At 40.8% G+C, this 541,834-nt stretch overlaps 34 protein-coding genes and 3 long non-coding RNA genes across 53 annotated transcripts; 19 read left to right on the forward strand and 18 right to left on the reverse strand.

Annotated features, from left to right (window-relative positions):
• Positions 1-1,417: 1,417 nt before the first annotated feature.
• Positions 1,418-6,717, reverse strand: LOC122774168 (tetraspanin-13-like). The gene is made up of 6 exons (XM_044033226.1): positions 6,547-6,717; positions 4,270-4,437; positions 4,031-4,111; positions 3,070-3,183; positions 2,592-2,708; positions 1,418-2,505 (listed from the first exon to the last, which is right to left on the reverse strand). The coding sequence occupies exons 1-6, from the start codon at positions 6,607-6,609 to the stop codon at positions 2,431-2,433; spliced, it is 618 nt and encodes a 205-aa protein (XP_043889161.1). The 5' UTR covers positions 6,610-6,717; the 3' UTR covers positions 1,418-2,430.
• Positions 6,718-8,348: 1,631 nt separating this feature from the next.
• LOC122774268 lies at positions 8,349-24,194 on the forward strand. The gene is made up of 17 exons (XM_044033384.1): positions 8,349-8,485; positions 9,281-9,379; positions 9,467-9,643; positions 9,787-9,947; positions 10,879-11,000; positions 12,309-12,452; positions 13,196-13,251; positions 13,740-14,389; positions 14,480-14,653; positions 14,737-15,161; positions 17,816-17,883; positions 18,309-18,377; positions 19,521-19,625; positions 21,659-21,865; positions 21,955-22,109; positions 22,857-22,975; positions 23,466-24,194. The coding sequence occupies exons 1-17, from the start codon at positions 8,464-8,466 to the stop codon at positions 23,614-23,616; spliced, it is 2,904 nt and encodes a 967-aa protein (XP_043889319.1). The 5' UTR covers positions 8,349-8,463; the 3' UTR covers positions 23,617-24,194.
• Positions 24,195-24,598: 404 nt separating this feature from the next.
• gpatch4 (G patch domain containing 4) lies at positions 24,599-30,045 on the reverse strand. 3 transcript variants are annotated; one of them, XM_044034206.1, is made up of 8 exons: positions 29,919-30,045; positions 28,338-28,416; positions 28,183-28,256; positions 27,935-28,027; positions 27,296-27,412; positions 27,036-27,154; positions 25,934-25,984; positions 24,599-25,802 (listed from the first exon to the last, which is right to left on the reverse strand). In XM_044034206.1, the coding sequence occupies exons 2-8, from the start codon at positions 28,414-28,416 to the stop codon at positions 25,076-25,078; spliced, it is 1,260 nt and encodes a 419-aa protein (XP_043890141.1). In that variant the 5' UTR covers positions 29,919-30,045; the 3' UTR covers positions 24,599-25,075. The 3 variants fall into 3 exon arrangements, with proteins under 3 accessions (XP_043890141.1, XP_043890140.1, XP_043890139.1); XM_044034205.1 differs by having other exon boundaries at positions 28,338-28,459; XM_044034204.1 differs by lacking the exon at positions 29,919-30,045 and having other exon boundaries at positions 28,338-29,912.
• A 14,184-nt stretch (positions 30,046-44,229) lies between these two features.
• Positions 44,230-83,119, forward strand: LOC122774646 (multiple epidermal growth factor-like domains protein 11). The gene is made up of 6 exons (XM_044034106.1): positions 44,230-44,425; positions 69,627-69,737; positions 70,719-70,820; positions 70,915-71,015; positions 75,351-75,526; positions 83,006-83,119. The coding sequence occupies exons 2-6, from the start codon at positions 69,631-69,633 to the stop codon at positions 83,117-83,119; spliced, it is 600 nt and encodes a 199-aa protein (XP_043890041.1). The 5' UTR covers positions 44,230-44,425; positions 69,627-69,630.
• A 5,217-nt stretch (positions 83,120-88,336) lies between these two features.
• mtmr11 (myotubularin related protein 11) lies at positions 88,337-131,809 on the reverse strand. Its single transcript, XM_044034278.1, has 17 exons — positions 131,342-131,809; positions 118,903-118,972; positions 109,641-109,777; positions 109,393-109,462; positions 108,032-108,171; positions 107,284-107,368; positions 104,843-104,990; positions 103,316-103,403; positions 103,089-103,177; positions 102,329-102,456; positions 99,984-100,062; positions 99,574-99,644; positions 97,381-97,553; positions 95,636-95,806; positions 94,802-95,020; positions 93,678-93,995; positions 88,337-90,767 (listed from the first exon to the last, which is right to left on the reverse strand). The coding sequence occupies exons 1-17, from the start codon at positions 131,396-131,398 to the stop codon at positions 90,318-90,320; spliced, it is 2,493 nt and encodes an 830-aa protein (XP_043890213.1). The 5' UTR covers positions 131,399-131,809; the 3' UTR covers positions 88,337-90,317.
• Positions 131,810-136,429: 4,620 nt separating this feature from the next.
• otud7b (OTU deubiquitinase 7B) lies at positions 136,430-176,294 on the reverse strand. Of its 3 annotated transcripts, none has more exons than XM_044034396.1 (12): positions 176,106-176,294; positions 151,147-151,389; positions 150,273-150,443; positions 149,908-150,135; positions 149,274-149,375; positions 148,775-148,902; positions 147,594-147,700; positions 147,254-147,381; positions 146,457-146,606; positions 145,801-145,915; positions 144,109-144,187; positions 136,430-142,811 (listed from the first exon to the last, which is right to left on the reverse strand). In XM_044034396.1, exons 2-12 carry the CDS (start codon positions 151,229-151,231, stop codon positions 141,288-141,290), a joined length of 2,817 nt encoding a protein of 938 aa, XP_043890331.1. In that variant the 5' UTR covers positions 151,232-151,389; positions 176,106-176,294; the 3' UTR covers positions 136,430-141,287. The 3 variants fall into 3 exon arrangements, with proteins under 3 accessions (XP_043890331.1, XP_043890332.1, XP_043890330.1); XM_044034397.1 differs by having other exon boundaries at positions 136,430-142,808; positions 145,801-145,918; XM_044034395.1 differs by having other exon boundaries at positions 145,801-145,918.
• A 722-nt stretch (positions 176,295-177,016) lies between these two features.
• rbm8a (RNA binding motif protein 8A) lies at positions 177,017-180,073 on the reverse strand. Its single transcript, XM_044033307.1, has 6 exons — positions 179,975-180,073; positions 179,319-179,378; positions 179,154-179,231; positions 178,124-178,260; positions 177,354-177,490; positions 177,017-177,230 (listed from the first exon to the last, which is right to left on the reverse strand). Exons 1-6 carry the CDS (start codon positions 180,039-180,041, stop codon positions 177,182-177,184), a joined length of 528 nt encoding a protein of 175 aa, XP_043889242.1. The 5' UTR covers positions 180,042-180,073; the 3' UTR covers positions 177,017-177,181.
• Positions 180,074-182,626: 2,553 nt separating this feature from the next.
• LOC122774318 (nectin-3-like protein) lies at positions 182,627-186,586 on the reverse strand. Of its 2 annotated transcripts, XM_044033466.1 has the most exons (7): positions 186,465-186,586; positions 186,270-186,319; positions 184,240-184,566; positions 183,542-183,644; positions 183,010-183,044; positions 182,876-182,922; positions 182,627-182,786 (listed from the first exon to the last, which is right to left on the reverse strand). In XM_044033466.1, the coding sequence occupies exons 2-7, from the start codon at positions 186,310-186,312 to the stop codon at positions 182,652-182,654; spliced, it is 690 nt and encodes a 229-aa protein (XP_043889401.1). In that variant the 5' UTR covers positions 186,313-186,319; positions 186,465-186,586; the 3' UTR covers positions 182,627-182,651. The 2 variants fall into 2 exon arrangements, with proteins under 2 accessions (XP_043889401.1, XP_043889402.1); XM_044033467.1 differs by having other exon boundaries at positions 183,542-183,641; positions 186,270-186,586.
• A 947-nt stretch (positions 186,587-187,533) lies between these two features.
• LOC122774647 (hemicentin-1-like) lies at positions 187,534-207,970 on the reverse strand. The gene is made up of 19 exons (XM_044034107.1): positions 207,828-207,970; positions 204,819-204,970; positions 203,460-203,795; positions 201,887-202,162; positions 200,980-201,249; positions 199,886-200,164; positions 199,506-199,772; positions 198,256-198,531; positions 197,021-197,275; positions 196,821-196,941; positions 196,128-196,159; positions 195,944-196,017; positions 191,069-191,123; positions 190,611-190,958; positions 190,117-190,392; positions 189,338-189,589; positions 188,546-188,833; positions 187,831-188,085; positions 187,534-187,752 (listed from the first exon to the last, which is right to left on the reverse strand). Exons 1-19 carry the CDS (start codon positions 207,914-207,916, stop codon positions 187,667-187,669), a joined length of 3,987 nt encoding a protein of 1,328 aa, XP_043890042.1. The 5' UTR covers positions 207,917-207,970; the 3' UTR covers positions 187,534-187,666.
• A 1,878-nt stretch (positions 207,971-209,848) lies between these two features.
• Positions 209,849-212,740, reverse strand: LOC122775000 (carcinoembryonic antigen-related cell adhesion molecule 1-like). Of its 3 annotated transcripts, none has more exons than XM_044034664.1 (5): positions 212,602-212,740; positions 212,198-212,521; positions 211,807-212,082; positions 211,065-211,310; positions 209,849-210,965 (listed from the first exon to the last, which is right to left on the reverse strand). In XM_044034664.1, exons 1-5 carry the CDS (start codon positions 212,648-212,650, stop codon positions 210,886-210,888), a joined length of 975 nt encoding a protein of 324 aa, XP_043890599.1. In that variant the 5' UTR covers positions 212,651-212,740; the 3' UTR covers positions 209,849-210,885. The 3 variants fall into 3 exon arrangements, with proteins under 3 accessions (XP_043890599.1, XP_043890598.1, XP_043890600.1); XM_044034663.1 differs by having other exon boundaries at positions 212,198-212,524; XM_044034665.1 differs by having other exon boundaries at positions 210,898-211,310; positions 212,198-212,524; positions 212,602-212,739.
• A 1,450-nt stretch (positions 212,741-214,190) lies between these two features.
• LOC122775306 (carcinoembryonic antigen-related cell adhesion molecule 5-like) lies at positions 214,191-224,145 on the forward strand. 2 transcript variants are annotated; one of them, XM_044035169.1, is made up of 10 exons: positions 214,191-214,317; positions 214,711-215,022; positions 215,642-215,920; positions 216,675-216,935; positions 217,899-218,171; positions 219,063-219,311; positions 219,974-220,073; positions 220,421-220,467; positions 220,563-220,606; positions 221,819-222,680. In XM_044035169.1, exons 1-10 carry the CDS (start codon positions 214,233-214,235, stop codon positions 221,834-221,836), a joined length of 1,668 nt encoding a protein of 555 aa, XP_043891104.1. In that variant the 5' UTR covers positions 214,191-214,232; the 3' UTR covers positions 221,837-222,680. The 2 variants fall into 2 exon arrangements, with proteins under 2 accessions (XP_043891104.1, XP_043891103.1); XM_044035168.1 differs by lacking the exon at positions 221,819-222,680 and adding an exon at positions 222,687-224,145 and having other exon boundaries at positions 214,192-214,317.
• Positions 224,146-226,219: 2,074 nt separating this feature from the next.
• On the forward strand, positions 226,220-242,344 carry ceacam1 (CEA cell adhesion molecule 1). Its single transcript, XM_044034108.1, has 15 exons — positions 226,220-226,275; positions 226,397-226,696; positions 229,234-229,515; positions 229,626-229,877; positions 229,955-230,038; positions 232,056-232,349; positions 235,627-235,908; positions 236,012-236,281; positions 236,867-237,142; positions 237,293-237,544; positions 237,621-237,893; positions 239,154-239,405; positions 239,501-239,782; positions 240,881-241,126; positions 241,967-242,344. Exons 1-15 carry the CDS (start codon positions 226,221-226,223, stop codon positions 242,053-242,055), a joined length of 3,489 nt encoding a protein of 1,162 aa, XP_043890043.1. The 5' UTR covers position 226,220; the 3' UTR covers positions 242,056-242,344.
• A 4,400-nt stretch (positions 242,345-246,744) lies between these two features.
• Positions 246,745-253,077, reverse strand: pafah1b3. Of its 2 annotated transcripts, none has more exons than XM_044034972.1 (6): positions 253,024-253,077; positions 252,650-252,770; positions 250,503-250,592; positions 249,905-250,021; positions 249,643-249,765; positions 246,745-248,075 (listed from the first exon to the last, which is right to left on the reverse strand). In XM_044034972.1, the coding sequence occupies exons 2-6, from the start codon at positions 252,728-252,730 to the stop codon at positions 247,815-247,817; spliced, it is 672 nt and encodes a 223-aa protein (XP_043890907.1). In that variant the 5' UTR covers positions 252,731-252,770; positions 253,024-253,077; the 3' UTR covers positions 246,745-247,814. The 2 variants fall into 2 exon arrangements, with proteins under 2 accessions (XP_043890907.1, XP_043890906.1); XM_044034971.1 differs by having other exon boundaries at positions 252,650-252,773.
• Positions 253,078-254,765: 1,688 nt separating this feature from the next.
• si:dkey-250k15.4 lies at positions 254,766-257,530 on the forward strand. Its single transcript, XM_044034109.1, has 3 exons — positions 254,766-254,827; positions 256,117-257,260; positions 257,520-257,530. The coding sequence occupies exons 2-3, from the start codon at positions 256,129-256,131 to the stop codon at positions 257,528-257,530; spliced, it is 1,143 nt and encodes a 380-aa protein (XP_043890044.1). The 5' UTR covers positions 254,766-254,827; positions 256,117-256,128.
• Positions 257,531-257,688: 158 nt separating this feature from the next.
• Positions 257,689-259,019, forward strand: LOC122774345. Its single transcript, XM_044033499.1, has 2 exons — positions 257,689-257,756; positions 257,986-259,019. Exons 1-2 carry the CDS (start codon positions 257,748-257,750, stop codon positions 258,592-258,594), a joined length of 618 nt encoding a protein of 205 aa, XP_043889434.1. The 5' UTR covers positions 257,689-257,747; the 3' UTR covers positions 258,595-259,019.
• Positions 259,020-259,342: 323 nt separating this feature from the next.
• Positions 259,343-264,928, reverse strand: tlr21 (toll-like receptor 21). The gene is given in 3 exon segments (XM_044033746.1): positions 259,343-259,631; positions 259,633-262,546; positions 264,198-264,928. Coding segments are annotated over 2 exon segments (2,955 nt in total). The 5' UTR covers positions 262,525-262,546; positions 264,198-264,928; the 3' UTR covers positions 259,343-259,568.
• Positions 264,929-265,655: 727 nt separating this feature from the next.
• On the reverse strand, positions 265,656-281,926 carry pogzb (pogo transposable element derived with ZNF domain b). 2 transcript variants are annotated; one of them, XM_044033744.1, is made up of 20 exons: positions 281,633-281,926; positions 280,647-280,762; positions 279,080-279,157; positions 278,747-278,988; positions 277,281-277,502; positions 276,588-276,672; positions 276,302-276,469; positions 276,078-276,224; positions 275,635-275,800; positions 275,299-275,441; positions 274,958-275,058; positions 274,733-274,879; positions 273,560-273,694; positions 273,303-273,481; positions 271,930-272,079; positions 271,719-271,778; positions 271,101-271,213; positions 268,738-270,387; positions 268,621-268,657; positions 265,656-267,942 (listed from the first exon to the last, which is right to left on the reverse strand). In XM_044033744.1, the coding sequence occupies exons 2-20, from the start codon at positions 280,756-280,758 to the stop codon at positions 266,055-266,057; spliced, it is 5,823 nt and encodes a 1,940-aa protein (XP_043889679.1). In that variant the 5' UTR covers positions 280,759-280,762; positions 281,633-281,926; the 3' UTR covers positions 265,656-266,054. The 2 variants fall into 2 exon arrangements, with proteins under 2 accessions (XP_043889679.1, XP_043889680.1); XM_044033745.1 differs by lacking the exon at positions 277,281-277,502 and having other exon boundaries at positions 281,633-281,925.
• Positions 281,927-283,549: 1,623 nt separating this feature from the next.
• Positions 283,550-288,020, forward strand: si:dkey-23o4.6 (retinol dehydrogenase 13). Its single transcript, XM_044033248.1, has 7 exons — positions 283,550-283,810; positions 285,131-285,265; positions 285,358-285,549; positions 285,787-285,948; positions 286,036-286,155; positions 287,482-287,686; positions 287,783-288,020. Exons 1-7 carry the CDS (start codon positions 283,672-283,674, stop codon positions 287,892-287,894), a joined length of 1,065 nt encoding a protein of 354 aa, XP_043889183.1. The 5' UTR covers positions 283,550-283,671; the 3' UTR covers positions 287,895-288,020.
• On the forward strand, positions 286,162-286,583 carry LOC122774187. Of its 2 annotated transcripts, none has more exons than XR_006360968.1 (3): positions 286,162-286,297; positions 286,329-286,400; positions 286,554-286,583. It is a non-coding gene; the product is annotated as an uncharacterized LOC122774187 (long non-coding RNA). The 2 variants fall into 2 exon arrangements; XR_006360969.1 differs by having other exon boundaries at positions 286,176-286,227.
• On the forward strand, positions 286,883-287,198 carry LOC122774186. 2 transcript variants are annotated; one of them, XR_006360967.1, is made up of 3 exons: positions 286,883-286,943; positions 287,090-287,125; positions 287,156-287,198. It is a non-coding gene; the product is annotated as an uncharacterized LOC122774186 (long non-coding RNA). The 2 variants fall into 2 exon arrangements; XR_006360966.1 differs by having other exon boundaries at positions 287,090-287,198.
• A 168-nt stretch (positions 288,021-288,188) lies between the features above and the next one.
• plekho1b (pleckstrin homology domain containing, family O member 1b) lies at positions 288,189-293,266 on the forward strand. The gene is made up of 6 exons (XM_044034680.1): positions 288,189-288,458; positions 288,839-288,985; positions 290,218-290,346; positions 290,451-290,558; positions 290,867-290,965; positions 291,725-293,266. Exons 1-6 carry the CDS (start codon positions 288,432-288,434, stop codon positions 292,322-292,324), a joined length of 1,110 nt encoding a protein of 369 aa, XP_043890615.1. The 5' UTR covers positions 288,189-288,431; the 3' UTR covers positions 292,325-293,266.
• Positions 292,944-296,203, reverse strand: polr3glb (RNA polymerase III subunit GL b). Its single transcript, XM_044034681.1, has 7 exons — positions 296,026-296,203; positions 295,489-295,618; positions 293,947-294,015; positions 293,816-293,872; positions 293,632-293,717; positions 293,434-293,556; positions 292,944-293,353 (listed from the first exon to the last, which is right to left on the reverse strand). Exons 1-7 carry the CDS (start codon positions 296,137-296,139, stop codon positions 293,267-293,269), a joined length of 666 nt encoding a protein of 221 aa, XP_043890616.1. The 5' UTR covers positions 296,140-296,203; the 3' UTR covers positions 292,944-293,266.
• A 1,874-nt stretch (positions 296,204-298,077) lies between these two features.
• On the forward strand, positions 298,078-306,100 carry LOC122774139 (immunoglobulin superfamily DCC subclass member 3-like). The gene is made up of 14 exons (XM_044033188.1): positions 298,078-298,257; positions 299,460-299,765; positions 299,844-299,988; positions 300,088-300,218; positions 300,769-300,903; positions 301,546-301,704; positions 302,597-302,762; positions 302,840-303,090; positions 303,189-303,353; positions 303,528-303,716; positions 304,083-304,190; positions 304,271-304,394; positions 304,487-304,574; positions 304,665-306,100. The coding sequence occupies exons 1-14, from the start codon at positions 298,197-298,199 to the stop codon at positions 304,737-304,739; spliced, it is 2,103 nt and encodes a 700-aa protein (XP_043889123.1). The 5' UTR covers positions 298,078-298,196; the 3' UTR covers positions 304,740-306,100.
• On the reverse strand, positions 305,886-308,996 carry LOC122774140 (gonadotropin-releasing hormone II receptor-like). The gene is made up of 4 exons (XM_044033189.1): positions 308,819-308,996; positions 307,477-308,017; positions 306,748-306,949; positions 305,886-306,671 (listed from the first exon to the last, which is right to left on the reverse strand). Exons 2-4 carry the CDS (start codon positions 308,014-308,016, stop codon positions 306,280-306,282), a joined length of 1,134 nt encoding a protein of 377 aa, XP_043889124.1. The 5' UTR covers position 308,017; positions 308,819-308,996; the 3' UTR covers positions 305,886-306,279.
• Positions 308,997-309,464: 468 nt separating this feature from the next.
• On the forward strand, positions 309,465-321,954 carry iqgap3 (IQ motif containing GTPase activating protein 3). The gene is made up of 38 exons (XM_044034347.1): positions 309,465-309,678; positions 310,764-310,851; positions 311,151-311,307; positions 311,601-311,678; positions 311,754-311,830; positions 311,935-312,002; positions 312,086-312,199; positions 312,283-312,461; positions 312,683-312,758; positions 312,995-313,158; positions 313,244-313,331; positions 313,530-313,684; positions 313,771-313,931; positions 314,026-314,141; positions 315,246-315,394; positions 315,477-315,567; positions 315,643-315,810; positions 315,882-316,024; positions 316,110-316,280; positions 316,494-316,577; positions 316,666-316,737; positions 316,820-316,889; positions 316,969-317,177; positions 317,805-317,957; positions 318,052-318,215; positions 318,285-318,509; positions 318,593-318,733; positions 318,824-318,908; positions 319,007-319,239; positions 319,390-319,522; positions 319,602-319,704; positions 319,784-319,922; positions 320,162-320,249; positions 320,332-320,544; positions 320,648-320,811; positions 320,891-321,016; positions 321,281-321,389; positions 321,487-321,954. The coding sequence occupies exons 1-38, from the start codon at positions 309,648-309,650 to the stop codon at positions 321,598-321,600; spliced, it is 4,899 nt and encodes a 1,632-aa protein (XP_043890282.1). The 5' UTR covers positions 309,465-309,647; the 3' UTR covers positions 321,601-321,954.
• Positions 321,955-325,250: 3,296 nt separating this feature from the next.
• On the reverse strand, positions 325,251-327,830 carry LOC122774354 (ankyrin repeat domain-containing protein 34A). Its single transcript, XM_044033511.1, has 2 exons — positions 327,770-327,830; positions 325,251-327,073 (listed from the first exon to the last, which is right to left on the reverse strand). The coding sequence occupies exon 2, from the start codon at positions 326,987-326,989 to the stop codon at positions 325,412-325,414; it is 1,578 nt and encodes a 525-aa protein (XP_043889446.1). The 5' UTR covers positions 326,990-327,073; positions 327,770-327,830; the 3' UTR covers positions 325,251-325,411.
• A 560-nt stretch (positions 327,831-328,390) lies between these two features.
• gon4lb (gon-4 like b) lies at positions 328,391-340,601 on the forward strand. The gene is made up of 28 exons (XM_044034488.1): positions 328,391-328,451; positions 329,110-329,364; positions 329,585-329,659; positions 330,670-330,720; positions 331,127-331,171; positions 331,265-331,381; positions 331,450-331,563; positions 331,637-331,874; positions 332,086-332,187; positions 332,344-332,384; positions 332,471-332,571; positions 333,641-333,875; positions 334,363-334,449; positions 334,609-334,789; positions 334,884-335,034; positions 335,431-335,581; positions 336,122-336,235; positions 336,446-337,324; positions 337,652-337,892; positions 337,966-338,123; positions 338,206-338,403; positions 338,471-338,614; positions 338,760-339,065; positions 339,402-339,494; positions 339,567-339,642; positions 339,875-340,145; positions 340,228-340,330; positions 340,409-340,601. Exons 1-28 carry the CDS (start codon positions 328,428-328,430, stop codon positions 340,529-340,531), a joined length of 4,674 nt encoding a protein of 1,557 aa, XP_043890423.1. The 5' UTR covers positions 328,391-328,427; the 3' UTR covers positions 340,532-340,601.
• Positions 340,602-340,893: 292 nt separating this feature from the next.
• LOC122774650 (transmembrane protein 79-like) lies at positions 340,894-344,619 on the reverse strand. The gene is made up of 6 exons (XM_044034110.1): positions 344,613-344,619; positions 342,992-343,186; positions 342,393-342,719; positions 342,117-342,311; positions 341,524-341,752; positions 340,894-341,264 (listed from the first exon to the last, which is right to left on the reverse strand). The coding sequence occupies exons 1-6, from the start codon at positions 344,617-344,619 to the stop codon at positions 341,060-341,062; spliced, it is 1,158 nt and encodes a 385-aa protein (XP_043890045.1). The 3' UTR covers positions 340,894-341,059.
• Positions 344,620-344,752: 133 nt separating this feature from the next.
• On the forward strand, positions 344,753-355,100 carry arhgef2 (rho/rac guanine nucleotide exchange factor (GEF) 2). Of its 2 annotated transcripts, none has more exons than XM_044034714.1 (22): positions 344,753-344,985; positions 348,166-348,328; positions 348,874-348,941; positions 349,308-349,371; positions 349,578-349,707; positions 349,863-349,966; positions 350,052-350,195; positions 350,547-350,797; positions 350,948-351,073; positions 351,300-351,417; positions 351,511-351,762; positions 351,852-351,928; positions 352,161-352,333; positions 352,451-352,518; positions 352,692-352,892; positions 353,010-353,075; positions 353,171-353,214; positions 353,335-353,376; positions 353,513-353,563; positions 353,791-354,069; positions 354,154-354,313; positions 354,419-355,100. In XM_044034714.1, the coding sequence occupies exons 1-22, from the start codon at positions 344,929-344,931 to the stop codon at positions 354,466-354,468; spliced, it is 2,688 nt and encodes an 895-aa protein (XP_043890649.1). In that variant the 5' UTR covers positions 344,753-344,928; the 3' UTR covers positions 354,469-355,100. The 2 variants fall into 2 exon arrangements, with proteins under 2 accessions (XP_043890649.1, XP_043890650.1); XM_044034715.1 differs by having other exon boundaries at positions 354,157-354,313.
• Positions 355,101-356,250: 1,150 nt separating this feature from the next.
• On the forward strand, positions 356,251-361,397 carry LOC122775046 (tropomyosin alpha-4 chain-like). 2 transcript variants are annotated; one of them, XM_044034731.1, is made up of 9 exons: positions 356,251-356,416; positions 357,050-357,202; positions 357,670-357,803; positions 358,136-358,253; positions 358,535-358,605; positions 359,561-359,636; positions 360,353-360,415; positions 360,505-360,574; positions 360,662-361,397. In XM_044034731.1, the coding sequence occupies exons 1-9, from the start codon at positions 356,315-356,317 to the stop codon at positions 360,742-360,744; spliced, it is 870 nt and encodes a 289-aa protein (XP_043890666.1). In that variant the 5' UTR covers positions 356,251-356,314; the 3' UTR covers positions 360,745-361,397. The 2 variants fall into 2 exon arrangements, with proteins under 2 accessions (XP_043890666.1, XP_043890667.1); XM_044034732.1 differs by having other exon boundaries at positions 356,339-356,530.
• Positions 361,263-363,151, reverse strand: pmvk (phosphomevalonate kinase). The gene is made up of 5 exons (XM_044034733.1): positions 362,952-363,151; positions 362,255-362,318; positions 362,023-362,175; positions 361,770-361,899; positions 361,263-361,696 (listed from the first exon to the last, which is right to left on the reverse strand). The coding sequence occupies exons 1-5, from the start codon at positions 363,041-363,043 to the stop codon at positions 361,545-361,547; spliced, it is 591 nt and encodes a 196-aa protein (XP_043890668.1). The 5' UTR covers positions 363,044-363,151; the 3' UTR covers positions 361,263-361,544.
• Positions 363,152-363,380: 229 nt separating this feature from the next.
• On the forward strand, positions 363,381-367,436 carry decr1 (2,4-dienoyl CoA reductase 1, mitochondrial). The gene is made up of 10 exons (XM_044033111.1): positions 363,381-363,453; positions 363,822-364,021; positions 364,103-364,160; positions 364,384-364,470; positions 364,803-364,950; positions 365,406-365,505; positions 365,587-365,659; positions 365,760-365,906; positions 366,088-366,150; positions 366,230-367,436. The coding sequence occupies exons 1-10, from the start codon at positions 363,412-363,414 to the stop codon at positions 366,287-366,289; spliced, it is 978 nt and encodes a 325-aa protein (XP_043889046.1). The 5' UTR covers positions 363,381-363,411; the 3' UTR covers positions 366,290-367,436.
• A 10,117-nt stretch (positions 367,437-377,553) lies between these two features.
• On the forward strand, positions 377,554-448,769 carry dgkb (diacylglycerol kinase, beta). Its single transcript, XM_044034481.1, has 25 exons — positions 377,554-377,666; positions 379,218-379,358; positions 384,156-384,232; positions 386,249-386,269; positions 386,819-386,966; positions 389,178-389,327; positions 392,690-392,739; positions 393,696-393,770; positions 394,549-394,668; positions 395,378-395,495; positions 396,487-396,575; positions 397,656-397,772; positions 397,996-398,094; positions 399,646-399,747; positions 401,959-402,032; positions 402,929-403,003; positions 406,035-406,120; positions 407,062-407,151; positions 408,486-408,646; positions 415,386-415,450; positions 426,275-426,365; positions 427,567-427,762; positions 440,775-440,895; positions 441,695-441,755; positions 445,617-448,769. The coding sequence occupies exons 2-25, from the start codon at positions 379,289-379,291 to the stop codon at positions 445,722-445,724; spliced, it is 2,364 nt and encodes a 787-aa protein (XP_043890416.1). The 5' UTR covers positions 377,554-377,666; positions 379,218-379,288; the 3' UTR covers positions 445,725-448,769.
• Positions 431,974-434,041, reverse strand: LOC122774890. The gene is made up of 4 exons (XM_044034482.1): positions 433,692-434,041; positions 432,736-432,838; positions 432,413-432,641; positions 431,974-432,328 (listed from the first exon to the last, which is right to left on the reverse strand). The coding sequence occupies exons 1-4, from the start codon at positions 433,974-433,976 to the stop codon at positions 432,007-432,009; spliced, it is 939 nt and encodes a 312-aa protein (XP_043890417.1). The 5' UTR covers positions 433,977-434,041; the 3' UTR covers positions 431,974-432,006.
• Positions 448,770-451,400: 2,631 nt separating the features above from the next.
• Positions 451,401-478,602, forward strand: etv1 (ETS variant transcription factor 1). 3 transcript variants are annotated; one of them, XM_044033471.1, is made up of 11 exons: positions 451,401-451,483; positions 453,046-453,335; positions 456,957-457,010; positions 466,553-466,682; positions 468,478-468,666; positions 469,298-469,545; positions 473,385-473,456; positions 473,566-473,634; positions 474,128-474,297; positions 475,267-475,368; positions 477,537-478,602. In XM_044033471.1, exons 2-11 carry the CDS (start codon positions 453,275-453,277, stop codon positions 477,756-477,758), a joined length of 1,317 nt encoding a protein of 438 aa, XP_043889406.1. In that variant the 5' UTR covers positions 451,401-451,483; positions 453,046-453,274; the 3' UTR covers positions 477,759-478,602. The 3 variants fall into 3 exon arrangements, with proteins under 3 accessions (XP_043889406.1, XP_043889405.1, XP_043889407.1); XM_044033470.1 differs by lacking the exon at positions 451,401-451,483 and having other exon boundaries at positions 453,015-453,335; XM_044033472.1 differs by lacking the exon at positions 451,401-451,483 and having other exon boundaries at positions 453,015-453,335; positions 473,388-473,456.
• Positions 478,603-479,461: 859 nt separating this feature from the next.
• Positions 479,462-518,501, forward strand: LOC122774325. The gene is made up of 5 exons (XR_006360984.1): positions 479,462-479,548; positions 480,536-480,662; positions 515,975-516,138; positions 516,291-516,457; positions 518,282-518,501. It is a non-coding gene; the product is annotated as an uncharacterized LOC122774325 (long non-coding RNA).
• Positions 518,502-537,141: 18,640 nt separating this feature from the next.
• arl4aa (ADP-ribosylation factor-like 4aa) lies at positions 537,142-540,475 on the reverse strand. The gene is made up of 2 exons (XM_044033474.1): positions 540,267-540,475; positions 537,142-538,695 (listed from the first exon to the last, which is right to left on the reverse strand). Exon 2 carries the CDS (start codon positions 538,643-538,645, stop codon positions 538,043-538,045), a length of 603 nt encoding a protein of 200 aa, XP_043889409.1. The 5' UTR covers positions 538,646-538,695; positions 540,267-540,475; the 3' UTR covers positions 537,142-538,042.
• Positions 540,476-541,834: the final 1,359 nt, after the last annotated feature.

Raw genomic sequence — 541,834 nt, forward strand, 5'->3', positions numbered from 1 at the left:
AACATACTAAACTATGACTTTTTTTTCTCATTCTGGACGACAATTCAAATTATATTACTCTATTAGTTTTTTAAGTTTAAACTGTTTGTTCTTTCTTCTTTTTTTCTTTTTTATTGTTGGAGTGACTGGGTTCTGGAGAGACCAAAATGTTGTTCTGACCTCATGTCTTAATGTGTGTTGGAATGCCAATAAAGGAATGTTTGTGTCCAGCTGTAGCTGTTGTGTGTGAAAAGTAAGGAACCCAGCGTCCCATAATGCTTCACTTCAGATATTATTTTAAACAAAGACCGATGACTGTGGATTTCGTCATCAGGATAAAAACCTCTCACGCCTTCAGTGAGATAAACCGGCTTGGCGGATGTCTGCCAGACACCTGACTGTTTAGAGACGAACTTGACAAACTGGAAAAATGTCGTGTGACGACGCACTGAACTTTTCCATGACAGCTGATGGTGACTTTGTTTAGCTGCGGAAGAAAATTCAGTAAACAAAAACCTGCCTGTGACTAATTTTCAGTAAAGGTTCACACGGAAGAAAATGTACCCAGGTAACAAGCTTTAGACACAGGCTGTGTGTGAATTGAATTGAATGTCCTAACTGCAGTCTAAAGCTCTTTGAGTGGTCATCAAGACTATACATGAAGACTAAAGCACCATATAAACACACACTGTTAATATTCTTCACATCCTCTGAAGAAAAGAAGATCTGCAACCCATCTGATGGTCCCTACCCGTTGTCTGTTTTAAATCATGCACAGATGCTAGATACTGTACATAATACTGTGAGTGTGACCGTCAGTCTGAAGTTTTATTCTATTATCTATGTACAATATGTTTCCCACACCACCTCGTGAGCGTGTGCCTTTCAATTTATGGGGACACTATTTGTACTAAGTTTCATGTCTGCTGTTTCCTTTGTTATGGTGTGAAGAGGTCATCTCAAAAATATCATCATTTTGAAATAGTATCTCATTATTATGAAATAGCAACGCATTATTATGGAATACTATCTCAAAAATATAATATTGACTTGGGTATCCATTCTTTGTGGCAGAAACGGGCTTCCATACTTTTTCAATCATCATATGTTAATCCACTAGTTTGTAGTTTTGTTCTGCTTTCCTTTTTTAATTACATATATAGTTATATACTGTATAGATATATATACATATACACATTTGTTTTTTCATGCTGTGAACACAGTGGCATTATTTAAGCAGCAGTGAAGCTATTTGACTTCGGAGACGCCTCAGTGAACAGGTTCGACTGCTTGAGGACTCATTTTCCATTCACAGGAATCTTACTCCGCAGTTCCTGACCGACATCCTCGTGCTGCGCTGAGGAATGTGAGCAAGTCATGTGGTGAATCACATGTATGCACAGGTGTGAGCATGAGAGTGAACACATTAAACATCTCATCGTTTGTAATTCTGCATGTTTATTTGTGAATAGGGAAAAACCACTGCTTCGTCCTCCCCATGAGGGCGCTAGAACCAATCCAAGCTGACACAGGGCCAAAGGCAGGGTACAACGTGGAGAGGTTGCCAGTCAGGCAGGGCAAACATACACAACCACATTTTTATTTGAATATAATTACAGTCTTATAAATACACAAACAAAACAAAAAGAGTTTTGTTTAATACAATGATCTCTGTCGACTGTCTGTGGAGCTGCAGCAGCTTTGACTACATTTGAATCTTAATCATGCCGGACAAATCCACTGTGTGGAAACTACATGCAGTGCGTGTGTGTGTGTGTGTGTGTTCACATGTGAACTGTTTATCTGGGAGGAGTGGTGATGAAGGCATGAACCTATCCTGCTAACCTGCACTCTATTTGCTCAAGGTGTGTGTGTGTGTGGCAGGAAGATGTAGGAAATAGTCTGACTAGAGATAGTTTGGGTTTTTTGAAGTGTGGTTGTCAATAACTGTTTTAAGTTCACTGAAAGCAGGGACACAATAAAACACAAAAGGCTCGCCTAAATCTAAATCTGCTCCTGCTTAAGTCTAAAATATGTTAATACTACGTTCACCACATTATCTTATCATTAAAAACAGAGTTTACAAACCTCAGTTTCCAGTTAGAACATTTTTAATTAAGTGAGCTTTTAAAGTGGCTAAAATCAGTTGACCTTTGTGTTGCCATTGCATTGTTTTGAGCATGTGTATCTCCAGCTGGTTACTGGTGTAGGGGGAGGATATGCAGTCAGCACCATGTGTCAGTTCCTCATTCAAGCAAACTTAAAAAATCCTGAACTATGACTTTAAGGACTCTTCCATTGTGATATTTGTCATAATTATTATGTCACAATTATTCATCCAAAGTTCCAGTCGCACTTCATATCTAACACATGCACAGATCAGTGTTGTTTACTAAGTCATGGGGACACAAACATTTACTCAGCAGTGCAATTTATTACATTTGGGAGTGGCTAGAGAAAGGCTCCACTGTTTGATCGAGGATCTTTGATATTTCTGAATCTGTAGGTCAGCCAAACTCCAAGGATCTAAAAGAAAACAAAGCTTCAGTTTACTGCTGTTCTTGTTTCAGCTCATTAACCTGTTGCCTTAGGCACCATGGACATTTACTGACCTCTGTGAAACTGAAGAAGAGTCCGATCCCCCCCACAAACCGAAGAACATCCCCAGCATACTCCAGGATGATGTTTGAGCAGGTGACACAAGATGGTGAAGGATCCTTGAAGCAAGACTGAACAAAGGAAGAGATTATCATTTGAGCTACATACTATATGGGTTAAGTGAGTCATTAGAGCTCCAAAAATCATGTGACTTGGTTTCTGTGAGCTGCCTAATGACGATGGCCGGCCTGACGAGTTTGGAAACAGCCGGAAAGGACATTACTCCAAACCTTCAGCATCTAACTTCCCTTCATCTTACTCCAGAGCCGTGGTCACCAACATGGCGCCCACAAGCACAAAATCACCGTCCCCCAGCTAGCTTTCAAAGAGCATGTCAATATTGAATAGTGATTTATGTGTTTCCTGAGTATGTGGGTGTGTGACATCAACTACTGGAGCGCTATACAACAATGTTCCACAAGATGTACTTACAGCCGCACAGGTGCCAGTGTAGTCGACTTTTGAGTAGCCACAACAGTTTAGTGTTTTCTCTATGTCCTGCTGAGTCGCGTCGGACTTGTTCCACCCGACTTCCAGTAGATGGTTCTGTAAATCAAACACATGCAGCCTGGCTGTATTTTGATTTGACTGTATAAGCGACACTGAATGGGGAGTTTGAGAAAAGGCTGTAAACTGACTCACAAATGTAAACATAGTTAGAAATGTCCATCCATCTTACACTCAATTTGAAGTAGCAGTGTGTGTCGCAGTGTAGAAATATTCAAAAGTTCATGTTCAATGTCAAGATAAACTAAATCACCCAAAGCAATATTTCTCATTACCCGAAACAACCATATATTGTTGTTGTTGTTTTTTTTTAAATCTACAAACTATTTGGGGACCAACTTTTTTAAACTTTTTAAAGATGGCAAACTATTGACCCAAATCACAATATCATACACAACGAGCCAAATTGTGCATAATGTAGTGACTATTTTACAGCCATATCTGCAAAACTGAATTATTAAATCAATTATTACTTAATTAATTAAAATATAATTAAGTAATAAATCTGAAATAAAAATACAAAAAGTCAGTAAATTTCTATCTATCTAAGTAAAATTAAAAGTAAATAATGACTTCAGTCAGATGTTGTGGAGAAACTGTACAATATTTGCTTCTGAACTAAAGTAGCATTCAATAAAAATCTTCTGGTAAAGTACGACTACGTTCTTTGGTGTAAACAAATTCATCAACAGGGTCCCAAACTCATGAGTGTTTGGTCTGGTTTGGAAAAAGCACTATTTCACCAAATTTCAAAATACTGTAAAAGTGTGTTAACAATAAGAAAACATGTATATATGATGCAAAATGAATCTGTAAATAAAATAATTGTTAAATTGATTTTGAGACCACTGTTCATTTCCATTATAATTATAATGAATACACATACCTGTTGGTCTTTATTCAGGGCCAGGCAAGCACATGAAATACAGAACTGCACAATGAAAACTATGAAGAGAATCATCATGTACTGGGTTCATGTTTAGGAAGTAAAAGTCACAGTATTTACTCTGGAAACATCTACAAAACTCAGTGTAGCCGCCACACAAGAGGAAGAAAATCCTCAGAGAGCTTTGGCTTAATCTGCGACTGTGAGGAGGTGTGAGGAGACTCCCTGTAAAAGGATACGAAGAAGAGCAGGATCTGGTGGTGCTTCAGTGTGCCGCACAGCCCAGCAAATGCAACAATGAACAGGAAGATGCCCACACCGATGATGGCCGCCACCACCCTGATGCTGGACACCAGGTCGAACCATTTCCCCCAGGCTGCCACTCCAATCAGCAGCAGACTCACCAGCTGCAAGACATTAAAGGCATTAAAGGCATTAAAGCATCATCATAGGACAGACACTCCAAAGAAAATGTCAGGTTCCCACGATAATCATACGATAATCATTCATAAATGTAAGATTGAACTTGTTTTCTGTTTTTGGTGAGCAGACCGACTTCATTCTGGAGCAAACTTACAGTAAGTCCTTCATTAGCAGCATTAGAGAAAAATGTAAGAAACTATGATACTGCCTCAATCGTTGAATTTAAATGAGTTCACTTCAGTGACACAAACTTATCAAATAACAATTATCAATAAACACTGGACTTTGGTGTGGAAGAGTTTCCATTTAGAAAAGCTGTCTAACAATCCATCCATTTATCCTCTACATGAGAGTCGCGGGGGGAGCTGTGCCAACCTCAGCTGACATCGGGCGATCGGCAGCGTCACACCCTGGACAGTTTGCCAGTCCATCACAGGGACACACATAGAGACAAACAAGCAGTCACTCTCACACCTACGGTCAATTTAGAGTGACCTAATGCCCATGTCGCATGTTTTTGGACTGTGGGAGGAAGCCGGAGAAGCAGATTAACGTTAGCACAGCTGGCAGCTTTACACTTCCCATATGATTTAAGAAACATGGAAAAAAAGTCAAATTCAACTAATAACTTTAAAGGAAAGGGTATATAAAGTTCACATTGTAGAGGCTGTTCAAGGGAATGAGTTAAAATCTCAGAAATGTGTAATATTAGGGTTGGTTAATAATTATATTTCCCTGACAGGCTAAAGTTTTAATATATTCAGTTTATTTATCAATGAACTGACTAAATTAATTGCCAACTAGATTGATAATCCATTATTAGGTTTGAGTGTTTTAAATAGTGATAAACAAGCTTATTAAATGTGAATATTCTCTGGTTTATTTTACTGAAAGGGATTATTTTAGTTAGTTAGTTGGTTGGTTAGTTGGTTAGTAATAGTATTTTTGTTTAATTTGGGCATCTCATAACAAAAGACAAAAAAGCTGATCTTATGACGCCGAGTCTAGTAAAATCCTCACATTAATCACCACATTTCACAGTTCTTACAATCTCCTACCTCACTTTTTTAGTGAATATACATCCTTATATAACTTATTTTTATCCACATCTAAACAATCTCTTATCATTGTAAATGTTGCCGTCCAGAGTCTTCCATAGATTTTTTAGATTCCCTTTCAGTGACACACATTTGACATCAGAATCAAGGAATTTCCAAGGACTTAAGATCGGAGGGCAAATTGTAAGAGCCACTTCGTCCATGGCGTCCACTTTTATTGATACGCTCTGAAGTGATTGTCTTTGGGATCTTGGTCAAAGTCAGTCTCTGTCATTGTCTTTGGTGGGACAGAGATGTTGGAATTTTCATTTCCCACTTTACTCGCTCATTGTTCTGCATGGAATCTCACGTCAACGGTGGAGAGACAGTTCACAGTGTCCACAACAGTGTCCACAACAGTGTCCACAACACGGCCAGTAATTACGACTTGTTTGTTCTGAAACAGCAGGTGGCATCGCAACAAACAAAGGCACGTTGAAAGATTCCCAGCTCCAGTTCTTGCAAAGGGACAAGATTTCCTGGTCAATTTTCAGAAACTTTCAATTTTTTTTTTTTTAAATATTCCAAATTGAAAACTTTGACACAGATGAATTTAGTAGTGAGTGAGTAGAACTTTATCAATGCTTAATAATATTATAGTTATTCACATTATACACAAACAACCCTTTAAGCTTGTATCTCCTTCGGTAACTATCTTTTATTGACTTTTATACATTATTAATTACCATTGGTTGAACTACATTGTTTCAACATTTTCTTGACTGGACTTAAGTAAAAGATGAATTGCTAAATGAATCAACAAATTAATCGATTATGAAAATAATCAATAGTCAGTTGCAGTGACAAACTGAGAAAAAAATATAGAAGTAGAATCCTGAAAAGGAAAACAACGGGGGAAAGATTCACGGAAACAAACTTTCCTGAACCTTAACGCCCCGCCCCCTGCTGCAGACTCACTCAAAACATGACGGAGAACGCAACGTGTTACACAGATAATTAGTGACACAAATGGAACTCCACTTGATTTCTACTTACAACATAAAGTATGTTGAGGGCGCAGAGCGCGTTCTTGGTACAAATGTATCCTCCACAAACCATCGCTGCTGTCCACGCGCGCGCGCACACACACACACACACAAGGTGAACCTGCGGATGTTTGAACCTCGACACTCAGCTGTTCCTTCACCTGACACCAAACCAGCGTGAGCGGAGCGTCCTGGTGACGTCACTCTGCTCACTGATTGGTCAGTTACGCATGACTCACACTTGCGTCGTTGCAGATTATTTATTCTGTTAAAAATTAACAGAATACAACGTCAGTGTAAACACAGAGTCATTAGAAGTGAGTGCTTATCCAGCTATAATCAGACCTTCACTTGGATCTATTGTGTCGTTCAGTTCCTTTAGTATCTACAATAGATTCACATTCATTTTTCTTGACGTGTGTGTCTTCACCTCACTCGGAGGAGGACAAATAGATGTCCAACATTTTATCAATAATAGCTGATTCCCCCTTGTGGCTACAAATAGTCACTACACAGAAAGCTCATTATGGCGTAACAGGATAAGACGAGTAATGAAGAAGAGGTTTCAGATGATGTTTCACATTACAGTTCAGTTTGTGCTTGTATGAGACACTGTCTCAGAGTCAATGTTGACTGCGTCGACCAGGAACCAGCTTAACTGTGACAACTTGTAGGTGGAACCCAGAATTTCCAAGTTCCTCCAACTGCGAAACCTGGAGCATTCTACGATGGCTGCCACAGTACAAACACTGCTACTTTACCTTTTAATAACACTTTGTCTTATTTGTTTTCACAACAAATCAGTCTGTTCAAGTTCTATCAGTTTGACAGTTTTACAATAGTATGTGCTATTGTTACTATGACACAGATGGAGAGGGTCTGACCGCAGCAGGTTAAATTCCCTCATACAAATTGCAAAATCATTAGTGGACTAATCTGTCATTTTTTGCACTGACTTGATCAAAATAAGGAACAACGTTTGTTCCCAACTGTTCAAATATGGAACCTTTCTTTTATCTTTCAAATACAGAACAAGTCCTTATTTTACAGAACGTGGGCAACCGAGTGTAGAGAGCTATTTCACACTGGTAACAGTTGGACAGACACTAACCTTCACTGAAAACATGGCTGCCAGTGGGAAAAATGTCCACCTGCTGATGTTTATGACGTTTCATCTCTCTGTTAGACACTGAGCTATTTAATAATATGTAACACAGCCATGTTAAACAGCCTGCACAGTGAAGTCATGCAGGTGCACATCAGTGAGTTCAAAGGCCAAAGAGAGGTTGCGTGTCTGCTGCAGCGCTGTCTAACGCAGGGGTGTCAAACATATGGCCCGGGGGCCAGAACCGGCCCGCCAGAGGGTCCAATCCGGCCCACAGGATGAATTTGTTGAAATTTCACACTACGATTACAATCTAAACGTAATGTCAAATGCAATATTTTTCACTTCCAGATACCTGTGACTAAATGTTTGTGCCTTTATAGATCCAGTGTGATGTGTATATAGTAAATTTAGGCATGATATTGTTGAAATTGCACTTCTATTTCTCAAGAAATGTCATGTTTTGTAAAAATGAAGTTCTTGTTGGTCATAGGTTATTATGCTATTATTTTACTGGTCCGGCCCACTTGAGATCACATTGTGCTGTATGTGGCCCCTGAACAAAAATGAGTTTGACACTCCTGGTCTAACGCAACACCACATCTCATGAAGACATGACAGTTAACTGCCTTAATTAACTGTCAAAATAACTGCCTTTCGACATGCTGCCAAAAAGAGGAAGCTGATATCATGTAATTGCGCTCTATTGCTTCTCTGTCAGTGTACACGCCTCAGCCACGGCCATCTGCATTAAACCAGCTGCTGTTGGCAATTACTATCTTTCTAAGAACTTATCTAACCCTGGGGACAAGGGAGGACAGAATGAATAAAGCAGACACTGACAGTAAGTTTTCTTTGAGGAACTTGTACTTAACATGGCTGTTTGTATTTGTTGCAGGTTCTGATACATACAGACGTAAAGATATCTATCTGGACAGTAGTGTTTACAACCAAATCTTTAAATATTACAATTCCTTCTACCATTGTTCAGTGTTTACTGCATACACATCAGTTCATTAAAGCTCAATTGTAGATGATGTGCTGCCTTCACAGTCATGCATGAGCAGTAATAATATTGTACAGTATGTAATGATATCTAATGATAACAATATAAATTATTATTTATATCTAATGACTCTACCGCGACTAAATCAACGTCGACGACAAAAAAAGCACTTACTTGTACATCACACTTAGTTTGGCTGAAGCACTTACTTACTTCTAGCTCTTGTTTGTACCCAAATAGTGAAATGCACTTATTTTAAGTCGCTTTGGATAAAAGTGTCTGCTAAATGTAATGTAAATTTGGTTTAACTTTGAAAGGAGTCATTTCAGTATTTTAGAAGTGTGTACAGCTAACTATATTATATTAGATTACATTATATTATATTACATTACATTACATTATATTATATCATATTATATTATATTATATCATATCATATATATATATATATATATATATATATATATATATGTATATATGTATATATAAAAAAGACAGGGTTTAAAAGACAGGCAGTAAAAATTAAAAAGGTGGTATAGTTAGGAACCGAACTGGTACAAATACTAGGTCATTTTGTAGTTGATAATCATGAAGAAAAGTTGTAAATGCATTGTTTATTGTTGTTCGCCTCAGGAAATATAAAGAAAAATCAACATGTTCTGCTTTGTGTGGCCATTATGGGAATCATTTTTGTTGTGCTGGCATCAGTCATCATCATCCTCAGTATCCGCAGTAAGTCCATCTCTCTATCCCCCTGTTCTCAAGGGTTTTTAAGGCCCAGGTGAGGGCCCAGAGTGACTATGTGTTCCCTCACTGCAGTGACAACAGTCTTGTCAGAGGAAATGAGAGAAAACATCAGTTTAATGCGGAAGGAGAACGAGGACTTACAGAGACGGACAGAAGAGTTGATCAGAGAGAAAGAAGGACTCAACTGGACCATCGGGGTCATCCTGGAATATGACTCCTTTCCAGTCCATATTCACTGCCCAAACACAGGTGACAACAATGTGATTTATGATTCACTTCCTGCAGCAGAAATGCTTTTTTTATCAGAACATCTGTTTTCATCATATTTCAAAGAAAAAGAAAAGAAAACATCTGCAAGTATAATTCTGCTGTATTTCCTTCTTGTTTAATAGTGTGTAGACCTTGTATGGATGGCTGGATACAATTTCAATCAAAATGTTACCTGTTCTGTAAATCCCCCTTCTCATCCAAATGGAGGACATGGCAGGGAAGTCGTGATTTCTGCAGACAAAAGCAGGCAGAGCTGGTGGTGATTGAAAGTCCGGAGGAACAGGCAAGACTTATTCTATCCTTGCATTTACACTTTTACGTTAATTATAACAATTGTATTATTAAAGTAGTCCAGTGGTTTCCAACGTATAGGTCAGGTAAAACTTAGTTCTTACTGTGGTTAAGGTTGGCAGTTTCAAACTGTTTTACAAACCATTTATTCCATGCACCAAAGTCCACAGAGAAAAATCACAGCACACAATACTATATGTTATTTTGTGACTTCAGTGTTTGACTTTTTTGCTCAGATTTACGTCAGTGACACAAACTTACCAAATAAAGCAGCATTAGACCGAGTGTTTCAAATGTTATTGTTTGAGTTTAAGAAGGAAAATCTCTCTGCAATAAAACAACAGTGGGGAATCTAAAATGACACTGTATTGTATTATGTACTATTATGTAAAAAAATAATATTAAAATATAATTTAAATATGTATATTATATTAAAAAAGTAACTCCTGCTGTCAGATACATGCAGTTTAGAGTGTAAATTCCCCTTAAAATCATATATTAGTGAAGTACAATTACATATAAAGTCTAGTACTTAAAGGTACAGTGTGTAAAATGTATCAACATGTATCAGTAGCATGTTGCAGCTGAATGTTCCTCACCTCGCTCTTTCCTTCCAGATGTGTTGTTGTTCATATTTAGTTTGTCCATTGAGGGCTGCTGTAAAAACATGGTGGTCCAAAATGAAAACACATGGCATCAGGGGATTGTACACTCATATAAGATTTACTGTAATTATGTTTATCTTTCATTTTTGCCACATGAGAAACATTTCACCAACATTTTACACACTGGACCTTCAAGAGATATGTGGATGTGCAATAGTCAAAAGTGGGAAACATGGCATAATAATTTGGATATAAGAGTTGATTCGTTGTATTCATGTAAGTGTCCTCTGACAGTGAACCGCTGTGTCACCACCGTAGGAATTCATCTCTAACCATACGGAGTACTACTACGATGAATATCATGGCTTTTGGATTGGACTCAGCAATAAGAATCAAATGAACACATGGATGTGGGTTGACGGAAGTCACGTCACACTGAGGTGACAGCCGCTCTCATCTGTCTTACACTAACTGTCCTCACGTCTAACTGTCCAATATCATCTGCACATGACAAAAACAATCTCAACCTTCACTCTTTTACTCTTTTACTCTCTCCAAACTGTTTAACCTGAGTTCTCTCTTCAAATATGCACATTTCTTAGTCACTCCCAATGAAAATCTCAGCATCTTATAACGTATGTCCTATGACTTTAACTCCAAACAAACAAATATTGCCAAGAAAATTGACAGCATCTTCCTGCCTGCCACATTTACCTTTACTTGGCAAATAAGGGGAAGGACTGAAGAGAAACTTTGAAAAAAGGAACCTTATTCTAAATCCCATTAATGATGTGAAAGCTCACTGTTATTAAAGTGTAACTAAACCCACCTCTTCTGAGGCTAACTTCGCCCAGTGCCTAATTTTGAAAAATGCCAAGATCTGGGCTGAGAGCCGAGTGAGGGAGGAGGCTAGCTAACATCAGGCTTTTTCCATTCCACTGCCCCTAAGTGTCCCAGTGTCCCTTCCTTCCTTCCTTCCTTCCTTCCTTCCTTCCTTCCCTCTCTCTCTCTCTCTCTGTATCCTCATCTTGCAGGTTGCAGGATCCAGATCCAGTTTTCGAGGCTATCCATATCATACATCATGTCATCACCATTATTACTGTGCTATAATTAAAAGTCGATATCACTGACTGTATAAACCTCCACTCCACTGATGCCTAGTGTTTGCTCATTGTGTGAACTGTTGGGGTTCTCTGCTCTCCTTGAGGTTGTCTATGTACTGACCTGAGATCATGTATGTTATGATTTGACACTATACAAATAAAATTGAATTGAATTAACACATAAACACATAAACTGCATGCTCACATAAGCCGTAAATGACAGTAGAAAGAAAAAGGTATATCTCAGAAAACTTATCTCTACTCAGGCTGTTTCATCCTAAAAGTAATAAAGATGGTGGATAGATGTTGTTCCCCAGGATGAAATGGATTTTGTGATTAACTGTAAATAAAGGACTGAGTCTAACTGACATACACGTCTGCACAGCAACTATTGATGTGCCCAAGGATGCAGCCAGAGACAGGAGAACATATTACAATGCAGAGAAGCATCACTACTAAGGATCATATCTGGAGCTCTGTGGCAAAAGTTGAATGCAGTAGCTGGTGTTTGACCGGAGAGAGGAGGATCTGTAAATAACAATACTATAATAATGCTTCTGATGTAAAAAGGCTTTAACTCTCTATAAGAACATTTAGAAAAATGAAGAAACACATGCTGAAATGATCATTTTGTTCCTCCTCCAGTTACTGGACAGCAGATCGTGGCTACAGAACATCATGTGTTCTAAGTATACCAAAGGCAGATCCACTGGCCAACTGGAAGAAAGTGAGCTGCTCCATGGTGAACCTCTTTATCTGTGAAACTACAGCCTTGATCAAACCAGACTGACTCATGTAATTGTTTCTCTCCTTGACACAGAATCATTATTATTGTTAAAGGAGTTCATTGTGACAATGAATCAAAATAAAATAAAATTGTCAAAGAACCAAACTAATAATGAACTAATCCTTCAACCAGTCTTTGTTGTGAAATACTGAGGTGTCCTCTGTAAGTGCAGCACTGCCACAGCATCAGAGTCATTAGTGACTACTATTAGTGACAAATGTTTGCAAATTGGTATGTAATGAGTGAATAAACACATATTGATGTATTTCACTATGATTAGGTTATTTATTTAATTTAATATATTTATTGTACAGACAGAAAATCCAACTCTGTAAAGTGTGACACAAAGATGGATGATGTTTCACAGGTCAATGTCTGAAAGTACCCCCTCTGATACCCAGTGTAAACCATCCCAGAAGAAGTCTCATTACTTAATGACTTCATTTTTGTCTGTATGTTAGTGACTAACCCTACGGTATGGTCTCCACAAGTTAACCAGTGCCTCAGTTCTATGAGGTTGTTTTAAAACCAGCAGTGGGCTGCACACTGAGTAGGGACTTGAACCAGCGACCTTCCAGTTACAAGCCAAGTTCCCTTTCCACTTGGCCACGGGTGTTTGACAGTGTCTCCTAAAAGAATCAGAATCTTTCTGGCCTTTAATAAAAACAATTAGATCATTAGTGTTATTATTATTATTATTATTATCTTTATATCATCAATGCCAGTGGCCCTGCCTTCCCTGCAGTTCCAGCATCTGGAGGGCGGCGTCGAGCTGTGAGTTTGTCTCCACTGAGACTGGAGGTAGTCCCTGCAGAGCTCCTGCTCTGTGTCAGAAAGCAGTGTGTGGATAACTTTCCTCTGTCCGTTTTTTTTTCTCCAGGCTGAAGAAGTAACTAGTAGGAGGGTCCATCTGATTTTTGAAATGGGACGTGACTTAACACACCCTCTCCCACCCACGCCCCTCTCCCACTGCTTAGAGGAAGTCCAATCCTGACTCTCCTCTAACTTCCTCAAACTAACTCATTAGAACAAAATCCACACTCTCACACTCTCTGACCACAGGTTACTCCACTGATCACCTGGCTATCCGGCTCAAACCGGTTTATAACAAAAGGCTCAAGTCAAGCCCAGTCACAGTCAGAACTATTAACACCTGGACTGAGCCTGCAGGGCTGCTTAGAGGCCACAGACTGGAGCATGTTCAAAGAGGCCACTGACGACATCCATGAATACACAACGACCGTTAGTGACTACATCAGCTGGTGCACGACCATCTGCGCACCTCCCAGGACTGTGCGTATGTTCCCCAACCAAAAACCCTGGTTTAATGGGGACGTACGACCACGGGGAGTACAAGAGAGCCCGGTACGAGCTGCAGAAGTCCATCAGAGCAGCAAAGAGGGCTCACTCCCAAAAGCTTGAAGGCTACTACCACAACCACAACACACGCAGCATGTGGCAGGGAATCCAGTCTGTCACAAACTACAGGAGGACCACAACAACCAAAGACCCCCGGGAAGTCACGCTCCCAGACAGCCTGAACAACTTCTATGCGAGGTTCGACAGGCTGAACACAGACTCACCCTCAAAAACCCCCTGTGACCCCACGGACACTGTCTTCCAGGTGACACACACACAGGTCCTGAAGGCTCTGAAGAAGGTGAACCCCCACAAAGCGGTGGGACCCGACGGAGTGCCTCCCAGAGTACTGAAGGCCTGTGGAGAACAACTGGCCGGTGTGTATACCGATATCTTCAACACATCACTATCTCAGGCTGTAGTCCCCCGTACCTTCAAAACCTCCACCATCATACCAGTCCCTAAAAGACCAGACACACCCACCCTAAATGACTTCAGGCCAGTGGCACTCACACCAGTCGCCATGAAGTGCCTGGAAAAATTAGTCCTCACCCACATCAACAACATGGTTCCAGACACTGTGGACCCCCTCCAGTTCACATGCCGCCCCAACTGATCAGTGGATGACGCGGTAGCATTAGCTCTTCACCACACCCTGCAACACCTGGAGAGCAGCAGGACGTATGCCAGGATGCTCTTCCTGGACTACAGCTCTGCATTTAACACCATCCACCCAGGCAGACTGACCGTAAAGCTGGCAGACCTTGGAGTCCCTACTCCCACTTGCAACTGGATCCTGGACTTCCTGACCGAAAGGCCCCAGGCGGTGAAGATGGGAGGACGGGTGTCAGCACCGACTCACCACAGGGCTGCTGCCTCAGCCCCAAACTCTTCACCCTGTACACACATGACTGTGTCTCCACCCAGGACAGCTCCATCATCATTAAATACGCTGATGACACCACCATCCTGGGGCTCATCAAGGGGGGAGACGAGTCAGGATACAGGGCCCTGGTCAACAACATCATTGTCTACGGAGAGGAGAACGACCTCCTCCTCAACACAGACAAGACCAGGGAATTAATCCTGGACTTCAGGAAAAAAAAAAACCCTCCACAGCCTCTATTCATTAGCGGGACTGAGGTGGAGAGGACAGACAGCTACAGATTCCTGGGACTGCAGGTAACATCTGACCTGAGCTGGGCTTGTAACACCACAGCCACAGTGAAAAAAGCCCAGCAAAGACTGTACTTCATCAGGCTGCTCAGGAAAGCTGGACTGAACCACCGCCCTCTCACCCTGGCCTACAGAGGACTGATAGAGAGCATCCTCACCACAGGCATCACTGTCTGGTACGGGAACACCACACAGGCAGCGAGGAAGGCTCTGCAGAGAGTCATAAAGACTGCGGAGAGGATCATTGGGACAAAACTTCCTACCATGGACTCCATGGTACCTGGGCAGTGTTGTAGGAAAAGAGCAGAGGGAATCATCAGAGACTCACACTCTGCTCAAACACAAACGCTGCAAGTACAACCTGAGGCACAGCAGAGTGGACAGCATCATAACACACAGAACTCGCTTTTTTAACAGCTTTTTCCCGGCCACAGTCAGAATGATGGCAAATCAAAACCACTGAACTCTCTGTTAAATAACCAGACACTACCTCACCTAACCATGTGTAATACTATGTGCAATATTCCTCTCCCTGATAAATGTGCAATGTCAGAACTGTGCACTACACCCCATAATATGCTGTATATCTGTATTTATTTTTTTATTTCTCCACATCTACATTTTACTCTGTATAGACTTTAATTTGAGGTCTACTTTTATACGTTTATATTTATATTTATACTTAAGTGTGTTTCTGTTTCCTACAACTGACAAGATTTCCAATGTGCCTGGACTGTCTGTTTAAGCACAAATGGCAAATAAAAACCTTGAACCTTGAACCTTGAACCTTGAACTGTCTCTTGCAGTCAGGTTCATTCATTCACTCATTTGTTTCACTTTGGCTGTTTTTAAATCATTGTTCTCTTGCACCATTTACATGTGAAACATCCACTCCAAAAACACCCAGTGAGGTTTAAAAACAATTCAAATAAATAAATGAAAACACCCATGGTTGTCATTGTCATCGTAACTTTAATCTTTAACTTTAATTTCTATAATCTGTCAAGACTTTAGACACGACACTGGTGGACTCAAAAAACAATGAAGAGTTTTAACAAAAGATTTACTCGGTAAAAATTCAACAAAAACATCTGGAAACATGAAGATCTGGCCAGAACTTCCCGACGACATGAACACATGGACCGAACGAGACGCACAAGGGAGACAGAACTATTTATAATTTATACATGAGATAACTGTAAACAGCTGAAACCAATCAGGGGCGGGGCAAACAATCTCAGGGGTGGGAAATCCATGGGTGTATTATAAAAACTGAATAGAGCTCCGCCCCCTCCGCCTTTTACATGCCTTGAAGACAATTTTGTCATGTTTTTTTTTATTTGTACTGCCTAACCCTGTCTTTTTTGCCCTAACCCTAACCTCAGTAACACCTGTGCGTATTCAAGTTAAAAAATACTAGTAAAAACCTTTACGTCGTATTCAGGGGTTGGAACATAAACGACCTATATGTACGTGTCAGTTGGAGGACAGGTTGGTCCACAGGACACCTGGAGACATGGACACAGGCATGTATAGATCTTTATATTCTATATTTTGAATTCATGGAGTTTCACATTTGTAAAACCTTCCTAAAGGCCAGAAAAAGAGTGACGTCACAGGTGTGTACGAGCACGGCAAAGCGCGGTCATGTGACGTCTCAGGAACGACTAGTGTCAGGGAAGTGTGCGAAAACTTTATGAGAAATGTGAATAAATGAAGACAATGATGGGTTTTCTTTGACATTTTTAAAATATTACAACAAAACAGGTTTGAGTAATTTATTCGTCGCTCATTAGCATTTATTTTCAAACTTATTATCGATGTATTAACGAGCTGCTGTGTGGATTCATGCTGACATCGTGAACACGGGGCAGATGACGGTGTGATGCACTGAGACCTGATGAACACATGAATTAGAGTGAAAGAATCTGGAGTTGTAAAACTACTTAACACATTGTTATTGTTCCTAATAATATGATCATGAGTGTGCAGGTTTTCTGGCCTGACTTTATTTTGATATTTTATGATTATTATATGAACCATAAATTGTAATTGTAATAAAACGATGAGTTAGCTTTATTTGTAAACCACCTACAAAAACAGTTGTACCTGTTCAATACGCACACACCACTCTCACAATTTTCGTTCCTCTGCTTCACCCACGCCACCCTCCACATCCACGCTCACGCTCACACTCACGTGTTAATACTTGTGCTCAGTTCTGAACAGTTGAGTCTTGTTCCGAAGGAAATACATGTGTAACTATCAAAAAGAGGACATGAGCAATAAAATCGTCTTTTCATTTTCAAACAACTCTTTGACTTAATTGTGTATGGTAGTAACTGGGAGTTACACAAACTCTGTAACTCTGTAACGACACTGTTGTAGCTGCCGCAGCTCCCACTGATTCAAGATTCATGATTCTTTATTGTTATTATGCAAGCATAACACAATGTCCTAAATAAAATAAAAGCAAAATAAAACAGAAAACAAGATAAGGTATTGCAGGTGAAGTGTGCAGGGAAATGTACGTATGTAGAGGGGGTATATATAATACCCAGTATAAATATAAAGTACACTGCCGCTGTACTCTTTGCAGGATTACAACAGTGTTGTTACAAAACAAAGCTGCTTCATGTTGCAGTAAAAACATGTCATATGCAAAGTGTGTGGCTTCAGTTCACCTATAAGGTGTTGAGAGAAGAGGAAACTCATTTGTTTTCTGTGAGGCACTAGTTCTTTTTTTTTACTCAGTCACTCTTTACAGCCATTACAAACAGGTTCTGTTATAAACCTCTATTCTGCACCGAGGCAACAGCAATATATGAAGTGTAAGGATGGCAGAAGAAATCAGTTATGCTACTGTGGTTTTCAAAAATGGTGTTCAACCTCCCAAAGGTAAGTGAATCCTGCTCAGAATACACTTTGTACTTGTGATACAAATGTTTTTGTTTGTTTTTTAATTATAGTTGACATTTCTTCCCCAAAACATGTACTTATATTTAAATTATACTCCAGTGACATCACTAGAAGTGAACTGCCTCACCTTATATTTACACATTCGTATGACAGCTTTTTTTTTCTACTAGAAAATCAACCAACTTGTCAAAATCTACATGTACATAAGTGATTAAAAGATTGAAAACAAGGAAAAACGAATTCATTCAATCTTCCAAACTTAGAAGCATCTCCGAGTTGGTTTGATGACAAAATACCACAATTAGCAGAAGTGCACCCGTTCCACTTCCTATGCAATGATTTTTAATCTGTCATGAAGACAAACCACTGTTAACTAAATGAACCATATTTTTATTTCCATCAAGCAGAGAAAAAGGAGGATGACACAGTTTATGCTACAGTACAAGTTGCTACCCTCCCAAGCAAGACACCAAGTAAGCTATCAAAGTCTCTTATATTATCTTTTTATTACAACATATCGCTTCAATTCAAATAATCCATTTGAATCAATCAATAAAACATAACGAACTATATTAAGGGGATTGTTCAAGGTTTTTTGAAGTGTGGTTGTTTGAGGCACTCAATGTACGTTGAACCCGTTTGAGATACAGAAGAAAAGAATCTGATTTAGTAACTTCAGAAAATGCCTAATAAAATATAATATAATAATATCTGCTTTACAAGCTTAAGAATATATATTTGTACTGCTTTATCTTACAGTTAGAAACTCGAGTTTTTAGCTCATGACGACACAGCAGCTGCTGGTCTACTGCTGTCTTGTTTAGTACGTTTGTCAGTAAAGAACTTTGAACACTGAAGTCCCAAAATCACACTCCTGTGTATTGTGATGTAAAATCAAATGAGCGTTTTTACAACTAAGCGTATCCTTCAGTTATCACGGTACATCCTGTAAGAAATGTCTTACTTTAAGTCCATGGTTCTCAAACTGTGGTAAGCAAGCTTCATCTGGTAGTACATGGTTCTATAGTAGGACATTTCAAAGTAAAGGTTGTGGGTTCGATTCCTGGCTAATTCCCTGAGCAAGACAGGCAGTGTGTGTGATACTGAGGCATTTTCAACTATCAGGTGACCACACCCTTTTCAGACTCATACCCAATCTGAGTGAGGAACAGACAATCTTTCACATTCAATCAGGAGTTACATCCCATAGGTACGTTTTTAAAATGGGCGCCCCCTAGCGGTAGTATCGTATTGCGTGTGTCGTCATCAAGTCGCTTCAATAAGGTTTCCACTGGTAGTTTGCTTAAGGTTACTTGTACTTTGGTGTGTTAGACATGGATTTACCTCCCACATGAAACTTTTACACAACTTTAACACACTATTCTTTTTCAAGTCATTGTGTGTGTGTGTGTGTGTGTGTGTGTGTAACATACTGCCTAACCCTAAGCTAACTCCGATCATGTGACAGTAACTTCAAGAAACTTAATCTAGCCCCTTAAAGTGACAGTATACACTCTGGTCACGTTTGGGGGGAAAAATGAAATGTATGGGGAGAAGAATTCCTGATGACTGGGATAATATTGATCATTGATAAATGTGAGTTTTTTTTTCTTCAGCAGATGTTGAAGCAGCTGCAGAGTCTCGATACTTTTATCTGCTGCTGGTGTCTTTGGTGATACTTTGCGTCCTCCTTGTGACGTGCATCGCTGCCATTATCTCCAGTGAGTTTCAAATCACTTATGGAGAGTTATTAGCAACTCAATCTGCAAAAACACAACCAAAAGGGATCCATTGTTTGGAATGTGAGGTCTTTAAATGTTGTCAGAATCCATCATGTCTTATACTCTTTTCTTTTGAGGTTTCTATTTTCTGCTGGGGTTTTATTCAGTTTATGACATCATGCAGCAATGTTTAGTCTACTCACCACATATCTTATACAGCAGTGGTCCTCAAAGACTGGGTCATGACCTCCAACACATTTGCAAAGAAACTCCAAATATTTCAGCCAAGACTTTTAAAGTATATGTTTTTTATAACATGCCTAAAAAGAAGTTGTAATTCATCTACTCAACATATTGTGATGGGATTATTCTATAGTTTACCAATTCAAATATATTAGGTGGATATGGCTGTATGACACTACATTGTCATCTGAAATAAAAATAAATTCCAGATAAAAACATTTCAGTTTTACAAAATAAGTAATATTGTGATGTAGTTCACAGGTCACAGTTTGACAACCCTATAAAACCATTTGTATTGTATTTACTACCCACGTTTCTGAGCGTTATATCTTATCAACACAATCAATTATTTCCTTTAAAACCTTTTGTCTAAGATCTGAAATCTGTATTCTGCCCCCTAGTGGATTATCACTCCACTGCAGGCAGTGGATGTTATCTTTTTGGCCTTTTCAAAATAGCTACTGTCATTAAATCATCCGCACACTTTTGGGGAATGTTACTCCTTTTTCAAAACAAATATTGTCTGTGTTCAAACATAAAAAATATTCATTATATAACATTACAATTGTGTTAAAAATGCATGTATACACCATGCCTTCAACAATACCATCACACACTATTTTGATGAAGTAATTAAAATAATGATTGACTGAAATGCCATCTTAATATCCAAAATGTGTTTTGGGTATTTTCACAATAACAATTCCTCTGAAATCATAATCGTTATTCTATATTGACCATTTTTTATGTGTGTATTCTTAGATGTCCAAAAGATTAGAAGCAGAGAGAAAAAGAAAGTACACAGAAATGTCATGTCGACTGTTAGAAGAGTAAGGTGCACAAACTGTTACTGTACGTTAAAAAGAGAAAAACTGCCTCATGGGTTCTATCTTCTCAAAATGTTATGGGCAAAAATTGTTTTTATTTCTCAAATGAACATTGTTCTGAGCAAAACCTTGCATACCAAATAATATACAAAAAGAAATATGGCAAAAACCATTTTCAAAAATATTTTATAATATTTAATAAACATCTCACTTCCAAACATTTAGAATTTTCTGGGTCAGGCTTTACAGGGTTGAAAGGATGACCTCATATAAAAAGCTCCCAGACTTTCTCCGTGGGGAGCCACTTTTTATAATATGATATAATATATTCTTACCAAGATGTATACCTGTACTTAATATACTATACTATACTATACTACAGTACTATACTTCAGTGACAAAGAATGATGACACTGCAGATTGTATCATCACCTGCTCACCACTGGCACTTAGTCCTGCTAGCGTAACTGTTAGCGCAGAATTAGCGTTGCAGTTTCAGGCCTCGGTCCAAGTGTCACTGGTGGCCACGTAACAAAAATAGAATGAAGATATTTGTCAACTTAGGGGAAACTGAGGTTGGGAATGACACTTTTTCAAAAATACTACCGCTATTCTAGTGATACAAAGTTTAATGCAAATCGGTGAAGTAAATATGGTGAATTCACTAAGACAGGAACGCCCCATCAACTCAGACAGCTGCTACTTTTCCCATTATTTACACATCTGTCATATTTGTATCACAACAATACACATGACATTGTTTTATTTTTGACCATAAAACATGTTAGCATTGTTATCGACTGATGCTGTATGGCTAACAATGGCTAACATGGCTAGCCCAAGAAACATTTGCGCTTCCGACTTGCGTTTCCGTCACTTCCCGTTCCGACTTCCGGTTGAAATGGAACGAGGCAAAATGAAAGGAACATTCTAAGCTGATTCTTCTTTCACCCTCTACTACAGTCTGTGTGCTAATGGCTAACCGTGCAGAAACCTTCTCAGCGGCCCTCAGCAACCTGACATTGGTGAAACAGCAGCTGATCATGGAGAGAAACCTCCTAGAGAATCAGACTGAGAAGCTGCTCAGAGACATAGACAATCTCAACTGGACACTCGGAATCATCCTGAAACATGACACGTTCCCAGTCAATGAGTTCTGCCCTGACAAACGTGAGTAGAAGGTATAAGAGGACACGAGTATAAGTAAAAGCAAAATGTCATTTAGTTTTATTTCTTTTGCTAATTTCATGAATACATAGAGTGTCAGCCATGTCGGAAACAATGGATTCATTTCCAGGAAAAGTGCTACTGGTTTGATGAGAGACCCCCTTCATGGAAGACATGGGATCAAAGCCAGAGGCTTTGCAAGGACAAATGTGCAGATCTGGTTGTTATCGACAGTCAACAAGAACAGGTGAGCTATCGCATCACTCAAGACTTTTAATTAGTGTCATATTTAATATTAAAAGGTTGCACAACAGCTTAAAGATATCATTTCTGCAATAAACTATCTAGAAATGAAAACAAGAATGTAACTTTGGTGACATTTAAGAATAAAAAAGAGATAATCATTTTCTTCTCTCGGCTTCTTCCTTTAGGGGTCGATAGATATTGTTCTTGTTTAACAATAAAAATAAAAGACATTAGAAATAAACACAAGAGTCTCACGAGTATGGGCAAACATCATGTAGTGCACCCTCAGACATGATTATTCCTGGACAAATAAACATGAGTACTAGCATCTCATGAGAAGTGTGTCTTGTGTCTTCATGGATCTTCTCCGGATTCTGCGGTTTCCTCCCACAGTGCAAAAACACGTCGATCTGGGGATTACGGGCAGTAAATTGGCTGTCGGTGTATGCAACATGTATGCCAAGGGTTATCTTACTTTGTCATGTCAACAAACATCTGCTGTGAAAACTTTTATGCCAGGTTTATTCAAGACATGCTTACGTACTCACGCAGTAGGAGGAGCTTTCCTCATTTGTAAGATCCACTTTCATCATTCCATTCCAAATGACGATGATCCCAGAATCTGAAAGACATGAAAACAACAAAGACGTTTGCACAGCACGTTAAGAACAGCACAATTCTAACAAAAAAATCAATGAATGAATCAAAAAGGTGTGTTCATGTTTTTGATGATCTGTTTGACTCACAGGAATTCATCGGTTTACACACTAAAGAGTACTACACCAGAAATCATGGATACTGGATGGGATTACGGAAAAATGATGAAGGAAAGTTGCTCTGGGTTGATGGACGCAATGTCACTTTAGGGTAAGAAAACTGGTGTCCAAATATCTGTGTCTCTGCCTTGACATGTGACTTGTATATCTACATTAAAATCAGAACGTGAATGAAGTTCATGGAGAGAGAGGGAAAGAGGGAGGGAGAGAGAGAGAGAGACAGACAGAGAGAGAGAGAGACAGAGTGAGAGAGAGAGAGAGACAGAGAGAGAGTATACTGGACTAAGGTGATGATGGAGCCGTGGAGCAGGAGGAAAAGAGGAAGACCACAGAGAAGGTTCATGGATGTTGTGAAGAAGACGAAGATTGTCACACATAACAAGTTTTAGGTTGGACTGATTTCTTCAGTCTGATCCTATTAAGTCATGAAAGCATGTTTCATCTCTTGTTTGATGGAGATTATGTTGATGTATAAACGTAAATATTGATGTTTACGTTTGTCAGATTGTTTCTCTCTTCTTCTTAAGTGTGTGTGTGTGTGTGTAGTAGATGAGTTATGATCTGAGTCTCTGTGTTTGAAGGTTCTGGAGTAAGGACTCTGACAGGAGTGAGCCGTGTGTCTCGTTTATCCCCGTGGAAAATATCACAGCCAACTGGAGAACAAGATCATGTTCCATGCAAAACAAATTCATCTGTGAGACTGCTGTCCTGATCCGGACCTCGGTTCATTAGCAACCGTCAGTTTCTTTTTCTCTGCAAAACCATAGCGACGGCTTTTGAACAGGAGACAATTCAAACACACAGAAAAAGAATGATAGGATGTTTCAGTATGTAAGTGAGCATCATTTTGGAAATGCATTGTGTTCCATCAGCTACACTGTGTCACTTGTATTTTGAATATTAAGTCAAGAAACAACTCTTCAGAAACAAGACTTCCGTTGCTTGTTGTGAGAATATTTCTGTTTATTTCTGTGTACGACTGAACGTAGTTTACTGACTTGTTCTGTCACCTCTTGTATTATTGTGTATTTGCCCGACTCGATCCAGAAACATGAACTCTCAGCCTCGTAATACTGGACATGAAATTCACAATCACACGGTCACCAGGACATTCCGCTCCACAGGAAGTGACTAAATCGAACGTTTTTGGTCAAACCTGTTGTAAGCCGTTGGAACAAAGTGTTGAGGCGTCACCTCGTGTCCCTTCTTTGACAAACTTCCTGATTTCTTCATCTGTGTTCACTCACTCAGCTGCAGTAAATGTGTACATGCAGTATAGAAGAATCCTCTGCTGAAACCACAAGGCAAAATGAGTATATGTATGAATTTCTCACACTGATATTATTGTACAGAGAATAATTAGTGGCATTTTAAATGTAGTTTTCTCAGCAGATCTGGGTAAGAGGTGGATACAGAATCTTCTTGTTAAACAAAAACATTGTGCAGGGCATAAAAGCTGAAGAGGGGAAATTGAATTCTTAGTGTTGTATGTTTCTAGTTAGTGGCTGAGGTTTCAGATGAAAGCAGGGACTACGAATATTCATTAGACCTCATTCCAGAGAATGTTTTAAGAAAATCCCGACACAATATACACGTACGTCTTAATGTTCGCTTCCACTGGGAATGTAACATAAACAACCCATGTACAGGTAATTCATTATAGTACAAGCTCATAAGTGTACGTGTTGTGTAAAGGAATATACATCAATACATGTTATTTATCAAGTTCTTTTTAATATTCTGAATCCAGTGACATTTGTTTCTTACATCACTTGCAAACGTCCACTGAAAATAAAACTAATGCATGAAATCTGTTCATTTGTGATCGACACACAATTTTGCCCCTGGATTTGAACCTGGAGTCAGACGCTCCACCGTTACGCCACAGGGTGTGTCACACGTGTAGGTCTGCCATCTCTGATCGCCTTGTTCGATGACGTTATCGATGTAATGCACTTTTAATTAATTGGCTCCATGTTTCAACCTCCATGTTTAGTTCATAAACCAAAGCAGATATGAAGTGAAATGTGGTTGTATGAGGTACTGACACATGTAGATGATGTAGATTTCATTCAGTAAAAACAACCATGTTTTCATCGAGCTGGTTTGCGATGCAGGAGTCTCAGTCAATCCTGACTACTGTCTCACAGAGCCACACTTCCAAAAACCTGAGCTATCAGAGTCATGTTTTTTACACTTTAGACTTCTTCTTCTTCTTTGGAGGAAGTGCCTCCTCGTTTCCTTTGACATCAATAAATGACTTTTCCTTTTTACATTTTGTCCTTTTGTGGTTTTCTGTGGATTCTTCCTCTTTAATTTCTGCTTCCTCCATCAAAACGGCACCTTCTCTTGTTTTTGGAGCGCTGTCCTCTGATTGGCTGGATACTGTATCTTCCTCATTGTGGCCTTTCTTCCTCTTCATCTTCTTCATTTCAGTGTCAGGTTGCAGCTCAGCTGTCTCTGCTGCCGGTGAGGTGAGGGCTGATTCTTCTTCCTTCTGCTCTGCTTTATTCTTCCTCTTCTCTTTTCTTTTTGTTTGGTGAGAACAATCTGCCTCACTATGTTCTACATGGACAATGTCCTCAGTACAAACAGCATCATTGTTGGCTTTCTTCTTCTTCTTCTTCTTCTTCTTCTTCTTTTTGGGCTTAACATCTGCTTCAGTACTCTCAGATGCCTCGCTGCAGTTGAGCTCATTGACGTTGAGCTCAGCAGATTTCTTCTTCTTCTTCTTCTTCTTGTTCTTGTTGCGAATATCCTCAGCCTCAGTCTCCTCCTGCCTCTCCACTCTGTCCTCACCACAGACCACCGGGCGGTTCAGCGGTTGGCTCTTCTTGCCATACTTGGCCATGAACTCCGCCTCCTGCTGCTCCAGTCTTGCTAACTTGGCGCTCATGGTCAAACCATGTCTGGCTCCTCTGAAGAACACAAATCACACCGGACATTAGGTCATGCTGAAATGTTTCACAACATCGTCCTTTTGTGAAAACATCGTTTTCTTTTCAAGAAACATTTAGCACTAAATTTATGTTGAATTCTTTCAACTTACTTGTGAGCTGTGCGTCCTCCACACGCCTTCACAAGATCAGCATCAGAGAGTCTGCAGGCATCGACACACACGTTTCATGTTAAAAACCTAAATGTGTTTTTTAACTGTCACAGTGCTGAGTACACACACAGCTTGTCCTCTGTGCTGGGAACCAGCTCAAGACGAAGAGATATATTTAGAAGGATTTATTGTCAGAAACTTAATAAACTTCGCTTCTTTATATGATTCTATAAGTGCAACTCACTACAACATGAAGAACAATTTGGATTGAATTTGGATATGATACTCGGTATTGGTATCAGTCTGATACTGGTCAACACCACTGCATCAATCTGTAAATATCAAGACTGTAAAAAGGTTAATAAAAATCAGGGGGCGCTCACAGCTAATCATTAAATCATTAACACGTTAAGAAAAGATCTGTTTCTAAAAAGGTCCTATTTCTTACAATTATCCCAATATTGTTATATAATAAATATAATAATATTGTACAGCTACACAAGAACAAAACAAACAGCAATAATGGGGGGGGGGTGGTCAAATGGAATATGCTACGTTTTGAGCTGTAATTTGAAGTAGAGCTGAAACAATTACCCGTCAACTACTTTTCTAATGGATTTGAAGCATTTTTCATAATTGAAACAATACTTTTGATCGTTTCAGCTTCTTAAATGTTCTGGTTTCTTCTAAATCTTTAAAACTCAATCACTTTGGCATGAGAACAGAAACAAGACATTTGAGAATATCATTATTTCCAGGTTCGACAAACACCGATTGACATTTTTTAACATTTTATAGACCAAACAATTACTCGATTAATCGAGAAAATAATCGACGGATTAACCGATTATGAAAATAATCATCAGCTCTAATTTGAAGGCGGGGAGAGAGTTCATGTCACAGATGGTCCGTGGGAGAGAGTCGGGGCTGTATGAACTATTTACAGGACAGACAGATGATGGGCTTCATATTATGAACTCTTTGAATTATGAGCAATATTAAGAATTCATGGACAAACTCTACTCAGCAGTCACACAGCTGACACACTCCCTGTGTCAACAACTGAGGTGTGGGAAGTGTTTAAGGTCCCGGCTGCACTCACTTGGTGGCGCTGGAGAGATCCAGTCTGTGGTCGTCGTCGTCGTCGTCTGAACTGCTGCTGTCGTCTGAGGAGGAAGACTTTGGTTCTGGCTGCTCCTGACCAGACAGCAGTGTGGACGACTGAGAAAGTGATAATGATTTTTTATATTATATATTTCTTATTAGAAAACACCACAATGTAGTGAATTCACACTGAACCTCAAGCTAAAACTTACTGGAGGTTTAAAAAAGAAAAAGAAAAAAAAAAGGAACACAAATGACCTTGACAAAGCATCCATAAAGTTTGGCTTTAGCCAGCGCGGCTTTCCGTGGTCTTTTGTTGGAGATGGTGCCGTCTTCTCCATCTTCCTCTGGAGTCTTCTTCACCTTTATACCATTCTGAAAAGTTCAGAAAACACTTGACTGAAACCAGATGATGGAAAGGCCATTTTTATTCATAAGGAACTACAAAGTGATTTCAGTGGTAACAAATGTCTGTAACAGCTAGTGAGTTTCATCACTCGTGAAAGGGGTGGAAACTTTTGCAAAATACAAACACTTGGTAAGTTGTATAAAGAGATTTTCTCACACCAAACAAATTACATCCAACAAAGAGATTATTCAACAAGGACAATGTTTTGCTTTTACTTTGTTTGGACTTTCTCTTGTGGGATGGAACAAAGTACAAGCCTTGGAACAAGCAAATAAACAAGATGCCGGGCCCTGCCATCGTAAACACGAAAATACATCTTTGCAGTAAACGTTCGAGTCGCTTCAATCAATGTTCTAACTTCCAGGGTCTTATCTTGTGAGACTGTGGGAACTCAAGTGGACCACTGCTAAACAGAAAACCTATTTTCATTCAAAACAAATCTACAAATGCAAATTCATTGATCGTCCATAAATGGGAATCAGACTTACTTCATCAGACTCCACCTGCAGACTGGAGGAGGACTTATTGAAGACATGATCCCACCAGTGGAACGTGAACTGCTCTCCTTCTTTATGGCCAACCTGAAGACAAAGTGCCACATGTCAAATCTACAAAAGACAACTTTACTTTAGATACAACCAGAGAGAGAGAGAGAGAGTTGTACGTACACAGTTATGGCTGTTCATTGTAAATCAATCTAAGTTAAAAAGAAAAATACATGCATTAGCACACTCACCCCTCCTTTGTCACACTTGACCTTGACCTTGATCGCTTCTGAAATGCCGTTCTCAGCTCGTCCCAGTCCTTTACCTGAGGACAAAGAGGAGCGTGTGTGAAACTGGAGTTTTATACACCAAACACAACACAATCATGTTAAACATGAGAAGTTACCGTGTTCCCAGCCATGACGCAGCAGCTGCTGCTCTGCAAACTTCAAGCCACGACCTTTCTCCTGTACAACTTCTGCCATCTGTACAAAGTGTGTGCATTCGCCACGAAAACTGAAAACAAAACTAAATACCACAATTTAGTTTGGTTTTGAGTTGGGACATTCATGATAGACTAAATCTATTGACCGGCTCTTTAATGCGAACGATGGGAAGCGGGTGGCAGTTGCGAGAACTCAAGTTTTCCCTTCGATACTCAACTTTGATACAAACACACATTTTATACAATGATAAATCCAAAATAGTAACGTCACTGTCAGAGCAGAGGTATATGGCCCCACCTTGTGGAATGTTTAGGAAGAATACAGATCAGACATAAAAAATCTAGATAAATTATAATCAATATTTTAGAATAATTCAAACTCACATATACCACCGATAGAAATAGAATGGGATGTTTACATTTTTTTAAATTAATAATTCTGATGCAAATTCCTCGCAGTAATTATTTCACAGATAAAATGAGTTCTTAAAAATAAATAAATATAAAAATGAGCCAGTCATTTGAAAGAAACAGCTCCACAAGATGCGGCTCCCCTCAATTCTATACTATAATTCTATAATTCTTCTATTCAGACGTCAGAAAAATAACTTTTAAAAAACGAAAATACAACACAAGACATAATGTTTCAGAAGCACAATGAAATTCATAATAACACAGTATAGTGTGAGACCAATATATCGCACAATATTTGCTAAAAACTAGAAAACTAAGTGTTTGAATCTCTTTGGTGTGACAGATCATCACAACGGTCTTTGAACATGTTTTAACCATCCCATAAACAGAACAACATCTGCATGTAAGTTTGTTTACTTCTTTGTTACCAATCATACATTCAATGTTACCGGCATTCAACAGTTTGGAAAATGTGGAAAAAATACCTTAAATAATCCCATAAATGTATTTGGACAACTGTTTTGTGTTATTAGTAATAATACATCAAAAGCTTTAGAAACATCAATAAAACATGAGAACAGTAGATGGCATTAGTCCTCTATACCTGCTCCAACATTTCCTGTTGGAATCATTCAATCATTACTAAGCCTTGGTACACTGAACATATAATATCTGTTTATATGTTCATAGTTCTTACAAATATCACAATATTGTGAATTAAAAATAATCTTCAAAATATAAAGTTAAGTTGTGAATAGAAGCATTCTTGTCTGCATTCAAAATAAATTCAAACTAAGAGAAGCGAATCAAAAGTTAAGACTGTCATTTATATTTAAAAATTATACACACGTTATATATGGTGTTTCCAATGTTTTTATAGTGTTACAGAAAAGCATTAACAGGCAAATAATTAGGGATTATCATCACATTTAAGGCATTTCAACATCTTATTGAGAGTTGTCTAATTATCATTATTATTATTATTATTATTATTATTAAGCTGCCTGTGGTCTGTTCTCGTGACTGCACGCCTGATGTTAGCAGTTCCTATTCAAACGCCGACCCTTTAAAACAATAAAACATCTTATAAAAAGACACAAACAATATACAAAGTCAACGTTTCTGTACCTGTTGTCGTTCTTTTGTATTTAAACTCACTCACTCACAACAAACAGAGACACACGCGACGACTGCAGCTAGCCACGCGGCATCAGCAGCATGCCGACATGACACCGGAAATACGTCACACACACCCTCACACGACACCACACTCTGATTGGGTCACAGAAGAGACTGCGTCTGAAACGTAATGACGTTTACTAACGTGATGACGTCTACAAATGTTTAGTTTAGTTTCTATTACTAATAATTATCACGTTTATATGATCTAATTGTCACGTTTATATGATATAATTGTCACGTTTATACGATATAGTATCACGTTTATATGATATAATTGTCACGTTTATACGATATAGTATCACGTTTATATGATATAATTGTCACGTTTATACAATATAGTATCACGTTTATATGGTATAATTATCACGTTTATACGATATAGTATCACGTTTATATGATATAATTATCACGTTTATACGATCTAATTATCACGTTTATACAATATAGTATCACGTTTATATGATCTAATGATCACGTTTATACGATATAATTATCACGTTTATATGATCTAATGATCACGTTTATACGATATAATTATCACGTATCACATATGTATGTATATGCATATACGTTGTTGTTTTTTTGTGTTTTGTAGTAAGTATATCTGTATATATAGCTAAATGTATAATTATTATTTGTTTTATTATTTTAACTTTTAAGTAATAGTTCAGTTAGATCAACATTTCGACCCACACTCTATACCACATGGTGGCGGTAATGCACCAAATCGTTGTTTGCCAACCGCCATGAAACCTCAGAAAAGAAGAAGAAGAAGAAGAAGACGCATAAAGAGGAGACTGATTGGTGACACAACACACCTGCTCGTCTTCACGCAGGTGTTTTTCAATCAGCTGATTGCTTCCTCCTCCTCTTCCTCTTCTTATTTAATCTTCCTCCACTCAACAATCCCGTGATGTTACTTTGAAGAGAAGCTGCACGAGCCGTGGAACGAAAAAAAAGACGCGAAAAAGTGAAAAAGCTGAACTACAGAAACTGTTCCGGGAGGAGGGAACTTGTGGCGGTAATGCACCAACCGCGCTAAAACCTCCAAAAAGAAGGAGGGAACTTTAACAAAAGAAGAGAAAAAAAGAAAAGAAAACTAGCGCGGCGTGACGTCAGACGCCGAAAAGATGGTCGGTGCCTCAGCTCCTGTGTTAAAAACGCAGCAAGACGCTCCTGGATGGCGTGTTCGACCTGGTCCAGATTGGTGGCTCGTCCAGAATGGTGAGTAACTTTTGTCATGTTCTCTTAATGGAAGTGGTGAACAAGTGAACGACGCTGAAGTTAGCCTCCGATTAGCACCTTCCGATTCGGCACTTAAGGGGACAGTTAAGGGGAAATTCACCGACTGTTTGTCCACAAATTGTCTTTTTTTTTGGGACACTTCTTGATGTGAAAACGTTTTAGACGCTTTGGGTATGACATTAACTTTGCTTGACACCCACTATTGTATTTGTGAAACTGAAAATGATTTCACCATTTCATACCTGGACCTCATTAGACCAGGTCCACATCAAAAACCACTGTACCTAGACTTCTAAAATCTGGACTAGATGATCCTACCAACCCTGAAGATTCATACAAACACAGTCTCTGATTTGTGAAACCTTTATTCTGTTTGTGAAAATTCAATAAATGCTACATTTCACTGTTTTTTTCAGCATATTGTGGTTTTTGATGTAGACCTGGTCCAAAGTGGTCTATATGCTGAAAAATATACCAGTGAAATGTACCATTTTATTGAATTTTCACAAATAGAATAAAGGTTTCACAAGCTGGAGACTGTGTTTGTATGAATCTTCAAGGTCTGTAGGATAATCTAGTCCAGATTTGAGAAGTCTAGGTACAGTGGTTTTTGATGTGGACCTGGTCTAATGAGATCTAGGTATGAAACAAAAGCGGTGAAATCTCCCTTCATTTTAACAAATAAAAAGTTTCACAAATACAATAGTGGGTGTCGAGCAAAGTTAATGTCATACCCAAAACGTCTAAAACGTTTTCACATGAACGCATGTCGCAAAAAAAGAGAATTAGTGGACAAACAGTCGCGCTGCACATTCAGTGAATTTCCCCTTAACTTTCCCCTTAAGGGCCGAATCGGAAGCTGGCAAATTGGAGGCTAACTTCAGCGTCGTGGCAAACGAAGCCTTATGAAACACTGAGGCTTTCCTAACAATTGTGTCGAAAAAGATTAAAAGCTTCAACGCTTCAGTGACATCTGGTGGACAACTGACGCCATAACAATCTCCCACGAGCACGACTGAAGCACTGACACTGTTTCAATCCCATGTCAGCAATAAAAGTTTAGCAAAGACATTCAAGTGTTTTGTTCATTCATACTCGACCATGCTGTCAAACATCCCAGAATAAGCCAAAGAATAAATCTAAATGATATGAAAGGTTAAATGTTGGTAAAGGGTTGAATTAAATGAGTACAGTTTAATTAAATAAACTGTTGATCATGGTGTTTGTGATAAGTGTTTTACTCCAGTGTCCAGGTAATAGTTTGTCATTGGAGGACTTGGTTGAGGAGTAATGTTTATTCACAGAAGTAGACAGGTTATTTGTATTCATAGGTTTTATTTATTTAGAAGAGTATTTTTTCCACTGTGGCAGGCTACAAGTAATTGTACATTTGAGACCCATTTAAAAATCAAATTCAATAATGGAAACGTAGAATGTCGGCCATGAACTGCATTATACCTTATTTGGTGGTAGAAGATCAAACATGATCCCAAACTTTTGAACGCCGCTTATTGCTCGTACTCGCCATAACAATCACACTCCAAATCTCCAGATCTCCTCACAAGCCCATTTTGAGCAGTGATGATGGGTGTTTATAGCTTGTATGGCGCCAAACCACTCAAATCTGTCAAACCTGTCAAACCTCACCTCAATATTCAAGCTGTGCCTCATTGTCAGCCAGTCGTTTTGTCTGGTTACAGCAGTTAAATCATTAGTTTGAATGGGGCTGCAACTAATTTCTATTTTCATTAACCCGTGATGTATATCCATGGAGGCCTGAAAGGGCCAAAATTAAATAAATAAATACACCATTAAATAATTCATTAAATAATTAAACGTGTCATTCATTAATTAAATGTGTCTAGGCATCAGTGGAGAGAAAAAAGAGAGAGAGAGAGAGAGAGACCAGCAGCAGATACACAACAACTGTATCAGGTTATACAAGTTTATACAGTTACTAATATCGACTTTTTAATTATAACATAATAATAATAATAATAATAATGGTGATGATAAGCGTAGCCTCGAAAACTGGATCTTGATCCTGCAACCTGCATGATGAGAATATAGAGAGGGAAGGAAGGAAGGACACAAACTAGGGAGTGAAAGAGACAAGGTTAATGACATATAAAAAGTCGTAATCAAATCCTGAGTGTGAGAGGGTGAATGTGCGTGTACCACAGGAAAATCCTCCAGCAGTTTAGTTCTATAGCAGCAGAACTAAGAGATGGTCCAGGTTTCCCTGAACCAGCTCTAACTATAAGCTTTATCAAAAAGGAAAGTTTTAAGTTTAACTACGGAGAGGCTCCGCCTCCCGAACTGTCATTGGAAGCTGGTTCCACAGGAGAGGAGGAGCCTGGTAACTGAAGGCTCTGCCTCCCATTCTACTCTTACAGACTCTGCGAACCACAAGTAAACCTGTATTTTGTGACCTAAGTGGTCTGTTAGGATGATAGGGTAAGACTAGGTCTTTCAGGTATGAAGGGGCGTGACCATTAAGTGCTTTGTACGTGAGGAGGAGGATTTTAAATTGAGTTCTAAACTGTGGGTGGAGCCAGTGTAGAGAAGCTAACACTGGAGTTATATGGTCTCTCTTTCTAGTTCCTGTCAGAACTCGTGCTGCAGCATTTTGAATGAACTGAAGGATTCTAACAGACTTGTTAGAACATCCTGATAATAAGGAGTTACAGTAATCTAATCTAGATTAACAAAAGCATGAACTAGTTTTTCAGCATCCTGTAAAGACAGAATGTTTCTAATGTTCCGCAGGTGGAAGAAGGCTGTTCTGGAAATGAGTTTTGTGTGACTCAAAAGACATTTTCTGGTCAAAAGTAACTCCAAGGTTCCTCACAGTGGAACTGGAAGCCAGGGTGATGTCATCTAAAGTGACAATGTGATCAGAAAGATTTTCTCTGAGGTGTTTAGGGCCAAGTATAAAAGTTTAAAAGTAGAAAGTTACATCAAATAACTAGTGCTGTTTCTGTGCTATGGTTTAATCTAAAACCTGACTGAAAATCTTCAAACAGGCCATTAATGCGCAAATATTCACATAATTGATTAGCAACTGCCTTTTCTAAGATTTTAGAAACAAAGGGAAGATTAGATATAGGTCGGTAATTAGCTAAAATATCGGCTAAATCACACCCAATCAGTGTTAGCCCCGCCCTCTGACTTTGATGGGTGAGTTTGACAGATAAAATAAATTAATGATCCACTGCAACATGGCCATGAAATAATAATAATAATAATAAATGTGTCTTTAATTAATTAAATGTATGTCTCCATAGTATATTTGTGTTTCTCCATAAAATGTTAAATGTGGTTCACTGTTTCTAAATTCAGTTATATTCTTAAATTATTTGGTTTCAATGATTGCTTAAATAGAGCAAAGAAATGAGGAAATATTCACATTTAACAAAATAAAAAAAAATCTGAAACTCAAACACTTTAACCAATCCATTATCAAAATAGACAAAACAAGACTAAATCAAGTTAAAATGGCTGCTGTGCTATGTTAACTCACTGTTCCTCTCATGAGTCTTTCACTGGAAAGACTTATTTGTTTTTTGTTAAATGTTTAAAAACAGATTCAGGGTTGTACATGTCTCTTATAATTCTAAACTCTAATGTAGGCATTAAAATACAAATTCTTTTTTTTTTTTTTGTAAAGGAACAACCTGCTTCCTGCTCACGGAGACCTGGTCGGACGCGCCATATACAAAAGCGTGAGGCTGTCAAAAAAAGGTGAGGGACACCTTTTAGAGATAATTTATTACATCATTCAAAATGTTATGGCTAATGTTCATAATGTATTTAATTGATGGCAATATTAATTGAATTGAATCGCATGTATAATATAAGTTGTTTGTGTGTTTAAAGAGTGTGGCTGTATGAGGTACTGACATTTCTATACTAGAACTTAAAAGGCATCCCTTATATCTTAATCAACTTTATTCTACATCACTGATTATGTGATTATGTTCATGTCTTTGTTTCACTGTTAGAATAGAGTGTTTACATCTCAGGCTGGGTGAACCGTGTCTGTAGCGTGTCTGTACCTCATACAAACACCTGACCTAGTTATTTCACACCTGTAACAGTATGAACTTGAACATGGTCAAGGCTGGAGACTGGACTCACACATTGTTTTGTTTGTTTTTCCCGCAGATTGATCGTCATGAAGATCGTCAGAGTAGGTGTGATGATTTCATTGTGGGTGGCCGCTGTGTCCCCACTCTTTCTTGGCCGCTGAGCCTACATCTCTCTGCACTGTCCAACATGGCCACGTTCTTTCTATTCTCCTGCTTTCCATCTGTCAGATAGCTGAGGGTTGGACATGGAGCATACGCCACAGGTTGGTTTTGTATGTTCTGGTCCACTTTGTTGGGTGATTGTCTGATCTGGTCCTTGTTGGTTATGTTTTTGTGGAACTGCTGAACGAGTGATTTGAAAGAATGAGGTGATTGATGGAGTGTTTGAGATTCTCTCTCTAAATGAATGGGTTGTGTGTGACTGAGATGCCGTGATTGAATAGTTAAGATGGTGTGAGAATGTGATTATGTTCAGCAGTTCACATTAAAGTAGATCTGGTGTCTTGAAGGTCTTAGATGCTTGATAAGTTATAATGCACTAACATTTCCTTTTTAGGTCCGTCTACAAAGGGTGAGTCCACGTTTCTTTTTATTTCTTCTCTGGGGGCTACTGTCTTGGCCTCCATGTGTGCTAGGGTTTGCAGAGTAGGGGAATAAACAAAAGAAAACTTGTGCGTTGTGTTTCTTTGAAAGTGAAGGTACTTAGGTGTTGGCAACTGACTTGCTAGTCTAGCTGCTCACAGCTAACTACCGAATCACTGACAATTTACATGCAAAGGTAAGAACACGCCTCTGGATGGAGGCGTTTTCTTGCATTGCCCTTAAACACTTTTTCTTTCCATCTGTTTCTTAGGACGGTAAGTCACACGCAGGCCGCGGGCCATCGCTCTTCCGGCCGCCGCGTCGATCTGTCCTGGCTCTCGTGCCTTTCCTCACTTCTAAAAGGGAAAACAAATATCAACTTGAACTGTTTTCTTTAGCACTAAAATACAGTGATGTTGGAGGACCAGATCTTAAATGGATGTTGGTGTACAGTTAAAGCTAGATTGTAGGAATACAATTAATGTTGTGCCTTGTACACTCTGTCACAAGGTTTAGACTTCTTGGCCGCTGTGCCTTTTTTTTTTTCTCTCTCTCTTTTCCATCGTGGCCATTAATCTACCGTTAGCCCTAGAACGTTAAAATAGATCCTGGTGATCTACAAACACAGTACCTGGCTTTGGATGGCAGCTGTGTCATTGCCTTTGTATTGCCATACGTCCCTTAATGCAAGTAGGCCATGATCGCTAACTGTGCCCGCGCCTTCATGGCTTACTTGTGTTATTGTACGTCTGGCCTTGCGCGTATAGTAATTTTACATAGACAAACATGGGTGCCTTCCGCGTCCATGCACAGTAAGTGAACTAACCTGTACTTTTCTTTTAGCATCAGTCAAGAGGAGCACCGACATCACTGCATGTCCATCCTAATTAGATTGCGTTTTAGTTAAGGTAAAATTTCAAATGTTAAGTGCAGTTTTTCTTTCGTGCTTGGCTGCTGTGCCATTACTATACCTGCTCTGACCTGAATCTTGATTCTTCATGGCCACTGTGTCATGACTGTACTTGTCTTGGTATTAATGCCAGTCTATAATTTCTGATCTGTTTTTCCTACTAAGTTTTCCAGTGCGTGTGTGTTGACTGACTTGGACTGACGTTTATCTGACCTTTGGACCAAGACTAACACACCAATTGACTTACTGCACCAGAAAGGTGAACAAAATTTACTAGACTACAAGCTAATTCAAATTCTTTCTGAAACAGGTAAAATCTTTACTTTTCAGGTAAGTATTAAAGGCCTTTGCCAGATGATCTTTGTGGGTAAATCGTGTCCACTCTATTTATAAAGTTAACTTGCAACTAAACATTTACAATGCCTGACACAATGGCATTACAATAATCACATTTATTTTGTTTTGCGTTACTGAGTGCAAAGGCCTTTATTTACACACTGACGCATGCCAAGACTGCCGTGATGGCATGTGTCACTGTCTCTCTTGCTGGTCTGTCCGTCTCCCTCTCTCTCTCGCTGGTCTGTCTGTCTCTCTCTCTCGCTGGTCTGTCTGTCTCTCTCTCTCGCTGTTCTGTCTGTCCTGTGTGTCTTTCTGTCTCGTGTGTCCAGTCTCTGTCTTGTGTGTCTGGTCTCTGTCTGTCTGTCCTGTGTCGGATTTAGTCACTTTTTTAGTCTCAACTTAAATGGATGATTTTAAAGTTGATTAGTCTTGAGGCGTCTGATTTCTGCAGGAAATTCTGGTACCTTATTTTGAAATGGCTTTAATTTAAAAATGTAATTTTGGTCTTGAATCTCAGTTATCATAGTTGCAACTTGGACTGTTGACAAACGTGGAAGCTGATGAATCATGTAGTAAATGCATCAAAGTTTACTGTAGCTTGTCTAAAGTTCTTTCAAAGTGCTGTAAAAATGTAGTAATTGATTATGATGAGCTAGACCAGGTCTTCCTTTATTCTCAACTGGTAATTGCTTTGATAAGATAACTGGTTCCTGATTTGATTATGAAGCTAAACTTTTGATTTATATGCAAGTGTAGTCACATTAGATTGTAGGTGTTACTCAGCCCATGGATAATGTTATGATATAGTTTAAATATGGCATTTGTTGGTACACTTTTGATATCATTTAAGTCTTAAACTTTACACACTGCCATCAGCCTTTGTATTCGCTAACTGAAATCGAATTCAATATTAATGCTGACTTGTCTCACTCTGCCAAGTTTATTTCCCTCTAAAGGAGTTGAACCTTTTTGTGTTCATAGTCTTTTTGCGCGTTATGTTGGGAGGCCTCCCAGCAGGGGATTTTTATCTTCCCCTGCCAAACTATGCGTTACTCGCCTTAGGGATGCAGGACTATCCTTCATAGTTTCTTTCATAAATGAGATTGTAGGTTGCAGGATTAGAGCGCGTTTCTTTTCTTTAGGAGGACACAAACCTGGCAGAGAGACAACTCGGATTATTTAAGTGAAAATTGCGCCAAATGTTCAAACTTTTTATCTTTCGATACGATGACTTTTATTCTGTGGGCTAAATTCAGACAGAAATCAGACAGAATTTGGCTTCATGTTAAAGACTGTTGTGCAAGTAAGTACCCTCTTGTAGCAGGAGTGAGCAGCTGCAGCTTTTTAATTGGTTATTTGATTTGTTTCTTGGATTGACTTGGTGTCTGGAGCTTTGTGGTTAACAGAGATCATGTAAACGTGTAAACACAAGTGGTCTTTTGCCTCTTATTTGTGAAGCTGGCAGCTGGTTGGAATGATAGGACTTTATGGCTTGCCCAAAGTGGGATTTTTGTCGAGTATAGGTTTAACACCTCACCATACACTAGCTATTTCGGCGAAGTGTCTGTAGTCCGTTATTACCCATGACTTTCTTTCAAATTTCACAATTTAGGCAGCTTGTAGAGTCTTTAGGAAGATGCTTAATCCCAATGTCTTGGTTGGTTGCATGAGAAACTTCTATCTCTTAGATGTGTTGGCGAAGTTCCTCCTCTGATTTTTGTAGACTTGCCCTAAAGTTTCTCTCCGCTTTAACTCTTGTTGAGCTTTGCATTAAATGATTCCTCCAACTTGTCTCCACATCAATGTTTTTCTCCCTGCAGACTTCCACCACCCACTGCTGCTGTTGCATCTGCTAAAGGTAGCCGTATCCTGATTCACTGCGTCTTCATGTGTTGGGTAAGAAGTGTCATTAGACTACTAACAATGTAAACACCTTTAAATGCTTGATCTCATTTACCCAAATGCTTCATCAGTTTAGGACAGACAATCATTGACTTTGACATTGTTGGGGTCAGTAATCTGACCTCTAAATGTTTGGGAAACATGCAAAAGATCGCAAGCTCTCTGCATGACCCAACAGCATCGATGTTTGAGTTATTTAATTGCTCAATTTTTAAATCAGTCATGATTTTATAAGCTGGTTCTTCTTCACACAGCAGAGAACAAGGTAAAGTCGACTCATAACATGGTAAGGCATTTGGTCCTTCCCCTTCTTCTCTGTGTGTGTGAGGAAATCTGGCCACGGATCCTGACTGAGTGGCATACCATGACTGTGCAGTTTCCAAAATCAGACAAGGATCCATCTGATTTTGTGACTCGGCCTGTCATGATATGCAAGTATCTTCCTCCGAAACAAAGGTTTGGAATGGACAGGTTTGTAGTGTAAATCACATCACACATAGATGATGAAGCATTTGTTTAATTTGGGGTCAAGCATTTTCAGGCGTCTGCTTTGTCAATACTCTGGTGCCACGTCTTGTTAAACACACGAGAAGCTCTGAATTGTGAAACTGCTGCCTCTCGCAGATGTTACAACAGCAATGGTTGTTGAAAGGCTGCAGGGAGAGAAAAGGAGATCTGAGGACAGGAACGTGGAATTGATTTCATGCTTAGCAACATGAGGGTTTCAGCAGAGGACATTTTTGTGGCGAGGCTACAGAATCAGAAGGAACGTTTGTCTGGGCAACTGTGAGATTTACAGTTTTTCATGCAGACAACAAAGACATTGGGGTTAGCATCATCTTAAATGGCTGGTGAGGATTGCTTGTAACTGTCAGTGCAGGACAGGAAAGGCAGGTATAGGTTAGGGAGGGCATCCATCGGTGAGCTCTGACTGGATGTGAGGACCGGTCACACTTGACCAGGTGAGCTACCTGAAGATTTGTCGTTTGTTTACTTCTTTTTGTTTTTCTTGTGACTTATCAAATTCTTCCTTGTTTTGAAGAAACGAACGCTGCAGCACATTCCTGGATCAGAGGACTCCATGTTGGACACCACGACCTGTAGAAGTCCCGTCCTAGATGGCTGTGGTGATTTCCACGGGATGACTTCAGGTAAGTTTTTTCGGATGTTACTCGATATGTTTAATCCATATTTACTTAATACTCAAGTGTGCTGACTCTTATTTATTTTATTTTTTTTGTTAGATGGTGGACCTTGCCAAACTGTACACATGCCTCAATGGCTGCTACGTCACTCTGCCCAACAGGACATGGTCACCAAGATTTTTTTGATTTTTTAAATGGACTTTAATCCCCCCTGTCCCCACTGACCCACAACCACACATGACAAAACACTGTACATGTGATGCATCACCACACTAAAATACAGACACTGCCACTTTCAGCCTGTAATGTTAGACATTGAAAACTTGTATTTATTGCCTTCTTTATATCAAGTAAAACTTTTGTTCTTAACTTTATGGTTGACTTGTATTTTTTCAGTGATTCTGTGATGAGTGTTATTTTGACAAATTAGTGCTTTGAACATACAGATGTGGAATTGCACTGATCTGTTACTGTAGACTTGGCTCCTTTTGACACTGCTCCAAGTGTTTGGTTGATCTTAACCAGAAAACTCAAACCCTATATGGATTTGTACAAGGTTTTAAAGGGAATGTAACAAATTGGACTCTAAAGCAGGGAATGCTACAGTGGATGTTGATGCTATTTGCCCCCATCTCGCAACTTCTTTACTTCTAGCCACTAACACTAAATATGGCTAATGCATAAAAATATGCCACTGAACATTAGACTACTTTGCTTTAAAATGCCTTCTTTTAACTGCAGATGTGTTTTTACTATTTTATTTCATCTGGCTTTTCGTTTTATCTTTTAATTCTGTCTTAACCATTTTATGACTAAAGTTTGTATTCTACTATGGAAAGCACTTTGTAGAGTTGTTTTGAAAAGTGTTATTCAAATAAACCACTGCCAGATAACGCTCCACACATTAGTGCAGGAAAATATTCAGCAGTTAAATAAAACACCAAAATGTGACGGGATTTTTCCCGAAGTAAAAATCAGACTTAGGACAAACTGAGATGGAGAGAGGAGACGATTCTTCCAGTCTCAGCATCCAGTGCATCATGAATTCGACAGGAGAAAGAGATGACTGACATTTTGGTTGTGTGATGATGCTTTTGTGGAGAAGCTGATTTTTTTTTTTTTTTAATAATCAATTCTCCAGTCAATTATTTTTTTCAAGTCCTTGGACCAGAAAATGTTGATCATTGTTTCTCAAACCTGGAAATGATGTTCTCAAATGTCTTGTTTTGTCCACAATATGAATTGGTTTTAATGATTTGTGTTATGTGGAACAAAGAAATTTAAAACTAGCACTGCAAGCAGTTCTGAGCCTTATCTCCGTAAAAGTTATTCCCAAAATCGTACATTTTTTTTGTATTGTCCGTTACCACCAGGAGGCGCTGTTTGCATATACGTCTTCAGCCATGGCCCATCATCAATCATAGCAAGTTTGGTTCAGGTCGGGCCTAAGTTATAAGAGTTTCGTTGTCTGCGGTGAAAAGTAGAAATTTTGTTCTCGTATGACATGTGACATTTTTACTAACCATAAGCATCGTAAGCTCCTGAACGTGTCCACGGTGAATGACGAAAGCTCACACGAAAGCTCTAGGACAAGTTCGTTCAAATACCATTGGTGCAAAATTGCCAAATAATGTTGTTCATATTATTGATTATGTTCATATTATTATGCTCGCATTCGCTTCAAGACTCTAGTGCTTGCGTTCCATGCTTAAAACAGATCAGGTCCAGCCTACATCCAGGACATGATCAAAACCTACACCCCAGCAAACCGGCTCGCTGCCCCCTCACTGAGAGGATGGCAGAGGCGTTCACAGAACTCGAGACTGTTCACTGTCCTCGCTCCCAAATGGTGGAACGAGCTCCCCATCGACATCCGGACAGCGGAAAGCCTCCACATCTTATTTCAACTCTACCTCGACTAAGACGACGACAAAAACAAAACAAAAAAACACTTGCTTCTGCATCGCACTTATGACGAGCACTTCATAGTTTGGTTTATTTGAAGCTCTTACTTACTTCTACCTCTTGTTTGTACCCAAATGTCTAAATGCACTTCTTGTAAGTCGCTTTGGATAAAAGCGTCTGCTAAATGACATGTAATGTAATTATGAACTTTCAAGATGGCGACTTTCCTGTTTGTTTTAGAGCTTAGGTCTTCTCTAGATTTTTTGACCGTCCCGACCTAATGAGCGTGTGTACCAAGTTTCGCGCATGTACGTTAAACCTGCTCCTCAGGCCCACAAGTTTTAGGGCGGCAGAGCAGTTATTTGCCCCTCCCTCATCCAATTTTTGACGCACATTCCACGAAGGAGGATTTTAAATTGAATTCTAAACTGTACCTGGAGCCAGAAGCTAACACTGGAGTGACATGGTCTCTATTGTGTATATATATATGACACTCGCGTCTTTTTCATTCTGTTCATTTTATCTTCATTTCCATCTAATATTTATACGGTTTTTGCTTTTGTTTTTTGCAACAACCAAAATAAATTCCTTCTATTGTGAAAACGTTATTTAACAATAAACCTCATTTTGATTCAAAAAGGTGTTCTTCATATATATGTGTATATATATATATATATATACACGTATACTGTATGTATATATACGTATATATGTATATATGTGTATATGTATATATATGTATATACATGTATGTATATACATATATATACATATATATATATATATATAAAGAACACCTTTTCTTTTTATCCCTTTCATTTTGTTGTTTATAAGTATTTTACATTGGAAAATGATGGATGTTATGATTGAATGTTGTGCTGAAGTTGTCATGTTAGTATTCCTATAATATTTATAATTAATATATTAATATATTCCTGTGTTCCAGTACTTGATTTATCAGTGCGTTCACTCATGACTTCACACTTTCTAATCTGATCTCTTGTGCATTCTTAAGTAAATATTGTCTCCACACTCCCTCTGACATATCTGATAACTCTGTAAATGTTTGCACGTCCTCCACCAGAAGTTAGTATCTGAAGCATATTATAATGGTGAATCATAGGACATGAATTCACCAGTAGGTGGCAGTGATTTCACACCAGGATAAAGAAATCTATGCAAGTTGTTGCTTCAGCTGCAAACATTTAATGGTGCCTTTCCTTTCAATCATCAACGTGAGCTCATAGCAGGATTTCACTCTGATCACATAACATATCTCATAGATGCATTGTTCAACAAAATGGTTCACATTATTCTCAGAAACTGAATGGAATACTCATATAGGTTTGTAGAAGTTTAAATATCTGTGTACAAATGTTCTTTTAGAGTCATTCTTCTGCACTTAATGCAAGTGCAAGGGCTTTGCTTTATGGATGCCACCATCTTGCAACACCATGTTTCTACAGCAGCCCAAGAAGAAGAAGAAGAAGGACATCCTTCCTGGTATGTGTGGGTCACCGTTGTTCCCTGGTGCCTTTGGGACAGGGACAGAGCTGGTTTTGTTTTTTAAAAGTGTGGTTGAAGGAGGTACTGTCACATAATAGACGGCATGGACTGAACTAAGTGTGTTCTTAGTGTTCAGTCCATGCTGGCCTCTTAACTAAAGGCTCACCTGATGAAGTCCATCCCCTTGTCCTCCACATAAGGTTTATGGGGCGCTGGAACCAATCCCAGATGACAGGGCATCAAGTCAGGGTAATCAGGTCCATCACAGAGAGGAACGAGCACTCACACTCACTTTCACACCTACAGTCACTTCACGGTGTCTAATAAATCTGGACCTGGAGAAAATGTGAGGAGAACAGACAGGAGAGTTAATATTTTACAAACTTCAGTCTATTTATCTGACTTTTTACAAACTAAACTGTCCTCTGCCCCATCCCTCCATTTTCTCTCCCTCCTCCCCTCCTCCCTCCGTTTCTCTCCGTTTCTCTCCTCCTCCAGTCCCCATGCTGTCACTGTTTTTCCACTTTGGTTGGCTCCACTTGTGGACCCTCCCCCGTTGGATGCGACTGCTTCTCTCTCTCTCTCTCTCTCTCTCCCCCTCTCTCTCTCTCTCTCTCTCTCCCTCTCTCTCTCTCTCTCTCTCTCTCTCGCTCCAAACATTTCTGTTTGTGCCTCCTGAGGACTGTTTTAAAGACTTTGACTCCTTCACACAGACGTACTATTTTTTGTTTTTTTGTTTTTTTATTTTTGAATAATCTCTTCCATGGAGGTCGGAGTCTAACTGCAGTATCAGAGTGACACACAGCGCGAGACGCTTCTGCCGTGAAGGTGAGTAAAGTTAGAGAGCTGAGTTTGTGATTTGTGTGATGATACGTGACAATGGTTCAGTCGGACTCGTGCGCTCACTGTGCAGGAATGTGCCATCATGGAAAACCAATGTGTGTGTGAGTGTTGCGGCCGTGGTCCCTAACATGGTGAAAGCTCATTAAAGCAGCTGAGCTGAAGATGCCTGTGTGGGACTCACTCACTCACTCACTCACTCACTCACTCTGTGTGGGACTCACTCACTCACTCACTCACTCTGTGTGGGACTCACTCACTCACTTTTTTTACTTTGATGTCCTTTGTTTTCATCTGTTTGGACCTAAATTTGCGCAACATGCGCACAGTTTTGCGGTATTAGTGAAAAAAATGAAAAAGGCTGCACATTAATTTGGCCTCTTGGCTGCAAGTCAGTTTAGTTACACATCAAAGCAGAAAAGATGCAATGCATCAATAACAGAGAGCTTTTCCTTGACCTCTGACACTATTTATGTCGTTAACTTTTTTTTATTTCTTTGATTTGATTTTTATTGTATGGTTATTTTTTACAGATTTTATTTGTTTTATATGAATTGTAATTCCTTGTATGAACCTTTACATCGTATTCATCGTCTTTAAACTATTATTCTCTTCAGCACTTTGATCTGCTGTGCTTGTTTGGATTGGTTTGGAACTGCTGTAATATGACACTGTATCTAACACCAGGCTATTTATTTTGATGTTTTTATATTTCAGTATATCAAAAGGGAAACCAGTCTATGCAGAATGGGCAATTACTGCTGATGACACTATTCTGCATATTACTGTATATATTACAGTGTTTAATTATTAATATTGATCAAATAAATGGTTTATAACATGAAGTGCAGGGCTGTGTTGGTCAGTTTTTACTATTGAGGTTTTGGAAAACAGTAGAGAAAGTCCTGGAGTTTGTGATGAGTGAAGGTGAATGAAAATGGCATGATGCACACATGTGACACATTATTACTGTGCACATTATAGTGTTTATTATTCATTTTGATGACACAGAAAACACATCTGGTTGAAAACAATGTAGAGAATTTTGTTGCTTTTGCTATTGAGGTTTTGGAGAACAGCGAAGAAGGTCCTAGAGTTTTTGATTAAGTGATATGGATTTATTGGTATATACTTGGCCAAGGAGAGGTAACGTCAAGACAGGCTGACACTACCGCCAGTTCTGAAGATGACACATATGAACATCTGTCTAACGATGTTTAACATATTTCATTAGAATATAAAAGACATGATCGCTCTCTGGAATAATCTGCACTTGACTTTCACATTATCCATATTTTGGTTTTCACTAGGCTCTGATTGGCTTTTCACTGGCAAGAAATTAACATAGTAGATGTTTCTTTAGGAGCCAAACTTGTTGGATATATGTATATTTATGTTTTGGCAGTTCGTGTATATATATATATATATATATATATATATATATATATATATATATATATATAAACATATTTTTCCAGTCATCGCAGTATTGATAATGGGAATTTCAATCTCAAGCAAAGTCAGCGACAGACTTTACACAGAAGGCAGATTTATTCAAAATAAGATCATTTGCTCTCTCATCGAACTGGCGAACTGTCCAGGGTGTGACCCCGCCTATCGTCCTATGTCAGCTGAGATTGGCACAGCGCCCCCCCGCGACCCTCTGGTGGAGGATAAAGTGGTAGATGATGGATGGATGGATGGATGGATACTCTCTCATCATCTTCCTCTTCCTCACACTGATGCTGTGCAATTAGATTACGATGGAGCAAGAGTTAAAGTGACTCTAATTATTATTATTATTATCAGAGAAAGCTCTCGTACCACTGGTGGTACACTTACCACAGTTTGAGACCCAAGGATATATGATATCTGATGATGTTAAGACTGAGCAAGGGTTATAAAATTCCCTCACAGGCTTCAACTAACTTTCATGATAAAAATGGATATGCTAAAAATCTGTTATGTGTTTAAAATATTATTGGGCATTGTTAAGAGTAATTTTAGAATAAATTCCTTTTATTGCACAGTTTTAATACATTTGTTATGGAAGTAATTTGATATATGAGCAAATGTTATGAATGTGTGTCGGGCACATTTCTTTCGTTTCTGGAATATATGATTGTTGTTTTTGTGAAGTTACAGTAGCACACGGTAACACACGGTTACACACAGTAACATACAGTAACACACGGTAACACATAGTAACACACAGTAGCACAGTAACACACAGTAACACACAGTAACATACAGTAACATACAGTAACACACAGTAACATACAGTAACACACAGTAGCACACAGTAGTAAGTAACAGTAACACACAGTAACACACAGTACAGTAACACACAGTAACATAGTACACACACAGTAACACAGTAACACAGTAACACACAGTAACACAGTAACACAGTAACACACAGTTACACACAGTAACATACAGTAACACAGTAACACACAGTAGCACACAGTAACACACAGTAACACACAGTAACACAGTAGCACACACAGTAACACAGTAACACAGTAACACAGTAACACACAGTAACACACAGTAACATACAGTAACATACAGTAACACAGTAACACACAGTACACAGTAACACACAGTAACACAGTAGCACACAGTAACACACACAGTAACACAGTAACACACAGTAGCACACAGTAACACAGTAACACACAGTAACATACAGTAACACAGTAACACACAGTAACATACAGTAACACAAGTAGCACACAGTAACACTGTAACACAGTAACACAGTAACATACAGTAACATACAGTAACACAGTAACACAGTAACACACAGTAACACACAGTAGCACACAGTAACACAGTAACACAGTAACACACAGTAACACAGTAACACAGTAACATACAGTAACATACAGTAACACAGTAACACACAGTAACACAGTAACACACAGTAACACACAGTAACACAGTAACACACAGTAACACAGTACACACAGTAACACACAGTAACACAGTAAAACAGTAACAGTAGCACACGGTATACAGTAATACAGTAACACAGAAACATACAGTAACACAGTAACACACAGTAGCGCAGTAACATACTGTAACACAGTAACATACAGTAACACAGTAACACAGAAACATACTGTAACAGTAACACACAGTAACACAGTAGCACACAGTAACACACAGTAGCACACAGTAACATACTGTAACACAGTAACACACAGTAACATACAGTAACACACAGTACCAAACACCGGTAACCTGCGGTAACACACAGTAACACACAGTAGCACACGGTAACACACGGTAACACACGGTAACACACAGTAACACTGAACCATATTAACAAGTGAACAGTGAGTGAAAGCACACATTCAGGTGATCACCTGGTGCTGCCCCGCTCTGGCACGGCTCTGCTTTCCATTCATTCCAGAGGAAGTCACAGGGAGTGGGTCTTCTAATGTTCCCTCGTACTGACTCCGCCTCCTCCTTCTCCGCATCCTCGTTATCTGCCTCAGTTGCCTTTATTTCCATGAAGTCCTTCCGACTTGATCCACATTCTGGATCCACTTCAAATACCTCGGTGGTGCTGTGACTCAGGCTAGTGAGACGTGGCTGAGTGATGATGTTGTGACTCAACTTTAGTGAAGTGAAGCAGATAGAGCTGTTGTTTGTTGTGGGTCTGCGATATGATCCATCACAGCTGCTTTCTTATCTTCACCTTGAGATGCTGCAGAACAGAAGTTAAGCAGGTTGTTCATTGACTCTTTTTGCTCCTCTGTATGTTTAAAGCTCTGTCTTTTGGAAACAAACGCGTGTATTTTCCTCAGCAGAGCTGTAAAAATCACTGCGTATTACACAGTTGCACTTATATTGTCAGTGACTTGTGAATGAGAGGGTTTTGATTATGGAGCCCTTGGCACCATTTCAGTCATAAAAACATCTGCGAGGCTTGAGGAAAGGCATGATATGATTAACTATCGGAGTAAATCTCAGCCACCTGGTCTGGAATCTTGACCTTGCATCTGCACTGGCAAACAAAAATCCCCAGGAAGTTTCTGTGAGTGCAGATTGAACTTTCCTTTGTCCTCCAAGTATTACTGAGCGTGCTGTGTCCTTTTAAAATCTGCTCTAATGTTTTTTACATAAACTGTTTTAATGAAGTGAACCCTCTTTGTTCTTTGGTGTCCTCATATGAGATCCTCATTAGTGGGAAAATAACTCCCCCTCCTCCAGACTGTTTCAGCTATCAGTGCAGTAATGGTGACTCTTTTTTTTGAGCTCCTCTCTGACAGCTGGAGATCTGGCTGACTTAACATCTGTTTGTCCAGGACAGGGTCCGGGCCCAGCCGAGCAACTGGATATGTTTTGGTTGGAGATGACACCGGGCAGCGTCTCAAAGAGATGAGGTAGAAATAGATGAGGTAGAAATAGACAAAAAAAAAAGAGAGACTGAGGTCAGATTGAATTCTATTTGTGTGAATTTGATCCCCCTGTAAAATGTGTATTGTTCTACCATACAGGGCACCAGCGACAGTGTCTGTACATTGTCTGTTAAAGCGCTTTTCTTGACATGTTTATGCCCACGGCCACACAGCATTCATCACAGGCTGACGTCGACGCACTCACTGTGTGCTGTGGTAACCTGTGAGCGATGTGAAGTTCTTTTTGCTTAGACCTTCCATGGACCGTCTCCTATGAGCTTCCTCTTTGAGGTTTTTGAATGGACTGCCGTTAGATGTGTTTCTTAGTCTCCTGAAGATTGTTTGATGTATCAGAGGTGATTCCTCTGCCTCGTCTAAAATGTCATGAACTACATGGTCAGATGTAAGTGTCAGGTGTTCATCAAAGATTGTGTGAAGCCATTTTCTTCACGGTGCATTCAAACCAGTGGAAGCTCAGCTTCAGTTGGTCTCAGTGAGACGGCATAGAATAGGTTTATTTGTTTTGTTGTTTGTGAGTGAGATGGTGGTTGGATAAATATGGCAAAATTGCCCCTGAAATCAGCTTCAAAACAAACAGTAACCAACATGAAACTGGACATTTTATCCCCACACTCCCTTTCATTTTCAATGTTTTCATGTTGAAAGTAAAATAACGGTCTTTGACCTCTTATTTTGGTGTAAAAATAGTCCTTGTGAAAAAGACAAAGAGCAGAGGGAATTCAAAGGAAGGTGACACGGGTTGAATATTCCTACCACAGCCTTATATAAGCCTTTCAACCACACATGCTCTGCAGCCGTGCAAATAATTTGGAGCAGATTGGACTGCAGCCCCCAGCTCGGGGGTTTTGGGTCGCTCGCTGTGCTCCGACTGTGGAACATGTACAGTTTCACTGGGCTCCGGCTCAAATAACCAATCATAAAACAGCAGAGGTCAGGGGGTTTGTAGCTCAAACAGGAGGAGGAGGGGCCTACTGCAGCTTGATGGAGTGACCACAGACTACTTGTACTGTGGTGAGGGTCTTTCCTGAACTTGCTTTTGTTGGTGGTTGGTGGGTGGGCGGTGTTTTGGGTGGTGGGTGGAGCAGCAGTGGAGACATTGTTCATTAAGAGTTCTGGGCCTTTCATTGGCGTCTGTGTCTCGCTGTGGTGTGTATGTAGGAAGACTGGAACCAAAGGGAAACTGAGATGTAGAATTCGAGGCAATGCAGCAGCAACATTTACAGTACGCGCATGTTGTTTGTTGTAAGTGAAATAGTTGCATGGTTGGAGTGCACGATAATTGGACTGTCAGTTATGAGATTAAACTTGACTATACAAGACGGTAGTTTTGCATGTGAAAATGGCCTTGATGTCATACTTGGCAACACACGGACACGAGCTGCTAAAGCTCTTGGTGTTTTCCTCCACCAGCTGTGTTCAGCAGTGACTCGCTGGTCCGCCATTTTACATTTTATGAGAGGACTTGTTTTCTTCTTCTTTTGTGATTTCAAATTTTCCAGGCCACTTCTGAAAGACAAACCTCGGCTCAGGAAATCCAGGATGACAGATTATCACTCTTTTTCAGCCTCTCAAAACAGCACAAGCACCATCTGTTTCAAAGGCTCTTTGGTGGAAAGGGAGGGTGAGACAGTGAAGGTGAGACGGTGAAGGTGAGGCGGTGAAGGTGAGACAGTGAAGGTGAGGGACAGTGAAGGTGAGTGTGAAGGTGAGACGGTGAAGGACAGGAAGGTGAGGCGGTGAAGGTGAGGCGGTGAGGTGAGGAGGTGAAGGTGAAGTGAGGCGGTGAAGGTGAGACGGTGAAGTGAGTGAAGGTGACACAGTGAAGGTGAGACAGTGAAGGTGACGGTGAAGGTGAAGGTGGGTGAAGGTGAGACAGTGAAGAGGGTGAAGGTGAGACGGTGAAGGTGAGGAAGGTGAAGGTGAAGGTGAGGGTGAGGTGAAGGTGAAGGTGAGGCGGTGAAGGTGAGGCAGTGAAGGTGAGACGGTGAAGGTGAGGCGTGAAGGTGACACAGTGAAGGTGAGACAGTGAAGGTGAGTGAAGGTGGTGAGACAGTGAAGGTGTGGTGAAGGTGAGAGGTGAAGGTGAGACAGTGAAGGTGAGACAGTGAAGGTGAGGTGAAGGTGAGAGGTGAAGGTGAGAAGGTGAGGCGGTGAAGGTGAGGCAGTGAAGGTGAGAGGTGAAGGTGAGGCGGTGAAGGTGAGCGGTGAAGGTGAGGGTGAAGGGAACGGTGAAGGGAGGCAGTGAAGGTGAGAGAAGGTGAGGAGTGAAGGTGAGACAGTGAAGGTGAGGAGTGAAGGTGAGAGTGAAGGTGAAGGTGAAGGTGAGCAGTGAAGGTGGGCAGTGAAGGTGAGGCGGTGAAGGTGAGGTGGTGAAGGTGAAGGTGTGAAGAAGGTGAGGCAGTGAAGGTGAGACGGTGAAGGTGAGACGGTGAAGGTGAGACAGCATTTGAGGACTTTTTCCATTTGCAAAACTCACTTAGTTTCTTTATTCCCAGATCACTTGTGTTTACATGTCTAAAGGAAGAGACAGTGGAGTTGCAGACCTGGATGTACATGCAAGATGTTTCCTATCTGCTCTGCTCTATTGTTCGTCCCAGTTTCCACTCCCCTGACGCTCTGCAGTGATGATTGAAGACAGATCACGTCGCCTGTGGGATCAGGGACTGATTCTGTGAAAAACTTGTTTTGTTTTCTTTTGATTTTGAATTATTTTGCAAATTTCAGCCCAAAGAGACGACATTATTATTTGTAGACAGACAGATAATGAACAAGGGAGTTGTGGTCAATTAAACAGTAATTTGAAAAGCATGTTTAGATTCAAAAATGATGTCAATAAAGTGCTGACAAGATACTCTGCGGTAACTTCCCCTCTGCTGCAGTGTGCTAACAGGAAAACTGCCTACTGTCTTATTATTATTACTGGTTTAATCACTGAAAATGATTTGCTCTTCTGTGAGTCACAGATGACCTGCTGTGTTTCCCGCTGCTTGTATTTGTCTCGTGCTCCTGGACTCGACTCTGCCACCCACCGCTGTCAGTGTTTGCCCTCCCACCACGTTGTTTGCCCAGGATGTCCTGTGTGTGGTGTCATATCTGGCTCCTGTCTCCTCGTTGCCCCATGCGTCTTCCTGTTGTGTTAGACAGATATACAGGTGTCACACCAAAAACAAACTCCCCACAGTCAAATGTGTGGCCCTTAAATACAGCGTTTTCAGAGCTGACGTTCATCTTTCACAACAATGTGAACTAATGACACTGAACGTGCTCCTGTCTGGTGACACTGCTGAGAAAAGAACGTTGCTGACGGTTCACCTTCAGTGGAAAATAAGACTTTAATCTCCATATGCTTGCAGGAGGGAGGAGGAGAGAATGAGCTTCCTGGGCCATGTGTTAAGCCCCCCCCCACACACACACACACAAAAAACACTGTGCAGAATAATGACAAGTTTAATAAGTTGCAGGTTTCTACGTTGTCCTCCAGAAAGGCAGCACACTGTGCCAGACGTAGGCCTTGTAAATCAGAGTGGTTTAACTTTTTGGAATTTACAGGCCCAGTTTGGACTTCCTGGAGATAGAGATGTAGAAGAATATAGATAATTACTGCATAGATTATATTAGTTGAGTCTTTTGTTAAGTTCATGCCTGAAGATGGTTCCTGACCCAAGCCAAAAAACACCTGAAAACGCCGTTGCTGGTTATCTAGGTACCTCTGGATCTCATGCAGTGCGATGCATCTGTCTCCATAATGTGCAGCTTCTACTGTACCAGCCTGAGTCAGCAACACTCGGGTTCATCACAAAGAAACGCTGCGAAACAAAATGGCAGAAAAACATCATCAACAGCAAGAGGGGAAAAAAAGGCCACAGCAGCTGAAATGGTTTCCAGCTCGCTGAATTATAGCAGCTGCAGAAAGAAAAAAACAAAGCTGCCATCCAGTCACATTAGAAGTGTTGTCTTAATGGAAACCAGATGCATCGTGGTTAAAGTCTCTTACTGTAAATCGCTCTCTCTCTGTCTGTCTCTCTCTGTCTGTCTCTCTCTCTCTCTCTCACTCCGCCACGACTTAAAGACTTCACGTTAAAGCTCTTGAGTATGAAATATACATGGCTCTTAAAGCTTGTGTCACAGTGAGAGATGATATTATTCAGATGCTGCAGACACAGTTGGATCCTTCTAATCTTGTGAGTTACAGCAGACCTCACATGAAGTCTGTATTTCAATCAAACACCAGTGTTTTTACACAGCAGGGCCTCATTCATTCACAAAAGAAAAACACACTGTAATTCTTGTGGAGAGAAGGAGTTTCTTTGTATGAGGGGCAGCATGTGGAGGCTCATGCTGGGTTCTGAGTTCACACCTCGCCCACCATCGCCCACCATCAGGGTCACGACCTCTACAGTAAGCAATCTGCACGCTCTGCAGCTAAAAGTAAAGTTTCAATGGAAAGAAACGTGTGCGTGTTTATGTGTGTCCAAGCTAATGGAACAGTCACGGTCTGCGTGTGTGTGTGTGTGTGTGTGTGTGTGTGTGTGTGTGTGTGCGTGCGTGCGTGCGCTCATCTGTGTTTATGTCAGGGTTTGATACAGAGGTCAGTGATGACGAGCGTTTCCCCTCAGCAGCGTCGGTCTGAAAGTACAAGTCTTAACAACTGGAGAAGTTTTTTCAGTCATATACAACCAGTGGTTTCTACTGTAGGGACATTTTATTGTTTGCATTAAAGCTGTTGTCGTTGATCAATAATTCAATAAATCAATAAGTAAGTGAATCAAGTGATCTGAGACAGAACTAGACTCTGTTTCCAACCTTGGAGAAATCTGAGTAGTTACAGGACAGTTCAGGAAGAGAGAGGTTCAGGTTCAGGTGACTTTCTTGTTAGTTAGTTTATTTTAGACTAACACTGAACAGATGGAAACTGAGCATTAATGTGAATGTAAATTAAGTTTGTACACTGCTCTCTGTCTCTCCTGTGGAAGAGTGCGTGATTCACAAAGCAAAACAAACTTTATTTTCTAGTTAGAATGTCTCGGCTCAGCTCAGCTTAACTCTACTCGGGTTTTTTTTTTGCTATTCCATTAGTGATAGTACCTGGAACCTGGTACTTGTTAGTACCGGCTCTGATGAGGTGAAGCAGACATTCATGAGCGTGACGTGACACAGGAACCAAACGATCAGTTAAAAACATCCTGAAAACAGAATTTAGCTTCACTTTAAAACATCTGTAATATTTAACAGAGGAGTTTGGTGTATTTAGTTAGTTAATGTCAATGTTTTCAATGTCATCAATACAGTGTAATATTATCTTTGAGGGTTAAGTTATAGGAATAAAAAACAACAACAACAGTAACAAAAAGAACACAGCTGTGTGCTGTTGTTTTAATATGTTTGAGCATCCTTATGATTCATGTTTTCTTTATTAATCATTTTCCCTCAGCTTTTTATAACGAGGTCTTCTTTCATTTTCAACTTATATGTGAGATATTCCATCACAAGAATATCATCATATAATTGACATCCAGTGTTTGTAACTGGGGGCATTAGTCGTAGTAACGGCCTTCTTGCCCAAATGTTGGTCTACATGCACCATCCCATCCAAATGTGTGACGACAGGATTTAATACATCACAGAGAACAGAGTGATTTCTGCATTTCCAAAAGCATTTAGCTCTTTCTTACTGATTTTCGATTCTTCCAATTCATTTTTCTCCATCTCAGAGATTGTGTAGTCCTAATCCCAGCCAAATATAGGATTGATTTTGTTTGCCAGTTTATTTACCATTCCCTAAGTTCTTGCTTTGGTAAACAGTTGATACAGTTTGTTAAACACTGATCTACTGTGGCGTGCTGTGGAATGCACGCTGCTAACTTTGAGAGCGCGCTCGTCACAAATCCATGTAACTGGAAGCAGAAGAAGCAGCAGCAGCGACTGGACACATTCTGTTAATATTCTGAAATCTACGGATCGAAAATGAGTGTTGAACCACGTAGTGACTCTCGTGATCATTGTGCACACGTCACATCATTCAGTTAGACAGAGTGACAAAAAATGGCTCCAAAAATAACAACCAGCACTGGATTCAGCCAATCACTGATACACAATATATTCATCCAGTCACTCAACCCTGATGAGAACGAATCAGGAGGTGGACACAGTCTTTGTATCTGGTTACTCCAGTTTCCAGTTCAGACGGTGTTCCTGTTGAAGTAAAGCCCCTCCCCTTGATCAAGGACATTCTGAGTTTTGACCACAAATGGAACGCACCATAAAACCTTTCTCGCAGCCCCGCCTACTGCAGCTTTAAATAAGCATCAAAGCAGTGACTGCACAGTGTAATCGTTCTGCAGCAAACAACCGAGACATTGTTCATTAGACGCTAAAAAGCTGTTAAATACAAAATCATTATTCTATGAGTTGTTAGAGTTCTGTTGAGGCCGTTGCTTTTACTTTTAAGCTCCTCTTGACCCTATGACCTGTTCTGTGATGATGAATAAGTGTGGACCCTTGCAAAGTTGTGTCATGGGAAGATTAGCTGAGGCTGTCGCTGTAGTTCCCATAACTCTCTAACCCTGAAAGAAGAGAGAGAAATGATTGCTTTTTGAAACACTATTACTTGAAGAGAAAGACATTGAGATTAAAGTCATAGGAAAATAAACATGAGCTTGACACTCTCATATGGAAAAAGTCCAAATGTCACAGTATTACTGCAGATCTTTGTAAAGGGCGTTTTTATGCATTTATTGGTGTGATCTATCGCTCATTTGAACTCATATTTGTTACTTTTTGTGATAGAGTTCCAAAGACTTTTTAGGCAAGTCCAGACCATTTGATCTATAAAGCACTTTTCATACACAGAGGCAGATTAATGATGCCATACACACACGTTTAACAACAACACACAGACAAGATTGTAGGAAATCAATAACAACTTGAATAAAATGTAAAAGAAGTAAAAGTAACACTTTATTGCACAGGCGACGTCTCAAAAGCTGGATAATGCTGAACGTGTCAGTAACGTCTTGAATGTAAATTTGTCTCGCTCATTGTTTTAGAGTTTAGAATAAAGTTTCGAATCTCTGCCCGAGGCCGATCCTGAACCGAGACCGAGGTTTCCCTGCACTGGCAGCCCTGAAAGTCCTCCCAGCACATCACCTGCGCTCTCTCGTCTCCTCTGTGACTCTACATTGTTGCTCCTCTCACAGCATTGCACTCACACACATACTTTAATTGTCCCACATTAAATATTAACCATGATAAATGGGTTGGGTCGGGCTCGCACAGATTGTGCACAGGCTCGGGTCGGGCAGTGTTTTTTGGGCCCGATCTAAACTTACTTATGGGCCACCGTAGTTTTGGCTTCAGTGGTGCTGCATTCATCATATCATGTTTACTAATTCAACAAATAAAAACATGAACGTTATCATACAGAAATGGACAGTAATAGACAGAGAAGATCATCGGTTGGTTTTTACTTTCAGGATCACCAACAAACCTTTCTCCATGCATTGATCTCAGTGTCCTCTGAGGGTTAGAAGACATGATTGAGTCCATAATATATTGTGGGCCGGCTCCACTTGGGGACTTTAAAAACAAGCAATAAAACTTTAAAATCAGATCTCTTTTACTGGCAACGATTGAACACAGAAGTGATATGGATCTTTTGGTCTTTGCTGGATTCTGCATGAGTTGCAGGTGCATGATGGGCTTATTGGGAAGTCCACTGCAGGGATCAATGTTACTTGAGATAAAAGCATGTTTGTTCGTGTTCTTAAGACGATGAAATGCTGATTTAGTGATTGTTTAAAGGTGACTTTTAAAACTTAGGTCAGAATCTATTAAAACTATTGAAAGCATGATCTAAAGTGTGTGGTGCAAGTGCATTAGAGCATGTGCAGGGCTACACAGCCTGTAACCTTGACACAAAGGGAGTGAATTATTTGTTGGTGTGTTTTGGACATAAGAATTTTCCTCGTCATCCCCTTTAAAAGCCGTGTGCGCCTGTGTGAAAGTAAGAAACTGGAGAAACAGATCTGCTCATGTGCCTCATGCAAAAAAAGGAAAATAAAAAAATCTAACTAAAAATTTAATTTAAAAATTACAGAAAAACTCAAGCAACTCAAAAGAAATGTGAAGAAAAGTCAGATTTGAAGTACAACAACAGAAAATGTGTAAAAGCCAAATAATACCAACTAAAACAATTTCAGCTTCTTCTTTGTTCAGCTTAGTTTTGAGACATCCGCTTCTTCTTATTCATTTGCACAGACGTTCATTGGGTCTGCAGCCATTTGATAGATAGATATTTACAGTAAATGTAATCTGGGAAAGGTCTTTGGTAGCAAGTAAACTATGAACAGAGGCGGTCCCAGAATTGACCCCTGAGTGACGGTCAAGGGAACATGTTTTGATTAGTGATCTGATTTTAAACCCATATATTAACAAGAACACTGACATCAGACGCTTGTTATAGCAGGAGATTATTCATCAAGCATCTCATTCACTGATGTTCAGAACATGGCTGTCATTGTCAAGCAAAAGATTATTGATGGTAACATCAGTCAGTTTCACAGCTGCCAGACCATAAAATAATGATAATCATCATGTTCAAACAGAATGATATTCAGATATATGTAACAGTTGAATGACTGTATTTGCAGGTTAAGCATTTTTACGACACTGTTTGTGTCTCTTTGAGCTGCAGACGTGTGATGTTGTGGACACAGAGGTTTTTCACCCGCGTTGTGACTGTGAGAGTTTACAATGCAAAGCTGTGTTTTGGTCACAGTTTGTGGAGAAGCTGTGTTTTCATTTTACAAGGACTCTTATGTGTCTCTGCACCAGTGTGATCCGCAGAGCATATAATTACAGCGCTGTATGGTCATGTTGCTCTCAAACCTCAGCCAGAGAGGGGAGGCCATTTTGGTTTTTCCACCATTTCACTTTTTAAAGTCTGAATAAAGACGTTTGTAAAGAGAGCAGACAGCCTTTTAGTCTAAGGTGTGTAATTCTGTGATGTGTTTGTGAGTTGATGTATTTATCAACGTGTTTTGGTGTTTGATTTTGTTTTTCTGGACCGCTCGGCTTTCTCTGACCAATGAAGCCACAGTCATCCTGCCTGTGGTTTTGGGCTGGAGTGTGAAGGACTCGGCAGTTTGCACTGTGGGTCTGTGCACGAGCGGCACACGAGCACACACAAGTCATGTTGAAGGGAGAGCAAAGCACTCCAGCTGGAACACAGCCCAACACCCCCCTCTCAAAAACAGCAGATGAAAAACTTAATATCACCACCTTTGACATTTTAATTATTTAAATTATTGAATTCTAATTTTAAATGGATGGATTGCCAAACCAAGCTGGCAGACCACGAACCGTAGCAAGGAGACCTCCAAAGACCGCTAGCTCCTTTAGCTCGGATTAGCTCGGATTAGCTTGTTACGGCAACAACACATTAAACCACTGCTCTTCATTCACACACTGCAGGTGATACACAGCCTCTCTTATTAAGAGGAATAACTCTGAATATGCAGATGACAGAGAAAACATTCACTTTTCTATGTTGATAATTAAAATGAGAAGAAATCAAGGGACATTTAGAATAGATACAAATGTGCCATTAATCGCGAGTTAACTATGACATTAATGCGATTGATCGCGACTAGATATTTGAATCGTTTGACAGTTTGAACATTGAAAAAGCTAATGCGACACTTGTTTTCCCTCGTAACTAGTTAGTAAACTCAGTTCCTTTTTTAACAGCCTGACTCAGGGCTTTACCATTCCAAACCTTACCGTACTGTACCAAGCCATAACATGATGGACACACGGCATAAGTGAAAGTGTCATTTAGAGTCATGGAGACAATTAGGGCAGACTGTAGGACGTGGCTATCGTGTGATTGACACTGGGTGTCATGCACAGCGACTTTCTGGTTCCCACACTCTCAGTAAGCCCCGCCCTCTCATCCAAATGTTTTTGCAGCTTTAAGACAAAATGGAGAAGTGGGGGTGACACTTGGTTCTGTCCTGGTTCTGTCCTGGTTCTGTTCTGGTTCTGTCCTGGTTCTGTAAAGCTGAAAACTGCAGCTTATTTTGAATTGATTTAGTTAACTCCACTTCATAGAACGTAACCTAGATGTTTGCTCAGCCTCAGTGCTGAGCTGTGGTTCAACAGCATTACCATGGTAACCTTATCAATCCATTCAACATGCTCTGCTCTCCATCAGCATATCACAGAGACTGTGACATCAGTTATTTCCTCTGACCTCACTCTCAAGCTCTTTCACACACACACACACACACACACGTGCACTTAATCAACTGCAGTAACAGGAAAGGTGTGGTCATCGGATATTTGCATTAGGTTTTTTATTGCCTGTAAGAAAGTTTCTTTACATTTGAAGCTGCGACGACTGTAATCATTTTCATTAAATATCAAATATTCCCAAGTATCTGATGAATTGCTTTGGTTTGTATTAGCCTTTCATGTCTCGTTCAGTATCGTAGTTACTCTACAAAACCCAAAGCTATTGAGTTTATGAGAATGTTAGGATACGGGATTATAGTGAATGCACATTGCATACACGTGTATGGCTTTTATGTTTTATTGGCTGCTTGAAAGATGGCTTTCCTTGATGGGAAAAGGAAAGTGATGTCCAGGGCCGTGTTTCCGTGTTGAACGTACATTTGAATAGTAAAACAGTCAAATGTGACATGTACACAGTACTTAGAGTAAAGTGAGTAAAGTAAGACTTCACTACAAGAGGAAGTCAGACTTCATGTTGCTGTAAAGAGGCGACTGCCAGTACTGTGATCGTCTGCATGCCTTGTGCTGCTGAACACAGGAAGCTGTATGTTTAAATAATAACTTCACCCTATATTTATTTACTAATGTACTGTATATATCAGGTAGTTGTTATTGCATGGAGAAAAACAACAGCCATATCAGTCTGAATGGATTTATTATGTAGCAGAATTCATTCGTGTGTGTGTGTGTTTGGAGCTGTGAGTGTGACTGTGTCCATGTCAGGTCAGCTCCCAGCAGACAGAGCAGGAAAGACCCGTGACCTCCAATCCCAGGCATTGCCACACATCTGACCCCAACATTTAAAATAAATAATAATAATTTAACCTTCTCGTATCTCATTGAGACAATCAAAAATACACCGTGGGTACATCGTTTCACTGTCGAACCTCGCTGGAGTGAAAAAAACTATTCTATAACAATAAATATACAGTATATAAACAGTAATACAGAAGATAAGTCAACTAAAATAATAAATAATGTACATTAGAATGTTGCTATGTGCAAAGTAAACATAAATACACAGTAAATTATAGTCAAAAGTATATTATACTGCACAGTAATAACTACACTAGGATTAGGACATGAGGTGGGAACGAAAATGCAGTGTTTCTCAAAGATTCACTGAGTGAAAAATTCAGCACTTCTCAGCTCTCCGGTTTGAATCCAACACTGCTGAAGCCAATCAGCCAAATTCAGACTTCCAGGATCTGGAGCCTCCCCCTCATCGCTGCCTCACTAGATCATCTTTTTGTCACGCAACTCCCCCGAGAACCTTCGACTGCTGTTTTCCACTGAACTTTGCTTTTTTTCTCCTTTTCCAGAGTAGAGATCTGTGGCAGAGCACCACCTTTAACTGTTCATGAAGACGCACTGAATCATTTTTGATCCTTTTTTATAGGCTAATGTTGATAATGTGGCAAAATTAACGAACCGCATGAAATATGTGGGTGATTTCACTTGAGTTGAATGTTACATCTGTGGGTGTGGCATGTTTTAGGGTGTTTTAAAGGGTCTCCACATCAGCAGCAGCAGCAGCAGCAGCAGCATGTGACTGTGCCAGACCCACTGTGGCACCGCAGCAGAACCACTCTGCTGTGCTAAGATGAGAACGTAAAGGATTACGGGCTTATATTCACTTTACAGTAAATGTGGGTAAATAATGGGGGGAGGTCTCTGCCTGTGGTTGATGTGTCACATGGACGACTCTTGGAAAATGTGTCCCACTTTCTGCCCTCAGGCAGTTTTATAGATTTGTTATTCTAAGGGCTGAGCTGAAAACATGGCCCCTGTTTACCATCCACTCCTCCATCAGGGAGTCATCATTTAAACATCATTTAGGCCGTGATACACCCTGCAACCTCATCATGTGATCATATTGTTGCTCTTTATCCTTGAGTTTCTCTCTTCTGCCAAGTTATAATAACACACTGGTTTCCCATATTTTAATATCGACACTGTATGCTGAGGATTTGAGGAGCTTTGACTGTGCACATGAGTTCACATCGTGTGTCGTGATTCTTCATTTGTGCTTCTTCATTGTTTTAATGGGATTATGATAGAGTTGAAGTGCTGCTTCTCCCTCCCTCTGGGAGCCACTGGGTGAATAAATCACTTAATAAAGCTCAGCTGCACTGATGACAACTCTTTCAGACTGTTTTTCACTGCAGCGAGTGAAAACAACGAATCCAAACTAAAGTCGTTTTTGTGTGGCGAGCAAACAAATCAGACTTTGTCGTTAATTTAAAAAAAAAAAAAACATCTGGAAGGTTCTGGTCCGTCACAACATCACAGCGGCCTGAGGCAGAAGTGAACTAAGCTGTGGCACCAGCAACATTTTAAACAAACAGGTTTCCTTTTTCTTGTTTTTTTTTATTTTTTAATTTTAATTCAAACTTAATTTGAAACGAATGTTGCATCAATAATTGTGAACACTGAAATGTAATGAATGTGCTTCTCACACATGTAACAAAAACATGGGCGGGGCTTCAAGGATACCCGTGTGTTATTCTGTTTGTTTAACGGAATCTTTAAAATAGTTCATAGAATAAAAGTTTGCATTCGGTTTTTAGTTTGTAGACTTTTGAAGTGAGAGAAACTCTTGAGGATGGACACACGTGTTTTTCCTCCTTCTTTTCCTCTCTCTCTGCCAATGTGTTATTCCATCTGTTTTATTTTTCTTTCCCCCAATGACTTCCCGTTCCATTGGGTGACTAATATTTTCTCCTTCAATTAGCACTGCGACTGCAAAGAATGAAATAAGAGACAGAAATCTGAGGTCAGATAAAAAGGAAATGGGGAAACAAACTGTTTGATCAGCGCCACGTGCTTCGCCTCAGTCACAATGAATCAAAGCTTTTTCTTCTTTTTTCTATAGAACCTGTTATTAGTTATAATTCAGCTTGAGGGAATTAAATTAATAAAGGAGAGAATGTAAGAATTGTGAAGTGTGTGCATATATTCTGAGGGTTTTTCTTGGAACAGTCACAGCCAGGGTTTGGTGGTTCGATCCCCGCTTCATCTCTCCTTGGCTTAAACACCAAACCCCAAACTGCTTGTGCTGCCGGCCAACACCTTTCATTGTATGTGTGTGTGTGTGTGTGTGTGTTCGTTCTTGTATCTGTTACCTCTTCAGGACCTATAAACACTGACCTTGTCAGGACCAGTAGTCCTCATGGAGACCAAGACCTGGGGTAGTCCATTGTTGACTCTCTGCTATTCATCATGTCAACAGATAATCAAGTGTAGTTTCCTACTATACTAATAGTCCTTGATCGTCAACTACAGGATAGTTGACTGTCACCAGATAAGCAACTAATTGTCAACTATAATCTGGTTAATTCAAAAATTTGTGACAGAAAAGTCAACTAATAAGTTACTGGCACAATCTACAGAGAACTTGTGAAATGATGGTTAATAAAAAAATAGACAAAATAAACAACAGGCAACTCTGAATAGAGTTAGAATCTGTGTAGCACAACGTACAGTCTACTGGCGGCTTGTTAACTGGAGAACCTGAAGGCACCACAGACCCTGGACTGTTTCAACAACAGTTAAAGACCTTTCTGTTCACGAAAGCTAGGAATGTTTTTATAATAGCTTTAAATCTAACATACTGTATTTGAATGTGTTTTGTAGCACTTTGACATTTACTTTCAAATGTAAAGTGCTATAAATCTAATAAATCATTATTATTATTAATAACATTTTCTGTTGACATGACACTGAACACCATTGATTACTACTAGAGACTTAACGATGACCTATCAAGACATTAACTAGTTATAGTTAAGGTTACACCTTTGTGTGCGGCCTTAAAAAAACACAACCGTGACTGGTGTAAAAAAATGGCTGATTTATTTTTTAACTGTGTGTGTGGAGGCAGGACGACAAGAACATAGTTGAGTGAATATTGTCATTACTTTACATTTGTTCAAACCTTTATTTTACTTGGAAGTCACTTTGAAATGAATTAATAAATCAATACACCAACTCTGCTATTAAATAACTAAGTAAATACTTAAGTAACACCAAAGGACTTAAATACACTGAAGCATCTTAAAAATAAAGAACATACAAAACATACGTTCATTTTAACACGACTCCAGTTATTACATTTTGTCCTTATGAGAATTGGTGCTAAAATGACTATTTCAGTGTTATGTTAATACTGTAAAATAATACTGATACAGACAGTAAAACAGAGTGTAATGCAGCATTAATAAGTCTTCATTTATCTGTTACCTCTCTGTAACTATACTTCCATGTCATACAGTTGGACGATCGCAGCGGAAATGTCATGCTGTTTTTTATCTTACTCTCTCTATTTTCCTAGATTAGATTAGATTAAGAGAGGTGATCATTCTGTACTGTATGCAAAAGAAGGTGCAGGTCAGAGGTCACTCACATCTGGACCCAGATTCCATCCTAACTGGACTCAGACCTGTTAACAGTAATTATGAGTGACTGAAGAGTAAACTAAACGTCAGAGAAAAGTGAGAAGAAACGAGAAATGCAGGCAGCACAGACATTTTTTTAAGATGTAGCATTTTTCCTTTCAAACTAATGATTAATAACCTGTTTCACTGTGGAAGTGGAGGAAGAGCCATGATTCAAGAAACAGAGTTACTGGTCGTAACTTCATCATCTTTCATCTTCTCATTTAATTCAAAGAAGTAAAATCTCCTTTAATGTGGAAGTATTCCTTTAAAGGAGCTGTTGTTACATCATGGTTTTGACTGTTTAACTAATATGAACATGCAGACTAATGGGAATATTCATGTGTCAAGATTATGACTCTTAGACATTAAATCAAATCAGAATACATTGTGTAGTTGTCAGCTCTTGTAATGCTGATGAGCCTGTGATTGAAAGTAACACGGAGTCTTATGTCTAATGTCATGTGTTTTCATTTGGGCTTTGTTTTTGCTGAAGTCTCTGTGCGGTTCTGGAAAGAGTGTTGCGGGCCCTCACTCAGCTCACAGCATTCCTCATGCATGGACATGAGCGTCTCTACTTTGGGAGGAGTGTAGTCTTTTAGAAAAATGTCCCCAGATACTAAAAATAGTTTCTCTCTGAACTTGTTTCAGTGTATGAGACTCATTTGGTGAACATGAAAACACAAGATCAGTCCATGTGTGTGTGACCTGTTTTCTTCTGGTTTTTAAAGCCACATCAAAGTGTCACTGTTTGAACCATTGTCTGTTTTTTCATCACAAACAAGACCAGAAAAATATATTGGCCCAAATGTTGTTCTGTGTTTTTACCGATCTTGGTTCAGAGTAGAGATGCAAACACTGGGCGGCCATGGATCAGCGGTAGAGTGGGTTTTCCTCCAACTGGATGGTCGTGGACTTGATGCCCGGCTCCACTCGTCCACGTCCCTCAACCCCAGATTTGTGTGTGTGTGTGTGTGTGCGTGTGAATGGGTGAATGGCAAAACTGTGTTGTATCAGCGTTGAGTGCTCATCAGGACTAGAAACGTGCCACATAAATACAGACAAGGGCGTTTTTTTCCAAACGTTAAGTTGGTAACTGGCCTCCTCCACACAGCTGCAGACTGACCTGCTTCCCACAGCGTATTCTACAACATCACTCAAACCAGATATGATTGTCACATCTGAAGCCTCAAAACAGCTGATCATGTCCTGGGACGAGTGAAGAAACATGCTAAGTACCAGGAACTGGTGGAGGAGTGTAGGGACAGTGGCTGGAGGACATTTTATGAGTCCATAGAGAGAATTTGCAGGAAGCTCACTCTGCAAACTCCTCCCTCTGCCATTCAATCCACAAGTGAAGCCACAGAGAAAGCTAACAGGTGGCTTCACTGACCCTTCGCTGATACATCACTGATAAATCACTGATAAATCACTGATACATCACTGAAATGTATCAAATCACTGACAACAGGATCAAGCTCCAACAGCTAACATACACTTATGTTACTTCCACTATATACGTAGAGTAGGAAACCTTAAGACCTTTATGTTTGTTGTGCTGCTTTCACTGCACATGTGAGTGCATCTTTTTATTATATATTTAAAATAAAAACAAAGCATGGCTAAGTTCTTGCATTTTTTATTCTCTTTTTTCAAAATTCATTAACGCAGGTGATTAAAAATGTAGCAAAGTACAATACTTAAAAAGAACCGACTAAATGTAAAATTACAGATTTTAGAAACCTACTCATTGCAGTAATACAAGTAAATGTGATTTGTTATTTTCCACCTCTGATTCAGACTCCATCCCAGTGAATGAGGCCTTTCAGTCGGTCATGACCTCTGACCAGAGTTGATGAGCTGTATCATGCTGCTCGTGTAGCCTATGGAAACAGAGAAGATGTCAAACATTTGAAAAGCAGGGGAAAAAAGAATCAATCAGTGAACAGCAGAGTTTCTGACTTTTTTATTCTCTAAATGGCAGGGTTGAGATCCAGATTACAAACAAATAAAAACACCAGCACTTGGAGCTCCACCCTCCTGCTGTAGATGATCCAAATATCCAATGCAAACAGCAGCTGAACTCAACTCCAAAACAACTCCGTCTGCTCTCATTAAGCTGAGCGTTTAAGAATCCATGTGCGGTTAAAAGCCTTTTTAATGCAACACAATTAAAATGAAAAGAGGGTAATGAAAAATATTTACCTCAGTCCAATGAAGTGGCTGGTGGAGTTAATGACTACTCCTCTTAATAAAAGACATATGCCTGCTCTCATTAAATGTTTTTAGTTTAGCGGGGGAATTAACTCCTGACAGTGAACTAGAGAGAAGCGAGAGGCATTTTTTCCAGATTTATCTGCACGACTCACCATGCCAAACCCTCGAGAAATGATAACCAGCCACTGTCCACGTCCATGCAAATCTGAGTGTAAATGAGCTTCTGATTGATGTTAGAAGTGTTTGTGGTGTACAGCTTCTACACACGCACGTCAAATACTTCTTATTCTGGGCTGTATTTTCCACCCAAGTACCAAAGACAGAGCACATTTTGCAACATATGAAATTGCATTGACTGTCAGCGAGTCACTGACGGTGGTAAATGAGGGTGATGTGTTATTCAAGAAGCCACGGGATCATCTTAGGACATGACTTCAAATATAGAAAATATGTTTATGGGTGAGAAAACTTGATCATGACAGAGATGACGCTGCAATGTCGTTTAACAGGAGAAGATTTTACTCAGCATCATCTAAAATTCTGTTATAATTACAGTTTTTCAGCTGATGACGGATGACAGTGGAAATCTAACTCACACAATCTGTGTTTAAGAGTCAAACTCAGTTTTTTAAATCAAATCCTTTTTTCACTGAAAGTGTTTTTTCTCTTTAAAAGAGACGACATTGTTGATGTGTGAGCCGTAAATAATACAATAACAATATAGCGCACCCTTGTGTCCTGCCACTCCACTACAGACATAAAGGAGTCAGAGTCAGGATGATAAAGGATCGAACTACAGCAACAACTCTGCACTCTGACAGCTGTGGTATTCAAATGTTGTCGAACTCAATAACAAAGTGAATATTATACATTTTTGGTAACGAAGAAGGTCAACGTCACTCTGGTTAAACTCAAGCATTAATCCACTAATTATGACAAGTGAAATATCAAATTGAGTGAAATTATAATGTGAGTGCAGTTTTATACCCAAAAGGTCAACATTACTTAACATTTTAATATTTGGGGGCGGGACTAGTTAAGCTTTGCTTCTCCCGCTTTCCCTTTCGGTTATGTATATTGTGTGAACTGCACTGTTGCGTGATGAGTGATCTAAATGTCATGACCTAAATAAATAAATAAATATATATATCATCATTTTACATAATTAAACACAATAACACAATAACAATAAGTAAAAACAATGACCACTTGTTTTTATTTATGACCTCATTTCTTTCACTTATGGCGTAATTCCACCCGCCCTACTCGCCTCACCACGCCACGACACGGTTTAGGTTGAATCTCCACTACAACAAAAGTATCTACTCAACGCTGCGTGAAACTACAGTGACTTTGTTTCACACACACAAACGAGTGACTAGTGACTTGTAAAGCAGTTGTTTGCAGTGTAACTGAATGAAATCATTAGAATCCGTTAATAAAATAATATTTGATCAGCACTTCCTCCGTGACCGGAGCACAGTCACTGAACTGACACACAGCGGCAGGGTCTGGGATGCAGCTCTCGATCAGCAGTGCTGTCACTAAATACACCAGACCCCTGGGTTCAATATTGAGATTCCCCTGTTAATAGTTTAACCCACGTTTTTAGGGTTGTTAAGTAGTTTTACATCACATTAAATGACATGTCATCTAGCAGACGCTTTTATCTAAAGTGACGTGCATTTCAACATTTGGGTAAAAACAAGAGCTCGAAGTAAGTAAGTGTTAGCCGAACTATAAAGTGCTTTAACTGTAAGTTTTAACTGATCTACAGTTTGGCACTGTTCGGCTTGATTTCTTCTTGTGACAGTAGTCTGATCATTCATCGCATAGTTATCTACTGAGCATGCTTGGAACCTCCACTGAGCAGGTACTAAAACTAGTATCTGGTATCAGGTACTATGCTAGTGGTAACGCTATGTGCGATATGTACTGTGTTGTATCTACATTTCAATACTAAACGTGCACTAGAACGTGTTTAGAATGTGTCACTAGTTTGTTCAGAATCAGCTGTTTATCACAGACGACGGATCGTCTTACGAGATGTTCATATTACATTAAAACCGCTTGGTGATTGGACAAATGTGGCATAAGTCACTTCCAGGGAAGCTCGGCTTCTCTTGAAGTCAGTGGAACAGTGGCTGAGTGCGGACGCTGGGCTTCTGCATGATGAATGGAGGAACTGTGTGAAAGGTACAACCAGTTTTGATAGCGTCGCAGAAACAGCAGACATGTCACAGCATCAAAGGCTAAAATGAAAGGGAATAATAATAATAAAATGCATTTTCACATCTATGCTGTTCGGATATTTAACTCCTCTTAAATGTCCACTCACTTTCCCTGATAATACTCTATATTAGAGTGTAATTTCAATTTTATCTTTTTACTTTTTATCTTTTGGTAATTTTGTCCTACTATTGTATTGTATTGTATTTTTATTTTATCTTATTTTTATTTTTATTCTTATTTTTTTTCTTTTATTCGATTCTCACCTTAACTGAGCTGTTGTGAATGTGTGTTTCCCCCCTGGGGGAGGAATAAAGTCATTCAATTCAATTCAATTCAAATGAATGTACAATATAGAACTATAGTAACTAATGAGATCAGACTGGCTACCAGTGCGGTTTAGGATAAACTTTTGCTTTTAAATCCTTAAATGGGCCGGCATCTCAGTATCTGGCTGAACTGCTGCACATGCACAGTCCAGTCAGAGCCCTTAGGTCGGCCTGAAGACCAGAAGTGACTGAGAACTTTGTGGTGGCAGTCCCTCAGCTTTGGAACATCAGACGACCCAGACTTTGAAGTCTTCTGTAAAAAAAACACCTTCAGTTCAAGTTGAGCCAGTGTTTCCTTGTGTTGTGTATAGCAAGTGGTGCATTATGGTTCTCCCATTGTCTGCTGCTGCTGTGTTGTTTTAGGTTTTGCTGTTTTATTGATGTGATTATGTACAGCACTGTGTCCAGTCTCACAGCTGAGATGTTTTGACTTGACTGATCCTATGTCAACATGATTTCTGAGCTAATGTCACCACATTCCCATGATGCTTTTCCCCTGTGAGTAAAGGCTGAAAATGCTGGCCTGCTGAACTTCTGTTCATCTCCATGGAGAGTTTTGAGAAGGTTCCTTCCTCTCGCTCCCTGAGAGCCGAGGGTCCCCGTGCCGAGACACTCTCTGGGGCCGACGCACTGATCAGATCCAGATGTGGCTGAAGTGTGGACGGGGACAGCAGACGAGTGTGGACGGTGATTGATAGGGGTCAGGATGAAGTTGGGATTCACATTTCTTGACTCCCCCCCCTCTCTCCCTCTCTCCCCCTCAGGTTTTCCCTGCTGCCTGTGTTTTATGTGTTGTTCAGACGCGTGGGGCTCACGGGGGAGCAGACAGCGTTAAGCTCACGTCTGCTGAGTGTTTAACAAACTCTTTTACAGTCAGAGGCTAAATCTTAACCACCAGGTTTCACTGAGTCTCTCTGCACGCCACACAGAGAAACCTTAATTATTCTCAATGAAAAATAAAAACAGTGAATGTAAATCTCCTGTTGAGTGTGAGTGTCTGTGTGTGTTTTCCCTGTCATGTTATTGCTGTTATTGCTGTTATTGCTGTAGGGAAACTATGCGTTACTTATACTTATACTCCAAATACCCAGTGATTCATCAGTCAGGTCATGGAGCATGTGCAGCAAATAATGTCACTGTAAAATAATAACATCAACAACCATAAAACATCACACACTCACACACGGTTGCAGTGACTTGTATCAGTGTTGCTTATATTGCGTCTGTCTCTGATGTCCTCTCTCCTCCTCAGGACCATGCCGACCATGCGCAGTGTCATCGTCCTCCAGATTCTGAGCGTGCTGATCGGTCTGAGCTGCTCCCTGAATCCAAGAGACCCAAACGTGTGCATCCTCTGGGAGAGGTACGACGAGTTTAACTCATGTACATGTTGTTTCATACTGGACACGGCGCACACTTTGAATGGCGAGTTTACATTCATTCAAAGTCGACGCACAGACGTGAGCTGATCCACGATCCATGTGTGCTGGGTCAGGCAGCGTGAATGCCATGAATAGCTCAACGCGGTAACACATCATTTGCTCCAGTTGTTCAGTTGAAAATGTTCTACTTTGGTTAGAGTTAGAGTGAGTGGTCGTCAAGACGAGAAAAGCTCTATATAAATACAGAGCATTGGTGATTTCACTGAGGCTACTGAGGGTTTTTAGGTTTGGTAACGTTCAACATCTGAGATCCATAGCTGCAACTCGAGAGGTCCAGTGGAAAGGAATTGAGCTTGTTGCCAGTTGAAGCCCCGGAGGTCAAGTGCTGAGGTGTCCCTGAGCAAGGCACCCAATCCCTCATTGCTTCCTGGGGGCAGATTAGCCTGACCTGTGTGTGTTCACTGCTCACTGCTAAAAACACACAAATCTTTTTTTTTTTCTTTTTTTTATCATATTGACATTTTATTTTAACAGAACCGGTGTTTTGGGACAATATAAAAAAATATCTCACGTTTGATGTCATAGTCCCACCTCTCACTGTTGCTACCTTCATCGCTGTTTTCCTCTTCTTGTGTTTGGAGTTCATTTGGTCTTTTCTCTTCATGATCACTTTCTTTATTCTGTCTCAGTGTATGTGATTGTGTACATTGTAATTTATACAATGTAAAAAAAATATAAATGTAAGAACTGTACTGAAAACTTTGACCTTCTGGAGACACGATCCAATCAACGCCGAGTTAATCTCCTGGGGACCATGACACTCATGGTCTGTCAGTCTGGACCAGAATGGACCAACCAAGTGATTCTCTCTCTATCACAGTTAAAAGAACTAAAGCAGAAACACTTTTTAACTCTTTTGTGGATCATTGACAGCATATTCTTTTTACTACTTCCCTTTTCAGCTTCACCACTTCAGTCAAAGAGTCCTATCAGCATCCTTACGACCAGGTGACAGATGAGCCCTGCGCTGACCCTCGGACCTCCTACAGATGTCTGCACCACAGGTAGTGCCAGCATCATGAGTCATATCCTGTCAGTCGACTTCCTGTTCCCATCAGTGGAGGCTTGACACATCCTGTTTGTCTGTTATTCTTTCAGGATCACGTACAAGACGGCCTACAGGCAGGCGGTAAAGACGGACTATCGCAAGAGGTACCAGTGCTGTCCAGGGTTCTACGAGAGCAGAGACAAATGTGTCCGTAAGTAAAGACTTTTACAGACTTTCACTTTACACTGTAACTGCTGAGAGTTTAGCAGCAGCTAGATAAGGTATCTGTGATGACTTTTCCTGGCTTTAAAGGCTGTTGCATTGATAATCATCATTCATATTATATTGGAGAAAAAAATAGGAAAATATTATATAATACATATTATGATAAATATCCTAATAAATATAATAATACATATTATATAATAAATATTATATAATAAATATAATAATACATATTATATAACAAATGTTATAATAAATATAATAATAAATATTATGTACTAAATATTACTACCTTTTTAAGATGTATCTTAAATTCTTTAGATTCTATAGTACCACAATCTTTTTTTTTAGTAAAAAATTGTATGGAATAATCTGTTGGATACAGCTAAACTTTTGATGTTGAAACCAAGTTATGTGGCGTCATACATTAAAGCCAAATGTGCATGATAGCACAAATAGTGAGCACAGAGACACTCGTTAAACAAAGCAATGTGACACTGGAACGTGATGATGGAGGAAGACAATCAGCAGCAGGCAAGTGCAGATGAAATGATGGTTGTGGTTTGCAAGTGAAACAACACAAAATAACTCATTCTCATGACTCAAACCAAGCTTTTTTGTCAATGTCAATGCAGAACATATGACACTGGAATTACTGAAATGATGGCTTCGATTACCACTGGAGCTTCTCATGCTGAAAATACACAGCATGAGCTGACAGCACTGGCTAGAAATTTACACTTCAAACTGTGTATTCCTAAAAACATAACACTTCACAGAATTTGCATTGTTTTCTGTATCTGGAGCTGGAAGCAATCACAGCTGACTGTGGATGAAAGGCTGGATACACTCTGGTCACCAGGCTATATGCTGTGTTCCATTTACATCAGAACTGAAATCAGTCCATAACAACTATATTGTGCAGCTAAAATGAATTATTGTTACTATTATAAACAATGTAGCGACATGTCTACTGTTGAAAATCAAAGTATGACACAAAAAGTGCTGGTTAAAGTGTTTGTAACTTGGAATCCCATGTTGGGGTTGTTGAGGTGTATTTCTCTCTGGAAGGTGACATCACTGCTGTTTCCCTGTAATATTACGTTGTGTTGTGTTTAAGACGCTTGAAGTTAAAGGTGCTGCTCTGTCTTTTCACCATTGTTGTTTCTTATCATTAGCATTGGCAGCTAAGCTAACAACTGTTGACGTTTTTTTGGTGTTATTGGAGACTCTGACATCTCTGAAAGCACAGAATCGCTTTACTTCTCAAGCAACATCGGGTTCTGCCTTGGGCCCCTCCCCTGCCCCAGAGCACTCACAGTCCTTCCCACGTGCAGCAGTCAGAGCAGATGTTCACACCTGGCTAAAAACAAAGTGACTCCACCAGAGTGTCATGTTTGGGTCACTTGGGATAAAGATCTCACACTGGGACAAAGATGGAGGGTTGGAATTGTATCATTAAAAAAAACAAGAATTTACAGAAAAAGTTCATTTGTTGTTGTTTTTTAACTCAGTTTTTGTCTCTGCCACGACGTTATTCGTCCAGTACACACACACACATCCAACAGCTACTTTCCTTACTGAGTAATCAAGTTTCTGTTGACACTGATATCACTCTGATTCAATCATTTTAGACATTTTAAACTATCAAGCTTTCTAACATTAGCCATTTCAAGTAATGTCAAAGACCCAGTTCTCACTGTGTAACAAATATGAAGACGCAGATATAGGATTCTTATTCTGCCACTATCCAATCCCAATAAAGAGTATCGTATTAGTCAAAGAGACGTATTATTGGCTCATCCCCAGCACTGACCCAGGTTACTTCTGAGACAAAGAAAGCTTTGAGTACCTGGAGAAAAAGAGAAACACCAGAACATCATTCAGAATAAACACGTAAATGAGTTTGTTGAACCAGGGAGGCTACAGTGTCCATGTGATTCATGTTCAGGTGTGACACTGCAGCCTGCACAGCCCAGTGGAGAACCTCTAAAACTCTCATGTGTCAACAATTCCATTAGTCTTCCTGAATATATGCTTCAACCATAGCCAAACGGCAGTCATTAATATTAGATAAAATTATTTAACATAAATAGCTGCTTGTCAAATTTTGCAGTTCAAATGTTCAGTGTTTTCCCCTAAGATTGCACAAACACAAAGGAATCATAGTATTCATATAGCGTTTCTTTTCTCTCTTTATTTGTGCATACATGCATGTATGTATGTATTATACTGATAAAGGATATTAGTTTATACATTGTTAGTTCATGTTTTGTGACTGTGTTCCAAAGTCTCAGGGCCATGATGGAAGAGTAAACATCTCTTTGGCTTTAAAACATTCCAACACGTGGATTAGATTCATTTTCCAGTGACTGTGAGCTCCTCCTGGTGAACGTGGACTTCTTTCATGTGCTTCAGAGCAGCAGCGCCTTCACATGACAACAAACATGGAGGCAGTCGTTAAAATAAGCAACAGGTACTTAGTTGTAATTTGAAAGTAAAGCTTTCGTTGACACACTGTCGACTGTAACAGATGAAGTGAAAACCACACGTGGGTAAAGAAAATTCTACCTTTGCTTTAGAAACCTCATAAATGACAGGTTGATCTCAGGAATGATGACGATGGTAATAACAAGGTTTGTGCGCGGACGCCTCAAACACTGACAAAGATAAAACGCCTTTTAGGTTGCAACGTGTGTGTGTGTGTGTATCTTGAGATAATCGTTACCTCTAAGGACCTTTTGTGGCACAAACTCTGACCTTGTCAGGACCAGTAGACCACGTGGAGACCAAAACCAGGTCGCTCAAGCTCATTTCTGAGCAACTGTTTAAGTTTAGGGCTAAGATGTGAATTGTGGTCAAAGCAACACAATGTCTTGAAGATCATTGCAACAGGGTGAATGATCTGCCTGCAGTGGCACCACGGCACCACAACACACACACACACATACAAAAATAACTACACAATTCTACTTGACATCATACGTCAGAAGAAGCCAAAGTTAACCAGCTGTCCTAACAAGAATAGCTGAGCTATAGCTGTGTGTGTGTGTGTGTACAGCTTTAATGAGCGGATGAATCCATGAATTTTAGAAATGAAATTTTCATCGTGTCACCTGTAACTCCTCTTTCTGTGAAGTGTAGACTTTCTTTTCTAAATACATATAATTAAATATAATCATACCTCCTATTCCCTATACTTCCTTCATTTTATGACATGGTCTTATTATGGTCTGTATCTCCATAACTGCAGATCAGAAAGATGATTGTTTATGTGTCTCGAGGGAATTGTGCAGATCTGTTTGTGTGTGTAAATAGCACTTACAGCTCCCTGTGCTAATGTGTGAGACTGCATTTTAAAGGGAAAGGATTTTTGAACTTGGGTTGTATGAGGAACATCAGTATGTTCCTCCCGGGCGCTACTCAGTGTGGCAGCCCACTGCTCCTAATTCTAGGATGGGTCAAAATGCAGAGGAATACTTTCCCTAAGGGGATTAATAAACTAACTTTAACTTTATGTTACACACACAAGCAGATTTTAGTCACTTAACAAAGCTTCACCAGCTAAAACCTATGCTTGCATCAGTCTTTGACGTCTTATTTATTTCACCAACAGTGTTTTACAACTGAAAGCCTCAGTTTGTGTCGGTTTGTAAATCCATCTATTCACTCTTTCACCAAAGTTCATGGAGAAAACTGAGATGTTTGCATTTCCAAGAGAAAACTGAATCACCTTAAACACTTTAAACAATTTGATTAAATCAGAACTTTACAGTCTTCTGCTTTGCAAAAGTTTCAAATGTGTTATCTCCAGGAAGGAGGTTCTGTTTTCATCAGCATGGATTTATCTCTGTGTTTGTCCGTCTTTAGCTTTTTATCTACAGTTTTTGATCATTTGATGTGTGACCCTGAGCCAGAGAGCAGCGTATTAGCAGCTTTTCTCTTCAGCCAGATTCTTCAGTTCATGGCGAAACCCTCCCTTTAATTCCAACTGGGTCCCCGTACAGATGTGCCTTACTCAGAGGTGCCCAGCCCTTGACCTGTCACGATATGTTCATATTCAATTTTGATCACAAAAAAAATCACATATTTGTCAAAATTCATAAGATCTGAACCAAATGTGGTCTGTTTATTCAGGATCAGACGTCCTACCATCCGACCGTCAGACTGTGTTTCATCAAGGTCGGATGGACACTTTAAATGGAACATGGTCTCATGTGTATCTCAGTGACATGTTAACAGAGCAGGATGACGTTTGTCATTCTTATGTAAGATGGTAATAGCTTTAAGTTACTAATTCTGCTGTGTTTGTATTCATCAGCTCGCTGCACCAAAGAGTGCGTCCACGGCCGGTGTGTCGCTCCAGACCGCTGCCAGTGTGAGGGAGGCTGGCGAGGAGACGACTGCTCCAGCGGTATGACGTTTCCTCTCCCACACTCACGCCACTCTGTCTGCTCCTCACTCTCTCTCACACAAACACAGCTCACATTCACTAAAGTCAATGACAAGTGCCTGATCCTCACACACACACACACACACACACACACAGGAGGCCGTCAGCCAGGGAGCACAACAGTGAGTCATGAACAGTCTCACTCCAGATGTGTCTCACTCCTCCACGTCTTACTCACACTCCCTGTTCATAATTCATTATTTACCATAATCATAACTTCATATAACAGCTTTTCTTAATCAAGTTGAGCGTCTCTCTAAAGTAAAAAGAATAAAACAATCAAGTTTAATCAAGTTGAGGCTTCGTACTCCAACAAACGTGTATGAGTGCAATAACTCAGGAGTGAACTACTGTTTGATGCTCTGACACGAGCCAACGTCCATAAAACAAGAGAGAGATGATTGCTATTCAACTTATTTAATATTTATGTAAGTCACAGAGTGGAAACAGTAACTCTAACTCTGTTTGTCTGTTTGTCTGAAATCGCCTTCAAGTTGATCCTACACACACACACACACACACACACACACACACACTCACACACACACACACACACACACACACACACACACACACCACACACATGCAGAAACCAGGACCACATTTCACACAGTTTTCCACTGTCTTCAGCCTGTTTCATCGCACTGAGCTGGGTCAATAGTACATAGCTCCTCTCCACCACCCCACACACACACACACACCCCCCACCCCTCTGCACAGAGAGGGAATTAGCTGAATGGGTAGCGGTCGGTGTCTTGACAGGGGGATGATGGGAAGGGGAAATGGAAAATGTTACTCCGCTCTCTGTCTTTCATGGGCCTGTTTTCTCCATCTCTCCTTACACTCCCTCCCCCCTCTACCATAGCCCTCACTTTTAGGTAGACTCTCTCTGTCTCTCTCTCTGTCTCTCTCTCTCTGCCTCTCTCTCTCTCTCGTCTCTCTCTGTCTCTCTCTCTCTGTCTCTCTCTCTCTGTCTACCTTTTAGTCCGTGGCTCCACCGTTATAATGGCGTCTGTTTTGGCAGAATGAGAACCCGGCACTTCCTGGATTCTTGTGTGGTGAGCTGTCTAACTGTGGGAAAGAGGAGCGGACTGTGAGGTTTTCATAGTGAACATTCATATGATTGTTTGTTTGGTGGGCGAGAAGTTTACATAACTACTGAGAGTGGAGCGGTAATCAATTAAAAAAAGAAAAGAGGAACGTGGCTCTGTCACAGTCTCTGCAGTATTTGCTTCATAAGCTGTGTGTCAGACATGAGCAGCAGAAGTCCAGGCGATGATGTGGCACCAACAACTCTCAATCACTGCTCAAACTAAAATGTCTTCACGGCCTGTGAGGAGATGTTTCTGCTTAAATCAAAATGCTGGAAGTGAAGGGATGACTGTACACATTCATTCATTGTTATGCGTCTGCATATATTATTATGGTAGAGGATTATTATAGGTTTTGAAATTCAAATCATTTGGTTTTGTTTGAATCCGGTCAGAAGTCTGACTTTAATCTCAGAATTCAGGCTTTATTTTTGTTTGTTTCCACAAACACTTTTCACATGTGGACTTCTCCTAGTTTCCTCCATGTTAAAGCCAGGGTTGGTAATTTGACCCAAGTCATGACAACAAGTCAGAGAAGTGCACACTGCTGTAGCCGAGGCGATCAGGTTGTCATGGAAAATGTTTGCGAAAGTGCAGCCAGAAGTCGTCGTTTTTCTTCAGAAGACTTCCTGAGTTTTAGGGCTGAGCTCAGACCAGTGGGCTGATGGGAAAAGGTCGCGTGTGTCAAAAGCCGTGTTTCCACTCAGCGGCACGGTTCGCTTTGCTACAGTACAGAACATATTCTTTTACATTTCAAAATAACATCAATCAATGTGATTAATGCAGCCGAGATGAACTCGATAAAACGATTTAATGCAGTTAACTCAATTTTCTTTACTTCTAGTGTGTGCTGACCTCTGACATGAAAGCTGATGTCATAGGAAACCCAGGCCTGACCCAGGACTTTACTATTGTTATCTATTATTCATCACAATAGAACCTGTGTACATATGTATGTAATGAAAACACCAAACAAAGTATACCTTTGTAGTGATGAAGAAAAAAGAAAATAATTACCACATGATGGATCCCCAGAGTTAGAGCACACTTGATTATATGATGATTATTGTGAAAGAAGATTTCTACATTTCCGTTACAATCACCTTTGCATCCAACAGACCTGAGGTTTTTGTCAACGTCTATTATTGTAACGCAAATCCACATCATTTACATCTTTATTTGAACAATTTAGTGCTACCAGACATTCACTCCATAGTCTTTGTTACGCTTGTCAAACACAGTTCAGGTCATTGACATTTTGCTGTAACTCATACTGTGAGCACAACATTTTTATTTCATTTAAAAAGGAATAAATCTGTAATCCTAGACTCGTCGTGTAATTTCTTTTGAAGTTTTCTTACCAAAATTCACAGCATGTGTGGCACAGACTTGTAGTCAAACAAAAGACATTTCAACAGTGTATCCAAGCAACATGAAACTTTGGCAGTTGTTTGGTGTACCACAGTGTTCCAAACGCTGTTTAGCCACCAGGCAGTGATTTTACGGTCAGTTGCTAAAGCTTAGAAGTCAGTTCCTGTCATTAACTTCCCTGATTTACCTGGCATCCTTTTCTCACATATGCCCACCACAGAGTCCAGACCTTAAGAGGGAGAAGGCTTTGTGCCGCGCTCCGACTCTCCCGTCATCAACACAAGATCTTGGTGAAAAATGAATCCAACACTGGACGGAAATAAACCTTGTGACGAAACAATGCCACAGCCAATGACTGCGAGAGAAATGTTAGAGTGCATATATCAATGTGTATATATATACACATTGATATATGTATATATATATATACACATTGATATATGTATATATATATACACATTGATATATGTATATATACACATTGATATACATATATATACATTGATATACATTGATACATGTATATATACATTGATATATGTATATATACATTGATGTGTGTATATATACATTGATATATGTATATACATAGAGATGATATAGAGAGAGTATTGAAGTATTGAGAAACTGTTGTGTAAAGCAGTTTTGAATGTAAATACAGACCATTGACCATTGAATATTCATTAACAATAACATTTTTGCTAGAAATGTCCACCCTTAGTAATTCATTTATCTTTGAATCTCTTTGAAATAATTTGTTTACCAATTAAAATGATAGTAGTATAATTGGGATTTGGGTGTTTAAAAAGTGGGTCTCGATGTGGGAAGTTTGGGGAACACTGCTGTAGGTGACAGAACAACCATACGCACACATGAAAACAAAGGAATATGACCATAAACACTCCTGATCCTCAAACTTCTTCCAACTTTGGGTCGATGTTTTGCTTCCTGTGAAAACGATGACATCACAGCTGGACTCACTTTGACTAAATTAGTATTTGAAGAGGGAAAACAAACTCAGCGACACTGACTGAAGAGGACTTGAACTTGGTGAACCATGTGTAAACAAACAGATGGAAAACGTGGATATTGGTTCAGATTGTCTCAAACGTCCCTTGTCCAAGCTGGTAAATTTCAGCCATTGACTCATGTGCTGCGTGGACATGTCCAGGCTCAGGTCTTTTCACTGACAGCGCTGCAGATCGCTCACTAAATCTTCCCCGCTCTACAGAAGAATGTCTGCATAAACATGATGGCTGCTCCAGCTGACTTTCTCATCAGTCACTGTGCCTCTCAGATGGCCAAAGAGAACAAGTCAAGTTAGGACTCATTTAAACAAAAGACACGAGGGTCCTGTTCCCAGATACTGCCATAAATATTAACGTCTGTGGCAGCGCAGCGCCGCTCCAAACCAAATTTGGCTGGACATCTACCCTCTGTTATTGTCAAAGCAGTCCTTGTACTTTTTAAAGCCGTGGCAGGACATGTGTCCTGCAGATGCAAAGGTGGGGGCCGTGAACATGAACACAGAGAACGTGCAGCTCTAAGCCGCGTCTTAGTTACTGTAGGTCTTTATGTCTTAGTGTCCAAAGTTGAGTTTGGCGTTGTCTCTTTGTCCCGCTCTTGTGAAAATGATTTCTCATGAATGCTTTTAGGGAATTTGTTAAACAAATCATTTGGAACAAATATTTGGTTGGACTCAAGGATTAAATTATTAGAATTTGGTCGTCAAAGGTCAAAAGTCAAGATTGATGATAATGCATTTTATTTATAAGCACCTTTTTGACACTTTACAAAACAAATAAACAACAATAAAAACAGTAAACACTGAAGGAAAGTATGTGTGTATGTGCACATAAGATAATGTGAATACATGTTTGTTTTCAAAGATACTTCAACAAGCATCAATGATTATTTCACAATGAAAATGTCAGAAATGCATGTTCTGACTCGTGCGTCGGGTGAGCGAGAACAACTGCTCAGCTTTGTAGTTTGCATGAACCTTAAAAAAACAGATGATTCTCTGAGGTCAGCATGAAATCGTTGAAGACATTGTTTTTAGAATCAGACAAGATCAATGATGCCTGTCCGTCCATCTGCTACGTCAGTGCTATTGGATATCACATGTTCTTGAGGAGACATGTGAGGAATGAGCCCATGACCAATCTGGGTTCTTCATCGTGAATTTGAAATCCAAACCTTGTGTGAATCTGCACGAAACCCCCTCCCCACAGAGCTCATCTCCAGGCTTCTGTAAAATTAACCATTTAAAAACATGTCTGTCTCGGGATCTCCATGCAAATCTCCCTGCCAGTTTGAAATGATGTGTGGGTAACTCAAACCTCCTGAGCTAATGCTACGTTATTTGGATGTGGAGAAAAGACAGCGTGTCCCCTCTCAAGGACTCTTTGTCTCTCTCCAGTCCTGTTGTCCCTCTCATTGCTGCTGAAAACGTAATCACATTTTGTCTCTGCGTGTCTTTAATGACGTCACATGTTTCCATATGTGTACGCCAAAAGGACGACAAAGGAGGAAAAACAAACCCTGACAAAAACGGTCAGACTTCATCTTAATGCAAGCGACAATAATCATGTGTAATGAGGTTTTTTTGTTTTTCTGCAGCGTAAGTTTGACTCAGTGTTTGGAGAAGCAGACAGATTACTGGAAACCAACTGCTTTGAATCACTGGAAAATGTGGGCAATGAAAGCGAGGGCCTCTCTGGTCTAAATGTGTGCTGTCGAAACTTGTCTCCAGGAAAATGAAGTTGTTTTTAATATTTTATATATTTTTAAAGACATTTTTACTATGTCTTTTTTGACTGATTTTGGACAACATACTAAACTAATACTTTTTTGTCTCATTTTGGACAACATACTCATCGATGACTTTTTTGTCACATTTTGGACAACATACAAAACTATTACTTTTTTGTCTCATTTTGGACGACATACTATACTCTGACATTTTTGAGTGTTTTTGGACAACATACTAAATGATGACTTTTTGTCACTTTTTGGACACTTTTTATACATATAAACAGATATATATGTATAAATATATATATATATTTTTACATATGTATGTCCACTTACATTACAATTAACAATAATTTGTTGAACCTAATGTTTCTCAAATTAACTAAATAAGAAAATCAAATTATGCCATCCAAGACAACAGCAGAACATGTGTAGATATTTTTAAAAAATGATTGTTGATAATAATGTGATCAACATCATATACACAAGAAAAAGAAGGTTAACACTATCAGGGGAGTAAATAACATTTTCTATTGCTCCTGAGAGATTGTCTTTTTTGTGTAAGACTGTGAAGATTCTACAGTTAAACATTTAACACAGTTGACTGGAGTTTCCAAGCATGTAACCAACCACAGCTGATTGATCACAACATTAGAGGACCTCTGTATCTTGGACAAGTTTAGAGGACCTCCCAGTTTTGACCTCACAGCCCTCGTTTCTCCCTCTCACTTGCACTAATTTTAGATTTGATTGCAGCCTTGGAATTTATTCTTTATTTTAATATGATCAATTTATTTTTTTGCTTTTTAATAATGTTTTGGATTTTAATTGGGAGTTTAGTTATTTTCGTAACTAACTTTGTGGTTCTTTACTAAAGTTCTAAATACAGCAGAGAGGTTTGGTATGTTGGGACAATGACCAGTAGATGGCAGTATTTACCCAATAATTGTCTGGGGCCAAATTACAAGGATTTCTGTTTTGTTAAGAGTTCAGCTGAGGAAATATATACCATAATATTGATATTATTGTCTGCCCTGAGAGATGTGAGGTCACAAGGTTCTCAGTTTTGCAGGTGATTGTTTTAAATATCAGCTACTGGATTGGCGTTAGTATAGTTGAAGACACTCTTGTCCAAGTAAGCTCTTCACTTCTGACTGTGTGGAGGAAAAATCCTTGTATTTACAGTCTGAAGGCTAGAAACTTGTCTCGAGTGTTCACCCCCCTGACCCAGTTCCTTGTTTGTCATTTTACAAGTTGCATGAATGTTGGAGTTCACTCAATTCTACTCAAGTAAAAGTACTGGTCTAAAAAAGTACTCAAGTTAAAGTGAAAAAGCAGCTTGTTTAAAATGTACATGAATTGTTTTTAATTAAAGACACACCTATGTAAACACATAATGTATCAGTCAACATGGGTCAAAGGTCGCAGATGTTTTAACTTTCTCACTCACTCAGGGACCTTGATTTGCACCCGTTCACCTGTCCTCATCATTCATTCACCTGTCCTCATCATTCATTCACCTGTCTTCATCGTTCACCTGTCCTCATCATTCACCTGTCCTCATCATTCATTCACCTGTCCTCATCCTTCATTCACCTGTCCTCATCATTCACCTGTCTCATTCATTCACCTGTCTTCATCATTCACCTGTCCTCATCATTCATTCACCTGTCCTTATCATTCATTCACCTGTCCTCATCCTACTATAATTTAAAAACATGTTTTACTGATGTGATTTAAATGTAGTGAAGTACAGTAACTTCCAAAAAACATATTATTTATTATATTAAATCTTTAAAAACACACAAAACCTACTCAATAAAAGAAACACGAGTAAATGTAATTCATTACTTTCCACCTCTGGGACTGAAACATGTTACATTTAAAACATTTAAATCCATAATCTGAATTAAACTATGAAATTAAACTGAGTCTGATCCTGCAAACACACACACACACACACACACACAACACATTTCATTCAAATCAGGGTTTGACAGAGATGTGATTTCTCTGCACTCACTGCACATGATTAGAGTTTTCTTCAGTATTTTATTTTCTTGGATAATTTTGATGAGTTGATCAAAAAATCAAAGGGAACATATTTGATTCAATTCAATTCAATTTTATTTGTATAACGCCAAATCATAACATACATTATCTCAAGGCACTGTACATAGACAACACAAACAAAAGACAAAAGCGAAGATAAAAGAGAGGAAAACACACTTTTCTTGCTTTAGCTTGAGGCACATGAAACTACTCAGCTGCGCCCCCTGTGTCCACAATCTGCTATTGCTGCAGAAGAAGCAAGAGGAAGAGCAAGACGAGGAGGTGGAGGAGGAGGAGGAGGAGGAGAGAAACAAACAGCGACACGAAATGAAACAGTTCTCTTCTTCCTCTCGTGACTGCACATGATGATGAAGACGATCCTGTGAATTAGCAGATGTAAACGGTGGAAGTGGGCGGAGCTGAGCTTTTCCTTTGTTTGTTTGTTTGTTTGTTTTGTTGCTGGAATATGAAGCAGGTCGCTTGTATGTGGATGTTACCATGAGAGGAAGCAGCATGGATCTGCTGTGGAGGATCCTCGCTGCTCTCAGCTTCGACTGCTTCAAAGATTCGTCTTCGACCAGGTGAGTCATGAGGGTTTCAAACCCTCATTCATCATTCCTGTCACGTGTCCTTATGTTTTCTCCCCCTGTTTCATATCGAGGTCAGAATAATTGATTGCATTTTTAAAACACAGGTCAGTTCACTTCACAGTTGTTATGACAACAGTTTTTTTTTTTTTGTTTAAATTGCTCAGTTACACCTGCGTGTCCTCGGTGAGAGCAGCTGATGTTACACGAGCTAATGAATCAGATTATTATGAGGTAATAATCTGATCATCACTGGAATCCACTGATGTTACATGATATTGATCAGCGCGCGCGAGGGCGCGTGTGTGTGAATTTCATCTCATGATGTTGAATATTGCAGCTGTTCATCAGAGTCACTGCTCCAACACCAAAGCAACAGGCTGAGCCTTCTGACTACAGGGACACTTCAGCTTCACAGGCTATATATATCTATATATACATATATATATACATATATATATATATATATATATATATATATATATATATATATATATATACAGTATATATATATATACGTATATATATATATATATATATACATATATATATATATATATATATATATATATATATATATATATATATATATATATATATATACATATACATACATGTAGATCATGGTGGTGCCAGTGACACAATTCTGATCTTTTCCTCCCATGTGGCACAAATCAGATATGATCCATGACAGTGTAAACGTCATGGGAAATCGTCAGATCAGATTCTGGCCTCGTTCGTATGTGGAAATAAATCAGATAGGAATCAATTTGTGTACAATCACTAATGCAGAGAGATCCAATTGGCTGATGCTTCCCTAAAAAAAGGACAGTGGTGAATGATGGAAATACTCATAATGTACACCATCGACAATCACATGACTCTCTTTCAACCCGGTGCAGTGGAGGATGAGCGCTCAAACCAGTGGACTCATGCTGAGGTTTCATGCCTTTTAATCCTCTCAAGTGAGGATTTTAAAACTTCATAGTAACCACTTTCTGGGATGGGATAACGCTTCACCACATGCATTTCCACCTGGTTTTAACGTGCGTCTCTGGTGTCCACATCAAGACCTGATTGCCATGTGATCAACAACATTAGCCGCACATGAAGTCGTTGCTATTGTTGTCCTTTGACAAGCAGAAAACCAACAAAAGCAGAGGAGACTGTGACGCTTGGAGACTGTTGCATTTACACTAATGTTCACTAATGTGGTCACAATGCATCTCTGACCACCTCCCAAAGTGGTTTGGCAGATCAGATAACAATCCATCCTCAATGTGTCTCGGGTGTATTTACACCTGTACTTCCCGATCACAGGAAACACATTTTAATGACGGTGTAAACGGGCCTAATGCTGCGTTCACACCAGACATGAATTTGTTGCACGACAAGTTTACATAGACAAAGTCAACGCACAGAAGCAATTTTCTCGTTGACCAGGCCGAGTGCGATTTCCGCAAACATCGTGCGTCACTCGAGTTGAAATGTTTCTACTTGGATGTGAAGTGATGGCGAGATGACCAATCAGAGGCTTCACTCTGGAACAAAACCTGAACTGTCCCTTTAATGTCAGTGAGTACACAGCAAACTCCAGCCTCACCGTTGCATATTTCCACTTGTTTTACCAGTTGAATTTCACAGGAACAAATCTGTTTTTAGTTTGCATGTGACGAGTCTGACTCACTCACTCACTCACTCACTCACTCACTCAAATGTCATCATTTTACCATCAGTTATGACAAAATAAAAGCATGTTTAAGTAATGTTTGTTGACTAAAACAGTCGATGATGTCTTAAGGAGTTTTGGACACACCTTCGACACAGACTGGATGTAACATTTTTATAAAGATTTTATAAAATAAGCAACAACAATATGTTTTCTTGAAATAAACGCACAGAATGTCCAATAACTTATTCTTTTCATACCAGTAAATCAGTTTGAATTTTTGTTTCGTATACCTGTGTGTTTGAATATGAGGCTACAGCTAACAGCTAGTCATAGCATAGCATGCTTATAGCTTAGCATGATAACAAAGGAACATTGCTAGTCAGCAATTCAAAACCAACTTATAAGCTTCTTTTCTTTTTTTTCCCTAAATATCAAGACACAGGCTAGCAGTTTCCATCTGCTTTTAGTCTTTATGCTATGCTATGCTATGCTAAGCTAAGCTAACATAGGTCTCCCATTTCCACAATGGTTGAATTCAGCCCAGAAAAAGTGTATTTGAACATGTGGATGTTTACACCAGTGTTTCCCAAACTTTCTACGGGGACACTTTTGTTTTTAAGATAGAAAACAACTGTGACCTAAATCACGATATAAAAAATATATCTGTTATAAAAAAGGCAAAAAAAATACTTTTAAAGTAGCACAAAGTTTTGATGTTTTTTATCAAAGAATAAAAAAACATCAAAACTAACTGATCATCAAAGAAGTTAAGTAAACTGTTGATTCCATGATATCCAATCATGCTCAGTTTTACAGTGTGAGGACTGCCACACCCTAACTGTGTCCTCCGTCGTCTCAGGTCTCCAAACAAGCTGAGCTCCAGTCAGGCGGGCAGCCTGGACAGCAGCTCACTGACGGGGTCACTGTCGCTGGGCCCTGACCTTCCACACTGCCAGTGCTGCATCACTTATGAGACCCGTCTGAAGCGTCTCTCCTGCGGCCACCTCTACTGCAGCCCCTGCTGCGACCAGATTGTCAACCTGGCCTTCGAGGACATTGAGGGTTTGTCCGATTATCCCTGCCCCATGTGCAAATCCATGCGCCAGCTGGGGGGCCTGGGGCCCTCGTCCTCCTCCGGGTTCCTCTGTGGCTCCCACAGCATCCTGTTGCAGCAGCAGCAGCAGCAGCAGCAGCACACAGGGAAGGAGTTTGGGAGTTGCTGGGGGTGAAGTGAAAGCTGTGTGTGTTTTGTTCCTGGATTTCCGGTTTCTCTCTCTCTGTCTATGAACTGATGTTTTCAATGCACTTCCACTGCCATTAAAACTACCTAGTGACTTCAGACTACAACAAATGACCATCTAAAAGTGATAGTTTGGGTTTTTTCAAGTGTTGTTTCACATTATCATCCCTTTTCTCACCATTAAACAACATTTATCGACTGAAAACTTAAGTTTTTAAACCACTTTCTCTCTCCCGCACTAAAGTCCATGGAGAATGTGGGGGGGGGGTGGGCTGATCTGCTGCTGCTGCCTCCTCATTTTGTTAAGTTTGTGTTTGTTTATTAAATCCAAATGAAGCGATTCACCAAACCATTCACAAACTCACACATTTGTACTTAGGCAGCAGTGGATCAACAACTCTTGTGTGCTATGATGTAAAAACACTTCATTTCTCCATGGACTTTGGTGCGGGGAGTGAGTCGTTTCTGAAATGACACAAACTTCAAATTTCCAAGTGTTCCAGACATTTTGTGTAGTTTTTTTTTTGTGATCAGTGGCCAAAATCTGTTTTTCCAGTCTGTCGTTATCGGATTCAAACACGCCTTCAAAAAAAAAAAAAGTCCTTTTAACTCTCTTCAGTGTTGCTCTGATGTGTGACACGCATGACACTAAAGTCTAAAGGTGCCAACATGCATAGACCATTGGAAACGTCTTATTCGTGTTTTGAAAATCATGCAGGTTTCCTACAAACATGCAGAGCTTCATTCTCCAGACTCTGGTACGAGGAGCTTTTACATGTGACGTGAACTTTGGATTTTAATGTGTAACATTTCCTGTTGATGTATTCAAGCATTTTGCACTTTTTATTCCGATCACACAAACATTTTAAAGCTGTTGTTACCGTGCCATGCTACTTTTGTGTCGCAGATCACACTGTACAGTATTTTGTTTAAAAAAGGAAATGAAATAAAGTTTGTGAGCTGTGTATGAGAGCGGATTGTGGGCGGGGAGTATGTTGAAATTACAAGCACAGCTGGGAGTTTATGAACTGATAAGACTTTTATTTATTTATCAGGATAAAAACATGCTGATACAAAAAGAAATATGTACATCTGGCAAAGATTGAAGTGACATTCGTACCAAAAACATGAACTTTATGTGGATACAGAGCAGCGGGAACGATGATGGGACGATGATTTCACACCTCTGAAATGTAGTGAATACTTATATTTACAATCATTTCATAATCAATAACAACAACACCAACTCGGGTACCTTCAGACACTGTGTTCAAAAACAACATGATTGCATTCATCCGTGGAAATAACACCAACTCCACGTCACGTGAACGACCTGTTTGGATTTAAAGGTGCAGGACGACAAGTCCTTGACCTAAATACTGGCAGCGTTCTAATGCTTCCAACACTCGTACCTTCTCAAGGTACGGCATTCAAAAAAAATACAACAAGCAAAAAGTGGAAGAATAATAATAATAGTAAGTCTTAATTCCACCAAAATGATGGCGCAACGATCAGTTTCATACTAAATTTGGGCAGAAACCACACGCACTTGTGTCAAAAAAGACTTTTCAACACGACAACTAAAGCTAGAAATGATGTAAAACTGCAGTAACGTCTCAGAGGGCTGCAGCACGGCCGCTCAGATATGACAACGACACCAAAATAGCTCTCATGTCCTAAATTCCACCACCGACGTCACAGCGGCGGGAGTTGGAGGAGGAAAAAAAGAAAAACAGAGGCTCTTCAATAATGATACTCTCCTCCTCTGTGAGCTGAGAGTAGAAAGCATTGTGATGTCACACAGGTTAAAGGTGAGTTCAAACGATCAGCTGATGACATCACTGTCTCTGCTCCTGTGACCCTCCGTCTTTGTTTAAAGGGTCATGTGACATGTGCTTATTACATTATTATTATTATTGTTATTATTAAGCATCTTCAGCCCTTGTTGTTTTTTGTTTCATTGCATGTTAGAAACATTCGATTAAAGGAACACTTGATACTTTTGTTTTTACAAACACATTAAACTGCACTCACTGTTTCTAATGACAGTACAGACGACCTCTGACGGCCTTTGCACATCACACGTTTGTTTGTTTGACTGATAGATGACACATGTATCCTAGAAATCAACAGAGATCAGAATGTGTGTTGTTGACAGCATGAATGTACAGTAACTGTCTTTTCATGAGGGAAAGTCTGACGATAATCAGTCCCTAACGTTCCATTTGTGGAGCAGCAGAGTAAAATGTTGCAGTACAGTCAGGACGGAGCTGGCCCGCCTCCACCCACGACTGACAGGTACACCAGTACAACAGCTGATGCAGTTCAACCGGGTTCACACTGGATGTGTGGCATGTGTCTGACAGAAACGTACGCGCTCATGCCCGCACTCTTCTGCAAGCCATGGCTGCAGGTGCACCACGCGTGGAGAGTCTCGAGACCCAGAGCTCTCCGGAGTCGAACCCACTCCTCCTCCTTCAAGGTCTGTTAAGAGTGTTGACATGTCACGACGTTAACTGAGGATTTATTTCATTTCTTTGTTCCAACATGTGAATAATGTCGGGCTGGAAACGGGTTCGGGTTTTTAAAAAAGCCGTCATTTAAAATGTCCTTGTCGAGCTTTAAGGGCCGGTTACAGCTCTACTGTAGTGTCAGGTTTATGTACTGCTGCTGGTAGAATGTCAATATCATTATCAGCAGATCTTCAATAAAGTCTCTATCCATCCATCTTTGTCTCTGTCCATCTCTGCCGGGAATGACACGTGTTCAAGAGAGGAAACGAGGAGAGACGCCGCAGCAGTGTGAACCGTGGACACGATCGCAGCACCAGTGTCTTGTCTGGTGTGAACTAGGCCTAACACCAGTAACCAGTAACTATTATAACTACTCACCATATATGAAAACATGTCCTGGTTTGTACGGTCGGACAGAAGCTCGCTCCGAGTCATTTCATCACTCACAGAGCTCTCGTCACAGGAACAACACGAATCTTCAGCGTCTTCAGAGCGACTGAGTGGTGAGTCCTTGTGTGTGTGCTGCTGTGTTCACGCACACACACACACACACACACACACTGTGCACAGACACACTGTAGCAAACCTGTGATCCAGGTCGAGTTGATTCTGAGTATCAGAACATGGACCAGTGCCGTCACCGTCACACACGTGCTCCATGCATGAGCACAAATGTGATGAAGAACAGTGCACAGGTCTCACACGGTTACTGGTAGATATTCAAGGTATCATACTTATATAACATTATATATATATATATATATACACTGTACGTATGACAGGGGAGTGTTACTGTAAATACGGTAAACAATCTCATTTGTGTTCAGCATATTTATGTGAGGTTTCCTGCGGTGCTTGCCGTCGCTCCAAGCTTTAATAACAAAACACGAGGAGTGTGACGTCATATCAACCCTGGACTATATTTACAGAGTTAGAATTAGTTTCCTTTCATCTTCAAAAACACTGACATAAGCACGACATCAACTAACATCGCAAGTAACGGCTGCGACGATGATCCATGACTTAATGAATGGTCAACTATTTTGATAATTGACGAATGGTTTCGAGTTGTTATTTTAGTCATTAAAACAATTCTGATAAAACTCAGATTTTTCAGCTTCTTAAATGTGAATATTTTCTGGTTTCTTTGCTCCATACATATATAAAAAAAAGGAATAATTTATAACTGAATCATTTCTGGTTTGTGGATTGATTTCTTGATTTGGAGGTTTGTGAAACACCAATCAATATTTTTCAATATCTGACAGTTTAGCAACGAAATAATGAATGGATTCTGTAAAATAATTGTTACTGAGTCGACTCAGAAACTGTTCCTTTTAACCTTTGTTCACTTAAATCGCATCACACTTAAATAAAGAGTGAATGAGCATCAAAATTCACCTCAGTGTTCATCATTATTGACGTTGTGGTCGATGTGCAAAGGCCTTATCGACGAGGACTCCCCTCTCTCTCCCCTCTCTCTCGTCTCTTATTGGATCCCGTTGTGCCGACAGGAGGACAAAACAGTCTGAGGAGCGACCGAGGGCAAACATCAGGAAGCTACAGATCCGTTGCTCTTGGGCAGCTTGGCGTTGTTGGGAGCCGGGTGGTAGCGTTGGTCGGGACGAGCCTCTGTTGATGAGGAGTGTCCAAACAGGAAGGTGTGTTTGCTGCTGTTGTCCCTGTGGCTGGACCGGGAGGGAGCGGCTGTGGTTGGGGGACGGCCCCTGGAGGAGGCGTGCTGGTGGTTGGTGGAGGTAGGCGGAGCCGTAACTCTGGACACACACGTGCCGTGAGGCCTGGAGCCCGGGAAGAGGAAGGTGCCGTTGTTGGTGTTCTGGTTCAGGTTGGCGTCGGTCAGCGGGCGCTCCGCCGTCTTGATGGGCGGCTTCACGTCCGGGCCGGCGGACGCCTGAGCTAGTTTGTCTTTGAGCTGCTGAACCTCCGCGGCCAGTCGCTCCACTGGGTGGGGGTGGTTGGCAGAGATGGGATGTGAGAAAGCCTGAGGACGGAGAACAACACGCTTAGAGTTTCCCAGTCAAGAATCAGCATTCTTACCAGTTTCTGTAGCTGCCATTCACCACCTTTACCATGTGTATCTCAGGTTTCATTCGAAGTTTTTAAGTTATAGTTCAGGTTTTTTGAAGGTTCTGACACTCGGAGTGTCCTGGCTGTCAGCAGGGATAAAAAACGATCTTTAGATACTAGTGATGTCAAACGATTCAAATATTTCATCGCGATTAATCGCATTAATGTCATAGTTAACACGCAATTAATCGCACATTTTGATCTACTCTTAATGTCCCTTAATTTCTTTTTGTCCCATTATTATTTCTCATTTTAATGCTCTTAGAAAAGTGGATCAGCTTTCTTTGACAGCACTATTAGCTACTTAACAAAGCGCTCACATCATAAAATCTACATTACCCCGAGCCTAAAGCAGATGTTCCTCACCATAAGACAGTGAAGTTTGTCAACCGCTCACATCCCTGCACCAAAGTCCATAGAGATTTTGATAATCGATGAATCGGTTTGAGAGTTTTTTAAAAAAACATGCGATTTAAATTATCAACATTTTCATGTCATTTTACGTATGAAACAACAAATCGATTAACAGAGAGACTCTTATTCTACAACCAATGACACAGAAGCTGGGTGGTGTTTTTTTTAACATGACCTGTTAAATCTTTAATAAAGAATTATACAGTACATCATTATCACTTTAATGGTGAGCTGCACTGTAGGGTAAAATATGAAATGACACAAACGTCTACAACATGAACCTAAAATGGTATTTTAGTTGTTCCACTGCAGCTCCTTTAAGACAGACAAGTGTGTCCTCCCACGAGAGCCTGCACTATTCTTAACACACATCCACACACCACTGTGCACGCGTCACCGACGCTGCTCCACGTCCATATTTGGAGCTGTCGATCAAAAGCTCCGACTAATCTGCACATCAAAGGCAACCAGTCGCCCAGTGACGACGCAGTCGTGACATCAGAGACTAAAAGACCGTGATATTCCAGAGTCTTCAGGAAGTGTCGTCACTCACAGTTTTTAAATGTCTTCAGTAAATATAAGAGAAAAGCAGTTTCTGTTCACATGTGGAATATTAAATCAAGGGCTCAACAGAGTTCTGTTGTATTGGTCTATTACAGAAAACAGATCAAGATCCTACTACACAGTAGTACTGTAATAATTCACCGAAAATGTGGAAACCCTGTCTCGCAAGGTTAAAGGAACATTTCACCTTTGCATTACGAGAACAGGGGCAGTATTTGGTCCGAGGCTTGAAAATGCAATGCTTATTCCACACTTTTTAGACCCACTCGTAGGGGGGGCGGGACCTCATTTGCAGAATGTAAACAGTGTCCGCCATCTTTGCTAACAGTTATGCTAACAAGTGTCACTGGTGAGCATGTAACAAAGAATAGAAGGAAGATGTTTCTCAACTCAGGGGAAACTGAGGTTGGGAAGCACAACTTTTCATAAATACTTCCCCTATTCTAGTAATACAAAGCTACATGCAAATGATAGAGATCATTAACCCGGATTCTGGTGCATCTCTGGATCCAGATCAGAATTAAATGTTTCATTCCCTCCTTGGGCCATAACCTACATTCCAAAATGTTGCCTTGAGGATGACAAAGAAACACAGGAATAAACAGATGGAGGAAAAAAACAGGTCTGCTTTTTGTGTTAGATGCTTCTGCTTAACATATTTGATTTGCATGTGGACGGTTGTCGCTGCTCCAGTTTACCCAATTCCGTAGCTTCAATTGGGACATTTGACTTATGTAAGGCTGACGTACTGGCCTTCAAGAAAGGGGAGGGCAATATGGACAAAAAATGATATCTTAAGAGTTATAACTTCTAAATTGTTGCTCACAGATTATATCGAGAACTCAGTATCACCCACATTAAACACCTCTGTGACCTCTGAACCTCTGTGACCACTAAACCTCTGTGACCCCTGAACCTCTGTGACCCTGAACCTCTGTGACCTCTGAACCTCTGCGTGTGCCAGTCTCATCAGGTCAGTTAGTATTTAAACCTGATCATGTTCCTGTCGTCAGTATCTGTACAAACAAAATATCTGTGTGAGAAACGTAAAAGTACCAAAGACTCACCGGTCACGGTCAAGATGTCAATATGTCAAGATTCACCCTGATTTTATGGAAGCACAGGACAGTTTCTATCCATATACACAACCATATATAACTGCCGTTTATTTACGCATAGAAATGTTTGTAATTATTCAAAAAAAGGTGTCTTTTTTTGGTATTAGCCTTATTTAATACTTAAAAGATGTATTAAATAATGTACAAAACATAAACATGTACAAAATGAAGGCTCTAGTTCATAACGACTGCACTGATTCTCAGTATTAGTGTTAAGATGCAAACAGTTTCTTAACTAAGGAGCGGGGTAGATCCTGGTGCTGGATCCTGTGGAGAGATGTGGTTTTTGTCATTACTTTCATAAACATACTATATCCTGTATCTTTATGTTCGGTGTTCCAAACACGACAGTGTGTGTACATTTGTCACAATTCATATTGGGAACTGGATTCTGCTGGTTTGTTTTCTGTGTGTCCCCATGTAACAGGTTTGGGAAACACTGGTCTCGACGACTGCTGATATTACCCAGCTCAGATGTAAGAGGAGCGTCTGTAAATTTAGGAGATTTGATAAGTGTCGAGTCACACAGTGGAGTAGTGGCTGGACCTGCTGCCTCACAGCACCGGATCAAATCCCAGTTCAGCCATTAAAACTGATTTTTTGTATTTTTTTAAATCATCTGCTGAACTCTCACACAGGCTGGATGCAACATGAGAATCCATCAGAATAATGAAGTGACTTTTTTATTTTGATTTTTTAATAAAATAAGAGCATGTTCAACCACATACCTGTGCATGGAGCGCCCCCCGTAGGTAGCATTCCTTCCACAGGCCCATGCAGGGCCCCATGAGTACAGGCAGTAAAGGCTCAAAGGGGTCAAGAGGTCCTTGAGATCCAGAGTTGGAAGTCAGGCCCTGGGGAATGTCAGTCAGCGCCCAAGCTTTCAGCAGCCTCTCCAGGCCGGGTACACCCTCGGAGGACGGCGCCCTCCTGTGGCTCTTTTTGTAAATGCCTGAACTGGTGCTGCGCCAGGGAAGCAGGTTAGCCGGACAAGAGAAGGTTCCTCGGGAGAAGAGGAAGACTGAGCCGGGGATGGTGTCAGTCAGCTGGTGGAAACAGTGAGTCAGTGAGAAGAGACGTGAGTCGAGGTTTATTTCAAGACAATTGCAAATAGAACACAACAAACTGAAATCAAAGCTCATTCATTTAAGTTTCATTCACTGTATAAAAGCTGTTGGTGGGGGGGGTGGGCGCAAATACTCAAGATATTGAAGATATTGAAAGAATCAATATTGCGACAGAAGCGACATGAACACACATGTCACCTTCTGTCAACTTTTTTACTGTTATTTTTTTTTAACCACAATAAAGTGATTACAGGACAATCAGCAAGTTTGGTTAATTCTTTGTTGTTTGTCGTCTTCCTTTCAAACAATGACCCAGATGGAAAAAGACAAACGACAAAGAATAAACCAAACTTGCTGATTTTCTCTATGTGGTTTGGTGCAGGAGGAAGTGGTTTACAATACAACAAACCACAGTTCCCAAGTGGAAAAGGCGGCGTAATGGTTAGTAACTTTTAAATATAAACATGTCTGTTACCCAACACAACAACAATAACAACAAAAAACGCTAAAAGACGGTAACTCATATAAAATCATTTCAATTGACCTGAACTACCACTTAAAGTGCTTCAATACTGATAATCCACCAAAATGTACTGATTAAACTGTATTTTCACCTTTGTTTATCATTTAAAACAACACATCCAATAAAATGTGTAGATTTCCAAACAATGGTAAACATCCAGTCTGTCAGTTCACTAAAGAGCTGCAGTCTGTTGGACTGAGAGAGGCCAACAATGGCCACTAGAGGGCGTGTTGCACCATGAAAAAGACGAGACAACCGCTACCTTGTGAGCGTCTGGGTTGGTGTTGAGGTTTCCATTGAGCAGTGGTTGCAGCGGAGGGCTCGGGGGGACGGGTTGAGTGAAGCGGTCTTGTCTGCGTTTGCTGTACTGCAGGGCCCAGTCCCACACCGGAGGAAGAGGAGGGTCACATGGATCTGAGGAAGAGTCGGGATGAGGCCCGTCTCTCCAGCCGTTGACAGGCGTGTACGACTGCCCATGGTTCTGAAAAACATTTTTTATGCATCAGATTTATGTAAAAATGTCCCACGATAAGATAGGATTTACCGGACAAGTCAATCAATAAATCAATAAATACCATGATATATATAATAAGAAGCGTTACTAGAGCTGCAACTAATGATTATTTTCATAAGCGATTAATCTGTCGATTATTTTCTCGATCAATTGTTTGCTCAATAAAAATTAAAAAATGTTGATCGGTGTTTGTCAAACCTGGAAATGATGATGTTCTCAAATGTCTTGTTTTGTCCACAAACCAAAATGATTCACTTTTAATGATTTCTTTGTTCTCCAGAGCAAAGAAATTAAGAAAATATTCACATTTAAGAAACAAACAATCGGAAATCTTGTTTTAATCATGAAAAAAGCTTCAAACCGATGAATTGCTTATCAAAATAGTTGTTGATTCATTTAGTAATGGATTAACTGTTTCAGCTCTAAGTGTTTCTGTTAATGTAAAATGTAATTCACAGTGACTTCGACACTACAAATGACACAAAAGGCTAACGATGATTATCTGAATGAACTCATTTCACTGGAGAGAACTTTAATTTGTCCTCTCTACGTCAGAGTCAGGACAAGTCAAAGCTCGTCTACCTGCGAGCGTTTGCATCTCTCTCGCTGGCAGTTAGCCAGGAAGCTGGAGAAGAGTGGCAGGTGGACGCTGTCGTGCACGGCTAACAGGAAGTCCTCGGTCAGCTGGAAGCGAGAGGGATACTGGGACCACAACTGCCACACACAGTCCAAAAAGAGCAGGAAGACTGGAGCCTGCACGGAATGAGAGATAGATGTGAGGACGGATTGAAAGGAAAATGGGGTTCGTGAGAAGGACAGAAATAGACAAGAAAGAAGGACAAGATAGAGGAAGGGAAAGAGACGATATTAAGTGACCAAAGGAGTGATTGGAGTGAAGGGAAATATTAGGAGAAAATAAGGTTGATGAAAGGATAAGAAGGAAAGGGATTCAAATGACATTTTTAAATTGTCCTATGTTAAATTTAGAGTGAAATATGTCTCACTTTAAGTTTTTGAGGTACTGATGGATATTCAGCGCTGACTGCACTGAAAACACGAGACAAACTGATTTTAACCACTTAACAATAAAAATCTATGCTAAAATCTACAATATCTTTAAATTAAGACAGATTTTCTGCCAGAAAAGTTTGTGTCACTTTGTAACTTGACTTCATAATCGCTGCAACAAAACATCTGTTGATCTACTGCTGCCTCCATAAGTAACTTCAAACGTGTTATTTTGTGAATTTGGTGTTTGACGTCCTTCATTCAAATGCATCTCAGCGACAGAAACTTAGACTAGAAATGATTATGTCCCCACAAACTGAAAATACAGGCCTTTCATGTGAGAGTGAGTCGTTTACAAAGTTATATGGAATACTGAAGTACATGTTCAAATCATGAGGTGAATATTTTATTAAAGGGCTAAAAGGTTTTAATTTCCCCAAAGGGATTAATAAAGTCGTCCGTCCGTCCGTCTGTCAGTCAGTCAGTCATCTCTCACACGCTCATTCCAAACAGAAAAAGATGACAATGTGTTAGTGCTGAGCCCGGGGCGATATTGCTAAGAAATAATATCTGGATATTTTAGGCAATCTCATGATAAGTGAGATATTTGTGGATATAAAGCTGCACACAGGTTGTTTCTCTGGACATGAAAAGTTCCCTTTTGAGACGTTTCTGTTTCTCAGAGTGTGACAATAAATAAAGAAAGAAAGAAAATCTATGATCAGGCTGTACTTTTATGATCTGTATTACATGATCTTAAAATACACTTATTATTACTTTTGTTATTTCAGGTAATACCGGCTTTATTTCTTTGGCTTTTTTTAATGTTAAATGAAGGATATTTACGTGTTAAATACGTGTTGTTATTAATTGTATATGCAGTAAAATTATGTCAATTCCATGTGTTTGTTTCAATCAATCAATAAAGATAATATTTAATAGTGTATTTCACTAATGTATTCAATATAATAAACACGATTATTATTATCAATGCAACAGCCTTTAAAACCAGGAAACGTCATCACAAACACCTTAATATATATATATATATCCAAAAATCTAAGATGGTGTCTTGTCTCATGTGTTGATGTGTTGTTAAACTATCCCATTCTGTGAAGAACAAGAGCCGGGAAATGTTGGATGACGGAATGAACCATTATCCAAACGTCGCCATTATAGAAATATGTTGGAAAATGTTTTAAAAAAAGATTTAGAAATTTATTAGAAAACCATGTTCATGTATAAGAGCGCTGTATAAAGTCAAACTCTGCAGATTTGCAGAGTGGACTGTGTTTTCCGTGTGGAGCGTGACCTCTGACCTCCTCTTTGTCGTTGTCACGGTGGTAGTTGATGCGGCTGTAGAAGCGGTGGCCGGCCATCACCCACTCCTTCTGCACCAGGCCCTGGAAACCGCGCTGGGTGCGACAGTGAGGGTCACACATCACCTGCACCAGGCTGGACACCACGCAGCTCACGTCCCGGTCCTCTGCCTCTGCGACACCAGAGAACAATCAGTGGATACAAGCAGATGTGACGCAGATGTGACACTGATGTGACACTGCTGCTTGTTGTTGTTGTTAATCCGCCCTCCCTTCAGGAACAGTCCACTTCCAGGACTCTGAAGAGGAACCGTTTGACCCGCTCTCCTCTGACAGGAGACTGAGGTCCATTCAAGACCAAAACCTCTTGCTACCAAACCAGGGTCAGGGTCCTCCTCTTACTTTTACCTCACTGAAATTAGAATAGTTATAAAGTTCAGATTGTGCAAATGTTACCGTCTTTTTTCCTCTACTCTTTATGATAATCGCACTCTTATTTTCTTTTGCATTTCCTTGTTACTTTGCTCTAATGACAAGAACACACTCCTCATATTGTTGTCACATTACATTTATTGTACCTTGTCATGTGTATAACTGTAATAAGTGACTTCTCTTATCTCACATGCTTAGGAAAACAATCCTAATGAATTTCAGTGTGACAAACACAACAATGCAAAACTCTGTTTTATGATCAATCATCCAAAGACTTTCACATTGCATTATTTAACAGTCAGATGATTCACATTTTTATTTCAGTTTAATTCCACAACCCATGATTATAACACAAGGCCAGTCAATCTTAATTTTACCTTTTTCAGAACAAACATTTCAATATGTCCCTTTTGATTCCCAGGACCTCTGCTGGATCATTTTACCTTTGTAGATTATACAATGACAGTAATACTTTTCTTTAAAAGTGTTTCATTAAAAATGTGCTGTATCATACTCACTCTCACTGACATGACACATTGTTTACTTGTTTACTTTACTTGTGTATTCATGATGCCTCATATTAAGAGAGCACACAATAAGAGGGTTTATTGTTGCCCCTTATTATACTATATATTCACATTTCAACACATGTTCAGTAGTTGCTGGTAACATCTGCAGGAGAAAGTTGAAGGCAGCACAGACAGTAGGTCACCTTCAGTGCATGTCTGGGTTTACCTGGTTTGTTTAGCAGCATTCCCTGCCACCTGATCCATCTTAATAACACCGGGTGATCAGTTGACACCTCTTGTGCACAACAAACAACAGTTGACAAAGCAACACTAATCTCGGGGAGTCTGTGAGTATCTCTACATGCACTCAGCAGCACTTCTCGTGCTGAGCAAGAAAAAAAACTACAAGAAACACCTGAGCAGCGGATCAACAACTCCAGTCTGCCATGATGAAAACGGACTGATTTTCTCTACAGACTTTGGTGTAGGGAGTGAAAGAAAGTGAAAGAGAGAAAGCCAGAAAGGGCTATTTAACAGTGAAATTAAACAATGACCATATTCTTAAAATATCATAGTCAGAAGTGCTTTTGTGTCAAGTAACGAACCACAGGTAAAAACCCTGCTCCATCTCTTTAAAGGTACACAGAGAGCGCCACCTACCTTTAGGTCCACATGGTTCTAATGCACCTCCAACAGTATTCAATATAAATATATAACTATAAACTAGCGTTGGGCAATAAATTGGTTTATATTGTGAAATGAGACAAGATATAGTCTTAGATTTTGGATATTGTCATATGAAAATAAGGTATCTGTGATAACTGTATTAAATGATTGCGTAACACAGATCATAAACAGTAGATATTTTATTTTAGAGTTTTATATCCACATATATCTCACTTACCAGGATATAGACTCAATTTATAAGCCTTACAGAAATATTGATTTGCTTTATATTGTGATATATATTGATATCGAAAGATATAAAAAAAATATATGGTAATAACCAATCATGTGCTCCATTTCTTGCAATTGTGTTTCAATTCTTCTCTCGTTCTCAGATTGTTACGTCCACCTTGTCTTGAAAGCATGTTGCATGAAGGCTAATTGACAGTGTGCATGTAGGCTGAGCCGAGCTTTGAAAGCTTCTTCAGGGCACGTCCTAACGAGGGATTAATGGGAGGGAGGGAGGCACCTTGAATAATGAATGGATTGAATAATATGAGCTGCAGTCTGGAGTCACATGACTCACCTTGCAGTGCCACAGTCAGGTGACCACCACGAAGCAGGCAGGCGACTTCTGAAGCTTTCCTCAAACACAACCTACAAGCACAGGAAAGTAATATGTATCAGACCTCGGTTGCTTCTTAATAAGTAACGTATTATTATTCATGTCACAGACACAGCAGTAAATTAATTGTTCAGCTGATTCTGTCTCTGCTGTTGTGAGATAATATGACATAAAAAGAACCCTGCTTCACTTACAACTCAGCTGTAATATTATTTCAGCTGTTTTCCATTTAGATTTTGAGGTTTTATGGTTTGGGATTGACCGCTTTTCTTCATCAGTCAGTCTGTTAACAATTTGATTTAAAAACTGCCAGATGGGAAATGATGAGGAGTGGAGAGAAAGACCTTGATTATTTTTGGTTATGCATTTACCTCGTGTAGTCTAGCCAGTGGGTGCTTTCCAGTGTAGATAACCATTTGTCATCAGGAACCGAAACAGATGTGGAGATATCTAATGAGACAGATTATATTCAGAGATTATGAGTGCACAAAATGAAAGGCTGGTAGGATGGGAATATATCAGATGACTTGGCTCAAGGCATTTAGACACATTCAGTCTATAGCAGTATTCACAAGCACATCAGATTAAAATCCTCAAAATAAATCATTTATATGTTTATTGAAAAGGGCATTACATGTAAAACCCATACTATATACAGGGAATTCAACTTTACTATAAGCCCCAAAATGTTGTTATTTCCTGTTTAGTTAATATGCAAATCTAAAAGCTTACTATGCCAAGCAAACACATCAGAGAGGCTGTTTTCACAGAACAACAATCCCCCGAACCCTAAAGCACTCACAGACATAACGCTCACATATTTGACTCACAACAGACACAACGCTCACATATTTGATCCACAGACACAACGCCACATATTTGACACAGACAGCTCACATATTTGACCCACAGACACAACGCCACATATTTGACTCACACGATCCACAACAGACACAACGCCACATATTTGACCCACAACAGACATAACGCCACATATTTGACCCACAACAGACACACATATTTGACTCACACAGACACAACGCCACATATTTGATCCACAACAGACAGCCACATATTTGACCCACAACAGACACAACGCTCACATATTTGACCCACAACAGACACAACGCTCACATATTTGACCCACAGCAGCTGACAAACATGTGAACCAGGAAAATAAAGAACTTTTATACATTTTCCAGAGAGTGAGTGAGTGAGAGTTTGGGGGGGAGAGAGAGAGAGAGAGAGAGAGAGAGAGAGAGAGAGAGAGAGAGAGAGAGAGAGAGAGAGAGAGAAAGTAGAGAAAGAGAGAGAGTCAGCATTTCACTCCCAGAGTTCTGTTCTTACTCAGCTATGGAATGTGCTGTGTGAGCCTTCATGACAGAAACAACAGAACAGTCTCTTAAAGGCGGCTCTAAACTGTGCAGTGACCACTTTATAAATCGCGACTTTAAAGACGTGATATAATAACAGACTTTTGAAAAACAGTCAAATGTAGAAAAAAGGTTTTCTTTAAAAAAAGGATCATTACAAATGACAATTTAAAAAAAACCACACACTTTTATATAACCTTTAAACTCACACAATAATGTTAGATATGGGTGCAGAAGTGGTTTTGATGAAACTTAATCAAAACAAGTCCAGTTATTATTATTATTGTTGTTAACTCCCTAATCTCATCTTGCCAAGTTAAAGGAATAGGTTAGATAGGTTAGAAGTGTGGTTAGTATGAGGTACTACTGTGTGCTGCTGTATGTCACGACACACTTAAGTTTGTGTTACTATGCAAACTGCTCACTCCCTGCACCTGCTGTTTTCAAACAGTTCCCCTTAAACACGGCATCATTTCAGGTAGAGCTGCAACTAACGATTTTCATAATCGATGAATCGACTATTTTCTCGATGAATCGATTATTTTCTCGATGAATCAATGAATTGTTTGGTGGGGGAAAGAAGGGGAAATATGAGGTGAATTTATATATGTTTACATTCTGTGCCGTTTCCATGCGCATAGTTAGCAACTTAACAGAACTTTTAAAGCGACAAGCACCTTAAGATACTTGTTGAACTAAAATATCACTAAACTTCATAAAAAAAGAAAAAAAAGAAAGAACTAAAGACTATATTTTGTAACTAAAGCTCCTCACATTCTAAAGCTTTAAATAACCAAGTTTTTTTTCTAAAATGGAACCTTGTATCACAACAATTCATTCACACTTTTAAGTAAAGGTTTTTTGACGCAGACATCACTGTATTTTGTTGTATAATGGGATTATTAGTAGGACTGTTTGATATTATCAGCACAACATTGGTAATGGTTTTAAAATGTGTTATTGGATATCAGCAAACAGGCCAAGATCCACTGATATGACTAATGATTAAAACAGGCTGTTAACTAAATGCTATTTTATTACGTTTATGGATTTTACTCATGGAAAGAAGACGTTAGGTCACTGAATGAGGATATGTGTGGTTACTATGGAGACAAGCAGCACGTTTGGCTGAAGCATAATTCAGCAACATATCGCAATTCTTCACGTTTTAAGCGATAATAATCAAAGGTTTGCACAATGGAGTATAAATCAGGCTTTAGATTTAGATTCTTCACAAAGCCTACACACCAGCTGACTGCACTGGACAGTGTGTCCATACGTGCTTCTCTGTGTGTGTGTGTGTGTGTGTGTGTGTGTGTGTGAGGTCATGTCTTTAATCCCACCTCCTAGACAGAGGGCCCGCAGGCGGCTGTGTGCGAGCTGGATGTCAGCAGGCGACGGCAGCTCCTCGCCCAGCTCCACCACCACACACAAAGAAGACTGGCAACCAAACAGGATCATCTCCAGGTTTCTGCACAGCAGAAAACACACATATGTTGTTACTTTCATCCCCACTAATATGAACAAGACTTTATAATAAAGTGGTTCCTATAAAGCTTTACATAGCCCAGACCTGTAGTTAAGACAAATGTCATATTTAAGTAAGTTTATACTCACAGCTAGGGCTGGGCTACATATAAATGTTATATCTATATTGTGACATGAGACAAGATAGCGTGTTATAGTTTGGATATGGTCATATCATGATAAGGTATCTGTACTGACGAGAGGTCGACTGATGTGGGTTTTTCTACAGCTGATACCGATATATATACTGTTTTTATATAAGTTTTTCCCCTCTATTTGCACTAATGCACATTACAACAAGTACACACAAGTACTACAAACATTTATGACTAAGTGCATGAAGTTAAAATAGTAATAGCGTACATACAAGAACCAAAACCAGAACCTTTCACTGACATGTGTGTTTCTGTGACAGATTGCTCTCAAACCAAATTAACACAAAAAATGAATAGAATAACTGTTGTGTAACACAGCCTTGTAATCAAGGCCAATGCAAACAATCAGTGACAGACAGACAGGTTTAATGAGGAAGCTAACTGTGCAAACAAAGTCTTGCACTTGCACACAGACACACACCTGATGTCATCCTTCTCATGATAAATGTTGTTCTGGAAACTGGCCATTCTCAGTAGATCACTGCCTCGGGGATGACGCCAACACCACCGCTGCAACACAACACACAAACACACAGTGTCAGCCTCTTTTTAAGTAAACATTTGGACAATGTGCCATAAAGGCACAAATATGCTTTGTTCAATGGCAGCTTCTTCTGCTATGACATAGAAAACATGTGTGTTACTCACAGGGATGCGTCCTTCATTGAAGTGGGAAAAGCTTTTTTTCAGCTCTGTGTCTAAAACTTTCTGTGGAACGACGATGAACCTCGGCAGACTGACAAGAAAAGAGAATCCTCAGATTAATTGACAAGACAGATATCGTAGAGCGACAGTGGCCATGTAACATGTGACAATCACTGCAGGGGACATTTCCTTCTCCATCATTCACAGTCCTACATGGACTCCAGGGTTTTCCACATTTAGACACAGAGAGGGAGGCAGAAGAGTCACAGACAAGAACAGTGCAGCTGCAACCAAGTAAAATAGTGTCTGTGAAGGTTGGTCTTGTTTTCTCCACCCCATTATTTTAAAATTCAGTTTCACTCTTCATCTTCAACACTTATTTTCCTTCTTCACTCCCGTGTCTGAACGCGCTGAGGACATGAGATTAATTACACATGCACAAATACACACACAAAACATACAAGGAAGGCACTGCGCTGCTTTTAACCCTCTTATTTAGTATTGTCAATACTAAAAAATGTTCAACGAGTGAGTGATTCTGCTCCTTTTTCCAAGAAAACTTTCACTTTCAAAATCTTCTTCAACTGTTTAGGAATAAGTCACTGAGAACCTGACGTCACAGTGATGAGAAGTACGCCTACCAGAGCTGTTGGAGACGACACGATGGTCACAGAAGGGTTAACCTTCGCTCTGATCTATCAGTTTTAGAGCTGAAACGATTAATTGATTACTAAATTAATCTGCAACTATTTTGATAATCGATTAATCGGTTTGATGCTTTTTTTCCCGATTGTTATTTCCTGATTTTCAGATTGTTTAAGCTTCTTAAATGTGAGCATTTTCTTCATTTCTTTGCTCTGGATAACAAAGAAATCATTTAAAGTGAATCATTCTGGTTTGTGGACAAAACAAGACATTTGAGAACATCATCATTTCCAGGTTTGATGAACAACGATCAACATTTTTTTAAGGTTTTCTGTTATTCTGAACACCAAATGATTAATCGATTAATCGAAAAAGTCATCGACAGATTAATTGATTATGAAAATAATCGTTAGTTGCAGCTCTACTCAGTTTACATGGAAATACAGCTGGCTTTAGATACTTTCTATTAAATGTAGTTAGCAACACTGGGTTTTACCAGAAATTTGAAACCTTTCTAATTTTCTATTGTCAAAGACACTCAAGATAAGTTCAAAGCAAAGATGCAAGTAGAAATCAATTCTGTACCAGGCAAAACAAGTGGCATGAATCACACTCATTTTGCAAGGACACAAAATTGGCATGGTTTGTTTCAGTTGCTTCACATGAAAGCTACTGGAAAAGTGAGGACTGTTGCTGTACGTGTGCACTCTGAGAGCGTAACAAACAAGTGAGTGAGGAAGTTTTACGACATGGAAGCTTCTGAAAATATGCAATTTGAGCTGCTGTTCTCTGGCATTAGCTTCAGATGAGAAGCTGCCACGTCTACTTATTTTCTCACTTTTTGTCTGCATGTTTGGGTATCGTTGGCTTTTGGCATGACTTTACCTTGTGGACATCTCAAAGCGGTCATTGACTGAGCTGACCCTCCAGCCACTGGCTCCACACCTCTCCAGCTCCTGCTCCCAGTCAGAGGTCGACTCAAACCAGTTCATGTGGGTGTCTCGGCGACGGTTGCTTAGAAACTGCTTCATTTCTGGAGGAGGACAGTGATTCAAACACATCAGTTGTGAGTGAATCTGTTTTTTTTTAGATGCAGCAAATCATGTATCTTATAAAATAAAGTGTGAATATTGTTTGGATGCTTTTTGTAATAAATCAAGCTAGCTTTCAACTCTTTCAACTGAGGATTTGCTGTTATCGCTATTGTATGTAACTGTAAGCTCAACGTATTTGAATGTATGGACAGCTGGCTAGTTATGGTATGTTGTAATCGAGACGATTCTGTCTTTTCAGATATTTTATGGACAACATAAATGATTGATTAATTGGGGAAATGATCAGCAGCCCTAATTACAGGGAACATTTATTTGAAAGCACGGAAACACAAGGACACATGACTGAAATAGCTTAAATATGTAGCAGACTGTAAATCACTACCTTTACGTGCAGCTTGAGCTCTTGATTCCTGTTCCACTGAACTAAATTTAGGTTGATATTAAAAATGTAGAGCTGGTATCAACATCCATCCTCTGTGATCACAGTCAGATCATTCCGAGTCCAGCTCTGAATGGTCTGAAAGTGATCTGTCACAATAATTTGCATTATTTACAGTCGCCAGCAGCTTACATAGCTAAGCTTTATCATAGCATGATGTACTGTATTGTGCAGCCAGGCTCATATTTCCCTATATTCATAGGTTTATTAAGTGAGCAGTTAGTGTGTCTTGTTTGTCGAGTCGCATTCCTAAAATCTGATATCTGCCAAATCCCAATCTGTCCCACAATAATCGTTCCAATCATTGGCAACATCAGCCATTGAAGCTCTCACTGAGCCTCTATTTCAAACCACTCAGATATTTCTTCACATCTGGACTTGGTTTCAAAGACAATATTTTCATTGCGTCACCACAGAAGAGAATGAAGTGGCAGCCACAGAGGATGTATGTTATTATGGTCTCTACGGAAACCATGAGGTTTCCTGTTTAATATTCTCCACTCGTAGCAGAAGACACTGAAGTATGCAGCAGAAGAAGAAGGAGGACGAGGAGGGGGAGAAGGGCAGAAAGGGGAAACAAACAGAAACAAAAATAGCCGAAACAAAGTTGAAGTCTATGAGGAAATGACCAGCAGATCTGGGTACATTCTGTATCTGCATGTGGAACGTGACAAAACAGAACACACCAGGAAGACAACCTGGGGTTAATCTGTGCTCCAGATTCACGTGGGCATTAGCGTCTCACTTTCACTGAGCTGTTATTTCCATGAATATTCATATAAACAGTGAAATATGCACAGCAGTAAACAGAATGATAGACAGTCCATGAACTCGAGGAGCTGTGATTCAGTCATTTTCATATCACTCACAGACTAAAGTAAAATGAATTGGAGGTTTTTTGAGGTCACTGTGGTATGTTGCTACTTGCTCGTATAAATGTCTGCATGTCTGCGTTTTCACTGGAGGTTTCCATTAGAGCTGAAACGATTCATCGATTATTAATCGATTACTAAATTAGTCGGCAACTATTTTGATAATCGATTTGATGCTTTTTTCATGACTAAAGCAAGATTTCCGATTGTTTAAGCTTCTTAAATGTGAATATTTTCTTCATTTCTTTGCTCTGGATAACAAAGAAATCATGAATCATTCTGGCTTGTGGACAAAACAAGACATTTGAGAACATCAACATTTCCAGGTTTGATGAACACCGATCAACATTTTTTAAGGTTTTCTGATATTCTGATATTTTGCCATAATGCTTACAATAAAAATAGCTCATTTGTATCTTTCATTCAACTAGTAAACTCTACAAAATAAAATGAACATTTGATGTCATTCCAGAACCGTCGTGATACATTACAGACAGGACTTCAGTTACACTTCCGCACATGTGCAGCACAAATTGAGTTTCTGCTACAAATTGGAAAACTGGAAATGGTTAATATGCCTAAATGGAGATGAAAGTGGTATTTTTTTAACACTGATTTGATGAGCTCTCATCCTCCACTGCACCAGTTGAAAGAGAATCATGCGATTGTTGATAGTGTACACTTGTGTTCCCGTTATTCTCCACTGTCCTGTTTTAAAGGATGTGTGAGTCCCTTTGATATATCTGGTCTCTGCACTTGTAGGGCAAACACAAAGATGCATATCTGATCCATGTCTTTGTGCCATCCATGAATCTGCACTGATGATACCTGAATCCATGTGCACACTGTCAAGGGTCACATCTGATTTGTGCCACATGGGGAAAGAGTCTGATAAACAGACTGTCACAGTGATAATGGTCTGTATCAGTGTCAGGTTGATAGAGACATTCATGTACTCACCTACACTCCCGAGTGCAGCATTCTGGAAAGATAAAACTGAGCCTGGTTTGAGAGGCTGGTAGGTCTTGGCGATGGTGTAAGTTATCTGAGGAGGGAAACATCAACATGACAAAGGTCATCAGCTTTCACCATCAGATCAGTGCTCTATGGCACAGATCAGCTTCTCTTAGCATCAGTCTTTAAGACTCTGAAATAGCTGATGTACAGAATGACAGTAACCAGAGCCTTGAATCTAAGCCAACACACAAACATGCCCACGCACGCACACACAGAAGAAAATATTCACCACATCTAGCACATCTCAGGTTAAAAACACGACATAGAAGATCCGATAGCAAATCATAAAATCCTTGGATCAATCATAGAATATATGTAATTTCCTGTTCCGTGTGCACAAATCTAATGAGACGAAATCACACAAACTTGACCGCATTAGTCTCACGTGACTGTTAAGCTAAGTGCTTATTCCACAGATTTGTCATTACTTTGGCATCTATGATGAAGAACCATAGATGTCATAATTGTCTGTGTAGGAGGACAGTTTACTTTGTTTCTGTCCTCCCTTTTAACATCAACACATCAACACAACGTCAAGCTTTCTTTTTCAACTGAAATATCTTTAAATGAATCGACTGAATCGGGACCTTTTAAACTGGAATTGAGTTGACTGATGGAATCAGCAGCGATACCCAACCCTACACGTGTAAGGCATGAAATGACAACACTTTCATTCCTGACAGAAACGTACCTCTATGACCTGAGCATCAGGAGTGAGGCGGTCAAACAGGAAGCAGATGACTCGCATGTCCCGACAGTAAAGCACCAGCTCCTCTGGTGTGAACTTCAGCGAGGAGTTTGGGGTCACAAGCTTCGTTCTATTAGGTCCCACTGCAACACAATGGACAAAGGTTTTAATAACATAAACAGAAAAATCTTAAAATGGATGTAATTGTCATGCACAGTCCTGGTTTAAAATTATCTATTTCCTTCACCTTCACTGTCTTTGCTGCTATGACACTGTAAATGCCCCAGCATCATAGCTAATACTGGATTATTTTATAGTATTTTGGTCCAATATACAGTATACTGTACATTTAGTTTTTAGGCTAAAATTATAGCTTGTTGGGAAGCCCAAACTGTACACATAGTAATATTTCCTTTTAAATAATACTTCAAGGACATGACTTTTCTTTTTTTTTAAAGCCTCTTCACAGCTCTTCTCTTACTGGTTGTTGAATGGTTTAAGGAGATGATGATGATCATGATTTACTCTAAAGGGGTACAGTAAATCATATGTATGTGTGTGTGTGTGTGTGTGTGTATATATATACACACACAGACACACACACATATATGTATGCATATATACATATATATACATGTATTAGACATGTCTTTCACACACAGGTTACCGGTCTTAACCACTGAGCCACTCCACCATGAATCAGCTAACACTTTACATTACAGTACAGCAACAATATGTGGTAATAGTATGGTAATAATTTAAGATGGTAATACAATCTCATTCTTCTAGTTATAGTATAGTAATGGCAAGAAAAAAAATGTGTGTGGGACAAAAGGAAGAATAGTAATTTCAACTTTATAATATGATAATTATCCACTTTGATTATCCCACTGATGGTAGTAATAGCAATTCTCATTATTGCCTGGTCATTTTACATTTCTTCTTTATATGTTTTTACTCTTTGTAAAAATGCTGTTTTTGTAATCTGCTCCACTTGTTTCTTTACATGTGACACATCATGCAAGGTGCAGTTTTTCCTCACTCGATGTGAAGGTCTAAGGATACAGGGTGTCACTTCAAGGCAAACTGTGATGTTGGGCTGTATAAACAAAATGGGCTTATTACTTGGAAATACTATAGTATTGCTCCTATGCAATATCTCCTATAACCACAGCATTTCCCTTAATATGATGATGATCAATGCAACAAAAAAGTCAAGATTTCCACCCCTGACGTACTGTCCACAACTCTGTGACTGAACTTAAACAAGGAGCTCGAGTTAGTAACTCTTGAGCCGTAGCACATATTTAAACACTTCTTTTTATTGGTTGTGAGTGAAAACATGGGCACATGGTTCTACTTACCGACCACAACCTTGTCTATGGAAGCCAAAGCCACATCATGATCTCCTAAGAGCACCGGGTCTGCATTGTCCTGCATCATGCAACATTATTAACAGACAAATACACTTACAAGTCGTCACTTCTTAAACTCTGAATGTATGCACATTATAAATAGACGTCATTCTATGTTGCACAAGAGGAAATGAATAAAATGAAGTCGTATAGTACATCTCACAGCTCCTGGAACATATTAACTGTGATTCACTCACATCAGGTTTGGGACTGTCCTGTGGCACGAAGGCCACTCTGAAATGCGTACAGAAGAGGGTCCCAGACAGCCAACCTCTTCCTTCCCTGGCAGTCAACTTCTTCCTCACCATAACAGCTCTCTGAAGTACACACTCGCCTAGTGAGGACACAAAGAAGATGTAGTACAGAGGTTACAGGAAGGAATTTATGGCTTGTGTACGTCAGGACAGGGGCTTTTGTTTTGAGTGTGTCCCATAATAACAATTTTAGACCTCTCATCTGTGTAAAACTTGCATAACTTAAGTGTGTATGCAGGGGGAGCAGTCTTCCGGTGAAGATAAATGACAGGAAGTGTATATGGACAGAAAAACAACAGGCACAGAGAGTAGGCTGCAGGGAGGGGGTGTAGAAAAAAACAGCCCTAAAATAAAGTATGACAGTTGTTGCCTATTGTTTCAAGTCCACAAGCTGATGTAAACAGGTGGGAGGAAGGAGGACAATAAAGACAGCAGCACATTTAAGGATGAAGTTACTCTGCTTGGTTTCAATTACAGTATACTGCAACTATTTGGTTTTAGAAACCTATTTTTTAGACATTACTTTTTAGGTCTGTATCCACGTCTGTAGGGTTGGGTACTGGCTGGGTAAGGTGGAAACTAGACTAGGGATGGGCATGATTATTTGATTAATCACTTATAAAATCAGTTATAAAATTAATAAAATAATCAATTATAAAATCAGTTGAGACAACATTTAAGCAGTATTATCTTTTTCAAAGTATCAGTTTACCATCCGTGTCACAAAAAACTAAACAACACCCCACTATTTACTCTATCCTCTATAGTGCAGCACATTTCCAACTACACATCATTCATACCCATTCACATGCTGCAGTGCAGTCACCATTTCAGGTTCAATTTCTTGGTCAACATTGGCAAATAGACAAGAGAAGCCAGGGGTTGAATCCTGACCTTCCAACTGGAAAATGTGACAAATATGCAGCCGTTATGCTCTTGAATTTAATTATGTGTTTTAAATCTGTTCAGCTTTTAAAATTGTATTAAAAAGGTACACTAGGTAGGATTTGATTGGCATTATTGATCAATAATTCCCTAATAACCTTTCAACATCATGAAATGTAAAAGGATCTGAGAGTGAAAGGACACTTCTGCGCCTACTCTTGATTCTGGTAATAGCCTTCCAACTAAATCTGTAGCATGGGAGGCTTGGACCAATCACAGGGCAGCTCAGAAAGAGCGCGTGTGCTCTAGGGCAACCGCAGTACCCACAAAAATGAAACACTAGAAAGGAAGGGTAGACAGTCTATCACACAACCACACATGACATGTCACCTCTTATTCAGTTGATGAAAGCGCTCGCCCTGTCAGAGACACTGTCACTAACTCACTCTCTTACAATTACAAACAATGGTTATCCTAGCCTTGCAGCTAGCTTAGCAGCAACTGCTTATTGCTCTCACGCAGTCGTTGTTTACTTTTTTTAATTTATTCATGCCCATGAAGTCAAAAACAAACATGGAATTGCTGTACATACGCACACACATACATACAAAGAAAAAAACAAACAAACAACACTATGCTGTTGAGCCACTTTCATTAACCGCATTAGAAACTCCCCTGAACCACGACAGCCCTCGCATGCTCCCACTGGCTGTTCCACTACAACTACTCTGTACACTGGTCCCTTCATAGGAACAACTGCCATCGTGTCAAAGTACCTTAAAAACAGGATATTGTCTTTAAAAGAGCTGACTAACAGACACAATGAAGTGTCAAAGTGTCAATATCAACAGAGAGTTTCAGGTCATCTGGAGGAGGAACTACAGTGTATTCACATTTTCAGAAATACCTATAAAGAAAAGAAAACAGAAAAAAGCTGAAACATATAGTTTTCCTGGGTAAGACACCCAGGAAATTCCAGGACTAAGCTTCCACATCCAGAAACAAGGCTTACACACACACACACACAGATGTATATTAACAGACATGTACACACACAGCCTTGAGAAAACACAATCATTAAAGCCTCGAGCAGGAATACAAAGCCTTTGCTTGTGATGCTGTGTGTTACCATGGCAACAGATGACAGGATAGGATAGAGTGGCGAAAATGTTTATCCATAAAATTTTTTGGCCAAATTTGCAAAATGGTTTTATTTTATTTCAGAAAGAGCACGATTGTTGCTTCCTCTATGACGAGGTATAACATTATTTTCTGTTGCACACAGAGAGGGAAGTAGCACAGAATAGTCTTCTTAGCCTAATGAATGTTTCAGGGAACACCAACACACAAACAGGAATATGCCTTTTACTAAACATCAAACACTTTGTTTATGTTGGGACACAAAGAGGAGGAGGAGCCTCTGCTTCAAACACTATCATTTTCTGATTGCACAAGTGGAGTTAAAATCTTAGCGCACGCCCTATCATTAAGTAAGAAAAAACCCCAAAGCTTGACTTATAATTTAAAAAAAGCTAACCACACATTATCTCACTAGAGAGATACTTAAAATTGCTTGAGACTGTGAACACAAGTGAACCCTTGTGAAGAAAATGTCTCTTAAAGGACAATCACATGCATCATTTTAATGACATCCCAGGGTTCAACAGTGTCCAAAACAATCTTGCAGTCTGTAGATTTAAGAGGAAGAGGAAAACATGCCGACAGAAGCCTGCGCTCATATTTATATTCTCACTGTGAGTGTAGAAATCAGCTGCCTCAGCCCAGCATGAGTCAACTGGATCGATGACAGTGTTTAAGGGATAGTTCTCCTAATTAAAGAAAACACATTTTCTCTCCCTGTAAAGCTTCATGTAGGGTGTTAACAGTGAGTTTTAGTTCCCTTCACAGTGATTAAAGCGATAATACTCCACTGGCTACTTCTTCTAACTCACAGGGACATAAAAGCTGCCTTCTTTGGTAGGTTTGTGTCACCGAGGTAAATCCAAACAAAGGATTTCACACACCAAAGTCACAAGCTACCGCATTTGAACTGACTGGAGGCAGCAGTGGGTTAACAACTTCACCGCTGTGTGCCGTAACGTCGTAAAAACTGGGATCTTCTCGAAGCACTTTGACGCTGCAGAGCGAGCGGTTGACAAACTTCAGTTTCCAGTTGGGAAAGGCAAGGAAACAAATTCTCAAGATATTGTTGCAAAAGCTATTGTGAGCAATGATGCAACGCTGCACAACCTCTGTCATAGCCATAAAAAACCTTTAGAGCCAGTTACCTCAGCCAAAGAAAAAAATGGTGAGATAGCTTCACTAAAATAAGGTTAAAAATAAACCTGTAGATCAAGTCACTTGGCACACTGTACATAGTTTTACTACACAGACGGTCTTATCTTTATTTGAGAAGCAAAGTCTCACATGGAGCAAGGATGTGGGTGTGGACTGACATTAACTGGACTGATATTAAAATTTAATATGCGGCTGCATGGCTGCATAGCTTTTAAGTAGATAGAAAAAATCAGTTAAACTCCAATAATCATTATAAAAACAAGTTGAGGTTTTTACCATAATAACAGTTATATACCATCATTTACCCCTTACAGTTTATATTTGAGTTTCCCATTAAATCATTCAGTTGGGACCAGAAAAGGTGAATCTAGGTCAAATCTAGAAACACAGTGGTAGTGATAATGATTAACTAACACCTGAGGATCATTTCTGTACAGACGTGTACAAAATGTGTAGAACACGCAAATATGTAGAAGCAAACATAACGTCATACTTCCACTGATATATTAATGCTCCAGTTCCTTGTTTATCACTCAACGAGGTATAAAGCTGATTGACAGTTTTAAATCCTGCAGTAATATAAGACAATGAAGAAAGGGGATTGTGAAATTGCTCTGATGGGGGTCTGGCCCTGACGGCATTGTGTGTGAATGCAGAGTATATTGAAAAGGTACATGATCTACCTATGGCTGGTGGAGCTGTGCTGAGCCGCGTGCCCTCCCGCGGGCCGGCTCGGTTTCTGCGGTCCTGTGTCCCCATGTCACATGAGAACACGCTCGATGCTGAGCGATGTCCGTTAAACTACAGTCAAAACTGACCAAAACTGATCTGACGACACACATCAGTTTGGATTCTCTGCAGCTTATGAGGCAGCATGCATTCGAGGAAGTAGTTCTCAGTCCTTCAGATACCTTTTCCTGCCGTAACACCATCACATCAGTGATTTAACAAATAACCACTGTGTTTTACAGGTGCCTCAACAAAAACCTATTTATTTTGCCATGTCTTCTTTTGTGGTTATTTTTTGAGAGACAGAGAGAGAGAGGGAGGGAGGGAGGGAGGGAGAGAGAGTGAGGATAGTTCACAGGTGCAATATGAGTCCTTTCACTCAGCACGCCAACACTGACAAGTGTCTCCTTTGTGTTTGAAAGTGAATTTGTCCTCACAAATTGTCACAACACTTAACACTGCAGAGTGCATACACAGAGTTAACAGTTTCCCTGTCCAATAATGGGAATTATGGGTGAACCAATAATTGGCTTGGCCAGTTGTTGGGGACGATATTTTTGCCGATTAATTAGTAATTGCAAAGTGTGCTACTGTGGCTCCGCTGCAGTCTCTTCCTCTGAGTCTTTATACTGATAATTATAATCTGTTCATTAACTGGTTAAATTCTGTATTAATAATCGACACTGAAAGACCAACATTGTCTGACCTTCAATGTTAATCAACCTTGAAGATGAAGCTCTCCATTAAAAAAAATTAAAGAAAGATTCTGAAAAATGTCTTTTCTGACACGTGAACACACCAGGAAACCAGAGACACTCAAACAGAGTCCACTGACTTAAGACTTAAGATGGAAGACGGTCTGATTACAAACTTTTTTGGTTTGCGCCTTCTTAAATCGCTCACTCTCCCACAACAAAGTCCATTAAGAGAATCAGAGATTTTACATCACAGCAAAAAGAAATGGTTCACAATAATCAGCGCTCAGTCCGTTCCCTTATGCAACCACCCTGAACTAAAAAAATACCTCAACTATGTAATACAGCTGTGACCTGTATTACAACTAATGTAATACAGGTCACAGCTGTGCTCATAGAAAGAATATAGTGGTTTTGGAGGTGAAGGTGAGAGAATGCAGAGTGGACGGTCGACATTTCACAGAGAAACGTTAACAGCTAAGAATAGGATTTCTGTGAGTGCTGTCAAGGCGGCAGAGTCTGGAATGTATTTGATAAAAAAAAAAACACTGCTGGAAAACAAATTAGACTGAACTCAATGAAATAAGAAAGGAAGTGTGTGTGTTAAGCTTTTGTGTATGCACACACTGCATGCCAGTCAAAGGTCAATGGAAATCTACAGTCAGAGACATTAAAAACTAGTGCTGTCAAACGATTCAAATATTTAATCGTGACTAATCGTATTCATGTCATAGTTAACTCGCAATTAATCGCACATTTTTATCTATTCTAAATGTCACTTCATTTCTTTTTGTCCCATTATTTCTTCTCATTTTAATGCTCTTATCAACATAGAAAAGTGGATCAGCTTTCTTTGTGCAAATGTTTGAGAGTTGCACAATAATAAGAGAGGCTGTGTATCAGCCTGCAGTGTGTGAATAAAGAGCTTCCGTGGTTTAATGTGTTGTCGTAACGAGCTAATCCGAGCTAAAGGAGCTAGTGGTCTTCGGTGGTCTCCTTACTACGGTTCGGGGGTCTGCCAGCTTGGTTGGTAACACAGCAGACATCATGACTTGGATGTGGGGAGTGCGTCGAGATACGATCCAGGCTGCGTTGGATACGTAGAGTCCGCTTGGAGACGGAGAAGCGCACAACGCTCGCCGTCCACTCAAACGTAACGTTAGCCTACAACTCTCTGGTCAGCTCTCAAGCCCAAACACGTGTGTGCAGCGTGCCTGTTGTTGTGTTTCCCGTGTAGCTAGATCCAGTGTGGTGTTGTTGTTTATCTAACGTTACTAGTTGTTGCAACAGCATATGAAAAAAAACGACAAAGTTTGCCAAGCCAAAAAGAACGTAAATCTCGCGATAAAAAAGTTAATTGATGCTGTTAAAATGGGTTAGCGCTTATGCCGTTAATAACTGACAGCACTATTAAAACATTTTAATAAACTAAAAAATAAAAGAGTCTAATATGAGAAAGGTGGAGTTGAATTTGCACAAACATCCACACCTCATGAACCGCCTCCTTTATCTGCTCTACTGATTGACTTCTGATTTATAGCATTAGAGACTGGCACGTCTCAGATGGAGGAGCTCTGCTCTGCTGTCGCTCTAATGAAAAGCTCCAGGAGGGTGTTGCTGACACAAGAGTACGAGAGGGAAAATAAATAACATGTGCTTTAGGAGCAGTGGTTTTCTGTAGCTCTACACTATCCAGAAGATTATCCTCTTCAATCATGGGTTAACAGGGTTGACCCTGTGGTAAGCCTCACTGGCGAAATGCTGTCTGGAGCAGGCAGCTTTATAGCAGAGGAAAAATGAAAGTGATTTCAAGGTGTGACCCCCATGACGGACTCGACGTAGATCTCGGGTCATCTTGTCACAGCAGCTGTGAACCCATCCATAGCCAGAGGGCAACACGTTTTTTTTATACACCACTACCTCAATCTCAGAGAAGCAGGACAGTGAACAGGTGGAGGAATGACTGCACTCAGAGGGTCTCTCTGCTCATTTCAGAGGGAGAACACATCTATAGTCACATGTACAGTAGCCAATTATTTCTTTGCCCTCACTGTTTGTCTATAAAAGTATAAAGTTCATTTTGTAAATGCACTATGAAAAATTATGATACTATGATACTATTGGCTGCCTTCGTTGTTGCCGTTTGTCACTCTGTCCATGGTTTGTATTTGTCATTTTCCAGCCAAAGCTCATTAAAATAGTGTGGTGTAGTCGAGTCTGACTCACAGACTGTGTTTGGGAGGGGCACAGTCACACATGAAAACAGGCAGGAGTCACAGACAGAGCAGTTTTCATTTATAAGCTCTCTGACTTATCACGATTTCTTCATCTAATAACCAAACTATTCAGTCAGCACCTGTAAAAACACTGCTGTCTGTACATCAATGAAAATCCTAAATCCTAAATATTTAATGGGCTAGTGCAGTTCAATAAGTGAGAAAGTGGCTCTTTCAGAGATTTCTACTCATATTTCTTGCATTTCTTATCCAAACTCTGTCAAAGTTGGCCCTGCACACGCTGGTGCCAGCAGTAAGTCACCTGCCAAGTTTGACCCGTTGAACAGTTATGTGATTAAGAAATGACAGATTTATCACAAAATGATTTAAATAATCATTGATCAGTTACACAGAGGGTACACACACCCTCATGTGCAGCATACACACACGTGAGCAAACAACCAATGAACAAACTACAATTTATGTAATTCCAGTAATACTTCACCTTCAATCACTAATGACACCGTTCTGCAAGTTGCAACAATCAGGCATCATTGGTATCGCAGTAGTTAGGGTTAGTGATGCTTTTAGCTTTTTTATTGTTCACTGAGGTTCTCAGCCTGCTGTAGTGAGTTCATGTTAGATTTCCAGAGCACCTGCTGTGACATTCCTGGTTGAGGTGTGCCTGCAAGTGCAATATGGACATTTCAAACCAGTGGACAATGCACACAGTTTTCTCCCCAGTGTTACTGAGTCTTGATATTTCATCTGACCCTCAAGCAGCAGCAGCAGCAGCAGCAGCAGCAGCAGCAGCAGCAGCAGCAGCAGCTTGTTGATTGACATTCATACTGCAAGCTGTTATATTATTTAGTGCTGTTACAGGTTTGCTTTGCTTGGCTGGCTTGTAATATCACCAACAATCTGCTAATTGTTGAAGTAATATGAAACACTAAGCATGGGAATATGTGTGGATTTCTGAGAAGCCGTAAAATAGGATGCACCCTATTAGACTCTGCCGATATCCAAAATGCCAAAATGGAGAATGCTAAGGCTAATAACGTAATTACCAACACCAACATTTACACATTTCTGTCCACGATATTTGTCCCTGACCTCTTCTGACTGAGTTGTTGAGTGATATTTCAGGGTTTTTGAAGTGTGGTTGTATGAGGTAGTACTGACACTGACTGCATTGTGAATGCCACTGTGCCAAGAACTGGTTTGAGACACAGAAGCCCACTCTCACATCATGACATCATGGCTGCCAGTAAGGATATAAAATAAAACAAATTTTAGCCACGTAACAAAAGATTAACCTGCTTAATTCTACAAAATCTGAAAAATATGTAATGTCATGATTATCCTGACCAAAAACATTGCGATTCACAATATTATTGCAATAATTGTAAAATATAGGCTTAGAAATATTTATTTGTCTACCTTTGTTTGGTTTGTATTCATTAACCTATAGAAAAATGTTGTAATGTTACAAAATATGATACTAATGAGGTCCTGAAATGTCTAGAAAGATGTGGACGCCATTTTGTGGCAATTCAAACTAAATACCTAGGATTTTATGTTGGCTAGCGACACAAAATATTTTCATTTAATAGTCATTAAAATTAAATATTAACACATTTCTCAATGTACGATAATCCCAATAATGGAAATTCACAATGACCAACCTATTGCACCATAATATTGTATATTATCCCATTCCCAACGGCTTTATCTCACCATTAGAAAGCCTTTCCCCCAACAGAAAGTGAAAGAGTCCATAGAGATGATTCCTGATTTTACATCACAGCACACAGTAGTAGATCCACAGTTGTTGACCCCCTTCTACCTTCACCCAGTAAGTCTGTTTTATAATTTGGTGTTTGAAATCCTGTCCAGTTTTACCTCAGTGACATTAACATAGCAAATAAGGCAGCAATAGACCAGCAGCTTCTGTGTCCCTGAAAGCTAAAATGCTTTATAGCTAGTCATAAAGAAATATGCTTTAGATATCAGTGTGTAATACTTATTGGTGAAGCTGCACGTGGCAGCTGAATATCCCGCACCTCACTCTTCCAAGTGTGTCGGAGAACTTATTTCAAAACTCAAAAGATGTTTAGTTTGTCCATCATGGGCTATTGTACAAACATGGTGGTCCAAAATGGCTGCCTCTGTAGAGCTGACCCTGCTCCTGATATAAAGATAAAAGGCTGATTCGAGAGTGACGAAAAACAACAATTCATACAATCACGTGATTGTACACTAAAAAATAAGTATCATTTGCTTTTCATTTGAACTCTGCTGGCAGTGAGGGCAAGAAACCAGAAAGTGGTTTTGTTATATCTGCCAAATCTGACAGTTACTAGTAAATAATTACATAAATACCTGGAAGGCAGCGAAGTCCGAAGACATCTCGACTCCTTGCGTTCACCCCACTCTGACTCAGCATCCTCTCCTGCAGGAGAAACAGAATGTGTGATTGACAGTGGTTTTCAAAGCATCTCAAACAGGAGCTGTCCCATGCTTTAAGTACGAGCTGTGGGACATTGAGAAAATCAATACCATTCTCTTATCTCTTCATTATATGACGGTTTCCAGTCTTTTGTGCACATTAACAGCGGAGCAACATGTCTACTGTTAAAAATGAAACTGTACTACTATGTGAACGAGTGATTTACTGTGAAACAAATACGACAGAAGTGCTTTGTATGGTGGCAGCTACGGTGTGTGATGTCATTGTCCTTCCTCGTGCAAAACTGCAAACAGTCCCTGCCACTAGTGGATGTCTCCTCCCAGGCAGCGCTGCACAAATAAATGAGGGAAACTGGTCAAAGAAAAGGGAGTTTACAATGGGATAATGGTGGAAAAATCTATGTTAAGTGATGCTCAATCCACGTTCAATAGATCATAGACTTTATGCACTTTAGACAGATATCGTGGTGTACTGCTATAGGATTGTCTTGTTATATATTGATTATCACAGCATCGTTGTATCATGACATTATTAGTATCATGGGCCATGTATCGTGTATCGTATCATATCATATCGTGAGGTACCCTGTTATTCCCACCCCTAGTAGCAGCCATGTTGGAATGAGGCTGAGTTTCTGAGTTAAAAGTCCACATTCACATGACGGACATAAAAGTAGATTCACGAGCACAGACTCAGGCCACGGTCTGGGCTTCACATCATCTGCGGTTCAGCTGATTGAATTTAAATTTCGACACTGCCTTCTTCTGTCAACAAAGCCTGGCTCGTCTCGGAGGACTCATTTTCAAAGACAAAGAAACAAAGCCAACCGCACAATGCTCCATGATTTTTAGTTTCCATGTTGCTGCTCTGTTTGTTCCTGCTTTTACTATAATGGTCACACAAAGTCTGTTCTGAGAGTCAAACTCCACAGAGCCACAGAGGTTTCTATAATGAGGCTGGGAGCTCACTCGCACATATGCTTCCACTTATCTTTGCGACTAGGCCCCCTTACGGAGGCCATTTACATTTATCGGCCCATATACCGCCAACCCCCTGCTATGTGAGACAACGATATGATTATACAGGTGTTAACAAGCTTTATTATAGTACAGAAATAGAGCTGGGGCCTTGGGTTAACATCCAAGAAAACTATACATTTGAGAGTCTTGACCTTTCTCAGCAGTTCTCTTGGAATTTGGGCTACAATGAAACTATTCATCATTGTTCCATTTAAGGAACCCAACTTTATCACAAAACATCATTATTCCATTTGAATCAGCAAGAATGTTTGAACAATAACAACAAATCAACAGAGTCACCAATTATATGCAGCGTGGTGAATTGTGTCAGTAGCCTGCTCATGTGAACCTGAGACTTTAGGCTTGTGCCCCCTCCCAAAAAAATAAACAAACAGGGGAACTTTAACAAAGACGCTCTTTGCTCTGGAAAAAACGCTGGTCAAGTCAGGCTTATTCAATCCTGACTGTGTTCTTTGCATGTGAAGGTCTCAGTGTTTCACCGAGCGACAAAGATATTCTACAATTTGCCGCTGGTGACATTTTACTTTCACATTAAATCTATCAGAAGATTTCAGTTTTTTTATTGTTATGATACTGTAAGTACAAGTGTGTGTGATGCCAAGCATGCCAACACGCCATAAGTCCAAGGATGGATAGATGGACAAAAGTATAGTTGAATTTATTCATTTGATTTAAACTTGAATATCCCCAAATGGAACAGTCAGTGGTGAAATTATTAATATGTTTTTGTTAAAGATATAATATATAAGTTCAAAAGCAAAAGGCACTTGCATACATGCTCTATGCGGTCTACGTTTATTTTTAAAACATAAAGGTTTAAAAGTGTGACTGTATCTTTCACAAACGCAGATGGCATGAGTGCAGTCCTGTGATGTGTACGGTTAGCAGCCACAGTGTGTATGAAACTCCTGAATAACAGCAGGGATGGTAACTCAGAGGGGCTGTGTCATACATGTTTACTCGGCTCTGGTCCCGGGTCATTGATGGCCAGTTAGCAGCTACAAGCTAGGGGTAAGGTTCACACAAGCATCTCAGTTGTGTTAGGACAGCTTTTCAAGTAGCACTGAAATTAAAAAAGTATAATATCATGCTGGCAAGATAAATGATTACACAATAGCAGTTCTCCCTGATATAAAGTATATTTCAATTACTATTCCACTATTGTTGCAACAGTTTAAATGAGCATATTAAAGGCAGAAGCAAAACACACTGTGGTGGATAAGGGCTTTTTTTTTCGTTTTTCTTTTTTGTTAAATATATAAAGTGGGACACTAATATTTTTACAAGACATGGTTTCTGCCAGAGCATTGTACATGTTTCCCCCATCTGGTTTCAAAACTTGCCCTGCTTTCTCTGTCTCTCTACATCAACACCCACATAAAGCCCACAGCTGAATTCCTTTCTTCTTTTAAGAATGTCAGAAACTATCCAGTGCTTCTTTTATTATTCCTCTCATAGGTCTATTAGAACTGCCTTCTCGTCAGAAGAGACAAAAACCTCAGGGTCCTGTGTTGTAAGTCAGGTAAATAACACAGCAACGGCTGCAAAGCACCACTTGTGTATTGCAATGTACATAACATGATTAAGGGCGATATGAGTGGATCTCCCTTGGTTGAACGAGTAAAAACTAGATTTGTTGATGCAATAAACCTGACAGTTTTATAAGATCTGCAGCAAAGGGATTCCTTTAACTGTGAACTGCAGGCATTTCTGCTTCAGCTGCACATTGCACACAAGAGAGTAAAGTGGCTCAAAGAGATAAGGAAAACGGGATTGAGATAATTGGGCTAGTTAAGTAAAAGCTGCCCTCAAGTCTCTGAATCACAGATTACTCAGAGAACACATTTCCAGAGCTGCGTTTCTGCTGACATTTCAATTTAGCTTTCACTGTGTGGCTTCAGCGTCCCCACAGTATCAATTTGGAGTGCCTCATTCTCCCCCCCAAGGCTGCTGCTCTGCCCCACTTTTGCCCTTTTCTGCTCCAGCTCTTAGTCGTTAGGGACAGCAGCCAACGTTTGCTGCAGTTTCCATTGCTCATGGCTTCCCTCTGCTACTGTGGCCAGCCAGGCTTCTGCAGTAGAGTCTGGAACACACTTCTCTCTCTTTCTCCAACGGGCGAAAGCCATGAGAACAAAGTGAATTTTCAGTGAGACAGCTGAGAAACAGTATTCTGCTTTTCAATTTTAATGCATTAACTTTAAATTTTAATTTCCCCACATGTGGCTGTAGATATTTTGCCTCAGTGACTGAGTGAGTGAGTATGCTGTATGACTGAATTGGTTCTAGCTTATATTTACTGCTGCCTGTTTTGGTTAAATAAAAGGTGAAATAAAATATTATTTTATGCAGAACAGCACTGCTATGATGCGGAGTCACAATAATGAAATCCGAATAGTCTAAAAACAAAAAAAACCACTGCATTAGAAATACCAGTGGACATTCAGTCAGGCTGCTTTAGTTACTAGTTACAAGCTTCCCTGACCCAATGATCACATGATCACTGCACATATTCCCCAATTACAGGCAAGTTCTGTGTATAAAAATGTAATGCCTGAACCAGAACTAAAGTGGTTATGGTTCTGCCTATACCAGGTGTTCTGACCAGGCACTGCAGGGGGAAAGAAAAAGAAGTCACAGTTAACTGTTAACAACAGTTAACTACATTTAGGAGATAAGGAGAATACAGTGCAGGGAAACATCTTCAACAGCTGATCTGTCTCGAGTGCACAGCAGCTGCTGAGGCAGCAAACAAAAACGTTCCATAATGACAGGTCATTATCTAATTATCACTGTAAAGCAGGAAAAAGGCATGAAGAAGCCATTATTTATCAGGGTGAACACTGGGATGGGTGGGTGCCATTATCTCTCTAGAGAGCACATCTAGTTTTTGAACATGAACACATGGGAGAAGTTACTTTTTCTAATATATGATCTGCTTAGGGTTTCAAAGAAATCGACATTAGCTTTGAGCCACTTCCCTGTATTTATTTGTACGCTGTTGTTTTCTCACTTGAACAGGGACGAGCACATGGCAATATAAACTTGCTTTGAAGCATAATGTGGGCATTAAGTAGTTTTGCTCAATGAAGCTCTCTTTGAAGTGTTACCTCAGTCAACTCACAATCAAGTATGAGATTTTCTTTCTATTTTTACAGAAATTAAATAGAATGCAACCTCTTTCTTTTGTGGAATTCACAAAAAAACACATCTGAACTTACTGATGGAGGCAGTAGTGGATCTATGTGCTTTAATGTAAATTTGCAAATTTTCTTCTGTGGCTCATAATTTGAGTTTTAATATCATAAGCTATCATAGACTTCTTTATCCAGAACAGGACTTTCCACGTTCACATTTTAGTTTTCATCCACACGAAACCCCGCCGAAAAGGACTGAACACTGTAGTACATGTGTGCCATAACACTGCTTCAAAAATACCCCAAAAACTGAGAAGTAGACGTGGAGCATGAGCATAAAAGCACATGACAAACTGCTTGTGACAAGAGCACACAATCACAGAGACAGAGACAAAAGGAAGAAAGCCATGGCAACTAAGGAAAGAAAATAAACATTATCATAAACCTAACAACCCGACAATCTCACAAGAAGAAGAAGAAGATGACGAGGGTAACGGCAAGCTAATTCAAAAGCAAGAGAGAGTGGTAAGGCTATGACATCATCGTTTTCCCAAAGCAGCGTAAACACAAAAACGCCGGGGGAGAGCGAGAGAGAGAATAGATTTGTTTCTGTCGTGAATCTGTCTCTAAAAGTAACATCGCTCGTCATCTGAACCGTCCCTTTAAATCCTTGTCTTTCTATATCTATATCTGCAAAGATTGAACCCTGGCCACAGATACAGAAAAGAAGGTGAATGCAACAGAAATAATATAAAACAATTGATACATTAATGTTTAATGAACTGGGAATTATAGTGATTAATATTTAATGTGACATTTTCTGCATCACACATCATATAATAAATATATAGCACAAGGGTTTCTCAGCAGAGACATGCAGCTACCATGAAGGGCCAGGACTATTTACAGCACTGACTCGTGATTTATGAGTCACTGTCTCACTTAAGTCTGTGCAATTGATGATATAGAGAATAATATAGTTTTCGACTTGTGTAAAACTGTAGTTTAACAAGACTGTCGATTATTTTCTCGATTAATCAAGTAATTGTTTGGTCCATAAAATGTAATAAAATGTTAAGTGTTTGTCAAAGCTGGAAATGATGATGTTCTCGGATGTCTTGTTTTGTCCACAAATCAAAATGATTTTCTTTGTTATACGGAGCAAAACAATGAAGAAAATATTCACATTTAAGAAGCTAAAACAATCAGAAATCTTGGTTTAATAATGAAAAAAAGCTTCAAACCGATTATTAAAATAGTTGCTGATAATTGTTTTAGATCTAAACAAGACTTAAAAAGACAATACTATCAGCTGAAGTTGAAGCTTCTCCATTGGGTTTGCTTGATGATGTAATTGTGCTTAAACACATTTTAATGCCTGGTGTGAATGGGCCGTTAAGAGTCTATAACCACACTAATTGATCTGTACAGAGTGGCACAGTGGGACGTTTGGGTAAAATGCTGAAGACAGCATGCTTTAACACACACTCACAACACTAATATGCTAATGTTTAGCAGGTACAATAATTACCATGTTCACTGGGGTTCACCTAAGTTCTTAGACATATTGTAATTCTCTCTTTTACAATCATGAATCGAAGCGGAAAAATCAATGAATGGATGAAAAAAGGAGAATTGAAAGTGACAGCTAGCTGTATCTATTTGCCTCCTTCTCACTATATCACTCCTACTAATGACATGGAACAGCCTGACACTGAAATGCACATTAATTAGAGAACTTACATACTGTGTAATCAAAATCAGCTGTGTGAGACATGGAACAGCTGATAAATGAATGACTGGACTACTGAATTATTGCTTCAAATGATTTTTGTCATTATCAGTTAATCCATTGAGTATTTTGTTAATAAATCAATTAGTTGTTTGGTACAAATGGTTTAAAATGATGAAAAATTCAGATCATTGCTTCCCCAAACCTTAAAATGATGATCTGTTCTCACATTTTCTTGCTTACTTGGAGCAAAGAAACAAGGAAATATTCACATTAAGAAGCTGAGCGCTTGTTTTAATTATAAAAAACATTTTAACCAAATATTCAATTATTAAAATAGCTATTGATTCATTTAGTAATTGATTAATCGTTACAGTTCTAAAATTAACAAAGGCATAAATGAATGAGTGAATGACTTCACCATGTTTTCTGAGAAAAATTCTGATAAATGCATCAAGATCGTTCCAACAGCTACTCATTCTTTCTCAACCCATCTGCTCAAGACAGTTGGTTAAGTTTCTATAAATAACACAACACAGTATAATGCTATTCTGCATTAAAACCATCCTGGATTAAATTCTGTTATGATTTGTCATTAACTTTACTTTATGAGTACAGCATGCGACAAATGTGTAAATATACTGTATGGTTAGTGAATGCTGAAGTCTTGAGCAGAGAGTTACCTGAAACGCCTTTGTTTTTGTTTTGTTTTTTAAATGGAGCCTCTGTTTTCCATTTGAGTGCCACAGGAAATACCAGACCCTGTATATTATGATGAGATATATATATATATATATATATATATATATATATGATATGCTGCATTACCCTTTAATCATGTTCACAAGACAAGCACTTTTTGGCAACCTGTTAACTCCAAGTTTTCTCTAAGCTCTGATTTCAGGATGACCTGTATACAATTGCTCGTTATCACTCTTTCCATGTCCAACCTTTTATATCTATTGATACTGATATCACTTCAATACAGTTGTTTTACACGTCTTAAACTGTGAAACGTTTGTGCTCATGCATTTACCACCTTCAGCCATTTCAATCTAATACAAAGACATATTTTTTCAACTGTGTAACAAATACAGAAGAAATAAGCAGCCCACAACATGATTCAGCTAAAATGCTGTTGCTGATATCAAGTTACATGTTTACAGTCAGTATCGTGTATATAGGATTTTTGGATCTGTCCAATATCAGATCCAGCAATCTTGACCAGTATTGGGTCAATACCAGTTCATACTACCAGTATGAACACAACATATTGGCTCTCTACACCATCGCACTAGCAGTGAGATGGCAGCAAGCAAAAGAAAAATTAAACAATAAATGATGTAAATATATTACACTGACTAAAATGAAGTATCTATTATTCAATAAAAAAAATGTTTAAAAAATCCAATAGCTTTCATGTTTTTCATGTTATAGGCTTGTCAATCACTGAAGCCTTTGAGCAAGTGATTAACATGGAGTACGAGGCAATAATTGGTGGGTTTAAATGCCTTTACTGGCTGCTAAAACATTAAAATTGCCCACCATACAAATTATGGAGCCTTGCTTCATCTTGCCAAATTACTTGGCTGTGACTACGACTCCAAACTCCTGCAATTTGAAGAAGTAGTCAGAAGAAGTACATTATTTAAATGTATATTTTTTGGTGTTGACAAGTTTTCAAAACACTATAAATGGTATGTGTTATGTTACTCTCTTTTTTTAGATTGACAAGAGGGCCTTAATTAGGATTTAACTTTAGTGAAAACAATTTATATCTGCATGGAGTTTGCATGTTCTCCCCGTGTGTGCGTGGGTTCTCTCCGGGTTCTCCGGCTTCCTCCCACAATCCAAAAACATGCAATGTGGGGATTAGGTAAATTGGACACTCTAGATTGACCATAGGAGTGAGTGTGAGAGTGAATGGTTGTTTGTCTCTATCTGTGTGTGGCCCTGCGATGGACTGGCGATCTGTCCAGGGTGTACCCCGCCTATCGCCCGATGTAGCTGAGATTGGCACAGCACCCCCCGCGACCCTCTGGTGGAGGATAAAGCGGTAGATGATGACTGATTTTAATTGTATTGTTTGTGTTTGTTAAAACAGTATTTCAAGAGAGTGCCTTTTTGTAAGACTCTATAGTTGGTGTTTAAGTATTGTTAATAAATGTCTTACAATAACACATCGTTGGTGGTTTTCTGGGGGAAAGTATCATGTCAGCTATTGTATACATGGGTATGTTGTGATTACTGATTAATGAGTTCCACTGAAAGGCAGAAATTGATACAGTGAGTAACAAGCTGCTCGGAAATGTTTTTCAAAGTTTCTAAATGTGAGTCTGCAGATTGAATGTTTTCTTGGCATCATCCTCATCATCAGTACGAAACATTTTTATGACAGTCATGGACTGTGACAGCTCAGCTCAGAGTGAAATGACTACTCATTAGAAGTAAATCATGGATTTCTGAACGTTAGGCTAATGTAAGAACAACGCTATCTTTTGCTAATAGACCCTAGAGTTGAATGTTTGTCACAAAGCCAGATTGCATCCATTTGACTCATGGAAAGTTGACTCTCTGGAGTAAGATGAAGAAGTTGAAGATCTGAGGATACTGCAGGTCTGGAACAATGTCCTCCCTGGCTGGTTCAAAACTCACACTAAACCCAAAAAGGAAATGTTGGTGACACATGAGGTCTGGAGCTCCATACACTCTGAAGAGACAGACAAACATGTCTCTCCAGGCCTCTCACTGATTAATTATCACCCAATGGCAGATCAATGCACTCTCTAATGGAGTCATAAATCTGCTCTGCCCATTGTCGCGCTCTGTTTGAGAAGCTTCACAGACTCAGGGGCTGGCAGTGAGTGTGAACTGTGCAGTTTTGGCTCTCTGCTATTCCGCTTGGATCATCAGCCCGGCTGAGTAAAGCTCAGATGATCCCTCCTCTGGCATTCCTGCCTCGGTGCTGCTTTGTGCTTCAAAGCTAGCAGAGATACACAGATATAGAATTAACTCGGGGGAATAGGCACAGCCAAAATGAGCCTGAATCATAATCCTGACGTAACATTTTGTTGTTTTTTTGTGTTTTTCAGGTTCTTACATGTGACATGTTCTAGTTTCTTTTCTCCCCTTTGACACTTGCTTTGAGGATGTCATCATTTTGTCAACTGGCTGACATTTTTCACCATTTTCTACACGTGCTTGTTTTCCTATGGAATGATGTAACCTTCAAAATAAAAATACATTATAATTCAAAAGAAACAGATTGATATGTTAATATATTTATCAAAAACAGAGAAATAAATCTAAAATGAAGTAAATAATAACATGGAATAATAAAGTGTAATTAAAACACTATCTTAATTTAATGTTGAATATAATACATTTAATAATGTGATCATTTCAACCGAATGGCTTATTCTAACTTTTATAAAAAAAAGTGTGACATATTTGGTATTATAATCTGTCAGTATTCTATCAGCTCACTGGCAGACCCATGGGACAGACCATGGGCCACCAGCTTGACACCTCCGTCATAGATTTTAGGGGAGTCTTTTGTTCACTGGGTTAAAAAGAAAAATCTCTTTTTCCCCTGTGTCCCTGCTGGCAGCCATGTCTTAATTGAAAGTGAGTGTCTGTGTCTCAGGCTACTTTTCCTTTAATTCAGACAGTAACCTACAAACAAATGGTAATAAAAATAGCCATCAGCTGCAGGCCCATCATATTTTATGCTTTCCAAAATGGCTTGGATGGTTTAAGGACTGTGATTAAAGAGAAGATTCACCAATAAGTGCAAACCCCCACAACCATCTGGTCCAAATTCAGACCAGGATTGGATTCAGTTTTCTAAAGCAGCATTAACACATGCTCATGGAAGTGAAACCAACATGAGTGTGTGGGTGGCCTGGTGCATATCATCTCCACAGCCTACTACAACGAGGCTCAGCCACATTCTCATACATGGACATTAGAGATTCCACTGGTGAGGGGCTGTGGGGATAAGTACACGTCACATTCTGGGGAAATCACACTCAGACCCACACAACTGCTGTCTCCATGGCGACAGCCAGATGTGGAGCCGTGCATCACCCCCACTCAACATGAAAGCCTCGCCCCAGGACCAAGTGAAGAGGCATCTGTTACTGTTTTCCCCTGCGGCTGCTGAAAATAACCGGGGGGGACGACGACAAAAAAGAAGCCAGGCGACACAAAGCCATACCAAGAGACTCCTCATGAAAGAAACGAATGAGCAGTTCTCAGCACAGTCATGCTGTGTGTACACATGGCTTTGTGCACTCCATCAAACCAGTGAGTGCTGCTGGCACATCTTTCTGCTCAGGTGAACAATAAGAACAGGAACTGTGTCTTTCAGATCAACTGAAATGCAGCAGCAAATCCTCAGAATTTGAAAGCAATTCACAGAACTGTTGCTTGATCCATAAAAGGTTAAAGCTCCATCATGTTTAAAATGTATTTACACAGTGAATACTGAAGTGAACCCTGACTTCAATGTGTGTGTGTGTGTGTGTGTGTGTGTATATATATATATATATATATATATATATATACACACACACACACACACATGCATACATACATACATGCACACACACACAATATTGCAAAAAATCAGACAATAATTTAGAGAGTAGCAGCTTGGTATTTAGAAGACAAACTTCTAAATACTGTAATTTCAATGTAGGTCATCTAGAGATAATGACTGCCTGTGCTTTTTTTAAACAACTGAATCCCATCTGAGGCAAACTCCCATGCAGGCTGAGAGCCCAAGAGGTGATTAAGATTCACTAGCTATCCTTCACATGTCTCTAACAAGACACCCAGCCACAGACACTGTGAGGCTATTATAAATTCATTTCCCTGCCATCCTGGTGGAAAGAAACTGCAGCCATTTGCTGCCTGGTTTCCTCCTGTAAAGCTGCCAACAGACACTACACAATCCACGTTCATACAGTGAATAGCCCCTCAGAAGAGACAACTCTGAGGAGGGACCGCAGGCTGCAAACTACATATATAGCTCACCAGTGAATGATGGCACACGACTCCTGCATCCTGACATTAACCTGCTTCCTAAACTCCTGGAATGTAAATGATTTACAAGGACAATTCAGGATTTTTGACATGTGGTTGATTGAGGTACTTATACTCAGGTGGAGGTGAGCTCAGTGAAACACAGCTGGGACCAAATATTCACTGTTTTATCTCACTGTCAATGTGAAAACAAAGTTTGTGTGCATTTTATAAATCAAAGTCCACTAAGAGAATTGCTCATTTTACATCACCAGTCATAAAAGCTATGATCCACCGCTGCCTCCATCAGTAAGTTCAAATGTCATAGTTAGTGACTTCAGTGTTTTACATCCTTTGATTTATTGAAGTGACCCAAATTTACCAAAACAGTGAGCAGAAGACCAACAGCTGCTGTGTCTCCGTGAGCTAAAATAGCTGATGGTTGCTTTTTTAGGGGAAGCTAAGTTGCAAAAATCTGATTTCCCTTGTATCTTCACTGGCAGCCATGTTTACAGTGACAGCGTCCTTGTTTCAAACTGGTTCTCAGGAGACGGGGGGACTTCAGTGTTACTACCAACAACCATACGCACAACAAACAAACAGCATTTGTTTAAGATACACTGACACATCACACAAAGTAATGGTGTGTATTAATATAGCACGTTTCCAGTTTAAAAGCTGCTTTACAGTGAAGCCATTCACTCACACACACACATTCATACATCACACATCATTCACACAGCCAGGAATCAAACCCACAACTTTACTCTTGGAAGAGGACTTGCTCTCCCACTGATCCACCCCCCTTAAGTCCATACAGACCAACTCGTGCCTGAAAACTGCATTGATGGAAGTATTCACAGTTTAAAAAAAACACAATACTTTACCCAATAACTTCATAATCCCTATGAATGTAATGTTTATTTGTTGTTCAGTCACAAAACACATGCGTTTGATCTGTGAAAACTAATAACAGACGTTTATTCTCTTAACTGGGTCATTTTCAAAATAGCGACAACGTTTTTAACTATATTGCCTATTTTTATCTGGAAAAGTCTGATCTAGGAAAACTGCCTCCACTGAAATAATAAAACTTCTGCGTAAGAGAATTAGGGCCACACGTAAAAAACAACAAAACCAAAAACCCCAGCATGAATTCTGAGATTAAAGTCAGATTTTTTGAACGAAAAAGTCAGAATTCTGAGATTACAGTCAGCATTCTGACTTGTTTCCTCAGAATTCTATTGTTTTCTGTGTGTGTGTGTGTGTGTGTGTTTTTTAGTCTTAGACATGTGGCCCTAATACTCTTCCGTGAGCTTCAAACTAGATTAGGAGCATGAAATAAACAGTATTCAAGTGCTTACATTAAAAATATGTACATAAAACGGGACATTTTGTCAAAACAGCTTAGTCTTACCTTGATGTCTGGCAGCATTTGTCTCACTTTGAACGTGGTTTTGGATCCTGTCAACATCTTTAAAGACGACTCAACTCCACTTCCACGGAAAAACACGAGCGAAAAAAGAGCTAGCGGGGGGGAAGATGTTCTTTTAAGCTAACAGGAGCCGAGTTCGACTTCTCCTGTTTTTAATTTTCAGCCGTGAAAAGAAAACGCTCAGAGCAGCAGCAGCAGCGGTGTTAGCCTGTGTCCGCGGCTGCTGTGAATGAGCAGACAACTATTTTCTCTCTTTTCATCGCGGTTCTCACTGACTGACACACTCTGAACACACTGACACACACAAACACAACAACACAACAACAACAACACGTACAAGCTGCCGAGAGACTCCACTCTGTTAAACTCTGACGTGTGTGACGCTCACGCCGTGTTTATTTGTTGTTTCCCTTCGCTATAGTGAAACACACGGTGAAACACACGGTGAAACACACGGTTAAACACACAGCGGTGGAAAAAAAAGGAAAAGAAAAGAAAAGAAAAAAAAGGCAAGTGCAGCGGAGCTTCTTAAAGGGCCAGTACCGCGAAAATGACGGAATTAGATTTGTGGGAATATTATTATTAATAACATAACAACTCTTTTCAGGAATCAAACAACACTTTTTAACGAGCATTTAAAAATTATTATATTTTATTGTTTGAAAATACACTTGTGGGTTTTTTTTTGTTTGTGGGCGGGCCTTAGAAAGCTGCCTGCTGATTGGACCAGAAGTCGTCACGAGCTTGGAGTCGCTATCCGTCTGGAACTAAGCAGTGTTTGTATAGTGGCAGCCATCTTGGAATCCTAACTAAATTCTAAGTTCCGACTACATAATGCAGGGGTGTCAAACTCATTTTTGTTCAGGGGCCACATACAGCACAATTTGATCTCAAGTGGGCCGGACCAGTAAAAATAGTAAAATAATAGCATAATAACCTATGAACAACAAGAACTCCTTGCTTTTTTGTCCTTTGTTTTACATTTAATGAAGTATATTTTTACAAAACATGACATTTCTTGAGAAAAATAAGTGCAATTTCAACAATATCGTGCCTAAATGTACTATTAACACATCACACTGGATCTAAAAAGGCACAAACATTTAGTCACAGGTATCTGGAAGAGAAAAATATTGTATTTGACGTTACGTTTAGATTGTAATCATAGTGTGAAATTTTAACAAATTCATCCTGTGGGCCGGATTGGACCCTCTGGCGGGCCGGATCTGGCCCCCGGGCCATATGTTTGACACCCCTGACATAATGGAACGCACAAAAAATCCAGGACCAGCCAGTTATTTTTCAGTTATTGTCAAAAATTTCATATACTACCCAGAAATGTTTCCGTATAATGGCTTTAAGTTTAATAGTATAGTTAATACAGTAAGTATATTATGTATATAACCTTTTTTTATGTACTTTGGGTAAGGGCCTAGCTATAAAGAGACCGCCATCTTGTGCTACCATGTTTCTGAAGTGCATTACTGATTACTGCAGCATTACTACAAACAAGGACTAAATCCTTTATGTGACGGCCACAGTAGTCTCCAAACTTACTTTAGGAAAGGGAGCTTGTTGCAGTCTGCAGTCTCAACATCAGACGTCACATATTCTTACTCACTGGACCAACATAAATGAATAAAAAAGAAAGCTTTTTTATTTATAAGAGCTTCTTAAACTCACCCACAAATCCTGGGATTTACCTGAGGCCTAGAACTAGTAGTTAAGTATGTAGCACAAAACTGGAAAAACAGAAACAAACCATGTATTCTCATAAATAATAATAACCACAATACTGCAAAAAATTGTGTCTTTAGAATTTAATAGAAAAACAATGAGAGATCATATTTTATTAGACATATTCTAATATTTTTTTATATATTAGTTTGGCTTTTCTACATCCAGAACAAAGAATATACTTTGTGTGAAGTCCTATTAAAGTTCATTTGTTTATGCTACTATTTAAAATAAAACAGTTTTCAAGTTTTATTTGATCAATTCAGGTTTGGCTCAGGTTTGGTGAAAAGATAGCTGACCCCATTTTCACTGATGCACTTGAACTCAGCATTGCTCAGTACAAAGCTGTATATGTGGTTCTCAAAGTGGGGTTCTGGGGACACCTGGGGGTCTGCCACGAAATACTTGGTGGTCCACAAAATAATTAGTAATAAATGATAACATTGAACACAGACAGGTGAGGAAATATTTTAAATGTATGGATGTTATGAAGTGAAACGAGACTAAACTATAAAAACAGACGGTGACGGCGAGAGCGTGGAGTTACTGCACCAATAAAGTCCATCAACATGTTTATTGCGTTGTGTAACACGTATGATAGCATTTATGATTTCAACCTTTTTGCCAACAATTTGAATAGTTGTTACGAATAAGATTAGATGTGGTCACATGTTTATTTTCTGAAAGCTTTGAGATCATTTAGCTGATTGATCTTATATAAGCTTATGAGTATCTTATGCATCACCTTTTATAAACATCATAATCTATGTCCTATGCACTCTGCTTAATCCATTCTATCCTGTTGTTTTTATCTTTATCAGCTAACCTACAAAAGCTCTGCCAGAGATTAAGGCTGCACTTTATGGAAACTTGTCTCCAAGGAAACTGCATTTACTCTATTTCCCAAGAAACAACCAAAACTAGGGCTGCAGGCAGCACTGAACAGACCCTTGCAGACGGCCTCGGGACCGGATTCAGCCCCGCAAACCGGTTTCATCCGGCCCCAGACGTCCTCACCCGTAACCTCAGGCTGAGTAACAGATCGACGTTGTGATATGAGAAGCTGTGATGAAGCGTTTTTACAAAGAGTCATTTCAACGTCTGATATGGTGACACGTACCAATCAATTAATCAATCAATCGATTGATCGATCAGACTTTATTTATACTGCACTTTTCATCGGATCGTATTTTAAAAAGGGAACAAAATATGGGTGAAAATTGATGAAAATTGTCAAAACTGGCAAACATTTGATAAAATAAGGGTTGTATGTAAAACTGGTGCAACATGGCTCATCAGTGCCCCCTACAGGGCAATCCTGCTAGGACAAAGTCCAAACTAGTGAGCTATAGCTCCGCCATACATTGACCGATCTGCTCGAAACTTCATACGTGACACGAGAGACTGGCCCTGAACATGTATACAGACATGCGCGTGACCCAACAGGAAGTCAGCCATCGTGAATTTGACAGGAAGTGGCCTGTAACTTCGCCGTACATTGACCAATCTGCTCAAAACTTCACACGTGATTCAAGAGACTGGCGGGAAAACATCAGCACATGAAATCTAAGACAAGGACATAGCGCCACCTGCTGACAGCATGCTGCTGCTTGCAGCTTTAATTTTAACTGTAATTACTGCAAAATTCATCAGATTGTCCTAAAACTTAGTCAGATTACAATTTGTCCTAATGTGCACAGGAAGTTTGGTGAGTTTTTGTGCACGACAAGGCTCCTCAAGACTCAGAGAGTCAGTGAAAGAAAAAAGAATAATCAGAGTGGATACAATAGGGCCGTCACAGTAATGCAGAAGGGTTAGGGTTTTGAATAGCACTCAACTTTGACTCTGTGGCGTTTCAAACTACAAACTCCTCTAAAAAACAAAAGCAACAGTTGAATCAGCAGCTACTGCCTGTTTTTGTTCCACAGTACCTCTTTTTCCTGGATCCTGTGATGGCTCTGCGTGGGGATTGGCTCCTCCTCTTCTCTCTCATCCAAACTCGTGAAAGTAAACCAAGAGTAATTTTCCTTTGGACAAAAATAAAATACAACGGGCCAGTTCAGAAAGAAGAAGAAGTCCTCTCCAGTGAGACGGAGACAGTCTCGGGTCCGTCTTGCTCAGCAGGTGGGTGAACTATAACAGAGAGAGGTCTGGATTTTTGACCACATGGGAAACTGTTCAATATTACATAAGGGGCTCCAATTTCTCTAATACAGGCCCTGGACTCAGGGCCTTGCATCATCTGAGCTGGACTTATTCAACAATGTATAATGCAACAAGGTTATAGGGTAATACAGAATTAAACGTGATACTCGGCTGTTTGTTTTATTGTGTATTGATTTTGCACAAATAAAATTCTTCCCTCTGAACAATAACTGAGCTGTCGTTAAAGACTGAGAACAAACACACTCAACGCTTTGTTATTCAACCTACAAACATGGAATAAAGGGATAGTCCAGGTTTTTCTTTAAAGTGTGTTCGTGTGAGAAAAGTTTGACATTTTTTAGTTTGGACTTCTTGTTTTTAAAATGAGTTTGTTTTAATGTGTTTGTTTTTGTAAATGTTTAGTTTTTATCAGTTTTAGTTTTTGCCAGGTGCAAAAACCTTTCAAATTTGCCAGAAGAGAAAAAACATTAAAAACATTAAAAACATATTTGTGTATGAAATTAATTTACAAAGACGAAAACTAAGCACATTTTCACCACAATTTCAGTTTGTTTTAGAAACACACAATTGGGTTTCAGTTAATTATCAGTGTTTTTTTATTAAAAAGTTTTTATTTTCATTTCAGTTGATGAAAATGTTTTTTTTTTTTTTACCAATTTTTAGTTTTGGTTAGTTTTGGTTAACTATAATAAACTTTGGTACTGACGTGCCCCAGCCCTGAGAATAAGACTAAGCTTATAAAATATGATTAGCTTTCTCTTACTATTAAACAGACCTGTGTTCTCATGAGTTCTCCTGTGTTTCTGTGCTGGAACAGACTGTGGAACAACAAGCTAAAGATATTGTAGACTTCAGTAGGTGACGATTTCATCTGCTGAGTGTTTTGTTAAGTAGCTAAAATCTGTTTTTCCTGGCAGCCATGTTTTCCGTGAGATGATCAAATGATGACACTTTACTACATTTGTTCATTTTATGTCATTTTCAGCTCCAATTAAAAGCAGTTCTGTTCAAAATGTAAGGACTGACCTGTACCATAATATGTATGAATAACCTTTAACTATAATATAATATTATATTATTTAGTTTTTAATGACAAGATAGTTGCAGCTTTTACAGCTCAGACAAGATGAGTCACTTTTTTTGAGAAACACACACAAAAAACAAATGTATTCTTGAAATACAATGAGAATTTATTCAAACGGTGCAAAAAATATTATTATTATTATTATTATTTAATAATAATAATAATAAAAATAATAATAATAACAACAATATATAATAATAACCTAACATGAACTCTGATGTTCTTTCTGTCCAGATTGCACTGTCACACAGCCTCAGGAGTCAAAGACAAAACTATAGTTCAAAGTCAAAATGAAATAAAATAAAATATCAGGACGACTGAATTCAAGATCAAAATAATGCACAGATTGAGTCAAGTGTTATTGCCATTTACATGCAACAGTTCCAGTCCCATGCAAATGGAAGGATTCCATGTTTAAGATCATCGACGAGGTGTTCAGTGTTCCCACAGAAACCACCTGACCCTGGTTCACAGGAAACCAGCAGGGGCCACGAGAACGTTACTGTCATGAGTTGAGCAGGGAGAGGATTAGGATTAGGATTATTTTGGAAACGAAATTAGAATAAATATATATTTGAGAAAGAAGTCTGAATACTGACCCAGAATTGTTTAAAAAAAAACAACAACAAAAAAAACACCCCTCAGAATTCTCACTCTTAATCTCAGAATTTTGTCAAAGAAATTTGAGAGAAAAGTCAAAATTCGGAGATTCTGTCTCTTCCGTGGCCCTGATCATCTCCATGGATTTATGTTGATTTAAAAAAAAACCAACAAAAATGGTTCAAATCAAAAAACAATTAACAACGAGCCATGTGAGAAAGAACATCATACATCGCGGCAACTTATTATTTCACAAGGAAACTATTTAAAAAAAAATATCTCACTAGAAATATATATATACTGTATATATATATATATATATATATTCTCAAATGGTATCTTGTTAGGTCAGCATTAAAGAAAATGAGTTTGCAGTGAGAGCCTGGAGAATCTGGAGGCTCCTCATCATCATCATCGTCGTCGTCGTCGTCGTCGTCGCTCTCCTTTCCAACTATATTATACATTCTTCTCCTTTTTAAAAACACTGGAAAAAACTTTGGGTTTACAAAAATAACACGCAACACATTTTTGTACAACCTCTCACCTTTGTTTTCATCTTTAAATACAAATAAAAAAAATATACAGGTGTGGCCTGGTCAAGTTATATGTCCAAAAATAATAATAATAATAATAAGAAGAAGAAGAAATGGTTTCATGAGCTGATTCAGGGGAAAACAGTATATGCACACACACACACACACACACACACACACACACACACGAACAGCAAGGACATCAGGACAGGAAGTGCATTAAAAACACATCAACACGCAAAAACACAGCAAATGTTTTCTCGGGGGGAAAAAAGTGTCACCGAAGTGATTTTATTGTTATTGTTATTAGAGCATTAGTGTTTCTTTAAATGCACAGCAAAAAAAAAACCTTCATCCATCTGTAAGAAAATACTGTTACATCGTGTTTTCTTGCTGTTTTCCACCCGACACTTTGGTCATTTTTGGTTGTTTTTAGGGCAAAAACTTCAACTAGAGAAGAAAAAAACAAATCTAAACAAGGACGCCCTCTACTGGGCAAGGCAGTGAATTGCATACTACATTGTGCTTTTCTAATATAAAGAAGAAAAATCGAGTCGGGCGACAACTTTCATACAAACACAAAACAATTTCCTCACAAATCAAAGAATTTAAAGGTGCAGTGTGTAAAATTTACAAGAAATCTTTTTTCTTTTGGCAGAAACAGAAGATTAAAGAATTGGACTTCATCACCTGATCGTGTTGTTTTTCATTCTATTTATATCAGGAGTCGTCGTTGTCGTTACAGTAGCATGTTTGGATGCTAACTGAAGGCTACGTAGGAAGGGAAAGGTGAGGCATATTCAGCAGCAAAAGTTTACACACTGTACCTTTAAGTAGTCATTTCCACATTTCAAAATTCTAACACGTTAAACACTGAAGTGAAATCATTTTTGACAGATTTGGGTTCACTGCAGTAAAAACTGCAGGCAAAGACGTGAAGTTTGAGCGGCACGCGAGCGACGCCGCGCACGAGGACAGACGTTTTTAAAAAGGCAACTAGGAGATTGAGATAGACGGCGACGCTGCTTCTTCTACAGTAACTGAACTCGGCAGAGATGACCGACAGTCGGGTCACTTCCAAAAACAGCATGTTGTATCCACGGACGTCCGCAAAGTGCTTGAATTTGTGCAAAAAGGAGTGAGGAGTTTTTTTAACGTTTTAAGCAGGACAATAAAAATCAAAGCTTCAGTCTGTGACTTGTTTTTGAAAAACCTTTTTTTCCAAAGTTACTCGTTGAAATTCTCTTCATGTCTGGGAGACACTGGTATAGTCTAGAAAAGGACGTCAAATTGTGATTCTAAATCAATTTCCAAAATAAAGTTTGGCCTAAAGGAACCCTTCACCGATTAGCATTTAGCTTTGTTTTACTAGAATAAGGAGACATTGTGCTTCCTAACCTCAGTTTTTCCCCCCGAGTGGAGAAATATCTTCCTTCTTTTCTTTGTTACGTGCTCACCGGCGACACTTGGTCCGAGGCTTGAAACTGCAACGCTAATTCTGCACTGTTTAGAGCCTCTCGTAGGGGGCGGGACCTCATTCTCAGAATGTAAACAGTGTCGCTAACAGGAGCAAGTGTCACCGGTGAGCATGTGACATAGAAAAGAAGGAAGATATTTCTCAACTCAGGGGAAACTGAGGTTGAGAAGAACTCAAATTTTTCAAAAATACTTCCCTTATTCTACTGATATCAAAGCTACATACACATCAGTGGACTATTCCTTCCTTTCTTGGACAGTTTTTAAAGCCACTTAATCTTAATCTTAATCTGAGCAGGGTGGACCCTCACATGAGCAGCTCTGTGCACCCAGTCAATTTAGAAAAAACTCATCGCGACCCAAGGAATCAGAATCCAATCCTCTAAGAGTGACCATTTCCTGTCTGATGCCTCGTCCACGTGTCGCTGAGTATCATTGAGTTTTCACTCATTCACAGGTGAAGAGATTTTTTGGTCACTTTGTGTGCAACAGATGTTTTTACAGATGTTTCTGCACACGTCCACACACACAATGTATGTTCTTAACTCATCTGTGTCACGTGTTTCCGTGCTTGCTCGCGTCGATGGAGACATTTCAAAAATACAAACGCTCAACTCCGTGTGGACGAGGCATGAACCACATGTAAGAAAACATGGTGTTATACACAGGACTGCTCGGGGCGACAGACGCTGGCTGTTTGTCCAGATAACGTTGATTCATCGCCGACATTTCAACATGTAAGAAAATCAAAGTGTTTCAGAGACAGAAGACTGAAGCTTCACGAGAGAAACACAACAAAGACGACGCCGACCGTCAGTGTGACAACAAAATCGCTTTTTCTTCATCGTTTCCTAACATTCTGTCAGTGCAGTGTCAGCGTTAGTGTCGTCCATGAGAGGACGATACGTCACATCACGTCCTGCCAACGACGGAGACAATGAAATCCAAACATGCACTGAGCTCTGTCGTGCAGAATGTGACCCGTTCAGACCTGGTTTCAACGTCGTTTGTTTCTGACCAGTCCACGACTGCTGAGCTGAGCGAGTCGCTGCTGTAACACATCAGAGTTTATACTTTCTGGACTTTTATTTTGTCATGAAATGTATTGACATGTTATGATTTGTGAATCAGAAACACAGAGAAGCCTGTGAGACCCTTCACGGAGCTTTTATTTGTTTGTTCATTTTAGTTTTGTTCATAATTTTGCCTCAGATATGTACGATGATGACGATGATGATGATGAGATGTAAAAGTTACATCAATCTAGCTCTGCTTTCTTTCTTTGAAGTTTCTTTTAATTCAGTAAAATCATCACTACACCCTGATTCCATCCAGGGTTTGTTTTTTTTCCCATGATGCAATCCTGGTCTGATGTGCATCAAAATTCACTTTGAAATGACAATCACGTGGTCACATGACTCCCAGAGAAGGAGACCGGATCATCCAGGACGGACGTTAAAACCAGGTCTGAACAGAGTGTGTCGACGCCGTGTGTGTGGTGACGCATGGCTGCTTCAATCATTCAACAGGAAGACCCTTTCAAAATAAAATTAAAAAAACATTCCTTAAAACAAATGAAATCTCTGGATCAGACTCTGGGGGACAGTGTCTTTACTTTGTCCTCCGCTGTCTTTGTTCTCCGACGCCTGGTCACATGATCCACTGTGTGTGTGCGTGAACGCCGCTGCAGAGACGTTAGCATGTTTGTGACATCAGCACCACGGCGGCCCGCAGGTGAACGCTAACTCATTAGCATTATGCTGTGTGTGAGTAGTGTAAAATGTGTATAACGATGACATCACACTCAGAGCATGTGACGTGATATTGCTCCCATTAAAGGGACAGTTGAGGTTTTTTATTCTATGACTGATAATAACGTCTCAGTAACAAAAAAAGACTGAACTGTCCCTTTAATTCACCAAGAGAGGAGACACTGACTGGAGTCTTTTCATGGTGCGTGCATGCACTGTACGTACGTGAGCTGAGGAGTATTAAATATGGCGCCTGCTGTATACATTCTCTCCACTAGATGGAGACAATGGCAAGGCTTTAAATAAAGGAGGAGAGCCTGCAGCTGACACACACACACACACACACACACAGAACACCTGCATAAGAGCCACAGCAAAATGTAACAGAAGTGCAGTTAGTGTTTTCTACTACGGTCTACGACGTGACCCAGAATCATCACCTTCCTTCTTATTCTCATCCTGTCACTTCAGGAAGTGACGCAGCTGAAACGAGGAGGCAGCAGAGGAGGCTGATCCACCCCGCCCGTCGTCTATTCATTTATACTTTTACTGAAAAGGCCACTCAACGATTTGGAGTCCACTCAGAACCTGTGGATGGTCGGTTCCGTCTCCCTCTTCTTCAGCTCTTCGCGGTAGCAGTAGGAGCAGTAGTTGCCCGTCTCCGGGTGTCCGTAGTAGTTGCAGCTGGGTGTCCGACAGCGGCTGGACTGCAGGCCGACCAGACCGCCGGCACTGCCCAGTGAGTAGTGTCTGACGGGCGGCTGCCCGCTCCGAGAGTCCAGGCCGGAGCGCAGATCCCGGAAGCCGTTGGTGTAGCTCCCGGTGGCGGCCGCGGGGTCCGACCCGGGATAGTCTGGCGGGTCAAACTCCGGGGGATACGAGGGCGTGAGGCGAGAGGGACTCAGGGAGGAGGGGCCTTGTGAGATATTTGGGATGTGGTACTGCGGGTGTGAGAGTCCCTGCGTTGTGGGGCAGTGTCGGGGAAGAGTGGCGTAGGAGGGGAGGCCGGTGTAGGCGGTAACAGGAGAGCCACCGGCGAGCTGGCGCCGGTTATCCATGTAGCCGTGCATGTGAAGATGCTGGGTGAGAGGTACAGCAGCAGCAGGAGGAGGAAGAGGAGGAGGAGTTGGGTCTATGAAGGAGGGCCGGGGGATGGGTATGACCCCAGAGTACATAGAGGGGCTCAAAGGCGAGGGTTTGAGTTGGTTAAAGGAAGGAGACGAGTTCTCTGACAGCTCCTCTTTGTCCTCATAAGACCGGTAACTCGACTCCGTACCGCAAACCACCTCCTTCTTCGTAGGCAGGGTGCCGTTCGTGACGCTCTTCCTTTCCGCCTCACGCCGCTGTTGCTCCTGCTCAGCCCGAAAGCGTTCCTCGGCATCCGCCAGGTAGCGCTGGATCATCTCCTCCTGGAAGGGCTGCCGGTTGCTGGTGGTGAGAAGGCTGGCGAAGATGAACTTCCTCTCACCCTGCATGGCGGCTCGGAGGATGCCCAGGCTGACCTTGACGTCTGCACTGTACTTATAGGTCTCACTCTCCATGCTGCTCCCACCACTGCTGCTCATACTGCTCCCCGTTCCATTCAGACGCTCGCTGCCGGACGAGGGGGAGCCTTTCCCAGAATCCTCGGAGGCGTGGGCTGAAGGCGAGCACTCCTTGCTGCCCTTCCTCCCCCGAAACGAGCCCTTTTTCTTCTCGCCACCTTCCTGCTTGGCGCCTCCAGCTCCAGTGTTCTTTCCCGTCATGAGACCACCCACGTTCTTCTTCAGCTTGCTGCCCAGGCTCTTCCCAAAACTCCCGAGCTTGTTGGCCACAGAGTCTGCCCTCTTCTTTTCTTTGTCCTTGTCTTTCTCCTTCTTGGTTTTGTCCTTCCCTGGTGTTCCTGTCCCCGCTGAACCGCTGCTGGAGGAACTAGAGGAGGAAGAAGAGCTGTTCTTGGCCAAGGACCCGCCTCCGTAGACTGTTGAAGATCCTGTGGTGGTGTCGCCGTTGCCATTGGAGCTGCTGCTGACTGACTCCTTGTCTGACTCTCCTGAGTCAGGAGGCGTTCGGGTGTCCTCTCCTGCTGATGCTGTGGGAGACTCTGGCTGTGCCAGCGGCGCCTGCTGCAACAAAAGTTAGAAAAACACTGTCAAGGTCCAAGAAATAAACATGCTGGTCAAGTTATAATGAGAAGGAAATGAACGTTCATGAGGATTGAAACTCAGATTCACTACAGTGCAGGTCCTTCAGGTCAGGGGAAGAAAAAAGAAAGTGACTGATTCTTCTCATACTTGGGTTTTTGCAGATGCAGGAAAACACAAGTGACTCTGTTCCCAGAGGTCTTTTTTTTACATCCACAAACTTGTTAAAGGAGCTGTAAAAAAAACTGCAGTATGAGGAAATGACCTATATAGTGATGCAGTTCCCCAATCTCAAGCAGGGTGCAGTTACACACTGGCCCGTCTTTGAACAAGAATGACCCACTATGGAAATGTGTCTTTAGACTGTGGGAGGAACCCAGAGAACCTGGAGAACCTGGAGAAAACCCCCCCCACACACGAGGAGAACATGTAAACTCCATGCAGAAAGACCCTTGTTCAAACCGGGGTTCGATTTCTTGTTGCAAAGGCAAGAGTGCTAACCACTACACCAACCGTGTGGCCCAAAATGTACACACATCTGTAATAATTCTGAATAAAAGTGATGCTAATCACAAGCAGCTCAACACTTGGACCTCTTTCAGACGTTTAACATCCGTCTTGAGTGATTTGATCATAAATGTGTCCTGAATGTATCTTTTAAATCCAGTTTGGGACACATTGTGTTATACATTTCAACCCAAATCTATATTCAGAAATCATATACTGTAAGATGGTCTCCCATCGCTTGGGCTGGGCTACATACTGATATTATATCAATTACATCTATAAACCGTGACATGAGATAAGATATGGTCTTAGATTTTGGATATCATCACATCCTGATAAGGTGTCTGTGCTGTGATGACTTGTCCTGGTATTAACGGCTGTGAAACACACTAAATATTATACATTCAATAGAAATGAAATATTTTATATGGATTGGACAAAAATGAAAGTCACTTAATAACACTGCTTTAATTCTAAGCCTAATCATTTGTGTTAGAAGTTGAGCATGTCCGTCATGAACCAGGTGTTATCTGGATATCATGAGCAGTAGATATTTGATTATAAAGTGCATTTACAGCGTATTGATGTCCAGAGAAACAGCCTGTGTGCAGCTTTATCTCCACACACGTGTCGCGGGACACAGCCTAAAGATGTCCAGATATTATTTCGAAGTCTTAGAGGAGCGGTACCTTTAATTTAATAATTGAATATCAGTGTTAGTTAATATTTGTGTTGATGTAGCATCAGGCCACATGTCTCCTTTGTTGTTTACCTCACACGGCAGCGGCAGCCAGGTGAGCGTCATGTAGCTGTGTAGCATCTGGAGTTTGGCCTCCAAAGACAGAGCAACACTGCAGGGAAAACAGAGACAGACACACAATTATAATAATAATAATAACTTCAGTCATAGACGGACGGACGGACGGCTCATGTTGAGGAATGGGATTCTATTCTTGTTCATTATGACAGCACTGAACAATCGGCGTAACCTGGATTCTAGAACACAATACTGAGCTTAAATGTGGAACCAGAGAAAATGTAATATCATTATATAATAATTATAATTAGAATGATAAAAAAAACCCACAGTATTATAAAAAGTCTAACAGTTGTGAACTGGATGGAGCCTGATCTGCACAGTCATGCTTTCAGACAAAAGCCTTACGTAACATTTGGCCAAAACAAGTGGAGGAAAGAAACACACACACACACACACACACACACACAGTGTTAAAAACATAACGCCCACCAGGAGAGTCAGATGTCTGTGTGAGACAAGGAAATAGTGACAGAGAAATAAATGACAGACGAGAGAGACGTGTGGTCGGACAAAGATGGCCGACCATCGTGACTGTTATCTGTTACTATTCTGGATCAATAACTAATTACTAAATGAATGTTTTTTTTAGTCATTACAACACAATCTCTGAATTTCCAGCTTCTCAGTTATAATATTGAATATTTTCTAACATCCTCATTTCCAGGTTTGGAAAACACTGATCCACATGGAGCAAATGATTCATTTAGTTGTTATTACACATAACATTGGTCAAGTCCTTTAATAGAGGCTAATAACAAAAGTGAATTTTAGGCTACAGCCATGTTACCCTAGTGTTAAAAAAGGGCATAAACTCTGCTCCAAACACCCCTGGCATCTACAAGACTCCAGCATTTTTGCGCCCTGACGACGGAGAAGTGTGAAAGCACAGTGCTGTGTGTTTCAGTGGAGACTGGCAGAAACCTACGGTGACGCACTTTCCCTCATTCACTCCCTGACTGGTTCTTATCAGCTGTGACTAAACAGCTGCATTCAATCTTACTTACAGTCTGATAACAGAATCTTTCAGAATCTCTCCATAAAATTGTGATTAAAAATCTATTTTCGATTCCAAAGCGTTTCGCTGCACAGAGCTGCTGATTTGAGAGTCTACCCGACGACTACAGTCACTTCTGTGACTTCAGAGTGTTTCAAGGTTCAGACAGCAACGCAAACACAAGCCGCTGTTTCCTACTTCGCTGAAACTGTGCGGGTCTTTTGAAAAGACACAGGCTATGACAATCAAAACTAAAGCTTTTGTTTAGAATCGTTTAGAATCTTTGGTGAACAGGGACGCGGATGATGCAGGAGCATCTGTCTGCATGAATCCTTTTGTTTTCTTGTCCCTCAGCAGCTTTTTAACTTCAGCACTCGTGTACGATCATCTCCATCCACCATTTCATCTAAATAAAATGCCCATGGTGTGAATTAGGTAGAGCCCCCCCCTCTGTTTTGGCATGAGTGTCTCCTGCTCCATTCATAGCAGGTATTTAGAGTTAATCTCATTGTCAGTGGCAGAGAGTGTCACTAATCTGCAGTCAGGGATCAAACCCTGGACACCAACACGGTCTGTCCCTCTCTGTCAGTCTGTCTCAGCGCTTCAGAACCTTGTGATTTATTTTTAACTGGACAGAAAGAAGACGATACCTCGCCAGCATCACGTTGTCTGAGTCATCCTTGCCCCACTCCCAGTCTTTCCCTGGATCCACGGCAAAGTGCAGAGGCAGCATTTTGTGCTCCGAGTCAGTGAGTGGGATCACAACTGCTGGTGGAAACAGGAGGAAAAAAACACTTTGGATTGTCTTTCAATCAACAACTCCTTCACTTTCTATTTAAAAAAACAAACAAATGCAGCCTTCTTATTCAGAGCAGTGTCGTTTATGGAACTAAAGATGAAGTTATCTTGTTACTTGTGCACAAACATCAGTAAACAGTAGTTCATCATTTCATTCTCATGTTTCAAACTTTAAACTCATTCTGATAACTTGGTGTTGAGCAACACGATCACTGGGCGTACTCAAAAATGGCCATTAGTCACCATTGTCAAATAAACCACCAAGGTCACTATTTAAAAAAAGCTCAGGCACTAAGTGTTCAGGGAGGAAGTGGCTCTTAATGTAGTTCTTACTGCGGCTCGACACCGTGTTAATTATTCAACGGTTTTTACTTATCAGCTATTCTGAGGAAGAAGAAGTCACGTAAAAATGTTACACACGTTATTGACTGTTGGCTTTAAAATGTCAGCTACATATTAGAAGAGAATAGACTGATAACAAAGATAAATGAATAACATAGAGCACTACCTTGCTCTTTGGGGCCGTCCTTCTGCTCCATAGAGACCAGAGCAGAGAAGTGAGCCTGGTCGTAAGCCAGGACGAGCGGAGAGCGATGGCACTTGGCAGCTGGCACTTCCAGCGGCAGGTAAATGCCTCCGAATGGGATGGGGGCAAAGGCTGAGGAAGAACAACAAGGGCATTAAAGACTTTCCTCCAGCACCCTCTGACCATTGTGTCATTTACAACATACAGATACAAACGGGTTTAAATTCAGCCGTCATTTTTTACACATCGCCCAGGCCAAATTTCATTCATTCATTCATTCATTCATTCATTCATTCATTCATTCGACCGCTTTATCCTCCAAATAAGGGTCCAGGTGACATCGTGCGACAGGTCGTCAGAAATGAACAACCATTCACTCACTCACATTCACATCTACTGAGTATCCCGTTCATCTCTGCGTGTTCTTGGACCGTGGGAGGAAACCTGCTAACTCCACACACAACTGAACAAACCAAGTGGCCAAGTGGAAAGGGAACTTGACTTGTAACCAGAAGGTCGCTGGTTCAAATCCCCACCCGGCCAAAAAGGGCTGGGGTACCCCTGAGCAAGGTACCCATCCCCCCAATGCTCCCCGGGCGCCACTCAGTGTGGCAGCCCACTGCTCCTAATTCTAGGATGGGTCAAAATGCAGAGGAATACTTTCCCTAAGGGGATTAATAAAAACTAACTTTAAACCCAGGTGTTTTTGCTGTAGTCCTCTGCTGTGTGACCATCACAGATACAGTAAAGTGAATTAAAGTGTGTGTATTGATATTCACCCTCTCCTCCAGAGTCCCTCAGCATGGTGTCAGCCACCACCACGACAGGCCTTCTGAGAACATGAGCCAGGACAAAGACGTGAAACTCCTCCAAACTCTCATAAACTGGTTCATCCGAGGACTCCACCCTGAGGACGAGAGCAACAGAGCGTCACGTTTAAACACACGAGACACTTGAGACATCAAGTTCATTTAAAACACAGTCGTTAAAGTTGTTGTTTCTTATATATAAAGAGTCTGGATTCGGCGTCAGGTTGTTCATGAATGAAAACACGAGTGTGACAAAGTGTGTGTGTGTGTGTGCGAGAACAGTGACTGCATTGTCTGTGCCAGACCTTACCCGTTGGTGCCGTTGGTGCTGTAGTGTATTCTCGGCTCACTGGACGCTAATTTCAACAGTTCATTCCACTCTTTCTGCCACTCGTCCTCTGTGTACACCAGACCAGACTGAGGTGAAAGGGAAACACACACACACACACACACACAGTTTAGAGAGTGTCAAATGTCACAGAGGCATGCAGTGGTACAACACTGTCTTATCACAAGGCTACGTGCTAACAACTGAGGAAACAGCTTGAACTGGATGTTTTAAGGTATAGATCAGGGTTTGTGTGGTTGTATAAGTGTGGTTGTATAAGGGACTGACACACGGTGCACACACGGTGCACACACGGTGCACACACGGTGCACGCACGGTGCACACACGGTGCTGACTGTGTTGCACCGGGACACATACACTCACTCTCAAACGACAACATGGCAGTGGGGACACAAGGATTATTTTGAATTATTTCAAATTGATGCTTAAAACAGCTGGAAAGTGACGTCTGTGTCACTTCCTACGAGGTAAAACCCTTACACCACAGTCCAGAGAGAAAATCTGTGATTTTCCTTTACAGCACACAAGAGCTGTTCATCCACTACTGTCTACACCAGTGAATTTCTTCATTCAGATTAACCACAGAGGCACAAACTTACTACAGAAGGCAGCAGATGAGCAGCTTCTGTGTCCCAGTGAGTTCAAAATGATGATTTTGTCTGGACTTTGGTGCGAGGAGGGTGAGCGGTTTACAAACATCAGTTTCTAGTTGGAAACTGGTCTCGCCGTGATTGAAAAAGGTGTAGATTTTCTTGGATGAAGCTTTTGATTTGAGGCTAAACGATGTTATGACGTGTATCCCAGCTGGCAGCCATGTTTTCAGTGAGCGTGCACATACAGTACGTGGTTATGGTCCAGCAGTTTCTTTCAGCTGATCAGTCTCCACTACAACAGCTTGCATTAAACATCCAACAGCACAAGGTTAATCTGTCAGAACCTCATGCAAACACACACTTTACAAAAGACTGTCACTTGTTCCAGTGTGGTTTGTGTTGTTTTCTTTTCTTTTTTTTAAAGAAGTATCCAAAGGCTTTCCTTTGATCATTTTCCCCGTATACTTTTGTCAACAAGGTGAAAAGTTCACGACATTCCTTCGACATGCGGTGCCGTCATACAGTCATCACAGAGACACGAGTACAGACCTCTTTGTTCTGCTGCGTCTGCTGCCACCTCCACCTGCGCTTCAGTGCCTCTCTCTCCAGCCCATGATCCATCAGAGCATACAGGGACTTACGCAGCATCAGGTCCCGGTCATGAAAGCCCCACATGCCTGCAATACGAAACTTAAATGAACTCATTTGCAAAAGTCTTGCATAGAACGAACACTGTCTCTAGAAACACCAAGAAAAGCTGAATTTATTGTTATTATTTGTTGTAAATATTCTCCTGACAAAGGTTAAGTGGTTGAATATTGCTCTCACATGCAGGAGACTGGATCAAAGCCAGCACATTAGCTGAAGCGTTATTAATATTCTGGACAAGGACTCCTTTGTGAGCCACAAAGACTAAGTGAATGAGAGAATAAGAGCACTATGACGCTGTAACAATTACTGCTTTAGCTCACAATAAAGCTCTGCTCATAGAGTGTGAACCTGCACAGTGTCGGGGTGATGTTTAAAGGTCTTAAAGGTTGATACTCACCAAGTGAGGCTGCGTGTAACAGGCAGTTTCCATCCCCGCTTGTCGCCAGAGGAAGCAGATTCTGACAGTTGGAGACAACTTTTGTCCACCAGTTCAGGCGACCTGCAGACGAGGAGGAAAAACACGACTCATCAGTCTGGATTAGGAAGAAAGCGTGGGATTAGATTAGGAGAAAGATTTGAGATACTGTCTCACACAGTATATATCAACACAGCATCTCTCCATTGTAAATCTTGGTCTGTGGTGGTCCACTTACTCCTGTCCACTCACTGTCCACTATCCGTCACATCTTCCTCCTCTTCCATATCTGTTTATTATTCTTTTGTGGAACGGAAACGCAGCATTAACTACGTGAAAATACGTCACATTATGTCGTATGTCACCAGACCAGGAAGTCGTGATCAGATCGACTGTTGAGATGAACACAGATCTAAAATGACTTGTATCCACGTAAACACAGCTCGATTCTCAAGATATCGTAGAATTAACCAGTGAGCCTTTTGTTAAGTAGCTAAAATGTTCGTGGAGTCGGTGATGACCGTGTGTGTCATGATTTTCTAAACGACTCTCGTGGTCCACGTGGTGTGACGGGTGTTAAGCTTTGAATCACGCGCTGGTGTCCGGGTTCTCTCACCCGCATGCTCCAAGGCCACCATCATGGACTGCTCGATGAGATCTCTCTCAATGAAGCCGCGGAAGTCATCTTGGTACATAGTGAGGTCTGGTAGTTGGAAAGTGCACAGAGGCGTGTCCAGAAGAGGCTCACTGCTGCTCCCACCAGTGCTGGAGACATGAGAGCGGGCCAGGGACACGATGGTTGAACTGGCGTGGGAAATGCCCCTGGACAGACGCTTCTCTGTGGCTGTGAGAGGACGAGAGGAGACTGTGAGACACGAGCTCATTCAGAGTGCTTCATAAAGTGCAGTCGCTGTTGTTCACATTAATATAACAATAATTAACCACCTTATCAGCACACACTGCAACACTGAACTATCTTACCTTGCACGACCTCGTCCTGTCGGTGTAGTATTGGCCGCCCCATACGCGCCATCTCCTTCTCTGGAGGCAGATACGATCTCTCCTCTGCGAAAGAATACGCCAGGTTCCCAGCATGCACCTGTCGAAGCTGCTCAAAGTCACTGAGCGCGGCGGTGAAATCCCAGTTCTTGCCTACGGAGCAAGAGAAGGTGGCAGCGACGTGTTTGAGCAGGAACAGTTTCAGTGTCACCACATAACGAAAATGACACATGCTTAATGGGATTAAATATTCACCACAGGTTGACACAACCACAGGACGCCTTATCTTATGCAAAGGTCAGTGGAACATTCCTTTGGCTCGCTGGATTGTTGTACACTGCACTGCATTTTTAACCCACATTCTAAACTGTAACTTGTGTTGCTGCTAGGCAACAGCAGCCCTGCGGACTCTCCCTATAGAATACAGAATAATATAGAATAAAATACCCTAACAGCGGTCAGTTAAAACGCATACTTCTAGCTCTTGAAGTGCAGTTGCATATTGAAGTGCCTGCAAATGTTTTCATAATCGATTAACCTGTCGATTATTTTCTCAATGATCATCAGATCAGAAAATGTCTTGTTTTAACCAAACCAAGGATTTTGGTGCAAGAGATAGAACCGTTTCCAAACTTCAGCTTTTTAAAAGGCAGTTTTACTAAAACCATATTATTAGGATATCATAGACTTAAATAGATGTAGATTTTATTAGGCGAGTCCCTGAGTTGTCAAACTTGACATATCTCCACTATTATTATTATTATTCTTTTATATGTAAAAGCCGATTTAAGTCATTTAAGGAGCGGACTGTCCTCATCCTCAACCTCATGACGGGCAGTGAAACACTCCCACTCACCCTCTAGCAGATCTCTGGCCAATCCTGGTTCAGCTCCAGTGGAACGGACAAAGTCGGATAGGACTGCGTCCATATCCACGGTCATGTGATCATGAATTCAAAAGTGGGCGGGTTGCTTCCAGGTAGAAAATTTAAGAAAAAAAAAAAAAAGAAAGAAAAAGAGTACTTGCTCTCCTCAGAAGAACAGCAAGGGAGGGGTGAGGGGGAGGAGCACTCTACGTGGAACTACTCCACAGGCCACACCTGAAAAGAGAGGACACATAAAGAAGTTAAGGATCAGTAAAAAGCTTAGAGGGGATGAGGGGAATGTTAGAGCTGCAGTGTTTACAACAGTGAATGATATCATGACCCTGCTTAACCCTCTTCACATACAAGCCTGTTGTGGCCCAGTTGTTTTTGAACGTGACACCTTTGCAGTCACTTGACCCGCCCATGACAACAGCTGTGGCAAACAAAGGGCTTTCACAGCAGTGTTTGCTCAAATGTTCACTGAAACCTCATAAATGTCATGTGGCCATGACTTCATTCTTATGCCCCAATTATTTCATTCTTTGTCTCAAAATGAGTTCAAAATCGACACTTGAAAGAAAGGATGAAACACTTCCATGATTAATAGATAATAAATGAGTCTATATTAAGTAGTGATATGTTGATTTTGTGTTGAGTGAAAATAAAAACAAGACTATAGCATGTGAAAATGTGAACTTCTTTGCTCCTCCCCCACAGTTAAATGTCTTTGAGGCATTTTATGAACAGAATTAATCGATGAATTGAGAAAATTAACAGATGAATACATTCTGAAATGAATTGCTAGTTACAGCTTACTCCCTTATTTGTTCCCACCTATCCACAGGAAACAGAGCCAAATGTATACAATGCTTCTGTTTATCATTTTGGAAAGGTTTCTCGTAAACACGGCATCGTTTCAGGAAATGCCTCCAGCCACATAAAACCCCTAAAACGACTGAAAATGCTGAAGTACACAGTGCATTCAACGTCTACATGAAAACGTAGGGGTGGCATTTTGAGAAAAAACGCAGTTTCAGGGCTCCGAAAACACCATTTCCATGTGGATCAAACACCAATATGATAAAAAAAAAAAACCTATGGAGACTCAGCGACACTGATTTGTGTGTCGACAGGCCCAGAGAAACATTACACACTAATATGTCTATAAAGAGGCCCCTCTCAAATCAATTAGGCAATTTTGCTTGTAAATATTCAATAGCAAATTCCAAGGACATGCATCCGTTGAGTGTACCTAAAAACAATATCAATCCATAAACATTATCAAGGCTGAGAGGAAAAAAACCCACAGTCGGCATCAGCAGAACTCTGACACAATCAATGCCAGTCAAAGGGAATAAATCAAAGTGGTCCTGGTTTCAAAGAAATACACAAGGGGCCGAGCTAAAGCTAAAAGCCTCTCTTTTGCCAGTAAAAATCATCTGGACAGTTACAGTTGCCTTGTTCTGGAACACCTGAACTGCGGTCATGCTATACAACACTCCTTTCTCTATAGTCAAACTACCTGACGCTGAATTTATAGATATTTACGGTAAAAAGCCTCCAGTCAAGCTCATTTTTAAGGTCATTGACGCACGGTTTTCAAAATAAAACACGTTTGAAAGCACACCTCCTCGCAGCTATGTTTCAGAGACCTTTTAATCAGACATAAGCATCTGTACAAAGTACTGTATACATTGGTATCTGATAGTGTTCTGTAAACTAGCTGTACTGTACAATGTTTGAAAAAAATTCTAATTAAAAGTCAGATTCGCTCTTTTAATACTGAATTATTATCAACTTTGAGATGTAATAAATGCATACTTTTCTACGCCCCGAGAGCAAACTGCTGCCAAATTGATACACTGATCATAAAAAGTACATTTTTACAGGAGGAAAACATCTTAATAAAGGTCTTTTAATAAAGTTAGAATTACGACTGGTCGTAGAGCTGCACGAAAACGAGCGCTCACACATTATTGAATATGCTGGTGTTTTTGTTTCTGCTTGTGTTTTGGGACTTGTGTGTGTTTTCTGTCCTGCGTGTTTTGGGCTTTGTGTGTTTTCTTTTTCTGTCCTACTCACTTGTGTGTTTTCTTCTGTCCTGCTTGTGTGTGTTTTCTGTCTTGTGTGTGTTTTCTGGTGTTTTGGGACTTGTGTGTTTTCTGTCCTGCCATTTTCTGGGTTTGTGTGTGTTTTCTGTCCTTGTTTTGGGACTTGTGTGTTTTCTGTCCTTTTTGGGACTTGTGTGTGTTTTCTGTCCTGCGTGTTTGTGGGACTGTTTTCTGTGTGTTGTCTGCGTGTTTTGGGACTTGTGTGTGTTTTCTGTCCTGCAGTTTGGGTTTGTGTGTGTTTTTGATTCTGCTTGTGTTTTGGGACTTGTGTGTGTTTTCTGTCCTGCATGTTTCGGGGTTTGTGTGTGTTTTCTGTCCTGCATGTGGGGTTTGTGTGTGTTTTCTGTCCTGCATGTTTTTTTGAATCTGCAGCGTTTGTGAATATGCAGCTCATTTCTTAACCTGCATGTATTTTGGGTCGTTGCAGTGCGTTTGTCTATATGAATAAAACTGAATTGAATGTATCGAGTTGTGAACAGTACTTACAACTTGATTTTACATGTGCATCCAACGTGTAACATGTAGTACACATGGATAATAATAACTATATTCTTTGTGAATGTCTCTGACTGTGTGCAACTGTGCAATGGTAAAAATGATCCATACATAATCTACAGTCATCTATTCCCATCGCTCCCGTGTCTCATTCACCACACAATGTTCCTGCCTCATCCATGACTCAGTGAACTCTATTCCACTGCCTGGTGAGTCACGAGTTTACTCTTCTTACACCTCGCCATCGTTCTCTCGCTTCAAGCTCTCCCTACCTCCCTCAGATGCTCAATCCTTATTAAAAGGCACTCGAGCAGGGGGGAAGAACACACTTCAGCACCAAAAAGGCCTTTCTCAGCCAGCAGTGTGTTTCTAGCATTTTCTCAGGCCAACAATAGTGCTCCCCTAAAAAAAAACGAAACAAGACAAAACAGTGGCTGTGGAGTGAGTGTGTTGCTATACGTACCAATGAAATGACATATGGAAATATGATTTCACTGTTCAAAACCACAGCAATTAGCGCAGGAAGGACTAGAGGCAACAAACCGTGGATTTGTTGATGAATCATCAAATATTCTGTTAAGTGAATATTCACTTTGGTATTTTATTTTAAAACTAAAATGGAAAATTGAATCCAAAAAACAACACGTGACTAGGGCTGGGCGGGGCGATAGATTGATGATGAGACAAGACATGGTCTTAGATTTTGGATATTGTCATAGCATGATGAAGGTATCCGTGATGACCTTTAATCATCGTAGTAAACATTATATATTAAATCTAAAGTATATATAGATTTAAAAATAAAAACAGTGTCCCTTAATAACACAAACCTAATTATTTGCATTATGTCAGAATTTGACCATATTTATAGGCAATTTCATTGTGTCCAACACACGCTTAACATTAAAAAGCCAAAGAAATGGATTGTGTTGTATTGTATCATCACTTTGAGAAGCACAGACATTTTAAAAGAAAACTTTTATGAACCCAGAGAAACAGCTTCACATTCCCATATATCTCGTATATATATTAAAAATATAAGCCATATTGTCCAGCCTTACAGAAATATTGATTGATTGATTGATTGATTGATTGATTGATTGTTTAATTTATATGCCACCTTCTTGCCCCTTCTTGATTATGGAGATAGCATTTATATGAATGCCTCTGCTCAATGTAAGATTCATGACAGGCTGTAGGCCCCTGTCTGGTCAGCTGCCTCAGCTTGGTCTCAAGCCCACGGTCCATTTGTGTGCAGAGCTCTAGTGATTGTCTTCTTTGAGACTACAATTCCTGACTTGGTGAAGTCATTCACTCGTGTCTTGGCAGTTGTTCAGGGTTGTTCAGGGGTTTCTTTCCAGCTTCCTACCTCTGCCAGGCTTGTTCTGTATCGTGTGGGTCTGTTTGAATTTCTTGATAATGCTTCTCACTCCAGTTGTTGACACTTGAAAACGCTGAGATAACTTTGTGTGTTCTTCTCCTGCGTTGTGAGCATGGACAATCCTCTTTCTGAAGTCTAAACTGATTTCTTTTGTTTTTGGCATGATGCTTTCTCAAGTGACAACTCAAACCCTGACTGAAAGGTTTATACTGTGTGGATTTGGGAGATAAACCTGAGTTTTAACTTGATTTTAAAAGTTTTGAGCATTACAGAGTTAAACACATCATTGCACAACAGTAGTTTGTGCTATGGCTCAATAAAAGGTTCAGTTCTTAAGGGGGCTAAATCATTTTGACCCTGGTAGTTTGTGTTTTTTTGTGGAATAATTGATTTTTTGTGTGCAAATTCAAATAACGGAAGTATGTAATAAAACTAGGATGTTTAAAAACCTGTGACTCCTTGCTCTGTTTAACAGCACTTAGGAAATACCTTTAAAACAATGACATTTTTATATGGGGGCTAATAATTTCGTCCTCAAGTGTGCATGTTACATACTCAGGTCAGTCATAGCTTCCGTTCCCAGGACTTCATCACTTTCACGGTCCACTCTTTCCACACAGAGCTTGGCAAAAAGAGATTTTCCTGGAACCTGGAACAAGCTTCAGCACAGTCTCAGCTTGATTCCCTTAGCAGATTTTAAAATTCTTTTAGAATCACTGGAGAGGACTTGCTTTGGGAACTTGCTCCTCATATTTTAATCTGTTTATTCACTTGACATTTTGCACATCATCCCCTTTATTGTGTTGTGCTGTTATGATTGTCTCTCTCAAAAATGAGATCCCGCGTCTCAATGGGATAACCTGTATAAATAAAAAAATATTGTGATCTACAGCGAACTTGAATTATTATAAAAAGGTTTATTGTGAGACTGCAACAAAGTGAAGACTCCTCTGCTCAACCCTCCAGGGTAGAGTACATATAAAAGGCTCATTCTAAGGCTACACAAAGCAAACTATTTTCATTTTACAGTGATTAAACACTTATACAGACATACTTCTGGGTAGTATATTCAGTCAGCACTTGGTCTGAGTCATGACTGACGAACCCAGCAGAGCTACTGTCATTAAAGAAGTCACCTAGCCTTTGGTTACATCTGAAGTTGATTTCATTTAAAAAGAGCTCCTTCAAACTACTTGATCTGCGTGCACATGACAAAGTAAGCTCCATCCATATTAGCATAACAGCTCTGAAAACATATGACGTGACCACTGAGGCACACTGGATATGTGTCCTCTGCAATTATTTGCTTAAATTCAGAACAAACTCAAGTTAGTACTTTGGAAAAAAGAGAGAGCGAGAGAAACAACAGTGGCGCACAGTGAGAAGAGGGATAACTGCTCTGGGACAATGATGGAGTAAACCTGAAAGTATGTTTCAGCCCATTCTGACTAAAAATGGACAATAGAGCACAAAAACCCTGGAGCAGAAAAAAACAAAAACCTCAAAGACGGGGACTTGTGTTATTAAGTGTTGTGTACTTTGACAGATTCTTAACAATGACACATGGCATTAACTTGTGAACAGTGGTATCATTATGGGCTGTGGCATGTGGGATGTAGATCCACAGCCTCACACATACCACTGTGACAGTAAACCTCAAGAGCTGTTGACACATGGACAGTGAATACAAACAAGTATGGTTGTAAATGTTAAATGTACTTAAATTTTAAATACATTTTAAATGGGGTTGCAGTAATAATTATTGGCTTTATGAAGTGTGGTTCTTTTGTTACAACATTCAACACAAGGCTATCTAACAGATAAAGCAGCAAACACATTAAGATATTAATGAGACATATTTATTTAGTGGCTGAGCATTTTGTTAAGGGTGTAAAATCTGTTTTTCAACTATTCTTGCAGCTAATCCAGAGGTTTGTTCAATAATTACTGTTGTTTAGATAGAAATACTGACATATTAACTGACATCATCAGGCGCCAGTGAGCCAGGAAAAACAGTGAGAGGGCTGTGAACAGAATGTACCAACACAGAAAAACAAAAGACTGCCTGTTATCACTCTGGGCCAGAACATCAGCCGTTCCTGTGTGTCCACCATCATACATCTCATATAAAGTCACATGGGTCTCCTTCAGAAACAACAACAGGCCGTCTTCTTACATATTAATGCCACAAAGCCTCTACAGTTATACTGCATTGTAATCTTCAATTATTTGTGTATTTATTAGCTGAAGAACGGACTTGAGGGAATGTCGGCAAGTCAGATTAACCTAAATGAATCAAGGAATATATGAAGGTACATGTTACCTCATAGGTCAGATACCGATACAACAAACTCCAATATCCACCGATATCAGTTCACGTTTAAGCCGATTCATTTCAAGCTCCACAATGAATTACAGTAATGTGAGTAGTTGTAATTATTTATTCTCCACCACTGATGTTTACATTGTGGTCATTGAGTTAATTTACTCTCTGCAACCACGGCAGCCTTGATAGAAGTGTCTAACGTGAGCCAGCTAAGCAAAGTTAGCTTCGCTGACATTACTTTTTCACTGTGTTAATGGACGGATGAACAGTATTGGACCGATACGATACTCATCCTACATGTGACTCATGGTGGATAAGTTAAAGTACATAGTACATACTGTATATGAGGAGGAAGATTATCAATAATGAATTGATAAATCATAAAAAGTGTAATAAATTGTGGTCCAGAAAAATAGATAAAGGAAAAGTATAAGTATGAACGATATTGGACTTTTTGCCAACATCTGATATGCCGATAAATCAAGAGTGCTTGAGCCAATAACTGATATAAATGTTTTCCCTAACTGTGGAAGTCATTTAGTCTATTCTGTTGTGAATTCTGAATACTTGTGTTTCAGCACATGCAGATATACTTTTTTTTTCATTTAACAGGATAAATATACATTAAAAAAAATAATATGGTGGAGGCACGAGAAGACATAATTTAGTCTGTCTTTTAGTCTGAGAGCGTGAAATTGTTGTTCACATATGTTCTTTGGCCTAAATGCTCTGTTCTAGTCTATGTTTTTGTACATAGGGAAATAGTTTGATTGCACTGTTCAGAAACAACTGAAAATCTACTGTTCAGAAAGAAATCAGTTGATAAAAAGTGTGATTGTGACTTTATTGTAAAAAAAACAAACTCCCACCAGGAAGCCAGTTTTTTGTTTGTTATTTAAATCTTTCATTTGGTAAAAAATTGGAGGTGTGGAGCATTGAGTGCTGTGGGTCAATTGTAGAAATGTTGAGAGAAGACACAGGAGGAGGTCTGGAGTTAGAGGACGCGTTCTCCTGTGTGGGAGCATTTTGGATTTCATGTTAACTATGATCACGGCAGTAAAAAAAAGTGGTGGATAAAACTGAACCTGGGATTTTGTGAACCGCTCCACCCCTCTTCACAAACAATATTACATTGCTTCCGACAGCAGAATAATATTATCAACCAAAAATCAGCTAAAGTTACACGCTGTAAGTTTTAAATGTCACACACCCTCAAAATAGTTTTAGTGGTATTACGACAACGCTGGCTGAAATTTTAAACTGGACAGCCAGTCAAATAAATAAAGAAACCTCTCCCTGTATCCATGAAAGGCCGGCTGTGTGTGTGGATTAGCAGCTAACATGAACAGCGGTGCTGCCAGCGTGGGGCAGCCAGTGATTTGTGTCTGGGATGGCTGAGTTTTTGTCTGGCAGCAGGGCTTATGTAACAGAAGCTGCTGACAACACGTGGGCGCTGAGCAGAGGGCTGGGAGGGAGAACGGCTCGGATCAGTGGCAGAGAACAGGGAGGTCACGCACAGTCCGCTTTGAGAGGGTCAATTCACTGCTCGACACAACACGACCTTCAGATTATTTATCCTCGTCTTCTGGAATCCACGCGCCCACATTCATGGCATTACATGCGTCGTCCACGAGAGAAATAGTTCTTTCCTCTTGACCCGCGAACAGCTGAGCTGACATGAGCCGACGACAGCGGGAGGATATCAGGATGCTAAGGTTTTAGCTCGAGGAGTTCAAGAACGGAGCTCATGCTTGACCTTAAATTGGTTCACCATGTCAAAATGTTATTAAATTAAAGTGAAGTTGTATTGCATGTATTTGTATAACTGTGGAGTTGATCACAGCTCCGAGGCGCTGGAAAAGGCAACAAAATGGAAATTGCTTGGATTAGATCTTAGAATCAGGCATAAGAAAACATTCATTCACCAACAAGACACTGCACACACTCTCATTTTCTCCTCCTATTTTTAATTAAATGAATGAATCATCAATCTAGACTAATCCCAAAAGTATATTGACTTTAATTTTCACTTTCAGTCTCCAAGTGTTTTTCTATCAACACTATCATTTTCAATGTCTCTCCCCGTCTTTATCTTTGTGAGGAAGGGCTCGCTGGGAACAAGCTGGTTTGGACTGAAGTTTGGACCAAAGGAGACTATCGTTTCCAAAAGGCAGGGTTTAATATAGTGTACATACATTGTATTTGTATGCATTATATATATATATATTATTTTTTATGTTTTATGGTGCTTTTCCATTACACAGTTCTAGCACTACTTGGCTTGATTCGATTGTACTCCATCAGTTTAAGTTCCTTTTTTGATGCTCTGTGGAGTTTCCAAGTGAGCTGGGTTGATACTAAAACGTGACGTCAACAGAGTGCCTGTCACTGATTGGACAGAGATTGTCGTCACTGGAAGAGTCATGAGCGTGACGTCCGACACAAGAATTAAACTGAACAATGCTGAAATGTAGATCCGTTAAAATGACTTAAAAATATGCGTTCATCTCCAACATTTAGAAAGGATATTCTTAAATCTCCAAATTTAGGAGTCTGATGTATTTAGTGACAGCACTGCCAAAAGCTGGCGATTGTGAGCCCAATCATAACCCGACCAGTTTCAGTTCAGTGACTGTCAGACAGAGTCTTCTTTCATAACTACTTTAATTTCCGTTTATGTATGAAAGTACATGAAAACATTTCTGTCTTTATCGTCACTGTCTTTATTGCTTCTGAGTCCACAAAGAGAGGCTTTAGTAGTGTTTTTCCAACAGGCAGGTTTGAGCCTGAAGCAGTTACTGACTGCTCAGAACTAACCCTCACAACCAATAAAACGCATGGCATGCAAAATGTAAGAAAGACAAATATTGGGCCTTAAATAGGAGCCGTGTCTGTGTGTTCTATGCTGTGTGACTGCGTGTGGTGACCACATTGAATAAGGCGGGTCGGGACATGTCTGAAAAGAGAGTAACGCGGTCCCCAGCGTGCACTTCCATAAACTCTGTGACTTAATCGTCTTCCCTGCTAAACTTCCAATGTGTTCCAATTATGGCAGCGACCCACTATTTTGACAATCAATCAGTTTGAGTGTTTTTACAATAATTATAGAAGTAAGTATAAAAGTTGTCTGATTTTTCAGGTTCTTAAATTTGAATATATTCTGGTTTCTTTCTTTCTCCCTTATATTCAGGACCATCTGAATATATGGTCCCCCCCGATCAGTCGGGCTAGGATGACAGTTAATAAGTGGGAATTTAGAGAGACAATGTAGGGAAATGTTTGTCCACATGAGTAACGCATTTGAAGTCTGAATGAGTCTGGAGTTATGAAAGATGTCAGTCTAAGTACTTTAAATGTCTGCAATAGGCATAGTTTACTCTCTTTAGAAACCACAGACGCAGGCATAAATAAACTGTAGGAGTGAACAGAGCAGACGCCTCCTTGTGTATTTACTTCTCTGTGACTCAACAGCCCGTGTTTGAGTTTTAAATTCCTCCAGGAAAAGGGCTGTGGTTTACTGTGAACTATTTATCACGGCAGATACTCAACTACTGAAACAAACCAGAAATGGAAGAATAACAAAGGTGTGGTGAGGCGGCCGTCCTTAAACTGTCTTTATCTGTGGAGTGCTGTAATCTGGTCACTGACTGAGCCCACTCAGCCTACACTGACTCATTATATAACACGAGAACGAGCAGATCAGTGACCTGCGGCTAAGGAGCAGAGGAAGCCCTATTTATAAATCTTCAAAATCAGGCTGATTAAAGCTAGAAATCATGTACAGCAATAAATACTGAGTGGTGGAGCTTAAATTACTTTTAGTTCTAATAAATACTGTCCAGTTGTAATTATGGCATGTTCTAGCTAATTCAAAAGTAGCCCAAACCTGCAACCTGTGCCAACGGTGGTAAATTCACCTTGAGTTGCATGAGTAATGCATTCGAAGGGGGAGTTTGCCTTTGTAGCAGAAAGACATTGCACATTATACTGTCAAATAGTCAACTCTTTTCGTGAACCCAACCAAGATCCCTTGGTTTGATGCCTAAACATCAAACAGAAAGCTCTGAAGGCAACCGCCCCTTAGTTGTTGTGTGAAATCACAATATCGAGTATGTCGAAATCATTTTGTAAGAACCAATCAAAACACGCCTTTTTGAGAGGCCACACATTCACTGCGTGATAGTAGCACAGAGTGCGGCGCATGCCGTGTCCACGCTTCACAACAACAAACCAAGCTGACGCAAACTCTGCCAGACTCGGAATCCACGTCGTTAGATTTAATAGCTAAACGTGGATCATCCTCACTCGCATGGAGGTGGTTTGGCTTTGAAAACACTGATGTCACTCAAAAGACGCCAATCTGCAAACTATGTGGGAAAGCGGTTGGTGTCAAGGACAGAATATGTTTCACCACCTGTGAATCAATCGCCGCACAGAATGCGAAGAATATGAAAAGGTTCGGAAGTTAGCGGTCAACCACGAGCGGCCAGCTAAGGTACCGACAAGAAAACACACACAGAAATGAATTCAATGTGTGTCCACATTCTCATGTTAATGACTTTGAATATGATGAACTACAAACTGACACTTCCCCCTAACATTGCAGGTTTATTAGGTTTATCTATAAGGTAAGAGTGAATATCTGGCCACTTGCTAATATCATCTAGCCCATCTTTTATAGAAGCTGGCTCAGGCAGACTACTGCTGTCAGCTAGTACTCATTTATGTAGTTATTGTTCGCGGTGCTTAACCGGCAACAAAAGAACATATACAGAATTATTCGGCGGAGGACCGTGGACATATAAGGTCTTCGCTTACTGTTGTGACGTTTTCTGACCCTTAACTGCGCTCGCATCCTTGCTAGGCTTGGAATGTGTGTATACAGTTTACAATGAAAGAGTCTATAGTTCATGGTATAAATGATTAAGCTTGAAGTGACGGCAAACAACACAAAATGTAGAATTTCTTCAGTATGCATGACTTGCTGTTGATGCTGCCTCATTAATTCTCCCCTGACCAGTGCACTTGGGGGAGACAGATATTCTCAGTTGCTATTGGTTTACATCTTTGAAATCAATACAGTAAATTACAGAGGGTCTATTTCCCTGGACAAAAGGAGCTTTGGTAGAACGCTGGTGATTGAAGGAAAGTGCAGTAAAACAGAACATATACACAGCTGCTGACATGTTAATTATAGGAACCTGTGGACCGTTTCAAGTCCATTAGCTTGAAAAAAATATGCTTCTTTGTGTAAATCCAAGAAAGCTTTTGTCCTAAGTGGAGCAAATGATCCTGGTATAGCAGCAGCATGGACTGGTTATCTTCTTCCCAAATAAGGACATGGACTATCTATCACCACTTGCCTTGATTTGCATTCTTCCAAGTGCTGAAGAATAACTTGTAACCAGAAATTTGAAAAGAAAAGCCTCATTATGAGTAAACCACAGCATGTTTCCTGTAAGTACACTGTAAATAACATATAACAAACACACACCAGCACTGATGATGGCTTGACTGCCCACTGTGGGCGTCTGTGTGTGTCTGTGTGTGTCTGTGTGTGTCTGTGTGTGTCTGTGTGTGTAATGCGAAAGACAACACCAGCCTGAATGCACACACACACTGCTGATGTCAGAGATTCCACACCACGCCTGCCCTCATGGAGGCCATGCCACTGCAGCAGGTCGAGTGCAAAAGCTGTCCAGTCATCACACAAAAATCTGCCAAGTCTAACCTCCCTCCCTCCCCCCCTCCCTCCCTCCCTCCCTCTCTCCTAGGCTCCCTGTCTTTGCTTGTTGGCTTGGAAACATCCAAACCTGAACCATGTTAACTCAGCAACCAGCTCTTTTCTGTGCAGGAACTCAGGGCAAAACAAAGTGAGGAAAACACGATCTCGACAGTGATGATGACTTAAGCCTCAGTTTAATTGTCTGAAGCATAAAATGTGCCTAAAAAACATCAATCTCTGACGACAGTGGTAGTGTATGTGTTACTGCAACTATCTGAAATCAATCTAATGTTAAAAAACAAAAAATAAGTCATAACTCAATAAATAAAACATCATGACTTCAATTATTTAAAAACACTCAAAGCAATAATTGATAATCAAAATAGTTAACGATTACATTAGTAATTGTTTATTAACAAATAAAATGAAATAATAACTATGTTGTGTTTTTTTGTTTTTAAATAACAACTAAAACAAGCTCTCTGATTTTTTAACTTCTCCAATGTGAATATTTCACGGACCATACTAATTGATTAATTCATTATAAAAGTAATCGCTAGCACATAGTGTACCGTAGATGACTGCATGGGTTATAGGTAATGCATGTTTTTATGGACCTGAAACATCGACCTCAGGGATAAGAGCCATGATGGGTGCGGTGTGAGATTGTTGGTGTCTCTAAACCAGAGCGATATGAGCTGTGAACAATTCACCACCTAATCTCTGGGTTGCCAGAATTAGAGCAACGTCCTCTTTCAGATAGTCTAAAAATAATCTGCTCATAATCGCAGTTTAAACATAGAAACGCTGAACTTTGCAGAGTTCAAAAACTGCCACCAACTACCATTTAAGTGCCCCAGTGAACGCCTAATGCCTCAATTAAAGACAATCTGCTCATCTGAGTGCCCGCCCATTTAGGCTTAACTTTCATTAACAAAAAGAAAGAGCTTTCTCTGTCTCTCTGAGTCCAAACTGTCTTTACAAACTACGCCAAGCCTCAACACAGCAGCACAGCAGTCAGGCTGGGTTACAGGAGAACTTAAGGAAAGCACTGATGCTTCTTTTCTACACAGCCTTGTGTAGAAAAGTGCATTCATTCCTATGGCAACCAGTGTCGCAAACCTCTCCTCCATTGTCAGGAATTAGCTTCATGTACTGGAAAAAATGGCCGTTTGCAGTGGATTTTAGACAATTTTAGAGGTGTAAAAAAAAAAAAATCAGGTAAAAACCCTCAAATATTCTAAACTGATTGAATAAAAAACTGATGGTTGTTTTTCACAGCATAGTAAAAAAAGAAGAAGGCTTCAGTTTTACAAATGAGCTCACGTGTAATACACACGATACAAGTTCAGCTTCAGTAAAACACATGTGTTTTTGGAGTTGCCGGAGGAAATCCATCTCTAATTGAATTGTGAGATTCTGCAAGATTGACACCACAAGACAATATCCACTCTGTGTCACAGGAAGTTAAACTAGGACAACAAAGCCAACAATTCTGGAAGTCAAATAATCAAATAATCAGTGAAATTATTTTTGATTAGCTAATCACATGGAAAGCCTCATATGCATTAATGTGCAGGAGTGCGGTCACTTTACAGTGTGTAACCACTGTATCAGAGACATCTCTGATACAGTGGAATATAAACCTATTGTATATGTGGAGAGAAAAAGGCAGCGTGACCTTTCAGACTGTAGTCAAGAAGCACAGAGGAGACTTGTAAACAGTTCCAGGTCCAAAGCGTTTGGCTGGCATTTAATTGCAATCAGCTTCAACAGCACGCTGCTTGGCTTCAGCATTCATTTTACATTCTCATTGTTTACTCGCAGGGATTTTTTATTCTACCTCTTTGCAGCAGTGTGATATATCTCGATTGAGACCCTAGTGTAAATAAATAAATAAATAAATAAATAAATAAACAACTTACTTTCAGAACCTGCGCCTCTATAGGTTCAACTACAGAGATGTTTGCATGATCAGAACACATGTGCATGTTTCTATGGAACATGAAACGTATGGAGCGGCTTCAAGTGTGCCCAATATTCACATGACAGTGTCACAAAAACCAGGATGTGGTCGGAACAAGCCACCGTCACGGCCGCATGTGACGTCACCTCATGATCAGACGGGTCCAGACAGAAACGACGACCACTGCAGCAGTGGCAGAACAATTACTGGAGCACACTGCGCTGTTGGGCCACTTTCGTTAACCACTGTTCAAATTCCTTTAACCACAATAGTCCTGGATGAGAAGCTGCATCTGGTTCAGGAAAAACTTTGATTCATTGAGTGCTTGAGTGGTTTCCTTCATTCCAAGTGGAACTCAAATGGGAAGCATTAGCTACTCAGAGTGTTTATCAAAGTGTCTGAGACGTGACATCATGGTGAAGCAAAGATCTCGGAGTTAACTTCAGTCTAACGTTCACTGGAATCCTGCACAATATTACCACGGCTTTAAAAAACAAACTTGTTTTTAGGACACGAAGGTTTCAGATTTGTACTCCAGACAAAGCTTTTACCTATGACCAGACATACGTATCAATACAGCAGTGGCAACAACTATTTATAATCAGGCTTACACAGACCTTTCCTCTTTAACAGGATGTCTCGGTTGAGAACAGCATGATTTATGGACCACAGGTCTATGATTCTGCTTGAGAACGCTTTAGGTGAATAATTTAAACACTTAAACCAAAATTACCACAAAGAGTCTAAAGGTAGAACCATTAATGGGTCTGGTCTGGCCAATAAATCATGATTAATCTTGTGTATCATTTATTATTATTATTATTGAACTGTTATTCCCATTCCCAAGCCCGGATAAAGGGGTTGTGTCAGGAGGGGCATCCGGAGGAAGAAATCTCTGGCAAATCAAAGAAAGAAAAAACCAGCAAAAACCAGCTCTTTGATTGTGAAGTGACAGCCTTTTAGCTTTTTACTTCTGAGTCTGGTCACCTTTTCCTCTATGCGGCTCCATCTACAGTTTGGGAATAAATAATTCCGTGACACCACCGTAAAGATCCATCCATCTGTTGTCTACTGCTTTATCTTGACTGTCATAAAACCTCGCCGCTGACGCCCCCTCCCTTCCCCTCTCCTGGCCATGTGCATTTGTTTTCAACAGAGCCGGCCAACACAAGCCATGTGTCGGCCTTCTTTGTTTTTAAATTCAAAATGTTTACTCGTGTGCGGTCAGACAGTCGCTTCCTCTTCCTCACTTTCACCGACAACGGTTTTCTGTGCTATTGCTGCCTTGGTCTCATAGCCGGTATCCATATAGGTGTTGTGTTGTGTGTATTAGGGCTGCACTAATCGAATAAATCGATTAAAATCGATTGTTAAAAATGTTGGCAACTAATTTAACATTCGATTAGTTGGGTCTACGTTATTACACTTACAGTTGCTACCCCCTAATGTGGGCAGTACGCCAACCAAAGCCATAAGCAGTGAGCGTCATTTAGCTGGATGTCCACCGCCGTAATAAAAGAAGAAGAAGAAGAAGAAGAAGAAGAAGAGAACCAATGCCAAGCTGTGTGTCGCTCACGTGATTGTGGGAGTTTGTAAAATGGCGAACACAGCAGAGAACAACATGAGCAGAAAAATGTACGAACCAAGTCGTCAAAAGTACGGGAGAACGTTACATGAACGCCATCAAAGAACAGCTTTAGAACAGCTGATCTCGCATGGCACGACAGCATCAACAACATCGCTGCATGAGCACCTGGACAGGAAGAAATCGATTATCAAAATAACCATTAGTTGCAGCCCTGGTGTGTATGTAGTGCTGCGAAGCAATTTGTGTTCCTCGTGGGACCTGACATTTCACAAAACCTCTCCGGACTCCGGGTCGGTGGCCCTGATCTTGCAAGGCTGATGTTCCGCTTACAGACAGCAGGGGGAGTGGCGACAGCCCCCAATCTACCCACGACAGGACATTTAACCATCACAATGACTCTGAAGCTGTTCAGTTAGGGTAAACGATCTGTGTAGTTTTGCATCAACTGCATTGATTCAAAGTGTGATTTTGATGTGAAACATTTTCAGCCCGAGTCATCACTGTAGCCTTGTTGTCTCATTATCTGTCCATGTGTTGACAAGGCTGGTTATGAAGTCTATTAAAGGCAGCCTCAGAGGTTCCTTGTTGGAGCCTGGGGCACTCCACAGCAGTCAGGCCTGGTAATCACCAGTCAAGAAGTGCTCATTTACACTCACATTAAGTGGACTGCCTTGGAGAAGGCTACATGGGACCATTAGGTGACATTCCACAGAGACTTTATTACATTGTGGAGGACACCTGCGTCAGCAGAAAAGGAAATGCCGGTATCTGAGACTGCTGCAGAGCAGTCGATGAGAAGTGCTGTTCTGACAGCACAGATGAAGGGTCTGAGTCTGACTGGAAAAAGTGGCCTCAGACAAATTCACTCTACTTAGTGAACACAAGGCGTTGGTTTCAATATTCCCGGAAAACTGACAATTTATACTCCACACTGTGTGGGCGAGAAGTCCCTAATTCAGCTCCAATAGTCTGTATTTATCAATTTATAGCCCTGTGGAAGAAACACAAGCCTCTGCATCCATCTCAACACTGCCAACATATCCATTAGCAAAGTGTGAGGAAATTCAACAGCCAGTTGCATAACACTGTTTGAAGAAATCTACATTAATTAGTACGATGATAAGCGAATAGAACGATGGAAATGTGTTGCAAAATAATTCTAGCGTAGTCCTAATAATACAGGACTAGACTGTCACATTAATGCGAGCACCAACATATTGATTTGTAACACGTGCCAGAACCAGAGAATTTCAATTGAAATCAAATCAATCATTAAAACTGAATCATGCATGTTTGTGGACAAAACAAGACATTGCAGAACATCATCATTTTTCAACATGCACTGACATTTTTCTGGACCAAAAAAACTAAATGTTTTAGGTTTGACAGTGATGGTTAACATAATTCACATTTGGAAGGTGACATGACTACTTCCCCAATTTACATATCGACCCTCAAGAAATACAAAGTTTGACTCAGGATGTGATATTTGAGTACATCAATTCCACTTTTTTGTACCAAAACCAACATGGATCAATGATCAAATGTCGACCGCTAAGTCAAACTGAATGTGAAGCCAACTAAGCCTTGCTAAAGCCAGCGGCTAAACTGGAGCCATTCTCTGCAGGCAGGCAGCACTAATGCTCATGCCAATCCCCACGTGCTGCAGGCCAGGCCATGTACACAGCACAGCGGGGCGACTCCACGTCACTCCCTGTGTGATGTCATCCTGGGTGACAGGCTCCTCTTCAGAGCTGGATGTGGGATTATTCCTGCTCTCATGGATAAACAGGGCAGGGCAGGAATGACTGGTGTCTTTTAGTTTATGCAACCAAACCTTTGTCCACATTTGAAAGAAGAATCTAAATCTCATTATTATTATTATTATAAATAAACAACAACATAAACAAAAAAGAACCGTTCTGAAGAAATGATACAACATATGCAACAAATAGCACAAACAGAGCAAACTGCTTCCAGTTTCTTAAATGTAAACATTTGCATGTTTATTTTAGTCAACTAATCTATCTTTGGGCTTCATGTATCAATGACATCACATATTGACATACAAAAGCAATAATTAATGCTAAAACTTAAGTCATTTGTTTGGTCCCTAAAATGTCAGAAAATGTTGAAAAATGTTCTCAAATGTCTTGATTTGACCATTTTTCAAGTGTTCAAATCCCTGTAATTTGTGGTTTGTATTCTTCACTTTATAATAATGTAATGATATGAAGTAACAGCTGTAAAGTAAAGAGTCTAGTGTAACTTCCCCTCCCTGTCCTGTATGTGGAGGGAGGAAAGGTGACATGAGCATGAAGTAAGTGATACTTCAACTGAAACAGCAGCTCCCATTACCATGGCTTCCCTTGTGGGAGTGGCATCTCATGCTCTGTGGTATTTATTTATTATCATTCCAACCTACTTTACAGGCGCTGTGAACTTTCTACATGTAATGCTCAAGCATTCAGAACGTGCTGCACACAGGTACGCGTCTCACTTCACCGTGTCTCTCCACCCTGACACAAACAGTCCTGGGCACAGGCTGGTTGCTGTGTCACAAGACTGGCAGGCAACCAGCCATGGCGGAGAGGGCGGGGTCTGCGCAGAGTTTTATGAGTTGCCGTCTGGACACAGAGGCCTCGCAGAGACAAGCCACCTATTGATCCCCATCTCTCTGTGGCAGTGTAGGAACGAACTCTTTCCTGTCACATCTGTTCCTGTACTCATGAGCAGTGCTGCTTACAACACAAACACATGGCAGTATGGAAGGAGGTTTAAGATGTGGCTTTAATTCACGTTGAATTCCACAGTAAAGGTAACCTGCCACAAATAGGCCACACACACTAAAAGCATTGTCAGTGGTGTGTTGTTCACCTCTGCCTCACCCATGCTTTATCTGTGTGTGAGGTCACATGCATCTTTTATTTCAGTCTCTCGAACAATCGATCTGAATAAATTATTCAAAAATATTATGTGCTATTCAAAGTTGTAAAACATAAGGTTGCCACACACATTCATGGCTAAGTATCTGCTAAGAAGACACCAGAAGTGTCTGTGTTTAAAATGTTTCATCAGATATCATCAGTGGCAAACACGTAAAGATGCTCTCTCTTCAACTCAGACTTCTTTTTAAATATTTACTTATTTTACACAATGAATAAAATGAATACATACATATCTGCTGAAACATGAATACACAAAGTTAATTGTGGAAGTAGCAGCCTATTCAGCCGTTTAAGTCATTAGTCATATCGGGCGATCTTTGCGTGTTTGTCGATATCAGATGATACATTTTAAAGCCAATATTGGCTGATACCGATATTGTGCCAAGGAACGAATACTAATTCCCAGAGACTGAAGACATGTTTACTCATGTGTTTGTCCTACTAACCTGCTAACTTATTAATCTAACCATGTCTCAGTCCTCCTATGGGAATACGTACATGGCTAAAGAGCCTGTTTCTGAAACTGACACTGCATCTTAGGAGAACGAACACACACACACACACACACACACACACACACACACTTAGTGAACAGCTGTTTGGGGGAAGTCCAGCAGGAAACCAATTTAAATTTTCATACGTTCTGTAGCTTAGGCTGCATGGTTACCCTATGAAACTCTATATTCACCATCACCAAGGCGGTCTCAACAACCACAGCTGTGGAGAGCAAAAATAGGATGATCCACGTCAAAGATATTAAGGCTATGGGAAACAGTAGGAGAGTTCATGTTCATTAAAGTCTGGCTGCATGATGTACTGACCTTTAGTCAGCAACACCAGTCATTTTGATAATCTATCTATTAGTCTAAGTGGTATTTATTCATAAAATAATTGTTTGAGCTTCTTAAAAAGAGAATCAATGAATTAATCTAATTCAATTCAGACTTGACTGCAGATTTAGTATAATCCGGTAAAATAAATAAACTAACTACATATAAGACTGCAATGCAAAGTATATACATTAAAAACCAGGAGGGATCTGTACCGGTGTCTCCACAGCTGGAACAGGAACAAAATTGTCATTATCTGAATTTGGCAAATTATTAAAAACAAACTATTCCTTTAACCGCTTGAAGAGGTTTAACTCATGCTGACACACAACATTTCTGGCACTGCACCTTCATCATCAGCCTTTTTTTCACTGAAATAACCTGTAGTTGCAGTCCTGGTTAGCAATGTGTGTGTGTGTGTGTGTGTGTGTGTGTGTGTGTGTGTTCCCTGGGGCAACGACCAGCTTAAAACACGCTCGACAAAAACACGGCTGACAGCGAAGGAAACACTGACTTTAGCCATTTTAGAAAAGACTCACCTAATAAAATCCACATCTGCTCCAGTACATGTTCACCACTTTAGCTTGTTGTTAGACAGGGTTTCAAACAGGAAGTTGAAGTTTGTAAAACCTGCATTTTCAGATCACAAGGACAAAAGGAGTTGCTGGTTTACTGCTGCCATGTTTGGCAAGTTTATGCCACTTGGCTAAAGGACAGAGGGAAGGATTTCCAACACTCAAGTCACAGAATAACTCATTTGAACTTCATGAACTTGTGCTTTATTTCTTTGGCTTTTTAATGTTAAATTAAGGATATTTATGTGCGACTGTAACTATGACTACATGTGCAATGATTCCGTCGTTTACATGGACGCAAAATGAAATGATCCGACTGTGGCGTGTGCACATGCATCAGGTGTTGAGTTGGAACGGACTATTTTGACACGTGCAGTGATGTCTAATTATCCCAAAGTATTTTCCACTTCCGTAGTAAAGAAACATGTCTGCTCGTCCCCTCGCTGTCCACCAGCCATCTCATCGCAGTCAGCACTGACAAACTATCCTTTAATAATAGTAACATAAATATAAGATGTGTGTACATAATCCATATATATACATATATACTTATATATGTATATATATATATATATATATATATACATATATAAAAATCAAACGCAAGCTCTTGGAAATGATCAGCAAAGACTCATAGCATACAGTCTCCACTGTGTTGTATGACTCAGCTCCATGTCACAGTGATACAGTGTGAGAAAATAAACCCATTGCCACCAGGTTTTGCAACTTTGCGATGACAGTTCTTTGGCAAACCCTTTTCCACAGAGAGTACATGTTTACATCGATGGACACGGGGAGTATTGAGACCAGGCATTTGGTAGGCAGAACCACCAAAATGATATAATTCCATAAAAGACGGTCAGTGTCACAAATGCTGTGACAAAACGTCAGCAATATACATTTTGACTAAAGGTAATAGCAATGACTATAGCCTATTGGTGGGTTGTGCAGAAAAAAAATGCAAAAGCAATTTTGATTAAGGTCAAAGAGTTAAACAATATGTCTGCTTCATACAAATGTTATTATAAGATGGAATATTTACCTTCTCTGACAAACATTCTAGGAAGCAGGTGCAATAATGTACAGAGAGGCAAACACATGACATTGCTGGAATTTCAGACCATCTTGTGTAGAAAGACGTTTAAGCATCATCAACATGATCATTTATTTAACTAGTTCTTTCTTTGTCACATGGAAACCCTTTCTTTGTCCCCACCATGCATTCATGTTCCCAGCTGCAATCTACAGCAGAGTTGCTAAGCTCGGGGGCAATTCTAGTGCTTCAGATTATTTGGAACCAGTTCTCGATTAACACGTCTACCTGTTGCTGTGCAAACACTTGCCTTCATTTAATGTTTTATTACTCAGTTCTCCTGACATCCACTGGCCCGGGGATTATTTAAGATAATTTAAGACAACTCGGAACACTCAGCTGTCATGTCACCTCTGTAGTTTCATCTTCTACCAAGGCTACAGCCAAACCATTACAGCAGCGCATTTGAATACAACAGGATATCTTCTGTATGACGAGCGACAAAGACAATACCACAGACTTTCATTTAGATAAACAAAACAGACAAAAATCTAACTGCAGTACAGAAAATGTGTTTCCTTATTCTGTCCTATTACAGGCAGGATGTGACTAGATATCTAGTACTATTTCAGTTACCATTCAATGATCTCATTATATGAAATACAGGTTATCTCCTGATATTCTTCTGTTCACATGCTGCCAGTTTGGAATCTGAACTTCTAAAAGGAAGGATGCTACACCCTGCTCTACTTAAAATACTTACCTGCCCTGAGGTCGTCACCGTGCTGCTGTATGCATCAATGTTCCATGTCAAAGACTTAACGATGTCTCACACACCTTCACAAAGACAATGTGATGAGGTATAAAAGCATAAAATAAGATGTTTTATCATCTTCCAGCTTTACTACATAGAAGATCTCTGAAGTGACAGACAACTTTAAAATGATAGCTCTGGTTGTATGAGTTTCCTGACACATGGTCAAAGCGTTTTAATAATTCTACAGTTTGGAATTGTTCAGTTTGCTTCGTGTCGGACGTCGCGCTCGTGACTCTTGCAGTGACAACACTCTGGCTGTTTTGGTATCAGCTCGACTCCCTTAGAGTAGTGCTAGATCTGTATAATGGAAAAGCACCGTCGCTGATTGAGGCAGCAGTGGATCAACAACTGTGTGCTGTGACATACGATTGCTGATTTTCTCTGCAGACTTTGGTGCAGAAAGTGAGGGGTTTAACAAGCAACCAAAATGTTTCCAGCTGAAAACGTCTGTCCGACAACAAGATAAAGAGGCTCAAATATAAGATACTGTATATAAGATTCACAGTCTGACGTGGCAGAGAGCACTGTGAGTGAAGCTGGGCCTGCATGCATCAATATGTTCCTTGAATTGTCGAGGACATGCATAATGATGGCCGACACACCCTTACAGCAACTTCAGCAACTGTGCAGCAACTTCCATTCATTCATCATCCTGAGGTGTACAGTAACGCATCAGTTCAGCGTGTGACGGATGAAAAATCAAATCTACTACTTATGCTTAGTAGCATTCAAATGGCAGTTTAATCTTTTCACGCCTCTTAGGATCAAAAGGCTTATTTGCAACTGTCAGGACTGCATTTGTGGCATCGCCCTGCACAGCCAACTCATGAGTGAATATAGGTGGGAGTTTTAACACAGTAAATTGAAGTGGCTTCATACATGCTTCATATACCTTTCCTACGGTCAAAGGTTTTATAATACTTTATCAGTACCTTGCAGCTGTGGTAAATGAATGTGAATACTGTATATACATACGCAGACATGATTATTACACTATTATATTACAGGTCTAGGCCCAGTTTTTGGTATGAATTTATTAATTGCGTCTAATAAGCAAACTGTTCAATCAATCACCTATTTTTGGGAAAGAACACATACAGGCCGTATTTCAAGCATTTCAAGTACTATATCCAAAATTCAAGCACTTTTCAAACCTTGAAAATGCTATGTTAAAGTCAAGCATTTTCAAGGATTTAAAACCCTCGTATGAACCCTGTTAATACCACAGTATGCAATATTGTCACAAGCAGCATTTGGTTTTTGGAGGAGCATATTTTTGTAGTCCCATCTAGCGGCTGCTAGGGCTGAACTATTGTTTACAATGTACAATCACTATTTAAAATAATTCAATTAGCAATAGTTCTGTTCTATGCCACTGTTTAGGCTTTGACAATGATTCCTCCTCTCTTAAAGGTGCAGTGCATATAGGTTTTGGTTAACTTGTCTTGTTGTGTATGTTATTATTCTGTCTCAGGTCTTTGTGAACGTGCATGATGGAACATTACTTGTTTGATGCTTCTTTCATCTGAAAACATACGGTCAAATAATGCTCATAATCAGACTTGAGTGTTTGTGTATATACAGCAGGAGTACAGGGAAAAGAAGCATTTATCCCATCAAACTGCTGGACAAGCAGTAGAATTGACTGTATACACTGTCTTTTCCAGGTTTTCAATAAGCCAGGCTGACCATCCCCGTTAGGACTCAGAGATGTTCAACAGTTGCGGTCTGCATTTCAACACCTTTTTCATATTAGACATTAGATGTTGAATCAACCAGGGCAAGACAATGGAAACGTTCTGTATGGATATCTGCACTATTACTCGCCAACGTTACCTTACAACCAGAAGTTGACCAGAAGTCAGTCTTTTAGCAGACGTCGTAAGTCTCTTCTGAAACTTGTGTACACTTCTTTGTCAGGCGTACTCCAGCATCACTTTACTAGTGCAATGTTCCTGTTGTCTCCTCAGAGTAGACCTTCACCTAATCACTTCCTGTGTGCAGCGAGGGAATGTCACTGGGCAATTCAACACCACTGTACTAAGAAACACAGAGAGAGTAGTGTGGGGCCGACAGGCTTAATCAGCATTGTGTGATAATAGTTTAAATGCAATGAATATTTGGTGATATTTAAACGTTTTGCACTGCAGTTGAACAATAACACAAATCATTCAGCTGCACTAGTTCTCAATAACTTTTTAGTCCCTGCAGGAAAGTCCAGTAAAATAACTCGTGCCTCTGTCCTACTTTCCAGGTTGACTGACTGTCCTCGTGCTGCAGCAAACAAAAGAGCACACAAATACAAGACCTGAATAATTCAAGGCAAAGTGTAAGGCAACCCTGTCTCATGTGGAAATGACGACAAAATAACCCCACACACAGACCGGGTTCCTGCTTGTCCCACTGACAGTGACAGGGCAGCGCACACACACACACGTTTCGGTGGCAGTTCGACCCTGAAGCCTCTGATCCGACTCAGTCGATACCGTTAGTTTAACGAAAGCAGTCGTTTAAGTTCGAAGTTAGAAAACACACGTGATTGACTGTGGACACTAAGCTAAGCATGTTACATCACACATGCAGCACGACTACAAACCGGGCTCACGTCATCTACACGCCACGACAGTAAGATCCCTGAAACACAGCTGACCAGACAGAGTAAATAAAACAAATGGTGTTAGAATACACGCTCTAATGCTATTCCTCAAGCACAACTCGTATAACGCAAATGCAACGTTCAACAGCCATGAAACACACGCACATCCGCGCTCCTGGTGATTATGTCCTATAGGAAATCACTGATATATCACTGTTATAGCTTTTATGACCACGACTATTGAGTGAAGGATACTATAAGCGGACAATACACACGCTTACATAAACGCATTTAAGGCGTTCAGCCGCATGGGGTCCTTACTCGGGTCCGCTTACTCCCAGCACAACTTTATTTAGACGTCAAATACACGATTCCCTGCTCCGGAGAAGTGCGTTCTGCGTGGGTGAATTCCCACAGCAGGTGTGGTGTTGGTTTCTTAGTAAATAAACAAAGCGTGCCGTTTAGCATGATCAAGTGTGCTACCTACAGCCTGGCTAATCAGCAGCTAACGTTAGCTTACATGAAGAGCTAGTAGCTAGAGTATCCCTTTACTGCTTACCTTGAACGGCCTCGCAGATGTCTTCGTCGTCCCATGAAGTTGTCCTGCGGAACTGAGCTTGCAAACAAAATCCGCGTTTCCACAACAAACAAACGTCCTAACTTTTTAGCATCCTCACGAGTGAAAGTGGACGTAATATCCCAAACCGGACCACAACCTACAAAGTAATTTCTCTCCACCACTTACAACAACAACGTCAACCTAGAGTATGAGCCGGCCCCCCCACACGGAGCCAGCCAATCAGAGAGGAGCGTCTTGTTGACGGACATCCGTGAGAACCAATGGCGAGTGTCGGGAGCTGTGACTGATATTGTCCAGTAGAGTAAGCACCAAATGAGAACGAGCGAACACAAAACGTTCATTTACCAATTGGCCGAGGACAAATAAAGGGCCAGTGGTTTCGTCCGAGTAGCCTATGAGTGCGGAGCTGAGTCCGGACTGACAGGCGGAGCCGAGTCCGGACTGACAGGTGGCTTCACAGTTTACAAAATAAACGGGGCGTCACCATTGCCGGGATGAGGTCATCCGGGATGACGTAATCCCTACGTCATTAGCAGTGTTTAACAAAAAAACAAAACAAACCGCACGAGTATTGAAGAGGGAGAGAAAATAAGTTGCAAAGGAAAGACACACATGCCAACAACAGGCCACACACACACACAGGTTTGACTTTTTAAAAACTTTAATTTTCCCAACGTGATAAAAAAAAAGCACTGCACAATAAAATGCACATAACATCAAGGAAACAAGAAATTGAGTGACTCCAGAAAACCACAAATACGTATTAATTAACTTGGTTGACACTAAAAGTAAAAACAAAGTTTCAGCCATGTTGTTTAATGGATAACCGGTTACACTCTACAGCTGCATCTATTTAGCCACGTGCTGAGGATGCCTTGATTCTTACATTATTCATCTCAAATCAACTGTTTACCTCAGTATTTTAAACTGCATGCTATGTAACGGTTACTGAAAATAATGTTCACAAAAACAAAAAGGAAAAAAAAACTGCTCCATGAGACGTTGACAACGTCAGAGTGACAGACCACTTCTCAGGTCTTTGACACCTGCCAGAGTTAACGCCGCCTCCTGTCTGGACTTCTGCTGCGTCTCCGTCCACCAGCCCTGGGAAGAAGGAGCAGGATACAAAAAAGTGTCAGATAAAAAGGTTTGATAAAAAGTGAAACAGAGGTCACTCCTTTACCAGATATGTGCTGCAAGCAACAGACAAACACACACAGTCCTCACCTCCTCTTGTTCTTAGGGGGCCCTCTGACAAATCCCCAGTCGACACTAATGGGCTGCCCCATCATGTCCTGACCGTTGAGCCCTTCCATGGCTGCCTGAGCCTCTTTGTACGTCTCATACTCCACCAGTGCATACCCCTGCAACAGTTATATGGACATTGGGTGAATCGATTCACATTTATTGCAACTTTTGTGCAAATGTTTTGCAAATTGTGCAAATCCAACAGCCTGTATTCAAAATGATCAGGTCAAAGGTTCTTTGGTCTTTATTTCATACTTAGGATAATGCTGCCACCGTGTGGCTTACAAGAGATTGAAGACACATTGTACAGCCCCAAAACAAACCATGGTCATAGGTTTGGCAGAACATTTTACAGCATTAACTTTAAAATTTGATGTCTAATTTTCAGAAATTTAATTTCCATAATTGTCTGCTTTTTATGTCTTATGGTTTCAACTTATTTGTATGTCTTTGTAATGTTGTGCTTTTAATGTAAAGCCACTTTGACATTACATAAATAAAATTTATTATTTTATTATTAAATCCAATAAGTGTAGGGTAGCAACAATTAATACATTTTTAACTAAATGTAGCATCAACTAATTCTATGACCGATAAATCTTTTTATAATAATAAATAAATAAATCATTAGGACTGAATAATTTTGGTTTGTGGACAAAACAAGATATTTGAAAACACACAGACGATATTTGATTAATCTGAAACTTTGCATTTTTACGATATACGACATCAGGCATTTTGTGTCTCACCTTGAGGTAGCCTGTTCTGCGGTCAAGGTTGAGATGCAGGTTCTTGATTTCGCCAAACTCTGAAAACTTGTCATGGATGTCTTCCTCAGTGGCTTCTTCATGGACACCTGTCACAAACAGGATCCATCCTTCCACAGCTGCAGCATGATAAGGGCAAGAAAATGAATCAGGGGTCAAATAAGACAAGCACAGAGTATACCCATATGAGTTATATGACTACATCAATGCATCTTCACAAAGGCTTATTTATTCTCAAAAGGCATTTTACTTCCATCTCATATTCTTAATTTATTTGTGTTTATGGTAATCACATTAGATGTTCTTCAGATATTAGAGACTTAAGCTGGTGTTGATTAAATTAGGCGTGCCATTTTAAAGCTCCAGTGTGTAGCTTCTGCTGTCAAAACACTAGTATTGCTATTTCCCAGACTTACCTAATTTTTTGAAAGGACAATTCAAGTCTTTAATGCAACAGTTTATTTTCAACATTTTTTTCTGTATCTCGCTAACTCACTCATGTTTCAGAGAATGGAAGACAATGCTGCATTCCATTTACACTGGAGTGATTTCACCTCATTCCACACAGAGGTTAATTAAACCATGGACTGCTTTATTGTGAAACAAATGAAACAAAATAAGTGATATTAACAGGAACATTTGCAGTGTTTGCGTGGTCTCGGCCATCTGGGAATCCTATGTCAAAGTTGGCGAGGTTGCTACAACGACTATAAGTTGGAAATCCACGTTCCCTGACCTCGGAAATTACGAGTTGTTTTCACGTTTGTCCCATATTTTCCATGAGATGAGTGTGTGTGTTTCAGGCTGATTATTAGCGCAGGGGGTGTGCACGGTGCAGTCAGCACCAGTTATTATTCAGCATCTCATATAACCATGCTACAAAAGAAACTCAACTATCAGTAAAAAGGGGAACTGTCGCTAAACAAGACACATTATATCAAATATGGCAACTTCACAAATTACAACACACTATAGGTAGAAACCGTGCAGTAGTTGGAACAACAGCACTCACATCTCTGAGGGCCTGGTTCATCCCCATCCTGCTCCACAGTATCATAGTCCTCCTTAATTCTGGACCTGGCTCCTTCCTCTGGAAACGGTAACACAAATACTTAGTACTGCTAAATAACAAGGCTGATTAATGGCACGGAGCTAAATCTCAACAGTGGTTACTGACCTGAGCCGAAGCCTCGTCCTTTCCTCTTTTTGGCTTTCTCCTTCAGTTTGTGGATGCTCTCTGACAAAGGAAAATAAATCATCAAGTTAAAACCAAATTTGCAGCGCGGCGAACACACACATGTTTTACAAAGGCCCACGTTCTGTAACAACGACTTGAGTACACTGGTAAAGGTTGCAGTTAACCAAACCTGTAACAAAACACGTTGAAACTTAAGTGTTATGTAAGACATGCGAGTTAACTTTATTATTTTGTTTTAGTGATTAATTCAATGTAGCCCTTAGCTTGACTCACAACATGCTAGGGGAGGTTAAATAACAAGCTATATTTTATACCTATAACGGGAGTAATAATGCTCTTTAACCTATTTTTATTCAACAAATAATTTATGACATGAAATGTGTAATAAACGTGACATTTACTGTTTTAGACAAACACGTACTAGCTAGCTTACAGCGAGTGTTTGAATGGCCCTTCAAAGCGTCACAGTAGCATTAGCTTGTTAGCATTCTCCAGGCCTACAACCACGCTGCCTGCGTGTGTTCGCTCTCTCTCCGACGCGGATTCTTTCATTTATATGCGAACACAAACACACCATTTGAAAGTATGAGGTGTGAGGAATCTGCCGCTAATGATGAGCAAAAGTACGTGATTACCATCGCCATCCTCGTCCATAGGAAAGTCCTCGCCTCCCGCTTCATGTAGGTCCAACACGTCCGCCATGTTTCTCTGTGTGTGAGTTGTGTGTGGTACGCAACCTACGTACGTACGTTCGTACGTAGACGGACGGTTTACAGGCCGGTGGGGGTTGCCAGTTTGCCAGAGTAAAAAAAATACGTAATAAGTTTGTAGTACGAATAGAAGTTTATCATTGAAATCGCTTGATTCGTTTATAGTGTTGTTGCAATGTGTATGCTTCTTTCTAAACGCGTAAGAGTTGCAGATATGTGCTTATTTATCTTTGCTCTGTTTTGTTATTTGCAATGTGTCCTGTATGAGTCACCATTACGTGCACAAACACTAGGAAAATAAAGCTGATTGTTATTATGTGCTGTATTTTAGGGCTCCAACAATTAATTGATCATTCATCGATTAAAACAAATATTGTCAACTATGTGGAGTGTTTTTTGTTTTTTTGAAATTAATGAATGAAACACATTCTCTCATTTTTCAGCTTCTTACATGTATATATGTTCTGGCTTCTTTGCTCCATACGACAAATAAATAATTAAAACTGAGTAAATGCTTCTTCTTCTTCTTTTTATAACTTCCATATTGTATTAACTTTACCGACATGTTATGGACCAAATAAATGACTAATGAATCTGACACTCTTGGGCGATAGCACAGTGTGTTGTGGTTTATCATCGAACACCAAAGCTCAACAATGATTTAAAAAAAGAAAAGATGAATCACATGTACATTTATAAAGGAGAGTAAACCAAAACTGTAAAAAACAAACAAACATATTATTCAAATGAAATTTCTGGATTCTTTATTCAGAAAGACCCTGATTCCAACCGGGGCTTGAACCAGTCTTCTTACTGCATTGGTAAGAGTGTTAACCACTACACCAACCACGTGACCCAACTTCTTAAATCGGTTAGTGCCAAGTTAGTTCTGTTTTTATCTCTAAGACAATGGGTTCCTGTACACATGTTTAAAATCCACCCTCTGCTATAGGAGCAAAAAGATGTGCTAACAATACGAGTACATTAATTAACAGCAAATGCTGTAATTAAACAGTTAATAATGTTAGTCAGGTTAATTAAGGTATAAAGTCATGAAGCATGTCGGTTAACGCAGTAATAACTGTTTATGGAAGTACTGAATAAGCATTGCTTGACTAATAATCGAGCATTTATTAGCCATTATTAATGTTGCTTGTGACCCTTTTTGTCATGACTTCATAAATGCATAAGTAAGTAGCCTCATTGTGCATCGTCTTTTCTTTACTTTGAATTTCTCTCTTTATTTTCTCTGTTATTCATGTCATCATTATGTTATCTAATCCAAATGTTTAATTTTGACGTCTGTATAAATAACAAATAAATTCTTAGAGGAGCAAAGAGTCCAAAAACAAAAGAATTGGTGGACAGCAGGGGGCGCATGTGCTCGCATGTTTGCTGGATGCTTGAATATGACAGTATAACAGTATATATAATAATACACATATATATACACATATATATATACAGTATATATGTACAGTACATGACCCTTATCTTATGTTTTAAACATAAACGTTTCCAACTATCTTGCCTTCATCAGAATGTTGTTTCTTTTACTCTGAATTATGGGCGGGGTTCATTTCCACTGCTGTGAGGAGACAGCAGCACTCACCAGGATACAGAGTAAAGAAGTTTGGTGAAACACAAGTGCCTACGTTTGTTTAAAGTTAACATTGCTATGCTAAGTAAAGACTTGTAGAGTTAATACAATGAATTTAAATTTCTCCTTTTCATCTTTGTAAGTTCCCGTTAAAGCTCAGAAAAGTAGAACTACATCGTTTTAGAAATACTTCCCTGTGTTGCAAAAGCCTGATATTAGCAGAAACAACCACAGTGTGACACAAAACAACATAGAATGTTATAATAATGAACATAATGAAGGTCATGGTGGAGTTCCTGAGAATCAACTAAGTTTTCTATCTTGATACATCAGCTATATAATAGAGTTGAGGCCGTTGTCTTCAGATCAACAAGTGCATTTATTTAGTTTAAAAGACTTCCAATAGTTATAATTCTTAAGTTTAACAGTAAAAACAAAAACTCTAGACACTGGAAACCACTGGAAGCACTCTTGGGCAATTTATGTTACGTTGTTTATCTTTTTGTTTTGGTTTTCATTTATGAATTTATCTTTATTACCTTCATCATTCATGTCTATTGTTTTCTTTCTTTTTCCTTGGTTATATTTACTGTATAGTCACTTCTGCTTCTTTCTTCGACTTATTCTTGTTATCACTTAATTGTTTTTTATTTTTTGTCTTTGTTTGCAACAAATGTTTCTTTGGTTTCTTGGTCTTTGATTTTACAGCAGAAACTGGGTTTGCTGTGATTGATTTCTCAACACTTTCCTCTTGTGACGGACGGAGGTTTATGAATTTGCAAAAGGCTGTTGTGCATTTTTTGTAACTTCCTCCTTACTTCTTCTATTTTCATTTCTCAATGGTTACTGAAGGAGGAAGAAAGAATGCGTGTGTCTGCTTGTACCACTCCTCAACGCAACGTTACAGACGACAGCTGACTTTAGTGACCCAGGCGCTTACGGTCGCTATGATTATTCATGATTCACTTACACACAGACGCTTCGAAAGTGTTTATTTAAATTTCACTTTGGCTGAAGATTCAAAACTACAACATCCGCATACGTGACGTCGGCGCTCATGGTCGCAGCATCTTTGTCAGAGTTTGGTGGCGTCTCTTTTGTGGATGGCTTGAAGTTGACGTGAGAGTAGACCACATCCTTGGAGAAAGAAGGACAAATGGACACTCACTTGTCTCTGTGCATCACCACACATCCACAACCACAGCATGAAGGAGGAGTGAACTCACCTCAACATCACATGGACTGGCCACGCCCGTCACCTTCTCACCTGTGTCTGAGAGACAGAGCAGCTTTATTCAAGGAGAATGTAAACAGCAACACGATACAACATAAAGAAAATAAATAAGAAGAACATTCTCACCGATTAAGCCACGATGTCCGACTGATGAATCACCTCTGAAGAAAGGAATCAAAGTGGCTGTCATCGGCTCATCGTCACAACTATCACCTATTTTTGCATAATCATCACAATAAACTAGAGCTGAAACTATTAATGGATGAATCGATTAATAATCCATTACTAAATTAATCGACAACTATTTGGATAATCGATTAATCGGTTCAATGCTTTTTTTCTTCTTTTTTTCTTTTGGAGAACAAAGAAATCATTCAGTGAATCATTTTGGTTTGTGGACAAAACAAGACATTTGAGAACATCATCATTTCCAGGTTTGACGAACACTAATCAACATTTGTTAAGGTTTTCTGACATTTCATGGACCAAACGATTCATCGATTCATCAAGAAAATAATCGACAGATTAATCGATGATGAAAATAATCGTTAGTTGCAGCTCTACAATAAACATCATCAAACTTCATAAAAACTGCTGTGTTGTCGTTGATAGTCGTCACGAGTCACACACACGCACACGCACACGCACACACACACACCTTCTCATGTGTATGAAGTAAGCTCCAGCTGCGATGATCCCCAGCAGCAGAAGGACAGCAGCCACTATAGCAAACACAATCCCTGATGGTAATGGCATCTCTTCTGGAAGCACAAACACATGATAGTTCTTAACACTCTGTGTAATTATCCTTGATTTACTCAGACAGTAAAGACACGGATCATATACTCTGTATGAGACAATGACACACGGTCACAGACCTCAGACCTCGTCCCCTGCACCAGAAACCTCTGTGAGACGCGGCTTAGTCTAATAAAAACACGGCTGCCAGTGAGGACACGAGTAATAAGGAGTGGAAATGACTTCTTTACTTTAACAGCCGTAACTTTTTAACGTTTTAACTTTGCCATTAATACAGTTGTTTGCTTTTCCATCAGTGAAAGTTCCTGGTGCTTTTTTTTAGTGGCGAGGTTCCAAGACAGCTGAGCCGATACTGAAATGTGACATCAACAGACTGCTGTGATGAATGGGGCGTGAGTGTGTGTGAAAAGCATGATGAGCTGGAGGATAAAAGGCAGTCGTCACTTTCACTGACCAGCAATGGTCAAATAATAATGCTTAATATAATAAATGCTGATGTTTTGGTTGAAATTGAGTATCTTTAATAGCATATGTGACCCCTGGTACATACCATAATATACTGTACATATTAGTTGCTGTGTTGCATGACATACTCACCTTGAACAATAAGTTGGACGGTCTGCAGAAGTGAACCACTGGGGAAGGTTGTAGCGCGGCACATGTACAGCCCAGCATCGTTCAGTTCAACGTCTTTGATAATCAACGATAGTTCCTCGATCTCCACTCTATCCTTCAGTGGAGAGTCCAAGATATTTTTGCCCAGATTTGGATTATAAACTGCGATGGAAACACTCTGTCCCTCTGGCTGCTGCAGCTTCCACTGAATCTGAACGATTGTGTGTCCTGTGACACGACACGGCAGGACGACTTCATGGCCAAGGTATCCGATCACTTGGAGCGGGGCGACTTCCTGTGTGTCCACGACTACAACAAATAAGACGACACGATGCTTCATGTTACTGTAGCTGTGCCACTTCACAATCACACACACTAAGAACTAAGCGAACAAGTGTTTCCTCACAAATGCTACAAAACCAATCAAATCAAAAGAAGGAACAAAGGTGTTCATTTTGACGGCACATGTTGGTTTAGTTATATTCTTATGACTAAAATACCATTTAGTTTGAGTTATAACTAAATATAATCATGTTTTAGTCGACAAAAATCAAACGTGTCTATTTGTATTGTAACAATGATTCCTTTTAAAATGTAAAGAAAACTATTTTACAACATGAATGTAGTTAGTATGTGGACAAAAAAAACCTAAAAAATAGTACCGTAAAGGTACATATGATGTCTTTTAGGGAACCAAACTCAAACTAAACTGGTAACACTTCCATAAAGTACAGAAATGGACTTTCACTTAAAAAGGTTATGCCCCATTTTTACTCTTTTAGGTTCACATCTGTAATTCTATTTTTGAGTGTGCACTGCTTTAAAAAATGATTTATAAATGCTTTATATTGAAGTTTTTCATTAGACTGTGATCAATAAATAAATATCAGCCCCAGATATCGTATCAAATATAAAATCAATCCAAACATCCTATATCCTGCACACTTAGTGTCAATAACAATGGAAATACAAATGATACAAATGATTTCCACAGTTGAAGACTGTAGTAAATGCATCAGCACTAACATGAAAAAGTGATATCGACATATCGTCATTCCACGTTTTCACACATGGTCTCACAAATGTTGTAAGCTGCATACTCTACACATACACATTCATTAAAAACATCAATTGTACGTTAACATTTCACCTGAAGGAATTTTAAAGGTCTGTAAAAATGATCAATCGTTTCGAACATTTTCTCTGCAGTTTATGGACTAAACAATAAATGACACTATGCAAATGTCTGTATTTACTGTAATAGATGGACTCGGTGCAGCTAAATTCAGGCTCTATACTGTGGCGATTGCTCTATGACAGCAGTAATGTCAGAAATGGGGTTATTATTTAACAAAAAAAGTGACTAATTAAAGATAACAGGATTCTTATGTTATCTGACCTTACGACACATGACTTAGTGTTCGCACAGCTGCAACATGAGGGAGGTTATGATGGCGTGATTCTGTGAGTGAGGTCAGAGGAACTGTAGAATCAGAGACACTGACACTAAAAGTGATTTTTAATTCTATGAATGTGAAACTTTGAAAGTCCGTTTCTGCCACTGGGGCAAAAAACAAGAATCACATCTGAGTAATAATGATGAGTTACTAAACATGAAATGTCGTCATAATAAAACAGGATCTCAAAACTTTGACATACTAAGTCATAACGCTTATATTATGACAATGCTAATTTTGAAACAGTATTCCATTATTTATGACTAAACATCTCATAATTATGACTTTGCATCTCAAAATGAGGACTTTGTTTATTTATTTTAAGTTTCCTACTTACAAAACAATGTGATCTCATTATTACAATTTAAAATTATGATGGAACACATCATAGTAAATAGCATCATCTCTATCATCTATCCACTCTTTTTTCCAGTTGGCAGGAAATGTGAAACATTTTTAAGTTTAATTTAAAATAAATAAATAAATAAATACATAAATAAGCTCGCTACTCCAAATTCTAATCCTAATTGGACATATAGTTGTGTTGGATCTTACCTGAGAATAAAGTGATGTAAAGCAGCTCCAGCAGGACAATCATTGCACGACTGAAGGTGATGAAAAACAACACAGTCCTCACATGAACGCACAAGCGCTTTGAGTCGTCACTGGCACATTGTCCTTATCATTATGACGATATTATGACTGTTACTGTTGTTAGTATTACAACACGTCATCACTCAGGAAACTTACAGCGTTGGAGAGGCTGAAGTTTCCGCTTCTCAGCCGCAGAAAACAGCTTCAGAGCACCTGCAAGAAAACACAGGCGTGCTGCGTTCACACCGTGGTTCACACCATGGTTCACACACCGTGGTTCACACAGTTCACTGTCAACAGTCACATTCACCGACTCTTCATCACGCGACGTCCGTTCACCTGTCAAACAGCGACCCCATGTGGTCAACGTTTGCAGAGATTTAAGACCGCTCGAGTTTGCAATAGATGCACGTGTTCACGTCATAATGTGAACACGTGTGTCCAAAAGCAAACTCAGGAAAGTTGTATCGTGTTTTCTTTATTTCATGATTCACTTTCACAGTAAAAAGGTTTTACATTAAAGAATTAGAGGTCACACGTGATGAATATTTTTGAACTAACACAAATGTTTTGTGACGTCTTTTTAGAATTTGAGTTGGTCCTGATCGTCCTCGGTCATGGTGCTTCTGGGATGTTCTTCTAAAGCTATATTCCTCTTTGAGAGTAAACATTGATTTTATGTCTTCAGAACGTTGAACACCTGAAATGATGTTATTGAAACTTGCACAACATGTGAAATAGACTTGTTTTTTTGAACATGAAGTGCTTTTAGGACAAATACAGGAGTCTGTCATTCTAGGCTCTTGTTCAACTTTTTTACACTTTTCCTGTGTCTTCTGTGTAGTGGCAAAACTTCAACTTCATTCCAAGGCAACTCAGTTATTAGCTGTAGGCTTAACTCTACTGTAGAGGTCATGTAAAGGTCATGCACATTTACCTTCACTTGCCTTACATCCAGGTCATAGTTCCATCCACCAAGTTGGAGATGACGGTTGTTGTTTTTTGGCTTTTCACACCAAACCTTCCACAGCTTCTAACGATGCAGGAATATGTGATCACTCAATATTCAGCACATCTATCGACCTATCTATCAACTGTGTATCAAAGTTACCAAAGAAAGCCTTCAGCTAATGACATCAAAGGTGCTTTCCCTTTAAAGAAGAACTACTTAGGCCAGTTAACTCCTTTAATCCTGCATAATCATTTCAAGGCAGACAGGAGCCAGTGTCATTAAATGTACCCTTTATTATACACTGAGTCCATTTCACGTTCTTCAACAGGTCTTTGCAGATTTAGTTTAGACCAAAATAATAATAATAATAATAATAATAATCAACGTCTTCTGCCTTTGAAAGGAATCAGTTAAGCAGCATGGACACAAACAAAGCAAACAAAGTCAACGTTAGACCAGCTCGAGATGAGAAGTGCAGATCTGAAGTGTGACCTGAGAAAGAGACAGAAATAATCTGAGTCATGAACGTTGTAGCTGCTGCAGTGAATTCAAAGGACAGAGGTCGCTCACCGTTATAAGATGCACTTTTGTACACGGTGATGTTGGTCACAGGGTTTCTGGCCTCACACGTGTACTTCCCTTCATTGTCTTTAGTGGCAGAGAACGTGATGACTGAGCCACTCTGTGACACTGCTGATGTGTCGTTGTTGAAGAACCAGGAGAAGTCACAGTCTGGCTGAGAATCAGCGGAACACGTCAGTGACACACTGCTGGAGTCTGAGGTCACTGGATCAGGACCAGTGATGCTGACACTCAGAGGGCCATCTACACACACACACACACACACACATTAATGTATGTTGTGATTGAAGTAAGTGTAACACTGCTCCCAGTGTCATTGTACTGTGTGTCTGCCACAGCAATAAAGCTTATTCTATTCTATTAAAAAGTCACATACTTTAACATTCACATGCTGTATTTCAACGTCTCTAGTCTGACTTATGTGATCAATAAATAAATATCACAGTAATATCACACATATGCAAGTGAACCACACGATGGGACTATTTCTCAGTTTCTACAGTATGTAAATCTGCTGATACTTTGTGATTAGTCATCATTTACTCGATAATTAATAATATTCATTTTGAAATGAATTCTCCCATTGACAGTTGTGTGTTTCATGCATAGTTACATTCTTGTAATAAAGTCTCCTCTCATCGTGAGTAGTTTTGTTTGTGCACATGCAACATGAGTTTAGTTCTTCATCACTCGTAACACTCACAGTTAACCAGGAGCTTGTGTTTCTGGCTTCCATGTCGAGCAGCTTTATTGACAGCGAAACACTGATATGTGCCATCGTCGTCGACGGTCACTGGAGTGAAGAGCAGTGTGTTGTTGACAGTGTGGACGTTCATGTGTGCGTCAGAGGCAGAGGCGTTCATGTTGAGGAGTGTGTCGTCTTTTGTCCAGTAGATGGCGTCGTAGGGTCCAGTAACTTCACAGCTGAGGGTGAAGTTTTCAGAATTGATTGGAAGTGTGTCGTTGTGGATCATCACTGACTCTATGGCCTCTGGAAACACATCACAGTCAACGCAGACAATGAAGGACAGTGAAGACAGGAAACGATGTCACAAGTTCAGAAGGTCTGTATTTATGCTGCTTTTACATTACACTTTTGCTTTTACTGGTATAGCTAACCCAAAATAAGTTTTGAGTCCATGTTTTTCTGTGACTTCTCAGAACGAGGTCATCTCAGAGGTGATGTCACTGCCAGTTCTGACCTTTGACCTTTGTTAGTGTAATGCAGCCTATTCCAGGTTGGAGGTCTGCAGGCATCCACACATGTTTGGTCAAAGGAAACAACATCGTACAGGACAAATGTACAAATGTAAAGCTGACAAGAAAATGTCACGACTGAACGGAACCCTAGCTATTCAGATTGAGGGGCTTTTTGCAGATATGGAACGTGGAAAGTATGAAGTCAGCCTAAGACTTCACTATTGTCCTGGGATGGATGATAAGTCATTGAGCCCCAGCATCACAAAGCCACATTTACATTCTTGAGTTTTCTTACCAATAACTGTGACCATCTTCGACTTTGTGCTGTTCTTTGTCGTCACACGATTGTGTGCCATACACGTGTATTCTCCGCTCATGTTGAAGGTGAAAGGTTTGGTTCTGAACACTGAAGTATCGGCCACCTCAGTGCCATTGAACCACCAGCTGAACTGACCGGGAGGCACCGACACGGCAGAACACTTGAAGGTGGAATATCGTCCTTCCTCAACAAACGCTGGTCCATGAAAGACCGGAGTGTCCGGTCCAACTGAACAACAAAGGACATTTCAAGAGAGTTTGGAGATCACATCCTCATGCCACCCATCCTTAAAGGCAATCGTCTGGGTCAAATGTGTCTACAACTGCAGAAGAATGAATGACATCTGTAGATTTGACTCAAATCAAGTATATTTATTTGTCTTGTTGGGCAAAAGTGCAACAGCTGCTGCAGCAACATCCTGTTTAATGTATAACATTAATAGAACTGATATTGTACATTCCCTAGAATGCATGAAAAGGTAAAGAAAAAATATTAAATTATAAACTGTGACATAAAAATAACATACTCAAACTCTGTAAAAACAAGGCATTAAAAACTCAGCGATATCAGAAAGAGAAGTTTCATGCAAATAGACCTAAGTGCAGGTCTGAAAGCAGCTTAAGGTCCTCAGCTGGTTTTAGGGGCCCCAGGTTGAGATACGGTCCCTGAAAAAAAGAATCTGTCGCAACGCACCTGCTCAGCATGATGCACTGTAAAAGTGTCACAAATGTAAATGCTTTCAATGTTACACTCACAGTTCACATGGAGCTTGTCAGCCAGGCTGGTCATATTTCCAAGAGGATTGGCAGCCATGCACTTGTAGTCTCCAGTGTCGTTGCGTTTCAATGGGTTGAAGGTGATTGTCCGGTTATTCATGTCGAAAACGCCTCCTATTTCACTGAGTTCTTCCATTCTGGTTTTTATCCAATGAATCATTTCAGGGAATCCGGTCATATTACATGTTAGCATGTATGGAAGACCTTCCCTGGGAGGATTCATCCACGATTCCACACGGACGTCTTTGATCGGCTCTGGAAGGAAGCAGAGGTTGCTTTTATTGTCGTATAGTCGTCCCCTGAGTTGGGACGTGAAGTGGAATCTACTTTCATTCCAGCTGTTAAACTTAAAGATGACTTTCATTATGTATACAGTATATACACACAGTATACATACAGTGTCCATTACACGGGTTAATCTTTATGAATGAGTGCAGTTGATGGCTGACGTGTTGCCACGGTGAAGGACTCACCGTAGACTTTGAGAGTGGTCTTCCCCAGAATCAGCTGTCCCTCAGGTATGATGGTGAGTGTGTACTCCCCGCTGTCCTCCAGTCTCAGGTCTCTGAGCTCCAGGCCTCCGGTGGCTCGGTCCAGCGAGATCCTGTTGTTATATCCGTGTTCTGTGTAGTTGTTGGACATGGTGGAGGTGATGATATTAACTGACACAGCTGAGGAAGTGTTGCTAAACCTCCAGCTGACGGTGGAGAATGGCTTCTCAGAGGGCGACAGGTTAGTGGTGAATCTCACGGAGCCCCCCACGGCTCCATGCAGGGGCCCCTGAGGTAAGACACCTTCACCCATGCACATACCTATGTAACCTGAAGAGGAGATTAAGAGTGACGAAGTCTGGAGTGACGATAAAAGCAAATCACAGAACATGACGTGTTAAATCAGCTGACACATATTTTTCATCTTAATGGAACTCTACCTGACAAAACAAGCATCACTGCTGCTCTGAGCATCATCTTGACGTATGCAGTGTCTCACCGTCCTCCACTCAAAACTAAACGGAAGAGTCACAGGTGCTTGTGCTCTTTTATTCTCCCACACACTGAGTACACCCATCCATCCTAGCGGTGTTTACGATGCCGCTGTGTACATACACCGAAATCATGGTGAGTCAGGAGTGACTTAACCTGGAGTTGACAGACTCGGTCTTTGTTGACATGGTCCCCCGATCAGAGGTGTCTCAAAGAACTCTGGGGGCCTGAGGCAAAAAGGGATCTGGGTGACCCACATCTAACCAAAATAAACAGCAAATCACCCCCAAAATTTAGATAAATGGTGTGGGAAATGTCTCCTTCATGAAGGTAAATATCTTTCTGCTGCTAAAAAAAATAAAAAAAACATCAATGTATGTAACTATGTATGTTCCTGAACACGTGACTTTAATTAAGCACCAAACATATGATGCAAGTTTTAATGCAGACTACTTGGGAAGTTACATATTTAAGCAGAGGTTCTGAGTCACGGTGGAGCAGTGGGGGGAAGTGCTGTGCGTCAGCTTTATGAGCGTCTCAGCGAGTGCTTTTGGTCTTTATAGGCTTGTGTTTGAGATGCAGTCGTGAGCCACAGCATTCCTCGAGGAGGTGGATCAAACACATCCACGAGACAATTCGCCTCCTTCACACAAATTCAAAAACAACTTCATTGACTGAATCTTCAAATTAAAAAAAGAGCACAAAAACACCGCACTCAGATACGACTTTACTGAGATTTATATAAGGGGGAGACTGTCTCTACTGCCCCTGCTGCCTGTTGGTGGAAAACCAGCCTTGTAAGGAGTCCTCACAATCAGGAAATTAGGAGGTATCTATCTATCTATCTATCTATATATATATATACATATATATAAACACACACATATACATATATATTTATATGTATACACACTCCGAAAACTGTAGGGGGAACTACGAAGGGGAAAGAGACAAAATGGTGACTAACCCTAACCCACAGTTCATACAGAGGTTTTCAATGTTCTGGTATTGAAAAAACAAGCATTAAATGCCCAGAATAATGTTATGACATTCAAAAACATTCAGATTCTTTAACTGAGATAAAAAAAAGAGCCAAACCCACAAGGTAAATCAAATACCATTGTACCAATGTTGATCTATTTTCACTTTACAACCGCAGTTTAATACAGAAACTGAACATTCCTGACAGAAGGAGTCACGCTACAGCTCCGTAAATCTTTATGAGCTCTGTTTTCCATGTCTATAAATGTGTCATTGTAAAAGTACTGTAAATGTAAATGTGAATGGAGGACTATTGTTCAGCAGACAGACACAGTTTACATTTAAAACCAAACCCCCTTTGTCAAGAGTCACAGTGTTCAGTTTCTTAAAAGCAGAAAGTATATTGAAAACATTGTTCCTCATGATAGAAAAAGAAATAATCAATAATATATACACAGAATTGCAAATACACACAGAAAATACAGCTTAAACATATACAAAATACAGTCCTCACAGAGACACAGAGACAAACAACCACTCACACTCACACCTACGGTCAGTTTGGCACCAGAACCTCCCTCGAGCCTCATGTGAAGGATACAATGGTAGAAGATGGATGGATGGAAGGATGGAGATCTTTCAATAGGATTGACCTGTGACCTCTCCAGAGTGTTGCCACTGCCAAGCCTCACCACTTAAATAAGTTAATATTTAACAGCTTTGAAATGTAGCTGATTTGTATCTCAGAAAAACCTCAATATTGACATTATCCTGTCACCCACGCTGAATCTTTATCACTGAAATTGTAAAATATTTGACAACACATTCACAAAAAAACTACTGCCCTGTTTGCTATAATATTCGTTACCTTTGTACACTGGAGCGCTGTGACGAAAGAATTTCCCGCAAGGGATTAATAAAGTATATTCTATTCTATTCTATTCTATACTGTGTACGGTGGGTGATTGTTTCATTTTATCGTAAATGACTGTACAGCTGTATCTTGACATAATTCCATATATTACTTAACAGCAGTTTTCAGTGAATATTCTATATTTATGTTCATTTTAGAGTAATTTCCAGTAAAAGCCACAGTTTCCATTTACAGTTAAAAACCAGTGGCATCATTTACAGTAGAGATACTCTGTTATGTAAATATAAAAACAAATTTTGCAATATAGTCATTAGTAGATAACTAATCAGATAACTGTTCTGATTGATGTGTCTTTATCTTTGTGAATAATTGATTCCCTGGTTATCTTCTTTTCATGTCAGTCATTCTTCTTACAAACTCTGCAGTGGTTTAAATAAAGACAACGCTGCACTGGGAGAGGGCAAGGTCAAACAAACACACAAACAAGGTCAATCAAACACACAAGGTCAAACAAACACACAAACAATTTCAAACAAACACACAAACAAGGTCAATCAAACACACAAGGTCAAACAAACACACCAGGTCAAACAAACACACAAACAAGGTCAAACAAACACACAAACAAGGTCAAACAAACACACAAAAGGTCAAACAAACACAGGTCAAACAAACACACAAAGGTCAAACAAACATAAACAAGGTCAATCAAACACACAAGGTCAAACAAACACACAAACAATTTCAAACACAAACAAACACACAAACAAGGTCAAACAAACACACAAACAAACACACAAACAGGGTCAAACAAACAAACAAGGTCAAACAAACGCACAAACACACAAGGCACCCACACTCTTGACGGTAAGCATGCAACAATAATATTTATTTTTACTGCTACGGCTATTGTTAGTATTACTAATACTATTTTAACTATTATTACTACCATTACTTCTACTACTACTACTATAACCACTATTATCAGTATTACTACTATTATAACTACTACTACTATTATTAGTATTACAACTACTACTACTGTCAGTATTACTGCTACCACTATTGTTAGTATTACTGCTAGTACTACTAATACTACAACTATTACTACTGCCATTACTTCTACTACTAATCCTACCAATATTGTTAGTGTTACACCTACTACTATAACTACTACCGTTACATCTACTACTACTATAACTACTACCGTTACATCTGCTACTACTATTACTACTACCACTATTGTTAGTATAACTACCGTTACTTCTACTAATACTACAACTAATTAATACTACTAACATTACTTCCATTATTACTATTACTGCCATTACCACTACTACTACTACAACTACTTATTACAACAGTAATTGTAACAAGGACATTTATTCCAGTTATTTTAAATAATTTTAAGGTTTAACATAAGGACTCGATTGACCTGTGACCTTTGTAGAGTGTAACCACTTAACTACATAACCACTGAAATGAGTCGCCCTGAACAAGTGAATTCTTTTGACAGTATGTGGAAGGTAAATTTGAAATATTCTTATTTTTGTATTACTTAAATTATTAATTAAGTAATTATATTACTTAAAGTATGCAACAGTATATAATAATAATAATAATAATAACAATGATAATAATAATGTGACCTGTACGCATTAGAGCAGGTGACCTGAATCCACCCTGTGCTTGACCCGAATCATGTGAGTGATTGAGCAGTGCAGTGAAGCTGATAGCATCTCACCTCACACTACTACAGCTGCTTTCATCACCTCCTTTGTGCTTCATCCAAACAGCTCATGTCAAATTCATGCGTTCACACTGTGTGGAATAAACGTGTTTGTTTATTTTTATACAAGGTGTCATAAAATCTGAACTCTGAAACACCCTTGTGTGTAATCGAGGAGTGTTGCAATGATTTTTCCATCCAACATGACAAGGACACGTCTACATTGTTGTACTTTGTGTTACGTAGTCATTATTGATGATGTCATTACTATTGTTGAATACACTCTCACTTCAGAGACATCCGTGGGCGTAAAGCATGGCTTATTTCTTTTAAATTGATTCACTTCATCATAAAGTTTTACACAACTTCTATCCACCAAATGTTTATCTTTGTAGGTTTTAGATATTGAAGACTGTTGGTCTACTGCTGCCTTGTTTTCACAGGAGGAAGATTATAGACAATCACAATTAGGTCATTTTCTGTCTCATCATCCTCCTCTTCCTCACATATACTTCACACACACTGGTATAGTGACATTAGAACAAGATGAAGGGAGAGATACACATACCCTGTTGTAAACAGTAGAACAGTGTTTCTGATTTTCCATCAGAGGAAGCTCATGTATAACTGGCGGGACACGTACCACAGTTTGAGAACCATGACTCTAAATGGAAAAAACTATTTAACAAGTGCCTAAGGAAAATGTTTCCATTCATGTTTCCATTCAACGTGACTTTTGAAGCAACAAGTGATATTTCCCCCCGGTGGCCATTCAATGAATTGCCACTTCCTGGTTAGACTCACTGTGCAAACAAGGAGACAACATCCACTTTTTAAACATGTTAAACTTAATGTTGTGGAACTTTATGAAGTAAGTTGGGTTTACAGAGGATACTTTGTAGTCTTTAAAATGTTTATTGATTATATATGTGTATATATATATATATATATATATATATATATATATATATATATACACTGACGTTTGAATTAAATAAGAGCGTTGAGGGTATAATGCATCTGTATTAAAATGCAACAGAGTGAACTGTATGATGGTAGAGTTGAATAAATAAATGGAAAAATTATAATAGTGGTGATTTTCTGTGAGATTGTTCATCTGCTGAGTGCGTTCACGTTTGACTTTCTTTCCTGTAGAAGGAAACGTTTGCAGATTATTAGAACGACTGTTATCTGAACATAAAAGGAACGTAAAGAAAAAAAGGCTCAAACTCACGTTCAACGGGAGACATTATTTCTCAACGTGCCTGTGATCTTGTACACATCTGAATGTTTCCCCTCGACAGTTTTCTTTTCTACGAGGTCAGAACAGAGGCTTGTTTTATGCTTTATGAGATAATGATTATGACGATTTATCTCCATTGTCTTGTCTGGATAAGATGGGTAAGGTGTAATAAACACTGACCTTGTTGATGTAGAGGATAATTACTGTTGACTCTGAAAAATAAAAAGTGGGAGTTGTTATAACATGTGGCTGCGATCTAAATCAACAATTAACCATAAAACAATCCCTACAACCAGTGTGTTGTGCTTGGTGAGGATACCAAGCCATTACACTATTCTATACAATTTTAATATTAATATTAATGTGTTCATGCAACATGTATATAAGCTTTTCAAATATCTTCAGTCTGTAATAATAATAATAATGATGACCAGATTTTACTGTAACATCGGTCAACACTCCAAAAAATAATTAAACAAATATAGAGTTAATTATCATTTTTACCTGAACAGTATGTATTCACTTAAAGGAATTGATAAATCAATCAGAAATATTACATAAGGATTTAAACCCTATATGTATTAACATTAATAATATTAATAATACATCCATCCATTATTTACAGTGTTATCCTCCACCGGAGGGTCGCAATCATTTATATTTCACAAGATTCACAAGATTAACATTCATAAAAAGTTTATGTTAGAGCTTACAGTCCTTCAGAACATTCTCATATTTTAAATATGCTCTGTAAATAAAAGTTGAGTTGAACATATACGTATATATATATATATATATTATACTTTATTGTAAGCAAAATACATTTGTATTTATTTGTTTAAGAATAAAGCAGGCTTATAATCCTGAGCTCACCTTTTCCCTCTAACCAGAACGCACGCACTTATTCCAGTCACCACTGCAATGATGAGACAAACTCCAGCTGTGATGACTAGAGCTAGACCTGCTGCAGATGAGCAGCCACAGTCTGAGGAATCTAAAAAAAAGAGGAACACATTAAGAAGACTATTTGAAATCCTAAATGTTTGAATGCTTTATTTGTTTCCTTTTGTCACCTGTGACTGTGAACTCATGGTGCGTCGTGTGACTCCGCCCCGTGACAGTGTTCTCAGCAGTGCAGGTGTACGTCCCGCTGTCAGAGTTTTGGCTTGACTGGATGATGTGCACAACCTCATGACCATACGTTGGCTTTCCTCTGAAAAGCCAGGTGAAGTTTGCTGCTGGAACAGATTCAGTGGAGCAGTAGAGAATCATCAAATCTCCAGCAGGGACAGATTTGGGTCCGATGATGGTCACATGGTCAGGTCCATCTGTGAGCACAGTTGAACAGTCGGATCACATGGAGTTCTATTCTGTCAACTCACTACGTTCAAATGTATCAGAAACTTAAACTGAACAAACTTAAGGCTTATTATCCAAGATTCTTTTTTTGAATAAATGATGTGTGTTCACATCATAAGTGCTTAAAATCTGTCACCAAATCACATACAATGTGCCACTCCTGATTGTACCGAGTTGAGTGTGTGTCACAGTCTGTTGCGATGATCAATCAGCGTTGAGATGTTACTGACAACACTGATGTCCCCGATGTCATGACGTTGTTTCAGAAATTCATCTGCATATCTACAACACTCCTACTTCCACTTCTACGTACAATCCCAGAAGCTCCGCCTCTTCTGGTGGAAATACACAGGCTTCCCGAAATTCTGTCACGCGTGTAACACGTGCAACCGACGTGATCTGCACGAAGATTCGCTTCAGTGCGATAGATACGGTGACAGATGGCGTCGTGTTCGGTGTAAACACACATGAAAGAGTTCATGACAGTCACAGAAATAGAAATAAAGCCGTTAAACCATTAAATATAATCGATTGTATGAAAACAATGAACCATATATACAATATATATATGATATATGCTACATTACAAAGTCATTTGTTATTATTTACAATTAAACAGAAATCAATGTTCATCTTAAAAGTTCCAAATTAGTAAGTTATTCACACAGAGACAACATCAAAAATGAAAACCTTTGAAAAATGATGGGATATACTGTATGTACAGTTCATTTCAAACATAAAGATCATGCAGTAAAACTTAAAATGAAACAATTAACAAAAGCTTTAGCTCTTTGAGCTAAAAGGTGAGATTATGTTGATTTCCAACAGTATTCTCATATAAAAATGTTAAATAGTTTTTGAGATGTTAGTACTTAGACTTCTGCTATTTTGGCGCCTGAAGCTACCGTTTGAACACCTTGTTACACAACAGCTCAAGTCTTAAACTCACATTTAACGACAAGACGCAGTGACTTGCTGATTCCATCACTGACACCATTTGACACGTTGCACCTGAATGGTCCCCGGTCATAGCGGGTCACATGATGTATCGTGAGAGCAGAGCCTCCATCGGTCAGCTGGACTCTGTCACTGGCCGTGACCTCAGAGCTGCCGTTGAACCAGAGGAAAGAGAGGGAGGATCCAGAGGAGGAGCAGGACAGACGGACAGAGGTGAACTCCAACACCTCTGTGGTGTTTGATGTCACCACCACATCAGAAACCTGCACTGTGGAGGAAGAGAAGAGAAGATGACAGCAAAGGTTCACTTGTTTTGATAAGTTGACTGAAAGACAAAGTGCAATTGTGAAAGACACCAAATAAAACAGATGTTATATTTGAGTTCTTACACGGAAAGTTCAGGCAGGACTGAGCAAATAAAATAATTGATTTTTTTCACTTCTTAAAAACAAACAAAAGACAAAGAAACTATTCAAAGTAAGTTTTGCTCTTAGGGTTCAAGTGGAAGAACTTTTAAAACACATCTTAAACCCATTTTTACTCTTTGGCTTTCAACCCAATATGAGACATTGGTTTTTTATCTTTTTATAGTTTTATAGTATGACTTTTTTTCAATTGTGTTTTTATTAATACTTTCTCAGTATTTTATTGTTTTATTGTTTGTTGTCTAGGCCTATGATGTCATTTCTTATGTTTTATTTATCTTTGTTGTACAGCACTTTGTTTCAGCTGTTGTTGTTTTTTAAAACGCTTTATAAATAAAGTTGGATTGGATTGGAAGTGCAACAAAATACAAGGCTTGATAAATGAACAAATAAATGGCAGGCTTCTCTATAACAGCAAAATCTAAGATCTAGGTGTCCACGGGGAAATTAAAAAGAAAACCAAATTTCAGAGAAGCACACTTCTCTGACTGGAAACTCAAGTTCACTCACTACTCTTACTCTCCTGCACCAAAGTCCTGAGAGAAAAAGAGTGATTTTAACATCCATCACTAAGTTGAAATATGTAATTTTAAGGCTTTTGTGTTTGAATTCCTTCATCTGGATGTACCTCAGTGACACAAAGTGACCACACGAGGCAGCAGTCGACCAGCAGCTCCAGTGTCGTTGTGAGCTGCAAAACACAGACTTTCCTCTATGGACTTTGGTGCAGGAGAGTGAGTGGTTTGCGAGCCTCAGTTAAAAAGCAGTCGTACACTACGCTCTTTCTGTTAAAGTAAATAAACATGTTGTGACTTACCCAGCACGGACAGAGCAGAGGGCTGAGATGTCTCATGTCTCATAGTTTTGTTGTTAAAGGCCTGACAGCTGTAGTTACCACTGTGACTCTCTTCAATGTTCATCAGTCTGAGCTCTGCTCCACTGTAAGGCAGCTCGTCTCCATTGAGGAACCAGTGATACAGAGCTCCGGGTCTGGAGACAGCTGAGCAGATCAGGGTCACATTGGATCCTTCTTCATAGAATTGTTGAGATGGAAACAGCTTCAAATTAATATTTTCTGGGCCGACTGAATAAAAAAAGACAAAAGAGTATGACTAAAAATGTGTCTGCAACAAAGTCAACACTGTCATGGTTATTGCAGCGATTGTAAATGAAACTCTGTGCAGGGCAGTGACTCACAGCTGATGGAGAGTTTCAGCGGCTCACTGGTGGAATTGCTGAAATTATTAAAGACGTGGCACTGATATGGTCCTTGGTCATAACGTGTCACGCGGACGATCGTAAGCGTGGCGCCGCCATCGCTGAGCAAGACTCTGTCGCTGGCTGTGACCTGAGATGTGTCGTTCAGCCACAGGAAAGACGGAAATGATCCGGAGGAGGAGCAGGAGAGACTGACCGAGCTGCTGAATTCTGATAAGTCTGTTGTGTTGGGGGTGATCACCACGTTGGAGATGTGTGCTTTGGATGGAAAAAACATGTTAGGAGTCACAGGTTGAGTAACGATTCACATTTGAAACATATATCCTGTGACTTACACCATTTAAAAGTGATAGATTAGGTTTTTCTTTTTTAATTGAGTTGTATGAGGTTCTGACACTTGAATGGAAACATGTCTGCCAGCTGTATTTGACTTTGGTGCTGGAGCGTTGTCACTGACCAGCACCAAAGTCCATACAGAAAATCAGCAGTTTTACAGAAGTTTTACTCCATCAGTAAGTCTAAATGTGTAATTGTGTAAAATCTGTTTTTTACCTAAGTGTCACAAACTGTGACAAACATGCAGCTGTAGAGCAGGAGCTGCTTTGTCTCTGCAAGCTAAAAACAAAGATTTCCTTGAAGGAATCTGGTGCATTTAACTATGTAGTTCAGAACATACTCTCTCATGGTGCAATAAGGTCAGTACCTCATATGACAACAGTTTCACCTTCGCTAAGGACTACTTTCTAATTTGATTATTTCTGCTGAAACTTTCAAAGTTGGGGTGTAGACATCTGGAGAAACTAGCAACAGCCTCCAAATCCAAGCCTGCAGTGAGGCAGACTGATTAGCAGGCGTTATTCTAGCGAGTTAGTTCATGTGGTTGGAATTAAATAAATGGTTGTTTAATTACAGCATTGGGTTATTTTATTTTAAGTCCAGACAACGTTATTTATTGATGGTATAAGGAGGTTTTAAACAAATAAGATTAATAAAAACAAAGCTTTATGTGATCCAAGTACCAGGTGCTATTTGTTTGACCTTTTAGCAACAAGCTGGTTTTAACTCCAACTTACATGTCAGTACAGTTACAACTGCTGTGTGGGATGTTTGATTCCTCATGGTTCTGTTGTTGACGGCCAGACAGGTGTAGTTTCCACTCTGACTCATCTGAATGTTCTTCAGTGTGAGCTCTGCTCCAGTGTCAGTCAGCCTGTGTCCATTCACAAACCAGAGAAAGTGTGCCGCAGGTCCGGAGACGGCCGAGCACGTCAGGCTGATGTCTGACCCTTCAGCGTAATATTCTTGCAACGGAGACATCGTTAGTGTTGTATTTTCTGGGCCCACTGAAGCAAGAGACACATAAGTCACAATAAATCTAAGGACATTTGAATTTGGATTATGTTAGAGCGAGAGACAGGAAAGAGTAGAAAAGACAGAATAAACAGTGATTTCATACAAGAAAAAACCTCTCAAGCACATATGATGAACAGTTTTAGTATGTTTTAATATGTATGATGATGTGACTCTAATTATTATTATTTTCTCTGGTGGTACATGTACCACAGTTTGAGAACCATGGTTTTGACGTTTCATATTTGGCACAAAGACAGATTGTGTAGATTTGTATCCCTCCAGAGTAAGATGAAGGAGTGTTTATCAGATTAGTGCATGTTTGGTACAATAATAATGAGTGAAAAGCACAGAGGGAATGAAAAGGGTCAGATATAAAGTATTCAGTCAAGTCAAGTTCTGTGATATATTGCTTGACGCTTTGTGGATTTCAAGTGTGCAGTGAACTCTGAACTGTCACTGTTCACGTCTGGAGCTCTATACACCAGAACACTCCCTCGGTCAGGTCTGATAGTATTGCCCGACAGAGGTCATTTTCAGATGAAGGATGCATGATACAAATACCAAAACTACAAAAACTAGGACAGAAGCTGAAAATTCAAATGACGATTATCTCAGGTTGTGACTCACATATTATTAAGAGGTTCACTGGATCACTGGTGCCATTACTGACAGGATTTGTCACATGACACCTGAATGGTCCCCGATCATAGCGGGTCACATGTTGTATCGTGAGAGCAGAACCTCCATCAGTGAGCTGGACTCTGTCACTGGCTGTGACCTCAGAGCTGCCGTTGAGCCAGAGGAAAGAGAGGGAGGATCCAGAGGAGGAGCAGGACAGACGGACAGAGGTGAACTCCAACACCTCTGTGTTACTGGCAGTTACTGTTACATTAGTGACGGGAACTGTGGAGTAAAAACACAGCAAAGGATGAAAAACACAGAGGGAGGGAGAGGGAGAGAGAGCGAGAGAGAGAGAGTCATGGTGGAAAAAAATGAAAAAACAAAATAAATCTTCTGAGTTGTTTTCTCTTTGTTTCTTTGGGACAGCCATAAACTATTCATTATTCACAGATTCTGTGACTTTAACATTTATAAAATTAAAAAAACTTTATCTGCCAATGAAAACTCATGCCACTCAGTGTCACTCAATGTCTGTTTTCTTTGTGAAACATTAACAATATTACAAGTAAAGTCAAACCCACAGCAGCTGTTAGTTAGATTTCAGGAGTAATCCTGGTAAGATTTAGTAACTCTCTAAACAGTCATATGCTGCCTTATAGGGACTGTCATTTGTAAAATATGGTAAAATACAGTCAGTGCTACCTGAGCTGTGTGTGCCCCCTGCTGGCCACCCTGCAACTACACCCAGCAGAAGACAAGTGGGCTTGCTTTCACAATATTACCCACTTAATAATAGGCTCACCTAATAAATGTACACTTGCTTAAGCGATAGGAAAATGTTTGCTGCTTTGTCTCACAAACTCAACGGCCTCTTCAGGACACAGACGTTTCAGTTGCTTTAGAAAACACTCACTTCTGCACCAAAGTCCATAGACAAAATCAACAAAGTTGCCAAACACTGGGTAACAGTGAAAAAAGAGCAACAAGATCAAGATCATAGAGAGTCTTTTGTGAAGTGGCTCAAATCTGTTTTGTCATTGTGTCCCTGCTGGCAGATACATTTTCAATAATGGCTCCACTCGCCTCGGCACGGTTAAGTTGCGTTTCCACGAGCATAGTACCTGGTACCAGGTACTTTTTTTAGTACCTGCTCTGGCGAGGTTCCAAGTGCTTTAAGTAGATACTATGCATGATGTCGCCAGACTGCCGGCCACTGATTGGTCAGAGTGTTGCACAGGAAGAGACGTCCTACACAAGAATCGAGTCGAACAATGCTGAACTGTAGATCAGTTAAAAAGACTGAACAATCCTAAAAACATGGGTTCTTCTCCAGCAACTACCAGGGAAATCCGCTCACGTTGCGTATAGGTACTATTTTGTCGTGGAAAACCAAACTCAACTGTGCCGTGCCATGGTGAGGTGAGCTGGGACCAAAGTGGAAAAGGGCTCTATGAGTGACCATCGGCATCTAACCCACCTAACCCCGCATCAGCATTGTGTGGACTGTAAGTTCTTTAGAGAGAGAGAGAGAGAGAGAGAGAGAGAGAGAGAGAGAGAGAGAGAGAGAGTATGAACCTACCATGCACCAACAGTCTGCAGCTTCCTTTCTCCTGCGCTGCTCCATCTGGTATCAGTGCAACTTTGTACACTCCAGTGTCACTGACAGTCAGACCGCTGAGCTCCAGAGATCCAGTAGATCTGAAGAGTCTGATCCTGTCTGTATACGCTGGTGCAGTTGCATTATGTGCTTGACTCGAGGTGATGACATTAGAAGTGGCGTCGTGGGCGTTCGTGAAACTCCAGGTGACAACCAGGAACGGTGTTTGTGGTGGAGTCACTGTTGTGGTGAACGTCACTGTCCCTCCAACAACCGCAGTGACACTGTCTGGTAGAACATTAGCACCATGGATTCCACCTGGACGAGACAGGTACAGACACTCAGACACATACAGTCATGACTGTGTGTGTTTGTTTATAAAAATATAGAAACTATAGAGAGTGAGGACGGTTTTTCACAACTGTAAAGGACTTTTTGGGAGGTTAGGACCCGGTTTTAGGGTGAAAGTTAGAAGGATTATGGTTAGGCACTATTGCATTATGTCTATGGTGTGTCCTCACTAAGATATAAAATAAGTTTGTGTGTATAAGTGAAGATAAGTGAAGATTACGTAACAAAGAATCCAAAAGATCTGTTATGGAAGACCTCATTATCAAGACATTAACAGTGTTAACAGTAGCAAGATTTATACTCAAAGACCATTATCAAAACTGTGATTAAATATAATGGCTGGGTTATTTGTTATTCTTATAATAATTATTATTTAGGGACAGACACAAAGTACACACACAAACTGAAGACACACTAACAAAGTTCAAGGTTCAAGGTTATCTGTAGCATCATTTGTCATCATTTTGTTCAAAAATGCCACACTTCATTCAGTATCATTACAGCAGCATAGTAAAAATGCTTGCTTCAGGCTGGCACCCGTCCACTCGCCCCCTTCTTTGTTACCTCAGAACGTGCACATGAGTTACATCCATGTTTACCACTTGTTTGCCAAAAGTCACAACAAGTCAGGACAACGTAAAAGTGCTCATTTACAAGCTTAAAAACCTGTGTCCACCAATCACCTTCTAACATGTATTCTGAGTGTGGGTATCATAGTTTAGAATGCAGCGTTCTGATGCATGAATCATAGTTTCAAATGACGCATATACATAAAAGTTACCAAGTATAGACATGAGTACATGAATGCTTCAGGAAAGGAAAAGAAAGGAAAATGATGAGAATATGGGGGATCATTACAAGACAGAAGCTCTGATCTTAAACTTCCTTCAACAGACATGAATATACAGGCAAGATAATATAAAACTTCAATATGTGGCCATAACTGAAAATCATTTTTCATATATAAATAAAAAAGGGATAAGCGCTCACCTGAGATGACTCCCAGGATGATCAGCAGTATCACAGATGATCTCATATCTACTGCGGCTTCCAGGGACAGTGTTTTCTGACTGGAGGTGCTGTTAATACATGTGCCATGTGTCGTGGACTTGTTCACCTGATACTTCACTCTGGAGACCGGGCTGGAGTAACAACAAAAAAGAAAGACTTATCTCTCTTTAACAACCCTCTCATAAAATCAGACAGCAGCAACAGCAACTACAACATATTTGAAACAGCTCTGAAAGCAAAATACTTTCATGTGGTTGTTAACTGAACTCAGTGTTGACCACAAAAAATATAAGCAGATATTTATAAGAAATATCAGGATATTTATCAGGCATCAACACTGAAATATAGACACATTATATTAAAATAAAAATGTATCAAATATTATATTACTTGTTATCAATGCACAGACTGCAGTACACACACACACACACACACACACTGAGGACATCACAAGGTCACAAGGTTAACATGAACCTAAGCTGAACCTGATACTAACTCTAACTAAACCAGGTCCTAACCCCTAAAAAACCCTTTAAAGTTGTGCAGGGAGACTATAGCTCAGTGGTAGAGCTAGTTGTCCTTCAACTTGACGGTTGTGGGTTCCATTCCCATTCCCAGCTCTGCTAGTCTACATTCCCCGGTGTGTCCTTGGGCAAGACACTTAACCCCATGTTGCTCCTGACGGCTGTGCTGGCAGCGTGTGAGTGAGTGAGTATGAAATGTGTGCTGCATATAGATGCGCTGAGTGAATGAATGAATGGCAAAACTGTAGTGTTAAGCACACACAGAGAAATTAGGTTTTGCTGCATTAGGACCAGGTTTTGGTTTCCATGAGGAAAACTGGTCCTGACACGGTCAGTGTTTAGTCAGTGTCTTACTGAGGACACTCACAGACATAATGAATTCCCTAGTCATCACAACTAAATGCCTAATCCTAACACTTTACCTAGACCTAACCTAAACCTACTTCTAACCCTAACCCTAAAACCAGGTTTTAAACCCCAAAAAGCCCTTCAAAGTTGTGAGGACCAGACCAGATGTCCTCACAAAGATACATGTAGAAGAACAGCCACACATACATACACGTTTGTATTGTACTGTTATATTGAAGGTAATTCACATTGATTATCAGTGGAAAGTATCTTCATGACACCAATTTCATTGCTTGCCAAGTGCTTAATCTGAACCTTTTTATCAGTAAACAGCTTCTTTAACTCCTGGTGCATCTCACAGTGATGCTTATTTTTGTATAGTGTCATGTATCATTTAAAAACTCCAGCAGGTTCCAGGTATTTCATTTTTTTTTTCATGCTTTGTCAAGCTTTTATTCCCTGAATGATGCACACCCTGCAGCAATGAGATTCATTTATAATGCACCAGTGATAAAGCGATAAGACCTTAGGGTGTACTTAATGTGCTGATAGTTACATTACATTATATGTCATTTAGCAGACTCTTTTATCCAAAGGGAATTGAGAACAAATCAGCCAGGGGTGGAGTTGAACTTGCGACCATGATATCTTTTGCACACAGGGTACCAGTCTTAACCACTGAGCCACTCCACCCCCTGATAGTCAGGGTATATTTACAATTTTATCAGTGAGAGAGAGAAAGTTAAAGACTGTGGAGTAAAGAATTATGGAGCGAAAACAGTTTATTTTCTGTCCTCTCTTTGAGATTTCTAGGCGTGTCTAAAAATATGATGCCCTTCTCATCAAACACAGTAATGATGTAAAAACCCTAAATGCACTACTGCCTTTGGTTTGCTAGCGAGTTGAGATGTCCTTGTCCTGAAAATGTTTCTTACCAGACAGAAAAGCTGAGACTTTACTTGAAATTCCTTGAAAGTGAGGAAATGAAGTAGAGAAGAAGAACATAAAGAAGAGCAGACTCCTGCTGTGAGGATGCAATACTACTGAGAAAGGAAGAGGGAGACATTGTCAGTTAATAGCTGTAGTGTTTGCGATGTTTTGTGCTGAGAAACGCAAAAAACTGAGGATGAAGTCATGGCTTGTGCAAGTTACAGTTCTAAACTAAAGTACATAACATCTGTTCCCCGGTCAGCGCGCTCTCAGTGGTTATTGCCAGGCTCTGCTCACTGTTCTGTCGTAAATATCACACACGTTTCATACTTACATCTTGAAATCAGGAAGACTCTGATGCATAATCTGTTAAAATCAGCCTAAAATCCAGCGGTGAACCATGAGCACTACAGCTGGGCCTTCACCTCAGCCATCATTGCAGAGAAAATCAATCATCCTGGAAAAAAAAAGCTACAGTACCGGAACTGATTTCTCTGCATTTGACCCATCCTAGAATTAGGAGCAGTGGGCTGCCACACTGAGTAGAGCCCTGGCTCAGGGGTACCCGAGCCCTTTTGACCTGGTGGGAACTTGAATTGGCAACCCTCCAGTTACAAGCCAAGTTCCCTTTCCACTTGGCCACGGGCTGCTGTTCATCACCATGGTCAGCGCTATGAAATCACATTTGACTAAATACATTCATGAGAATCCTCAAACTACAATACAATTCCAAATGACTTTTTTGATAACTTATACCTCTCCATGTCCCCAGCACTATTTATGATCAACACTTTAGTCGCCAGCACTTTTTAAAAGTTTCATCTGACTTCGCAATGCCCAGGTATAATTCACCATTTTTCGGGTCCTATCGCGTGCTCACACTCCACCTCCCCGACGCTGCGGGACGGACGGGCAGGTGGTGCGCCCGGCTCCTCCGGGATCGGCCCTCACGGCACAGTCTACCGGCGGCCGGGGCGAGGACCCGCGAGGGGATCCTTCTGCACATCTCAGTTTTTTGTATGTGTTATTTTTCCTGTCAGAGTCACTCAGTACACTGTAATAAAGTGCATATTGTAATGAAACGGATGAGTCAAACGGATGAAGTACCGAGCACTTTTCAAACCACACTTAAGCTATGGTTATTGTCCGCGGCACTTTTATAAACAAACTGACAACACAGACCTACCTTACATGAAAACCACATCCATTCGTGGGTCTTTCCTTGTGAAGTGGGCGATGGCAGCCGAGTAAAGTTTGTCCTTTCTCTATGGACATCAGTACCAAAGGTCCCAGACGATCCTCTGATGGGCTCCTGGCCTCAAAGTTTGAACATGACAGTCAGTTCAAGTCACTGTGCAGCTTCCGTGCCCACGTACGTCTCCAACTAATAATAATTTTCGGTCTTGAATTGTCTTTCCACTTTCATAACCTTTTCTTTTAATTCCAGTTCTGGAGTTGGACTTCTATCAATTTTTATTATTTGAAGTTTTTCTGTGAAAGGCCGCCTTAAAAAAAGGCGATGCTATCAAGCTAGCTACAACATCGCTCTCGTTTCTCGCCGCCATTTTACTGTCTCTCAACCTCTCTCAGCACTCGGGACCTGCAGTACTTGGTCTACTTCACGAAGGCCGAGGATCTTTTGTTTTTGCCCCGCCCACTTAAAATCAAACCGTGATTGGTCAATTCGCCCATCACTCTCCGAACCAAAACACATAGTTTGGCCTTCCCTGAGATTAGAGAAGTTTCAAACTAATTAATGAGTCAGCGAACCAGACGATTCTGATTGGATAACATGTAAATATATATATATATATGTATAACATGTAAATAATCTGGCCAGTTTTCCTCTAGTGTGGAACAGGTTTAAGGAGAAGAGAGAGCAGTGGACACACACACGTTAGTTAGTTGCTTATTTTTAAACAATAAGCAACGTTTTTAATCATCCAAATGTTGCCTCGGTGGATACAATACATTAATCTGTGGGGTGACAAAGTTGTAACGGATATTTTACATTAATAATATTAATTAATGGTTTCCAAAACACACTTAGTTTTACCTTAACTTATTACCACTTATTATCACCTTTTAATGACAAAGTCCATGAGAAGTGCAAGTTATAATTAAGTGGACAAAAGCATTATATCATCTGCTGTGTACATGTTTCTATGCCAACACTATAGTGGCTATCAAGCACATTATCTTGTTCACCGAGTGGTGTGTGATTTAGTTGTTTTCCACTGTTGACATAAAGTTTATTGCAAATATATAATGGTTGTAATTTGATAGGAAGATAATTGGATTATAAACTGTTAAAATATTGCCTGCTGCCTCGACCCCAGGATTTATCTAGGTGCTTTTAGTTTGTTTGACTATTGTATTTGGACTTATTTGGTCTTTCTGTTTTCTTTATCCTTGGGTTTTATGTCTGGGTTTCTGTTCCTTTTTTCCTGTTTTATTTAGTAGTTTATCTCTGTGTACCTAAGTTTTAATTCCTCTTTGACTATCCACACCACAATAATGCCTGTGTCTTATTAGTTTAACCTGTGTCTGATTCTCCCTGCCTCCTTTGTGTATTTAGTCATGCGTCTAGTGTGTGAGGTATTTTCTTTGTGTGTTTTTCAGTTGCCATTCTCTGCTGCATTAGTTTGTTTTTGCATTTTGCCTTTTTTGTTTTATGAAATACTTTTTTTTCCATTCAAACTGCACTTGTGTCCTCATCTTTGTGAACACGTGCAAGCAGAAAAAGACAAAAACAAATAAGAAAATAAATAGTCTGCTAGCTGTTTCTCTGAAAATACACTGCTGAAATCCTTCCCTACAGGCAATGATTGCTATGTAGTAGACCCTAGTGTCTTGTTAAGGAAAGGAAGGAAGGAAGGAAACTGAATTCAAATTTGTATTCAGCGATTTTGCCCAAACTAATATGTCATGAATTCCTGTCACTCCATTTCTGTGCTTGCAAATGTAGATAAGTAGAATTTTAGTAGTAGTATCACCAAAGCATTTCAGGTTTCACCATAAGAGAACTTTTTTCTTTTTTTTTTTACCTTATCAATCTTCCTAAAGTCTCATTTTGGACAGGTTTACTGTGGTTCAGGACAAAGTAAAATAAAATAAAATAAAATACACATTGTCCCTTTAAAGTGAACTCCACCAAGTTCACTGCTGCACATTTGTGGAACAATGATGTTCATTACACACACAGAGTTCATATAAAAGTTTATTACAGTGATAATGTGATACGATGTTATCAGAGCAATGATAACTTCATTGGACTCATGAAGGCTGAATCACACAAGAACATTGTGTGTCTGGTCTGTTACACCTGGGAGGTTGACTCGTGTCAAGATGGATTTATTTAAGACAGGTCTACATTGAAAACATGACTTGCTTGGATACAAGTAACACTGCTCTTAATTACTTCATACAATTAAATAAATAATTAATGTTACTCTTGAATGAACATGATAAGAAAATCAAGCGTGAACATTTGAACAGACAGTGTAAGAGTGACAGTTTTATGAGTGTACGTGTGGTTGAATAAGGATCTGACATCAGCACTGACTCTCGCCCCCTGCAACTGTGAACTGACGTTTATTAACTCGCTCTAACTCCTGCACCAAATTCCATAGATAAAATAGTTGTTTTTCGCTCCCAGGGACACACTGCTGCCTTGCTTAATAAGTTAAGTCACTTACGTAAACCTGAATGAAGGATTTTAAACACATAAGTCGCAAAACATCATTGATCATTACTAATAAAGGCAGCAGTGGATCAACAACTTCTCTGCGCACTGATGTAAATAATACAGTTTTTCTTCTCTGGACTCTGGTGATGAGAGTGAGGGGTTTTCACTCTCATCACCACGGCCTTGCAGACAGATTCTTAAGATTTAATGAGATGAAACCTTTGTTGCTTAAGAATCTGTTTCTAAAACAGTCAGCACTTACAGTGTGTCTCACACAAACACATTTAAAACCAGATCACTCAGAGCACTGTTAAATATACACATCTGAACTTGTTATATAATTATAATGTTATATAATCTAAAATCCCATTCATTTTGAGAGAGATTAGATTTTTTTTACATTGTATAATAAGAGATCATTTTTCATGATGTCATCAGTGGGTAGATTGTTAGGAAACACACTTGGGACGGGGTTGTAAATACACATTTACAGACAAACCCACGGCGATGAAAACACAACCCTCTTGGCTTTAAACACAGAGGCACAATGCAGTGTTTAGATCAACATGAGTGCCCCCGAGGTCAGGACAGTGCAAACCATCATGGACATAGAACCACTGATAATGGGAGAGGAGTCTGGATCAGAGGGAAAAAGAGACATTACTCTGTCTTCTTTGTCGACACACCATTACAAACACATACGAGACATGTGAGGGAGAGAAAAAGCTCAAATACCACGCAGTCTGTGGACCTCAGACGCTTCCCGGTGGGTCACAGCATTACGAGCGGTGCAAGTGTACGCCCCCAGATGATGCTCTTCCATCTCTTTGATGTGAACCACAGGTCCAGGGATCTTCCTGTTCCTGAACGTCCAGAAGAAAGTGGCCTCTGGCAGTGACTCTGCAAAGCAGCTGAGAGAGACCTTCTCTTCCATCTCTGCCCGTCTGGGCTTCTGAGTTACTGTTGGTTTGTCAGGTCCGTCTGAACACAAGAGGAACAAGAGTCAGATCTTCAACAAGACAATAATGACTGAACAGTAGTTTTGTCCCTTCAGGGGTCACCACAGCCAATCCTCCGCCTCCATGTTGCCCTATCCCTTGTGACCTTATGCCTGATTGAGTCTATTATACGTTTCATACATTTCTCTGCAATTTCCATCATTCAGTTCAAAAGTGTTATTTGTGACTTTGGTGTTTGAAGTTCTTTGTTCAGATTGACCGACGCGACACAAACAGTGATTTTCTCTATGGACTTTTGTGCCTGAAAAAGAGTGGGTTTAACAACGCAAGTTTCCAGCTGGACAAGAGTGTGAGAGAGAGAGAGAGAGAGAGAGAGAGAGAGAGAGAGAGAGAGTCACAGAAATGGTGGCACACTCAGCAGAGTGTTCAGGTTTCTCTGAACAACACTCACAACTATGGCTTTAAGTTTGAATAATAAACATACCGCGGCCTGTTTTCTAGCCATTCAAGGTACTTACAATAGACATGAAGTCTGCACTCGGCTGTTTGGTAACTGATGGCGTTGCTGACATTACAGAGAATCAGTCCAGTGTCTTTCCTGTCGATGGGGCTGATGGACAACACTCTGTTGCCATGGTGAAAGCTGAATCTGTCCCCAGAGACCAGAGGTTTGCCGTCTTTCAGCCACAGTGTGCTGGACACCAGACCGTCAGCGTCACAGGTGATATTCACTGAGCTTTTACCTTCTATTAAATTCTCTGTGGGGCAGGATATGCTGGGGTTCGACACGGCGGCTGTCCACAAACATCATACACAAACATAATAAGAAATTGTACCACATTATACATCAGTGTTGTCAGAATTCAATAAATGATGAAAGCGTTTCAGTTGTTCATGACTCATACTTACTCAGAACTTCCAGCTCGACAGTTCCTTGAATGTGCTCTCCTCCATGTGGGATGATGATGAGTTCATATTCCCCACTGTCTTTTTCTGTCACATTGCTCAGCACCAGAGAACCGGTGGATTTGTCCAGGACGATGCGGTTCTCATAGCCCTGTCCCACAATGTCGACGCTGGTTGAAGTGACGACATTGACGGTTGTGTTGAAGCTCCAGGTCAGAGCCAGAAATGGTTCGGCTGCAGGTTTCACAGATGTTGTGAAGGTCACACTCTCTCCTGTCGCTCCGCGGAGGAAATCGACAGTGATCACACCGGATCCGTGGCAAAGACCTGCTGAAGAGTCACTTATTTCACGACTTATACTTGTATTAATACGATAAAACGAATAGTTCCCGTGATGTATTTCTTACCTGTTGACAGGAGCACAAGTACGACTGAACAAAGAAAGGTGTTCTTCATCGTGTCCTAGTCTCTGTGTAGTCCTACTGTGAGGCTGTGTGACCTTCTGCTGCTGGTGCGAGTGCAACAGTGGAAAATCAGTCCCTGAGATTATCTGCAATAAAAGAAACACGATATCCAAGCTAGGCTTAATTATTACCTACATTATTATACACTGACCGACGCAAGATGATAAAACCCAGCTTTGTTTGAGCATCACATTATATAATCACAATCCTGGGTAGAGACAATTTAAACATTTTGATCGACTGATTGATTACTTACTGACACTGTTATTAAAGACATATAAAGCAGCAAGCCAGAGCATAGATTACAGATAATGTTAAACACATAAACCTTCCTAATGCTTTAGAAACAAAGAAAAAAAACATCATCACTGCACCAGATCATTTCCTGATTTTGAAAAGACAAGAAAGTGCAACTCATTCTAAATTCTTCATGAACATCTGCCAAACTCTACGTCACCAGGAAGGAGTTATTATAATAATATAATAAAATAATATAATAATAATCATAATAATAATAATAATAATACAATCATGTCTCTTGATTTGAATATGTTTGTCATGGAAAATAACATTTACATTTGTTTACAACTTATCTCGCCATACACATTCGTGTAGCTTCATACCAGACATTCACCTTTGACCTAAATGCTTGACTGGCCTCTGAGCAGTTGTCCATCGTGACTCTCTCTTTGCATCAACTTTGATCTAACTTTATTTCTTCATCAGACACCTTACGACAGTTTTTGCAACACCAATGTCCTTTTTTTCTTTTTGAATTTCCTGTTTTAAGCCAAGTTCACACGACGTGACTTTTTGATTTATAAGATTAATGTGCATCGTTTGTTCTTTGCGGTTGCTGAGTGTACGGAAAGGGGCGGGGTCACGTAGTGTTTTATGACCCGTCCCAAAAACATGTGGCATGATGTTGCAGTAAAGTGCAGTCGTGGGAGGAAGTCATCGTCATGACAAGTAAAGAAGGAACATTTACTCATTTCCTGTTCAAATACACGGGAGAGCGGTGAGGCGAGGCAGCGATGAGTGCTATATATATATACATATATATGTATATGTATATATATATATATATATATATGATTAAAATATATATATGACAAAAAAAATCAAATTTGCCCTTATATTAATAAAAATGATTTAGTTTTTCTTGCTATCGTATTGTTGAACATGATGGAATTGATTAAAAGCTTTTAAAACAACTAAATGTTTCAATTAAGGTCAACATTGAAATAGAAGCTTCTATTATCTGACTCCAGACTCCGTGAACCTCAGCACACGTCGTCGCTGACGATGCTGGTTAGCAGGAACGATGCATGAACCCATGCTTAATGTGTGTAATGTAAAGTTATAAATGATTCACTTCAGTTGGTTCTCCCACAGTCACAGTGTGAATAATCTCCTGCACAAACTCGCTTTCACCACAAGGGGGCAACACCATGCGTGTCTTGACCTCTGGATTGATGAAGACTCACCCACTGAGTCTTTCATCATGCACAGGTTTATTTTTAAGTGCGTGAGGACAGCACACAGAAGACATTTGTCAGGACAGTGTCAGTCTGATGGTTGAACTTCTGTTTTCACCTGTTAAAAAGGGACCAGTGGACATGTTCTTCTTACTTTGTGCTGCATCTGTGATTTTCACAGGTAAGGATTTCAAATTCAGCTTCTGTCTACTCTACTACTAAAAAACACACTTTTATTAAAAAACATGTTAAACTTTGCTTAAGTGGTGATGATTTAGGGTAAATGTATGTCTCAAAAGTTATAGACTAAATATGGTTTAGCAACAATTGTTTGTTTGTGGAAATGATAAGTGTTCCATGTTATTACTGTTTATATGTGACCATGGGCAACAATCATCTGAATATTGACTTTATATGGAATAAGACTGTGAGGTGACATGAGTGAATGAATCCAGTGAGCAATGTACTGATTTATGTGTTGTTTTGGGAAGTTAATAATTGCTTCTGAGGACATTGATGTCCATTTCAACAGTTTTCTCCTTGTTCACACGCCTTCACCTCTGGTCTCCTCCAGGTTTGTCTGCAGCAGATGTTCTGGTCGCACCTGAAGGCGGGAAAGTGATGTTCGCCCCAGTCATGATTCCAGCAGGAGAGCCAGTCATGCCCTTTCGAGCAGTGATATGGAAATTTGAATTATTTAATATTATAACGTCATTAAGGGATTTAAACAACACTGAGCCACAGTATGAAGGAAGGATCACCCTCTTCAGGTCTAACGGGTCACTGGAGCTCAGGAATCTGACTCTTAATGACACTGGGACATACGACATTACTATTATAACTGATGCCACAACGTTAATTGAAGAGCTCACACTGGAGGTGTACGGTGAGCAAACGTTATAGCCAGTTGCATATAAGTGTGATTTATTAGTTATTTATTAGTTGTTGTTTTTGCACACACCAATTAATTGTAATGAATTTGACCTCTGCATTCAACACTTTTTGTTTATACACACACACACAAAAAGAGACACATTTTAGGTGAAACCATTTTCATTTGGCAGATATTGAAGGTCAAATAGTTCTAATTAAAGTGTGCAATCACCAGATTGTATGGATTTTAGTTATGTTAAAGTTGTAAAGTGTAACATCCACTGTGTATCAGGACATTTTGACCACCATGATGTTTACAACAGCTCACAATGGACAAACTGAAGACTTTTCTGGTTACTTAGTTTCTCCAACACACTTGAACGGGTGAAATGTGGGATGTGACTTCACTAGTACATGTACTAGTAAATAATTCTAAATATAGATTGTGTTAAAGTGCACTTAGGGTTGGTTTGATTGAACTCTTTTGATTTGTCTTACACCTAATTAGTTTCACTTACAGGTTCCAGTTGCATATCATTAGTTTCCTCATTATAGATCTTTAAACTGTGTGGAAGTATTTGTGAGAGAGGATATCATTGTTGTTTCATCATCTTCCTCTTTGTACCCCACAGTTCCCATTTCTAATGTAACAGTAACTGCCAATAACACAGAGGTGTTGGAGTTCACCTCTGTCCGTCTGTCCTGCTCCTCCTCTGGATCCTCCCTCTCTTTCCTCTGGCTCAACGGCAGCTCTGAGGTCACAGCCAGTGACAGAGTCCAGCTCACGGATGGAGGCTCTTCTGCTCTCATGATACATCAAGTGACCCGCTATGACCGGGGCCCATTCAGGTGTCATGTGACCAATCCTGTCAGTAATGGCACCAGTGATCCAGTGAACCTCTCTGTCAGCTGTGAGTCAGTCAAGTGAACACTAATGTCTTGTTGCGTAAGGTCGTGATACCTGGAGTCAGTGCCAGGGGAAAAAACGCATTTTCATCATCTATGTCTTCAACATGAGCTGTCACAACTCTGATGTGTTAATAGGACATTTTGATCGTGACCTGTGCCGGAAGCAGCTTCTAATCTAAGCCAGACTAACAACACAGGGCTGCCAGCAGAAGGAGAAACACAATTCAACCACGTAACAATAAAACATGCGCACACCAAGCTCTTCATCTCACTCTTAGACAACTTTTTATGACTAGAAATAAACAAGACAGCAATAGAACGGCAGCTTTGTGTATTTGTGAACGATAAATGCTGATTTTCTCTCTGGAGTTTGGTGTGGGAGAATGAGCAGCATAACAAAATGTACGTTTCCAGTCACAGTGAGATGAAGAGGTGAACACATCTTTAAAATAGTGTAGACCAACGTGGGCATAGATTTTATTTGGTCAACCTTGAGTTAAGTGGTTAAGTCAGTTGTTTTTGCTTCTGTCCCTATTGGTTTGTTTATAGTCATGTTTTCAATTGAATTTTTATTCATAGTTATGATTTATGAGTACGAGTATGTATTTTTTTTTTTTTTAATTTCCAAAACATCTCTTGGAAATGAATTGTTTACCAATGAAGTTTTTCACGACTTTCACGATAGTGATTGTGGTCATGATACATGAAACCAAATAGAAACCAGTTGTGTGTGTTATTTCCCCCGTCTTCTTTCAGTCGGCCCAGAAAATGTCACTGTGACTCCATCCAAAGGATTTTTTTTGAATGGCTCAAACATCAACTTGACGTGCTCGGCTGTCTCCAGACCTGCCGCACACTTTCAGTGGTTTCTGAACGGGGACAAGCTGTTGGACACTGAGCGAGTGCTCAGTCTGGTGAATGTCCACATGAATCAAAGTGGGAACTACAGCTGTCAGGCCTTCAACAACAGAACCATGAAAAATGAGACGTCCCTCCCTGCAGTCATCTCTGTTCTCAGTGAGTAAAACAGTTCTATAATTGTTATAGTTTATTTATGTCACTATGAGAAATGTAACCTTTGACCCTGCAGTCATCTCTGTTCTCAGTGAGTATGAATAAAAAGTCAAGTCAGTTTTATTTGTATAGCCCAACATCACAAATGCAGTTGGCCTCAGAGGGTTTTACACCCTCTATCCTTAGACCCTCACATCGAGTGAGGAACAATTCCATAAACCCTTGTACAGAGGACACATGGGAGAAACCTCAGGAAGAGCCACAGAGGACGGATCCTGAGGACGGACATATGTGCAGTAGATGGAACACGTTCAGCAGATTACACACAGGACGCCAAATTTACAAAGAATAGAAAGATATAAGTCACAGAATGTAAATTGGAGAAAGGAGTGGAAATTGTACCCGAAGCTAATAGAAGACAGAGAGAAGGTCAGAATAACAGCCAAATCAACCAATATTATTATTAATAATATCAATATGGATATTTCTCCAATTTGATCATTTACAATTTATTTTGGTGGTGTGGTCTAAGCATATAGATTACTTGTATGTGGAAGGGTTTGCCCACAGTGACACAGTCGTTTGCACACTTCTCTATATCTCATTTATATATAATATTGTTTTCTAAATAAAAAAGATATTTGTCCCACAACAGGAAAATGTTTTAGCAGCCAAATGTAAAGCTATTAAATAATAAATGTACATTTTCACATCTATACATATACAATGTAGAAAAAGGGACTTATAAGATAATAATAATATAGAATAGACGTATTTGAATCATAGACAGTGAGTAAACACACCCTCTGACCTTGTATTCCTGTCTTCTTGGATTAGTAGTTCACCTGTTGCAATGATGAACTGTCTTCGTGTTCCTTTGTGTCTGTTGATGCAAATGTCAGTTATTCAGTTTTACACCTGTTCCTGTTTTTGTTTTTGTAAATTCCCTCGTTATTTGCCCAACAGAGAGAATCTCAGCTGCTTCTGTCAACTCAACGAGAACACAAGTGTTTGTGGGAGACTCTGTCAACCTGACCTGTGAGGCTGCAGGCTCCGTCTTCACCAGACGCTGGTTTAAGGACGGCTCGCCTCTGATACTGAGCGATGGCATGATGTTTCACAACGACAGGCGCGTGTTGTCTTTTCAGAGTCTGACGAGAGACGACAGAGGAGAATATACCTGCACTGTCGCCAACCCTATCAGCAGCGATGAAGCTAAATTCACCATGGTTGTTATCTGTGAGTACCAGCACCAGCACCAGCACCGGTACCAGCACCAGTACCAGTACCAGTGGTGCCTCAAGGGGAAAAAAGAACACACACTGTAGTAATTATTAATTAAGAACAAGAAAAGGGAATTGCAATTGATTTACTTTACATTTTTATTTCCAGGGTTTCCACACATATTTTTCCAATTCATTTTCAGAGTTTCCACAATATTGTACTTAACAAGTCTAAGTAGTTTGATAAAGGTCCCCATAGAGACCATGGGGCCCAGTAATGTGCTAGCCCCACTGTTAAGGTTATTTTTAATGCTGGTAGATTAATATCAATCTATACATTATTACATTATTATTTCGCTGTTTCTATTACATTGAAAGAGATGGAATTTTGCCATAAGTGACTTCAATTGTGTTTTATATGAATCACTGTTACACACACAGTGATAGTATTACATCATTCCTCCATCTAATAAGCACATTATTATTCAGCCAATAAACTATTTTTGTGAAAGAAATTCTATTCCAAGCATGTTTAAGCAAAATATCCAAACTTCAAACCCTGCATGAACCCTGTTTGTAGCAGAAACACACAAAACATGGGATTTACACTGGAATATCTTTGTCCACTCTGTCTCTCTCTTGAGCCACGTCTTGTATTCGTCAATAGAAAACCACACTACGTTGACATGTTATAAAGATGATTACCGTAATTTGGGGGCAAAATTATGACTCACTTTTAACTGAGTTAAGTTAAGTTAAGTTAAGTTTAATATAAGTAAAGTAGGAAAAAAGTCTTTCAAAGAGATAATGAAAAATTACATTGTTTGCATTATTATATTCTGCATTATACTGAACTATATCACGCTGTATGATAAACAAATGCTCTCTCTCTAACTGTCTTTCACAGTCGGACCAGAAAACATTCATATCATTGGTCCCAGAGAGATCAATGTGAAACAGATGCTAACACTGATCTGCGCCGCTGACTCCATACCACCGGCCCGTTACACCTGGTTCCTGAATAAAACAGAGATCAAGAACGATGCAGTTGTGTTCACCAAAGCTGCCGTTGAATTGTCCGACAGTGGAAGCTACACCTGCAAAGCCAGGAATGAGATCAGTGGCTCAACGACAGAAGCAGTGCACGTGCTGTCAGGTAAATAGACGTCACAGGTGTTGGGGCAGATGTTGGGGCAGATGTTGGTCAGGAGGTAAAGCGAGTAAGAAAAAGCAGTAAGAAGACCCGGGTTCTCTCAGTGGTGCTTTTACAGTAAAGAATAATAACCACTGTCTATTTATTTATCTGCTGTGTTTGATTCAAACTGATAACATCATAAAACACACAGACATGACAGAAAACTACCTTTTTTTGAAACTTTTCAATTTAGAGCAAAATGTACAAGATTTCCTAAAGATTTATTACATCATAGACCAGCACATCATTTAGAAAAACATAGTTTAGATTTGTATTACAAACTGCAGGTCAGCTGCGCTCTCACATGGTGAGTTTGTGTCACTAAATAAATAAATCAGAATGAAAGATTTTAAACACTGAAGTCAAAAAATAAAACTTTTGGATGCTGTGATGTAAAATCTGGGATTTGAGGTGTGGGGAATACGTAGATTACAAAGCCATGCAACCTCAGTTTCCATTTAGAAAAGGCTGTCGAGTGGCAACAACACTGAACTAGAACGTGTTTGACTCATTGTGCCAAACAGAAATATTCTCCATTCAACACAGAAATGGGTCAATTATTGTCTGTATTTACAACGTTGTGTGCAGATCATGTTCTGATCATTGTGTTTTTTCTCTTTCAGTCAAACAACTCTCGAGTTGTTCAGCTGGCTGCGTCATTGGAATCATATTCGCTTGTTGTGTCTTTGCTGGACTCATTGGTGGAATATGTTTCTACTGCAAGTAAGTGAGAAAAACACTAGTCCTTTATTTATTTATTAGTAAATTGTTTTTGACAAGAATGAAACCATGAAAAGAGGCTTTTAAATCCAACATCATCAAAACCCAGTTAAAAGAATAAAGTTTATTTTAGAAGCGCCACACGTCTCCTCCCTATAATAAAAAAATCATCACATCATACATCATGTCACTAGTGTAAGGACTCATTTATTAATCTTTTATTTTAAAATCATAATCGCAGTAAACTGAAGGTTGCTGCTCTAGTTGCAAAATTAATGAAATGATGTCATTGAAACTTAATTTGTTATAAAAAAAAAAAAGATACAGGTAATAATAATGTGTGATTACAGGAAACGGGGGAAATATTCCGCTTCAGAATATACAGACGACACAACAGGTCGGTCTATGACACATTTACATTCACGTCATTGTTGTCTTTTTAAATCCAGTATTCCATTCCTATAAACGCTGTTTACTCTTAATGTTTTAAAGGAGGTGAAGGCCAGAACAACGTAGCATTCGTACGGAGGAGTGAGGTGAGTGTCGTCACTGAGCCGTCACCAGTAAATCAGCGTCTGTGTACGAGTGTGTGACATCTATCACACACACACACACACACACACACACGGTGATTCATGAGACTTGTGTTAGACAAGCATTTCCCACAAAACACGACAGCAATAAAGCGATGACACAGGTTTGAGCGACAGCGTCGTCGCTGACTCTCGACTACAAATCAACAGAGAATCACTGGACACTGATATTAACTCTATTAACTGAAATATCCAATTACTACACTCGACAACACTCACACACTCATGCTGCCATCACAGCTGTTACGGCCTCCAAACAATTCAATGAATTAATCAGTGGCTCAAATTGGAGACTTCAACATCAAAGGACGCAGAAAACAGGACGTTTTAACGCAGGGGTGTCAAACTCATTTTTGTTCAGGGGCCACATACAGCACAATTTGATCTCAAGGGGGCCGGACCAGTAAAAACAGCAAAATAATAGAATAATAACCTATGAACAACAACAACTCCTTTGTTTTTTCTCCTTTGTTTTACATTTAATGTTTTACAAAACATGAAATTTCTTGAGAAATATAAGTGCAATTCCAACAATATCATGCCTAAATGTACTATTTACACAGCACAAACATTTAGTCACGGGTATCTGGAGCATTTGACATTACGTTTAGATTAGTGTGAAATTTTAACAAATGCATCCTGTGGGCCGGTTCTGGCCCCCGGGCCGTATGTTTGACACCCCTGTTTTAATGGGTTTGATTAACCAACTTTTACATTCTTAACGGAAACCATAACTGAAGTGTAATATAAATACTTTACCCAAATAAGGAAGTTGGCAAACCAAAAGGGACCTGGAGCTCAGCAAGATGGAGGGGGGACCAGGCCACCCCCCATAGAGATGTCAAAGCCTGAAACTGTTGCTGTGAAAGTTACTCAATAAAAGATGAATAAAACATTTGTACAGAGAGGGTTAGGTAACAGGGTTAGGCTTAAAAACACTTCAATTATTATAATTCAATGTAAGTCAACTGATGTTGACCAAGAATGAACTATTCAAATGAATTATTTTCAAGGTCTCTTTTGCATAATTATGACCTGAGCTGATGCTCTGATATCGGACCCAAAAATCCCGATTATCGCATTCTTCACTCTGCATGCGCTAGGTGTAAAAAAAGCTATGTCATGTTGTGACTCAGCGTTTATTTTGTTCTTCAGGGAGAAGAGTATCTGTGACACAGTTGGAGAAGAATGTCTTTCTGATATTGTTGTCGGACACATCCCGAGTATAAAAGAGTGTAGAACTGGTCAGAAGTCAGTCTGTGCACGGTCCAGGCCCGGTCCAGGCACGGTCCAGGCACGGTCCAGGCAACCTCAGTGTCTTTAAATACCCTTCAGAGACTTTTGTTATATGTTGGTAAAAGACGTCCTGACACAAAGGTCCTGCACAGTCCTGGTCTTGGTTTTGGACAGCATTCTCCTTCTGGAAATGTCCTCATTCACCCCATCGACGTGCAGAAGGACAGTGAACAAAAATGCACTGTATGCCTGCACACAGGAGTTGTTGATCCACTGCCTTCATCACAGTTTTCCTTCAGTTTTTATAAATCCATTGTTCAGAGGATAAAAACACACCTTTTCTCTGTGTTTGCTGCTAGAGTGAGCACATTTCCATAAAAATAATCCCTTTAAGTAGCAGTAATATTCTGTAGTTCCACATCCATAGTGTAGTTCTATATGAGACACGTTCTCTGTCTGTTATCACAGAATGTTTAGGGTTGATTAAAAGTAGCATCTGTCACACAATATTCCAGGAAGAAGGCTGACACATCAGAGGAGGACTGTGTGTGTGCGTGTGTGTGTGTGTGTGTGTGTGTGTGCGACTTAACCACACATCCGTGACTTTACTCCACATTGAAGCAACGTTTCCTGTCCGTACTTGTTTTTGGGCAACACTAACTGACTATGTGCTTGTGTCATGTTACTGTAACTGATAACGTTAGTTCCCTCATTTCCCAAAGCACGTACTTACCTAACTAACGTTTGTCTCAATCACTCAATGTCTCAATTCCTTTTTTCTCTGCAGGATCTGACTTACGCGGACGTAAACTTTGTCCAGAGTGAGGACGGTGAGGTGGTCAAGCAGGTGTCAGAAAACGGCGTATCGGATTACGCTGAGGTCAAAGTGACGGACAAGACTCCCGAAGAACCCTCAGCTTCTTCTACTCCTGATGCCAACGTGGATGTGAAGGACGCCGTCCCTCAGTCTGATGCTGATGGGGCAAAAACTGACGCCGGTGACCTGATCGCACTGGACATCATCGATGAGCCGGTCGACTTAGATGACGTCACGATCAGCTAATGTGTTAGCGCACAGTGTCAGTCAAAACAGTCCAGCTGTATGTAAAGCTGTAGTGCGTAACTTTTCACACAATGCAAATGCACACGCTGCACACAGGAAGTTTGTTTTATGTGGAGACAGACGAGGGCAACGGCTGACAGGGTGGAGTAAAACACCCGCCCCTGCTCTGCTGCTGTTTACACACAAATGCTCCCTCCATGTGACATCACAAACAACACCAGCAACAACCAAAGGTTACGTACTAGAGCTTTAATGATGGATAATATTTCACCTCTCCTTGTTAATCGGCATTATAACAGCTGTTTTATTTTTATTATTATTGTCTGTGTAACATCAATGAAAGCTTCACATTCAGCTTAGTGACCAGGTTCTCTTCATGGGACTCAAATGTTTGCTTTGCATATGGTTTGGCACCGCTACGGTTTAATATTTGACTCCTAGTCTAGTTTGCAGCTTGTACACACACACACATGGACCTCTTACTGTCACCTGAACCATCACACCTATATGCCGAAGCATACCCGTAACCCTCATCACCACCAGGTGCTCGTGGGCACCATGTTGGCGACCACTGGCCTAAACAAAGCCTCATCCATAACCTTAACCATAACCAGTTAATTACCAACCTTAAACCAAATACAAATGATGGATTTGTCCCTATTTCCACTTGAGTGGAAAAAAAAACCCATGACAAAGTTGTAATATTCTGTATGAGATGAGCAGTGGTTGTGTGTGTGATATCTACAGGTAGAATTACTCAGTCTTGAAGTTTACGCTTTACAATTATTACTTGAGTAAAAGTCTTATGTAAAAATGAGAAGGTTGTGGGTTTGATTCTCAGCTTGTGTGAGTGAATGGGTGTGAAACGGTCGTGTGGAGCAGCCTGGAGTGATCATCAACACGTTTAAATGTAGGAAAGCAACAAGTTGTTTTCCCTGCCAAGCCGAGCTCTTGAGCTCTTGTTGTTGAGGGTCTTCCATCCCCCATTAGTTAGTCATCACTGAAGACTGAACTTCCTGTGAGTTAATGTGTGATGAACGCTTGTCTATATGTTTTTAACGTTAAAGAAATCCTCTGTTGAAAACTTATCTGCGTTCAAACTGAAACAACAGAGTTAGCAAATCGCAAAAGCTGCAGTTAAATTGTTTTTTTTTATTGCCATTAAAAATAATATGAATCACGACGTGTTTTTCGTTTTATTGTGAACTGATATCTTATATCTTATGTCTTTTCGTATCAAAACAATTTTGAAATGATGTGAAGTATCGTCACCGATGCCATTATTGCTATAACATGATGAAATATTGTGACACACAGTTTTCCTTTTTAAAATCTCCTGACCTGACGAAAGCTCCATGTGCTTCCATCACCTTTCATACATGTTTTTGAAATAAAGCTTGGCCACAAATAAAACTGTCACACAGAAGTCAAGTCCTTAATGTGTAATAAAACTATGATTCCTCTTTGTGATTACTGTGTGAAGCACTGGGCTTTTAGTGCCTTTGCATTCATTTGCACATCACATTACACAGTCGTGAGTGTAGTGAAGCACAATGAGACAGTGCCATCTAGTGTTTCATGTGTTGCACAGCCTTGTGCCGCTGTTGACGATGTAACAGTCAATGATGCATATTTACGTCATTTAAATACACAATAATTCAGTTATATCACGTATGTCAAATATACACAACAGCAACGACAGCGTCTGAAGTGCAGTTACTGCAATTCACCAAAACAGCAACACAAAGAACAATGTTTCAACTTCACATATTTCCTTAATGTCTGATGACACAACACGGCCCATTTTCAAAAATTCAAAAAAGGGAAAAAAAAACATAAATCTGTGTTTATATAATAAAGAAAGTTCACGTAACTACAATGCAGAGCTGTGACTGTGTACTTGTGTAACATTGACTTGAAGGTGACCTCTGACCTCACTGTGTTACTGATTCACCTCTGTGATGAATAGAGCTATTTGTTAGCTTCAGCTTCTGACCACCAAGAAAAGAGGGGGCGTGTCTGTGTCTGTGACTCACTTCCTCTGACGAGTTTTTAAAGCACTCGTGATTAACGACACATTGATTCCATGAACACACAGAACACATACAGCAACATTACTGCGTTTTCTGTCACTACAGTTGTGTTCTATTATTAAACATTAAAGGGGTAGTCGATGTTTTTTGAGGTGTGGACACGCCTCGCTGCGACACACGGACGCTCACACAAGGAAAAGCTTTTTTGCAATTTAACAAAAGACTCACGCGATCAAATCAACACCATCTTAACATATTGTAGAGTTCAGAAGGAATAGATTTTACTAGGTGACCTTAACCTGTTTTTCCTTGTGTCGTTATTCCACATGGCACAGTCAGTGTCGAGTCGACTCGGTTGTTTACGCCACCACACTTCAAAAAACCCTGAACTCTCCCTTTAAAGCATCAGAGGAAATCTTTTCTCCTAATTTCCAAAAGTAGACGGATAGAAGGATTTGTGAAAGCATGAAAACTTTCTAAAAAACAGTTTTTAAACGTTACATCAGAGATGAATAGTTTTACTGTTGCTGTACGTTTTCTCTTAAGTCAGCTGGAGCGTCAACATACTGCTTTTATATATGTACATTAATCATCACCAGTGAAATATTAGCATATGTAAATAATAAAACTCTTTCTCTTAATTAAAATGGCAACTTCATGAAGATTTCTCAAATATTGTACATCAAAAAGAAAAAGAAAAAAAGCTGAAGAAACAAAATGACGTCGTGTTTTATAGTTTGATTTTACATTTTTCTCTCTTTTATATGTTTAATCCTGTAATTTTGAGCAGACTGATACTGAGCATCGTATCGGCTCGTCTGTCGGCTGCACAACATTTGCTCTCCAAACATCACTTCTGTGAGTCAGGTGCACCCAGATAATGAACTCACTGCAATTCAAATAATGACACAGGTGTTTGCTGACTGGTCGTGTTGAAGGTGCGACAGCTTTGCCAGCAGCATGAACCCAGTAAAATACGGGGGAAAAAAGAAACCTTGCATACCTTCTGTCATAATTTGTCATTTTGCTGATTGACCATTTACAGAACTTCACCCGAGATAGTAAACACAAGATGTCTTTAACAAAGGTGGACAGCTAATAATCAGAAACACCTGCAGATAAGAGATTCCTGAGGATTTGCATTTCTGGTTGGGGGGTTGGACATAGACTGGACATTTATAATGCAGCAGACACAGTGAAGTTTTTCTCACACCATCAGTGGAAAATGGAGAAGAAAAGAGAGTGGATGCTTCCTGTTGTATTGCTGACTTTAATACAAGGTAGGCTCTGCTACCGATGATGAATTTATGACATCCTCATTATTCTGATCACCAACAAGAAGAATTGTGTCACTTATAAACACGAGTTGACAACTGTTGCTCTCTTCCTTATGTTTTCTAGCCTCTGTTGCCGTGGAGATCCAGCCCTCCGCTAACCCTGCAGCAGCCGGGGACAACCTGACCCTGTCTCTCTCTCCTCCCGTCAGTCTGACGGCTGGAAGCTGGGCAGTGGGGTCGTCCCTCATCCTCACGTGGGTGGGGGACCAGGTGGCGGACTTTGCCACTCACAGAGGCAGGGCATCGGTCAACGTCGTCAGCGGAGCGCTCACTCTGAGCTCCATCACCGTGGCGGACTCAGGAGTCTACGTGATGCAGAGCAGCAACCCCACGCTGAAAGCCAACACTTCAATCACTGTTTTTGGTGAGAATCAGCTCGAGTGGATAAAAGTCAGGGCTGGGAGTCACAGATTCTGCTGGCTCGTCTATTAGAAACATTATAGCACGGTAAAACATCTGGTAGCAGTGTTATGTAGTTTAATTCATCCATCCATCCATCATCTACCGCTTTATCCTTCACACGAGGGTCACGGGTCACTGGAGTCCCCAGGTCATCACAGGGCCGACAAACACTCACACATTCACACCTACGGTCAATAGAGTGTCCAGTTAACCTCTGCATGTGAGAGGAAACCAGAGAACCCGAGACTGAAAGGCCTTGTTTCCGGCTTCCATTGTTGGTTGGTTGGTAGGTAGGTAGGTAGGTAGGTAGGTAGGTAGGTAGGTAGGTAGGGAGGTAGGTAGGTAGGTAGGTTGGTAGGTAGGTTGGTAGGTAGGTAGGTAGGTAGGTTGGTAGGTAGGTAGGTAGGTAGGTAGGTAGGTAGGTAGGTAGGTAGATAGATGCATTTCTATCTCCTCTGACCTCTGACCTCAACACGGCAGAAGAGAAGAGTATTCTCCTCTCTTATGGAGCATTTTCTGTGAGAGACACAACTTAACTCACTTTTCCTTCTTTATTGTGATGCTCAGATTGAAATGAAGCAGACCATCACGGCCATTTCTTTATGCCTAAATGCACTGACTTGCTGCCGCCATGTGATCGGCTGCTTGGATATTTGCGTTAACAAACAGTTGAACAGCTGTGCCTAATGAAGTGGCCAGTAGAGGGAACACCTCTCTTTTAGCGTGACATATAGCGGGCAGCGGATAAAATGGGAGGATTGCACCAGGACGGTCCTTCCAGGAAATCAAATATGTGGATCACTGAGGCGACTCTGAAGCTGAAAGAAAGAAAGAAAGTGCTTTCAGTGATAAGAGACTTCTCTGCTTTATATGAAACCGGATTTTCCCTTAGTGAAGGGCTTCAAAGAAGGATCTGAACCTTGTTGTGTAAGCACACATTACTGTATGTGGGTGTATTGGGCATATCAGTTTTACATTGGCCGCTTTATCAGGTGCATGTATGAAAACATGAGCGAGAAGTGACGTAGGCAGAGGCAGCAAATAAAAAGTCTGGAGGAGAGAAGAAGCAAGTAAACATTTATGAAAACAACAATCACACATTTACATCTCACCACACTGCAGATGATGCAAAAAGATGTAGTAGCCAAAATGATTTGAAAAAATCAATCAATTACAAAATAAATTGATAAATAAACAAATACATAAACACACTGAAATAAAAATACAATTTTAAAAACTGAACCTATTGTGAGAAGCTTCTCCTGCTGGACTGAGTCCCTCTGTCAGACAGATGGGTTAGGTTAAAGGGATGTTTCGGGATTTTTGAAGTTTGGTTGTATGAGTTAGAGTTAGTTAGTAGTTAGTAGCGTCAGACAGTCTGAGACATGAGAGAGAGAGAGAGAGAGAGAGAGAGAGAGAGAGAGAGAGAGAGAGAGATGAGAGAGAGAGAGAGAGAGAAAGTGCTGATGAACTGTTTACTTTACAGATTCCAAATAAAAAAAGCACAGATTACGTAAGAGTAATCAAAGAGTTTCTCCTTCCTGATATTTGTACTGGCGAGCGGACGATTAAGGACTTCCTAACGTCTTGCACGTGTTTTTGGTGACGGTGACCTTTGCTCACGTTGCCACGTCCTGTTGGTTCCTGTGTGTCTGTGTCTGTCAACACTCACCTCTATCATCACCCTCTGTGTTCTCTGTTCCTCTCTATGTTACTGTTCATTAATCCAAAGCTTTGACTTTCAGTGATTAGTTACAAGAAACCTCATGTGTCATAGGTGTGTAGAAACTCTACTAAACTATCATTTATAACATGGACTCATTTTATTCCATGTTATTTTATTTATTATTTATTATTATAAGTAGAATATCAGACTCAGGATGGGATTTTAACCCAAGTAAACATATTGATTAGAAAACAAGTGGAATCGACAGAATTATATGAAACATTATTTAGGTCTCAGCTGAATTTGACCATATTCGTGTAATATTTGATTTTACAGTGTATTGTCACTCTCCACACACAAGAACAAACATCACAAACCACCTGTGTGCACCTTTATATCTACATCTATATCTCATAATAATAACATCCAGACATTATTTATAAGCCATGTTTCAGCAAAACATTGATTTGATTAATTAATTGTGACATTTATCGATTTTGAACGATATAAGATTTTTTTTCCCCGCATCGCCAGGCCTGACTTCAGATTCACAGGTGACCTGAAAGTTTACTGTCAACTTGAGCAGGTGATGGAAATCAGGTGTGTAGCAGCCAGTCAGCAGGAGAGTCCCTGTGATGAGAGACTGAAAACACCTGCAGAACAACCACCTGTACATGTCCACACACCGTCACACACAGGAAGCTCCACACATGCATGCACAAGGAAAAACAAAGAGTTTCACCTTCAAACAAAGGAATTCAAACACCAAAGTTAACAAGACATCACTTCTTATTGTATCATTGCTGTTGTCTCCCACACACACACACACACAGAACCTATTCTAAATGTGAGACTGGAGGTGAATCAAACCAACCTCACAGAGTTGAACAGCCTCCTGGTGATGAAGTGTTCCGTCTCCTCTGGATCCTCACCCTCTTTTCTGTGGCTGAACGGCAGCTCTGAGGTCAGAGGCAGTGACAGAGTCCAGCTCACTGATGGGAACTCCACTCTGAATATAGTCAATGTCACGCGCTATGACCACGGACCCTTCACGTGTGTGGCGTCCAATCCTGTCAGTAATGGCTCAAGTTCTCCACAGAGCTTTAACATCGTCTGTAAGTAGGACAACGTTCATTCAAACTGTTTCCATATTGTTGTTCTGTCTTTGTCATCTGCTGCTGGGTCTCCCTGTCCCCTGTCTCCCTGTCCCCCGTCTCTCTCTCAGATGGTCCAGATCACATGGCCCTCACAGTGAACGGATCCCTATTTGTCGGATCCAACCTGACCGTGCTGTGTTCGGCTCAGTCCAACCCTCCGGCTCAGTTTGAGTGGGCCTTCAGAGGAGAGTCTGTGAACCAGACAGGTCCACTGCTGGAGCTCTACAACGTCACTGAAGACCAAAGTGGTCCATATTCCTGTGTGGGCTTCAACAATCATACCAACAGGAACAACAGCGTCACGTCACACATCACAATAAGTGGGTTTTGGAATGAACGTCTGTTTTACCGGATTCATTCTCACTAAATTAACCTCTCGCTTGTTTTGCATCTGCAGCATCTGCAGGATCCACACAGCCGACGGTGAACACGTGGCTCGTCTCCCTGCTGCTGTTGGTGCGATTCCTCCTCTCTTTGCCAGGCGTGTTTTAGAATCACATGCACGTTAGTTTTTCTCTTTCACCGTATGGTTACCAGCAGGGACACGACAAAGAATCACAGCCATTTAACAAAGGCTCACATGAAAGTGTGTGGACCTGCTGCTCTACTGTTGTGTCACTGAACTCATTCTTAACAAAGAATTTCAAAACTCCACAAAATAACACATTTAAAACAACTAAAAGTGCTGATTTTCTCTGTTAGATGAGGTCAAATATTAGTCTGCCATCAGAACCACACGAGTACCAGGTCATCACTATACATACATTCACCAAAATGAAAGATCTAACCAAGGAAAACATTTGAATCAAGTGGTGCTGAACAAAATCAAATCAAATCAATGCATATGTGTAATGAAATGCATGACTGAATCTTTCACAGGTGATGGCGGCTCCAGTCCATGGATGTCTTTGACGCCGTGAAATAATTGCAGTTTTATCATAATAAAGGATTCAAACATGTGCATGATGAAGAGTGATAACTGTACAGTCACTGTGACACTCGTTTTCCTTTCATGTTGTAATATAATCAAATAATGCCTTGTGATTTATAATATTGAGATATACAGTTTTCATTACTTATCCTTAATTAAAATGCCACTGTACTTACTGTACTACAACCTCCTTAGTGGCTGCTCTGATTAAATATTAAATAAATAAGATCATCGGAACAATTATCTGAAGACTTCCTACATCTGTGGAAAAGTTCAAAAGTTCTGTGCTTATGTCAAAGAAGAAAATGTATTGTTATTATTATTATTATTATTATTATGTGTAGTAGTAATTATAATAATAATAAATTATTATTATTATTTATTGAGCCACATCGGGGCATATTTGGTATATTGTGTATTTTTTGGTATAGAATAAATACATGTAAACTGAAGAAAGATAAAAAAGAAAAAGAACAATTACATCATTAAAATAATTAGTCAAACATGAAATATATACATATGGTGTGGCAGGCACTTGTGTGTGTTCAGGGGACGCATATATCTGCTGTATGGGGCCCCTGTGCTCGTGGGCCATAAACCTGTGAAAGTCACCTGCGTCTCCGCCTTTACTCGTCCCACAACAGTAATTAAGATAATTATTGCACAACAATAACAAAAAGCTTCCCATCGCTTCTCCGTAGAGTCATGAACAATAAGCATGAGCATCCATGAGTGTTTGGATGGATCTATAGTTGTCCAATATTGTCATGATGCACGTAACAACAGTAACTTACAGGAACAGAAAGATTGTCAAGTGGAAAACTAAACACAAAGTTTGAATATTTATTGGTTCCTTTTTCCTTCCATTTTGTTATGTTTATACCAACAGGCCTAAAACAATGGAACCACTCTTGTGAACACTCAGCATCATGTCATCAGCATCTGTGATTCCACTGATTCTCCTTAGTCATGCGAGTACACATTAATAAGGTTTGTCGAAAGTTGCCAAACGACCGAGGTTTACAGTAAATGGACACTCCTTGTTGTGTACCAGTGAAACTTCAGAGTGGACCAGGGCAAAACAAGGTGTGGTGTGGAAAAGGTCTGTGTGTGTGTGTCTGTGTGTGTGAGAGAGAGAGAGAGGTGGCACAGAGTGATGTATGGGTAAGCATTTGCATCAAGAGAAAAGAAAGCTGGAGCAATACAGAGCAAATATCTGCAGATAAGAAAGCGGCCGTGACTAAACAATATCGCCAGATTTGAACTGATTACAGACGGAGCACAGGCTGTTTGACCAAGTCGGACATTTCTCATAAAATAAGACACTTAGAGGAGTGAAATGGAGTCTCCTGCTGTGCTTTTCCTGATCTTGGCTTCCATAACCTTTGCAACAGGTTAGTTCAAATTATTATAACCTGAATTCATTTGACCAGATTTGTTTATTGTTTTTGTTTAGGTGCTCAGATTAAATGATAATCTTAATATTGTTAATGGTTTCAGACTGTGTTCACCTCTATTATGCGTGGACACACATCACGTCAGTGTCTGTTTCTTGCTTTCTGTACAGATGGCGTCTACAGTCAGAATATACACGCCTCGGAGAACCCCTTACCTGTGGGCAGCAACGTTACACTGTACAGCCCGAGCCCGGTCAGCCTCGGAGTGTGGTTGTTCAACCGTGACCTCATTGTGATGATATTCGGACAAAATATAAGCATAAGCAACTCCTGGAAGGACAGGGTTGCTTTTAATGCAACCACGTCATCGTTGAGTATCATGTCAGTGTCTATGGAAGATTCTGGAGTGTACACCTTAGAGGCAATGAATTTATTTGAAGCCCAGTTAACACTGTCAGTCCAAGGTAAGAACCCTGACTTCACTTTCCATTAATCTAATTTAAGATCCACAAACAAATAGACTTGGAATAAACAAATCAGCCTTGATTCAAACTGTGAGTTTGTGCATGTGCAAGATATATAAAAAAAAAAAACATGTTTCCACCGAGTGGAGCATTTTACTTTGGTTCTATTCTGTATACACTATTTTTTGGTGTTTCCATGAGGAACTGCCACGACAGTCAGCTGATTGGGCGACGGAAAAACTTCCAATCCAATGGAGGCGGAGGAAAACACCCGCAGTCAATCAGCAACAAACCGAGCAGGAAAACACAGCTGCTGGATGTCCACCATTGTTGTCTGTTGTGTTGTTGTCATTGCACCGCTATGACAGTGTCACGCTACACGACCATCGGTCTGCGCCTTTACCTTCCAAGTTACTGTTCTCAGATGAAACGCAGGCCTGACTCAAGGCTTTACGTCCCAAACTGTGTCGTGCTGTATGAAACTGAACCGTACCATGATGGAAACATAATAACGTTACAGATGGAGTCAGACATCTTCGTTTTAGCTGTTAAATCAGATAATTACGATATTGTGAGAGAAAACGGAAATGATTATGTTATCTTCTTGCACGTGTGTTTGTTTGAAAAAAAACAAACAAGTATGCATAAAATTAGACTTTCAAGAGTATTTCCATAAAGCTATAGAACAATAACTAAAAATCACATTTCATAATATTTCTCCCAGATTAGATAATCTGACACCACGGTGATGAAGTCACCGTGGTGATATGATTCAAATATATTATCATATTCAAATATTCAGTCAAATATAGTTGGCAAATATACGAGGTGAAATTCTCTCTGAGCGGAGGATGAATGCAAATCACCGTTCATGAGCATTGTTATGGAGTGTTAGAGTCCTTGGATGTTTGAATGTGATGCGGGGTAAAAAGACACAGTTTAACCCCAGCGCAATAATAACAATGGAGAACATCCACCATCTTGTTTTCCCCCTGCTTGGTTGGTTTGCGGCTGTTTGTCAAGCTTTACATGAGAAAACACTGGTCACCAGGCAGGGATGCTTTTCTGACCCTTACCTGACCCTAACTGGTTATTTTAGCACCATTTCAAGTGGAGACGTCAAACTGAAGCATTCCACTCAGTAGCAACCCAGCGACACGTCAGGGCCAACACACCGAGATGAACAACCACTCACGTGCAAATTCACACCTAACGTCCAATTTTGCATGTTTTTGGGGGGTTTTTTTGGTACTCATAGCAAACCCATGCACACACCAGGAGAAGGTGCAAACTCTAGACCTTCTAATTGTGAGGCAACAATGCCAGCCACTTCTACTATGTGACCATATTTAGCGCTCTTAGTGTTTAAATACAGGTGAAAGTGTTAAATATAACACCAACAGTGTATTTGGTATTTGTTAATTTGACTCTATAACTACATTATAATGAGGACATGGTTAACATCACCCTCATTACTCATCCAGTCAAATATCTCACAAGTGATGAACAACTTTAACATTGATGTGCAGACATGGAATTTAATGATTTGTCTGAGTAAACAACACTAAATGGTGTGAAGTGTGAATGTGAGTGTGAATGGTTGTTTGTCGCTGTGTGTTGACCCTGTGAGGACTGGCGACCTGTATCGCGACTTCCTCTATGTCAGCTGGTTTTGGCTCCAGACCCCCGAGACCCTCATAAAGCGCCAGACAATGGATGAATGAATGTTTCAGAAAACATATTCTGGAACATACTGAAGTCTCTGAGCTAATGCAGCTAATGGATGTGTTTTGTCATAAAAAAAACTAAATGTTGACAAAATGAAGTGACATGACAAATTAGTGATAGTTCAGGTTTTTTTAGGAGAGGTTGTATGAGGTACTGACACAAAGTGATGAATCAAATCGAGACACAGGCAAGAAATGTGTTATTTAGAATTGTGTGGCTTTGTGTGATTGGATTGGACCGTTTTGCCTCCATCTGCGTCTTGCATACAGAAACACTTGATAGAAAAATATTTTAAACTCTCTGCCTGTGCAAGTCTGTGTATTAAAATAAATTATAATAAATTATAAAAATATCTTACCTTCCGAAGTCTATATACAATATACATAAAATGTGTCCTTAAGCTAGCCTGAATTGTGTTGTGTGAGCACTGAGTTAGTAAGCGTCCAGTAAGGTCTTTGGATTGTGGGCAGGACCTCATGCAGCCACACCACAAAGGTCCTGAACTACTCGAGACTGAATTTAAAGCAAATTAAAATGTTAAGCTGGGCGTACAGTTTCTGAAATCTGGTTGTTTCATTTAATTCCAACTCATATTGTGTAAATAATTTGAATAATTTGAAGGCTAAAGCGAAATGTAATGTACAGTATGATAGTTGAGCCACAACCTACGTGTAGAAATGTCATATTAACTCCTGTTGACTTTCCTGGAGATTAAAAATGAACTCCATGTCACTTCCTGGCTTTCCTAGAGTATTAGTCAATTTATAATAGAATTTATCTGAGGTTATACACAGAGCGATGCAGCAATGCTCCACCTTTGTCCCCTCACAACACTGAAATTGAAACACCTTTATTATTTTAAGCCATGGCTAACCACTAAAACAACAAAAATACATATCTAAATTATACATATCTGAATTTTTAACATTTCAGTTCATTTTGTTTCACTCAGTCCATCCAGTTTTTTCCAGTTTGAGTTGTGCTATGTTTTGGTACGAAATCCTGCTCTCGTGCCTCTCTGTGTTTCAGCCACTGTGATATTTTTTCTCTTTGGATAGTTTTGGCCTTTTTGTTTGATTGTTTTATTAAAGGGATTTCTCTTTACAAATCCGAAGTCTAAACTGGGACTGACGTCCCCCCAGAGTTCACTATGTTCCAGTTTGAGAAGTCTGTTGGCCATCGTCAGCCGATAACAAGCATCTACACGGTATCTTGTGCACACAAACTGTACAGCAGCATTATGAATACAGTTCAAAATGTAACTGTAGTGTGGGTACGACTGAATTACTGGAACAAATACGACAGAAGTGCTATTAACAGTGGGTTAATAGTTCAGGAGGCGTCCCTGAGTTAAAGAAAAACAAAAACGCTGACCTCAGAAAATCTGAGTTCTGACTATAATCCATTCTCTGCCCAACTGCGCTACAAATAACACCACTCAAAGCTTAAATTAAATCCCACTGACTCAAATTCTAGGCTATATCCAGGCTTGATGTACAATAGCTACAGCCTCATTGTGACCTGAATTATGCTACTTCCCTTTCTGCAGAGCGTATTTCCAACGTGACCATGGAGGCAAAAGCAACCGACCTGGTGGAGTTCAATGACACTGCAATTCTCATGTGCTCAGTGTCCACGGGTTCCTCTCTGTCTTATGTTTGGCTGAAGGACGACCATGAGGTCACAGCAGGTGGGAACGTGCAGCTCAGTGATGGAAACACCACTCTAACCATTGACAACGTGACCCGCTATGATCAAGGGCCGTTTAAGTGCAGAGTGTTTAACGGGATCAGCCATGAAACCAGTCCTTCTGTGTTTCTCAACATCAGCTGTGAGTCTCAACCAACACACACTCAAACAACAACTCTTAATTTATTAGACATCCAATTGTTTCATTAACCCCCAAAACACGTCCTTCTTCCCCGTATTATCAGATGGTCCGAGCAACACAACAATGACGGTCATGCCCATGCAAATGAACCACATCCACAGAACAGCATCTAATATCACACTGTCCTGCACAACGAGTACCAGCCCGTCAGCGACGATCCAGTGGATGGTCAACGGGCTGAATCTACATAAATATGCTCCACAAATTTACCTCCACAATGTGACAGAGGACGACTCAGGGACTTACAAATGTGTATTTCACAACCCATTCACAAACAGGTTCAGCAGTGCAAGTAGAATGATCTACGTTTTAGGTAAAGTTGGATTTATTTATTTTTTTTAAACATATTTGGAGAATGAGCTTGTTTGATTGATACCACACATGTGCTACGTATGCTTGTTTAATATGGTGCATGCAGCAGGTTAGCTTAGCTTAGCATTAAGACTGGCAAAATTGTAAATTAGAAACAGAATGGCTCTTACTCACGATAACACGATGAACCAAGCGTTACCTCTAAACTCCTGGGCCTGAAAGGTCAGCTGACCATGTCTTTCTGGGAGCAAGAACTGGTGTGTAGACATGTATTTTATACAACCACATTAGACTTTTGTTTTCACTATGATGCTCCCAGAAATCATATATGTTGTATGTGTATACAATAAGCAAACAATATATTGTGTTAATTGCCTGCTCCTCTTTTTATTCTGCATGCTAAGCTAAGCTAATCAGGGGTTGGTATGTTATTAGTATCAGGTATGATCATGGTGTTGGTCTCATCTAGCTTTCTACAATCCAAAATGTCACATTATTCCTGTCACATTGATCCCGCCTTTATACGTACGTGTGAATATTTATTTATATGTGTGAATGTAAGCGTCTCTTATCCGTTCTCTTCCAGATCCACTAGAATCAGTTGAAGTGAACAACACTGGTGGTCCCGCCATCCTCGATAAGTCGTTCTCTCTGCACTGTGACGTGCTTGGATCTGTTGACAGAGTTCAGTGGTGGAAGAATTGGCAGCTGCTTATGCCTGACAGTACGACCACGTTTAGCATGAACAACAAGACGTTGACTCTGAACCCCGTTCAACATTCTGATAATGGAAACTATAAGTGTCAGGCTTTCAACTCTGTCAGCAACCTAACCAGCAGCCCTTACAGAGTTGAAGTAAACTGTGAGTATTTTATTTTCTGTCGACTGTGTTTCAATGATCTTTATTGCAGTGATCGCTGTAACTGTAAAGTTATTTAATACAGATTTTTAACTTTAACTTAAAAAAGCATTTCACTGACTTGCACTTGTATGATAATATTCCTGTCTGTAGATGGGCCAGGAATGCCAACTATCATGGGACCAACACTGGTGAAGGCAGGAACTAACGTGACATTCAGCTGCAACGCATCATCACATCCCCCCAGCCACTACACGTGGTATTTCAGTGATACTCCAGTGGCCACTACAGCTGTGTACGTAACACCTCCTCTGACTGAAGACATGAGCGGGATGTACACCTGTCAAGCCTACAACAACATCACCGGCCTAAACACGACTAAACACACGATGCTGACTGTTGTCGGTGAGACAGTTTGATGTTTCCCTGTAAACATTTCCTCCTGTGACTCAAGAGACAACTAAACTCTGCTTTGTTTCAGACCCAATAACAGAAGTTCACGTAGAATCATCAACGGATCATCCCAGAGAAGGTTATGTGTATATGCTAACATGCAACGTGACCGGACCTGCTGATCATGTTTATTGGATGAAATATAATGAGGAAATGAATGAAGACACTGGAAGAATTTACATCCATAACCATACAATCATGTTCAACCCACTGGAGCGCAATGATACTGGACACTACAAGTGCATGGCAGTGAATGCTGTTGGAAATATGACCAGCCCGAGTTACAACGTCCTTGTGAACTGTGAGTAGAACATTTAAGGGTTGTTCTTCAACTAATGTCCAACTGGTCTGGAAATCTTTAGAAAATCTAACACATGTTTCAGGGAACTACGTTGGCCCTAACATATCAGAAAAGATGTAAAAACGCTTTCACAACTCACTCTCTCCACGTGTAACTTCACAATACAACAGTGCGTCTGTTCAGGGCAGCTGTAGAAACAAGGTGGCACAACATGGTGGCCTCTGTAAAGCAAGTACATCGACTAATGTACATATAAAGGGCTTATTCTAAGAATATGAAAACCAAACAATATTTATTTTATAGCGATTTAACTCTTAAACAAACATACTTATTTGATATTCAATTTCTGCCAATAAACCTTAAATATTATATACACAATGGACCTTTAAAGCTGAAGTGGACAATGCTTTGGCTTAATGTTCAAACTGATTACACAGTGTAATAGAATAATGACACCATTAAACACCTGTTTGTTTTAGTCCCCCATAAGCCTTGCTTTGAATGTGTTGTTTTATTAGCCACAGGGTTATTCTGCATCAAAATACAAAAACATAGTTTTTGGGACAAAATAACTGCATTATTCCGTATCCAAAACAACGAGAGTTCACCTGGTACATACTGTGTTTTCCACAGCACGAGTGCTTGTTATGCCACAACATTGTGTTTGAACTGTGTCCTTACCAGCACCTTGTATCTGCTGAGTCTTCACTACAGTAACCAGCTGACAACAGCTTACAACTGCTAACATCAGCAGTTTGTCAGCAGCTAACCACTGCTGTTTTGTCAGTAAACATACAAACAAATGCTAACAGCAGCTAGTTTTCCAATAGATTAACAAACAAGAGCTAACAAATGCTCACAGCGGATAGTTTGTCAGTAGACTTACTAAACAAGAGCAAACAACTGCTAACAGTGGATAGTTTGTCAAACCTTTTAACAAACTAGCCACTGTTAGCAGTTGTTAGCTCTTGTTTGTTAGCTCTTGTTAGTCTTAGTAAGACTATCAAACAAAAGCTAACAACTGCTAACAGTGGCTAGTTTGTCAGCAGACTAACCAACAACAGCTAACAACGGCTGACAATGGCTAGTTACAGTAGATTAACGTCTGTCAAAATTAAGTTAATTACTTAATGAAAGGCTAATATATGGGATTGCCTTCATATCTGAGGTGGTATAGGGGTGTGATATCCCACCGTTTGGGGCCCCCCAAAGGCCCTTGAAATGCCTCGGAAGACCCTAATGTCTCCTTTGTTGTTCCAGTTGGACCCGACATTCCCAAGATTCATGGGCCGGCATTTGTTGAGACAGGACAATATGCAACCTTCAACTGTTCTGCCATGTCAGTGCCTCCCAGTCAGTTCAGCTGGTGGTTCAATGACGCAGAGGTGGCCAATACTTCAGTGTATACAACTGAACCTTTGACGTTAAACATGAGTGGAGAATACACCTGTATGGCATACAATCATGTGATGGGAAAGAACAGCACAAATTCTAAGATGGTCACAGTTATTGGTAAGAAAAAATGGAGAGGTTTTGTGTGACTGCATGAATGAGGAATCACTGATGTAATGATTGTTGTAACTACGTTGACTGTGATGTGTTTCCAGAGGCCATAGAGTCAGTGACGATCCACAACGACACACTTCCAATCAATACTGAAAACTTCACCCTCACCTGCCAAGTTACTGGACCCTATGACGCCATCTACTGGACGAAACACGACACACTCCTCAACATGAACGCCTCTGACGCACACATGAACGTCCACACTGTCAACAACACACTGCTCTTCACTCCAGTGACCGTCGACGATGATGGCACATATCAGTGTTTCGCGACCAATAAGGCTGCTCGACATGGAAGCCAGAAACACAAGCTCCTGGTTAACTGTGAGTGTTAAAGGAAACTGTTTTAGATTTGATCAGATTTAAAGTCACAAATCTCCCTTTAATCTCAAATCCCAACTTTAATCTTGTGGGAAAAATAGTCATTCTGACATTTTTCTCTAAGTTAAACTTTTGTGATTTAAGTCCGAATTTTACGAATATTCTTAAATATAAAATATTTCAATACATTTCAATCTAAATTTGAATTTAAATTAAATTAAATTAAAAGATAGTTCTGAAATTTCATAGATTTCAGAATTCTGAGGGGAAAAAACTCTATATTTGACATTTTCTCTGAATTCTGACTTAAAACTCATAATTCAATTATTTTTAATTTTAATTTTACTGGACCTAATCCTTTCATATTAAAGAAACCAGGACATCCTCTAAATAATTACAGTTAAATGATAGTTATTAATTATCCACATACTGACACACACAGGGCACCTGCAGATTTACATCATGCCCTCACACAACAGAAACCTTATGTGAAGACGCCAATTTATGTGTGGTATTTACACAATGTCAATCTAAATTCAATATAATCTGAAATTACAGTATCATGTTAACTGGATGTTTAGCTGGAAAACCTTTGTAATGCATGATTCATGCCAGAGCAACGTATTATTTTATATTAACTCTTAGTGGGTGTTAGGTCACATATTCAGGCTTTAAAAATGTGGTTTTCAATGTGTTGTTGAGTCAAAGTTATGACTCATTTAATATCACATTTTTAGTCGTGACAAAAATAGACGTTTTTCTTTTCTTTTAGTTCATAAAAACAAGTGAGCTTTTAACTGTGACATATTTCCAAATATCCCAAATTCAATCCAATTTTACACATTTTGAGTACTTTTTAGCTCAGATGTTTTTATATAGTTTCTATAGTATTGTTGTCATCAGATTGCCCTAGGCTGTGCTGAAAAAAAAAAGAATATAAGACACTGTTTATTGAACATTCTCATACAGCCTCTGTATGTTTAAACATAGTAATAGAAAAGTGTTGTAACTCCCTCTGTGTGTGTGTGTGTGTGTGTGTGTGTGTGTGTGTGTGTGTGTGTGTGTGTGTGTGTGTGTGTGTGTGTGTGTGTGTGTGTGCAGATGGCCCACTGAGTGTCAGCATCACTGGTCCAAGTTCAGCGAAACCAGGCGCCAGTGTGTCACTGACATGTTCTGCTGATTCTCGACCAGATTGTGACTTCTACTGGTTCTTCAATTACACAACAGAGGTTGTAGACGTTGGCTCTGTTATCACTTTCCCTGCAACTAAAGTGAGCTACACGTGCGAGGCGAGAAACCCTGTGACCAACATCACAAAGTCCAAAACTATATCCTTTACCGTGTTTGGTGAGTGAGCTGCAGATCTCCTCTGTGCTGTGTGCGTTCAACAGTTTCACAATGATTTTCTTCAACTGTTTTAACAATGTGGCCAAAAGTCAAAATGCACATTCATTGATGATCCATGATAGTGTGTTGCAATGTGATGATAAACAGCATTTTTAAGTCACTCGTGTGAAATATTAGCAATAACCCTGAATAACAAAACACAGAGCTATTGCTGCAGAATTAAACTGAGGGTAACTGAGGGTAACTCTGCACAATGCCTGATTTTGACAAAGGCCAAGAAGTAGGCTGAGAGCTGAGTGAAGGAGGAGGAGGAAGGAGGGAGAGGGTGGAGCAGTGCAGGGGGTGTGGCTGTGTGAGAGCGCTGACTTTAAGTCAGTGGTCTTACATCGCCGCAAATCCGCTCGCATTTCTGTCTGTTTCGGGTCAAGCACAATAGAATAACCACTTCAGTGGTTGCCATGTTTGTTGATGCCCGTAACTTGGCCCCCACCACTGCCCTCTAGTGGCAAGGCAAGGCAAGTGTTTTTGTATAGCGCCATTCTTACAGAGGTAAAGTAAATACATTGGAAATAAAAACAAAATCAGTAATAGAAATAAAAACAATTTAAAAATCAAGCAGAAAAAGAATTGTTCATCTATCTTGAAAATATGAAATAATGTGTAAATATGTGAAAATGAAATAAGTCACAGGGCTTACACTCGAGTAAAAGTGCTTGAGTGTTCGCTGTTCTTCTCACCGAACACATGTTTGCACCTGAAAAAAGTCGTTTATTTAATTTAGTTTAGTTACACTTGAGTGATGTGTATTCACCTTCCTCTTCCTCTCTCTTTCTTCCTCAGGTCACGCCTCTGCCCTCCACTTCTCATCTCAAGTCGGCGTGACATTGATGAGTGTGTGTGCTCTGTTGTTGCCTGTGTTGTTCACCTGAATCCTCTCAGATGTCTCCTGCTTCCTCTACACTTAAAACAATCTCACTGTAAAATTAAAGGGCAGGAGTGGAAATTATGACTGTAATAAACATGCCGACACTGGTATGGTATCACTTCACTGCCTGCTTTGAGCTAGAGAGCTAGATTATTGTAGTATTTGGCGTTAACATTGTCATCTATACACATACTTACATACTGTAGTATTAGAAATGTTATGTACTATTTTTATCACACTTTGATTCATTGTACTGATCAATTAGTAAATAAAAAAACAATCACTGCATCACAGTTATGGCGACTTTATTGGATATAATGTTGTCTTTTAGTCATAAGCACTTTTTTGTTTGTATTCCAAGAAATATGTATGAGAGTGAACATTAGAAAAACATTCAAATATACAGTGTATATAGGAAAGCTCTGCAGTGTTGATCATATGGGGACACTGGGACTCATCTTCATGGTCTTACCACCTTTCTGTGCTTTGACGAACCAGCTGCACGTCTTCAGGTTCTTTGCCTTTTCCTGCTGACACAGCTTTTTCACTGAGAGACACAGAAGAAAACAATGTCCCTTAAGTTCACTGTTTAATATTGAATTCAATGATATTAAAATGCAACACTTTCCTTTTCACCTTTCCATATCCATCATAACATTTAAACTAGGTCAGTGCTTCCCAAAGTGTGGGCTGCGGCCCACTGGTGGGCATTGGCAGTATTGCAGGGGGGCAAATGGGAAATATATAAAAATGCCTCCTTTTGCAAAATTGATTGAAACATATATGATCTGATCTTTGGAAATAAAAACACGTCTCACTCTGTTATTTACATTTGAATGTGTTGTAATTAGACAAAACAGACAAACACATACTAAATAGTATAATCTTGGGTCTTAAACCTCTGAATTTCAATAATAACTCACATCTTCTGTGTTTGCCGCTGCGTTTGGCCGACTGCTGACAAAGGCAGCGGGCAGTTACCGTCTCTCTTCCTTTACCTGGGTGACCCAGATGCACAAGGACAAAAGAATTGGGCGGATTAAAACTTTTCCCCATTCACTAATTCTCAGGCTCTGATTTCATGTGATGCAACAGTGAAAACATGTGTGTGGTTTACTGGAAGTCCTAATAACATCGACTTCACCTCTGCAGTGACAGCCCCTCCTGCGCTGTCTCCTCGTTGTTGGTGGACTGTTGACTGTCACTGCTGTCGTCAGTGGTTCTTCTACAGCCGAGGCTACAACACAAACACACTTAGACTTAAAAATACTTAAGTGTACAATGATAATGCAACATTGAAAACTTAAATTAAAAGGGATAGTTCCGGGTGGTATTGATAAATACCAGAAACCAGCAAAAGACACATACGCTCACGCTCTCTGAAAACATTGTGACCACTTCGGACACAAACATAAAGATTATGGAAGCTGCTGGTCTGCTCCTGCCTCCTTAGGTCAATTTGTGTCACAAAGATAAACCCAAACATGTCAATTTACAGATGGAGGCAGCAGCAAAAACTCCTGCAAAAACTCCTGCATTCTGTGATTTTAAAAGAGCCATTTTCTCTGTGGAGTTTGGTGCACAAAGTGACACAAACTTACACTTAGAGCAGGTAATCAGACAAGCAAATTCAGAGTTTATGAATAAATAAAACTACCTTGTGACTGTGTGTCAGTACCTCATAGAATCACACTCAACTAAAACTGAACCACTTACCATTGGTGGATGATGTGCTGACAGTCACAATCTGGTTGTGTTTCTCATGAGCACCTTTGAAAGAATTCAAACAAATCATTGCAGTATTAATATACAGAATGTAGACATACTGTTACAGCTCAGTGAAATGGTGATACAGTGTTCAGTACCTTGGCTGTGCTCAAAGAACATGAGCAGAACAAGAACCAGCAGCAGAAACATCTTCCATCCCATGTTGTAGTAAAATGCCAGTGCGGTTTATCCAGGAGAAGATATCCTGCATGTGCAGACGCCTGATGACAATGAAATGGTGGCTTTCATCGTGCTTTTATAAAGGTTGGTGTTGATGTCTGAAACTGAGACGTGGTGCAATCATCCACTGCCAGGTACATGAGGCATGTCCTGCACAATCAGCACCTTTACAGTGGGCGGCTGTGAACAACAGGGAGGTTGTACCTTTGCCAATAAATCTCATTGTGATTGAGTAATGACTCCCTGTCGTGGGAAGGTGTGGGACCCACATCATACCTTTGGATTTCAATGAGCAATGGTATGAACCAAGACAAATGTAAACATGCAAATAGTGACTGTAAACATTGAAACAAAATGATTAGCTGTGATACCACAGGGCCCCTAGCTGGATTTGATTTGGAGGATTTGGATGGGTCATTTACTGAAGCCTGGTCGGCGAGAATCAGAGCAAATGTATGAACACCTAAAATTCGGCGTACGGTTCTGTTCTGGCTCAATCTGGTTCAGTCCCAAATAACAAGGTTAACTCACTTCTTTGAATATCTCTTTTACTGAAAAAGTTTTATATTTTATGCAAAGCACCAAGAATCGCCTCGTCATAAACATGCTCTGATGTGTTCTGTGTTGTCCTGGTCTTATACTGGTATTGCTGAGGATAAACGAAGGTTAGAGCAAAGTGAGACTTGTTTTTCCTTTCTCAAGTTTCGCAAATTCCTTCAATGCCTTCAGCCATGACTGAGACAAAACAAAGCCAGTCAACAAAGCGCAGTCTCAAACTCTTGAAGACAAAACATGGATATGTAGAGACAGTGTGTGTTCTAGTGCAGCCTTCCCTGGTGGAGGGTCGTGACCCAAGAGTGGGTCCCGAGGGTTCACAGTGGCAAACCGTGAGCACTACAGCTGGGCCTTCATCTCAGCCATCATTGCAGAGAAAATAAATTATTGCGGAAAAAAAAAGCAATAGTACGATGAATTGAAAGCATCCTTTTCGTAAACAAATAGACCATAACATCAATAACTACAAGATACATTCTCAACATTAACTTCATAAATCTGGAGAGCATTTAGGCTACATGGTTGAAATTAAATAAACAGATTCAGTGCAAACATCCAAAATCTGGAAATATAAAATGAGGTCACCCCGTGACGCTGCTGACACCAACACGAGGCTCATTTCATCACCATGGACAGCGCTATGAAATCACGGCGCACAAAGAACCAAACACACAATGATAATGACGATAATGACGAGAATCCTCAAACTACAACACAATTTCAAATGCACAAGCTGGTAATACAAAGACTAGAACAGCCTCCTTTCAACAGCCTCCTTGACTTCTCAACTGAAATAATGTCTTATTCAGAATAAGGTTAGAATAAGAATAAGTAAATGTTGTTAACTTAAGGCTTAGTGGTTTAAAACATCGACCTACCTTACATGAAAACCAAGTCCATTCGTCGGTCTTTCCTTGTGAAGTGGGTGATAGCAGCGTAGTAAAGTTTGTCCTTTGACTTGAGCTCCAAAAGAAGTCCTTTCTCTATGGACATCAGTAGCAAAGCTCCCAGGCGATCCTGTCCAGTACTGGTTCTGGCGTGCGTCTCGAGACCGCTCCACGGTGGACAGGTGAGGGGACACAGCTGCTCTCAGTCAGCTCGTTAAGTGTCACAAAGTGCAGCTGGTCTGATGGACTCCTGGCCTCAAAGTCTGCCAAAGTTTGAAAATGACTGTCAGTTTAACGTTGAGCCGGCGGAAGTCAAAGTGCAGCTCGTAGTTTTCACTGTGCAGCTTCCGGTACGCTGTGCGCACGTCTCCAGCTAATTTTCGGTCTTGAATTGTCTTTCCACTTTCATAACCTTTTCTTTTCATTCCAGTTCTGGACTTGGACTTCCACTTTTTATTACTTGAAGTTTTTTCTGTGAAAGGCCGTCTTAAAAAAAGGCGATGCTATCAAGCTAGCCACAACATCGCTCTCTCGACCGCTCTCAGCACTCTGAGGGGCGTGGTCTACAGTTAGACGAAGGCCGAGGATCTTTTTTGTTTGGCCCGCCCACTTAAAATCAAACCGTGATTGGTCAATTTGCAATTTGCCCATCACTCTCCAATTAATGTATGTATTAAATTAAATGACATAGATTTTTTAAAATACATATATATACACACACACACATATATATATATATATATATATTATTTAATACTCATATTTTATGGTCCAGAATTCATGTTGGGCCTGTGGGTTCCAGATGTGTGCATGAAAAAGAGAGGGTGGAGTCAATTTTTGGTTTCCTTTTATTTTGAAGGACACACAACTTTTCATGTGACAAACAAAAATACAAGTACATTGCAGTGTGGTTATATGACATATCAGTGATGCCTGAGCTGTGCAAGCCTCCTGCATGCACCCTGCTCTGAGAACCAGCATACAACAGGTGTGCTCACCCTCAGAATCCTCACACCGCTGATGCTCCCCCCTCCCTTCCCCTCTCCTGGTCATGTGGTGAATGCAGCACGTGGAGCCATGTGATGTTATTGCTGCCTTGATCTTATAGTCAGTACCTGGCTGGGGGGGTAGGTGTAGTGAAGTGAAACAATTACCCTCCTGATTGTGAGGACTCTGTGTTTCTGCTGGGGAGTGGAGACAGCCTCTAATCCACCCGCAAGATATTCAACCATCGCAATGACTCTGAAGCTGTTAATTAGCTTTAATGCACTCACTTCAGACCAATCAGTCAGAGGACACTGACATTATGTTCTCTTCATGTTTAATTCATCTTTCCATCACTTACACAATCAGCCACCCACAAGCACAATTCAGAAGCATATTTTAGTGTGAAGTCAAGCCTTTAAGTTTCCTTTAAGGGCCAATATGTAAACAGAAAAGACCGCACATGAAACACAAGCAGCTTCCCAAACAAACTCTGATACATCCATAAACTCAAGCGCTCACATAAATGTCTGTTGATATTACAATAGGTGAAGCAAAGAAAAAACAAAAAAAGAAATAAATGAGATATAATACGCAGGTAGGCAGTAATAATTTGATGAAAAACATTTGGTCACTTAAATGAACATGTACAAAAAAAAAGGACATAAGGCATCACAACAGAGTAAATAAAGCTATGGACAAATAAACGGAAACTTCATGAAACCCAGAATCCAAAACGATGTGTTATTTGTTTGTCAGGGCTTTTTTTTTTTTTTTAAACTGGACATGTTCTGGCACGGTCTCACATTTTCCAGATAAATCCTGTTCCAGTAGCGTCATTTGGACAGTGTAGAGGTTTTTTTCCCCCTCTAAAAGCATGTATAAGTATATGTATAAGTCCATAATCTAAGTTAAACAAAGCAGTTTAAGTTTAGACTCATGAGAGCTGCAGGGAGAACACACACACACATACACACACACACATTTGTAAATGAAGGTGTCAAAAACATGCAGTCACTAATGCCTTTGATAAAGGAGAAGCTTTCTGCACCTTTCTTTGAAACGTTATTATTCATATCATTCCTTCAGATGTCATTTCACGGGTGCACAGTTTTAGGAGCCAAAAAAGCTGGGAACAGATATTCATAAGGAACAGAAGCAGGACTTTATCTCTCTTGAACAATCACTGACAGTAACATAACATAAACACCAAGGACTTCATGATGACTTTACCTATTACAGTGGTCACCAACCCTGGCCATGCACAGTTAACGCAGCTCTTAGCACTTGATAATTGAGCGTATCCATCAATCGAGGTCTTAAAACAGCGAGTGTTGCCGGGAACGGGGTCGATGACCACTGTGGTAGTGTAAGCTCGTAAAGCGGTCACTCAGTTCTCGGCACGTTTATCTAGCATGGATGTGAGGTGAGCGTGCAGGGGTTCACACACCGCCTCGTAGCCCTTGGGGGTCAGATGAAGGTAGTCGTACATGTCCTGATGGGATATGCTGCCGTTGGAGTGGACGAAGCCAGGGTTCACGTCAAGGAAAGAGGCGTGGGGGAGGGAGGACACGGCTTCCTGCACCAGCACGTTCACCCTCTCATTTCGCTCTCGCAGAGGGTTTGACATTTTACCTCTGGGCAGTAATCCCTGAAAAAGAAGAAATGGATCTAAAAAACTGAATATTACCTGACCTACAATAAAAATAGTTTCCAACTGCATCGAAGCCAATTGTGACATGACACAGACACAGTTTACTCTTGCAATAATCCTACCACAGGTTAGTTTTAGTCCTTGTAGATTAGATTAGATAAAAACAAACAATATCTCCAAGACACAAAGAGGTAGAAAATACAGAAGCAAATGAAACTTCAAAATGAATAGTGATGGAGATATATAAAATAAACATATATATATAGAAATCCATGTCGTGTACAGTTAAATAAAAGGATGTAAGACACTCACTTTCCAAGGGAAGTGTTTGATTTACATAAAAGTATATAATGCATTAAAGTAAATAATAATAAAAAATAATATTAGGTTATATACAATTTGTTTATAGAACCAAATTCATATTATTTTGAGATTATTTCAGTTTCAAATTCCTTAAAGGGTTCATTATTGTTGAAGTGTGCAGAGACAGACAGGGAAAACTCGCCTGAGACAAGGACGCTCACGCTCAAAACAACATGGCTGCTGGCACACAAGAGATGTTTCCCACTTAAGGCTCACCTAATAAAATATGCCTGCTTCAGTCTAAGCTTCTCAATATATGTGCAGCTTTATCTCACAGTTACACAACTAGAAACCAACGTTTGTGTCTCTCTGAAAACCACAGCAGCCTCCACCAGTGTGTTTAAAAGTGTTTGAATCCTCAGTCAGATTTACCTCAGTGGCAAAAACAGAGATTAAAACAGATTTTCTTTGGTGAGGGAAAGTGAGAAATCTGTCCCCAGAGGACCATTCAATGTTTTAACTTTATGTTTAATGTCAATGATTAATGTTTAGCGATTTTTGGCGATAAAATTAGTCGCAGATGAATTTAGTTGTTGATAATTGTCGGTTACGTCATCACAAGGCTGTGGACCTGAACAACATCCTCAAGAGACCTCTCGCTCTCTACCTCGATCTCTGCTGGGAGTCACACGTGCAGTGAAGAGCGGAAGATGAAGAAGAAGGTAAACATGAGAGTGATCTGCCCGAAAACAGACAAATAAATGTGTGTGTGTGTGTGTGTTTATATATATATATATATATATATATATTTCCAGCCCTTGGATTAAAATTAAACATTTTGTTGTAGCGGTATCACAAACAGCAGCAATGTTTATTAAAAGAAATGTTTTTGAATAAAGTATTTTCATTGACCTTTTTGTTTAGTTAGCACATGACCAAAACAACCTGCTGCTCGACTGACGGTTTCAATAATCGATGACTAGCAGGTGTAAATTTAATTAGGTGAGCCTTTTGTTTCAGTGAATAAAATTGAGTGATATCATACCAGACAAGCAGATTTCTCCTTTCTCTGCACACCTTTAAGTCTGCTTCTGTCCGAGATGTCTTCCTAGTGTTTGCTTATTGTGGTTTTCTCTCCTCTCTCTCATATTATAAGGTTTCTGCCTCAAGGATAGTGTGTGATGGGATTTGAAGCTATACAAATAAACTCCGACTTGATGTTGAGTGACACTTCCATTAAGGAATGTAGGGGAAAACCTACGAGGACAAGTGTGCGGGCGTGTGGGAGCTTGTTCTTGACGACTTGTACGATGGCCATGATGCCTCCACAGATCTGCTCAGGTGTGTGCCCGTGATTGTTGGTGCCAACCCACAGCACGACGACCTGTAACAACAAGTGCAGATGTGATGTATTTGTTTTGGGGTCAGCGGAAGTGAAATTAGAATCTCACAGAGCACAACAGAGTCTTTTGTGTGAACGAACGAGCGTGATCATGTTTGCCATTTCCGGCAGAGTTTTGGACCTTTGGGCTGATGTTATCCAGTTCACCGTTGGTCAGTCGCCAGAGCACGTGTTGTGTTGCATCACCTCCCACCCCAAAGTTAAGGGCATGAAGGGGAGAGAACAGCTGCCTCCATACCTGCAGACAAACAACAACAACAACAACAACAACATGTCCATTATCGAGGTCACACAGTTTGGGAGTGAGAGAGAACAGCAATGGTGCGTTTCCATCGACAGTTCCAGCACTACTCGGCTCTACTTGACTTGACTCTTTGGTGCTGTGACGTGATTCTATACGTGACACAAACACACAAACAATAGGGGACACTGAGGCAATGATGTACTTGTTTTACTCATTTTTGCAGACAGCAGCCGTGTATGCTCGCTGTCACACTCTGATTCAGATTCATGTGTTGGACGTCGCATTCTTGGCTCGTCCTCAGCTCGCTCAGAACCTCGCCAGAGCAGGTACCAGGTACCAGGTACCAGGTACTGTCACTGATGGACACAACAAAAAACCCAGTGGAGCCGAGTCGAGCAGAGAAGTGATAGAACTGTATGATGGAAAAGGTGTGAAAACACACAGAAGAGACACGTTTAGGAAAGTGATGTTTTACCCCAAACTCGTGCATGAGCTGAACAAGAGAATCTCCCACAAACAGGACTTCTGGTTCTTTGTCTTTGCTGTCAGACACAAAGCGGTTGTGCTGCAAACAGAAAAAGGGGGAAAATAAGAAAATGAATAATTCTCTGTTTATAATATCAAACATCTTAGTGGATTAAAGAATCTCCTGGGCCTGAGGAAACGAGGATGTACAAAATATCTATTTGAATACTAGACACAAATTGAATCACATCATTTACAGATTAATACTAAATTAATCTAAAGGGCAAATTGCAAAAAATATACAAAAAGCATTTAGCTATATATTAAAAGTGGACATACTAATACATTCATTTTAACATCAATTTATCTTCTATGCAACATCAAACATTTGACAATTATACTTCACAGAGTCTGCGAATGCTAATCAGTTAGATTTATGTCACACAGAAGCTGAACAACTTGGATAAGAAAATGTCTAAAGCACAACTTTAGTTTCCCACAGTCGACAAACATTTCTACGAGAAGTCTTTGGTACCAAGTGTAATTTAAATGTAAAGCTGTAGTGTGTCACTTTGAAAAACAAATATAATAGTATATCTGTCACATTCAAAGTTCACACACTGCTGATCAAACCTCTGAGCGACACACGACTCTCTCCGTGTTTCTCCGTACAGCATTTTGTAATTCGTCAGAGAGAAACACAAGAAACCAAGATAGCAGTTTTAGGTTAAGGCATTAGTTCTCTGAAACAGGAGTGAGTTGAAGCAAATGTTGAAAGAGACTAGGTTAAGGAATTAACCACAGTTCTCTAAGACATGGGTGAGGTAGTGAGCTACGCAATGGAGCATTCATTTGTTAAGTACAAATAGTTAAAAATGAATTAAATTGTCTGCTGTTGAACTCACATTTCTCTTTCCTTTTAAATAGTTGCTATTTTGTGTTTGTGATTGTATTTTTAAGTCTGACATTATTATTATACAGCTGGTGCAGATCAGGTGAGTGGGCAGGTGTGGAAATAAATGCTGTACTGTTTTTGCAAATCATGATTGTTTATGTAAATGTTTTTTTTAAAGGCCGAGAGAGCCAACAGAAGACAAATCTAAATCAATACTCAATCAATATTTGGTGTGACCACTCTTTGACTTCAAATCAGCATCGATTCTTAAAGGTAGACTTTGTAGGATCGTCAGGTGTAAAATTATACCAAACTAATGATCTTAATTTTCAAATACAGGTTGAACGGCAGTCATTAACTGAAACAGAACAGCAAGACGGTTTCATGTCACAGGTCACACACCAGGACAAAAGTGAGCAACAGCACAGCAACAAGACACACGCAACAGCAAGGTCTCTCCAAGATAAAAGCTTCAAGATGTGCCGTTCAAGCTCTTCTGAAGAAGCACAGAGAAACATTCATCTGGCAGATGAAAGACACACCAAAGTGGTCTTCATGGAGGAAGCCAACGTGGAAACGACTCAACTATGAATGAAGTCAGAAAAAGTTGGAGAAAGATGGCAGCGGGCGCTCAGGACTGACAAACTGAAATATTTAGCTGTAGCAGAAAGCAGCTTGTTCGCTAAAGGGCCTAATTTCTGCAAATCAAATGTCATTGAGAACTATCTTCAGCATACAGAAGAACAAGGAGTCTTGGACGTGATGGTACGTCCCGCACTGAACCCTGATCTCGACTTCATCCAGTGTGTAGGATCACAGGAGGAGACAGAAGACTTGGTTTTCATTCTCCTGAATGTCTGAACAACCTTCCTCTGAAGTTTTGTTTAAAAAAGCAAGTGTATCTAGATGAATTGATGCTGATTTAGTTTCAGTTTTCTCACTCTGCATTTTGTGCATTGCTAAAAACAAACATTTGTGAATGCATTCTTACTTTCCACACCTGCCGAAAACCTTTGGACAGTATTGTATATCTAATTAAAGAGAAATGAAAAATATTAACAATTCAATTGAAACAATAAAGCATGATTACTGTCACATTTGTAATATGTGTCAGACGTACAATATGGAGCATTTTCAACGGTGATACCTGCTATGACAAGCCATACATTCATATCAGCGTCAGTGCATAGTTGTTAATAGTTAATGGCTGTTGTGCTGTGAAAGTGTAGAAACTCAATTAAACGGCTTATATTAAAACACACCAGAGAAATCCATCGTCCATCTCCCTGGACGTCCGCACAGGGAGTGGGTGTGGCGGCAGGATTGGGCTCCTCAGCACTCATGACTCCGGTGACTTCGGTGAGCAGTCACGTTAACGTTGCGCTACTTTGTGAAAACGGAAACAAACCGAAACGTCAATATTGCGTAGCAGATTTCCGGGCTAAATCAATGGAGGGTGCTAGCTACGGTAGCTAGCCTAGTCGCAGAAACACAAGATGTTGTTTAACAGAGAAATGAGGGTTAAACCCTGGTCATCAGTGACGTTAATTATGTCAGCTCGTTTTGTGTAAGAACGGGGAAGGAAAACCTTTATACAGCGCTTATATTTAGCGATATTAATGAGAAAAAATGCTACCGTAAAACCAAAATCGCCAACCCCATCAGTTTCAGGAAGTAATTTTTTACTACAGTGGCTTGTACCATTATCCTCCGTGGGCAACAACATATGTGTTTTCGTGTATCTTTGAATGACGTGACATTTTTGTTATTACTGCAAATTTTAAATGACTTTATACTCCATTAAAAACCAGTATATGATCCGTAAACGAATTACACGAGTGAAGAGAAACATAAAACACAGTACGGTTTTTGTTCCTCGCCTGCTTCAGTGGACTTGCCCTGCTCCTTGGTGTTCATGGGAAATGGTGTTGCGCAAGGAATATGCGCCCATTGTTGTTGATAGAGAGGCGCAATGTGTAATTCTCAATGGCATTTCATATGTTTCTTTTTAGAATGATTGTAAGACTATTTGTGGCTGTACATTAGACACGTGTTAAAGTTCATTACACTGTGTGTATTTATGTGCTTCACACCATAGTCTAGAGACTACAGATTGAATTTAACCTATGGCTACAAGCTTAAATATGAATGTTCATTAATGTGTATAATCCCTATTAACAGTAAATAAACCAATACACTGCTTTCAAACTGAGGGTGATTTTGTGATTATAAAACTGTGAGGGACACAGCTAATGTTTTTCATTTTGTCATTCTTGTTTTAAACAAGGGCTTTGTGCTATTTTATTTTAATTTTTAACTTGTGTGCTCTTTCTGGTACTTACTCTGCTATGGAGCAACTGTAACAAAACAATTTCCTTCGGGATAATAAAAGTATTCTGATTCTGATTCTAATATGTATTGCTGTCTGAGCACTGAGCGCAATAAGATAAGATAAGATAAGTTAGTTCTTTATTTGTCCCGCAGTGGGAAAATTTGCATTGTTACAGACAGTAAAGATAAAGATAATAAGTAATAAAAAGTACAATATAAATGAAGATGTAAAACAACAGTTCACTTACATTTGTATGTATTTAACCAATGAGCTACGTGGCAGTTTCATGAATGAAAGCATGTACAGTAGATACAGAGCAGGCGATTGTTTCTTTTGTTTTGTTTTGTTTTTAAAAAAAAGAAAAGCAACTATTATGTGTGACGTTCATGAACATAACAAGAAAATGAGAAATACTGTTCAGAATTTGCCTGACAAAAATTACATTTCGACTGCTTTACTTTCAGAGTGATAAAGTGGCCTTTGTCGGGACATCTAAGTATGTACACCAAATGGCAGACTAACAGAGAACTCGGCCTTCTTCATTTTCTAAAATAACTAATAAATGTACACGGAGTTGTGGGCACTCGTCTTAAACCCACCCACGGAGGAAGTCATTGAACCTAGCGTGACATTACACTTCCTGTTTGGTATAAAAATAAAACTTTTCAGGAAAATAATCAGTCAACCAACTATGTCCATGTTTAATGTCACATGTTAAATATGTAGAAAGAAAATGGAAAGAACAAAACACGTTTTCTGTGTGAAATAAACCACGTTTTCTGTGTTTTCCACGGTTTGTGATTATGCTACATAACGGGAAAGTAACGGAACAGCTAAGTTACAGCTAATGCAGCTATTTCGGTGAGCGGTGATATTAATTCTTAACTTTAAGTTTACGTCATTGTTATTAATGAGCGTAACGTGTGTGTGTGTGGTATCATTTAACACGAATAAGCTCGTCTTCACGCTGGTCCATTCACGGAGCACCTGGTGCTGGACATTAACGCCACCTGTTGACTAACTAATCACATGATTATTATCAATATCAGTTACATGGACATGTTAGCTGTAATTAGCTTAACGTTAACAGTTGTATTCCTCAACAACGGTAAGAAAAAAAGAATGTGTTTTTGTTTCTTGGTATTTTGTTTCTCCTCAACGCTTTGTTGGTGATGTATAGTTTTAATTGGTAAAGCAGTTAAACATTGTGTGGATGCTTTTAAAGGTTCTAGTTTCAGCACGGTTTATTTGTGATTTATTAGACACTGTAAAATCAAATGTGCATGTTCTTGATCACTGAGATGCACTGTGATCACAATATTCAGAAGAATCGTATGTTTTGTAAGACTTCCATTTTCCATATCGTAAGAATTCCATATTTTGGTCGTTAAGAGCTCTTGTTTGAAGGTAAATTAACTTATATGTGCATTTAGCAGCTTAGCTTTTAGCTCTTTTTTTTATATATATAACAAAGAAACCATCATGAATAACTAATACTGCGATGTACTGGAATATTAGAAGTGCATTACTCAGTGTGGTCACTCGGTGGCACTGCAGCTTCACGGTTGTGTTACTGTGTTGATGGAGAGACCGGAGATTAAATACTTTAATCCACCTCTATATCACAAATACATTCTGAGGATGTCATCTTTTTGAAGTTCAGCACATATTGATTGACTTTACACGATGAATCAAGTAAATAATCAATAGCTGTGTCAGTCATGCAAGCAATTATTTGTTTCAATCTAATAATTTAAGGTCCTTTTGACATCATTTGTTGTGTCACAATAATTTTGTCAGAACTATTTGAATATTTCACTCAGAATGTTTCTATAAAGTTTTGCACCAAGTAGAGAAAAAGTGACATGAAGCATGTTTGAATATGATAAAGCGAGTGAGTAGTATTTCTCTGTGATAATGGCGCCACCTACAGTAAAATAAAGTGATACTTCATGTTTTGAGGTACACATATTCAGGGGAACCAGCTGTTACGCAGTGACACACACTGTACTTTTTAGTTGGAAAAGGCCGTCTCTTGGTGAGGTAAAGCTGCATGATCATAAAATTGGGCAGAGATTTTATTTGATGAGCTTTTTGCAAAGTGGCAACAATCAGTGTTTTCTTATGTTTTTAAAAATGACTGTCTGTGTCTCAAGCACAGAGGACGCAGGCAGCACCATCAACACTGACTTTGTCTGTGCCTTTAAACAACCACGTTTCAAATAACCCAAACTTTCCCTTTAGCTGTGCGAGTATAGAGGTTCACAGGAAAGAAAGGTTTAAACGTTTTTGCTGCAACATGATCTTGTAAAGATGGCGTTGCTTCCTGTTTCCTACCTGCATTCTATGTTTCTTACAATTTACTAATTGCAGTTATGGTTGTTGTTTTTTTGGCAGAATCAAGTAAACATGAGCCACACGTTGGACAAGGATCCATCTGCTAAAGAAAAGCAGCCGTCTGAAACAACCTGTCAAACCTGCTGCAAATGTTTAAACCATCCCAAGACAGATGGGCAGCACAGAATGAAGCGACTGAAGACCCTCAGGGACAGGAGACAGATGAGAAGCGGAGGGAAAAACGCAGCAAAGACAAAATCACATCACCATCACTGCTGTCGCCAAGCCAGGATAGACACAGCACATTCCTGTAACTGCTGCCACGGTGGCTGCAATCCAACAAGAGATCCACTATTTGCAAAAGTGGTTCCTGCTGCTCAGGAGCCCAGCATCATCACAGACCACCGCCTGATCGGACACCACGGCCTGTTCAACCATGAGGTGAAGTCTGTTGACATTGAGCGCTTGTTAAGTGAGCAGAGGAAGATGGACAACACTCAAGAGAAAACACACAAAGAGAATCCTAATCTCTCACATCCGTCTCCACCATCTTGCGGTAATGCTTTCGTGGACGATGAAGCTGCTGAGAATTTGCCATTTGAGGATAAAAAAGAACCTTCGTCTGACACTAGTGCTGACTGTCACGAAATACAGGAGAAAATCAGCCGTGGATCAGATCTCACACCGGCACAGAGACCCCACCAGCAACGTCATCGTTCACCTGACAGTTATAGAAGCATCTTCTCATCCAAACACAGCTTTCTCGATGTAGTAATCAGCACGGATAAGAAGAAGGTCCACTCGGTCACACGTGAAAAGGACAAAGAGTCTCCTTTGTCGCTCACGCTCCACGACGTGGAGACACCGGTGACTCCGGAGAACAAGGCTCCAGCTGCTCCACAAACACACACCTGTGGTGTCAGCCCGAGCTCACCTCCGCTCTCGAGCTTTGGCTCGCAGCACAGAGGAGAAGATCCCGCGTGTGTGTCTTTCATCACAGCGACGGCAGCGCGTCTGTGCGACAGTCTCCAGCTCCCACGTCTGTGGAGGAGAGACCTGCTGGCAGAGAGCAGAGAGAGGCTGTTGATGGTTCTGAGGGCCAGGCGAGGACCGTGGCTTCAGGAGAACCTCCTCACGGAGCAGCAACACGTCAGTTTTGGTCTGGAGTCAACCATGACGGATGGAGATGAAGTCTTGTCAGCAGGTAGGCAGGGATTTGAATCTGATTTTCAATATTTTACAAAGTTTGGTTGTATGAGGTACCGACATGCATTAAAGATAGAAAATGTGCTGCACACAGACCCGTTGTATGAATGTGTGAGTGAATGGGTGAATGGCAAAACAGTAGTAAATCAGCTTTGAGTGCTCATCAAGACTAGAAAAGATAGAAATCCAGACCATTTACTTTCACATTGCAGAATTTACTGAGAAAAATACATTAGTTTATTGTATCTCACCATTAGTTGTAGATTAAAGTTAAGTAAACCTACTGTGTGGGTTCATGTGTGCACATACTGTAGCTCATACAACCACACTTAATAAGTTAGAAGCAGTCCTTGAGGTTCAGAGAGTAAAATCTACACTGTCTTCAGTGTGTGGCCATTGTGCGACTAATAAAGACTGTATTGTCTTCAGCATGCCATGTCGACACCCAGAAAACCACAAAAAGCAACCTAAAGCCACACCACAGCATGAAATGGGTGAGTCATTGACTTTAAACTGGAACTCTCTTATTTAAAGTTAAGAATCTGAATTCATGGCAAACACAGAGCCACTTAACAAAAGATCTGATCAAATGAAGTCTTAAATATTTTGCCACTTTATCTCCCCACAGACGGCCTTTTCAAACTTAAATACATTTCACATGTATACCAGCTGTTATCACTCCTTTGATACTGACCAGTCATTTTTTTGGTGTTTCCTGTGCAGACTGCTGATTGGTCGACAAGTCCTATGAATACTTCCACCAGTTTTTTGGATGATATCCTCAGGCCCAGGTCCTCTCCTCAGTTCTGCATGGACTTTGAACCCAGTGGAGCTTCAGCACGTGAGCATTTGTCTCCTCCGTGTCTCACGTCATGCAGGGCAGAAAAAGCCTCAGCGTCTCAGCACTGGGACAAAAGTCTCTTCAGGCCAAAGTGCAGAGAGCTGCCGGGTTTTGATTCCTTTGAAAACCGCTTCATGAACCACAACAGAACAGTTAGAGAGAGGCGATGTGAGCCTTGGTTCAAACACACTCGGCCCTCTTTTTCTTATCAAACACAGCCAGTGCATTTCTCCCTGGAGTCTGACCCGTTCACAACTGACCGACGTTCTTTACCTCCTCCGTTGTCCACCCACATGCCCAATCCTGATCCGAGCAGCCATCTCCAGACTCACAGACGATCCAGTCACACTTCCGCCGAACCTCTCCTCAGCTCTCACCACTCAGACATGATTCATTACCCTCCGTCTCACATGCTGGACAGAAGCCCAGCACCTTCCCCCTTTTCTTTAAGCCCCGAGCACTGGTCCTTTCCTCCGATGAAACTCTACTAATGTGTAGTCTACATGCACCTTAATTCACAACATTTAGCCTTTTTTTTGTTCATAGTAAGGCTGTGTTTCTTTTCTAGTCTAAACTCATCCACCCACTCTCGATCTCAGGACCTCACATACCCTGACTGCACGTTAATCAGCCGAACACATAATACCGTTTCATTTTTAACTGTAGACACATTGCCTCACTATTTGTGTGTGTGTGTAAAATACAGTGAGTGTTGTTATCATCTGGTATTGCTAACAGTGGCTAACCCGAGATACGTTTCCGACTTCTCGATTGGTACGTGGCAAACGTCACTCCTAATTTCTTATATTCGTATGATCATAAAGTCTTAATTTTAATAGCAAATATGTGTAATCTTTTATTCCTTTTTGTCATTTATTAGAAAAAGAATTTCACAATTATGTATTGTTTGCATATTTGTACCACTTTTCATTAGCATGTATATGTGTATATATGTATATATGTATATATATATGTATATATATATACATATATATATATACATATACATATATACGTATATATATACATATATATACATATACATATATATGTATACATATATACATATATATACATATACATATATACGTATATATGTATATATATACATATACATATATATGTATATGTATATATATATATACATATACATATATATATATATATATACGTATATACGTATATATATACATATACATATATATACGTGTATATATATATATATATATATATATCAAATAGATTCTTGGGACAGTTTTTGCTAATGTGGAAGTTATACATTAAAGGAAAAGGTCTAGTAAAATTATAACATGAGTGATGCCATTAATAAAAATAAAGCTTATGTGATCACAAGAAAAGTGACAGAGCTGATTCCTGCTCATGTAAATGATGTTGTTGGTGTTTCAGTGCATGAAATTGTACATTCACATCAGACTGTCATCACTCTCTTCTCACATCTAATGTCTCAAAATGTCCTCACTTTAAACAGAATCACAATCATCACATTTGTAATGTTCTCCCTCTGTTTGGAGTCTGCTCCCCGCTCTCATGGCCCGACGGAGCTGATCCCAGAACAGCTCCTGGGCCTGCACCGGGTTCATGCAGTCTGGGCTCGGCCACTGCAGATACGTCTTTTTGAGCATGACTTTCCTCATGCGGTGATACGACGACAGCTGTCGCTCAGAGATGGGCTCCAGGAACACGAGCAGGAGGACGTCTCGGTGCTCGTCAAAGAGTCTGTAGCTGGCGAGCTGGATCTCCAAAGAGCACCACTCGCTTTGTAGAAAGTTCCTGCTCACCACACACACTGTCTTACGGCTGTTGTATACGGCGGAGACGATGTTGTCCACGATGAAGCGTCCCAGTTCAAAGTCCCTGTGATGGAGGCAAAGTTTAAAACCAGATCCGTTTCCCTCCAGGTTTGGCACCAGATGGTCCATGACCCACTCCTCATCACAGGAATTATAGGAAATAAATGCATCAAATGTGCAGTTTTCCTCCTCCTCTCTCATCCTGCGCCACTGCTCGCTGAACCACGAGCGGAACACGTAGAAGCTGTACTTCAACTTCCAGTAGAGTTTGACATAAAGTATGGGAGTGAGTGTGAACAGGAAGATAACAACAGCTGTGCTGAAGAACAGATATTCTCCCAAATCTATGAAACAAACTTTGGTATCAAAATTGTAGAATTTGACTTTAGTGTCATGCGGACACGGCTGATTGTAGAGATAAACCACCTGGACGTTTGGGTTTTGTCGCGTCCAGTTTTGCAGCAGGCTGTTCTGGCAGGTGCAGCTTAAAGGAACATTACGTATGTCAAGATAGCGCAGTTTTTTTAGGCTCAGCAGCACGTTTACATCCATGCTCCGCATCACGTTGTAGTTCAGCTCCAGCATACGTAAATGTGTCAGATTCCCAAAAACCTCTGCTGAGAAGTCCTCGATGCCCACATTCTCTGCACTGAGTTTGGTCAATTTTCGTAGCTTTCTGAAGACTCCCGCTTCAAGTTTGGCGACTCCTTTACAGCAGCTGTCCAACGAGAGGAAAGTCAAATTTGTCAGGTCATTGAATGCATCAGGGGCAAACTGAGAGAGGTAATTGTTGGTGAGATACAGATTTTTCAAAGAGTATAGACCACGGAAAAAAGCGGGGGGTAAAGTCCCGAGGCCATGCGGCCTCTGTGCGTCCAGTTTCAGATCTCTGAGGTTGCTTAGATTGGTAAATGGTGGGTTGACCTTTTCATTAAGGAAGCAAATCTGATTACCTTTGAGATCCAACACTGTGAGTGCATCATGAAACACGTGATGGAAGGAAGCGTCAATCTGCAGGAGGTTGTTTCCATCGAGATAGAATTTGGCCAGACTTGTGAGTCCTTGAAGACCTGATGGCTGAAAGTGAGTGATCTTGTTACCTCCCAGGTCCAGTGTGGTCAGATTCCCGAGCCTGAGGAACGTCCCGTTGAAAATGACAGCGATGCGATTGTTTCGTAGGTTAAGATATTGCAAGTTAGAATTATCTTGAAAGGTGTCGTTGAGCAATTCGGTTAAGAGGTTGTTGTCCAAGCGGAGTGTGTGGAGCATCTGTAGCCCTCTGAGAGCTTGATGGTGGAAAAAGGCGATTTTGTTGATGTTGAGCTGGAGCAACGTGATATTTGGTGTATTAACGAAAGCCATGGATTTCACTGAGAGGATGTGGTTGTAGCGGTAGCTCAGCTCTTCCAGGAAAGGAATCTTGTTTTGAGCGTGACAGGATGGAAGGGCGTTGAGCTGGTTATGCTCTGCATTGAATCTTCTTATTTGCATCTGTGGACTGAGGAAGAGAAGACAACTTGTACTTTCCAGTTCATTGAGGGACAGATCCAGAGACCCTGTGATTGTAGGACAAAGGGAAAATGTGTCATTTGTCATTTTCTTAATCCCATTGCTACTGAGACTTAGGTTTTGAATGGGGTTGGCCTTTCTTTTTAGCAAACTACACAGTTCAGTGAGCTGGCTGTCATTTTTCAGACCGGTGCCTGAAAAATCAACAGCGTCTGTTCTGATGTTACTGATGTTAAAAAGCTCCATTACCTCAACATTTGTTGAACGCAGGCGCAAATATTTCACGTGTTTCAAATCCACTCCGTGAAAGGCTGCCGTCGGGAGCCGAGCGTTGTAGGACAGATCCAGGACCTCGATGAAGCCCAGAAAAGAAGGTTTACATCCTAACGTGAACAGATTATTTCTACATAAATACAAAACACTGAGCGACGCGGGCAGTGACGCATTGTGGCTGAGTGAGGTCAAATGGTTATAGCAGAGGTCCAGGGTCTTCAGATTTGGGAGATGTGACACAGACTCGACAATCCCAGAGAAATCCATCAGAAGGTTTTGCCTCATGATCAAAGTGTTCAGAGTGAGAGTGGTCGAGAAAATCCCCACAGGAAGCTGCTTCAGTTTGTTATTCGTCAGTGAGAGAAACGTGAGGTTGTGGAGGTCCTTAAACACATCACGGCTGAGCTTGGAAACGTTGTTATAGGACAAGTTTAAAAACTGAAGCTGGTGCAAGTTTTGGAAAGCAGACGGTCCAATATTCCTCAAGTGGTTATGATCTATTCGGAGGAACTTTAGAATTGGTAGATGAGCAAAGCTGTTGTTGGGAATGAGCCACACCGGATTAATGGCAATGGTCAGATTGGTGACAGATGACGGCAGGTCGTCGACGATGGCAGATATGTTCTTCTCCCGTCGGCGGATGCAGCTGAAGTGTGTTCCGCTTGAGTCTGAGTCTGCGATGCAGTTGTTGAAGCTATAACCAGCGATGAGTTGAACGGCACCAAGAACAAGAGAGGCCGACAAATACCCATGACAGAGGGCAGACATTTTCTGTCTCTTTGTTGGTTTCGTTTTATTTGAATATGTCCGAAAACCCTTTGGGTTCATTAGCTGAACGCGGCACAGGAATCTGAGGATAGAGAGAAGGAAATGATGTCACATATCACAACGTATACGTTTGTTACAGAAGAGGACACAAGATGGAGGCAGAAGAGCCGCGGTGGTGACTCAGTAAGATGATAAACCGGGTAACAGGGGGCGCTATGCCCTCTTACGTTTCACATACGCCCTCTGACCAAAATTCATCACTCTGCTTTACACAACATGCAGTCTAAAGCTTTTCCCTTTTCCCGTTAATTAATCAAAATAATTGATGCCAGTGAACAATATTCCCACCTGCTTGAAAATGAACAATGATTTCAAAAATACCAAATTCGTGGTAAATAGACAGACGGACAGACGGTTTACACAGCTTTCAACAGCTCTGTCCGTCCCGGTGTCCTCATGCTCAATTTCATATACAAATGAAATGATCTTCAATTAAACAAGTAAACCAATGACTTTTTTCAAACTTAGAACAGATGTTAAACTACAAGAGCAAATCTTGATTATTAATGGACTGGATGAAGGATTCAGCTTCTTATTTGTTCTGGTTTCTCCATGGTTTGCGCTGCCTATCTGCTCCCTCTTGACCAGAGTTAGACGCTCATTGGCCCCCAGGTCGTTTGAGTTTGACACCACTGCTTCACTTTAGGTTAGTTATGGCGTGTTTCCACCGGCTCTACTCGCCTCGGCACGGCATGACACGGCACGGTTTAGGTTGCATCTCCACTACAAAAAAGTACCTACTGGGCGGAGTCATCACTACACAGCTGCATGAAACTGCGGTGACTTTGTTTTGCACACGACACACACACACACACACACAAACGAGTGACTTGTAAAGCAGTTGTTTTCAGTGTAACTGAATACTTAGTATCAGTTCATTAAAAATATTTGTTCAGCACTTCCGCCATGACCTTCCGCCAGACTCCGTCTGACACAGTCACTGGACTGAAACACAGCGGGTCAGGGTCTGTGATGATCAGCAGTGCTGTCGCTGAATACACCAGACTCCTGGTAGTTGTTGGGAGATTAACCCACGTTTTTAGGATTGCTAGTGGAAACACAACTTAAGCGCGCCGTGGCGTGGCGTGGCGTGGCGTGGCGAGTGGAGCCGGTGGAAACACAACATTACACTTTAAGCGATGAACCTATTTTATTGTCCAAGAAATTTGAACCCTGTTAACAAGGAGTATTCGGTTCCCTTTTCATGCTTTCACTTCCACTTTCACTCTGCTCTTGTGGCATTTGTGCAACTTTAAGAGAATTAAGTTAGAAAATGGAATTCTATGGAAACATGCAATTAAAAGGTTGATAGTAATACAGTTAGTATATATCTCTATAGATGTATACATATATAGATAGTTAGTGTATATACATGTATGTGTTAACTTGTACAGTCATTTAATGACAGCTTTTATTTGTGATGGTGGTATTAACACATTCATGTAGAATCCTGAATGAATTCTTGTAAATCCCCCGTCAAAGACACAGCTCCATTCTTTGTCCCTTACATTTCAGATCTGACTTGTTTAAAAACAACTTTTCCAAACAAAATCCGGCTTCAGATACTGTTCTTGCAGTTAAACATTAGTGACATCATGAAAGTCAAGCACAAAACAAGTCATCTGTAAATGTAAAGTACACATTTCTAAGTCAAACTGACTTAGAAACCTTACCTGTTCACAATGAACGTCGCTCAACTGCCCAGACTTCATCAGAGTCCTGCTCTTATCATCTGAAAGAGGAAGGTGGGGACAACCCAGTCTTCTCTTTCCTTATTCAAGTCACAGCTCATCACATGCAAAAAAACAGAAGTCACAGCATGATAATTCCACAAGTTGTAAAATACCAAATTTATGTTATAAAATGTCATCTACTGTTAAAGATTATTAAAAGTGTTGTGTTGCTAATTTGCAAAATTGCTCACAGGTAAGATGGGCGGGGGGCATCAAACTGAGGATGTGGTCCAGGTGACTAATGACCTGGTTAGTGGCGTTTTTAGTCAGGCTTCCTTCTTCTTCTTATGAGTGACAGGTGATGAGTTGATGGTGCAGAAAGAAACCCGTCTGACTCAGGACTCAAACCGAACACAGGGATTTTATTTGGTGAGGCATCAGACCAAGCTCTGCAGCAGCTCGGGGGAATGTGTTCCTGCCGAATCGCCAAACAATTCTGCCTGCAGAAGAGCAGGTCCATACTTTTAAAGGTGTCTCTGGCATCCTTATCTCAAACCCCACATTTGATGGTTGCTGCTTTCTCCTGTTTTCTAGGGGCCCCCGTTTTCTTCATGACTCCACGATTTCTACATTTCCTTGATGTATAGTGCATGCAGCAGGATCAGAACAGTTCCTCCTAAAAGTAATGATTAACGCCTTGGTTTTTGTCACTGTTATGTGCCAGTTTCTGTTGTCCCGTTCTTCTCCCTCAGAGCAGGTACATGCTGACCTCACCTGTGCTCAGCCCTAATTGCCACTCACTCCAAGCAGCTGAGTATAAAAAGGGTGGTTCCTGAGCAGACATTCAGCAGGTGGCTGAGTGTCTGGAGGAGCTTCTTGGAAGTGAACTCTGTATGACCAGAATCCAGCTTTGTTTAGCCCTAGTTCTTTTTGTTGGTAATAAACATTGTTAAACTTTCAGTAGGTTTCCTGCCTCCTCTTTTGAGGGTTTGAGGGGTGATGTAAAGCTAAGAAAGGTTTATTCTTTGTTGAAGAGGGAGGGGGTAGATGTGGCTCTACTACAGGAGTCCAACATATACAACAATGAGCATCTCAAACTTAAATACAGTTGATGTGGCCAGGTGTACTTTTCCTCTTCTGCTACCAGTTGCATTGGGGTTGTTATATTGATACACAAGAATCTACCATTTCAATTAAAGTATATAAAGGACGGACGTACAGAAGATTTGTGATTATAAATGGTGTCTTGAATGGCGAAGAAATTACTATGATGAATCTTTATTGCCCACCTAACTAGAGTTTGGCATTGGGTCAGAACCCCAACCCTGTTAAACTTAAAAATGCTACAGGAACAGCAGGTGTCAACCCAGTGCATGCTGGGAAAACTCCCAGACCACTGATGCTGGCTGGAGGCGGAGCTTAAGTAAAAAAAAAGAGAAAAGAATCAATGAGACAGAATCTTTTCATCATGGCCGACATTTTTATTGTACAAACACATCACGAGTCACATGATTAATGTGAGCTGCTTAAGGCTGCAGGTACTTTCACCTGGACCAGGTCCCCCTGGACTAGGTCCACATGGACCAGATCCACCTGGACCAGATCTATCTGGACCAGGTCCACCTGGGTCTGAGTTCATACTCAAAAAGTCCTCATCTCACCTGCAGAGGACAAGGACATCAGGTCCAAACAGGAGGACAGCTGATTTTAAGGGCGGAGTGTCTGTGATTGACAGGTTAGCGTTAACCCAACAGCTGTGGTTGGTTACTTGTTGTTCAACCTTCACACCACCACGTCCATTCCTCAACCACCACTAAAAATATCCGGTGACATCAAATCTTTGTTATCTTCATCAGTTCAGCTCATGTCCATCGGTCCGTCCTCGTCTCCATCTTCCTCCACACCTTCTGTCCTGCTCTTTATCTTCCACTCATCCCCGACTTCCTCTCCGATCACAATCCTGGTCTCTCGTCTCTCCTTGTTCACCTCCTTTCTTTCCTCCTCAGTCTCCTTTCCTTCCTCCTCGCTGTCCTCCGGCTCGTCTTTTTTGTTCACCACGTCCTCATATCTGCTTTCACCCTGCATTATTTCTTTATCTTCTGTCTCTTTTCTGTCCTCCTTTACATCTTGTTGTTCCTCATGTTTCTCATTTGGTGTTATCTGTCCTTGTCCATCTTCCTTTTGTTCCAGCTCTGATGTCTCCAGTCCTTGCCCTTTTTTTGGTTCCTCTTGTTTTTCCCCTGGGGTCTCTAATCCTGGATGTTCTTCTGGTTCCTTGTCTGCGTCCTCTTCGTCCTCCCCAAGCCAATCAGGAGAATCATCACCAAGAGCTTCATTTCCCAGCAAAGTTTTGGTGAGGATCTTGAGAAGGTCCAGCTGAGCCTCCTCTGGTGTCTGACTCATCTCTTCCTCTTCTTTCTGAAGAAGACCCGTCAGCATGAATGAATTCCTCCAAAGTTGGTGGAGTTTGTTTAAAAGCGTCAGGGCCTCGACCGTCCAGTCCACCAGCAGCTGGGCCACAGTGGCTTCGAGACGCGGTGATGCCTCCTCCAGCTCCTTTGGGTTTCCTGAGCAGAACTTTGCCCAGGAAGACAGGATGAAGCGCTGCAGCACTGGCTTCACACAAACCTCCAGAGGCTGAAGTCTGATGGAACAACCTCCAGGAATTATTGCTGGGAGGGTTCCTGACCCACTGAGGGACGCAAGAAATGAATCACCCGTGTGCTCCCGGTGACGGCCTAACACCAGCAATGACTTGCTCCGCTGTGTTTGACCAGACATGTGCTGTAGCCAGATCTTGTTTGTCCAGCGATCCAGGAGTTCTTCTGCCGAAAGGCTCTTCAGGTGGTCCTCCTGGAGGATGGTCTCAGACGGATCTTTTTTGACAAACTGCTGGTTCACCAGCACCAAAGACGGCAGCATAGTGCCATCTGCCAGTGCTGTCAGGTAAACTGTGATGAGAGGTACTGAACCGTTGAGTTCCAGGGCTTCTGCACGGTGACACTTGTCCTGAACTAGTCTCAAATCCACAAAGAGACAAAACTTGTCCATTGCAGCTATGGCGTTTTCTGGCAGCTTGTGAACACAAATTATGTTCTGGGTGAATTTCTGAAAAGATTTGACCTTGTCCTCCAGGGAAGCCGGCAGCGTGCGTGTCAGTGTGGCTGCTGTGCCGATGCTGTGGACTCCAAGCTGGTGCCGCAGCATGAAGCCGACCGCCCAGTCGTACGAGATGCGGAAGGAGTCACTGAAGCTGCCCTTCTTCTTCAGTGTGGATGCTTTGTGGAACAGGCTGCTTTCTGTGATGGGCAGCTGCTGCTCGCGCATGGACAGCACCCAAGCCACCATGCGACAGTCACCGTCCACATCCATGTTCTGGTCCTGCTCACGATGTTTCAGGTGCTTCTTGGCCTCCTTCAGCCACAATTGGATAAGTTGGGTCTCAGTAGAAAAGACCCTGGAGGCCTGGTTGAACCCGTCACACAGGGCGAACAGGGCAACTCTCAGTTGCCGGGCAGTGAGGATATCATCGCGCTCTTTAGCCAGGACAGTCGATGGCTGACTGTGGCTGTCTGTCAATGGCAGCAGATCAGATGTTGTATGTTGTTCATCTTTAATATCTTCAGATTCTTCGTCCATGTCATCCAGATCATCCACAAGGTCATCTTCAGAGAAGTCTAAGTCCTCTATGGGGGCCATGGCCCCGTCCATATTGTCCTGGACTTCATCCACCTCGACTGCTCCACTGCAGCACAAACAGTCAAATGTACAATTATCAAAACTGAAGAACACAACAACTAAGAAGAAACATTGTTTAAGAATGAGTATCACTAGAACTTAACCGATACCAATAATTATCATTAGTCCTATGCTGTGTTTCCATCATGGTACAGTATGGCACAGTTTGAAATGGTAAAGTATGAGATTTCGTTTTGTGACGCCGTAGTGGTGCAATGTTGTTGTTACCAGGAACAGTGTTTGGAAAAACAGTAGCACTGTGTTGTCATTCATGTTTATCAGTATCACTTTAGTACTGACCAACTTCGTTCTGCTTCTTGAGTCACAAACCAACTGTTGTTTGGCTCAAAAACTTGAATGAAATTAGAGACAAACCTTGGTAACACAGACATTAACTGTGACTGTCATTTAATGAATGAATGAATTAATCAATCAATCAATCAATCAATCAACTAATGAATGAATGAATGAATTAATTAATTGATTAATCAAGACAAAGTTCTAGGTGTGTTCGTGGGTTTTCTCCAGGTTCTCCAGCTTCCTCCGGGTGACCTGTCCAGGGTGTGACCCTGCCTATCGCCCTGTGTCAGCTGAGGTTGGCACAGCGCCCCCATGTGGAGGATAAAGTGGTACAAAATGGATGGAAGACAAAGTTATATGTGAACATAAAGAGTGAAATAATTACCTGACTGCGTCCTTCAGGAATCCTACTTTAGTCGACCCTATTAAAAACAGAAGAGTCTTAAAATGTGGAATCTTATACAGAATCAAAGTCAGACTCAGATCTTTTGAAAACACTGACCTCGTTTCAGAGGCGACAGTTCGTGAAACTCCCAGAAGCAGCTAGGCTCTTTGCACAGGTTCACTTTACAGATGACACAGCCGTACACACTTTCATGGCGAACATTGTTTGAATTGCAGTTCTTGCACCTCTTGGAGATAGAGGTGATCCGACCCATCCTGTGCCTTTCTTTAAGGACTTTGTCTGGCACCTCCCCTCCTGTCCCGCAGGAACTGGCCACCTCCATCGTCTCAAAGTACTTCTGGGCACACTTAGCCAGTTGGTTGCCCAAACGCTTGCGGAAATTGACTTGCGTGAAAAGGCCGTCCTGCACCCAGGCAGGGGGGTTCTCTTTCCGACTCTCCCGCAGGATGATAAAAGCGTTAACAATGCTCAGGTTGACCAGTAACCAGAAGAGGCTGCGCCAGTGTCGGTCCTGGGGGATTCCTCCGAGTGGGTTACAGGCCAGCAGCTGCTTACAGATGTCCACACCTCGCATATTCTCCTGTAGGAGGCGAAAGGCCATTGGCCGGTCAATGGGGTCCAGGCCTCCTACTTTAGTCTGAGACCTCCTCCAGACGGTATCTGCTTCACCTGGAGCTGCATTCGTTGACAGGCAGCCCATCTCCTTAGTGTCTCTCCAGCGGGTGGCCAGTAGGGGGCCAAACTGCCTCTGCAGGAAGTCTCCAGGTTTGTCCAGCTGGCCCTCCTCCCACAGCTCTCGGGGCAGAATGGGGTTGGGGGGAGGAAAGGAGCTGGAAGTATAGATGCCCTGGTCCAGGAGCTTCTGCATGAGCGGGACAGACGTGAGGGAGCTAGCAAGGTAGAGCTGGTGGTGTTTGTTCTGCAGGTTCTTCACCAGCTCTGGCACCACAGTGAAGCCTGGTTCCTGGTTGGGTTTCACCCCCACCTCGATGAAGAAACGGTGGCAGTACCCTGACTTAGAGTCGCAGAGCAGCCACACCTGTGGCTGGGTCTTCAGGTTTCCTTTAGTGTCGCAGCTGTCCTCATCCAGACTGGGCAGCAGAGCACGGTCAATGGTAAGGCAGCAGTTTGGTCGGTAGGCGTTCCACATGGCTTTACCCAGGATGTCCAGCATTGGCCTGAAGATATGCAGAGGGTCGATGGACTTACTGGTGCTGCGATATTCCTCCGTAGTGAAGCTGCCCATGCGGATGTTGGCAGCGATCTGCTTGAAACGCTTGTAGCTCATGGCACGGTAGAAGGTGTAGCTGTTGTCGTAGTGATTCCAGGACCAGTACTGCGTTGGATCAGGTAGATTCTGGATCCCCATCAGTATGGCCAAACCAATGAAACCTTTGATCTCATGAGTAGTGACGGGGAGCCAGTCAGGGGGGGAGTGGCCCAGGAAGTGGCAGGTCTTGGCATGGTTGTTGGTCTCTTTGGTGATGAGGTCCACCAGCGTCTGAGGGAACAGCAAGCTGAAGAAGTCGATGGCGTCACTGGTTTTGTTCAGAGAGTGACAAGGTCCGTTGCTCTCCGTGAACGGGGCGATGGTGAATTCAGAGCTAACTTTCCCCTCCGGTGATTTCCAACTATCTGCCGACCTCCAGGACGGCTCAGGCAAGTCCTGCTTCTGGCCTGGTTCCTGGTCTTCTGAAGAGCGCTGCTCAGCATCGCAGCAAAGCTGGATGTCAGGTTCAAGGTATGCTGAAAAGAAAAAACTTCTGTTAATATGTGAACGATTATTATTATAATAGATTATATAGCTAACACTAAAATTGTCCTCATCATGGTCCTTTTCTGAAGGTCACGTGAGACCTGGAAAATTTCACAGAAGCATCTTAAAAAGTGTTCACACAAATATTGATACAAATCTAATTCCATAACCGTACAGGTCGCCTCTGTGACCTCTGAGATTTCTCCCATTTTCCCTGTAGAAGGGTTTTTGTGGTTTGATGTGAGGGTCTAAGGACAGAGGGACTAGGGACTGAGGAAAGAGGGACTAGGGATTTAGGACAGAGGGACTAGGAACTGTGGACAGAGGGACTAAGGACTGAGGAAAGAGGGTCTGAGGACAGAGGATGTATAAACCCCTTGGAGGCAGATTGTGTTTGTGTTGTTCTGTATAAATAAAGTTTCATTGGGACTTTATCGAACATCACAAACATTCAAAATATGTTAATTGTGGTGAATTTGTTATTTTATGATATTCAAAAATGTTACATGTATATAATATATGTTAATATTGTAAAATGGACACAAGTGTCTTCAAATGTCTGTCCAGCACGACCACATACAGTCCTAATGATTTATCTTCAAGTGCCACAAGGGGAGCAAGTTCAGTTCAGTAAGAAAAATGTGAGAGAAACACACAATTTTTTTGAATTTTAAAGACAACAGTGACACGAGGGTGATCTTACTCTTGAGCCTGCAGGTGGCGCTGTAGTGATCTGGATTGGTCAGCAAGTGATCGGCCATGTGGTCAGCAGTTTTAGGCCTGAAGCCACAGTCAGAGCAGAGAAGCTGGAACAGACTGAGGAACAGAGACATGATCACACACTGACAAACACACCCACACACTGACATACTGCACATACAGTAAATTGGCTTAGAATGACCTATTTTACTGTCATGAGTGAATATTGTAGAAAAACATTCGTGTTATTAACGTCAGCTGCAGATCTTAGTTTCATGCATTCTTGATATTCCAGGACATGATTGTGGCTGAGGTGCTCATGTTTCTTCCTGCGACTACAACTTTAACTTTTTGATTTATTCTTTGAAGCATTAATATTAATCTATACAGCTATAATATAATCTATATCCATGGTTCCCAACCTGGGGTCCTAGCCCCTCTAAGGGGGGGCGCAGATTTTAGGCTGCTCTGAATTTGTGAGGTTAATATAATTATATTTGTGCATCCCAACCAGACACTGGATAATTAGAAGTCAGTATCACCCAAATAAAAACTATAACCTTTCAATTCATTAAGCTAAATTAAGCTTAACCTAAATCTGACCAAATCAATAAATACTCACCAAGGAGGAGGACGTCTGTGGAGAGGGACGACTCTGTCCACGGAGTGAGGGACATGGTGACTGGAGGACAAGAAAAACATGTTCAGGTACTGTGTGTACTACTGCAGTACAGTCTGTGAACTACTGCAGTACAGTCTGTACTATTACGGTAAAATCTGTGTACTTCTGCAGTAAAGTCGGTGTACTCGTGCAGTAGTACTGCAGTACTTACTGAATCATGTGAGCAGCGTAGGCTCTGGAGCAGCAGCTGCTGTACGGACACAGGAGACAGTGGACATGTGTCGGGTAGTGGGCGGAGACATCTGATGCGTCCGTCCCACACTCCAAACACACCACTCTGCCATCGTCACATGGAGACGTCCTGTAGGGGGCGACAGAAAATAGGAAGTGATTGGAGGCAGTCAGTGAACAGTGGCCGTTTCTCAATATCCATACTTGTGCGTACTTGTGCGTACTTGCGTACTCCCGTACTTGTGAAAACGTCATCAGCCTCAGTCCAAGTGCTGTTCCAATTCTCAAGTAAACGAACAGCGAGGACGGTTCTCAAACCCGGAAGTGTTCTCGCTCCGCCCATGTTTACCAAGTATGCATCGGAGGTGACTTAAGCGTACTTGGGATGGCCATGTATCCCAGAATACATTTCGGCGGAGCATAGCAGCAGATAATATAAATTTAAATCTGAAATAAATATTTTTCTGTGTCCCGGAACAAAGTTTTAACATCATTTGAGGCGGGAAATTAGTCATTTAGAATTCAAATATGTGGTTTGTGTATGACGATATGACGTATTTATAGTTTGGCAGCAACGTTTGTCGGAGGTGATCAGCTCCGCCTCTGTGGGCGCTCGGCGCTCACTGTGCCTGGCACAGAGCAGCGTTACCTCGGCTTGTCCTGATGAAATGATCCGCTGGCTCAGACGTTGCTGTCATTAGATGCTCCGTGTGATCCATAGATTTGTTGTTGACGTGTTATTTTGATTTTGATGGAAACGTTTTGACAGTTTGAAAGTTTGTATATTATTATTTTTTATTTTTTTTAATTTTAACTTTGAATGTTAGATTTATATTAGTCGCACGGTCATTGTATCTGTATTTAAATATAATATGTAAGTATTAGATATGTAGGGTAGTATATATTTGTACACGTCATATATATATATACACACATATATATATACTACTCTACAAAGCTGTAATATATCTATTTTCCACATTATATTATTTATATTGTATATTTTAATAGAAATAAATTAATAAATGAAGTTAAATATTTAAAATGTAAAAATAATAACAACATATATATGCATTTATTAAAAGTATTTCATATGTTCATTTATCAACACCGTAGGTGGCAGTAATGAGGCTGCAGCACTTGGCGCCAGCCACCATTCAAACAGCAGAACAATACATACATACTTGCATACTTGAGTATTGAGAAACAACCACATACTTGTGTACTCCCGTACTTGGCAAGTATATACTCCCAGCGTACTTCTCAAGTATATACTTCCCAAGTAAGCAAGTACATACTTGCTAACTTGAGTATTGAGAAACGGCCAGTGTGTCAGCTGACCTCTGCACTCACCTGTACAGGTGGACGCGGCGGCCTCCTGGTCTGTGGAGAGAGGAGCGGGGGGACTTGGAGAGGACAGCAGACTTCTGTGGATCCGTCTTGATGTGGATTGGCTGAACAAGGGAAGAGTGGATCCGCCCACCTGATGATGTCATTGGACGGCGGATCTTACCATAGGTCCTGATGGTCACCTGCAGGCCGAGAGATTGAAGCGATGAAATGGAGAGACGGGAAATGAAGTGGACAGAAGGTGAGGGTGGTCAGCTGACCTTTGACCCTGGCGGGAGTCCTTCCAGCTGAGCAGGTCGGCGGAAGCTTCGGTGGTTTTCAAGTTTATGCTGCATTTTGTCCTTGAGGAAGACAAACTGAAGACGACACCTGTTACAGTGAAAGGCATGGTTCACCTGAGACACAAGAGGAAGAAGAGTGAGCACGGTTGTATGATGTGGGTGTGGCCATTTGTTGCATTTTCCTGATGTGGGCGTAGTGGTTACCTTGTGTCGTGGTGAGCTTACATGGTATTGTATCATTGGCCGTTTCTCAATATCCATACTTGTGCGTAATTGTGCGTACTTGTGTACTCCCAACTTGTGAAAACGTCATCAGCCTCAGTCCAAGTGCTGTTCCAATTCTCAAGTAAGGGACGGTTCTCAACCCCAGAAGTGTTCTCGCTCCGCCCATTTTTACCAAGTATGCATCGGAGGTGACTTAAGCGTACTTGGGATGGCCATGTATCCCATAATACATTTCGGCGTAACATAGCAGCAGATAATAGAAATATAAATCTGAAATAAATATTTTTCTGTGTCCCCAATCATTTGAGACAAGAAAATTAGTCATTTAGAATTCAAACATGTGGTTTGTGTATTAAGATATGACGCTTTTATAGTTTAGGTTTATAGTTTTGAGTTTGAAAGTTTGTATATTATTAATGTTTGACTTATTTTAACTTTTATATTAAAGTCGCACGGTCATTGTATCTGTATTTAAATATAATATGTAAATATTATATATGTAGAGTAGTATATATTTGAGCACGTTATATATGCTGTAATATATCTATTTTCCACATTGTATTATTTGTATTGTATATTTTAACAGAAATACATTAATAAATGAAGTTAAATATTTAAAATGTGAAAATAATAACAATATATATGCATTTATCAAAAGTATTTCATATGTTCATTTATCAACACTGTAGGTGGCAGTAATGAGACTGCAGCACAAACAGCAGAACAATACATACATACTTGCTTACTTGAGTATTTAGAAACAGCCACATACTTGTGTACTCCCATACTTGGCAAGTATATACTCCCAGCGTACTTCTCAAGTATATACTCCCAGTAAGCAAGTACATACTTGCTTACTTGAGTATTGAGAAACGGCCATTGTTTATGGTAAGGGTGTAGTTACCTGATTGGTGTGGGTGTGGTTACCTGGTGTCTCAGCAGGTGCTCCTGGTAGCTGGTGGGGTTCCTGGTCACCTTCAGACAGAAGATGCAGAGCAGGAAGCGCGAGTCTCTGTGGAAGCTGGCGAAGTGCTGCAGGACGTCCGAATAGAAGGAGGAGCGATACGAACACACCTGCAAGTCACACCTGAGTTAACAATGGCCAAGGCACTAAGAGGACCATCAGGGTCAAAGGTCAAACATCAGACTGACCTGGCAGACGTACGGCATCTCTCCTGGTTTGTGGTTTGACTTCATGTGGTTCAAGAAGGTCGGCTCGTTTTCAAACGCCCACTCACAGATACGACATAAACCTGAGGATGAGCAACAGACAGGTGAGTCACGACAGGTGACATCAAGACAGGTGAGTCACAACTGTATTTCTTTTATTTTGAAATTCAGTTGTCATACACATTATTTGCCTGGAATATGGTGACATAATCATCTTTATTTTTTTTGTTTGTTTTGTTATTATTTATTTATTATCTTTGAAAAATGAATGAAAACAGTTTGACAGAATAGGTTTCAGGTGTGTGAGTGGGTGTGGCTTTTACTGGAGGCGAGGGCGGAGCCGTGCACCAGGTCCTGGTGAGTCTGTAGCTGAAGTGGAGAGGAGAACTGTCGGAAACAAAATCGACACAACTTTTCATCATCAGCACCAATCAGCTGTGAGTGCTGGAGCATGTGTTGCATCAACCTGTGCGCACACGGAAAAAAAAGGTATAGATTAACACACACCTGTGCACCACCCCCCGATCTCAGGTGCATCTATGGTGCATCTATGGTGCGTCTATGGTGTGTCTATGGTGCGTCTTTGGTGCGTCTATGGTGTGTCTCTGGTGTGTCTCTGGTGTGTCTCTGGTGTGTCTCTGGTGCTTGGTGGTTCCCACCTCAGGTTATTGTCAGCCAGGTGTGTGCAGATCTGACAGGTGAAGGTAGAGGTCTTGATTCCCAGGGGCAGAGGTCTCCTCAGACTCAGGTCTCCCTCAAACGTGCCGTAGTAGAACTCCTCCACACTCATCACCACCTTAGACAAAGGTGCTGAGGCAACAGGAGCTGTGGGAGCAGGTGAAACACAGAACCTGTTCAGCTCAATGGAACCACACCTTTAAGGTGGACAGTGAGGACAGGGGGACAGAGGACAGTGGACAGCGAGGACCGTGGACAGCGAGGACAATGAGGACACAGGACAGAGAGGACAGTGGACAGCTGGACCCTGAAACAAGATTTGATTATTACCAGTAAAAAGTAAGATTGAATGTTACTAGTGTGTTTGAATGTTACCAGTAAGATTGAATGTTACCAGTATGTTACCAGTAAGATTGAATGTTACCTGTATTGATGGGTGACACGTCTGCACTGCTGCTGCTGCCGATCACAGTCACTTTGGTGACTCCGTTAGCTGAACTGGTTTGAAGAGCAGGAGATGACGCCATCTTCACAGAGTTGGCCCCACCCACCGGGGTCATCTGGACATTAACTGAAGAAGAAAAGAAAAACATTAGACGAATGAATGAAAGACTGAATGAAGCTGATCAACCCTTCGTTGTCACTGACTGGGTCCTGGTGTGCTGGTGCGGATGGTCAGAGTGGTCGGCAGCTGCAGAGGAGTGAAGGTGGACGCTGGCTGGGCGGGGCCTCTTGAGGAGGCGTGGCTTGTACTGCTCTGGTTGAGGATGGGGGACACGCCCACACTTGGTCGTACCAGCTGACCCAGGGACGAGGCTGCGGAGATAGGAATGAATGAATGAATGAATGAATAAGCAGCAATGATCAGCTAAACTGGGATCAATCATCACATCTGACTGTTTGACGATCATAGGATGAAGTGGGTGTGGCTTACACTGTATCAGCGTGAGTGGCTGGACCGACTGACCCGGCTGCAGGTTCAGGACCAGCGGAGTCCCTGTGTTCATCACCGGGAAACCCTGTAGAGGAGAAGCAAAAGGCATGACCTCACAGTAATCTCACTTTCACAGTGTCACAGTCACCTTACATTCAGTGTCACATCACATTCACCATCACATCACAGTCACTTTACATTCAGTGTCACATCACATTCATGTGTCACATTCCCCATCACATCCACGTTACATTCACCATCACATCCCAGTCACAGTGTCACATTCACCATCACATCACCTTCACATCACAGTCACCATCACATCACCTTCCCTGTGTCACATTCACCATCACATCACAGTCACTGTGTCACATCACAGTCACTGTGACAGTCACCATCACATCACATTCACTGTGTCACAATGTAGCTAGTGTTAGCATGACTTGTGAAGAAGCTAATGAAACATGAGTCACGTAAAAAAGTGCTGATGTCACAGTTATTATGTCCATAACTTCTTGTCAGAGTCAGGGTCAAAGGTCAAGTCTTTAGCGCTGTTATTGTTCATGGTGTGGACGTCTCTTTAACCACTGTCTCATAATTATGTGTTCCCCCCTGTCCCTCGTGCGTCTCGTCTCTCTGTCCCTCGTCCGTCTCTAACATTAGCTTAGCTTCAGTTAGCGTGTGGACACTGGCCTTGGAGACAGAATTCCTCTTTGTCTTCCTGTTGAACACAATTAACTGTCTCTCAAATGTGTCCAGGTCCAGGTGAGACGAGCACTTCCTGCTTTTCTTCAGGTGAGACACGATCCTGAAGTATTTTCCTCCACATCCTCCACAAATGACCATCTGTCCTCTGCTCTCAAACGTCCGTCCACTGTCGTCCTCAAATCTGAAACGCTCCACTCTAGTCTGAATCTGAATGAGACGGAGAGAAACCAGTCAGAGGTTCTGCAGTCTGAGGCCGTCCACCTGTGTCCACCCGAGTCCACCTGTGTCCACCCTAGTCCACCTGTGTCCCTGAGTTCAGATCCACTTCAAGCTCCTCCCAACCTTTAATCTCTGTCATGTTTTTTTCTTTATTGTTGGTTTAATGTATTTTTTCATATGTGGTTGTTTTGAGATGGCTATAGACACAGAGACAGACAGAGACAGACAAAGACTGACAGAGACACAGACAGAGACTGAGGCAGAGCTAAAAACAGAAGCAAAAACTTGTATTAGGTCATCTGCTGTTGTGTTTAACATACATGAACGAAACTTGGTACACATGTTCATTAGGTGGGGACGGTCAAAAAAGTCGATGGCAACAATCCTGTGAATCCTACGGGTAGGCCACCATCTTGGATTGCACGCCAAATCGGAGGCGATTTTGGCCATTTCGCATCAATGGTATTTGAACAAACTTGTCCTAGAGCTTTCGTGTGATCACCTTCAAACTTGGTGCAGTCACTGTGGACAAGTTGAGAATCTAAAATCATCGCAAGTTTTTTAAAATGTCACATGGCGTATGAGAACGGGGGCAGCAAAAAAAGTTGGCGAGAAACTTCCGATTATTTTATCGCCAGCAACTATGAGAACGCACACTCCTGGTATCAAACTTGCGTGACAACTGGAATCATAACAAAACTTGCATATGAACGAAACTTGATGTTCATGGTGCCAGTGATGAAGACATCTATGACAGTACATTTTGAAAACAGCGTCTCCTAGTGGTGGCAGAAAATACACCAAAAAAGATTCCTTTACGATTTCAGGAATAACTTCTACAGAGATTATCGTATTGACTTCAAAATCGCTGAAAACACTCAAAACACATGGTAGACGGTGCATGCTGAATATGACACCACAACGATTAATTGTGTTGCCATGGCAACTATGCAAATTCGGACTTTTGCGACAAAAACACAAACTGTCACAACTTTGTGAATCCTGGTCCGATCTGAAACAAGCTTGCTAGGAGACTGACAGAGACTGACAGAGACACAGACAGAGACTGACAGAGACACATTTAACCAAAGACTCAAGTCGGATTTCTAACCTCACCAACTTTCACCCTATAATATCAGAAGTGACTGTCGTCATGTGACTGTCCTGTCCTCCTGTCATGTGACTGTTCTGTCCTCTTGTCATGTGACAGAGGGTGTGTTTGTTTTGTGTACCTGGGCGGTCAGGAGAATGGGTTGGCTGCCTCCTGTCCTCGTCGCTGGGAGGAGAAACGTCCCACCTGCTGTCTGTGTCAGGATGAGGGGCGGTCCCTGAGTCATTATGGGTGGAGCTGAGACAGGAGGGGTTGGGGGGGCTGAGAGGTGTGTGACAGAGGAGAGGGAGGTGGTGGTGATGATGGGAGGAGGAGGAGGAGGAGCCGTCACTGAGGAGGAGACGCTCCACACAGGAGGTGACGCTAAAGAAGAAGAGGACAAAGTTAAAAGACTGGACACAGTGATGATCACACATGCACACGTGCGCGTGCACACACACACAATAACACTTACCTGCTGGACCAGGTGTAAAGAGCGGAGTTCTAGTGGGCGGAGTCTCAGAGACTGGAAGAGGGGACGAGGAATCTTCCACTGCAGAGAAATGACATTCTCACTGTAAATGAGTCAGGTTCACACGTTCACTCCACTGAGTGACGTCACACCAGGGAGGGTGGAAAATATTGTACTACTTAATTTTAGGCTCAAAAACATGGCTGTAATGTCCAGTATTCACATCAAAGCAGAGACCAACAACTAAACGAAACAAAGAGATCAATCACGCTGATCTAATCACAAATAAAATCAAACAGCAGTGAATTAGATGATAGACGATAGAGATGTGCAGATGAGCTGTAATGTCATCCGCACCTGCTGCTAAATATCAATAAATAACAATGTTTTTTTCTGACAATTAATACCCAGACCCGCCAGTCACCTGATCATCATTCATTGTAGCAGCAGTCTGATAAACACAATATGTTGTTATGGAACACAGCAGCTGCACAGATCCTCTAGATGAACTCATTTCAGATCTAGCCAATATGTTAACCTACGTATTATTTATTTCAACCACGACCCGCCCCCACGCAATCTACCCGCTCCGTGCATGACTGATGTCCGCGGGTGTTCCCGCCAACCACGCATCTCGAACAGGTGAACTCTCACCATTTCGGCGTTTTGCATAGATCTCGTGCATCTGCGCAACATGGTTTCCGAAAATATACTATATACTATACTATACTACGCCATCTATTTTATAAAATGCTGCCAGACTGTGACGTCTCTGGCATGGATGTTAGAGGACAACTGACTGTAGCTCAACATTAAATCAAACCACCGGATAATCTTTCGGTCTCTTGTGGGTTGGGCTAATCCAAAATACTGAAAACAAGGGGGTTGTTCTGAAAACACCCCCATTAGCACTTGGTACATTCATCCAGATGAAAACAAATTAACCATAGACTGTATGTAATTAACATGGAAGAAAGTCGACTTATCAGAATTTGAGTCAAACCAGAACGTATCGACTGATTAATCGACCAGTCGACCGGGACTTTACATAAAGTAAAGTGTACAATCACACATTAGTGAAGGTAAACGTTTCACTACAGATATCTGGAGCACTGATGTTTCCCCGTGTCACTTTAAGTTTAACACACCAGTGAGGTGATTGCTGCGAGCCTAATGGAAATGTTTGACAAGTTCCTTTGAGCAAAGTCCATGTGATCGTGAGGGACAAAGGCGATGGAGAACATGAGAGTGCATCTCGTTGTGAATGATGGACTTCTATCTGGAAGCTATTGGTTCATTCAGCTGCTTCTGTGTTGTACTAAACTAAACCATTAACAAAGAACTGACCGTTTATTTTGAATGTCTATTAAGCTTGTGAAGCTTTATTTAAGATCACTGTACAGTTATTAAATAAGTAATTCAGTTCATTTCTATCTGTCTATAAAAAAACGGAAGAAATGTTGAAGTCAAGTTTCCACGCTGTTTTTCTGTATCGGTATCAGATCGGGATCGGTCGATTCTAAACCTCAGATATCGGTATGGGAGGTGACTTAGACCGGTCAGGACTCACCTGGTTTACCGTAGTTGAAGAAGTCCACTTCATCTTCCTCCACGCAGTCGTCCACCAGTTGCCATGGCTCCAGCTCCTCCTCCTCACACTCCATAAACAGCTCCGTATCCATGTTGCTATGGAAACAGAAACATTTCTACTGTGAATAAAGTTGTACGTGCAGTGTTGAGCAGAGGCCACAGGGGGAGCTGCTTCCAACACGTTTGTGATTGTCTCTTTACTGTCACTTAAAAAACTATGGGTTAGATCTGAGGATGAGACTCTAACCAGCTGAGATGAGCACAGCACCCCCTGTGGCCCTCGTGTGGGGGATAAAGCTGTAGAAAATGGATGGATAAATAAATATATGATGAGTTTTACAAAATACAAAAGAGTAAAACAGCCTATGAGTACAGGGAGGTTGATGTTGAATCAAACGTCAAAGATTTCTTTGTTTTTAAAGGAGCAAAAAACTTTTAAGATTCACATTTAAGAGGCTGAAACTGCTCCGCATTATTAAAAAAACATTCATTTAGTCATTTATTAATCGTTAACTCAAACATCACAGTAAAATATCACACACTGCAGCTTTAAATTCACGTTATTCTATTATTTTAGAGCTTTTTTTCTTTTTTTTAAAAGCTTCTCACTCACGTTGAAGTATCGCGCTGCGGCCGCGGGGGGCGCTGCTCCCGGTGCTTACTGTGACTTTAAACCTGGCTGAAGCAAGTTTAAGCGCGCGGGAGACTCGAACCTCCAGTCCGCGCGGGACCCGCCGATTAAAAGTGCGGCAGTGGGTTCAGGTGGACCCGGAACTCTAAGACCACACACCCAGACTGACCCGGACTGGCCCAGTTCAAGCCCCGCACCGTGGTGCGTTTGTTTTACTAAGCACCGCCCCTTCGCCAGCAGCAGACTGCAACACACCGAGCGCTCCAAGAGCTTTCCCGCTGGACACAAAGACACAGGGACGCGGGACGAGCCGGACCGAACCGAACCGGTCTTACCTGGTCCTGCGGAGGGAGACAGCGGAGCTCAGACGCGTTCACTCAGTTCTTCTTCGTGTACGTTCTGGCTTGGTGCGAGGCGGGACTTCCTCTTGTTGTTCGTATCAGAGCCGCGAATTGGCCCGCGTCAGTTTGACGTCACTTCCTCTTTCTACAGCTCGCGCTCTCACTGGTGGTTATGGATATTTGTGGAGAAATAAAATGTGGGTTTTGCGGGTTTTTCAGTGTGAACGCGGTGAAACAACAACTGCGGCAATAACATGACGGCGACAAAACACGAACCAGCAACCGTCCACAGGCCAGGCCGCCATTTTGTTTTTGTTGTTTCGTCGTGAGGGGCGGGGCGACATACGCTGACGTCATTGACGGAAGACGGGGGGAACAAAACAAACAAAGATTTTAGTACTTTTTCCTCAAATGAATTTATGAAAAGTAGATTTAAAGTTGTGGTAGAAAACTGTTATGTTTGTAATACGAATTTGGAAACAACAGAGCACTTGGTTTATGAATGTGAGACTGTCCACGACTTAATATCGTCCAGTTCCAGAAACATTGACTTTTTGTCATCTCAAAATATTCAAATAGGAGTAATCCTCAAAAACAAAAAAATTAGTTTTTAATGAATAATCTCATTATTATCACAAAATATTACATACACAAATTTCGGTATACCAAATGACAGGCCTCTTGGCCTGCTCTTAAGAATGAATTCTCCCTGTTACATAAAACTCAATGTAACAAATAAATAGTCCCCATGCAAATAAATTGTACACTTTTTTAGCAGAATTTCCTAAACCCCTTGTATGTAATTATTATGAATTTACTTTTGAATTATGAATTTTCTTTTATTATTTTTGTTATTATTTTCATTTATCAGAATCAGCTTTACTGGCCAAGTTTGTGAACACATACAAGGAATTTGACTCCGGTTTTATCCTTAGCACACACTGTACATTAAACGTAAAACATGAACATTACATACACATTCAACTGGAAAGAACAAGGACAACAAAGAACAATAATTTAAAAAGAGTGGTATAAAAAATGAATACATAAGGTTTCCAGAGGTCCGGTCTATTTTTAAATATACAGTATATATTTAAGTATATATATCTATATATGACATTATTTACAGGATGAGAATATAAAGTGCAGAATAGTGAATAAATATAAAGTCTGTTGGATCTGGAGTCTATTTTGTCTCATTCTTTCCTTCATTTTAATATGCTGTATGTCTGTTTTAGAATTGTGACATATCTCATTGTTAGAATTCCTTCCATTTGGCTCTTCATAGGAGGTGTGAATTACTTTGAAATGTGGAATGGTGACGTTTGGTGAATGGTTTTTATGTGAGTTTGCCATCATTCTTGTTATGTTAAATAAAGCCTTGCGTGTTTTATCGCCTATACTTGAACTAAAGGGGATCAAGAAAACATGACTGAGTATTTCTTTTCCACACTTTGGCGACTGGTAGGGCCTCCAGACTCCCAAATATAAGTATTAAAATGGTTAAAAAGTTGATTTTGCATAATATGTCCCCTTTAAAAAAAAATGAAAAACCTGGACTCAAATTTAGACCTGGACTCAGACCTGGAATCAAATCAATCAGGGATTATATCAGATTATATCAGGTTTTATATCAGAGATTATATCATTTTATATTATATATATATGATCATTAACGATAATTAACTATAATGATCGTTAATGATAGTTGATAGTTAATAATCAATGATGATCATCTATGATCATTAACTATAATGATCTTTAATGATAGTTAACAATCGTTAATGATCATTAACGATTGTTAACTATAATGATTGTTGATGATAGTTAATGTATAACTCTGGTAAAGATTTTTTCTCTTGTAATAAATTCAATAGGAGAAAACAAATCTTTACATAAACACAATAATGTGAACATGATAATCTTTCCTCAGGAACTGATCCCCTAATCTGCTCTAATCTGGTAATCCCAGCTCCGCCCCTCTGTCCCGGCTCAGATCAGCTCAGCCTGTTAGTGACTTCAGACTTGCAGGGATGGAAGTTCCAGGGTTCCTGGTTCTGCCGTGGTCCAGCAGCGCTGCTGTGGTGTCAGAACTGGACCTGGTACCTCTAGAGGAGGGACAGGGGGCGTTGCTGCTGAGGTGTGGAGCTGTTCTGGGCGTCACTCTGATCTGTAAGACCACACCTTCTTTCTCTTCAAAGATACTTAGATAGATTGTTTTTTAATGATGGTTTATGACAAAGAGATACATGAGACACAGGAGAGACACGTGAGACACAACAGAGACACATGAAACACAGCAGAGACACAGCAGAGACACAACAGAGACACATGAGACACAGCAGAGACACATGAGACACAGAGATGAGACACAGCAGTGACACATGAGACACAGAAGAGACACACAACAGAGACACAGCAGAGACACAACAGACACATGAAACAAGACACAGACACAGAGAGACACAACAGAGACACATAAGACACAGTAGAGACACAACAGAGACACAACAGAGACACATGAGACACAGCAGAGACACGTGAGACACAGGAGAGACATGTGAGACACAACAGAGACACATGAAACACAGCAGAGACACAGGAGAGACACAACAGAGACACATGAGACACAGCAGAGACACACAGAGAGACACATGAGACACATGAGACACAGAGACAGAGACACAGCAGTGACATATGAGACACAGAAGAGACACAACAGAGACACATAAGACACAACAGAGACACATGAGACACAGTAGAGACACGTGAGACACAGCAGAGACACGTGAGCAGAGACACATGAAACACAGCAGAGACACATGAGACACGAGACACATGAGACACAGCAGAGACACGTGAGACACAGGAGAGACATGTGAGACACAACAGAGACACATGAAACACAGCAGAGACACAGAGACACAACAGAGACACATGAGACACAGAAGAGACACAAGAGACACATGAGACACAGCAGAGACACATGAGACACAGCAGTGACACACAAGACACAGAAGAGACACAACAGAGACACAACAGACAAATGAGACACAGTAGAGGACACAGCAGACACAGCAGAGACACAACAGAGACACATGAGACACAGCAGAGACACATGAGACACAGAGAGACACATAAGACATGAGACACAGCAGAGAGACACATAAGACACAGCAGAGACACAACAGACACACAGCAGTGAGACACAGCAGTGACACATGAGACACAGCAGAGGCAGAGACACAGCAGAGACACACACATGAGACAAAACAGACCGTGAGACACAGAGACCGGAGACAGTACAGACACAGCAGAGACACATGAGACATAGTAGAAACACAGCAGAGACCGTGAGATATGGCAAAGACACAACAGAGACACGGTAGACACACATGAGACACAGCAGAGACACAGCAGAGACACAGCAGAGACACATGAGACACAGCAGAGACACGTGAGACACAGCAGAGACACTGTGTGTGTGTCCAGGTGTGGCAGTGTTGAGGCGGTGGATCTCAGGTGGAGTTTGTCGTTGTTCACTTCGTCTCGATGGGAAAACGATTGTGATCACAGGAGCGAACACGGGCATCGGCAAAGAGACGAGCAGAGAGATGGCGCGCAGAGGTCAGTATGAGGTCAGAGGTCAACTACGCAGACTGTGTGTGAGTGTGTGTTTGGACCTTTTTGTGATCAGGTGCGTTTCTTTTGTTGACCAGGGGCTCGGGTGGTGATGGCATGCAGAGACCTGACGAGGGCGGAGCAGGCAGCAGATGAGATCCGCAGGACGACAGGAAATGGAAATGTGGTGATACGACACCTGGACCTCGCCTCACTCTACTCTGTCAGACACTTCGCTAAAGACTTTCTGGACAGTGAAGACAGACTGGACGTCCTCATCAACAACGCAGGTGAGTCTCTCAGTCTGTCTCTCACCTGTCTACATGTTTCTCACCTGTCGACCTGTCTCTCACCTGTCTACATGTGTCTCACCTGTCGACCTGTCCCTAACCTGTTGACCTGTCTCTCACCTGTCTGACTGTTTCTCACCTGTCTACCTGTCCCTTACCTCTCTGTCTGTCTCTCACCTGTCTGCGTGTCCCTCACCTATCTGCCTGTCTCTCACCTGCCTACCTGTCTCTTTGTAGGAGTGATGATGTGTCCAAAATGGCTGACTGAAGATGGTTTTGAGACTCAGATGGCAGTCAATCATTTGGGTCACTTCCTGCTGACCAATCTACTGCTTCCAAAACTGAAAAGCTCCGCCCCAAGCCGAGTTGTCAATGTGTCATCCATCGCCCACAAAGGGGGTATGACCTTTGACCTGATATTTGATTTAACTGTCTTCTGATTTGTTTTTACACTTCCTCTTACTGATCGTGTCTTTATGTTTTCAGGTCATATTGACTTTGATGACATGTTCTTCAGCAGAAGACCATACAGCCCTCTGGAGAGCTACCGACAGAGTAAACTAGCCAACGTGTTGTTCTCCAGAGAACTCGCCCGTCGACTCACAGGTCCTCACAAACACTCCATAACAGAAATACTCACAGGTCCCCACAAACACGCCATAACAGAAACACTCACAGGTCCTCACAAACACTCCATAACAGAAACACTCACAGGTCCTCACAAACACTATAACAGAAACACTCACAGGTCCTCAGAAACACTCATAAAACACTCACAGGTCCTCACAAACACTCTATAACAGAAACACTCACAGGTCCTCACAAACACTCCATAACAGAAACACTCACAGGTCCTCACAAACACTAAATACTCACAGGTCCCCACAAACAATAACAGAAACACTCACAGGTCCTCACAAACACTCAAACACTCACAGGTCCACACAACACTCCATAACAGAAACTCTCAGGTCCTCACAAACACTGATAAGAAACACTCACAGGTCCTCACAAACACTCGATAACAGAAACACAGGTCCTCACAGGAAACACTCACAGGTCCTCAAACAATAACCACTCACAGGTCTCACAAACCTATAACAGAAACACTCAGGTCATCCGAAACACTCCAAACACTCACAGGTCCTCACAAACACTCCAGAAACACTCACAGGTCCTCACAAACACTCCGAAATACTCACAGGTCACTAACAGAAACACTCACAGGTCCTCACAAACACTCAATAACAGAAACACTCACAGGTCCACACAAACACTCCATAACAGAAACACTCACAGGTCCTCACAAACACTGAGCACTCACAATCACAAACACTCCATAACAGAAACACTCACAGGTCCTCACAAACACTCAATAACGGAAACACTCACAGGTCCTCAAACAATAACAGAAACACTCTCCTCACAAACACTCTATAACAGAAACACTCACAAGTCCTCACAAACACTCGATAACTGAAACACTCACAGGTCCTCACAAACACTTAAACACTCACAGGTCTCACAAACACACTCACAGGTCCTCACAAACACTCGATAACGGAAACACTCACAGGTCCTCACAAACACTCGGAAACACTCACAGGTCCTCACAAACACTCCATAACAGAAACACTCACAGGTCCTCACAAACACTCCATAACGGAAACACTCACAGGTCCTCACAAACACTCATAACGGAAACACTCACAGGTCTCACAAACACTCAATAAAACACTCTCCACAAACACTCTATAACAGAAACACTCAGGTCCTCACAAACACTCGATAACAGAAACACTCACAGGTCCTCACAAACACTCGATAACAAACACTCACAGGTCCTCAAACACTCGATAAAAACTGGTCCTCACAAACACTCGATAACAGGTTCTCTATAACAGAAACTGGTTCTGTGGTTCTGTGGTTCAGGTTCTGGAGTGTCGTCGTTCTGTCTCCACCCTGGTGTGATCCGGACTGAGCTGGCTCGTCATGTTCAGGGCTGGTTCCCCCTGATGGGGGTGCTGTTGAGTCTGCCCTCATTGCTGCTCATGAAGACTCCGAGTCAAGGCTGCCAGACCACGGTTTACTGCACCGTCACACCAGGACTGGACCAACGGAGCGGATCTTACTTCAGGTAGTGTCTGATCAAAGCTCCGCCCCCAAAACACAGGAAGTGGTTAGTGAAAAGCTGTTTACATGTGTGCGTCTGTGTGTGTGTGTGTGTGTTCAGTGACTGTGCAGAGAAAGAAGTGGCGGAGGAGGGGCAGGACAACGCGGTGGCGAGGCGGTTATGGGAGGAAAGCGCTCGATTAGTGGGATTACACACTAAGGACAGGTGCTGACCTCTGACCTCATCTGTTCAGACGGAAGACGACAAGTCATGTGACTGATTGTTTGAATATAAACATGTTCATTATTTGTATGTGTGACAAGTTGTTGTTATTGTGATGTAATCTGTAAACAAAATTAAATAAACCAGGTGTCATGAGTTCAACATGTCTGATCTTCATCACTCATAATGCTCATAAAAAACACTCATAAAGTCATTCAATTCAATTAGGTCCACTGTATATTTATTATTTATATCTGAATCTGCCGCTGGAGGTCGCTGTGGTGCTGCCGAGGAGCCGCTGAGCCAGCGGGGATCCTTGAGGAGGAGGAGGAGGAAGAGTAACCGGACACCGGCTCTCAGAAGAGCAGCTGTCCGGTCATAGTGCAGCAGCAGCGGCGACTGAAGCAGAGAAACACCGGGAGTCTCTGCTTCTTCTCACCGACTGTGACGCTTTCACAGCCGCTTTCTCCTCCTGCTCCTCCCGCTGCTCGGAACACGAATAACGGAGTTACCGTAAAGTTACCGACACCGGCCCTGAACCGGAACTATGAAGAAGAACAACACCGGGAAACGGGTGAGTAAGAACAAAGACGGCACCTGGCACCAGCGGCTCGACCCGGGTTTGTTCCGTTCTAAAGAAACTCGACGAACAAAAGCGTCAGACATTAATGTGAGCTTTTATTGTGAAGGACACAACAATAGCAGCTGCTGAGAGAGGCCACTTCCGCTTTTCACAATAACAGTCTGTTCAAGACTAAACACACGGCAAGGACTGAGGAAGGACACACACACTCACACACACACACACACTCACTCTCTCAGACACATTTATTTGTTCAAACATCGTAATTTATTGTAAAGTCAACATGGGAACAATAAAACTACAGTTAATGATAATTATTATAAGTGTATTATAACAAGTCACCTGACCAGTCACCTGTTTCCTGTGTTCAGGGTCCACAGGAAGCAGCGTCACAGAACCTTCAGCCTGATAAAGTGGGCTGGATCAGGAAGTTCTGTGGCAAAGGGATCTTCAGGGAGATCTGGAGGAACCGCTTTGTGGTTCTGAGAGGAGATCAGCTGTTTATTTGTGAGAAGGAGGTGAGTCGTGAGGGGGCGGAGCTTACAGGTTCTGATGGTCTGTGGTTTTGGTCGAGTCCCTGAATCACTTTAAACATATGGCAATCTGGTCTTTAGAGACAACCTGGGAGTACCCACAAGTACTTCTGAGTACTTCCGAGTACCCTGAGTACTTCTGAGTACCCATAGCTGTGTTTCATGGTATAGTTTGTTTTAGTAAATTCTGGATCAGACAACTACACAACAGACAACAGACAACAATACAACAGAAAACTACACAACAGACAACAACACAACAGACAACTACACAACAGTGAACTACACAACAGACAACTACACAATGGACAACAACACCGCCAGGCCCCGCCCACACTCCATGTACCATGTACCATGTAGTTCCTGTTCTCACTGGAAACACAAGCCTGACTCAGAATTTACCAAACCAAACTGTACTATGATGGAAACACAGCATATGAGTACCGGATAGTACCAGTGAGTACTACAGAGTACTCTCTAGTAGTGTTGGTTTTGACAGGAAACAGAAAGTTCCTCCACTTTCTGGAGAGGTTGAGTTTCAGTCTGAGCTGCAGAAACCCGGAGATCTGGTTTCACTGCTGTAACAGGACACGGAACCTTAACCACACACACACACAAGGTCCAGAGAGAACCTTTACCACGCTCAGGTCCAGAGAGAACCTTTACCACGCTCAGGTCCTGAGAGAACCTTCACCACGCTCAGGTCCTGAGAGAACCTTTACCACGCTCAGGTCCTGAGAGAACCTTTACCACACTCAGGTCCAGAGAGAGCCTTCACCACACACATCTTACCTGTTACAAGTCTCCTGATTGCTCGTTGTTGACAAGGTCAGAGGTCACTGGGTCAGCTCTGATTATTGATCATGTGACTGATAATGAGGGGTCAACACTGACCTCACTGTGTGTGTTGTTGGCGCAGCCTCCCTCCCAGGAAGTCTCAGTTTAAACCTGATTAATAATAGAGGCTGTTTCCATGGCAATTAATGTGTGTCTGTCTGTGTGTTTGTGTCTGTGTGTGTCCTCACGCACAGCGCCATCACCTGGTTTCTCTATGCCTCACCACCAGGTTACAGAGCTGAGTTTTCAAAGTAAAAGCCTCAATTTTGTTTGTATTACTTTTTATGCTAACAGCTGATGTCAAGATGAGGATCTAAAAAGAGGAGTTTAAACAGGAAAAGACCTGGGCGGTTTAGATGACCTTTGACCTGTGACTGCAGGTGAAGGAGCTGGGCCGTGCGGACGAAGTTCTGGATCTGTGCCACTTTGACCGCTGTGAGGAAATCCTGAAAAACAAGAGTCGAAGCAAGAAGAACCTGAGCAAATTTAAACTGCAGCGCTCACACACGGTAACCTGTCTGCCTCCTCCTCTGTTCACCTGTCTGCTCACCTATCTGCCTGCTCACCTGCCTGCCTGTCTGCCTGCTCACCTGTCTGTCTCTCTGGGTCTCAGTGTGTCCCTGAACTGGTCTTCTTGGCCGTCAGTCCAGAAGAGAAAGAATTGTGGATCAGTGTCATAAATGGTTCTATCATCAGAGCCAAGAACCGGATCCTGGACGAGGTGAGACACTTTCTGTTTGGACAGTGGAGGGGAGACGGTCTACAGTATGCTAGTGAGACCTGCTATGATGTGACACCGTCTCAAAGACAGGGGGCGCCAACAGACGACAGTCATCTGTAGTGAGAGTAGGGGACACCTGGACGGTACAGTGGCTAAAGGGAGAAGGGTAGAAATGAAGTGAAAGCGCCGCCCTGGTGTTGACTGTGTGTCACGGCAGATATGAGGCTGTTATATGACTTTGATGACGAGTGCAGCCTCTGGTGGCAGTGACAGGAACTGCAGCAGCTGTGATGATGTCATTGTTGCAGGTGACGAGTGACGAGTCTCAGCTTCTTCATCTGACTCGACATCGAGCAAAGATTCCTCACAACAGACGACTGCCGACCAGAGGACACCTGCTGGCCGTGGTCAGTATAGACCCTTTCTAGGGCTACGTCACAGAAATGTGCGCGCGCGGTTTGGGGTCAGAAAACACACTCGTACCATTAACTTGTACAACAGTACAACACTTGAGACGCCTACTTGTAGCATAGTTGGCTGTGAAAATAGAACCAGCAATGGTGTTAAGTTCTTCAGAATCCCCGACAGGATCTCATCCCGTTTGTAGCACTCACTTCATTTCATGTAAGTTATCATTTAGCAGCTCTTTCTGTTAGATTATGATGAAACGCCACAAGAGAAAAAAAAGGCCACGCAAAAAACGTAAAGCCTATTCAGGCTATTGATATGATACAAAATCGGTTAACAATACAGTTTATCACTTCAGAAAATCACCTTCACACTCCACGTCCGGCCGGCTGCTGTCATGGAGCCGTCAGTCGCTTGTCGCTTTGTTGAGGTATGTGGTCAAGCCTCAGCAGTTTTGTTTTTTTTTGGCTGGCCCTAATACTCCTTCGTAGACTATTGCTGTCGGCTAGTACTAATTGTTTTAGGTATCTAATCGACAATGAAAGAACATATTGAGAATTATTCAGTGGACCTTGGACATACGTGCTCTTTGCTTACCTGTTGTGAAGTTTTCTGACCCCAAACTGTGCGTGCATTCTCGCTAGGCTTGGAATGTTTGTAAACAATGAAAGGGTCTATTACACCATCAATGTGTCAACAACAGCTGTCTGACTTACTCTACCTGTCCTCCCCCGGCTCCTCCTCTTCCCCTCTTCCAGGCCTCGTCCTGCTCTTCAGATGGAACTCTGACTCTGGATCTGATCCAGGAAGAAGACATTCCGTTTTGCCGGGTCAGTGTTTGTGAGGACCTTGAGCTGGACCGCAGTCCAGACTGTCCCAGGTCCAGAACCAACGGTGCTCTTTTTCCCAGGACCACTGAGGCTTGTGGGAAATCCCGGAGTCTTCCTCGTGAGGTGGTGGTGGAGTGGGAGCAGACGACGACAGAGAAGAACCGCTGCACCTCCATGGACCAGATCTTGTCTCACTCAGACACTGAAACCACTAAGAACAGGACTGTGGTGATGCCCCACCCACAGCCACTAACACTCCGCCCACAGACGTCAGCGCCACCCATAGACCTGCTGCAGGAGCTGATCGGTCAGAAGCTGCGCAGGACAGAGCAGCTGCTGGCTGAGGTGAGGGTGGAGGAGGAGAAGGAACTGTCTGAAAGTGAGAAGCTCCTGAAGGAGGCAGCGGCCGCCTGGAGTCACGCCCACGAAGTTCTGGAGGAGGTGAAGGAGCTGAGGACACTGTACCAACAACTGAACTCCTCCTCCTCCATCACTGTGTCCAACAACGACAACAAGAGTCCGATGTGAAGAGGACGTGTGGACAAACTGGTCGTCAGGAGGACGTGTGTCGGTGTTGTCCTTGGTCCAGTACCATTACACTTCTGTTCAGCTGCTGCTTCACAACTGAAGAGAAACCAGAACAAACGTCCACGTCTGACTTCACTGAGGGTCATGTGACGTAAATGTCGTCATCAGCTGAGTCACATGACCAGACAACCACGTGGATGCACCAGGCACGACAACAGAGCGTGTGGGACCTAGCTCCACCCCAAACTCCGCCCCCTCATCCAGAATCCCACCCACATTGCTACATTTTGTCCTTGAACTACAGTGAAACGACAGTGAACTCCAATGTTTAAAACTGGTACTGCAGTCTATTCAAAACAGACACACACCCGTCTTCTTTCCCTCGTCTTCTGCTGTCCTCTCGTCTTCTGCTGTCCTCTCTTGTCAACGTTTTTTTTCCAGACTTTCCTGACATCCAGCTGCTTTGTTATTGGCTGAGTGGAAGTGGAGGCGGAGCTACAGTAACAGCAGAAGTTTCCAGACGAGTCAGTTCCGCAGAAATGAAAACACGACTGTGATAGATCAGTGATCAGCTGAGAAGCCCCGCCCCTTACGTTTACAAACCACTGATGACACTTTGTTGACTCTTTTCTATTGATCACTTTAATGAGCTGTTCTAGGTTCAGAGATGAAGACGCCCCCTGCTGGACACATCTGTGTCACAGAAGACACGTCAGTGGACAGTGGATCAGTTCTGAACTCACAAAGTGGTCAATACAAACAAACAACAATAAAATGTTTTAAAAACATTAATAAACATTTTTTTAAAACATGAAACGCTGGTGAAACTTTGACTCAAATGTCTCTGTCTATGCTCAGTGAACAGCCTCGTCCACGTTGTCCTCACTGTCTCTCTCTCTGCTCAGTAAACAGCCTCGTCCATGTTGTCCTCACTGTCTCTGCTCAGTAAACAGCCTCGTCCATGTTGTCCTCACTGTCTCCTCCAAACTCTTCTCCGTTGTCAAAGTAGGACATGATGTAATCCGTTTCCTGTAGGTGATCAATAAAGTTAATTTAGCATGAGTGTGATCAGAAAGCTGATCATTAAAGTTACTGATTGGTCAGTTCACCTCCTCAAACTCTTCTTCATCATACTCCTCTTCTTCAGGCTCCTCCTCTTCCTCCTCTTTCTTCTTCTTCTTCTCCTCCCCCTCGTCCTCTGAACTCGCCTGCTCCTCCTTCTTCTCCAGAGTCTGACACAAGGGACATGTTTGTTAAGGTGGACTGTCTCTGTTAAGGTGGATTTGAAACAGAAAACATTTGTTCACCTCCAGTTTGAGCAGAACCTCCTTCTCCTTCATCAGTTTCTTCTTCTGTCCACTCTGAACTCTGTCTGAGACACTGACTGAGACACCTGAGGACAGGAGACATGTCAACCCATCCATTCATCCATCCATCAATCGTTGAGTGGACAGTTAAACATGTGTAATCAGATTACTCAGAGTAACTGACCGTCTCTGTGAGCTTTTCTGACGTGAACTCTGAGTTCTCTGGGAACCCTCCTCCAGTCTGCAACCACGACAAACAATCAAACTTAAACAGAGACATTTCTACCAAGAGCAGTGATGATGTCAGAGTCTCACCTGGAGTCCATTCCACCAGGCTGTCCGTCAGTTCACTGCTGTGATATTTGTCTGAGTATCTTTCTACATCTGTACAGGAAACACAAGACTGTCACAATAAAACTCATGTGAGGAAACAGAAACTTGATTTAATAATATTTTAGGGAGTTGGCTGTTTCTCAATATTCATACTTCTCTGTACTTGTGTACATGGGATGCAATGGTACAGTTTTCCCACAGTTCGGTATGCATCACGGTTTTTGGGCCACGGTAACGGTACGGTTTGGATATCTTAATATCTATCTATCTTAATTCAAAACTTCTCAGACTAACAAAGGCAATATTGCATTGTAAAAATAATTCAAAGCACAGATATAATCAAAGCACAAACTTTAAACAAAAACTACTTAAACTACTTAACACTACAATACAAATACAATCAAATGTGAACATGACAAGGCTGTCAACGTCCTTGTATGTGAATGTGTGTGTGTTGGAGCGTCCGTGAGTAACAATCAGCACGGAGAGCTTCTCTGTGTGGTCGCTCCGTCAGTGGCATTGCTCCGCCCAGGGATATGGCTGATGGTAAAGCAGTACGGCTGCACGGACAGGTACCAGCGGGTAATCTGTGCGTTTGGGCCCAAGGACTTACAAATATAGCCTTCAACGTGACATTTTTTTACTTGTTATATGACCTTACCAGGTCATCTCGGCCCTAACCCTAACCTCACTTCTTCTCCATGCCTAACCCTAAACCCTGGGGTGCTCTTTTCTCCAAAATTGAGTTGTTTCTTGTATGTGATATTCTTAGAAACTGTGAGAGTTCTCTCAAAATCCTCTATTGTAGTGATAACTTCAGGACTTCTAGCTTGGGGAATAGTTGCTGGCGCTAGTTTTTCATTGGCAGCCGGCCCTCAGTTTGTCACTTCTGGCACCACAGCCCACCGAAAAATCCTCAACCGAGTACAAGTACAACCAAGTACAAGTACAACCAAGTACGATCATTGCCATTGCAACAGCGGCTACTTCCTTGATCTACTGTTTGAATGGTGGGTGGCGCCAAGCGCTGAAGCCTCATTACTGCCCCCTACAGAGTGTTGATAATTGAACAAGTAAAATCTCAGCTGACATGGGGCGATAGGCGGGGTCACAGCCTGGACAGTTCACTAGTCCATTGCAGTGACACATAAAGAGACACAACTATTTTCACATTATCAATGTTCACTTAATTTATTTATTATTTTTATTAAAAGATACAGTACCATGTGGAATGTAGCTATATTAAAGTAGTGTAGAGTAATACATACATACATACATACATACATATATATATATATATATATATACATATATATTTACATATACAATGCACCACTGCTACTTCAATTTAAATCTAAAATTCTGAGTTAATTAAAAATTTAAAACAAAATAACACGTCAACAAGTAAGAGACGAGGTAGAGACGGATAAACATGGAGTCAATCCCAACTATAAATATCTTTAAACACATGTTTGAATTCTAAATCTACAAGAAGTACTGTGTGTGTGTGTTGTGACCTCTGACCTCTGCGTGCAGCTGCTGGCTGGATGAAGCAGGGTAAACTCTTCATAGCTCCTCTGAACTCCTGTTTGAGAGCCAACAGATACTCCGCCTCCTCCCCAACTGCCAGGGGGAGGGGCTTATGCTCCATCACCTAGACAACAACACACACAGGTGACTACCCAGAATGTATTTGGATTTTTCAACTGTTCAAAAGACTTTGTTCAGGTTTTGACATCAGAAATCTTAAGGAGATGATGTCACTCTAAGGCAAATCAAAGTTCTGGATGATCGGGTCTAGGGTCTTACAGGGAACACAGCTGTGGTCTTGGGTCTAGTCTCAGGTTCTGGTATTGGGTCTTACAGGGAACACAGATGTGGTCTTGGGTCTAGTCTCAGGTTCTGGTCTGGGATCTTACAGGGAACACAGGTGTGGGCTGTCAGGTCTGGTGTCAGGTTCTGGTCTGGGGTCTTAAAGGGAAAACAGTCTCAGGTCTAGTCTCAGGTTCTGGTCTGGTGTGAGGTTCTGGTCTGGTGTGAGGTTCTGGTCTGGGGTCTTACAGGAAACACAGGTGTGGGCTGCTGCATGGACGGAGGTAAACTCTCTCCTCTGCTGATGCCAACGGCGTCGACACTGAACGTCATCGCTCTCCGACCTCGACCCCGACCTGCCATCACACCAGATCTGACCGGATCAAACCGGATCAGCAGCTGGATGGAGCAGGGTCTGGATCCAGATCCTGATAGAACAAACCACAACCATGAGAGAGAGAGAGAGAGTTTTATCTTCATGAATCTAAAATTTCAGATTAGTTTAAATTAAACTGATTTTGGAGCCGTTTAATTTGAGTTTCAATATACACACACACATATTATTTATGTTCTGTTTAATGTTATTACATTATAATGTGTTAAATTATATTATATGATATTACATTATATTGTGTTACATTATATTGTATCATAACATATTACATTATTTTGTGTTCAATTACATTATAATATACAGCTCTTGGTCTCATAACATAGACTCTGACGTTGGAGGTTAAAAACAAAGCTGCGGCTAACTGAAGCTCACTGTGGCTAACACGGGCTGTGTTTAGAGCAGTTAGCGTCGTTAGCAGCGGCTAGTTGTGTTTGCAGCAGTTAGCGGTGCTAGCAGGGTTAGCTGTGTTTACACCAGTTAGCTATGTTTGGAGCAGTTAGCGGTGCGAGCAGCAGTTAGCTGTGTTTGCAGCAGTTAGCGGTGTTATTAGCGGTATGTGAAGAGTTAGCATGTATCGGTCGCGTCTCACCTTCAGTCTGTTTCCTTCACATAAACGCGCTTCATCACATGGTCACTGATCGTCAGCGGAGCATCTGCGACAACAAAACATCTTCGTTTCCTCCTCCGTTTTCTTCCTCTTGTTTATTTTCCTGGCGGACGACAGAGCACAATTGAGTTGCGTGCTGCCACCTTGTGTATTGGAGTGTAAAGTCATGACTTCAGAACAGGCGATGACGTGAGGCTGTTAAATAAAGACGTTTGTTTGAACATGTATATGTACGTATATATATATATATATATACACATGTATGTATATATATGTATATTTGTATATATACGGTATATATATATAGATATATATATATAGATATGTACATACACATACAAGTGTTAGAATTGGCAAGAACCAATCGGCTAAGTAAAGAGAAACCACAGTCCATCATTACTTTGACAAATTAAGCTTAGTCAGTCCAGAAAATTGCAAATACTTTGAATGTGTCCCCAAGTGCAGTCGCAAAAACCATCAAACACTACGACGAAACTGGCTGAACGAACACTGACATGAGGACCGCCCCAGGAAAGGAAGACCAAGAGTCACCTCTGCTACTGAGGAGAAGTTCATCCCAGTCACAAGTGAACAGCAGCTCAGATTAGAGCCCAGAGGAATGCCACACAGAGTTCTAGTAGCAGTTGCGTTTAGTTAGTTGGACCATCATTTATTTTTCAACAGGACAATGAGCCCAAACACACCTCCAGGCTGTGTTTGGGCTATTTGCCCAAGAAGGAGACTGATAGAGATGATCTGGCCTCCACAGTCACCTGACCTAAACCCAATTCAGATGGTTTGGTATGAGATGGAGCGCAGAGTGAAGGCAAAAGGGCCAACAAGTGCTCAGTATCTCTGGGAAAAACCATTTCAGGTGACAACCTCATGAAGCTCATCGAGAGAATGCCAAGAGTGTGCAGAGCAGCAATCAAAGCAAAGGGTGGCTATTGTGAAGAATCTAAAATATGAAACATGTTTTGAGTTATTTCACAATTTTTTGTTTATTCCATAATTCCACATGTGTTCATTCATAGTTTTGATGCCTGCAGTGAGAATCTACAATGTAAATAGTCATGAAAATAAAGAAAACACATGAGAAGGTGTGTCCACACTTTTGACTGGTAGTGTACGTATATTGACATGCACAGACATACATATATATATATACATATATGATTCTTCCTTCCTTGCTCAGACCCACACTGACCAATGACCCCCCCACCTCCAGGCTCCGCCCCTTACACAGGCCCCTCCCCCTGTGTTCTTGCCTCAGTTTGGGTTCCGGTCCTCAGAGACTCAGCAGCATCAGAGCAGACACAGTGAGTCACGGCAGGAGAGGAGAGGAGGAGACGAGGAGACAGAGAATAAGAAGAAGAGAAGAAAAGACAAGTGTGATGTTTGTGATGATTTAAGAGAAACATGAAGATGCTGTGGATTCACAGAAGGACCACCATGCTGATGATGATGCTCTGCTGCTCAGGTCTGTCTGATGTTTATTGTTGTTTATTCTTTCTTTTTTATTTATTTGTTGTTGCTTTTTGAAAGGTCAAAGGTCACTGAGTTAAAGATAAACTAACTAATGTCAAACTTTATATTTATAAATATTTAATACAATTGTAAAAAAAAGTGTGTTTGTGTGTGTCTGCGTGTGTGTGCATTGGTGTGTGTGTCTCTGTGTGTGTGCGTGCATGTGTACATGTGTGTGTGTGTGTGTGATTGTTACCAGCAAAGTCACGTTCATGGTCACAGTCGGTTGTACAACAATACGTCACAGAGAGAGAGTGGGAGAGGTCACACTCTCATGACCTTTAGGGGCTGAGGAGGATTTTGGGGGATTTGGGGTTCAGGGAGGGGGTGTGTCTGTCTGATTACAATGACCCCACACACACACAGACACATTTTATAATGAGGGCGCAGATGGAGGATGACAGATTGAACTTGAGACTGTTTCACATTAAAGAGAAAGTGTGCTGAGAAATATCATAAATAACAAAAGAGACAAATATTAAACTTATTCTCAGTGAAAACTTGAAACAAATATGACCACATCTTAGACTGACGTTTGTAAACCACTCACTCTACCACACCAATATTTGTGGGAGAGTGAGCGGAAACTACTTTAGAAACTGGTTTATAAACTTCAGTGAGAAGTTGTTAAGTGACAACTGTGAGAGAAAGATGTGATCATGTGACGATCTTTTGTTAAGTCTCAGTGACCCAGCATTGGTCTGGATTCAGGATCATTCCCACTGTATCAAAAACAGAAGGTGCACTGAACCTGAACCTGAACCTGAACCTGAACCTGAACCTGAGAGAGTAGAGAATAAAGTTGGAGCAGCTGCAGGAAGAGGAACTGTTGGGGGTTGTTCTTGGTGTGTGTGTGTGTGTGTGTGTGTGTTTGTGTGTGACACAGGTCACCAGAAGGATGTGTGGGGTCTACCACTCCAGACATCAGGGCGGGTCTCTGGAGACGGACCAGCTGACAGTGTGTGTGTGTGTTGGGTGGGGCTTCTTTTTCAAGTTTAAGTTGAATAGAGAAGAACTTTGAACTGTAGAGAGCAGACCGTCAATTATTATCATCATCATCATCATCATCATCATCATCATCACCATCACCATCACCATCATCATCACAGTTTCTGCTGAGTCAGCATTTGTTGTCTCATTTGTCTCCTCTTGCAGGTGTGGGCGGAGCCTCAGAGCTGTCCTTCCTCACAGAGCCCAGTGATGTCATTGCAGTGAGGGACCGCCCCCTGATGCTTGACTGTCAGGTTGAAGGGGAGGCGCCTATCTCCATCACCTGGAGGCGGAATGGTGTTCCCGTGGCGACTGGAACGAGGGCAGTGTTGCTCGGTAACGGAACTCTGCTCATTCGAAACTTCTCCAAGAGACGAGAGACTAACGAGACGGGCGCCGGCGAGTATGACTGCGCTGCACAGAACCGCTACGGCCTGATCATCAGCCGCAAGGCCCGCGTCCAGCTAGCATGTGAGTGACGGCGGTCACCATGGAAACGCGATGACACAAACATTCATGATTGTTCTCATGTCCTCTCCTCCTCCACAGCTCTGCCCAAGTTCATGTCCCACCCACAGTCTGTTGCTGTGGATGAAGGGGGTGTGGCCAGACTCACTTGTCAGGTAAACGGAATCCCAGAGGCAAACATCACATGGCAGAGAGACCAACGCCCACTTTCCACAGACAACCCCAGGTAATCAATCAATCAATCAAACATCTTATCTCAGGAAACAGAATACAAAGTGACACAATCTTTGTCGTGACATCAGTGAACAACATGTTTCTATCGCAGGTTCACGCTGCTTCCTAACGGTGTCCTGCAGATCAGCAGCGTTCAGAGAATAGACGCCGGTTTGTTTCGCTGCATCGCCTCAAACATAGCAAACACTCGATTTAGCAACGAGGCACAGCTGTCCGTCACTGGTGAGTCTCACAGCCTGACAGACTAAACCGAGGGAAAACAGTCTCACAGCCTGACAGACTAAACCGAGGGAAAACAGTCTCACAGCCTGACAGACTAAACCGAGGGAAAACAGTCTCACAGCCTGACAGACTAAACCGAGGGAAAACAGTCTCACAGCCGACACAGACTAAACTGAGGAAACAGTCTCAGCCTGACAGACTTTAACTGAGGGAAAACAGTCTCAGCCGGACAGACTAAACTGAGGGAAAAACAGTCTCACAGCCTGAAGACTAAACTGAGGGAAAACAGTCACAGCCTGACAGTCTCACAGCCTGAAAGACTAAACTGAGGGAAAACAGTCTCAGTCTGACAGACTAAACTGAGGGAAAACAGACTCAGCCTGACAGACTTAACTGAGGGAAAACAGTCTCTGAGGGAAAACAGTCTCAGTCTGACAGACTAAACTGAGGGAAAACAGACTCAGCCTGACAGACTAAACCGAAGGAAAACACTCGGCTGACTAAAGTGAGGGCTGGCCATTGACCATGGTTTCGGTTCCTGTGGGTCCAGTTGCAGGGTCCAGATACCAGGAGCCCACCATCCTGTCTGGACCTCAGAACCTCACAATCACCGTCCACCAGACGGCCATCTTGGAGTGCATCGCGTCAGGAAACCCCCGCCCCATCGTTTCCTGGAGTCGCCTTGGTAATGTTCACCTCCTGTTAATGATCATCACAGGGCAAAGGTCACTCTCCCACACCAAACCTCATAGAGAAAATAAGTGATTTTAACATCACTGCTGCCTCCATCACTAAGTTCAAATAGAGCTCAGAGTGTCTGTGATGTTAGAGCTCAGAGTGTCTGTGGAGTTAGAGCTCAGCTGTGTCTGTGATGTTAGAGCTCAGAGTCTCTGTGATGTTAGAGTTCAGAGTCTCTGTGATGTTAGAGCTCAGATGTCTCAGAGTCTCTGTGATGTTAGTCAGCTGTGTCTGTGATGTTAGCTTCAGAGTCTCTGTGATGTTAGAGTTCAGAGTCTCTGTGATGTTAGAGCTCAGCTGTGTCTGTGATGTTAGAGCTCAGAGTCTCTGTGATGTTCTCAGCTGTGTCTGTGATGTTAGCCAGAGTCTCTGTGATGTTAGAGTTCAGAGTCTCTGTGAGCTGTGAGCTCAGCTGTGTCTGTGATGTTAGAGAGTCTCTGTGTGAGCTCAGCTGTGTCTGTGATGTTAGCCAGAGTCTCTGTGATGTTAGAGCTCAGAGTCTCTCTGTGATGTTAGAGCTCAGAGTCTCTGTGATGTTAGAGCTCAGAGTCTCTGTGATGTTAGAGCTCAGCTGTGTCTCTGTGGACAGATGGACGTTCCATCGGAGTGGAGGGGGTCCAGGTTCTGGGGACAGGAAACCTGATGATCTCTGACGCGTCTCTGCAACATTCAGGAGTTTACGTTTGTTCAGCGAACAGACCGGGCAGCCGAGCGAGGAGGACGGCACTCGGACGACTCGTCGTACAAGGTGACTCCTCCTCCTGACTACACACACACACACACACACACACAGTCTGAACTGTAGCGTGTTCTGTGTTCTTTCCTGTGTTTCAGTGTCTCTCTCTGTCTGTCTCTCTCTATCTGTCTCTCTCTTTCTTCACATGTTAATTCATATTCTAATGAAGCTCAGTCTGGGAAACACAGTCACACAAAGAGCCTGTGTGACCTCTGACCTCTGACCCTCTCATCTGCAGCTGTGTGTGTGTGTGTGTGTGTGTGTGTGTGTGAGAGAGAGAGAGAGAGAGAGAGACTGAACAGCACACACATCACTGATGAGGTCAGAGGTCAGGGGTGAAGAGTGAGAGCAAACTGTACTTGACATTCAAGAGGAGACACACACATTATATTGTGTGTGTGTGTATAATGTGTGTGTCACCTCTTTCTCAACAAATCAACTTCATTTCTTTCTTCATGGCCCCTCCTGCTCTCATTGATGAATCATGGCCCCTCCCCCTGCTCTCATTGATGAATCATGGCGCCTCCCCCTGCTCTCATTGATGAATGCCTCCTCTTCACCCTCTGACCGCTACACTCCTCTCATGAGTTTATTACATATGTAAATGTGGTCTCTCGGTTACCATGGAGACGAAGTGAGGGGGCGAGACGGCAGCTGTCTGTCTGCTGGAGGAGAGACGTGTGGGGGGGGGTCAGAGGTCACAGACAAGTTCAAGTTCACACGTTTGAGTTTTCACATTCATTTGAATAAATGAGCTGCTCTCTCTTCTGCCCCCTGCTGGATCTGAACGCATCACTACACCAGTACATAAACACACACCACTTAACCCTGTCTCTGTGCCTGTCTGTCTGTCTCTGTGTGTCTCTGTGTCTGTCTGTCTCTGTGTGTCTCTGTGTCTCTGCAGCTCCTCCAGAGTTTGTGCAGTGGCCTCAGTCTGTCTCCAGAGCAGCAGGGGGCAGTGCAGTCTTCAGTTGTACAGCAGCTGGTGTCCCTGAACCTCACCTCATCTGGCTGAAGAACGGGAAACTGCTGACGCCAAGCGGCAACGTCAAACTCACCAACGGCAACACGTAAGGAGGAGCTTGAGGGCGGGGACTGTGATGTCATCTGTGAGGGCGGGACATAAGTGTCTGTGTTTTCTCTGCAGGACACTCGCCGTCACCCGCATCACGGCCGAGGATGAGGCCATCTACCAGTGCATCGCAGAGAACGGCGCAGGGACCAACCAGGCCAGCGCCCGCCTCGCCATCACTGAGGGGGCGGAGCTACCGCAGGCCCCCGCCGGCATCAGGGCCGTGCCCCTCAGCTCCAGCAGCCTGCGGGTGACCTGGGACACGCCCACAGAGCACGGAGGCCAGAACGTCATCGGATATGTCCTGCACATACGGAGACTGGGTGGTGAGGCACGATAAATCAATCACAGAGCAGATCATTAGAACAATCAATCGATCAATCAGATTAGATGTATTTTTGACCTCTGACCTGTGTGTTGTCAGAGGTGGACAGTGCTGAGGTCCAGGAGGCCGTCAGTAAAAACACGTTCACTCACGACTTCAACGACCTTGAAGCAGCGACGACCTTCACCATCTTCCTGAAGGCGTACTCAGCCCAGGGAGGAAGTCGCCGCTCTACCGCCGTCATTGCCACCACCATGGGAGGAGGTGTGTCCACACGCACACGCACACGCACACGCCCACGCCCACAACCATGTCCTCAACAATGTGTCCTCAACACACCACCTCTCATGTCCACTTTTTTATCTGCCGTCTTTCAGAAAAAAACCTTTGTGTGTCTTTTAAAGTGTCTGTCTCTGTCTGTCTGTCTCTGTCCCACAGTCCCGCCTCCTCCCACCTTCTTCACTAAGGTTCTGAACCAGACTGCATTGCAGGTTTACTGGGAACTCCCCAGTAAACCTGGACAGCTGGAAGGATTCAGATTGGAATACCGCGGAGTTTCCACTCCTGACATTCAGGGACAGGAAGTCTTCCCAGGACACATCAACACACACACCGTCTCCCACCTGGGTCAGTCTGTGAGCTCACCTAACACACACACAGACAGACAGACAGACAGAGAGACAGACAGACACACACAAACACACACACACAGAGACAGACAGACACACACAGACAGACACAGACAGACAGACAGAGAGACAGACACACACACACACAGACAGACAGACAGACAGACAGACAGAGAGACAGACACACATACACACACACAGACAGACACACACACACACACAGACAGACAGAGAGACAGACATTCACACACACACACAGACACACACAGACAGACACACACACAGAGACAGACAGACAGACAGACACACACACACACACACACAGACAGACACTAACACTGTTGTTGTTGTTGTTGTTGTTCAGAGCCTGCAGCCGTGTATGAGATCCAGCTGGTGGCGTTTAACGGAAACGGAGACAGTCTGTCCAACCGTCGCTTGGTTTCTCTGGAAGATGGAGGAAACACCGCAGCAGGTAAGCACTCTGACCTCAGCCTGACCTCTGACCTCTGCTTGACCGCAGTCTGACCCCTGCCTCTGATCTCTGCCTCTCAGCTGGTGTCAGCTGTAACTGTGACCAGTCACGTGACTCCATGTCCACTCTTCTGATCGTCGTTCACAGCAGCTTCGCTTGTGTCCTCTGCTGTCTGCTCTTCATCCTGCTGGTCCACAGACGCAGGTGAGATCTTCATCATCATCTTCATCATAACCATCACCATCACCATCATCATCATCAACACCATCATCATTATTGTTCTTTGTGTTCTGCAGAAAGTCGGCGAGCTGGGAGACTCCGCCCACACTGAAAGGTGTCAGAGGTTCTAAAGGTCAAACACCTGAGAGCATTGAGCTCAGCCAGGTAACACGTGCATACACATACACACACACACACACACACACACAGTTACCATGGTTACAGGTGGTGTAACAGTGTGCGCTCCACCCACAGAGATGTGACTCCACCCCTCCTCCAGTGATGGTCATGGTTGATCCAACTTCACCTGTCCAGTCAGGCACTGGATAAAACAACAGAACTCCGTCCAGGTCACATGGTCACCTTGTCACAGGACTGCGTGTGATGTTACATGATGATGTCACCATCATGGTGTCCTGGATGTTTCCTGTTGAAACCAAAACCTTTTTCTTCACTTTGAGCTCATTTGACGTTCTTCACCGTCTGTGCCAAGTTCCCTGGACAACGAGGCCTTCTACTGGTCTGACCAGAGACCAGGTCCTCTACGCTGCTTTAGCCTCTCACTGAGGTCACCTCAGGTCAGAGTGTAGAGGACAGTGACAGTCAGCTGGATGCCCCGCCCCCTCTCCTCCAAAGTGAGCTACCTCAGGCTTCACTCACCGTCACCTCCAGCTGTTGACCCCTGACCTGCTGCTGACCCCTGACCCGCTGTTGACCTCTGACCTGCTGATGACCTCTGACCTGCTGTTTACCCCTGACCCGCTGCTGACCTCTGACCTGCTGATGACCCCTGACCTGAAACCAAAAGGCTCCTTGAGGCCACACAACCATTTTTTCTACTTTTTTATGCCAATGCTTTTGTAATGAGACCACTCACTCTGACTCCGCCCCCTCACCCTGGCCCCGCCCCCAGGCTCAGCTCTGGGTTCGCGTTTGACTGACACTTCCTCTAACCAGGTCTTGTCCTGGTTAAAGGAAGTCAGTCTGTTGGACAGTTTGAGAACAAAGGAGGAGGAGTTTGTCTCTGCTGGTCATCAGGAGACGATGTATTTGGATATGTGTCCTTTAATGGTGATGAATTAATTTTTTTCCCACGTCTGCCTTTAGAATTTTAGCCAAATGTAATGATTTAAACGTTTAAAAATGTAAAAACGAGCTGCAAAACGTCCAAAGATGAAGTTCAAAGGTCAAAGATGAATGCGTTCAAAACCAAAACTTTTTGTATTTCAAACCAATATTTACCATATTTCTTCTAACGAGAATAATAATTGTTTTTAAATAAATATAAGGAAGCACAGAGACCAGAGGTCAAAGGTCACTGTGTTGCATTCTTTTTCTAGAACTTTATTCTTTCAGTTCGATTAACAAATGATTGGTTTATTATCAGTGAAAATATCGTTTTTTATCAGTTTTTAACGTAGATTTGAACATAGATTTGAACGTAGTTTTGAACGTAGAGAAGGAAGCGAGGACCAATGACATAAGTGACGCTTTAATTTTTCTCATAGCATTTATAGGAGTGTCTCAAAAACACATCAAAGCTTTAAAGAGAACAGGAAGTGAAACAGGAAATGAAACAGGAAGTGAAACAGGAAGTGAAACAGGAAGTGAACTTCAGTCTTTTTCATATCTGTGATGTTGAAGGTGATTTTGTCGACACATGAAACCAAATAAACTGAGTAGAAACTGTCTCCACTCTTCATTCATTCATTAATAACATTATTGATCACAGAGTCACAGCCAATCACAGCAGAGGAATCTGTAGATAGAGAAGAATCAAATGATCTCTGATCTGTGTCCTGTCTTCTGATCTATGTCCTGTCCTCTGAACTGTTTCCTGTCCTCTGGTCGGTCAGTGTCCTCTGGTCGGTCAGTGTCCGGTCTGGTTGTTGGGGGCCGGCTCAGACTCTGACCCTCTCTGGCGGTGTGGACGCGGTGGCGAGGCGTGGACGCTGCTGGTCGTGCGGCGGCGGTGGTGGCGGCAGCAGGCAGCGAGGTCGGCTCTGAAGGACGGCGTGTAGAAGCCGTAGATGACGGGGTCACAGCAGGTGTTCAGGTTCCCAAACAGGAAGAGGGCGTGGTGAACGTACTCGGGCGTGACACGCAGCATGTCGGGCTGGAACCAGTACCAGATCCCCAGCAGGTAATACGGCGTCCAGCACACAATGAATGACAGCACGATGACCACCGTCATTTTCAAAGTCTTCATCCGAGCCTTCGGGATGATGTCGGTGCCGCTGCGTCGCAGGTACGACTCCCCAGCTGAGTGGGAGGGGCTACATCAGTGAGGTCACAGCCGTGTGTGTGTGTGTGTGTGTGTGTGTCAGGTGCAGCTTACCTGTCTCCCTCAGGTGCTGACGGTGAATGTGCAGCAAGATCCGACTGTAGCAGCAGCTCATCACCAGCAGGGGGAGCACGTACAGAGACGTGAAGTGAAACATGTTATAAAGAGTTTCCTGCCAGCGACGGCCAAAACTGCCGTGAGACGCACACTGAGTGAAGTCCACATCGTCCACAGAGACAGTCCTGAAGACAAACAGCTGAGAGACAGACAGAGATAGAGACAGACAGAGAGACAGAGAGAGCGATTTATTAAATCCCTCACTACTAAAACCCTCTGAAGCTTCAGCTCATTTAAACCAAACTACAGCTGTTTTCCTGTTCATAGCATCTTACCATTTTTAGCATTCCTCATTGGAACCAAAGGGAGTCTTTAGCCTGAGCTAACAGCAGGCGGTCTTTAATCCTTTCATCTGCACACCATTCCACAAGGATTTAAACCTGACTGCTACTGACCAGGCCTGACCAGGACTGACCACTAATGACCAGGACTAACCACTACTGACCAAGACTGACCAGTACTGACCACTACTGACCACTACTGACCAGTACTGACCACTACTGACCAGTACTGATCAAGATCGACCACTACATACCAGGACTGACCAGTACTGACCAGTACTGACTACGACTGACCAGGACTGACCAGGACTGACCAGGACTGACCAGTACAGACTGTTAAAGTGAACACACACAGGTGTGATGTCATCATGTTAAGGTCAGAGACCTGCGGTGATGCCAGCAGCAGACTGAGGCTCCAGGCCAGCAGGAGCATGCGTCGGTTCCTGTGGCGAGCACTCAGAGCATCCAGCGGGTGCAGGATGGCGTGCTGGCGGTCCAGGCTGATGACCACCAGGATGAAGGCGGAGCTATACATGGCAAACAGCTTCAGGAAGCAGAGCAGTTTACAGAGCGCGTCTCCTCCGAACCACTGCACCGTCACATTCCATGCTGCATCCAGAGGCATCACCACAAACGTCATCATCAGGTCAGCCGATGCCAGGCTTAGCATCAGAGGCCGCAAATGAGACGCCAGCCGCCGGCCCCGCCCACACCACACGCTGGCCAATAGGGCCAGATTACTGCAGGCTGCAAACAGGAAGAGGAGCAAGGTGGCGCCGACACGGAACTGAGCAGCCAGAGTGAAAGTGGGAGCCTCCCAGTCTGAGAGCGGGGTATACTGCGAGGTGTTGGGAGGGGGTGGAGCTATTCCACTGCTGGGTGGAGCCATTGATGACAATCTCAGGATGGACCAATTACCAGACATCCTGCAGAGGAAGAACCAGGTTACTAACCAGGGGTTAAATAAAGTTAACCGGGGTTACCTGAGGTTAACCTGAGATAAGTGTAACCTCTCGTTAACCTATACATGAACACACACACACACACACACACAGCAGTCCTTTGTGCTGTAACCTAACCTCTGTGTGTGTGTGTGTGTGTGTGTTCATGATCACCATGGTGACCTTGGTATCAGTTACTGATACTGACTGTGCTGAGAGCGCCCCCTGCTGCTGAGAACCAGCCTCACTCTCTGTGAAAACATGATTTTATCCACTGATCAAAAGACTCATGTCATCAAATCTACGTCACATGACCGTGTCACATGACCTCGTCTTTGTCTCACTGTTAAACTGAAGTTTGTAAATCACTCACTCTCCTTCACCAAAGTCAATGATTTTAACTTCATTGATTCACTGACTTCAAATGTCTGACTTTGTCACTGACATGGTGACGTGGTCATGTGACTTAGCAGAAAGCGAGCGGTGAGAACAATCTAAAAAAAGAGGGGAGGAGGACGACGATGATCAATAATATCATTATATTATGATATATATAGAGGGACAGAGACAGTGAGACAGAGGGACAAGGACAGAGGGACAGAGACAGTGAAACACAGACAGTGGAACTGAGACAGAGACAGCGGGACAGAGACAGTGAGAGACAGTGAGACAGAGGGACAGAAACAGTGAGACAGAGACAGAGGGACAGATACAGAGGGACAGAAACAGTCCAACAGATGAAGACACTGACTCATGATGTCAGATATAAGTTCAGTAAGTCCATACCTGAACGACACCGTCCTGCTGGACCTAATGTGGACTCAGCTCAGACCACACACCTGAATGGCCTCATGTCCGCATGTTCTCATGTCCTCATGTCCTCACTCCGTCACAGAAGCAGCAGAACTAGAAACAGGACGTGGTCTGATCCAGATTCAGGAATCTGTCGACAGCAGCAGAAACACAGCAGCAAACGGTGTGTGGTGTGTGTCGGGGGGGGGGGTTTCATAGAGGAGAGGGGAGGGGCAGGGGGAGGGGCGACTGTGATCCAGACTCTGATGTGGACTACAGTCTTATTTCCATGGAAACTGAAGTCAAGTCTCACTTCTGTGACAAAATGTACTGATAAGGACTTCATTGGAGTCTGCAACCCCTGGCAAAAATTGTGGAATCGCCAGTCTTGTTCATTCAGTTGTTTAATTTTGTAGAACAAAGGCAGATCACAGACATGACACAAAACTAATATATATATATATATATATATATATATATATATATATAAAATTGTAAATAATTATATATATAATTATGTATAATTATTTTTATTTTTTAAGAAATAGGTCAGTTAGATCAACATTTCGATCCACACTCCCCACCAGTTGGTGGCGGTAATGCACCAAATCGTTGTTTGCCAACCGCCATAAAACCTCAAAAAATAAGAAGAAGACAATCAGAGAGCGGCGGGAACTTTCAAACCTCAGACCGGAAACAGAGTACGGGTTGTGTTGACCTTGTTTGTGTTTTATTCTCCGTGTTTCACCTGAAATAAGTGACGACAAAAGTTTATAACGAAGAGAAGACAGTGGACAGGACAGTTGACAAGACTGCGGACAGGATGGTGGACAGAGCCGCTGCAGAGAACCGCTGTGAGTGACAAACCGAAACACTTTGACATTTACCGAGACTAATGACGGATTATCTCATCTTTAGTCACACGTTACTAACCCACTGGTTAACTTGTTTAAACGCACAGTAACTCGTCTATGTACACGTTAACTCACTGGTTAACTTGTTTATAAGCACAGTGGCTCGTCTATTTACATGTTAACTCATTAGTTAACTTGTTTAAACGCACAGTGAATCGTCTATTTACATGTTAACTCACTGGTTAACTTGTTAGTACAGTGACTCATCTATTTACATGCTAACTCACTGGTTAACTTGTTTATAAGTACAGCGACTCATCTATTTACACGTTAACTCACTGGTTAACTTCTTTAAAAGCACAGTGAGTCATCTATTTACATGTTAACTCACTGGTAAACTTGTTTATTAGTACAGAGACTCATCTATTTACACGTTAACTCACTGGTTAACTTGTTTATAAGTACAGTTACTCATCTATTTACACGTTAACATGCTGATTAACTTGTTTATAAGTACAGTGATTCATCTATTTACACGTTAACTCACTGGTTAACTTGTTTAAACACACAGTGAATTGTCTATTTACATGTTAACTCACTGTATAGTTACTCTTCTATTTACAATTTAACTCACTGGTTAACTTCTTTAAAAGCACAGTGACTCATCTATTTACATGTTAACTCACTGGTAAACTTGTTTATTAGTACAGAGACTCATCTATTTACACGTTAACTCACTGGTTAACTTATTTATAAGTACAGTTACTCATCTATTTACACATTAACATGCTGGTTAACTTGTTTATAAGTGCAGTGACTCGTCTATTTACACGTTAACTCACTGGTTAACCTGTTTATAAGTACAGCGACTCATCTATTTACATGTGTACATGCTGGTTAACTTGTTTATAAGTACAGTGATTCATCTATTTACACGTTACCTCACTGGTTAACTTGTTTAAACACAGTGAATCGTCTATTTACATGTTAACTCACTGGTTAACTTGTTTATAAGTACAGCGACTCATCTATTTACACGTCAACTCACTGGTTAACTTGTTTCTATTGTTTCCATGTTGACGTAGATGAGCGTCTGACAGCAGAGCAGATGGATGAGCAGAGGATCCAGAATGTTGCCTATCAGTATCTCTGCAGACTGGAGGAGGCCAAGAGGTGAGTGTGATGTCATCACCATGACATAATTGACAAAGTTGACAATTAAAATCTGTTGTTTTCTTCAATTAAAATACTGCGTCTCTGGAAGCACGTTCCTTTTCTGTAATAGTGCCAACACTCTTATATATTATATGTTATACGTGTGTATATATTTTTATATATACATATATATTTATTTATATGTGTATATATGTATGTGTGTATATATGTATATGTGTGTGTGTGTGTGTGTGTATGTATATATATATATATGTGTCTGTCTGTCTGTGTGTGTGTGTGTGTGTTTTTCTGCTCAGGTGGATGGAGGCGTGTCTAGGGGAGGAGCTTCCTGCTCCTACTGAGCTGGAGGAAGCTCTGAGGAATGGAGTCATTCTGGCCAAACTGGGTCATCGATTTGCTGCTGATGTCGTTCCTCTGAAAAAAATCTATGACCATGAGCAGCAACGATACCAGGTCACTCAGTGGTCATCCGTGTAATTATGTGTTATCATCAATAATCAACAATTTTCTTCATCAACAATCATGTGTTATCATCAATAATCAACAATTTTCTTCATCAACAATCATGTGTTATCATCAGTAATCAATAATCATATGTTATCATCACTGATAATCTGTAATTGTCAGTAATCAATAGTCATGTGTTATCATCAATAATCTTAACTATAATAATCTAAACTATTAATAATCGTCACTAATTATCAGTGATAATCTGTAATCAATAATCATGTGTATTGATCTGCTAGGCTCTGGGTCTTCAGTTCCGTCACACTGACAACATCAATCACTGGAGAAATGCTATGTCAGCGTTGGGGTTACCAGCGGTCAGTGAGTGATCTGATGAAGTCTCGATTACTGATTATCCTGGTTTAATCTGGTTAACCTGGTTTTTTTTTTAGATCTTTCATCCTGAAACAACAGATGTGTACGACAAGAAGAACATGCCCCGTGCTGTCTACTGCATCCATGCTCTCAGGTCTGTTTACCTGATTCTTGACTTGATTGTTTACCTGATTACCAGTTTGGTTACTTGTTTACCTGTGTGTGTGTGTGTGTGTGTGTGTGTGTGTGTGCGCGTAGTCTGTACTTGTACAGACTGGGTGTGGCTCCTCAGATCCACGACCTCTATGGAAAAGTCAAGTTTACAGGTAGATGATGATGATGATGATGATGATGATGATGCTGCCACAGTGATGATGTCACAGTGATGATGATGATGATGTCTGTGCAGAGGAGGAGATCAACAACATGAAGCGTGAGCTGGATCAGTATGGGATCCAGATGCCTTCTTTCAGTAAGATTGGAGGAATCCTGGCCAATGAGCTGTCAGTGGACGAGGCTGCAGGTAATTAGAGAAGCTCTCTGATTGGCTGTGAACCAATGAGCTCCGTGTCACACTGGACCCTCCCCTCTCTTTTTTCCCATCAGTCCACGCTGCAGTCATCGCCATCAACGAAGCGGTGGACAGAGGAGACGTGGGTGTGACGGCGGCTGCTCTCAGGAATCCTAATGCCATGTTGAGCCACCTGCAGGAGGCGCTAGTGAGCATCTATCAGGAGATGCTGCGCCAGTCCAAGAGAAAGAAGGCTGACGGCGCCGCACGCAGGGTGAGACTGAACTCACCAATCAGGTTGCTGCCTCAAAACACATGCTCACTGACTGTCAAATGAATCCAAGTTAGAGTAGGGTTACCCTAAACCTACTCTAACTCTGTCTTTAACTAACACTGATTGTCTTTAAATAACACTGATTGTCTTTAACTAACACTGATTGTCTTTAACTAACCGTAACTGTCTTTAAATAACTCTAATTGTCTGTCTGTCTGCAGTGTGTAGGATCAGAGGACATCTATGAAGAGTTTCTGACTCGGACAGAGATTCAGGAAAACATCAACATTGTTAATGGTGAGAAGAAAAAAATCAATATCTGTATTGATTATCTGAGTGTGTGTGAGTGCGGTGAGCGCCCCCTGCTGGGGAACACTCAATGAAAACAAATGCAGATTGAATCCACTTAAACAAAAGACTCGAGGTCAGTTTAAGTCTCCGTCTTTGTCTTTATCTCACTGTGATACAGACTTTTGTAAAGCACTCACTCTCCCACACCAGAGTCATTGATTATTATTGATGTTATTGATCAGTTCGCTCAGCGGTGGAGCAGGTGGATGAAGCTCTGGACTCTGCAGACGAGCTCTCTCTTCTCTATACACTGCAGTTACCATGTTTGGCCCTCAGGGGCCTCTGTAGTGTCAATGGTCCCTGGTACCTGGAACAGCTGTCAGCTGACCGACAGCAGAAAGCACAGGTACACACACACACACACACACACACACACACACAGTGGCTGTTTCTGCCTGTCTGACTCCTCCCCCTGTGACCTGTGACCTCAGGACGAGGGCTGTGTTGATCCTCTGGACCCTGACGAGCTGCAGGAAGGAGTGAGTGCTGCCAACGAGGAGGCTCAGAGAGCCCTCAACAGTAGGTCCACACGATCACATGACATATTCACGATCACACGACATTTACACGATCACGCGACATTTACACGATCACACGACATTTACACGATCACACGACATTTACACGATCACATATTTAAATATACAGGTACATTGCCATAGCGACAGCGAGTTCCATCCCATGGCACAGTGTCAACATTATCTGTGTGTGTCTCAGTGCAGGCAGCTGTGCAGCGTGTGAACGATGCTCTGCGGGGAAATGACCCCCGACACACACTGAGCTGTCTAATGACCTCTGACCTCCAGCTGCCGCCAGTGTTTCCTTTTGCTGCTGCACTTTATCACAGAGAACTGAGGCTGTTGCAGAGACAGGTGACACACACACACTCACATTTGAATATTCCTTGGTGTAAAACCATGTCACAGCTTTAATGTGAGTTTCCTCTTGTCTCCACCAGGGGGATCTGCAGCAGGAGGAGCTCTTTGTTGCCGTGGAGATGCTGTCAGCTGTTGCTCTCATCAATCAGGCTTTGGAGGCAGGAAGCCTGCAGCAGTTCAGCTCCTCATTGGTCAGTCCATCTGCAGGACTTTCTGAAGTGGACCACACCCACATGAACAGGTAAGACAGTTTACCCCTGGTGGTGTGTTCAGGTACTTCCAATGTCTGTCTGTCTGTTTATACCTGTCTGTCTTTCCCCTGGTGGTGTGTTCAGGTACTTCCAGTGTCTGTCTGGTGTGAAGCAGCAGGTGAGTTCAGAACTACTCACCTGGAATCAGCTGCAGGAAGGAATCAATGCTGTCAACAGTTCAGTGCAGGAGGAAGATCAGGGTGAGGACATGACATCATCACTGACGCCCTCACTGATGCCATCACTGACATCTACACTGACATCTACACTGACATCTACACTGACGCCCTCACTGACGCCCTCACTGACACCCTCACTGACACCCTCACTGACACCATCACTGACGCCATCATGCTGTTGCCATGGATGTATTATAAGAACTGTATGTATCCGCCCCTTGTCATGGTGGCCACTCTTGGTACTGCAAAAAAAAAATACTGAAGCAATTTTCCCACTGACCACAATAGTAAAAGTGACGTGTGTAAAAGTGTCCACAGGAGACATGGACACAGGCATGTATAGCTCTCTAAATCTATGTTTTTAATTCATGGAGTTGTTTCACATTTGTAAAACCTTCCTAAAGGCCATAAAAAGCCCACAAAAATCTTATTTCCCAGAGTGACGTCACAGCTGTGTACGAGCACAGCAAAGCGCGGTGATGTGGCGTCTCGGGAACATCGCTACTGTTGGGGAACCGTACAACGTGAAAACTTTATGAGAACTATGAATAAATGAAGGCAATGATGTTTTTTTTTTTTTACATTTTATAAAATATTACAACAAAACAGGTTTTAGTTGTCTATTCGTCGCTCATTCGCATTTATTTTCAATTTTTTTTTAATAAAAGTACTTAATGTTTTCTTGGACAATAATTTATAAAATCCTTGAGTTCTGTGACAGTTATTAGCATACAGTATATCAGTGAATGGAAGAAAACAACATACAGTAATTCCTGTAACAACACATATAAACTAATATTCACGGTCAATTAAATGAACCATTAAATTGATCATTTTAACCTGTAATGACGTCATTATACTTTTCAATTTACTGTATTCACTATCGTTGGTTTTGACATTTACAAATCCATGGTTTAAAGACCGAAGCAAACGTGCCGTCGGTAACACTACTGCACATGCTCTGTGGGCAAAAATAAATGCGGAAGTCAGAAACCTTTTTTTGGCATATGCGCTGGGTGAGCAACTCCATAGGAATGAACAGAGCCAAATGGGCGGAGCTCTATCCAGTTATAATACATTGATGGCTGTTGCTAACCTGTCTCTCTTTGACCTTTGACCTCTAAGAGCTCCAGGTCGTGCGGCTCATTAACGAAGCTGTGTTCAGTGGAGACTGTGAGCAGCTGATGTCTGCTCTGCTGCTGCCCCCTTGTGGTCTGAAGGAGCTAGTGCCTGCTAACATCAGTCGTTACCTGATGCTGCTGAACAGAGCTCAGGTGAGTCCACACACACACACACGTCAGTCAGCTTCGTTGTTGTGTCTACCTGAAGTCATGTGACCTCCTCCTGTCCAATCAGCTGAGCAGAGAGTCCGGAGCTGACCTGTGGTTGGCTGATATCCAGGAGGAAGTGAGGAGAGCCAATCAGCAGAGTCAGAGAGCACTGAAGTGTGAGTGAAGTCATCATCTTCCTGTGATGCTCTGTCTGTGTGTATTCATGCACTGACTGTTCTGTCATACCTCAGTGTGCCTGGCGGTGGCAGCAGTGAACCAGGCCGTGAAGGAGAACAGAGCAAACCAGACTCTGCGTGTTCTGTCTTTACCTGAACTGCAGCTACAGACACTCATGTCCAACTGTGCTGAGCATTATCAGAGGGAGCTGAGCAGTGAGGTCACACAGAGGAGACGCAGAGGTAACATCCTCATCACAGACCACCACAGACTGATAAAGACCACCACAGACTGATCATGTTTTTGTCCTCAGGAGACAACAGGAGTCCATGGGTTGGAGTCCGGCTGGAGGACAACTCCTGGTTTTACTTCCACCTGAACAAACTGGAGGGAAAATGGGACAAACCAGAAGACTTCATTCATAACAGTGTCTTCATGGACAGAGAGGACATACAGGTGAGAAAGACATGAGGGACAAATGTACCTGAGAGACATGACTTTGGGACAGACCAGAAGACTTAGCAGTTCCCTCCACCTACAGGAAGTGGTCAGCGGTGTGTGGAGGTCGCAAAATCGCAGCGCCCTCTGGAGGAACAGTGAGTCTCTCGTCATCGGTCTACAGGCAGTGTGTCGAGGGTTCCTGATCAGACAGAAGCTGAGAGCTCGACGACGTCACCTGATCAGCAACACACCTGCTGTCGTCATCATCCAGGTGAGTACGCACCTGTGGCGCCGTCGTCAAGGTGATTGCGCACCTGTGGCGCCGTCGTCCAGGTGAGTGCGCACCTGTGGCGCCGTCGTCCAGGTAGGTGATTGTGCACCTGTGACATCACCAGGTGAGCACAAACCAGCAGGTGGAGCTGATGGCTGGAGACAGACAGATGGATGGAGTCACTTTGTCACATGTCCTTGTCTCTGTTCTCAGTCTCATTGGAGGAGGTTTGTCCAGCAGAGGGCATACAGACAGCGGCTGCAGTTTCTTTACATGAATTGGAGAGCAGTCGTCAAGGTAAGGCAAGAAACACATTCATTGGTTCTTGATGATATGTGTATATTTGTGTGTGCGCGCAGATACACAAACGTGTGTGTTTGCTCAGATCCAGTCGATGGTGAAGATGTGGTTGGTCAGGAGAAAATATCGAGCTCGTCTGAGCTTCTTCAAACACAACGTGAGTCTTATCGCGTCTTTACACGTGACATCATCGCACGTCACCACCCGGGTGTCTGTGTAGTAACTGCGTGTGTCCACAGGTGGGCGCCATCATAAAGATCCAGGCCTTCTTCAGAGCCAGCAGAGCCAGGGAACAGTACAGGATGCTGGGTGAGCTCACATCCTCTCACTGCTCACATCGTCCTCTTTCTCTTATTCACTCTGTTGGCTCCTCCCCTTTCTGTTACAGTGCACTCGGACACACCCCCCCTGTCTGTGGTCAGGAAGTTTGTCCACTTGCTTGACCTGGGTGACGGTGACATCAGAGAAGAGGCGGAGATTCTGCGGCTGAGGGAGGAAGTGGTGAGGAGCATTCGCTTCAACCGACAGCTGGAGACAGACCTGGACCTGATGGACCTGAAGATCGGCCTGCTGGTCCGCAACCGAGCCACGCTGCAGGTGAGACACACACACACCTGCTGCAGGTGAGACGCCACCTACAGGAGGATCATACACTGACAGAGAAGAAAGCAGCTGTGGTAGAGGGCCTGAAAATCATGACCTGGGCCCGCAGGTACTACACTGTACTAGTTCAAAATCAAACAGCAGTGAGAGTAAAACAGGTGATAGAGATGCACACATGAGCTGTAATCTGCTAATTATCAAAAATCCACTCGCAGCAATGTTTTTTTCAACAATTAATTCATGGTGTCGATGGAACACAGCAGCTGTGCAGATCGTCTATGTCAGACCTGGGCATCCCTGTCCGGCCCGCGGTATTTCAGTCATAAACACAGATAAACAAGTATTTGGTGACGCTAGCCAGTGACCCCTGGCCCCCTAAAAATGTCGGCTCACGTTAAGTTAATCCCGAATGGTGCGTTTTCAACAAGACATGGACTGCTAAATATTTCTTTACAGGCGTCACAGGTAAAGCCGTGTGCTAAGTTTGTGGTACAAAGTGGTACAATACAAGAACTTACTGGCTGTCTCTGAGCTAATGCTAAACTAACATCTGTCTCTGTGTCTCTAAGCTAATTAGCATTAGCACAACATGGCGTCACATGACAGTATGTCTTCAAACAGGAAGTGGTTTGTCACTGTAAGAAATTGACAAAGAAGAACAAGGAGCAGCTGAAGGACATGATGGATGTGGAGAAGAGTAAAGGACTGAAGGCTCTGAGTCGAGACAGGAGAGACAGACTGGACGGATATCAACACCTGTTCTACCTGCTGCAGGTGAGACACACACACACATACCTGCTGCAGGTGAGACACACCCACACACACATGCTGAATGATTGTAAATGTAGCTGTGTCTCCTCCCCCTCAGACTCAGCCTCTCTACCTGGCTCAGCTGCTCTTCCTCCTCCCTCCGTCTGGCTCCGCATCCTTTATGGAGACGTTGGTGTTGAGTTTGTTTAACTACGGCTCAGACAGAAGAGAGGCATTCCTGCTGCTGCAGCTCTTCACCGCCGCCCTGCGCTACGAGATACGGTAACTATGGTAACCACACACACACACATAGCAGCTGATCCTTTATACTAATGATTGATTATTGATCAGTTTGAAGGTGGAGCAGCCTCAGGACGTGGTCACAGGAAACCCCATCGTCATTAAGATGCTGGTCAACTTTTACCGCCATGCCGGGGGAGACGGTGTCCTGCGTGACGTTCTGGGTCCAGCACTGCAGGACGTCCTCCAGGACCGGACTCTGAGCATCAAGACAGACCCAGTGGAGGTTTACAAGACCTGGATCAACCAGAGCGAGAGCCAGACTGGACTCAAGAGGTTCTAAGTGCTGCTCACCAGTCTGTCTGTTTGTCCTTCACCTCTCTTTCTGATTGACTCACCTGTCTCTCTCCGTCTCTCAGCTGTCTGCCCTATGATGTGTCAGCGGAGGGTGCTCTGTCTCACCCTGAGGTTCAGAGACGTGTGGACATCGCTGTCATCAACCTGAAGAACCTGACGGAGCGAGTCTTCAAAGCCATCAGCTGTAACCTGAGCAAACTGCCGTAAGTCCCTGTGTCTGTCTGTCCTCACCTGTGTGTGTGTCTGTCTGTCTGTCTGTGTCCTCACCTGTGTCTGTCTGTGTGTCCTCACAGGTACGGTCTTCGTTACACAGCAAAGGTCCTCAGAGACGCTCTGAGGACAAAGTTCCCGGATGCCAGCGAAGACGACCTCTACAAGGTCAGAGGTCATGACAGATGTATATTGATGGGTGGTTGATTGATGATGTCTTTGGGGACAGATTGTTGGTGATTGATTGATAATGTCTTTGGGGACAGATTGTAGGGAACCTGGTCTACTATCGCTACATGAACCCGGCCGTCGTGGCTCCAGATGGCTTTGATGTGGTGGAGCGCTCCGCTGGCTCCGCCCTCCAGCCGGAGCAGCGCCACATCTTGGGAACCATTGCACGCATGCTGCAGCACGCCGCCGCCAACAAGCACTTCCATGGAGACGGACGCCACATCAGAGCGCTCAACGATTACATCAGTCAGACACACGGCAGGTTCAGGTCAGTAACCACGGTAACCACGAACACACGATCAACCACTGATCAGGGGCTCGAGGCTTTGTCAATAATGACCTGGATGGGCTGACGGGTTCCTCCGGTCCAGCAGGGGGCGGTGTTTGTGTCATAGCTGTTGTTCCTTGTTTCTAACAGGAAGTTCCTGGTGTGTGTGTGTGACGTCCCAGAGCCTGAAGAACGGTTCAGTATGGACGAGTTCTCGGAGCTGCTCGCCCTTACCAGACCCGTCATTTACCTCTCTGTCGGAGAGCTCATCAATACGCACAAGGTAAGAACTGGACTCAGTCTGGACCTGGACCTGGACCTTTATCGAAAAGCTCCAAAAAGGTGTGTGTGTGTGTTTTCAGCTGTTACTAGAGCACCAGGATGTCTTGTGTCCATCGTCCTCCGATCCGCTCAGGCTGCTTCTGCAGGACCTCAGATCAGTTCCCTCCCTGCAGGAAGTCATTGGTACTGCACTTTTTATTCTGATCGATCAATATTTCAATCAGAAGAAGCAGGAAATAAAAGTTGAACTTCTTGTTCTCAGGAGAGTCTTCGTCGTCGTCATCATCAGATCCAGGTTCAGAGTCCGTTCTGTCCCACGAAGTGTCTCTGACTCTCACCAATAAATTTGATATCTTCAATGATTCTGTGGACAAACCAGATGCACGGGGACTGTTGCTCAGGTACATGTTAGCTTCAGCCCCTGAGGTTAGCCTCAACACACTGAGATTAGCCTGTTAGCCTCTGAGATTAGCCTGTTAGCCTCAGCACCCTGAGATTAGCCTGTTAGCTTCAGCCCCTGAGTTTTGCCTGTTAGCTTCAGTACCCTGAGATGAGTCTGTTAGCTTCAGTACCCTGAGATTAGCCTGTTAGCCTCAGCACCCTGTGATAAGCCTGTTGGCTTCATTTGTTTTGTCTTCAGTGTGAAACAGCTGATCGTCGATGTCATCAGAACTCAACCAGGTGATTCTTTGAGTGACATCCTGAGAACGACTCCATCACATGACCAGGTAAAACTTTGTGACATCAACAGGAGACTTCTCTGTACTCGTGTAAACTGAGACTCAGCTGCTAACTCCTCTGTGCAAACAGGAAGTGCGTCATGATTGGCTGGTTCAGCGGCGAGCTCGGCAGGAAGCTCGAACTCCTGACAAGTTGAAGAGGAACCAGTCACTGGTCGCCAACGGCAACCTGAGTCTGGAGGAGAAGAAGAGGAAGATCGTGAGGAACCTTCATCGTCTGGAAGGACTCGGAGTTCTGAGACGAGACCAGAGCCAGAACCAGATCCTGCAGATGGTTGCCAAGGTAAGACACACACACACACACACACTTCACATAGATCTACTCATTAGTAGATCCGTGTCCACTGTTGCCATGGCGACTTGGTCATGTGACGTGTCACCACCAGGACATCCGTCAGCAGCGTGTGCGTCGTCAGCGGCGAGGGGCGGAGCTTGTGAAGCTTGGTCACACCCTGAACAGTCTGCAGATGAAGAGCAGCTTCCACAGTGAACAGGTGGACTACTACAGACATTACATCACTTCCTGTCTGGACAACCTGACTGCCAGCAGGTACACATGGCCCCTCCCCCTCATTCAGTACACCTGTGATCTCACACACACACACACATGCTGACTCACTGTCTTACAGTAAATCCACCAATAAGAAGACTGCAGAGAACAAAGGAAGAAAGAAGCTTCCAACTCTGAGCTACAGTGCCACCAGGCTGCATGAGAAGGGAGTTCTGTTAGAGATCCAGGACCTGCCGTCTACCCAGTGAGTGACTTCATCATCGTCACACATTGTGACGTCATCATCACACACTGACTTCATCATCATCACATACTGTGATGTCATCATCACACACTGACATCATCATCACACACTAACATCATCATCACGCACTGTGACATCATGATCACACACTGTGACATCATGATCACACACTAACATCATCACACACTGACGTCATCATCACATACTGTGACATCATCACCTGTGACGTCATCATTACACACTGTGACATCATCATCACTGCAGGTTTAAGAACGTGGTGTTTGACATCATCCCTGGTCCTGAAAACGGAAGTTTCAGAGTTAAGACTCGTTTCCTGGGCGTCGACATGGAAGAGTTCCTGCTGCAGTACCAGGTGTGTGTGTGTGTGTGTGTTCATAACGTGTGAATGTGTGTTCATAACGTGTATGTTCATAACGTGTATGTTCATAACGTGTGTGTGTGTGTTTCAGGAGCTGCTGCAGCTTCAGTATGAAGGCGTCGCTGTGATGAAAATGTTCGATAAAGCAAAAATCAACGTTAACCTGCTCATTTTCCTGCTCAACAAAAAGTTCTTCAAGAAATGATATGAGTGACACATCTTTCTTAACTCTTTTATCTCTGTTACATACCACTACACTGTCATATAATACAGGGTAACACATTCTTAACACTCCTATCTGTGTTTATAATCAATCAACTTGAATGTATGATTATCTCCATTTATTAGTGAAGCATCTTCTTCACACTCCTATCTTTGTTGTGACCTGTCACTCTGGAACCTGTTGTTTATCTGTGTGGATCTTGCTACATGCATCTTTTTTGTCCTATCATCTGTGAATGGAGTGAGACGTCTTTGTCCTCCAGTCACTGAAGATCAATAACAGCTGAATACTGTAAATATTATCGCTCACATTTGTAATCAATAAATAAATAGTTTCATCTTAAAGTTAGATTTTATTGATTTATTTAACTTGTTTGTTTTCACACTAACATCAGTGCCATCGTGTGGTCATCTTAATTACATCACTCTGTTCAGATAAGCCCCGCCCCCCCATCAAAACATTCACAGGATCAAGCAGGACCTGGTTCTATACTGGTCCACACATGAAAACGACCTGGTTCTGTACTGGTCCACACATGAAAACTGGACCTGGTTCTGTACTGTTCCACATCTGAAATCTGGACCTGGTTCTGTACTGGTCCACACATGAAAACTGGTCCTGAATGTGTTTGATTTGGATAATAAGGGGTTTATGAGCGGGCGGGGGGGGGGCTTAAAACATGAAGCAGCTGATGGATGACAGTCGCCTTGGTAACAACAAACATAATACTGTGATTTACTGTGTAAACCTGCCCCTCCTCCAGGTATATGAGAGCAACCTGAAGGAGGGGCAGGTGTTCTTGACGTGACCTTTGACCTCCAGTGAATATTAAAGTGTTATGGTTGTTAAAGATGAAAGTCGTTTATTCACAGTTACAATGAGTAAGAAATGAAAGAAGAAAAATAAACAGACATTTTATCAACTGACGATCATTTACAAAAATACTCTGTTTTAGTTTAGTTTAAACTTCAAGTATCTACCAGCAACAGCAGACACGTCCGATTTCAACAGGTTCGAACCACTCTGAACCAGTGTAAACACCTTTAAACCAGTCTGAACCACTAAAAAACAGTCTGAATCACTTTAGAAACAGTCCGAATCTCTTTAAAACCATTCTGAATTACTTTAAAACCAGTCTGAATCACTTTAAACCAGTCTGAATCACTTTAAAAAAAACAGTATGAATCACTTTAAACCAGTCAGAATCACTTTAAAACCTGTCTGAATCACTTTAAACCAGTCCGAATCCCTTTAAAACCATTCTGAATTACTTTAAAACCAGTCAGAATCACTTTGAAACCCGTCTGAATCACTTTAAAACCTGTCTGAATCACTTTAAACCAGTCTGAATTACTTTAAAACCAGTCAGAATCACTTTAAACCAGTCTGAATCACTTAAAACCAGTCTAAAGCAGTCTGAACCCTGATAAATCAGTACAGGCCAGTCTGAAACTTTTTTCAGTACCAATGTAACCCCGTTTAAACCAGTCTAAATCACTTTAAACCCAGTCTGATCATGACCAGAACAAAAAGACCAGTCCAGATTTATCTGGATAAACACACATTGATTTAACTGTTTGAACATCTTCAGTCTGCAGTTCCTGTGAAGTCCCTCAGAGGGGCGCCCTGGTGCCGCTCAGGTTCATTTTTGTGAATCAGGTTCAGATTAGATCCAGGATCCAGTATGAAACAGACGACATAGCATTTGCTTTGTCAGACAAAAAGTATCCTGGTAACAAGAGGTTAATAATGATGACATCATTACAGGAAGTAATGTCATCACAGGTTCATTTTTTTAATTTTGATGATGTCAGAGTACTGGACTGATGTGGACCATTTCAGTCGTGGAAAAATCTGGATCTGGACTCGGAGATGAAGGCTTCCCCTGCATTCAAGATCTTTAGTGTATTCACAATTTCACATCATCGCTCAACTTCTTTGGAATAAACGGCTCAAAGGATGACCTCAGTGTGACCTTGGCGTTTGCCACGGATTACCTCAGCGTTTGATGACCTCAGCGTTTGATGACCTCAGCGTTGCCATGGAGACAGGGTTCAAACATAAACACAGAGTTAATGATTTGACTGATCATCAGTGAACGAACAAAACGAGCTCGGTGCAAAAATTGCGTCTGTAAACATCAACAAGTCCAAGGAAGCGTCAGGAAAACTGCACCTGGATCTGGTCTGTGTCGAGTCCTGGTCCTTATCAGTCCTGCATGTGGAAGTATTTATTACAATGACATTTAATCTGTTAAAAACATTAAAGGGATAGTTCTGTTTTTGTGCTTGTATGATGTTCTGACACATAATGAGAGTTGAGTGTGCTGTGAGCGCCCCCTGCTGCTGAGAACCAGCCTGAGACACAGAGACTCAGTCTCAGTGAAAACAAATCTACGTCAGATTAAGTCTACAATATCTATGTCACATGATCACATCTTTATCTCACTGTTAGACAGACCTTTGAAAATCACTCACTCTTTCACACCAAACCTCATAGAGAAAATCAGTGGTTTTAGCTGCAGGGACACAGGAGCTGCTGGTCCTCTGCTGCCTCGTGTGGTCACTTAGTGTGTCACTGAGGTCAATCTGAACAAAGGATTTCAAACACTGAAGTGACAAAATAAGACATTTGAAGTTAGTGATGGAGGCTGCAGTGGATCAACAACTCCTGTGTGTGTGTGTGTGTGTGTGTGTGTGTGTGTGTGTGTGTGTGTGTGTGTGTGTGTGTGTGTGTGTGTGTGTGTGATGTTAAAATCACTGATGTTCTCTGTGGACCTTGGTGTCCGAGAGTGAGTGGTTTTCAAAAGTCTGTCTAACAGTGAGATAAATACGAAGGAGTATTAGGGCAGGAAAGGAAAAAAAAGAGCCAAAAATGTTTTGAAAATCCGTCACAAGAAAAAAAAAATACAGGCGAAAAAAAAAAAATATTAAATGTTTTTCGTGAGCACCAGAAAATATCAAGATACAAGAAAGTATCTTGTGCATACCAGAAAGTATTGCATGCGTGCGTGATGTCCCCAAACGCAGTTTTAAGATCATTTGAGGCGTGAAATTAGTCATTTAGAATTCAAAAATGTGTTTGTGTATCAAGATATGACGTATTTATAGTTTGGCATGCAATACTTTCTGGTGCACACAAGATACTTTCTGGTGCTCACCAGTTTGAATCTGAATCACATACAGGTGCAACCATCAGTACGCCTGCATCTACCCCGTTCCAGCTATTTCATGTTGTATGAATGCAGCTACCTCCAGAAACAAACCAAGTTTCCGACACAGTCTCTTCAGCGTCCTAATATTTATCACCACACCGTGTTTATGAGCCAACAGAGAGAGAATTTCCTTATTATCATAGCCAATTCTGAAGTACCGCTTAATCTATGCGTCTGTAGAGGCAGCCATGGCCATCGACTATAGTACTTTGATATTTTCTAAATTAATTTATTTTTATGCCTGACTCTTTTTTTTTTTTGGCTGTTTATTTATTTTTTTTGGCTGGCCCTAATACTCCTTCGTAGATAAAGAGGTGATCATGTTGTTAAGATGTTGTACAGGCTGATTCCCAGCAGCAGGGGGCGCTCACAGCCCAGTCAGCTCTGGCTATATGTCAGTACCTCATACAACCACATGTCAAAAAAAAAAAACTATCCCATTTACTATTTTGAAATTTAAACACAAGATGTCTGGTTTAACTAAACTCAGACTGAAGGTGCAAGCATCCGAATAGATATGGAAGAGGTTTTAAATGTGTCAGTCAGGTGCTGATCCGGCTACCCATCATGCCTTGCTCATCAGTCTCCATTGGACTCGACAACCTTCTCAGCAAGGATCTCCTGGAAGGTGGAGAGCTGTTTCATCTGTTCCGTCTGCATCGAGTGTCTCCTCAACAACTTCTTCTTCACCTTGAAGTCCAGGCTACGCTTTGGCGATGCCGGCGCCACTGGGACCAGCATCTTGTGTCCAACATGCACCGGGGAGCTGGGCCTACCGTTGGCCCGGATGTCAGGGATGGGTCTCTGTGGGTTGATGTTGAGTGGTGGCAGAAAGCCTGGTCTGGTGTGGGAGATGTGGTCCAGCAGAAGAGTCCCAGACCCTCTTCGCTCGAGAAGCCCAGGGGGACGCCGGCGAATGGCAATAGGGGACAAAGAGTTGGGGATGTTCTCCAGGGACTCCCTGGAAGAGCTGGTGACCAGAGACAATGGGGAGGCATTATACCGCCTCCGTTCCACCGACACACGACCAGAGTCCGGAGATCCAGGGATGGACTCTGGGCAAAGGTGGGTGTCAGACTCATAGTGCTCCATCCGGGTCAGTTTGGGATAAGCTAGGGCCCGAGCCACAACTGCACCAGAGTTCTCCTGGGACTCCGGGGCTGTGTTCCTGCGGTATAGGATCTGGTGCTGTTGGAATTTGTCAGCCCAGGAGCTAGAAAGGGCACCACAGTCCTCAGAGCAGGACCGGTCAATGAGTTTGGGGGAGCAAGGGTCATGGGTCTCGATGCTATGTCGCCGTGACAGAAGAGGTCTGACTGGTTCTGTGATGGAGAGGCCATTAATCTCAGTGACCACCTTGCTGACAACACTCTCCTCCTCTAGACCTTTTTCAATGCGGTCCTGAGGAACACCGCTCAGCACAGAGGGCGCCACCAGGCCCCAGGGCTCAGAGTTCAGCCTCTTCAGTAGCTTGCGAGGTGGTGGTCTCTTTTCACCTGGAGGTCGAGCTGAAGGTAATGGTAAAGCTGAGGTGAGTGCAAAACTGAAGATTCCCTCGTCACTCTGGCCCCCTGCTGGTGAGGATGTGCCAATCTCCACCTCAGAGGGAGACATGCAGGCAGGAGACAGCTTGTCCACAACACCTGGAGAGGGTGGAGCATTGAGGTACTGCTTGGTCATCTTGGTTCCCGATGGAGACGTGTCAGTAGTGATGATGATCACCTCCTTGCCTTTGGCCTTACAGGCGTCCAGCAGGACCTGCAGTGTTTCCCGGTCCCCCCTGTTGATGGCGTGAACGAGGGCGGAGGAGCCAGAGTAGTCTTTGAGGCTTGGATCGGCTCCGTTCTCCAGCAGCAGAGTCACCACCTCCTTTCCGGCCTGCTCGGCACAGGCGTGCATCAGTGCAGTCCGTCCACTCTTATCGGGGATGTTTGGGTCAGCCCCTTTCTCCAGCAGATATCGGACCATTCTCTGCCGGGTCTGTGGGTCGTCATAGCTCGCCAGGCAGGCGGCGGAGATGGGGGTCTCTCCACGTTCATTGCCCTCATTGATGTAGGCCCCGCCCTCCAGCAGGAGGCGGGCGAGTCTCAACTTTCCCTGGAAGACAGCTTTGAGGAGGGCGTTTCCCTCGGTCTGCAGTGGTCCTCCATCTCCCATGATCCTTTGTGTCACCTCAGACCTCTTGACCACCACAACTGAGCTGAAGGCTGACTAACCATCCTCCACGAGAAGTCACATGACCTGCACGAGAAAACACAGTGAGGTCACAATCCCTGGTAACAGCCAATCAGGAGGAAGGAGCTGATCCTGAAAATAAGTGACATCAGAGTGACATCACAGTACACTCAACAGCAAGTAAACATAAGGTTCACCTCTGACCTGTCTGACCTCTGACCAAAGTCCATAGAGAAAATAAGGGATTTTAGCTGGTGGGGACACAGGTGCTCGTCCTCTGCTGCCTCGTGTGGTCACTTTGTGTCACTGAGGTCAATCTGAATAGAAGATTTTAAAAGCCAAATTTTACAAAATAAGATGCTTGAACTTAGTGATGGAGGCAGCAGTGGATCAACAACTCCTGTGTGTCTGATGTTAAAATCACTGATTTTCTCTATGAGGTTTGGTGTGGGAGAGTGGGTGATGATGATGATGATGAAGATAAAGATAGATGATGATGATGATGAAGGACAGTGAAGGAATGTCAGATTTTCCGGATTTTTACGTCAGTCCTCGGTTCTGACGCAGTGATGTCTATATTTACTCGTGGTGTGTGTGTGTGTGTGTGTGTGCGCGCGTGCGTGTGTGTGTGTGTGTGTTCTCATGTACGCTGTTTGCTGCATCGTCGTCATCAAACTGTCACTCACTCACACACACACGCACGGTCAGCGGCTGATGGTGAGGATGATGAAGATGATGAAGATCACATAGTTTTTTTCTTACCGCGCTGAAGAGCCTTCATCTTCATCTTCATCACTGACTGTCACCGTTCGTTCTCTCCGTTACCGACTGTTTACTGATGAAGCCGCTGCACCGACGCTCCTCCTCCTCCTCAGAGCGTCAGAGCCGCGACGTCAGTCTCCGCCCCCTCTTTTTCATTATTATTGATCTTTTTTTCATCATTTATATTTTAGAATTCTCACACACTCTCTCTCTCTCTCACACACACACACACACTAACTTAACCAGTTCCACAGAAATGAGGTTCTGCCTCATTAGGCCCAGGTTTTGGTCTCCATGAGGACGCCTGGTCCTGGACCTGCTCCACTGACCCACCATGGCTCAATCCTTCAATACTTTTAAAACTGAAGTCGATTTTATGTCACAAATGACTTTTGATTCTTAAGAAAATGTCATAAACTTTAAGACTTTAGGTGTCTGCTCACATACTTTTACTCAAGTATTACTTTAAGGTACTTTATACTAGACTGTACTACCATGGAAACACAGTTTCTATGGTAACTGATGAGCACACACACAGACGCGCGCACACACACACACGTCTACGTAACGTGATTTTATTGTGAAGGACCCCGGCGGAAGTCGTGTTGTTGTTAGCGGAAGCGGAGCTAACAGCAGAGCTAACAGTAACGTCGTGCTGATGGCGGCTCATTTCTCTTTAAAGGTAAATGTTAACGTTACTTTTATTTTGTCTCTTTCATCTTACCGCACAATTTTACGCCACACACACCAGTGCGTGTTAGCTTAGCTGACGCTAGCTGCTGCTAGCCGCGTGCTAACCGAGCTGCAGTGTCCACACAAGAGTGTGTGTATATGAAGTGTGTGTGTGTGTGTGTGTGTCTATGTGTATATGTATATGAAGTGTGTGTGTGTGTGTGTGTGTGTGTATGTGTATATGTATATGAAGTGTGTGTATATATGAAGGGTGTGGATATGAAGTGTGTGTGTATATGAAGTGTGTGTGTGTCTGTGTGTATATGAAGTGTGTGTGTGTATGTATATATATGAAATGTGTGTGTGTGGATATGAAGTGTGTGTATATGAAGTGTGTGTGTATATGTATATATATGAAGTGTGTGTGTGTGTGGATATGAAGGGTGTGTATATGAAGTGTGTGTGTGTATATGTATATGTATATACATATGAATTGTGTGTGTGTGGATATGAAGGGTGTGTGTATGAAGTGTGTGTATGGAGTGTGTGATTCACTTAGCCCCACGTTTAGACGGCAGTGTATGAACGGATGAAGACACTGTACACAGATGCTCTGCATGAATGTGTGAGTGTGAATGGATGAAGACACTGATGTTGTGGTGTTTCAGTGGGCGGAGCTGAGGCGTCCACGAGGACATGACATCTGTCCTGTCCAGAGAAAGTTACTGAGGATGGACAGGAAGTCAGCGTCGGGAAGTCCCTCAGTGAAGATGTCACAGGTGGGCGAAGTGACAGGGGAGGAGTCTGTTTCCCAGGAGACGAGCGAGTCCAGTGATGATGAACTGGGACGACTGGACATCGATCTGGACAGGAAGTCCAGACAACTCAACCTGACCAGAGGCAACGTTCGTGCCATCCTGCACGTGAGACACACACACACACACACAAACAAACAAACAAACATTACATTACATTACATTACATTACATTACATTACATTACATGTCATTTAGCAGACGCTTTTATCCAAAGCGACTTACAAAAGTGCATTTAAACATTTGGGTACAAATGTTTAAATGCAAACAAACAAACAAACAAACACATCACTCTCTGAATAACATGTGTGTCTGTGTGTGAGGTCAGGAGGTCATCACTCATGAACACGTCGTCCAGATGATGAAAACTACGATCAGAGAAACTCAAGATCTACCTCTGTTTGTGAGTCTCTGTTGATTCATGTGCTCATTCACCTCCTGTCAAATGTACTATGTACATATGTATATGTATATATATTAGTGCTGTCATATGATTAAAATATTTCATTGCGATTAATCACATTAATGTCATAGTTAACCCACGATTAATCGCATCTATTCTATTCTAAATGTCCCTTGATTTCTTTTTGTCCCATGATTTTTACTCATTTTAATGCTCTTATCAACATAGAAAAGTGCATCAGCTTTCTTTGTGCAAATGTTTTTTTATTGAGACAATATCTCTGTCACGCTGCATATTTGGTGTTATTCCTCTTATTGTGAGAGTCGCACAATAATAAGAGAGGCTGTGTATCAGCCTGCAGTGTGTGAATAAAGAGCTTCCGTGGTTTAATGTGTTGTAACGAGCTAATCCGAGCTCTTCGGTGGTCTCCTTACTACGGTTTGGGGGTCTGCCAGCTTGGTTGGTAACACTGCAGACATCATGACTTGGATGTGGGGAGTGCGTCGAGATACGATCCAGGCTGCGTTGATTACGTAGAGCCCGCTTGGAGACGGAGAAGCGCACAACGCTCGCTGTCCACTCAAACGTAACGTTAGCCTACTACTCTCTGGCCGGATCGCGTTTCTGTTGTTTTGTTTCCAGTCTAGCTAGATCCCGTGTGGTGTTGTAGTTTTTCTAACTTCTACTACTCATTGTTGCAACAGCATGTGAAAAAACTACAAAGTTTGCTCAGCTAAAAAGAACGTTAATCTCGCGATACAAAAATCAACACCGTTAAAATGGGTTTGCTTTTTAACGCCGTTAATAACGCGCTTAACTGACAGCACTAATTTTACAGTATATATATATATATATATATATATATATATATATATATATATATATATGTGTATGTATATGTCTACAACTGAACTGTTGTTAAATCTGTTTTTATTTACAAGTTTTTATAGACAACACCTATCTGTGTCTCTCTCTCAGCACCTGTCTCACTGTCTGTCTGTCTTTTCCAGGAACCTAAGATGACTCGGTCCAGACTGAAACAGGTGGTCCAGGAGAAACAGGTGAACTCCCAAAATCCTCTCTGCTACTTCATGTGTTGTCATGGTAATGCTGTGTGTCCTCATGTGTCCGCATGTGCCCTCATTCAATTCAATTTAATTCAATAAAACTTTATTTTAGTTTAAAAGGCAGAACAGAACTGACTATGTGCTGTTACTGAAGGCGAACGCAGTGTGTGTGTGTGTGTGTGCCTATGTGTGTGTGCGTGTGCGCATGTGTGTGTTTAAGTGTGCGTGTGTGTGTAACCATTTGTCCTGAATCTACTGCTGAAAACCTTTCAGGAGAGCAGAGGTGATCAGGTCAGCAGCAATATGATGAAGATGATCTATTTGTCTGTCTGCCTGTCTGTTCTCCACTCATCTGACTGTCTGTCTGTCCTCCACTCATCTGACTGCCTGTCTGTTGCAGCCACTGAACTGGACCTTGACGACACTGAACACAGAGAGAGACAAGGTAAACAATGTCTGTCTGTCTGTCCCTCTGATGACATGTATGAATGTCCGTCTGTCTCTGACTGCCTGTCTGTCTCTGCCTGTCTGTCTTCAGCCTCCTCAGTTTGTGGACATTGACCTTGAGGATGATGAGGATTCGTCTGATGAAGAGTATTGTCCTGATGATGATGATGATGATGAAGAGGAGGAGGGGGGGGACACTGCTGAGGAGGTAGATCAGACTATGACCTTTGACCCCTCACAGCCACTGTGCCCACTGACCTCTGACTCTTTGTTTAGAGATCTCCAGGTCACCTGACCTCCAGCTGTGCTCCCAGTGAAACTTCCTTCTTAGAGAGGCTCAACGCTGTGGAGGAGGAGTTGGACTGTGGCCCCGCCTACACCTTCAATCAGGTAACTTCAAGCCCCACCCACACTTGCAACAAGGTTACAACAAGCCCCACCCACACCTTCACCTGTCTCTCAGTCTCTGGACAGAGAAGCTGATGAAGATGATGACGATGATGATGATGAAGACGACGGGGGTCTGGCGTTCCGTACGCGCTCCAAATTTCGCCTGGTAAACGTTCCTCTGGGTCAGCTGGAGGCGGAGCTTCTTGCCCCTGACATCACTGCTGACATGTATGATGTGAGCACGCTCCAGCAGGAGGAGGACCGTCATTGGTCCAAGTGGCTGCAGGGTCTCATGGCTCCTGATAACGAAGGTCAGAGGTTACTGTCAAAATAAGTCTGACTCATTTCTTCTTTCTCTCTTTTATTTTTTTAAACTTTTTTATTTTGAAAAGAGAGGGATTGTGTTTTAATGTGGACATTCCAAGAACTCTTATTTTTTGACTGGGGGATTTATTTTGAAATGTGATGTTTTAATGTGGATGAACAGGAAGTTGTTTACTTTGGTGACTCTTTGTCTCTCAGATGAAGCTGATGATGAGGACGACCCTGAATACAACTTCCTGGACGACATGGACGAACCTGACATGGAAGACTACAGGACAGACCGCGCCGTCCAGATCACCAGTATGTGTCCTCCTACTCATCTAGAACACACGTGTGTCCTCCTCGCCGATGTTGGACACACGTGTGTCCTCCTCGCCTATGTTGGACACACGTGTGTCCTCCTCGCCGATGTTGGACACACGTGTCCTCCTCACTGATGATGTCCTTCTGTTTCAGAGCGAGAGGTCAACAAGCTGCTGGACGAGCTCTTTGACACGGTCAGTTGACTCTGCCTGCAACAGGAAATAAACATGTTTATTGATCATGTTTTACTCTCTGATGATTCTGTGATGTCACTCTGCAGCTCCAGGGGGAGGAGGAGGAGCAGCAGCAAGAGGAGGAGCAAGAGGAGAAGGAGACCTCATCACAGGCTGGGCCTCAATTTAACGTCCCCCAGGTTTTACAGTAAGAAACTTTCATACAAACGTTAACATACAAATTCAGACACAGTGATGACATCACGGCTGTGGTGATGACATCACGGCTGTGGTGATGACGTCACGGCTGTGGGGATGACGTCATGGCTATGGCTCCTCCTGTTGGGACGGTGCAGCAGAGAAGTGCTGTGACTGTTTGGGTCAGGAGGAAGAGAAATGACCTCAGCTGTTCTGATGAAGAGTCCAGCAGGGGGCGACACTGGCACAGGCTCCGCCCCCTTTATGTCACAGAGTTAAATAAACCTCAGCTGTGTCTCAGCCCAGGTTCTGGATCTTTCAAGTGTGGATTTGTCATGGGATCTTGTGTCGTGGGCGTGTCCTAATGATCACACATCAGTGTGTCCTTCATGGACACCATTACCCAGAAGTCTTTGTGCTCCAGCAGCAGAGCTTCTTTTTTTGGTAAAACTTTATTATAAACAGCACAAGAACAGACAAATTTAAACTTCAAATAATAACTATGTAAGAATAAGAATTTCACCTTGTTATTCATATTAAACAGAATTTGTGGATTAAGGAGAAAAGGTTTATTTGACCTTTGACCTGTGTTTGTTCTAATACTTCATAATAATTATAGTTGACTTTCATTATTCATTTTAAATCATGTTTGACGTCACTAAACTAAAATCACTAAACTTTGTAGAAATCACTAAACATATTTTAGATAATGAATTTAGTTTAAATGAATCAGATTTTTGGGGTTAAGATTAAGTCAGACTTTGAACTGTAGAGGGCAGTGTTTCATCGCTCACTGACGTTCTATCAGGACAAGAAGAACAACCTGTGAGTGTTTGACATCTGTCTCCTCCTGAGTGGATAGAGACGTCTCCTCCTGACTGGACAGTGGACAAAGTCGTCTCCTCTGCCGACTCGAGAGGATCCAGACCCTGGATTGAGACACATTTTAAGTCTTTCAGGTCACATGTCATAACAAAGACAATCCTGTCAGTATGTCTTTTTTTTAGCCGTCTGAGAACCTCATAAGCCACACCCAGTCAGTAAGGCGGGGCCTGTGACCGTGTCTTTGCTCTGTGTAGCTTTCAGGCACCGTTAGCAGGGATGCTAAGTGAGCGACGGCGAACTTTTAAAAAACAGTATGAGGCTCTGCAGCACAGGAAGGCCCTTCAGGACACCACCAACCATCACCATGACAACAAGCCCCACCCACAAGTCAACACCACAATGCCCATCCTACTACTGCCGAGCCTAGCTTGTCCCGCCCTCCACCTGGACCACGCCCAGAAACTGCAGCTCCAGCAGCAGCTGCAGCAGGTACATAAAACGAGCGCCCACCATTTTCTGACCAATGACCAGTGACTAATGAGCAGTGACCAATGACCAATGAGCAGTGACCAATGTCCAATGAGCAGTGATCAATGACCAATGACCAATAAGCAGTAACCAGGGTCTAATGACCAGTGACTAATGAACAGTGACTAATGAACAGTGACCAATGACCAGTGTCTAATGACCAGTGACTAATGACCAGTGACTAATGAACAGTGACTAATGAACAGTGACCAATGACCAATGAGCAGTGACCAGTGTCTAATGACCAGTGACTAATGACCAGTGTCTAATGACCAGTGTCCAATGACCAGTGACTAATGACCAGTGACTAATGACCAGTGTCTAATGACCAGTAACCAATGACCAGTGACTAATGACCAGTGACTAATGACCAATGAGCAGTGACCAGTGACTAATGACCAGTGACCAATGAGCAGTGACCAGTGATTGACATGTGTCTGAATGTTAGCATGTGCAGCTGCTGACTCAAGTTCACCTGCTGAGTCATCACATCATCACCCTGAGCAACGAGGCCCACGTCACCAAACATTACCTGGTGAGTCAGCATCTTCTTTTCTTTAGTCAGCACTTTTGAAACAAGACCAACCCAAACATTCACAACCACACATTTCTTTTCTCTGAGGACATGTCTTTTCTCTTTATCTGGGGGCATTTCTTTTCTCTGAGGACATGTCTTTTCTCTGGTGTCTTGTAGGAGGAGCTGCAGCACTTTGCTGTCCGCCAGGAGGAAGTGTATGTGAACAGCAGTTTCAGAGCGTGTAACCTCCAGGGGGCGCTGGCTCTCCTGCAGGAGGTGGAGCAGAGGGTGGAGCAGAGGGCAGGGCCTCCCACTGACCCCAAGCGCTGGCTCCCATCGATGAGTCCAGTCACCAGCAGTGAGGACACACGTCAACAGACTAGTGTGTGTGTGTGTGTGTGTGTGTGTGGCTCCTCCTTCTGCACTCACTTCTGTTTTTTGCTTCTGTTTAGGCCACGCCTTCCCTCTGCTGCCCGCCAACATCGCTTGGCTCTTTGCCACCCGATCAGTCTTCCTCTACCCTGAACTACTTCCTGTGTGCAGCCTGGACCCCGCCCTCCACAGCCAACACCACAGGAGTATTTACACAGCAGGAGAGGACGGGTAAACAAGAGAGGGTGTGGCCACACTCATCCAATCACTGAGCAGCACAGTGGCCATCACAGAGAGAGGGTGTGGCCACACTCATCCAATCACTGATATCAGATAAAATATTGAAAGAGAGTGAAAGTTAGGGAACATGTTAACATGTCAGTAGTAGGTTAGTTAGCTGGTTAAAAACAGCTTAGTTAAAATGTTTGTCATAATACTTTAACATGTCAGGATAGGGTAGTTAAATGTTTTGTTAAACACGTTAGTTAACAGGTTGGTAAACAGGCTAGTTAGCTGGTTGGAAAACTATGATGTCCCTTCAACAAAAATGACTAGCTGCAGCACTTTTTTTAATAAAATGTCTCCATGAAGACAGAGTGTGATATTTCCCATGATGCCTCTGTGCAGGCTGATCGTCCTAGGTCTGAAGCACTTTGAGGGGGTGGTCCAACCAGATCAGCTGATCAGCTCTTACCTGCTGTGTAAGGATCGATGGAGTGTCAAGAAGCACATCAAAGAGATGAGAGGCCGCAAAGCTCCGCCCACCAACATTATCAAGGTGATATCACAACACTGATGAGGGTGAGATGGGTGAAAGTGAGACAGGAGATGTTTGAACACTTGAAGGTGAGACAGGTGATGTTTGAACACTTGAAGGTGAGACAGGTGATGTTTGGATAGGTGAAGCTGCAACGTATGATGTTTGAATGCCTGAAGGTGAGACAGGTGATGTTTGGACAGGTGATGTTTAAACATTTGAAGATGAGACAGATGATGGTTAGACAGGTGATGTTTGGGCACTTGAAGGTAAGACGTGTAATGTTTGGACAGGTGTAGGTGAGACAGGTGATGTTTGGACATTTGAAGGTGAGACAGGTGATGTTTGGACACTTGAAGGTGAGACATGTGATGTTTGGACACTTGAAGGTGAGACAGGTGAAGATGAGACGTGATGTTTGGACAGGTGAAGGTGAGACATAATGTTGGACAGGTGAAGGTGAGACATGTTATGTATGAACACTTGAAGGTGAGACAGGTGAAGGTGAGATGTTTGGACAGGTGAAGGTGAGACGGGTCAAATGTTGTGGTTGTCTTTCAGATGTTCCTGGTGAATCGTGTCCCACCGTTGCCACTCGTCTTCAGCAAAATTCATCCTGGAGACCAGCGTCCTCCAGTGGACAGAAACATCTCTAACATGCCCAACTGGCTGAAGGTGAGATAGAGCAGAACTGCTGTTATAACCTGTTAACTAGCATGTTAACTAACCTGTCTCCCAGCGGTTAACGAACATGTCTGCCAGCTGTTAACTAGCCTGTTAACTACCCTGTCTGCCAGCTGTTAACTAGCCTGTTAACTACCCTGTCTGCCAGCGGTTAACTAGCCTGATAACTAGTTAACCCTCCTTTTCTGCTGTTCTCTCTAGAACAGTCAACAGATCATCCAAAAAACTCGACAAGGCTCCGCCCCTTACCCGGCCTCCCTCCCTCCAGGTTGCACACTCAGGCTCCACCCCTATTATCTCAACAAGATGGCACGCCCACCTCCCCCACGCTGCACACGCCTCTTTTCTCTGGCCCACAATGCATCTCTGCTACCACTCGCCAAAGCCCCGGCAGACAGACAGGTGGACAAACAGGTGGAGAGACAGGTGGACACTGACTCAGTAGGTCATCCAGTGACACCGCCCCCAGTCAGTGGCTCCGCCCCATTGTCTGTTGTTCATCCAGTCTCCTCCTACCACATTTGTGCTGACATTACACAGACTGCCCCCTCCCTACTCCCCCTCCCTGACACTTCAGCTCCCATCATGCCTTGCTCTGCTGCCACCATAAAGCCAAGCTACTTCCTGCTTAAGGTTTTGATGCCCCTAGCTCCGCCCACAGCCTACTCAAGACCTGCTCAAGAGGAGCTCCTCCCCCCCAGTGAGGAGGGGGAGGAGCATGGGGAGGGTAAGACACTTGTGGGTGTGGTCAGTTTGAATGGAGGAGACAACATTGGTGAGGAAGAGCAAGAAAGTCCAGGAGGAGGTGGGGAGGAGGAAACGGGAGGCGGGGACAATGGCTGGCAGAGAGGGGAGGGGGAGGGGGGCCGTGAGGAGGAGGGAGAAGGGGAGGATGCTGGAGGAGAGAGGGGGGAGGAGGAAGAGGAGGAGGGAGAGAAGGACAAGGATGAAGACCAGGATGAAGAAGATGAGGAGGAGGAAGAGGAAGAAGACTTTGATGACCTCACTCAAGATGAAGAAGAGGAGGAAGTGATGTCATCAGCATCAGAGGAGTCAGTGCTGTCTGTTCCAGAGTTACAGGTGAGCCGCCATGTTGGTGACAGGAAATGACACAATGACTTCAAAACTATGTCAATGATTCTGTGTAAAATGGAAAAACACATGTTATTGATCATCTGTCTTTAATGATCACTTTGATTGATCAGCTGGACTGTCCTGAGGTAAGTGAGAAGCAGCTGGCCTTTGACCTTCTCTTCAGAGACCATGAACGAGCTGACCTTTGACCTTGTCTTCAGAGACCATGAATGAGCTGACCTTTGACCTTGTCTTCAGAGACCATGAATGAGCTGACCTTTAACCTTGTCCTCAGGAGACCATGAATGAGCTGACCTTTGACCTTGTCTTTAGGAGACCATGAAGCAGCTGACGTGGCTGGCAGCTGAGCGGCGTCTCTGTACAGACGGAGACTCGGAGGAGGAACATTCACCGATGTCTCCTGGCTCTCAGGAAGAGGAGGATGATGAGGAGGAAGAAGAGGAGGGGCCTAAAGAGGAGGAGTCTGGGAGGAGCAGTAAGGTCGGAGGAGAAGAGGAGACGCCGACGGGAGAGGAGACACCCAGACGAGGGAGGTGTCCTGGACGAGGACGAGGTCAGAGGTCATGTCTGTGTGACTAAATGTGTCCTGATGTGGATTTTGCCTCCTGAACTTTCCGTCTCCGCAGGTCGCAATCGACCTCTGCGTGGCCTGAGGCGGAGTTATCAGGAGCGTCGCAGTAAAGATGCCGGCAAACTGCTGCTGCTGTTTGATGACAGTATCCTGGACAACGACCCGCAGAGAGAGAGCAAAGACGTGGCGTTCGCCCAGAGCTACCTGAGCAGGGTGAGAGGTCACTTCCTGTGAGGAGGAGGAACAGCTGTTCCATCTGTGCAGTTCTAACTGTTGTGCTTGTGCATGTGTGCAGGTGCGTGAGGCGTTGCAGGACGTACCTGGGCAGGTGGAGGAGTTTGTGTCTCTGCTGAAGGACTTTGAGCAGGTTGGGGACGGACAGGAAGTGGTGCTGCTATTCAGGAAGCTGCGATGCATTCTGGGAGAGCGGACAGACCTTCTCCAGGACTTTTCTGCGTTCCTGCATCCTGAGCAGGCGCTGCAGTGTGGACTGGTGAGTAACAGTGAGTAAATATAGCATCATTGATTATTGATTGATGATCAGCTGACTGTGTGTGCAGTTTGAGGAGCAGCAGGCATTTGAACGCAGTCGACGTTTCCTGCGACAGTTGGAGATAAGCTTTGGAGATAATCCTTCACATTATCAGAAGATCATCAAAGCTCTTCAGACCAGTCCAGAACTGAGTCCCAGCAGTGTCCATGAGGTACGTACCCATCAATAACCAGCTGATAACTGACTGACCAGCAGACTGATCAATAACCAGCTGATGACTGACTGATCAGCAGACCAATCAATCTTTTCTTGTTTTGATTAACTGTTACTGAACTTTGATAATTGATCTTCAACAGTTAAAATCTCAGATGGCCACTCTGCTGAAAGGCCACACCCACCTTCAAACGGAATTCTGGGTATTTTTTGACGACCTCCGCCCCCCTCCGGCCCGTCCCGGTCAATTTGAAGAAGCTCATTGGCCAGAGGAGGCAGGGGGCGGGTCAGACGGTGGAGATAATGTCAGCCAGGTGTCAGGGGGCGGAGCCAATGGTTATGAGGAAGTAACGCTCCCAGAGCTTGAAGAGGAAGAGGAGGGGCCAAAAATTCAACCAGTAACGAGCCGGCGCCAGAGGAGGAAAATAGACGCCCACAGGAACGACAAGGTCTGAAAACTTTTTTGTTCTGATTGTCTTTGATTTTTCCAAGACTGTGATTAGTCTGATTCAGTCTTTAATGTCTTTGATGGTTCCAGGACTGGGTTCAGTCTTTGATGTTTTGATTCAGTCTTTATGTCTTTGATGGTTCCAGGACTGTGATTGGTTTGATTCAGTCTATGATGTTGGACTGTGATTGGTTTGATTCAGTCTTTGATGTTTTGACTCAGTCTATGATGTCTTTGATGTTGGACTGTGATTGGTTTAATTCAGTCTTTGATGTCTTTGGTGTTTCCAGGACTGTGGTTGATTTGATTCAGTCTTTGATGTCTTTGGTGTTTCCAGGACTGTGATTGGTCAGACAAAGACTGGCCCTGCCCCTGTCGTCTATCTAAGAGGCACAGGAAGAAAGGATGCTCCCGTTGTCAAGGAAACAAGGTCTGTTATTCATTTTCTTCAAATGTGATGACGTGACATGTCACCTGACTCACCCGTTCATCTTCCTTCCAGACACAAGGAGGTGTGTCCAGAGCCTCTCAGATAAGCTCTGCCCACAGTGAACCAGGGAAGGAGCAGAAATACACAGGTGTGTGTGTGTCCTAATGAGGCAGAACCTCATTTCTGAGGAACTGATTAAGTTTAGGACTAACATTTGAATTGTGGTTAGTTTAAGGTTAGTGTTAGTCATTAACTGGTTAGGGTTAAGGTTAAAGAGGAACTAAACCCCTGAAAAAAGTGGTAATGATGAGACTGTTAAAGTCTGTTTAAATTAATGGAATTCAATGCAGTGTGTGTTTCATGTGCTCTCTCTGTCACAGATGGCAGTGGTGCATCATGGGAAGTCTCATTCCAGCTGCCTGATGAGAAAGAGGAGGAGGAGCTGGATGATGATGAGGAGGATGAAGAGGAGGAGAGGAGAAACAGTCCTGCAGTGAAGAGGAGCAGGAAAGAGGAGGTGCCCTCGCTTAGCCCTGCCCCCTCTCCAATCAGCCCCGCCTCCTCCTCAGATCCTCCTCCTCCTGACATCTCAGTCTGTGCAAAGAACATTTCTCTGACCGCGAGTGGAGAGAGAGTCATTCTATGGACCAGGTACTGAGAGACAGACAGACAGACAGACACTGTGAGTGAGACTTAGTGATTGATCATTAATATAACGGAATGTTTTTTTCAGAGAAGCAGATCGTGTCATTCTGACCACGTGTCAACAGGAAGGAGCCAATCAGAACACATTCCAGTCAATCTCTAATCTGCTCGGCAACAAGACTCCCAGTGAGGTGATTGGCAGCTGAGCTCCTGCTCTGTGATTGGTTGATGTTCTTGTGAACGTGTTACTAACTCCTCTACGTCTCCAGGTTTCTCGAAGGTTTCGTGATTTGATGCGTTTATTTCGTACAGCAGCTCGTCAGGATGAGGCTCCTCCCATTGAGCCAGCAGTAGCCAATGAGGAAGAGGAGGAGGAGGAGGAGGAGGACTGATATGAACCAATTTGGTCACTGATGTGTAAAAACTGTAAATAGTGATTTTATAATAAAACCTTGAACCAGATTTTGTCTACGGTTCTGGATTAGACTAGAGCAGACCACAGGACAACGGTAGCTCAGTGGTAGAGTGAGTCGTCACCTGTGTTTCAAAGGTTGTGCCGGCAGCGTGCGAGTGGGTATGAAAGATAAGTGATAGAAAATATGCTGCACATTGATGCCCTGTATGTAAGTGTGAAAGGCAAAACTGTTGTGTACAGCAGCTTTGAGCGGTCATCAAGACGAGAAAAGTGCTATATAATTACAAACCATTTATCATATACTACAGCAGACCAGACCAGTACAGACTACAGCAGAAGTTTAAAGTTTCTAATTTAATTTATTTAAGAAAATCAGGTCAAAATCTCTGATTAATCACAGATTAATAATCAATATTCAATGATATTAAATTAATTTTTCATTCTTTTAATGTGAAATGATCATAAAAACAAACACCACAAAGGGGCAGGGCCATACAAACAAACGTCATCCCCAGAATCTCTGTTGTCTGTTGTTTGGTGAAGACAATGTCTCCTCAGGATGAGACACGTGGAAGATGGAGCTGGACGCGTCCACGGTGAAGATGAAGTACAAATTGACGACCATCATGACGAGACTCGGCAGGAACGAGAGTCCGAAACCAAAGCCACGTATGCTGCTGCCGAAGGCTGCAGCCACCCAGTAAACCAGCCTGGAGACACAAAACAAACGCACCTTTAATCTGCAGTCTAATCCAGCCTGGAGCCATAAACACACCTGTAATCTATAGATTAATCCAGCCTGGAGACAAACACACCTGTAATCTAGATTAATCCAGCCTGGAGACATAAACACACCTGTAATCTATAGATTAATCCAGTCTGGAGACATAAACACACCTGTAAGCTATAGATTCATCCAGTTTAATCTATAGATTAATAAACACACCTGTAATATACATAATCTCTTACCGTCCAAGGGCGAAGACGACTGTCAGCAATGGCACAAGCTTTAGATGTTCTTGGCTCATGTACATCGCCATGACAACCAGGTGCAGAAAATAGATTAGGAATAAGGAGGTGGAGTCACACACAAAGCGGTGGTGGACAGTGACCTCATGAAGCTCCGCCCCCTTCACATCTTCAGACAAAGGCCTCAACGAACCCGAGCGGAGACGAGTGACACCAAGGACTAACCAACCTGAGAGACAGACAGGTATAGAGAGACAGACAGACATAAATGTAATGACAATAATTTACAATTAATAAATGCCCACATCACCACAGATGGGACCAAAAGGCGTCAGATACGCCGGGGACACCGGAGACGTGCCCAGCACTATTTTTGATCAACAATTTTGTCCATCAGTTTATCTTTAACACTCAAACTAGCGGAAATATTATTAAAGTAATAATATTAAGGTAATAAAAGTAAAGTAATAATTAAAGTTTTTTTTTATTGATCTGTGCCTCAAGTGGGGGGGAACAAGCAATATTGGGGGGAGACAGACAGTACAGAGAGACAGACTAAGGAGCACAGAGAGACCGACAGGTGTCTTACTCACCGAGGACGATGGGCGTGGCAGCAAACACAGAGCAGCGCAGTGTGTAAACGAGCCTCAAGGGTGCGTCGTTCAGCAGAGGGGCATCAAAAGGTAGGAACACAAAACCCCCCCACACCAGGAAGGGGAAGAAGAGTGCTGATGTCACCAGGGACACGCCCACCTTCAGTATGTCTCTCCTGTAACACCCCTGTCCACCTGACACAAACAAACACACACACATTAAAGTATACCCCGCTGAGAGGGAGAGAGAGAGAGAGAGAGAGAGATGGTGATTACATGTAGCAGGGGGCGTGTCCTCAGTCCACTCCTGGTGGCCATGTTGTCCAAGGAAGGGTCTTTTTTCTGCCTCCATGTCCCAGAATGCTTCACTCTGTCCTGTGAAGACCTGAGCTGCTTTCGCTGGAAGCTGATTCTCTTCAGGTTCATCCAGGTGTGTCCTCAGCCCTGCCCACTCTCCAACAGGCCCCGCCCCCTCTGACAACAGCTCACTTTCTGTCCAACTGTCTTCTTTACCCGTCTGTCCTCCTGTCTGTCCCTCTGCCTGTCCATGTCTATGGAGGGCGCTGTAGTCCTCTCTTGAGTGTCTCTTCATTGTCCTGTTTCCTGAGGACAGTTTGATTAATATTGATCTTTAATCATAATTATCTAACACTGATCACGTGACTTACAGATGACGTCACTGACTGCCGCAATCATATTAAAAATACATAGTATTATTTCAAAAACTTACTGTCATTGAGGTCACGTGAGGTTGTAAACACGAGGAACACGCTAGCGTGCTAACAGGTGAGCTAATAGCTGTGCTAACAGGTGAGCTAATAGGTGTTGACTGAAGCTGAAGACACTTCAAAACTACTGACTATTTTCTGACCGACCTGATGTAAGCGAACTCTGCTGCTCCTTCTCCTCCTTTTTCGTCGTTTTCTTCTTCTTCTCCTTCTCCTTCTCCCTCTTCTTCTTCTTCTTCGTCTCCTGTTGTTGTTGTTGTTGCTGCGGCAGAAACCCGGAAGTGCAGCGCAGGTGTGGTGATAGTGTCAGGTTAATTAAAGGGAAACGTCTCTTTTCTTTGACTGTTGATACAGAGTTACAGGAAAGTTTCAGTTTTTGTAAAGTTACTGTAAATTTATAGTAAAGTTAAAATTATAGTAAAGTTATAGAAAAGTTACAGTTATAGAAAAGTTACAGTATATTTATAGTAAAGTTACAGTAAATTTATAGTAAAGTTAAAATTATAGTAAAGTTATAGAAAAGTTACAGTTATAGTAAAGTTACACTTATAGAAATGTTACAGTAAAGTTATTGTAAAGTTACACTTATAGAAATGTTACATTAAAGTTTCGGTAATGTTATACTAAAGTTTCAGTTATAGTAAAGGTACAGTTATAGTAAAGCTTCAGTAAAGTTAAAGTAATGTTGCGGTTATAGTACAGTTATAGTAAAGTTACATTTTACTATAACACACAGTTATAGGAAAGAAACAGTAAAGTTTCAGTAGTTACAGTAAAGTTACAGTGAGGTTATAGTAATGTTAGAGTTATAGTAATGTTACAGTGAAGTTACAGTAATGTTAGAGTTATAGTAAAGTTAAAATAAAGTTACAGTTATAGTAAAGTTACAGTAAAGTTACAGTGAGGTTATAGTAATGCTACAGTGAAGTTACAGTAATGTTAGAGTTATAGTAAAGTTGAAATAAAGTTACAGTTATAGTAAAGTTACAGTAATGTTAGAGTTATAGTAACATTTTAGTTATAGTAAAGAGAAAATAAAGTTTCAGTAAAGTTACAGTTATAGTAAAGTTACAGTAATTTTCAGTAAAGGTACACTTAAAGTAAAGTTATAGTAAAGTTTCATTTATAGTAAAGTTTCAGTAAAATCCCATGTTTAACAGTTGAATTTTTAAACCTTAAATGCCAGTCTTTAATGTTACTAACATTTCCTTTGGTTTATGTCATTGATAATGTTACACCGCCATCTGTTGGATGAGCAGGAGAATGAAATCTACATCAGATAATTGCATGATAACATAGATAATATAATAATGTAACTGCTTATATTACAGTGTATTTTAGTATAAATAACAGTGTCGTAATTATATTAAATATGTGTATTATAATTAATTTGACTTTTACATTTACGTGTGTAATGAATGTTTGCAGCTGGACGTCACAGTAACAGTTTGTCTTTATTTGTCAGATAATGATAAACATTTTATTCAAACACAGTGATGGTAGAAATGTCTTTAAATTAGATTAGATTGAGTATTGGGATTACAGTTACAGCGGTAATCTGATTACTGCATCACTGTGGGTTTCTTTGTTTCCGTTAGAAAACACAGGGAGAGTGCGCTTCATATTAACACCAGCGTACGCCGTGAGGTGGGCGGGTACATACTGAGTAAAGCGTCATCTTCACTGTCACGTGACCTTCTGACGCTCTGCAATTGACCCTTTCATGTCACGTGACAGACTGACACGTTGTCATAGAGACTAACTCCACCCCGCATCTCGGCCAAGTCATTGCCCGGAGATGAAAACAAACGCTTCCGAACATATGCTGGGGGGCGGGGCTTGAGGTGGAAGTAGTGGTGTCAATAGTAGAGCGCGGCAGTAGCGGGCTGAGCTGTGATTGGTCAAAAGTAGAGAGAGCAGTTGTCAGTCAGACAGAAACCCCGCCCCCGAGCTTCAGAGTGAACTGCTCCTGGACCAGAACCCAACAGTCGTCCGGTTCCTTAGTGATCAGAACCAGTGATCGATGAGTGATCGATAAGTGATTGGTCGTCTTTGGCTGCGGTGTGTTTGTTTTGAGGGCGGGGATGTCCCGGTTGCTGGAGAGCAGGAGACAGGACAGGATGAAGGAAATCAACCTGAAGGTAAGAAACAAACGCGCTTCGAGCGCGTGCACGCGGACTTTACTGATCCATACCGACGATCAGAGCGACTGATGGGACACTTTGAACGTTATACGGTCGTGTGTGTGTGTTTGTGTGCGTGCGCGCGCGTGTGTGTGTGACTTTCCGTTGTTCGCGTCTGTTGTCTTTGTCCGCGCGCTCACATCTGGAAAAAACGTCTGTTCCGTTACTTCGTGGAGGGAAGGTCGATCGATCATCGATAAGCGATCGATCGATGATTGATTCTGTGATCGGTTCGTTTGTTTGAAGTTGGGGCAAAAACGGAAACAGTTTAGTTTACGTCAGATAATTTTCTGTGTGTGTGTGTGTGTGTGTGTGAGAGAGAGAGTACAGGTCTGCGCTCTCTCTCTCTCTCTCTCTCTCTCTCTCTGTCCGTTAACAGCAGCGTGGCCGCTTTGTCCTGCAGGAGGAAGCGAGCGGGGGAGGGGAGGCGGTGTGTGTGTGTGTGTGCTCATACAGGAAGTCAATCTTGCTTGACCTCTGCAGGTCTAAGCTGAAAGTTTTTCATTTTAAGATTAAGGTAAAATATTAAGGTTAAGGTATAATATTGAGATGAAGGTCAAATATTAAGATTAAGGTAAAATATTAAGATTAAGGTAAAATATTAAGATGAAGGTAAAATTTTGAGATGAAGGTAAAATATTAAGATTAAGGTAAAATATTGAGATGAAGGTAAAATATTAGGGTTAAGGTAAAATATTGAGATGAAGGTAAAATATTAAGATTAAGGTAAAATATTGAGATGAAGGTAAAATATTAAGATAAGGGAAAATATTTAGATTAAGGTAAAATGTTAAGGTAAAATATTGAGATGAAGGTAAAATATTAAGATGAAGGTAAAATATTGAGATGAAGGTAAAATATTAAGATGAAGGTAAAATATTAAGATTAAGGTAAAATATTGAGATGAAGGTAAAATGTTAAGAAGAAATAAAAAGGTCAAATATTAAGATGACCTCACATTCGTAACACACACATGTAACATTCACACATATGTTACACACACACATGTTTGGTCAACCCGTGGCCAAGTGGAAAGGGAACTTGGCTTGTAACTGGAGGGTCACTGGTTCAAGTCCCCATCAGATCAAAAGGGCTGGGGTCTTCCTGAGTTGCTCAGGGCGCTGCTCTGTGTGGCTGATCACTGCTCCTAATTCTAGGATGGGTCAAATGCAGAGGAATAATTTCCCTATTTGATTTACGCACGTGGATCATCATTAAACACTTTATTGTTACAGTGTAACAGTCACTGAAGAAACATCTTTGCTGTCTGTGTGTGTGTGTGTGTGTGTGTGTGTGTGTGTGTGTGTCTCATGACCCCCACACACACAGAGGTCTCTTTATTTGCTTCTATCAATGAGCTCTTTATTTTTTGATCAGCTGATCACTGAGTGTCACCAGATCACTTCACACTGATCAATACATATTTGATTTGTACAAGACACACACAGACACACATAAACATACACAGACACACATAAACATAAACATACACAGTCACACATATAAGCTTATACACAGACACACATAGAAACATGCACAGACCTTGCATAAGCATGCGGAACACACATAAACATAAACATACACAGTCACACATAAACACACACAGACACACATAAACATACACAGACACATAAGTACACACAGACACATAAACATACACATGAACTACACAGACATAAACACTGCGGACAAACACACACAGACACACACATAGTATACCTGGGCACACACAGACACATAAACACACACAGACACATGGCCTGCACAGACACATAAAGCAGACACGGTCACGCAGACACACATAGGCAGACATAAACATACACAGACACATAAAACACACAGACACATAAACATACACAGACACACATAACGGAGCACACACAGACACACATAAACAGACTGCTAGACACACACAGACACACAGACACATAAAAATACACAGTCACAAACATACACAGACACACAAACATACACAGACACACATAAACAAACACAGACACACAAACATACACGAATACACATAAACACACAGATACATAAAGCATTGCAGACCCACATAAAGCATGCACAGACACACACATAGACACACAAGCATATGCAGATACACATAAGCATTCACAGACCCACGCAAACATTCCACAGGGCCACATAAACAGGCACATAAACAGACACAGATACACATAAACATACACAGACACACATAAACATACACAGACACACACAGACACACAAACATATACAGATACACATAAACAGACACACACATACCAGAACACGCAAACATACACAGACACACATAAAAAGACACAACACATAAACATGCACAGACACACATAAACAGACACAGACACACATAAACAGACACACACAGACACATAAACCGACACACACACAGACACATAAACATACACAGACACACATAAACATACACAGACACACATACACACACACACGCACACTCTTTTCCTGTCCCTCCCAGTTTTGAGCAGAAGTGTAAAAAAGAGCTGTGTGTTATTTGTATGTGTGTGTTACGTGTGTTATTTGTATGTGTGTGTTACGTGTACGTGTAAAAAAAGAGAAGCTCAAACAGAAACAAACGTCTTCTGTCTTTAGTTAAAGGCACAGTTCAGGCTTTTCGAAGTGAAGTTAAAAGATGCACTGACACAGACACTGACTTTGTCCACAGACACAAGGAAAAACACATTTTATTCACTTAACAAAAGACGTGTCATAAAATCAGTTTCTAGTGTCTGATATCTTTAAGGACACAATCACGTCTTTATCTCACTGTTAGACACACTTTTGTAAAGCACAAACCTCACAGAGAAAATCAGTGACTTTAGCTGATCCTCTGCTGCCTCGTGTGGTCACTTTGTGTCACTGAGGTCAAGGATTTCAAACACTGATGTGACAAAATAAGACATTTGAAGTTAGTGACTAAATTTCTTTCCATCAGTGGATCAACAACTCCTGTGTGCTGTGATGTTAAAATCACTGATCATTTGCTCTGAGTGAGTCAGAGGAAGATGTTTTGTTTTGTGCGTGAACATCATTAGCATTACTTAGCTTGTGTTAGCTCAGGTCACAAAAACATTCATTCACAGCTTGAGTTTCATGTGTGTGTGTGTGTGTGTTCAGAACAAGGAGAAGGAGCGACTGAAGGAGAGAGAGAAGGAGGCGAGAGAGAGAGAGGCGAGGTCCAGTAACGGTCACCTGTTCACGTCACTGACCGTGTCGTCCACCACACTGTGTTCATCCTGCAACAGGAGCATCACAGCCAAGGAGGCGCTCAGCTGCCCAGGTATTTATGTGTATATTTATATACTTTATAAAATATAGAAAGTATAGAAAGTGTGTATATTTATATACTTAATAAAATATAGAAAGTATAGAAAGTGTGTAGATTTATATACTTTATAAAATATAGAAAGTATAGAAAGTGTGTAGATTTATATACTTAATAAAATATAGAAAGTATAGAAAGTGTGTAGATTTATATACTTTATAAAATATAGAAAGTATAGAAAGTGTGTATATTTATATGCTTAATAAAATATAGAAAGTATAGAAAGTGTGTATATTTATATACTTTATAAAATATAGAAAGTGTCTATATTTATATATAATTTGTAAAATATATAAAGTTTTTTAAAGTGTGTGTATATACTTTTTACACTTTGTAAAATATTAAGTTCATGACAAACCACAGGCCGTGTGAACATCCCTGATGTAAATATGAATATATATTGAATGTTGACTGAATTTTTAATGCAACATTTGTAGATGACATCGCAACAATAACTGTCTGTCTGTCTGTCTGTCTGTCTGTCTCTCTCTCTCTCTCAGCCTGTAATGTCACCATCCATAATCGCTGCAGAGACAGCTTGGCGAGCTGTGCCAAGATGAAACAGAGGGTGAGACCTGCCTGTCTGCCTGTCTGTCTGACTGCATGTCTGCCTGCCTGCATGTCTGTCCGAATGCATGTCTGCCTGCCTGCATGTCTCTCTATCTGCCTGTCTGGCTGCATGTCTGTCTGTCTCTGCCTGCCTGCCTGTCTGTCTGTCTGCCTGCCTGTCTGTCTGATTAAAAAGTACAGGTAAAGATGTCTTGTGTTAATGTATTCCTTATTTTTTGCCCATAATATGAATCTAATTCAAGTGACTGTTAAAAGTCAGGGGTCAGAGGTCAGAGGGGTCAGAGGTCGACATAAAAGTGACACTGATTTATTGTGGACCACAGAGTCTACCCTAACGCTGTCTGTCTGTCTGTCTGTCCAACAGCAACAGAAATTGTCTCTGGTCAGAAACAGTTCAGCCCTGCAGAACGTCCACCTCAGGACCAAGAGTAAGTCCACCTGTCTGTCTCCCTCCATGTCTGTCCGTCTCTCTGTATGTGTCTGTCTCTCTGTATATGTCTGTGTCTCTGTACGTGTCTGTCTCTCTGTATGTGTCTGTCTCTCTGTATCCCGTCTGTCTCTCTGTATGTGTCCGTCTCTCTGTTCGTGTGTGTCTCTCTGTACCCATTTATCTGTGCCTGTCTGTCTGTCTCAGCTCCGACGATAAAGGAACGTCCCAGTTCTGCGATCTATCCGTCCGATCTTCGCCAGTCTTTTCTCGGGTCCAGACGAGTTCGCTCTGGTCTGTCTCTCGCTAAGAGCGTCTCCACCAATAACATCGCAGGGTAAGACTGAGGTTCAGTTGCCATGGTAACAGTGTGTTTAATTCGGCAGGAAAAATATATTTACATATTTTTTCTATTCATGTTCTAGTCCTGAATAATATAATAATTACATATGTACCTGTCCATCTGTCTGTACCTGCCTGTCTGTCTCTCAGGGGGATTGAGGACTCTGCAGGTCTCAGGAGGATCCTGTCTCACTCCACTGAGTCGTTGAACTTCAGGAGCAGAACTTTGTCCATGGAGTCTCTGACTGACGATGGTTTGTTAGTTACTGCTGTTGATCAATTATTGATTTATTTATCAATAATATGATGTCACATGGTTGTTGTTTTGTGTGTGCGCAGGTGAGTGGTGGTGGAGCCCCCTGCTGGAGCAGCTGCAGGTTGAAGGCAGCTGTGTTCAGGTGGACAGCTGGAGTCTCGCTGTGGAACCAAACTTCCTGCAGACGCTTCACAAAGACGTGATCCGACGACAGGACGTTATCTATGGTAACATCATGACCACGCCCACCCACACTGTCTGACCACGCCACACATACTATATAACTATGCCCACCAACACTGTCTGACCACGCCCACCAATATTATCTGACCACGCCACATATACCCAACACTTGAATATTATCTGACCACATATACTATGACCATGCCCACCAACACTGTCTGACCACGCCCACCAATATTATCTGACCACACCACATATACTATATGACCATGCCCACCCACACTGACCTTTCCCACACTTTTCACAGTGATGTCACAGTAATGTTACGGTGATGTTACGGTGACGTCACGTTGATGTTACGGTGTCTGATCTATGGTGTCTGATCTATGTCTCAGAGCTCATACAGACGGAGTTCCACCACGTGCGGACACTGCGGATCATGGAGGGCGTGTACAGGAGGGGGATGCAGGAGGAGGTGCTGTTGGAGGCCGGTGTCGTCCACAGTATCTTCCCCTGTCTTGACCAGATGCTGGAGTTTCATGCTAACTTCCTGTCTCAGCTGCTGGTCCTCAGGAAGGAGGGACTGGTGGACGGGAGCTCCACCAACTTCACCGTCCACAGAATTGGAGACTTGCTGCTCAGACAGGTACGACCTTAAAGGTGTCAAAGGTCATGCACTGAGGGCTTTACCAGATGTTCCTCTGACCACAGTGAAGGAGAAATAAAGACTATCATGAAACGTCTGAACATGACTGTGTGTGTGTGTGTATGTGTGTGTGTGTACGTGTGTGTGTAGTTTTCAGGTCAGTGTGCAGACGACATGAAGAAACTCTACTCTCAGTTCTGCAGTCGTCATCCCAAAGCTGTGAAACTCTACAAAGAAGTTTTGGCTCGTGACCGAAGATTGCAGCAGTTCATCAGAGTAAGCAGCAGAACCAGAACCTGGACCGGGACTTCATAGATCAGGATCTGTTAGTCTAGTCTTGAACCTAATCTGTGGGCTGATCATGGCCTGGTAGTTTTGACTGATCCAGTTTTTTGTTGTGAAAGCTAATATGTGTTCAGGTTTAAATTCAGGTTAGAGGTCAGGTTTAATTTCAGGGTTAAACTGGATCAATGCTTGTCTCAGAAGACATTTCTGTGTGCAGCGCGTCTGTCGTGGGCCTCTGCTGCGTCGTCATGGTGTCCAGGAATGTATCCTGCTGGTGACACAACGAATCACAAAGTATCCGGTCCTCATCCAACGAATCCTCGACTACACCAGAGGTAATCTCTGACCTTTTCATCTCTAATCTTTGATGACCTTTGACCTCTGATGTAACTTCTGCTGACCTCTAATTTGACATCTTCTGACCTCAGACACTGAGGGGGAGGAGTTTCAGACCCTCAGTAGAGCACTGCAGCGTCTGAAGGAGCTGATAAGCTCTGTGGATCAGGAGGTTCTGGAGCTGGACCAAACCAGAAGGCTGCAGGAGATCCAGGCCCGTCTGGACCCGCGGGCTCAAGCTGAGGTTCGAGGTGGAGAAGTGTTTAGAGGAGGAGAACTGCTACGGAGGAAGCTCCTCCATGAGGGAGCGCTCCACTGGAAGGTCCAGGGCTCGAGGATGAAAGGTCTCACTTTATTATCTGTTCACACATTCATTGATTGACCCATTCACCCATGCACCCATTCATCTGTTTACCTGTTCCCTATTGTCCAGATGTCCAGGTCCTGTTGATGTCAGATATCCTGGTTTTTCTTCAAGAGAAGGATCAAAAGTTCACATTTGCATCACTGGTAAGTTCTGTTCACACCTGTTCACATCCGTTCAGTCCTGTTCACACCCGTTCACACCTATTCACATCCTTTCAGTCCTGTTCACACCTATTCACACCTGTTCAGTCCTGTTCACACCTATTCACATCCGTTCACTCTTGTTTACACTTGAGTCCCTGAAGCCCTGCCCCCACCCAAAACAACTCTCCACACCATGATGCTAAAGCTCCCTCTGTCTGTGGGTCTGTGTCAGGACAAGTCTCCGGTTGTCTCTTTGACGAACCTGATAGTCAGAGATATAGCCAATCAAGAGCGAGGGATGTACCTGATCAGCGCGTCCACACCTCCAGAGATGTACGAACTGTATGCATCATCAAAAGATGACCGTCGCACCTGGATGACACGGATTCAGCAGGCTGCTCTCAGGTCAGTACTGCATTCTGTCGGTCATTCTGTGTAGTACAGTGTGTCGTACACTATGTAGTACAGTGTCTAGTATAGTGTGTATATCTCAGTATTGTGTTTTGTGTGTGTATGGTGCAGTTGTCCGTCCAGAGAAGAGTTTCCTCTCATCGAGACTGAAGATAAAGCTTTACTGCGACGTCTCAGAGGTACTGCACCTCCTGCCGCACCTCCTCCTTCTACTGCACATTTGCACCTTTTTCTTCACCTCCTCCTTCTACTGCATGTCTCTCTGCACCTCCTCTTCTTACACATGTTTCAAATCTGATGCAGTTTGTCACTCCTCTTCTCTTGTTCCTCATCTCTCTTCTCCTCCTCTCAGCTGACATCCAGCAGAAGGACAGGGAGGTGCTGGAGCTCCTGCAGGAGCGCGTGACACTGTTTTCTGACCTAATGGAGGCAACAGGCAGAGAAGAAACACAAGGACGTGAGGAGGTGAGCGCCTCCTGCAGGAACCTGTTCAGGGCCAACACTCCTCATGCTCCTCAGGCTGAGCCACTCCTCAATGCTGCCATTACTGAAGGTACAGTTAATGATGATGATGGTGGTGGTGGTGATGGTGATGATGATGGTGACGATGATAAAGTTGATGGTGATGATGAAGGTGATGATGATAAAGTTGATGATGTCATTGTTTCAGTTGATAAGCTGATGGAGCTGCTCTTTGTCCCTCGGTCGTCTGTTACCAACAGTAACCAGCAACTCAGTGAGTCATTAAGTTATCATATTTAAATCCAAAAATAATATTTGAGTGAGTGATTGATTGATTGATTGATTGATTGATTGATTGATTGATTTCAGACGGAGACTCTGAGAAGTCCAATGGGCTGTTCAAAGAACCAAAGGTAAAAATGATATTGAAAACAGAAAATAAAGTCCCTGAAAAAGTCTTTTTAATGAAACAGTTTCTCATATTGTGAAGACAACAGCTGATGTTTGTCGTTGTTGTTTATTTTGTTCCTCAGGACACAAACGGGAACCAGCTGCAGGAACAAACTTTGAACAAGGTAACAAACACTTCCTGTTTCCTGATTCTCTGCTTCAGCCTCAATCAAATCAAACAAGAATATTCTTAGAATTGTTACAGATCGACCATGTTTAGTTTTTAGCTTCAGCTTTACAGCTTTTTTTCCTTTTACACAGAAGGTTCGTCAGCGTTTGGTTCATCTGAGTCTCAAGCTTCACGCACTGCAGGTGAATTATTACTACTGTCTTTATTTATTATTTATTAATGATGCAAAGGTGCGATTGTTGCACTTGAGTCGATGGACTGTATTTGTGTTCATGGACCTCAACATAACTAATTATTATTTGCATATTTTACTAGTTATCATTAATGTTTGTTGTGCACAATCACTGATCACTTACATAATCAATTTATTCCTATAATAACAATGAAAATCACTCACTGACTCCACCAGGCTGCTGTGATTCGTCAGGACTCAATCCTGGAACTGTCAACCACCTCCACCACCCAAGGCTCCACCCCCAGTCCACAGTCCGGCCCCCGTTTTAGTCGGTCAGTGTCGCGGGATACAGGATTGGACAGTAGCGGAGAGGTAGTGTTGCTACGGCAACAAGTAGACGTCTTACAAGAAGAATTGACACGGCTGCGTCTGCGGGGGGGCAGGAAGGACGCGGAGCCTGGCGGTAGAAGGAGGGGTAATGTAGAGGTCAATGATGTCATCAGAGAGGAACAGGTGGGTGGAGTCTATGTGTCTGATTGAATCAAAGTTCATGTAAGCTGCTCAATAAACTAAGCTAATCACAGGTGTATTTGTCAGCAGGGGAGCAAGAAGCGTGGCAGCAAGGAACTAGAGCCCCGCCCCCTTATACCATTGGTCAGTCAGGATCCAGTTAACCAATTAGATGGCGTCCAGGAAGAAAACAAGGAGGTGGAGGATGAACTGATGAAGATCTCACCCCGGTCTGACAGTCCCAGAGGTCAGTATTTAATCATCTGTAATCAGTAACTGTAATCAATTATCAACTGTGAAGCATTTTTGTAAACAATTGTTTTGTTGTTACCATGGCAACCTCTGACCACAGACCTGCAGGACATCCCTGAGGAGAGCGAATGTGGAGCTGATCCCAGTTAACGTCAACGTCAACCCAGATCTGGAACGCTGCTGATGATGTCACACACTGTGATGATGTCACACACTGTGATGATGTCATTTCCTGTTTTACGCTTTTGATCTCAACTGTTGTCTTTAAAATATATGAAGTAACCATAAAACCTGTTTACATCATCACATGAGCTGGAACCACACCCACATGCCCTGGAATGGGTGTGGCTTATGGAAGGTGCTGGGCTTTCTTAGTGGAGGTCTAGACTATTTGATTCTGAATCTGACTCTTTGATTCTGACTCCTTGACTATTTTAATCTAAGGTCAAGGCTCAGAATTGTGATCAGTTTGTTTAAAACAGATCGAAACTAAAAAATAAATGTTTTTACACACCAGACGCGTTGTGCAGCCTCCCATGCACATCAAGAACACACACACAGCAGCACCAACACCATCACTCAACAGCACTCGTTCTGATTGTTACGACGACTGTACACCATCGACAGCACTCGTTCTAGTTGTTACGACGACTGTACGCCATTGACAACACTCGTTCTGATTGTTACGATAACTGTACACCATCGACAACACTCGTTCTGATTGTTACGATAACTGTACACCATCGACAACACTCGTTCTGGTTCTTACAATGACTACACCGTCTACGACGTACACCATCAACAACACTCGCTTTCTGTACACCATACTTTGTTACGACGACCATTGACAACACTGATTAGACGGCTGTACACCATCAACAACACTCGTTCTTATTGTTACGACGACTGTACACCATCGACAACACTCGTTCTGATTGTTACGACGACTGTACACCATCAACAACACTCGTTTGCTTACAAAGAAATGTGTCCTGTGTGCAAAGGCCTTTAGACACACACTACACTTCCCAGAATGCCTTTGGATGCTCTTTGGGATGGTTGGTAAACACAGTGTTGTGTTATATTTTATTGTATTTGTGAGTTTGTGTTTCTGTGAAATCAAACCAAAACGCTGTTTGACATTTGTGTTTTTCAATGATTCAGGTTTGTTCAAACTGAACGTGATGCTGATTATTTCCATGTCCAGGTGACATCCCAGGTAAACCTGCCTGAACTGGAGGAGGGCGGGGTTAGATATTATGAAACAAAAGCTGTTTATTTTCTGAAGGACGTTTGACGTCACCACTGAATAGCTCCTGTTAGCATGTTAGCATGTTTACAGAATGTTGCTGTTGTTACTGATCATGTTTGAATTTGACAGAAGGAAACGTACTTGATGAATTGTGTTGCCATGGACACAGTCACGGTCAAGGACACTGAAATCATGGACACAGTTACACGTTTTCTGTGTGCATGCTCTGTCTTTATTTCTATCTCTATGTGTCTCTCTCTCTCTTTCACACACACACTGTGTGTTCAATAAAACAACAAACTCTTGGACATTTTCAGATGAAATCATGTTTTATGACCTGATTCAGCTGCAGTTCGTGAACTCAGTGTTTCAGGTGTTGTTGTATCATGTGATCGACCTGCAGGTGAAACTGCGTGAACAGAAGTGACGCTGATTTTTATTTGATCTTTTTAAACTGCAGAAACTTTAAAGAAACATTTTTTTGTATAAAGATTTGAAAAGAAAAGTGTATATAATGTTTTTTATGCTCTCTGTGTATGTTTGCTCTTTATTAAAATAATCATCTGAAATGTGTTTGTTATTAATCATAATGATCAATAATGTGTGCATGTAGTTTATATATGTATACATACGTAAACGTCTGAGGTTTTATTTTGACAATTACCTGTACGTCACTTCCTGTGGAGGGAACTTAACCCGGAAAAGGGAGTTATTCAGTTGTTCAGAGTTGGGAGTTGTCTCTCTATGAGGAAGCAGCAGAGACTAGAACCCGAACTACGACTCTGGACCAGAACACTCAGACACGTTGATAAAAGTTCGCGAGTGTTTTTCGCACGGGATTTAAAGGTGAATTAAAACGACAGTGGCAGCAGCTCCGTTCTGTTAGCCGTACGTTGCTAACGGCTAAGCTACTTCAGACCGGGAAGTAACGGAAGTGTTTTATTTTATTTTTTTTTACAGGTGAGAAAATAACTTAAACTGTGCTAACTCTCAGCTCTGCTAATATGCTAACGTGATGTCAGGCTAACAGGGCGGTGGTCCGCTGTTAGCACCAAAAGCTAACATGCTAACTGCGAGCAACAAGCAGCCACGTAGAAAAGTTTTTATGATTTGACTCCTAAATTAACATAGGTGGCGTTTATAACTTTATAAGATATTTACACAGCTACTTATTAAAACTATAGTGATTATATTAATGTTTGTGTTTGTGAAGACATTTAGTATTTAGTATTCTCAGCTTCCACTGTGTTTGTCATGCTTATTGCACTTTTTAAGATAATACACTGCCACCAACTGGTGAATTAAAATGTCTCAGAAATTAAACAATGACCACTTAACAGTGTTGTCATTGTTGAAAAAAAAGTGATTCATTTGACCTCTGATCTAAAGTGAAGCAGAAGAATCACAGATGTGTTCACAGGCTCTTCTAAGAGTGGACGGATGAATTCACACGTTCACCTGCTGTTTATGATGTTGTAGAAGAATAAGAAGAAGATGATGAGTGGAGGATTGAACAGCATCGATGCCGTGAAGAAGAAGATTAAAGTTCTTCAGGACCAGGCAGAGGAGGCTGAAGAGAGGGCGGAGAGACTGCAGAGGGAGGTGGAGAAGGAGAGGAAGAGCAGAGAGGAGGTACACACACACGCTCGTACATGCATACATACACACATGTACGGACATACAGTACATACATATGTACATACTAGAGCTGCAACTAACGATTATTTTCATAATCGATTAATCTGTTGATTTATTTTCTCGATTAATCGTTTGGTCCATAAAATATCAGAAAACCTTAAAAAATGTTGATCGGTATTCGTCAAAAAATGATGATGTTCTCAAATGTCTTGTTTTGTCCACAAACTAAAATTAATTCTTTGTTATCCAGAGCAAATAAATGAAGAAAATACTCACATTTAAGAAGTCAGAAATCTTGTTTTAATCATGAAAAAAAGCTTCAAATCGACTAATCGATTATCAAAATAGTTGTCGATTAATTTAGTAATCGATGATTAATGGATTTATTGTTTCAGCTCTAATACACACACACGACACAAACACACCTACCTACACACCCTCATCCCTGCGTTGTGTTGTAGGCGGAGTCAGATGTTTCGTCTCTGACTCGTCATCTTCAGAACACTGAAGACGATCTGGACCGAGTTCAGGAGAGACTTGAGACTTCTCTACAGAAACTGAACGAGGTGGAGAGAGTCGCTGACGAGAGTGAGAGGTCTGTCTGTCTGTCACTCACCTGTCTGTCTGTCACTCACATTACATTACATTACATGTCATTTAACAGATGCTTTTATCCAAAGCGACTTACAATAAGTGCATTTAGGTTTTTTTACATTTGGGTACAAACAAGAGGTAGAAGTAAGTGCTTCAAGTAAGCCAAACTATAAAGTGCTAGTCATAAGTACGATGTATAAGTAAGTGCTTGTTTTTTTTGTCATCGTTGTCATCAGTTGAGGTAGAGTCGAAAGAAATATGTTTTTAGTCGGTGGCGGAAGATGTGGAGGCTTTCTGCTGTCCGGATGTCTCACTCACCTGTCTGTCTTTAAGAGGGAAGAAGGTCATAGAGAACAGAGCTCTGAAGGACGAGGAGAAGTTGGAGCAGCTCAAATCTCAAGTGGGAGAAGCCAAACAAATCGCTGAGGAGGCGGACCAGAAATACGAGGAGGTACACACACTCACACACTCACACATGCATGCATGAACACAGTCTTACATGCACACACACATCTCCAGGGACCTGGTCCTCATTCATAAAAAGTTCCCACAGATCCTTGAAATCCTTGAAAGTTTGTGAATTTTAATAAAAATTCAAGGCCCTTGAAAGGTTTTTGAAAATGGCCCTAAATAGACATGGGTCATTGAAAGGGCTTGAGTTAAGTGAACATGATATAAATATTCACATTAGTGTGTGTGTATAATATAATATGTATGTATTTGAATTGACAGGTGGCTCGAAAGGTGGTGATGGTTGAAGGAGAACTGGAGCAAGCTGAATGCAGAGCAGAGCAGGCTGAAAGGTGTGACACACACACTAATGGTGTATTTCCACCGGCTCGCCTCGGCACGGCACGATTAGGTCACATCTCCACTACCAGTACCTACTTAAAGTGGGCGGAGTCATCACTGCACGGCTGAGTGAAACTGTGATGACTTTGTTTGATACGCGACACTAACACACACACACGAGTGACTAGTGACTTTACACCAGACTCCTGTAGTTGTTGGAGATTAACTCACGTTTTTAGGACTGTTAAGTAGTTTTAACTTATCTACAATTCGGCGCTGTTAGGCTTGATTTGTGTCCACACGTCTCCGGAGCACAGCCTCCTACAACCACAGACTCAGCGGCAGTGGTCTGTGATGTCCCTAAATACACCACTGTTAAATATAGAGGTTTCCCTGGTAGTTGTTGGAGATTAACCCACGTTTTTAGGATTGTTAAGTAGTTTTAAGTGATCTACAGTTCGGTGCTGTTTGGCTTGATTTGTGTGTGGGAATGTCTCTTCCTGTGACGGCACTCTAGCCAGTCAGTGGCCGGCAGTGTGACCAATCATTGCATAGTACCTACTTAGCACGCTTTTGGAACTGCGCCTGAGTACCACACCACGGTTAAGTTGCATTTCCAGGAGCAGGTACTATGCGTGACGTCGTCAGACTGCCGGCCACTGATGGCACTCTGGACAGACATCTGATGATGTCATGGTAAACAGTCATTTTTACAGAGTCAAAGGTAAATTGATGTGAAAACTTAATTTGTTTGACTGATGACATCAGTGTGATGTCATTGTTAGTGATGTCCACGTTACAGCTGCATCATCTTTCTCCATTCTGTTTGTTTCCACACCTGACCTCAGTGACCTTTAACCTTGGGCCTTTACATGCTCCTGTTGGCATGACACAAACATATACACATGCACTCACTTGACAGCTTCTGACCCCTCCCTTCTCTGTTATGTGACCTTTGACCTGCAGCAAATGTCGAGAGATGGAGGAGGAGCTGAAAACTGTTTTCTCTGGTTCAAAGTCTCTGGAGGCCCAGGCTGAGAAGGTAAGTTTTTCATATGATGGGGAGGTGTGGCTGTGGGGTCAGGTTTAAGTAATCTAGATCAATCCAATTTAATCTGCAAAATGGGGAACATGGTCTAACAGTGAAACCACTGCTCAGCACTATGTGAACTGGAAATCCAAAACGTAAATAATAAAAATGGTCTCCGACTGTTCCTTGCTCACTGCAGTCGGACTGTTCCCCGCCACTACAGACTGTTCCCCGCTCACTACAGTCATACTGTCACTACAGTCAGACTGTTCCCGGTTCACTACAGTCGGATTGTTCCCCGCTCACTACAGTCGGACTGTTCCCCGTTCACTACAGTCAGTCAGACTGTGTCACTGCAGTCGAGTTCCGGCTCACTACAGTCGGACTGTTCCCCCACACAGTGACTGTTCCCCACTACAGTCGGACTGTTCACCCCCACTACAGTCAGTCAGACTGTGTCACTGCAGTCAGACTGTTCCCCGTTCACTACAGTCGGACTGTTCCCCGCTCACTACAGTCGGACTGTTCCCCGTTCACTACAGTCAGTCAGACTGTGTCACTGCAGTCAGACTGTTCCCGGCTCACTACAGTCGGACTGTTCCCCGTTCACTACAGTCGGACTGTTCCCCGTTCACTACAGTCAGTCAGACTGTGTCACTGCAGTCAGACTGTTCCCCGTTCAGTCAGTCAGACTGCGTGTCAGTTCTAAACACCTGTCTTTCTCTCAGTATAATCACAAGGAAGACCGGTACGAGGAGGAGATCAAGATCCTGAGTGAGAAACTCCAGCAGGTGAGACAGAATATTCACCTGTCTCGCACCATTTCTGTCTCACTTGTCTCATCACCTGTGTCTCACCTGTGTCTCACTTGTGTCTCCAGGCTGAGATAAGAGCAGAGAAAGCTGAGGGTTCCGTCTCCAAACTGGAGAGAAAAATTGACAAACTGGAAGGTATGCAGACATTAAGTGGGTGTAGTTTGTTTATGTGCCGATTCAGTCACATGACTGTGTGTGTGTGTGTGTTCGTTCGTGTTTTAGATGACTTGACTTCGATCAGAAATGCAAACATGGAGCTTCAGGCGAATCTGCACCAGACGATGGAGGACCTGAACTCCTGCTGAAGCCCCACCTCTTCTTCACTCCTCCCCTCTCTCCTCCCCAGTAATGTGGCCAAAACGTTCCTGTTACTCGTCAGCACCCCCTGCTGCTGAGCTACTGCTAACACTAAACCCCCCCCCTCCACGCACTCCTCTTCATTTCTTTTACATTCCTTCTTTGAGCATTTATTCGCATTTTCAGGGTTGCTTTACTTTACTTAACCACGCCTCTTCATTCTCCACCCCCTTCAGTATTACATGAGAATTTTTTTTATAGCCGGTGACTAATCAAACATTCCTCTATTAATAACAAAGTACTAATGGTTTTCTTTGTGTCATTTGCTACAGCAATGATTAATGACCAATCACTTTAATTGATTTATATTTAGTTTTTTTGTGGGTGTGGTCTAAGGTAGCCAGTCAGAGTAAGGCATTGACACAAACTGCTGCCATATATGGAAACCCTGGGGCCAAACTGGTGTGATGATGTCATCACTGTGATGTCACAAGTCAATGTAATAAATCAGGACAGGATTCATCACTGCCAAGACATTGTTTATTTCTTTGTTTTTTGTAAAGTTCTGTTACCAGCTATGATTATGCAAATTAGCATGATGACATGTTCCACTACAGTCCACCAGGTGGCGACAATAAATTGAAATAAACAATCGTCTGTATGTCAAAAGTTCTGTCATAAATGTGAGACGAGGGCGACAGTCCTGTACACATACACACACACACAGGTTACAACAGTGTGTCAGATGGTTGATGGTTTGATTCCTGCTCCGTCTGTCATGCCATGAAATCATTATTAATGTTAGTGATCATTGATCAGATGTGACTCTTGCGCTGTTGACCAGATTCAGGATTGGCTGCAGCTGCTTATCTAATGAGGGGGCGTCGGCCTCATTAGAGATTATCCAATCAAATTTAACACCACTGTCCAGCCCACACTCTGACTCTGCATCATCAACACCTGCGTGCGAGAGAGAGAGAGTGTTAAACCACTGGACCAAGTAACCCCTCCCCCCCACACAAACACTTCTTACCAGCAGTGAAGCTCCACCCCCTCTGCGTCCTCGTCTCCTCTGAACTTTGAACTCGGACACAAAGAGTCTGTCGAGGAAACTGTGAACGAAACCAGTGAAGGTCTGACAGCCGCCGCGCGTCACTCACCACCTGTCCAATCAGAGCACAGCGTCACTCACCACCTGACCAATCAGAGCACAGCGTCATTCATCACCTGACCAATGAGAGCACAGCATCACTCATCACCTGACCAATCACAGTGTGTAAGTTTACCCAGACTGGTTGCCGTGCTCCTCTGGTTGCTAAACGACAGAAGAATCCCGGATCCTGCTGTCGTCGTGTTTCTCCCCAGCGAATCATGTCGGCACGGTAACGCTCCTTATAAGGTCCAGGACCGAGCAGCTGGTCCAGGTCCAGACCATGTTCCTGCAGAAACCATGGTGACGTCATTAATGGTGTTGCCATGGTGTGTGTGTGTGTGTGTGTGTGTGAGATACAGTCTCACCTGAGCATACTGATGTTTGAGTGGACCGGACAGACGCACAACACTACACACGTCAGCGCCTAAACTGTACAACACAAGGATTATTATGGTATGGATGCATTAATTTGTTCAATCAGGTTTTGATCCAATTTTTGTATCAAAAAGGTCTATACAGTGTATATATATGAACACATATACGTGTATATATATACATACAGTACACATGTATATGTATACACACATATTTAATGTCAGACAAACTTTTTTGTTAATGTGAATGAAGTGCAGCTCATTTACATATTCATCCTGGTTCAGCTTTTTAATAATACACTAAAACTTGAAGCTCTTACTTACTTCTGGCTCTTATTTGTACCCAAATGTTTAAATGCACTTTTGTAAGTCGCTTTGGATAAAAGCGTCTGCTAAATGACATGTAATGTAATGTAATAAAAAACAATGATTCACTAAGAGTGAACAGAGTCACTAGAATAATAACATAACCAATGATTACAACAGTCGATATTAATGATGAATAATCAATAACAAATGACATTAAATAACAATTATTAAAGATGAATAATCGATAACAAATGACATTAAATAACAATTATTAAAGATGGATAATCAATAACAAATGACATTAAATAACAATTATTAAAGATGAATAATCAATAACAAATGATATTAAAGATGAATAATCAATTACAGTAACACTCACCGTTCCTGTATCAGGTCCGTCACATAATCTTTTCCGGACTTCCGTTTCCCACTGAATACCAGAACCAGTTCTGGTTCAGAGTTCTGATCCATTTTCCATCGATCACTTGCAGCTGATCGACCAACACGAATCGCAAGTGTCAAAAGACGCCGCTAAACAAAAGTGTCAGACTTTAAAGGAAGAACCAAGTCACGTGACACGTGTACGGATCAGGTGATATCGACACACTCTGGACTGAACCATATGGAGGGGGGGTTAGAGTCCCACGTCATAAATGATCAACGTTTTCTTGTGTTTGTTATGAAATGACGTCACTGAAACCTGAAGAATTTCTTTAGTGTGGGATTCCCCCCCTCCCGCCACACGTTGGTATGATCCACTCCCCCGCCCCACGTTGGTATGATCCACTCCCCCGCCACACTTTGGTATGATCCCCTCTCTGGTGACACTGAAGAACAAAATGGCGCTGTGTGGAGGTTCTCGTCTGTTTCCAGGAGTTAGAGTGAGTTGTTTACTCTGTGACGTCACCGATAACCGTTTAATTAAAGTAGTTTAAACTTCCCTTTGTCTTTTGTGTCTCTTTAAATGTGAAGTAGGTTCAACAGTTTTTACGTGCTTTCGTTTTGTCTTCAGTTGTGAGTGGAAAACTAGGTTAACTAGCTGCCCTAGTTGTGAATGTGTGAGTGAGTGAATGAATGAATGAATCTCAGGTGGGTTTTTCATAATAACAAAGTCACGTAAATGAAATAATAATCACTGCTACAAGCTAACGTTAGCTAAACATTAACGTCACGCACTGACATCAGAGTGTGTCTGTCCATCAGATGGACAGACAGCTGCCAGCATCACGGTAATGTCCGTCTCTTTCAGTCCTGGTTCCATCGCTCCTCCGTCCTTCAGTCCACGTGTCCTCCTCACTCCGGGTTCTTTGGTCCAGTTGAAGACGTCATGTTGTCTTCAGGGACATTCAGAGACAAAGTGGCCTTCATCACAGGAGGGGGGACAGGACTGGGCCGAGCCATGACCAGCACACTGTCCCAGCTGGGAGCTGTTTGTGTCATCGCCAGCAGGTTAGCTGCTAACTATTAACTAGTTAACAAGTTAGTACTGGCAGTGGACAGAGCAATCACAGATTCTGTTTATTTGTTCAGGAAACTTGAAGTCCTTCAGCAGACAGCTGACGAGATCAGCAGCCAGACCGGGAACAAGGTGACCGACCAGGACCAGAACCAAAAACTGGTCCCTGTTGTTTTATGTTTGTTGTTGTTTTTGTATTCTAATTTCTATGTTTTATATTTATCTTTCTTTATTTAATTAGATTTTCTCCAGCTGTTGTTGCACAAAAATACATTTATTTTTGATTTTGATTTAAATGATTTGAAAGTGAAGTGGTCTTAAGCCCCTCACCTCACCTGTCTTCGCCTGTCCTCAGGTCTATGTGGTTCAGTGTGACGTCAGAAATCCTGAGGACGTTTCCCATTGTGTTGACAAGATGGAAAGTCTGACAGGTCTTCCTGATGTAAGAGACACACACACACACACACTGGGGGAAAGTAGCGCCATCTAGTGTACAAATATGAAAATAAAAAATGTAGTTCACCATGAAATCTAGGAATGAATGAGTTATTATTAGGATTATTATGACCTAATATTAATATTATTAATAATAATCAAATACAAAGAGTGTTTTAAAATATAAAGATAACTTTATTTTCACTTTTTATGTTCAGAGTAACTTTATTTGTACTTTGTGCGTGCGCGTGCTTGCGTGTGTGTGCGTTGTAAGGCAGAGAAAGACGAAGTGTGTCCATGATTTGAGAGCAGGTAACACAGGTCAGGTGATTTTTACAGGTGATCATCAACAATGCAGCGGGAAACTTTGTTTGTCCATCAGAGCGTCTGTCTCCAAACGGCTGGAAGACCATCACCGACATTGTCCTCAACGGGACGGCCTTCGTTACTCTGGAGCTGGGGAAGAGACTCATCCAGAGACAGAGAGGTCAGAGGTAGACGGGGAGACGGACACAGACAGGGAGACAGAGACATGAGTTCTGTTCCCACCTGTTCTTTGTTGTCCAATCACAGGACTGTTAACATGTGATGTTGTGTTCTGGATTTGTCTCCTGTGACCACATGACATCAGGTCCTCCTGTCTTTTATTCAAATATTATGTCCCATCATTAGTGTCCATAACAACAAAGTCATTTGTGTGTGTGTGTGTGTGTCTAGGACGAGCTGATTTACATTTAAATGATGAATATTATGCACACACATTAATTCCAGTGCTTTCTGCTAACGATTGTCACAGTTTTTTCTAAACGATGTCAATGATCTTTTTCTCAATGATCTTACGGATGCGTGTTAGTGAGGTGAAGTGAGCCCGCGGGGGCCGTGCTGGTGTGGACACATGAACCCTCATTCAGGAAGTGATCCAGATTTGATTTGTTTGTTCAGGAGCTTCTTTCCTCGCCATCACCACCATCTATGCTGAGTCTGGTTCTGGTTTTGTGGTCCCAAGTGCATCAGCCAAGGCTGGAGTTGAGGCACTCTACAAGTCAGTTTGCTAATAAACCTGAGAACATCATGTCTTTGCCCCTGGCTTTGTTGCTATGGTAACATTACGACTGTGTGACAGGTCTCTTGCTGCAGAGTGGGGGCGCTATGGTCACAGATTTAACATCATTCAGCCTGGACCAATCAAAACAAAGGTTGTTTGTTTACATCTCTCTTTGTTTCATTTGTTTACATCTTTATTCATATGTTTACATCTTTATTCATTTGTTTACATCTTTATTCATTTGTTTTAAGGGAGCGTTCAGTCGTTTAGATCCAACAGGAATGTTTGAGAAGTCTATGATTGGTCGAATTCCTACAGGTCGTTTGGGGAAACCAGCAGAGGTCGCGAACTTGGCGGCTTATATGAGCAGTGACTACGCCACCTGGATGTCTGGAGCTGTAAGTTCATGCAGGTGTCATAGTTCACACACACACACACACACACACACACAGGTGTCACAGTTCACACAGGTAATAATAATAACAATAATAATAAAAATAAGGTGAACATGGTATTAGAACATACATAAAATACACAAACAGACTCAGGTCAGTTGAATTGATGTGTGTGTGTTTTCAGGTGATCCGTTTGGACGGAGGAGAGTATGTGTCCATGGCTGGAGAATTTAATGAGCTGCGCAGGGTGAGACACGTGAGACACATGGACAGCTGCATGTCCACACGTTAAAAGACCTTTGTAATCACACGTGTCTTTGTCTCAGGTGACGCCTGAACAGTGGAAGACGATGGAGGACATGATCAGAAACACTAAAGGATCCTGATCACACCCTCACCCTTACCTGGACTCTTACCCCGACCCTCACCCGGACATGACGACCAGTCACACCTGTGCAGTGTTGAGGGACAACAGTTAATGACAATAGTTTGATTATGCATATATATATACATACATGAATCTGATTTTTACAAATTAAAAGATGTGCCTTCAGAATAAGAGCTGGAACTGTTGGAATGTTTATAATATTTTCTACATCTTTAGTGTATTATACTTTTTTATTTATTTAAGAACGTTCCCATTCACCTTTAACTTTAACGTTTGTTGCATCAATTTTGTATTGATTGAAACAACTTGATGTTTTTTCTTTCTTTTGAAAGTACACTCCTAATATCGATATATCTTAATAGTTGACCTGGTTTTAACAGGTGGTGATGGAAAGTTTCCCAGTACATGTCCTTGTGTCCTTGTGTCCTTGTCAATCTGAACCAAAAACATATTAACAGCTCAACCGCTAACGCTAACATTTGCTATTAAAGTGGGTCGTGGATGGGTCTTCCAGCGAAAAACATACAGCCACGACATAATGAAGGAGGAATGGCTCAAGATGAAGCACATTAAGGTCATGGAGAGGTCAAGGCAGTCTCTGGACCGAAATCCTTTTAAATCCAAAATCAGTCAAAAAAGTCATAGTATAGTCAGTCAGTCATCATCATTAAAATTATAGATTTCATTTTTATCAGTGGGTGAACTTACAAAATCAGTAATTCATTAATATAAAGTGAATTAAAAGTCTCTTTATGAGAGAAAGACATTGAAATAATACAATTTATGATGATCAAACTGAGAGCCTCAGTTTTTGACCCCTGATATAAAGTTTAATGTAAATAAAATAGAAATTGAACAAGTAAAAATAAATTCCTAGTTGAATTCAAACCCCTCTGTTTGCACTGTATTTATGAATAAATATAATAAAATCTTAATAACTTTTCTAAAACATTGAGTTTAATCACAGTTTCTATGACTTTTACAGCCTTTACTTTAATCTGTGTGTCCCTGTGTCTCTTGTCCTGGCCTTTGTCGCCCTCTCTCTGCTGTTGTGGGCACTGCAGTGTGTCCTTCAGCTGCTCAGCATGAGGACAGAAACCAACTGAGTGAGAAATAGAAATAAAGAAAATAAATTAAAAACATCACTCACTGGAATTTATTTACATGTTTATTATTTATATATGTATTTTATTTATTTTAGCACATTTATCAGATAAACAAGCAACTAAATAAGCAATACACTACAATAAATACATGCAAATGTAAAATGATAATAAGAATAACGTCAGTGACAATATATATCAGGATTTTAAAAAAGAAAAAATTAAGAAGTTATTGTCTTAAAAATCCCATTGCACATTCCAGGTAAAACTATAAGAGAGACAAAAACACTGTGGAAAAGAGTGTTTTTGTCTTTTTTAGTGTAATTTACAATTTCACTGACAGTATATGATCACGTAAAGAACCTAAAGAACATCATTTTGATATTATATTTGTATTTTGGGGGGAATTTAAAGGTTCTGGAATCAGTCAGACGTTGTCATCCAGCTGGACAATAAAGTTCTATTTTAAATCATTTGTATTTCCCTTTGGATTCTCCCTGTTTAAAATGACATAAGAACATAAAAATTACACTCTTGTTCCACTACAGCATCACTGAGTGTGACGCGGTGTGTGTGTGTGTGTGTGTGCGTGCTCACACACACACACACACACACACTATCGCAGACGCAGGTGTGGATGCTAATGATACGTCACGTTAACAGATCCACAGATGGGGTGTGTGTGTGTGTGCGTGTGTGCTCCAGTGAAACAGCAGATGCTGATATTAGACGAGTTAATGGAACATAATGTAGAGAGTAACGGAGACAAATCAACAAGCTGCTTTGGATTTACTGAACATTTTTACACGTTTACGCTGCGATTAAAACATCTTGTCAACAGTTTGTACATCACCATATAACACCATTCACAGAGGCAGAAATACAAAGAAGTGAAATATTACCATAAAACATTGGAGTTAAAACAGAACAGAAACTAGTTATTAAAACACAATTATAAAAGAAACAGGCAAATATATATTCTAGTATTATATTTCATGTTAATATTATAGATTGCTAATATGTTGCTAATATTGTATTCCTTTTTTTTCTTTTTAAATTCCAGAGTGTTATTTTAATTCTGAAGGAGCAAATGTAGCGCCCCCCAGTGGATTAAAAAACATTATTATCATCTGATCGTAAGAGGTTTTGTGACAAAAATATTGCGATTCACTGATTAAATTAAATGTAAATGGGTGGAGCCTTCTGTTTGTACCTTTATTAGGATACAAACTGAATATACATGTGTGAATATATACGTGAAACATGAATTTAGTCATAAATAATGTTATAAAATATTGCAAACAGTAGTTACAGAAATGTTTTTAATGATTCTGCTCATATTAGTATTGTTGTTGTTAATTCACCTTTTATTTTTGCTTTTCGCGTTATATACCAAATTAATAAGTACATTCTACTTCCGGGTCCGAATCCCACCCCGCCCCTTCCTAAGCCAATGGGAGCCACCCATCCGCCATTTTGTAAGGTTTAAGTAGCTGTCAATCAAGCCAAACGGCGGCATTATTATAATTAAGTCCAATTAGCCAGGGGTGGAGTCGGACTTGCGACCATTGTGACCATGATGTCTTTCGCACACAGGGTACTGGTCTTAACCACTGAGCCACTCCACCCCTGATGTAACCCGACTCCAATTAACGTCAGTGCAGCAACAGGTGAGTTCCTCACTGCTAACAGGCTAACAGACTAGCAGGCTAACAGGCTAACAGGCTAACAGGCTAACAGACGAGTGTGACGATGATTCCACTGTTTTTAAAAACGGGAACATAGAAGAAAAAGTTATCAGAGATCATCTATTGCCTATTGTTTGGTGATGTTTCACTCTGAGTAGGTTTGAGATGCTGAACCATTAGAAAAGAGCCTGTAAATGAATAATAATATTGCGGTGGCTTTGTTAAACTCTATTGGATTTTTGGTGACTGTCTTTTACTTTCACACAAACGTTCAGTTTGAGAGTTTCAGTGAGATTAAAGTTGGTAAGTCATCTACATTTTTCTACAGCAGTCACAGTTTGAATGTTGGGATTTATTGTACATAAAAATATCACGTAATCCATATGTCCTTCAGAACATTAGAAACTATAACATGTGGTTATTGTTTTAAATGAAGCACTGTCAACGTCTCTCATTCTGTTTATTTTAGTTTATTTTAATGTTTTAACAAAAGCTGAAACAATTATTTGATCAATTAATTATTAATTCATTACTAAAGTAGTTGATAATTGCATGTGAGTTTTTTTTTATAAGAATTCAAACAACAATGACGTTTGAACTCAGTTTCATTCTCCATTATTCAGCTTTTGGGATAAATTGTTGGACAAGCTTGTCAAACGTGGCTGCTTCCTGTTTCCCTGCAGCTACTTCCTGTCGTCGTTTGTGTACGTCGCTGCCACACCTTTGTGTTCAGCCATGGCAACCTTGACCATGTCCACAAGACCTTTGACCTCTGTGTTGGGACACCCCCCCTCCTTATCTATTGGCCCAGATGCTGGTAAGTGTTCATTAAAATCACTTTATTTGCCAAACGTACCAAATGAACATTGTGACTTCATGCTCATGAAGTGCTGCGCTGTAATCTGTGGGTGTGTGTTTGTGTTATTCTATGATAAATTTGTAATAATTTATTATTTCATAGATTACACAGCCATAGACGGCACATATTTTAAATCAGATGCAAGGTACAACTTTAGAAAACCATGTGGTCCTTTTCCTAAACCAAATAATCCCAGCTGAAACGTATCGACAGTTAATTTATTCTGACACGAAGATGTAAATGTTGACCTGTTATTGATGGGAGAATAATATTATCCTGATCAAAGACAAAGATGGTCTCTGCCCTTTAATGACCTGTTGGTTTGAGAAGTGAGTGTGTTTCGATTGCAGCTTGGACTGATTTGCCCTTTAACCTTTTACACTGTGTTGCCTTACGATGAAGTGGTGAGAGTGAGTGGTGAAATGTTGATGAGGTCGTGGATAATGTATAAAAGGTGTGGTGGTTTCATAACAAGCTGAGAATTAATACTCTGTGATGATCTGTCGCCTGTAAAACATCTGTTTTTTTGGTTAAAGGGTGAGTTTTAGTGAAAATTGAATTGACAAATTCTGTGAAAAAGACTAAATTCCATTAGATGTTCAATAATATCTGAGTAACCTTGTGTTTCCTCTGCCTGATTTTACTTTAAACTGTGTGATTGTTGTATCAGGTCCTGAATGTTGAAATAAATTTGATAAATGTCGACATACAGGCTTGTTAAAGTGGAAAAAGAGAATAAATATAAACAAATAAATAAATAGATGTTCAGATATAAAATAACCAAATGTTAACATTAATGTTGAAAAACGTAAACATATACAGACACATGAAAAAAATGGGGGGTCGCCTGCAGTGAGGACTGTAACCTCAACATGGGAGCCAACGCCCCCCACTGAATGAATATAAATGAAAAAATACAAATTAGAAATACAGAAATAACTTAATAAATACTGATATAAATATACAGAAATAATAATATTCGCTGTGTATATAAATTTAGATGTGGAGATACAAATACACGTAGAGATAAATGAATGATCGTTGTACAGATGTAAATGCATTTAAACACTGAATAAATATAAATAGAGAAATAAAAGATAAATAAACACATGTAAATGTGCGGAATAGAAATGTTAATAAATGTACAAAAATACTTCAATAAGTGAAGAAAAACTCAGAGAAAATAATATAAATGTCATTTGTTCTGATCGTGTAAAAAGTAAATAAGTACCAGTGCAGTTGTCATGACAACAGAAAAAAAAGAGCAACGTGATCACTAAATGATCTATGTTTGTTTTTTTAAATATTCAACCAGGGAAATTAAGTTTGACACAATAATATAATAAAAGTGACTCCAGGCATGGTGAAAAGTCATGATGTTCAAATCCCTCCTCAATCACATTCACTCATTAAGTCGACTTCACCCACGAGAAATCATCACTTTGTCACAGCAGATATATAAACCTTATAATATTACCCATGAGCCTTTGCCACCGCCACCACCGTGGACAGGAAGCCATTTTTAATTCTGTCACTTGGAGCAGAATTGAGAATTTAATTTAAAGTGTGACGGAGGTTTTACCTTTTATTTATCAAACCGAGTGTAAATCTCAGCACAGAAATTGTGTAACTGACAAAACATTTGAATCTAGAGCTGAAATAATTTTGAATAATTAAGACCAAGTTCTTTTGCCTTTCCCGCTGTTTTCTTTGCTCCATATTATCAAATAAAATCATTAAAAATGAATAAATTTGGTTTGTGGTCAAAATCCAGACGTTTGTGAAACACGGAGTGACGTTTCCTGAAATTTTATGGACCAAACAAGTACTGGATTAGTCCAGAAAATAATGGACAGGTTCATTGATTATGTAATTATGTAAGGAGCTGCTGGTCCTCTGCGGCCTCGTGTGGTCAGTTTGTGTCACTGAGGTCAATGTGAACAAAGAATTCAGAAAATTTGAACTTAGTGATGGAGGCTGCAGTGTTAAAATCACTGATTTTCTCTATGGGGTCTGGTGTGGGAGAATTGAGTCGTTTCCAAAGAGTCACAAAGTCGAATTTCCAGTCAGATCAAATCAATGTCTCTGTCTTATATTTTAGGAGCATGTGTTTATATTTCATGCAACCACTATTTAAAATATCCCTTTAAGTTCATATACAACATAGTGATTGATGATGGGGTGACATTAGGTTAGATTGTAATTGTAGTCTTGGTTTTAAAAACAAATCATTTCAAAACTGACAATGAAAAGAAGCAGATTTGTTGCAATTTTTATTTATTTTTTTGCAAAAATTAAAGGAATTAGATTAAAATTAAACTGTAAAATGATTTCAGAAGCTGTACAGAAAAAGTGGAAATGCGATTGATTTACCTTTTTGTTTCCTGAACGTGTTAATATTTTCCATGTGTTTTTGGACGCTGCATGTGAACCATATTTAGTTTAATTCATAATCTTTTTTGACGCATAATATTAGAATCTGTGCTTGTGTTACTTCATTTCTGGTTGAAAAAGACCTGACGTGTGCTCTTTAATGAACATATTTCACGTGTATTGTACACTTGTGTACAATGATCAGTGCTCCTCTATGACACTGAGATCTGCTGAAAATGGCCGTCGTCTCCAGATTAATGTCAAGTGTCGCTACATAAATGTCAGTCTCTCTTCACTCCTTCTGCTCCAGGGGATGTGAAGTCACTGTGAGGAGGACGAGGACGATGCTGCGGTGTGTGTGTGTGTTACTTACGTCCAGCAGAGTGTGTGTCGATGCACCATCTTACATAACGTCCACCTTTATGATCCACACAGTGTCCTGCAGTCAACTCCACACTCACTGGCTATTTATAGCACACAGACAAAGTGCAGGGCAGTGGTGGTGGGGGGCTGATGAAGTGTGTCCACTGTCACAGTCAGTGGACGTTCTTAATGGAGTCTCCAGTTCTGTGCTATGGCAATGCTGGAACTGGACTGGACGTCTGTCCGTTAATCAACTGCAGAACTGTCCAGGGCATCGCGAGCGTTGAAGAAACACCGGTTGAAAGAGAGTTGTGTTTTTCTGTCCCACAATCAGCTGACTGTCGTGGGTGGCGTCAGTCTAGCTCCACCCTGACCGTACCATTTTACCCCTCGTACCCCAAGGAAAGGGTGCCAAACAATGGAACAGTTGGGCCTGGATATTTTCGTCCTATTCCGAAATGGAAACGCCCAAAAAATTCCGAGCTGCGCCACGTGGTGGACACACGGCTTAACCCTTCTATTACCAATCGTGCCGATCTGGGAGTTACTGTAACTCCCAGATCATTTCTGATACAGTATCATACAGTATGACACATTTCTGATACAGCGACCCTGATGTGGAGGATAAAGCAGCAGAAGATGAATGAAGTTTTGAATCGGTTTGGAATCTTTGAAAAACACTGAAGGAGAACGAAATCAAAATAAACTCAATAACCAACCGCGAGCAATGACGTTCTTTCTCCCCTGAAACCGCCCAGTCAGATGTGTGTACATCAGTAAATAACTGGACCTCATGACAAAGGTGGTGTTGCTCGACTCTGTAGTCGCCCCCTGGTGGTCACATGTGACAGACATGTCGATACTTGGGCAGCTTCCACCTCTTTGACACAAATGTAAACACCCACATGACCTACACAAACGGCCTCGAGGCAGCACTAAAACAACAAATGGTATTGGCACTCTAGTCAGCAAACACACACACACACACACACACACACACACCCATATCTGGGTCATGGCTTAGTCAATCGTTGCTGGCAGTGGTGGTGGTGTTGGACCAAACTGCGGTTCTTGCAGGTGGGAGGTGATGTAAAGGTTTTATTCCAGGAAGCAGAGTCCTTGTAGCTCCTTCTTCCTCCTACAACCTCGCCTGAAAGACAGAACAGTGGGATAGAAACTAATATAGAGTCACCTTTACGCCTCCTGCTGAGCGGTTTAGCTGCTTGTTCCTCAAAGCAAAGACATTTATTTAACACACAGGAGTTCAAACTGGAGTGACTGCAGGTTAAAAGACGTCCGGCGCCTCGATCTTCTCCACTTCCAGTTACACTACATTTACTACACTAATATAAGAAAAGTGCAACAAAGGTTAAGATTCCTCGTTAGAGAAGAAGACCTATAGTTTTAGGAATATTAAGACTTTTCAATAAAAGCCATGTGTTACAGTAGCTCACTGTGGACAAACTAATCATGTTTTGATGCTAACTGAGCAGCAAAAATATGCAACTTCACCAGTTACACACTTTTTGTGTGTTGCATTTTTAAACGAGGCTTATTAAGAGTTTATAGCTCATATCTTGAGTCATATTCCGTTTAAAAATAAGCAGATGTTTCCTCCTCATCCTTTTTCTTTTGTAGAAGTGCCTATGATGAGTTTTTCTTACTTGTGATTTGTTATTGACAAGGCTCTAACCCGTGGCTTTATTGCCATCGATTGCTTCCAATGAAGTCACCTAAGAATCGCAGTTCATTTTCGACGCGTCCACTCATCGTGTGCGTGTGTCTCTGGACCAGACTGTCGGCTAAACGCTCAAAATGTCAATGGTGCTGCTCGGAATATTAATGATGCATGAACATGTTTGGCCTGAAGCAGCTGTGCTCTCGTTTATTTATAAACTAAATTCACTGAAAGAAAAAGGTTATTTTGTCCTCTGGGATGTGACTGTGTTGTTTTTGATCGCCATAACTTGACTGACGTGCAAAAAAGTGAGATTCTATTACTTTACATGTACTTTACATGTTCACATGTTCTCTTCTCCACTAATTTGAGGATTTAACCAGATTTACATCGAGTGGACTCCATCAGTAACTTCAGAAATATTATTTAGTGACTTCAGCATCTGAAATCCACTGTGAGCTAAAAACGCTGATTTTGTCTATGGAGTTTGGTGTGGAAGAGATGAAGCAGTGAACATATTCCTAAGATATCATAGAAATCTGTTGTCAGATGACTCTATTGTGAAGTGGTTAGGATTGGGGCTAAAGTTGGCATGAATTTGAATTTCACTTTCACTACAGGGATGGACATTTCTTTCTTTGAATATTCAACGTTATTGTTGCATGAGAGCTAGTGGAAGTAATGTAGTCTTCACATCATGTTGAACTAAGAGGGGAAACTTCAGGATGCATTCAAGAAACCTCGTAAATGTCATCCTCTCTGCTAACGCCACATGAAGTCCACAAACTTGATGCTTGCTAATGACACCTTGTGAAAGTAGCTGCACCACAGAGTAGGTGTCATCAGCATAGAAATATGTTTTTACCCATTGAGAAATCATTTGTTTTTGAATCTTTTTAATACAGATCGTCACAGTAACTGCCCAAAGCCAAATGTGTGTCAAACTACCATTTTATTCTAAATGTGGTCCTGACTTTTTTTTATATGTATGTATATATGTGTGTATATATATATATATATATATATATCACATCATATTGTAAGTATCATGAGTGAAGAAAACATCTGTTTCTCACATAGCTGTACAAATATCACACAGTAATCCTTTAAAATGTTATTTCCATGAAAATTAGAACAATTACCGTTCCACAATCGCAATTTCTGTCAAAAATAATCACAATTGGATAATTATTCAAAATCATTCACCACATAATGAGGATTTTTATTGGATGACTTAATCCTCATGTCGTCTTCATGTCATATCAAATTGGTTAACAAGATATATATATATGTATATATATATATATATATATATATATATATATATATATATATATATATATATATATATATAAAAAATACAGCCTTCTCCATCTTCTGTCTCCCTGCATCATCGTCATCCATCCACATCTTGCTTTACCTCCAATCTCCATGTTCTCCGTCTGTTTTCCTCTCCCCTTTTCACATTTCTCCGTCCAAAGCCTCTTGGAGGAGGAATCTCACAGATCCCAGCACTCTGTGTGTGTGTGTGTGTGTGTGTGTGTGTGGAGAATCCTCTCTTCACACATCTCATGTTACAAAATGGAGCCTGAAATATGCAAAAGTGACTGAAAACACACAACCAGAGACAGCTTTGTCCTGAAAATGTCTTTACATTCCACAGGGAAATGGTCTGACACTTTATTCTCCTGCAGATGTGGAAGATAAAGTAGAGAAGAAGAGCAGACTCCTGCTGTGAAGCTGCAGTACCACTGATGGAGAAAGAGTGAGACAGAGAGCAGTATTTTTTTATTTAAACTGCGACACAAATTGTGAAAATGACGCTTTGTAACCCATGTTTTCATCCTGAGAAAACACAGACTAGACGATCCGGTCCAGACTCAGGACCATGCACCGTGTGATTTATCGTGACTTCAGGAGGTGGACTGTTGTCGTCGTCAGTGTTGTGTGTGCAATGTTTTGTACTGAGAAGGAATCAACTTCTCAAATCCAATCTACAAGTTTACGTATCAAAAGTTCGTAAACATCTCAGTTTCCTGGTCAACTCACTCTCATTGGTTGTTGTGGGGTTCTGGCCACGCCCCCAATCACTGTTCAGGTCGTAATATCAAACATGTTTTAATGTTTGAGATTTGAAAATGGGGATGACTCTGATGCATCCAATGACGTTAAAATGGCGTCTGTTAATCCCTCACACTACAGGATAATCTGCCCAGATAATCTGTTCAAATCAGACACCCACGATTGTCGGAAGGACCAGATTGGGACCGAAATCTGACTAATTATACTTAGTGTGTGTGGGGCTGCCATTAGCTCAACTCTTTCTGACTCTTTTAAGACGGACTCTTTTAAAGCCTGACTCTCTTTATCCAGACTCTTTCTGACTCTTTTTAGCCAGAATATTTTAAAGCCCAACTTTTTTTAGCCTGTCTCTTTTTAAGCTTGACTCTTTCTGACTCTTTTTAGCCAGAATCTTTTCAAGCCTGACTCTTTCTGACTCTTTTTAGCCAGAATCTTTTCAAACCTGACTCTTTCCAACTCTTTTAAAGCCCAGCTTTTTGAAAGCCTGACCTTTTTAAAGCCTCACTATTTCCGACTCTTTTTAGCCCAACTCCTTTAAGCCCGACTCCTTCAAGCGTGACTGTCATCTTTTGAATTGCCATTCCTTGTTATTTTCTCTCACTAAAGGATCACGGTGTGTTCCATTTCCGTTGGAAGTTGGCGTCGCCTCGGAGTTGATGGCGCTGTGTTTGAGAAATGGCAACAAAAAAGAGGACGCTTGCAGGAAAGCCTTTGTTGTTGATACTCTTTCAGAGTATAGATGACCTATAAACCTCCAGACAAACGTGTGTGTCCATGAATACACAACGTTACTGTGTGTCATTGAGAGAGAGAGAGAGAGGGGGGAGGAGGAGGTGATGGAGGGATGTGACGTGAGCGAGCGAGTGAGCGGTAGTATGGGAGCGGATTATTGCAGGCAGCAGTGTTGGGTAATTGTTCTCTCTCTGTCTGTGTGTCAGTGATGCTGAGACCTGACTCCACTGGAGGAAAAACAAACACCACACACTCTCACATGCAGCTGTAGAAGAGCGAGCGGCTCCTTTCTCCTCTCTCTTCTCTCTCTCACGCACACACATTAAAACACACTCTCACACTTTTGCTCTGCAGCTGAGAGAAGACAGAAAACGCGCAGAAAAGGAAGAGGAGGAGGAGGAGGAGGACGCACGGTGAGCGAGGGAATGACATCCAGCAGCTTCATCTGAGAACGTCTAACCTCCTCATCCCTCAGCCTCAGTCCAGCGCTGCAGCAGGTGAGCTGCATGTTGATGTCGTGTGTCGCAGTGTGTGTGTGTGTGTATCTGCTGTGAACACATGGGTCCTCTCTGCTGCTGCTGCTGCTGCTGCTGCTGCTGAATCCTCATCCCTGTAGCTGCATCACTGCAGTGACAGTGATGAGGAAACACAGCTGCAGCTGGATTCTTATATCTGTGAAGATGCAACACACAGAGAGCAGAGGATGATGATGATGATGATGATGATGATTACAGGGCTCAGCTGCACACGTCGCTGCTTCATGATAGTGTTGGAATTAGAGGAGGGGGAAACATCAATGAAGACATTCTCTCTGTCAGCTCCGTGTTTCTTTATTTATTGTGTGTTCCAGTTTCAGCTCCAGGGGCAGATCAGAGTTGATGCGAGGGAGGTTGATTCCCACGTGCCCAGCGTGTGAACGCAGCACCACTGCATGGTCACCGCTCATGCTTAACATCATCGCCCTAAAACCCACTTCATTTTCATGTGCAGCTTTCCCACAAAAATGATACATGTTACGTCGACTGCCCTCTTTGGCCAAACACCAGCTACTGCATTCAGATTTAGCCACAGGCTTCAGGCTCTTGACCAATCAGCGTGGTGCCTCGTTTGTCCCAGACTCCTCCCACATTTTTTAAACCAGCATTTGAGAGGCTCGTCCCACTGAGAACCTCTCACACACACAGCTATAACTCGGTGTCCGGTTTCCCTCCTCCTCCCCTCAATTCTCAGCCCGTTTCATGGCATTACATGGTTGGGCGGAGTTAAAACAAGCCTTGGACCGGCTCTTACTTTGAAGGCCAGGGTGAAAAGAAAATGGTGATTTGTAAGAGGTGCTGAGTTGACGGTGGGTAAGAAAATCAGCTTCTGGGGTTTAAAGTGTCTTTCATATTCATTCAATCTTATCGATTGTGTTATGAGAATAATAAAAATTATACATAACGATAAAATAGAGTACTTAACTAAAGCAAGATTCATTGTAGGTTTTATTTATACTGGAAGCACGGCGGCGGCTCTTATTCTGAAGGCCGACAATAAAGTCAGGTTGGCTGGTTCCCTCGCATTCGTCTTGTTTGTTTTTTTACCTGCACAGTATAGGTGCACATAACATGATCAAATAGAGGTGGAACATAAAAGATCACATCAATGTGTGTATTTTATAAGAATAACTACTAAAAACATAATATGAAAATGTATTTATTTAGAAATAAAATGGTTACAGATTGAGTCGTGACAGCAGCGGCCAAATTGTGAGCCTCAAGGCTTAAAATGGGACTTCTTGTAAAAAAGTTGCAACAAATTAAAGCATAAACCAGTGTATATGTGTAACTAGGTAATGTTATTTCATCAGGGAGTGGGCGGAGTTAACTTCAAATGAGGGGATTTTTGTGAACTCTTTCAGGGAAGTTGTAAATTAGACCAAACACTGAAGGAAGGTGAAATCAATTACCATAGTTACAATTGTCTTTAAGTGTGTGTTTGTGTGTCGATGTCGATGTGACAGATGATCTGATCTGATGTGTGTGTGTGTGTGTCACTGTTCTCCACAGCGCGTGACGCCCGACTGCAAGTCCACGCCCGGGGAAATGCTCCACAGACAAAGAGACGAGGCCTGAACACAATGAGCTGCCAGGACAAATGGGTCACTCTGACCCCGGCTGAGTTTTCCTTGCTCCAGGAATACACTCAGTGTGAGTACCAGTGTAACTCTCTGTGTGTGAGAATGGTGGCGCTGTGGAGACAGCTGTGTTTTTCCCAAATAACTCACTGGTATCACAACCACAAGAGCTGCAAATGGTGGTAAACTTTAAATACTACGACCTGTGATTCATTTCATTAAATTAGACAGATAGAACAGAAATTTAAACGGAAATCTTTGTGTTTAAAAAAAAAAAAATCAGGTCTGTTTTTACAAGATTTTGTTTTGGCGGGGTTTCATTTCATGTGATTGAAAAAAAAAATCAGGTCACGAGGCAGCAGTGGACCAGCAGCTCCTGTGTCCACGCGAGCTAAAAGTTTCTCTTTGGTTGCAGGTTGATGAACTTGTGTTTTTCAGATAAATAAGTGGCAGATGTGTTGTTAAGATATTGTTGACATAAGAAGGTGCAGATTTTATGAGATGAGTCTTTGTGGTGGCTGATAAAAGGATTTCATTGATTAATTTGTAGTTTTTATGAAGATCCCTTAACTTCCACCGCTGATTCTCCCCGTTGGTCCTTGTTAGTTGAGGCATTGTTTGAAGTATATTTTTGCCTTTGTTTAGAATGACGGGGTCTGCTGTCTTGTTTTGAGGATTGGAATTTGTTGCACTTTAACCCTAAACCGGACATTTTGTGCAATTCATTCATTCGTGGATTGTTTTTAAGATGGGGGAATCAAACAGCCTATCACTTTAATTTAGTGTAATTTATGAATTGGCAGCAGCAGCTGTGACTCCACGAGTCTTCATCATGAAGTCACAGCCAGTTTTAAATGTTTTATTTCAGCCTGAGCAGCTACGACACAGGATTATTGTCTATTTTTCCCTCTTTTGGTGAATTTTAGCTGTTTCTGCCGAGCCAATCCACAATCAATTTACTCTGAAATTAGAATAAGTGATTTGTCCTCATTACACACCAGTAGTGAACACTTATCTGCACTGGGGAACAATGGGTGCCTTGCAGGGGCAAGTGGGGCACCCCAGCCCTTGGCCCGTCCCGGAATTGAACCTTCCAGTTACAAGCCTTTCCTCTTGGCCACGGGCTGCCCAAATCATCATTTTATCCAAGTAAATCCTCATCATTCTCTGTGACATTTCCCTTAAACCTTTGACTGTTACGACTCAAGGTGTATTTTCATTTCACCGCTCTGAGCTGTTGTAAGACTTGTGTTCTTAAAAGCTTCACTATCCTCCTCCTCCTCCTCCTCCTCTTCTTCCTCCTCCTCACACATGCAGAGACAAATGTTTGATTCCCACACATAAACACGAACTGCTCTAAACTGCAGCTCACTTTACCACAGTTAATCTCAAGCATCCCTCGGTTGTAGTGATAAATATTTGATGTTGTAATTGCCGGTGCTGATGTAGGAAGCCGGAGCTGCCGGAGCATTCAATCTTGGCAGTGGTGGCGCTGCTGCCGCTGCTGCTGCTGCTGCTGCTGCTGCTGCTGCTGTTTCAGCTCTGAATGATTCATTCTCTTCTTAAACTAACGGCTCCCGCGCTCAGCGCTCACTGAGCCTGAGTCTGAGCCAGAGCCTGGAGTTTATGTTACACTCCGACATGTTGACACATTTCATCTGTGGGAAATTGTACCAGGGGATGGAAAATATGACGCCACCACCTGGCAGGGCCAGTCGCACCTCCCACACACACACACACACACACACACAAGCTGTGATGATGGAGTAGAAATCAGTCGCAGTGAAGAAGTGTTCATAGGATGAAAACCTGTGTTTCTACTACTTTCAAAAAGTTTCACTCGCCCGGCGAGTGAAACTTTAGAGGGTTAGAGTTAGCCTTCATTTGTTAATTAAGATATCAATATTTTGCCCTGGTTGCACCAAATTGATATTTTGATCCACCTCTATTTGATCATACATTTTAAAGCCAACACAAAACAAGACATTTGAACACATCATTGTTTTAACATTTTCTGGACCGAAAAAGTCCTTGATTAATTAAAAGAATTAAAAGAAACAATTATAGTGTTCAAAATAAGTGTTAGTTGCAGCCGTAGAATTGGGTTTATGTGAAGGTTAGGTTAACAGTTAGGCACATTGTTGTGATGGTTAAGGATACGGTAAACCGACCTGGGACTGTGTTACATCTATGAGTGTCCTCACTAAGAATGCTTGATGCGCGTGTGTGTGTGTGTTTGTGTGTTGGACAGATGTGGATAATCATGTTTCAGCGAGCTCTTTGTCGGCGCTGCAGCTACAGGTTATAAAATATCGAGAACAATGAGCCGCATCGCGTCGTCTCACCTTCTCCCTGATTAAAGTGAGCCACGGTGCACTCTTTCATAACATTTTAATAGCTGTGTGCCCAGTCACGCACCCGAGATCTGACTCACAACAATTAGTTTCTCTTTATGTGATATAATTGCTTTTGTGCACAAAGCAGCAGCCAGTTTGCTGCCTGCTCCTCGCTCTTTCTCAGAGAGACATTTTCACATTTAAAGGTTTTAAGACAAATGTAGAAACATGAGACGAGACTATGATTACACTGCGACACACAGCGGGGTAAATAAATCATTAGCCCAGACTGAGAAAATAAATGATAATTCAGTAGAGGCTGCCGAGTGTGACAGACAATCAGTGGATACATAATCACTCCGCTCTGTAATGGACGCGTGTAGACGGGGAATCACTAATAAATGCTCAAGAATGATGACACACACGAGCTCAGTCCAGTGTGAGGTGTTTGTTTTTCTAGATGCTGCTGATGAAATGAAGTGTCCAGAGAGAAAAGCTCCTGCACGTTAGAGCAGAGCAATATCCACGTATGTACATATGTGTGTGTATGTATATATACATATATATATATATATATATGTGTATATATATATATATATATGTGTATATATATATATATATATGTATATATATATATATATATATATATATATATATATATATATAATAACAATTGTAAGGTTTTTCTCTCATTTATGTTGATAAAATATATTGTGTAGAATATTATGACAGCATTATTTTATTTTAAATGTATTCTATTGTTATACCTCTTGTGTTGTAGGGGCAGAATATATAACAAGATTCTTCATTCTGCTCCTTTTCATTCATATTTTATGATTTTCTTTTTGGGGGGTGTTTGTATTTGCTTGAGGAATGGAAATAAAAGTCAATAAACTAATAATGAAAACAAGAAGCAAGACGGTGGAACACGGCAGCTAATTAGCAGCACAAACACTTTTTAAAGTTTAAAGTGTGATGAGCAGAGGTGGATTTAGACGAGCGTCCAGCACGTGCGATGAAAACCACACTAATAAACTCGAGTAACATCAGAACCTGGTGTCTGTGGCGCCGCAAATTGATTTAGCCGTGGAGCTCATGAATGCTCTGCGGTGCACAGTCATTATCACAGCCATTCACTTTGACTTATTTCACTGTGAGTGAATGAGTGAGTGTGAAGACACACAGCGCTTTATTCCTGAAACAAGATGAACACGTGTGTTCTCATTAGTCGGGCTTTAGTGCACATTTCTGTGGTATAATTGACGTGTTCAGAGAACAAGAAGAGGTTATTATCACTTGACTCTGTTGTCACCTGCTGGTTCCCCTCACATGTTTGGAGCTTTGGATGAGTTAAGATGAGTTTAGTGCACAGCAAACACCAGCTCGTGCTCCTCAGGTGGTCTGAGATGCTGATGTTCTGCTGTAGCAGAGTTTCACCTCAACTTTCACAACTAACTAATCTACTCAAGGTAAAAGGGTCTCATGTATAATGTTGTTTCATGTCTTCTTTCCCTCCAGTTTAATTAATTTCTCTCTTGAATCCCTGAAGACTAAGGAAAAGTCTCCTATGCCTATTCACATTATGCAAAAAAACAAAAACATATCATCTATTTAAGAGCAAAACGAACAACAATGTCAAAACTTCCAGTTTGAATTAAATGAAAGTAGAGGACAAATGGATGGATGAGTTCTGCACTGCGACATGACAGGGTGATTGTTTGGAGAGCGAGTAGTTTCAATGATTCCAAACATAAAGCTTTTAATTAGGTATAAATATGGTCATTTTCTTTTGGAAACATTCCTACGAAAAGTTTTTAGGTAATCAGCAGTATTCATATCAATACATACAGTACATACACTCACTGTATATGTACACTAATTCACAAAACAAGTCCCTGAGAAATGTCACTACAACACATTCAAAACCCACACAAAAGCTAGATAACATGGTCAACTACCATGTTATCTAGCTGGTTAACTATCCTGCTATCTATCTAGTTATTTATATATCGTGCTTACTATACAGCTAGCTCTCTATGTCACTAGCTATCCCGCTATCTATCTGATTATCTGGCTAAGTATCCTACCTACTATCTATCTGGCTAACAATCCTACTATCAATCTAGCTGTCTGCCTACTGTCTATCTAGTTATCTATCTATCTGGCTAACTATCTAGCTAGCTGGCTAACTATCCTACCATCTAACCATCTAGTTATCCATCATTCTGGCTAACTCTCCTGCTGTCTATCTATCGGTCTGTCTGTCTGTCTGTCTGTCTGTCTATCTGTCAATCCCTTTAGCTAGCTCTGTGAATGATTTAGTGTTTGTTTGTTTAAAGTCTTTCAGATTGGACAAGTTGTTGTGAAAGTGTTTGAGTAGAAAGTCATTTTCTGTAGTGAGTCGCCTGCACTCTCCTAACAAGCCATTCTTAGCTGAGTGTAGTTGTTTTTAAATGAATGTTTATTATGTGACTGGACGTGGAACAAACATTCCTCTTTGATTCAGTGTCGTTGTCGTCCGTGTGTTTGCTCAGACTCCACCAAGAAGCTGAAGGATGTGCTGCAAGAGTTCCATGGAGATGGTGTTTTGGCCAAATACAATCCAGAAGAGGTATGTTCAGTTTACGTTATGATATATATATATATATAAATATATAACACGTACTGGAGCTGTGGCTGTTTACCCTCAAATCTCTCAGGCTTTTCTGCCTTTCTTTGAAAAAAGTAAAAGTAAAATGGGTCATAAATATCTTTAATTTTTCAACATTTTTTCACAAAATCTTCAAAATTCCAACTTCACAGCATTCAGATAATTTTAACTGTCTTTTTATTTGTTCGTTTACGTCAACCTTTGATTTTGGTACTTCACTTGAGACTTTATTTAATGCATTTGAATATTTTACTGTTTAATACAATTTTATTGATGTTTTTGTTTTCGTTTATTGTTTTTGTTTATTGTAAATCTAATGTTACAGATTATTTAGCGTTATTAATTTACTTTTTTGACGTTTCCTTATTTTTGTCTCTGTTTCTTTGGTTTTTATGTGCGGCTCAGGTTCTTGAGGAGTGGATTTGTTTTCATCTGTGTGTGTTTTTTCTTTGCATGGAAAGTCCCACATAAATAAAGTCTGATTAATTAGTAACACAGTACATCATTTAATATTACTTAATGCTGTTGTATAAGCATTTACTAAAAGTTTAGGTTAATGACATTAACAATTCATATATTATTCAAAGTTTCTGTTAAATAAATGTCTTTCTTTAATTAACATTTGTTAAAGGTTTCGGAAAATTAGAAAATTAGCATCCATTAAGTGACACGTTATTTATGTATAATTGCACTACATAATCATTTTGTTAATAGTATTAAGCGACTTTATAAATGCTCCTTCTAACACTTTCACTGTGACTTCATAAATGTATGGGAGGACATAAATCTTACTTAACTGTAATTAAGCATTTATTAACTATTTTCTAACCACTATTCCCTTTTTATTAATGCTTCTTGAGAGCCTTTTTGTGAATAAACACTAATAATAGTTAATTCAAGGTTAATTATTGCTTAATTAACGTACTTATGTATTGGTCACAAGGAGAATTAATAAAGGGTAATAATGGGTAATAAATGCTTAACTATAGTTAAGTAATGCTTATTTCATGCTCCCACAAACAATAAAAAGTTATTACTGTTAACTGACATTACTAGTATCTCTATAAACCCTTAAATAATCTAAGAATTGCTACTTTAATAAACCTGAATGTCATTTTTAAATGTTTAATGTAATTAAACAGCTAGTACATGTTTATTTTAGCATGAGTGATGTGAATTAATGTCGTCCTGTTATAAAGCATTACAGATTAATTTAATAAAAGGTCAGTTTTCAACACAGAATGACAGTTCACATATTTCCTCTGTGTTTTTTCCTGTTCTGATTTCATTTCTCACTTTTTGCACCCCCCCACCCCACACACACACACACACACACGCACAAGCACGCACGCACACGCACACACATATGAAAAATTCTGACACCTGGATAAAGTGTAAACTGCCAGTTTAGTGTCATAGAATAATTGGATGTCACCTCAGTCAGCAGGAAAGTTTGTATCCAGGTTTGTGATGATGATAAAAATGATCGAGTTTCTGTATTTAGATTTGACAGCTGAATAAACAAGGTGTGGATCATTTTTCTCATCTTCGGTTTAATGATCCTCCATTTTTGTGACAAAAACATGTGTATTAAAAAACTAAAAAACTGGCACATCATTTCCACAGTGTGTGCACTTCACATTTCATGTTCTATTAAGAGCTTTTCTACTTTTTTGATGTGACGTAATGAGGTTTTTTCGTCAAAATTAAGTGAAAGATATATTGTAAAAACATGAAACCATATATGATACCGTTTGTTTGTTTTTTAATGTGTGTGTGTGTGTGTGTGTATATATATATATACATATATACATATGTGTGTATGTATGTGTATATATATATATACACATACATACATACAATATATATGTAGTATTTGTATATATTTATATATATATATTTTTTTGTTGTAATTAATAATTACACAACGTTTCCATGAACGTGTTTCTTTCTTCCTTTAAACGCTGCGTGTCACAGAAGCAGGAAATCCTCAGTCAGGTAACTAATGTCTTTTCTTCTTTCCAGTACAATGGATCACATGGAACAAAATGTAATATTTGCATAACACACATATACAATAACAACAAAAACTCTCCAAATGTGGCGTGCTACAAATACCATATTTCACAACTTCAGAAAGCACAGAGCATTAAATGCCTGTAAATTTAACCTAACATGTCTTTTTTAAATAATATGATTATTTTACTCTTTCATTTTTGAGTCATTTCTGGGAAAATGTAAACATTCTTACTAGTAACTAGTAACAAATGTTGATGCCTAAATACAATATTTCCCCCGTTGAGAAGACTGTATTTTGATGTTTTCTTGTTTTTTTATAGTTATTTTCTTTGACAGTACATGTCCTTTTGATACACTGAAGTTATTCCTGCCTCACGTTTGAGTAAATGTGATGTTAACGAGAGAAACGTGGATGAATAAAAGTCTATGTAATTGTCTTTTTCATATTTAATTTTCAGTTGGAGAAAGAAAAGTATGGTACTGAGTCAAGAAAGCTGGAATTGAACTTTCTGTGTTTTTGGTTTTCAGGAGATCGACTTTGAGGGCTTCAAGGTTTTCATGCAGACGTTCCTGGAGAGCGAACTCTCCAAAGAGTTCTGTCAACACCTCTTTATGTCATTCAGCAACAAGGGTCTGAAACCCAGTCCCTCATGTTCCGACAAATCCAAAGTCTCTGGTGAGTACACCTACGTCAGAATATGTTTGTCACTTGTATTTCACTGTTAGACATAATTAGTAAAAATGGAAGTTTGTAAAATGCTCACTCTCCAAACTCTCGTGGTCACTTTGCGTCACTGTCGTGTGTCTGAGTTGAGGATTGAAAACACAGAAATGACAAAAATGACACATGAACTTGAGTGATGGATTTAACAACTCCTGTGTGCTGTAAAATCACTGATTTTCTATATGGACTTTGGTGTGGGAGAGGTTTTGTTTAGTGGTAAAAAAAAATCACTGGCAGCCATGTTTTCACTTAAAGGTCCCGTCCGTGAAATTTCCCTGAAAATTAAATTAAGTGTGCATCATCACATGAGTTTGTAACGTTTATTCCCCATTAATCTCAGAATGAGCCCTTTTATATTTATGTTAACACTGGTCCATTTTGGACCGCCATGTTTTTACGCTAGCCACCTGTTGCTAACTGAAGGCTACATAATATGTTGCTTTGCATTTATTTTGGAACTGAAAAAGTAAAAACCTGGCAACTTCACCAATAAATATTGCCAAATTTACACTAATGTCTCAGAGTAGTAGAGTCAGCACACGTTAAAAATACATCAACTATGACTTTAACCCCTGGAATAACATTGGTTTGGTTTTACTCGTATGCTGTTTGAATCCAGTGCAGCCTTTTGTTGCTCAAGTGCAGCACAGCAGTGACACTCTCCTAATGATTTTTCAAAATAGCCTCAGACTTGACACAGTCTAATTTCCTGAGTCGTCTAAGAAGCTGCCAAGTCCAGCGCCCGCCTGATGGAGCACGATGGAAATTGTAGTGCGGAGGCTGCCAACTGTCTTGGCAACTGCCTTGTTTGTTTTCAGCATTTACTCTAATATCTCCTTCTCCTGTGACGATGACTCATTGCTATTGAAATGACACTTCATACACGAGACAAAAGGGACGTCGTTGCCTCCCATTCTGTCCACTTTTATTCAGAACACAGCAGTTAAACGGATAGTAAAGGTCGTCTGTAAGAGGTTCTGACGCGCGCACAGTCGATGCTGACTCCACTCTGAACGCCCCCTGCTGGCACCAGGAAGCAGCTGGAGACATGGAGACACACTCTCGGTGAAAACATGGCTGTGAGCAACAACTCGAGGAAAACCAGATTCCTTACACTTTTTTTATTTGTTAAATTAATCTAAGGACATTTTTGCTGTTAAACTGTCATTTTGTAAACTGTGTCCTCTCCCATACCAAACCCCACAGAAAAGTCTGCGATTTTTACATCACAGCATGCATGATCCACTTCAGCCTCCGTTAGTAAGTTTAAATGTACGATTTTGTCACTTTGACGTTTGAAATCCTTTGTTCAGATTGACCTCAGTGGCACAATCTGTAGTGATCAGACAATACACATGATATTTTCACTTATCGTGATTAAAAAACCACTTACAATAAGTTAATCTTGGGGAATTGTTTTATTGTGATCATATCATGAGTGGAAATAAACATTAATATTTCACACAAGTGATTTAAAAATCCCTGTCGACAGCATACAGTCCTGGTGATTTATTTTTAATGTGCCACAATGACAAAAAAAAGCTGTATATTTCCATCCTATTTGCGATGTTTCGGACAATCGTGAGTGCACACAGAATGGTTCACGTGTTTAAGCTTCAGAATCTAAAAAACATGTATTTAAGCCTTTTTTTCAGTCATTGCAATAACATGGTGACTTAGAACTGTCACCTGCCACCAGGCTTCTACTGGACAAAACCAGCTGTTTTGTTTGTTCTCGAAATGGAAACATGATTTACAGAACTGACATTATGTTCCATTGAAGAAGAGCTGAAACACATGATTTACCTCCATTCAAATAGAGTTGTTTTTGCAACCAGTGGAGTCGCCCCCTGGTGGCTGCAGGCTATATACATTTGTATATATAGTATATAGCCTGTAGACCTGACGACCTGAACACAGAGAAGAGTGAGCAGCATGAAATATAAAACCACTGTGAGGTGAAAAAAACAAAGAAAAGCCATTGATGAGGCTAAAAGTGGACATCGACTGTGTCTCTGCCCTTTTGTTGAAGTGGACACCTGCAATCCACTCCACTGTGGTTAATATCACACGTCCTCCTGACGCAGCAGGCGCTCCTGCTAACATTAGAGGTTTGGGAGGCTTGGCTGTTGTGACCTTTCACGTGCGTTTCTCCCCCCGCAGGACTGAAGCTGATCAAAAGCAGCTCCACGCCTCTGAAGACGACCGCGCTGCCCACCGCGATGCCCACGCCTCAGGACACGGTGCAGCTGAAGGACATCGTCTGCTACCTGTCGCTGCTGGAGGGCGGACGTCCCGAGGACAAGCTGGAGTGTGAGTGTCCACCCCCGCTGTCGTGTGGTTCTTTTGTTTGCGGTACGGCAGAAATGGTACGCTCCAGTCACTTCCTGTGTTTTCAATCATCCAGTCAAAGATCTTGTACAGAAGTTACTAAAGGTGGTTTTGGTATCTCATCGGTTTGGTGTCAGTCACGTTGTTTTCTATGACTTTGTAGCTCCTCCTCAACGTGGGCGGAGTCGTCTAAATACACCAGACGCCTCTGTTAAATATTAACATTTTATTTCCTTTGCAAATGTTGGAGATGAAAGTGTGTTTTCAGGATTTTTAAGTCTTTTTAATTTTGATCTACAGTCGGACATTGTTGACTTTGATTCTTGTGTCGGACGTCACACTCGTGACTCTTCAGTGAAGACACTCTCTGACCAGTCAGTGACCTTCAGTCTGTTGACGTCACATTTTAGTATCTGAGTTCATCAGAGTTCATCTGAGCGGGAACTAAAAAAACACCAGGTACCAGTTCAGGCTGAAGAATAAATTGAAATTGTAATGAAAAATCTATGCAGCCTACTGCAATTTTCACATCTCTAGACGCGCAAAAGCCAAAGTGTGTGTCAAAATATCATTTTAGGTTAAATATTGTCCTAATCTATACACAGATCTGCACAAATATCACACAGTCATCATTTTAAATATGTTTTTGTCAAATGAAATATTATATCGCAAATTATATTGCAGTCGTAATTCGACCCTATTTTTGGTTGTTTATAGCAAAATTCCATCTCTTTTAATGTGATAGAAACAACTTGATCTATCACAACTCTAAGGTGCTAGAAAAGCATTAAAAATTTCCTTTGAAAGTGCTTGAAAAGTGCTTGAATTTGACCTTGGAAAAGGTGTACGCACCATGAAAAGTGTGTGACTGATTAACTGTGAAACAAATACGACAGGAATGTTTTTCGTGGAAAAAGAAGCGTATTTCTGAGTTTGGAACCTCGGAAATTCACTTCTTCGTACTACTTTTACTGTCTTATTTTCCTTATTTTATTTTACTATAAAACAGTCGTACACTCAATATTTATCCGTGGACATGGCCACACTGTCAGTACCACGTAGAGCGTTGTTATCAATTGCCCAACATACATTTACGTCCACGTTTCCACTCCCAGTCACTCCCAGTTCCGACTCCCGACTTCTGATGTAAATGGAACGCGCCACAATCGGTAGAATAAAACGTGTAAATAGAAGTCAGAGGTGTTTATATCAGACAGCGTTTGCACTTTATTGGCGCACATTCCCAAGTCTCTAAATGTCATTTATGACATCATTTATTCACAGGGTTTCATTGGTTTAATTGGACGAGTGCCTGGTTTCTTCTGTGTCGCTGTAATTCTCATCCAGCTGCTGAATTATTGAGTGGAGCTGCTCTTCATTAAGTGACTGAATAATTCAGCATCTTCTGTGTGAAACCCACCGTGGATTTAACCGTGGATGAAGTCTCATTCATTCGTTCATTCAGTGTGTTCCTCCTCCTCTGTGATACACGCTGATGTAATCTCTGTGGGATGGCTCCATCTGCTGGTCTGTTTATAGCAGTGCTCAAAATGACCTCTCGTTCTAACTGTTTTTATTTGAATTCCTTTCTCTTTTTCAGGCTCTTAAACAGGAGCCAATGAGTTAGAGGAAAGAACTATGATGGAGAATTAGGGCCACACTGAGGAAAAAACAAAGAGTGGGGAAAAAAGTCACAATATTACAACTTTTTACACGAAAAATTTACTTTTTTTCATTATGGCCTTAATACTGTGTGTGTGTGTGTGTGTGTGTGTGTGGGTGATATAAGCTTAAAATCCGTAGCGCTGCAGCTAATAATTATTTTCATAATCGATTAATCTGTTGATTATTTCCTTGATGAAATAAAATATCTGAAAATGTTGAAAATATTTACATTTAAGCAGCTGCAAATGTTTTAATGATCAAAAAAACACACAATTGACAATTAATTTAGTAATTAATAATCAATAAGCTGTTGCAGCTTTAGATTATATAGCAAAAATATAAGAAGATGATATATCAAATCTTTATTATTTTCTTTTAATTTTTAATCATTTAAAGAAGATATTTGCCCACAAAAATGTCAATAAGATTGACATTAACTATAAATAAATAAGATTCAAAATCGAGGATAATCCCACTGTGATTATTATTTTACACTCAATAATCCCAGAGGAACTTTTAAGGATTACATCTGAAAACAGTTTGGGATTGAGGTGATGTTTAAATACGTAAATAAAGTCAGTCAGTATATATTTTTAAGAGTAGAATTAAAAACAAATGAGAGTTTTTATGTTTTGGTTTACAAACGTTCCTCTGTCAGTCTTCATTTTTTTTTATTTCTTGTTTTAAAATAACCGTCGTTATCATCATCGCCAGCGCCACCTCCTGGTAACACCACGATTAGACAGCAGCGCCACCTCCTGCTCCTTTTAACCTCACAAACTCTCCGTTTAGGATCCACGAAAAAAACGCCACCTGACGTCAACTCCCAATGACACCATTAGCTTCCGCCCACCTCTGCCCCTCGGCCATGCCCCCACACACACACATACATACACCGATGACGGTCGTTATGGAAACATTAGCTCTCATTACCGTGGAAATGATCTGAAGACCATATCATGTTTTTATTGTCACTGTTTTTTACGCGTCACAGTGACAGCCAATCACAGCTGGGATGTCGGAGCTGTCTGTTTCCATGGTGACCTTTGGCATGGTAACTGAGGGACACTTGAAGTTTGCAGCATTGTGATGTTTTTAAGTAGAAAGAGATGTGGCTTTTTCTTTCTTTCTTTCTTTGTTGTTGTTGTTGTTACAGTGACTTTCACACGGAGGAAATGAGTTTCACGCTGCTGTGACTTTAAGTTTGAGGCAGGAGATTATGGTTTAATGACATTTAAATTGTATTTTTAATGCCAACTAATGCACGTTTAACGTTTCTCTTTGGTCACAACACATTTAGCACATGCACCAAATATTACAATCACACTATAAAGAATATTTATATTTAAAATATGTTGTTTAATCACATTTATGATTCAAAATCTCAACAAATAATGAATATATGCTCAAAAAGGTTATGGGATTATGGGATTAACGCCTACATTCCTATCTTCACTGATTACTGACAACAAAATCATGTAACATCCATTAATGTGAAGTAAAACTCACCAATCTGCCGACGTCTGGTTTCAAAATACCACAGAAAATCCTGAAAAACAATATTGATAGAAAAGGTGTTGGGTGAATGGGTAAAGCACTTTGATTGGTGCTATATAAATACTGTAAATGTACCTTATAATGACACTAAATACTTCAGTGTTTGTTTTGTTTTTCCACAGTTATGTTTCGTCTCTATGACACCGATGGAAACGGCTCCTTGGACAGCTCGGTAAATAAGATAGAAAGTCTTTTCTTGAAATGTGGTGGGATGATGTACTGACACGCAAGTGAGCACTGTTTGAGCTGTGTGCGCCCCCTGGTGTGCCACCCCCTGCAAAACCAGCATAAGATAGGATAAGGAATGCTTTGCCCTCATTGGAAAATAAAGAAAAATAATAATTTTAGCCACTTAACAAAACATCTACGTCAGCTTAAGACAAAGACATGTTTGTCACTTTAACTTGCTTTAACTTGCTGTTAGACACTGTTTTCTAACTGAAAACTGAAGTTTTCTGAATCACTCACTCTCCCACATCAAAGTCCATAGAGATCAGTGTGTTATGTCACTGAGGTCAATCTGAACGGAAGTTTTCAAACAACAAAATCACTAAATAAGACATTTGAACTTAGTGATGGAGGCAGCAGTGGATCAACAACTGCTGACAATCACTGACTTTCTCACTGGAACTCTTTGGAAAAGTCTAACAGCGAGAAAAAGACGTGAACAATATGAGAGCGTTGATCCACCGCTGCCTCCATCAGTAAAGTTCACGTGTTCTTTTGTGACTTCAGTGTTTGGAATCCTTTGTTCAGATGTGTTGCAGTGACACAGCGTGACCACACGGGGCAGCAGCAGCAGACCAGCAGCTCCTGTGGGACACGAGAGGTAAAAATGAGCTAAAAAGGTATTAGACAAACTCTTCTCTGCACATAAACCCCAGAATGCATCACAGCGACTCAGCCTGCGACTCAACCCAACCCCCCCCACCACCACCACCTTTAACAAAACATCAACCACTGTGATTAAAGCATCAGCTTCACAGCTCTTCCCACGCTGCCTTTGTTTTCCTCTGCTGTGCGGAAGAATGACTTTCCCCAAACCTGCTATTACACCGCGCTGACGGGCTCTAAACACAGTGTTCTGCCGCTCTCTCAATGACTGTGATGTCTGTGCTCGCGCTGCAGGAGCTGGAGCACATCATCTCGCAGATGATGCACGTGGCCGAGTACCTGGAGTGGGACGTGACCGAGCTGAAACCAGTAAGAAAGACCTGCATGATGAATAAATGAATGAATGAACTAATTATTTCATTCATTAAAAAAAGCAAAAGTATCAGTTTTCTTCAGGAATACAACCAATATTTTACCTTAAAATCACTAAATTATACCGCGTGTTACTGTGATTTTACAGTATTTTCCTCTGTAAATACTGTATTTTACAGTATAACGGGGATACGACAGTATGTTCATGCATAATACCAATATCTCTTCTCTTTGATGTGATTTAACACTTTTCCTGTATAAATACTGTATTTTACAGTGACTTTTGCAGTAAATTATAAGGACGTATGTGCATGAAAAGACTAATGTGCCAGTTTTTGTGATTGTTTTGTTGTTTTGGGGCTTAAAAGTGACCATGGGATTAAATAATCTCGTCTCCCGGAGCACATTCACATCCCGGTGAAGATATAGGTCAGGACTCTGCAACCATAAGGGTGAAAAGAGCCCATTTTGTTTTCTCTCCATCCAAATAAAATAAATGTGGAGCCACAAAATCTATTTCACCCATAAAATAAAAATAATAGAATAAAGGTTTTTATAAGGATGTATTATGTATATGTAAAAGAATGGTAGTTTGTTACATTTGTGAAATTTAAAGAAAACTGTTCATACACAACCTCCTCAGACATGAAGAAATGAATCATGAACGTGTCATGATGGGATAGCGATATATCAGTAACAATAATAGTCATTACTAACAGCACATTAACAACAACTGCACATGTTCAACAGGTCTCTGTGCTTTTGTTCCTTTTAGATTCTGCAGGAAATGATGCAGGAGATCGATTACGATCACGACGGCACCGTGTCACTGGAGGAGTGGATCCAGGGAGGCATGACCACCATCCCACTGCTGGTGCTGCTCGGCCTGGAGACGGTGAGACAGACACACAAACAGACACACAGACAAACAACTGCAGGAAAAAGTCGTTTTCTGTTTTCTCTACCTGTTCTATGTTCCTCGTTACTACCAAATAAAATCAGAAGAAGAGTCGGTATTATGGTCTGTATTTATATAGAGCTGTTTCTGGTCTTGATGAGCTGCTTTCCACTACAGTATTCACCCAATCACCCATTCACACAAGTGTGTTAACCCCACAGATGACTAATACAAACTAAAATGAAGACTCACTGCTGAAGTGAGCACCTGTTCACTTCACCTTTCTCACCACTAGATGGCAGCGTTTGACAGGATATAGCACAATATTTCTTTTGCTTTTTATGAATGAATGAATGAATGAATGAATAAAGGTCTGTGCTGAGTTTGGAGTGTGAGTCCACATGAACTGAGAGTTAAAAATAAAGTAGAAGGTTAATATTTATGAAATGATTATTTTCCCACTAGACGAGGTCACATGACATTAGTCGGTGAGTTTTGATGAGTTAACCGGTGTGTTTACGTTGCTATATGAAATGTAAACGATAGCAATGAAGATGATGTGATTTAGCAGTATTTTCCTGTGTAAATACAGTATTTTACACTGACTTTTACTCTATATTGTAGAGATATAGCGGTACTGTTTTACCTTAAAATCACTAATATGACACGTTACCGTAACTGTACAAATGTGTCTCTGTTGCTGCAGAATGTGAAAGACGACGGTCAACACGTGTGGAGACTGAAGCACTTCAACAAACCGGCGTACTGTAACCTGTGTCTCAACATGCTGATCGGTCTGGGGAAGCAGGGACTCTGCTGCTCATGTGAGTCACTCACTCACTCGTTCATTTACACACACACACACACACAGTAAATGATTTGGCTTCTACTGTAGTTGCATTATTTTCACGATTTATTCACTGAATCATTTTATGGTGAATCACATGATTTTAGGCCAGTATTTCTTTTATAAAACCAAATATTGGTTGTGATTTAAAAAAAACAACAATGTTTTCTCTTCACAAACATGACTCATATTAATGTGATTTAGCACCAGTTTCCTGTGTAAATACTGTATTTCACTGTGATTTTGCAGCGTATTCGTGCAAAAAAAAAAAATTCCAAATTAAATCACTGTTTATCATACATTATTGTGATTTAGCAATGTTTTCCTTTATGACTTTTATTCTGTATTATTGTGATACAGCAGTATTTTACTGTAACTTCACAGATACATCTCATATCACTGTGGTTTGGCAGTGTTTTCCCGTATAAATGCTGTATCTTACCGTGACTTTTACAGTATATTATTGTGATACAGCAGTATTTACAGGCGACTTTTAACTTTACTAATTATGCTGTGCATTTATGTGATTAAGCAGGAATTCCTTTGTATTGTGCAGTATCTTAAACAGTATATTAATGTAAATGAGCAGTATTTATGTGCAGCAAAGCAATATTTTACTCTTAACTATGATTTAGCAGTATTTTCCTTTATAAACACTGTATTTTACTCTGTAAATTACTATGATTTATTGTACAAATACCTTATTTAATTGTATTAACTGCATAATCTATATGATTTTATCTTAAACGTCCATATTGTTACCTTGACTGTCTTGACTGTAACACCATACATTTCCCTGTTGTTGGTCTCAGAAAGGATTATCTTATTACATGTTAAAAATAAGGTGTGTGTTATTTTAATGATCACGGTCGAAGCCTGTGAAGTTGTTGATGTGCTGTCATTCATTGTTCCTCTGGTGAAATAATCTCCACTGTATGAAGTTTGACTTTTCTTTTCCATGTCTGCAGTCTGCAAGTACACCGTTCACGAGCGCTGCGTGGCTCGCGCTCCGCCGTCGTGCATTAAGACCTACGTCAAGTCCAAGAAGAACACAGAGGTGTGTCTGATTGAAGTGTTTCCACAGCCGGCACGACGACACTCCACGGAGCTTAGGACGAGGGTTTCTCTTCTCCCTCACTCACTCACTCTCAATCTGTCACTGAGCCGTGTTAATGAGCAGAAACAGATACTGGGAGCATTTCTTTTCTCACACTCTTCTTTGTTTACTTCTTGTTGTTGAGTTGTAGTTGCAGTGATTTTCAGAGGAAAACACAACATGTACGACGTCCAGTCACGTGTTTCAGAATCAATCCCCAGAGGTTATTGTATTGGCTTTTTGTCTGTTTTTTGGTACCAGAATAACAACATTAGCCCCTTTTTCTGCCTCATTTACCCATAAAAATGTCTTGTTTCTACCAAAATAACCAGAGTAAAAACTTTCCCTCGACCCCACAAAGAGCTACAGACTTGCGTCAATAGGGACTTAATAGGGATTACCAGGAACTCCAGACAACATCATCGAGAGCAGAGTTGGTTTAACCCTAAACTCAACAGTTCACACAATGAGCAAACTCCCTTTTAACAGAAGAAGAAATCTCCAACAGAACCACACTCAAGCTGCCTAGACAGGTTGGGGTGAAAGGAGAATTGAGAGACTTTTGGAGACGTTGTAATGGGGCTTTTCCATGACACAGTTCAGACACAAACACCATGTTAAATGTTTTTTTTACTGCACGTCATCAACAACACTCAAACCACACAGATTACCAGTAATAAATACGTGCCTGGAAACGTTGGTGGAAACACAAATGATGACAGATTGAATATAATGTAGCTACGTATCTGTCATATTTGGATATCCCTTTCATCCATCTTCCAAATAACGTCAAAGTCGGCACTGGTGTGCTTCGTCGCTCACTGTGAGATAATCTGAATAAACAACGTGAAACTTCTGTCTGTCTGTCTGTGTGAGCTCCTGATGCTGATGAATTGAATGTTGCCAAGAACGATCTGAAAAAAACCCAGCAATTATGAAAGTCTGTTTTTCTTTAATTGTTTTTGTGACATGTTGTCTGACTGTTGTGTTGTCTTTTTCTCACCTCCCCCTCTCTCCCTCGCTCTCTCCCTCCCTCCACAGGTCATGCATCATTTCTGGGTGGAGGGAAACTGCCCCACCAAGTGTGACAAGTGTCACAAAACCATTAAGTGTTACCAGGGTCTGACTGGGCTCCACTGCGTCTGGTGTCAGATCACGGTGAGCGGAGACGCAGCCTCCTCCTCCTCCTCGTTATTGTCCCAGTGCTTATTGTGGTTGTCTAACCTTTTCTTTTGCACCTCCTGATGTCGTGCCGCCCAATTTACACCCGGGAAACACTCTGACTGCGATCTCACCTGAATATGCACATGAACCTGTGCTGCTGCTGTTCTTCTTCTTCTTCTTCTTGTTATTATTATTATTATTTGTCTTGTTCCTCCAGCTTCATAACAAGTGTGCCTCCCACGTGAGACCAGAGTGTGACTGTGGCCCCCTGAAGGATCACATCCTGCCCCCCAACTCCATCTGCCCCGTCGTTCTGGTAAGACTTTACTTCCCTCTCCCTCTCGCTCTCCCTCCCCCCCGACACGAGGCAGTGGAGCCGCGGTCCGACCTCGTGTGACGCCGTGAGAGACGAAATGGAACTTTATTGATCCTCACAGGGGGGAACAAACTTGTTAGAGCCGCTCAAAAGTCTAAAGAAAACAAGATGTTCTTCAATTATTTCTTTATTTCTCTCAGAACACACAGCAACGTTTGTGTTCTGAGCAACGTTTTTAAAATTAGGTTGAATTTGTGAAATTTGGATTTTTTGATTTTTCGTTTTTATGAACAAAAATAAAAGAAAATCAGTCTATTTTGTGACTTCTGCACAATTATCGCTACTCATTACAATTAAAATTACTTGGATTCCAGTTCAGTATGGATTGATTTTAGAATTATTTCAGTTTGAAGTTTTACAGAATTAAATTGTATACATTTTGGATTTATTAAGAAGAATTTAATTTTATTAATCCCTTCAGAGAAAGTGTTCCTCTGCATTTGACCCATCCTAGAATTAGGATCAGTGGGCTGCCACACGAGTAGCGCCCGGGGAGCATTGGGGTTGGGTACCTTGCTCAGGGGTACTCCAGCCCTTTTTGGCCGGGTGTGGATTTGAACCGGCGACCCTCTGGTTACAAGTCAAGTTCCCTTTCCACTTGGTCACAGGCTGCCATAAAACAAATCATGTGTTTCCGCCCGGCCTCGACCTTTCGGGACCTTTCGCGTGTTAGGCAAACGTGATAACCACTACACCACGGAAACCTGGTACAGCCAAAAATTGCCCAAAGTCGTTACATTAATGCACTTTTTTATCAAATTTGACCTCTAGAGGTAGATTAATCAGTTAGAAAATAGCAAGAGTCAGCTCCAATAATCAGCCTAACAATCAATATTTGGCCAATTATTACGAATTCCACATTTTTGTTCTCAGAAAAAGTTAGTTTAGGCGTTATTGTATGTAATCATCATATACAGTATTTTGTTTGTTATTTCAAGCAAATGCAACAAACTTTATTTTTCTTTTGTTTTGTGATGTTTTGTGGGTTCATAGTATTTATTATTTACACATTATTATTATTTATTCACACTGATGTTTATAGATTAATTTTGCATTTACATTTGTGATCTGTATACGTTGTTCGTACCAAAGCAAAAACCTTTATTTTGAAATGTTGTCAAATATCATCAGAGATGTCGACATTGCTACAAAATCACTCATTCATATTGTTTTTGAGAACAAAAACTAGTAATTTGTAATAATTGGAAAATGAATCTACCAAATATTAGGATTATTAAAAACAATAATCTACCTCCAGTGGTTGATGTCAGTATTTTCACATCAATATTTTCATTCTGAAGACTGGAATAACTTGTTTGTTGTTTAGTTTGTTGACCTAAAATAACAAAAGAATAGAGAACACAGAGAAATCTTAATTTAAATCTTTAATTAAATGTCGTTTTCATCAGTAACCATTAGCCATTCATTCCTAATCGGTGAAATAAAAAGGACAGAGACCTGTTTTTGACCTTTGACCCCCTCCTCCCTCAGGAAAGGCAGTCGACGCTGAGGAAAGACTCTCGCTCCAGTCAGTCGAGTCGAGGGAAGATGCAGAGAGCCAACTCTGTGACAGTGGACGGTCAGGGACTGCAGGTGAGTGAGTGAATGATGTGTTTTCCACTTAAATATAAGTCGTCTCTGAGGGGAAACTTGGTGACGTCGGTGATTTTTGGAAATCCAATTGAAATTCCAGACTAGGATCTGGAACTCACCGTAATGGCCTTATTTTACCTGATCATTTTAGCGTAATACAGAGGTCCCAAACATGCGGCCCGCGGGCCATTATGCAGCCCCATATCAATTTCATGTAAAAGTTGACGTACTTTTGGATATATATTTATTTATTTTTTCACAAATCACAAATATTGTTACTATTGCAATATCGTGATATCATTTAAGCTCAGATCAACTGGATGTTTTTTTTAAAACACCAATAAAAAATCTATTTTTAGGTGAAATTTGAAAACTTTCCGTGTCATAGTAAAGGGAACATGTGTGTATTTATTCAGGTGTGTAAATATCAGTATATCATAAACACTATGTGTTACTGGTGAGGAAGTAAATGAAGATCTCAGGTTTGTGTGTTTTTAGTGGAGTGGTGTGACACGGCTGTGTTTGTCACATGTAAACAAAGATTCTCCTGTGGATTTTTTTTACTTCTCCGTGTTTAAAGAGTTCAAATTGACCCTAAAAAGCAACAAATATGTGCTGTCGTCCTGGTGAGATGTGAGTTGAGCAGTAGCTGCAGCAGAGCTGCGTCGCTCTAACTCCACAGACGAGCAGTTAGATCCTCTCTAACATCCGTCACTCTGGAGACGGAAACCTGCCGCCGTTGGCGGTGGCGACCGCTCGTCTGCACCAGTTTCTCTGAGAGAGAGAAACGTGATGAGTCCAAGTCTCAGGCCACATCCATCTCTGCCTCTCGCCGCCCTAACCAGCGTAATAATCAAGATTATTATTTATAATTACAGGAAGTAATGGATCACTCCAGACTGGACAGGGCGCTCGTTAATTCAGCGCCGGCCCCGCTGCGACGGCAGACGGGGGAGTGAAGCGCTTCATCTGTGTCAGGGCGAGAGGACGGGACTGCAGGAAGTGGCTCAGTCAAACTGAGGCCCACTCTGGGTTAGCGTTTGTTTACGTGGCGTGAGTTCGGTCTTTGGCACCGCGGGCTCCGTCTGTCCACAGCGTCGCTGATAAAAACAAGTCACAGGAGGACGATTAGGAAACCGTGACAACTGACTGAATTATGAGTGGTCACTTATAAGGGTTCATTTGACTGTGCTGTTTAAAGTGTTAAAGTAGGTTTTCGTCATAAAACCCATGCCTGCTCAAGTCTAAAATATCATAAAGAATATGTTTTGTTCCTTTATCTCATAGTTTGACTTTACTCACGGGGAACACATTTCACTTCATGATTGGAGGCAGCAGTGGATCAACAACTCTTGTGTGCTTTGATTTAAAATTGCTGATTTTCCTTATGGACTTTGGTGCAGGAGAGTGAGCGGTTTACGAACAGAAAAGTCTGTTAATGAATGAAGTGAAACAGCAAACATATTCCTAAGATATCATAAAAATGAAAATTATAATATGGTGACTAATTTATCAAGTTTTTAGCTCTCGTGGGACACAGGAGCTGCTCGTCCACTGCTGCCTCATCTGCTCAGTTTTCATCACTTAGTTAAATCCAAATAATGGATTTCAAACACCAAAAGTCACAAAATACCACGTTTGAACTTAATGAAGGAGGCAGCAGTAGATCAACAACTCCTGAGTGCAGTGATTACAAAATTGCTGATTTTCTCTGTGGAGTTTGGCACAGGAGAGTAAACACAGACTTCAGTTTCCCGGGTCAAGCAGCAAACATTCTGAATATAGCATAGACTTCATCTGGTGTAGATTTGTATTCAGTGAGTATCAGTGACCCCAAGGAGCTCCCTTTAATCCATGTTTGAGCAACACATTTTAATAACTGTAAAAATGAATATTTGGCTCCTGCTCTAAAATGGCTTCTCTAAGTAATGCAGTCCATTTTGATGGCGTTAATCACATTCTCGTTCAATAATTACATTTTTTTTAATTAATTCAAGGTTAAATTTAGGAACCCAGTGGTGAGGGAATTTACCTGTTAATATATAAAGTAAAGTACGAGACAACCGCTGTAACTAACTGCACTTTTGTGTGTGTGTGGGGGGGTGATGATGGTGATGATGATGATGATGCAGCTTGAAAAGTGCGTGATGAAACCTCCTGTCGTCTCCACAACACAGCACCAACGCTTTTGTTTTGACGTCTCTCATTCAGATCACGACAAGAGAGGGCACTCATCCTCTGCTCGTCTTTGTCAACCCGAAGAGCGGCGGGAAGCAGGGAGAGAGGTGAGCACACGCGCGCGCACACACACACACACACACACACATGCACACACGCACGCACACACTTAGAGGAGGCTCTCACTCCTGAGCCGCGGCGAGCCCAGGCAGCAGCGTGGTGCTTCAGGCTTACTTAGTCAAATAAAAACACAATAACATTTACCTAACATGAGGCAGCCTCTTGTCTCCTCTCTCCTTGTTCCTCTCCTCCTCTCCTTCTCCTCTTTCATGGCCCTGGCTGCTCCCTCGTCTTTATCCCAAGGCTAATTGGGTTATTACTGAAACACATTCATTCGCTCCTTATTACACCAGCTAACCCCCCCCCACACACTCATCTGTTTAAATTATGGGATCAAAATGTGACTTTGGCCAGTTGATATAATGAAATTGAAATTAAAATGAATTAGTCTTTCTAATGGTTTCTCCTCAAGGGGACTTCTTTTTCCCCCACACATCTGTTTTTTTCTGTCCTTGACAGGTGATCACCCAAGTATGTTCCCTTTACATTTTGGTGAGAAACTAACCACCGATGATGTCACAAAACATGGTCAAAGTTTGAAGAAATAAAAACTGTAAAATAAAACATCTAAAGCCTATTTTTATCAAAACTCATCGGATTTGATGAGTGTATGCAAGATGAGACCCTCTACCATCATGTGAAGTTTCATCCAGATCTAATCCAGATTACAGATTAGATCAGATTTGGTAGGGGTTTGAATGTAACATGAGTTCAGATGTGTAAGTGTCAGCGACATCTCAACAGATCAGGATGAATTGTGTCATGTTTATGTAAAATAGTAACAGCTATAAACAGGTAAAGTTCTTCTGGATCCAGTGAATTTTAACAATGTAAACATTCCAGGTGTCTCAGATGTTCTCTCTCTTCATCTTCTCTCCTGAAGGATTTACAGAAAGTTCCAGTATCTTCTGAACCCAAGACAAGTTTATAACCTGGCCAAAAATGGACCCATGCCAGGGTATGTAGCTCACACTGTGGAGATGGTGTTGGTTATTTCGTTATTTCAAGTTATTTACCAAGCTGCTGCGCAGTAATGCCACTAAAGTAGATATTAACATGTAATATTAACTCTATTAGTGTCACTTTTACACTAAATGTTGCCTTTTAGTGTTACATTATCTCTAAATTTAGTTAAATGCAACTATGTTAGTATGACTTTAACCCTAAACTCAATTTAACTTTTAGAGTTACTTTAACACTGGAATTTACTGATTCTGGTCTTTCACTGAATTAACTTTTAATCTTTGTGTTATTTTATCTCTTAATTGAAACAATTCCAATTGTAACACTAGCAATACTAACTAACAATATATGATGCTATAACACTACATTTAACTTTTTGGTGTTACGTTCATGCCAAATTTGACATCTCTTCAGTGTTACTTTATCACTAACCATGACTAAATTTAACTTCTTTAGTGTCATATTAACGCGATATGTAACTATTTTAATATTTATAGGACAGAGGACAGAAGAAAGGAATTAATTCAGATTGTCTGGATTCATCCTTTTTTTTTTAACCGTATTGGTTACCGATGGTTGTTTTTTGACAGTTTTTCTGTTGTTGCTCACGTACAGTTTAATATCCACCATCACATGCATGAGCGGCGTGTAGCATTAAAGCCACTTCCCTCACACAGAGCAAACACAAATGAGGTGAGTTCCCAGATAAAGAACCGCAGTATATGCATAATTCTGTACGTGAACGTGGAGCCGCTGCCACAGACGAGGGCTGAGACTCCAGCTATAGACACATGTGATCGTGCATACAGACCAGCAGCTCACGGTGTGGGCTGTAGGTTGCAGGTAGCTGCAGGATTTCCTACAGTTCACGTCTGTGATTAGGAGAGTTGATGGATCATTTACATGCGCGCCGCTCCTTCTCTTTGCCGTTTGCGTCCGGGAATGCCTCGCCGCCGGCCGCCGTGCCGCCTCGTTGTTTGCCTTTGATTAGAAGTGAAAACAGAAATCTTATGTGCCTTTATAAAAATAAATAAATACACAGCGGCACATGCAGGATGCACAAGCAAAAACGCCACGAGTTTTCACCTGGCATAGCGTTGCAAATCACGTTGCTTCCAAGTTTTTTTTGTGGGGGGGGGCCTGACCTTTTAGTTTGGTATACCCTCTACAAAAGGCCAGGATTTATTTGTAATGTGTTAAAAATGTGCAAGAACACACATCAAAACTGTATACTGTTATTTTACATAACATCTACAATATCTCATGTTCAATCCTCCTATTACTGTAAATATCAAGACCATACGTCTATAATGTAATGTAATCTATTTTACCTTTTATAGACTTATTGTTAATATTTTCTCTACATTATACTTTCACATATGTGGAAATCCATGTTTTTCATTTTTCACTTTTATCTTTACTGTTTACTTTGTTGCTGTGAAATTGTAAACAGAAACAAATTGAAAGTTTCAGATGATTCGGCAGATGTTAGCGTGTTGACGAGCGTCTCGTTATCTTGCTCGTGTTAACGTTGTCTCCCTCCACCACCACTATTTAGTCTGTGTGTGTGTGTGTGTGTGTGTGTGTGTGTGGCTCCTCCCCAGAGTTGAGAACATGACCTCGCCCCACTGTAACCTCGTTAATATTCGGTGACACACACACACACACACACACACACACACGGCAGCGCACATTAGCGAGGTGAACGGTCACCGTCGGACACTGCAGGCCCGAGGCAGCCGCACGCACTGCTGTCAATTAGCCGCTGCGCTAACGTGATTACGGCAAATTAAGTGTTTGTTTCTTGGTATTTAAATATCTCCAAAGTTGCCTTTCATGTTAGTGGCTGCCTGTTTTGACTCTAATGTGGTTTGTGGTCCCAGTCGCAGAGTAATTAAGCGAATCATTTACCCGCCATACGAGGCCGGGAGGCCGGCTCATTCAGTTAGTGGCTCTGTTATTGTGAAGGAACGGAAGAAGTTGGCCTGAACATTGCCTGTCATGATCCAATTAACCCTGCAACAGGCAGCCGAGCTCCCTGGATGAATAATTGTCAGACCGACATGTGTTACTTTGTGGGATTAGAGGGGGTTTGCAGTGAAGCACAGCGATGTTACAGTTGGGGGTTTATTGTGTGGCAAAAATGGATATGAGCCACTTAGCAAAAGGCTCACATAATATAATCAACACCTGCTTAAGTCTATGATATGTTACAGATATGTTTGCCCACTGTTACTCAGCCTTTTCTGTCTGGAAACCACTCGCTCTCCCACACCAAAGTCCATAGAGACAATCAGTGATTTTAGCCTCACCCGCACACAGTGTCTGCTGCCTCGTGTGGCCAGTTTGTGTCACTGAGGTAAATCTGAATGAGGAATTTCAAACACCGCAATTGCAGAATCACACTTTTGAACTTAGTGATGAAGGCAGCAGTGGATCAACAACTCCTGTGTGCTGTGATGTTAAAATCGCTGATTTTCTCTATGGACTTTGATGTGGTTTCAGTTTATTTTGTTTCCAGGCAGAAAAAAGCTGTTTTAGTCAAAATTTGTGAAAAATATAAAACCACCAATATAAAAACTAAATATTTCAGTTGGTAACACAAATACAATCTGTTCAAACTTATATTAGTAACTCATATTGACTCACATTGGGTTTGGGTTAAGTTTAATTAAACTTAACTTGGTCGACCAAATAAAAGTATAAGTTATATTTATAATTATTGGAATTATAATGTCTACGTTTGTCCAACAATTTTGACAGAATATAATAGAATAGAAGATTTTCTTTGGTCTCATTGTTAAAAATATACATATTTATGAACATTTGCCTACGCTCTCAGTCTTAAGTTGATTTATCACAGTTATTTATCGCATTTACGATGAAAAAAACATCCTGAACAAGTTAAACACACACACACACACAAAAAATTCCAAATCTAATTTAAAGTGAAGTATGTAAACACCATGTTCAGGTAAATGACACAGTAGAATATGAAGTAAAAGACCAGTGTGTGTGTGTTGCAGGTTGAACTTCTTCAGAGATGTTCCTGATTTCAGAGTGTTGGCGTGTGGAGGCGACGGCACCGTGGGCTGGATCCTGGATTTCATAGGTAGGAATTTATCCTTATCCTTCTTTGCGGATGTCAATGTGCATAAAAACTTTTGAAACTTTGCATGGAGATCAGGTCTGGTGGAAATGCGACATTGGCATAGTTCCTGGATCTGTGCGTCGAACAAAGGCTCTATACCGCCCCCATAAGGTGAAAACTGAGCCAAAATTGAGTTCCGCTGAATTTCCCGATACTTGGCGGGAAGATGTTATTGACTAAGATGAACAAAAAAGTCGACGGTAACCATAGCCTCAACTCAACAGGAAGTCGGCCATTTGGAATCTTGGCGTCCATTGTGGCGATTTGCAGCCTACGTAAATGAGCAAAGTCATTTGACCGTGTGCAGTCCTAGTTATTAGTTATTATTTTGAGACCAAATTAAAAAAATACCGTCTGATAATGTACAACACGTTAGAATGTAAAGACTCCATTTCCTGTTCCTGCTTTATTTTTGGTCTCTGAGCATCACGAAATTGCCTTTGTTTTTATTAGTTTTCAGAGACGCCCGCACTCTTGTTGCCTGAAATGGTAAAGCTTACTTTGCCGTCTGTAAACACTTTCATTACGTCCCGAGTCTGGCGTATTCAGGGGAGGTAAAATGGGATGATTAAGTGAGTTGGAAAAACAACATATTAGTCGTCATTTGAGAAGGAGAAAAAAAAAAGAATCACCTGGCACGCTCCCTGCTCCAGAAGACGTGCTACTTCTTTGGGTTCTCATAAATTGCCTCAATTTTTTATCAATCAGAACAAGAGAGGTAATAACTGTGTGTGTGTGTGTGTGTGTGGGGATGTGTCTCTTGAAATAGAATGTACTACTGGGCGTTCATATTGACTTGTAGTTTTTATAAGTGGCCCCTGCAAAATGGATTTGCTGCTTTGTTTTGTGCGTCTCGCGCCGTGTCGTGATATTTTGTCCCGTTGTTGTTATTGTCGCCGCAGATAAAGCCAACCTGGACAGAAACCCGCCCGTGTGTATTCTTCCTCTGGGCACAGGCAACGATCTGGCCAGATGTCTGCGATGGGGAGGAGGTACTGACTGAAATACGTGACCCTCGGTTAACCTTATTACATTATAGTTAGCTTTTACGCGTGGTTTAAAGGCAGGCAGAGGGAATTAGCAGCTGCTGCAACAGTTTCAGTGCATTTCTTGTGTTGAATCTAATTAAAGGTAGACTAGGTGATTCTACTCATTTGTAAACCACTAACTCTCCCACACACCAAAGTCCATAGAGAAAATAGTTCATTTTAATAGTCACGTGGGATTGTGTGATGGACTCACATATAAATAACAGATTTTAGCTAGAGCTGAAACATTTTAATCAATGAATCGATTATTAATCGATTACTAAATGAATCGACAACTATTTTGATAATCGATTAATCGGTTTGAAGCTTTTTTCATGATTAAAACAAGATTTCCGATCTTTTAAGCTTCTTAAATGTGAATATTTTCTTCATTTCTTTGCTTTGGATAACAAAGAAATCATTAAAAGTGAATCATTTTGGTTTGTGGACAAAACAAGACATTTGAGAACATCATCATTTCCAGGTTTGACGAACGCCGATCGACATTTTCTAAGGTTTTCTGACATTTTATGGACCAATTAATTGAGAAAATAATCGACAGATTAATCGATTATGAAAATAATTGTTAGTTGCAGCTCTAATTTTAGCCACTCAATAAAAGGTTCACCTCATAAAATATGTTCCTGCCAAGTCTGTGATAGCTTACTAATATGTTTGCCACTAAACGGTTTTTCAACTGCTCGCTGTCTTTGAAAAAATCAGTGATTTTAGCTCACAGGGTTAGGGTTAATATTATATTTAATATTCAGTTTATCATTATTTTACTTAAATTCATCATAAAATCACGCATCGTTTTGCAAATTAAACAAACTTAAAGCAAAGTCACTGAAAGTGGTAGTCTACAATATCTTGAAAATATTTAATCTGCTAGTCATACAGAGCTTTATGACTAGAAAATAAAGTTTGTATTGCTTTGTAAACCACTCACTTTTCCACACCAAACCCCAGAGAGAAAATCACACACACAGGAGTTGTTGATCCACTGCTGCATCCATCACTAAGTTCAAACATGCTATTTTGTGGCTCTGGTGTCTCAAATCCTTTGTTCAGATTGACCTCAGTGACGCAAAGTGACCACACGAGGCAGCAGAGGACCAGCAGCTCCTGTGAATGGTTTACAAACTTCAGTTTCCTGTCAGAAAAGGCTCTAGTTTATAAATATCAGCACCTTAAATTAAACATTACGTACAACTGTGAAAGGAAATAAGAAAAGTAAAGTTAAAATGTTTTTTATTGACAAATCAGTGAATTAACTCTATGGTAACTTTCCTATGGAGGCTACGAGGGCGAGAGTCTGCTGAAGATCCTGCGCGACATCGAGCACAGCGCGGAGGTGCTGCTGGATCGCTGGAAGATCAACGTCACGCCCACCGACAAGGAGGAGCGAGGAGACCTGGTGCCTTACAGCATCATCAACAACTACTTCTCCATCGGAGTGGTGAGTCTTAACAATAATAATTATCACTCTATTCTTTCTAAATCACAAAACCACTGTTATAACATGGGCGCTCAATGTGGGGCCCAGGGGCCAAATATGGCCCGTTAAAAGGGATTCACTTGGCCCAAACCTAAGAGTATATTTAATATTTAAATATGTATGTATTTAATATGCTACTGTTATACTCTGGCTCTTCATTATATTTCTACTTCCACGTTGTCTTCTACATCCATGTGTTATAATATGTGTAGACCTGTTTTATTTGTTTTATTTGTTTTCATTTTAATAATATAAAGGTACAAGAAAACAAAACTCTCAGCAGCAGTCATCGTAACAATAAATTAAATTCACGTTTCCCTCACAGAACAAGATTAAAATGATGTCAAACTGAAAAAAACAATAAATTCAACATTTGATGACGATGTTAAAGGGATAGTACTTTTTTTTTGAAGGTGTGGTAAAAACATGGCTGCCAGTGGAGACACCAGGAAAAACACATTTTAGTCACTTTCTAAAAGGCTCGTCGAATAAAATCTGAATCTCACTCTCCCACACCAAATATATACCATAGAGAAAATCAGCGAGTTTACGACACAGCGTCACAGGGGTGTTGATGCACTGCTGCCTCCATCAGTGAGTTCAAATGTGTTGTTTTGCAAATTTGTTGTTCGGGTTTTAAATAAGTGGTGGACATTTGACCAAACGAGGCCGCAGTAGACCAGCAGCTCCTGAGGCCCCGTGATCTAGAAACGCTTGTCTTCTCTCTGGACTTTGGCGTGGGAGAGTGAGCCTTTTGAAACACTAGCCTTTTATAATCCTTTCACACAAAATGTGCGCTGATTCAGTGCTGACAAAGAGTCTCTGTTGCTTGTACAGGCCTTAAAGACAGGAGGCGCTGCAGAGCGAAACAGCAAACCATTCCTGAGTCTGTTATTAAACGTTGCATTAAAATAAAATAAAAAAATAAAGAAACACAGAGTGAGTACACAGCATCCTGCAGTGACGGCCTAATCAGTCACTTTATTTGTTGTGATCACATTGAGTTTAGGCGTTTATTGAGATGTGCTCCAACCTCAACCGTCTGATCAATAAAGCGGCCTCGTTTGTGTTTGGCGCCGCTCCTGTCCATCTCCACCGTAATGACACTGATTTTACAGAGCTCATGTGAGCCATTACTGGCAAATGTCAGGGGGAAATATGGTAATTGACATTTGCAGGTGGCAGAAGAGGAGGAGGAGGAGGAGGAGGAGGAGGGAGACACGGGTGTGCAGTGGTGGCTTTGCTGTACACAGGGACATAAGTGATGCATGGCCTCACAAATGTTAGTTGAATAACACCTCGAGCCCAGGGCCTCTAATGATGATGTCGGAGGATATGACATGACGGGGGCCTTGTTAGTATTGTGACAGAGGGTTACAATCAAGACGATATGATGCTCAACATATGTCGACGTGTACGAGGAGGAAGAAGCTCAAATAAATCTCCACTATTTCAACGCGATAAATGTCAAGTTACCTCATCCTGTCATTCAAACACGTTTCATTTAGAGTCAGTGAAATTGGCGTTTAAGTGGCTTTGACATCTCTTCTTTATTTACGATACAAATACGAACAATGAACCACTGAGCTTTTCTCCCTTTTTTGGACAGATGCTGTTTAATATTGAAGAAGAACCCTCGTTTTTTTTAACTGAACAAGAGCTTAACTGGTATAATCGATGTCCTTTGTTAATTTTAACTATCCAACATATACAAATATTACATAAGAAACAAATACTATCCACACAAGATTGAAACAAAATAACATGTACCAGTTAACAGTGATTAAAAATAACACGTGTATTCAAAAGTGTAAAAGTTCAACTCGATTGTATGATGATTGTATGATGGTTGTATGAGGATCGTATGAGGATTGTATGATGGTTGTATGACGGTTGTATGAGGATAGTATGACGATTGTATGAGGATCCGCTGGTCTACTGCTGCCTCGTGTGGTCAGTTTGTGTCATTAAGGTGAATCTGAAATTAAGCGTTTCTGACCCAAAAGTCACAAAATAAGACATTTGAACTTAGCGACGGAGGCAGCAGTGGATCAACAACTCTAAATCTTTGGTATCTTCAGAACATGTTTATATACTCCTATATTATAGTATATAGTCCTATATAAAACAGTGATGTTTTATGCGTGAATGATTTTATGCGTGAATGAAAAGCATCTTTGTCCTGACGGCTTCATGAAGTCATTTCACCCTCATGTTGTTTCTGCTGTAAGCGGGATTATCAGCCAGCAGATATGATTATGACAAATGAAGTTGTTTGAGGGTAGGATTATGACGACGCTGAGCTCTCTCAGGATTCAAGTGTGATATCATATTTCAATCTCATTAACATGAATATTGTTATTCTTATTTTGTGTTTCTTTCTGCTGAATGTGACAAGTCAAGCTCATAATAACCTCAGAGATTATGCAGATTGTGTCCCGAGGTTTTCCTCCCATCTCACCTGTCTCTTTCCTCCACAGTCAAACAGACATATTTAGTGTAAAAATAACTTTTCCGCAAGTAATTTCAATCCCATTGGCCAGGTAATTGTCCCCCTCTTTGAATATCCCTCCGACCTAAGCATCTGCCACGGCTTCTTCTCCCGCGGGGAATTGATGGTTCCGTCCCTGGAGGAGGATGTGGAAGTGACGTGAAGTGTAATGATCTCAATCAGGGGCCAGGGGTGAGAGACAGAGCTAATCACTGAGACGCGCTCCACTACCATAATGCAGTCAGTCAGTCGCCCTAATGACCCCGACACTCCTGTCAAAGCCATTACTCTCCCCCCCCCGGAGTGAAAGGCACATCAAACCGCTGGGGCCTCGCTCATAATTGGACTAAACTTTGAGCTATGAGAGGACATTACACACGTCCTGGATTAATTCGGGTGCCAGATTTTTGCATTGGTAATTATTTGAGGGCAGCTACAGGGGAGAGAGCGAGAGAGAGCGAGAGAGACTGGCCCACGACGGGGGGTCAAGGCCTCAAAATGTAGATTGGTACGACACGTGTTGGTGTTGCTGGTTAATTCTGTGTTCATCCCCAGATTAGAGCAGATTAGATGACACTTTATTTTGCAGCAAAAAGTTCAGAGGTCAACAAGTATGAATAGAGTAGTAGAAAAAAAATGTAATAAAATTATAACACATTTGAACTTGTTGATTGGAGGCAGCAATGGATCAACAACTGTGTCCCTTGAAGTAAAATCGCTGATTTTCTTTATGGGCTTTGGTGCAGGAGAGTGAGTGGTTTTACAAAGTGAAAGAAACTGTAGTGAAGTGAAGCAGCAAACATATTCTTAAGATACCATAAACATGAAAACACTAATAATGTGACCACGTTATCTTTTCATTAAACAGATTTTTAACTTTTCTCCACGTTTTTTTAACTCACAGGAGCTGCTGGACAATGAAATTAATACCATTTTATTCTTAAAGCCAAACAATTCTGAGATTTTTTGAGCACATGACAGGTGTTTTTTTTACAGCTGAAATCATACAAACACAGCGTCAAGTGCAGAATAACAAAGTGCTGCTTCCACTCTGTGCTGCTTGAAATCCTTGTTTACTGTTGCAAAGCCACAGAAGCTCCTTGTACACGTCTCGGATTATAGACTCCAAACCAAAGGGGAGACAACCTCCTCTCGCTTTTTGCTCTGGTGTTTGCAGCTATTGTCGTGTTTGTAAGAAAATCAAGTTACACTCGCTCTCTCACAAACATCCATCATCTCACCTTTTTCACTGCGGCTCGCGGTGGAAGCGCGAGGCGAGTCTGTGGGGAGCGTGGAAGAATCCTTTTGGTCTTCGGCTTACAGCGTCTTGAAGAGACATCAAGAGAAGCTCCATTGATTTTTCCCTCTGCCTTTTTGGCTCCTCCTAAATGTGTGTACAGAGAGTTAGCAGGGGGTCGTCCCTGTAGGTGCTGTTTCAGTGGTGCCACTCAAAATGCAGTCGGTCAAAACAGATTCAGTGCTTCAGTGGAAAGCAGCAGCAACATCATCAGCAGCAGCAGCAGCAGCAGCAGCAGCAGCAGCAGCAGCAGATCAACAAAAAAACAGAGAAAAAGTTCACGTCAACTTTTCACCAAAAACTCTTTTGTGAGATGTTTCCAGAGCTGGACGACTTTCAAGTGTTTGTCAACGGTTTTCTTTCAACACTCAAAAGTGGGAATTTAAAGCAACTTTTTTAGTGTCAACACTTACTAATTGTCTGCATATTAAAGAGTTGAAGGGTAAATTCAAGTTATTTAGTGAATCATAGACTAAAATATGGTGATTAAGTGTCGTTTTTATTGTTTTATGGAAGCAAAAATAAGTGATAATAATAAGTAGAAACTTAGAAAGTTTGACCTAATGCTTCATTTACTATTTATGACAGAACACACAGTAAACAACAACTCAGAATAAACCACAATGATTAGATTATGTAAATAATATTATTTGTGTCCTGTGGTGAACTGCCTTCACCACTTCATGTCACTGCTAGACACTGTTTTTAAAACCACTCACTCTCCCACACCAAATTCCATTCAGAAAATCTGCGTTTTTAACTCATGGGGACACGGGAGCTGCTGCTCCACTGCTGCCTCGTGTGGTCACTTTGTGTCACTGAGTCAAGTCGGAATGAAGCATTTTAAATGCTGAAGTTGTGAAATAAGACGTGAACTTAGTGATGGAGGCAGCAGTGTGCCATCCTCTTTCATTCATTCATTCATTCTTTCATTCATTCAGCTTCTACGGCTTTATCCTCCACATGAGGGTCACTTGGGGACACAGAAACTTTTGACATAATAATAATAATATAAGATAATATATAATATAATATAATAAGAATAACTTAGATTTATAAAATGCCTTCCACGAAACCCAAGGTCGCTGTCACACAAATCTGACAACATACAAAACAACAAGCAACTAACGATTGTTTTCATAATTGTTTAATCTGTTGATTATTTTCGCGATTAATCGAGTTCTTGTTTGGTTCAGAAAACATTGATCGGTGTTTGTCAAAGCTGGAAATAATGATGTTCTCCTTGTTTTTGTCCACAAACCAAAATGATTCAGTTTTAATGATTTCTTTGTGAAGTGGAGAAAAGAATCCAGAAAATATTCTTATTTAAGAAGCTGAAAAAACTGAAAACTTATTCTAATTCTTATTAAAAAAAAAACCTCTAAAACCAAATAATGGATAATCAAAATAGTTGACGATTAATTTAGTCATTGATTTAATAATCAAATAATCATTGCAAGTACTGTACATGAAACATGAAATGATGTTTAGTGTTTTTATGTTATTATTAGTAGTTGTTATATATCTTTTTATTTATTTATTTTGTATCATATACTTCTTATTGTAAAGTATACAGAACATCATATCAAAACACTTTTACTTTGAAATTCTGTCTTTCACTGGTTGGTCTGACAATTAATTCACTTGATTTTATTACTGGCAAAATAACGTAATTCACATTTTTTCCGTTAAAAAAATACATCCACTCATTTTGGCCTGTTTGTACGTTTTTCTATTGTTTTTTTCTCTAAGAAACAAGATTGTATGTTGAATTTAGTCAATAAAGTTCTATTTAAAGTGCTTCCGGGTACTGATCGGGCACTGACAGACGCCCCCTGCTCTTTAAGAAGCAGCGTACCGTGGCTTTAGCGACTCTAACCTTTTAATCATATGGATTTTCTTTTACTATATTTAAACCTGATTGTACGAGTTCACGCTCTAAGACTAGAGATAACAGTCTGAGATAACTGAGATGGTGTTAAAATACTGGTGAAGTGTCTCCGTCAGTCTCACCACGCACCAGCATGTGTAACATGGGCTGTATCAGCTTTAACACCAGCAGCTCTGACGTGGCTGTACTTTAATGCCTCGGGTCACACACACACACACACACACACAAAATCAGAGAGGGAGAGAGAGAAAACAACTTGGTTGCCACGGCGTCGGCAGCTTCCTGTAGGTAAAGTCTGGAGCTGTGATTACTCACAGTGCGTTTCATTAATTAGCCCGTGTGGAGACGACGTGCTGTTCATCAGACTTTTCTGTCAATATAAGTACGTCTCCATCCAGCCCTCAAACCCTGATGCCCCGCCCCCAACACACACACACAGTAGTAAAGTATAATGTACCTTAAAGTTGATACTCGAGTAAAAGTACAAGAATATGAGCAAAAAATGACTTTGGTATTTTTTTTTTGACATTTACTGTACCTAAGTATGTTCTGATATAAAATGAAACCTTTAGTTTAAGTTTGGCTGAGGGAGGGAGGGGGCGTGGCCTGGTGCATGAACTGAGTGTGGCATTCCCACCAATTCCGCTCAGAGCTGAAGCGACAAAAAATAACCCGCCTGAGTCATGTGAGTCACCTTAAAGGTGACACTTTAGTAAAAGTACAAGTGTGTGAGCAGAAATGACTTTTTTTATAATATTACTTAAGTAAAAGTACTTAAGGTATAAGACAATTACTGTACTTTTGTATCAAAAGTCACTCTGATACTGTACTTCAGTTTTAGAATTTGAAAGTAGGGTAGTTAAAAATGTGAGTAGTTAGGATTGAGCCATGGTGGATCAGTGGTAGGATGAGTTGTCTTTCAACTGGAAGGTTGTGGGTTCAATTCCTGGCTCTGCTTGTGTATGTGTGTCCTTGAGCGTCTTTCTTAGGTCTTATGACATCTTGTATTTGTGGTTTTCAGGACGCCTCCATTGCACATCGTTTCCACGTCATGAGGGAGAAACATCCCGAGAAGTTTAACAGCAGGTACGTTTCTGTCTGTTTTCGTTTGTCCTGGTGGCCACCGACAGTACTGCAACCAGGACGTCATCATTATATATTTTTATATATCATTTTTATCTTTACAGTTCATATTTAATCAGTATTTTTGTTCAGCGTGACGAACACACGCGCCTCATATTGAGCGTGATTATGATGATGACCTCACATGTTCAGTACTGTATGTGGCATCTATGTTTCCATCAATATTTAACGTCCTCCTATACGTCTCCACTAGAGTCGTGGAGTAATTGTGCGCTGTAATTGAATTTGCTTGGCCAGTTTGACATCATGGATCAGTCAGAGTGATGACACACAGCCTCCTAATAATCCCATTTGTACTCATTATCATATTTTACCCCGGACTTCAACTGTCCGTCTGCTGCTCACACAGATACAGCGCAGGACGAGGTCCACAGAGAGGTGAAGGGGATCATTTAAAGGGACGGTGCAGGCTTTTTCAAGTCTGACTGTGTCACGTTTTTACTTTTATGTTCCATCAGTGACGTCAGTGCTGATACTACAATGTAAAGTCAACAGACTGAGAGTGTCGTAGCTGAAGAGTCATGAGCGCGACGTCCGACACAAGAATTGCCAAAGCCAACTGTATAATTTACTTATAGTTTTAAAAATCTGCTTAAATTTACTTTTTTGCAAAATACAGACCTTTCCTACAGGAAACTGAAGTTTGTCACTTCCTAATCTCCTCACTCTCCCACACCAAACCCCATAGAGAAATCAGTGATTTTTACGTCACAGCACACAGGAGCTGTTGATCCACTGCTGCCTCTGTCACCGACTTCAATTATGTTATAATTATGTTGTTTTGTAAAAGTCGGTGTTTGAAATCCTTTCTTCAGATTGACCTTAGTGATTCGAGTTTGGTGTGGGAGAGTGAGTGATATAGAAATGTAAGTTTTGCTCAGAAAAAGATGTCTAAGCTGGGAATATATATCTGAAAATGTTTCTTGTGGGCGACTCATGTCGTTGTCATGACTTCAGTGTTTTTCATCATCTGTTTTCATATGAAGTGAAGCTGGTGGATTGATGTTGTGATGCCAGGATAATGACACAGTCAGGGACAAGTTAACAGGAGAACATCCTGAAGCGGACACCGGTGGATCACTGCTACAAAACACACTCAAAGTCAGGAAAGGAAAAGGAAAAGAGGATTTTTATTGTCACGTCAACGGCGTAGGAGACGCAGCGACGTGAACGACAGATAACAGATTTCACCAGATATAGAGATTCTCTTCTTGTCAGGTACTGTTGTTTCCAGATTTACAGCTTCCTGGTCGGCAGTTAACGGTAAACTTGCCTTTTTATGCTTCTTACATGATGTAAAAGTGCGCGTAACGTCTCACTGTGTTTTAAGACACACTGACATTCATAAAACCTTTGTTTTATTTGACAAACTTATGGACACGCTTCCTGCCGAACCAGGGAAGCAGTGAATCAGCGTCGTTACAGACTCCAGCGCTAATTCAATTAAATATCTTGTTTGTTTTATTGTGAAGTGTAAGCATTTCTCTAGATGTGAGGCTGCAGTGAAAACACCAGGGGGCAGTATAAGGACCAGATCTCCATAGATTTAAAGTACACAGTGAACTCTAAAAACCTAAAACCAGCATTGGTGCGGTTCATTTTTTCAGCACTCATTGGTGGTTTTCAAAACTTTCAAGGGCCTTGATATTTTTTTTTTTTTTCAAATTCTCAAACTTTCAATGACCCATGTCTATTTAGGGCAGTTTTCCAAAATCTTCAAGGGTCATTAAAGTTTCTGAATTTGAAAGAAAAAGTCTTTGAAAACAGCCCTAAATAGCCATGGGTCATTAAAGTTTGTGAATTTGAATTTTTTTTTCAAGGCCCTTGAAAGTCTTTGAAAACCACCCTAAATAGCCATAGGTCATGAAGGTTTTTAGTAGATATTTAGGTAAATGTCATGGACGAAGAGGCTCTTATAAGTTGTCGTCCCATTCTAAGCTGTATCAGCACATTCTAGTCCTTGAATTTGAGGTAATTGGTCCTGGAAAGTCCTTGTATTTGATGTCAAATTCCCTCCAACATGGCGGTCGACCCCCCGTCATTTGCTTGTTTATTTCTTTGACTCAGATTCTCTTTTTTTAAAAGAAACCTTTAGTGAAAAATGATTGAGATATTTTAAGAAAATGATTCCGTGTGTTATTTGAATCCACTCAATAATTCAGGAGGCAGAATGGCTTTAGGATCTCTCTCTATTACACACTTCAATAATGCATGGCTATAGTTCCTCAAAGGTAGCAGAGATTTGGTTGGATTTGTCCAAAGACATTTGGAGTCCATATCGCAAACTTATCACCGAGTCAGTTTTTTTTTACCTTTTTTTCTTGAAGGGCCTTAAACTGGAGACACTGGAGGCAAAGTGTTTTTATATTTCCAACAGTTACACGTCTTGTTTTAAGTTAAGATAAGTTCAGATAAGATAAGTTACGGTCGTCCTGTATTTGTCCCTCAGTGGGGACATTTAAGTTATCACAGCAGCAAAGACAGTGAAGATAAAGTATTTCCACATGTGTGAAAGTACAATATAGAAAAATCATGTTAAAATGTATTATGGGATATTGGTAAAAACACACAAAGATCCCTGGATATGACTGAAACAGTTACGGAATAAGCTGCTACCTCCTTGACTTCTATGCTAGCGCCCCCTACAGGTATAGATCTTTTTGTTTATTTATTTTTCACAAGGAAGAAAATGTCCATATCGGCATCTGCTGCGACATGAGCATGAAAAATATCACAGAAGAGACAAAAAGTCAAATATTCTACATCACAAAACTGTTTCAAGGCCCCTGGTAGTTTTTGAAAACTGCCCGAAATAGACATGGGTCATTGAAAGTTTGTGAATTACATTTTCTTTCAAGACCCTTGAAAGTGTTTTTAAACTTCCCTAAATGAGTCATTGAAAGTTTGTGAATTTGGAAAACAACTCAAGGCCTTTGAAATTTTTGAACACTGCCCTAAATAGACACGAGTCGTTGAAAGTTTGTGAATTTGGAAAAAAATTCAAGGCCCTTGAAAGTTTTTGAACACTGCCCTAAATAGACATGAGTCATTGAAAGTTTGTGAATTTGGAAAAAAAATTCAAGGCCCTTGAAAGTTTTTGAACACTGCCCTAAATAGACATCCCTTGAACTCACTCTTCCGTTGTTTGCAGTGTGCAGTATTCTCTTACTTTAATCTTCTCTGATGCACATAAACAACTGAAATAGTCTGTGCTTTATGTAAAAATATGTTTTATGCTTGAATTTGATGTATTTTTACATTTAAACATCAGTTTAAACATCTGTCCTTCATCTTTCAAGGTCAAATTGAATGGACAAAATGAACCAAATGTCAAATATTGAACGATGAGGTTTTTACTGTGACAGCAGTGATGACTCCGTATGTTTCACACACAGTAAATCTATACATTTCCTCAGTGTTTGACCTTAAAGAATTTAAATATTTAATCAGCTTTAATTATCAACCGCACAACATTATGTAGCTTTATGTTAATTATGACGTGAGAGGGGGAGGTTTGTTGATGAAATGTGGGGGTCACACTCCTCCTCCTCCCTCCTTCTCTTTCTCCTTCTCTATCCGTCTTCTGTATTTGCACCTCGCGGTGATTACCAGGGTGAAGGTGTGAAGATTTGACGCTCGGCAGATAGATTCATTTACTGTCACTGCCGGACCTGGAGGTGATAATGAGGTCGAGGATTAAAAGCAGACAATCAGTCGGGTCCGTGACGAGGGCTCAGCTCTCCTCCATCTCCTCGTTAAAATACCATACTGTTTTATTTATTTATTTGTTCTCGCTGATCCTTGTAATTACACACTAATCTCTGACTTCACGGGGACGAGGAAACAAGTGTAGAACAGAACGAGAGAGAGAAGGGAAAACTTTGCTTTGACCGCCGCACACTCGGAATCCACAAAAGTTTTGTGCCGTATCAGGTTTTCATCCACACGGAACCCGTGGCTTTTTTTGGAAGATCTAAAAAAAACAAAAAACCATCTCCAAACACCACTCTTGTGTTTTTGTGTATATAACCAATACACAACAAAATCAGGTCCTTGAATTAGAGGGAATTGGTCCTGGAAAGTCTTTGAAAAGTCAAAAAGAATTTGATGTTAGCCAAGTTGTGGGAACCCTGGTCTGTAGCTCTGTAGGTTTTCAGGGACGGACTTTGCCCTAAACCAGGCAAACACTCTCAAGTCTCAGGGCCGCTCTAAGACTTTATGAGGCCCTAAGCTAAATTTGAGCCACCCACAAAACACATTTTATTTAATTATTTACACTTTTGTTTTTATAATAAGGATGAGAATTACATCATATCCTGTCACCTGATCACCAGAAAAAAAGACCGTTAACAATGAGCTTCTTTTCTCCTGAATCATGATTGTAGAGTTTTTACAGCAGCAGCAGCAGCAGCACAGACGCCTCTCAGTGATCAAACACAGCACAGAGAACGAGTGAGGACGCAGGGTTAATGAATGTCACACAGCAGTGACTGAATCATGTGGGGGGAGACACACACACACACACACACACACACACACACCCCCGGCACAGTGGAACGTCCGTGATTTAGGTCTGATGGTTAATTAACCGTGTCATTCTTGACTGGTAATTGGTCACTAAATCACAATTAAAATTGCCAAGTGTGTTATTACGTGATTAGAGGAAGATGGACACTCAAATATCAAGACCTCGTCTTTTTTTTTGTCACACAAGTGTGGAAAGAAAATTGGAAAATGGAATCGTTGGATTGTCCCGTTGTTCTAAAAAAAAAAAACCAAAAAGATGTGCTATTAGTCGAGATTCCAATCAGCAGGTACTCCTGTGAAAATCTGTTTTAAAAAGTTGATAAACACCATTATTATTTCACAGGGTCTATGCAAAATTCAAATATCCAGACTGTAATCATTACATCATCCTGCAGAGGGCGGTGTGAGCAAAGCTTGTTGTTATGCGACGTCGATGCAGAGGCCATCGTTACGAGTTGAAAATGTTCAACACGTTAACGCGAGTCAGTGTTTCGAGAATCCACCAACTTATCAAGCTGGGGTCAACGTCTCCTGGAGCGCTTGGGCGGTTGTTGACTGGTTCAGAGTCTCATAATTGTCCTTGGTTTTGGTCTTTTGCTGGCCTTCAGTGCGGTCTCTGTGCTGGTCTACGAGTGCCAGGCTCCAGGTTCACCCTGCACCTGCACCCTGGACACTTTCAAGACCTTCTAAGAGAAGGAAACAAAAACTCCAGATCCCTTCACATCACGGACATGTTGATTCACACTGGGACACATATCTTTGCTCATGCGTGCTTCTCATCACCGTAACTCCTAGACCATTTGCAATATCTCGAAAATTCAAAACCTCTGGACAGGCGATCTGTCCGGGGTGTGACTCCGCCTTTCACCCTGAGTCAGCTGAGATTGCACTCATTGAACATTTATTAAAGCCATAAAATCCAAATAAATGCAGGTGGAACTGAATGTCGTGATGGATTAAGATCACAGATATCCTCCGCAGTTATTACATATGACGACAGATCCCCAGGTAATCCTAATCCCGTGCGATTAGGGCATAAATGACGTCAATTTCAGCAGCTGTATTTTTACCTGCATGTTTTGGTTTAGTCCATCGCTGCAGCGCCACCGTGATATTTGCTCTGCAAACACACATCTATTCTTGACATCTAACACTGTCAGCCCCCCCCCACACACACACACTCACACACACACACTCACACACACACACACAGGGCTCCGGCTGTGCTGTGTAACCATCCCGGGTTAACCTTTCCTGGAGGCGCAGGGAAGCCCAGGCATGGTGGCGCTCTTTAGCATAATGAGTGAGTTCATCAAAGCTGTGGTGCGTGTGCTGGATGTGGGGCCGAGGGATTCACCTACACACACACACATACACGCCCATATTAATGTGTGTGTTTGCATGTATACGTGTGTGTGTGTGTGTGTGAGAGAGAGTGATTCCTGCCGAGCTGGGAATGAAGGGCCACAGGTGACGGAGCTCTAAATGACTCACACGCACACGCACACACACACACACACACACACACACATATGTGTGGTGGACCTCAGACCTCATTTAAAGATGAAATCGTTTCTGTGACCAAAGTGTCGTCTATAATTAATGATCGCTTGTGTGTAATTTAGAGAGATCTCACCTGTGGCCCTGTGCCCAGCTCAGTGGGAACACGCACACACACACACACACACACACACACACTCTCACACACACACACACACACACACACACACTCCCCTTACCTTAACCATCACAACTGAAAGACAAGTGAATCTTCAAGTTTAAAGACAAATATAATAAGTTATGTAATTTTTTATGATTCTAACCCTTTCATTACAGTGTTACAGTGTCACAAATGATGTGAATTATTTTAAAATATTTACGTCCGTATAAGAAGCTTCAGTTTTGCTGCTCAATTGAGAAAATTGTAACTTCCCTTGTGTTTGTGTGTTTGTGTGTTTGTGTGTTTGTGTTGTCCTTGTGTCGCTCGTTTTCCAGACAGAAATACATTTTTCAAACGGCTGCCGCAACCGTGGTCGTTTCTCAAACTGCCAGCCGCGGTTGCGGCGGCGGCGGCAGCGTCGCTCCAGGCGGCGTCGCGTTAAACAAACCGGTGCATCATCGATGCGGCGCACAAAGAACTTGGTTATGTCAATGTGATATTTATCACCTCTGATCAAGAAGAAATTAGTGTGGAAAATAGAGGTCGTAGATCAGCGAGGGTTAGATGAAGTGTCACAGGATAAAATCAATGCTGCTGCTGCTGCTGCTGCTGTGGCCGCGTTGACTCAGTGTGGCCGCGCCAAGAGAAGAAGAAAAAGAAGGTGCCGCGGGACAGCGACGCTACACTGGAGATTATCGTCTCTCTGACGTCCTGCAACACGGAACGCTGGAGTCTTTGTCTTTTCTTCTTCAAGATGAAAGTGTTTCGGCTGCATTTGTCTTCCTCTGTGACCTGAGGATGCTTTCACTGAAGCAGAATTAAGAAAGCCACGTAAAAAGGATTCATTTTAAACGAGGGATGGAATCAGAGAGATCAAAAATGTCAAATCCGATACAATCCAAAAAGACTGCATGTCCCATGCTTCTTCACTTGTCTTTGAAATGACTCAGCACAAATGAGTCGTTAACAGCTTCATAAATGCTCTACAATGACTGATATCGGTAAAGTTTGTGACATCAGTATCAGACACAAAAAGTAGGATCGTTCCATCCCTGTTTTATTACCTGTTTATTAGAAATAGGGGAGTGATATATTCATGAATGTAAATGGAGTCAAAGACAAAGAAGAATTCAGCAGAAAAATTGAAATGGAATATTTATTTTATTCAAAACTTTCAGAAATTGTTATTTACAGTAGTATTTTTCTTCTGGCTTCTCCTCCACTAGGGGTCGCCACAGCGGCTCGCCAGCTTTTCCAGTGATCTGCATATTTGACACAGCGCCCCCGCGTGACCTTAAATAGTAGGAATTGGTCCTGGAAAGTCTAAGAAAGGTCCTTGAATTTGAAGGAATTGGTCCTGGAAAGTCCTTGATGATTTGATTTTGCTCAGTGATGGAAACAGATCAGATACCGGAAGTGCCGCACAGTAACAGGAAGTCGGACCTTTAGTCATTTCCATATTCAAAAATCAGGTGTTCAGGATGTTTCCTGTTTTTTGTTTGATTTATTTGGTGTCCTCGCGACCACATCGTTTGTATCCTCCCGCCTCCTTTTCTCCACCTGTGTGCTGTGATTTGTTTGTGGAACCAAACGACACCTGAGCGTCTGTGGAAACCCGAGCCTCAGCTGTGAGCATCATCCAGCTCCTCTCGCTGCTGAAGTCATCATTGCAGTGCACTTTGCATTCAGACAATAAAAACACAGCGGAGGAACCTTCTGGTTTTTCTGTGGCTACTTTGTAAATTTGAAACCAGATGTACTGCTGTGTTTTTTTTTGTTTTTTTTAAAAATCGCTAACAGGAAAATAAAAAAAACAAAACGACGTTGTGGAAGGATGCGAGGAGCTTTAAAAACCAAGCGAGCTGACACTTTACGTTCACTTTTATTGCGCTTACCATAAAACCAGGTTCCTCCTAATCTACTTGAGGAGAATCATCGGACTCAGATGGACTTTCCCATCAATCGCAGGACGAGCCGGACTCTGCTGAAGACGCTGCCCACTGTCAGTCAGTGGGGCAGATAACAAACGACAAAAACCCCGCACGGCCAACGAGATTCTCCTAATTCCCTAATGAGCGGGGACATGCGGTGATTTGTGGCCGCGGTTGCTCTTCTCTTGTTAGGTTAAGTGGTGAGAATCGACGTCGTCTCTCTGATCTGCTCGTTAAAGGCGCTCTCAGCTCTTCTGCCGCTGACACATGTGCAGTCGTGGTGGTTTGTTGTGCTGTAAAAATAAAAATATATATCAGAAATCCAGAAGTTTCTCCTCCGTCAGGGCCGTTTGAAGAGAGTTCAGGAGCTCAGGAAGAGTTCAGGAAGAAGATATTATGGACTGTCACCATCTTGATTATAGAGCCAACGTCACAATCTCCACCTACGAAAACAAAAGGTGGAATGGACAATTTAACCACGCCCTCAATTTCTGACTATAGTGTAGAAAGTACAGAGATAATCTGGATTATTCCATTGGGCGGATTAATCAAGATGATATCTGGCATTTTTTTTACCAATCAGCATTATCACTTATTGCAAATTACACCTCACCCCAGTTTATTTTTAATAGTTTTTGTTGACCTCTGGAGTAAAATATTTAGTTTATACATCATTTTGTATTGAAAATACTGTATATAAATACACTATATTGTCTCCTCTGATATCAGCCAATGAAAAATCTACATTGGTCGACTGTAATTGTAATTTCAAAGATATAAACTGGTGTAAAACACTTCTTTAACCACATCAATCTTTATATTTTAAACACATTTAGTAATAAACTTTAATTGGAGCTTGAATTTGTCTAAACAGCTTTGACAAAAGCAACAACAAAGAGTCAAAGGATTCAAAAACGTCCTCATTCTCTCCATTAATCACCAGCCACAGGTTTTGAATACACTTTAACCGCAGCCTTCATTTGTTTGACCTGCGTCGTTGCTTTGTGTTCACCTGTATTTCTGCTCGTCCTCCTCTCCTGATGTGAAGGATGTGTTGTTGTGGTGAAGCCTCTCTCTCTGTCTCTCTCTCTGTCTTTCTGTCTGTCTCTCTGTCTCTGTCTCTCTCTCTCTGTCTCTCTCTCCCTCAGCACGAGTCCTGGTATTGACCGCGCTGCACGATGATGAATCAGCTGCAGATTGAAGCTACCTTGCAAGTCTCCTAATGAAAGCTCATTTATAAACAGGCTAAATGGTCCTGACAAAAGTCCTAATGAGGAAATCAATAATTCAGTGATTGTTACTCTGCTTATACTAATACGTGGCCTCTCTCATGGACATTTTTTACCCTTTGTTCACTTCTTGCGTGTCAGCACTGGTGTAGGTGTTTCTCTTTCTGTCCTCGGAGCCGTCTCATGATAAATGTGTGTGTGTCCGGGGAGATTAAAAGCACATGCTGTTGAGCTTCAGACTGATGAACCTACACGTGTTTAACGTCCTTCAGGTTTACACAACACCTGATAAAACCAACCGAATCAGGCAAAGACGCAGGTAGAACAGCTACCACTGTAAATGCACTCCTTTCAGAGCTTGTTAGTGAAGTGTGTGATGATTATATTGATGGAATCAGATGTTACAGTTGATTTGGAGCTGCATCAGCACAGAGTATCTGCTCGTGTCCATAAGAGAAAGTCATCACACTGTAGACAGATGGTGACTCGCCATTCATCATCACATTTAGCGATGATAGTGTGTAAAGTGTACCATGCCCCGGTGCAGCAGCAGCAGCAGCAGCAGCAACAGCAGCAGAATGAACAGTAGCAGCAGCAGAATGAACAGCAGCAGAATCCAGAATCCTTGCTCCTCTGTTAATTGCAGGTCCAGGTGGATTCACCCTCTCACTCTGACCACCTCATGTTCTCCTCAGATGCCTCCGTCATGCATCATGTTGATTTGCTGTGTGATTAATGAAGCACATTATGCAGTGTTTGGAGATTGATGACTTTAGATTCATAGTTCAGGAGGTTTTTTATGTCGGGGGCAACACAAGCATCATCACACTCCGCTGATCCACCGTATCTGAAGAATCTGCTCCACTGAAGTTAGTGTCATTCTGTCCACTGCTCACCACACAGGAGCTGTTGATCCACTGCTGCCTCCATTGTATGATCAGACATGTTATTTGATCACTTTTGGTGTTTCTAATTATTCACGTGTTAAACTCAGCGGCACAAAGTGACCACACGAGGCAGCAGTTTGGTGTGGGAGAGTGAGTAGTTAACAAGTTGTAAAAAGCTGTAAACATATTCTTAAGAGGCACATTAATAAATGAAGTTTGTAAACCACTCAGTAGAAAAATCACTGATTTTCTTTATGTACTTTGGTGTGAGAGAGTGAGCCATGTTTTAAAAGACGGTAATACACACACACACACCTTGATCATGTGTCAGTACTTCTTAAACCCTGAACTATCCCTTTAAGGACATTAGAAGTTTGTTTTCCGTGTAGTTTAGAAGATCTGAGCCTTTACTCCTTTACAGATTTCATATGTTGACAAAAGACAGAAGAGATGAAGAGAAGTTCAGATTTTACCCCCGATGTTTCTCCTCCTCGTGGTCCCTTCACGGTTCCTGTTGTCTTGTCTTTCTGCAGAACAAAGAATAAGCTGTGGTACTTTGAGTTTGGCACTTCAGAGACCTTTTCTGCCACGTGTAAGAAGCTCCACGACTTTCTGGAGGTGGAGGTAAATGAAACGACATGTTTTCTGTGCGATTCAGACAGAGAAAGACATTTGTTTGTGTATAATCACTGTGTTTTTGTGAATGTCGACGTGTTCCGAGTCCGTGGAGAGCCTCAGTGTAGTTCTCCACATTTGTGTATTTGTCTGGTACGTCCTGGTACTTCATATTCCACTTCAGGTTTTGTGTTTCCTTGTATTGTTTTAGTGCTGAGTTGTACATGCAGGCACCAGTGTTTTCTTCATATAACACTTTCCGTTTGTTTGTTTTGACATGGTACGATATATACTACATAATCCATAAATAAATGAAATGAAATTGATATTAAGTGCAAAACAACATCTTTATCTCACTGTTAGACAAAGACGTTCCATGTTTTTGTTCACATCTGTCCAACGCGTCACTTGACATGTTGGGATAAGAACTGCAGGAGATATCGGTAGAAATGCCAGACAGATATATCACTAAACGATGTAGAAATGTGTTATTGTTCTTACAAAGTTACTTCTGGTCAGGACATTTCACTCACGTGAAGAACTCCTGGGAAGTCCTCATAGGGAAGGACATTAGCCACACCCACTTCAAATGTATGGCTGGTTTAAATTTGCTCTACTTTTCAATGGAAAGCAGTTTTTTATTATAATAGCTTTGTATTATCAGAGAGTGTTTCTGGACCGTTGTTCCAAAAATAGTGCACGTTAGTGTCAGATTCCCGTTCACCCTGACAAAGTGTTGACGTGTGAAGGCGATCAGTGCGTCCTCCCACCTGCGTCTCACTGAAGCACAGTTCAACACACAGGTAATTAGCCCGACATGACCCTCGCTGTGTGTGATACTGAGTGATAATGAACTGAGTGTCTATGCAATTCATCTCAGAGCTTTATTCATGAGATTTACAAATGCACACACTCATGTAGAGCCGGACTGGAGCTGAACACGAACATTTATTTTAATGTTACTCATTAATTGATCAGGTTTTAATTGGCTCTTTGCACTGTATCTACATCAGTTTTTAGTAAATTACTCTGTTTAATTGGACTAATGTTCTTGTCCCAGTGTACAAACAGTAAAGTAGGTGTGGTTTTAGTCTCTGTAAGTGTCCCTAAACAAATGCACCAGTCTGGATTTAGAAAATTGGCTCAAATGTAAATAAATCAGAGATGAATCCACTTTTGTCCCCTTTGTTTCTGCCTCCTTTTCCATAAGTGTGACGGTGTCACTCTGGACCTCAGCAGCATCTCCCTGGAAGGCATCGCCGTCCTGAACATTCCCAGCATGCACGGCGGTTCCAACCTGTGGGGCGAGAGCAAGAAGAGGAGGGGCCACCGACGGGGAGGGAAAAAGGGCCAGGACAAGAGGACGCCACTGCTCGACCCCAAAGAGCTCATGTTTGCTGTTCAAGGTAGCCTCGATGATAGCATGAATCTGAGCTACTGCCATAAAGTTTGTTGATCCCTAAAGTTACTTCATAACGCTAACAGCGTCTCAATGTTTACTCTTAATTAATTCAATTCAATTTTATTTGTATAGCGCCAAATCATAACATACATGATCTCAAGGCTTTGTACATAGACAACATCAAGGAGAGCAGAGAATCCCAACAGTTCACACAATGAGCAAACACTAGGCATCAGTGGAGAGAAAAAACTCCCTCCTAACAGAAGAAGAAATCTCTGACAGAACCAGGCTCAGAGATGTGCGGTCATCTGCCTCGACCGGTCGGGGTGAAAGGAAAATGGGGCACAGAGGAGAGGTGGGGGACAGAAAGGGGGGAGAGAAAAGACAAGAGGGAGATGAGGTAGAGACAGAAGAGAGAGAGAGAGACCAGGAGCAGAAACACAACAAGTCAATGATATCGTCTTTTAATTATAGCACAATAATAATGGTGATGATATGTATGATATGGATAGCCTCCCAAACTGTCATTGGAAGTTGGTTCCACAGGAGAGGAGGAGCCTGGTAACTGAAGGCTCTGCCTCCCATTCTGCTCTTACAGACTCTGGGAACCTGTATTTTGTGACCTAAGTGGTCTGTTAGGGTGATAAGGTAAGACTAGGTCTTTCAGGTATGAAGGGGCCTGACCATCAAGTGCTACGCATTAGCATGCTACAGTCTCAACTCAGACTTTTTCATAGCCTAAAGCCTTTTTAATATATATATAAGACAGACAAGGAAAACCCAATTATTGTCTTAGTCTGACTAAATGTATACATGCAGGAGTAATCGGACTATGAGTTGCATTATCCAGATATGTTGTTCTGTCTAAGACTAGCTCAGTTTTAGTCAGACTAACGTGTTTACATGACATGACAAACTAATTGGACTTTTAACATGTACGTAAATTTTGTAAATGACTAGTTCTTACAAACTGGACTTTAAGTTAACAAGACATGGTGGTCATCTAGTAGATTATCAACATCAAATGAGTGATCAACATCAGTTTTAAAGATTTCTTAGGTCTGATATGGAGGTATTATGGAGTGATTATTATGGAGTCTGTAAATTAAGCAGGTGTGACGGTGCGAGCGTCTCCGCTCCCTAAAGCCCGTCGTGTCCTTGCTCCCGTCAAAAAGATCAAAGACTAAACTTTGAGCAAAACTTCTCTCGGGGCGCATGAATATTTCAGCGACGACAAGGTGAATCAGAGCGTCGCAGGGTTTGTTTGCAAAGACGAGGCGAGGCTAACGGGAGCAGACTCTGATGGTGGTGTCGTCCAAAAACCACTCAGCAGGGAGAGACCGTCAGAGAGGATGGGTGAGCGAATGAAGACGAGGATGTCAGCTGCTCTCCAAATAAAAAATACTTTAAATACTACTATTTCAAATAGTAGTATTTAAAGTACGATAAAGCATATAGTCTATTTGTTTTATCGTAAAACTCAGATTAATTCAGTTTTTCTGGTGTTTTAACATCCAAACGTTCTCTTTGCAGCTCGTGTCAAAGGTCAATAAAACTTTATTCAACTTGAAAAATATTAATCAGTGTTTCCTAACCCTGGAAATGATGATGTTCTCAAATGTCTTAATCCGTATTCAAGAAACTGAAAAATCCAAATCGCACTTGATTAATTTAGTGATTGTTGCAGCACTCATTTACTCACAAACATGGAGTAAACATCTCTTAAATCGTGGCCAGTTTTTTCCCCTCATTTTAAAGGTGACATCGAATGCTTGTATCTCACATATATGTTAGTTATGGAGGTCTACTTACATATATTAACTTGTTTTCATGATTAAAAACCTTCTAATCGCTGCAAACGAGCCGATCAAAATATCTCCTCACTGACGCTCTCGTCAGCCGCGCTGTTTCAGACCAAAACCACACCCCCAGAACGTGGACTGTGTTGTGATTGGCCAGCCAACGAGAGCTTTCCCACTGTCCTGTGATTGGCTAGGTACCTGGAAGTGACGTATTTAGCACGTCAGTTCTCAGATACGCAGCTCCCCCTCTGGCACGATGGATGCTCTGCTCGTCATTATCAAAACATTGTTAAATGGCTGTGTCACGACCCCGCGCCGTAATCCCTTACACATTTTACCCGGAGTCTGACCCAGAGACAGAAGATACTGTCGCAAGTGAAACACCTCCACAACAAAGACTGCTGCAGGACGCCTCAGAATGGTAATATGTTTTCTCTGTGTATATTTCCAATACAGTATGAGGGAGACACTGGTTGAGGCTTGATAACCCGCCCCTCCCCCCACCATTTTTTCTCAGTATAAGCTTCAGCAGTACCTGTACATGTCTTTTTGTTTTCTATTTAGAATTTATCACTTACTGTTTGGTGAAACGCTAATTTTAACATTTTGTGTAGATATATGGTGGGACTGTAATGAAAGTAGTTTTGTTCCCCTGTACGTAATATGAGTAACTGATGAATAGAACTCTTGAATCTATGAAATGTGTTACTGTACTTTTCATACACAATACTGTATCTCTGGAAGGTGCACTTGTGGGAACTGCATGAACGTCTGCTGTAAAGAAACACTTAAGGTATTATTTTGCCCATAAACAATAACTAAATTAGTGTTGTAAAAAAATGGATTAGTAAATGTTAGTTTAGATTTTTTTTAAAGCAATGTAGTACAAATTTGACTATTTTCAATCCTGTAATTAGACCAGTGCACTACAATGTAGCTCCATTTTCTCTAATCCTGTTTGTAACTGATTGTACTTACCTTTTTACAGTAATAATCCATCACTTTTGAGTGATCCAGCTATTTTCACCTAATTACTCTATGCCATTACTGTAACAGTATTGTTCTGCCCCTTTTTAGGTTATCCGAAGAATGAATGAGCTTCCGGACACACCAACATGCATGACCTACCATCCAGGCCTGGAGCCTAACTGTTTGAACCCATACACACTGCAGAACATGAACAACATCTACCGGGCAGACTATGGGCCTTTGCGGGGAAGAACAATACACGAGTATGTATGTAACATACAAATAAGAGGCATGTTTAAATCATAACACACATAAGTGATAAAAGAATTGTGTCTTTGAAATGTTTAATAAATACTTTTTACACAAAATGTGCTCAGTGCAAGAGCAGCATTTAATTTTTACATTTCTATCTACTTTTCAGTCGCTACCGGCATTTAGCATACCGCAGCTTTGTCAGCTGGTGCTGGGGATATTTGGGACGACGTGTACGAGTTGTCATCCCGTCGTGTGTTGTGTGCCGGATACGCCAGGAGTTTCCTGATCTGGCTGGACAATATGTTGGCTTCCGCCCACCCCTTGACTGAAGTGGGTCACGTGTGAGGCAATGACTTCCTCCTTTAAGGGCCTGTCATACTGGGCTGACAGGGTCTCTGGGATGGCGATCTTCCTCATGTCCTCTGCGAAAGACTCTGGGTCCTCCATCACCTCCTCGAACACCAGCCTCATCAATTCAGCCACATAGTCTTTAAAATGTAACAGAGAACCATGACATTACATTCAGACAGTAATTTCTTTACTGTGTCATTACATTTTCAGCTATTTCAATTTAAATGTGTTATTTGCTGTGTTAGGTGTTAATTTAAGTTAATAAGAAAGGGAAAAAAAGCCAAAAGAAATGTCAGTATTTGTCTGTTTTTGTATAACGCTTTATTCAATGTAAATAAAAATTTTTAGTGACTTACTGTACGTGGGGTCTGTTTTGACCGGCTTCGCGGTGGGTTCTCCCTTCTTGGCCTTCGGATACGACACTCTGTAGACAGCTTGGCCTAAAGCGGTTGTTGCCTGCTCACGGCTGGAATTTTCGTTGTGATGCATGGATGCAAGGTACAACCTATGTAAATATAAAGATTCCGATCAATGAGACAGAGTGCCCTGAAGTAAACAGAACAATATGAATTCATTTCTTGAAAAAAAACTAGTGATTGATTTTTTTATGTTTACAATTGGTATTTATGATTTTGATGGTGGTCTGATTTTTTTCATTACCTGGTGAATCTGCACGCATGTCTCCTGCAACTTGAACTTTCCCCCCCGGTTTCAATGTGGAGAAAAGGACCTGCTGGTCACTCTTCCACTTGTGGACGATTGCAGGTTCCAGGTATTTCCTTGCATGTTTCCGGAAGGTGTCATAATGAGTAATCTGGAGCTGCAAGGCGTAGCTAACATAACAATAATACAAACAGTGTTTAGTAATTGTCTATTGGTTGAAAGTGTCATATGATTTTGACAAAAACATTAATAGTATTACCTTTTCCAGCTGGATGAAGGATGCACCAGTGAAATATGTAGCAGCAGATAACTGTACATTGCCAACTGGGGTGTTATTCATCATGGGCTGACTTTGCCACTTCCTGGAGTAGTTGCATTTTGGACACGTTTGATGAAATGCAACATACGTGCCCTTCTGTTGCTGCTGCACTTCGCATTTTCTCTTGCACACTGGACATGTGTCAAAAAGCTCCCTCAGGCAGGACTCAAATACAATGTATTTTTTATCCATGTATACAGCACTTTCAGTCCTACAAATGTAACAAGACAAAAAGCATTTAGCCTCACTTCTTTGATCTGAAGTGACAAGCCTAGTGAACTTGTACAGTACTTACGACATTGTTGAATCGTGTGTTGTTAGGGATCCGCCAGGAGTAAAGGTTGAGTCATTTGGGTCGCCTTGTGACTCTGGTGAGGTGAATCCCTCTTCCTCCTCTGACTCAACACGTGCTCTTTTTTGTGGTCCAAACCCTGGCCCCTTTATAGGTGTGGATGAAAACATGTACTCAGGCAGTGTGGTTTGTGTGCCAGCAGTCTCATGTGACAACACTGGTGTCTGGGTCCCTATGGAGTAGATACAATGTGTGAACATTTCATGCTCTTTACTAATTTGGTTCTTATGAAATTTTCAACTTACTTACTACTTACTTCTACTTACTTTGGCTGTGCACGTGTGTTTTCAAGGTCCCAATTGACATTTGAGTGGCACATGTTCTCACACTTGGAGCTTCTGTTTGTGTGCCTGTGTGGATAAAACGATCCTGGTATGGAAAATAGTAAAGGTTAAAACAATAATACAGATCATGCTAAAAAGACTAGATTCTACTTCATTACCTTTCCTGAAACTGCCCCAATTCGACTATAACTTTTTCCCTACTTTAACATAAACACACGTTTCCTACACCGCATGAATAACGTTGTGTTTACAAGTGAGAGAGACACATGCACGCAATTGAAACGAGCGAACACGGTCCCAAACTTCTACAGCGATTAGTCTGCTTAGCTCTTTGCTCCCCGGATAGTCACCCACAATATAGCCTTATTTACCGGCATGGAGAGACACATACACGCAATTGAAACGAGCGAACACGGTCCCAAACTTCTACAGCGATTAGCCTGCTTAGCTCTTCGCTCCCCGGATAGTCACCCACAATATAGCCTTATTTACCGACATGGAGAGACACATACATGCAATTGGAACGAGCGAACACGGTCCCAAACTGCTTAGCCTGCTTAATAGTCACCCGCCTTAGCATGGAGACACATTTGAAACGAGCGAACACGGTCCCAAACTTCTACAGCGATTAGTCTGCTTAGCTCTTTGCTCCCCGGATAGTCACCCACAATAAAGCCTTATTTACCGGCATGGAGAGACACATACATGCAATTGGAACGAGCGAACACGGTCCCAAACTTCTACAGCGATTAGCCTGCTTAGCTCTTTGCTCCCCGGATAGTCACCCACAATACAGCCGTGTTTACCGGCATAGGAGAGACACATACACACAATTGAAACACGAGCGAACGCGTGTAGCTTAGCAAGTAGCCGGCTATCGCTAATGCTAAACGGCAGAACGAGCACACAAAGACAGTATTACTGTTTGAAATACTTACTTGTGCTGCAGGTAATCCAGCATGTATTGTAGGCACTGCTCCTTCTTTGAGGCGAAGTGTGGTGCTGTGCCCTGCTTTGTATTGCGCGAAGTTTGTGTAACAATCCTCTGTGAAGTGGTTGCCACATACATGGAGAATTTTGGGAAATGTAGCAGGGGCATTCCCATCAAAAATGAACAATATCCACTGAGCTTTTGTTTGCTCGTTGGTGGGGAGCTTGTGGAGCGTCTTTCCTTGTTTACTACAACACAGAACAGAGCAAACTGATCTTTTTTTCGAAGACATGTTCTCAACCGATATGCTCAGCAGCTACAACGAGAGTAGTTCTTCTTCTGCGGTTGAATTTACGCAACCGGATGTGCCCGGAGTAGTGCCTGCACCAGGAGGAGCTACGGTGGTGAGAGGAGTGGTGAGGATTTCTGATGACATCATCAGCTTCGGGAAGTGCAGATCCGCTTGGCAGAGCCCAGAGCAACAATGCAACACTATTTTCTCAGCAGTGGCTGAACTGTTTGTTCTGAAACTTTAGGGTTTCATAAACGAGGTAATGACGCAGATACACACACAAACGCAGCGTTAATTGGAGCTTCCGGTCTATGTGGCCTTTAAGGAACTTTTCACTCTGAAAGTAGCTGTAGATTCACAAGTTTGTATTCCAGCCAAGCAAAATGTGCTGAATCCTTCTCCACTACTTGAGCATTTTCAAATGTGACCACAGACACAAACGGACTTTGCCACCGATTTTCAATGTTTTAGTCCTGAGAAAAAAGCACAGACGAGATGAGAGAGGAGATTCCGGGGGATTTGGGAAACTCTCACAGAAGCTCACAGCGTGATTTAACGTGACTTCAGAACATAAACAAGCAACACAAAAAAAATGACGTTAAAATCACGTCTGTTAATCCCTCCCTAAAATCCAAAGACACCCACAATTGTTGGGAAAGACCAAAATCTGACCAATTATCCTCTAGTGTGGGGCGGGGCTTAAGCCCATTGATTTGGGTTTAAGAATATTTAAGAATATTCCTAACGTGGCTGTTTTTTTGTGCTCTATCAGGAAGTAAAAAAAAAGGAAATATTTAACATACTCATTGGTCTCAGCTGCTCTTTGTGTTTAGTGCTAATTAGCAAAAGCCAGCATGTCCATATGTCCTCTGAAGGTTAGGCATATGGACATCAATATGTTAAATACTGCACGTCCAAATGCCAAAGATCACTTCAGAGGCATCAGTGTGTTTTTAGATTAAAGAGAAACAAGTGAAATGAATCCTCCACAAACAAACTCCAGCTCTAACTTTGCCTCGTCTTCGTCTTTGTCGGGTTTTTTGTGTACGTTTTCTTCTCGATCGCGGTTCAGGTGATGTACACTCAGTATGTTTGTGGGTTTCCTGCAGTGATGTGGTGATTGTACTCGGGGATGGAGTGGATGTTACAATCAGTGTCGGGATTGAAACATGACGAGTCAGTGAGGCTCTCCAGACGCTGATCCCTTCTGAGACTTCACTGCTCAGAGAACATGACTGCTGGAAAAACTGCAGTCAACAACTCTCTCTCGCTCTCTCTCTCTGTGTCTCTCTCCCTCTCTCTATCACTCTCTCTCTCTCTCGCTCGCTCTCTCTCTCTCACTCTCTGTCCTCATGATATGATATGATTCAGTTTTTTGTTTCCTTTGGATTGAGAGTGTTTTTTTGCTGTTTTTAAAGCTCTATAGAGTCTGTAGCAGCGATTAAAATAAATGTAATTTCATTATGGATAAGATGTAAAAACAAGATATTATGTATGACAGCAGGGACAGAAGTGTCAGACAGATCAATTCAAACACAGTTAAAGTGTATAGTTCAAATTATTTGATGTGACAGAACCAGCCAACAAAAAATATGGAAATAGATTTTAGTTACTTAACAAAAGACTTTTCTTTTCTCACCTGTAGACAAACTTTCCCAAACCACTCACTCTCCTACACCAAAGCCCATAGAGAAAATCAGCGTTTTTACTGCACTACAATCACAAAATAATACATTTTAACTTACTCGTAGAGGTTGGAGTACATCAACAACTCCGTAAAATCACTTAGTGAGTGTTTCTTTTCTTCCTTTTTCCACTCTTAAAAGGCTGTGAAACAGCAAAATAAAGGGACAAATATATTATTATTATATACTATTATATTATAACAGGTGTAGATGTTTTATGGTGAGTCTTTTGTTAAGTGGCTAAAATTGTTTTTTTTTGTTCCTGAACCATCCCCTTTTTTTGGGGTAGTTTTCTGTTAGCAAGGCTGTGGAGATGAGTGAAGACGTCTCTGGAGTCTGTGATGAGTTATGTTGGAGGAATTTATTGAAGACAGCTCAGTACTGACTGAGGAGAACAGAGCACAGCTGGACGCTACCTCAGATTCTGAAGGTAAAACATTCAAAGAACCAACACAGAAGAGCTTCCTGCTGCAGACGACTTTGAGTAGAGAGCGTAGTTTCCCGTGTCTAATCGTCTGTGTTTAGACATCGAGTGTGAAAGTAAGTTTAACTTTAAGTTGGATTTATGAATAATAACAGTATGCAATCAGAGAAATACAATTAATGTTTGTTAGAACACAAAAGACGACGTCTTTGTTGACATGAGATAATGTGTGTGTGTGTGTGTATATGTGTGTGTGTCCTTGTTGGAAGTGCCCTCAAGGTGAGTGGCTGAACTTGTCAGAGCACGAGAATGGCATATTTAGAGGCAAACACATTAGGCCAGAGGGGGCACCGCCGAGCGTGACGTGTGGATCAAGCTGTTGGCAGGGATTATTCTGTGTGTCTGTGTCTCTGTCTCTGCATGTGTGTGTGTGTGTGTGTGTGTGTGTGTGGCTGGAACATTAAAAAAAAGAAAAAAAACACCTGACCTTTCGGGTGCTGTTAAATCGTCCCGCTGGTGACGCCAGGAGACAAGCCCCTCAGGTGGAAGGGACTGGCTGTGGAGTGAATTATTTAGACTGGGCCTGAGGTTTCAGGGGTGGGGGTGTGTTGATATGTGGGTGGAGGAGGTTGATTCCTGGGACTGATGCCCCATGACAAGCCCTGTGAAGCCTTCACTGGACCATCGGCCTCCACACAGTCCTCTTTACCTTCAGCTGCTTCTCCCTCTCTCTTATTCCTGCTCTCTCCGCTGTCGCTCCACATGTGTCAGCACAGACACGGACCTCAACAGCCAGGCGTTCTTAGACGACGACCAAAGATGTTGTTTCTAATCTCACGCAGCTGAGATGAAAGTTTTGTGGACATCTCACATCACATTCTCTCTCTGAGAGGACAGTTACATGCAAATCTAGATTCACATGCTACGATAGAATTTAATCTAGTTTGATGTGGCCATTCATTTTTGATCACACATCTGAAAGAGCAGCACTGAACCAGGAGCAAAGAAGCTAAAAGGCTAGCTGCTAGTTCCTGTAACGTGAAAAGGCTAGCTGCTTGTTGCTAAAATGCTAAGAAACTAGCTGCAGGTTGCTAATGAGCTAAGCAACTAGCTACTTATTAGTTCCTGGTTGATTATAACTATCTGTTAGTTTTTAAGAAGGTAAGAAACTAACTGCTTGTTAATTTAAAGCTAATAGGCCAGCTACTTGTTTGTATGATGTTAAGAAAGTGCTGCTAGTAGCTTTGAATCTAAGCTGCTAGTTTGTCCTGCTAGCGTGACTCTTGGCAAAGATGGCGGACACCGTTTACATTCTGAGAATGAGGTCTCGTCCCCCTACGAGTGGGTCTAAAAAGTGCGGAATTAGCATTGCAGTTTCAAGCCTCAGACCAAGTGTGACTGATGAGCACGTAACACAAAAAAGAATGAAGATATTTCTCAACTCTGGTTGTTTTCAATTTTTTCAAAAATACTACCCCATTCTAATAATACAAAGCTAAATGCTAATTAGTATAGAAGTATTCCTTTTAGTAGATAAGATACTAGTGACTATGCTACGAAAGTGCTGCTGGTTGCTAAAAAGTGAATTTCTGGTAGCTAATAACTAGCTGTTAGTTGTTAAGAAGCTAAGACACTACAAGTTGCTAAGAAGCAAGCTGCCTATTGCTAAGAAGCTAAAAAGAAAGTAGCTGCTAGTTGCCTTGAAGCTAAGCACCTAGTTGCTGTTAGTTGTTAAGAAGCAAGCTGATCATTGCTAAGAAACTAGCCACTAGTTGATGCTAAGACAGTGCTACTGGTTGCTTAAAAGCTAAGAAACTAGCTGCTGGTTGCGAAGGAACCAACTGGCAGTTCCTTTAAAGCTAATAAGCTAAGAAACTACCTACAAGTTGTCAAGAAGTTGAAAAACAAAACTACCTGCTGATCATTAAATAAGATGCTAAGAAAGTGCTGCTGGTGTTGAGAAGCTAGTTCCTGGTTGCTAACAACTAGCTGTTAGGTGTTAATAAGCTAAGAAGCTACCTACACGTTGCTAAAAAGTGACTTGCTGTTAATTGCTAAGAAGGATGAGGACGTCTCTCTCGCACCTCACTGTCTGTGTTTGTGTTTATCACCAATATCAAGTATTGTTTTCATCGTTCCAGCGAGGAACATCATTTCCATTGTTAAGTGGCAGGTGTTTCACTTCACATTTTGCCGCCAGCTGCTTATCTGGTGTTAATAATTCAACTTCCTTCTGCTGTAAATCGTTCAGTGACGCACTTTTTCCTCCAGTTTATCTTAGGACAGTAACTCTGATGACTGTTTTTTATTTGGCAGTCTATTTCTGGTTTTATTATTATTGTCGTTATTGGCTATTTCATTTACTCCTACGAGAAATAATAGCTATTCATTCAGAAGACAAATGGAAATTCACCAGCGAATCATTTCTAGAATGAAGTCTGACTTTGACTGACTGAGGTCTGCATTGAAATTATGTGTCTGCATTATTTTAATATTGGTGAAAATAGGTACTGAGAATGCTTATTTCTTGTGATTATTTCTAGATTGTGTTGATAACCTCCTGACGTCAAGTCGCCAATCATTTTCCATCACAACATTTTATCGTCTCAGGTTTTGATGAAAACACCACCATGTGTGACCTGTTTTTCTGGCTCTATGCTAAGCTAAGCTAATAGACGCCCTTTCTTCATACTAATAAAACAAGGTACACACTAGTTACCACTGTTCACACAGCAAATTTGAATATTTCTATTAATAATATTTTTTATTGCTTCTTAACAATTAGCAGCTGGTTTCTTAACAACAAGTAGCTAGTTTTGTAGCTTCTTAGCAAATAGCAGCTAGTTCCTCAGTTTCTTTACAGTTAGCAGCTGTTTCCTTTGGTTCTTAGCCACTAGTAGCTACCTTCTTAAGATGACAAACTCGCTGCTCGTTGCTCAGAAGCTAGCAGTGAGTGAGTACCAGCATAGCAGCTTCATTTAACTGATCTATAACTGCATAAAAAAAGCAACTGAATGGTTCATAAAACATTTATATTGATGTTGTTTAGCGTGTCTGTTCATCTTTCACTTATAACAGATTATTGATTCCTCAATGAAATCCCCTTCATCTGTAAATGCTTTCATGTGTTTCGCGTATCGATAACTTTTACCTTATTTATATCATTATAATCATCTTTAAATATTCTCCACAATGTTCCATTATATGAGTCATTAGTATTTTTATTTGTTTTAGACTCAAACACGTTGATATTCTGTTTGTCATCCAGCTGCCGTTAATTCCACTGAATCTTTGCAGCTCCAGGCAACAAGGAAGCCTTATCGCCGTGGCGACGCTGTCCATCATGTGTGTCAGAGCGGCTCTGTGTGAGCTTGTGTTTGCATGAACGTGTGAAGGAAAGGAGGGTGAGGGTGAACGAGGTCTGCTGTGTATGTACACACACACACACACACACACACACACAATATGACCCTGAGCAACACCGCACTCACAGCCCAGCACTGTGACACACACAGACGCGTGTCCATCACCATGGTGACAGCTGGACACCACAGCCTCGGCGGAGACGACAACACATCACGACCACAGCAACATTAGCCACGACACTCCTTCAGGAAACCACACACACACACACACACGTGACGGCGACAACGAGCTAAAGTTGCTCCCGCAGGCACCGAGCGCCCAAATCTGGATCTAACTTTCAATTAGAGAGTCAGTGTGTGTGTGTGTGTTTGTGTGTGTGTGTGTGTGTGTGTGTGTGTGTGTGTGTGTGTTAACGACAGAGAGGCAGCAGCTTCTTAATCTGTGGAGGGGCGAGTCGATGGAGAGTCAGAGGCTGAAACAGATGGGCCCTGCGTGACTCTGGGCCTCCAGCAGGGACAAAATCAATGCTCATGGCTGCAAAACCACAAGAGAAATTAATAATTATATTATCACAAAATTGCCTTTGTCGTGTTTGCCGCTGCAATTTAATTAATAGCTGTTTAGTTTGTAGCTTGTTTTTCCTGCCCCTTTTTTCTGTCATGATTAAGATGCAGAACATTCACTTTCTTCTTTTCTTATTCACTTTACGACGACATTTTTCATTGTGTACCTTTTGATTTTTGATTAGTGACCTTTAGGAGCAACTGTGAACATACGTGTTGCATTTATTACCTCACACATGAATGTTGTGTTTTCACAAAGCTAGGAAAAAAGTAGATAAATGAATATACATAAAAGTATAAAGTATAGAAGTCAAATAGAAACAATACAAATACAATATTTTCTTTTAAAGAAACAGTAAAAGGTAGAAACTTAACACACAAAAAAGGAGAATATTGTAGATAAAAACTCTTTTTGTAGAGGCTAAACGAAACAAAATAAATATATTTTCACAGTAAATTTCACAGAGTTTAAGTCAAAGTCAGATCAGGATCAAATCAACTCCAATCAAGTCTTGAAGTTAATCTAATTTGGTGACATTTTTGATTTGAATTGGAATTTACTTGCAGAAAAATGACCTTTTTACAAGTGATAGTGACATCAAATCAACTTTAAATTTGTAAAATTACAGCATACTTTATCTCAAGGAACTTCAGGAAGGTGATTTATAGCTGATGTATATACATTTAAAAGACATTTAGGTTTTATGATGGAAAACAAATGTTAAGTGGGTGTTTTTGTGTCATTTTTGTTGTTTTTTAGACCTGTCTGACCAGCTGCTGGAGGTGGTCGGGCTGGAAGGAGCCATGGAGATGGGTCAGATCTACACCGGCCTGAAGAGCGCAGGAAGACGACTGGCCCAGTGTTCCTCTGTCATCATCAGGTCAGCAAAAAAACACTCATGCTCGTCCCTGAATCCAGACTTCCTCTGGACTTCCTCTGGATTCTGCTGATGTTGTGGTCGAGTCGTCGTCGGCAGAGTCGGAAACTCTCCTGCACCAAAGTACATAGAGAAAATCACTGATTTTAAATCACAGCACACAAGAAGGCGTTGATCCACTGCTGCCTCCATCAGTAAATTCAAATGAATTTGAATTCTGGCGTTCAGATTTATCTCAGTGGCGTAAACTGACCACACGAGGCAGCAGTAGACCAGCAGCTCGTGTTTCCTCACAAGCTAAAAACAGTGATTTTCTCTATGGACTTTGGTGTGAGAGAGTGAGTCATTTCCAACTTTTATTTCCTGCCACTTTATCCTCCACATGAGGGTCCTGGAGAGAGCGCTGTAAGACGAGCCAGTTTATTAGGATGTGAACCTGGTGTGGTTTTCTGCTGCTGTCGTCTCTGGATATTTTTATCTGTAGAATCCCTGCAGCTTCTGTAACACGCCCAGTTCAACGTCACCCATACACACGCAGGAGATATTTTTATTTTTTATTTGCTTAAAATTTGTATATGTTTTAAATAACATGCATTCAGTTAGGGTTGAATTGGAAATAGTTTGTTTCCCAATTCTTGTCCTGTCCACTTGTCTACTTGTCTAGTTGCTACCACGTGATTGGCTGATCAGATTTTTGTGTTTTTCTGGTTCTTTTAGACTCTGAAAGTGTGATTTGTTTTTGGTGTGTTTCTATGCAGATGATGTGTTTTACAATAAAACGCTGTTCCACTGTTTCCTACAGAACCAGTAAGTCTCTGCCGATGCAGATCGACGGTGAGCCTTGGATGCAGACTCCGTGCACTGTAAGATCCTCTGTGTTTGTGTCGTCTCCTCGTTGGCCATCACATGACCACAGCTGAGCCACTCCCTTATCAATGCACTTCACCTTTGTGTTTTTGTCATTCATGTAAATGTGAACAGATGAAGTCACACAATAACACGTATGAACCTAGTGATGGAGGCAGCAATGCTGTGATGTTAAATCGCTGGTTTTCTCTGTGGGGTTTGGTGCAGGGAGAGCGAGTATTTTTACACTTAGAAAAGTGGCAAACATCGTCTAAAGTTACTGTAGACTTAGGTAAGTGTATGTTTTATTAGGTAAATCAGTCTCAGTGTTGATCATTGTTGTCATTGCTTTAGTCAGAAAACCTGAAATCCCTTTAAAAAGAACAACAACTTCACTCTTTCTGTGATTAATTTATGTTCTACACTGTTCTTTCTCTGTTTCTAAACAACTGTCTATGCATTACATGAATCGAGCCGTGGACTTCTTCTTCTTCTTCTTCTTTTAATGAGCCCATCGTCTCCGTCTTAAACACGAAACCTGCACGAGTGTCTGCTCTCGTCACGAGTCGCTCTTTTTTTTCCAAATTGAAACTCCTCAGTTTGTGTTGATTGCCGTCGTGTTTAGCTTTAATTACAAACGCGGCTGCAGATGAAGTGCTGCCGTGGATTTACATACAGATAAAAACACAAACACAACAGAGTGCGTGACTGAGTGAGTGAGTGAGTGAGTGAGTGAAACGCACTATAGTTTGCACGAGACGTGACGGAGTGAGTTTCCAGCGTCGCTGCTGCATCTTTGAAGCGTTTGACCCGTTAAACACTCGCCGCTGTTGTCCCACTAATTATTAACAACAGCTATGCAAATGCGTCTCAGTTCTTCTGCATGAATATTAACATCCACCATCAAAGCATTTGCATTTTCAAGTGACATGTGACACCAGTCACCAGGTCTGAAATCACTGCTTATTTTAAAGGTGTTATTTTTAGTGTCTGAGGGTCAGCTTTGCTCTGTGACCTCAGAACCAGGACAAAATGGACAACTTCAGTTTTTTATGTCCTAAATATCTGGAACAAACACTCTTTTCAAATCTCGCCTGAAGAGCGACCTGTGGGTTTTACCACACAGGTCCACTGGGTTTTAGTTTCTTCTTTCTTTTTTAACTCTCTATTTAAATGTTTTATTTTGCATTTTATATCTTTGCTGCTGTATTTCTCTTTCTTTCTTTAATTGTTTTGTATAGTAAAGCACTTTAAAATGCCTTTTATCTGAGCTATATAAATAACTTGCCTCAAACTGAACTGCCCAAAGGGCCACTGAGCATCTTAGTTGCCTCTCTATAAAACTCATGGCTCGTATATTTATATTCAGTTTCTTCCCCTAAAATCTAACCTAAATGTTTTTAAAGAGGGAAGAAATTCTGAAAAGAAGCCGCTAATTGTTACAGAGTGAGTAAAATAAATGTGTCCCTTTAATGCAGATGGCAGTTTCCTCTCCTCATTACGACACTGACACTCTTATTGTAACAGCATGAAAAACTCTGCACTTAATGTGACGAACCACTGATGGTTGATATTTGTCGTTCCACTTCAACCTTCAACAGAAACACATGGGATTATCGTCACAGGAGGTTTTACATCAGGATATTAAACTGCTAAAGTCCGTACTGATGCACGACGTGCGTTTGTCAGACATTTGTCGTGAACTGCGAGAGAAAATGTCGAATGTCACATTAAGTTCCTCAAACACACACGTGGAGTAAAGAGCCCCATACGGACTGTGGAGCCGTGATTTGTCGTCGATGACGTTCTGAGGAGAAAACAGCGGCGATAATGAGCCGCTGCGAGAAGATGTCGTTGTCTTTGAAGGATAAATTATCGTGAGTTAAAGGCATAATTTGGTTGTTTTTTTAAAAGCCATTTGTGGCAGTTTGAGGCGCAAAGACAAAGTCGGCTCTGACTGACACATACATTTGATGTTTAAGTGTCGTTTTAAGCAGTTTTTCAAGTGAAAACCAGTGTATAGATAAGTAGACTTTATTGTCTACATATACCGGCTAAGTTCTTGGTAGGTCAGACCTTACTTCAGTCTCCAGCCCGTGGATTGAATTGAATTGAATTGAATGACTTTATTCCTCCCCCAGGGGGGAAACACACATTCACAACAGCTCAGTTAAGAAAATGAGAATAGAATAAAAATAAAAATAAAATAAAAATAAAATAAAATAAAATAAAATAAAATAAAATAAAATAAAATAAAATACAATGCAATAGTAAGAAAATTACCAAAAAATAAAAAGTAAAAAAGATAAAATTACACTCTATTATAGAGTAGTATCAGGGGTAAGTAGGAAAGTAAGTAGGATTGGAACATAGCTAATGTTTTCTTCTTCTATGGGGTTTAACGGTAGCTTGCATCCATGATGTTGCAATACTGCCATCTTCTGGAGTTAGAAAAACCCCAACAGTACCCAGTCTTGTAACTCTAACAAAGTTAACCCTTCTGTTACACGTGTACCATAACACAGAGACCTAGACCGTTTGTGATATCTAGAACATTCAAAAACTACCAGAAAGCAGAGAAATCGAGCTTTGCGCCCATACGAGCCCTCAGGTAGCCGGCGGAAGGGTTAACATAAAATACATCACATTCAACGCTCTTAAGACAAAACTTTCAAACTCACAAACTAAAAACAGTGAAATAGAAAACACGGTAAATTCATGTGCAGTGTGATGGCTGTTTGATTTTGTTCAGGGTGGATATTACAGAGCAAATAAAGGACTTTTGGTCAATGTTATAATAAATGAATAAACAGAAGGTAACCAGGGTAACGGCCCCCTGGCAAGAAACAATGCCATAACACCGGTATCAACGTTAAAATACAGTGGGCTAAACGCACAGAATTCCTCAGCTTCACTATGATCACATACACTGGTATATACAGTAGAACAGTATTTTAATTCATTTTTATCACCAGAGGGAGCTCAGGTACCACCGTTTGAGAACCGTGGTACTAAACAATCCAAAAATCTCTTCTCCGTCTGTTTTCATTGTAAAAAGAGAAGATGTTGGATGGATAGATGTGTGCCAGAACAGTCGTAGGCAGGCTAACGGGCTAACAGGTGAACATTTCAACAGATCCAGAGACGGTGGAGGTGAATCACTGCTTTGAAACGTGAAACTCACAGTGAGCAGAGGAAGACTGAGTGATGGCAAAAGGATTTTGCGGTTAACCCTCTTATGACCATCACAATAATCATGACCCTCTGGGGGAATCTGGTCTGTGATTGGACGGTCGCTCCGTGGAAGTCCAGAGGGCTACTTCAATGACAAGTATATGGGCTCAAAGCTCTGTGTCTCTGCTTTCCAGTAGTTTTTTTAATGTTTTAGATATCACAAACGGTCTAGAAGTTATGGAGGGTTAAGTCTCTTAGAGTTGTCAGAATGGGTATTGTTGGGGTTTTTCTAACTCCAGAAGATGGCAGTTTTGCGACGTCCTGGATGCAAGCTATCATTAAACCCCGTAGAAGAAGAAAGGACATTAGCTATGTCCCAATCCACTGAAGTAGACATGGAAGTAGTGAGACAGTCTGACCTACCAAGAAGTTATCCTTTATGTCATAAATTCTGTGGCAGACAGTCTGCCACGAAGAATCTGCTCGATGCATCCTTCGTAGACTCCTTCAAATGTGGCCGAAGGAAGTCAAATCAAATTGAAAGGGTAAATATTCGGGTCGATGAATGTCCACTCTGGGGTTTCTTGAAACGACCCCAAGTTACACGAACCCTTTAAAGAACAAATAGAAGAGGATCGTATCGGGAAAGTTCTGTTTGGCCACACTGTGACTAAACCTCCGATCTTTTGTGTCCCTCACACCAGATTGAGATCGTTCACAAGAACCAGGCTCCCATGTTGATGGGTTCACCGCAGGTCCGCAGCTTCTTCTCATCGGTCATCAGAAGAACGCACGCCGAGAGCAAAGACTGATCCACGATTTATCGCAGACCTGAGACGTCGGGAGTCGTCTCACACACCTTGCAGAGCTGCGATCTCGAGTCGATCTTTCCTCGGCCCCATCAGTGACGAGGGTTCTTTGGTGCCCGTTTGAAAAGCCCGGCGCCGCGTAGCAAAACTGCCGGTCGGGAAAGTGTTGCCTGAAGCATCGAAGCCTCGGCGAAGGATTCCTTGCTTTAATCCAGACCGAGGTGCGTTTAAGGACCGACGCTTTGATCTACGGTGTGTCGTGTAGTTTAGCTGTTTCCGTCAGTTCACTTCTAAACGTTTTCTAAAATGTATTTATTTTTTCCTCTCTCTCTCTCTCGTGATCTGTGCCACGTGGAATTCAGTCCACACCTGAATGTCTTTCTTATATTTATTTACTTTTTTTATATATATTTTGCTGCTATTGTTGGTGTTTTTTAAACAGCGTTTTTTTGGCATCCTCTTTGACGCATGGTGGACAGTGAACGCATCGTCCTGCTGTTGGTAGCCACATATCCAGAGTTTGCGGCTGAGTTTTGTGAAAAAAACAAAAGTGATGCTTGTTTCTTGCTGAATTTATTCAGCTCTTATCTCATTTGGCCGGGGAATCTTTGTGTTTTTACGGCATCATCTTCGTCACGTTTTTATCTTTATTTTTATTTATTTTTTGGCCGTCGGTGGAAAAGTGGAATTACAATTGATCGCTGATGAAAAATGCATGACACTCTTTGTTTGCACGAGAGACACTTTCACCACAATGTGTGCACACTTTCTGTTGCATGACTGAACGATAGGTCTGTTACTACACGTGAGGAACCTGATGTGTTTTCACTTGTTTACAGAGCCGCTTTAATCATATCGCACCTTTTTAAATCCACGACGCGGCTGAATATTTATGGAACTGCATTTTTTTTGTTTTGTTGTTGTTTTCTGAACAGGTACTCAGGTACTTTAAAAAAACAGAAGTTAAAGTGTTGGATGAGACTGTAGCTTGGTTCTGTGGCTGTATCCTCGGATATTGACGAGAAGCAGTTTGACCTCCTCTGCTCATTGATTTGTTCTGACGTCTACACTTGAGTGTTTATAGTCTGCTGCACATACAAGCCGACATTAACCAATTAAAGTCCACTGAATACAAAAATAACCACTGATATATAACACAGTGCTGTTCGGGGCAAACGAATGATGACCTTTGACCCTTTGCACATCCTGAACTCTTGTGGAATCTCATTTTGCTCAATTTTAATTGAATATCAGTCAAATTCTGAACTGATGAGACTTGAAAACTGGCATTTTGTTTTAGACTTTGCAAAAGACTCATAGTTTTACTTTAATATCATTTATAAAAATACTTTCCTAGTGTGATCTCCCTTTTTCAGGAAGTAATCTTGCAAAATTATGATTTTTATGTTGGTCAAATTATGTCATCTTTGACATTTTTACTGGAGTAATGTGATAAGAAGTTTTTATTTATTTAGAAGCTTCCATTGAACAACCGCCATATTTTTACATGAAATAGTTAAAAAAAGAGAAGAAAGAACCAGAATTTTTCAAGGTCACACTAGACATTTGACACTTAAGCCCAAAGTAACAGAAATTATCACTAATTATTATCATATTTGGTCCAATTTGGATCAAAATTACTGGATTTCATATTGGAAATCTGAGCATTGTAAAATTATTATTGACTTTTGAAATGACTGGTTATGGCTCGGTGGTAAATTTGATGTTTGAACTGTTTAGAAGTAAAAAGTAAAAAGATTGTATTATACTGATATCAGTCAACTGATGCAGAGTTTTAGAAATCAGAGCGGCCAATGAGCCATCATTGATACTGATTCTCTGATCTTTCCTAAATTTATACAGTATTTTCCATAGAAATGACATATAAACTAAATATTAAATACATGAAACAGGTCATGAAAAGTACATTTTTGGATGATAAAAACTTAGTTTTAACAACTTTCCCCCTCATGGCATTTATCAAATTTCTGTGAGCAAAAATGCGTATGTATAAATAAATAAATGGTGATTATTAAAAATGTGCAAATATTGGCCAAAGCTCACAGTCGATATTCAAGGTTGTGGTTTCACTATCAGGATTTTACGGAAGAGTATTAGAATATTAGAGCCACATGTAAAAAGAAAATACTTGAAAAAAAGTTTTAAAAAAAATAAAACAGCATGAATTCTGAGATTAGAGTCTGAATTCTGAGATTAAAGTCGGAATTCTAAGAAAAAGTCTGAATTCTGAGATTAAAGTTTGAATTCTAAAAAGAAAGTCAGAGTTCTGAGATTGAAGTCTGTATTCTGAGATTTTAATTGGAATTCTGAGATTAAAGTCTGAATTCTAAAAAAGAAAGTCAGAATTCTGAGATTAAAGTCTGTATTCTGAGATTTAAATTGGAATTCTGAGATTAAAGTCTGAATTCTAAAAAAGAAAGTCAGAATTCTGAGATTAAAGTCTGTATTCTGAGATTTAAATTGGAATTCTGAGATTAAAGTCTGAATTCTAAAAAAGAAGTCTGAAGTCTAAGAAAGGTCTGAATTCTTTTTTTCTTTCTTTCAGAATGTGGCACTAATACTAATACTTTGATTTTCTTAACAGTATTTTCTGTTTGTGTTGAAAGAGATTTAGAAATAATCAACAAATCTAATGTAATCAGGCTGAAAATATGAAGTGAAACAACTTAAACAATATTCTGGACATAAATCAATATTTATCATTTTTACAGTCTCACCAGGACAAACACACAGAGCGAGGCTCATGTAGAATCATTCAGCTTTGTATGACGCAGCGTTTGTACAGTGAAGTCGTATTTTTGTACACAGTATTTTTTATTTTTCTGCTTCCTGCTTCACTTTAGAACTCACTCTCTGTTCTGCCGGGGAAAAAAACACTGCCTGCCAATGTTTAATGAGACAAAGTGGTATTTCAAATAATAATAATGATAATAATGATAATAAAAAGGTTATGTTTGTTTGACATGTAGTGTTGTGATGATTTGTTTGGATATTTGAGTTAAAAACCATTAAATTTCATGCGACAAACTTGGACACTTTTACATTTTTTTGTTTCAAAAAGACCAAATATGTGACTAATGTTGATGAATTTTGTTTATTTCCTCTAATAGTGGATTTAAATCTAACCACTCACTCTTCTACACCAAACCTCATAGCTGCTGGTCCTCTGCTGCCTCGTGTGGTCACTTTGTGTCACAGGAAGGATGAAGGTGAACGCAGGATTTTTTATTCACCTATTATTATCTTTTGGAAATAAACAAAACAAATAAACACTGAGGTAGAGTATCCCTTTAATTAAGGCAGTCATTTCCCAAACACTGGGTCGGGACCAAGAAATGGTTGTTAATCCAGGAGAAGAATCATCATCATGTTCTAATGTCGGTTCTTAATCCAGAGAAGAAGCATCATCATGTTCTAATGTCGGTTCTTCGACGTGTTAATCCAGGAGAAGAAGCATCATCATGTTCTAATGTCGGTTCTTCGGGACGTTGTTAATCCAGGAGAAGAAGCATCATCATGTTCTAATGTCGGTTCTTCGAGGTTGTTAATCCAGGAGAAGAAGCAGGTTGTTAATCCAGAGAGCATCATCATGTGTTAAAGCATCATCATGTTTTAACGCCGGGTTCTTCGACGCTGTTAATCCAGGAGAAGAAGCATCATCATGTGTTAACGCCGGTTCTTCGACGTTGTTAATCCAGGAGAAGAAGCATCATCATGTGTTAACTTCGGTTCGGACGCTTGTTAATCCAGGAGAAGAAGCATCATCATGTGTTAACTTCGTTCTTCGAGGTTGTTAATCCAGGAGAAGAAGCATCATCATGTGTTAACTTCGTTCTTCGACATTGTTAATCCAGGAGAAGAAGCATCATCATGTAACGCCGGTTCTTCGAGGTTAATCCAGGAGAAGAAGCATCATCATGTGTTAACTTCGGTTCTTCGGGACGTTGTTAATCCAGGAGAAGAAGCATCATCATGTGTTAACGCCGGTTCTTCGACGCTTGTTAATCCAGGAGAAGAATCATCATCATGTGTTAACGTCGGTTCTTCGGGAGGTTGTTAATCCAGGAGAAGAATCATCATCATGTCCTAACGTCGGTTCTTTGGGACGTTGTTAATCCAGGAGAAGAATCATCATCATGTCCACACGCTGGTTCTTCGACGTTGTTAATCCAGGAGAAGAATCATCATCATGTAACGTCGGTTCTTCGGGAGGTTGTTAATCCAGGAGAAGAATCATCATGATCATATGTTAACGTCGGTTCTTCAGGACGTTGTTAATCCAGGAGAAGAATCATCATCATGTCCTAACATTACATTACATTACATGTCATTTAGCAGACGCTTTTATCCAAAGCGATTTACAATGGAATTAAGTACAATCAGCAAGGTCGGTTCTTCGGGACGTTGTTAATCCAGGAGAAGAATCATCATCATGTGTTAACGTCGGTTCTTCAGGACTTTGAAGGTAAAAAGCATGTGGTTTACTGAACGTCTCGGTGTCAGATGGTCGGACACCTGCGTTTGACCTGCGTCTCTGCGTCCCTGGGAGAAGGTGACAAGGTTTCAGCCACAGTGACACTTCACGTTCACTTCACTTCACTTCACATCCACGTCACCTGGCAGGTAATGGACTCCAGCCTGGATCCAAGATGGCACCAGTGTGTGTCCACCATGACTTCCTGTGTAACCACCTCTTCAGAGCATGTAAATCTGTGTTTTATAAATAACAAAGTATATCATCTTTGGACAATTGTGATATAAATAATAAATAATGTGGAAATAATAAACATTGTTATGTTAATTACATGTAAATTATGTAAAAATATGTGAAGCACTTAAAAACAACCACAGTGGACCAAAGACATGAAAATGCATGTAAAAACACAACAAAAATAAATGTACAAGACTTAAAACACGGCTAAAAGTAACTGACGATAAAAACCACAATAAAAACTAGTAAAATAAAAATAACTTCAACAACTGAAATTGGGTCAATGAAAAGAAATTAAAGATAAAAACAAAGGGACAAATACGTTCAAAGTTACCTCATTGGCCACTTGCTTTGAAAAGAGGTTTAAAGTCCGTCAAAGTTCTTTAAAAGTCCATAAATTGTCTGCTTTTATCTTCAGAATGAATGAATGAATAAAGTGCATCCCTTTCCACATGCACACCTTGCAGTGTATACAGTCCTTCAGATTACGCTGTAGTAGTGCAACATCTGGGAAAACGTTAGTTCCAGGCATGAAATGAACGACATTCCCAATTAACAAATTATTTTTATCTATGACAGGAGATTTTTAACATTTATCATCATCATCAAATTATTTATTTATTAACTTATGTAAATTATGATGTAACTTATTAACTCAGATTTATGTGACACGTGAAAAGTTACAAACTGGATCTTTAAGACTAACTTCAAAAGCTGCTTTTTTAAGAAAAATTTAAATAACACCAAATTACGCGGGATGATGACACTCGAGAGTGACTTTGTCCTCGCGCTGTTTCCTCGCGTTAAGCAGCACGTGATCAAATCCAGTCAAAGACACCGTGACAGACGACCGATGGGAGGCGGAGAGCGGCTCGTTTCCACGGGAGGCTCCCGCGGAGGAGACGCCGTGAGCGGGAGGAGGAGGAAGAAGCTCCGGCGGCAGCAGCGGGAGCAGCGGAGACTCTGCAGCCGCCCTGAGTGCCTCTTCAGGCGGGTAAGAAGGAGGAGACAGGTGTCGCTCGGGTCCTGGGTGAGGGCGTTTACGTTTTTCATACGAATTTCGCGCAAAAAAGGTACAACTTTATGACATTTGTGACGTTTTTTCCCAGAATAAAAGTTGTTTACCGTTTTCTGTCCACACTGTTTGACAGAGAAAACGACTGAAGACTCGAGAATGGAGGATTTTGATGAGCAGCGAGTTCCTTAGATTAACTCCAGATTGAAACATCTCTCTAAACTTTTCAATTAACAGCAGTTAGTTGTTCACACAAAACCCCCAGAAATGCAGAACCCAGTAAATTTAATGAACAATAAGATGAATAAATGATTAAACAATATATGAAATATGATGGTTTTCAAAAGGTTTGGACAGGAATACATGAACAATACAAAACATTATCTTTAAACCTTGTTTTTACTGATTTTTATTCTCATTTAGACTTTTAAATTTAAATTTTTAAGTTTAATTTTTGACTCAATCTTTAATCACATGATATTTTTTATTGTGATACAAATGAATTTGAATGAACACACACACACGCACAGACAGAGCAGTTAATTTCACGGCTTCTAAACATTTAGCAAAATTCAATAGTTTTGTTTGGCTGCTAATGCTCAGCACAGAGGTCAAAGGTCACAGACTCTCATTGACTTGTTATGAGCTGCACACTTTCTCCCATGATGCAACAGTGACACTGATGTGGTTTTTATGAGGCTGTGATGATGAAGATGATTCTCTTCTTCAGAGGCTGAGCGTTTTAAAGCTGCACTACGTAACTCTTCGACTTTATCTCAGACTTTTTTCTTTGAATTTCACCCTTTTTTTCTTTAAATTACGACTTCAATCTCACATTTTGGACTTTTTTCTTTAAATTCTGACTTTAACCTCAGATTTCCGTCTTTAATCTCAGATTACGGACTGTTTTCTTTAAATTTCTGACTTTTTTTTGATAAATTCTGACATTAATCCCAGAATTCCGACATTTTTCCTCAACTTCATTCTCAGAATTCTGTCATGTTTATTCATTGATTTATTTAAAATGAATGCAAAGAAAAGCGAAAAATATTCACATTTAATTAGCTGAACAATGAGAGAAACTTGCTGATAATGATTTAATCTCTGCAGCCGTACACGACAAACCTCCTTTAAACAGGAACACAAGGTTGTGAGGGTTAAAGAAGAAGAAGAAGAAAGAGAGAAAGAGAGAAAGAGAGAAAGAGAGAAAGAGAGAAAGAGTGTGGAGTTACAGCCTCACGTCACAGTCTAATTAAAAGCCGGTGTGTAAGAGGCAGCACCTCGCGCGTGTGTGCGTGTGCGTGTGCGTGTGCGTGTGTGTGTGTGCGTGTGTGTGTGTGTGTGGAGTCTTCAGGAGGCGCAGCACAGGAGACGACGCTCAGAGTGTCCTTGCAAATTACCAGAGGAGACTCTTCATCCCTGAGACGCTCACTGACTCCTCTGCTGGAGGCGACAGCAGCAGCAGCAGCAGCACTGCTCCTCCTCCTCCTCTGCTCCCTCCCCTCCCTCTCTCCCTTGCTCCCTCTCTCTCTGCTCCCTCTCATCACTCTCACCTCTCTCTCTCTCTCTATCGTCAGCTCCAGCGCGTCCTCGTCTCTGCTTCGTCTCTCATTTCCTGGCAGCAAAAAAAACAAAAAACAAAAAAAAACAATGGATTTATACTTTTTTTTTAGTTGAAAACTCAGACGCCCTCTTTAAAAAAGGTCTCTTTTTTAATATATAGTTATTTATTTTATAGTTTGTTTAATTTCATTTGAGTTTTTTGACTCTGATGGAAAGATTTGGTGTCGAGACGACAGAGACGTGATGCTTCAGGATTTAAGCGCGAGTGTCCTCTACCCGTCCTGTCTGCAGCATCCCAGTTTCGGTTGGTGGTGAATATTTTTGTCTCCTCTTCTGTGTTTTTGTCTTTGTCCTCATTTGTCGTCAAGTTTTCACCTGATGATTTAAGTGCAGCACATCCTCGTCTCTTAAAGTTACTGTTTTTGTGAAGACGAGTGTTTTTAAGGTTTCAGTAAAACAAAAATGAGAATTTAAGGGAAGATTTTGATTGAAAACTCACACTTAACTTGAAAAATTAGGTTTTCAAGTAATTAACAGGTGGACAAAAAGCTGGATTTAAAAAAAAATTGAGTGTTTTTTGGGGTATAAAATTTTGTTCACTAAATTGTGACTTAAAGTTTTTTTTAAGGTTTAAATGTTTTGTGTCAAAGGAAAAACAGAATTTAAGGGAAGATTTTAAGTAGAATTTGATGTTGTGCTGTTTGAAAACTCTCACTTAACTTGGAGAAATGAGGTTTTAAAGTAATTGACACGTTATGAATTATTCTTCTAAATTGTTAAATACGTAACAATAAAAACTTAATTTTTAACTGCTATCTCATTGCAGTTGATTTAAAAAAAGTCAATTTCTTAATTTAAAAGGGGAAAAACAAGTTTTCTAATGTGGTAAGTTACTGCTGCGTCTCAATTCAAATCTCTTAAATCAACTTTTATTAGAATAATTTGTGCCCTGTTACAAAGAAATCATATTTTTTGTAACTACTGTGCATTTAATTCTTTAAAATATTGAATTTACAATTTGTTTTTAAAATGAAAAGCCTCTAAATTCCAATTTATAATCAGAAATATCTAATAAATCTAATAAATTCACACTTTAAATCTTTAAATGTAGTTTTTATAATATATATGTTTTATTAAAAGTAAAACAGATATTTCTGTTCACACAGGTGAGAAAAAAAAAAGGACTACATCATTTTTTCTCCTCAAACGCGTTTGAAAATGTTGAAATTCAAAGCTTTTAAAAAATGAAACGTACGCTTTGGAGCAGAGAGAGTGGAGACAGCGCGTCCTCGTCCTCGTTCACCGCCGGGCGAAGACGAGGAGACAGGATTTTAATATTTCATATGAGCTGTGTGTGTGTGTGTGTGTGAGAGACGATCACAGTGTCTGTCTTCTGTCCATGATGGACGCTCACGTCCACATTTGTCGCTTTAATGAATGACTTCCTGTCCGTTAAAGTGAGAGGGAATACATTTTGCCCATTTGTGAGATTTATTAGTTCAGGTAATTGGAAAAAAGAAGACGAGTTTCCAGAGGTTTCATCCCCTCCACCGTGTCCACCGTGTCCACCGTGTCCAACCAAACCACAGCTCCGTCCCTCGCTCTGTTACGTTTTACGACATCTATAAATTTATGGGAGTAAAATGTTAAATCTCTATTTTTCCACTTAATTTCTCACCGGAGCATCTTTTTGTTTCAGCAAAAACAACAATGAAGGAAAAATAAAGGAGGAGACGGGACATTGTTTTTGACTTTTCTGTCAGATTTCCAGCTGCCGTCGTTCTTTTTCTTTGTTGCTTCGATGATTTGAGTCAAAAGTGTGAGACTTTGATTTAAAGCGCACATTTTTGTTGTTTTAGCAAAGTTTCTGTTTATTTTATGCTTTTACCAGCAGAAGTTACTATTTACAGTTTTTTCTCGCACATTTATGATTTAGTCTTTGCAAAATTCTGTGATTTTTTGGTATTTTTTTACATTTAGTGGACAATTAGTAAAAGTCAGAGATGGCTCCATTCCATTTCCAGTTAAACCAGTGTTTTGACTTTTTTTGGCAGCAGTTTTTCCATAAAAAAGTTAATTCTGCAACACATTTTTCATATTTCTTCATTTTCCTGGTTGTATTTAGTTTATAATGCTGATAAATTTTGAGCTGAATATAAACCACTGGTATTTACAATATTTTAAATACAGCAACAATATCGTCTTGACCCTTTAAAAAAAAAGAAGCTAAAATGATAAGTAAACACCGTGGCTTTAAATAGAATTTGAAAATAGGCAGCAGCAGCTTCTCCGTTGATTGTTTATTTTCCTCACTTCACACTTTTCTGACGGGAGATTTGACAAAAAAACAAACCCTCTGATTATAAGAAGAGTGACAAAACTCCGTCCCCGTCTCTGCAGACGTGTGGAGACATGTTACAGATCGAGTGATAATGAGGATCCACCTCATTGTCTGTATAAATATAGACCAAGTGCTAATGACACTTTTTAAATCTCGTGCCTTTCGACCGGCAAGTGTCAAACCTGAGGGACGCGTCCACGCCACGCGGGGGGAAGAGCGGGGAGCGTAGACGACAGCGGTGGGGGTGGATGTGTGTTTGCAGCTCGTGCAGCAGGTGGAGGGGTTTTTTGTTGACTCTGCAGGTGCAGGTGCTTTCACCGGTGGGGAAGAAGACGATTAAGACGCAGTGAACGCTGGGGGTTTGATTCTGTGGCGACACAAAAATTATTCATATTATATTCATTTTTCCTCCAGTAAATTTACTTAAAAACACAAATTTTGTTTTAAAAAAGTGATCAAATTGAGCGGTCACTGTATTATTAGTTTAAATCAAGCAGTTTTTGTTTATGTTTTTTTAAATATTAGACTTTTATTAAGTTTGAGGTCACAGTAAATCATGTAAATTATGTCCCTCACAGGCTCCTGTTTTTTCTTCAGTAGATTTCAAAGTGATTTTTCACATCACTAACTCAGTGTCCATTTTTATCTGATATAAGTCAACAAAACAAAACAAAAAAACTGAAATTTTTTATTTAATTTTGTTAAATCAAAATCTAATTAACAATACTCACAGACAAAAAACTGTCACCCTAAATCAAAATACTTTTTACCTGATTGAAGAAAAAAAGGTGAAAAATGTGATTCTTTGTCGCTGTCAATCAAAATGATTTATATTACATCATTTACACAAATCAAGTCAAATATTTGATTTTCCAAAAAGTGCTCATGTATTGTCACCTGTTTATTTAAGTTTTCTTCAACACAAGTGCTTTTATGATTATGATTTAAATTTGATGCAGATTCTCAGGGGAAAAAAAAGGAAAATCCTTCATAAACAACAGTCACTAAAAGTAAAATAATTCATTTTATTTTTGTTGTTTCCCGTAAAACTCTGTAAACACTTTTCTCAAAACTGAAGTTTGTATCACATCAGTTTTTTTCTGGTCCAATTTTATTTTGAAAAAAGTGACTAAATAAATATCATAAAAAGACAAAATACTGTGAAAAAAGCTCATATTTAGGTTTAGTTTTTATTGTAGAGAAATGACTTGAAAAACGAGAAAACTATCATTTAATGTAAAATGATTCACTTATGAGCCGACGTTTGTTGTAAATCAGTGAATTTTGTGTCGATGTTTTCTCTGACGTCAAATATAACAGTAAAAAAGAGAGAAAATGTACACACGGCAACATGTTTCCTTTTCAGACGTTGCACTCGTAGGATGTGTTTTATTCTATTTTTTACGACGCGAAGCAGCGGCAACGGCTTCTCATTTCACATTTAACACAGAAGATACAACAGGGTTACAGTTCAAATACAACAGATAACTCAGCAAACATTAGTCTGATAGAAGCAGCTTGATTTTCAAAGCGACTGTCGTTCGTCAACGTCGTAAACAATTTCCATTTTCTCGTTTTTTTTAGCTCAAGTTCCCGACAATGACGAGCAGTTTGTTCCAGACTTCCAGACTGAAAACTGTGAGTAAGAAAACCTCCTTCTTCTCTGTGTGTGTTTGAGTGTGAACATCTGTGCTCATTTTATCTCCACTCGTGTGTTTGTTTAGTGCACGTGCAGGTGTGTGTGTGTGTGTGTGTGTGTGTGTGTGTGCCCCCGTGCTTTTCTCTGGAGAGCTGCAGCAGCTCACAGTCTTACAGGTTTGCAGACAGGTGTGTGTGTGTGTGAGAGAGAGGGCGGGGTTATCACCCTCTCTGAAATATTGTTGCACTGCAACTTATTTACATTGAGAAACATCAAAATATTGTGGTTGATGTTATTTTAAATGTGACATTTTTAACTCCAGGTCGGGGAAAATGTTTTCACTCTCCTTTTTTTTGTGTAAAATCGTCCATCGTGGTCAGACAGTGTTATTTTCAGCTGAAGGTTTTCTTTATGACCTTTTCTCAGCCTGAACGATGTCTTATATATGATTCCAACAGTTAATCCAGTGTTAACTAATTATTCATCAGTTAAAGTTGAACACTTATGTAACTTTAAGGTCTTTTTATGGCCTTTTGCATGTTTTTTACAATTACACATTTTTCAAAAAAAGGGTTAAATCCTAAAAATATGTATGTTTTTTTGGATTTAAAAAGGCTGAAAAAATCAATCTAATGAAAGTGAAAAAAAGGGGAGCTGTACATTTTTGTCCTTAAGGTGATGAATGTAACATTTTCTTTAAATGTTGCATGTTGGAATCTATTTAAATCTTCAAGTTCTCAACCTTGCATGAGAATTTAGTCGTCAATATATGTCAGCGCAAAACAAATTGCAGTGGCAAAATATGTCAATAAACTAGATATTTACGTAAAAAATCAGCCTTTTCTTTCATTTTACAGCATAAAAGCACAAAGTTCTCTAATAATCTCTATTTTTCTTCATTAAAATAAAACACCCTGTTGAAAAAGTTCAAAACAAACCAAAATGTTGTGAGGACCTGAGCTTTAATTCACTCTGGTGGCAGTTAGCTGTGCTTCACCTGGTGCTGCTCGGCGGTTACACACTGGCGACCGCATGGTGACTTGGCAGCGTCCACTCGTGGGGGACGTGGTGCCAAAGTGTGGACAGAAACGGAGTGAGTGGAGCTCAGTGGGACGCGGAGCGAGCACATGTCCTTGTGACGAGCCAGAACGCCCATGAACGTGTGAGAAAAAAAAGACACAAAACTGTGCGTCTTCCCCTCTCGTCCTCCACGACCTTTAACCTGGAAACAAAGCCGAGCGGAAAACACAAGTAGACGTTTGTAGAAGAGTCAAGGTCAGTTTAGATGACTTTGAGCTAGAAGTGACGACAGATCACGTTTGTACGAGCGGAGACGGATCTGGCATCAGGAGACGTCGACGTAGAAAAAGTCGCTTTCAGCCAGAAAATCTGAAGATTCCTGGTGTTTTTCTGGATTTTACTACAAACCTGAGGAGTTAAAAGTGACAACATGCAGCTGTAGGTTCTTCTTTAGGGAAAGCCATTGTATAAGTCAAAGATTTGTAAGTACATACAGTATATATAAAGATAAATGTCCTGTGCTGACCAAAATAATTTCAATTTAACAAGATATTTGCAGTAATTGTTTATAAAAGTGTTAAAATAGGATAAAAAAAACTGTCCACAATCTAAGCTTTCATACTAATACAAAAATGAACTTCATTGATACCAAAACAAAAAAATACTAAATGGTGTTGTTGCAAAAAAATCATCAAAACACGAAAAACTAAAAGATTTTTATATAATACATCTTAAAATAAAAAAGCAAGAATCTTAAATTAGATCATTATAAATCATGAAGCTATGGAATGACTGGAAAGATTCAGGCTCCCCCTAGTGGCACTTTAGAATAAATGATGACTAGGACTGTGTGTTGGCGAGTTTGACATTTTCATGTCAACATTTTCTCCATTCAGACTTCTCCCTGTAATAGAAACTCACCGTGATAAACGAGTTGTTGAGGGTTTTTATCGCGATGTGCAATAATATCGTATAAGGTCTCGTCACTTTGACGTTGTAATAATGTCGCAGACTTAATTTAACGTCGTCAAATCTCCTTCACTTTTGTCACGTGTGGATTTTACGTGAAAAACCTCGTTGAAGGTGAAGTTTGGATAAAATCCAGCCCTTGGTTCTAAATCAGTTCTTAAATGGGTAGAATGTTGGTGCTCAGTGGACAATCAGAGGTCACTGAGACGTTCTCGTTGTCCTTCAGAGGACGCCGGCGTGACTGTGTGTGTGGCCGCGGTGGCAGGACACTGCTGACCATCTGAATGGTCGTGTTGGCAGAGCTGCAGCAGACGGTCGAGCCGCTGACAGATGGTGACAGGGTGAGGACGCGGTGGTTGGGCGTCCCGGCCGGCAGCTCGCCCATATGGGTTTTCACCGAGCCCAGAGAATAAAGAGGCGAGCGGAGGCGAGAGATGGTCACAAGTTCACAGGCTGAACAACAGCAAAACATTCAGTACGTTATATTTCCACGATGTCAGCAAATCACAAAAGAATTCAACCTAAAAAAAGTGCCAAAGTTTGACAATGACTGACACGAATGAGTCACACGACATTTTCCATTTCTATTGTTGAACTTGTGTCACCTCCGCTGTCCTGCTGCTGTAAATACTCGCTCACTGTGTATTTATACTACAACAACAAACCTGTGTTCAGTAGTGAACTTTACGTCCAAAAAGGATTTATTTTTGCTTTTTTTGGATTATTAAGCAGTTTTCTCCCGACGGCAGTTGTAAAGATCCTTGAAATCTTTCTTTTCTCTCAATTTTCTTTTATAGAAAAAGGAAATAAATGAAACAGCAAAAACATTATGCTTCAAAAAGCACAAATAGTCAATTTTATGTCATGTTTTAAGAACAAATACACACATAAAAGTGAGTTAGGAGACAGAAATGAACAGAAATAATGTGTGGTTTAATGTTTTACTCTAATGTCGCACATCTGTAGATTTTTCTTGCACTGTCGACATTGTCACAGGGTTTTTTATGCAAATTTCTGTAGAAATCTTTTACAATGAAGGGTCATGGACAGAGTTTATGTCAGAAGTGTGACTCCAGTTAGCTGTCACACACATAAACAAATATACAAGCTAACATAACCAACCTGGATGACACGATGTCAAGTAAGTGGTTACCATGGAGACGACTGAAGCATTTTGCTAAAAATATTAAAAACGTTTTGTGGCTTTAAATTTTGTTCAACTCAAAAAAGTTTCTTGATGGAGTTTAAATTTTTCACTTTTTGTTTAAGGCCACACGGTGGTGTAGTGTGTAGTGTAGATTTTGGACGACATACTAAACCCTGAGGGGACACACGGTGGTGTAGTGATTAGCACTCTCGCCTTGCAGCGAGAAGACCCGGGTTCGAGCCCCGGTTGGAACAAGGGCCTTTCTGCATGGAGTTTGCATGTTCTCCCCGTGTGTGCGTGGGTTCTCTCCGGGTTCTCCGGCTTCCTCCCACAATCCAAAAACATGCAATGTGGGGATTAGGTAAATTGGACACTCTAGATTGACCATAGGAGTGAGTGTGAGAGTGAATGGTTGTTTGTCTCTAGTTGTGTGTGGCCCTGCGATGGACTGGCGAACTGTCCACGGTGTACCCCGCCTATCGCCCGATGTAGCTGAGATTGGCACAGCACCCTCTGGTCGCGGGGGGTTTAAACAAAAAGACTGACTGACTTTTTGTTTAAATAAAAGCTAATCAGTGTCAAAAATGGTAAAAAAAAAAAAAGAAAGAAAAAGAAACACATTTCATAGTAAAATTTGCCTAATTCATCAATTAGCAATGCTAGCATATGTGTAGTTATTTGGCTATGTTTGTAGAATTAGCTAAGAAGACAATTGCATTCTTTCTTTTTAAAATAAATTGATTTATATAAAGAAATAAAAGGGCACTAAAATACTAAAACTCTGTGAAAGGCTCCGTCCACTTTACTAAATATTTGACTGTCGTCATAGACTCCTCTTTTCCATATTTTAGGTTTATTTGCAGATATGACAGTTGCCAATGATGCAATAGCAATGTTTTGACTGTAGGGAAACATAAGTACAGCTGCTTAACAGAACAACCAGTAGGCGACGCCCTCACTGTCCTTCTGAACTGTCCATTGGTTGATTTCTCTCACCAAGGGTCGTTTTTCTCTCTTTCCAATCACTTTAAATTAAAAAGATAATATGGATTTTTTTTGATAATATTAATTGACCCCAGCTGTTAGCCCAAATTTTTCTTCCTTCATTTTGAATTGGCTGTTTTTTTTTTTTTAATAAACAAAAAACTTTTGAATAACTTGAGAAGTTTTATAGTTTAATTAACAGTTATAGCATTTTAATATTCTTTAGGCTGACAATGAGTAAAGTTTTTGCCAAAAAAATGTTTTCTTTTTTTAATTTCTTTCTTTTAATTATACACTTTATATTTTCTTTCATGGGATTAAGAGTTATGGTAAAGACACTGCTTTTGTTTTTATGTATTCATCAGGTGATGAGTCTAAAAGTGAAAATTAAAAAGAAAAATGTGTTGCCTACCTCAGCTTTAAATATTACCCTAAATTTTCTTAAATCTACTTTAATTTACATTATGTTTTTTGCTTTAATAGGATTATAAGTTATGGTAAATTAACTGTGTTTAAAGATGATATTTAGTTTAACAGCCACAATTAGATTAAAAAGTAAAAACTGAGCAGAAGAAAAACTTGAAAAAAAAGTCAAGTAATATGCCGACGATGGTCTTATTTTTTAATCACTCCCCAAAAAGCAGCTTTGGTTTGTTGACTTTGCTGTAAGAGACAAAGCAAAGCAAAAGTGTCCTCAGGCTGAAGGAGGAGGAGACGGAGACATTTTCTTTTGTCTCCAACACTCGGATGCTTACCATTAGCATAACTTAGCGGGTAGCGACGGAGCGTGTAGGAGGTGTCAAACCAGCAGCCTCTCATCATTTAACAGCAGAGACGAGCACCTACAGGAGGTGAAAATGGAATGGAAGGTTTTTCACCGTCGCCAGTAGATTTGTTTTATGAATGGACTGAAGAAATATCTGTCAAACATTTACGCTGCGCTTCTGCCAAACACACGCGTTTTACCTGAGATCACAGCGAGGCTGGAGCCAAGCGTTCTTTCCTCGTACACCAGACAAACAACCATTCACTCTCACACTCACTCCTACGGTCAATTTAGAGTGTCCAATTCACCTAATCCCCACATTGCATGTTTTTGGACTGTGGGAGGAAGCCGGAGAACCCGGAGAGAACCCACGCACACACGGGGAGAACATGCAAACTCCATGCAGAAAGGCCCTTGTTCCAACCGGGGCTCGAGAGTGCTAACCACTACACCACCGTGTGAACCCTGTTGTATCGTAGTATCATGTATATTGTAGTATCATAGTATATCGTATAGTATCGTAATATACAGTATTGTATCATAGTATATTGTTTAGTATCGTAGTATACAGTTTCGTATTGTAGTATATCGTATAGTATCATAGTATACAGTATATCGTATTGTAGTGTATCAGTATCGTAATGTAGTATATTGTATGGTATTGTAATATATATATATAGTATAGTAGTATATAGTATTAGTATATATCATATAGTAGTATATTGTATACAGTATCATATTGTATAGTTTGATACAGTATCATATTACAGTATGTTTATGTATTTACTGTAATAGATTTCCCATGTAGTAGTTTAGTGTGTACTGTTCACAGTTTTACCATGTATAAGTACCTTTACACTTGCACCATATATTACTGTGATTAAACAGTATTTTCTTATATTAACTATGATACTGTAAATGACCAGAGTTAAAGCCTTTGAAATGATAATTAGTCATTTATTGTGAAATTTATAAAAAAATGTAAATAATTAGCAGAAATAAAAGGTGACCACATTATTTATCCCATTTAAATAAATAGATTTCCATTAAATTTGTGCAACAAAGAGCAAAGAAAATTACAGATTATTTGACCTTAACGGCACAGAAAGAAAAAAACACACATTTGCATTGAAAATAGAGTCAGTAATTGTTCTAAGTGCTTCTTTTTTTAAACACCTCACTCTTCCATTGTGCTTAATCAATACGTAGATAATGAGAGCAATCAGGCGGTGATGGGCATGACATTCTGGACGACAGAGGAAGTCTCTGTTCTTAGTCGCAGGCGATGCCCTCGCTATTGATCTGTGTAGCTCGACTCCCCGCCGACCAAATCTATTGTGACATTTCCATTTGTGATTTGAGGCCGCGGTGCTGCTAACACTGATGCTGCTGCTGCTGCTGCCAATATTACTTCAGTAAAAGTCTTAAAGGCTGCAAGTTGTCTTTCAATTGGCAGGTTGTGGGTTCAATTCCCGGGTCTGCCATGTCTATGTGTCCTTGAGCAAAGACACTTAAGCCCACGTTGCAGCGATCTGAATGGGTTGAAAGTTCGACATCCGGACAGCTGAAAGCCTCCACATCTTCCGACGCCGACTAAAAACACATTTCTTCCGACTCTACCTCGACTAAGACGACAAAAAAAAAAAAAATTGTATTGCACTTATGACTAGCACTTCATAGTTTGTTCTACTTGAAGCTCTTACTTACTTCTAGCTCTTATTTGTACCCAAATGTTTAAATGCACTTTTGTAAGTCGCTTTGGATAAAAGCGTCTGCTAAATGACATGTAATGTAATGTAATGTAATGTGTGAATGAATGGGTGAAAACTGCTCATCAAGACTAGAAAAGCTCTATATAAATACAGACCATAATAGCAACTCTTCTTCTTCTTCTGATTTTATTTGGTAGTGACGAGTAACAAATGTAGTGGAGTAAACTATACTCTGTAATATAGAGTCTATATAAAAGTAAAACCTCAGCTGCCTGGGACAGCATTGGCTCAGTGGTAGAGCGAGTTGTCTTTCAACCAGACAGGCAAGGGTTTGATTCCTGTCTCTGATTGTCTTCATGCTCATGTGTCCTCGAGCAAGACACTCTTAATAATTAGTCTGTTATAACAACACGTGTTTTAAATGTAAACAGAAAAACAAGAAACCAGCAAAGACGATAAAATCCTCGAGTCTTTGTCTTTAACAAGACGTCTGCATGTCAACTGTGTCAGGAAGTGTCTCTGTGACCTGCAATCGATGACCCTCAAAGGTCAAGTCCCCAGCGAGGGAGGGCCGCCAACGACCCGCTGGGGCCGCGTGGCCCCCCGGGCCAGTGCGTCGGATGGGGTGTTGACAGATCGACCTGTGTGTTAATCAGTGGTGAAAAAACTCCACACACACACACACACACACACACACACACAGGAGACACAGGAACAGATTTCAGGTCAAAAATATTTGCTGAATATTTTCTTGATTTTTACTTGGGATTTATTATAAAAAACAAGCATAAAAAGACATTGGAACTCATACCTCAGACATACACCGTAGACAAAATGCTTTTTAACGATTCAATTATAAAAAAAACTGACATAAAACTTTATATTATGCACAAATTTGGTCTTTTTTAGTGTTTAAATTGAGTTTTGATCATTTTTCATCATTAAAAAGTCTTTTCTCATCTAAAAAGTCGGGGAAACATTGATTTAAATGAGGTGTTTTGAACTGAAATCCAGATTAAGGTTGCTGCATTTAATTATAATAAAAAAATTATGATTCCAAAGGTTAAGACATAATAAAAAAAAACAGTAAAGTTAAAGATAAAATACATGAATTTTTACCTTTTTAAATGTTTAGAAATTTGACCCGTTCAATCTATGATGTACTTTAAAATGAAAATGGCTTTCATTTAAAATAGTGTTCATTATCAAGTTTGCTTGTGTCATAGTTTCTATGTTGTTTGAACTGTGTCGTGAATTTGGCAACATTTTGTTATGTTGTTAAATCTGTTATTGATTGTTATAAAAAATACAAAATATTTAAGTCTGTGGATGAAGAAATCAACAGCTCACACCATGACTCAGCACAAATACTGTTCTTTATTTACATTTACAGTAAAGTATCAGACTGATACTGACGCTGTTGTTACTTTGGGCAAAATGTTGTTTTTCCTCCAGCTAATAAAATGTATAAAGTTCATTAGAAAATCAAATTTAACAGGAACATGTGACGTATGAAAGTAAAGATGAAGTATCAAACTGGTGTCGAGCGTTCATAAATGAAAGTGAAGTTGTGCTGATGTTGAAGAAAATGATCCACGTAGTTATTGGATTATTTCTGCTGCCGTCGCGGTGACACAGTGATTTGAGAGGAAACCTGAGCCTGACTGTGTCTGAGCATATTTAGTTAGTTATTTAGTGAGTTTTTAATGAGAATTGCAGTCAGTTGGATTAGCATCGATCACAAGTGCAGATGATGGCGCGTTAATCTGAGCGACTCAGGCTCTGCACAGACTCACTGAGGGAACGTCAATCTGTACGTCTCTGTCTGTCTGTCTGTCTGTGTATGTGTCTCTGTCTCTGTCTGTGTCTGTGTACAGAAAGACAGACAGAGACATATACACAGACATCTTTGTGTTTGTCATATTTCAGTGCATGTGATGAACGAGTGAACTCAGAGTGAAAGTAATTTGAGCTTCTTAATTTCAGAGGATAAAAACGCTGTATATATGTTACATTATGTCTTCATTGATTTTATGATTTTTATTCTCAGAAATTGACAAAAGTTGATGATCCACATGTTTAGAAATAAATGTTAATCCTTAATCTGTGTGTATTTCAACCAGCACTGAATAATTTGGGGTAAAATATCAAATTGCAGTTTTTCTGTTTGCTATTTATATTATTTATAGTTTTTTAATTCAAGCTGCGGTTCAATCTTCACTATGTTATAGATTAAAAATATAAACTTTCTTGAATTTGCCTCCTGAAGTGTTTTTTTGAAATTGTAATTGAAATTTAAAGTCTGAACCACATTATTACGCTACAGTTTTTTAAATAGGTGTCAAATGTAAAGCAACGATTTTGCAACAGAAAGTTTTGATTTTAAAACAATGACTTTTTTGCCTGAATTTTAACTAGATTTTGCAGATTATTTTTGTCAGTAAACTTAAAATTTTACATCCAAAAGTTTATTTAACAAAAAAAGCATTTATTTCCTCTTTTCATGTACTTACTATTTAGTATATACTTAGTTTTCGGGTCAAAATATAGAAACACACAAAGCTGATTCAGTTTAAATTTAAATTTAGTTAAAACTATTTATTTAAGAAATTACTTAAAGATGTAAGTGTGATGTAAGCAGATCAAGTGTTTTATTTATAAGATAGAGGATAAAAAAAATCAGCGGCTATAGTTTGAAAATATATACATTTTAATAAAAAATGTAATTGTTTTAACCCAAATTACACCTTTTTCTTTTTTGAGTGTTAATTTTATTTCAGGCGCTTATTTTTCACAAAAATCAAATGTGCTCCTTTATGATAACTGTCTGTCCCTCTGTCTGTCGGTCTGTCTGTCTGTCCCTCTGTGTCTGTCTCTCTCTCCCTCTGTTTGTCCCTCTGTTTGTCTCTCTGTCTGTCCCTCTGTGTCTGTCCCTCTGTCCAGTGGCGTTCCACGGTCTGCAGCTGAAGATCAAGAGAGAGCTGCACAGTCCGTGTTCAGAGTTGAGCGCCACCTGCAGCCAGGATCGCTCGTTTAAACTCCAGTATGGAGAGAAGTGTCCGTACAACGTCAGGTGAGTGAACCACATGTTTACCCTCCTATCTTAGGCTGTGTCCGCACATTCAGTCCTTACATTCAAGGACATTGGTCCTAGAAAGTCCTTGAATTTGAACTCTAAACTTTATAATATTGGGCTGCACAGTGCTGTAGTGGTTAGCGCTCTTGCCTTGCAGCGAGAAGACCCGGATTCGAGCCCTGGTTAGAACAAGGGCCTTTCTGCATGGAGTTTGCATGTTCTCCCCGTGTGTGCGTGGGTTCTCTCCGGGTTCTCCGGCTTCCTCCCACAGTCTAAAAACATGCAATGTGTGGATTAGGTGAATTTGACACTCTAAACTGACCATAGGAGTGAGTGTGAGAGTGAATGGTTGTTTGTTTGTGTGTGTGTGTGTGTGTGTGTGTGGCCCTGCGATGGACTGGCTAACTGTCCAGGGTGTACCCCGCCTATCGCCCGATGTAGCTGAGATTGGCACAGCGATGCTCTGGTGGAGGATAAAGTGGTAGATGATGACTGACTGACTGACTTTATAATAATGTTCATAACTTGACTGTTGGTGAAACACTTGATGAAAAAAGCTACTGGGAACTCATTTTCTTATTTTATACATTTTACACGCCTTGAATAATGAACCTCGTTTATTTGCTTTATTGGTCGCTCTCTCTCCTGTCTTATTTTCACCTTTATTATTATTATTATCATTTTTATTCACCTCACATCTGCAAACACTTAATAAAAAGGTTTCACAGACAGAGACGCGGAGGAAAGTGCAGAAATATTTAAAATGATGATTTGTTACACGCTACTGATTTAATTTGTGAACACATCCCATCATGTTCCTCGTGTACGTGCGCCGTGTCTGTGTAATCACCTTCACTTTCATTCGCTCACCTGGTGATTCCTGACACAAACACGCCTCCTCCCAGATCTGTATTTACACATTTAAATGAATGGGGAATTGGAGAAAAAAAAAAGCAAAACAATTCACCAACAACAAATGATTTCACTCTGCACTTCCTGATTAATTGAGACGTTATTTAAAACCATATTTTAATACATAAGGTTTTGTCATATAACTTGTAAAACAGAACTCATTCTCAGCTTTTATTCATTACGTTTTATCCTGATTTTTATTTAAGAAATGTTCTTATTGTGTATTCATGATTCCGTTTATCCTTCTTCTGATGCTGAAACAAAAGTCATTAAAAAAGTGGTATTTTAAGTCTGTATTTCAATATAAAGTCTGGTTTTATCATGTCGCAACAACACCCATCAGTGTTTGTGCAGTATATAAATTCATGTTCATGCTTTGGGATTAAATTACCTAAAAAAAACAAAGCACAAAGCAATATCTTTTGGTTTAATGGCTTTTTGTACACAAACACAGCTAACGTCTCTCTAAACTTATTTATTAACTTTATTTATTTTACAGACAGTTCTGCGATTTAGGCAAATACATAAAAAGTTAAAATCGGGACTCGGTATCAGCAGAAGCTCAACATAAAAAAAAAAAAAGGTTATCGGGTACAAAAAAAGCCGATCAAAACATGCCTAGATTGAAATAGCATCAGAATATGGCGTTCCACAAGGTTCTATTCTGGGACCGTTACTTTTCTCTGCAAAGATTTGGCAAAAACTGCCCATTTATTTATTTAACTATTTTCAACCTTAAATTTATATTCACTTTTCTTTTATGTCCCTTTTGGGATTCCATACAAAAGCAGTCTGGGTAAAAGACTGGTTATGGATATGCAAAAAATGTGAACAAGGCCCAGCAGCATGTTTGACCCTTGTCTCTTTGTTATTGCCACAGTGCCTATGAGCAGAAACAGCCCGCAGGAATGAAGCCCTCCAGCCCAGTGACGCCCCCGTGTAGCACCCCCGTGTCCCCCCTGCATCATGCGTCCCCCACGGCACCACCGACGCCCAAACCAGACCGGACCTACGCTCACATACCGCCGTCACAGCCACTCGCTGAAAACGCCTACACCATGGACCACAGGTATGAACACCTGGAACTGTTTGTCATCAGGATGGAAGACTGATTTTTACTTTAGTAGTTTTTTTTTTTAAATGTTCTAATTTGGGATTAATGGATTGTAAACAGTTGAACTTTACCTAAAATACTAAAGGGTATTTGGTTAAATGGTTGTTTCCAGTTTTCCAGGATAAATTGAATTGTTTTGCTTTTTGGGTTTTTTGGCCACGCCCCCTTTATCATAACTCACCCAATGGCACATTTTCAGCCTTAAAGACAGATTTAACAGATTTTGTTTTTATGAAAACTGCCCCAATTTATTCCTAACAAACTGACTGAAATTGATGCTTTGAGTCAGTTAATAACAAAATGCATTTAAGGTGGATTTTAATGGGCTGTAAAAAAAATAATAATTTAATCAAAAATAAACAATACAACATATTTTCTTTACCAACTAAAATTTTGAAAAGTTAATCAAGAAAATTATTCAAGTATATTTATATAAAAAATTCTTCAACAACAGTTCATAAGCTGCTCTTTAATCTGGTGTTTTATGTTTCCAACGACTGAAAGTCCTTGTTTGTGTAATTGTTTGATTCAGAACTTTCAGAAATTTCTTTGATAATAATAATGAATCCAGTGTTTATTTACTCAGATTTCAGCGTCAGCTCTCGGAGCCGTGTCACTCGTTCCCCTCCCCGCCGACGATGACCCGCGACAGTCGGCCCATCTACCACCGGCAGATGTCGGAGCCCAACATTCCCTTCCCTCCTCAAGGTTTCAAACAGGAGTATCCCGACCCGCTCTTTGAGCACCCGGCCATGATGGGGGCGCCGCTGCCCCACGCTTACCCGGCCACCATGATGATCAAGCAGGAGCCGCGGGACTTCACCTACGACTCAGGTGAGCGGACCATTCAGTGGCTGTGACTCAGTGTCTGACCAGAGCGTGATCATTTCAGGAATGGGAGACGACATGGCAGGACTTGGGTGGGAGGGGGGTTGGTGTTGATTGAGTTTGCCCATTATTAGAGCAGGGGATCTGGTTTTGCCGGGTGTCTGCGCCGGTCGCCATTTCCTGTGGCGCTCTAATAGAAGAGATGCCTGTTAACAGTCAAAAAGCTGCCCTCCCTCCCACACTCTGTCCCTCCCTGTACTTAGAGAGGACAGGGACATAATCCTCAGGCGGAGCCCAAGGCCACGTCAGGACATGAATGAACACACGCTGGACACCGAGGTTCATTCACAAGTCGCACTTTGAGAACGAGAGACAGAGAGAGAGAGAGAGAGAGAGAGGCAGAGAGAGACAGAGAGGACCCAGGAGAGACAGAGCTGGAGACAAGTGTGTGTGTGTGTGTGAGACTCGTCAGGGGGAAAAGTAAAGTAAAAATCACAGCGGTCGTCCACAGGCTCTCTGCTCTCTTTGTTACTTCGCTGCTCATCTGTTGTTTTTTTCGTCATATGGAGCCCGGAAACTGCAGATCTTAGTGTTTTTCTCACTTCTCCAGTGGCAGGTTTACTTGTGTGCCAATACACTGAGACTGACGACGCTCTGCCTCTAAATACTAATTAACACCACTGGGTGAAGTCAGACAAAGAAAAGAAAAGAAAGAAAAACAACTAGAGTATCTCTAAACTCAAAAGTCTCTGTAGCAAAGTGAAGCTCCTGTTATTGTTCTTGTAGAATCATAAAAAACCGGATCAAATAAATAAATTATATCATTATTATATCAACCATCAAACACAAACATTTAGGAATGCCTATCTATCTGTCTGTCCGTCTGTCGATCGATCTATCTATCGATCTATCTATCTATCTATCTATCTATCTATCTTTTAAGCTACCATGTTTAAGAAAGCTAGCAGTAGCTGTTAACACTGTTAATGTTATGCACACTGAGGTTTTTTTAAGTAAAGGGGGAAAGGGAACGTTGTGCAGTTCTCTTTTAGCCATGAGGAACGCCGCTCTGCTAACCGCTAACCTCTGATAGCCGCTTACGCTGCCATGAGCCACCCGCCGATAAGCTGAACGCTAACGTGACGCGGAAATGTGAGACCAGCGCTACAGTTTGTACGCTATAGCTTTCTTAACGTTACTGTACTGTGGTGTTCTTAAATTGACTATACTATAGTGTACGTAACTTTACTGTACTATAGTGTACTATACTTAAAACTGTACTATAGTGTACTATACTTAAAACTGTATTATAGTGTACTTAAATTTACTGTACTATAGTGTACTTAAATTTAAAGTACTATAGTGTACTATACTTAAAACTGTACTATAGTGTACTTAACATTACTGTACTATAGTGTACTTAAATTTACGGTACTATAGTGTACTTAAATTTACTGTACTAAAGTGTACTTAAATTTACAGTACTATAGTGTACTATACTTAAAACTGTACTATAGTGTACTATACTTAAAACTGTACTATAGTGTACTTAACATTACTGTACTATAGTGTACTTAAATTTACTGTACTATAGTGTACTTAAAGTTACTGTACTATAGTGTACAGGGTACTATACAATAATAAATTGACTATGCTAAACTTACCTTTACTTTAGTGTACTATACTGGGCACTATACTTTACTGTATTGTATTATAAGTTACTGTACTGTACTGATTGTACTATACTTTACTGTAGTATACTGTACTAGAAAGGGTACTTTACTTTACTGTAGTATACTGTACTATAAAGAGTACTACATCTTAGTGCTGAAACAATCGATTAATAATCGATGACTAAATTAATTGAACAACTATTTTGATAATTGATTAATCACTTTGAAGCTTTTTTCATGATTGAAATGAGATTTCTTGATGTTTAAATTTCTAAAATGTGAATATTTTCTTTATTTCTTTGCTCCATAAAACAAAGAAATCATTAAAAGTGAATAATTTTGGTTTGTGGACAAAACAAGAAATTTGAGAACATCATCATTTCCAGGTTTGACGAACACAGATGACATTTTATGGACCAAGCGATTAATCAATTAATCGAGAAAAGAATCGACAGATTAATCGATTATGAAAATAATTGTTAGTTGCAGCTCTACTATATTTTACTGTACTGTACTATACTGTACTGGATAGTATTATACTTTACTGTATTGTACTGTACTTTGCTGTACTATATTGTATTATAGATTAATGTAGTGTGTTATAATGGGTACGATACTTTACTGCATCATACTGTATTATACTGTAATATACTGTACTATACTGGTATTGTACTATAATTTTCTCTAGTGTATTATAATGGATACAGTACTGTTCTGTAAAATACTGAGTGTTATACTTTAATATACTTGGGTACCACAATATACTGGGTGTTATATTGTACTATATACTAGTACTGTACTGTACTGTACTGTACTGTGCTGTGCTGTACTGTAGCAGAAACGGTAGCAGTGTGTGTATGTGTGTGTGTGTTGGAGGAGGAGGAGGAGGAGCTGGTAATTTCATTAGCAGTCATTTCCTCTCTAAGGCCATTACTTTGATGAAGTTCAGAGAAATGTTTATTGAACATTCACTTTGTGACCTGTTTTTTTTTTTTTTCTCTCTCTTTGATCCCGAGTCGTCGACAGTGATGTCTGTGTTTGTGGGATGTTCAGACACGAGCAGTAAATCTGACCCAGTGCTATAAAAGTCCGTCAGAATCACTTTTATTGAAGAAATGTTGCCTCATTTTTATATAAAATCATTATTATTTAGTATGGATGTTGTTTTATTTGGGTTTTTTTTTGGTTGGTGCCACACTTTACTGAAATGAATGCAGCAGAGTGCAAATATACTATAATTTCTTCATCTGATAAAACATTAGGTTATACAGTTAAATCATAAAAGATTATAGACAATATTCCGCAGTGTAGCTCAGTGGTTAGGACTGGTACCCCATGTGCAGAGTTAGTTGGATAAAAGTGTCTGCTAAATGACATGTAATAATAAATAATAAATATAAATAATAAACTAAACAAGTATGATGGGCTGTTTCTACAACCTGTGTTTGGTGTCTGTGCACATGTACACAGATGTAAATGTATATTATGTATTTTTTGATGTAAAAAAATACATTTTAAGTGAATTCAATGATAATTGACCAATGTCAATTATCACGCTGTAAAACTCTATTCTCTGACGTTTTCTGTAAATGACCAGGTGATTGAATTGAATTGAATTAGCACAATAAGAACATTGAAATTTAAAGAAAAGTATTATTTTTCACGGCTCATATGCTTCACAGAGACATGAGTGTGGGTGTGTCTTAATTTGATTTGATTGACAGTTGCCAAGCAACAAACAAGGCCTCGACGATCGACACACACACGCACACAATTACCTCGTCTTAAATTCTTCTTTAATTGTGTGTGAACCCTGTTTTTATTTCAATCCAGTTGAATGTTTCTTTGTTTCAGCCAAAGAAGACAATAATGATTTAGTCGTCACGTTGTGTTATGAAAATAAAAGGTGTGCAGTGTTTGCACTGGTGCAGTAAATCTTCCTCCGTGTTGCAGACGCTCTCAGGATCCATTAAAGGTTTGATATAGACAGAGTTTGCCGGTGTTGTGATACGGACGCTGCAGGGAATATTGTTTAATCAGAGCCGGTGGTGCAGTAAGTGAACAGGCTGTAACTGTGACAGCGTTCTTAATGCTGCCTTCAGGCCCTTTAACACCCACTCTTCTTCTTCTCCTTCTTCTTCTTCTTCTTCTTCTTCTTCTTGTGTTTTTCAGCAGAAGTGCCGAGCTGTCATTCTGTCTACTTACGGCAGGACAGTTATCTGGCTCACACGAACAGAAGCGAAGGTACGAACCAACGACGAGGAGACACAAGTGAATGTCGTGATGTTTATTTATTCAAGCTTTTTGATTTAAATTGTTGTTTTCTTTTATTTATTTATTGGTTCAAACACAGGTTGTATGTTTGACAAAGTGGCGAGACATTTCTACGACGACACCTGCGTGGTGCCAGAAAAGGCCGAAGGTGAGCAGCAAATACTTTATTTAAATTGACCAAAATCACAACATACGTAATCTCAAGGCACTGAGATAGAGAATAGAATAGGGCTATACATTACGATTAAAAACTGTTTAACACAACATACATGCTATAGTTAAATATGTCGTTTTTAATAAAGTCCAATAAGACAATGTTTTTTGGTTAAATTTGTTGTCAGCAAAGAAACATTTGGATGGAAATGAGTTCATCATATGAAGAATATGAAGGATTTTTGAGATAAAAACTTAGTTTAGACTCAAAAAGTCTTTATTAATTAGTCAGAAAAAGATGAATTCAGTCCATTTTCACAGAAATAAAGATCTGGCAAAACAAAAACACTTCAACTTACTGTAAAATGTTTCCCAAACTTCAAAATGATGACGCTTTCAAATAAAGCCTGTAATGTTGTAATCAGCTGTTCTCAGGGGCCCTGAACTCACTGATGTGTGTGTGTGTGTGTGTGTGTCCTCCCTCACAGGGGACATTAAGCAGGAGTCGGGTCTGTACCGCGAGGGCCCGTCGTACCAGCGCAGAGGTTCCCTGCAGCTCTGGCAGTTCCTGGTGGCGCTGCTCGACGACCCGTCCAACTCCCACTTCATCGCCTGGACCGGGCGAGGCATGGAGTTCAAACTCATCGAGCCGGAGGAGGTGAGACGCTGGTTCACGTCTGTCCATGTGTCTCTGTCCATGTGTCTCTGTCCATGTGTCATGGAGGTTTGAGTTTGACCCAAAGGAAAAACAGAGGTTTTGGTCAAAATCACTGGATCATATATGAGACAGATACAAACTCTTATACACAGTAACTGCTGACTGTAAGAATATAAATAAAACTCATGTTTGAGCTGTTTATTTCTTTTTGGGGAGAACAATATTTGTGACACAGCTTCAAACGTTCATAAATGTTCTAAAATGACTTAATCAGAATAATATTGGTATCGGTAGATACTCGAGTTTGTGATATGGATATCGGACACAAAAAAAACTTTTCTTACAAATATCATTAAGTTTATAGATACATGATTTTTTAAATAAACCACGTCCTCAGCCTGAGCCAAATATCACAGTTAATAATTCAATACAGAGAATAAAAAGAGAAAGTATAATATAGTGTCTCACACACACACACACACACACACACCTGTGATGACGTGCCTCTTCAGCAGGTGTGTGTGTGTGTCGCGTCAGTGTCTGCGAGTTTGTTTTTGTTTGTCCACACGATGATAGAAGGAGAGAAAGGGAACAGGAAGTGTGAACAGGGAGGGGGAATCTGAGGCGAGCGCGGTGGGGCAGCGGGGCGGCTGGCTGCTGGGTGGGTGGTCTGGCAGACAGGTGCTGGAACATCTGCTGCCTCCTCCGCTGGGTGTGTGACAAACTCCTAATGAACACGTCGCCGCTCAGGTCTGCACGGGCCGGACGCAACTGTAATTACGCTTATTAGGGAAAATACGGAATTATAACAAGTTTGTGGAAACATCTCAGCTGCCACTGACGCTGCTGCCGCTGCTGCTGCTGCTGCTGCTGCTGCTGCTGCTGCCGCTGCTGCTGCTGCTGCCGCCGCTGCTGCTGCTGCCGCTGCTGCTGCTGACTCTTTTGTTGTTTGTGTTGTTTGCTGTAAAGGTTGCTCGTCGGTGGGGGATCCAGAAGAACCGGCCGGCGATGAATTACGACAAGCTCAGCCGATCGTTGCGCTACTACTACGAGAAGGGAATCATGCAGAAGGTAACGCAGTCACAGGATTTGTCGTTCTTTCTTCTTTAATTGTTCATTTTCTATTGTCATCGGTGAGAAACCACTGAGGTCAAAGGTTAAATTCTTCATACATTTACGTATTTATGTTAATCTTCATATATTAGTCTTCATATAATACATTTATTTCTTATTTAAAAAGCACTTTAAAGGTGTTATATGTGTTTACCATTTTGTTTTACTTTATTCCAAATATCATTGTTTTTATTGATCCCAATGAAATAAAAAATAAATGTAAAAATCAATGCTATATTGCAATATTAATAGAATAAGCCATACATATTAATTAATTATTGATTTATTTATATTATTTATTTGTTATTAGTCATCATGTATATAAGGAACATTAGAATGGAAGAATATGAAGGATTTTGAGATGAATTTAAACTCAAGATTTCAAATAGAATATTTTAAAGACTTATTTGGTCGGTAAAATGTCAGAAAACGTTGATAATTGTACGGAAAAATAAAGGTACAGAAAAATTGTAATAATTTGCAGTGACAATGACTGAAAAACCGGCAGATATATATTGGCCACATTCATCAGCCCTACTTCTACTGTTTAGTGCCACCGTTCCCAAACTGTGGTACTCGATCCTCCGGATCGCTTGACCTGGTTTTCCAGGTCTAAGATCAGAGCGGAGCTGAGGGACTTAGAATTTTGAGTGTGTAGAAAATGAAACAAATCATCATAATTAATCTAATCTTTATCTAATGTCTCTTCACCAGTGTGTGAAGTCGATTTCTCAGCTGGTTCTTGGGAACCACGGCTTTAGTGAATGAATTGAGTTGCAGATTATCATATAGATCTGTGTGTCGTCTGCATATAGAATGATTGCAGATATTGTTTTTACACGCTGGAAAAACAGAAGAAATAAAACATTCACACATATAAAAGCTGATGTTTCTCTATAAAAACAGAGGTTTGTGCCGTTCATGTGAAAGTGTTTGTCAGGAGAAAAGTCGGCACCTGAACTGAGCGTCAACCTAAACGTTTCCTAAAGTTCACTCCTGACGTTTCACTGCGTGTCATCACCATCCACGACTGCTTTTTTAATGCGTCTCCCGGCTGTGAACGAGGCTGCCGCTATTCTCCATCAGTCAAACTTAATTTGTGTCTCACCTTCCGTCTTAAGTTACAACGAGCCGATAATAAGACGTCACTGAAGTGAACAATCAAACAATTTCTGTGAGACGATGACGATGCGTTACTACACACCAGAGGAGAATTTAAACAAAAACAGGCAATGTAAGAAAAGCGCTACGTGGAAATAAACACAATCTTAATTAAACTTCATCGCATTTCCTGGGTTGTACAGATCTGTGCTGCGTCACATATAAAAGGAATAAATGATAGAAATCTGCATTTTGAGACTTTTCTGCCTCTAAAACAAAGTTTTCTCTTCCTTTTCACCTGTTTGTGGTGACATTTGGCTTTTTTATTTTGTATTTTCACATTAAAATGAATTATCAGTAAATATAAAGCAGGGTTATTGGATGCGTTAAATGAATATGTAATTAAAGTGACTGTTTAAATGCTATTAGTTTAATTCATTTGTAGTTAGTTGGGACATAATTTTTGTTTAAGGCAAACATCGGATAAATGTTTACTTTCTAATATAATTGAAACATTTCAACAGATAAAAACTCTGAGAATAATTAGGGCCACATTATTTGGGGAAAATTATTGAAATGCAAATATTTTGTGACCTATATTGCAACTTAAGATTTTTGCATGAGAATGCTTTACTCATTTGGTGAAATTAAAAAGAAATTGTGTGCGTTAATAACACAGAAAATAAGGAACAATAAAGTATATTATAGTATATTATAGTATATAATAAAATATATAGGTGAACATGAAGTTTGTGCTTATTAAGTGATATTATTATATATATACATATATATATATATATATATATATATATATATATATATATGGATAAAAGCGTAATGTAACATGTAATTTAAACATGTAAACATGCATTTTTTTACACTGCCGGAGAAAATACAACAATCATAAATAGAAAAACTGTCAATTGCGTTGTTCCAAGATGTGATTTTATTTGATATTACAGCTCAGATGATGATGATGATGATGTTTTAATATCTGCATTGTTTCTAAATCGTCTAAATCTCAGGTGGCCGGCGAGAGATACGTGTACAAGTTCGTGTGCGACCCCGAGGCCTTGTTCTCCATGGCTTTCCCTGACAACCAGCGGCCGGTGCTGAAGACGGACATGGAGCGGCAGATCAACGAGGAGGACACGGTGCCGCTGTCGCACTTTGACGAGAACATGGCGTACGTGCAGGAGGGGCCCTACTGTCCGCCGCACCCTTACAGCGAGGGCTACGTTTATTAACGCCACACACACACACACACACACACACCTCCACTCAACCCTCATCTTTCTCCGTTCATCTGAGACTCTTGTGTCGTCTAATCCACAGGAAAAAGACTCATAAACACATGAACTTATTATTTTGGCTCTTTCTGACGTCCAGGCCGCACAGCAGCAGGATGGAGAGTGCACTTTACGGACAGGAAACGGCGCGGTGTTATTACCCCGCCAGGGGCTGTAGCTACTGTCTGTGGTTGTTTATGTTTGTACATCAGTGTGGGAGTAATCTGTCCGTCCGTCCGTCTGTTTGTTTGTTTGTTTGTTTGTGAGCATGTGGCTGCCTGGACTGACTCACGGCCGCTACACAAAAAACTGAATTTTCAACTATTTTGGGGGGGATTCCGTTGCAGCAAAAAGGAGGATGATGGCGTTTTTGTGAAAGTTTATCTGGAACAATTGTCCTGACGCCAACCCTCGTCCAATCAAATTGAAGATTTCTATGTTCCATGTTGTTGTTTTCCTGCTGTCACAGCGTAAACTGGATCATCCACTCGCCGACCGAAAACCTCCACGCACGTCGGATTTTTTACCCAAAAACTGTTGTGAAAGGGAAAATAATCTGGATGATGTGTGAACGGGCTGTGTTTAGGATAATCAATAAAGCCACAGAACCATGTAAAATAAAGTATAAACCTGCAGTTTTCTTCTTTCAGATGTGAGTGTACAGTCAAAATGGACCGAAATCACCCATCAACATAAAAGTTCCCCACGACAAAAAGCTGTTTCACTGTTATAAACAATGAAAGGATTCAAAAAAAATTCAAGATGTTCTCTTTTTTTGTTCCAGGTGAACATGAAGTGTATATTTTGCTTTAAAAAAAAAATGTGTTTTTTTTTTGGTAAAATAATTGAAAAAAATAACTGTATCATAAAATATCTAGAGTTTTATAATGTGATGACAAACATTCTTGTTTTAACAAAACAACACACAAAAAAAATAGTGTTCCATTGTATAATCAGGTAAATCCTCATTTTGTGTTTTCTAGTCTGGAGATTTAGAAAAAAAAGAAAGAAAGGCGGCAGGTCTGACTCGCTACTCTGAACTTCTTCATTTTCTTCATTTCATTTGCCTTTTTTTGTTTGTTTTTTTTAATTATTTTTATTGTTATTGTTCAGTTTGAACATTTTTTTAAAAAAACTGTCTCGTCCGTTTGAGTTTGGTTCTCGAGGGCCTTGTGGTGTCCGGGTGTGGGATTGGCAATAGCAGAAATTCTGTAATAAAATATTCCTGAAAAAAAACAAAGTTGTTTTTATCTCTGACACACATGAGAGGATTTTCACATTTTAACTGTTTTCACAAAAAAGAAACATGGAAGACTGAAGACACAATGACAATCATGATGGATTTTTACTAATCTGAACATTAGTAAAAACATACATTTAGTCCCAGGCAGTTATTCTTTCTGTGATGTGTCTTTACTCAGGGTCAACAGGTTGTAGTTTTACCCCTAAAATGGTGCCAGGTACGTATGGTCACCTTACTCTAGAGACAATCTTAGTTTCCCACCCACACTTGTGCCCAGACTTGTGCCAGGTGTGGTCATCTCACTGTAGAAACTATCTTTGTTTCCCCTCTGACTCACTGCCAGTTTGTGTGGAGAAAAAAAAGTTAGCCTTGAGCTTGATGAAATAAATAAATGATTAATTGACCCAGAAATCAAACATTGTCAAACAAGAGACTACTGAGGAGCTGAGACTTCACGAGGAACGTTTTAATTTACGGCTTAAAATTCTGAACAACTGACATCCAGGTGAGTTCTGGCTGCTAGTGTTAGCATGCTAACTACGCAAAACAACCAAGGTTACGCTAGTTAGCAAGTGAGGCACGTAGACAACGACGTTGGGAGTCTTGTGTTGACGTTAACGAGTTCACATTCATTTATTAATACGTAATAATTGTGTTTGTGTCATTAATATTTATTTTTTTCATAGTTAATTTAGTAAACCGTCATGTCTGTAGCAGAAGCTCCAGCTAGCATGTTAACAGCTTTAACGTGTTAGTTATTAATGTTAAGTGAGCTAAAGGGGCTGTCAGTTAAAGTGGAAAACTTAAGGGTAACTTAAATTACAACGACGTAACTTGTGTTAAAAATCATACTGTATGTTTAGACACACTATGACATTGATAAGTCTTTTATTTGATTGTTAGAATATGTGATACAGGGAGATTTTGCTGTATTTTGCACACATTTAAATGACTTGAAAACAAACCTGTTAAAGACCACTAACCTTGTGAAAAACTTTTTTTTCAATTTTTGAAAATCAAGTTAAGGGGGATTTTGCTGTATTTTGCAAACATAGACAACATTATTTCAGAGAATCTCTGAATTCTCTGTGATGCTGTCTGTGTGCAAAATACAGCAAACTCTCCCTGTATTGCATATATACATAGAAAATATTTATAAATGTCATATTGTGTCTAAAAATAGAGCATGGTTTTAAATTTTAGCCCAATGCATGTTAAAGCTGTCAAAAAGAACTAAATCAAGGGGAAAATTATGGGAAACTTAACTTACATCAACATGTAAGTTAAGTTTCCCTTAATTTGATTTCCTCTAGGTTGCCAACTTCAGCCTTCGTGTTGTAATATACTGTGAGATGTCTTATTATTGTTATACTTTTGTTGAGTTAATGTAAAGTGGACACTGTAGAGAAGTGACTTTATTGAAGTATATTTACATGGATGTACAGTTTATTAAGGACTTGAGTGAGTAATTCTTCTGTACATTTGTGTACAGAAGCACACATTTGGAAAATCGGGCCTCATCCGTCCACTGTCGTCTGCTGTCGTCTGTCCACTGTCCTGCGCTGTCCTCCGCTGTCGTCTATCCACATCATCCGTCCTGGTCGCCTTCACGCATTCAGGTTAGTGATGTTTATCTTTATCACATCCCATCGGCTCTGGAATCATTTCTCTGTACTTCCAAAGTAAAGTATGATATGAGTTTGAGCTTGATTTTTTTGAAAAAAGTAACAGCCCCTCTTGTATTGTTCTCGTTGTTTCCTCCTTTTGTCTTTGTGTGTCAGAAAAGTGCAAATTTTTATCGTGATTTTTAGTTTATAAATGTACATTTTGAAAGTGAAAAAGGTGTTGACGAGTCTAAATGCTAATAGATTGTGGACTCTTGTCAGTTTCCAGCTGTAGGAAGAGACTAACAACCTTTAAAGTATTTAACCAAAGTGACACCTGAGGAAAAATCAATGGCTAATTTAAAACACTCCCTTTTTTTACCTAGGTGAATTGTTTCTGTCCTTTTTTTTTGTTTCTGTTTCTGGCAGTAATGAAAAAAAACAACAACACGGCAACACTGCCTTAAAGTTATTATTTCCTTCTGTAAAGTGTCACTATTGCTAAAAATCAATGACTAATTTAAGGGAGCATTGTTTAATTGGTTCCACACTGATGGGAAAAAATGAAAACGGATGTGTAAGTAATGAAAAAACACCACTTGCCTTAATTTGTCAGAGCAGGTTAGAAGCCAAGCCCATTACACTCCCCACTCTTAGATTTTTCTCTTTATTGATTGCCTGTAGTGCAGTGAATTGGCGTTAACTTTAAACACCTGATTGCTTCCCTGAGGATATTTAACAACATCTAATCCCACATATACAAAAAAACAACAACGAGGGAAACAAGTAAAGCTTTTTAATATGATGAATGACACCCATAATTTGGTTTTCCCCCATTTTTTAAATGGGCAATAACCTGTAATAATAAACTGTCTGGAGGAGAAATTCAGATTATAAATTACTCTGTGACTGTGCAGCTCGTGCTACACTTAAGAGCAGAACAAACATAATCCATGGCTGGATTTTAACACTCTTTTTCGACTATGGTGTGATTTTTAAGATAAGGAAAGGACGAGAAGGATGAACAATTAATCTTAATTTAATCAAAATCACAATACGGCCTACTGCAATTTTCAAATGGTAGGAGGCACAGCCAAATGTCCCTAAAATGATCATTTTCGATTCATTATTTTCTTGATCTATACACATTTTATTCATAGAGAATGTCTTTGTTTCTCTCTTGTTAGCAGTTGAGTAAAGGTGGAGCTTTAATGATTTCAGGTAAGAACCTGTTGTTGCCGCCTGTGGTTTGACTTTTGCTGTTCAGATGATCTTCACGGTTACTGACCTCACACAAATGGCTGTGGTTTATTCAAACTCACATCAGTGAAATGACATGCAAATGTGCCTGTGCTTTTAATATGTGGTCAGCACTTCACTCCTGTCTGTCTGTCTGTCTGTCTGTGTGTGTGTGTGTACACGAGTGTGTACCTTGTCAGGACCAGTGTAGTCGTCATGGAGACCAGGGCTAAGGTTCTGAAGTTTAGGACTAAGATTTGAGTTGTGGTTAGGGTGAGGCATTTACTGGTTATAGTTAAAGTTAGGGATAAGGCTTTGTTTAAACTGTCCAGGTGAATGGAAGTCACTGCAGAGTCCTGCAAACAATAGCTGTGTGTGTGTGTGTGTGTGCATGCGTGCGCGCGCGCGCTCGTGTGTGTGGGGAGTTTTAAGGTCATGAGTAGGATTTACTTTTTTTTACGGCGTTGTGTCATTGAGGCTGAAAATCACCATGCAAATCCTGTTATCTGGCCTCAGTTCAGGGAAGCAGGGCCTCAGCCATCAACATATTTACCATTTATGGACATATGCTTTACATCCTGTTCCACCGGCCAAGGCCTCCACCTCCCCCATCTCCTCCTCCCTTGCTAATATTCTGTGTATCTGAACTGCGAGTCGTGCTCCTCCCCCCGCTGTAACAAACAGATGGCCGCTCCATCTTGAGTCATCACAAAGCCATTACCACAGTGACTCGTCCTCAGCCCGCGCCGCCTTGATTCGTGCCCGATGGCTCGATGGCTTCACCGCTGTTTGCTCAGGCTCTTAAGTCGTCCTCGGCCTTCGCGACACGCTGTGTTTGCTCAGGTTAAATGGCTTGTGTTGCCTGTGGAGCTCTCTCTACCCCCCCAACACACACACACACCTCGTCCCCGTGTGATTGGCTGTGACACCGCCGTGTTTGACGACCACCCCTCTTTCTCCCTCCCTCTCTCTCTCTTTCACCGCAAATGTGTTTGGCTGTTTGAAGTTGGCTTTTAATACGCCGTGTTTACTCACCAAAAAGCCCTGAGTGTGTTTCTATCTGTGTTGCCAGGGTCTATCAGTGGCCGCACCAGTGAGCATAAATCATTCAGGAGTAATTCAGAGGAACAACAACGGCCCGAAGAGGAAGAAACAGGGATATTATAAAACCTCCTATAATGGATGCACCTATTACAGCCGCCGGTGCTGCTTAAACACAGACTTATAAATGCTTTTATTATCAGAGGGAGCTTCTGTCTGTCCGTCTGTCTGTCTGTAATCACTGTGAAATCTTGGCCCAAAACATCCCCATTTTTCTGCTGAAGTTTCCTTTAAACAAAAAAAAACGGCTAGTCTCGAGTCCAAATTTTCCTTTTTTGTTTTTATGTCAATTACAGAAGAAAGAAAGTATGAATGACATGGAGGGTTATTATGGTATTTTTGTATAAATTTAACAGGAATATTGCTCTGCATATGACGAATGCTGACATTAGACAACTATGTACGGTGGTACTTTGTCTTATGTTGGTAAGTTTTTATTCCTCTTTTAAGATTTCTTGAGTTTACTTTCATTAACTTTTGCTAAAGTTAGTCTTATGTTGTTTCTGTGTGACTTTATTTGAAGTACAAATTTGCTCATGTCATGATTTATGTAGTTTAAAAGAAGTTTTGCATATATAAAAGGTTTGGGGAACACAGCCGTACATCACTGCTCTTTTACCGGCCTTGTTTATAATTCTCTTTTGTAGTGATGAGGCTGCCTATTGTCACAAAGTGGCCGACTCTGCTTCGTTTCTGGTGGCCTCCTGTAAGCAAGGCCCTTGCATTTAAATGATTTATAATGCTTTAAAAACCAAACACTTTTAATGTTACAGTTACTGTACACTTAGGCATACTTACTTATTTACATTTAATTTCTAAAATGTTACCTTTATTTTTAGATTTAAGGGTTAAAATTTCAAAAATATTATTAAAATTTGATATGTATATTTCAGGCTGAAGTAGTTTTAAAAGACTGACTCATGTAAAGTGGAAACAACATATTAACATATGATGTTTTTACAGCAGTTTTTGGGAAGGTGACATTTTCTGCTTCTAGGAACAAATTAGTACGTTTTTTAAAGGAACTCTTGAGGTTTAAAAGTATTTTCTGTTTCACAGACGTCTTTATGCGTACAATTATTGATTAGAACAAGTGGAAAATGTGACTCACCAGTGTAGCATCAGATTTTCTATTTGTTATTTTTTAAGGACGTTTTAGGCAACAACACTGGTTCCTCACCCATTCCACTTTTTTTACAGTCTTGTTGATCTTTTCCGCAGCTCCAGAGCAGGTGAAACACAACTTCACCGTCCTGTGACAGTAATAAATAGCCTCCATGATCCAGGTTCACAAAGCTGTGAAATTGGATATTGAGATGTTGCTCCGGTTGCTGCTGCGGCTCGGGAGTAGTTTTTCAGACTAGACTGTGGGAATGGGCTAATCCGATCACAGGAACATTAGACGGGGCTAAGTGCCCTCACATGGCCTGATCGGTGGTTGGAGGAAATGATGATGTTTGTTTTAAACGTGGATTTATCAAGTCTTTAGTTTCAAACGTAATCTTAATAACATCCTTGCTGTGTCGACATGATTGTGTTCTACATGAGCAGTGATGTGCTACTTATTCTGCAGTACAATATACACACATATATGTATATATGTGTGTATATATAGAATATAATATAATATATAGAATATATAGAATATGAAAACGTTTTAATCTATGCTGGGCAATGTAGAGGTGGGAATCACAGGGTTCCTCACGATACACCTCAATACCAATACCATCATACAACAATTCTGTGATAATCAATATATTGCCAGATAATCACAACATAGGGACAGGTCAGAGGGTCTATGTATTGAACGTAGATTGAGCATCTCTTAACGTAGCTTTCTTCACCATTATCTCTTTCTTCCACCCCAAGTTTACCCCTCATTCATTTGAGCAGCGCCACCGTGAGGAGACATGAAGTAGTGACGCCCGGTGAGTGAAGCTGGCAGAGGCTGTTTTACATTGAAGCGACTTCATTTGATATTTGCCCTGACGTATCGATTATCTTATTGCTAATCCAGTAGAACAACCAGATAATCCAAAATTAGGCGTATGTAGTGTTGTCGGCTGAGCTGCTCAGTTGTCCACCAGGTTGAGTTTGAATCTTAATAATTCATAATTTTCAGTTAGAGTTTAGGGTTAATATTTTTTATTTATTATTTTGTAAAATTGTAAAATCACACCCTAGACAGATCACCATTAATAATTTTCTAAATTACACAAACAGTCTAGGAGTTACAGTAATGACTGATGTCTGTGACGACACGATGGTACATTATCTGTAGAAGGACGTGGACTCTTCATGTCAACCTGGGTTTGAACCTCCTCCTCTGTTCATTAGTGAAATGAGGTTTTAACAAAGCCTCATGACACAAAGACTCACACCCGGCACACGGTGCAAACGACCTGCTAACGCGTGGCTCTGCAGCTCCATGTTCACGTATGGAAGGTTGTCATTCCGTGTTAATCAAGTGACAGTTCACACTATAGTTTTATACTTTTGTTTTTGGGATCTCGGCGGCAAAAGCAACACAAGTTGCAGAAAAAAAAATAAAGAAAATTCTCCTTTTATCAAACATTTATTCTCATTTAATCAAATTTTTAACTCGAATAGGTTTGAAGTTTTACTTCCCCATTTTTTGTTCTCTATTTTCTGTCGGGGGATTTTATTTTGGTACTGTGAAGCACTTTATACGTTTTCTTCCAATTTCATTTTTATTTATGAAAGAAAACAATAAATAAAACCTACAAATAAAATGAACTCATAGGGTAAATCTGTATTTCATTTATAAGTCATTTATCTACCGTGATGCTCAGTTTTAGAAGAACATTTTTGTTGTCAGGTTTTTTATTTTAAAATATTTATTTTTATATAACTCAATGAAAATAAACTAAATGAAAATATGTTAAAAAGTATAATATAGAGGAAAAAAAAACATCCTTTTTTTTTTCTCCCATGATTTCACATTTTTCCACAGTGTATTGAATTAGATTTGAGTCAATATTTTCAAACACTTTAAGAAACAAATAAAATGTCGATTTAATCATTCAACACAAACAAATGTTTGTTTGTGGGCGGGCCTTAGGAAGCTGCCCGCTGATTGGCTAATGAGTTTTGAAGCGACAGCTCAATGGAGCAGAAGTCGTCGCTGTCCGTCTTCTTCCACAAGTTCCACATGTTTTCTCCGTCGACAGCCGACAAAATAATTGTAAATATGTAAGGTTTATAATCTGACAAACGTTAGATATTTACAATGATTTTGTATTTTTGACACTTTTAAAACTGTTTTTGTCAAAGGAAGTGCTGATGTTTGTTTGTTTTATTTGGACTTTTTCTGAGCTCTGAGTGACTTTGGTCTAAAAGCATTAGTATGAGGCTGTGTTGCGCTGATAGTCGTCCTCTGTCGTTTCCTCACTGTCCACAATCTCTTTTTAACACTGTTGACGCGGTGGATCACGCGTGTGGCCACAGCCACCCCAGCGAGGAGGCTTACCATCTGTCACCTGGGGGCCCCGACACCTTGAGGCACAAGAAAGGGCCCAAGCCCTCCCCCCCAAACCTCCACCTCCGTCACCCTCCTTCCTCCCAGCGCCCATTAGCTTGCCCTAATGTAGCCGCGGCAGCTCCGAGAGGCAGAGCCCCTAACTTCTCCTCCTTAATTCCCCTGAATGACTCCTCTTTAGCGTCTACATAATTAATAATTCATTTGCTCAAAGTCACTCGCGGGCGACAAGCACTGGTGTCACAGGTTTGTCGTCAGGTGACGCCGTAAACATGACGTGGCGACAAATACCTGGAGAGGAAAAAAAGGAAAAGAAAAGTCATGATTGAAATAGCAAGTGAAGACAAAGTGTACTAAAGTAGTGGGATGAAGATAGATGCGAGGCGGGGTAAATTTAGACCACCTCACATTCATAATACCTAATGCCCTTTAAATAGGCTTAAGAGGACGACTGAAAATAGGCTGCGATGATGAATCATTTTCCAGGATTCTTTTGGTTTCTACTGCAGGCGTGTTAATTCTTTCCCTGTGAATCCGTGGCAGCCTTTGTCAAATCTACTAAATAATGCACTTGTTACAATATACACCTCAGGTTTGTGGAGGGGGAGAGGAAGTCGCAGAGTGTTTGATGTTTTTAAATGCTCTTCTGTTTTCATGTGTGAGTGGCTGTAACTGATGAAGATGACGATGATGTGTGGATTCAGTCAAAATCACAGGACTGAATTAAATCTGTAACAAATTATCATTACAGTAAAGGAGGTGAGAAGGAGGTCAGGAAAGAGCACAGAACAGAGCAGGGAAATGTTCCTGTGAGAGTAGACTCAGCTCTTGAACCCCTCACAGATTAAGGAGGAAGAGGAGCAGAACAACTACAAGCTCTGTCAATGTTAAAGTTGTGCCCGTTAAAAAGAGTCTGTGAGGTGTGAGGAACTCATGCAGCTGAAGTCAGAAGTTTTCAGATATGACCAAGATGGCTGCCGCTCTTGTTTTATCTATGTATTTATGTATCGTTCAACTGGAACGTGGTCGACCTGTAGATGATGTCACTCCTACGTCTGTCTTCAGATGTAAACGTAGCGCACGAGTATACAAAGAAATGCTGGACTAACATGAAACACTTAAGCCTTTTTTATCACAATCTACAAGCTGCAAACGAAGCGTAAATGATCAGTGTTACAACATGAACTGCTCCCCGTGCTCTTGGCCTCTGTTGCTCGTGTAAAACACACATTTCATTTGCAGCAGAGAGTCGGAGCGGGCGCCGCCGTGAGGTGCGACGGCTGCCGGGGGCGGGGGGGGCGTCAGGGGTCTGTGCCAGGCCGAGCAACAGTATCTGCTGCTGCTGCTGCTGCTGCTGCTGCTGCTGCTCCTTCTGTTCGCGGAGCATCTGAAGAAAAAAAGCAAACTGCACTGTTGCTCACACTTCCCAATCCCGTTGTTGTCATTGGCCGGCAGCCACAGAGAGAGTGAGCCAACTGAGTTAAGAGACACTTCCGCTCCGCACATAAGGAACCATCTGTTTTAAAGGCCAGAAATAAATAAATAAATAAAGAGCCCTCCCCCTCTTCTCTCTTTCTCTCTCTTCTTTTTCTCTTGCAGCATCAACAGTTTTTTAAACATTTTTAAGATCTCTCCTATTATCGCGCTCATCAGACTTAAAATTCCAGCTAAATCCATTTAAAATAGTTCATTTGGCTTTGTATCCGCCTTTTAAAGTGACATAATAACCAATTTCTTGCTATGGAAATGGAGGGTTGTTGCAATCTGCAGTCTCACCAGTAGATGTCTCTAATTCTTGCACAGTGGACCTTTAACATCTCACCAAATTTGTGGGGGGTTTTTTTGACTACAAAATAATTTATAATTCAACTGCTTTTTCTGAAGTTTGTAAAGCACTCACTCTCCCACATCAAAGCCCATAGAGAAAATCAGTGATTTTAGCTGGCGGGGACAGAGCGGGTCCTCTGCTGCCTCGTGTGGTCACTTTGTGTCACTGAGGTCAGTCTGAACAAAGGATGTCAAACACTGAACTGACAAAATAAGACATTTGAACTTAGTGATGGAGGCAGCAGTGGATCAACAACTCTCAATCTAACAGTGAGATAAAGCAGTGAAAATATTCTTACGGTATTATAGTGAATATGATGTTATAGGGTTTCTCTGACGCTTGAATTTAGCCACACTGACTGTGTGGCTAAATTCAGTCAGTGTCAGAGAAACCACATTTTACATACCGTGAACTGTCCCTTTAATGTATACCTGTGGTTTGACACAGTTCAAATATATTATTTTATCCGTGTACTTTTACTTTTCTGTCTTTGTGTTTGTTCTGTCTACACAGAGAAAAATAAACGTCTGATAATAATAATGATAATGAAATTTACTAATGAACTCTATACGTCTTCACACCAAGAAGCCCGGGAAGCATAATCAGCCTATAGGAAATTTGTCTAATTAACTGTCTGATTAATCAGTATGCTAATGAAACCATATTGATAGAGTTTCCCACGTAACTGTTGAGCGAGGGACGAGATTAAATCACAGCAGTGAGGGACAAAAAAGATGCAACGAATGTCGTGGCAACATGTTCCTCCTCCACACTGGAGTGGAAAGAAAACAACCAAAAAACACACACAGAAACACATCTCTGTCTGTCCATATGGCTGCGCGCGTGTGTGTGTGTGTGTGTGTAACTGGCTCAGCACGCCGTATACAGTTACCAACCTATATTTCCAGTTGTATTCGCACCTCGCGGTGCTGCGCGCAAAGTGAAAATTAAAGGCAGGAGGCTCGTGTGACGGGATTAATTAGACGGAGGCCAAGTGAAGTCACACTCCTCGTGGCAGCCGAGCTCCAGTCCTCAATTACTGCGCAGTGAACAAAGCAATTAAAAGGTCTTTTCCTACAGAGTTACCTGGGACTGCGGCTGTGAGCGGCGTGTGCACTCAAATCCCCCACGGGAGACTCGTCAGGTCCACAGGTGGATAATTACTATTGATCAAGTGGCATTAGAGCATGTGAAACAACAGTGTTAGCTTAGCCCGGCGCTATTTTAGGTGTCCACTTCATCAGCGAGGCCTCTGAGGTGGCTGATGGACAGACAGATTTGTAATGTTCTAGTCTTGTCCAACACTACATTTAGCTCTAGCTGTGGTGACATTGGTACAAACCTTATTTATCTATCTTTATATTCAGTATATTAAAATGAAAAAAACCTGCTATAATGAGAAGCACAGAGAGAGAGCGTCGTGTGGAGCTGATAGACTTAATCAGCGTTGTGTGAACTCAATTGCCAATGATTTGAATATAATATAATTTAATATGTGCTCTACTCGGCGCACTACAGCCTGCAACTCGCGATCGTTGTCATGAACCTCATTTGTTTGTACTTTGTTTGATCCATAAAATGTAAGAAAATGTTGGAAATGTATTTCTCACACCCTGGAAATGATGATGTTCTCAAATGTCTTGTTTTTGTCCACAAACCAAAAATATTAATGATAAAGAAAATGTGATAATTTCTTTGTTTATAAAGAGCAAAGAAACCAGAAAATATTCCCATTCTAGAAGCTGAGAAATCAGAAAGATTAATGGATTATCAGAGTAGTTGACGATTCATTTAGTATTCAATTAATAATGGATTCATAGAATAATTGTTGCAGCCCCAAAGTTAAGGCAACACTGATGGTTTGAGTAAGAACACGAGGGAAAGTCCTGGTCGTGACGTCTTCATTAGAATTTCAATTCCTGTTTAGAAGTGTGCAGATTCAGTCAATCACACCTGGTGTCCACTCATGTACTTTGTCATCTATTTTCTTCTAAATGACAACATATTTTAAACATTTTACATTTTTAATAGTCATAATATTCTTCTGAAGAAGACCTTGAATCACATGGGGTTCAAGACCATTAACTCCTCAGAAGCTTATTCTTCTTTGCAACCAGTGGTGTCGCTCCCAAGTGGCTGCTCAACATATTGTCACTTCCTATTTGTCTTCACGGAGAACCCAGACTACCAGGCCACATTTTTACTGTATATGCATTCTATCTATTCTACAGGGGTCAAAATACCAACCGTACAATACGTCGTCCTTCCTCCAGGGCAAATGCCAGTTTAAAGTTACTTTACATATCGTGATGTATCGCTCTATGATTGTCTCGCAATATATTGATTATCACAGAATCGTTGTATCGAGTTATTGCTATCGTGAACCATGTGTCGCGTATTGCATCATACCGTGTGATTCTATGATGCTGCCACACTGACCTTCACACACACTGGTACTGAACGCTGACACAGCACATAAACTGTGAAGTGTTCAATCCTCCGACGTGGATGTGATTCACACTGACGATGAAGTGGTGAACTTCCTGCGTGAGCTCATGCTGTTCAGCACAGAATACAAACACTGTCGTGTGTGTGCGCGCAATTAATTGTGTTATTGTCCGACGACGGCCTCACAAATTGCTTTTGTTATTAACTCTGCAGCGTCCTGTCATTCAATAGACTCATTCACACACTCACGCGCACACATGACCTCGGGACACATGTCCACACATAAACATGCAGCATGTTTCTGCAGACACTTGATTGAGATTGATGGTTCTGGTGTCGCATTCAGTCCCGAGCCACATCGCGCCCATGACAGAGCCTTTGTTTTATTCTCACTCCTCTCCTGAATTTTTCCCTCGTCGCCCACTTCCTCTTTGTTTTCTCCCCACTCTTGCATCGCCTCACTTTTCCTCACGTCGCTGCCTTCCTCCCCTCTCCTGCAGCTATTCTTAGCTGGGAGCTGTGTGCACCGACTGTCTCCAGCTCACAAACACAGAACCTTGTTAGGAGACTTGTACCTCATAGAAGGACTGTACAAGTCCGTCCAAAGAGTGCCTGTACACGTGGTCTGTGGAGGCCTTTCAGAATTGAACATGCTGTAATTGAGACTCCAACAGATGACCCAAATAACCGTCCTCTGTTCAATGCTATTCAATTTTAATCACAAATCACAACATACATTATCTCAAAGTTCTGTACATGTAGTAAGGGAGAAACCTTTACGACAGAGAAGAGAAACACAACGGCAAACACAAGGCAGCCATCTGCCTAGACAGGTTGTGGCGAAAGGAAAAATGGGGGACGGAGGAGAGGAAGGGGGGAGAGAAAAGACAAGAGAGAGGTAGATGTATAACAGTTGTGTCAGGTTATAAGTTCTGAATCAGTGAAGACATGTTTATAGAACTATGTAGTGTTGTAGTCAAGACCACCTAAACCGAGACCAAGTCGAGACCAAGACCACAGTGTATCGAGACCAAGACAAGACTAAGACTTTGAGGGGTCGAGACTGAGACAAGACCAAGACCGAGGCACTAAAAGTTGGACGTGGTCCCAGCCGTCTCCGTAAGTGTCGCTTTGCAGAATTTACACGTTGCGCTGTGTTTTCTTTTGGAGGTATTTATGCACAAAAAGTCTTTGTGGTTCAGGTAACCAAATTTTGTTCTAGATGAGTTGGCTGACATCTTGTCACGGCCTCTTCTCCTGTCACTCACATGCACCTTTGTGAGGGCTGTGTGAAAGGGGGCGGGAGGGGTGACAGCCATTAACGGTGACAAAGATTTCAAATGATAAATGAGTCATTAAGTTATTGGTTGTACCCGAAGCAATACGATTTATGCAAAATCACAGTAATGATATTAACAAGTTAATCCAAAAAGATAATCCACAGTTGTGGTCTTGACCAGTCTTGAAATAAAATCCCGAGTCCGCTTTGTCCGAGACCGAGACAAGAGTAAAAATGCAGTCGATTCCGAGACATCATAGTTCTAATCTTGTAGTACTCGAGACCAATACCGGTCTCGAGTACTACAAGATTAGAACTATGATGTCATTTATACAAACAGCAGCAAAAAAAGTTACACACCGATATCAACTTTAATTTCAGCATAATAATAATGGCAATTATACTACTGCTAATGATAATAAGAGAGAGAGAGAATCAAAACATCAAACTCACTGACAATATAATTCATTTTTGAGGCTGGACATACACAGAAAAGTATTAGCTCTTCTTTAACCTGTTTTCTTTTTCTTTGACCTTTTTGTCACATGACCTGCCCCATACTGATCAAACTACACACTCAGTGGCCCCCAGATCATTTGAGTTTGACAGCCTGGACATGGAGACACAACACTGAATGTAAAGTGTGGAAGCTAGTGGATCGTTAGCATAATTAATGTTGGCTTTCACTTTATCAACTGTGGGAGAAGTTCCTTTTTACCTCCAAACCTCGCTTCAACATGGACAACCCATACTGTTCTCGTCTCACAGCAGCGAGATAAAGGGTCAACCACAGTCTTAATGTGGTGCAGGTTTTATCAGCTGAGCCTTTTGTATACAGCAAAAACACATGCAAAAAACTACCAAACATCGACTCAGCAGCAGCAGGCTTCTGCGAGTTTGCTGTTAGAAAAAAGGCTCATGAGGATTCTGTGAACTGTGATGTGATCGCAACTGATGGACCTCGTAAGGAGGTTTTTGGCAGCTACTTTTATTGATTTATTTGTTTTTTAATCTGAAAATAAAACAAAAACAACCTCATCATGACTAAACCACAGTGAGCAGAATCTGCTTCTCAGGAATACCAAAGCGAGAAAACATTTACCTCGGCTCACTTCCTGTTTCAGCATCAACACATCAATCAGGGATTACAAATTCATTTCTTGAATATCAGATTGGCTCAGAGACAGTTGTGTGTCTGTTCAGCTGCGTGTGTGTGTGTGTGTGCGCGGCTAACGAAATCAGGCTGCTAACAGGCTCAACTCATGCAGTCCTTTGACTTAATTCGCATTGACGACAAGAATTGACATGTCCCCCCTGTGATCTTGACATGTTATTAAGATTTAATGGTGGAATTATGATCATTAAAACAACATGACTGATACACAGGGCAGATGATGGCCTATTCATTTAACCGACTCTTCCTGTAATAATATTGGAACAGACAGTCTGCCACTTATTAGATCATAATTAGCCGCTGCAATCTGTACGGAATCTTGAGGAAATGACGGCCAAGTTTAGTGGCGTGGTGCGGCGAGGCTCGCTCTCCATGACACACACACCCAGAGATGCGCGTGTGCGTGTGCGTGTGTGTGTGTGTGTGTGTGTGTGGTGTTTTAAAGCAGTCGTCGTCCTCTGACTGGTGAAACAGGCTCAGTGCAGTGAGTCCATGATATTTGAATAAGCAGGGATATAATGAAGCAGATGGTAGCTAATGAAAATAACTGGCACTGTTTTAATGATGGCACTTCCACCCAAACATCAGCCGTTGTTTTGACTGACATTCAGTGTGTGTGTGTGTGTGTGTGTGTGTGTGTGGAGGTTTTTTTTAATTGAAATCCAAGACGTCAAAGAAGTTCCCACTGCTGCAGGAAAAAAGCTCATTATTGACATATTTTCTCTTGTGTTTTTGGCAGAGATGAATTAATATGTTCAAGGAGGCTGTTTTAGAAACACTTGAAGTACTCAACTATGTCTTTGGGGAAACTTGGGAAATGGGTTTAGGTCAGGGGGGAGGTTAAAGGTCAGGGTCAAGGTCAGTTTAAGGCATTTAGTTGTGATGGTTAAGTAGGGAAGTATGTCTATGAGTGTCCACACAAAGAATGCAAAACAAGCGTGTATGTGTGCGTGTGTCCAGGTATTACTAATGTTGTGGGGACCTAAACCTGTTTCCACAGTCACATTATGGGGACTTGTCTTTTGAAGATATGTTTTAAGGTTAGGGTCAGGGTTAGGATTAGGCCAGTAATAATTGTGGTTAAGATTAGAGTAAGTCTCCAGGAAGTCATGAATGTAAGTCAATGCAATCAAGTCATGAATGTCGAACGTGTGTGTGTGTGTGTGTGTGTGTGTGTGTGTGTGTCCACATTAACTGTGCCAGTTTCGCAGTGAAAAATGTGCATCCTCAGCTGTTTTTTTTTCCACTTTTTGCCCAGAAGACAGAGAGAGAGAGAGAGAGAGAAAGTGCACTACTCTACTGCAGGCGTCCCTTGCTCGCTCTCGCTCGCTCGCCTGCTCTCTCTCTCTGAGTCCCCGCCTCCAGCATCTCTCCAGGTAGCATTCGCCAAAGTCGGCCCCATTAATAAGCAACATATTTGACTTTCAATGTGTCTCAGGCACACCAACCGCCAACCAACCCCCCCTCCCCGACGTATGGTTGGGGGCAGAATTATTCAGAGGAGAGTGGGAGAGGTGTCACGCCTCCCTGCGGCGTCCAACATGCTTTGGGTGGGTGAGAACGTGGAGCTGAGAAAACACCAAATCCTCTCACAATGAGATCACAACATCACGCACAAATTGTCCCGTAACAAAGTCACATGTCGTCATTAAAATGATCATAAAAGTAAAAAGTTGAAGCAATTTCTAAGTCACCAGTTGATTGTTTGAGTGGCCATTTTGTCAGTTTTCTCAGCGCCATCTTCACTTTTTCATCACCACATTTGAATAATTATGACCCGAGGCTCCAGATAGAAGATATTTAAAGCTCTTTCTGAAGTCATAAATAACAAGTCATACTTTTTTAACACACAGTTTTGTGTATAGCTGTAACATTGATAAGGAAATAAATGGTCATATTCCAACATGTCTGTGATTTATGGATTATGAATTCAAAGACAAATGCGGTGAAGAGTGAATCTTCTGTAAAGCCTTTCACACACGGAAACAGAACTTTGCCTACACAATCTTCTTCTTTGTCGTTTCTAAAAGGTGTTTTCCATAAACTAGAGCTGAACATTTTGAAATCGAACATTGAAATTTCATCAAAATCGTAACACAGCCAACTGCAAAGTTCAAATGGCAGGAGGTGCAACATTTCTTAAAGCCAAAATGTTTGTGAAATTACAAATACTGGATGTTATTCAAATGAAAATGAGAATAATTATATAAAAATAACCATTCCCTCTCCTATCATGAATCATATCACAATCGTTAAAATTAGATATTCATACAAAATGTTTCAGCGCTACTGTAAAAACGCTATAACGGCTTAAAATGTCTATATGTAGTATATATGCCAGGCCTGTATGTGGTGCTGTGACGCTGGAATGTGGAGCCTGTGAGCTAGCATGCTGTGTACGAAGTACAAACACAAGAAAACGACTATGATGAGAGATTGTGACGTTGTTATTTCACAAAAATGCAAAAGGTGGCAAGTATTTTAGGGCTAAAAAAGAAGTTCTTTCCATGTGGATAAAAAACTGATATTGTACAAAAGTTTCACTCTAATCTTTGCCTGGCATTAATTGTAACTGTTCATTTTGTCAATACTTTTTGAAAAGGATGCAAGATTTTTCTACTTCAAAAAACTATTCAATGCAATGATTTCCGCTGCTTTTACCGTATCATCCCTGTCTCTATTCTCTGGCTCAATGGAAGCCAATAATCCAGTTTTACTTTGTTTTAAAATTCTGCATCAATAACTGTTGCGAAAAAGGTGGTCGAAACACAGAAACTCCTGGATCTTGTTAATTCAGGAAAAACATCTTATTTTAATGCTTCTGTATTTTATGACTGAACCAGACCGAAAATGATTGACAGGAGAGCTTGAGTTTGACACGTTTGCCTGTGTGAACTGACACAGTACTCCGTTATTAGTAAAATGATTGCTAACAGTTAATTATTATTATTTAATTACATGTTGATTCTTATAAAGTATAATTTCCTCTTTTTTTCCCTGAGTTGTTTTTACTGGAGTTCTGGAGTGAAAACAAAGCGCATCAGAGACACTGAAGCACTCGGCAGACAGACGTTCTCCCATTTTTAGAAACACATCTGTTCTCCTCTCACGTGGCTCTGGATAAAAATCTTCCTTAAACACTTACATCACACATTTTACGGCTGCTGAGAGGAATTATAAACTTATTTAACATGCAGCTTAACACCAGATATCACTGTGTACTCACAGCAAAAACAGCCCAATATTAGAAATAAGCCAAACATTATAACATGATGATGATGATTTAAATGTTCTTGATCTATATTAAATATAATCTGCCACTCTCAGACTATACTGTTCCTGGTCTTTAAAATAGGTAAAGTAATTCAAGAAAGCTGTAATGTCTACTAAAGACAAAATTAGATCTTTTTTCTCGACCTTTCCAGTATAAAACATTCTTTGCCAAGATGATTTTTTTTTTTTCTTTTTAGTCAAGAAATAAGACAATTTCCCAGAAATTAGGCTTATTTTACTTTCTTGGAATTTTACAGTCACAGGAATCAAATTATGTCATTTTTGTAAATATTGAAATTGGTTCAGTGTATTGTTCTAGGGGATATTTGCCAAATACTGAACAACAAAAGTGCCATGATTTTGGTCATTTTCATTACAAATCTAATTTAGCTGTTTTTGTAGGTGTTTGCCTCACGGCGTCACACTTTTAATCATTGAATCAAAATTAAATGGAAATAAACCGACATGTTAGCCTGATGCTAACAATGCTCCCACTGCTAAGTTCAAGCCTCAGATGAGTCAGCAGATATCACTGTGACAACTCTGAATATATATATTTATACACATATATTATTGCCACATTTTGTCACATCGTCATGACCACTTCAGACCTTGTTGTCGCTAGCTAATTACATAGCCAAGCTAGCAAGCTAATGCTATACCAGACAGAACAGGATGTGTAGATCGTCTTACTCTGAAAATATAATATTATATTATATATAGTTTTAAAAGTATTTTAGATTTAATTAGATTTGTTTGATTTAGATTGATTGAGTTTGTTTAGCAGTGCTAAACATTTAGATTGAATCTAATTCATGGCTGAACTGGCAACAATTTTTTTTTTTACTCATTAATGTGTGCATTATTTTCTTCATTTTTTTATTAAAAAAATGTCAGATCTGTTTCCCAAACCTCAAAATTATGACAGATGTTTGTCCACAGACCAAAGATATTCAGGTTATTGTCATAGAAGAGCAAATGCATCTTTAAATTTAAGAAGTGGAACTTCTTTTTTAAGTCTTTAATCGTGGAACTAATTGGTGAATAATTACGTCATTGATTAGGTGAAAAGTCTGAATTACGGGGGTGAAAGAGAAACAATTAAATCCCTTTTAAAATGTGAAATGACAGGTTTATTTGTGTATTTGGCGGCCGTGTAAGTGTGTGTGAACTGCTCATTATATTACTCATGTTTCTCCCCCCAATTCTTTTTCTGTATTTCCTTGTTTCCTTTTTATTCCCACGAAAGGTGTTGTGCGTCTTAATTAGTCTAATGAGGATTATCTGGGGTTTATTGTCTCCACACCTGTGACTTGTTGCCCGTCACTGCTGCTGCAGTATAAAGCTGCAGGCACTGACGTGATGCAAGTCCATCTCCAGACACCGCCACGGCGTCTTTCACTAGTTTTTCCCTTTCCTTTGCACGGCCGTGAAAAGTTTTTAAATGGGTTGTTTAGTTTATTTTAGTGTGGTTGTGTGAGAAACTGGTAAATATTCAGTTCATGTGGACACATGTGGCCTGTCTTCACTGAGAACATATTTTTATAATCGATGAATCTGTCAGATCTGATCTGATTTTCTCGTTAATCAAATACTTGTTAAATGTAAAATGTCAAAGTGTTAAAAAAATGTGGATAGGTGTTTAAGGTTTCTTTTCTTATATGGAGCAAAGAAACCAGAAAATATTCACATTTAAAAATCAGAAAGCTTGTTTTAATTATTGGAAAAAACCCATTAAAATAGTTGACGATCAATGTAGTCATCAATTAATAATCGAATACAGATATAAATGTCTATTTCTATTTCTAATCTAATAATGATATAAAATAATCTATATTTATATTCCATCTCTAACAACGTTACCAAATTAAGATGAACAAAACACAAAAACCTGTATATATTCTTTCAATATTGTGTTACTGATTTTGTGTCCTAATGCTTCTTTGTATTTTTAACATGTTAAATGTATTTTTCCCTCTTTTTTAATGGTCTTTAATTCAACAAAAGGCTCATCTTATATAACCTAACACCTGCTTAGGTCTACATGGTCCATGACTTTATCTGGCTGTTAGACAGACGTTTCCATGTCCAAAATTGAGTTTGTGTCCCCGTCACTCTCCCACACCAAAGTCCAGAGAGAAAATCAGTGATTTTAACATCACACACACACAGGAGTTGTTGATCCACTGCTGCCTCCATCACTAAGTTCAAATGTTTTATTCTGTGACTTCAGTGTTTGAAATCCTTTGTTCAGATTGACCTCAGTGACACAAAGTGACCACACGAGGCAGCAGAAGACCAGCAGCTTCTGTGTCCCTGTGAGCTAAAAAACAAAAAATTATTTTCTCCATGGGGTTTGGTGAGGGAGAGTGGTTTACAAACTTCAGTTTTCCTGTTGTAGAAGTCTAACAGTGAGATAAAGACGTGAAACAGCTTCAGCTGACGTAGACTTTCTTGGTTAAGAGGCTAAAATGTTGTTTTTCCTTTTGTCAAACCAGCGACAGTGACTCTGAGCTATGACTTTAAAGTCTCATGCCAACAAGGCAGCTGTGGTTGGGAAAAAAAGAAAAGCCGAGCACGTCTCATAGTCTCAAAGTTTCTAATGTGCAGACGACACATTATGGTGAGATGGAAGCCTGCTGCTCGGCCCGTTGCTGCCCTTGGTTTAGGGAGTGGTGAGCAGCGGAGACTGTGTCCTGTGCTGATTACGATGCTGATGGGCCTCCGTTTGTCATTGCTCTCGCGAGCTGCGGCACTGAGCAGCGGGGTTCCCTGATTACTTAATTGCTCGTAAGAGCTCATTAAACCTTCCTATCCATCATAAGTCGTATGGCGAGTATCAATTTTCCTGAGTGAGAGAGAGAGAGAGAGTTTGTGACGAGAGAAAGATGCTAAGAGAAACTCTGATGAGCAATTAGTGACGTGAAAACGCCTCTGAATTGTTATAGTTTAATTTCTTTGGGGGAAATATGTGGAATTCATCACAAGGATGGATGCTGCTGTGTTACCAAGACGCTAATCTCCTTCTCCTCTATAAAGTTAATTTACGAGTTTTTTTGTTCCCTAAACTAAAAATAAAATAACCACACAATTCAATAATTTAAACTAAATCTTGTCTAAATTCAACAAATGAATGTAAAGAAACTGTAAGCCTATAAGTTACATTGACTCAGATTTCCATGTGGACAGATTTGGACAGTTTATTGAAAAGTCATTGAAACACTTTGTTTTGTTTAAACAACGTATACAACGTTATAAGATGTAACCTTATCTTTCCAAAATTAAGTTCTAAATCTAATTAAAGGTTAATTAAACAAACCTTAAGACTTTTAGTCACAGCACTTATAGTATTTAATTAGTGAGGCAATAGATTATCTTGGAAAAATTTTTTCAGATTCATTTTTAAAGCTGTAATTTGCAAATTGTTACTTTCATATAAACAGATTTGTGCAATAATGTGTTAAAAGGTTAGAAAGCGTTTTCTTGTTTTATTCCCTTAATTTGTGAAGTCGTAAATGTAAGTAAATTCAACTAACAACTAATACAGTTTAGATATATTAAGTAAAATAAGTGAATTTGACAGATTTGTTTAGTTCTCTAAACTTAGAACAACCTTAACAACAACCAACGACGTAAACTTTAAGTGAATGCGACTGAAACTTGAGTAAAACCATTAAACAAAGCTGTGTCCAAGGTTTTCTAGGTTTGATTTTTAAAAAGTTAACTTAAATACAACTTTTTCATGAACAGATTTGGACAATGTATTAAGAGTTTCTTTTGATACCCAAATTTGCAAAACTAACAGGCAATACAGTTCCTAAAATAAGTTAATTTTGTTCAGTAACTTTCATGTGGACAGATTTGGATAATTTATCAGAGTACTTTGTTTAGTTTCCTAAAGTTAGAACAAACGGATCACACTGTAAATGCAAATACAACTAAAATGTGAATAATACCATTAAACGAAACAAAGTCTATTAGTACATTCAATTAGTTTCCATAGTTTTCTAGGTAAAATATGTTAACTTAAATACAACTTTTATAGGATCAGATTTGGACAATTTATTAAAAGGTTTATGAAATACAACAAAATCTTGAGTTATTTTCCTAGATTGTTTATTTCAGTAAAATTAACATGTCACATTTTACAGTGTAGCCATGCAGAGGCCTGATTTCAGAATTCTAATATTATTCTCGATTTATTTCTTGTTTATGAAATAAATAACATATAATTGAGGGTTTTGTTGAGCTGCAGCACATTTTCAGTATTAATATTTTTACATTCTGCTGTATTTCTTTTTGTAAACACTCTTCTTGCCTCGGCTGAATTCCCTTTTCCTCATTACCTCATTTACGTGGTTTCCACTGATGTCGGCCTTGGTTTCGTTGGTTTTTATGGACTTTCTGATTTCCCTTTCTTTGCTGTGACCTCACGAGGGAGGCGAAAGAAGAAAAAGAAGAAACAACATCCAGTAATTTGGATCCATGAGAGCCTTTACAAGATCCTCACAATCTTACCAGGTGCAAAATTAGAATTGGATGCTGTTCGTATTAATTGGTGATCATTTGCGAAGCGGGTGGAGAAAAAAAAAAAACGTCTTTTGCCAAGAGCAAGTCTTACAAGCCTCCAGCTGGGGTTGTCAGGGGCAGGCTTGTTGGCATTGTGGCAGCATATGTTTGGTGCCAAGAACGCCATTGATTTGCATTTCTTTTATATGATTTTTACAAAGCAGAAATGCTCTTTTGTGTAGAAGTGATCCCAAAAGTGAGTGTTGCAATTAATCACAAGTGAAATTTATCGGCTGATGAAAAGCCATAATTCTACTTGCAATCTTTTTTTTTCCTCCCTCCCTCCTTTCTTTCTTTATTTCTTTTTTCCTTTTTTTTAAAGAAAAAAGTGGCAGCATCTGCAGCGCACGCTCGCCTTTTTTGATGAATGTGCCTTTAAAGCTGTGCAGTTTGGCTCCATTTAAAAGTGGCTTGAAGGAAGAAAAACAGCAGTGCGACTCGTGGAGACACTGCAAACGCCATAAGTCATGGAAATAGTTCTTCTGTCTGGGAATCAAGCGGCGCATAATGTCGCTGGAGTGACGCAGAGAATGTGAAAAAGTGCCTGACGAGGTTGTGACATGAGAGAAATGATGGGATGTGAGGCGTGATTACAAACTTCTCTCAAATTGCTCTCAGCACTGAACAACCTGACTCTCTCTCACACACACACACACGTCCCTTTCAAGTATTGATTGAGATTCAGATCGTAGATTCTTTTTTTTATGCGGCATGTCACCGTGACCTATTGGCACATAATTGATCCAATTAAGCAATTACCCAACAACCAGCTAACAAACCAACCAAACAACCAGCTAACAAACAACCAACCAACAACCAGCTAACAAACCAAGCAACCTAACAACCAACAACCAGATAACAAACCAAGCAACCTAACAAACCACCAACAACCAGCTAACAAACCAACCAACAACCAGATAACAAACCAAGCAACCAGCTAACAAACCAACCAACCAACTAACCAACCAACAACCAGATAACAAACCAACCAACCAGCTAACAAACCAACCCACCAAGGAACCAGCTAACAAACCCACACACACACGCATCTCATTCAAGTATTGATTCAGTGATATTGGGATCATAGATTCTTAGTTTTTTTTGAGGCGTCACCGCCACCTACTGGGACATGTAATTGATCCAATTAAGCAATGAATTATTTGGTGGGATTAGAGACGATCAGAGACAAAACTGGTCCTGCCATGAGATGGACTAGCTCCAGGTTTTTTTGCTTCGTCTCTAAGATGGCTCCAGATGGGTCGGGGGGCGGGGGGGCCTCATGTGTGGCCAACTGGTCTAAACCACACACTGAGTGAGACTCGCCTACAGTGTCACACAAAAAACAAACCCACAGTCCCTGAACAATGCTCTGCAGATTATTCCTGCATTTCCCTGCTGACCTGACCTCTCTGTGGAGCTTCTCTGTAAGCAAACCGTACAGTTCTATGTTTACACACTGCTGAAGGCCTGCTGAAGTCCACCAGAGTCTACACGAGATAGACTTTGTTTCTGCAGAGCTCACCTGTGGTTCTGATGCTGGCATACACGAACACCTCCTCCTTACACGTCAACTGCACATGCACCAGCTGGTGGCACTACTCTATTTTAGTCAAATAAGGAACCCAGTAACCATGGATGCTTGCTTGAGGTCATAGGAGGAAGTCCTCTGGAATTAAAAAAATCACATTTATGGGCACCTTTCAAGACACTCAAGGACATTTTTCAGATTAGAAACAAAATATATAGTAAAAATGAGTAGAAATATTTATTTATCCTTTATTTAGGTGGGAATGTCCTGATGAAGATGTAGTTACAGAGAGACTTAACCCTCTTATGACCACCATGATCATCAGAAATCAAAAAAATATTTAAGGTGGGAAGAGAGAGGGTTTGTTGGAGAGAGTCCAGAGACGGGGAGCTGCTCTTGACCACATGGATGGTTGGGGGAGTAGTGAGAAGCCTCAGATGTTGAAGATCTGAGAGTATGAGAAGGTGTATAGATGTAGGCATGAGGATCTTATAGTCACAGTTGTTGACTATAAGGTGTTTGACAGGGAGCCAGGGCAGGTTTTTGGAGGACAGGGGTTCTTGTTATGTGTTTCTGTTTTTTTTTCGACCAAAAGGGAGATGCTGTGAGAAGACGTGAAAATGTAAGTGATGGGACTTTGAAATGAATTTCAAAAGTGATTGAGAACCAGTGCAGGGACCAATCATTGTCTAACACATCCTCCACATGAGGACCACCGGGAGCTGGAGCCAGGCCCAGGTGACATCCTGCTCAAGACGTGAGGAAAAAAATTAATTTAATCCATTTTTGAATAAGGCTGTAACATAACAAAATGTGGAAAAAGTGAAGCGCTGTCAATACTTTCCGGATGCACTGTACTTCACATCAACATTCACATATCTGCGCTTTTACTTCTTTATTTACTCCACGTCCTCTAACTATCTTTGTTACTCGTTACTACCAAATAAAATCAGAAGGCGAAGCGGTGACCTCCTCGCTTTCGAGAAGTGTGGATCCAACAAAGTTTCCTCTCCTCTGAGGCCTCGTGTCCTTTTTCTCGAGATCCACAGCGATCAATATTAAAGAGGGGAAGGACAGAGTTTCACTGCGGGCTCCACACACATAAACATCATCATCATCATCATCATCAGAATGTAAATATCAGCAGCTCCAAAGTAAGAAGAAGAAGAATAATCAACACATCAAAAAACTTTAAACAATGACCCCCCACGTCTCATGTGCACCCCCACCCCCCACTTACACCTCACATTTCCGAGCATAAAAAAAGTGCGAGAGCAAGCGCCGCATCCTCCTTTTTTCTTTTTTTTTCCCTCTTCCAAGGATAATGATTTACAAAATGCCTCTCATCAAAGAATTCATTAACAACGGAACGTTAATTAAAAAATAAACGAGTAAACATCAATATCAAAATCTCAGCACTGTGGAAGGGAATACATTATGCAGAGTAATGATGTTTGAAAGGGGGCTTTAGCACCTCTGTGGGACTCTTTTTAAAGCCCTTACCTCTTAGGCAGTTGCTTATTTTGCAAGCCTTTGTTGTTTAACAACAAAGAGAATGGGCCCTCGTAATGTTATATTAATCAGCGGATTAATATTTCAATTTGATTTGCTTTATAGTTGAGGTGCTGTTGGCATTTCCATTTTTCCCCTCCATATGTGCAGCCATGTTAAGTGCTATCATTACCATTTTCTACCTGGGGGTTCTGGAGATAACAGGCACCAGTGATCGCTCTATTCTGCACACGGAGAAGAAGAGCGAGCTTTTCTTTTTCTCCTCATGCATATTTTAAAGCTCATGTTTGGTCTTCTTTCACATCCATTATTCTCCTGCGTCGCACACAAACCGCTGAGTCACGGCCTTTTCCGTCCGCCACAGGACAACGTCAGACAATAACCCCCCCCCATTCAAATTAGACTGTAAAGGTGTCCACAAACATTCAGTCAATTTATTTGTATTTATTCAAAAATGTTTTTGACAGTTCACCTATGTCAAAAAAATGAAATAAAGTATAGTAATAAGGAAAACTACTGCACTCTACATAGTTTTTTGCAACGTGTCCACAGTTAAAAATGCAACTTTGAACCGGACGTTAGGTGAATTACTGAAATACCACTATATCAATGGCCAAAACTGGCCCGTCAGCATTAATATCCGGCTCGGTAGATGAAAGAAGTTTTAAAGTTTGTTTTCTTCACAAAAAATTACAAAGTTATGCAGAAATCAGAGACTTTTAATCTGAAATAAAAGATGAACTGACACAGAGTAACAAGTTTTTAACTTTTTTAAACCAGCATATTTTTGTACAATGTTTAATCATTTAGATCAGAGGAAAGAAAGTTAACAAGGGGAAAAAAAGCCTGATGGTGTGGTGTTCAGTGGCTGAGAAAAATTCACATTTACTTGCGACACCTGCTCTGTATGTTATTTTAAACACATTAGAAACACGCAACCCACCACTATATATAAACTAGAGTCCCCATAGGTCCTTGAAATCCTTGAAAGTTTGTGAATTTGAACGAAAAATGTTTTATGTTTTTAAAATTGCTGTAAACGGACAGAGGTCATTGAAAGTGCTTGAAGTTTTGTCTCGTTTGTTGACACTTGTCCAGATGCAGAGCTTGCTGCAAATCGATGAAAGTGGACGCCGTCATAGACAAAGACGCTCTTACAAATTGTCCTCACATCTTAAGCTGTGTCAGCACATTCTAGTCTTTCAATTTGAGGGAATTGGCCCTGGAAAATCCTTGAATTTGATGTTAACCAAGGTGTGGGAACCCTGATAAACATGACCAAGACGCAACAGAGACGTGACTAAATCGCGACCTGTACAAAACCATCTCAACTTTGCTTTGCTCTTCTCTCTGATGCGGCTAATCACCATCATCTTCCAGCAGCAGCAGCAACAGCAACAGCAACAGCAGCAGCAGCAGCAGCAGCAGCAGCAGCAGCAGCAGCAGCAGCAGCAGACGTCTTAAGACAAACAGAAAAGCAATTAGGACGCGCGTTATTTGTCATAAACAGCAATGGCTGCCATGCAAATGTATCATAATTGCCCAGCAGACCTTGAGTGACAAGTCATTAGATGATTGTTCACAACGGTTGATTATGTTACTGACACACACACACACACACACACACACACACCAACAACAACAACATAAAGCGAAGTGTTGATGGATGGACGGATGAATGATGGATGGATTCTAAACAGTTCATCATTTCATACTTTTGTTTTTTTTGTATATAAATATGAAACTGGAGAGACGAGAGGAGAAAGAAGACAAAAACAATACATATTTTTACACATATGCATCTTATACTTGTGTTGATATATGGAGAGATGCCTGACTTCTGCTGCTACTTTGTCTCCAGTTTGTTTTTAGAGAAATTTCTCTGATCCATGTTTAAGCTTGTTCTATAGTAAGTTTATTTTTGTGTTTTTTTGAGTTGGGTCAAAATATCAATTTGGTGATATATCGTTATCCTCCCCGTGTTTTAAGAGAGCAAATATAGGTTTTTTTAGGCACTCAAAAGTAAACAGTCCCTGCCACTTCCACTCGCTGGGCGTCAGTACTTCATGTCTCCTCACAGTGGCGCTGCTCAAATGAATGAGGGGAAACTTGGGCTGAAGAAGAGAGTTGACACATGTTGTATCTCTCCTTTTACAAAATTCAGGGAACATCATTATGGACATTTTTGTCCATTTGGGCGTCTTGACCCTGCAATCATTTTGTCATCATTTGTGTCTTTCTAGTTTTTACATGAAAGTCTCTCTCTTGACAAATGTTGGTATTCAAATAAAATTTTTTCTAAATGAACAAGAGCAAACTGTGGAAAACTTCAGGTTTGAGAGGGTCGTATATTTTAAATCTGATGCTACACAAAAACTAAGAATAGTCATCATTTTGGCTCATCTATGACAAATTCATAAGTGATATTAAAAAAAATACCAGCCACCTAACATTTGTTATATGGATAATCAATCAATCAATAAATACCAACCGTGACAAAGTAATGAAACTGGCATTTAAACGGTTAAAATCCTCAAAATTGTTGAATGTTTGTTAGTTTTGAGCAGCGCTGAATTTGTTCAAGAGATTTATGCAGGGAAAAAGTAAAAAGAAATATTTATCTGTCATGTTTTTGGAAGTGGACATTTGTGTCCTCTAATGACTTAAGAGGGTAGTAAATTTAACTGATGCCTGAGGGTTCATATGTTAATTTGTAACCTTTCATTTATCTACAGTTTTTCAGCTTTTGCAGTATTTTACAAATATCTGTTTCAAACAGTTGACTTCATTGCACGTTAAAAAATTACAAATAATACTTGGTTTAATGTAAATACAGAATAATAAATAACATAAAAATACAAAAAAAACAGATTTTAATCCCTGTTCAACTCCCAAACAATTTACTTAATTTAGGTGTGTTTGTTATAAATTGATTCATATATATATATATATATATATATATATATATATATATATATATTCATATATATAATTAACCGTATCAGTTCATTCTTGAACCCTCAGTGATACGGTGATGGAAGGGAAGACAGACGAGTTCTCCTCTCTTCATCTGTCACCCACCTTTCCCTCCTCCTCCTCCTCCTCTCCTCAGCTCCTCGTTTACATATCTCCAAAAGATGTAATTGAATTAAATAAAGCTTTCCTTCGGGGCAGCTGCCACAGCTGCTGTTTGTGGCACGTCAAAAGGCCCGCCACTTTAAGAGCACTTACATATGCTCCAAATTAGCAGGTCAGATAGGCGGACGCTCGATGACAGGGCCGAGGCTGCCAGCGCGACGAGGGGCCCGCAGCTGCAAGCAATTCACTCACAGTGTGTGTGTCAGTGTGTGAGTGTGTGTCAGACCCCTGATTATGAAGGGCAGCGGTGCACGTGCTCATACACAAAGATTAACATACACACACACACACAGAGACTCTGCTGTATTCAGGAAAACATTAGGGCTTTATCAGGAGGAGGAGATGAACTCTGACCCTATGGAAGCCTTAAAAAGAAACATAGCTGTAGTGTACAAGTGAGGTCATAAAAGCTAATTTTATAATACTATTATTAGCCCTCGACATGCTGTTACTTCCCCATCACACTGTTTCAAACTCTTGTAAAGAAATGCTCTTAATTAATGATAAAATGGACGACAGTCGGATGAAGAGTGCAAGCAATGCAAGCGCAAAGTGTCGCTAACAAGCTCAGCGATGCTAGCTGCTTTTCAAGCAACAATGTAACACACTTCACATGATCATGTCAAAATATCGGTTTGGTGATATATCGTTATGTATGAATGTAATGTAATGAATGTAATGTAATGTAATGATCAAAATCTCAAAGTGCTCCAAGATGAAAGCATCAAATTGATTGAAACGGAGACAAAAACCAAGAAAGTATGAGATAAGAAACAGAAAATGTTAAAAACAGCAGCTTTAAATGAAGAAGTAACTTCTAGTTGCTAGGAAGTTAATAAACTAGCTGCTAGTTGAAGCTAAAGAGGTAGCTGTAGCATAGCAGCTTCATTAAAACAATTCTGTAACAACGGAAATGGCGTAAACCTTAGGCAATCTACGTGTAGACAGGCTTTTATATGAACTAATATTATGAAACCACGTAAACACATCATCAAGTGCTATCATGACCGTGCAGAACCTGTAGGTGGCAGTGTAACAAGAAACAGAGCCAGGCTACATGTGCACTCCGCTTATGTGTGAAACAGGCTAACATGAGGGAGCTAGCTTATTGCCAGCTAGTTTTGTTTGTGCCCAGAGTCACAAAGCCGACGCGCTTCACTTAGAGATATTGTGTTGGTGTTGTCGTCATACAAGCTCACCTTTATACCTGAGGACCCTTCCTGTCACAGTGCCACCCAGGGTTCAAACTGTGAACTGCAAACAAACGTCACCACATATCTGGCTCCTGTAAACACTGTTCACTCTGGGCTTTCAGGCCTTATGTGAAATATCTTGTGAAGTTAAGCAGCGATAGATGTTTGGAGCCAGATTTGGCTTTAAAAATTAGATCTTGGTTTGCTGCAAGTGCAGGAAGCGGACTACCAAGCAGGGCATTGTGGGTAAACACAACCAAAACATACATGCTGAGCCCATTGTTGCATTGTATGTGTGAGTCATATGTTTATATAAAATAAAATAAATAAATAAAAGTTTGATGCAGCGCCGCTTCAGGCGAGGAGGGTAAATACGTTCCTCAAAGGCAAACGCAGACTGGCTGAATGTTAACGAGTCTAGTGGAGGACTTTAAGGTGTGAAAATATGAAGGAGTATTAGGGCCAGCCAAAAAAAAAAAAGGGCAAAAAAACCCATTTTTTCTTTTTTTTTTTTGGCTGGCCCTAATACTCCTTCATATGAAAACAACCTGTGTCAGTACAACCATATTTTATTTGAAACACCAAAACTTAAACTTATTTTTATTCTAATCTGAAATGGCTCGAGTATCTTCCATGAATAGTGTCGTTGTGCCTCAGTGTAACCCCCCACCGTCCTCATCACACCCCTTGCTTTCCTCCCTCCCTCCCTCCCTCCCTGACACCATCACCTCCTCTACAACTTGAAACCCCAAAAGTGTCGAGGCCCAGGTGGCTTGATGGGCAAATGATTGGGTGAGTAACTGTTGCAACAACCCCTTCTCCTCTCTCTCTCCCTCTCTCTTCTCAGACCCTCTTCACCTCCTCCTCCTTTGCTCTCTGTCGCTCCAGTGAGGGGAGTCTGAGGGGGATAATCAGGGTCAGGATCCTCTGCCACACTGATCAGTACGTCTCAACCCCCGGGCAGCCCTGCAATTAATGCGCTGTTGAAAGAGAGCGAAAATATTCACCATCTGGCAATTAGGGCTCATCGGCTCCCTCTTTCTCTCTCTCTCTCTTCTTTCTGGGCTTTAAATACTATTGTGATCTTACTCTTGTTGCAGTCTCTCTCCCTCTCTCTCTCTCTCTCTCTCTCTCTCTCTCTCTCTCTCTCTCTCTCTCATTCTCTGGCCCGAGGCCCGTGTGCCGCCACTCTGATGTGGAGGGCACATGAAGGAATGAGCGAAAAGGCACGGATCGCAATCCAGGGCAATTCAGAAAACCCTCTCAGTCCCAGAATGGAGACATAGAAACAGCTCTTACTTCACACACACACACACACATTACACACACAGCTCAGTGTGCAGAGGATTCATGCCATCTCTCGCTCTTCTAATCCCAGCTGCTGCTGCTGCTGCTGCTGCTGCTGCTGCTGCTGCTGGCCTGAAAAGAGCCCGGTGTCATCATGAGCATCATTAACTCTTTCTCTCTCTGGATGGGAGCAAAGGTTGCCAATGATCCTGTCGCCCGCTTCAATGATGTTATGATTAGTCATTTTGCTGCCGACAATGCACGTGAATGGCCTTTCCCCATGCAGTTAGAGTTTGAGGGCTGTTGAAAGACATTGATTTTAAAGAAGTCAGAGTCGTCTTATCTATATGATGATCATCCCTCCCTCTCTCTCTCCCTCTCTCCCTCTCACGCTCATTGTGAAATTCAAATGTGGCGAATGACAAATGGAGTGATTACGTTTCACTTTCATTGATTCTGGGGTTTTTTCGTGTTTTGAGTTGCAAATGTGCGACCTCAACATTTGGCTGCGTGTGAATCGCAGGGACAATGGAGAAGCAAATGTTAGGAAGTAGTAGGTGTCGCAGATGCCACGCACACACACATGCACGCAGTAGAAGATGCTGCAAAAGAAAAAGCCATAAGTCAAGATGGTGTCACATTTTCATGTTAAATCACCAGCTTGTCTCGTGACTTTTTGATATCTTTGACAGATTGAAAAGAGAGTGGGTTTCCTCTGAAATGTCAAATAGTAGAGAAAGTTGTCAGACTTAAAGAACACTTAAATGTTCATACTATTTAAACTTTTCTTAAGCTTTTGCAATTTATTTGATGGTTGAATGTTTGTGTGTGTGTAGCGGTGTAATGATAAAACCCAATATAAGCTTGTAGTTGTCAATGAAAATAAGAGAATCATATACATCAACATGCAAAGAGTTCCACCAGACGATCCACACACACGAACCTGAGGACGATCCACACACACGGACATGAGGACGATCCACACACAGACCTGAGGACCTGAGGCGATCCACCACCGCGGACCTGAGGGCGATCCACACACCGGACCTGAGGGCGATCCACACCGGACCTGGGCGATCCACACCTGCCCTGGGGCGATCCACACACAGACCTGCGATCCACACGGACCTGAGGGCGATCAGACCTGCGATCCACCTGGGGGCGATCCACACCGCATCCACACGGACCTGAGGGCGATCCACACCGGACCGCGACGGGGCGATCCACACACTGAGGACCACACAGACCTGAGGACGATCCACACACACAGACCTGAGGACGATCTACACGGACATGAGGACTATCCACACACGGACAGACCGCGGATCCACACCGCGGACCTGATCGATCCACCCGGGACCTGGGGCGATCCACACCACGGACCTGAGGGCGATCCACACCGGGACCTGAGGCGATCCACGGACCTGAGGCCACACACAGACCTGAGCGATCCACACAGACAGGGGCGATCCACACACAGACACAGAGGACGATCACACAGGGGGCCGATCCACACACGGACGCTGAGGGGCGATCCACAGACCTGGGCCCCAGTGACCAAGGGACGATCCACACTGCGGACCTGAGGGCGATCCACACCGACCGGACCGATCCACACACGAGGGGCGATCCACACGGACCGGGCGATCCACACCTGAGGGCGATCCACACACGGACATGAGGACTATCCACACACCGCTATCACACCTGAGGCGATCACACACATCCAGACCTGACCGGACCTGAGGCGATCCACACCTGAGACCTGAGGGCGATCCACACACACAGACCTGAGGGCGATCCACACACAGACAGGGCGATCCACACACAGACCTGGGGCGATCCCACATGATCCACACACAGACATGGGGCGATCCCGCAGGACATGAGGGGCGATCCACACGGGACCTGAGGGCGATCCACACACACCTGGGGGTGATCCACACACCGCGGACCTGAGGGCGATCCACACACCATGAGGGCGATCCACTGGGGGGATCACACACTGGACTGAGGGCGATCCACACACCGATCGGACATGAGGGACGCACACCTGACCTGACGATCACAGCGGACGACCGCAGGGACAATCCACACACGGACATGAGGGCGATCCCACACACAGACACACCTGGGGCGATCACACACGGACATGAGGACGATCCACACGGACCCCACACCTGAAGCGATCCACACACCTGGGACCTGAGGCGATCACACACCTGGGCGGTCACACGGACATGAGGGCGATCCACACCTGCGACATGAGGGCGATCCACACCGCGGACGCGGGGCGATCCACACCGCGGACCTGGGGCGATCCACCTGCGACACACCTGACCAGACGATCCACACACGGACCTGAGCATGATCCACAGACCAGACCTGACACACACGATCACACCTGCACTGACCTGATCACACACATGGGCGATCACACTGGGACCTGTGATCCACCAGGACTGTCTGTGTGAGTCTCTGAGAATTGCAGTTTTGGTCAAAGTGCAGCTTTTTTCCTGTACGGAACCTGAGGACGATCCACACACACGGACATGAGGACGATCCACACACACGGACATGAGGACGATCCACACTGGGACTGTCTGTGTGAGAGCGGCTCTGCGAAGTCACAAATTTGCAGTTTTGGTCAAAGAAAATTACGCTTTTTTTCCTGTTTTTTTTTTTTCATAGTCCCCCCACCTGCCAAAATGAAGACAGACTTCTCCTAAAAACTGCATTAAATCTGCAACGTCAAACATTGTAGGCCCTACACTAACTGTATCCGGTATGTCCAAATCCAATCCAATCCAACTTTATTTGTACGGCACTTTAAAACCAAGAACCACAGTGCTGTACAGAAGAATAAATAAAAGACACAATAAGATCAAGAGGCAAAAAGATGCATCTAAAACAACTGAAAGAAACAAAAAGACATAAAAAAAACGTGATCAGATCAAATAAAATAAATTCTCCATAAAATAATATGGAATATTTGTGTTATTCACTGGTAGATTTATTGTCCCTGTATCAGACTGTAGCTCACACACTCTCCAAGATCTAAAGTTGTGTTGTACAGTATATTCATGATGTTTATTTAATCTCATAAATGTTAGAATTGTTCATTAAAGAGGGGAGAAAATGAAAAGTAAACCTTTTATTTTTCTCCGTTCTCTCGTACAGACACCTGTGAGGTCGGCATCCATCGCCTCCGCCTCGACCCCTGACCCCGATCTTTCGCCTCTTTAATTGCTACGGCGGCGGCGGCGGTGGCGGCAGCACCATTGTGCCTTTGCTGTAAAGCAATAATTACACATATTGAATTATTAAGAGTTGTTATCAAAGCGCGTGCTTCACTTGTTTTGTTGTGGTGTCAGGTTCCTGTGATCTCGGGCAGTCATTACTTATTAAATGACTGGATGTTTTTCTCCTCCCCTGTCGCTGCATCAGGCGACGTTAACGACGCTCTCATCCTGTTTGCCCCCGTTTTTATCTCCCAACTTCACGGCAGAAATAATATTGGGGTTAAAAAAAAAACAAACCCACAGCAAAGATTACAAGTTATTGGCCTAGATGAAATCATTATCATAAAAGGAGAAATTAATTAAACTAGTATTTTAAAATGGTCTGTTTACACAGACAGCCGAGCAGGGATTAATCTCACATGAGATTAAATGATGCAGTTTCTTCAGGGAGAAGCCAGATTATAATTTAATAAAGCTGAATTTTATTGAAGTTTAGTGGAGAAACTTTGGTGTAACCGTGTAATATAGTAGCTCGCTTTAATCTGTGTAGAGTAGAATTATTTAGTTTACTTTGTGTCAGATTTGGGTGAAATTATTTTGTAATTTGTCAGAAATTTATGATCAAATAATACTACTAAAGTGTTTATTCACATAATTGTATGAATTGTTTTTTATCAACTCAGAATGAACCTTTTATTTTTATATCAGGAGTAGAGACAGCCATGTTTGCACAGTAGCCCACAACAGACAAACACACACACACACACACACACACACACACACACACACACACACACACACAGGGAAGGTTTGTGGCATGAGCTGGGACAGATTTGGCAAAATGATTGGCTTTATTTTATTTAGTGTAGCCTTTTTTTGTTGAATAAAGTTGTAAAAATAAGAAAAACATCAGCAGAAGCTTTTTTACACACACTGTTTTTAATATTTCTCACTTTGATGCTTTCACAGCATCCCGTGGCCAAGTGGAAAGGGAACCTGGCTTGTAACCGGAAAGTTGCCGGTTCAAGTCCCCACCAGGTTGAAAGGGCTGGGGTAGCCCTGAGCAAGGTACCAATGTTTTCCAGAACTAAAGACAAATAAATGCAGTAAGAAGTGTTTCAGAAGTTTACTGCATGAGCTGGCACAGATTTTATTATTGTTTTATTTACAGTAGCCGTTTTTATTGTTGAATGAAGTTGTAAATGTTGTAAAAACCAGTGAGGAAATAAGAAATAAACAGAATAAAAAGACCAAATCTACTTTATCTGTCGTTTGTAACATTTAACATTTGTATAGTTACCAGAATGTTTTCTGGGACTTGGGTTTTAAGAGGTTAAAGTTAAGAAAATAGCATGAATGTAGACTGAAATAAAGCTGATTATAAAAATATAAATTCTATAATATACAGTACAATGTAACGTCTATCATGGTTATCTATAAGTAAGATACCACAAACCTTCCCTCTGTCCTTATTTTGTCCACATTTCACCACACGTGTTGTAAACACATTTATACAGAGTTGCTTTTCTTTATAAATACTTTATTCTGTGTAGAATTACCCACAAACAGAGTCACGTTTTAAAAACACTGGATGAAAACAGACTTGTGTGTCTCTTAGGTGAGTGTGTGGACACACAGTGGACAGAAATAAAGTCAGAATCAACCACACGGCTCTAAATCCAGCTCTGTGGAACTTTGGAAATAGAAAGACAAACAGCTGAGGGCAGAAAAAACCCAGAGAAACGAGAGTCTTTCAACAAAACTGTAAACACCTCGACCACATGTGCTGAGGCTAGGGGGCGCTGCAGCACTACAACACAAGGCTTTATTGTACAAGCACATTTTCACACGCACACACACCTCAGCCTAACATCCATGTGTTCACCTTTTCTTCTGCTCTCATGTTAGTTTGAATCATTTGTTGTGTTAATTTGGAGTAAATATTATAAACTATACAATAGTTTCAGATGTTAGTTTCTTTAAGAAGCTGCTAGTTTAATTCATGATATCTTTAAACAGTTTGTAGACGCTCCTGAGAGTCATTAGAGACAAATTGTCAGGGATGCTTAAATTTAAACTCTTTCTCTTCATTTTAAGCCATGTTCAATCCCCTGAAACCATCATTTTGGTGGTTTCTCTATCAAACCTGATAGAGAAAAACTGTGATTTAACATCACACACACACGAGTTGTTGATCCACTGCTGCCTCCATCACATAGTTCAGTGTTTAAATCCTTTGTTCAGATTGACCTCAGTGACACAAAGTGACCACATGAGGCAGCAGAGGACCAGCAGCTCCTGTGTCCCTGTCAGCTAAAATCACTGATTTTCTCTATGGACTTTGGTGCGGGAGAGTGAGTGGTTTACAAACTTCAGTCTCCAGCACGATATGAAATGAAGCTGCTGACAACAACACGACTTCACTTTGGTACTTGTTTACTTTTTTAATTTGTTCAGTCATCGTGGGTCGCCCTCTTTCACTTTCTCTGTTCCTCTTGTTTCTTCTTCTCTTCCCACTCATCTCTCTCTCTCTCTCTCTCTCTCTCTCTCTCTCTCTCTCTCTCTGAACAAATGTGTAATAAGCACCACTTTGTCCCTCTCTCTCTCTCAGTGTCTCCCTCTCTCTCTCAGTCCCTCCCTCCCTCCTCCCTCTCTCTCTCTCTCTCTCTCTCTCTCTCTCTCTCCTCTCCCTCCCTCTCTCTCTCAGTCTCTCCCTCCCTCTCTGAACAAATGTGTAATAAGCACCACTTTGTCCCTCCCTCTCCCTCTCTCTCTCTCAGTCCCTCTCTCTCTCCCTCCCTCCCCTCTCTCTCTCTCTCCCCTCCCTCCTCTCTCTGAACAAATGTGTAATAAGCACCACTTTGTCCCTCCCTCTCCCTCTCTCTCTCTCTCTCTCTCCCTCCCTCCCTCTCTCTCTCTCTCTCTCTCGCCTCTCCCTCCCTCCCTCCCTCTCTCCCTCTCTGAACAAATGTGTAATAAGCACCACTTTGTCTCTCTCTCTCTCTCGTGTCTTTCAGATGGAGAGTGAAGAGTCTGATTAAATAATCATTGCGTGTGGTTTCCTCCCCCTGCTCGTCACCTTGGGGACATATTGTCCCCCGTCAGTGAAACCTCGGGGACAGAAGGCTCCGCCACAGGGAGGCGCGGCGGGGGAGCAACGAGCTGATGAAACGAGGATCGGGTAATGAAGGCATGGCCCATGGCGTCCGCGGCTCCACCATATGTTTCAGCAAATGCAAATTGCCCCCCCAATTCAAACAAGTTTTTCATCTTGATATATGCAAATGTGTTTATAAATACTGCCTTATAAATATAGCATTACACTTTCTAAAGGGAGGGAGCTTTGAATCCTCTGCTCGGACCCTGCCACGCCTGGAGGGGAGGGGACAGCTGACTGCACTGCCAACCAATGAGAGCGCCCCCACATGGACGCCTCGTCCAATTAGAGTGAGGCCACTTATCAATGAGCCAATGATGAACCAAAGGAGACTCGTTTATCAGTGAGCAGGATTCTTTTTTTCAATTTTACTGTTTCCAGCCTGTTTACACCTGTAAATCTAGTCCGATCTAATCCAGTCTACCCTTGTCTAATCAAGTCCGATCTAATCCAGTCTACACTCATCTAATCTAGTCCGATCTAATCCAGTCTACACTCATCTAATCAAGTCCGATCTAATCCAGTCTACACTCGTCTAATCAAGTCCTGAAATCCAGTCTACACTAATCAAGTCAGATCTAATCCAGTCTACACTCGTCTAATCTAGTCCAATCTAATCCAGTCTACACTGTCTAATCAAGTCGATCCCAGTCTAATCTAGTCTACATCTAATCTAGTCCGATCTAATCCAGTCTACACTCATCTCCATCTAAGTCGATCTAATCAGTCTAGTCTAATCAAGTCTCTAATCCAGTCTACACTCGTCTAATCTAGTCCAATCTAATCCTAAATCGAATACACTCATCTAATCTAGTCGATCTAATCAGTCCTCTGTCTAATCAAGTCGATCTAATCCAGTCTACACTCATCTAATCTAGTCGATCTAATCAGTCTACATCTAATCTAATCAGTCTACACAATCAAATCGTCTAATCAATCCAGTCTAGACTCGTCTAATCTAGTCCAATCTAATCCAGTCTACACTCGTCTAATCAAGATCAATCTAGTCTCTAATCCAGTCTACACTCATCTAATCAAGTCCGATCTAATCAGTCTAGTCCAGATCTAATCCAGTCTACGTCTCTAATCAGTCTAATTCATCTAATCAAGTCCGATCTAATCCAGTCTAAATCTGTCTAATCCAGTCTACACGTCTAATCTAGTCAATCTAATCTAGTCTACACTCGTCTAATCAAGTCCGATCTAATCCAGTCTACACTCGTGTAATCTAGTCCAATCTTGTCCAGTCTACAGTCTAATCCTCCTAGTCTCTAATCAGTCTACACTGTCTAATCTAGTCCATCTAATCCAGTCTAATCAAGTCGATCTAATCCAATCAGTCTAATCTAGTCGGTCCGATGTCTAATCTAGTCTGAGTCTAATCTAGTCTGATCTAATCCAGTCTACACTCTTCTAATCTAGTCCGATCTAATCCAGTCTACACTCGTCTAATCTAGTCTGATCTAATCCAGTCTACACTCGTCTAATCTAGTCCGATCTGTTCACTGTTCAGTGTGTGTGTGTTTGTGTGTGGAGCTCAGAGCTATGAATCCAGAAACATGAAGATCAAAGAGGTAAAATGTTAAATAATGATAAAGCCTTGATTACAGTCTCATTAGCTTGATTGAATTTAGCCCAGAGCTTATGTAGATATTTATATTTATATATTTATCTGCAGTGGCCTGGATAAACTTCTTCCTCTCATTGAACACAGTGAAGCTCAATCTGCTCAGAGATTATCGTCTTCATATTTTGTGTTTAATCTGAGTTTCTGTTGAACTGCTCCGGTCATTCACCTTTGACCTCTGACCTCACCTCAGAACTCCTGAACGTCTCATGCTTCTTTCCATACTCTGTTCTCTTCTCTTATATTCTTTATTTTAATCTTATTTGAGTTTTTTAATGTTTATTCACATTTCTTCATACCTTGTGATCAATAAAGTCTAATCTAATCTAATCTAAAATAGTCTACACTCATCTAATCTAATCTAATCTAATCTAATCTAGTCTTGTCAAATCTAATGTAGTTTCTCAAGAGATATGTCTAACTCCTGTTGTCTAAATGCAGTCATGTGATCACAGGTGTACCTAATAAAGTGACAGGGTGAGCGTACGCCTTTAAATATTGATTATTCATCATTTTTGTCCTCTGTCTGTCAACGAACAGCTGACGCCGTTAGCCGCTCCAGGTTGGGGGTGGAGTCAGGTTTCTGTCGCCGCAGAGATGATCAGATTGTAACCGCCCCCCCCGCCGGTTCCCTCGGAGACGACACCTGAGTCGACGCCCGTGCCAACATCTTCATCGTCACCTGCTGCAGCAGCAGCTGCCGCCGTCTCTGCACCGGACCACGTTTCAGCGCACGGTCCAAGTGGGTCACACTGACGCACCGAGCCAGGTTTGTTTTTGTGAGGAAATGGTTATTAATAATAACAATAATAACAATGATAATAATAACATTAATATTGACTATAATAATAATGATGATAATAAAATTATTATTATTAATAGTAATAATAATAATAACAATTATAATAATAACAATAATATTGACGATAATCATCATAATAATAATAATAAAAATTATGATAATAAAATTATTATTAATAATAATGTCGTAATTCAATAACCTTAATAAATACAAATAAAAGTGACATAACTACACTCGTCTAATAATATCATAATTTAAACACAAACACTTATATGAGGTAACATGAGGTTCAACACAGTTTAAACTGTTAACACGAGAATATGTTTGGACTCACCCTGACACCAAATCAGCGTTTTTAGCTCAAAGCTACACAGAAGCTGCTGCTCAACTGATGCCTCATGTGGTCACTGTGTCACTTAAGTAAATGTAAATTAAGATTTTTTTAATATGAAAATCACAACAACACATTTTAACTTTACTCCTGTGTGCTGTGATGTTGAATCACTGGTTTTCTCTGTGGGGTTTGGTGTGCGTGAACAAACTTCTCTTTCTTGTGTGTGTGTGTATGTGTATGTGTGTGTGTGGACGTTTATCGTCCAGCTGATCCGAGGCCTGGACGAGCAGCATCAGTTACTCTGACCTCCAGGTTCACAGTTGGCTCATTAGCCCGAGTGCTGCTGCTGCTGCTGCTGCTGCTGCTGCTGCTGCTGCTGCTAATTCAGGGAGGCTACGAGCTGGATGCTAATTAATCACAGACAGAGACGACCTGGCATGTAACTGTAGACAAAGCAGCAGCGAGCGCTGCTCTGCTGTACGAGCTACACTAAAACTGTGTGTGTGTGACGACAGTGAAGCGAGTGTGTGATCACAGGGAGCTGATAGACGAGCGAGTGGAAAAGAGTGTGATCGAAACATTTTAATTGGTCTGGATGTGAAAGCAAAGTTTTTGGAAATAGATTCACTGATAAACATGAAGTCACATGTGAGGCAGCTCCTCTGTGCTATTATTTCAAACCTTTATTTTGAAAGTTGTTTATCTGTTTAAGAAAAGCAAGAAGAGTACAGTAAATATAAATACAGGTGCATTATTTAACACGACTTACGTTTCACTGATAAACATGAAGTCACAAGGCTAAATCTGTGTTTATAGTGTAGTAGAGTAGAGACTTTGTTTAATTGTGTTTGATCGTCCTCTGACGCCAGGGGACGCCGGGGGACTCCTGTCTGTCCCATGTCTCCAGGATGAACCATGGTATAATTGTCTTCCTTAAGGTGGAAAAGTTTGTAGCGGGGCACTCCGGGGGTGGGGGGTCTCGCTTTGGCCCGCTGTGGTCTAACAGAGGGACAGAACAGAAAAACAGGAATGATCCAACTGTTAAGTCCGAGTCTCCTGAGTTAAAGCGATCGATGAGCCAGACTGACAGTGACACACACACAGCTGAGAGTGACGTCAGCCCCCACCATTGTAAAAAATATTGAACAGACGGAGGAAGTTTTTTTCTGTGCCTGACAACAACGACAGTCAGATGGATGATACCGGTGACAGTGAAGCATATGATGATATAGACCAGGGGTCGGGAACCTTTTTGACTCAGAGAGCCATGAAAGCAAAATATTTGCAAATTTATTTCAGTGAGAGCCATATAATATATTTTAAGACTGAATTTAACTAAATGTGAGTATAATAAGCCTCTGAATTTATTCTTTTAAATAATGTTGTTATAATACTCACCATTAATGCGACTTCTGGTTCTTGTGGACCCTTTTATTGGCAGAACAGCAAGACTTTCTTCGCGCAGTTTGTCACCAGCAGCATATCTTGCAATCACACTGAACTGCGACAAATGACTTACGTCTGTTGACTCATCCAAAGCCAGGGAATAGAACGGTGCTGCATTTATGTCATTCACTTGCGTTTCCTCCACTTCTAAAATCGATGGATGGATTAAAACAAGTGATAATATTTTATGTTTTATCTGAAAAGCCGAAATCTGCGAGCCAGATGAAATCATCAAAAGAGCCACACCTGGCTCGCGAGCCATAGGTTCCCTACCCCTGATATAGACTATGACACTGACTGTGTCTCTGTGGAAGGCTCTCAGTCAGACCTGTACACATTGCAAGAACTGGACACTTTCTTGGATCATACATTCAGAAAGTGCCTGACAACTTTCCAGATTTGGAAAGATTTGTAAAAAGTGTAAAGACTTCAAAAAAATGATATTCTAGATGAAAAGAAACGTTTCAGATTACTAAAACATCTGTCAGAAAACAAATAAATGCCTCCATGGATTGGACAGGTGGTGAATCTTACCTTCTGTCTGCTTCTGCTCTGTCCCAGTTAGTGTGTGAGCCAGGCGTGGTGGATGCTTGGAGGGTTAGACACCCTCTGGACAGGCAGTACACCTGGCTCAGGGTGGCGGACGGCAATGTGAGTGCAGCCAGGCTGGACCGTTTCTATTTCTCTAAATCTTACATCAACAGATTATCCAAAGCAAACATCCTTGCTGTTGGTTTTAGTGATCACCATCTAATCACCCTTGAACTCTACATGTCACCTACAAAAAGATGCAGTTCATATTGGCATTTCAACACCAAACTGTCAAAAATGTTCTGTCAAAGAAGTATTTTGGGAAATCTGGAGGCAGAGAAAAGGTGAGTTCCAGTCCCTTTCACAATGGTGGGAGTTTTCTGCCAACAGTATTGCAGTCATTCCTCAGCTAATGTTAAATCTGTAATTCAGAGACTGGAGGAAGAAATCAGAGACCTAGAAAGCAATATTACAGACAGCAATAGCACAGACAGGGACAGACTTCAACATAAAGAACAGGAACTCTGCAACTTTCTCAATGAACGGGCCAAAGGAGCGTTATTAAGGTCCAGGTTTACCACCATCAGGGACATGGATGCTCCTACATCCTTTTTCTTTGGATTAGAGAAGTCAGAATCAGGATCCAAACAGATGGCTTGTCTGCAGCTTCCTGGTGGCAGAATTACCACAAACCCTATGAAGCGCCATGCTGTGGACTATTACAGCAAGCTTTTTCAATCGGAGACCTGTTGCAGAGATAGTGTGGATGAGCTACTGCAGGGACTTCCTCAGCTCACCACCGAGGACAGAGAGGTTCTGCTTCACAGCATTACTACTTTTGATGATAAAACCTTTGACATTTGAATCCTGGTGTTAATCTCACAGTGAGTCAAGCTTTGATTAAAAAAAGACACAGAGTGCTAAAAGGAAATACAGAAACAAGATGGCTTTTCACAATAAAACATAGCCGTTCAGCATGACCTGTTAGTGACCCTTTCAAAATAAACTTACTTTATATGTTGGTATCATATACACCTGAGTGTTTACAACAAGAACATCCCAGAATTAAAAATTCCTTAAACATGATTAGATTATTGTGTGTGTGTGTGTGTGTGTGTTCATCAGAGCTACAATGGTGCCCTCTTGAGGGTTGGTTGTGAAGAAACATGAGGAGGAAAGAGATCTCATAATCACTAAAAATGACTTTTTACAAAATAATAATAATTACACGGATCATTTAATGTCCACATAAATAAAAGCAAAACATTGAATATTAAATAATAAAAGTGATATTTCATGGAAAATCATGAGGAAAAACTACATTAAGTTAAATTTAGATTCAGTTTATTGTCTGTGCAGCTTTTCAAAGTTTAAACTTATATATATTTTTCTCATATATATATTAATGTTGAAGATAAAACAGTGTTGATGTGAAAAACACAAACACTAATGTGTCAATAAGTAAATATTGCTGATAATATTTGGAATAATCATTGAAATAAACACCTTTAAAATATTTATCAGCTGCTTTTGAGGAGGAAGAGGCGACATCACTGTTGTCCACCAGAGGGCAGCAAATAACAACATGTCACTGTCAGTCAATCCTCTCTAAAATAAAAACACACAAAAACACAGTCTCACATCAACATTAATGTTTTAACTGCTTCATTTACAGCCTCCACTCTAGTTCTATTCTCAGTGTCATGATAATATATGTATATATATGTATGTATGTATATATATATCTCTATATATGTAAATATAGATATATGTGTATGTATGTATATATATCTCTATATATGTAAATATAGATATATGTGTATGTATGTATATATGGATAGATACATATACATGGCTTAAGTTAGTGTGTGAGTTTATTCTAATATTGATTGATTGAAAATAGCCAGTGATAATAAGAGAAATTCTCCATCGAAAAGAGGGCAACAACGTTTTGTGTTTCATTTTTTAGTTCATAGCAGTTCATGAAGAAATATTCTACGATACAGAGACAGGCTTTGCCAACAGGAAACTGAAGTTTGTAAACCACTCACTCTCCCACACCAAGCCCAATGGAGAAAATCAGTGAGTTTAGCTGACGGGGACACAGGAGCTGCTGGTCCTCTGCTGCCTCGTGTGGTCACTTTGTGTCACTGAGGTCAATCTGAACAAAGAGTTTCAAACACTAATGTCGCAAAATAACACATTTCAACTCAGCGGTGGATCAACACCTGCTGTGTGTAAAATCACTGATTTGAACCATGCAGTAAACCATGCAGAGAACCATGCAGGGAACCATGCAGGGAACCATGCAGTGAATATGCAGTGACTGCACGACAACGTCAACATAGTTTATGCGTCTGCTCGTCGTATAACCACACACACACTCACAGAAAGGCTGAACTGTCCCTTTAATGTAGCGTATGTGTGAGGCAGTCGTACGAAGGTTGAATGTTTACCAACAGTCTCATGGGCTGATTGTGCATGAATGAAGGCGTTGGCGTTTTCATAGTCTTCATAGTGACTCTCCAACAACTGCCCCCATACCACAGTGTAACGCTGTTAACCCCCTGTGGATCTGTGTGTGTGTGTGTGTGTGTGTTTTTACTTAATATAAGAATTCCCTCCAGACTCTGCAACAACCAGGGGATTTGAATGTTTTGAATGTATGCATGTGCTGTAATTGGCCTGGATTATAAATTCCTACACACTGCTGTGCTGTGGCACCGTGGACGTCCCCTGATCCCCCAACACATTCATTTCAAAGACGCCCTTTTTTTGGTGTAAAAACCACAGTTTAGTGGGAGTCCTGCAGCCTCCACACACTCTTAAATACACACACACACACACGATAATTGGGCCCCTTTGACGCGCTGATAAATGATGCATGAACATAATGGTCGGGGTTTTGTGGAACGTTGAAAAACATGTACAGTTAAAGATGTAGTATGTAAGATTACTGACATACAATCAGTACGTTTAATCGAGCTAAGACCGAAGAGTATAAATTCACTCAGTAGCCAATCAGGCAGGCAGCTTCCTAAGCCCCACCCATGGTCAGGGTCGCAAACAAAAAAAACACAGAGAGCGCAAAGAACAAGTTTGGAGCGGCAACACAAAACTGAGTCGGTGCAAGCAAAATTCCCATCATTGCAAACAAAAAAGTGGAGCAATGTAAAGTGAAAGGAGGCATATCGCCACCTAGTGTCGCGGAGACACACGTCACACAATCAGTAGAAGAATTCAAAGACCTGGTCGAGCTACTGAAACTGTAATGTTGTGCTCAAAGGTGACCATAATTATACTCAAATACCAGACGGAATCTTAATTGGCTTTTAAGAGCTGGGAACTTGTGCTAACATGCAGCATGCACGCTCACAAACACACACACACACACACATTGTCACAGGCGGGTGGAAAAATAAGCAACAGCTAAAGACTGAGACGAGTTTTTCTTCTTTACCAGGAAACCAGTGTGAGAGTTTTGCATGTTCATGTACTGTTTGAATTTTCTGAATGGCTCGCGGGAGAAAAGCTGTTGGGTCGTGATCTTGTTTCTTATCACTGTTGTTTAAAAACCTCCTGTTGTTCTTTTTGTCAAATCCACAGCACATTCTGTGCTTATATTTAAACATGGGCGGCACCGGCTGTGTCATGTCTGTGGTGTGAGAGGACAATAAACGCAGCCAAGCTCTGCCACGAGTGTTAGACCACTGTGTAAAACCCTGCACCAAACCAGTGATTTTCACATCACAGCACACAGGAGTTGTTGATCCACTGCTGGTTTTTTTCCATGGACTTTGGTGTGGGAGAGTGAGTGGTTTACAAACTTTAGTTTCCTGTGAGTAAAAGCTGTCAAACGGAAAGATAGAGCAGGGAACATAGTTCTAAGATGCCATCGTCTGTCTCATTTGACCGAGCATCTGTCCGCTCTGGGTCCCTCACTTTGAGGATTCACTGTTAGTATTTTGTGCTTTCCCAGTGGACAGTACCAACTGCCTTAATGGGATAAATACAACACATGACATGCGTCGTCCAGAAGTTCCAGTGTGCCGATACAGACACTGATCAACTACAAGGACCTCCTCAGAATTCTGTTTACTATCATACAAACCAGTGGAGTCTGGAGAGATTTTTCATGTACCGTCGTTCATTTGCAGCTTATTTTTCTGTTAATGAAAATATTTGTCTGTATGCAGACGACACTGTGATTTGTGTCACTAAAGGATTAATATGAGAATAACCTTCTGAGATTCTCAGCATCATTAAAGTCTTCTGCTCATGAACAACAACAGTAAAGTCACAGATTCCACAGTGAGATCACAGTAGATTCTTATCTCCAGTTCCCACCTGACTGCACACCGCGTGGCACCCGCTCACACTCCTCCACGCTCTTCTTCTTCCCAGTGAATGTCGTCTCAGATGATTGAGGATTTACACTTATTTTATATTTACACTTAACACTTGTAGTTCTTCAACTTCATTTTTAATAGACATAAGCTGTTTGTTTACATGGTTATAAAAAAGATCAATGTCGACTTAAACAGAGATAATATTGTGCTGGTTATTGAGCGTGACCTGTGGGTCAGTACGCAGTCTGTGTGTGTGTGTGTGTGTGTGTGTGTGCGCTCTGGTTGAGCAGGTCTTCATCATGTTTTTTTTACTCAAGTCGTTCGACTTGTATAACAAACTTCAGTCATAAAAACAGACCGTGTTCATGTGTAAAGACCTGGTTTTAACGTTAGAACTGGTTTTAGTGTAAAGTAGAAACTCATTTGTGAAGAAGTTGAGTTTAAGTTAAATTTAAGGACTACGATTTGAATTGTGCTTGTAAGTTAAGGTTAAAGGTTATACTTTAACTGGTTATGGTTAAAGCTAAAGATCACACTTTCTTTAGTTTGTCCTAATGCAGAGTCCTGACAAGAATAGCTGCACAGACCTGTGTGTGTGTGTGTGTTTCTTGTATGTGTATCTTTCTGAGGACCAACAAAAACATATAAACCAAAAGACATTTGGAGGTTAAAACCTGGTTTTTGACTTTCTGTAGTTTCTGTGTAACTGTGTTGATGTTTGTATTTGCTACCTCTTTAGGGACCTTTTAGGACCAGGTCAGTGTTTATGACAGAAAACAAGGTCCTAAAGAGGCGCCAAGTACAAACATCAACATAGTTCAGACTGAACCCCAACACAAAAACCACAAAATATAACTTTAAAGAGTCCTCATGGAGACCAGAACCTGGTCCTAACAAACCTGTGTGTGAGTGAAAGTCTATGAATATTCTTCTCCTCTTTCTTTCCTCTTGACTTCATTTTCTTTTCCTTCCATTCATGTTTTTCTTTTCTTTCTTTTTCTCTTTTTACTTCCTGCAGTGACTCAGTTTGACTGAAGAGGAAAAGACCGTCACCTGAGTGTTAGATACAGTCACAGCTCTGTCCTCTGTTGTCTGTCATCTGTCCTCTGTCCTCTGTTGTCTGTCATCTGTCCTCTGTCCTTTGTTCTCTGTCGTCTGTCATCTGTTGTCTGTCCTCTGTCCTCTTCTGTCGTCTGTCCTCTGTTCACTGTCATCTGTCCTTTGTTCTCTGTCCTCTTCTGTCTTCTGTCCTCTATTCACTGTCCTCTGTCCTCTGTCTTCTGTCCTCTGTTCACTGTCCTCTGGTTTCAGACTCAGGTGAAACATGGTCTGTGTGAGACTCAGCATGAAGACAAAGACTCTCTGTGAGTCCTGATGCTGATGAGGTTCCAGACTCTGAGTTTTTGTTGAAACGTGAAACTTTATCAGACTTGAGGAGTTTTGGAGTGATGGAGGCAGCAGTGGATCAACAACTCCTGAAAATCACTGATTTTCTCTCTGGACTTTGGTGTGGGAGAGTGAGTGAGTGTGTGTGTGAGTGTGGGAGAGTGAGATTTCACAAAGTGACACAAACTTTTTTCTAAACAATATTATTTTTCTGTTTAAGTGAAAACTAATGAAGGAAGTTGCAGAAATATTTATTTTCCCTTTGATCATCTCGAGCATTAATTCTTTCAAACTCTCGTCTGTGGAAATGATGAAATACGAGCTGACAGCTGTGAATCCACGGCTCGCTGTGACTTTCCACATCACATCAGAAGCTTTGGAGTCCACGGCTCTTTAAAGCCCAACATAATCCCAACATAATCCCTCATGCCCAAACAAGACCACAGACACATTTCACAGGCCTGAGCCTCACAATGAGCACACGGAGCGACACGGATCCCAGTGGACACAATCTGTGTCTGGACCTGGTTGCATTGTGCCTGGATGAGTGGGCGGGGCTGTGGGCGGAGCTGTGGAGCCCGGGGTTCAAGGTCAAAATGGAAGAGAGAATGAAAAAGTCATTTGCTTTTTCTCCTCCTCCTCTTCGCTGCTGTTCTTCCTCGTCCAGATGCTGATGGTCGAGTGAATCTGAGGTGAGAGAGAAATCCTCTCCTCAACAATGAGCCAAGGAATGTTGTTCACCCTCCACGTCATAACACAACACAGTGGTTTGATGTGTGTGTGTGTGTGTGTCTGTGTGCTCCACACCAGAGGATTTTAAAAACATTCAAAACGAGTACAGACACAACTTTGAAAGTGATTTTCAATGTTTAAATCCTGAGAAAGCTCAGTCTGGACGATCCAGTCAAGGCAGGAGATTCTGGCAGGGATTTTGGTCTCACGGAAACTTTCATGATTTAGCGACTTTAGAAGATGTTGTTGTGTTTGTGATGTTTTGTGCCCGAGAAACACAAAGAAAACTGTGGATGAATGAAGTCACCACTGAGAAGACGGAATCAACTCGTCTCGTACAAGTTACGGTTCTGAACAAAAGTACGTAAACACTGTTCAGTCGTAAATATCAAACGTGTTTGTGTGGTAATCCCTCAAACTACAGGATAATCTGTTCAAATCAGCCTAAAATCGGAAGAAAGGCACCCAGGATTGTCAGAAGAGATAGGGACCGAAATCGGGCCCATTATCCTCTAGTATGGGGGCGGGGCTTATGTGCTACCTAATTCAACGCCAGGAGTCGCTCAGGTTGTTGTAGCAGCAGCTTAAAATCTGCATTTTATAACAATAGTAGTAAGGACAATAGTAGATTTGACTATTTGTCTTTCTCAAGACAAATCCTCCATAGCCTTAAGGATTACCCACAATCCTTTGCTATTACTATTACTAATCAATGACAGTAACAGAGGGCACCATTGTCCCATGTAGCAGGATTTAACGTAAACCTTTTTAACGACGTTACGCATGTGCTAGTAAAACGACACAGGGGTCAGGGCAGTCATCAGACCAAAGCAAAAGGCTATGGGTGGTGCCACAGATAATTATTATTATTATTCTTTTTCTTTGCACTCTGTTCAAAATTCCTCCACTCCACTCCGATCACATACCCGGGTTTATGCAGTAGAGCAGTAAGTACCACTAGAGGAAGCTCCCGTACCACTGCTGGTACGCACACCACCACTGTTTGAGAACCGTGGCACTCGGCTGTTATGTCTTCTCTTAACTGTAACACAATGTCTACATCAATACTGACTGAAGTCCAGCAGGAGAAGAGAACACAGATCTCAGAAATCTTTAATATAGAACGTGTTTCACTTGGTACATGTTTTGTCCTTAAGGTGCTGAATGTAACTTTTTTTATTGACGTGTCATGAGAACAAAAGTCAAAATTTTCAAAGAACAAACGTTAAAAAAAGCATAAAACGACCCTGAGGATACACGAGGGGTTAACACGAGCAGTAAAACATAACCTCTGTCTGTTTTTCCTCCGCTCCCTTTGGCACAGCTCACTCTTTCTTTCCTCTGAATTCTCGAGGATAAAAGAAAGCAGCCCCCCCCAAATAACCCCCGCCCCCCTCTCTCCTCGCAGGTGGGCCCCTGCTCTTCACTGCTCTCAGCGAGGCTTCAGGCCTGCGGGAGGAATTCACATGTAAATAGGCCACTCACCCTCACTAGACTGCAGGAAAGAGAAGTGAATCCCCCGCCACGATAACTGTGCATAATAATCACACTCACTCCAGCGTTTTTACCTTTTCTCTGCTTTTTTCTGTCGCTTCACAGTGAGTGAAATCTCAAAGCTCAGCAGGTGAAAGAGAGAGAAATCACGGACATTTAGTACAAGATGATCCCACGTCGTTACATGAAAACCTGTGTACATGCAACAAAACTGAGGATAGTACAGGCAGTGAAAGCAAAGGTTAAAGGTCAAGAAGGGAAATTGACCTCAGTGTCTGTTAGGGCTGAACTTTTATTAAAATATTAATATGAATCACAAAAGCTGCAATTGAATTGTTCTCACAAACATATCTTTAAGATCTGAACCTTTCATTTGTGTAGTTTAAATTACAAAAGATGGCACAACAACAACAACGTCACTGTTTTTAATGTTGTTTACCAAATAACTCATTTATTCATTCTGTAAAAAATAAGTACTTTATGGCCTTTATATAAAATGATTTCTTCTATAGTTGGCGCTGGAGTGATTACTCTGTAAATAAAGCTAATAGCTGAGCTAAATATTAGCAATGCTAATAACAGAAGAGCTAACTAACAGTGGAACTCATTTACAAGTTGAATAATAGTAGCGCTAATACGGAGCTAAATCATCAAATAGCTAATAGCATAGTTAACTAACAGCAGAGCTAATCAATAAACTTAATAACAGCAGAGCTAATAGCAGAGTTAGCTCACAGCAGAGCTAATCAACAAACTTAATAACAGCAGAACTAATAGCAGTTGAAAGTTGGCTAACAGCATAGCTGGTAATGAATCTAATGATAGCTGAGCCAAATGACAAAGCTAACTAACAGTGATGCTAATAAACAAGCTTAATGACAGCAGAGCTAATGGCAGAGTAATGCTGCTGTCAGCTTTTTTATTTGTCACTTTTCCTATTCTCACTCTCAAAGGAAAACAAATGACAACAACTAAATAAACAACAACATTAGCTGCAGCTGCAGTCAGTGTTTGACAGCACCTCTGTTGCTAGGAGACCGGAAACGTCGTCTTTGTCCATGAACAAAAGGCTTTTCTGAAGATCCTCGACGCTGCTTCAACAGTGGATTGTTTCAAAAAAGGAGGCCCGGGCTTTCTGGGACTCGGGTTTCCAAACTGTTTGTTGCCAGAAACGTGTGTGTGTGTCTGTGTGTCTGTGTGTGTGCGCGTGCGTGCGTGCGTGTGTGTGTGTGCCAGCTGCTTCTGTCCTGCTTGGCATAGCTGCACAAAAATAAGACCGGGCATGTCTCTTATCAGTCATCATGATGATGAAATAACATGGAATATGATGAAATTGTAAACCCATGACTAAATTGATTCATTTACTCCCCGAACTATCACATTTTTACATTTTTGAGGCACTGAACGTCCATGAAAATAGACAAATTTTGGCACACACATCGGAACTGGCGAAAAATTCTATAAAATAAGGCTAAAAAGTTCAAATTGGTGCAAAATGGCTCAGTAGCACCCCCAAAAGTGAAACCTCACAGGACAATGCCGAGACTAAGTTGCACCAAATTTCACAAAACTTAAAACCTGCGACGGTTTAAGACGAACAAAAAAGTCCATTGGGACCATGACCTTAACTCAACAGAGAGTCGGTCATTTTGAATTTGGCGTCCATCTTGGAGATTGTGACACTGCGATTCTGGAGGCTTGGAACCCAAAGTTTAGATTCTTATGGTCTTGATAAGAACAGTTCAATACAAGCCAAAGAAAAAAGCTCAGGGTGACTTTTGTTAAATAAGTTAGATTCTGCTTAATAACGTGTAGAATTCAGTCGTGAGACGTTTACTGACGTTTGCTGCAACATCTCTGATAAACCTGCTCATCTTGGGCTTTCAGGTAATGGCCCTTTAACACTGAAATGTTAATCATTTCTGTGTTTTACAGACTTTATATGACAGTTAACTCACGGTACACGGTGTCATTTCCCTGAAAACACTGCACCTAGATAATAAAAACACTGACTGAAACAACAGCGTGAAGAGAGAAGTTAGGGATCACCCTGAGGTGAAGTCACATTTCTGCACAAACAATATCAGGTAGGTGTTTGTTGGAGCTTTTCCAAAGCATCGGGAGGAACAGCAATCTGTTCAGACTGAGTCACCACAGCAAACTGTGTGTTATGTAACATGAGGCGTGTCCGTGATTAGAATCTGTCCTAGGACATTTAAACTGGGGGTTAAAAGCAGAACCTCATGCTCAGACTTTGAAGAAACCCGAATATTTAACATTTTCATGTATTTTGTGAGTTGAGTGATTAAAGATTTCCAATAAAGCAGTTAAACCCGGGCTTTTACCTGTGGGAATCTGTTAAATAAGCATTAACCTCTGGGTCAAAAGAACTTCATATGCTGCCTCTTCTTCTTCTTCACTTTTGAAGAAGAAGAAGAGTGAGGCTACTTCCTGTCGTAAACAATTTACGTCATTTTCAGGGATTCTTTTAAAGTAATGTTAACTTTCGTCTTAGTAATTATTCTCATCAACTAAAATACACGTTAATCTTTCATTTGAGTCGTTATTCTAATGTTGCAGATCTGCCCGTGCCTTCTTTTTTCAGCTGTTAGCTGTGATGTTTGTATTGAACCCCACTTTACGACATACCACGTAGATTGTTGTTATTCTTAACAACGACGAGCCTGAGATGCGTTAGCATCCACGTTTTTTTTGCCACTGACTCCCAGTTTCCGACTTTTGCTGTGAACGAACTTCAGCGTTCATCACAAACCCTGTTTTTTTACCCACTATGTGAGTGTGAACGAGGCTCGTCAGAGTTAAACTTCCCCCATTCTTCCGTTCACTGAGGGCGTGTGTGTGTGAGAAACCCTCACAATATCATTAAAAAGTCAACTTTGACACAGGGAATTTACAACGTGGACGCGTCACCGTGGAGCCCGTGGCTCCGCCCACTCTGCAGCTTTGAACACGCAGGCAGGAGAACAGTTTGTTCCCTGACAGAGCTGAAAGGTCACTCCCTCTCTCTCTGTGTAAACGCAGTAATAATAATGTGTGGATGAGTTAATGGGTTATTCATTCACCCTGAGCCACCTTTCACTAGTTTAAGACATTCTGGCCTAGTTTTAATCAGTTTTTAGTGCGGGTTTGCTCATTTTTTAAAGTAATTCATAAAAATGTATATTTATTTTTTTGTTTTTGCCCCAAAACTCACAAAACTGTGGCAACCACGTGAGTTCTGGTGAACCTTTACGTATGAAAGTGGTTCAGTGGGGAAGATTGGAAGTGGGAGGGGCTAAAAACAACAAAAATAGTAAATGAAGCCTCCAGGAAGGCCAGAGCCGATTGTGGTGAATTAAGATTTGTTTTTAAAAGTAGTTAGTTTATACAGCGGGTTTGCTAGTTTTCTAATAAAAAAGTATTACTATTATTATTATCATCATTATTATTATGTGGGAGGGGCTAAAAACAGAGCCGAAAAAATTTGCCAAAGTTGCTACACATGTTAACATGTTTGTCAAAAAATGACAAAAGATGCCATTTTTACAGTTTTTTAGGATGATGATAAACAATAGACCCACCAAAAAGACTAAAAGAGGTTTGATTCACTTAGATTCACCAACTCAACCTAACTAATGTTATGTGTCACTGTCTTTTGTCCCACATTGTAAACAAAAACATTATCTTATGAATGAATTAATGAAAAATGCTGTCTCAAATACAACCTTTAAAAATAAACTCACATAAATGAAAGGACTTCAGTTAACGAAAATGTTTTTAGATTTTTTTACTATAATAAATAACCTTTGCTTTCACAAGGGGTAAAAAACAGAGTAATAAATAGACGGAGCGTTCCCTCCACAAACATTCATCATCAAAGTGATTACAGTTGTCATATTATATAAGTCAGCAGAAGTAAAACCACGAGTGAAGGAAGGAGATTTACGACTCTCAGGGGCAATAATTAACGCTGATCCCCCGCGTATGAGGCCTCGCCTCGCACACACAGATGTGAGGAAATGACTTAAAGAGAAAACGTGTTCGCGTTTACAGTCGAACAGGAAGTTTGAAAAAGTGTGAAAATGTCTTTGGCCTTTCTTTTTTTTAAGTTTCCTTCCTTTGGCAAACAAGTGGAGAAGAAGCACCTGGCACACAAACACATGACTCAGCAGCAGCAGGGCATTCTGGGAGCTCCGCTGTCATGTGACCACATCATTTTCCAAAAACACTGCTCATGTGTTGAGGACATATGTAGCCGTTTTACATTGTGGGCTCCTGATATCTTCAACTATCAAGAAAAAATTTAAATAATTTCAGTTAAATTTCACATACTGCACCTTGAAGGTGCGAAAGTGCTGACTCAGCATTTGCTAACTCCTCCTACATTTTCAGCAAACATCATCCTCGCATAAAACGCTTGGTTCGTTCTTTTTATCCGCCATTTTGTTTCCATTGAAAGTGAATAAGAGCCACGTTTGATCTGAACTGTAGGAGGAGTTAGTGACCAAAACTGGGCGGAAACAGGAAGACATTCGTTGGGAATTGCTGAGGACTCCGACCTTTGGAACTAGCGACCAAAAGGGTCCAATTTTTGGACTTAGCGACTAAAAAAAAGTTTAAGAAATAAAAGGAAAACAATAGTTAGAAATGCTGAGTCAGCAGCATTTGTTGCTCAGCAATTAACTATTTTCCATTATCGACCACTGAAAAACATTTCTCTCTCTCACTTCTTCTGTTTATACTTTTTATTATTTATGACACATTTATGGACCTTGTTTCCTTTGTAAATGAATGAAATCCTCATATGTCTTTGTTTTGAACTGTAGAAGTAAAAAAAAAAGGCAAACCTGGCAGAAACAGGAAGTTGGGAATTGCTGACTCATTACTGTGCAAAAATAAAAGGGTGAAGAAAGAGCAGGAAATGTTTCAGTGAAATCTGCCGCTGCCACATTCCTTCTATTTTTAAATGTGATAATTCCCGCGAGTCTTTGCACCAACACCCACATCATCATCATCATCATCATCATCATCAGGCTCATAATTAAAGTGAAACGCTGCCCGGCACATGTTTAACATCACGATGTTAGATTTAGAAACACCGCAGCTGTGGAGCTTAACAATCATTACAAATGGTTTGAAATTCACACGTTTCCAAAAATAACCCAGTCACGGCCTCTGGATTCTCCCTGCTGCCCCGGCCTGTTGTTCAAGCTCTGACCTCCACGTTGACCCCGGCCACATTTTCAAACCTGTTCAGACTGTGACGGAGCGTCTTCATCCATGTCTGCTTCTTGCTGCCGATTTGGGCGGATTGAACCTTTAAAACCATAAAATTATTTAGGCAAAGTGGAATTTTTTTGCGGAAAATTTAGAGGGAAAGACTGAGCCTAGCATCTGGTCGCACAAGCCCCTCCCCCCTCCCTGATGTCCCTCCTCCTTCCAAACACCTGTTTCTAACTGTCCAAAACAACATGTTTTAAAGTTGTCGTATTTCCAGAACGGTTGATGATAGAGAGTAAATGTTTGGTGTGTGAGCATCAGGAGACTTACAGTTTTAAAACCGCCCTTGTCTTTATTTTTAAAGAGTTTTAAAATGGGGGTCAATGAGAGATTTGAGCAGAAATCTCTGCGCTTTTAGGTGATTTTAGGAAAAACTGAAAGTCATACACATGTTTAGACGACAACCACAGCAACATTTTTAAGTAGAAACTGTCTGTGTACGTTAGAAATTGTGGGTGGGAGAAGAGTTTGTTTAGAGATTTTTGTGATTATTTTCATGTACTTCAGCCACTCTAATGGCACAATACACACTCATTATAAACTTGAACACGTCCCAAAAAAGTATAAAACTTAAACTGTGATTGTTTAAAAACAGTAATATGAATCAAAACTTTGACTTAGGTGAGAAAAGTCTCAAGTCTTGTGATCGGTTTAAAGTTTGAACCACGTCTCTACGTTAAAGTATGACGACACTGTGATGCTCCAGATTGGGCAGGGTTCTGATCACTTTTCAACTGTTTTCCATTCATGTGTATGTGGAATTTATTTGCAGTTTTTTACTTGAAACGCTTAAAAGGGCATGGCAACCCTTTCCCCATCAAAGTGCACGTTTTCATGTAGGACATGTGGGCGGGTTTCTCAAAACTCTAGGGAGTTCTCGTTGCTTTGTATTGCTCAGCAGGCACTCTAATAATAATACTAATACTAACACATAAGAGCTTTGTTCCCTTCACTGTGAACAGGTTTGACCACATTAACCTGTGACAGTCATGAGCTAATTAATAATGGAGTTACACTGCAAACACAGCCTGACGATAAATAAGACATTCTGACAGATATTCTTGCCATTAATGACATTTTCTTGGTTTAAGACAAAGAATTATGCATGGCCACAAAACGTTTACATCTACAGCAACTTTCAGACTGAAATGTTTCTTAAAACGAGACAAAAACGGTCAAAGGTTTTAAAAGTTATCTCAAGCAAAGAAATTATTTGAAATGTCATTGACCTAATATCTTTGTTTTTGTGTGAGTTTCTGATTTTTCTGCAAAAAAAAACAATTCAATAGTTGCCTTTTTTTGCCTAAAAAGAAAAATTATCTTGGCAAAAAAGTTTTCAGCAGAAAAACCTTCACATTTTTAGATATATAAGCTTTAATGAACAAACCCAACTGCTCCAGGTTTGAGGTTTGTATTGAAATTGTGTTAAAGTCAAGGAAAGCACATTTTAACTTCCAGTTTTTGATTGTTTTTCCCTTGTTTTAAGGAACATTACAGTCTAAAAGTGGCTGTAGCTTTACAAACTAGTCTCACTTAGTTCAACCCATTGGCAGATTATTTTTCTTCAAACAAGAACATTTAAATCCATGTAAATATGTGTTGGTTTATTTCTTGTACGTCTGTTTTTACAGTGTACTTTTCCTGCGTTCCTTTTTTTTATCTGGAAATTGTTTGAGCTTAAAAAGATGCTACATACATGAAATTATTATTAGTACTATTACTATTATTTACCACAGTGTCAGATTTTCTATGCAATGTTGTATGTGTGTGTGTGCGTGAACAATCATTGTGCAAGTTGCTCACAATGAAAGTGAATGGATGATGATAATGATGACAGGGTGAGTTGACTCTTCAGCTGCTGCTTTAAAAGTCACGTTTAAGCAAATTGTTGTCATTTAAAAAACTTAAAATTCATTATTTTTGGTGCTACTGTTGAAGTCGTTTTCACAATAACCATTTTCTGGATCATGTAAATCAAGTCATCAGACTTCTGCACCTCGTTTAGATGAAGAAGATTTAGTGTAAAAGAAATGATGCTGCTGATATTTACCTTAAATTTAGCCAAGAAAAATTCCAAAAAAAAATCCAAATTGTTGTTGAGATCAAATATTTTGCTCTTTAAAGCTGCGGTAGGCAACGTATTTTTGGTGCTATTGATGAAGTAGTTTGACGATAACCTTTTCTGTGTGACGTAAATCCAGTCTAAACTAGATTTGGAGCAAAGATTCAAATATTTTTTGACAATATATGTTGATTTTAGTGTAGAATAAATGATGCTACTGATACTTCACACACTTTAAATGAAGGTATTTGGTTGTTAGTGAAGATTCATAGAATTTATTTACCTCAAATTTAGCCAAGAAAAGTTGATTTGAGGTCTTCACCAACTCCTGAGATCAAATATTTCGCTCTTTAAACAATATTTTACCGCTATTGAGCGATATTATTATAATAAAACTTTAGTATATTGTAAATCATGTAATCTGAGTTTGAGGTCCAAACAAAAACCAGCCCTGTGACGAGAATTGTTGACCAATCACAGGTCAGTTCAGAGACAGAGGGCGCTTCCTATTGGATGTTCTGCTCAACAGCATCACCATGTACACTGAAGTGCATTTGTTGGTAAAAGCTGCTAACTCAGCATAAAATAACGACTGCCTACACGACAAAGAAGCCTCAAAAGATTCAATAAATGTCGTAAAACTGTCAGTGTCTAGTGGGAGGAGCTTAAGCCTCCTCTCCCAAAACATAAACCGCTACTTGTTGCACGTGCCTCGACATTTTTATATTTTAAAAACATTTGTACCAAAATATCTCTTTGTTTCTATTCAGATTAAAAACGAAGCAAAAATCTTACATAACGATCGTATCGAACATGACACATCGATGCAGTGAATACTCACTTAAAATTTAACTTGATATGATAATGATATTCGCAAATAGAATTGCAAAATCGAGGAGAAAAATTGGCGAATTTACTGTTTTTCCCCAAATATATGTAAAAAAAAAACCTCCTTCTGTCAATAATACTCTGTGTCAATATTTCTCTCTATATTTTTCTTTATTGATCAAAACTCGATGCATAATAAAAACATGTGCTGTACAGCAGTAAAAGGTTTTTTCTTTTCTTTTTTACAACACAATATTCTCTATTTAAAAACTCTATAAACTTCATACGAAGTGATTTTTTTCCTCTAAAGTGCTTCCAAAAGAAGTGGAGAGATACACAGTAGTAAAAAAAGACAGCAAGCAAGTGGAGAACATCGCAATAAAGCACGATAATACTTTTCTTTCACAACGAAAGTCCAGTGTCAACAAAATGAACAAGGTTTGAGAACTGTTCAAAAACCCCTAATGAATCCTTGAACGAGTCTTGAGCCTTTCCTTTAAATCTTTTTGGTAATTCTTTTCGGATCTCGTGACAATCGTACAGCAACAACCTTCTATCACCTCTCCAGACCCTGAACCCTCTGAGAAACTAAAATCCACGTCAAACACTCTGTAAAAGAACATCCATCAGGGGGCCGTCACTTTTTAATTTGCAGATCTGTTTTAAAATTGAGACGGGAAAGTTCAAATTTGAACCTTAAACTCCTGTCAAAATACGGTGTCAAAAAGTGCTTCAGACTGAAGTCATTGTACTTGCTTAGTCCAGCAGAGGGCCCTGTGAGCGCAGCTTGACCTTAGCTCCATTACAAAAGCAATTATTTAGCGGGGAAAAAAGTGACGGCCCTAACATCGACACATGTCTAAAACTCTCTCGTCTTCATACCGTTATTCCTTTCACGTGTCACTTCCCCATCGACATCATCGTCATCATCACGAGACCAAAGAGCGGAGGATCCTAAAGCTCGGTTCTGGACTGATAAAACTCAGACCACAGCGTCCACACAGAAGACAGAAATCCTTCACATGAAAAGTCTTGCAGACGAGTCCAGTCTGGACATTTATCTCTTCCTCTTCTGCTGCCGAAGCGTCTTCCGCTGCTTCAGGATCATCTCGTACAGTTTCTCCACGCCTTCCCTGAGACCGTCTCCGATGATGGCGCACGCCGGCTGCAGGTGCCACGGAGCCGAGGGCCCCAGCTCCTTCAGCGCCAGCAGCTTCTCCAGCTCGGCCAATCCCAGCGAGTTCCTCAGGTCCTGCTTGTTGGCCACCACCAGCAGGGGCACGCCCTGGTTATCGGCGGTTTTGGCGATTTTGTGCAGCTCCGTCTTGGCCTCCTCCAGGCGCTCCGCGTCCACAGAGTCGACTACAAATATGATGCCGTCCCGGCATCGCGTGAAGGACTTCCACAGGGGGCGGAGCTTCTCCTGACCGCCTACATCCCAGAAGTGGAAGGTCACGGTCCCGTGGCCGCCCAGAGATACTTTGACCTTCTCTGCGTTGAAGCCTTTGGTGGGAACTGTGTTCACAAACTCATTGAACTGCAGTCTGTACAGGACGGTGGTCTTCCCCGCAGAGTCCAGACCCAGGATGGCGATGTGGAGCGGCTGGAAGTTCGGGAAGCTCGAGAGGAAGCTGGGTTGTTCCGACAGTCCATTCCCCATCGTGGGGAGGTTTGAGGGTTCCTTAAGTCCCTGCTGGCTGCTGTGATCACCTGGAAGGACATTATTGCACACGTCATTGTGGCTGAAGAACACGTTTACTGAAGTTTACCGTGGAGCACTGGTAATTATAGACTCCAGGCTTATTTAACTTTGAGTTAGACACTAAACTTCAGGTTAAACCAGATCAGTGAGATCAGACTGCAGCAGTAAAAGCCTCAGTGAAGGATCATTTCTTTGTTTACAGATTGTTGGAGGAGGATGTCTTTACAAAAGTTACATCACGTCACTGCTCACAACAACGCCATGCGTCAGGAGACAAACCAGTGGAAAATAAACTTACAGCTGCAGGTTTGTTCTGAGTTTATTTTTAGCTCATATTTGGTTTCCTCCACTCTGTTGTTAGTCAGAATGATATTTAGTTCTGGTCAAAATCACTAGATATCGTACAATCAAAGTATTTTAGCTGAGTCATGTTGTGGGCTGTTTATTTCCTGTTTACAGTTGCAGGATATTTCAAACACGGTTGAAGAATTATGTCTTTGAAACAGCGCTGATGACTAACATGTATTTGAATGCAAATTAACAAAATTCGTCATTCGTCACATGGTCAGAGAGAGCCAAAACAAACTAATGCTAATGCTAATGCTAGTGTGTGACTGCAGGGCTAACGTTTGTTCAGCTGCAGCTTCACTGGTCAAAGAAAATCACTGCCTCGTGTGGATATTACGCACTTCAACTAACATTTAGATAACAAAACATACATATAATAAGTTTTTTCTCCATATAAACTGTAATGAGTTGTGTTTTTAACTTTCTAATGTGCTATAAAATACCATTGTAGAACGTTTTGCCTTTTTTGGGGCCACAAACAACGTTTACTTTCATAATTATTCGATTAGTTGACAACATCTTCAAATGTCTTGTATTTTTACCCCAATTAAGAGAAACTGAGTCATCACTGAGCAGAGAAAACAGGACATTTTCACAAAGTCACATAGTTTGGTTATTACTGACACTTTTTCATTTAGACTGACAAATAAATGACTAAAATAGTTCAAAAAAGAATATCAATTCATTCTTGTCTTTTGTACTGTATATGAACAGTACTTTGCAAATAAACTCGCCTTGCCTAATAATTTGTTTAGTAATAGATTACTAGTGGATTAATGTATGCTGGTGTATGCTGATTACTGTAAGTCTAAGATAAATACTGGTATTTAAAGAGAACATAGTCCCACTGAACAGACTAAAATGACCAAATGTGTAATGAACACAAACTTAGAGACGAGAAGAGGAGATATTTCAGACATATGTGAATGTAGTCTGGTTTAAAAACATCAATAGTTTGATAATATAACTGTAAAATATAACTTAATCTATGTTTTTCCTTTTTTATTGCTGTAACCAACTTTTATTTTACAACTTCTGTTAATCTGTTTAATATTTTCATGATTAAGTTAAATAATAAAAATATAAAACGAGAAAAAACACGGAATATTCATATTTAAGAGGCTGAGAAACTTGTTAGATTATAATAAGATTAACATAATCTTATTATAATCTGTAATTACAGGAGGAACACACAGTTGTGTTAATGAGTGAATGGTTGGGTTAAACCTACCAGTTTAATCCATCTGTGGACAGAAGCACGAGACCAGAGGCTGCGCGTGGAACAACCGCGATCTGTGCGCACGAAACACGCGCGTTTTTCTTCTTCTTTATGTTTCTTGTTTCACTTTAAGACGCGGGAGAGAAAAACCCACGGAAGACGAAAACACGAGGACACGCTGCGTGTGTGTGTGTGTGTGTGTGCGTGAGTCCGGAGTGGATCCGCTGCTGCTGCTGCTCTGTGTGTGTGTGTGTATGTGGGTGAGAGAGAGAGAGAGAGAGAGAGTGTGGAGTCCACGCCCACGCAGACACTGCGGGCGTGTATTTGTCAGGTGATTGGCTCACAGAGCTGTCAATCACGCCTTTGTCCCGGGAAACAGCGTCACCTGTTCTTGTGAGTCTGTCACGCCATTTCACTTATTTTATTTAATTATGAAGACATAATTACACAGATTCTCGTTAATAAATAAATAAATAAATATTATATTTCTTATTTTATTCAATTCAATGTTTGCATGTTAAGAAAATTATTATTAAATTCTAAACATTGTGTCAGTAAAACAGGGAATTGATAAATATATTTTTATCATTATTATTATTATTACTATTATTATTATTATTATTATTACATTACTAGATATAATATATCATGTCATGTTCTCATATTTGTGAACCTGGAAGCAGCAAACACATGCTATGAAAAAAAAAAAGATCAGGCGATTTGAAATACGACTAAAGTCGCTAAAGCTGTCAAATGAATGTGGTCATGTGGAAGAAAATGACATTAAATAATTACTATAATGTGCTTGAATAACAACTCGTACATTTGCATGTAAAAGTGGACATGTTGCATTTCTGTGGTTTTACGTAAGAAAACAGTAAATGATTAACTGTTCTACAATCAGTCAAAACACACATTTTCACACAAAACTTACCCTTGACCCACTGAGCTTCTGTGTGTGTGAGTGTGTGCAGAGATAGCCCCGCCCCTTTGACGCCACGTGTTTTGGTTTGAAATGATTGGTCAGGAAACAGGAAGTGCAGCAGCTCATTCAGAAAAACAAACTGTCACTGAACGTCTTTACTCTGCTTTAAATATGTAAAGAATGATAGTGAAGTAATTATTATATACTGTTTTTAAATCCTGCACATTTCTAAATACACAAAAAACGAAGTTTGTAAAGCACTCACTCACTCACTCTCCCACACCAAAGTCCATAGAGAAAATCAGTGATTTTAGCTCATGGGGAAACAGGAGCTGCTGGTCCTCTGCTGCCTCGTGTGGTCACTTTGTGTCACTGAGGTTAATCTGAATGAAGATTTTCTAACACCAAAGTCACAAAATAATTCATTTGAACTTAGTGACGGAGGCAGCAGTGGATCAACAACTTAAAATCACATATTTTCTCTATGGAGTTTGTTGTGGGAGAGTGAGTGAGTGAGTGAGTGAGTGTGTGTGTGTGTGTGTGTGGGAGAGTGAGAGTGAGCAAAACAGCTATCTAGCCAAAACAGCTATCTAGCCAAATATCTAGCTTGGTAGCTAACTGGCTAGTTATCTAACTAACTTGCCAACGCAATATC

Source organism: Solea senegalensis, linkage group LG9 (genome assembly GCF_019176455.1).
Source record: "Solea senegalensis isolate Sse05_10M linkage group LG9, IFAPA_SoseM_1, whole genome shotgun sequence".
NCBI classification, from domain to species: Eukaryota; Metazoa; Chordata; class Actinopteri; order Pleuronectiformes; family Soleidae; genus Solea; species Solea senegalensis.

What these genes read in the sequence shown, in the direction of transcription:
- LOC122774168 (XM_044033226.1), bottom strand. Translation starts at nt 6,609, where the DNA reads ATGGTTTGTGGAGGATACATTTGTACCAAGAACGCGCTCTGCGCCCTC. An exon ending in ACCAGATCCTGCTCTTCTTC is followed by an intron (nt 4,112 to 4,269) that starts GTATCCTTTTAC and finishes ACATGAACCCAG; the next exon opens with TACATGATGATTCTCTTCAT. An exon ending in TCTTCTTCAGTTTCACAGAG is followed by an intron (nt 2,506 to 2,591) that starts GTCAGTAAATGT and finishes GTTTTCTTTTAG; the next exon opens with ATCCTTGGAGTTTGGCTGAC.
- LOC122774268 (XM_044033384.1), top strand. Translation starts at nt 8,464, where the DNA reads ATGAATAAAGCAGACACTGACA. An exon ending in TGAGTTCTGCCCTGACAAAC is followed by an intron (nt 21,866 to 21,954) that starts GTGAGTAGAAGG and finishes ATGAATACATAG; the next exon opens with AGTGTCAGCCATGTCGGAAA. An exon ending in TCGACAGTCAACAAGAACAG is followed by an intron (nt 22,110 to 22,856) that starts GTGAGCTATCGC and finishes TTTGACTCACAG; the next exon opens with GAATTCATCGGTTTACACAC.
- gpatch4 (XM_044034206.1), bottom strand. Translation starts at nt 28,416, where the DNA reads ATGGCAGAAGTTGTACAGGAGAAAGGTCGTGGCTTGAAGTTTGCAGAG. An exon ending in TGCAGGTGGAGTCTGATGAA is followed by an intron (nt 27,413 to 27,934) that starts GTAAGTCTGATT and finishes TGAACTTTTCAG; the next exon opens with AATGGTATAAAGGTGAAGAA. An exon ending in GATCTCTCCAGCGCCACCAA is followed by an intron (nt 25,985 to 27,035) that starts GTGAGTGCAGCC and finishes CGATGCCTGCAG; the next exon opens with ACTCTCTGATGCTGATCTTG.
- LOC122774646 (XM_044034106.1), top strand. Translation starts at nt 69,631, where the DNA reads ATGCCGACCATGCGCAGTGTCATCGTCCTCCAGATTCTGAGCGTGCTG. An exon ending in GTGTGCATCCTCTGGGAGAG is followed by an intron (nt 69,738 to 70,718) that starts GTACGACGAGTT and finishes TTCCCTTTTCAG; the next exon opens with CTTCACCACTTCAGTCAAAG. An exon ending in TACAGATGTCTGCACCACAG is followed by an intron (nt 70,821 to 70,914) that starts GTAGTGCCAGCA and finishes TTATTCTTTCAG; the next exon opens with GATCACGTACAAGACGGCCT.
- mtmr11 (XM_044034278.1), bottom strand. Translation starts at nt 131,398, where the DNA reads ATGTTGACAGGATCCAAAACCACGTTCAAAGTGAGACAAATGCTGCCA. An exon ending in AGGACAGTCCCAAACCTGAT is followed by an intron (nt 109,463 to 109,640) that starts GTGAGTGAATCA and finishes TGCATGATGCAG; the next exon opens with GACAATGCAGACCCGGTGCT. An exon ending in CATGAGAAGGATGACATCAG is followed by an intron (nt 102,457 to 103,088) that starts GTGTGTGTCTGT and finishes TCTGCTGTGCAG; the next exon opens with AAACCTGGAGATGATCCTGT.
- otud7b (XM_044034395.1), bottom strand. Translation starts at nt 151,231, where the DNA reads ATGACCGTGGATATGGACGCAGTCCTATCCGACTTTGTCCGTTCCACT. An exon ending in GGTGGCCTTGGAGCATGCGG is followed by an intron (nt 149,376 to 149,907) that starts GTGAGAGAACCC and finishes CCTCGTCTGCAG; the next exon opens with GTCGCCTGAACTGGTGGACA. An exon ending in AGACGCAGCAGAACAAAGAG is followed by an intron (nt 147,701 to 148,774) that starts GTCTGTACTCGT and finishes CTTTCACCTCAG; the next exon opens with TCTGGTCTGGTGTACACAGA.
- rbm8a (XM_044033307.1), bottom strand. Translation starts at nt 180,041, where the DNA reads ATGGCGGACGTGTTGGACCTACATGAAGCGGGAGGCGAGGACTTTCCT. An exon ending in AGGACGAGGCTTCGGCTCAG is followed by an intron (nt 179,232 to 179,318) that starts GTCAGTAACCAC and finishes TACCGTTTCCAG; the next exon opens with AGGAAGGAGCCAGGTCCAGA. An exon ending in CCCCCTAAGAACAAGAGGAG is followed by an intron (nt 177,231 to 177,353) that starts GTGAGGACTGTG and finishes CCTTCTTCCCAG; the next exon opens with GGCTGGTGGACGGAGACGCA.
- LOC122774318 (XM_044033466.1), bottom strand. Translation starts at nt 186,312, where the DNA reads ATGATTGTCCTGCTGGAGCTGCTTTACATCACTTTATTCTCAG. An exon ending in TTACATCACTTTATTCTCAG is followed by an intron (nt 184,567 to 186,269) that starts GTAAGATCCAAC and finishes TATTTGTTGTAG; the next exon opens with TCGTGGACACACAGGAAGTC. An exon ending in CGGACATCGTGGCTTAATCG is followed by an intron (nt 182,923 to 183,009) that starts GTGAGAATGTTC and finishes TCTGTCTCTCAG; the next exon opens with ACACAGGTGAGAAGGTGACG.
- LOC122774647 (XM_044034107.1), bottom strand. Translation starts at nt 207,916, where the DNA reads ATGTCCATAGAGAAAGGACAAACTTTACTCGGCTGCCATCGCCCACTT. An exon ending in GGATGTGGTTTTCATGTAAG is followed by an intron (nt 204,971 to 207,827) that starts GTAGGTCTGTGT and finishes TTGTTACTCCAG; the next exon opens with CCCGGTCTCCAGAGTGAAGT. An exon ending in AGTGAACCTCTTAATAATAT is followed by an intron (nt 201,250 to 201,886) that starts GTGAGTCACAAC and finishes CTCTTGCTTCAG; the next exon opens with TGGGCCCAGAAAATACAACA.
- LOC122775000 (XM_044034663.1), bottom strand. Translation starts at nt 212,650, where the DNA reads ATGAAGAACACCTTTCTTTGTTCAGTCGTACTTGTGCTCCTGTCAACA. An exon ending in TGTCGAGCTGGAAGTTCTGA is followed by an intron (nt 212,083 to 212,197) that starts GTAAGTATGAGT and finishes GTTTGTGGACAG; the next exon opens with CCGCCGTGTCGAACCCCAGC. An exon ending in GTGCAGACTTCATGTCTATT is followed by an intron (nt 211,311 to 211,806) that starts GTAAGTACCTTG and finishes TCTTGTGTTCAG; the next exon opens with ACGGACCTGACAAACCAACA.
- LOC122775306 (XM_044035168.1), top strand. Translation starts at nt 214,233, where the DNA reads ATGGTTGAACTTCTGTTTTCACCTGTTAAAAAGGGACCAGTGGACATG. An exon ending in ATTCACCATGGTTGTTATCT is followed by an intron (nt 218,172 to 219,062) that starts GTGAGTACCAGC and finishes TGTCTTTCACAG; the next exon opens with TCGGACCAGAAAACATTCAT. An exon ending in AGCAGTGCACGTGCTGTCAG is followed by an intron (nt 219,312 to 219,973) that starts GTAAATAGACGT and finishes TTTCTCTTTCAG; the next exon opens with TCAAACAACTCTCGAGTTGT.
- ceacam1 (XM_044034108.1), top strand. Translation starts at nt 226,221, where the DNA reads ATGGAGAAGAAAAGAGAGTGGATGCTTCCTGTTGTATTGCTGACTTTA. An exon ending in ACAGAGCTTTAACATCGTCT is followed by an intron (nt 229,516 to 229,625) that starts GTAAGTAGGACA and finishes TCTCTCTCTCAG; the next exon opens with ATGGTCCAGATCACATGGCC. An exon ending in TGTGTTTCTCAACATCAGCT is followed by an intron (nt 235,909 to 236,011) that starts GTGAGTCTCAAC and finishes CCGTATTATCAG; the next exon opens with ATGGTCCGAGCAACACAACA.
- pafah1b3 (XM_044034972.1), bottom strand. Translation starts at nt 252,730, where the DNA reads ATGAGTGCTGAGGAGCCCAATCCTGCCGCCACACCCACTCCCTGTGCG. An exon ending in ATGGACGATGGATTTCTCTG is followed by an intron (nt 250,593 to 252,649) that starts GTGTGTTTTAAT and finishes TTCTGTTTGCAG; the next exon opens with CACAACCGCTTTGTGTCTGA. An exon ending in ACGCCCGCACACTTGTCCTC is followed by an intron (nt 248,076 to 249,642) that starts GTAGGTTTTCCC and finishes CTTCTTTTTCAG; the next exon opens with GGATTACTGCCCAGAGGTAA.
- si:dkey-250k15.4 (XM_044034109.1), top strand. Translation starts at nt 256,129, where the DNA reads ATGAGCCACACGTTGGACAAGGATCCATCTGCTAAAGAAAAGCAGCCG.
- pogzb (XM_044033744.1), bottom strand. Translation starts at nt 280,758, where the DNA reads ATGGATACGGAGCTGTTTATGGAGTGTGAGGAGGAGGAGCTGGAGCCA. An exon ending in CTTCAACTACGGTAAACCAG is followed by an intron (nt 279,158 to 280,646) that starts GTGAGTCCTGAC and finishes ATTTCTCTGCAG; the next exon opens with TGGAAGATTCCTCGTCCCCT. An exon ending in GCCACTCACGCTGATACAGT is followed by an intron (nt 276,470 to 276,587) that starts GTAAGCCACACC and finishes CTATCTCCGCAG; the next exon opens with CCTCGTCCCTGGGTCAGCTG.
- si:dkey-23o4.6 (XM_044033248.1), top strand. Translation starts at nt 283,672, where the DNA reads ATGGAAGTTCCAGGGTTCCTGGTTCTGCCGTGGTCCAGCAGCGCTGCT. An exon ending in ATCCATCGCCCACAAAGGGG is followed by an intron (nt 285,949 to 286,035) that starts GTATGACCTTTG and finishes TTATGTTTTCAG; the next exon opens with GTCATATTGACTTTGATGAC. An exon ending in ACTCGCCCGTCGACTCACAG is followed by an intron (nt 286,156 to 287,481) that starts GTCCTCACAAAC and finishes TCTGTGGTTCAG; the next exon opens with GTTCTGGAGTGTCGTCGTTC.
- plekho1b (XM_044034680.1), top strand. Translation starts at nt 288,432, where the DNA reads ATGAAGAAGAACAACACCGGGAAACGG. An exon ending in TGTTTATTTGTGAGAAGGAG is followed by an intron (nt 288,986 to 290,217) that starts GTGAGTCGTGAG and finishes CTGTGACTGCAG; the next exon opens with GTGAAGGAGCTGGGCCGTGC. An exon ending in GAGGACACCTGCTGGCCGTG is followed by an intron (nt 290,966 to 291,724) that starts GTCAGTATAGAC and finishes CCCCTCTTCCAG; the next exon opens with GCCTCGTCCTGCTCTTCAGA.
- polr3glb (XM_044034681.1), bottom strand. Translation starts at nt 296,139, where the DNA reads ATGGCAGGTCGGGGTCGAGGTCGGAGAGCGATGACGTTCAGTGTCGAC. An exon ending in AGGTTCTGCTCAAACTGGAG is followed by an intron (nt 293,557 to 293,631) that starts GTGAACAAATGT and finishes CCCTTGTGTCAG; the next exon opens with ACTCTGGAGAAGAAGGAGGA. An exon ending in ATGAAGAAGAGTTTGAGGAG is followed by an intron (nt 293,354 to 293,433) that starts GTGAACTGACCA and finishes GATCACCTACAG; the next exon opens with GAAACGGATTACATCATGTC.
- LOC122774139 (XM_044033188.1), top strand. Translation starts at nt 298,197, where the DNA reads ATGAAGATGCTGTGGATTCACAGAAGGACCACCATGCTGATGATGATG. An exon ending in GCACATACGGAGACTGGGTG is followed by an intron (nt 303,091 to 303,188) that starts GTGAGGCACGAT and finishes GTGTGTTGTCAG; the next exon opens with AGGTGGACAGTGCTGAGGTC. An exon ending in ACACACCGTCTCCCACCTGG is followed by an intron (nt 303,717 to 304,082) that starts GTCAGTCTGTGA and finishes GTTGTTGTTCAG; the next exon opens with AGCCTGCAGCCGTGTATGAG.
- LOC122774140 (XM_044033189.1), bottom strand. Translation starts at nt 308,016, where the DNA reads ATGTCTGGTAATTGGTCCATCCTGAGATTGTCATCAATGGCTCCACCC. An exon ending in TGCTGCTGGCATCACCGCAG is followed by an intron (nt 306,950 to 307,476) that starts GTCTCTGACCTT and finishes TCTGTCTCTCAG; the next exon opens with CTGTTTGTCTTCAGGACTGT. An exon ending in TCAGCACCTGAGGGAGACAG is followed by an intron (nt 306,672 to 306,747) that starts GTAAGCTGCACC and finishes CCTCCCACTCAG; the next exon opens with CTGGGGAGTCGTACCTGCGA.
- iqgap3 (XM_044034347.1), top strand. Translation starts at nt 309,648, where the DNA reads ATGGTGGACAGAGCCGCTGCAGAGAACCGCT. An exon ending in TGTAACCTGAGCAAACTGCC is followed by an intron (nt 318,734 to 318,823) that starts GTAAGTCCCTGT and finishes GTGTCCTCACAG; the next exon opens with GTACGGTCTTCGTTACACAG. An exon ending in CAGGACCTGCCGTCTACCCA is followed by an intron (nt 321,017 to 321,280) that starts GTGAGTGACTTC and finishes TCATCACTGCAG; the next exon opens with GTTTAAGAACGTGGTGTTTG.
- LOC122774354 (XM_044033511.1), bottom strand. Translation starts at nt 326,989, where the DNA reads ATGGGAGATGGAGGACCACTGCAGACCGAGGGAAACGCCCTCCTCAAA.
- gon4lb (XM_044034488.1), top strand. Translation starts at nt 328,428, where the DNA reads ATGGCGGCTCATTTCTCTTTAAAG. An exon ending in TGAACACAGAGAGAGACAAG is followed by an intron (nt 331,172 to 331,264) that starts GTAAACAATGTC and finishes GTCTGTCTTCAG; the next exon opens with CCTCCTCAGTTTGTGGACAT. An exon ending in CATGGCTCCTGATAACGAAG is followed by an intron (nt 331,875 to 332,085) that starts GTCAGAGGTTAC and finishes TTTGTCTCTCAG; the next exon opens with ATGAAGCTGATGATGAGGAC.
- LOC122774650 (XM_044034110.1), bottom strand. An exon ending in GCAGAGTTCGCTTACATCAG is followed by an intron (nt 342,720 to 342,991) that starts GTCGGTCAGAAA and finishes AACTGTCCTCAG; the next exon opens with GAAACAGGACAATGAAGAGA. An exon ending in GTCGTCTTCGCCCTTGGACG is followed by an intron (nt 341,265 to 341,523) that starts GTAAGAGATTAT and finishes TTGTGTCTCCAG; the next exon opens with GCTGGTTTACTGGGTGGCTG.
- arhgef2 (XM_044034714.1), top strand. Translation starts at nt 344,929, where the DNA reads ATGTCCCGGTTGCTGGAGAGCAGGAGACAGGACAGGATGAAGGAAATC. An exon ending in AGGAACAAACTTTGAACAAG is followed by an intron (nt 353,377 to 353,512) that starts GTAACAAACACT and finishes CCTTTTACACAG; the next exon opens with AAGGTTCGTCAGCGTTTGGT. An exon ending in ATGTCATCAGAGAGGAACAG is followed by an intron (nt 354,070 to 354,153) that starts GTGGGTGGAGTC and finishes TGTATTTGTCAG; the next exon opens with CAGGGGAGCAAGAAGCGTGG.
- LOC122775046 (XM_044034731.1), top strand. Translation starts at nt 356,315, where the DNA reads ATGAGGAAGCAGCAGAGACTAGAACCCGAACTACGACTCTGGACCAGA. An exon ending in TGAGTGAGAAACTCCAGCAG is followed by an intron (nt 360,416 to 360,504) that starts GTGAGACAGAAT and finishes TTGTGTCTCCAG; the next exon opens with GCTGAGATAAGAGCAGAGAA. An exon ending in AAAAATTGACAAACTGGAAG is followed by an intron (nt 360,575 to 360,661) that starts GTATGCAGACAT and finishes TTCGTGTTTTAG; the next exon opens with ATGACTTGACTTCGATCAGA.
- pmvk (XM_044034733.1), bottom strand. Translation starts at nt 363,043, where the DNA reads ATGGATCAGAACTCTGAACCAGAACTGGTTCTGGTATTCAGTGGGAAA. An exon ending in ACGGACCTGATACAGGAACG is followed by an intron (nt 362,319 to 362,951) that starts GTGAGTGTTACT and finishes TGTGTTGTACAG; the next exon opens with TTTAGGCGCTGACGTGTGTA. An exon ending in TCAAACATCAGTATGCTCAG is followed by an intron (nt 362,176 to 362,254) that starts GTGAGACTGTAT and finishes TGGTTTCTGCAG; the next exon opens with GAACATGGTCTGGACCTGGA.
- decr1 (XM_044033111.1), top strand. Translation starts at nt 363,412, where the DNA reads ATGGCGCTGTGTGGAGGTTCTCGTCTGTTTCCAGGAGTTAGA. An exon ending in GTTTGTGTCATCGCCAGCAG is followed by an intron (nt 364,022 to 364,102) that starts GTTAGCTGCTAA and finishes TTATTTGTTCAG; the next exon opens with GAAACTTGAAGTCCTTCAGC. An exon ending in AATTTAATGAGCTGCGCAGG is followed by an intron (nt 366,151 to 366,229) that starts GTGAGACACGTG and finishes TCTTTGTCTCAG; the next exon opens with GTGACGCCTGAACAGTGGAA.
- dgkb (XM_044034481.1), top strand. Translation starts at nt 379,289, where the DNA reads ATGAGCTGCCAGGACAAATGGGTCACTCTGACCCCGGCTGAGTTTTCC. An exon ending in AGCAGGAAATCCTCAGTCAG is followed by an intron (nt 386,270 to 386,818) that starts GTAACTAATGTC and finishes TTTGGTTTTCAG; the next exon opens with GAGATCGACTTTGAGGGCTT. An exon ending in AGTCCAAGAAGAACACAGAG is followed by an intron (nt 396,576 to 397,655) that starts GTGTGTCTGATT and finishes CTCCCTCCACAG; the next exon opens with GTCATGCATCATTTCTGGGT.
- LOC122774890 (XM_044034482.1), bottom strand. Translation starts at nt 433,976, where the DNA reads ATGTCTTCGAAAAAAAGATCAGTTTGCTCTGTTCTGTGTTGTAGTAAA. An exon ending in CTGGATTACCTGCAGCACAA is followed by an intron (nt 432,839 to 433,691) that starts GTAAGTATTTCA and finishes TTTCCATACCAG; the next exon opens with GATCGTTTTATCCACACAGG. An exon ending in AACACACGTGCACAGCCAAA is followed by an intron (nt 432,642 to 432,735) that starts GTAAGTAGAAGT and finishes TCTACTCCATAG; the next exon opens with GGACCCAGACACCAGTGTTG.
- etv1 (XM_044033471.1), top strand. Translation starts at nt 453,275, where the DNA reads ATGCTTCAGGATTTAAGCGCGAGTGTCCTCTACCCGTCCTGTCTGCAG. An exon ending in AAGTGTCCGTACAACGTCAG is followed by an intron (nt 466,683 to 468,477) that starts GTGAGTGAACCA and finishes TTATTGCCACAG; the next exon opens with TGCCTATGAGCAGAAACAGC. An exon ending in AGAAGGGAATCATGCAGAAG is followed by an intron (nt 475,369 to 477,536) that starts GTAACGCAGTCA and finishes TCTAAATCTCAG; the next exon opens with GTGGCCGGCGAGAGATACGT.
- arl4aa (XM_044033474.1), bottom strand. Translation starts at nt 538,645, where the DNA reads ATGGGGAATGGACTGTCGGAACAACCCAGCTTCCTCTCGAGCTTCCCG.